General features: G+C 40.9%; 19 protein-coding genes, 1 long non-coding RNA gene and 1 other non-coding gene across 42 annotated transcripts in view; 11 read left to right on the top strand and 10 right to left on the bottom strand.

Annotated features, from left to right (window-relative positions):
- Positions 1 to 3,676, bottom strand: part of LOC133413033 (uncharacterized) — a 12,279-nt gene extending 8,603 nt beyond the window's left edge. The window contains exons 1-2 of the long non-coding RNA XR_009769825.1: positions 3,558 to 3,676; positions 2,835 to 2,903 (exon numbers count right to left, since the gene is read on the bottom strand). This is a non-coding gene — a long non-coding RNA (uncharacterized LOC133413033). The remainder of the gene's footprint in view (positions 1 to 2,834; positions 2,904 to 3,557) is intronic.
- A 6,473-nt stretch (positions 3,677 to 10,149) lies between these two features.
- Positions 10,150 to 14,395, bottom strand: LOC133413131 (protein L-Myc-1b-like). The gene is made up of 3 exons (XM_061697104.1): positions 14,181 to 14,395; positions 13,355 to 13,912; positions 10,150 to 12,473 (listed from the first exon to the last, which is right to left on the bottom strand). Exons 2-3 carry the CDS (start codon positions 13,857 to 13,859, stop codon positions 11,911 to 11,913), a joined length of 1,068 nt encoding a protein of 355 aa, XP_061553088.1. The 5' UTR covers positions 13,860 to 13,912; positions 14,181 to 14,395; the 3' UTR covers positions 10,150 to 11,910.
- A 4,245-nt stretch (positions 14,396 to 18,640) lies between these two features.
- On the top strand, positions 18,641 to 22,913 carry zpcx (zona pellucida protein C). The gene is made up of 9 exons (XM_061696930.1): positions 18,641 to 18,714; positions 19,450 to 19,798; positions 19,869 to 19,981; positions 21,411 to 21,517; positions 21,592 to 21,766; positions 21,845 to 21,962; positions 22,032 to 22,111; positions 22,183 to 22,271; positions 22,359 to 22,913. The coding sequence occupies exons 1-9, from the start codon at positions 18,641 to 18,643 to the stop codon at positions 22,895 to 22,897; spliced, it is 1,644 nt and encodes a 547-aa protein (XP_061552914.1). The 3' UTR covers positions 22,898 to 22,913.
- Positions 19,151 to 19,224, bottom strand: trnai-aau (transfer RNA isoleucine (anticodon AAU)). Its single transcript has one exon. It is a non-coding gene; the product is annotated as a tRNA-Ile (tRNA).
- A 182-nt stretch (positions 22,914 to 23,095) lies between the features above and the next one.
- LOC133412796 (uncharacterized protein KIAA1522 homolog) lies at positions 23,096 to 62,978 on the bottom strand. 8 transcript variants are annotated; one of them, XM_061696440.1, is made up of 9 exons: positions 62,701 to 62,978; positions 45,837 to 46,155; positions 34,907 to 34,966; positions 31,131 to 31,271; positions 30,954 to 30,997; positions 30,731 to 30,866; positions 30,382 to 30,504; positions 25,723 to 29,427; positions 23,096 to 23,856 (listed from the first exon to the last, which is right to left on the bottom strand). In XM_061696440.1, the coding sequence occupies exons 2-9, from the start codon at positions 46,129 to 46,131 to the stop codon at positions 23,798 to 23,800; spliced, it is 4,563 nt and encodes a 1,520-aa protein (XP_061552424.1). In that variant the 5' UTR covers positions 46,132 to 46,155; positions 62,701 to 62,978; the 3' UTR covers positions 23,096 to 23,797. The 8 variants fall into 8 exon arrangements, with proteins under 8 accessions (XP_061552424.1, XP_061552423.1, XP_061552422.1 ...); XM_061696439.1 differs by lacking the exon at positions 62,701 to 62,978 and adding an exon at positions 60,588 to 60,667 and having other exon boundaries at positions 30,394 to 30,504; XM_061696438.1 differs by lacking the exon at positions 62,701 to 62,978 and adding an exon at positions 60,588 to 60,667.
- Positions 62,845 to 67,641, top strand: LOC133412799 (syncoilin-like). Of its 2 annotated transcripts, XM_061696448.1 has the most exons (6): positions 62,845 to 63,022; positions 63,486 to 63,565; positions 64,322 to 64,767; positions 66,121 to 66,531; positions 66,601 to 66,725; positions 66,965 to 67,641. In XM_061696448.1, the coding sequence occupies exons 3-6, from the start codon at positions 64,327 to 64,329 to the stop codon at positions 67,017 to 67,019; spliced, it is 1,032 nt and encodes a 343-aa protein (XP_061552432.1). In that variant the 5' UTR covers positions 62,845 to 63,022; positions 63,486 to 63,565; positions 64,322 to 64,326; the 3' UTR covers positions 67,020 to 67,641. The 2 variants fall into 2 exon arrangements, with proteins under 2 accessions (XP_061552432.1, XP_061552433.1); XM_061696449.1 differs by having other exon boundaries at positions 62,845 to 63,565; positions 64,322 to 64,716.
- rbbp4 (retinoblastoma binding protein 4) lies at positions 67,296 to 71,093 on the bottom strand. Its single transcript, XM_061696446.1, has 11 exons — positions 70,996 to 71,093; positions 70,421 to 70,568; positions 70,199 to 70,344; positions 69,348 to 69,521; positions 69,134 to 69,249; positions 68,885 to 69,045; positions 68,681 to 68,807; positions 68,523 to 68,600; positions 68,133 to 68,267; positions 67,949 to 68,059; positions 67,296 to 67,844 (listed from the first exon to the last, which is right to left on the bottom strand). Exons 1-11 carry the CDS (start codon positions 71,009 to 71,011, stop codon positions 67,782 to 67,784), a joined length of 1,275 nt encoding a protein of 424 aa, XP_061552430.1. The 5' UTR covers positions 71,012 to 71,093; the 3' UTR covers positions 67,296 to 67,781.
- Positions 71,094 to 71,171: 78 nt separating this feature from the next.
- zbtb8os (zinc finger and BTB domain containing 8 opposite strand) lies at positions 71,172 to 76,023 on the top strand. The gene is made up of 7 exons (XM_061696450.1): positions 71,172 to 71,361; positions 73,519 to 73,543; positions 73,622 to 73,743; positions 73,810 to 73,892; positions 74,178 to 74,230; positions 74,328 to 74,364; positions 74,433 to 76,023. The coding sequence occupies exons 1-7, from the start codon at positions 71,280 to 71,282 to the stop codon at positions 74,517 to 74,519; spliced, it is 489 nt and encodes a 162-aa protein (XP_061552434.1). The 5' UTR covers positions 71,172 to 71,279; the 3' UTR covers positions 74,520 to 76,023.
- A 1,644-nt stretch (positions 76,024 to 77,667) lies between these two features.
- khdrbs1a (KH domain containing, RNA binding, signal transduction associated 1a) lies at positions 77,668 to 82,252 on the top strand. 3 transcript variants are annotated; one of them, XR_009769827.1, is made up of 11 exons: positions 77,669 to 78,046; positions 78,512 to 78,639; positions 78,880 to 78,996; positions 79,065 to 79,211; positions 79,288 to 79,412; positions 79,503 to 79,758; positions 79,874 to 79,950; positions 80,027 to 80,088; positions 80,182 to 80,355; positions 81,933 to 81,994; positions 82,072 to 82,252. XR_009769827.1 is itself a non-coding variant. In XM_061697007.1 (10 exons), the coding sequence occupies exons 2-10, from the start codon at positions 77,956 to 77,958 to the stop codon at positions 80,289 to 80,291; spliced, it is 1,113 nt and encodes a 370-aa protein (XP_061552991.1). In that variant the 5' UTR covers positions 77,668 to 77,771; positions 77,865 to 77,955; the 3' UTR covers positions 80,292 to 81,260. The 3 variants fall into 3 exon arrangements, 2 of the variants coding, with proteins under 2 accessions (XP_061552991.1, XP_061552990.1); XM_061697007.1 differs by lacking the exons at positions 81,933 to 81,994; positions 82,072 to 82,252 and having other exon boundaries at positions 77,668 to 77,771; positions 77,865 to 78,046; positions 80,182 to 81,260; XM_061697006.1 differs by lacking the exons at positions 81,933 to 81,994; positions 82,072 to 82,252 and having other exon boundaries at positions 80,182 to 81,260.
- Positions 82,253 to 84,711: 2,459 nt separating this feature from the next.
- Positions 84,712 to 95,395, top strand: tmem39b (transmembrane protein 39B). 2 transcript variants are annotated; one of them, XM_061697102.1, is made up of 9 exons: positions 84,712 to 84,862; positions 85,341 to 85,542; positions 85,614 to 85,833; positions 88,615 to 88,698; positions 89,835 to 89,989; positions 92,801 to 93,134; positions 94,178 to 94,365; positions 94,476 to 94,596; positions 95,075 to 95,395. In XM_061697102.1, the coding sequence occupies exons 2-9, from the start codon at positions 85,412 to 85,414 to the stop codon at positions 95,306 to 95,308; spliced, it is 1,467 nt and encodes a 488-aa protein (XP_061553086.1). In that variant the 5' UTR covers positions 84,712 to 84,862; positions 85,341 to 85,411; the 3' UTR covers positions 95,309 to 95,395. The 2 variants fall into 2 exon arrangements, with proteins under 2 accessions (XP_061553086.1, XP_061553085.1); XM_061697101.1 differs by having other exon boundaries at positions 85,360 to 85,542.
- A 1,109-nt stretch (positions 95,396 to 96,504) lies between these two features.
- On the top strand, positions 96,505 to 101,971 carry ccdc28b (coiled-coil domain containing 28B). 2 transcript variants are annotated; one of them, XM_061696431.1, is made up of 6 exons: positions 96,505 to 96,647; positions 98,219 to 98,486; positions 98,845 to 99,014; positions 99,185 to 99,339; positions 100,834 to 100,856; positions 100,927 to 101,941. In XM_061696431.1, exons 2-6 carry the CDS (start codon positions 98,251 to 98,253, stop codon positions 100,979 to 100,981), a joined length of 639 nt encoding a protein of 212 aa, XP_061552415.1. In that variant the 5' UTR covers positions 96,505 to 96,647; positions 98,219 to 98,250; the 3' UTR covers positions 100,982 to 101,941. The 2 variants fall into 2 exon arrangements, with proteins under 2 accessions (XP_061552415.1, XP_061552417.1); XM_061696433.1 differs by lacking the exon at positions 100,834 to 100,856 and having other exon boundaries at positions 100,927 to 101,971.
- LOC133412792 (TOG array regulator of axonemal microtubules protein 1-like) lies at positions 101,899 to 120,894 on the bottom strand. Its single transcript, XM_061696430.1, is given in 24 exon segments — positions 101,899 to 103,070; positions 104,349 to 104,435; positions 104,514 to 104,564; positions 104,567 to 104,732; positions 104,820 to 105,003; positions 105,248 to 105,363; positions 105,452 to 105,578; positions 105,723 to 105,881; positions 105,972 to 106,207; positions 108,108 to 108,213; positions 108,408 to 108,531; positions 109,582 to 109,815; positions 109,927 to 110,074; positions 110,146 to 110,297; positions 110,463 to 110,528; positions 110,595 to 110,759; positions 111,887 to 111,987; positions 114,175 to 114,398; positions 114,553 to 114,830; positions 114,915 to 115,172; positions 116,086 to 116,214; positions 116,586 to 116,652; positions 118,585 to 119,745; positions 120,599 to 120,894. Coding segments are annotated over 23 exon segments (4,473 nt in total). The 5' UTR covers positions 119,620 to 119,745; positions 120,599 to 120,894; the 3' UTR covers positions 101,899 to 102,810.
- A 3,553-nt stretch (positions 120,895 to 124,447) lies between these two features.
- LOC133413138 (kelch-like protein 28) lies at positions 124,448 to 133,206 on the top strand. Its single transcript, XM_061697113.1, has 6 exons — positions 124,448 to 124,571; positions 125,347 to 125,607; positions 125,688 to 126,325; positions 126,410 to 126,853; positions 128,346 to 128,554; positions 130,448 to 133,206. The coding sequence occupies exons 2-6, from the start codon at positions 125,347 to 125,349 to the stop codon at positions 130,609 to 130,611; spliced, it is 1,716 nt and encodes a 571-aa protein (XP_061553097.1). The 5' UTR covers positions 124,448 to 124,571; the 3' UTR covers positions 130,612 to 133,206.
- Positions 133,207 to 135,418: 2,212 nt separating this feature from the next.
- On the top strand, positions 135,419 to 152,677 carry mthfd1b (methylenetetrahydrofolate dehydrogenase (NADP+ dependent) 1b). 4 transcript variants are annotated; one of them, XM_061696819.1, is made up of 28 exons: positions 135,419 to 135,547; positions 137,298 to 137,382; positions 138,019 to 138,078; positions 138,152 to 138,205; positions 138,321 to 138,457; positions 139,407 to 139,507; positions 139,599 to 139,735; positions 141,324 to 141,435; positions 141,517 to 141,644; positions 141,767 to 141,864; positions 141,985 to 142,158; positions 143,143 to 143,279; positions 143,357 to 143,403; positions 144,622 to 144,729; positions 144,817 to 144,891; positions 144,985 to 145,087; positions 145,200 to 145,276; positions 145,781 to 145,921; positions 146,760 to 146,828; positions 146,968 to 147,079; positions 147,208 to 147,347; positions 148,430 to 148,471; positions 148,832 to 148,932; positions 150,120 to 150,297; positions 151,055 to 151,162; positions 151,554 to 151,706; positions 151,802 to 151,910; positions 152,008 to 152,677. In XM_061696819.1, exons 1-27 carry the CDS (start codon positions 135,510 to 135,512, stop codon positions 151,889 to 151,891), a joined length of 2,805 nt encoding a protein of 934 aa, XP_061552803.1. In that variant the 5' UTR covers positions 135,419 to 135,509; the 3' UTR covers positions 151,892 to 151,910; positions 152,008 to 152,677. The 4 variants fall into 4 exon arrangements, with proteins under 4 accessions (XP_061552803.1, XP_061552804.1, XP_061552802.1 ...); XM_061696820.1 differs by having other exon boundaries at positions 152,011 to 152,677; XM_061696818.1 differs by having other exon boundaries at positions 152,297 to 152,677.
- A 7,334-nt stretch (positions 152,678 to 160,011) lies between these two features.
- dlgap2a (discs, large (Drosophila) homolog-associated protein 2a) lies at positions 160,012 to 335,976 on the bottom strand. Its single transcript, XM_061696775.1, has 14 exons — positions 335,853 to 335,976; positions 323,197 to 323,251; positions 221,803 to 222,923; positions 205,415 to 205,632; positions 192,644 to 192,712; positions 189,567 to 189,720; positions 189,274 to 189,490; positions 182,312 to 182,374; positions 171,920 to 172,305; positions 167,309 to 167,397; positions 166,761 to 167,200; positions 166,588 to 166,679; positions 161,639 to 161,791; positions 160,012 to 160,218 (listed from the first exon to the last, which is right to left on the bottom strand). Exons 1-14 carry the CDS (start codon positions 335,868 to 335,870, stop codon positions 160,012 to 160,014), a joined length of 3,282 nt encoding a protein of 1,093 aa, XP_061552759.1. The 5' UTR covers positions 335,871 to 335,976.
- Positions 335,977 to 336,460: 484 nt separating this feature from the next.
- On the top strand, positions 336,461 to 347,661 carry LOC133413199 (glutamate-rich protein 1). The gene is made up of 6 exons (XM_061697249.1): positions 336,461 to 336,771; positions 339,021 to 339,164; positions 339,244 to 339,390; positions 341,518 to 341,892; positions 342,056 to 342,250; positions 346,264 to 347,661. The coding sequence occupies exons 1-6, from the start codon at positions 336,753 to 336,755 to the stop codon at positions 346,356 to 346,358; spliced, it is 975 nt and encodes a 324-aa protein (XP_061553233.1). The 5' UTR covers positions 336,461 to 336,752; the 3' UTR covers positions 346,359 to 347,661.
- Positions 347,662 to 351,719: 4,058 nt separating this feature from the next.
- On the top strand, positions 351,720 to 355,010 carry zgc:193593 (uncharacterized protein LOC564090 homolog). Its single transcript, XM_061697157.1, has 2 exons — positions 351,720 to 351,947; positions 353,029 to 355,010. The coding sequence occupies exons 1-2, from the start codon at positions 351,897 to 351,899 to the stop codon at positions 353,314 to 353,316; spliced, it is 339 nt and encodes a 112-aa protein (XP_061553141.1). The 5' UTR covers positions 351,720 to 351,896; the 3' UTR covers positions 353,317 to 355,010.
- Positions 355,011 to 358,903: 3,893 nt separating this feature from the next.
- si:ch211-195o20.7 (cytospin-A) lies at positions 358,904 to 382,929 on the top strand. Of its 7 annotated transcripts, none has more exons than XR_009769837.1 (13): positions 358,904 to 360,072; positions 361,954 to 362,553; positions 362,708 to 362,760; positions 373,232 to 373,728; positions 376,198 to 376,294; positions 376,373 to 376,439; positions 376,641 to 376,701; positions 376,819 to 376,915; positions 377,858 to 377,974; positions 380,993 to 381,052; positions 381,209 to 381,316; positions 382,424 to 382,465; positions 382,866 to 382,929. XR_009769837.1 is itself a non-coding variant. In XM_061697118.1 (13 exons), exons 2-12 carry the CDS (start codon positions 360,033 to 360,035, stop codon positions 381,296 to 381,298), a joined length of 1,779 nt encoding a protein of 592 aa, XP_061553102.1. In that variant the 5' UTR covers positions 358,904 to 359,758; positions 359,881 to 360,032; the 3' UTR covers positions 381,299 to 381,316; positions 382,424 to 382,727. The 7 variants fall into 7 exon arrangements, 5 of the variants coding, with proteins under 5 accessions (XP_061553102.1, XP_061553103.1, XP_061553104.1 ...); XR_009769838.1 differs by having other exon boundaries at positions 381,209 to 381,307; positions 382,866 to 382,925; XM_061697118.1 differs by lacking the exon at positions 382,866 to 382,929 and having other exon boundaries at positions 358,904 to 359,758; positions 359,881 to 360,072; positions 382,424 to 382,727.
- Positions 382,930 to 474,781: 91,852 nt separating this feature from the next.
- LOC133413208 (collagen alpha-1(XII) chain-like) lies at positions 474,782 to 529,604 on the bottom strand. Its single transcript, XM_061697259.1, is given in 67 exon segments — positions 474,782 to 475,618; positions 477,539 to 477,709; positions 478,853 to 478,930; positions 479,146 to 479,328; positions 479,405 to 479,471; positions 479,548 to 479,583; positions 479,684 to 479,755; positions 481,263 to 481,316; positions 481,613 to 481,666; positions 482,359 to 482,412; positions 482,553 to 482,648; positions 483,019 to 483,072; positions 483,531 to 483,617; positions 484,046 to 484,123; positions 484,330 to 484,482; positions 489,342 to 489,451; positions 489,829 to 489,971; positions 491,124 to 491,262; positions 491,384 to 491,422; positions 491,637 to 491,801; positions 492,318 to 492,461; positions 492,541 to 492,664; positions 492,789 to 492,928; positions 493,012 to 493,086; positions 493,185 to 493,337; positions 493,429 to 493,545; positions 493,623 to 493,769; positions 493,855 to 493,974; positions 494,432 to 494,561; positions 494,757 to 494,899; positions 495,040 to 495,169; positions 496,602 to 496,744; positions 499,659 to 499,788; positions 501,106 to 501,245; positions 501,438 to 501,567; positions 503,807 to 503,946; positions 504,641 to 504,661; positions 504,829 to 504,961; positions 505,076 to 505,215; positions 505,334 to 505,463; positions 505,980 to 506,116; positions 506,246 to 506,375; positions 506,673 to 506,818; positions 508,808 to 508,937; positions 509,888 to 510,027; positions 510,866 to 511,012; positions 511,083 to 511,247; positions 511,344 to 511,463; positions 511,548 to 511,697; positions 512,823 to 512,947; positions 513,044 to 513,236; positions 514,631 to 514,897; positions 515,556 to 515,825; positions 519,314 to 519,586; positions 519,681 to 519,858; positions 519,860 to 519,957; positions 520,174 to 520,452; positions 520,895 to 521,497; positions 521,600 to 521,890; positions 522,049 to 522,222; positions 522,396 to 522,560; positions 522,645 to 522,908; positions 523,820 to 523,873; positions 524,529 to 524,672; positions 524,781 to 524,897; positions 527,907 to 528,011; positions 529,258 to 529,604. Coding segments are annotated over 66 exon segments (9,342 nt in total). The 5' UTR covers positions 527,977 to 528,011; positions 529,258 to 529,604; the 3' UTR covers positions 474,782 to 475,469.
- Positions 529,605 to 534,631: 5,027 nt separating this feature from the next.
- On the bottom strand, positions 534,632 to 541,637 carry LOC133413081 (cell cycle control protein 50A-like). The gene is made up of 7 exons (XM_061696996.1): positions 541,156 to 541,637; positions 539,367 to 539,486; positions 538,270 to 538,377; positions 538,096 to 538,183; positions 537,870 to 538,013; positions 536,063 to 536,272; positions 534,632 to 535,560 (listed from the first exon to the last, which is right to left on the bottom strand). The coding sequence occupies exons 1-7, from the start codon at positions 541,402 to 541,404 to the stop codon at positions 535,367 to 535,369; spliced, it is 1,113 nt and encodes a 370-aa protein (XP_061552980.1). The 5' UTR covers positions 541,405 to 541,637; the 3' UTR covers positions 534,632 to 535,366.
- A 2,662-nt stretch (positions 541,638 to 544,299) lies between these two features.
- LOC133413216 (filamin-A-interacting protein 1-like) lies at positions 544,300 to 570,310 on the bottom strand. The gene is made up of 6 exons (XM_061697287.1): positions 570,166 to 570,310; positions 558,616 to 558,901; positions 557,811 to 557,984; positions 557,543 to 557,721; positions 546,307 to 549,094; positions 544,300 to 544,923 (listed from the first exon to the last, which is right to left on the bottom strand). The coding sequence occupies exons 2-6, from the start codon at positions 558,892 to 558,894 to the stop codon at positions 544,717 to 544,719; spliced, it is 3,627 nt and encodes a 1,208-aa protein (XP_061553271.1). The 5' UTR covers positions 558,895 to 558,901; positions 570,166 to 570,310; the 3' UTR covers positions 544,300 to 544,716.
- Positions 570,311 to 576,716: the final 6,406 nt, after the last annotated feature.

Raw genomic sequence — 576,716 nt, forward strand, 5'->3', positions numbered from 1 at the left:
ACATCCTGAACTGGTTGCCAGGGCTCATAGAAACAAAAAACCATTGGCACTCATATTCACACCTACGGGCAATTTAGAGACTTCAATCAACCTACCAAGCATGTTTTTGGGATGTGGGAGGAAACCGGAGTGCCCGGAGAAAACCCACGCAGGCACGGGGAGAACATGCAAACGCCACACAGGCGGGGCCGGGATTTGAACCCTGGTCCTCAGAACTGTGAGGCATATGTGCTAACAAGTATCAAAAATAAAGAGGATATTTGTGGTGATACTAGTATTTATCGAGTAACGCTGACAATTCATTTGTGACGTGGCGTCGTCTTTAGCAGATGTCCCCGTGAAGTAACATCATCTAGGATCGATTGTCTCATTTCCCCAAAACATTTCTACCACCTCTCGAGGCTCATTCATCCAGGTCATTTCATTCTCAGGGCACTGAATTGATCGCAACTGGACTGTTCTGCCTCTCATCCAAGCAGGCTTCATTAGTTCATGCAACAAGGCGTAGTTAGGACAGACTAGCCTGAGTTGAGTTTTAGTCCTTTTTTTTGCATTCCAAAAGAATGATAGCATACGTGGTTCGGGGCGTGCCTCCAACTTGAAGCACAAATAGTTGTTTTTCCACACCAACTTAGGGTAGTCGGTCCTAACTAAGCCTTGTTGCATGAACTGATGAAGCCTGCTCGGATGAGAGGCAAAACGTCTTCCAAGACAACCAGAACAGTCCACTTGTGATCGATTTAATGGCCTGAGAATTGATGACATCCTGATATTTTTTCACGTTCAACCAGCTGTCTTCTCAACTGTTTGCCTTCAAACCCAAGCTCACGCTCCCCGCCGTCTCCGGTCGCACTCGCCCCACACCTTCAACTCGCTTATCTAATGACATTCAGATACTTTCACAGTCTAGCAGAGAGTCGGAATTTATAGAACTCTAACTCCAATTCATGTTACACTCTAATTAAAAACAAAGCACAGGAGGAGGTCATGTTTGGCAATAATGTATTGTAGCGACCTTGCAGTTTTGGATTGTTTTATAACGTTCGACAGTCTGTGAGGCCCTAAAGTTGTCGGAGTGTGATTTTTGCTTAGATGAGTGAGTTGGGGTGGGGCACAAGTGGAAGGAGGAAAAGAAGTGCGTATCTGGGGGAAGAAGGCTGACGGTGGAGCAAAACACTACTTGGATGTTTTTTCTTTTCTTTTTTACAGTAACCGTTTATTTACACAATAAAGAGGTTGCTCATCGACCACTGTTCATCCTGGTTTCATTGTGTAAGCAGAGGCTGCAGTGTATCTTTTCTCCGTTATGGGCGGGTGTGAATCGGTCAATTGGCTAATTGACGGCTGACATGAGGGTTTAGGATGTTCATCAGCTCACCTTATGAGAAACTGGAAAAGTTGTGCTTGCGTTAATTGTGCTCAATATGAATTTCATGTCTTTATACAAAGCAGTTGTTTTTTTTTAAGATACTACTAGTGTAGATGTGGTAAATGGAGTTATCATCAGGAAATACAAATATTAAATGAAATTCTACGCAGTTATATTAAAATGACATATGTAGGTATATTAACATTATATCACTATTTCATCATTTACAAAAACATCTACAATTAGCATCAATTATTTTTCTTTTAAGTGTGCCTACATTATGAGCACCAACCAATTAACTCGTGTTAGCCGTTTCTAGTAGGGATTCCCAAATCATTATGAGAGGAAATTCTCCTCTTCCCTCCACCGTGCAGGAAATGAGAATGCTGTTAACATGAGGACCATTGTTGGCAATGGCATTGTGTCTGTAGTTTCACACATACAATACTACTGTTGCTGCTGTTGTTTGTATTGTTGTTGGGACTATACGAGTAAATTGGGGTCGCGGAATTAATTACACTACTTCATCAAGGTACCACTGTAATTATTTATGATTATGTGATTTTGTAATGAGTTGCGCATCCTTATTGTAACTGGCTCACCTGCAGAAGCTGTTCACCTTCAGTGTGATTGTGTCACAAGCAATTTGAGGGAGTTAAGCGCGAGCCACTGAGCACTCACTCAGTGTGAAACCTTGAGGATCTTTTGATAGGTTCATTATAATGACCGCCTTGCTGTTTGCAGGCACAGATGGCAGTAGTGTTTACACTAACGGGATTAGGATTATCTCCAGATTAGACAGGCAAATCGATAGGTCTGCTGCACTGACATGGCATGGCTACATAACCCTAAGTAAAACTCCAAACTGTATTTTACCCAGGTATACAAACCCACCCAAAAGTCACATGGCATAGTAGGCTCTGTTTCCAGTATATCACATTTTTGCTACTATATTAGAAAAGTACAGTTGTAGACCACCTTCAAGACCTGTAGCCCTGCAAGAATGATGAAAAATGTTGCCGTATACATACCAGGCCAGTGGATAAGATAAAAGTTCAAATAAAACAGAGTAGGAACTTGCATTGTCATTGTAAACCTTGTCAAATAACATTTATCAGTGAAATGCAGCTGTCTTAAACCAGGACTTTAGAAGCTCTTCAAAGGTAAATTGCACACACCATAATAAAATAATTGCACGTCAAGAGGTATAAAGCTAAAAATATAAACAAAGTAAAAAAAAAAAAAAGATGAAATGGAAAACTAACCTAAAAAAATAATCAAACTGAAGATCTTAATAAAGAAAGTATGAAGTTGAGTATTTACAATGTTCCTAGAACATTTGAATAGGAGTTTAAAATGTGCATTATTTATATATATATTTATTTATTTGTTCAAAAAGTGCTGTACAGTAGTTGGCAATGTCACTTTTTGAAGAATGTCTACTACTTGTCCTACCGTGTTTTACCTGGGGAAAAAAGTACCCTTTACCCCTTGAAGCATACTATCAGACAGCCAAATCCAAAGGACATATAGTCTGATGGAAAACACAAAGAAGAAGAAAAGTATCATGAGTAGCAGTAGTAAGAATAAAAGCAACTAAACTAACTGTTAGCTTATCTGGTAACTAATTTGCAGTTGCAAATTCCTCGTCATTTTTATTGTGTTGTAGGAGTTGTATGGCTTGATACTCAAACACTCAACACAACCACTTGTGTCCGGAAACAGGGCAAGTTTATCTTATTGTTATGTTACTCAAGTCAAAAGAGATCGTATATACCAAACATGTCATTGCAATCAGAGTTCACTTTAAGGTTTAATCAATTATTATGCCCATCGCTAGTCAGACGAACCCCACCATTTGATTTTGTTTCATGTCATGTAAGGCATTGACTAAGGAAAGTGGGAACCACCCGGAATCCGTCCAAGAGGTGCCAAAACAGCAACTTGTGAGGCCGAGTGTGTTTATTTGGTCTTGAGAGCAGCAGAGTCACTTTGATGAACTGAATGCCATCGCAAGCCAAACGGCAGTTTAACAGTGAAAGAGGAACACAAGCCGCATGTTACGACTGAATCATCACTGTTATGTAAAGCTGACCTTCGGATGGGGAGGGCAAGGAACGCAGCGAAGAAGTATGACAACCCAGATCAGCAAACACACACACACACACACACACACACACACACATACCTGGGGAGCAACAAAGTGTGGCTGTCAGATCGGAAGTCCATAAAATAGATGTAAACAAGGAGAGTGTGGGAGAGGCGGACAGGGATGAACAGTAAATCGGGGGATAAAGATTATGACTCGCATGCCCGTGTGTAGTCGCTGCCGGTTCTGTTCCTAGTGACACAATCCTACTGGAATGTGGGTCAGTAGGCAGAGCGAGAGTTAGCGTATGACTAAAGAAAGTGTCTTTAAACCTGTGTGTGCCTTTGCCCCCACAGGTCCGTGAGCATCCCTTCCCACTTGTGTTCCCCACATCTTCCTTGACCGTCAGCCTCTAGAAAATAGACAAAAGGGAAGGGTGAGTGAGTGTAAAAGTGTTGAGCAAGTTATAGGACAAGGCGGCCTCTTCCTCCAGCCGGCATGCAACCGCCACAAATCTCATTGCATTGCATCCAAATGACTGGTTAATACGATCTCGCCATTTACACACAGTGAGCTTGAAGTTTCCGCAAGATAAACCTATTTATCTTCCGCCTTTATTGTGTGCCCTACATTTGCAAAATGGAGCTCAGTGATAAGGAAGAATGCCACAGGAATCACACACCACAAAGTGTGTTTGTGGTCCTTCTTCGCACCGCCTCGTTATGTAAACACACAATGAGAGCAGGGGCAGGTAGAAGACATCCGTCAACAATGGTAGAAATATTGCTCAACCAACTTTTTTTTTTATATATATATATATATATATATATATATATATATATATATATAAACTACAGAGGCAAGAGACTCAGCACAGGCTAGCGGATGTTGCAAAATTGTATCCTCCCTCTTTTCCAAGAACAAAGATGCACTTTATCTAATTGCTCAATTCAAAAGCCTGAAAAAGTGAAGTTGATATTATTAGCACACATGCACCTGTAGGGTGCCTGCAAAGGGGAATACATGTCAATGTAAGTGTGTTAGTCAACACAGTACCGATGCACACTCTACCACCCTTTGCAAAATATAGGCAATGCACCACATAGACCTTATGCTATGTATATATACGCTGTACAGTTCAATGACTTATAGCATCCATATGACCTATGGTTCACTAACAAGTTCTCTTTGTGTATTTTTTGCTCAAGAAAATGAAATTGGCAGTCATTAACAATAATATCAATCTGCTTTGGAGCGATCCGTCAATAACTATTTGCCCTGGCAACGCCCCTTGTACATCACCAAAATCGATACGCCGCCATGTCTTGGTGTGACGTCATCGAAACAACTGGAGACCATTTCGCCGCATAGCCGATGTGGACAAAAGGATCGTACGACACTGTCGTTGGGCGGAATCTGTTACAACATTGCTAGTAATTATTAATTTTATTGCTGCTCATGATCCGCCCGCGATCTGACCTGCATGGCCTTTGTTCCGCCCACACCCGAGCCCACCAAGAAATTAAAACCAGCAGGTATCAACCCCGATGCCTGATAAAAATCAAGCTACGAATCAGGCAAAGCTATACAATTGAAATACAAGTGTACAAATACTTTTGCATTTAGGGATTGAGTCCAAAGACTCTAATTGTAGTCCTCGGGAAGGGACGGGTACTCTGCCAAGTCCAGAGGATACTTTTAGCACTTTCTATCGACTCACAAACCTTTAGGGAGTCAAATACTATATCAAAGCTGATATTTAATGCTATCACACAAAGAGCGTCTGAAATAGCTAGGGTCAAAGGTCATATCAGCCCATGTCTATTGTCATCCGTTTTACCAGGCGACCACTTTGTCTGTGATTGCGCCGCATTCAAGTGTCACACCAAAAAAGACAAGTTGTCAAAGAGATTAGATTGAGCTTGCGTGCCGCGGAAAGAGGAAGTGCAAAGCAAGAAAAGACTTCTCTCCGCACAGCCAAATCATCCATTCTCCACAGTCCCACCCTGATTACACACAACTCCTTGTGTATTCAGAAAAGTATGTCAGATCATGCTCTTTCACATGGTGGAAGGGACGAAAGAATACAGGTATTTAAAAGTAAAAAGCTTTGCGTTCATAAAAGGATTCCTTGTGGCTCCCAGATCGAGATGACTTGGAAGGAAAAGGGACACGTATGTTCCAGATGTGCGTGTGTGTGCCTATGCATGCACGGGTGCGTGCGTGTGTGTGTTTGTGTGAAAGTGCACTTCTGAAGTTCTGTGTGGGCATGACTCAAAATTCTGGTCTGGCAAGTTTGTAGAGTTGAACCGGCAGAGCAGAGCGTCTCCCGGGACAAAGAGATCCATTGGTACTGGTTCAGGAAAGTCTGCTTTTTGACACACAAGAGTGTGTCAAGTTTTTGGGTCGATGTTAGTGAATACGCTGGGCAATGTCTATTAACCTTTAAAGCGCTCACTGAGACTTAGGATATTTCGCAATCGATCTGAACAAGACCAGTGCAATTGTACATGCGTAGGGGCCACTGACTGTGACTCTTTTTGGGTCAGGTCTTTGGATCTGGACTGAATCGTTAAGTTAAGCATCAATAGCTTGTTTCGCCACATAAATGTAAACAAGAGGATGTAAAAGTGGCTGATAATGGCCACAGGTCTGACATCCGTCTATATTTTCCTTTCACTTCCTGGTGTAGTAAAAGTTTCAACCTCCCAGCCACTGGTGACAAAAAGACATGATGGCTCACATTTTTAATGTCATTGTCAAATCTCTTGATTAAGTCAAGAGCCTGTTTAAAATGTTGAAGGATTTGGTACAACAACTAAGTATTACATTCTACAGCGGAAACTCTTGTTTTTTGGGAAATGTATTGTGAAACAATATATCCCCTAACAAATGTTGCAATTACAAAAAGTAAGTTTAGAACCAAACATGAACCGTCCAGGTCAATGTATCGAGTGACAATTTCATCAAATGTAAAAAGAAGTTCACCACTCAGTATTATTATAGTTAACTTTAAAGACATGACAAAGGTGTAATAGAAGGGTGTCATGGATCACGCATGCACTTTTTTCGGCATTCTCAATTATCAAACAAGTGTAAAAAAAAAAAAAAATTTAACCTCTGTAAACAAACAAACAAAACACTAACTTCACTTTAATAGTAAGTTACAATGAGTCTGATGATGCTGGAGGCTTTGAAAGTGAATCGGCTTCGGCTGGATTTACACTACAGGGGTCCTCCGTTTATAACTGTACCGACACACGACGTTCTGAGGTTACTAGCGATGCTCAATGAACTTGTTTGCACAGTGGCTTATGAATGTGTCTGCACAAGAAGGCATGCTCAATTACCACCATATTCAATGCTTTTCATTTGATTCTTTCATACCTCCATCCATCCATCCATTTTCTGAGCCGCTTCTCCTCACTAGGGTCGCGAGCCATGCTAGAGCCTATCCCAGCTATCACCAAATTACGTACACATTCACTACCACTGTAGGAACGGAACTCCGTCGTGAACCTAAGACAGCCCCCACCCCCGTACACGGTTTATGTGACAGTCTTGTTTCGGCGTTTTCTTTTTCTTCCGCAAAAACTCAGCTTCGTCTTCTTGACTTGGCGAAAATCGTTTTCCTGCTTCCTCCACTTGAGAACGATGGATTCGTTGATCTTGAATTCCCTCGCGGCTGCTCGGGGGTTCTTAGCCAAACCGATGTTGTTTTGCACAATGCACACCCCGGAAATGCTCCCAGTCAGTAAAGCGGTAAAATAAATAAATGGATTAAAAAAAAATAATAATAAAAAAATTTAAAAAATAAAAACACCCCGATGCTATATCCCTACTGGGGGTGTGGCTTTAGCGTCCTTCCCCTGTCCTCAGCCACGTCCGCTTTTCCTCTGTCCAAGCAGCATGTTGGCAGGAAATGCAAAAAAAAAAAAAATAATAATAATAATGTTGAAGATGTTGGAACTCGGCGCACACATACGGCGCACCGCATTATAAGGCGCTCCGTCCATTTCGGAGAAAATTTTAAGTGCGCCTTATGGTCGTGAAAATACGGTATGTATTTTTGTAGTCTACTATAACGATGAAAATATGTCAAAATGTCTTTCAAACTCTGAGAGACTTATGTGGGACATTTTCAAATTTGATATTGCAGAGTCAAATAGTATAATTTCAGTGTGTGTTTTTGAATTTTGTAATGGGTTTCTTTCTGCTGAAAATGTGGCCCGAGGGGTGAAAATGCACAGAAAGCAAGTGAAACACCAACCCCCAATGAGGCCTTGACAAAGGAGAGGTGTGAGACAGCTGGATTGCAGGGTGTGCCGGGCTCGTCCATCAGGCTGTACCTGAACAAAACTGCGCTTTAATGTGCAACTGACTTAGAATTCCACAGTCGGGCTTGCTGGGACTCGTCTGCGAGGTCAACACGGTCACCGAACACACAAGGAATCATACAGGAACTAACTGTAGTCAATTGTACACGCTTCCTGTATTAGGAGACGAACCATGACGAGGCCCATTATCGAGAAGTTTAATATTTGTTAGAATGTTATGTTCATGCAAATTTCACAAATAATGTACAAAACAGAATGGCATTCTAAAAAATTACAACCACACTGCTCGAGCGCTGCATGCAAGGAATCAGTTAACTGAAGAACACAGAAACTTGAGAAGCCAAATCAGACAAAGGGCTTTGGAACCGAACGGCCACCGTTTGAATCCCACTGCGGACAAATGAAAACGGCAACTAGTTGTACTGACGAAGTGCCCTTGAAGAAGCCACTGGCCGCACAACCGCTAGCCCAAGATTTGTGGCACCGTTTTGCGCATCTTTCACTCTGGGGTTGCTCCTTGCATGCCTTGAGTGCACAATAAACATACAGCAGTGTGTGAATTCAATTTCCAGGCTCCAGCCCACCCATGATCTTAATGAGGACAAGCGCGACACAAAATGGATGGATAGTTTTTCATGAAACCTTGGGAGGAGTGAGGGCAAAGCATGGGGACAGACAGATGGGATTTCACCTTACAAATTGAGATATTACGCATGAAAATACATGAAAATCTATTAAGGTGTGAAATTTAGTGAAAGTGTCCACAAACACTGTTGTTCATCCTTCAAATAAACATCATTTTACACAGGGACAACAAGCAAGCAAAACCCGACAATTTCATGGGTCACGGAGCACCAAACTACAGTATCGAATAAAAGCCAATAAAATGGTGGTTAGAGTAGTCTGGTCAAATAATTCTATGGTTATATTTTTACAGGACACATTAGAGCCGTGATTCTCAACTGGTGTATCTGGACCCAGAAGTGGGTGGGTCCCGGACTGGTAGTAAAAAAATAAAGGGAGCTCCTCGGTTCATGACGGTATCAACGTACGATGTTGGGAGTTAGATGTTTTGTCTCAGGATCTGTCCCAGTTCCTTGGAGAAGTAATTTCAGCCCTCTGTCTGTTTCACATACTGTATATTGAGGACTGACCATCAATAATATCATACCGTTCTTTAATCTGCTAGTCTTGTGCCCAGTTGTTGGCAAACAAGGGGTGGGCATTTTTTTTTTTTTTTTCCGGAGGGGAATATTCCACAGTAGTTACAGCAAAGCTCCTGACGCCCAAGGGAAAAGGTCAGCGCAAGGCTGCTTCGTGCCTGCTTCGAGTTTGCTCGAGAGCGCACGGCAAATGATTGACAACTCGTTGGTCAAGCCTATTGGCTCCAATTGGTTGTTTTTCCTCAAGCGCAGTGGTTTCTTCACAATCAAATTAAAGATAAAAGATGGGGCCAGAGAAGGCTGATTGTCTTTCACAGATACTGTCAGGTCAAACTGACAGTTTTATCAAATATGACAAAACTGTAAATTCCTTGGTTCAGTGAAATTCTGTGGCCATATTTTTATTTAATTTTACTTGAGTCATTGAACATTCAATTGTCAAGCTCATCCTCAGTAAGGTGCCCTGAAAGGCACTTTGAACATGTAAGCATGCGTAGTTATGTTTTTAATATATGAACTTCTGTGTGTTCTCCAAGGCTACATTTTAACAATGCATTTTCTTGATTGATTTTAATTTCTGTAAAAGTGGGTGACTGCTTTATTACAATAGGAAAAGACAGATTCCAGTGTGACTAAAGCGAAGAACCGCTGCTTTAGAGGAAGCCAGCAGTGGCATTCTACAACTTTGTCTGTAAATAGCTTTGTGTTGGATGGGAGTAGAGGTCCATATTCGCCACTCCCTTGAGACTGTTCTACAGATGCCAAAAGTGCATTTAACGTGTGTGTGAGAGAGAGAGAGAGAGTGTGTGTGTGTGTGTGTGTGTGTATATAAAATCTAGATGAAAGCACATCAGGTACCCCACCATCCAGTAGCCACTGCAGAGAAGAGGATCCACAGCAGTATTGCATGTGAATATGCTTGCCGAGGGCAAGTCTCAAGGACAATCAAAATTGTTACAAAGCTGGCTAACACAAGGTTAGCCACCTTTGTAACAATTTGATTTAACGCAACACACTTTCGAGTGACTCAAAAGGCAGGATATCAAACAGTTGGCTCGACTTCTCTTGGATTCGTCCCACAAACTGACAAGTGTTGCTGTTTCTAAGGTTACAAAATTTAGGTGTGTTTTGTTTTGGGGGTGAAAAAATGCCTACCAGTGTGTTTAATGTGAACAAAGAAACTGTCTCATGGTTGGTTGCAAATCTGGTATCAAAATTTAATGTTGTTGAATGAGCATGCTTTAGAATCAACCAAAATCAGGAGCTGCATTGCGATCACAAAGTGACGTGTGAGTATAAAGTACAGCAGTGCTACTTATCAAACTTTTTTTGCTTTTTTACTCCACATTTTCTTAACAAAATAGAGGCTCCTCAATGCCTGGTGGGAAATGATACAGAAGAGTAAAGCTCGGTTTTGTTATGCTCCTCCACCGGGAGCAATAAGCTATTATTTACAGAGAAATATGAACATCCACACAAAAAAACTAACAAAGCAGCTCACACACTCGCACCATCCATGGCACTCCAATCCATTATGAATGTGCAACGATGGAATGAAGTCATCTCAGCTCGATTCCGCACATATTATCATATATATATATATATATATATATATATATATATATGTCACACCAGGTAACACTCCGCTCCCATCACAGCATACCAGAAAACATCTACTGTCATATCTACAAACATCTTTTGTGTTACCCTCACTATATAACTGTGCAAAACAGGAGATAAACCCCACACACTGAGATCAGACAACCCTACTGTCGATGACAGGTTTAGGTCTACAATTCTGCTACAAAATGATGAAAGTATTCCAAACATAACTGGAGGCTATTTACCGTATTTTCACGACCATAAGGCGCACTAAAAAGTCTTACATTTTCTCCAAAATGGACGGGGCGCCTTATAATGCGCCTTGTGTGTGCACCGAGTTCCAAAATCTGTAAATGTTGTTGTGTGACTTTGCTGAGCTTGACTGACTGGGAGCATTTCCTGCCGACACGCTGCTTATATAGAGGAAAGGCGGACATGACTGAGGACAACATGCGGACGTTAAAGGGGGAAGGGTGCGCGTGAAAGAGGACGCTCAAGACACGCCCCCAGTAGGTATATAGTGCCGGTATGTGCATTGTGCAAAACAACATCGGTTTAGCTAAGGACCCCCGAAAATGGCACCTACGAAGAGACACGCTTACGAAACACCGTTTAAACTGCACGCTATCAGTTACGTGGAGGAACATGGGAATCGAGCAGCCGGAGCCGCGAGAGAATTCAAGATCAACAAATCCATGGTTCGCAAGTAGAGGAAGCAGGAAAACGAGTTTCGCCAAGTCAAGAAGACGAAGCTGAGTTTCCGCGGAAACAAGTCGAGGTGGCCCGAGTTGGAAGACCAACTCGAGCAATGGATTAATGAGCAAAGATCAGCCGTGAGAAGCGTCTCTACAGTCACCATTCGACTGAGGGCAATAACGCTTGCAGAAGAAATGAAAATCGAACATTTTCAAGGAGGTCCGTCTTGGTGCTTTTGTTTTATGAAACGGAGCCGTCTATCGCCGGGCAAGTTACGCCACCATATGTGAGTGGATTGTGGATGCCCGGGCTAAGGTATCTGCTTTGACTGTTGTCCGAGGTTTCGCGAAAGCCGGCATCATTGCTGAACAGCCCCCCTGGCAACGAGACTGACTCCGACGACTACGAGAGGGAAGCCGGCATGTTTGATGGAGAACTTGCCCAACTGTTCATTTCGGATACAGAAGAGGAGGCCTGCGCCCAATAATACGGTACGCCTTATGTTTGTGTTAAATATAGAAATAGACCCGGTAACTGAGACTGCGTCTTTTAATACGGTGCGTCCTTATGGTCGTGAAAATACGGTACATGAGCCATGTTGTCATACAAAAAAATGTGGCTTTGGAAAAGTGACAAAAGTTCCTATCTGCAGGTTCAAGAACGCTTCAGCACAGATAACCTGCGCAGCAGAAGCTGCTGTCGGGCTTTGAGGCGTTTGCGCTCCTGCAGGTGTCGCTTCTCCTTGGCGTGCAGCTCCGTGAGGTATTCCGTGGCGTGGGTCAGGATGGCAACCTTAGGGGTCTTGGCCGACTCCAGACCCGGGATCTGATCCCGCAGGGCCAAGAACCTGTACCTCAGGTCGTTCCTCCTCTTCCTCTCCAGGAAGTTGTGGTTCTTTCTGCGGTCCGTGTCCTCCGTATCAGAGTTCAAGGAGCTTCCCGAGGGGGAGGCGGGACGGCTGGATGCCGGGCCCGTACGTTTGCTTTGGAGCTCCTCCTCGTCATCCTCCTCCTCGTCTTCGTTGTCGTCATCGTCGTCGGGCTCACTGTCGGGGGAGCGGGCGGCGTAGTTGTGCTGCTGCCGGTGAACCGAGGCGTGGAAGCGTTTGGGGCAGGGGTCCGCACGCACCGTGAGGGTCACCGGCTTACGGACACTCGCCAGTCGGACCTGGTTGTGTTTGCTCTCCACGGTGACAACATCAATTTCCTCTTCATCATCTGTGATTAGATATAGAAATAAAATGTCAAAGTCAATCATTATGCAATACAAAGAGGGATGCTTTAAGGGGATGTTTCATTCCAACATCACACATTTGCAATTGAGAAGTGGTCATGAGATGAAATTTCTATTACATTTCATTTAATAGGTTTGAAATGTATTTAGTCCAAAGAATTTGTTCAGCTATGCCAGTGACCTATAGTGACAGGGAGACCAATTAAATGCCTTTCCCCTTGATGTCAGATAGTAAAATTACCTTGCAGTTGCCATTCATACAACTGAATAATAGTTAAACTAAAAAGAATAAGAAAATCAAGATCCTTATGTCAGTATAATCTATATACTTTTTGTTTTAATAATTGTTCGGTGCTTCTTCTCGTGTAAAATCTGCGCCTTGGCTCACGGAAGGTTGAGAAACACTGCATTAGGGACAGTCAGCAGCAATCCCAATTAGGTGGCAAAAGGAAGTGCATTCCGCAGCCAAGCAAGCACATCACTATTTCCCCCACGCAGCCTCGGGGCAATGGAGCAGAGAAGAATCCAAGCCTTTGTCACGGACCACAAGGAACATTCATCAGCAATTGTAATGAGGGGACCCGGTGGCAGTAGGCGTCCCCCAATTGGAGGGATCAGAAAGTTTAGTGCTTTACTGTGCTGGTAAAAAGGGCTCAGCCAATCCAGCTCTTATGGCGGACTCAGAATATAACACAGAGGCTGCTGTTAGGGGGGCATTTACGTGGGAGAAAAAAAACACAACCAAAAATCACAACCCCCCACACACACACACACACACTCCCCTCTGCGCTGCAGCTATGCAATGTTTTCCACATTACGCACTGTTGGGCAATAATTCGCTTCGGAGGTCAGGCTGCGCCCTTACCGGAGGAGTCGGTCCGGGACTCGGAGCCAGATGACGCCGTCCTCCTGCAGCTACTTGCCGGGTATGTGAGAACAGCCGCAGGGTCCACACAGTCCGACGTGGGGAGGTGTGCGCTCGGCGAGACGCAGTGCGCATTGCTCGGCCTCGCGAGGATCTGCGGACCTGGGGGAGCTCCGGGAGGCCGAGGCGGAACCGACTGTCTCCCGTGGACTGCCTTCTCCAGCTGCTTGCTGGCTGAGAAACTACTCCACATGCAGTCCTGGATGATGATGGAGCTGAGGTTGCGGAAGAGCCCCTGACCCTCCCACTCGTCGTCCGGACCCAGGACTCGGGACAACCAGCTCAGGCCGTCGCTGCTCTGCAGAGTCCGGATGGGCGACATGGGAGGGGTGGGCAGAAGCTCGAACTTTTTCCAAATGCCCTCGCTCGGAGCGGTTGATTTGTAGAAATCCTCCTCGGTGTCAAAGTCCTCGAAAAAATAGTGCTGGTAACAGTCCAACTCCATTGTTCGGCTAAAAATTCCAACTCAAGTCCTCTTTGGGTTTCGTCCTTTTGAACCTGAAGGGAGACATTACGGTTGTTAGCCTCGCGGCCATCACGTTCGACGAACATCTGCTCGCGACGCCGACATACATGTGGCTATGACATCATGTTCTACATATAGATTTCGACGCTAACTCCTCTCGACTGGCGACGAGAACGCTCCGGTCGCAACTCCAACTAGCCGGCTTCTTAAATACGCACAAACAACATGGTGGAAAGTGCACTCAACTTCTGACAAGTTCGAGCAACCTCAACTCTCACAGAACAAACAACTACTACTCACCGACTCGGAAAATTCCAAGCAATGGCAAATCCACTGGTAGAGTGGGCGAGTTGTCTTTTTTCGTTGTTGTTGTTTTTCGTTTGCTTTTAGTTGTCGTGTAGAAAGAAGGCCAACAAGTTGCAAGTTGCAGGCTGCGGTTCCGCCCCGCAGTGGCTTTTTCGCGCCAGTAGAAATCCGGTTATAAGAGGCGCGGGAGGGGAAAGGGAGGGGGGGCGGGCGACCTTGATGTGGGGGGCCTCCTCGCCAGCGTCCAAGCGGGGAAGACTTGGTTTGCATCAGGGGCGGGGTCGGACACCTCGGCCCGCCCCGTCTGCGTCGCCACTTTTGGCCACAAAATCCACGCTGCCGCCCACCCCCATCTCTTAATGATTGTTCATCATTCATAGTTGTTTTAAACTTTCAGTTTGTAACTTTTTTTTCCATCTCAAAAGGTCGCACAGGCGGCTACGAAAGCAGACAGGGGCTGATTTATACAACATTCCAAGTGAAGCAGCATTCGACTCGTCTGCTATGCGTTTACTGTAGAAAGATTTTTAATTCAAGTGACATCCGGTTTAATTTTTTATAATAATTTTTTTTTATATTCCGCAGTGCAAGGACAACAAAGTGTGACAACAAATAAAATCCCTTAAATATATCAAAATGATTTAAAATGTAAAATATATATATATATATAAAACAGCAAACAAATACGTAAACAGTGATGTAATTAAATAGGCGTCTATAAAGAGGTACAAAAAATTAAAATGTGCAAAAGCTTTATTTTTTTTTAATACAAACATTTTCCTTTTATATGTAGTCTGTTCTTCCTCAATACTTCTCGCTTTGCTGCTTGCTCTTGGGGGCCACCTAGCGGTGGCGTTTCCCTAAGCATATGCATCTGCTTGACACTTTTAACAAAATGTATTACAAAAGCAAATGATGACATCCGTTAATCCAGTTTGTTCTATGCACTCAGTGGTTGGTTAAGTAAGTATGAAAATCTTATGTACTTGGCAAATATACAGTTCAATCCTTTCCACAATGCCAGATTTGGAGACATTGATACGTTTTTTTTAACTTGTTTTCTTTTGTCTGTATATTAGCGTGTCCATCCATCCAGCCATTTTCTATACTGTTTTGATTGTATATCCTGTTTGTCTTTGGCTAGTGAGTTAGTAAATATATCAGATTTGATTTGATTCGATTCGATTTGATTTGAATGACCACTTGCACTTCTCATCCATGCCTCCAATGAGACAATACAAACGTTGTGTCACAAATTAGACCTTTCAAAATATTGTGTCCCAATTTTGGGTAGTAGATGCCTTAATTTAACAATAGGTTTTATTATTGTGGTGATAGTTCATTTACATTGGTTGTCATGCTAAGAGCTTTCAAATATTCGAGTTGGCCTGTACATATTTTCCAAAATATTTGACACTTGTCAGTATGCTGCAGTACAGTTGCATAATCACAAGTCGATTTTATATTTTTTTCGAACCTCTTTTGACCATGTCAATGCCACTAAGCATCATCATTTTTGGTAAAAGGTAGATTTTTTTTATGCAGGTTTTTTACTAAACTGCAATCAATACATTGTGCAGAAATAGCTAATGTTGTTGACAGTCTGTGTGGATCGGTGATAATTGCATAATACTGTAAGTTGTGCACAAACCTGGGAAAAGTTCTTCCATGTTGCCAAATGCCCAAAATACATCAGTAGTAATCTTGCTTCTAAATTATGCTATGCCCTAAAATAAAATTATTACATACATTATTGGACATATAGGATTTAGTCTTTTCTCATAATTGCATTTATTAATTTTGTTACGCTCTTGCCATAATAGCAGAATGAAATAAAATATTTTCCCAATAGACTGAGGTTGTTTATTATCGGACGCTTTACTTCGTAATACTCATTATCATTGATTTTACAAGCACTATTGCTGACCTGCTTTTGGCAGATATTTAAAGCAAAGGAGAAAACAGTCGAGAAACTCGTTAAACACTATTGTACTGGTAAATACAGTACACGGAAGAAGGTCTAACCATTTGTATAACAATGGAGGTGCAAATAATTCAGAGCAGTTGTTGAGTACTTCATTTCCATACTGATACTCACTCAGCATGTTGGGAATGATGAACTGCTTGTGGACAGTGAAGGCTGTGTGGAGCATCTTTGAATACTCCAATCCACTGTGCACCAAGGCAGTGGCGATCACATGAAGGTATCATCAGTTACCACAAATTATTTTTTCTGCTCCCTTGGAGGGAAAAGGCCAAAGTTCACCAACGTCTCGTGGCCAGACAACACCAGGTCATACATCTGTGCCACCCGAGGGGGGCTCCACCTCCTCGCGTCTGGCATATTGATCCGCTTGATCATGACATGCTCGGCCTTCTCCTTAATCGCCTGTCACAGTGGACTGGACAAAAGCGTCAACATCATGTTCAAGCTGAGTGAACGACATTGATTAGTGACGGTCATCTGTCTTTGGCCAACAGCCCGAGGTCCAACACGTGACAGTACACCAACTGAATAATGTGAATAAGACGACACAAACCTGTAACATCTAATTAAAGCAGGTGACCTGTTGACGTAAGAACTGGCTTGCTAGCGTTGTTCTTCCATGACTTCAAATGGATGCGCTATTACTCGTCGTGATTATGGAAGTGAAAAGAAAACTAAAACGTCCACCTTCAAATCATTGTATTGTTGTTGTACTCAACTGCAGTACATTATTCATTCCAAACAATGAATTATGGGTCGCATTAATGGTGGAAAAAGTTTTGAAAAGATTTATCTTGGTCTTATTTTTGTATGTCACAAAAAACATGCACTTTTTATGGGGAGTTTAGACTTTTTATATCCATTGCAGATAACATCATGCGAGTGGACTGCTCATGCATTGAGCTTTTTCTTTGGATATTTTGCATGAAGTGACCAAGGGTTAGCGCTTGACTTGCCTGACGTCTGTGCAGGCAGCGTGGGCTCAGTTCGCACTCAGTGATTGTGTGAATGGTTTTCTGTCTGCCCTGGGATTGACTGGCGACCAATCCAGGTTTTGCTTGCAGTCAGCTGTGATCGGCGCCAGTTCCACATCACCCTCAATAGGAAAAGTGATATAGAAAATGAATGAATGGATATTTCTGCAACACTCATTCAAAAAAAGAGAAAATTAGACACACAAACAGCTCAAATTAAGGTCATGTTTTTTAATTAGTATTTTATAATGGTTTTAGTGGTCAAATTAGATTTATAATGGGCAAAATTGTTCTGAAATCTAAACAGACCTGCCATCGATTCTGACTGATGCCGATGAGAACGGTGAGAAGAAAAGATCTCCGTCATCTATCTTTAAAAACTTATTTTTCCTCAGCGGGGACTTTGTTGGGGTAACAATGCTTAACACTAACAATAGCCACCCCCGTCTTAACTTCAAGTGGCCACCATTGTCTTTTGTTGTTATAGTAGCATATGTGTGAGCATGGTAAAGAAAGGAAAGAGGGGGTGGGTTTCACCTCAGTTGAGCACCCGTGTTAGTCGCACGACCCATTGAATATCCTGAGGAGTATCACAAAGTCGGCAGTGAGGGAATTTGGGTGGTTGGTTGTCCTCATGTTAGCCCTCCTTTTCCCCACGACCTCTGTGACACTTACACTAACCTTTGACCCGTACATCCCGTCTCCGAGCAGGTTTCAGAACGGGTCCAGTCAACCAGAGACTATACAGACGACATGAATAATTCACACACGTTTTATTGCTCCCCTGAGAGGTAAAAACGCCACCACTCAGACACACCCCTAAAAGAATAGTGTCACAGGCCCTGTGATATCTTTACCTGCCAAAAATGACATCAAACTGACCTATGTAAGCCTATTACCTCTTACTTTTTTGGCATCTTTGTAAATAACATAAGTACTGAAATTCAAAGCAGGCATGCTGTAAACTCAAAACAACCATACAAATGCTTTGTTTTGTTTTGTTTTTGTTTCCAAGGGGCGGCTTTGTAGGTTTTACTTCCAGTAAAGGAGCGAATTTCTCCATTGCTACTTGCAGGCAGGCCATGCCTCCTTGTGGCTAAGATGCAAAATTTCATGTATCTTAAAGCAGCGAGAAAGATGCGTTACGTGGGTTTACATTGAAAAACAGGAGGGGTTAAAAATGTCTATGTACTTTTTAAATTGTAAATAATAAATTATATAAATATGTATATGTTTTTAAGGTATTGTGTGTATACATAACTCTGTTGTAATTATTTATGTATGAAAGACTGCTATGCATTATTTTACTCGATAAAATAAGTCATTCTCAGTTTTTTATTTTATTTATTATTTGTAACACATTTAATCTTATTGAAATAACCAATAACCTAGTGGAGTAATTCAATACAAATAAAAGTAATACATGGGTGTGTGACTAAATTAATGCTACAAATATTACAGGAATCTTGTTGAGACAAGACTCGATGGTATAAATGGTCAGTGCGCCGGATAAAAGAACGCAGCGGGCCGTATGTGACCCCTGGGTCACACTTTTCCTGCTCGTGCCGTAAGTAGCTAAACCACTTCTGATCATGATGCGCTGCAGTTTTATATGACTATCAGTGCAACCACGGTTGAATGTGAACTTAATAATAGCCTACAGTGGCTCTATAAATGAAGTTGAGTTAAGTGTTGCGGCACGGTGGCCGACTGTTGAAAAGATATTACGCACTGTGACAAAAAATATCATTTCTTGATCTTTTATTTCGTGCAGTTTTAACCTGATGACTAGGTTTTCTAAATCAATTATTTCGTATTAAAATTATGTATTTAAACTCAATATGTCTGCAGATGTCAGGACTAGCTTTGAGGTAGCTACAGTAAAAGGTAGGTCCGGCAACTGAGTGTCAGTCAATATTGTTTGTTGAAGACTTATTACCCATTTTTATAATTATATAGTGAAATGTATCCTTCAAGCTAAGTATTTTAAATAAAGAAAAGCTTGGCCCGTACGGGGATCGAACCCGCGACCTTGGCGTTATTAGCACCACGCTCTAACCAACTGAGCTAACCGGCCACGTTTACAGAGCCGTGACTTCAACGTTATGTAGATGATAGAGGTTGATAGAGGTTGAATTGCTGGGTCTTCCAATTCTGGACCGACTTTCGCCCCCATCACCTCTAATAACCTCCAGCTGTGACAGTGACGTAGTGCGTGCGTGCACATGAGCGAGAAAAGACAGAACGTGACAATGCAAACAAGACATCTTTCCACTTTATTTTGCGCTTTCTTGCTTTTCAGCGTGGGTTGCTGCAAAACCGGCACCGACGGCTCAACAACTGCCCAAAGACGAAAGCAAGTTATCAAAATGGGCAACCCCAAATCCAAACGCGCCCCATCGAAATTGAGGTTGTCCGAGCACGTCCCAGCAGTAGAAAACGCCCGGTTCGACTTAGCGTCCCTTCCTGACGTCTCGGTGACCTGCTCCGCGTTCGACTTGGTCGTCCGGGTCAAGCCGTCGTTCTACGGATTCGGCGCGGATGAGTCCGAGCTCCAGCTGGGCCGAAGCTGCCGAAGCAACGGAGTCCTGGGACCGTACGGAGACCTGCTTTTCACGTATCCCCTGACGGACTGCGGCTCCCGGCAAGAGGTAAAGCGTGACGTCAAGCATGATGTCACATTGTGCATCCCGAATGACAATTTCTATTCCCCGTCGCCAGTCGACGCGCGACTTCCTGCTCTACAAATTCACGCTCCATTATGAACCTTCAAACGCGAGGATTCCAAGTGGAGCGCCTCGGTTTGACGTCGACATTGAATGTCGTTATCAAAGGTACGCAGAGGTGGCGAAAGACTCCGTAATTACGTTGAAGTACACATACTTGTGTGTAGGAGGGAAAAAAGAAAGTTCAAGTACTTTTTACTTGAGTAATAATTCAAAGTGAAAAGGATGTAAAAAAAAATAATAATATTATATTATATAATAATAATATTATTTTTTTTTTTTTTTATTATTATTTTTTTTACTGTCAATTATCCATTTCGTTCCAGAATTGGAGGACATTTAGGCACCAACATTTTTTGAAAAATTGGCCAGTTATGTATGTGTTTTTAAGAAAGCTTTAGTGTGTGATACTGGACATTTTGGTATCAATCCGATACCAGGTAAATACAGGGCCAGTATCGCCGATACTGATACCTTTCACTAATTAAGGTAGAGTCGTCATCGAATTGCTGAATCTCAATTTTCTACCTCTATTAGCTTCTTGTTTCTGCTACATCATTTGCAGCTCACCTTTTATCATTTCCTCTAGGCACATTATGTTGCAAAAATCTCATGGCACATAGTCACCCAAAAAATGTATTTGCTACAAATAATGCATCTTTGTTCATCTATCGCTTGTAGCTGGTTAGTGACTGTAATCATCGTCAAACCCGACACAGAGTCGTTATCAGCAAACTGTTTTCCCAGATTTTATGCATAATTTCTCTTTGTGATGTTAATTTCTGGCGGCACCGCGGACGACTGGTTAGCACATATGCCTCACAGTTCTGATAACCCGGGTTCAAATCCGGCCTCGCCTTTGTGGAGTTTGCGTGTTCTCCCCGTGCCTGCATGGGTTTCCTCTGAGTGCTCTGGTTTCCTCCCACTTCCCCAAAACATGCATGGTAGGTTGATTGAAGACTCTAAATTGCCCATAGGTGTGAATGTGAGCGGGAATAGTAGTTGTTTATACTGTATGTGTCTTGCAATTGGCTGGCTACCAGTCCAATGTAACCCACCCCTCACCCAAAGTCAGCTTGGATAGACTCCACCTCACCCACAACCCTAATGAGGACAAGTAAACAAACAAATGTTTGTTTGTTTATATGTGCCCTGCGATTGGCTGGCAACCAGTTCAGGGTATACACTAGCTCTCACCCAAAGATAGCTGGTATAGGCTCCAGCACGCATGTGACCCTAGTGAGGATAAGCGGTACGGAAAATGGATAGAATGGTGTGCTGTGAGATTTTTCAAAAGTAAAATCTGGACCGTGGCTCAAAGTTTGGGAAATGCTAGTTTAGAGGCAGAGCATAAAAAAGATCACTTAAATTTAACACACTTGTTGTAAATTTGCAAAATGAACCCCATAGAGATTCAAAGGTTAAATGATTTAATGTAGGACAAATAATAATAATGTTGGGAGCACATGCTCTTTGGCATGTTTATCATGTGTTTTGAGAACCTGGCCCACGTAGCTCTCATACTATCTTTGTCAAGGTACCACCATGTGTACCAACTGGCAGTCAAGCCAACCTGGACAACTGCCCTTATGCGTAAAAATCTGAGAGCGCATCCAAATGAGTTCCAAATCCAATTGATGGATGGTATGTCTCAGTACAACACACAGGTAAGGTTTGCATTGAATACATTATGTCACACTAAACTGTGTCAAATTCAGATTCATGGAGCAACCCAATCGAAAACCAAGTGTTCCAGCTTGGTCAGAAGGTTAACGTCCAAGTCTCTGCTCCACATCTGCCCGCTGGAAGGAGACTGTACATCAACAACTGCTATGCTTCACCAGACAGTGGCTCTTCATTGTCCCACAGATACAAAATTATTGGCAATTCAGGGTATGGATTGTGTACAGGAGTTTGAAGGTTGTTTTCCTTGGTGTTCTGTTTGCGATGTCACGTTCATGCCATCCACAGTTGCATGCTGGACAGCAAGCGACACCCCGGAGGAGCCTCTAAGTTCATCTCACAAGCTAACAGGACCCTGAGATTCTCATTCAATGCCTTCCAGTTCATTTCTGACCCAGACAGGGAGGTGAGAATCAGCACCCATGCTCCCTCTGTCCTATATTCTAATGTGACTTGAGCTGTTGTCTGTGCTCAGATCAGCATTTACTGCAAATTATTTGCCACATCAAAAGAGCCAGGTCCAGCACAGAAATCATGCACTTACAGAGAGGATAGGTGAGACTTAACACTAAAATAATTTTATTCTTTCCCAAGTGGATGAGACATTTTTGCACGTCTTCTGTAAGGTGGAAGGCCCTTTCAGGAGATGACAACATATGCAAATGCTGTGATTCACAGTGCGTGAGCTCAAAGTCAAAGAGAACAAGCATGGAAGGTACGCAAGTTCCTTTTTTAGCTTCAGTATTATTTTAAGTGAATGTTTTTGTCTTTTAATCCTCGTTCGTTGGTCTTCTGTGCAAAGGTTCCGTAAGAAGGGGCTTCTTGGTTGCAGATCAGCCACTTGTTGAAGAGGAAGGCTTACTACGTATCAGAAGACTGAATCGTCCCCTACATGATGTGCACAGTGATGCCATCTTGTGGCAAATTGCAGATGTACTCATGAATGATGGTGTTGAGGAAGACAGTGTGGAGGATTCTGGAAGAGAGAGTGTGATTCGAGAAGAAAAGATAGGACAGGAAGTTGAGAAGCTTGCCCATAGGTGGAAAAAGTCTGAAGAGAGAGGTTTAAGAGAGCTCATAGAGGATGGATCAGGATATGATGTTGAAGAGGAAGAATTTGAAGGCAAATGGGTGGTCCAAGAAGATGAAATAAAAGGGAAAGTATTGGGTAAATGGGTGAGGATGGAGCCAATTTTAGCATCACAAGTCACTGTGCTACAACTTGATACCAAAGGGGACAAAGGAAAACGGAATCACACGCATGGGACTAAAGAGGCTCCAAGAACACAATTGGCTGATGTACAGAATAATGATGAGCTGACTTGGTATTTTACATGGTAGTACAGCTGAATGCATCAATCTCTCCACTGCCATCTCAATAAAATTTGGCATGCAATTAAGGGATGCATTTTTCTGTTTCTGACACAGCACAGGTAGCCATCCTTCATGTTGCAGTTTCAACACATCTAAACTACAATATCTTATTCAACAATCTTGACAACCAATGCATAAGATTTAGTACAGATGTGAACCCTGAAATACACAAATATTACAGCAGTAATACAGACCATGTAATGTGTCCATAAATCTTTTATTTTTTTCCTTTTCTGATTACATGTATGAAAATCTTGGAGGGGGGGAGGATTCAAAGCAGAATTATCCCACGACTTGAGCCATAACAGTAGCAGAAATTGTGTTCTAAATAAAGAATTTCAATATTACTTAGTGATTATTAGCTGACCCTGAACTACATTATGGGCCATGAATACAGTAAGCCTTAAAGGATAACCTTGTGAATCGTTGCGAAGAGAACATATGAGTGATACATAAACTCTTGATTCATATTATTTTAGAGATTCCCACTTTCGCAAAGAATAGCAAAAATAACTTAAGATTTATTTTCTTGAATGTCTTTGGTAAATTACAGAACTCACCGACATTAGCTATATTTACAGAAGAGCGCCCTGAATTTCCATTGTCAGAATTCTGACAAGCACGGATTCAGCAGGACTTACGTATGTAGTACAGTCGTTATCAAACAGTCAACGGTGGCATATTTCAATCTCATGCACCAGTAAAGCTCAGAACACCATGTGGCGGGGAAAACATATTGTATCTATTTAACTGTTGCGTGTGCACTTGAAAAAACAACCCACACCATTTGCATCGGTGATTTTTTTTTTTTTCCCCCCTCTTACAACAGCTTGGCATTAAAATCTATCCTGTCTTCAGTGTGAAGGCTCATGTTGCTCCTCCTCCAGCATCACCTGTCTCTGCACCGTTTGATTTCTCTGCTGCATCTGAAGTTGGGAAAATGAAAGAAGAGTTGTTTTGTGGAAGAAGTGCACAAAATGATCTTTTAACATTTGGTCAAGGTGCCTCTTTGGCCACTTAAGTGATACATTGGGGAAAACTTACAAGGTGGGGGTGATCAAAAAGTACTGTAACTCCCCATTTTAAAATACTTTAAAAATAAATAAATACATTTAAAAAAAATCTAATTCTTTCTGTTTGTTCATTAATTTATGGGATGACTTTGGACAGGATTGTGGGTCAATTCATTCTTCGTGATACCATGCAATGCAATGCAATCTGGTCCATTACCAGTACTTGGGAGATTGCTGAAGATTGGATTTTCATCCAAGATGGGGCCTTCCACATTTTATATGAGTAGTCGGCCAGCAGCCCCGTTTCAACACCATGTGACTTTTCTCTTTGGGGTTGGTCTACTGTGGGAGAAAGTCTACTGTACCACACTAAAGACTGGAAGAATTTGAAGAGCGAATATGAGAAGTAATGTCTTCCATCTAACAAGGGTTCCAGGTGAAATTAGTTGACGCGATTCCTGGGCGGCTCAAGAAGTTCATAGCGAATTCTAGTGTTCATGTTGAATATTAAATAAAACCTCATGCTAAACGCTAACTTTCCTTGCATATCCATTCCTTTTATTAAAATGCTCAGGCAAGCAATAAATGTATTGCTTTGGTGCTATCTGGTGAAATCTTGGTGTTGTTGTTTGGTTTAATTCATTCAAAGTGTTTTTTTTTTTGTCTGTGTTTGAGATGTCCTGTTTTGTTGGCGATCTATGAATAAACCTCAGTCACCGTCAAATGAGAAACTGAAAGTATGTTCCTTCTTCGCTCCCAAAGTAGCCACTAATAGCCCATGTGCGCTACTGTTACAATTCACCTGTATTGCCCATTGCGTACTGTAAATGCCAAAAGAGGATGACTTAATACCATCCATTTTCCATACTATTTATCCTCTATAGGGTTCCAGGTGTGCTGCAGCCTATCCCAGCTGACTTTGGGCAAGAGGTACACCCTGGACTAGCCAATCGCAAGGCACAGTTACAGTAGAAAAACAACCATTCACACTCACATTTACACCCAAGGACAAAGTCGAGTCTTTAATGAACCTCATATGCATATTTTTGGAACGCAAACTTAGGGAAGAGTATGCAAACTCCCCATAGCATTTGGACCGCCAACTGCAGAACTGTGAAGCGGATGTGCTACCCACCCAATCACCCTGTCGGCAGTATGAATTAAAACCGTTTGTGTAAAGAGCTATGGCCCATATTTGTTTGCTCATGTGCAATGTCACAGCATTTTGTGCTAGTGTGATTATTTAGGCCCATATGCTAGACACTATTAATGAGCCTCATGTGATGGTGGTTTCTGTGTTGGTGCTTTACACCCACTCTCAATTTTAAGTGTTTTGCCACCATCTTGTGGCATCTATATACAATTACAACCTCCTTTTAGGGGAGTGTTAATTATTCACAGATTTTTGTGATTCAAGGCAGCGCTCAGTCCCTCCCTCTGCGAATAGCATGAGTTCATTGTAAAATATAAGTACTTTATTTTAAAAGAGAGATTGCTTCTCTATCACACTGTATAAGGAAGCTTTAAAATGTTAGGCTTATTACGGTGAAGGTCAAATTATGATTAAAATGTTACAAATCAAATACTAATCCTAATTAATCCTAAAACAATTCACATCCCCTATGTTTGCAGAATTCACATTCAGTAAGAGACCACCTCCCTTGATTCTTCATTGATAACTTGTGGACTTAAAAAGTATCCCCATCATCTAACAATTCAGGCTTTTCCTATAAATTGTTACCTCTTCAACATTCAGATTATTGCAGTATTCTTTCTTACCCATGATGCTCTCTGTCTGTGCTGGCTGTCCTGCAGTCTGCTCCATTCCATCACTGCTCTTCACATCTATGGCCTTTGTTTTGGGTTTCTTTGCAACAGGTGGCGGCATCTTGACTTTCTTTATCTCTACCTCCTTGATCACCTTTGTAGAAATGTCTTGGTTTTTCTGTGAGGGTTTCTTGGTGTCTACCCCTACCCTTTTGTTGTTCTTTGAGAAGATAAAGCTTGCTGTATTGGTTGGAGACTGACCATGGTCTTTTGGTGATGTAGGTGAATGCAAGCTGAGGCGAAGTGCAGAGCTGTGTTTTGATCTGGCAGCTGTCCGCAGGCGAATGGCCTCCTGTAGGTTCATGGAGGTTGCGGGGGAGGTGATCATTGCTGGAGACCTAAGGGCTGCGGGTGAAGGTGCAGGTGGAACAACAACAACAACAGTCTGGTCCTGGGGTAGAGCTGGTTGGGAGGTGACAATGGCGGGTGGAGACGTTGACGTAGGCGAGGATATGATCAGAGATCTTCTAATGGGCTTCTGTGGAGCCTCATTATTGGGTTGGTGAGATTGGACCAGGTTGTTGGGTTGCTGGATTGTCAAAACGGCCTCAGATTGAGCTTGCCCCTGAGCGATAGGAGGTTCGGGGCTGCTATTAACGGGCTGCAGCTTGACCATCTGCAGAAGGGAAAGTGTGACCACAGGTTCCTCTTGAACATTTTCAGAGGAGGGTTCAGGGCTTTCGTTCTCTGTGCTTGCAGTACTTGTCTGGTGCAAAAGACTGGCAAGACCCCCAGTAGGAAGAAGTGGTGGCACAGGAATGCTTAAAGGTGGAGAAGACTGTGATGATGGACGGATGTCAAAATTCGATGGGATGGAAACGTCACTCGGTGGTGAAACGGGAACCTGCTGAATATGGAACCCACCAGTGTTTGGGGGTGCAATCTCAGTTGAAGGGAGAAGTTCTAAGGGAGGTGGAGGTGGGATATTTTGAGGGGGAGTGAGAATACCATTACATGAAATCTGCTTACGTTGAGATTCAGATGAGATGCTCTCTTGTTGAAGGATGACCTCTGAGTCTAATCTTAGAGATTCACTTGGTGGTGGTGGTGGTGGTGGAATACTTTGAGGTGGATAGAGTTTGGAAGCAAGGGTTTCTTCTTCCGGTGTCTGTGAATTACTCTCTTGAGAAGATGGAGGAATAACCTCTTCAGAACACAGAGCTGAGACAGTTTCTGGAGGCACAAGGGCGGGCTGGCTAACCTGAGGAGGGGGATCTTCTTTAAAATTGACCAAAGGTCGAGGGATATCTTTTGGAATCAGAGATGGGAGCACTTGAACCACTGGGGTGGCAGACTCTTTAGCTAGCACAGCTGGAACCACTTCTGGGGGACGTGGAGAAACCTTTTCAGTTATTGGAGGAGGGACCTCTTTAAGTGGAGAAGCAATGACTTCTTTCATTCTCATAGGAATGTTGACAATAACTGGTGGAGGGGGGGCTGCATAGGCTGGTGGAGCAGGTATACTCAAGGGAGGCGGAGGTCCAACCTCATGTGATGTTACGGACTCCTGTGGTTCAGGTTCCGCGGTCACAATAATTGTTGGCCTTGTGCTATATGAGTGACGATCTGTGATATTTACTGCAGCAGGCACAGAATTTGGTGGTGATGTCGGAAGGGCTGCAACTAACCCTTCTTCACTAATTAAGGGTGGAGGTGGAAGGGGGAAATCTAACTCATCGGGCACACTGACCATTTGTATTATTGGCGGAGGTGGTGGGGGCCAGGATGAATCAGGGGAGGCTAAATTGTTTACCTGCGTGGTCTGTTTGCCGGGGGGCTCTGGGGGGAAGTGTGCAGGAGGAGGGGACGGGGATGTGCGTGTTAATGAAAGTGTATGTATGATATCCATTTTAGCCGTTACCTCTGAAGCTTGTGTGGCTGTACTTTTGCCCATGCTGTCCCTCATCCCTGCCAGCCTTTCTTCCCTTTTCTCCACAGCCTTCACTAACATTCCATTCAATATGTCACTTACTCTTACCTTCTCATCATTCTGTTTCACTTTGCCATTTCCTTCTGAATTTACATTCTGAGAGAGTCTTTCGTTACTGATTTTGTAAACCTCGTTCACATTCAAACGTGCACTTTCTTGAACCTTCTGCGTCCCTAGCGCCATTCCATTCGTAGATTCCACTTTAGTAGTCAGGTTTTTCTGTTTTCTTTCTCCAGCCAAAGTTTTCACAGAGCCCTCTGTCGACACAGATGCAGATGACCTCTGTTGTCTCCTGTCTTTTGGATTCTTTTTTATGATGGCATAGACATTGTCCGGGGCTGGGGGTCCCAGAAGCAACTCAAAGGTACGTTTGTTGTGAGCCCAAACTTCTGGAGGAGGGGCTGGAGGTGCATGGACTTTAGGGTGTGGAGGGATGTCAAAGAGCTTTCTCAAGGTTCTTACAGAGTGGCTGACACTTTCACAATCCACTTTTATTGGTTGAGACTTGACGGATATTGTGTTTTCATTCGTTTCCAAATGTGTGAGGGAGGATGGAGATGAGGCACCAGGAAATAACCTCTGAAGCTTTGCTAGAATTCCTCTTTTACGTTTTGGTGAAGAGCTGCAAAGTTCAAGCTGAGGAGACATGCAATCTTGACTTGAGTAGCCGCTGGACGGGGAGGTTATTTTGCTTACTTTATTTTCCTGTGGTGGTTTCCACTTTTCTTGTGTAGAAGAAACTGTCTTTCCCGCCTTGGCCAAGTCACTGGCCTGTGGTGATTTTGCCATACGAAATAACACAGAGCCTGTCGAGTCATCCAGAGAGCTCATGTCCCCGTTGTAGCCAGGGCTATCTATGGTCCTAACAGGAGAAGCTTCAGGTTCATCAGTTCCCCCACCTAATGCTGAGCCACTTTGAGGAGATGACTCCTTTGAAATGACCACCACCTCTGCTAAATCTCGTGACCGCCGCTTCATCTTGTGCAGAGAATAGGAGCGGCTTGGGGGTGGCGGCGCCCTTTTGGGTTTCATAACAGAGAGGCTGCGCACAAAGGGCCCCTCCCTCTTAGCCCCACGTTCCTTACTAATGAGCTTGCCATTGACTGTGATTTTGATGGAGTCTTGTGAGGCCTCCTTTCTTGAGATGTTGCCGCTGGAGATGGTTGAAGAGTCAGACACCAATGTCTCTGAGGACTCAGAGTGGCTCCAACCGGAAGTGTCTGACAGGTTGTAGGGGTTGTGGTTGCAGGCTGAGCTGACTTTGGAGCCTCTCGAGGAAGTGGTTCTACAGGAGCTGCGGGATGGGGAAGGGCTGGACAGAAGCAGGCTGCTCTTGCTGACAGTCCGGACGCTGTTGCGACTCTGGCCTCGGCTGATCTCCACCACTTCAATAGATGGTGGCAACACGGCATTAGGAATGATTTTGGACATATAGGCAGCCTGGGGGGACATTGAGATGACGGGGGAGGGCATCTCCTGCTGGAGGCTGTTGGCAGTGGTCATTGAGGGAACGGCCAAGGATCGAGGCCTCTGCCCATCCGTCAAGTCTGGGCACAGTCGGTGCAGCAAGGCCAGGTCATCCATATGACCAGCACGAATCTGCTCCATGGGCTGGATGACATTTTCACCGGGCTGTGATTCTCCTTGATGCGCACTGTCACTCCTGCCACTGAAATGCTCTTCCTCCTCTAACTTTGAAGACACTGTCCGGCCCACTCTGTACAAGCCTGATGGAAGGAGGACGAGTTAACATAGATTCTGAGGGACATCTGTGATGCAAAATATCTTTGCATTATAACTTTGCGAAAATTTAATTATTACGAAAGTTTACTTTTTGTTGCTGGTCTACAAATAGCTCTGTCTCTGTAAAATTAAACATCTCAGTCAATCTTTTGTAATCTGCCTATTTCTAAAAAAATGTCTGTGAGCAAGCCATTCTGTACTTCTACCCCACTGTTAGGCTAATTTACATTTAAAACAAACAAACAAACAAAAACACCACTTTCTCAAACCATTACATGACCAGCTAGGCTGGGTGAAGATCTACTCTTGTCAAGCGGAAGCTCGATCATGTCAAAGCCAAAAGGCTTTAGGCCAGAGCTGTAGTGTTAGCACGGCTTTGCGTTAGCTTACAGCTTTAGCTTCTGATAACCATGACACACTTTAATGTGGTGTGAAGTTGTGCTGCTCCAGGAGTGAAAACTGTCTTAATTGAGGCTCCCACCCACGTTCTCTCATAGATCTCTGGGACTTTTGAGAACATTTGCATGGCACAGAACTACACCTCGTTAAACAGTGTGATGAAGTGAATGTTAAGTGTACTGTAAGTCTTCATTCTATTGTGTATTGAGACCATTCATTAAGATACTCTAGTACAAAAATGCATAATTTGTCTCCTTTAAGTTATTTTTTTGCACTTAAAATGTAATTTAAAATCAACTGTAGTGTTGTATAATAAAAGGGTGTTAACAACTGTGAGAGTGTGATAACGGAATGCATAATTTATTTACATGGGATTTTTTTTTTTCTCCAAATTTGACCACCTTAGATTACAGATTGTAGTTAGTCTTTGATATTCCAATGTACAGTAGATGATTTACCCATTTATATTGTTTTGAATCACAGTGGCTAATAGCTTATCCAAATTAGATATTAATTTCTGTGACAAATTTGAAACATACTCAGCTCCATACCGAGCTCTCGCTGAACATGCCGAGGAATGCCTCCCACAGTCTTCCTGTGTCGTCTTCGTGTCCTGCCTTTTTCTGACTGCTTCCCGGAGTTTAAGGGCCTGAACGTTGAGCCTGGTTAAACAGAAGGAGGCAAGAAAAGTGTCTTTACATGACCATATACTGTGGATACAAATACTTTTTTTCTTTTTACTTTTCGTACAACAACATATTGAAAGTAGACTCTTAATGTTAAAGTCTGTACCAACTATTAAAACATCTATTAGTGTGCCCTCCACCCTGGTTATGATAAAATCATCACTGACTGCTAGTCGAAAATTGTGTCTTATTTTGTGGTTACCTTGCCTGGTGAGTCCAGAGCGGGAGGATCTCCTAGACACAGATGATTGCATAGAGGCAACGGAGGATGTGTCAGGAATGGTGCTATCAGTCGTAAACCCTTCACCCTCCCCATCTGTCTGGGCTGTCATTGTCGACTGACACGGGTATAACACGAAAGTGTGTGAATCTTCAGCAAAAGGACACCCAAGAAATTATGAAATTGAGGTTGCAATGTCACTCACAGTTGTGCTTTCATTATCTTGGAACTCCACTCCAACATTGTTATCTGGAAAGAGTAAAATTTAAAACAAAAGTTTATTCCCCCCTCAATGTCATCTGTTGCATGACACCCTTTCAACCAGAGTTGTGGCATGTACTGCTTCTTAGTGCTAAGATTCAAGACTACAAGAGCATGATACCTTCCTGTTGCATCATTTTCAAGCCTTCCAAAGCCTCACTGTGAAGGTCCTCAAGGTACTTGGGCCTGCTGGCCTCGATGAACACGTTCTCCTGGAGCAGCGGAGGAGGCGGGGTCTTATCATCATGTAGATTTAGCACAGCTTGAAAGACAAAAAGAGAAAACAATGGGAGGTGATCAGCAAAGTACATTGTTACTATAACAGCAGATTAGCTGCCCATATGGACACCAAAGAGACAATCATGTTGTTACTAGACACATTTAAGCCCAAACAAATAAATATGCAAGCAAACAACAGAAAGAATATCCTTGAGATTAAACCTTTGTTTCACTCTTGAATTCTGGATTAAACTTTGCCTTTGAGAATGGCACAGAGGAGGATTACCACATCAAAAATCTACTTTACTGAAATTTATGACAGGATTTACACATTCTTCTGGACTAGATCTAATCTTATTAGACAGTGAAAGGGGAATTAATAAAACCGTCACATTTAATTGTACATGTGTAGTAACGAAAGTTTTTGCTTAGGTAATAAGTGCATAACAGAAATTATGTGACAAGAACCATGGATTGAATCCAGAAAAAGACAACCGGATTTGAAATACAAATGACTTGCATGTGAATTTCAAACATGATAAAAACCTGAAGAGCCACTTTGACTGGCTAATGAATGTCTCGCATTCTCACATTCAGATCATCACTGCTTTGCATGTTTTAGCCCTTATTTTGTTTATCGAACATATCAGCTACACAAAAATAAGATCTTGTTCACCATGCAGTCACTTCAACGAAATCACTTGCCATGTGATGCAACTCTAGTGGGTCCTGCTAAGACACTTTTATGTAATGCTGACAGCCGCTCTACATTAAGCCACCTACTGTACTCAATTTGCCACACAGTCACGGTAAGGCCATGCTGGAATTAGCCTGAGCAGCCACGTTTAACTGTTAATAGTCAGCACTGTCTTTTTGAAACGGCACACTAAAAGCACTAGAAATTTCCTATAAACAATGTTACTATTACAATGTACCTCTCTCTCATGTTTGAGCATGTATATATATCATTTTCAGGTTCAAAATACTGAAACTAACTTACACAAGTTAGTCAACAATAAAGTCATTTTCCAGCATCAGTCTTGGTCATATTACATTCATAAACCAATCTGCATTATTGAACTGATAATAATTAGTATGTGCTGCCTACACTTACCTTTCTTCTTGACTGTGGTAAAGCAGTACAAACTAGAGCTGAGGTCATTAGTAGAAAGCACCACCATGACTTATTTTATAGCTCGTCAATGATCCAAAAGTGCAACAGAACTTTGTATAAAATGTCTCAAATAAAACAAGGTAAAAATCCACATGTACTGGAAACCGACTGCCCGATTAGGACGAAAGGATGATCTGTGTTGTTTTTGAAAAAGTTGTTTTTGTCAGTTCCATTCAGAGTGGAGAATGTCTCAACAGCCAATAGACGATCGGAGCTCAGGCACTAATCCTGTGCCGCCTAATTCCTGCCATCGCTCTTGTTGCCCATCTGCAAACACCCTGATTGGTCAGTGGGATCAAACAGCGGTCATATATGTAAACAATGAAGAAAGACTTGTTATTAGGGATTTGATGGACAAGGGAGAAACTCCGCACAGTTTCCCCACTTTGAAACAAATTGAGATTCATTGGAAAAATCTAGTTCTTAAACCTCTAGTCACAAGGTTAATAATTTAGCCACAAGGGGGAGCATGGAGATTGAGCAAATTTAGTCCTAAAACAAAGTTTAAAACATGTCTCAAAAGAGGCCTGTAGCTCCAGCACATGGTCATACATGTGAAATGTGTTCCTGTTGTCTTGGCACAACTTTGTTAGGTTGTAATAATGCACACAGATGACAAAAGGAGACCATTTAATCTATGACTAACTTCTTAAAAACTGTAGCTGGATGTGATAGAGATACCCCTTTAATCTGTGACTTTAGTTATTTTCTATTTACGTCTCCAGTAATGTAGTGCGTACACATCCTGATACATGGAATGTATGACATCTGAACAAATGCAAAACATTCTCATGCTTACAAGCCTTCTGAATAACTCACACGAAAGCAGTTTATAGAAGAGCTGAACTGAATTGTATGTGTTAAAAAGAAAGAAAAATAAATTGGCTGCTAAAGAGGGTGTGCACTTACAGTATACTGTATATAGAGCCAGTTGATATGGACACATGGTGAGACAAGACAGTGTCCAGTTACCATGACGGAACACGCTTTACGGGAGAGGCGTGAAGGCGTGGGTGGGGTGTGACTAGCAGTTAATGAGGACCTTCTATAACTATCACTGGTTACACTCAAATATGTGTGCATATTAATCACTGACCTATTAAAGGCACCATCTGTCCGTGGTGGATTGACAGTATGAACAGGCTGGAAGTGATTATCTATCAAATCCAGGCTGATGTTTACATCTTGGATTTGAATAAACTTACTAAATCCAATGGACATGATCCTGCGTAACCAGTCTATTCAAGTTCCAGAGCTCAGCCTCCAGAAAGGGAAAAACATTGACAGCAAATCTGCTTAAGGACATATGATTACATTTCCAGAGTCATACTGTAAATAATACTCTCGTTACAATTAGAAAAAAAAAAGATAAAAGGGTTTCAGAAATATGTAAATAAATGCATTTTTTGGCCACAACATTAGATACCGTACATACAGTATTTACTGAATGAAATTTAATGGACAGTATGTGTGTTTGTTCAATACTAGTGTAATATTCAACATTTGGTTCCAAGAATACCTCCTGTTAATCAAAACTGCGCCTTTTATTTACGTAAAAGCAGAATTTTTTATATGTTAGATTTGATCTTATTGGATTTTAAAGGTATAGCTAATTAAATTGCTGATGAGTGTATGTTTATCATTTTTTAAAACATTTTTTAAATTTGTAGTGTATGACAAAACTGACTCCCACTTGAATTTGTATCTTAATTTTTATTCACCTGACGGTCTGCTGTATATGAAGTGTTACAGCCTTTTTTTAAGCAATTTGTTCAAATTACTTCTGACCTGCGGCACGGTGGACGACTGGTTAGAGCGTCAGCCTCTCAGTTCTGAGGACCGGGGTTCAATCCCCTGCCCCACCTGTGTGGAGTTTGCATGTTCTCCCCGTGCCTGCGTGGGTTTTCTCCGGGCACTCCGGTTTCCTCCCACATCCCAAAAACATGCATGAATTGAAGACTCTAAATTGCCCGTAGGTGTGAATGTGAGGGCGAATGGTTGTTTGTTTGTATGTGCCCTGCGATTGGCTGGCAACCAGTTCAGGGTGTACCCCGCCTCCTGCCCGATGATAGCTGGGATAGGCTCCAGCACGCCCGCGACCCTAGTGAGGAGAAGCGGCTGGATGGATGGATACTTCTGACCTTGAAGAAGTCAAATTAAACTTTGCTTAAAATCAGTCTGTCTGATAAAAACATTACAAAGAGCTTTAGACCGGCACACAAAGACAGTTACAGTGACACCATAATGACTTTTTTAAACCTACCGTTGAAAGGTGGGGATTACATTTTTCTTCTTTCACAGGGGGACAAGTGACATTACACTGTCAGTGGAATATGCGCCACAAAGTACAATAGGAATGAATACCAGTGCCTCAACCTCTGTGTGTACGTAGAATGCATCTACTTTAAGAAAAAGGGATATTTTGAGGCCTTTGCAAATGTGATGTGACTGTCAATAACCACTTCATGCAAATACCCCATACTCCTCGAAGCCCCTGCACTAACCTTTTCCTCTCTGTTCTGAGACCTCCAGGCTTTTAAGTTTTGTGAAGCAGAGACAGCCACCTGAACACAACGAGTGTGGGAAGCATGCATGAATGCACCACTGATTGTTTGATGATTAAATGATTAGCACTCACTTCCTGCAACATTAGCTACACCAGTACCAGTCTATTAAGATCCAATATGGTAACCAAAATATTAGAAATGGGTCTTACTATGATGCTACAGTTCTACACCATGTAAATTACAACCAAAATAAACATATACCGTAATTTCTCGTGTATAATGCGCACCCATGCATAATTGACCTCAAAATTCTGGAAAACCCTTCTACCCATGTATAATGCATTTTTACAATCCATGATTTTGCTTCTACCCATATGATCCAAACGAAGTATTTTTTTCAAAGAATTATTCCGAAGTTAAGCACTTTATTTGAACATGTCATACTTTTTTATTTACTTGCTCTTATTTTGAAATTCACAGCCTTACTTTTATTTAGTAAATGAGAAAACACACAGTTGTGCTCATATGTTTGATTGCCCAGGCAGAATTTGTAAGATGGGTACAATTCTTTAAAGAAAAAACGAAGGGCTAGGCGAAACACATTTAATTTTATTTTAATGGGATTCAAATTAAACTGTCAAGCATTTCAGAAAAGCATTATCATTAAACAAAACATAACCATAAAAAAATGAATGATGGTTGTTGTTTAGTCATATTTAAAAAAAAAATATATATATATATATATACATACATATATACACATATATACATATACATACATACATATATATATATACATACATACATATATACACACATACACATATATATACATACACATATATATATATATATATACATACACATATATATATACACACACACACACACACACACACACACATATATATATATATATATATATATATATATATATATATATATATATATATATATATATATATATATATATATATATATATATATATATATATATATATATATATATATATATATATATATATATATACACACACACACACACACATACATATACATATATATATATATATATATATACATACACATATGTATATATATATACACATGCATACATATATACATACATATATACATATATGTGGAGAATGTCTCAACAGCCAATAGCCAATATATATGTCTCAACACATATATATATATATATATATATATATATAGAATTTATATATATAGAATTTCATAAATTCTGCTGGGGTATGCAAACGTATGAGCACAACTGTACATACAGAATATGCAGTCATACATACCCCTGCCATATTGGAATGAAAGTGTAGGCTACACCTTTTTCATAACCTCTAGATGGTGGCATACATTTATAAAATGTGAAAGGTATAGGGGAAAATTCAAAACCTATGTATAATGCGCACTATTGACAAACAAAAATTGTGGGGGGGGGGGGGAAATGTGCATTATACACAAGAAATTACAGTAATTACAAAAAAAAAAAAAAAACCTGAGCATTATGAGCATTAATAACGTTAACTCAAATGAGCATTAATAATGTTTTTGTAAAATTGGATATGGGACGGCACGGTGGACAACTGGTTAGAGCGTCTGCCTCACAGTTCTGAGGACAGGGGTTCAATCCCGTGTGGAGTTTGCATGTTCTCCCCGTGCCTGCGTGGGTTTTCTCCGGGCACTCCGGTTTCCTCCCTCATCCCAAAAACATGCATGGTAGGTTAATTGACAACTCTAAATTCCCGGAGGTGTGAATGTGAGTGCGAATGGTTGTTTGTTTGTATGTGCCCTGCGATTAGCTGGCAACCAGCTCACAGTGTACCCCGCCTCCTGCTCAATGATAGCTGGAATAGGTTCCAGCACGCCCGCGACCCTAGTGAGGAGAAGCGGCTCAGAAAATGGATGGATGGATATGGTGGTGAGGTTAATGTTGTGGCTGATGAGTGTAAGGTTACGACTTAATGTAATTAACACATTTAGATCAAGTAAAAAAACAACGATGATCCTGTGAAAAAGATTTTGAAAACTTTAATGTAAAGACGACATTGTGAAATCAATCCCTGTTCGGACGGAACAGCAAAAGTAAGTGAAACTGCCAATGCGGCACTTAGTAAAAAACACTAGACCCATGCGCATTGCTTTTCCTCCCTGGTTTACAGTAAGTGCCTTTTACTTGTAAGTATAAATGCTACTACAGCACAGTGGGCCTTATTACTGTTTAGGCTGCGATGTGCTTTTGAACATACTGTACCAAGAGTGAACACTTAACATACATGCACAGTCCATTTTGCTTTTAGTGTTTTGAGGCTCAAAGAGTTGTGATTTCAACCATTTTCAGCTTGTGGAAAAGGCCCCTAAGGGTATATGCAGTTCCGCACACAAGGCCATTCAAACCTTGCCAGACTTGGCCAAGATTCCCCTTCACTCTGCTGTCCCCCGTTGCACACACACTGCTTTTTAAACAATCAGACTTTATCCCATTTTGGTATGTTATCGCGTCACTCTACCACGCTGCATTCTGTTTGTTTCAATTGGGAAAGGTGGCAGTTTCTTTATTTTATGATAGCACATTGCGCAGAGGCATGTGCATGCCCTTAACCAAGCCTGCTGTGGACTCTTTCACATTCTGAATTACCTGTATCTATTCGTTATGTGTTGTGCAACATGACAACAATGCAAATTTGTGCATTGACGTCTTTGTCGGTCATGTGCCCGTACATGACTGTCATGGACTTTTTGAATGAATTATTTCTAGTAGTGTGATTGACTTACCCTTGACCCTAATGAGGACAAGCAGTGCACTATAAAAAAAAATGGACGGATAGATATTTCTAGTGGGTGTTTTTACTAAACTACAGCATATGACGTGCCCATGTGCCAAGTGTGACCACTTCATGCTCAAATGATGAATATATGGCAAGTAACAATCACACTGCAATAATTTTATGACACTTCTACATTGCGCATGCGTGTAGAGGACTTACAGTATCGTGCCAGGCCATGCATGGCCTACCTCTTCAGCGCATTCACACTGGCCAAACGTACCGGACTTTACTGCATATGTCAAGTGGGCAAAAGCAGAGATCGTCTAGCGTGAGTACAACCTTAAGTCTATCCTTTCACAGAAGCCTTGTTCAAAGACTTAAGGACTTCATAGCATAATCAAACCACTCTTGATCGGCATCAGCCAGCAGCAGTGAAACATTCCAATAAAAGCTAGGCAGGAAAATGTAAACTATTCAGGCCTGCTAGCGTGTGTTTGAGTGCAGCTTTACAGACTCTGACTGTACAGTATTAAAAGGCAATGAAAGTGGATTTGAAGTTAGAATGTAATGTAATGAATGAGTTGAAAGACATGTAAGACTGAGTCATTGGAATATCAGAAGAGTGCAGGCTTATTGCAGCAGGCCCCTGACCTTGACAGAACACTCTGTACTCGGAGAGAAAACAACCAGCACCTTTGTTATACTGAAACCTTCTGTACTAGAGTGCTAAATTATCATCCATACTATGGAGTCCAACTCTTAGATCTCAAGTCTTATTGTTCCAAAGCACTCATTCGACTTTGCTTTTGGCTGCTGACTCACAAAACACACACTTTATCACTCTTTGTGTGTACTACTCTGCAGTGACAAACATTTTCCTTTCTTGACAATAGTCACACTGTCGCATATCTTGCAAACGAACAATGTGCGATGTCATCAGTGGAGCCGGGCCAGCCGTCCTTTTAGCTAACACCAGATATAAAACACTGGAAGATTGCACTGAAAATATAACACAACATAAGGAAGTGGGAAATTGGTATCATGTACAGCTCATCTAAGTGACCAAGATGATTACCCAAGCCATTTGGGTATGGTTACTCGAGACCAGCCAAAATAAAATCCTCATAAATGCCAGTTTGTCTGTCTGTCTTTTTTATTCTGTCATCATACATGTAGAAAGTATTTTTTTCATGCTCTGTTTACAAAAGGGGTTGGCGCCAAACCAAATTTTCTCCCCAAAACATCTTTTGACAGTCAAAACAGAAATTTGAGAACCATACAGAAATAAACCGAACTTTATTGCTTGATAGATAAAGGGGAACACATTGAGTGGCTTACATCATAATCTCTCTACAAAAATAGCTGCTGCAAAAGTGCTCCTTCCATCTCGATGTGGCTGCTTCTTTCACTTCCGTAAAGAAAGGCGGTGTGTTTCATTTCCTTGTTTTCCATCCCACGGCTAAAAACACTGCTATTTTTTCACAAAGCTGATGTTGGAGCTGAAAAACCTGTACTTGGAAACAGTAGCAACGACATCACACCTTTGCACAACATGTACAACCAGGGTATTTATGGCAATCCGCGCAATCACACAGAGGATTCTGCAATCCTACCTCCTCAGACAAATATCTTCATAAAGGTAAGGCATGTGTGGAATTTTAGAATGAAACTGGAGAAAATAGGTCACCTGCTAATATCTGGAGAGGATTGTATGAACCCAACCATCATCTTCTCACCTCATTCGAACAGTGCTCAGTGGCCCCAATTGACATCTAAAGTCACCTAGGTGCATTTGACTTGTGTGATTGCTTTGATGTTTACTCAATTGATAGACTTTCCCCACCTCTGACACACTTACAAGAGGATTGATTGATTGATTGTTCATGCACATGCATGCACAACGTGTCATACAATTACTGTAAATCGGACGCTCATTGCTAGTTGTTCAGACTAACGCGTACCATGCATAATATACTGTAAAAGCATACAATGACTGGAAATACAGTTTTTTTGTAAAGGTCACTGCATGCTTGGTCATGTACAGAAGTTGGAGATTGGAATTATGCCTACATATATAATTAATGTGACGGATCCTTTTGCCACTTATTCATGATAATGACCACTGTGGACAACAGAAATAAACAGAACTACAAATCTACTATCAAAAAGGTTGACAGCACGCTCCGTCACACACGGGCGCAAACACGTGCAATGTACAATTACAACCCCAATTCCAGTGAAGTTGAGACGTTGTGTTAAACCTAAATAAAAAAACTTAATACAATGATTTGCAAATCATGTCCAACCTATATTTAATTGAATACACTACAAAGACATGATATGTAATGTTCTAACTGATAAACTTTATTGTTTTTAGCAAATAATCATTAATTTAGAATTTTATGGCTGCAACACGTTCCAAAAAAGCTGGGACAGGTAGCAAGAAAGACTGAGAAAGTTGAGGAATGCTCATCAAACACCTGTTTGGAACATTCCACAGGTGAACAGGCTAATTGGGAACAGGTGGGTGCCATGATTGGGTATAAAAGGAGCTTCCCTGAATTGCTCAGTCATTCACAAGCAAAGATAGGGCGAGGTTCACCTCTCTGTGAACAAGTGCGTGAGAAAATAGTCGAACAGTTTAAGGACAATATTCCTCAACGTACAATTGCAAGGAATTTAGGGATTTCATCATCTATGGTCTATAATATCATCCAAAGGTTCAGAGAATCTGGAGAAATCACTGCATGTAAGCGGCAAGGCCGAAAACCAACATTGAATGGCCGTGACCTTCGATCCCTCAGGCGGCACTGCATCAAAAACCAACATCAATGTGTAAAGGATATCACCACATGGGCTCAGGAACACTTCAGAAAATCAAATGTCAGTAAATACAGTTTGGCGCTACATCAGCAAGTGAAAACTCTACTCAACTTGAAACTCTACTATGCAAAGCAAAAGCCATTTATCAAGAACACCCAGAAACGCCGCCAGTTTCTCTGGGCCTGAGCTCATCTAAGATGGACTGATGTAAAGTGTTCTGTGGTCCGACAAGTCCACATTTCAAATTGTTTTTGGAAATTGTGGATGTCGTGTCCTCTAGGACAAAGAGGAAAAGAACCATCCGGACTGTTATGGACACAAAGTTCAAAAGCCAGCATCTGTGATGGTATGGGGCTGTGTTAGTGCCAATGGCATGGGTAACTTACACATCTGTGAAGGCACCATATTAATGCTGAAAGGTACATACAGGTTTTAGAGAAACATATGCTGCCGTCTTTTTCATGGACGCCCCTGCTTATTTCAGCAAGACAATGCTAAACCACATTCTGCACGTGTTACAACAGCGTGGCTTCGTAGTATAAGAATGCGGGTACGAGACTGGCCTGCCTGAAGTCAAGACCTGTCTCCCATTGAAAATGTGTGGCGCATTATGAATCGGGAAATACGACAACAGAGACCCCGGACTGTTGAACAGGTGAAGCTGTACATCAAGCAAGAATGGGAAAGAATTCCACCTACAAAGCTTCAACAATTAGTGTCCTCAGTTCCCAAACGTTTATTGAATGTTGTTAAACGAAAACGTGATGCAACACAGTGGTAAACATGACCCTGTCCCAGCTTTTTTGGAACGTGTGGCAATCATAAAATTCTAAGTTAATGATTATTTGCTAAAAACAATAAAGTTTATCAGTTTGAACATTAACTATATTGTCTTTGTAGTGTATTCAATTAAATATAGGTCGAACATTATTTGCAAATCATTGTATTCTGTTTTTATTTATGTTTAACACAACGTCTTCTTCTTCATTGGAATTGGGGTTGTATATAATGAATTTCACTTCATTGGAATTGGGGTTGTATATAATGAATGTGACTACTCCTTTTGCCAATTATTCATCAAAATGCCGCCTTGCACAATAGAAATAAATAGAGGAACTACTGTAGATCCAGAAGTCCACCACACCTCAATGAGCCAGACCCAAACCCAAACAGAAGAGTATGAGTGCAGGCCAGTGTGTAGGCTTCAGTAGAGGGTGTATGGCATCTAAAACTGATTTAATAGTCAATGTAGAAGATCCTCTAATTTTGTTATAAGTTGTAATACATACACAAGTTGGTTGTCAAGGAAGACAATGTAGACTGAGACTAAAAGATCCAAAAGGTCAGAGGTTATCATGCCGTTTCAGCCACTGTGCTGGTCAAATTCCACCACTTGTTTACAAAAAATACATTCCTGAAAAAGGTGACAGGTCAGCCAAACTTTGGATTCACCATCTAGATCAGGGGTCACAAACACTTGCGACACCGAAAACATAACTCATAGGGGGGATACTTGTACTTAGTATTTGTATAATTCTATGTATAATTAATAATTCAAACATTGCTTCTACATCGGGCCGATGCCAGTGTCTCCAAACACAAATAAAATCACCTCAGAGTTAAAATATTAGAATGTTTAATAAATGCAATAAGTAATAATAAAAGTATAAAATAACCTTAGCACATTATTTTTATAACCAGGTTACATGTGTAGTAAAGTAAAGGAACTGTAAAAAATCCTGGATTTATACTTTTATCCAAATGCACGAGAAAATGTTAAGGGTTTTTCTTTCACCCCTCCTATAAAGACATACATCATCTTGATGATAATTAGCAAATATGCAATGAAAACAACTTCCTTGGGGGAGGAAAAAAAAAATTTTTTTTATAAAGGATAAAAGGAGAACCCTTCAGACTCTTATTTTGTGTACTATTATGAAGAAAGTGTTAAAAAGTCAGGAAATTCATTTTCGCTCTCTGTGGTTGTAATTGTAACATTATGCTGTAACCAACGTGATTCTCAGGTGTTGGTATCTGCCACATTGTGATTGTTAGTGGGAGCCAGTCAAAGAGAAGCAATAGTGGGAGGTCAGGAAAAACAAAACCTCTTGTTCCTGTCAGTGTAACAGTGCTGGCATAGCTTTTTAATGAAGTGGCCCTGTGCCAGGCATTGAGTGACCAGGAGGCCCCTTTCTGGCATCAGTACTCATCATCATCACATGCTCATGTGGAGGGATCTAATTCTCTGGGCCAGTGTGCTGCACTCCAGCGCGTCCTGCTCCTGAAGGTTGTTAGTCACCAAAAACACATTGAGAGATGTTTGCTATGCTTGTTGCCAGTAGCAACCATTTGTATACAAACTGCTCATCGCTAAGGGTTTGGCACCACTTGGCAGAAGCCTAACAGTGTAATGACCATAAATGAAATGTATTGTGACGAGGAAAGGGCCAGGCTGCTCAGTACATTACCGCCAATACAATCAATTAAATATCCATCTATCCATCCATTTTCTGAGCCGCTTATCCTCACAAGGGTCACGGGAGTGCTGGAGCCTATCCCAGCTATCATCGGGCAGGAGGCGGGGTACACCCTGAACTGGTTGCCAGCCAATCGCAGGGCACATATAAACAAACAACCATTCACACTCACATTCACACCTACGGGCAATTTTTGAGTCTTCAATTAACCTAATGCATGGTTTTAGGATGTGGGAGGAAACCGTAGTGCCCGGAGAAAACCCAGGCAGGCGGGGCCGGGATTTGAACCCCGGTCCTCAGAACTGTGAGGCAGATGCTCAAACCAGTCGTCCACCGAGCCGCCAATTAAATATCATTTACACAAAATACGTTTTACCAAGCATATGCTAACAAAGGTTCCATAATCCATAATGGTTTAATGAAAATAATCAAAGAAGCTTGCCAACAAACAACACATTTTCATCCTTCCTGTTGCATCTCCACTACACGCTTGTCAGTCTTTCAATAGTTTTCCTTTTTTTGCTGTTTTGTTTAGTTTTATTACAAAGGAGTTCACTTGTATTTATACCTGCATAACAGTTAAAAACAGTCCGTTTTCATTCACTTTACGCTATTTGCTAAAACATAACTTTCAAATAAGACTTTGAAATTAATTACTGAATGGATTGTGTTTGAGTTTGGAGGTTCCATTGTACAGTATATGTAATGCATAATGCATTAAAAGGAAGCGATGTCACAGATAATGTCCACTCAGGGAATGTTTTCAACCAGAAAAGTGCAATGAGCGCCAACTCTATATGGTTCATTTACAATCTATACATTTTTGCAGTAGTTCTAAAAGTTGTGATGTGTGGAAAATGAGCAGATGAGGGAAAAAACATGGCCGCGCTTGTGTAGTTAACATACAAGCTGTCCTTGCATAACTATATCTTCTTATCTCTTACTCCCAGCTTTGTGTTGCAGTCGTAATGAACCACATGCATCACAACATACAGAAAAAGTTGCGCAACAAAGTGCCTGCACTCACCAGACACTTTATTACTTACACGTATAAAATCTAATAAGATCTAATGCAACAACTCTATCAGCCTTTCCAAATATAACTATGTTATATAATAATAACAGTTTATATAACGTGTAATAACAATAATGGAATAACCAATCTCTCTATAAGTATAAACAATCTATGTATTCTAGGTTTTCATTATTGATTAGTTATGTCTGAACAGGTGCTCCAATTCAATTGTTTTGGAACTAAAACACCTATGTAAGCCAAAATCCTTTTGGGCTCTGTGGAAATCCCCTGACACCTACCCCAATCAAGTTTGGGTTCACACTTTAGAGAAGTAGCACTGAGCGTAACAGGCGGACTCTCCTTTGTCTGGAAAGTAGTCAGCCAAGACTACAAGAGTGCTGTCAGAATACCGTGAATGAAATTGCCCAAAGCAAGCAGTACTTTTGTGTTTTTGCATGACCCGCCTCATTTGCAAAAAGTAATCCTTGTGTTTTTGTTCTGATTGTACCCGCGACAAAGATGTTTGAGTCCATGTTAAACTTAGAAAAGATGAAAGTATGCAGTTTTGCAGTCGACAAAACTAAAGAACTTGCTGTTTACAACTTGTTGCACAGACTGCAAAGAGAAAACTGGTTTGGGGTTGTGTAGCAGGCATGTGCAAGCTCAGACAAGATCTGCTGAACACACCTCTGGGAAAAGTCACTTTTTGCAGCTTAGTGTGAATACTTTTTTTTGCCATTCAACGTGTGTGTGTGTGTGTGTGTTTTTAAACCACCTTCATAAGGCTGTGTGATTGTGCCTTCACATCTGAAAAAGCCCTGATTCACAGAGTCTGAGTGCAACACTTGATGGTGAAACACGAGGACCAGGTAAGTCAGTGATTGTATCAGAAAATAGGACCGACAACAGCAAAGAAAGCAAGCCTTAAGGTCAGCGGGTGAGTAGGAAGCCAGTCTGTTCAAACAGCCCTCCAGTGAACAAACATGTCTGCCCAGGGCAAAGGAGCAAGATATTCCAGTGGTTCCCCTCAATTTGCATCGGAAATGTTGTGGTACTAACACGTTTAGATTTGCAACATTTTAGATTGATTTTCCTCCTTACAATAAGTATTGCTTTGTGCCAACACAACACTTGAATCCATTTATATTTGTGCATAAACAGTGATTCCTTATTTTGGCAATATGCCCAAAATGTTGCACTAAACTTTGGAATTTCAGCTGCCGTCAACATTCATTTATGCGCGACGTCAGCAAACCTCATGAGACCTCTGTTCAGCTATTGTAATAATAATAAATAATACTTAACTCTGTGTGTTTTTCTTTTCTTTTGGCTTGCTGTTGAAGGATAAGGCTCGACAAGGGGTTTTTGGAGAAGACGAATGTGAGAAGACGAAGAAGAATATACACCAGTTACGTAAAGCAACTTATCAATGTGACTTTCATGACGCACATCTGCAGCACGAATCACCTTTCACACCATTGACACTGTTTTATGTGTAAAGCTTATAGTGTTTGTATGTCTTGAGATAACCACTGGTTAATTTGTTTAAAACTTACGACAGATTTTAATGATATAATGTGACTAAAACATTACCTGTCCAAATCACAAATGTTTTCTGATGATGATGACAGTGTAGGCCTGGAACATGAGCGGTCGAGCAGCATCTCACAATGGATTGTGTTCTACTTCAGAGGTTACATTGTGATTGTGCTGAGTTTAATTTCATGTTTCAATATAAAAAGTAAAATGCACAAAGAGGTCAAAACTTGGTGCTCCGAGTACACCAAAAAGAGAAGAAATGTATGATAAAGCGTGCTTGGGGTGCTTACCATGACTGTTTCCTTGTGTCTGGGTCTGTCTTCCTGACTTGTGTCCTCCCTTGTTCCCGCTGAGATGCGCAGCCGCATGTCCGTCCAAAGCCAAGTCCAGTGCGGGACCGAGACCTGGGTTCTGCCCATTAGCGCCGAGATCCTTCCTCTTCTTCCCCTTTAGCCAGCCCAAGGCCCGGCCCAGGGAGTGACTGCGTTTTTTCCTCCCTTTTTTATGATGCTTCTCTTGGGCAAAGATCTCAACCACATCGTGGGGAATCAGATCCCCAAAGCCCAGCGAGTCACGGTTGGACATCCCACCACTTGCTGGATTTAAGCCCTGAAACAGACACACACACAAAAAAAAGAATGGGTTCATTGACAATGCTTCTGTTGTTCCTCAATGTCTGGTAGGCATGTTTTAAAGCTTTACTGAATACGCCACTAAAGTAGCTAGTGACAGTGAAGGATTAGCAACGATAAACAAGTTTGAAGCCTTGGATCCATTTTTGTGCCTGTGTGTGTTGTGTTTGAGCTACTCTGTGGGCACGACTCACTGAGCCGGCCACATGGCAGCCAAATTCAGTCCTTTCACCAACCTCTAAACCAAACTTCGCAGTTCTGCAAAGAAAGGCCTGGCACCGCTCCCTTCATTCCACAACATGGAGTCATAATAACTCACAAAGCCACACCCCACAGCTCACACACTTTTACACACAGCCACAACTACACACTATGAAACTTAAAGCAGCAAAATAAACAATCTCTGTTCTCCATCAAAGTTCATATTAGAGAAGTTTTAAGTTATTTTCAATCATGTCCGCGCTTTCATTATTCTCCGTGAGCTCATCGCCCTCCCTCTTCCACTCTCCTTCACCTTGCTAAACTACTACTTCTTCTGAGAATTTGCAGCACTCACTGGGCGTCTTACAGCTGTATACTTTATTAGATATTTATCTACCACTCACAGGATAAAAGTAAGAATGTGCTTCCACAAATACAGGAGTAAGATCAAGTAAATAAGCAAGAAAGGAAAAAGCTGTTGAAATTTGGGTATGAAAGAGTCATAAATCCCGACTTGATTTGTCAGGATAAATTGTTCAGTTGTTGTTGGCTCATGCTACACAGTCAAGCGTAACCCCCCCCAAAAATTTTTTTTATTTCAGCATACTGAACAGTATAACGGAGGGAATGGTTATGTCCTTCAGCATGAATCACACTGAAAAGAAACATTTCCAAATAAACTCCGGTTGTCAAAGCAGACAAGGAGAATAGCAAAGCAAAGCAAATTTATTTATATAGTGCATTACATACACAAGGTAACTCAATGTGTTTTACATGATTAAAAGCATTTAAAAATAAAGGGAAAAAAACACTTATAAACATTTAAAACAAAGAGAAAAAAAAAACAGCGTTGTTTGTTTTGGTCAGAACCAGAGCTGCAGGATTCTGAATGAACTGCAGCTGTTTAATGCTCTTTTTAGGGAGTCCAGTAAGAAGACCATTACAATAGTCAAGTCTGCTTGAGATAAAAGCAAGGATGAGCTTCTCCTGGTCTGTTTGACACATGCAAACCTTGACTCCGGATATGTTCTTCAGATGGTAGAAGGCAGTTTTAGTAATTGATTTTATATGACTGTTGTGAAAGTCATTGAAAGTGGCGGTACACTCATTTATGTTCCTTTTCTTAATAGATATAGAGGTTGCCTTAACTTTTGGAAGAATCTGTAATTCAAAGAATACACAAACATGGTCAGAAATAGCCATATCCTTAATGTCAATTGAGAGAATTCCAACATCCTTAGCGATGACCAGGTCCAAGATGTGACCTTGCGTGTGGGTTGGACTGTTGAGAGAGGTCTAATGTGTCTAGTATAGCAGAGAGTCCTTTTTTTCCACGTCCTTTTTTTCCACGTTATTGTCAACATTATGTTAAAATCTCCCATTATGACAAAATAGTTGTAGTCAGTACAAATAACTGACAGCAGTTCTGAAAGGTCCTCCATAAATTTTCTATTGCATCTTGGAGGCCTATAAATTATGAAAACAATAACCTTTGAGTCACCTTTAACTAAAAAACAGAGATATTCAAAAGAGCTAAAACCACACAGTATAATTTCATCCATCCATCCATCCATTTTCTGAGCCGCTTCTCCTCACTAGGGTCGCGGGCATGCTGGAGCCTATCCCAGCTGTCATCGGGCAGGAGGCGGGGTACACCCTGAACTGGTTGCCAGCCAATCGCAGGGCACATACAAACAAACAACCAATCGCCCTCACATTCACACCTATGGGCAATTTAGAGTCTCCAATTAATGCATGTTTTTGGGATGTGGGAGGAAACCGGAGTGCCCGGAGAAAACCCACGCAGGCACGGGGAGAACATGCAAACTCCACACAGGCGGGACTGGGGATTGAACTCGGGTCCTCAGAACTGTGAGGCTGACGCTCTAACCAGTCGGCCACCGTGCCGCCCAGTATAATTTCAGTACACTGAAATAATGACTTAAAAAGAACAGCAATACCACCGCCTTTTTCCCTATTCGACAGTTGTTCATAAAAATAAAATTTGCTGGTGCTGCCCTATTTGAGATGGTATTGCAGCTACTTTCTGTTAACCCAGTTTAATTTCGAAACAAAAAGTCCAGATTATAGGTTCTAATGATGTCATTAATCAACATTGATTTATTACCGAGTGACGTGATATTGAAAAGAGTTCGTCTCGCAGAGAAAACTGGAGACAATGGTTTGAGAGATTCACATTTTATCCTCACTAAGTTTGTAGTTCTATTTTTTTTTGTGCCATATTTCTTTGACCAACTTTCTATCCCTTGTAATTACAGGGCTCAAAAATGCCTGATCTCCATAGGGGTCTGACTTATTCTGGAAAAGACCACGCAGATAGTCAGATTCGCAGATAAGGTTCTTCATGGGTAGAGGAGGGGCCCTTCGCATCTTAGTGGACGGTGGTTTCAGGCGAGGAGGAAAAGAATAAACATAAGAACCCATTTGGACTGCAAAATAAGGAACATTTTGGGCAAATTAATGTTTTAGCTATTGCATCTTGCCAAACTCAGCGTGGGAAATTGTGGGAACATGGGAGAGAATATGCTTTTAAATGCCGTAAAAGTTAAATGTGGATCTGGACTCTTGGTAAAAGTGTGATCCACATAAAAATACAGTATATATATATATATATATATATACACACACACACACACACAACAATGCATGCAGAGCTTCAGTTGCTGAAGGTTTTGAAGTTTCTTATTTGCATGTGACCGAGTTGGCTGGAACAAAATAGTTTGAGTGACTCAAAGAGAAAGGACTTTAAAAAGACAATGCATATTGTATGTCTTTATGAGACGAAATTACCAGGTCTTCCTCACTGCACTAATCCCTGTGTTCCTGCTGCTCTAAATTACAGTCATTTAGCTATCACAAAGATGTGAATGTGTAGTGGATTAAAAAATCAGACGCCTCTCTATGGAGACGAGGCTGGTTCCTTTGTTTACAGCCCAGGAGCGCCACAAACTCCCTGATTATTTGCTCCACAGAGGAACCAGAGTAGTTCCTCTGGAGTAGGATGTGGCGAAAGGACCACCCAGTGACTTGCCCTGCAGTCCGCTTTCATGGAGTTGACTCACGTTACTATTTCCACGGTTACACTTAAAAGCCCCCAAGTATTAGTCTTGCAAACACATTTAAAGAAGACAGACACACTAAGAATAAAACTGTCAGACCCATGAAATTGACGAGATCACACTTAGTACACTTAGTTGAGAGGTTTACACAAGCAGGCCAGACAAAATGTTAAAAGTCTCCACAGCACCGTCTTCATTGAAGAGAGAATCATTTACTAGCACCCCCTACGTCTCAAACTATCAGATATTGTCAAGAAGACTCAGCAACAGTACAATATTATTCATGCATCATACTGTATCCCTCCCTCACACAAACATACACTGTAAAAAACAACCTATAGAATTTACCCAATAAATGTAGGGTAACAATTTGCAGCCACTTGAATTGGGTAAATTAAACCACATATTTTGGGTGAAGAATACCTTAATTCAATACCGATAAAATACTTACAAAACTTGGATAAAGTTTACCACACATTTCTGGTTACATTTCAACCACTGTTCCTGAGGTGGGGGCTAGTATACTTTGTGTTCCTCAACATCAGTGTTCTCACTTCATATATTTATTTCAAGAATGCAGGTCTGCCTATTTTGGCAGTATCAAATCTTTCAAACCAAGTGTAGTGCCAATTGAGTTATAGAAAGACTCAACTGTCCAATGCCAACACTGATATCTTGACATCAGAGAAATCATTGTTTTCCATACACTCCCCAGACACGGTTTTATGAAATGAAATGTACATACAGCCTGTTAACCTTACCCGACACACTCATAATACAAGCAGGAACAAATCTAAGTAATGCCCAACGTTTAGCTGAGCTAATTTCACCATATAGTGCATTTTCTTTGTCATTTTGTTTGCTTTTGGGCTGATTCGCTCGCTAACAACCAATCAGAGTAATCAGTTGTCACTGATGGGCGATGCCATTTTGTGCTGATGAGCGATGACATGTCAGCCAATTAGTGCGGCATGAATATGTCACGTGATGCATATTGTAGTACCAATGCCTTTTAGGTGGATTATACTCAACTTTTCTTGCCAACACTTTTTACGGTTGTCAAATAGGTACTGTAGGTAAAATGTACTTTACCCATCTAAAATAGTAATGTAAATTGTAGATGATTTTCATGGATTATATTTACCACAGGCGGCACGGTTACCGACAAGTTAGAGCGTCAGCCTCACAGTTCTGAGGACCCCGGTTCAATCCCCGGCCCCACCTGTGTGGAGTTTGCATGTTCTCCCCGTGCCTGCATGGGTTTTCTCCGGGCACTCCGGTTTCCTCCCACATCCCAAAAACATGCATGAATTGGAGACTCTAAATTGCCCGTAGGTGTGAATGTGAGTGCGAATGGTTGTTTGTTTGTGTGTGCCCTGCGATTGGCTGGCAACCAGTTCAGGGTGTACCCCGCCTCCTGCCCGATGACAGCTGGGATTGGCTCCAGCGCGCCCGCGACCCTAGTGAGGAGAAGCGGCTCAGAAAATGGATGGATATTTACCACTCTCCAAAATAATTTTTTACAGTGTAACGTGTTTTTTCTAGTCCTGTTAAAGTCCTCATGTGTTCCAATATGGTTTATTTATCCTTCAAAATGGATGTCCGACTATCAGGCTGGATAAGAGACATGGTGCGTTCCCAGAAACCCTCAACACCGTGGCAATATACAGTGGCTATAAAAAGTCTATTTCTAAATTCACTTCCAGAAAAGTGAATTTAGAAATATGTATTTGAATTCCAGAGTTTTTAAACAATGTAAAGAACATTATCGCTGGTAAGTTATTGCAGTTTATCAAAAAAAAAATAATAATAATAATTCTGCATACTGTTCAATTGTCATGCATTGCTCTATAATTGTCATCGTTATAGCTTCAATATTTGTTATTTTAATGTATTTATTGCATCAACCTTGTAATAGTCCAAAATGTCTTCTCTTGCATGCTATTTTGGGATTTCCTGTATCCACTATTGTTGCTGAAATAATGCAAATTTCTCCATTATATTAATGTCCTTTTAAAATTATAGGCCCCCTTTCTCAAGTAACGTGCGGTGACGTACTTATCCCTTTCCGGTTCCGTGTGCCTGTCTAGCATTATTGTGTATTACAGTATTTTCTCTCCAGACACTTCCTAATTTGCCTGTTATTTTGCTCTTCAAAGTTGGTTACTGTCCGCTATAACGCAGTTCGAGCCAGACCTATGTGACAAGTGCACTGTATCACCCAATCACTTATTTTGATGTTTTGCAACTCCATGTCACGATAGCTTAGCAATTAGCATGGCTTCTTCGTTTTTTTTCCATTAATTATTCCTCATCCTGGCTTCGTGATACTTATCAGGAGTGTAGCTTATTCGCTCCATGGAGGCGATGATTAGTGACTTATGCTGCGTTAACAAGGGACGCAAAGCGAACGTTCCTCCCTTGTGGCTCGGCATTGAATTTATTTATTTATTTATAGTATGTATTTATTTATTTAGCCGCATTAGCTGTAACGCTTAGGTAGCTGAGGTGGCACAAAATAGCGTGCAACAAGCATTCCCCAATACGAAGAGCAAAAAGCAAGGAGGTTGGGAGACAGTTCAATGTGGATGCATGTGGCGTTTTTTGCTTTGATTTTATTTGTTTTTTACAATATAGTGTACACAACAGCATGCTGGCCACGGTTTTTGCTTGTGTCATAACAACATGCAACAAAAACTTTTCGGTGGCTGGAAATTCAGTGCATCACTATGTTTTACTGTAATTTGAAGGTATTTTTGACCAGATTTGTTATTAGTGATATCACACAAAAAGCATTCCCCAAAAAGGAATTTTTTTCCTCACACAAAATACTCAATTTCTCCTGAACCCATCATCCGATTTTCAAAATGTTGGTGTTGTACTTAGGTTTAAGTGGCCATTCCAACGAGAATGACAGACTGTTATTTGGAGGAAATCTTGTCACGTTGCTGTTACAGTGTTTTGTGTAATTTAGCAATTAGGAATTTATCTTCACCGTTTAAGTCACTGTGGCATTATTGGAATGATTCACCACCCAGAATCATGGCAGCATCCATCTCTCACCTAATGAACAAAGAAATTTTCTTTAACTTTGTCAGAAGTTTCCATTTCTACTGCGTGACAATCTACTTACAGTATATACGGTCATTATAGCGCCGCTAAAACAACAAACCGAAGACTTTCGCTCCGTACTGTATATGTATTTAATCGTTCACTATTGACTAATGGAGGTGTCATGACCAAGGAGGATGATGTTACCTTTACAAACTTTTGATTGGCTAAAATACCACCCGACCGTCTGTAATTGCTTATTAAAGTGGATGGCAATTTCTTAACAACAACATGAAGTTAGAATTTGTTGAGATTTTTAAAAATACCTGTCAACAAGAAAATCTCTGTATGAACTTTGGTAAACCTGAATAATGCAAGGTTCATTTTGGGATTGGGGCTGGCAGACTGATTCGTGTGGATAAAGCACTGCCAAGAGGGCGTGGCAGAGCATACAGGCAGCCACCTTTGTTTGGACTAGAACAGGCTCAGTTTAACCACAAGGACATTCACATCTACATACTGCGGCGTCTCACATGGCCCGGCCTCACAGTCAGTGATCAGCTGGATATTGTTAGTCAGTGTCAGGGGGAATAACACATTTGAAAGGCCAACACTATCCTTAAAAGGCGGTTAGTTTTGGATTATTTCCAGCCTGCCTTCACCAGACCAGCAGATGTTTAACTTTGCATTGTAGAGTTACTATGCAGCACCTGCACACTTCAATCAGGGCATTTTCCATCTTCTCTGTGCAACATCGAACACAGGAGAGTCCTGATTTAAGAAACCGTATCGAAGATAGAACTTCACATTGACGTGCACACTGAAAAATCTGCACTGATCTCGAAGACGCAACTAGTGCACTTAGTGAACTAACTACCTAATGTGGAATACTGATTCAAGAGTTCAAACCATACTATAACAAAGACATTTCCAAGAACTTTAAAATATCAGGATAGGGTCTAAGATGTACAGTGTTTATACGAACTTGAATAATAATTTGAGTTGCATAGGAACACAATTTCCATTTATGTTTTTTGGCCTGTAGCTTCAAAAATGGCCTAAATTATTTCAATAATGCTATGCTGTGTCAAAAACAATGATCAATATTACATTTTCCTTGAAATGAATTTCAATGTATAATACAGATATATATATATCCTCACAAGGCCCCGCCTCTTAAAGGCACATGCATGTCTAACACTGACACAATAAGTAAGTAAGTACAGTATTTTTTAAATACATTTTATACTTGTTTTTGTGTTCAAATAGAATGATTAACTTATTTTATTTGTGAATGGTATTGCATTTGTGAAAATAATAATATTTCAGTTTCACTTTGAATGTGTCAACCATAGTGCTGCAAATTCGGTATCTGCCACAGATTGGGTTGTGACAGTCCCCAGACTTTTAAATGTTCATATTTTCGGAAAGTCTGCTACTTCATATATACCGTGGGTACGGAAAGTATTCAGTCCCCCTTAAAATTTTCACTGTTTGTTATATTGCAGCCATTTGCTAAAATCATCTTCTGCCATTCCTCCATGCAGATCCTCTCCAGTTCCGTCAGGTTGGATGGTGAACGTTGGTGGACAGCCATTTTCAGGTCTTTCCAGAGATGCTCAATTGGGTTTAAATCAGGGCTCTGGCTGGGCCATTCAAGAACAGTCACGGAGTTGTTCTGAAGTCACTCTTTCGTTATTTTAACTGTGCGCTTAAGGTAATTGTCTTGTTGGAAGGTGAACTTTAGGCCCAGTCTGAGGTCCTGAGCACTCTGGAGAAGGTTTCTGTCCAGGATATCCCTCTACTTGGCCGCATTCATCTTTCCTTCCATTGCAACCAGTCGTCCTGTCCCTACAGCTGAAAAACACCCCTACAGCATGATACTGCCACCACCATGGTTCACTGTTGGGACTATATTGGAAAGGTGATGAGCAGTGCCTGGTTTTCTCCACACATACCGCTTAGAATACTGAATACTTTCCGTACCCACTGTATATAACACGTAAACTTGTTAGCCGTAAACATATTTTAACAGACAAAAATTAATCATAAAATGTATTTAAAAAAATACTGTACTTATTTTGTCTGTGTTACACATGCATGTGCCTGTAAGAGGCGGGGCCTTGTCGGGTGGTTTGTGACTTTCCATGAGTCTGCATGTGACTGTGTGGGAGTGAACTGTGGCTGACACCAGCTCCTGTGTGAGTATGCTCAGTGTGTTTGTGTTTACTGTTCTCCTGGCATTCAATAAACGGCTGAAAAGTGCATCAGCAACTGGGTTTCTCCTTTCGTTAGAGTAATTGTAGCAGCAGAATAAAACACTTTCCAACTTTTATGAAGCCAGAAAAACAATCAAAACTAGACTAACCAGGTAACTTATTTAAGACCGGCCAAGCCTCTTTCAATGGAAATCTATTGCAATAGCTTATGAAGACAACTGATTACGCATTTTGTAAAACTAAATAAATAATCGATTAAATAAATAAATAAATAAAATCGCTTAAGTGGGTAAATAAATAAATAAATGAAATATCCCATTTGCTTTGGGCAAAAATACTACATAATATCAATCTCTATTAAAATGTCCATGTGTCATTTGATATCTGTTTTAGTTATTCAAAGGTATTGATAGCTGATAAGTAGCGCTTATGTTTTGGCTGAAAACCAATGACACATCAAGTCTAGAGTAGTGGAGGTCAAAGAGTCATATTTATTTATTTAACAAATAAATGAATAAAGGCGACACGGTGGGCGACTGGTTAGAGCGTCAGCCTCACAGTTCTGAGGACCCGGGTTCAATCCCCGGCCCCGCCTATGTGGAGTTTGCATGTTCTCCCCGTGCCTGCGTGTGTTTTCTCCGGTCACTCCGGTTTCCTCCCACATCCCAAAAACATGCATTAATTGGAGACTCTAAATTGCCCGTAGGTGTGACTGTGAGTGCAAATGGTTGTTTATTTCTATGTGCCCTGCGATTGGCTGGCAACCAGTTCAGGGTGTACCCCGCCTCCTGCCCGATGACAGCTGGGATAGGCTCCAGCACGCCCGCGACCCTAGTGAGGAGAAGCGGCTCAGAAAATGGATGGATGGATGGATGGATAAATGAATAAATAAATAAAACTGAACATAGTTCCTCATCCTTTCAAGCAGTTGCAAGAGCTGCTAAACAGTGGAAACTGGTGCAAATCTTAAATTGCTGAAGGGAAGAGTCTAAGTGGTCGTTGGTAAAAGTGCCTGCTGGTGTCACCACTATTAGTTGGCTAATCACTTTGTCACTAGAATGCCCTGAACAGTCTAAAACAAAACATTCAGTGGTTCTTAAAATATACTGGAGAACATTGTAAAAAAGTAAGTTTCACTGCTACAAATACTGATCCAAAAATAAAACTACAAAAAAAGTGACTTGGTTTTAATGATTAACATGACAAATATTGTGCTTGCTGAGCAAAATCAAGAAAACAGATGAGCCGGTGAAAATGAGACAACTTACAGTGAGACAAAAGGACAAAACGGGAATGTGAGTGTCCTTATCGAATCTAGCTTTTTAGAGTGTCTGCTACACTGTAAAATTTACTCTATCTCCAGTAACCTTACTTTGATCATGAGCATTGAATCATTATATAAAAATAAAGATAGTCTTACTTGTACGGAGAAACGTCAGCACACCTTTAGTAGAACAGTTAAATGTTGTACAAGACTTTTGTTAATTTTCTCCAGAGACACAGACATCATCTTGGACTGATATCCAAGTTGCAGCATCACAGAGGAAACGTAAGGATAACAACATCTCAGGCCTATTTTGGAAGAAATAAATGTAGCTTGCTCTTGAATACAAATTACAAGGACAATCGAGAGTTCCAGCGACATGTCAAATTTCATATTCATAATATAACAGGAAAGTGCAGCTCCCCGGGCGCTTTAGCTGCCCCCTGCTCCAGTGTGTTCCACTAACATGTGTATGTGTTAACTGTGATTGGTAAAATGCAGAGAACAAATTTTGTGTGCATGCATGCATGTTCATGACAATAAAAGTTTCTTCTTCTTCTTCCAAAAGCGTGGTTTCAGAAGAATAACGGGGTGGAGTGGCATGCCGTGTTAAGAGATGTCCTCCACCTATGTATTTCTTTTAAGTATGATATGAACCACAATGGAGAAGCACAAAATGTATACATTCTTGAGGCAAACATATTAAATCTGTCTACACCCATAATCATAGTCTAGACCCGGGGTGGTCAAACTTTTGCGCTTAAGGGCCACATTTTATTTTGAAAGGGAGGGATTGGGCAGGTAAACAAACAAAAAAACTTAAAATGTTTATGTAAAATATGTAGAATTGTTGTTGTTTTTTTATTTGATGAGATAAATAAATGAAGCAATTTATTTTAAATCACACAGGGGAAAAAACGCTAAATTAACACACCAAATTGATAATGTAAATGTTCCGTTGGCCGAATTAAGGAATTGAGCAGGACCGTCCGTATATGGCCTATGGGCCATACTTTGCCCACCACTAGTCTCGACTCGATACTTCATTGGTTTTAAGCCAAAACATAAGCGCTACTTATTAGCGATCAATATAGTTGAATAACTGAAACAGATCAAATGACACATGGACATGTTAATATTTATCCGCAAGTTCATTTTAGACAGAATCATTCAAACAAGACTGATATTATGTGGTACCTTTGTCTTAAGCAAACGAGATAACGTATCAGGCAGAGACAATGTAGTTTTGAATACAACAATGATGTAAGTCTATACTGGCATAAATAAAGCAGAAAAAGCTACAAAAGTGAGCTGACTGAGGTTGGGAAGGTAATGGAAGTTGGCGTGCCGTGAGGCCACTGTAGCCATGTAGCAGCATGCCTACTACAAGAACAGACTACATTCCTGAGGGATTGATAATTACCCACCAAGGAACTCTTCTGTCCAAATTTGCTTGCGCCCTCCCACCATCTCTGTCTAACTCGACCACTCCATTCTCCCTCACCTCCACGCCGCACATCCCCTCCTCATGCACATGAGCGCGGGAGACCAGCCGCATGCCAAGACAAGTCAAAGGCTAATGGTGGGGGCATGGGTCATTTTGAAGATAACATTAACATGTTCGCAACATGGACTGTCTGGTATTCTCAACTTTATGAAAATTTGCCATTTCAATTTTCTTGGTCTTTGCACTGTAGTATTCACCTTTCTACACTAAATACACTAAATGGCAAATTATTTGGGGCTATGGATGTTGAGGTAGTACAATTACTTAGTATTGCTTTATAATTCTTCGCTCACTATCTCTGAATTGTTTTCTCTTTTGTTTCTTTCGAAATGTCCCTTGAGGTACTGAGATGTGGCAGAAATATGGCAGGAGTCCACACAAGCACTTTCAAACCCCTGAACTAACTTACAAATTCCAAAGTCCAACTGTTGTGTAGCCCCAGCGAACGCATTTGGACATGAAGCATACCACTGATGTGTAGAACACATCCCGATGTGCACTTGGTACAGTTGTGCAAAAAATATCATGATTATCGATTAATTCGAATTAATTTGTCAGGACGTTTTTTTAACACTTTCTGTGGTTAAAAGTGTGTCCTCACTGTTGCGCACTGCTTCGACTACTAACATGGCTGGGAACAGAGAGTAGCTTGTTTACATAAGTACAGTTACTGTTGCCAACTAGTGATGTGGTTGCTATATTTAGTGACTTTTCCGACCCCCCTTGCGACTATTCTTCAAAAAATGACCAGCAAGTTTGATTTCAGCAGAGACAAAAGGACCGTAGTTATTTTCATATTGCTTTCCTTACTAAATTAAATGGAGCTAGGCGAAAGGCAATCACAGAGTAAATCGTCATGAACATTTTCAAAAGTGGGAGCACTCATTTTGACATCTGTAAAGAAAAAAAATATGGATATCTATTTCTGTGGGTATTGATGCAAGTTTTAAAAAAATAAGTGCACTGAATTACATTTTTTTTTGTAAATGTTTCAAAGATTGATTACAGAAGAAATAAAGTAAATCCGAGAAAGAAAATTGTTTTAAATAATGACATTGTCATTTTCTTATATATATATATATAAGAAAATATATATATATATATATATATATATATATATATATATATATATATATATATATATATATATATATAAGGGAAGGGTAAAATTAAAATCAGATATGCTGTGATATTTGTGGGGAAAAAAATAAATAAATAAATAAAATCAAATCAAAATAGTAAAGTGGGGTACACTCATACTAATTTTAAACATCTTAAATTATTTTTTAAAATATGAACAGTGATGAGGAAAAACAATTGTCACGTGTGTGCTTACTATTCTAATATTGTGGGGTGTACTTGAGATGACCAACACCGTGCACCACACACATAATCAAAGCTTCAACCAGCAATCGTGAGTAGTTGATTGGCCCTTCAAAACCGATTGATAGTACGTTTTCAGTTATTCTATGAAAATGCTATGACTTATTTTTTCTCACTTTAGTTCTGAAGTGACATTAAACAGCCCTGTCACAAATAAGAATTTTCATCCTGTAGTGCTGTAATTAGTCACGTGTGTGCTTACAAGTCCAAGTTAAGTCACAAGTCACTGCTGTTCAAGTCCTAGTCAGGTTGCAAGTCTTTTAACATATTATCAAGTCAAGTCTAAACTCGGCGGCACGGTGATCGACTGGTTAGAGCGTCAGCCTCACAGTTCTGAGGACCCGGGTTCAATCCCCAGCCCCGCCTGTGTGGAGTTTGCATGTTCTCCCCGTGCCTGCGTGGGTTTTCTCCGGACACTCCGGTTTCCTCCCACATCCCAAAAACATGCATTAATTGGAGACTCTAAATTGCCCGTAGGTGTGACTGTGAGTGCGAATGGTTGTTTGTTTGTATGTGCCCTGCGATTGGCTGGCAACCAGTTCAGGGTGTACCCCGCCTCCTGCCCGATGACAGCTGGGATAGGCTCCAGCACACCAGTGACCCTAGTGAGGAGAAGCAGCTCAGAAAATGGATGGATGGTTGAGTCTAAACTCATCAAATTCATGACTCGAGTCTGACTCAAGTCCAAGTCACGTCACGAGTTCACACCTCTGGTAACTACTTGCGGGCGCAAGCTCGTTTCCTTGTTTTTGTGGCAAATGACTTGTAAGACATGTTATACAAAAGCTCAACACAACCAGTTGCTCATCTACTTGTGTCCGGCAACAGCACAAAGTTATTTCCGAATTAGCTGTCATTCCGTTTCACGTCACATTCAAAGAGTCCGTGAAACGGATGAACTCGTTGTTGCCCACACATACAATAAGCAAACGAAAACCAAGATGGCCTCTTGTATGTTTCAAGATCCGAGTTAATGTAGTTCGACATTTTTAGGCAGACATAGATGACAGAAAATGACATCCGCTTATCTTTCCTCAGGTCGAAGGTTACCTGGAGCCTATCTGTCAAGTAAATATAGATTTCTTCCATGTTTTACGTAAATATGTCACTTTGAAAACGTTCTTTGGTAATGTGACAGGCTGGCTTCGTTTGATTGATCAAATGTAGTCAAACATCACTAGTACATAAATTAGATTGGCTTAACAGAGTCATGTGAAACAGATTAAAAGCAGCATTTCTTCTTAAAAAAAATACTCTAGTAAAAAGTATGTTCAATTAAACGTAATCTGACAATTGTTGGTAAATGTGTGCCCCGTTTAAGATTAAAATCATTTCAAAACTAGGTTCATCCAGTCTAACAGCCAAATGAAGAAACGTAATTATTTAAAACACGTTAGCACAAATTTTTTAAACAACAACCATCCATGTTTGTGTAAGACAAATATTGTTTGTGATAAGAAGCCACTGATGAGTTACTCATCAGCTAATCCTATTGATCAACAGTTTCACTCATCAGTCTTGAGTTTCCTCCTAGGCTGACACAAACACACACACACACACACACACACACACACACACACACACACACACTTAATCTACATACAAACACATAATCATGAGCATGTACCTACTGTAACACCCCATAGATCTTCCCCCAACCATCTCCTGACCCATTGGCGCTAAGAAGAAGAAAAAAAGCTTCACCTCAGCCGGAACCATGGCCTGTCTTCTTCCCAGTAGCCACGTCTGTGTTACAGTCTTGTCTGACACTTCCTATATCTCCCTTTCAAGCCAAAGCATCTGCTGTGCCTGAGGTGATTACATAATTCACCTGTAATCTCCATGGGTTAGGTACATACATGCCCCGGCATGGCAGGCTAGTGAAGAAGGAGCACTAGTATGCGACACACCCTTTCTAAACAAATGGCTGCGCCTCAGACTGATCTATAGCTGCAAGTAGACAAGCTAAGAACCAAAGGATTTTCCTTGCTGTGCGACCTGAACTGTTGGTTGTGGAGTTTTGTGGGTTTTTCTTTGGTGGGGGGCCTCAACTTCCAAATTCCAAAGTCCAGACAGGTAGCAGACAAACATGGGCGCTTCTCTCTCAGGTTAATCAAGTACGAATTCAAACAGCATACAGCAGCATTATAATGTACAGTACAGTACATACACTTTCACACACATCAGAGGTGGAAAAAGTATTAACACTCTGTACTTAAGTATTGTAGAGGTAGAGATACTTGTGTAGCAAAAACAACAACAAAAAGTGCTGATTCAAATCCTTAAGTAAAAGTAAAAAAATACAGACTGAATTGTACTTAGTACAAGTACAAAAGTAAAAATGTATGTTTACTGCAAATGATATATACTGTACAATACTCATTTTGATAACTTGACACAATGGGAGAAAAAAAAAACTTGCACAGTGCACAGGAAATTTTCCCTCTTTTATTATCTTCCATAGGGCTCATACTCAGGCTTCTATGCTATCAAAACGTGTTCCCATAGTTTTACCAATGTTGTGAACTAGCAGGAAATGCTAAATTAGCTAATTATAATGACTGATTTTTGTATTTACCTGTAAAGAAATTTTTTTACAGATTAGATTTATCATTTTGGAATGCCAGAAACTAGTGTTTCTAGACTATCACAAGACAATCCATACAACATAAATCATTGTTTGTTGCTAACAATCTAAAAAAAATATATTAAGTAAGACCAATAGTGGCGGCACGGTGGATGACTGGTTAGCACATCTGCCTCACATTTCTGAGGACCGGGGTTCAAATCTCAGCCCGTACCTGCATGGGTTTTCTCCGGGCACTCCGCTTTCCTCCCACATCCCAAAAACATGCATGGTAGGTTGATTAAAGACTCTAAATTGCCCGTAAGTGTGAATGTCTGCGCGAATGGTTGTTTGTTTCTATGTGCCCTGCGATTGGCTGGCGACCAGTTCGGGTGTACCCCGCCTCTCGCCCGAAGATAGCTGGGATAGGCTCCAGCACGCCCGGGACCCTTGTGAGGATAAAGCGATACAGACAATGGATGGATGGAAGACCAATAGTGGGGAATATCTTGCTTCTCCCAATTTGTTGCGTCATTGTCATTGTAACACTTCAATGTTGCCGCTGTCCGTTTTTTTTCGCCTCATAAGAACACAAGATCTCAATCAATCTTTTTTTTGTCATGTCGTGGAGATGTTGACAAAGGTTTTTAAAAAGAAATCTATTTTGACAAAATAAGGAGTATGAAATAATGATTTTCATTTTCAAATCTAGGTAGCAAAAGTTAAAAGTATGAATGACTACTCAAGTAAAGTCCAGATACTCGAAAAATCTACTTCAGTCGAGTCACTGAGTATTTGTACTTCCTTACATGCCACCAGTGACAACACACACATATTGTCACTGACTGGATTAAGCCAAGTGTGTGAGCTCCACGCTGTCAAACCAAGCCAGTGATGGGAAACAACACAATAGTCTTCATTGTCATGAGCTCCGCGTATGAGAAGCGAGACGTGTCTTAAATTACCTTTACTTATGATCCCTCAAGGCCACACTGAGCAAATATCCCACACCTACTTTTTAGGTTTTTTTTCATGCCTTACGTGCCTCTACTCAACCTGAATCAATTTCTCACATTACAGTTTTGTGCTCTGAGCTACTGTGGTCAAACCCATAGAAATGGCGATTCCATCGAGCTTTTGTTATTTTTGTACAAATGTGTTCCAATAACCCCTCATGTGTATTAGTTGCATTGCCATGTGACGCAGAAAGAGAGAGGAAAAACGAACGACATTGACGACAAAGATGCCTACCTTGTTAAACTTGAATGAACCGGATGGCTTGGGTTCCCTTCAGCCCCTCTCCATTTGCAGCCTTCTTTCCACTTTGACTGCAAAACTTTTCAGCGACCCGAGCAGGCAAACTTCAGGTGAAACATTTCCGCGAAAGTTAAGGAAGAGTCAGGATTAAGCCACTCCGGATTCGAGTACCGACACGGTTTGTCAGCTCAAGTATTTGTTTCCTAGGTGTCAGTCGTTCGAGGACGCCCCGCCGGGACGCGGACGGAAAATGGCAAGAAGAGGTGGCGCTCGGGTGGACATGTAGCGGCCCACCTGGAGGAGGCTGGCCACTCAGGTGTGGGTGCGGCCCCGGGTTCAGTGTAAGGAGGACATCTCGTGGCCAAAAGGGAGAAGTACATCAACGATAGATAAATTATATCGCTAGCTAGCTAGCTAGTTAAATAGATAATGTTTCAGTACTTATTGCATAGCTTGCTGTTTTGTAACAAGGAACAGCTGAATGACAACATTTACAACAGATGTTTGATGCATTAAGTGACCAATAGATTTCCTGTTTCCTGTTTTTTCCTGGTTCCTGGTATTTAAAGGTATTTTTCATCATGTTGTTCACATTTTGATGTCATGAAACCAAGATGAAACTTAACAATTGATCAACAGCACTTAGCCATTGTGAGGCTTCAAACAGGATGTTTTCAGAGGGAAGTGGTCACTGTGTCGCAGAGTGTCATCAGCAGGTTGTGACAGAAATACGAGAGACTGGAAGATTCTTCAAGGATTTCCTCTGGGATCCTTTGCAGCTCTGTCGTCACGGCCATCTGGTGTCGTCCACATCTTCAGACTGGGTCCCTTGGATGACCCCCTCGAGCTTGGGAGAGAGGTGAAGAAAAATCACAGAGCCAGGTCGGGTGACTAGGAAGGTTGCACCAGCACTCTGATGTTCTGCTCAGCCAGGAACTGCCAGATGCTCAGGGTTTTCATGGTGGAGCAGACACGAGTTGTCCTGCCACAATGCTCGCCTCTTCTAGTGCACTGCATGAAGAAAATGATCTCTTATAGTCAATAGTCAAGGCACATAGGTCCTCAACAGTTTTGTTTGATAAAACTGAAAAAAACTGTAAATACAATAATTTATTTCACCCACGAGGTTATAATGCACAGTATATATTATGGGGTCATACAGCGCATGTGTACCAGGCTGCAAGAGGCACTGCTTTTTGATCCCCCGTGGGGTTCTGACAGAATTGAGCCTAACCCATAGGAGATAGTGTTACCACACTGACTCCAGTCGTTATTAATAAGCGCAAAGTGGGCCTCTGTTTTGCTAGCGACACAAACACAGCATGGAGATTTTTATTCTTTAAACCGTGGACCAATTTGATCTACATCTCTCTGGACTGCCACTTTCAAACTGAGTGAGTATCGGTTGAGGACCAAAATGACCTGTAATTGCTTAATGCTAAATGTTATTGACTTTTACTTTCCTTGTTCTTGTTATGCTAAATACTTTGAGTGAGCAGGTCAAACCACAATTTAATATTTTACTAGGGTGATTTCCTTGATTATCATCTGATTAATGACTCTTCCAAAAATAAATGAGTCGTTAATCAGTTCTCTTTTTTGCCTTGTCTTGCAGTCGGCATGGACAATCAGGACAAGGTACCAACTGAGGAGCCTCCCACAGACCTCATTCAATTTATTGAAGACATCAAACAAAGCACTGATAATGGCAACTTGGACAGGGACAACATTCCTAAGCTGGACAAGTCCGACATGGAGAACATAGGACAGATGTTTGAGCACTGTATCGAGCAGGTGTCCTGTTTGGAGATGCGGAGAGAAGAGCTGATACAAGAGTTCCTGTTTCTACAGGAGCCCATGAAGCACGTTGTGGATCAACTGAGGGGAAATCTGGTGGAGAAGCGGAGACTGGTTACTCTGGCTCAGATGGATCACATGGATGTGTTTGAGGAAGTGCAGCAAGTGAAGAAGAAACTCTTCAACACTGCCAGAGCCTGCATCCACAGCCAGGTGATGCTCGCTGAACAAAAGTACAAGGTGGCTCAAGCGGCTCTTACAATGGTAGGACACCAACTAGGTCCTTTTGGACTCACAAGCTAATGCTGCAGGCTATTGTTCTCTGTATTCTGCAGTGCATGTAGTGTGATGATGATCATTTAGCTTTTACCATGATATTGTTATTGTGAGTAATTTTGGGTTACACAGCTAATGTATTGTCTTCTATCTTTTTTGCAGTTTTTCTTTTTTTTTTTGGTTACAATTTCTAATTTCAACCATGGATTGTTTAATATTTCTTTTTTAAATACAGTATATGACTGACCAATACATCTTAAACACTAGCACAATCTATTGAGATCCAATTCAAGAGCCGAAGCAAAGATAATAATGCTCAGTTTAAATGACATTGTCAACGATCCTGTATATTAATATACCAAGGATTTTTTTCTTCTTCCTAGGAATTTGCTTTCACCCGCGTGGATTTGTCTTTGTATGATTTGAGTTTTGTATGTTTGTAAGTGTATAACATCCTTTCGATAATTATTTTTACATCAACCTTGATTTTTTTTCATGATAAAAAAGTATTATTTTTTAACATTTTTGTTTTAATGAGGAGAAACATGTTAATGTCATTGAGAAAACAAATATATAGTATTTTATCAAATTATCTTTAAAAAAAAAAACTGACCTTGTGTATCAAGAGTCAAAAGCTGTAAAGACAAACTATAACATTCCCTCAGTGATTCGGCAGGTGACAAACTGTTTAAAACTTGGGAGGTCTGCCTCCTCTGGGAACCTTAATCGAACTCCCAAATAATTCTGATTGTGTTCATGAAATTCTGGATCTCAACTTTACCCTGTCCTTCACTGAGTGAGTCTGTAGGTGACAAATGTTGACGTCTTAGTGGAGATCTGCACAGTTGGTTTTCAGTTATCCATCAATTTTCTGTACCGCTGATCCTCACTAGGGTCGCGGGTGTGCTGGAGCCTATCCCAGGTATCTTTGGGCGAGAGGCAGGGTACACCCTGAAAAGGTTGCCAGCCAATCGCAGGGCACATATAAACAAACAACCATTCGCAATCACATTCATACCTACGGGCAATTTTAGTCTTCAATTAACCTACCATGCATGATTTTTGGATGTGGGAGGAAACGGGAGTACCCGGAGAAAACCCACAGAGCCACAGGGAGAACATGCAAACTCCACACAGAGGGGGCCGGATTTGAACCCGGGTACTCAGAACTGTGAGGCAGGATATGTGAGGCAACTGCAAACCAGTGCCGCTGGTTTTCAGTTGGGTGTTAACAAATAATACCTGGATGCCAACACTGAGCATTATTATCTTGGAAAGTTTTTAACTTCGAATTTTAGTGATAATATTTTTAGGCTATTTTTGAGACTCATCTTTTCACAGGAAGAGCTCAAAGCCCAAGTCCAATGCCTGACAGAGGAGTTTTTTCAACGCCAGGAGTCCCACCAAAACCATCTCAACTCTTTGAGGGATCTGGCCAAGAAGCCGTGCAGACAGAGAGCCATGAGCGATATCAGCCTGTGCCGTCAAGCCTCTGTCCATCTCCAGCGCCGGCTCAGCGTCAGCATTCGGGAGTTGGAGGGCTGGTATGAGCCCCGACTCATAGCACTGCTCAAGAGGAGGCAATTTGGAGAGAAGGCCTTGAGAGTGAGCAACGAGGAGACAGTGATCTTAAGGGCCCAACTAGATCCCCTAAAACAGGAAGTACAAAGACTGGAGGAGCAGAGGTCCTGTCTCAAGCAAAGGCTCAACCTGATGCAGCAGGCGAGGGAGGAGATGATCACGCAACACAAGGTACAACCCATCCAGAATTTAAGATATATAAAGGATGCTTCATACCCATCAAAATGTTTATCTATGCAGGAGGCTGAAGAGGAACTAAAAGAGGCTCTGAGGAAACTAATGCTGGACTTTGAGGTTCAAATAAGACATAAAAGAGATTTGGAGGCTCGCACAAATGATATTTTAGAAGAGATGGCACATCTCAGGTGAGTTTCAAAAAGTTTGATTTTGACATTCCATGAGAAATCATGTGAATACTCAGAAATGTGGTTCTAAATCAAAGTGGGTTGAGTTAGGATAATGCATCAACAAATAAAATTACATTGAGACAGGACTTGGTAAACTGTGAATATGGCATGTTTTTGACACAACCACCTGTGTTAATTCCTAACCCACAGTGCCAACACCTGATTTTACAGGAGTCTAACATACATATTCTTTCTAGAGTCTGTGATGAAGCTACTGGAGAAGAACAGCCAGAGGATTCTACTTCCTCTTAGGCCAACTGATGTTGAACAGCTTTGCATACAATTTGTTTTAAAAAGTTTATCAAATACAAAACATTATCTTTGTTATAAATAAATTGTAACAAATTGTTGTTACAATTTATTTCCTTCTTACACACAATCCATCCATTTTCTATAGCACTTGACCTCATTAGGGTCGCAGGTGAGCTGGAACTTAACTAGCGGATTTTGGGGGAGAGGCGGCCACACCCGGCCTGAACTGGTCACAAGTCAATTGCAGGACACTTTCATTCACATTACAAACACCCATTTACTCCAAATATTTATTATGAATATACTTAAGTACACAAGAGTTCAGATGTAGCAAAACAAAACAGAAAATGCAGAGGGAAACAATGTATATTATGCAACACGAGAAGGAAAATTCTTCTTTTGAACAAATAAAGTGGAAACCGTATGTACATTTGTATAAAAATGGATCTTAGTAGAAATGTGTTGAGCATAACTAACCAATTCCAGAAAAGATGAGGAAAATACACTCAACGAAATAAACAACCAGAATGACAATTTTTTGATAAATTTCATTACATCGGGGTTAAATAACTGGGATGACTACCAAATCTTTAAAAAAAAAAAAAATTCAGACTGATCTTAATTGCATCACAACAGCAAGTAGTGATTTTCTCCAAAAACACTTGGCGCCCAAAATGTAGATTTAAGAGAAGTGCTTATGCACCCAAAAATGGAAATAGATCATTCGAATAAGCTGGTCAGAAGAAAAGATGGAGAATGGATTCATGCCTGAACCTCAGAATCTGCTACTCCTTCTGGGTCTTCATCATTGTAGATATTTTCAGCCTGTAGAAGAAAAAAAAAAGAATACATAGGTTTGCAAAAATTGTAATTAGGACAATAAATCAAATTACAACAAACGTTACATTGCCCACGTATTAAGTTATTACCATTTGCCACACTTGCATGATGTTGTCCTCCGACACAGAACAGATGACCCATGGCTCGTTGGGATTCCAAGAGAAGTCAGATATCTTTGCTGTGTGTCCACCATGGATGAACTAAAACAACATTTGTGAGGCACTGTACATCAAGCTAAATGCCCAAATTAAATAGCCAAATGTCACAACAGACCAGCAGCTCAGGAGGACCATCCTCTGCATCCTCGGGAGACTGCTCCTCGCCGATCTTACTGAGGTCCCACACGTTTAGCCTCCGGTCTGTGCCGCTTGAGGCCAGGATAGTTTCGTTATGAGGAGACCACTGCACCTATTTGGCAAAAATGGGACAGATGTTACATTTCCACTACTAGACTGGCTCACAACCATATACTACAGCAAATCTACTCACTAACACTATGTAGTGTTTCAGAAATATTTTCTTTCAGGCGCAGCCATCAATTAATAATTTTTATATATATATATATATATATATATATATATATATACTCAGCTAATTCTTTCTTAGTATGATTATAAATCAAACAGCAACAATAATCTAATCACACTGACTGATTACTTTTACCTGGAATATTTCATCTTTGTGAGACTCAAAAGAATGCAGCTTCAGCTTCAGATTCCTCAAATCCCACAGAGCCACAGTCTAAAAACACATCCAACATTCAAATCAAGTTCCACTGAGAATAGTGAGAACGGTGACCGGCATGAAGAGTGAAGACCAGCCTTGTCTGCGGAGCCAGTAGCCAGGATGAACTCGCTATACGGATTGAAAGACAAGCAGTTGACCTCAGCAGTGTGGGCATCAACTGCGTGACTGGGCTTGGAGGTGTTATTGGATCGTGTGTCCCAGCTTTTCAAAGGAATAAATAATTAGGTTTGAAACCAATGTTGTGCTCTATTGTTTACACATAATTCAATTTGGCTTACATCATGAGTTTCTGGTCGTCAGCCACAGACCCAAAGAGAGACTCGTGGAGCAGGTGCCAGGAGACGTCCTCCACCACGGCGGTGTGGCCCGTGAAGATCGTCTTGGCATCGACTATCTTTCCCTCCTTGGGCACTGTGCTAATGTCCCACAAGCAGATGGTCTGAAAAGAAAGCAGACAAAAGTAAGAAAATGACACAAGAAAAATTAAGAAATGGTAATTTCACTTGTTTAGTTATAATAAAATTCACATGGTCATCTGAAGCACTGAGGAGGCAGCCGCTTAGGTTTGGATTCCAGGAGAGGCCGTAGCCCTCTTTCTGGTGACCTCGCAAGCGAAGATCCGGAGTGCACTCTCCAGAAGGGTCTATAATGCAAAAAAACAAAAACCACTATAGTGAGATTGGTGTGTGAGTGAGTGAGTGAGTGAGTGAGTGAGTGAGTGCGATGCGGCCTGATCGTTACCTGGCTTGGATGGGTGCTTAGTATAATCAAAGACCAGCACATCACTGGTGGGGGTCTTGGTAGCGATAATGCAGGGATTCTGAGGCATGTAGCGGGCTCTGTTGACTTCTCCTTCATGATTAATTTTGATCTCGATCTCTATCTTTCCACTCACAGAACCAAAACCACCAAACTCTGTAACACACATGCACCCATTTAAAATGGATAGAAAGAAATAATTCAGATTAACAGATATAATATTTTGCGCATGATAACATTACAAAATAACCACTTCCACCTACTGAAATCTCAAGGGACTTGCAAGTCTGTTTATAACAAATTTGTACATTTCTCATTTAAAAAATTTTTTTTTAAAAAAGACAAATGAAAACTAGGCCACTATTTTTTTTTTTTTGTAAAAGGGAGGTCACACTAAACAGTTGCCACTGTAACATTTTCTGTTTGTCTTTTATTATCAGTAAGAATTCTCTAATGTTGCCTCCAAGTTTTGCACAGAACAACATTTTTAAAGTGAGTAATAATCCTAATGCCTACACCAGTGATTCCCAGTGTGCCATGAAAGACTGCCAGTTGTGCCACAGGAAATTATTCAGTTTCATTTAATTGAGTCAACATTTATCTGTTTACCACAAATGTATCTTTGCTCAACTAGCTATGCCAGTCACATAGTGACGAGCAGAATAATTAAATGCTCTTTCACTCGATGACAGAAGACACAATTAACCTCTAATCCACCTTTTGTGACAGTTTAGTTTGCTGGTGGTTTATGAGGTTTTTTTTCCTGATATAAAATTTGTGCCTTGGCTAAATAAAGATTAAAAGACACTGGCAAACACTATACTATGCCTTACCTCCTTTCTCACTGTCATAGTGGGAGGCATCGAACTGTGCATCATCATTGGGGAGCTGAACACTAGCAATCACAAGGTGATTCTGCTCATCTGAAGTGTGTGTCCCTAGAACCAGCCTGTGTACACTGTAATCCTTTCCTTCTGGTCTGTGACGATAATATTAATACATGTCATTTACATTCAAATCTTCGTGATGTTTCAATGAAGGCGGTGTTCATGTACCTGGTGACATCTGGCAGCCACTGGGCAGTGAGACTGGGCCACTCCAGGGCATGAGTCATGACCAGGTCGTAGAGGAAAGGGGTGTTCTTCTTCCAGATCTTGTACTCCTCGTTGATCACCCTCTCCTCCACAGCATCGTCAAAGGCAGCTACAAATACAGCATTAAAAGCGGTAATATACGTGACAGACGGTTGGGTTGTACAACAGCCAGACACTGCCTAACTTGATAATTACCTCCAGGGTTTATTTTGGTGTTAAGCTAACATAAGGACACGTTTGTAAAGTGAGACGACGAAGAGAATAAAATTTAAAAAAAATCACACAGTCCGCACAAGCGCTATCCACAACTCCAAGTGGATCAAGAAATTAGTTTGTCTTCCACGCACTAGTAGATTAAAGGCTGTGTTGTGCACGCTCGTGGCAGCTAACGCTACGGTAGCTAACAGCTAGCTTGCGCGTTTGCAACAATGAGATCAGACTCGCCGACACCGGTCGAACTACTCCAACGCTTTTGAGCTCTCAGGGCAGCCAAAACCTATTTTAGCCGAGTAAATCCGAAAAGTGGCCATCCTTACCGTCTTTGTCAGCCATGGCGTCTTTGTTGGGAAGCTAATAGCGGACTTGTAAAAATGCGGATTTCAGGGGCGAGCGCTTGCAATGGCGCCAACTCCAAGACCACGATTGTCCAATCGCTGTAAAGGAAACTCAACCGGAAGAGCGACACAGCGTTCGCGCCCCGCCCCCAGCGACCATGTTGGAAAGTGTGGACGCTGTCTGTGGAGTGCGGCACAAGACTGAAGTTCCTGTTGTCCCTTTCAGAATCTCTGGTCTTTCTACGGCAAACAACCCCGGGAGCTAAATGGACGACCGCCAGCTTGACCTGACAGAGGCGCAGATAGAAACCAAATCGAAGTACCCTCCAATCAACAAGAAATATGAATGTGAGTGAAACGTAATAGTAGAAGTGCTATCTTAACTTACTCACACAAGATAGTATCGTGCTGTATTCCATTAGCCGTCTTCAACAGAAATGACAAGTCGGGTTTGACGATATGGCCTTAATAAAATCTCTGATTTTTAACACAAAAATCTAATTTCGAATTTAATCAAGTTACCCTCTTATAGAAAAGCAAGTGACAAAAACTTTTTTGGGTGTCTGTTTTTTTTTGTTACTCTTCTCGGCTTTTCTTGCGGCACGTAGGGCGACTGGTTAGAGCATCTGCCTCACAGTTCTTAGGACCAGGGTTCAATCCCCGGCCCTGCCTGTGTGGAGTTTGCATGTTCTCCCCGTGCCTGCGTGGGTTTTCTCCGGGCACTGCGGTTCCTCCCTATCCCAAAAACATGTATGGTAGGTTAATTGACAACTCTAAATTACCCTAATTGTGAATGTGAGTGCGAATGCTCTTTTTTTTTTTGTATTTGCCCTGCGATTGGTTGGCAACCAGTTCGGGGTGTACCGCGCCTCCTATATATATAGATATATCTATAGATATCTATATATATATATATAGAGAGAGAGACATATCTATCTATCTATCTATCTATATATAGTGAACAAAGACCTTTCTTTGATGATTATTTGTCATGTCATTATGTCATATTTGTTATTTGACATGTCAAACCACCACAGTGTATCACCAACTACTGCCGAGGAGGACATACTCGGTGTCAGATTTAGTTTTTTTTGCCGTAAAAAATAAGTTTTTTTTCTTGAATAAAAATGACCATGATCTATCTGTCCATTTTCTATACCACCTGGTTAGTTTTGTGTGAGCTGGAGCCTCTCAGCTGATGCCAGGGGAAAGGGGGACTAAACCTGGACTCTGGCAGTCATTCTCAGAGGCACTTATAGAGACAGACCACCATTCATGCTCTCAAGATTTACATTGACACCGGATGGCAACTGAACTCAAGCTGTATGCACTGATGTGGAGTGTATCAATATACCATCAGTGACAGCCCTGAAAAAATGCCCCCTTTGTCAAAAGATATGAATACACAATCCTTAAGAATGTTTTAAATGTTCAACAATTTCACACAATAAAATGAGCTGTTAAACTGCATGGCGTGACGTGTATGACTGTTGTGGAAAACCCTACCAGCTCTCTTGCACTCTTTTCTCGTGTACAGTAGAGTTATACAAATTAGGCAGGCAATGTCTGCAAAATATTTGCAGCTTGGAAGCACATACCTCAGGTCAAAAGAATAAAGAAATTAATCTGTAAAATTGATTAATTGTTCAGCCCTAGTATCGAGTATGGCTAATTTTGATTGACAGTTAAAATCGACTGAACTGATTTTCTAAAGTAAATATACAGTGGGTACAGAAGGTTTTCAGACTCCCTTAAATTTTTCACTCTTTGTTATATTGCAGCCATTTGTTAAAATCATTTTAGCTCATTTTTTCCCCTCATTAATGAACACACACAGAACCCCATATTGACAGAAAAAAAACTTAATTGTTGAGCTTTTTGCTGATTTATTGAAAAAGAAAAACTGAAATATCACACAGCCATAAGTATTCAGACCCTTTGGTGTGACACTCGTATATTTAACTCGGGTGCTGTCCATCTCTTCTGATCATCCTTAAAATGGTTCTACACCTTCATTGGAGTCCAGCTGTGTTTGATTACACTCATTGGACTTGATTAGGAAAGCCACACCCCTGTCAATATAAGACCTTACAGCTCACAGTGCACATCAGAGCAGATGAGAATCATGAGGTCAAAGGAACTGGCTGAAGAGCTCAGAGACAGAATTGTGGAAAGGCACACTTAAGGTTCCTAAGAGCACAGTGGCCTCCATAAAGCTGAAATGGAAGACGTTTGAGACGATCAGAACCCTTCCTAGAGCTGGCCGTCCGGCCAAACTGAGCAATGAGGGAGAAGAGCCTTGGTGAGAGAGGTAAAGAAGAACCCAAAGATCACTGTGGCTGAGTTACAGAGATCCAGTCAGGAGATGGGAGAAAGTTCTAGAAAGTCAAGCATCACTGCAGCCCTCCACTGTAATGCCATGTAACATATTCCCACCATTACTTTCTCTCAAAAGCAATATGTAAATTTTGTCCAAAATTATGACCATGTTTTCTTTTGTTACAGACTTGGATCATACAGCAGATGTACAGTAAGTGTCCTGTCATGTCAGAGTTCACAGTTTTCAGACACTGTGATTGGTGTGTTAACATTTTATTACCCTTCCAAGAATCCACTCCTGGGGAGACACTCTGGAGGAAGCCTTTGAGCAATGTGCCATGGGCATGTTTGGGTATATGACGGACACCGAAACTGTGGAACCGACTGGTACTGTAGAAGTGGAGTCAGAGGGTGAGAAATCGGATCGCAATCAATAATTCAGTACAAATAGTAATGCGTTCCTCTGGCCATCAACAGGGGACGACTTGGAATCTCTGCTCTTCCACTTCCTAGATGACTGGCTGTACAAGTTCAGTGCAGATATGTTCTTTGTTCCCAGGGTGAGTATTTTTCTCACAGCTTGTGTAAAGCCTAAAAAAAAAAAAACACCAAAGTGTTTCAAGAAGCATACAAAGTTCTGTTTGTATTGTAGATGGCAATCCTCTGCAAACTGCATGATGGAGAAGCCTCAGAATTTTGCATTTAACACAAAGCCAAACATTAAACCAGTTTACAATGTAGGGATGTGCTTAACAAGTTGTTGACATTGTTACAATATTTCTAAAATAACATTTTTATTATTGTTACAATCTTAATTGTGGTTTTATTTATCTTTTTTCCGACAGGAGGTGAAAGTGTTGTACATTGACAGAATGCATTTTAGGATTCGTTCCATTGGGTAATGTTGACTTCTGCGTGAAGTTTACCTGAAATGTATCTGTCAATCTCATTTATCCCACCTTTCTCATCCTGTGCCCTAATCTTTTGTGTTGAAGGTGGGGTGAAGAATTCTCGCTGTTGAAGCATCCACAGGTACGATTCCTGCCAGAAGGTTGTTCAGAGGAAAATGACTATAGTGACAGAATTTTTTTTTTTTCTAGGGTACAGAAGTGAAAGCCATTACATATTCTGCAATGCAAATCCACGATAAAGAAAAACCAGAGATATTTGCAATTGTTGATATCTGATACTGTACCTCAAGATGTTGATTACGCGACTTCTTCATACATTTGCGGCCAAATTATATGGCCTTTTTTTATTTAAGAACTTGATCATGGAATTGTAATATATTATTTGCTGCGCTTATGTTCTGTGACAGGTTCAGAATTTGATACTAAATCAATCAATCAATTTACACAGTATCCAAATGATTCAATCATGATTGATTATGATAATCAAAAAGTATGGCTGTTAGGGAATATTTATTGCATTGAGAACATAATGCCTCTTAAGTACATCACTAATGAATATCCATCCATCCATTTTCTATAGTGCTGGTCCTCAAAGTCGTGGGTTAGCTGGAGTCTTACCCCTACTTAGTTTGGGCGAGAGGCAAGGCCTCATTATACTCCCGCGACAGCGCCCGCATTGCATCACACGACCGACTCGTTGGGCCACGTGACACTTGACACGCACACGGCACAAATTGTCGCTGCGCGCAGAATGCCGCGGAGATCATCTCTCGTGATTGGTCCGTTTTAGTCACATGCTGTGATGACGTACTCAGCTTTCCCCTGTGTTCAATACAACACCATCTTTAAAATACAAAACACCTCCGCCGCCGCCTTCTTGATCGATTTTCCAATATAATTAAGCGCATCATTTGGTCATCTAGGTCCATTTTGTTCTAGCAGGCACCGTTCCGCGGTTGCCATTATTGTTCCTTGTTTGGCCATAAAATGCAGAGGAAACTTCACCCTGTGGTGTCAGAGCCAGTACCAACCGGAGCGATAACCCCGACTTGGAGGAGAACTGCAGCACATTTTCAAAACTGTGCGCATCGGTTGCACTCGAGTATGAAGACAAACTGTGGGCAGGATCGCCGCCTGTGCGAGTATAAAGAAGCCTGCAGGGTACATACGGGGTTAGTCGCCAGTCAATTGCAGGGCACATAAGTACAAAAGACCATTCACACTCGCGTACACTTTTGGACAATTTACAGGTACATCTCAATAAATTAGAATAGTATCAAATGCCTAATTGAGTTAGGTAGTTCATTTCAAAAAGTTTAATTCATAATAAAGCGATGCACTACACACACCGTGAAATATTGCATGATTTTTTTAATATACATGTATAATTTTTATTTATAGCTTTTAGCTATCAAAATTCGCCATTTCAGGAAACTAGAATATTACGTAAAAAAACAATCAAGAGACTGACAATTATTTTCAATGTGGAAATTAAGCAGGAAGAAGTGTGTATCAAATTGGTGGCCCTTTGCATTCATTAGTATCCAAGAAACAGCTCTGTTTCAAAATGGTTGGTGGTCCTGTTGTAAATAGACATTTTATTTGTTGTTGTTACTTTTGCTAAGTAATAAATATTTTGAAAATAATGTAATATTAAAGCAGTTTTGCACGTTTGTGGATGGTTCTAATGACACATAATTGTTATTGTGTCAAAAAGTGATAGTTACTGGTATTACAGTAGTTACTCCTGACACTGATAATAAATGTTATGCAACACCTACCTTGCATGTTCTTCAAACATTACCCCATTAATTCCATGTACTCGAGCAAGTTAATGAAGAAAGTAATAAACTACCCATCCATTTTCTACAACGCTTATCCTCAGCTGACTTTGGGCGAGAGGCGGAGTACACCCTGTGAACTGTTCGCCAGCCAATTGCACAATCATTGAATTTATGTAAAAATTGCTGGTTGTGGTTGTTAGGGGCCGGAAGTAACAAAGTGCAAATACTTTCTTACTGCGATCAAGTAGATTTATTCAGGTATCTGTACTTTGAGTATTTATTTTTCTGACTCTTTTTTTTTTTCCACTTTTACTCTACATTTAAGAACAGATATACAGTGTATATACTACATTCTACTCCTTAATTTGTCAAAATAGGCTGGTTACTTTTTTCAACCTCTGCGGATAGCAAAACGGATCTCAATCAAGACCGCAGTTGACTTTACCCAAGGGCAAAAACAGGGACAGCAGGGATATGGAACACATCCAGGGAGCATTAACGACAACAGCAACAGATGTGGAGACGTGAAATGTTCGCCATCCGTGGCCTTCTTTATGAGCGTTTTTTGATGTTGTCGGCTCCAAGAAAGATTTGTGGCGTATGACACAATTGTGTCTCGCGCCAGCCTAAAAACCACCAGCTTCTGGTGTTCTAAAATTAACCTACAAATATTGTTTTGTTTTTCAGGTATCCTTAGGGAATCTAGGATTTGTTTTTTTGTTACTCGTTAGCAAATCTGTGGGAACATGTTTTGAAAGCATAAAGGTCGCTTGTTTCTTTTTAATGAAAGAGCGAAACAATTTTGTGTGCAATTTTTCTAGAGCAGTGATTCCCAACCTTTATTGAGTCAAGGCAGATATTTTACAATTGAAAAGTCTCACGGCACACCAACAAACAAAAATGTCACTAAAAGTGGATTCACAAGTCAATTATACACTTTGTGCCATCTAATAAAAGAGTATTTATTTGTTCTGTCTTTATATGCCGCTGGCGTAGATAGGTGAACAAAGAGACATTATTTTTTGTAAATAAATAATATTCTGACCAATTGAGTGAAATTTGATAATTTCCCGCAGCACACCAGAAGAGCTCTCACGCCACACTAATGTGCCACGGCACACTGGTTGGGAATCACTGTTCTAGAGCACTTTAACAACCACAGCTGTAACAATACGCTGTACATAAAACTAATAATACAATAATTAAAATGTTATTTTCTAATTAGGACATACGGGAGCTTATTTTACATTGACATTGAGCATAGAGAAGGTATGTGTCAAAATATGTATTGTATACAATTGACAGTAAAAAATATATTAATGCTTTTGTACTTAAGTACATTTAAGAGTCCACTTATTTAACTTAAGTATAGGAGTTGAATCAGTTCTACCTTTATTAGTTGTTTTTTTTACAAGTGTCTACTTCACTCAGTGTGAATACATTTACCACGTTCGCTAGTTCTACACTAAATAGTAAAGTAAATCTGGTGTCCGTGGTTTCCATAGCTTTCATACTAGTACAGTGTTTTTAACTTTTATGGACATAAAAAAGTGATACCAGTAGATTTTTATTATTAATATTTTTATTCTTAACATTTTTTAAAGGTTTGCCCATTTTAGGCGGTTGACTATGACGTCACGTCCTCCGCTTGCCTCTCTTCTTCCTCTCAATCAAATACAGCTGCGCCATTTCTTCTTTGTCCATTGACGAAAGCCATCAGGCAGCATCAGACGACAACACTAAGGTATCACGACCCCGTGGACCAGGCGGACTATTGTTACCTTTTGCTGGTTGAAATCTCAGCGAAGCGAACGACGCTTCGTTGTGTTCCATTCAGTGGCGTTCGCGAGGGGGGAGCTTAGCGAGTGCTAACAAAGGCTAAATCTGAGTCCGCCATCGCGTCGAGGGCCGTTCACGAGGAACGCAAAATGGAAGACACTAAATACCTACCGGAGCTCCTGGCTGAGAAGGACAGCTTGGATTCATCGTTTACCCACGCCATGAAGCTTATTTCTGCAGGTCAGTTGCTTTGACTGCTTATTAGCTATGTGGAGCTAACTGCTATCAGTTGGCTCGTGGCGCGTGTTTTTTTTCTTCCTCCCTTTGTAAAGCGTTGAGACGAGCATCCGAACAATGGCGAATTAAACACGTGGTGTTCAAACGATGTAGGTCAATCTTGTCTGGGTTTTGACCTCAAAATTAAGTTACTTCAGTTTTTTTATTTGTGTGCGTGTGTGAGAGTGCGCCAATTAAGAGCTTTAGCCCTGTTATCGACGGCCGTCGCCCATTTGATCTAGTGGTCTTAAGTATGTATGCTACGTTAGCGTTATTTGGCTGCGGTTTTGGGCTAGAAAATGACCCACATTTAATATCGAGGACTGTTAATTTACACAGATTGTGCGAGTTGCCAGAATATTGATTTAGTACTTGGTCGTTACATGTCCCCGTGTTATAGTTCGTGTATTCATTGTGGTCCCTCTGCAGAGATTGATAGGATCCAAAAAGGTGAACCTAAGAAAGAACCGGAGAAGGAGACATACCTGGATCTCTTTGCTACAAAGACACTTAAGCTCAAAGAGCGTGTACTTATTCCATCCAAGCAGTATCCCAGGGTAAGTGTTTTTGTTTAAAAAAAAAAAAAATGCTAGTCTTGTCTCCTAACCATAGCAGCGCTAAATGGTTCGTGTTAAGGTTACTTAATTTAGAGAGGGGGTTCTCTTTGCTCAGCAGATCATGAATGGTTCTAACCTGATTTCTGCATGAGCAAACTGCCATCTCTTGATACTTAAACGGGGGGGCCACCATAAAAGACGCTAGCCTACACTGTGCTTATTTATGCTTAATCCCTCAAGGTCAACTTTGTCGGCAAGCTTCTGGGGCCTCAGGGCAGCACAATCAAAAGGTTGCAAGAGGAGACTGGTGCAAAAATTTCCGTTTTGGGTAAAGGTTCCATGAGGGATAAGAATAAGGTATGTATGATTTTAGATTTTCTCAATTTCTTCATGCCTTTGTTTAGTTGCACTATCTGCTGATTTAGGAAGAAGAGCTGCGGAATGGCGGTGAAGCTAAATATGCTCACCTTGCCTTGGAGTTGCATGTTTTCATTGAAGTGATGGCACCTATTCCTGATGCCTACCTCCGTATGGCTCATGCTATGGATGAGGTCAAGAAGTTCCTGATCCCAGTATGTGACCCTCACATTCTGCAACATAGGGTTAACTTGGATAGTTGCAATTCGTTTAACAAGTGTATGTTGTTAGGAACCTGGTGAGTATGACCCATATATGGACCCAAACTTCCTCAATGGATCTCACGATGGCTCAGCCAGGGGACGCGGGGGGCATATGGGAAGAGGTCGAGGTGGACCACCGGGTGCCGGACCAAGGTTAGACAAATGCTATTAGTAACGAGCCTACAATTGCTCTCCTACATCAAGGACATGCTACTAATATTAACATGTGGCTCATTTCCACAGAGGTCGTGGACTCCCCCGCGGTGGCCCTCGTGGAGGTATGCGCGGCGGAGCCCCACGAGGAGGAATGGGCCGGGGCAATTCCAGAGGCGGGCCAGCCGGTAGAGGTGGGCCCTCAGCTCCCAATCGAGGGGGCTCTGCCTCACGCTCACGACCCCCTGCAGCTGGGGCACCGAGAATGCTCCCTGCTGCTGCCCTTTCCCACCAGCAGGTTCCCCCTTCAGGTTCCCAACCCAAACCTGAGTCCTATGAAGACTATGTAAGCTATTGAACATAGCTTTCTTATTTAGATGTCCCAATAAATGGTTTATCAAACGCACGTCTTGACATCTTTTTGCCATGGTAATGTACTCAGTGATTTATCTTCCTTCCAGCCTGCTTATGAGGATTCATATGCAGAGCCAGCCTATGAGGGGTATGAAAGTTATTATAACCAGCAACCTGTTCCCACGTAAGTGAATATTCAGACACAGATCAGCTATCCTGTTTATTACTCTCAGACACCTTATGCTTAAATCTCTTTTCAGGGATACTGAGTATTATGACTATGCTCATGGAGAGCCCCAGGAAGCCGCCTATGACCAATATGGTAAGTATTCAACACAGTACCTTTTTTTTTTTTTTTTGTAGAATTTACAGTAACGTCTTGATTGTCTTTCCTTCCCCCCCACGTCCCCATCAGCCCAGGAGGACTGGGAGAACCAATGGTCCGCTGCTGCAGCTGGAGGCAAAGCTGCTCCAGCCAGGCAGTCAAAAGGAACCTATAGAGAGCATCCCTATGGAAGATTTTGAACAGCTACTGGTAGAGAGTTGCCGTGGCAACTGTCTTCGATTGTAACTCACTTAACGTTTCAAAGTAATTTCCCTCATTTTCCTCCCTTTTATGGTTTTGTTTATTTTTATGGTTTTGCTATTTTTAGTATACATTTTGTTGGATGTCAGATTTTGCAGGGGTGAGAAGATGCGACGTTTTTGTCATGGTTTACTGTTTCCATTTAATAACTGTTACGATGAGTAGTTGGCAGTTCCAGCGCGACAAACCTAAGAGGCATTCACATTTTAGCGATATTTGCTGGTTATATTTTAATTGTCATAACAAAAAGTTAACGTGGCGAAAGAAAACATTTAGGATGCATATTTAGTCATTTACAAACGGAAACAAAAGAGAACAAATAGCTTAATTTGCATTGCAATATAAAATAAACCTTGTTTTATGGTCCAACACAAATCTTACGTCATGCAACTTTTGTATTTTATCTAGTGACCTAAATCTTAATAAAATTTAGCAAAAAAAAATATGCTTGCTAATCTGATTTTGTCACCCAATTACTTATTACAATTACAATTCTTGAGGCCAACCAGTTCTCAATGTGTGTATGGGAGGCTGCAGCCTACTCAATATTTTGTACAGTGTAGGACAACTGTATGTTTCAAGACGCATTAAAATGCATAAGTGTGTACGTTTGGCTAAATAGGATTCTAAATGCGTATATCCAAATGTCTTTCTGCAGTGCGTTGTTTCAATAAAGTTTCTAGTTTCAGTTTAAACGTGATTTAAACGTGGTATTTTGCATTTGTTGTACTAAACAAATTTCCGCTGGTGAAAATGTATTTGACGCTGAATAAGCTACATGTGTACTGTCAGTCTGATTTTTCTTCAAAAGAGCAAAACAGTGTTTTGACATTGAACTTAATGTTTTTCAAATTTTCTAAACTACACTTGTAATGTCACCTACAATAATAAAGCTCATCATTCCACAAGGTAATGGTCTGCCAAATATAAGTTGGACTTGATGATATTCTGCTTGAATATGTATTGTCGTCAACCTTTAGTGTATCTCCAACTCTCGAAGGCATCAGCCACTTGAAGTAACTGAATCTCAACAGTATTTCAAACCAAGCTTGCAGGGGTCTTGACTTTGAAGCAAAGTCATGCTGGCTGCTTTTTTATAAAAGAAAAAAAATCGCAGAGGGGAGGATTCTAAAAGCCAAAAGATCGCCACAAGAAGGTAAAACTAACCAACTCTCTTTATTAGAGCATTGTTTTATATTGTGTCAAGTATAAGGTAATTTATCATTCCAAATGCATAAATGCTCGAAGTACAAAATATGCTATCAGCTATACCGAGCAAAATAAGCCGTACAAAAAGACCAGAAATGGTTGTAATGCAACTCTTGCTCAAAAAACATAATCAAGACTCAATACCTTATTTTTATTTTGACAATTTCTGTGGATTGTAGATGAATGAAAATTAGTCTATCATAATATATTACATATAACAATACATGTGGTAGTTATATCCCAATAATGGAAAAAATGAGTTGCATAAATAGATCATGTTAGACTTGCATGTTTTGTGTCTGTATGTGAGCGTGTGAATGGCTGTTTAGTGTGCTTTTTTGTCTGCGAGCTCATTTTGTGTCTCTTCATAGGTTTTTAGTGAAATGTCTCAATGCTGGAGACAAAACAACTTGATCAACCCTGAGCTATTAAGGTCGGTGAAAGAAAATTGTAGGACATGATTGGCTCAATGGGCTTAAAGACTAACTGATATTTACTGTGCTTGAACAGGTCCTTTCGAAAGTGAGGATGCTTGTCATCGCTGAACCTGGACTTCACTTCTCGGGATGTTTGAGAAGTCATTTTTACCCCTATGAGGATTTTTAAAATGTATATATCACGTTTACCCTTTTTTAATACAAATCTAAATTGCAATGTTATGTTGCCTTCAATAAAGTGTTTTTTATTGTAACTAATGTATGAGTGACTTATCACAAACAGAACATGATGTAATTAACAGTGGGTTAGTCCAAGTTTATAGCTCATGAAGGTGGAGAACCATTTTAAGGGTGATCAGAAGAAATGGACAGCACCCGAGTTCAATTAATGAGTGTCACGGCAAAGGGTCTGAAGACTTATGGCTGTGATATTTCAGTTTTTCTTTTTTAATCAGAATTTTTTTTTTTTTTTTTTCTGTCAATATGGGTTGCTGTGTTTACATTAATGGGGGGGGGGGGATTAACTTAAATGATTTTAACAAATGGCTGCAATATAACAAAGAGTGAAATATTTAAGGGGGTCTTAAAACTACGTACGCACTGTACATATACACATCTGGGTACCTCTGACTGAGGACCCCCCTCAATGTAACTCAACTCTTTGTAGAGCACTTTTAACAAAAAACAGCTGTAAGTGCTAAACATAAGCTTCAACATAAAAAAAAACTGCAAGAAAGTGACTAATTGTATAATAATATATAATACTATATAATAATACAAGTTTGCTATTTCGTAACGCTTGGGTTTTTACAATGTAAAAGTTGCTGCTGTGGCAAAGGTCCAGCCATGAGACTCCAGACTGGACCATGTTATGTAAATTAGCTATAGTTCAAATGGTGTCTACCTTTTATCTACATGTTGTCACAAAGGCAAGAGCCAGGCTCACCTGAAATTGCACAATCGGTCACGAAAAGAAGAAATGGCACAGTTCAACAGCCCCATCTACTGGTAAAATTACTGTACTAAAACAGGAGGCGATTGGGAAGTGCCTGATGTCTTTCTTCACATCTCCAATGTTTTCAGAAACTTGTGGTTAACATTCTGATTTTCCATACACTGGCTAATTTTGGCCTATTCAATATTTGTGTGTTACATATTTAGTTGTGCAGATCACATAAAAATGCAGATAACGCACAAGGTGAGGCAGATAGAATTCTGCCTCCACAGTGGTAGGCAGCCTCCTTTTGAGGAGTTGTGGCAGCCACACTGAAAGGGGCGTACGAGAGCACACAAAGTCACATTGGTGCCGTACTGCAGACCTAATTTCCTCTCTGTGGGAGCCATGTGGTATAACTGTCGCCTATAATGAAAGTCTGGAGGTTTTTTAGATGAGTGAATAATAAAGGTTACATACATACATCTGAGAGGGCCCATTTTGTTAAACTCGATCACTAATGCTATGTTGCAGAAGGAAGCTCGTGAGCCATGAAGGTAAATTTGCGTGCAGTTTAATAAGTGGCGCTAGTCAGATCATTGTTATACAATATTTATCACATCACTCATGGATGTAAGAAATTTGACGCTGCACCGATGCGCCTGTCGATCTCCCGTTCCATTCTTCGCTCACTCGTGAACAAGAGGAGCTTTTTAACCACCTCTGTGACCTTGACCCCAGAGATAGGAGAGCCCGCCTCAGAGGTCCCAGATTCTGCTTCCTCCTCCCTATCACGCCCTTCCAGGTCTCATTGTCATTGCCCACGTGAGCATTGAAGTCCCCCAGCAGAACGATGGAGTCCCCAGGGGCAGTGCTCTGCAGCACCCCCTCCAAGGACTCCAAAAAGGGTGGGTACTCTGAACTGCTGTTTGGTGCATAGACACAAACAACAGTCAGGACCCATCCCCCCACCCAAAGGCAGAGGGAGGCTGCCCTCTCGTCCACCGGGGCGAACCCCAACGTACAGGCGCCGAGCCGGGGGGCAATAAGTATACCCACATCTGCTCGGCACCTCTTGCGGTGGGCAACTCCAGATTGGAAGAGAGTCCAATCCCTCTCTAGAGGACTGGTACCAGAGCCCAAGCCGTATGTGGAGGCGAGCCTGACTATATCTAGTCGGAACTTCTCGACCTCACACAGCAGCTCGGGCTCCTTCCCTGCCAGAGAGGTAACATTCCACGTCCCTAGAACCAGCTTCTGTAACCGGGGATCAGATCGCCCAAGGTCCCTGCCTTCGGCCACCGCCCAGCTCGCACTGCACCTGACCCCTATGGCCCCTCTCGCAGGTGGTGAGCCCATGGGAGTCCAGTTCGTCGTTATCATAAGGGGTCTTTGAGCCGTGCTTTGTGTGGTCCTTCACCTAGGACCTGTTCATCATGGGTGACCCTGCCAGGGGCATAAAGCCCCAGACAACTTAATCCTCGGATCATTGGGACACACAAACCCTTCCACCACGATAAGGTGACGGCTCAAGGAGGGGAGCAGATACAATACCAACTTAAAAGAAGCCGTGCTTGGGAACTGAAGCAAGATAGCATTTTATTAATTTCCTGAAAAGTAGTCATATTGTAGGTGCGAAGACTCCGTCCGACAGCGACGGTTTGTATGTTAGGATTGCACTTCCTGCTTGTGTTGTTGTTGTTGTTGTTGTTTTTTTTTGAGGCAGTACTGTCCCTTTAAATGAGACTCCACCTCTGGCTGCACATATCCGCGCTGCCATCTATCAGGCTGCGGCCACTTATACAACAACAATGAATGTCTTTGGCGATTTCAATGAAAAACACGCCAGTATCTCAGCAGTTATTCTGAAACTCTATGGCCTTTAAGTGAAAATTGATGCCGCGAAACAGCATTTGAAACAGTGTCAGTGGTAGGCTTCCATTTTCCTGTTTATCAATTTAATATGTTATTTAGCCGAACGCGAGCTAGCTCGCTACATGGACTCTTAGCTTAGGCCTCAGATCTTTGGATTTCATCAAGCATGGTCTTGGCGGAAAGACCCGACTCCATTCCTTGTACAGCCCCCACGTTCTTGCAGCTTGTGTCTCAATGGCTTGCACGGAAATGTTTCCACGCATTTGTTATTAGACGCTATTGCGACTGAGCTTAGTGAAGATAGTTCGTGAAATTCTAAATGTGAAATAATTTGCAATGTTTGTGATGAATGTTAATTAGAATTAGAATGTTTAGAGTTACTACATTAGGTACTGGAGGTATATCGTGTAGTGCTTGTTTGGACCACACCTTCAGGCAAAAAACGATTCCTAATGTCCTCGTGCGGTGATGTCAGCCATTTAAATACCATCACTCTCCAGGTGGTAATATACCATATCGGTCTCTCTTGACAGTTTGCCCTCCTCTAAACAGATCTTATAGCAAGGAGAGGCATCCCCTTAGGAGTGAGCTGTGGGTGTATGTAATGGCAGGTGGAAGGCGAGGGACGAACCGCACCACTTACTGCAGACCTCCACTTGGCAGTGAAGCAGGCTCAGTAAGCAATGGCAACCACTCCACCAGCTCCCCGGTCACCGGGGTGCGATCTCGCACGAGGTTAGTTTGAATCCTTTTCCCACAGTATGCAGGAAGCATAAGAAGCCTAATCCATTGTTTTTGTCCTGCAGGAGTGGTACAGGAGCATGCATGTCCAGCCCACCACTGGCTGCGCAGACAGTGGTGCCCTTGAAACACTGCAAGATCCCAGAGTTACCTGTGGATCACAATGTGCAGTTCGAGCTCTACCTTTTCTTCTGCCACCTCACTGCTCTCTTTGTCCATTACATCAACATCTACAAGAGTGTATGGTGGTACCCACCATCACATCCTCCCTCATTCACTTCACTGGTGAGTACCCTTACAGTGATGTGGATGTTCATCACATTAGTGGATGTTCATCACATTAGTCAAACCAAAAAGGATAAAATGGAAATACTCAGTTCGGAATCCAAATTGTTGCCATTATTAAAGCTTTAACACTACAGTTTTACATTATTAACTGCCATGCAATTGTTTAAAAAAAAGGCAAACAGCTAGGCAGCAGCACAGTGTAGGAGTGTATAGCACTTCTGCCTCTTTTTTTTTGTTTTCAGGTAAGGCCTACCTGTGTGGAGTTTGCAGGTTATCCATGTGCTTGCATTGGGGTTTCTTGCTGGTACTCCGGCTTACTCCTGTATTAAGTTTGTTTGTCTATATTTGCCCTGCGATTGGCTGGCTGCCAGTCCACGGTGTACCACGCCTCACGCTAAACAGCTGTGATTGGCTCCAGTGAATAAAATATGAGTAGATGGATAATTAATAGATCATACAACTTTTTAACCTGTAGTGTTACCAATCGTGTCACTTTATATAGTAAAAAAAACAATATATTTGTATATAACCTTTTTTTTTTCTTTTTTACCCATAAGCCTATGTTATTGTTTAGATTTCTTTTCTGCTGTGTGCTTCTTCTTTCTTTATTTTTTTTTACCTTTTTCTGCTTTAACACTTAAATGTCTCCTGGGGATCATTAAGAAAATATTTTGTTATCTGATCTTATCATATAAAACTAAAAAATAAATAAATCTACTCACCGATTGATGTTTAAGTGTCCAGGAAGGCTTGCTGAAGGTGAGTCAACTTCATGCCATGTCTTACAAATTTGTAACTGTGATAGAAGTGCAAGAAGAATTATTGCTGTATGCTAAAATTTAAAAACAAATTGTCTATTGCCATTGACATGCGACAGATTTATGCCTGTGGTAAACATGTCTCTTCTATTGTTGTTGATGTGCACAGGTAATCCTTTGCTCACTCAACTCCAGTTTCACAAATGCTATAGTCTTGTGTGTTGTCATGTCAACGGTTTGACCTCTGACGTTTGGTGACACTTGAGAGTTGTATTTTTGTATTTTATTATGTTGCAAAGTCAAAAGATATTTGTGTGCATATTTTCATGTCCTCGCTTATTGACGTGTATTCTTCTAAGTATCGCTTTTAAGTAATAAAAGGGCCATTTTAATACGCATGTACAACCCCAATTCCAATGAAGTTGGGATGTTGTGTTAAACATAAATAAAAACAGAATACAATGATTTGCAAATCATGTTCAACCTATATTTAATTGAATACACTACAAAGACATGATATGTAATGTTCTAACTGATAAACTTTATTGTTTTTAGCAAATAATCATTAACATCGAATTTTATGGCTGCAACACGTTTAAAAAAAGCTGTGACAGGTGGCAAAAAAGACTGAGAAAATTGAGGAATGCTCATCAAACACCTGTTTGGAACATCCCACAGGTGAATAGGCTAATTGGGGACAGGTGGGTGCCATGATTGGGTATAAACGGAACTTCCCTGAATTGCTCAGTCATTCACAAGCAAAGATGGGGCGAGGTTCACCTCTTTGTGAACAAGTGCGTGAGAAAATAGTCGAACAGTTTAAGGACAATGTTCCTCAACGTACAATTGCAAGGAATTTAGGGATTTCACCATCTACGGTCCATAATATCATCAAAAGTTTGAGAGAATCTGGAGAAAGCAGTGCATGCAAGACCGAAAACCAACATTGAATGCCCGTGACCTTCGATCCCTCAGGCGTCACTGCATCAAAAACCGACATCAATGTGTAAAGGATATCACCACATGGGCTCAGGAATACTTCAGAAAACTAATGTCAGTAAATACAGTTCGGAGCTACATCCGTAAGTGTAACTTAAAACTCTACAATGCAAAAGCCATTTTGCTTTGCATTGAAGAAACGCCGCCAGCTTCTCTGGGCCCATCTAAGATCTCATCTAAGATGGACTGATACAAAGTGGAAAAGCGTTCTGTGGTCCGACGAGTCCACATTTCAAACTGTTTTTGGAAATTGTGGACGTCGTGTGTTCCGGACCAAAGAGGAAAAGAACCATGCAGACTGTTATGGACGCAAAGTTCAAAAGCCAGCATCTGTGATGGTATGGGGCTGTGTTAGGGCCAATGGCATGAGTAACTCTCACATCTGTGAATGCACCATTAATGCTGAAAGGTACATACAGGTTTTGGAGAAACATATGCCGCCATCCAAGCGACATCTTTTTCATGGACGCCCCTGCTTATTTCAGCAAGACAATGCCAAACCACATTCTGCACGTGTTACAACAGCGTGGTTGCGTAGTAAAAGAGTGCGGGTACTAGACTGGCCTGCCTGCAGTCCAGACCTGTCTCCCATTGAAAATATGTGGCGCATTATGAAGCGTAAAATACGACAACGGAGACCCCGGACTGATGAACAGCTGAAGCTGTAGATCAAGCAAGAATGGGAAAGAATTCCACCTACAAAGCTTCAACAATTAGTGTCCTCAGTTCCCAAACGTTTATTGAATGTTGTTGGTAAACATGACCCTGTCCCAGCTTTTTTGGAACGTGTTGCAGCCATAAAATTCTAAATTAATGATTATTTGCTAAAAATAATCAAGTTTATCAGTTTGAACGTTAAATATCTTGTCTTTGTAGTGTATTCAATTAAATATAGGTTGAACATGATTTGCAAATCATTGTATTCTGTTTTTATTTATGTTTAACACAATGTCCCGACTTCATTGGAATTGGGGTTGTACAAGCAGCACTGTTAGCCTGAACCCTTCATTTTGTTTTACAGAACTTCCACCTGATTGATTATAACATGCTCGTGTTCATAGTTATCATTCTGGCTCGGAGGTTAATCGCAGCAATTGTTAAAGAGGTAAGAACATTTATTTTGCCCCTTTTTATACTGAGTTTTCAAAGATTTCTGCACATTCTTGCAAAAAAAGAGATGTTTTAAGTATTATACAATACAGATAATCAAATTATGTAAATCCATAGATACACTTATGTAATCTATATGGATGCAAAAGATACAGTTGTGTTCAGAAGGATTACTAGGGCTTGTCCATGTCAATTTTATTAGCATTTTAGAAGCTTAAGCACAGCTTCTTAAACGAGTTAGGTGAATGTACAATGCATCTGGAAAGTATTCACAGTGCTTTACATTTTGTTAATATATCCTTATTCCAAAATGTAATAAATATATATTTTTTAAATTCTACACACAACATCCCATAATGAGAATATGAAAAAGGTTTTTGGGGGCAGTTTAAAAAAAAAAGTTTTGTTCACGTCATTATCGTGTGTTGTGTGTAGAATTTTGAGGAAAATAAATATCTTCGAATAAGGCTATAACGTTGAAAAAGTGGAGTGGTGTGAATACTTTGTAAATGCACTGAATGAATGTTTATATTTGAGCCTGTAACCTAGCGATCAAAAACTTTAGGTTTCGATATTATTCTGTATGTACTCAATAGCATGAGAAAGTGTATAATTTTAAATATTTAAATTTAAATTGCACCCACTTTTAAAACAATTCCCAATTGATTGTTACATTCATGCCCATGAGTGTATGTTAATTTATGACCACAACTGTATATGAGTAAGTTCGTAGTGGTAATATAATAATGCTTTGGTTTGAGTGAAAGTTTCAGAAAGGTATTAATCAAGCACTTGGTTTATTATTGTGGTTTAAATTTGCACAGGGCATGATACTGAGGTTTTTTCCCCCAACTATATTCCACCTTGTAGCTAAACAAGGTAAATCCACAAAAGTATAAACTCATCTCAGTGTAATGCAGTACAGTTCTACAACTACAATCACAATTATATATAGACAGAAATATATACATATATACAGATATGTTGTAATTTGTAAAGTCTTTGTGGGAATAGTGATACAGCTCTTGTAGTGGACTCCATTGGATTGTGTGACTGTACCTGATGTTGTGAGTGTGTCTGTAGTAAAGTAAAACCACAACAGATATTGCAAATGTTTTGGCTCTTCTGCAGGCATCACAGAGTGGGAAACTATCATTTCCTCATTCCATCTTCTTAGTGATGGCACGGTTTGCTGTGCTAACACTAACAGGCTGGAGTCTGTGCCGCTCCCTCATTTACCTCTTCAGAACGTACTCTGTGCTAAGCCTGCTCTTCCTCTGCTACCCGTAAGTACCATCGTGTCTGCTTCGTTCAGGGAACTTTGGACTTTGAGCTACTCAGCACGTTTACATGCACACATTAATCAGGTTACAGACATCCAGTCCCCTCCAAAAGTAATGGAACGGCAAGATTAATTCCTTTGTTTTTGTCGCATACCGAAGACATATTTCTTTGTTTTTTTCCATTGAGTTGCATGGGTCATGTAAGGTCACATTAATGGTGCAAAGAATTCTGAAATGATTTATCCTGGTCTCCTTTTTTTAAATTATAAATATTACAGAAACCTGGAATTTGAACAGGTGTGTCGACTTTTCGTATTCACCGTTGGGCCGGGCGATTATGGAAAAAATAATATTCACGATTTTGATTGATATTGAAATCACGATGAATTAACTCGATTATACAGTCCCCTCCAAAAGTATTGGAGCGGCAAGGTCAATTCCTTTGTTTTTGTTGTATACTGAAGACATTTGAGTTTCAGATCAAAAGATGAATATGAGACAAAAGTTCAGAATTCCAGCTTTTATTTCATGACATTTACATCTACATATACAAATATACAACAAAAGGAATAGAAATGACCTCGACGTTCCAATACTTTTGGAGGGGACTATAGTTCACTCTCTCCATCACCCCACCACAACTCTCTACATTTACATTTTAGATAATTACCAATATGCTCCTGCCACATGAGGAGCCAGTCTTGTCACATTTCACACAATTTTCTGGTGTTCCTGATAAGCAGTTAGTTTTTTTTTCCCACCCAAATATTTTGTTGTTGTCTGTTTAAGTTTGAAATTGTTGTTATTCTCTCTGTTGATTGTTGGTGATTGTTTAGAAAGTTATTTTTAATCAACTCAGCAATTTCTTGAACTTAAATGGACTTTTAGACAAATTTCAATCAGGTTTCCAAACTCATCACAGTACAGAATCTGCTCTTATCAAAGTGCTAAATGATATAAGCTACAATACTGACTCTGGAAAGGTGTCAATTCTGGTCTTGTTGGACCTCAGTGCAGCTTTTGATATGGTAGATCATAATATACTGCTGAACAGGTTGGAAACGTGGGTAGGACTAAATGGAACACTCCTTAAATGGTTCAAGTCCTACCTGGAGGAAAGAAGTTATTTTGTAACCATTGGAAGTGTTCAATCTCATCGAACGGCAATGACCTATGGGGTCCCTCAAGGGTCATTTCTTGGACCCCTCTTGTTCAGCCTGTATATGCTACCGTTGGGTCAAATTCATCAGAAATTTAATTTTGACTATCATAGCTATGCAGGTGACACACAGTTATATCTTTCAGTGTCTCCAGATAACTACAGTTCAATTGAGGTGTTGTGTCACTGTCTAAAACAGATATCTGGATGAGCCAAAATTTTCTTCAATTAAACCACACCACAACTCAGAGAATTGTTTTTGGCAATAAAGAAAAGAGGATTGCTGTTAGTAAGTACTTGGAGTCACTCTCTTTAAAAAGGAAAGACCAAGTCCAAAACCTTGGTTTTCTGATAGATTCCGACGTGACTTTCAACACTCATATCAAATCAATTACTAAAACTGCCTTCTTCCATCTGAAGAACATATCCAGAGTGAATGCTTGCATGTGTCAAGCAGACCAGGAGAAGCTCATCAATGCTTTTATCTCAAATAGACTTGACTATTGTAATGGTCTTCTGACTGGACTCCCCAAAAAGAGCATTAAACAGCTGCAGCTCATTCAGAATGCTGCAGCTTGGGTTCTGACCAGAACAAAGAGGTCAGAGCATATTACTCCAATTCTAAAGTATTTACATTGGCTTCCAGTCATCTTTAGAATAGCTTTTAAAGTTCTGCTACTGGTCTATAAATAACTAAACGGTTTAGGTACTGAATACATGAAAGAAATGCTAATGGCATATAAACCCAGTAGGGCTCTGAGATCGACGGACTCAGGTCAAATAGTGGAGCACAGAGTCCAAAGCAAACATGGTGAAGCAGCATTTACCTGTTATACTGCACATAAATAGAATAAGTTGCCAACAGAAGTGAATGTTTTTTAAATCCAGGTTAAAAATTTTACTTTTATTTTTTTTAATTATGATTTAATTGTTGAAAATAAGACTAAAATGTACTAACACCATTTTAACATGCATTTATCCTGTACAAATTAGTTGCCTAACACCGAATAAACACTTTTTTGATAATACTGTGGACGCTTTTCCCCCTTTTTAAAGTTGAGTAAATAAAAGCAGCCAGTCACAGTGTGAGGAAATACTGTATGTAGCACATCCTACTGCCTGTTGGAAATGGGGACTTCGCTTCGGTCCTCCGTGACTCGCTGTCGCTTTCACTGCACTCACTGTCACACACTCATCACCTGGAGGACGCGCAGTCGTTTTCAATGACTAGGTTATTATTCTTACCGTCTTCATTTATTTGGTGGGCTTTGAACACTACTACAGTAAACCCACACATATTTGCGGTTCGCCAATTTACCGATTAGCAGTTTGTTTCGGGGGAGCCTGTTTTCGTTTTTTTGCGGGAAAACTCACCTATTTACTGTTGTTGTGCTCAGACTCACAACCATGTCTAATATAACATATTGCTCTGGTGGCATCTTGATGCCAAGCACCTGTGTTGAACTGAGGGGAGGAGCTTCTTTTAGTCAGGCCATATCTTTGTCTAATAGAAAAAAATTGCTTTGCTACCGTCTTGTGGCATCTATAGGGATATACAGACTTTTTTGGGTGGGCGCCAATTACACTTGAATATAGGTGGTTTACTGCACAACTATAATTGTTAATAATAATTGTACCTCTTGTCTCTACTACAGATTTGGGATGTATATTTCGTTCTTTCGGTTGAGCTGCGACTTCCGGCGTGCAGGTCCCCTGTCCCCCATGGCCGGCATTGGCTCCAAAGAATTGGGCAGTGTCGGCCGGGGGCGGGACTACCTGACGGTGCTCAAGGAAACCTGGAAGCAGCACACCAGCCAACTATACGGTGTCCAGGTCATGCCAACACACGCCTGCTGCCTGTCACCAGACTTGATTCGCAAAGAAGTGGAGTACCTCAAGATGGACTTTAACTGGAGAATGAAGGAGGTGCTGGTCAGTTCCATGCTGAGTGCCTACTATGTGGCCTTTGTACCAGTCTGGTTTGTCAAGGTGAGACATTCACAGGTTTTCAATATGCAGTAGAACTTTATAATGTGAATATCCCTAAAGTCATACAATTCGAAAATGTGACCGACATTTCCTGAAAATCCTAGAGGATTGATTCACATCGCACGTCTCGTTTATATCAGCGTTTTTACTTGAAGTCAATAAAGAATTTTTCACTCATAGATAATGTCGGTGTAGTAATTTCCCTTTCGTAGACTTTTTGTCTGGCCTTTTATTAATGTTTTCTAAATTGTTTAATGGAAATCCAGGAGTCCAGAGATCCAACAGTGGCTATTAAGTCGTTACCCTTTTTGCTACCACTTATTCTGTTGCTCTGCTCCCCGACAAGTTGTGGGTTGACTGATTATTGTACATGCGCATGTGAACACATGGACGTGCATGTACACTACTGTTCAAAGGTTTTGGGTCATGTAGAAATTGTACTTTTTTTTTTTTTTTTTTTTTTTTTTTTTTTAAAAAGAAAAGCAGTTTCTTTTCATGATGATGACATGTTTTGTTTTTTTGAAAATAAAATCAATTTCTTTTAATGACGATATTAAATCTACGCTCGTACGCTACCTTTTTGAGCCAAGGCGCATATTTTATGTCAGGGAATCTCACGAGACTCCACAAAACAAATATGTCACAAAAATGTATCATCTCATTTCAATGTACTCACAAATATACTTAAGGTGAAATCTGGGCCAACAATAAACTGATATACTCGCAGAAATTGCAGACACACTTGAAGAGCTTTTTCAACAGCTCTGTCTCTCTGTTTTATGTCAGTCATGCTTGAAAAGCTAAAATAAAGCTAATATAATAATTTTACAACCCATTATTAGAAATTGTAAAATTTCCAGCAGCACAGCTGATGATCTCTGATGGCAAACGAATGTGCCGCGGCACAGTGGTTAGGTATTACTGGTCAAGACACTCACTGGTTTGAGTGATTCTTCACGTACAAATCTTTAAAAATCACTGTCTTGAGGTGTACCAGAGAATTCATGCAACACGTCATAGACTCTCCCTCCTTTTTCATTTAGAGCACCCAGTATGTAGACAGACGCTGGTCTTGCGAGCTGTTCATCATGATGTCGGTCAGCACATTGGTCATCCTCATGCGACACCTATTGCCACCTCGCTACTGCGACCTGCTGCACAAAGCTGCAGCGCACCTTGGCTCCTGGCAGAAAGTAGACCCATCGCTGTGCTCCAATGTCCTCCAGCACCTGTACGTACTGCTCTCAGATCGGAGCCGCAGTCAAACGAGGCAAACTCAAGTCACTGTGATATGGCACTTGAGCATAATTCGGAAATATTTGCTGTGCTGTTTCCTCTCAGGTGGACAGAAGAATACATGTGGCCGCAGGGTGTCCTGGTCAAACATAATAAGAATGTCTACAAAGCTACGGGCCACTACAATGTCGCAGTACCATCAGATGTGTCCCATTATCGCTTCTATGTGAGTAAGATCAGCTGGCCACAGACTGGTTTCTTTGTACAATAGTACCTTGAGATATGAGTGCCTCGGCTTATGAGTCCAACATAACACAAAGAATTATACGTTGTGTATTTAAAACAACCGCAAAACTTTGCTAATGAACCTCCGCTATCGTAATGCTAATGATCCCACACAATCCAAATGCTGCCATAGGCTCATAAAAACCATTGATAGTCACGGTGTTAAAAACCTTTAAGCAACAGATATTTGAACATAAACGGAGCAACACAGTTAATAAAACATGACTCACAGGCACATCTTTTCTTTTTTTCTGGAATGTAAAAGCCCCACGATAAACCAGGGTTTACTGCAGTTGTATCTCAAGGCACCACTGTACAGTATATTCACCTTAAAAATGATTTGTACTCACAGAGTTTAGATAAGCTAGTGGCATTTGTTTGCTGTGCCTCACAACTGCCTCGTTCTTTTCAACCTGCAGTTCTTTTTCAACAAGCCGCTACGAATATGGAACATCCTCGTCATCCTGAAAGGCACCATGATATTTTACCAACTCTACTTGTTGATATTCTCAGAGAAGTGGCATCAAACCATATCGTTGGCACTGATCCTTTTCAGTAACTATTATGCCTTCTACAAGCTTCTGAGAGACAGAATTGTCTTAGGGAATGCGTACTACTACTCAAACAGCTTGTCAGACCAGAAAGTCAGTTAGGTCTAAGTTATGGGGTGCAATCAAGAGCTCTGTATTTTTTTTTTTTTTTTTCTACAAATTGCATTTTGTGTCACGCTTTTGTTCCAATCTGTCATAATAATAAAAGATATTTTTGTATTACTTAAAATGTTGTCTGGTTGTAAATGTGTTCCCTGTCTTTGAACATTCTTTTACTAACTTTTTCTACTGCAGTCTATAGATTGGGTGTTTGAAACTGCTTTGGTAATACTGCACACCTTTTTGTATCATATGGCACACGTTATAAAAGCCCAACTAGTCAATGTTTTCCAATTACTTTTCTTTGAATAACAAAATCTGAGCAGCACAGTGGATGAATGGTTAGCACGTCTCCCTCAAAGTTCTGAGGATCTGGTTGATTCCGCTTGAGACTTCCTGTGTGCGTGTTCTCGTTTTCTTCGGAGACGCCATCTTCCTTCCACATTCCCAAAACATGTATGTTATGTACATTTAAGACTAAATTGTCCATAGGTGTGAGTGTGAATGGTTGTTTGTCTATACAGACCATGTTCCCTGCGATTGACTGGGGGCCAGTCCGGGGTTCTCTCTCGCAAAGTCGGTCGCAAAGAAGGTTTTGGAGTCTTTTAAGGAGGAAAAAAAACGGACAGCAAAGACATGGAGGAACGTGAACCATGAAGCATTAAGGATGAGTGCAGCAGATTCGTAGAAGCACGCTATTCCCCAACCGTGGCCATATTTAGGGGGATTGTTTGATGATGTTCTGTGCCAGCCAAAATACCACAAGCTTCACGGCTTTCGAAAATTCGTCAATTTGAAAGCGATGCATTCAAGTAATGCTTTTTTCAGTCATTCATTTCCCATTCTGCTTATCCTCACTGGGGTCGCGGGGGTGCTGGAGCCTAGTGATTTGGTAGGTGACAAAATGTTTCAAACTTGGAGGTCTGCCCCCTCTCGGACCCTTAATTGAAGTCAACTCCCAAATATTTCTGATCCTGTTTATGAAATTCTGGATCTCTACTTTACCCGATCCTTCACTGAGTGAGTCTGTAGGTGACAAATGTTGACGCCTTAGTGGAGATCTGCGCAGACGATGACCTTCCCTGCTAAATCGCTCGAGAACTCTTTGTACCTGTCAGCCAAGTCGCAGGTTCCAGTGAGCCCTGCTTAAAGGCGCACTGTCCCTTTAAGAGGGCTCGGGGCTGCAGCCGCGCTTCAGCCTTTCAACATTTCCTCCACGGATGCTTCCAGGCTGCATTCATCTTCTGTCTGTATGCACTGCGACCCCCTTTCAATGTGGACAATGACAGACGGGGAAATGTGATGTTGCGACCGTTACACTTCCTGGTGCGGAACTGATTCGGTAAGTGTCATTTTGTTTCTTCTGGAGACGATTATGTTTTCCCCAGACGCGGTTTTTTTTTTTTTTTTTTTTTTTTTTTTTTTTTTTTTTTGGTAATCGATGTATTTAACGAAAACAAAGACCACTGAATTATTTGGATATTTTTAAATTTGAGTTTTAAAGTGTGTTAAAAGTCTGGATCACAAAGCAGATTAGGATTTTTTTTTTGTTTTGTTTCCGTGTGTCCACTTTGGATGGTTCAATCCAGGCGATAACCGCTATTAGTACTGATTTGTTATTCTAATTGGATGAAGTGGCGACATCGTAATAGCATTAATGTGTCTAATAATAAAATACTCTGACGTTAGGAGCCACGGTAAACATGGCTGCCGACTGACGGGGAAAAAAAAAACGTTTGTATGTTAATATTATTTCTACAGGTTTTGACGGTGACTGAACACAATGAGTGTTTTGGTTGACCAAACAGCATCGCATTGTTGAAATGCTTGTGTTATGTAACTCCTGATCTGCAAAATCTCGGTCGAAATGCAGACTATTGATTTCTCAGGCCACCAATTAAAATAATGACATTTTCAAAATAGTCATGTTGCATGTTGTTATATTAGACTTTGGTTCAGACTTCCTTACACCTACGCAATATGTACTGGTATAAATGAAAACAATTTGCCCTTTCAAAGATAATAATGCTCACTTTTGAGTTACACTGTCAGAGATGTATTCAAAATATGTATTTTTTTTAAAATGGTGATTGTCGAACTGCACTGCATCACGAGGGGACAAAATGAGACAAAAAGATTTTCTTTTTGTTCTAAAGTTGTTATTTTTGTTTTTTTATAATATGCATGGTTCTTAAACTGAGGTCCCTCGGTGGTAAGCAAAATAATTTGCAATAAAGCATGTTTAATTATTTGGATGTATCATCATAAAAATCTGACATCCCTGAATGAATAAAGTAGATTTTTTATTTTATTTTTTTCTGATGATGAAAAATGAGTATCATCACAGAAATACAGTCCCATCAATGTCAATACTAAGGCATCTTTGACAGAATAAAAGATGTGATATTATGAGAATAGAGTTGTGTATTTTAAAATGTCACTTTATACACAATTACCCCTGCATTTAATTATGATATATTTCCAACAACAACTTTACTGTGTATATTCTCAACAAAAGAATTTAATTTTAAATCAGAAGTCATGGAAAATATTGACAACACAATATAAATACTATTGTTACATTTATGTTTAAAAATAGTTTTTGTAAGGGGGGGGGGGGTGCTTTTAAAAAATTTAAAAAAAAAAAATTTTTTTTTTTAAATTTTGGTACAGATTTTAGGACAAAAGAAAAGAACAAATACATGAAGCAAGAAACATGAATGGACATACTATTTGCTTTAGTGGGCCACAAAAACAATAAATAAATTTGAGGTGCCAGATCTGGCCCCTGGGCCTTCAGTTTGATACTAGCTCTGAATTGTCAATTGGTGCGAATGTGAGCAGTGATAGTGGCCGGCTGGCCGGCTGGATGGATGGTCATGCACTAAACGGGCTTGCCGACTTTCTGCACAGATCCACGGGAAGAAGACAACAAATTGTCGACGATGGAGGACAAGCGCAAGAAGCGGAGCCCCAAAGTGTCCCTCCCGCAGCCCCCGCCTCCTCCCATCAACCCACGCAAGCTCTCGGTCCTGCCTGCCAGCAAAAGCGCCACCTTCTCTCTCGGCCTGCCGCAGCCCCCGTCCCCTAAAAACCGAGGCAAGTACAAAAGGTCCGCAGGGGCGGCGGGACAGGCCAAAGAGGTGTTCGCGGGCGTGGTGGCTCCACCCAAGACGACCAGGTAAATGTAGAAGCACAAACGTCCCGTTTGTATCTGTGATGAGATGGACTGCCGCACGGTGTGCTAGCGGTCAGTACATCTGCCTCACAGTCAAGAAGTCCTGGGCTTAAATCTCAGCTCATGCTCTCTCCAGTGAGTCGCCGTAGCGACCCCTGATTGGAAAAGCCAAAAGTCACAACCATTCTAGTAAGCACTATGATAAACATCAAGTTCAATTAACAGCTCTTGGAAGAAGGCAAATCCAAACGGCGTTGCTGGCCTTATTGGTTTTTAAACAACCTTTATGGTAAATCATAAACAATTGAAGGACGCCCCGTGGAATATAGATATATATTTCGAGTTTTTGTGACTGTTCCAGGGCCCACAAGGAGAGGCCCAGGCCCCCCCAGCCTGCAGGACCCAGTAAAGTAGTGCAGTCCTCCCCGCTGCAGCACTCCTTTCTTACCGACGTCTCTGATGTGAGAGAGATGGAAGGAGGCCTCTTGAACCTTCTCAATGACTTCCACTCGGGCAAACTGCAGGCTTTTGGTAAGATGAATTTCAGGAGGAGCTTCTAAGAACTGCAGCTCATCACACACAAAAAAACAGTTCAAATGTCTGCTTCTCGGGAAGTGCTCAGTAATCTGCCCCCTGAATACATGACAAGTGTTTGTGATGTGCACGTCACCACAGCTCTGTGTGTGTGTGTGTGTGTGTAGGCAAGGTGTGCTCCTTCGAGCAACTGGAGCACGTGCGCGAGATGCAGGAGAAGCTGGCGCGACTTCACTTCAGCATGGACAGCCACGTGGAGGAGCTTTCCGAGGACCAGAGGAAGTGCGCCTCCGACCGCAACCTGGAGCACCTGCTCTGCAACGTAAGCAACCGACCGCGGTCGGCCCTCGGTTCCATTATATTCTATAATCAAGGCTCATTTTCACGGCGGCCACATTGTAGTGATGGTTGAACTCAGAGGGCTGATATTATGTGAGGGAAAGCCTACGAGAACATCTGAACTTTATTTGGGGTTAAGCAGAGGCACTTTAAATGGTTTAAATGGTTTGTTGTGCCATGTTATCAAAACAGGTATTGTGTATAACTTACAGTCAAAATCCAATACTACTTTATTTGTAGTCAAGTACATTTCAGAGTCTGAACGGCAGTTAGGTCCAGTGCTCAATGTCTGACAAAATAAGAGACAATTCTACACACTCTTTGGTACAATCTTCAGTGGTATGCTGAGCTAAACATACTGCTGTGCAGAATGTTGCACGGTGCGCAAACTGAACTGTATCGCTTGATGGAAATGTATCGAAACATTTCTGCACTGATAACTGACATTGAAGAGCTTTACTACTATTTTAATCGGGATTCGGTGCCAGTTTAAAGACTCTGTAAAGTAAATTCCTGAATTTGTTTAAAAAACAAAATGCATCTTACCTTCGGATAGTCCGCTTGCGTAGCTGCTTAAGAGCGCCTCGTTGTCGGTTGTGGCATGGCAACAAAGGCAGAAGAGCCGGGAGGGGGAAAAAAATAAGTGGAGCTTGACAGCCAGAATGTGAACCGGGGCTTTGCACTGGTGCGGCGGCTTGAGAGCGCCTCATTGTTGGCAGTGAGTGCCGACACGTCACGGTGAGAGAGGTGAAAAAGCCCCACGAGCCCTTAAGATGCATTCCAGCCACTGGAGGCTTTACGCAGATATAATTCCAGGCTCAAACAAGTGGTTACTGTATGTGTAGGCATAAGAAAGGTTCTGGATGAAGTATCATCCATTTTTGCAGGTCATCAATGAGTTATTTGATTGGCAGTTGTGCGGGGCATTTAGCTGACATACCCACAGCGTCCACCGTGACAACACCTTGATTTTTCACGATTTTGAAGCCTTATTTATATATTTGCTGATTTATTTATTTTATTTGTATTCCATCCATTTTCCCAATCCACTTCATTTGTCTTTTATTTTTTGAAATCATTCAATTTTGGTAGACTTCTTTAATAACACTTCTCTGTGGCGTGTCAAGTTTGCGAGACCATTTCATTTTGCTGCACGCCGACTTAAATGTTTTAACGCACAGGCTGTGCTGAAAAATGAGCGGTTAAATCACGCTCTAGGAAATTGTCAAACAAGGATGAGGGAAAAACAACAATTGGGCTATTGACGCAGTTAATTAGCCATCATGGAAAAACTCATGAAATATTGAATCAGGCCAGAACAAGATTCTAGCAATCCCTATGCCAGAACGTGAGCCCGTCTTGATGAAAGGCATTAGATGCAAATATGGACAAGCAAACAAATGAATCATTAAGGCTCAGTGTCAGGTTCGCTTTCCCACTTATACGTCTAACTTTGTCTTTCCTCTTCATCCTGTAGCTGGAGGAGCTCAGCACCTCAATGTATCCTTTTCATGTATTTAATTCTAAAATGACCATAATGTTTGTGGTAATCTTTAATGTGCATATTCAGACAAAAGCTCCACTTGGCTGAGAACCAGGACCTGTCCAAGACATCTGCTCCCTGACGAAGTGAGGTGTTGAGAGGCCATAAAATCCCAGCAGACCCGGCCGGTTACCACGACATAGGCCGTGCGGTTGCCATAGTAACAGGATGGACACATAAAGGGTAGTGCTGTACTCTTCCCATTAAGTCACTGAAGGTGCGGGAACAAAACACTATGCCAAACTCACCATAAGAAATGATATGAAGATGACTAATGTTTGAATCCATTTTGCAAACAAAGAGGACATCAGCGTTAAGACTTTTGTTTTTATGGGGTCACATTACCTTTAAAAAACACATTATGGTTTAGTCAGACACTTCATCTTTGCTAATAATATATATGAATGGGATGTAATAAGATTTCACTGGAAGATCCAAATGCACAATTTATGTGCTTCAGGGTTGGAATACACATTTCCAGTTAAAATAACAAAGGACAAATGTCATTTTCTCTGTACTGTCTTTGTATATACTGTGTCTATATATATGGAAATATAAAATGGCAGCTACTCCCACAGTTTTAGATCATTTAAAGGGTGAGTTTTTGCTCGATGTGTGTTCCCTGACAGGCAATTTAAAGTTATTGCTGGCACAGGCCCTCAGCCCAACCAATTCTTTTTTTCGTCTCTTGTGAATCTATTAATAAACACATTTGGGATTGCACTCACCCTTCATTGTGTTGGATAACATAACTTGCAAAACCAGGCTATGTATAAAAAATAAATAAATAAATAAATAAATCTAATACCCACCAAAAACTATGGATCGGTTACCTATTTTAAACATGTACTGGATACCCACAAGCCAGATTAACATGATTTAATGAGCCAATACCCAAGCTACGTACTGTCAATTAGTTTACAATGGTAAATGGCACTGTATCAAATGAAGTGGTTGGATGGTATGCATACTTTGTGAAAAAGGCACACAAAAGTTCAATTTACAGAAATAAAACACTTTATATTTATATATCAATGTCTTTGTCATTGTTCACAAACAAGATGAATATAATTTAACAATAGAATATGTTAAAAGGCTACTTGAAGACTGGCACTGTACTGAAAATCCTCCATCTCTGCCTTTTGTTTCTCGGGCAACAACGGGAGTAAAGCCCAAACTCCTTTTCCTTAGCCAACCTTGATGAAGGCCTCAATACACAGTTAGCCAACTATTAACAACGGTGTGCCTCGTTTCATAAAAATGGTCATGCAAACAAGCAAAAAAGTCTGCGGCACATCAAGATTTAAAAGCGTTGCACAGCAGATAAAATTGTTGACTGAACCATCGTACGGCTTATGATTACAGAAGCTAATACTGTGCAAATACATAACAGCTGTACAGAAATATCTTGTATATCTCCTTTCACCGACTCAGCATAACAGCCACGTAAAACACATTAAAAAAATATCACAAGACATTTTATGACACCGCAAAAATATGATACATCTTTCAGATCCCTGTCTTCGTCCTTTTTTGTGCATTTTAACTTTACATTCCGCAAATGGCTCTCTGATTTGTCATCTGTAGTTCGTGTTCAGCGCATGAAGTAAAGCGATGACTGATTCATATGCAAATCTTGTGTTCATCATCATGAAAGCTACCTTGTCAATGTGCAAAGAGAGCATTGTGTGGGAGGGAGTAGGACCTGATGTTAGGATGTTGCAACAGTCCGAGTTTCTGTACCAGAGGAAGAAGTATCACTGAGAAAAGAGGAAACGTTCTTCGTCTTTGAGGACTTTTCTCTTCATTGGGATAAAAGTGCAGGCACTAAGAAATGGCGAACATCTCTATGTCTTCAAGTAAGGTCAGTGTCGTGTCTGTATGTTCTTCTCCAACGGCTCAGAATCCGCTTTATCTTTTGGATGCGTTCCTCAGAACCTCGTTTAAGCCTTTGTGGACGTTGGCCGACTGGGATGCGGCACACTCGCTGAGGTTGGGCCCCATGTGGGCGCTCAGAGCTTGGCACAGGTTGGCAGTGGCGGCACGCACGCTGCCCCCGCGTCCGTGCACGGTGCCGCTGTGGCTCGACGTGCCGAGGAGGTGCCACAGCAAAGGCAGCGCTTTCTGCTCCACCATTTGCGGCTTGCGAGGGTACAGCTCGCTCACAAGATCTGGAAATAGAAAGAAGAAATGGAATAGAACCTGACACTCTCGCCCTCTTTTTCTCCTAAAGAATTGTACAGGTGAGACAAAATATTTGCTGCTTGGAAGCATACACCTCGGGTACAAGTTTCCGACGTCTCAAATCACTGCTTTTGTCACAAATTTACATAGCGCATTTTTATTATCTTCATATTCTTTCTAGTTTCTGTGTAAAATTGAAATATTATGCACGGGGGAAAGGGACTGGGCTGGACCGCGAATAGCAAAAATCCACGGATAATTGATGGCCGTTATAAATTATATATTTTTTTAAACCTCAAAATAATATTGAAAAGGGGGGATAAACTGGCAGCCCCCAAAAGAGGCAAAAAAAAAAAAAAGGAACCAATCTGCAAATAGGTGACTCAATCAGGTGCCGAACCGCAAGTATGCAGGGGTGCACTGTAAACATATTTCATTCACTGTACATATTGCGTGTGGTAGTCCATCTTTTAATATAAAAATAGTAACAGTTAAATAGCGTGTGCAATTATGATTCTGAGGGTGGACTGTTCCATCCACCCAAGGCCGATAGGACTCCATCTTCAGCTTGACGGCATCCCTCACCGCTGGTGTCCACCAACGGGTTCGGGGATTGCCGCCACGACAGGCACCGACTACCTTACGGCCACAGCTCCGGTCGGCCGCCTCGGCAATAGAGGCGCAGAACAAGGTCCACTCGGACTCTATGTCCCCCGCCTTCCTTCCCTGCCAGAGACGTGACATCCCACGTCCCTAGAGCCAGCTTCTGTAGCCGGGAATCGGATCGCCAAGGTCCCTACCTTCGGCCACCGCCCAGCTCACACTGCACCTGACCCCTATGGCCCCTCGCACAGGTGGTGAGCCCATGGGAAGGGGGACCCACATTACCCTTTCGGGCTGCGCCCGGCCACCAGGCGCTCGCCTTCGAGACCCACCTCCAGAGGGTGGCCCCGGTGACCCGGGACTGTTCCATTGATGACATAGTGAAATGTATTTTTTTTCCTGAGCATCTGGCCCGTTCACATTCTCTGCAACTATGCCATGCTTGTATTTTGATATGCACATGGCACAAGTGAGTTGCAGCAACGACTTGCGTCTTCAGTGTTGCCAACATCAGCATTTACGACCCAACTAGCGACTATTTAAAAAAACAAAAGCGACTAGCGACAAATGGAGCAACGCGGTCCTCATTAGCAGCATTCTTATTTCCTTTATGGTGCGGAAAAAATAAAAACAAAGCTAGCAAACACTTGTTTCAGATTCACCTGCAACTTTCTCAACAAGATCCACCTTGGCTTTGCCGCTTGCAAACTGAGCCTTAGTGCAGAAAGGCTGAAGAAGGAGACTGTTATCTGGCAATGAGATGAAACATTAGGGTTAACTCGAGAGGGTAAACCAAATAAAAATATTCAAGGGCTATGGGTTCATACCAAGGTTGAAGATAAGTGCGTCAACGGTTCCAATAGCAGCAGAGTAGATGCGTTGTTTCTAGAGTTGAGATGATTGTCCACAATAGCAGGGACGAGAATGTTGACCACTTGAGACAAGTTGTCCCTCATCAAGGGGATGATTTTCTGCAGCGACTCAAGAGCGTACTGGTTGACCTTGCTGTTGCACTCCTGCAGCCTGGCCTTGAGCGCATCAAAAACCTGAAAACAAAAAGAGTTGGGGTCAAAGTCTTTCTACTTTGACATACAAAGGAACATTTAGGTGGTTAAATTGAGATTTAGCCATACTGGGAATATATTCTGGATGACAACGTTGGGGTTGTACTGGCAGTCAGCCACGAGCTGGTCCATTCCCTTGATTCTCTCTCGGAAGTCCTTGGAGCCCAGAAGGCCTGTTATGTGCTTGATGTATTCATTCTTGTCTGCTATACTCTGTGTTTGAGATCTGTTGCTGTAATTACTGTTGGACGTTCTGTAAAGGACACAGAATATATTAAACGATATATTACTGTCAGCTTTGCCTTTAATTGTACACTATATGTACAAAACTAGACGTCTCCTTAATCTTCATTGATGTAAATCATTTTGGACAGTTCTATGCTTTCGGCCATCATTATTACCTTTAGGTGTGTTGTCCTGAAGAACTTATGTCCTTACAGTGCATTTATGTGCATTGTATCTTTTTTTTCTATTCGTTAGTAGTAACACACGCATACCTGACAGGGTGGTTGAGTGGCTCTCTGGTGAGGGACAAGGCTCGGACTGTACCGCTGCCTGGGAGGGAGCGTCTGCCTCTGGCTGACTGGGTGTCCTGAGGCATCTCGCCAAGCCCCTAACACCCACCCCCCACCCCCCAAAATAAACGAGGTTAAGACTCAAATAAAAAGACCAATGTTGTTTTGAAGGCAGGACAATTGTACCTTGGTCTTGAGCGTTAAGATGGTGTCTCTTGCAGTCTGCAGGTCTTTGGAGGGGATCGTTCTTTCAAGGATCTTCTCAAAGTCTGGGTGGCAGGACAGGGACAGCAGCATTCGGCGGCCATAGTATCTAAAGGTTAAACAATCAAAAGTCTTTGTCAATTCCTGATCTTGAGACATGTACATAGTTTCGGGGGCAAGAAACAGCATTAATATAAGGTCACAAGTTTGAACACTTGCGTGCCTAAGGAGACCTAAAAGTCAAAAGGCATACCTTGCTTCCTGTGAGGAGTCTTGTGACAGCTTGGTGATTGCAGGCAAGATTCTTTCGGTTAGATCTTTACCTCCAGAAAGGAGCCGAGCCGCTCCGACTTTTTCCACCAAATTTGCCAAGTGTTGGGCACCGCACTTCCTCACCAGTCCATTGAGATGACTGTCAGCAGACAGGAAAGCTGATTATTTTAATATCTCCATTCCAGGTTTTTAGGAACAGCATTACTGTGTGTGTTACAAGCATACTGACCTTAGTCCCCCAGAGAGTAAAGCATGAATGCCTCGGGTGGGAGTGCAGTGCTGCACCATGCTGTCTAAAGCAGCATCAACATCCTGCCTAATAAAGGCGTTACTCTCCCCTGCCTTGTGTAGCAAAGCTTTAACAGTCCCCTCCAGCTCTTGGTCCATTGCCTTCTGCAGGTGCATGTAAAGGTCGCCAAGAGTACACACGGCAGTCCTGGACACACCTGACCTGAGGTTCTTCACCTGAATTAGGAGATTTACATACTTACAGAACAACAACAAAGCTGAACATCCGTGAAGGTCGCACAATTTGGAATTTGACCCAAAAGATTGCCTGAAAGTTTAGAGTTTTAAACTATATGGCGTCACGAGAGACTTCAGCTCAGCAAGTATCAATGGAGTCATTGTGTTTTGCCTCAACCAAGGTTGTATAGAAGACATACCTCAATAATTTAGTAAAAAATGAAACTCAAACCCATTCCTAAATTCAATTCCGTATTTTCACGACCATAAGGCGCACTTAAAAGTCTTAAATTTTCTCCAAAATGGACGAGGCTCCTTATAATGCGGCGCGCCTTATGGGTGCACCGAGTTCCAAAAGCGTAAATGTTGTTGTGTGACTTTGATGAGCGCTCCCCTTGACTGACTGGGAGCATTTCCTGCCGACACGCTGCTTATATAGAGGAAAGGCGTGACTTGAGGACAACATGCGGACGTTAAAGGGGGAAGGGTGCGCATGGCAGAAGACGCTAAAGGCATGCCCCCAGTAGGTATATAATTCCGGTATGTGCATTGGTTTGGCTAAGGAACCCCGAAAATGACACCTACGAAGAGACACGCTTACAAAGCACAGTTTAAACTGCAAGCTATCAGTTACGCGGAGGAACATGGGAATTGAGCAGCCGCGAGAAAATTCAAGCTCAACGAATCCATGGTTCTCAAGTGGAGGAAGCAGGAAAACGAGCTTCGCCAAGTCAAAAAGACGAAGCCGAGTTTATATAAAAAAAAAAAAAAAAAGAAAACACGGAAACAAGGCGAGGTGGCCCGAGTTTGAAGACCAACTCGAGCAATGGATTAATGAGCAAAGAACAGCAGGGATAAGCGTCTCTACAGTCACCATTCGACTGGGTGCAATAACTCGGAGCTTGCCATCATTCCGGGAGGCTTGACGAAAGAACTCCAACCGCTGGATATCGGTGTAAACAGGGCGTTCTAAGTGAAGTTGGGAGTGGCGTGGGAGCGATGGATGACAGATGGCGAACACAGCTTTACTAAGACTAGGGGGCAGCGCCGGGGGAGTTACGCCACAATTTGCGAATGGATTGTGGATGCTTGGGCTAACGTGTTTGCTTGCACTGTTGTTCGAGCTTTCGTAAAAGCCGGCATAATTTCTGAGGAGCCGCACGGCAACGAGACTGACTCCGACAACGACGAGACCATGTTTGATGGAGAACTTGCCCAGCTGTTCATTTCGGATACAGAAGATGAGGACTTTGATGGATTTGTGGATGAGGATTGATAAAAAAATAAGTACATTGTTAAATACTTCAATAAAGTACAACTAAACTCAGTTTTGCTCTCGCTGCCTTTTTAAAAACATTGTTTTAGCACGCATGCATGCTACCGTATGTTTTAAGGTAGCATATGTTTTACCATGCCTGCGCCCAATAATACGGTGCGCCTTATGTTTGTGTTAAATACAGAAATAGACCCCGTAACTGAGACTGTGCCTTTTAATACGGTGCGCCTTATGGTCGTGAAAATACGGTAAATAATTTTAAAAAATTAAATGTTTCACTCTTTGTACACTATAGTGAATCTATGAGTTTCACTTTTTGAATTTAACTACTAAAATAAAACGTTTTTTAACATTTCAAAGTTTTTGAGATGCAAATGTACATGAAAAACTTACACAAAGTTGTCTCAAAGGCAGTGAAACTTCACTGGTAATGGCCAGTGGAACCATGCATGTTTTCTTATTTTTATGTTTAGCAGTGGATAACTTATTTGTATTTTTGTTTGATATCAGCCTTATTTGTTTCCAAAATACTCTACAAACAAATAAGAAGTGGACAGGTGGCCTCCCGGAACAGACTATGTTCAACCTCGGAAGTTCCACTTGCTGATTACAAAATGCTGTTACCTCTTGAATGAGAGACAGGCAGACATCACGAAGCCTGCACTGGAGTGTGTCAGAGTGGTACTGGGCCAGAGCGCGCAGGAATGTAAGGCCTTCAATCTTCTTCTCCCTTAAAAGCAGAACAGTATTGGCAGTCATTCATAGTGTCAAAAAATTTTTTTCAAAGGACTATTGGTATTAAATGTGATGTCAACAGTTTGTTTACACATGCATTGCAGGATTTAGTACGATAAATATGATTTTTTACTCCATGTATTTGAGTTATCTATGCAATGGGCTTTTCTTTGAAGCCATGTTCCTCACCAGTGCGTTGAACTCAGGAGTTCGAAGCTCTGCAACAGCGCAAGGTCCGGTTTGGAAAAGGGACACAGCTCTGGAGGCTGAGAGACATTTTTCTTGTGGCCCACAGTAACAGGGGACAGCTCGTCTAAGGACAAAAGGTCTCTTCTGTTATGCCTATCAGGCTCAAAACAAGCGGTGAGTGTGTGTGGTGATGTACACAAAGAACATTGTGTAAAACAAATAAAACAGAATAAAATGATTTGCAAATCCTTTAACCTATATTCAATTTACGATACTACAAAGACAAAGTATTTAATGTTCAAACTGATATATGTTGTTTTTTTTGCAACTATTCTCTCATTTTTAATTTGAAGCCTGCAATACATTCCCAAAAAGCTGGGACAAGGGCAACAGAAGACTGGGAAAGTCGAGGAATGCTAAAATGTTTTTTTTTTTAATTTTTTAAAAAGAATTAAAAAGATAAATAAATAAATAAAAATGCAAAAAGGTCATTGTTCTAAGGATATTGTCATGTGGGCTCAAGAACACTTCAGGAAACCATTATCAGTTAACACAGTTCGTCACTGCATCCACAAATGTAAGTTAAAACTCCACCATGCAAAGTGAAAGCTGTATAGTAACAACACCCAGAAACACCCCCGGCTTCTCTGGGCCCGAACTCATCTCAGATGGACTGGCACAAAGTGAAAAAGTGTTCTGTGGTCTGACAAGTCCACATTTCAAATTGTTTTTGGAAATCATGGACGCTGTGTCCTCCGGGACAAAGAGGAGAAGGATCATCCAGACAGTTATCAGCACAAAGTTGAAAAGCCAGCATTTTTTATGATAAGGGGGTGTATTAGCACCCATGACATGAGTAACTTGCAGATCTGTGAAGGCACCACTCATGCAGAAAGTTACATACAGGTTTTGGCGCAACATATGTTGCCATCCACGCAGCATCTTTTTCAGGGAGGTCCCGGATTTTTTCAGCGAGACAATGCCAAGCCACATTCTGCACGCATTACAACAGGGTGGCTTCATTGCAAAAGAGTGCCAGTGCTTGACTGGCCTGCTAGCAGTCCAGACCTATTTCCCATTAAAAATGTGTGGCTCATTATGAAGCGCTGTACTGTCGTGTAACGTCATGGCCCGTGAGTGTATTTTATTTTTTGCATGTTGATACCCCACTGACCTGAGCTGTGGGACAGCGAGGGGCGCGTTCTGCTGAGGCTGTGCGCCCTCCTAATACGGGACAGATTGTGAGGATTGGGAGGCACTGTGGGGGGACTTGGTTGATGGGGTGGAGTGAGGCACTTGACAGGGCTCTGAGGCCCTGGTGGACTGACCGAGCTGGTAAGGCTTACAGGTGACTCGTCCGAGGTGAGGTCTTCTATACAACTGATTGGGCTACAGTTCAGATGCAGATCTAAAACGGAGATCGTCATCAATATGACAAGACTATATTAAAAATTATGCCTTTATGAAAATTTTAATGCTCAGTTTTGATTGACAGTCACACTGTTCAGATATGCCACACCTTTAATGTTTATATTTTCTTCACTGGGTGAGTCAGAGAGCATCTGTCTGACACGGTACCGAATCTTCTCCCTTTGACTGGACTGCACCTCGGGCTGATCCAGATGCTGGAGCTGGATCTTATCCCGGATGGACCTTGCACTCATCACCTACCCATAGAAAAACACATCAGACGCTGCTGTGACAAAGACAGACACAAAAAAATGGGGCCAAATGTTACCTCATCTGGAAATGGGTCGTCACGCCCTCTGTGATCACCAGAGATATCAGGGATGCCCCCTGAGAGCTCAGGGGTGGGTTTGGCCACTGTATCACCCTGCTCCAGTGAGGCCAAATCCGAACGAGGGGAGGACACTGCAGTACCAAACACGCCTAAGACACATTTGGGGGAGATTTGCAGATAAGCATTATGTTGTAGAAATGAGTGATGCTTGAAATTGAACTCTAATGTAAATTTGGAATTGAAAGCAAACAAAACAAAAAGAAAGCAATATTCTGTTGAGTAAAGGAGCAAAACTAATGATCGGCCACACCCACCTCTTCCAAAGACTCCTTCGGGCATGTCTGTGGCTGGCGAATTCCTGCTTCCATTGCTTCGAGATCCTAAAAAAAAAGAAAAATTCTCTCTGTAGCCCTGAAAACTATCAGTTTATTTCTCCCACGGCTTACCTTTTGTAGACTTCACAGCTCTGAATGAGTCGGTCAACATTGGTTTGACCAATAGAGGAGAAGGTACTGTGGCCTCTTCACTGGTTCTGATTGTTCCATTGGAATAAGTGACTCTCAGCCCGACAACACCCACCTCAGATGACAATTCATTCCTCTGAGATAGTTCTTTGAGGCATAACATTAAAAAGGGCATAATAAATTGAATGCAAACCACAAATGCATCTGACTCAGGGATGGGCAAGTAAAATGATGGAGGGGGCCACACAGGACTGCACACTTCCTAACGAGATATGACAATAATGCCATTTTAAATATGGAAAAAAATGTGTATTTGTCTCCCCGTGCCTGCGTGGGTTTTCTCCGGGCACTCCGGTTTCCTCCCACATCCCAAAAACATGCATTAATTGGAGACTCTAAATTGCCCGTAGGTGTGAATGTGAGTGCGAATGGTTGTTTGTTTGTATGTGCCCTGCGATTGGCTGGCAACCAGTTCAGGGTGTACCCCGCCTCCTGCCCGATGACAGCTGGGATAGGCTCCAGCACGCCCGCGACCCTAGTGAGGAGAAGCGGCTCAGAAAATGGATGGATGGATGGATGTGTATTTGTCTTTTTTTTTTTATTGAACCTATGTACATCATAGTAGAGCTGCATGATATATTGTCTGATCATGGTTATTGCGATGTATGCATGCGTGATAGTCACATCACAAAGTCCTGTGATGTAGGGGGCAAACGAACTTTGGTGGAATGATGCACGCAGTGCATGCTTAGTACCCATCACAATTGTACTGTGAATAGTAACAGACAGTGAAGCATTCTCCAGACAAAAGGCAAACCGTTCTTGCTTCAAGTTGTTTGTCACTCCCAGCTGAAGTGTACTTTAAAACTGTCACGTAAAAAAATAAAATAACGAATGTCAGCGACCTAAATCCTAGCATACATGATAAGAAAAGCTAGACATGCTGATAAGATTACCACCGATGTTATGGTTTACAACACACATGGTGCAGCCCAGAAGTGTGGTGTTGTCCCTGGGTGCTCCGAATTTGCTGAACATAAAAACTTTCTTCCATTCTCTGATGGAGAAGGCCCAGTGGAAGTGCTTCCAAGCACTTATCTGTTTATATAGTGGTGAATGGTGTTATTACAACTTAAAAGTGAAAGTTAGTGAAACATTTTTATAATTTTCTAAAATTAACTTCAGGGGCCACTCTGAGTGCAGGTGCAGGCCACATGCAGGGTGTGGGGCACCAGTTGCCCATCCCTGACTAAACCATTACAACTAGTTCTTACCTGGAAGGCTGCTGAAGTCCATGGATACAGAAGACCGTAGGTTTGCAGAAGGCACTCTTACAATACGAGGCTTCACTCCTGGGGAGGCCATGCTTCCAGAACTGTTAACAGGTATGAAACGTTAATATAATTTGCATCCTTACAAATTTACAATTGCCACCTGGCTAAAATATAACGAAATCCTTTGCAATAAATCAATGGTAGGTTTTCTCTATGCTTGAGTATCCCCCTCAAATTCGCAAGAATTAACAAATATATCTACCTAGGTCATTCCAGAAATGGAGAACATTTTCTGTCCCCATTAAATTTCAAATAATTAATTAACAAACTACAGAAACATGCACCTCTTGTGTAAATTATAGTATATATAGAACTGTAATTGCAGCTGTAGTAAAGTAAATTCTGTTTAAAACAGCATATTGCTCTTGAACACCCTCTAAAATGGCTTCTTCTCTTCTGTCCCTCCCTCTTTATGAACAACTTACATTACAAATAAAATAAGTTTGAAATCAACTTTTGTTGGTATGATTTTTTTTAAATCTTGTATTGTTTACCCATTGTTTTATCAAAGACATAGTTTAAATAATACTTAGTAAGTAGTAATTATGCTCTGAAATTGTCAACATACACTGAACCCTGTTACTACAGTGGGAGGAAAAACTATGTGGAGCCTTCGGAATTTCTTACATTTCTGCATAAATTGGTCATAAAATGTAGTCTGATCATCTAAATCACAAGAATAAACAGTCTGTTTATACTAATACTACACACAAAATAAATGTTTTCATATTTGTATTAAAAATAAGATGTAAACATTCATAGGACAAGGAGGAAAAGGTGAGTGAACCCTTGGATTTAATACCTGGTTGACCCTCCTTTGGTAGCAATAAACCTCAACCAAACATTCCCTGTAGTTGCAGATCAGACATGCATAATGATCAGGATGAATTTTAGACCATTCTTCTTCACAAAACCGTTGCAGTTCAGCAAGATTCCTGGGATTTCTGGTGTGAATAGCTCTCTTGAGGTCATGCCAAAGCATCTCAATCGGGTTGAGGTCAGGACTTAGGTTACAAAAGTATCTCTAAAAGTCTTGATTTTAATCAGTCCACTGTTAGACAAATTGTCTATAAATGGACAAAGTTCAGCCCTGTGGCTTCTCTTCCAAGGAAAAGATGACTGAAAGAGCACAGAATGCTCAATGAGGTAAAAAAGAACCCAAGAGTGTCAGCTGAAGACTTACAAAAATCGCTGGCACATGCCTCTGTTGACAAATCTAACATATGTCAAACAATAAACAAGAATAGGTTTCATGGGAGAACACCAAGGAGGACGCCACTGCTGTCTTAAAAAAACATTACTCCACGTTTGAAGTTTGCTTAACGGACTTGGATGTTCCACAGCAATATTGGCAAAATGTTCTGTGGACAGATGAAACAAAAGTTGAATTGTTTGGGAGGAACACACAACACCATCTGTGGAGCAAAAATGGCACAGCACAATCCCAATTCAGAAGCAATACAGAGGGAGCATCATGGTATGGGCATGCTTTGCTAGATCAGGGCAGAACTTAAAGCCATTTGTCTAACAGTTTAATCTCAAAAGAGGATGGGTGTTGCAACAGGACAATGATCCAAAACATAGAAGCAAATAAACAACAGAATGAGTTCAGAAGAAAAAAATACATGCTCTAGAGTGGCCCAGTTTAAGTCCTGACCGCAACCCCATTGAGATGCTGTTGCATGACATCAAAAACACCACACATCCCAGGGATCTTGCTGAACAGATTTGTAAAGACGAATGGTCCAAAATTCACCCTGATCGTGGTGCACGTCTGATTTGCAACCAGAGCAGGCGGAACCAGGGGGAAAGTGGGCAATGGGCAGCACCCCCACTTTCTTCATTTGGCATCACTCGCTCGTGTCATTCCAGTGACTGAGGCTCCTGCTACAGGATCAGCTTGGCGCCGCTTGATTGTTTGGTCACCTTAATGAAGACTTAACTATGCCTTCGCCCGCTGGTGGTTGGCTCACTACTGGATGAGAAAGGGCTTCATTTGCAGCAATGCCTGCATTTAAAATGTAAAAATCGCTGAAAATCAGGTTATTTTAATTGTGGCACCCAAATTTGTGATCATGATTAAAATTTGATTAATTGCGCAGCCCTAGTGCCATAACACTTAGCTGTACTCCTGGCTCCCAATAAGAAACAAGACCACTGATTGATGTGAGCTTGCAAATTGGGTGTTCAAGAAAAGGTCAAAGGTGATAAAATCAATGTCTATTTACCTTTTGATGCCAAAGACAAAGGAGGTGGTGGGACTCAAACTCGAAAAACCACTCTCACTGGTTGAGCTGGTAAGCATGGGAGAGGCTTGGACCAGTAGGTCTTGACCCATGGGTAATCTTACAGCAGAATCTGGGCTGTCCTGGTCTGGGTCTGAACTGCTTAGGCTCACTTTGCCCCTCTTCTTAGCAGCACTGTTGCGCAACGAACGCAACGAGTTGAACATCTGTAAACAAATCAGAGAGAAAAATATAAACAGGAAGTGGAACAAATGACATTAATTTCAAATACATCACACGTCTGAAGACCCTATTTACTGAAGACTTTGGGTTTACAGAATTGATACAGAATCCAGGCATGTAAATAGAAAGGCTGTTAACCTCCTGCATGTCCAGAGGCTCCTCTTCTTGAGTATCCTTTGTTGTGTTTGCACCCACAGGCTCTAGTTGAAGGTCCTTCTCTAGATGTTGATTCTGGGGACTGCTGGCTGCATTAGTCCTCTGGTCATTGTTATAAAATTGCTCTCCTGAAGGAATAACTGGTGAAATGGAGAAGGCTGTCCTGCTGCTGTTCAGGGCTCGGCGGAATGACGATGTTGACGAAGAACTCTTTAGGGTTGCACGGATTGGCCTTGGAGAGCATCTGCTAGAGAGGTCCCCTGGTGTAGGTGAGGTTAGAAAATTGATTACTACAAAATCGAGAGCCAGCTAATTTTACATTCAACTGACAAATTGACCCTTGCCTTTGACTGCTGTGTCCCCCCAGGAGCTGGTGTCTCGCTGGTGAGGGCTGTTCTCTCGCTTGTTGGGCCAGGTGTTGGACATAGAAAGGGATGAGTCGGCATGGCGACGGGATAGTGTTGGAGTGAGCACGCTTCCTGGGAGTGCAGCCAGAGGGTAGGAAGGCAGCAGAAAGGAGCCTGGTGCAGTGTGGTTAGAGGGAAGAGAAAGTGTGCGCTCAACACTGGGGTTCCTTGAGAGAATGTGTCCTTTGGATAACACTGCAAAATAAATTTTTCACACATTAGGACATTCAAGAAAAATGACAAACACAGAATAGTGGTAATACCTTATTAATAACAGTGACAGGGGGCACATATCCCCCCACAAAAAGTGATAATTCAAATAATAACTGCCGGCAAGGTGGACGACTGATTAGCACATCTGCCTCACAGTTCTGAGGACGCTGGTTCAAATCCGGCCTCGTCTGTGTGGAGTTTGCATGTTCTTCCCGTGCCTGCGCGGGGTTTCTCCGGGTACTCCGCTTTCCTCCCACATCCCAAAAACATGCATTGTAGGTTAATTGAAGACTCTAAATTGCCCATAGGTGTGAATGTGAGTGTGAATGGTTCTTTGTTTATATGTGCCCTGCGATTGGCTGGCGACCTGTTCAGGGTGTACCCCACCTCTCGCCCGAAGATAGCTGGGATAGGCTCCAGCACGCCCACAACCCTAGTGAGGATAAGCGGTACGGAAAATGAATGAAAAAAAAGGATGAATGGTGGTAATACCTTATTAATAACAGTAACGGGGGCATATATGCCCCACAAAAAGTGATAATTCAAATAATATATAGTACATTTTGTGTTGAATAAATACAGTGCTCACCATAAATGAGTACAATTCGACAGGTTTGTCTGAAAAAGAGTTGCGTTTCAGAATCAATATTTTCAATGGCATACTATTGCCACAAATTTGGTCCATTGATTGCAAACTGTATAAAAAAAAATTAAATAAATAAACGTGTTTGCATGACCAGTTCAAAAGAAGAAAAAAAAAAAGAGGCAGACTCTGCATTGCAAATTGTTATTTGTGCACGTACAAACATACAAAACACAGACAGAAAGCTTTCAGCATGAAGTTCCCCTGGGTTTGAAATAAATTTAAAAACATATTTTGACAAAGGGTCCTTACCGCTATCAGACTCAGTGAAGTTTGTAGTTTTAAAGATGTCAGGGTCTATGTTGAGGCTTCCGCTTCTTCTAAGTCGGGCTGGAGATATCCTCCTCCTGGATGTTTGGGGTGTCTGTGGTTCTGTAGAACCTTGAGACAAAGTACAGTTTCTTTTTCTAAATTTACAGTATTTCAGAATAGTCTGCTGGCATCAAACATGGCATTACCCAACCTGGAAAAGTAAAAACTGTTTTCTATTATCATCTGTGAACTCTTATCATTCATAACTTGTTTCTTTGCAAGCTGTCGAGTACCTTTTGTATTTTCCAGGCTAATTTTCAACCACACAGATTTCAGGGCTTTCTTTTACACGTGGCCCTGTGACTCCTTTGACTCAACATGCTAATCCAATTCCATGTGGCTCTAATGTGTGCCATTTGAAGTTGACCATGGCAAGCATTCAAATGTACTTGTCACCTCAGATTAATGTGCGCGTGAGAGATAGATGGATTGGCACGTACTAAAAGTGGGTATGTAGGTCTCTGGACTCAATTTCCTGCTCAGCGGAATAACTTCTTCAATGGTCACCTGTGGAAAGACAGATGGGTTTTGGATTAATTGCAAGAGGCAAGGGGTTATTTCGTGTAATTCCATCCACCAGCCTAAAAAAATGATGACGCAGAAATGTGGCCTTTTAGTGAATTTTCTGCTACAGTGGATATAAAAAGTTTTTTTTTTTTTTAATTAAAAAATTAGATCTAGATAAACTATTTGAAAACTTTTCTCACCATTAACTCATTCACTGCCAGCCTTCCCAGTTAACATGGATATTTGACTTCTAAAGCCATCAATGGCAGTGAATGTGTTAATGTGACTTAACCTGTACAACTCAATTGAAAATAAATCTTTTAGAGATGTGAGGTAAAAATAAACAACTGAGATTCTGGTTTCACAAGTCTTCATCTTCTACTCTTCCTTCGCTCTCATTTTCCTCTTTCATCAACTTCTTAACATATTCTTTCCATCTATCCAGCACACTACTGGCACCAGTCAACACATTTCCATCCTTATCCTTAATCACCCTAACCTGCTGCAGAATCACGAATAATGAACTTGATTATATAGTCCCCTCCAAAAGTATTGGAAAGGGAAGGTCAATTTCTTTGTTTTTGTTGTATACAGAAGATTAATTTAGGCAACTAAAGCACAGAGAGAGTAATGAGGGCATTTTGCATCTTTCAGCTCGCTCTTATGAAAAGTTGGCCAAGCTTGGGTTAGGTACTGCACTGCCCGCAGGACTGCTTGATAGCACTGCAGCACTTGAAGTCAACACTTGAGCGCTAAATAGGCCATGTTTTTCAAATCTAACCTTGTGATATTACCAACTGTAAGTGCCCTATACACACAGTCGCACAGGCACGCACACTCATAAGAGGTGCTCTGCAGTAATGGGGTTGCTGGGAAACAGACGCTGTGGTAAACAGAAGGCTCTGAAATGAACATGAACACTTCAATACTACGCAACAGTTCCCAGAACAGAATTTAGTCAATTAACACCACCTGAAACAAACCACCCATCCTGATCCATGAACATCATGTGTAGAATGTGTTTGATAGTACTGCTGTTAGTGCATGCATTGTGTTGGGCTGGTTTTTAAATATATTGGAAGCCCTCTTGTAACAAAAATAAGAAAATTAGTCAACACCACATGGTAATCAGCAATCTTGAGACTTAGTGTAGTTTTCCCCCTTGCTCAAGTGCTCTGTGTCTCTAATGCAATAATCCAATGACAACATATCTATCAAAAGAATCAACTTCAAATCATGCACAAATAAATAAATAAATATCACATCAAATGTTATATATACACACCATAGGATTCAAATCTCGCATTAATGTTGACTGAAATGAACTCTCTGCTGCAAACACCTGAATTTGTAGGATTTCAACCCCCGAAAATGTAAAAAAATGCAGAAACTCTTCAATGACACAGTAGAACCTCTCAGGTCGAGACTCCTTAAGTTGTAAAATTTTTAATCGACAAAAAAAATGATAATGATACACCTAGTGATAGCTAAAAGGAAAAGTGGGACGACCATAGATTCTATTACCGGTAATTCTTCAAAGGGGCCATGTGAGAAAAGGTAATGGTTGTCCAGGGCCATGCCAACATGCTAACCTCAATTGTCTTCCATATTAATTTAATAAATAATAATAAAATAACTATTTATAAACAGCATTAAATTGTATTGTTTTAATAAGGTTCTACTTGTGTAGGTATGGCCTATGTTGTTATAACTAGAAATGCTAAACAAAATAAAAAGTCACTAAAATTACATAAAACATGAACATCACTAGTTATAATATTCACCAAAAATGTGTCTACTCCATCATTATTTTCTAGAATTTTAAAGTCCACTGCCATTATGAGCACAAACCACTAACGAATACAATACAGTATATGTTGAAAACGTACTAATAGAATAAAAGCAATAGCGTTGCAAGTAGTCTGACCTCACCTGCTCGGAGCACTTTCCACTTGGGGAGCGGCACTGATGGTTATTTTCAGTCGATGAATAGCTCAACGTCTCCCAAGGTAGTTTGTTCTTCCCTTTACCTGCACTGACAATCCTCCTTTGAGAGGGAAGCTCATCAGTGAGGGATCCTAAGCTGCCATAGTTATACAGTCGCTCACAGTCCGGTTCAGTTCGGTGACTAGTCGCACTGCTGATCCGTCCTCCATTCATCACCCAGTCCAGATCAGCTCCTGAACAACAAGCCTGTGGGGAGCAGTGCAGCCCTGATTTAGGCACCACCAGAGCGTACTCAACCACACCCTCTGGTGAAAGTTTGGGGAGGACGTGTCTTGCTCGTCTGGCCTGTACAGCTGCCATAAGACCCTCTGCATCCTCATTGAGCTCAATCATGTCCACAGCTTTCGTGAGAGGCTGTTTTTTCCCTGTATCCAAGCAGAAATCAAAAACTGCAAACACCTCTAGGGCAGCGTGGCGGACCTTTCTTTTACTGTCTGCCAGATATGGTGCAACTTCAAAACAAAGCTTGGGGATGTTGAACTCTTTCCTCGGATGAGTGAGCATAGCTGCAATAATGATGTTAAGAACATCCTCCCGGACTCTGGAATTCTTGTGTTTCAAGTTACAAATAACAAGATCTATAACTTGTTGCGGCGCAACAGTTTTCATCATCCGATGAAACATGTTCATGTATTCATTCCTGGCGATGGTACGAGTGTCACCTAAAGCCTTGACGGCCACCAAAATTATCTGTTTGATATATTGTTGAAAACTTGCATCTAATTTCTGAATAAGCAAGTTTAAAACTTGTAAGGTGCCATACAATACTTTAAAATTATTGTCATCCAGAAGTCTGGGAAGAAAATTGATGAACTCTTCAATACTGTCAGAAGGGACCCATTTCAAGTCCACTTCCGAGAGGATTCTCTTGAGCTCTTCTACCCCATTTGTGCGATTCTGGTAATTTTTTGGGTCCAGAAGTTGCTGGTATAACTCCTGGGAGATTATTCCAAGAATCATTATTGGCGATACAATGGATGTGGTCAAACATGAGAGGAATTGCGCGCAATCTTGTGAGGATGATTATATTCCTCTTCGCTCCCGCTGGCTTTCATCCTGAGTGGTTGATGATGGGGAGCCACTTTGCTGTGAAGGTAACAAAGATATTAGCAATGACATAGGATTTGGATTTGCATCATCAAATTGGATAAGCATACTCAGACGGCCAAGAAACAGATAATCAATGAATCTGTCCACTTTCAATACCACTTATTCTCAGTAGGGTCGAATGTGAGCTAGAGTCTATCTCATGTCTGATAGGCAGTGTACAACTGGTCGCCAGTCAATCGCAGGGAACATATAGACTAACAACCAGTTGTGGTCACATTTACATTTATGGACAATTTAGTCTTCAATTAACTTAACATGCATGTTTTTTTGGAATGTGGGAGGAAGCCACAAAACCCTGAGAAAACCCACGCAAAAAAAAGTGAGAACGTCCATCTCCACGCAGTAACCCTGGATTTGAACATAACAGAAATATATAATAAAAAATGATGGTGTAATAAAACAATCATCATGAAGACAGAAGCACGGTTATAAAAATGTGCAACAGTTATTCACGTTAGCATTGTAGGACACAATGCACTTAACTTGTACATTCAACCACTTGTGGCTGTTTCCCACTCAACAGCATGGTTCTGGGTCAGACAACATCCCACGATGTACGCGATTCCCTTCTAATGTAACATGTCAACGTATTAAGAAATGTCGTCTAGAGCAGCCCACGCACAAAACCCCTTGTGTTAGGAGTCAACGGGTTTTTATCAGTGGCTTCAGTAGACTTTTAACAAACAAGAGCCTCCGCCGCCGAAAAGCAGATAAAGTCAATAGATTGAAGCGTTGATGGTGTTTATAACATTGCGTGCAAGGTTAAGCTAGCTCGCTACTCGGCTTACTTGAGCTAGCAAAGTTACGAGAAACCAATAAGAAGACAGACCTTATAGTGCCTCGCGGTTCTTTAGACTTCGACGGCGTTCGTCGAGACTATTAAACGTTACGTCGTCCGCGTTCCCATGGCAGGCTGCGGAGCGGGCTGCTATTCTCGTCTAAGCGTGAACATTTCGCCTCTTTAGTTGGTCGCGTGTGGTGTTAAACGTTCGGAAGCTACGGAGGTATAGTCACCGACAGGCGCCCACGCGCACACACACTTAAACACATATGCACGCACATACACATGCATACATGGGCACAGCCGCACACACCGAAGCACTGGGAAGCAAAATGGCGTATGCAGGTCGCAAACTGAGCGCTTCCATGGTGACGCGAGCTGCGAGCAGCGAGCTCGTGCGCGCTACCACGGCACGTCATTGGGAAGTGAAACGAAACATTCACATGTAGCAGAAACAAATACGCCACGCATGCGCTTTCAAGCCACTAAACCGGCGTTGGACAAACTTGACTGCTAAAGGGCCACATTTGTCTTGGACAGATGGGCCAAGTCAGTCGTCATAAATTGATATTCAATAGGCGGCACGGTTGTCGACTGGTTAGCACATCTGCCTCACAGTTCTGAGGACCGGGGTTCAAATCCCAGCCCCGTCTGTGTGGAGTTTGTGCATGTTCTCCCTGTGCCTGTGTGGGTTTTCTCCAGGTACTCCAGTTTCCTCCCGTGTCCCAAAAACATGCGTGCTAGGTTTATTGAAGACTCTAAAATTGCCCGTAGGTGTGAATGTGTGTGTGAATTGTTGTTTGTTTATATGTTCCCTGCGATTGGCTGGTGACCAGTTCCGGGTGTACCCCACCTCTCGTCCGAACTCTGAGCCTATCCATCACCACTGCAAACAGGAAGGGGCTCAGGGCTGATCCCTGATGCAGTCCCACCTCCACCTTAAATTCGTCTGTCAGACCTACAGCACACCTCACCACTGTTCTGCTGCCCTCGTATATGTCCTGTATTATTCTAACATACTTCTCTGCCACTCCAGACTTCCGCATGCAGTACCACAGTTCCTCTCTGGGTACTCTGTCATAGGCTTTCTCTAGATCTACAAAGACACAATGTAGCTCCTTCTGACCTTCTCTGTACTTTTCCATTAACATCCTCAAGGCAAATAATACATATGTGGTACTCTTTCTAGGCATGAAACCATACTGTTGCTCGCAAATACTCACTTCAATCCTGAGTCTAGCCTCCACTACTCTTTCCCATATCTTCATTGTGTGGGTCATCAACTTTATTCCTCTATAGTTTCCACAACTCTGCACATCACCCTTGTTCTTAAAAATGGGCACCAGCCTCTCCTAGATGCTTCCATACCTCCACAGGAATGTCATTCTAAATTCCCCCTTACTAATCATTGCCACTTCCTGGTCCACCACACTTGCCTCTTCTACTCTCCCTTCTCTCTCATTTTCCTCATTCATCAACTCCTCGAAGTATTCTTTCCATCTATCTAGCACACTAGTGGCACCAGTCAAGATATTTCCATCTCTATCCTTAATCAGAGTAACCTGCTGCACATCCTTCCCATCTATAGCTCTCTGCCTGGCCAACCTGTACAGATCCTTTTCTCCTTCTTTATTGTCCGACCTGGTACACATGTCATCATATGCCTCTTGTTTGGCCTTTGCCACCTCTACGTTAGCCCTGTGTCGCATCTCAATGTATTCCTTTCGCCTCTCCTCGGTCCTCTCAGTGTCCCACTTCTTCTTAGCTAACCTCTTTCCTTGTATGATTTCCTGAACTGTGAGGTTCCACCACCGAGTCTCCTTCTCTCCTTTCCTGCCAGAAGATACACCAAGTACTCTCCTGCCTGCCTCTCTGATCACCTTGGCTGTAGTGGTCCAGTCTTCTGGAAGCTCCTCCTGTCCACCGAGAGCCTGTCTCACCTTTTCCCGAAAAGCCGCACAACACTCGTCCTATCCCAGCTTCCACCACATGGTTCTCTGCTCTACCTTTGTCTTCTTAATCTTCCTCCCCACCACCAGAGTCATTTTACACACCACCATCCTATGCTGTCTAGCCACACTCTCCCCTACCACTACCTTACAGTAGGTAACCTCCTTCAGATTACATCGTCTGCACAAAATGTAATCCACCTGCGTGCTTCTCCCTCCTCTCTTGTATGTCAACCTATGTTCCTGCCTCTTCTGGAAAAAAAAGGTTTTCACTACAGCCATTTGCATCCTTTTTGCAAAGTCTACCACCATCTGTCCCTCCAAGTTCTTTCCCTGGATGCTGTACTTACCCATCACTTCTTCATAGCCCCTATTTCCTTCACCAACATGTCCATTATAATCTGCACCAATCACGACTCTCTCTCTGTCTGGGATGCTTAGAACTACTTTGTCTAGCTCCTTCCAGAATTTCTCTTGCACCTCTAGGTCCTACCTGTGGGGCATAGACACTAATCACATTATACATAACACCCTCAATTTCAAGTTTCAGCCTCATCACTCGATCTGATACTCTTTTCACCACCAAGACGTTCTTAGCTAACTCCATCCATCCATCCATTTTCTGAGCCGCTTCTCCTCACTCGGGTCGCGGGCGTGCTCGAGCCTATCCCAGCTATCATCGGGCAGGAGGCGGGGTACACCCTGAACTGGTTGCCAATCGCAGGGCACATACAAACAAAGAGAGTTGTCAGTTTAGAGTTGTCAATTAACCTACCATGCATGTTTTTGGGATGTGGGAGGAAACCGGAGTGCCCGAAGAAAACCCACGCAGGCACGGGCAGAACATGCAAACTCCACACAGGCGGGGCCGGGGAACCCCGGTCCTCAGAACTGTGAGGCAGACGCTCTAACCAGTTGTCCACCGTGCCACTCTTAGCTAACTCTACTTTTAAAATAACCCCGACTCCATTTCTCTTCCCATCTACACCATGGTAAAATAATTCAAACACTGCCCCTAAACTTCTAGCCTTAATGCCTTGCCACCTGGTCTCCTGGACACAATAAATCAACCTTTCTCCTAATCATCATGTCAACCAACTCCCGAGATTTTCCTGTCATAATCCCAACATTCAAAGTCCCCACATTCAATTCTAGGCTCTGTGCTTTCCTCTTCTACTCCTGCCTGCCGAAGAACCCGCTTTCCGCCTCTTCGTCTTCGACCCACAGAAGCTGAATTTCCACCGGCGGCCTGCAGGTTGACGGCGCCGGTGGCGGACATTGTTAACCCAGGCCACGACTGATCCGGTATGGAATTATTTGGATGAACGCTCATATTTGTTTGGGAAAGTTTTAAGCCGGATGCCCTTTCTGACGCAACCCTCTACATTTATCCGTGCTTGGGACTGGCCTACAGTTTGCACTGGCTTGTGCCCCCCATAGGGCTGTATTACTACTACTACTACTACTACTACTACTACTACTACTACTACTACTACTACTACTACTACTACTACTACTACTACTACTACTACTAATTATTATTTATTGTAACTTGTAATCAATTAAGTTCAGGTTGTGAAATATATTATTACTGTATTTTTTATTTATTTTATTAGTAATGTATTTATTTTTTATATTTTTGTATTTTTTTTTTACAATACCTATAATCGTTTTATTCACTTGCTGATATTTGAATAAACAAGTTTTTATTTTGTTTTATAAATATTTGTATAGTTCACTATAATTACTGGTTTTGAACGTCACATGATGAACCTAATAAAGTCCATTACTGTATTCGAAAAGCCTGTTGCAGCCATGAATGACAGTATGTATGCTTTTATTTTGAAAGGAGCTGAAGTGGTTGTGCTGTTAGTTTGAAAGTAGCGGAAGTGGTGTACTGTTTACTCGCTCATTAATTGTAATTGTCGTCTGTAGCTTTGTGGCTAGCTTGTCAGTAGGTAGGTTGTTTTCCCTTGTAGCCGCCCGCCCGGGGTTCCCACTCGTCACTGCTGAACTCCGTCACTGCAAAATCGATCACCATAGCAGCTCACCTGACGGACAAGAAGTTCCAGGTTGGTTTTATTTGTATCGCAAGGCAGCAACTTATCAGTGGACATCTTAGCAAAACGTTACGTTTTGTGTGTCTCTGTCAGCCATGTTACTGTATATCAATCAATGATGCAGCTAGTAACCGTGTTTATTTTTAGCAGCTATTTTCTACGGTGCCGCGGAAGACAGTCACAAAATAGACTTTGTGTTTTTTTTATTGCAATGTAATGTTTTTGACAATTACGTATTTTTACGTAAATGCCACTAGCAGAAATTTGTTAGAGCTGTATTCCGCCGTGTTTGGGTTGACTGTGCTAGTTAGCACTCTAGCTAATGTGAAGCTAAGAGGTAGTTAGCACGCTTTTGAGCATTTCATTAGCATGTAATTATCAATCACCATGTACAGACACTTGTCAGTTAGCTAACTACTCTTTCGTTTGTGACATAATATCACCCACGCGCTGCAGCTTTAGACGTTTTACGAAAAACATGTTTCCTGCCATTAGGGCTGATTAAACAGTCTGCATCTTTATCACTTCATGTTTATGCTTCTCGAAAACCTAACAACTGCATTGAGTGATGGCTGCGTTTCTCCATTAATACTATCGATCTCTGAGAACCAGACAACCTTCCTTGATACCTGGTGTGTATGTAATATAGGTAACAGCATGTTACCTTGTCTTTTCAGGTGTCCAACCCCAGGAAATACAGTTTAGAGTTTGATTTGGTTATTTGTCACAATAGATCAAATAGTACTAATGTCAATATGATGCTAATTAATGTGCTTCTGTTTTTCAGATGGACCAGCAGGACCAGTCCTATATGTTTGCCAGTCTCACACGGCCGCATTCTGAACAGTTGCTGCAAGGCCTTCAGCTCTTGCGGCAGGATCACGAACTATGTGACATTGTGCTCCGGGTGGGGGATGCCAAGATCCATGCCCACAAAGTAGTGCTGGCCAGCATCAGTCCTTACTTCAAGGCCATGTTCACGGGTAACCTGTCAGAAAAAGAGACTGCTGAGGTTGAATTCCAGTGTATTGATGAGACTGCCTTGCAGGTAAGATGGAAACCGATTAATATCAAATTGAGCAATTGACTTCTACCAATTTTATTTTTCTGATTCCCCTCCCCTTGTAGGCCATTGTTGAGTATGCTTACACTGGCACAGTGTTCATCTCCCAGGAAACTGTGGAATCCCTGCTACCGGCTGCCAACCTACTCCAGGTCAAGCTCGTATTGAAGGAGTGCTGCTCCTTCTTGGAGAGCCAGCTGGATGCTGGAAACTGTATCGGCATCTCCCGCTTTGCAGAGACGTATGGCTGTCATGATCTGTGCCTGGCTGCAACAAAGTTTATCTGTGAGAATTTTGAGGAAGTCTGTCAGACTGAGGAGTTTTTGGAACTAACAAGAGCAGAGTTGGATGACATTGTGTCCAATGACTGCCTTAAGGTGGTAACGGAGGAGACTGTATTTTACGCCCTGGAGTCGTGGATTAAATATGATGTCACGGAACGACAGCAGCATTTGGCTCAGCTGCTGCACTGCGTACGCCTTCCACTTCTCAGCGTCAAATTTCTTACTCGTTTATATGAAGCCAACCATCTTATACGAGATGACCACACATGCAAGCATTTGCTCAATGAGGCCCTCAAATATCATTTTATGCCTGAGCATAGACTCTCCTATCAGACTGTGTTGTCTGCAAGACCAAGGTGTGCCCCAAAGGTGCTACTGGCAGTAGGAGGCAAAGCTGGACTGTTTGCCACATTAGAAAGGTAATCACCTAAAGGTAACAGCTAAATTTACCTGTTTCATGCAAGCAGTATTGCTGACACGTGTAATCTGCTTTTCTCTTGCAGCATGGAAATGTATTTCCCTCAGACCGATTCATGGATAGGACTAGCCCCTCTCAGTGTACCCAGATATGAGTTTGGCGTGGCAGTGCTCGACCACAAGGTGTACGTGGTGGGAGGGATCGCCACACATATGAGACAGGGCATTAGTTATAGGAGGCACGAAAGCACAGTGGAGAGCTGGGACCCTGAAAGCAACACCTGGTCTTCAGTAGAACATATGGCTGAGTGCCGCAGCACACTTGGGGTGGTGGTTCTGGCTGGAGAGCTGTATGCACTGGGAGGCTATGATGGCCAATATTACCTCCAGTCAGGGGAAAAGTATGTCCCCAAATTGAAGGAGTGGCAGCCTGTGGCACCAATGACCAAGTCACGCAGCTGTTTTGCAACAGCGGTGCTGGATGGTATGGTGTATGCCATTGGAGGATATGGACCAGCTCATATGAACAGGTACTATTCATTTTGTTTTGAAAGTATGGGGGGACCACGGTAAATGAGCGGTTAGCATAGCTGCGTCACAGTTCTGAGGTTGGTCGTTTGAATCCAGCCTCTCTACACATTTGCCATATACTTTTTTTTTTTTTTTTTTTGTGCAGGTACTCCAACTTCCTCCCATATTTAAAAAAACAAAACATGCATGTCAGGTTCATTTGAAGACTAAAATATCCTTAGTGTGTGAATGGTTGTGTTGAAGAGGCTAGCAATCAGTCCTGGATGTAACTCACCTCTTGCCCAAAGTCAGATGGGATATGCCCCAGCTAATCTGCAATCCTAATGATGATAAGTGCTATAAAAATCGGATATATTGGAAGTATGACTGGGTTTATTTTAGAGACACCCAAACTGTTAACATGTATACAAAGTACTCACCAAAAAAAAAATCAAAACGTTATTTGACTTTTAGATGAAATTTCTGTATGAACCTACTATAAATTGGTTTTATAAGCTATAGTTCATTACTTTTTGCACAGCCGATTGGCCAAATTAATTAGAGGTGTTTGAGGCATGAATTAGTAGGATCTGAGACCATAGATCTCTGCCAAGGCTTGAACATTTGTCTTCCACAATCTAGGTTCTTATTAGCAAAAGGACGTAAAGTGCAATCAGAGCAAATGAGATTTGACTGCATTATTATGATTTCCGCAAATCGTGGCCTCTGCTTTAAAAAGACTGTGCCCCAATTTATTGCTGGGTACACCACTTGGCCACTTGAATAAATGAAATAAACGTCACAGCTCAAATGGTCTCCACTAGGTTTGGCATTTGCTTCTCAGAAAGATGTATTAATTTTATATTTTTCCTCTCCATTTACATTTTTGATGCTCACCAAAATTTCAGGGGAAAATATTTGGCCGAATACATATACATCATAAGAAATTGGGGTTGCTGTATTGATAACAGGAAGTTGCACACAAACAAGCTGTCTTGCTCTGAATAGTTTGGTAGTTATTTGGCAATGAAAGAGCAAGATGTCAAGGGTTGCTGAGAAAATGGCTAGGGGCTTGTTTATGAGTGAAGTCAAAAGTGAAGTGGAGGCTGACGTTGCATTGAGTGCCGTTGCTGTGGCTATCTGGTGAGTACTGTCTGTGTTGCACGTTTCCTTGACTCCCGAAAGCCTTCAGGGGTGTGTTTGGACAGAGACACACTGGGGACTGATGCCCACCCCCTCCTTGTGCACTTTTGTGCTTTTGTGCATTTGCCTCATGCAAAACAATCCCAGATTGCCAATGTCGCAGTAATTCCCTGATGGTTTGATTCAATCCGTTTGTACCGATACCAAATGTATGCTGTATGGGCAAGCTGATATTATGCTTGTTTAATTTGGCTGCGGACTTTGTCGGTACTGGTTAAAAACAAAAGGGCGGACAGAAATGCCAGCTCGTGGTAGATTCCTCCTCCTTAGCTAAACAGATGTTAACGATGGTGCATCTTCTTCACACAGTGTGGAGCGGTACGACCCTAGCAAAGATGCCTGGGAAATGGTAGCCCCCATGGCAGACAAGAGGATCAATTTCGGCGTGGGCGTCATGCTTGGCTTCATATTTGTGGTGGGGGGACACAATGGAGTCTCTCACCTGTCCAGCATTGAGAGGTATGATCCACACCAAAACCAGTGGACTGCCTGTCGACCAATGAATGATCCACGCACCGGTGAGTGAATATCATGCAGCAGTTCCATCCATCCATTTTCTGAGCCGTTTCTCCTCACTGGGGTTGCGGGTACACCACTTGGCCACTTGAATAAATGAAAGCCTGGAGCCTATCCCAGCTGTCATCGGGCAGGAGGCGGGGTACACCCTGAACTGGTTGCCAGCCAATCGCAGGGCACATAGAAACAAACAACCATTCGCACTCACAGTCATGCCTGCGGGCAATTTAGAGTCTCCAATTAATGCATGTTTTTGGGATGTGGGAGGAAACCGGAGTGCCCGGAGAAAACCCACGCAGGCACGGGGAGAACATGCAAACTCCACACAGGCGGGGCCGGGGATTGAACCCGGGTCCTCAGAACTGTGAGGCTGACGCTCTAACCAGTCGGTCACCGTGCCGCCATATCGTGCAGCAGTTGAAAATTATATTTTTTATTCTTCAAAAGTTAAATTGAACCCTAATTTAGCTATTTTTGGACGATTGTGAGGTGCACTCCAGAAAGCAATTCAGACAAACAAATGGAATGCGCATACACTAATTTAGCATGCTGTCCAAAGAGATTTCTTATGAATTTCTCATAAATTGTTGCTAAACTGTTTGTCTTCCATTGGAGGAATGCAGGGGATACATTGGATCTGCTGCTGTGCAGAACCGTGCTCACGCTTTTCTTTGGATAATGTTTACATTTTGTGCATTTGTAAGAGGGCTTGAGATCTCAACATGTGCCACATATGGTATCTCTGACAATATGATGAAGCCATGACATTTAATGTTGTAAACTGATTGTACTGGTGAACAACGTTTTTGGTACATTGCATCCATTATCTTAAAGTACAAGTAATTCCCAACAAGGTTGTTGGGGCACAATAGTGTGCCATCAAAGCTCATCACGAGTGCCGCAGGAAAGGCAGGAGGCGGGGTACACCCCGAACTGGTTGCCAGCCAATAGCAGGGCACATACAAACAAACAAACAACCATTCGCACTTACATTTACACCTATGGGCAATTTAGAGTCTCCAATTCATGCATGTTTTTGGGATGTGTATATATATCTCAATTTTCTTTACTGCTTATCCCAGCTATCTTCGGGCGGAAGGCGGGGTACACCCTGAACTGGTCGCCAGCCAATCACAGCCCACATAGAAACAAACAACCAAACAATTTAGAGTCTTCAATTAACCTACCATGCATGTTTTTGGGATGTGGGAGGAAACCGCAGTGCCCAGAGAAAACCCACCCAGGCACGGAGAGAACATGCAAACTCCTCATAGGCGGGGCCGGGATTTTAACCCCGCTCCTCAGAACTGTGTACCTATGTCAGTGACATATGGTGATAAGCAGAATTAAATGATCTTCCATTAGATGGCAGAATGTAAAATATACATTTACATTCCCCTGTTGGCATTCATACAACAGAATAAGTAATTTTGTTCGTGTGAGTCTACCATCTTTGTTCAAATAAACAGGCTCAGATTTCACACAATGTAGGTCAATTGAGAAAAGATCATTATTTCAGTATTCATACTTTTTGGTACACTTCTGTGTGATGTGAAATTTTCTAACGTAAAATGTCTTGCTAAAGATTTCCTTGGTTGTTCACCCACTTTGGTGGGTGGGCAGGCACTCCTGATATCCAACTATTCATATACAGGCAAATAAAAGGACATTTTATTCCCTGATATGTCCGTTTTTAATTCTAGAAATACAATTTCAAACTGGGATATAGTAACATCACCAGCAATTTCAAAGCTGCAAGATGAGTTAGTTGTTAGCTTGCAGACTTCAAGGCATTAGCCAATGAAACTACTAAATTGTCCCTATTGTTTTCTACAATAAGATGATAACTAAATGTAGATTTTTAAGTAAACATTTTTTTCAATTGTGTCTTGCAGGTGTGGGATCTGCCATAGTGGACAATTGCCTCTATGTCGTGGGAGGTCACTCAGGATCATCTTACCTGAACACTGTCCAACGCTATGATCCCATCTCAGACAGCTGGTTGGACTCCAGCGGCATGATTTATTGCCGCTGTAACTTTGGTCTGACTTCCCTTTGACCCATGGCCCAGCCAGCTAGCACCTAATGAGTCAACTTGAACAGAAAGATGTTTAGTTTTTCCTCCACCTGTTGAATCCTTTTCCATCCCCACATCCTTTTCATCCTCCAGGTGCAAAGGGTTGCCAAACACCAGCATGAGTAGCAGTGGACAAGAAGCCTGCTGGTTGGATGGATGGATGTAATAGGCTAGCTAGCTAGCTAGCTGGCAGGTCAGGGGGGTGCTGGGGGATGTGGCTCCAGAGAAGATGAAGAGCTTCCCTCTTGTGCCGACAAGGCAATGTCTGCTGTTACGGCTGTGAGGAGAATTCTGCTCTGTCTACTGGTCCAAAATGAAGACGAGGAGCCATTTCCCAGAGGATTATGGGGAAAAAATGTCAGATTTTATTTCAAAATTCAGTTAATTTTGCAGACATTTTTCCCTTCTTCGTTGTTTATCTGTTAAATCTTTGTTTTGTTTTTTGTCCCCCCCGCCCTCCAATTCCTCCAGCTACAACAAGCACCGTGTGTTCCAGTGCTGTTAGAACACAAGTTTGTGTAGTCGTATGAATGTTTGTTGTCCATGTGTGTGTGTGTCCGCGTGTAAGGGGTATCTGCATGTCGGATAGGATTTTGTTTTAGTGTCTGCATGCAGAACAGATGCTCATGCTTGCTGACACGAGGTTCTGCATCACAATATGTGCTTCACAAAAATAGAGTATTTATTTTTTTCTCAACAAGGGCTGCGTTTCTCTCACTTGTAAATAGTCTAAATTAAATATATAGATATGAATATAATAGTGCATTGCCTGTAAACATTTTATCATACTGGGTCACTTGTGTGTATGTGTATGAAGAGGTGTCGCGTGTTTACTTCATTCCGTTCTCGCCCCTCTTGCATCTTTAAAGGCACGTTGTGCTCTTGTGTCTCTTCCTTTTGTTGAACCTGACCCTATGTGCACCCTTTGGTCTGTCTGCAATGCCAACTGGTGCTATATTTAGGATTGAATGCGGGTCTGTGTTGCCTCGCACAACTTGGTCAACCTCTGTCTGGTCCTTGAACGTCTTAAGTGTACATCTGTTAAAGCATATGCACCCACCCACCCATACAAAAAGCACTGAAAAAGAAGCGCATCTTCTCCAAGAACAGGCAGTGTGCTTCCTTCTTCTGAAGACACTGACGCAGACTCATCGTCCCAGCCGCAGGTTAAAAAGCATTCCCCATTCAAGCAAGCCTTTGGTCATGAATCCTACAAAGTGGCAAAGCGTCTTCCCTGCCCCAATCTACAGCCGTCATTCCTCATGTGCCACAAATTCAAAATGTTTCTTCTTCATTGTGGCATTACATCCTTTCATGCTGTCAAAACAGCTGTGTAAAGGTGTCTTCACTGACACGCAGGCCCAGCAGAATCATGGAAATATTTATGTTTGAGTCTAGTCGCCATACTTTGTGCACTTTGTTTGCAAGCTCTGAGTTGCATTTACCAAACAAACCCTTTGATACATATTGCAAGATGTCCACATATGCATTTACATCATGCAATAAGACTTCTGTTAATGAGTTGTGCGTCTCTTTAAAAAGCCAAGGCAATCTTGTTATTGCTGTAACAGAGCATGTGTTGATTTAACACTTGTGGCCGCTAATGTCTGATCAAACACCACTTAATGATGTAAGCCTCCTTTTGATGTGCATGCTTGTTCATTCCAGCCACATTTTCTTTTTATGTACAGGTACATTCAAACACTGTTGCAGGTATACAAGATTAGCCACTTTATTTTTGGGGCTAGCCGCTACACTTAACGAGCAAGGATCTTCTGCATTACCCTTGATATGCTAAATTAACCATTCTACTGAATTATTACAAGAGGCTTTAAATTAGGTTCACCTTGCAAATTGAGATGGGTTGTAACATTTTATATATTTCTCTTCACACGTAATGACGTGACACTTTTTTCAAATGTATTTTAGAAAGATGTGAAATTGTGAATGAAGATTGTATTTATGATGTATATTTTTTATTTCATGTCCTGTAACCTTGTCTGTTTAACAACACCCTTCCAGAATGGGCAGCACAAATCACGCAGGCGTAATTATCTGCTGCCGCCATTCATTCATTTCTCGTACTGCTTATCCTCACTAGTGTCGTGGGTGTGCTGGAGCCAATACAATGTTTTTTTTGTTATTATTTTTAAGTGTACACAAACTGCTTTTGGAGGGAAGCTCACAGTATATCTGCAAACGTGAATCTGCAAAAAGAAAAAGGATGTTAAACCTGAGTTTGTACACTTGTGGCCTAACTAATGTCATTGCCACCACTCTCACCAAAGTGCTTGTTCAAAGAAATCCAGTAGACGACCACTCGTACGTTTGTGTTGGAAAGAAAAACCTTTTGAAACTGATGTCAATGTTAGCCAAATGACCACTCTGCTTCTTTTTTCATGTTCCATTGTGCGGCTGGAGGGGATGATGATGTTGAACTATCCTGTGGATTAATACTGGAAATACAAGCAAACCCTAGCAACAGTAGCCTTCCACTTTTGATCGAAATCCATTTTACATACATTGTAGTCAGTCTGTGAGGTGCAGTTGTACCCAGTTTTAAAATAAATGCCTGCCTTAAAAGGTACAGTCTGCTTTTCTTATACATGTCAATACAATGCAAAGTGTCAAATACTGTGCAGCACATTTTTTAAAATTAACTTCACATTTGTCAAACAAACTCAAATACTTGAAAAGGGCCACAGAAGTCTGTTCTAACACTGCATATTTGTACAAGGACGATTTGCTTAAAAAAGAAAAAGTGGGTCATTGTAAGAAATGCTTGACAAAACATTTTCTAAAATATCAAAACTAAATTAGAAGTTAATCTTTATAAAAATTTGCTGTTATGCATCCATAAATCAAAAATCTGTATTTACTAAAAATACTAAAAAAGCAGTAGCTTTCCATTTAATAGCATCTTAAAGATATTGTCAGAATGTAAGTGGTTGGAAGCTGTTTATAATGCACATTTAGTAGTACTGTCATTTGTTCATATTACTGTATATTACTAACCCTAACTATGATTGACCATGACAAGTAAACATTTTGTTTTGGTCCTGTTAGGTCAAGCAGAATGGAGGATCTGTATCCCTTTTATGCTGGAACAGTTTTACTGTCACAGTGGAGTTTTTAAGCTGCTGCTGTGGTTTCTTCATATTATAATTGATATTTATTGAGAATCAGAGTCGATCAGAACAACGTTTCTAGAGGGGAGCGAGAACAGAAGACAAAAGACAAAGCACTAATTGTAAACAAGATGAGAAAAGTAAATCATTACATATATCTAATGTTTCATTGTTCTAGAGTGTTGTATGAGGCAGTAGTGCTACACCCTGTGAAGGAAGGACAAGGACTGGAGAAGAAGCATGCAGGACAAGGGTCGTGAACCCAGCTGTACAACTGAAGTGTGGTGGGAGTGACAATGTAAATTATAAAAGTATATAGGATGAGAGTGTGGGTGAGGGGATACCCAAGCAATTAGGATATTCATGAGTTATTTGTCGCAATAAGTGAGTGGCCCCACACCCAGCGAAAAAGTCCCAAACAAACAGTTTTTACTAGCTTCTGATTTGAAAAGTAGTTATCCATCAATGTGTATATGTAATAATATGAGGCAATCATACATTCAAATGGGTTCACAGCCATAACGGCCCTCCAAGAGAAACCATAACTACGATGTGGCCCGCGACAAAAATGAGTTTGATACCCCTGCTCTAAGCGAACTCCCTAAGTCTAATTGTCAATAAACAACAGTTCTACATTCTGTGTAGAGTAACAGCTTGGGCCAGAAGAATTTGTCCACAGCTGAGTGAATGGGGTCACTTTAAGGAATCTCACAGGGCTGCGTGGGGATTCCATTGTTGACATAGTTATTAAGGTAAAGAATTCACATATACCTGTACATGATATGAATGATAAGCTACTCCTGGAGGTGCACATCCGCATGCTTTGCTAATGTTGTAACCTGACATTTATTGTAGCCCTGAGGAATGTGTGATTTTTCTTATGGAAGATAGATGCCTCGGCTCAAGGAAGGTTGGGAAGCACTGAGCTAGCGACTATCTACAACGTACATTGCGCAATGAGTTATATTGTAAAGTATGTTTCTGTAAAGTGTCACTGCAAATGCCTGCTGAAGTGACAACTGTGTGAGATTTTCATCAATATGATTGAGATTTTTTTTTTTTTTTTTAAATAGCGCTGAGGTCGGCCAACTCAGTAAACTGGCAGCCGCTCTCAAATTTGACCTTTCAAACTGTAGAATTTGTTCATTGTTGGAGCATTTGTAGCTCAACAGTGTCATTCGAAACACACCACCTATACTCTCCATTTCTCTCTGTAATTCTTAATGTTTAACATTTAACGACTCAATGTAGTAACCGCTTGTCTTGTTGTCGAATATATTGTAAAGAAGTACGTACAACTATACTATTTAAGATACTTACCCACAGAGCATACGCACAAACACTTGCAATTATTATTATTATTTTTTAAATTACAAAAATAACTCGAGGTTCTTGGTTTTAAAAGCAGTAACGCCATCTACTGACCCTACCCTGCCATTGAAGAAACACCCCTTTGCCTGTGCACAAATGGTTGGTTGGAAAGACCGAATAGAGGGATTTGATTGGCGGATGGAATCTGCTGGTGTGCTAAAACAACCACACAATTGGTTTTCAAGGATTGACAGTTTGCCCATGACCCCGCCTCTTTCTCCTGTCATCACGCTCATTGGTCAAAGTAAGTACAATCCTGAGGTCTGAAGCAGTGCTTTACGTCACTCTCTTCACTTTACGTCTCAAAAGTTTTGGGGCATCTATTTGGAAAGCAGCGTGTGTACGACGAACGACATTTGAACGCTCTGTCAACCCACCAAGATGCCAGCACACGTCATAAGTGGGAAGGAGGTTTCGGCGTAAGTCTGTTTGTTCTTTCTTTCCCCCAATTCATGTTTATGGCAATCCTGAATTAACCAGCTAAACGCCTCACGGTCATGTGTGTTGGATACACAGGCTGCTAAATAGCCAAATGAATAACTCTACTTCATGACTACTTCAGCACGGCTCAAATGTTATATTGCGCCTTCGACCTGCAAATATTCTGCATTTGTTCAAACTACCTTTGCAGAATGATTTTTAATGTGTAAATTGCGGAGTCTGCTTGAGCAACGTGCAAACCACGTGAATGAATTAAGTCAGATGTACTGTAAACGTGTTCATAATCTGATGAGGATTGCCCTCTCGAGGCATATTTGATAAAAAATCTGTTATGCAATACTGACTCCCACAGAGACTACTGTGCAACAAGTGATTGAACATGCTGCAATATATTGTGTAACAACCTGGTGTAGTTGTGATCTGATCTTTGTCCTCTTGGTCAGGTAACCTCAGATGGTTTATTTAAGCAACATTTGTCTGCGATGTCTGTCACAACATAACGTTTGATATTGAAATGTATCACAAAGGAATAGTTGTAACTAATCCCTTCTGAAACTCAGAACATCATGTTGCATGTGCCAGTCACAAGACCGGACAGCCATGCCCCATTAGCTGATAATTTAATACAAAGGAACTGTACAGAGAGGCTTTATATTCACCCCTCAGAAAGCATGACACAATCTGGCATACTATTCACTCTACCTTATTGGCCTTTATTTTTAAAGGGAGATTTGCCTTTTGAAATCATACTTTTTCCATGAAACATTCAATTGCTGAATGAATGTTTATTTCAACCATACTACAATACAATACAATTGAGAGAAAAAAAAAAACAGAATATGTAACAAATCAGCAAAAGCAACAAAGCATGAACCCAAAATTACAGTCCTATTATACTTTTTAAGGCTTTTCTGAAACCAAACAGAGAGCTACACAAACTCAGAATTGTTCCATAATTTACATCCATACTGAAACACATCTAGTTTACACTTTAATTCTTGCTTTAGATGCTTTAAACTCACTCAACTCACATTTGCACAACCCCTCAAATTCCAGTTTCCTTTTCTTGTTATCAGAATAAAAAAAAAAAAAAAAAAAAAAAATGCAAACAGGGTGACCTTTTACTCTTTACTTGAACAACATTTTTACCTATATCATTTCTGTTCTGGAGGTTGTGTTTTCATTATTGTGGGTATGTGTGCAAGTTTCTCAATTAATTATGGGTAGGTATTCATCGAAGGATGTTCCCAATACATTTTGGTGAGCACCTAATGTTTGACATTATCTTTAAAATAAAACAACTACCTTGTGGTTTTATTCACATTTATAGCCCGCACAAGATGGCTATTTCCCTCCTAACTTGGTATGAGTAAATGGTGACATGCATGTATAATCAAGAGCCGATAAAGGTCTTGTGTGCAGCTCGTGCAGCATCACGTTCAGTGCAGTTAAATTAGTGCGCGCGCGCACACACACACACACACACACACACACACACACGTGAAAGTTTTGCCCCTTCCTGATTTATTTTGTTTTTGTTTGTTTGTCATACTTAAATGTTCCCCATCAACACTTTTTCCCACCACTGTACATACATACATACATGCAGTACATACGTACGTAATTAAAACAATGCAATGAATTATATACGTATAGTATAGTAATAAAAATTTGCTCTGCAACAAAGTAAGTAAAACAAGTAACTTTTTCTGTGTTTCTTTTTCTCAGGCAGGTGAGGGAGAGCTTGAAGAAGGATGTTGAGCAGATGAAGCTTCAGGACCCCAACTTCCAACCTGGTCTTGTGATTTTACAGGTTATTAATCAGCTGATTTATTCACTTCTTAGTTGATCAAATATGACAACATGATTTGCCGTTTGCTCCTCTATGCAATCTGTCTGTCTCCCGGAGGTGGCTAGCAGGTAATACTTTAGCCCCGCTGCACACCATGTGACACGACCGAACGCAGATGAACTGGAGAATTGGGAAACAATGTTTTGAGGCACCGCATAATTGTACTGTATTATTTTTTTCATGGAACCGAAAACAACATGGTGTGATAGGAAGAAGCGAACGCTGTAGCTATATTATACTAATACAAAGAGAGGAAAGAGGTGAGAAATAAAGGAGAGTTAGTTAATGATCGCCCCATTCATTGACTGCCCTTGTGGATTTCAGCTGGTATGGCTCGGTGACGGATGGCTGGATCTAGTTTCATGCTGTGAGAACTTAATTTTTGTTGTGAAAGCTCTTGTGATACGACATGGCATATTTGATTGGGTGTTACATTCACGAGGCCGTCTATCTGTGATTCAAATTTCAAATCGCAGAAAAACAAGTTTTTGTGTTGTCAAACTTGAAACCTTATGCTTTTTTGGACAGTAAAAATCGATTTGTATGACAGAAGTCAATTTTCCGTCATTGAAAAAGCAATGCTGCTTGTCTCTACAGGTTGGAGATCGTGATGATTCCAATCTCTATATTGGCATGAAACTGAAAGCTGCATCTGAGGCACGTGTTTTCATTCCCACCTCACTTGTCCTGTATGTTGTCTGCAGTCACATCTAACATGTCCTATTTGTAGATTGGAATAAATGCCACACACTTGAAACTTCCCAGCACTGCAACTGAGGAAGAGGTGAGGAGGATGCCTTGAATGTCAACAGAAGTAAACCTTTAGATCTACATTAGGCTGCCGATGCTTTAATAAAATGTGGGACAGAATGGAAAACCAAATTTTTTTTTTCTTTCAGATTCTTCACAGTATCACAGAGGTGAATGAGAATTCTTCTGTCCACGGGCTCATCGTCCAGTTGCCTTTAGACTCAGGCCACAAGATCGACACAGAGATGGTGACTAACGCTGTGGCACCAGAGAAGGATGTAGATGGGTAAGCACAGCATTGTTAACTATCTCTTAAATGATTCAGTTAGCTGTTTGTTAGTTATCAGGATTACGTTAACCCCGCCCCCAATAAATAAATAAATCAGATGCAGATCCAGAAAGATGTGAATCCAGGAGTTATTTTCACTGAACTAAATTTCACAAATCCGTCTAGAAAGATCGAGCCTGTGAATAATAGATTACATTTTGGTATGTGTTCAGAATAATTTTGCTTGTTCACCTGTTGTTATCAATGCCATTTGTCCAATAAAGGCATTAATATTTAAATACCTTCTCAGGTAATAATGCATGGCTCTTAATAACCAAATTACCTTCATGTTCAGATGGGATTAAAAAAGGGTGGAAAGTGTACTGAAATCCTAGCAAAGGAATTTGGCACATGTTCCATTCTTAAAAAATTTTTTCATTACATTTCTAAAATGTGTTCCCTGTGATTCCCTGGTCAACCAGTCTGGGTTGTTTTCTGCCCACAGTTACAGTAGCTTGGCTAGGCTCCTGCTTTCCTGTGCCCCTGAATAAGATAAATGGTAGAAAATAGATGGATGAACGGATGTTTTATTTGTGGAAACTACTTGATAAACAGAAAACATGATTTTGAACACAGTTTCTGTTACTGCCCCCGTGGGGTTTTGCCTCAATAACCTTGAAGTAAGTTGTGAGCTGTGTGCGTGGGACAAAGGGATACATGGTGCAAGGTCGAAATCTTCCTGAATTTACTGATTTGTGTTAGCCAAGATTATGCTGTGTTCGATCAAACATTTCCGTTCCCTGTACTGTATTTACTGTTTGTTGACATTAATTCCTATAAATTGACATGGAACTTTTCAAACTTTAAATATCCCTGGAATTTTGCAATCCTTTATGCAGGATCTATGAAAGTGAACAATAAGGTTCTAGTAAGTGCCCTGATATGTTTGTGTCTTGTCTGTTTCAAGGCTTACAAGCATAAATGCTGGAAAGCTGTCTCGCGGAGACCTGAAGGACTGCTTCATCCCTTGCACTCCAAATGGCTGTATGGAACTGATCAGAGAGACTGGTAAACCGTGCAAGATGATATGCTTAAAGTGGCTTTCACCATATACCAACAGCAACAAACAATCTCTCTTTCCTCTGCTACTTCCTTGCAGGTGTGTCAGTGGCAGGGAAACGAGCCGTCGTGATTGGTCGTAGCAAGATTGTAGGCGCGCCAATGCATGACCTTCTGCTGTGGAACCACGCCACCGTCACCACATGTCATTCCAAAACTGTGGAATTGGCTGAAGAGGTAACAACTGCTACATGTCAGAAAAATATGGCCATTCTACCTGTTTTGTCTATAATCTGGCCCATTGAGTGCAATAATTTAGCAGTTTGTTTTCCATTAAAACTGGTCAATTATAATGTATTTTTTAATTTGCTGTTTAGCAGGTGTGGGCATACTTACTGCTCCTGACTCGGTGTCTGCACGTTAGGGTTTACCCCGGTGGACGAGAGGGTATCCTCCTTCCGCCTTCGAGTGGAGGGATGGGTCCTGACTGTTGTTTGTGCCTATGCACCAAACAGGAGTTCAGAGTACCCACCCTTTTTGTAGTCCTTAGAGGGGGTGCCGGAGAGCACTCCCAATGGGGACTCCCTCGTTCTGCTGGGGGTCTTCAACGTTCACATGGGCAATGACAGTGAGACCTGGAGGGGCGTGACTGGGAGGATTAGCCCCACCCCAACCAGAACCCAAGTGGTGTTCTGTTATTGGACTTCTGTGCTTGTCATGTATTGTCCATAACGAACACAATGTTCAGACATAAGGGTGGCCACAAGTACACTTGGCACCAGGACACCCTAGGCCGGAGTTCGATGATCAACTTTGTGGTCGTGTCATCGGAGATGGGAGGAGTTCGGTGAGGCCATGGAGAACGACTTCCAGGCAGCCGCAGTGCACCATCAACACTGTGTATAGTGGGGACGGTGTGCTGTTGACCTCAACTCGCGACGTTGTGAGTCGGTGGACCGAATACTTGGAAGATCTTCTTAGTTCCACCTTCCCACGAAGAAGGGGACTCTGAGGTGTGTTCTTCTATCTCTGGTGGCAGGGCCACAGGGGTGGATCTCATTCAGTTCCTAGAGGCTCTGGATATTGTGGGGCTGTCATGTTTGACACGCCTCTGCAACATCGTGTGGACATCGGGGACAGTGCCTCTGGAGTGGCAGACCAGTGTGGTGGTCCCCCTTTTTAAGAAGGAGGCTGTGTTCCAACTATAGGGAGATCACACTCATCAGCCTCCTTGCTAAGGTCTATTCAAAGGTTCCGTCAGGAAGTTGAATCTCACATTCAGGAGGAGCAGTGTAGTTTTCGTCCTGCCCGTGGAACAGTGGACCAGCTCTACACCCTCGTTAGGGTCCTCCAGGGCGCATGGGAGTTTGCCAAACCAGTCTACATGTGTTTTCAAGACTTGAAGAGGGCGTTTAACCGTGTCCCTGATATGAGCTGTTCGATCCTTCTACGACCAGTGTCAGAGTCTGGTCCGCATTGCCGCCAGTAAGTCGGATTTGTTTCCAGTGAGAGTTGGACTCCGCCAAGGCTGCCCTTTGTCATTGATTCTGTTCCTTGATGGACAGAATTTCTACGGGCAGCCGGGGTTTTGAGGGTGTCCGGGTTGGTGACATCAGTATCACGTCACTGCTTTTTGCAGATGATGTGGTTCTGATGGCTTCATCAAGCCCTGATCGACAACTCTCGCTGGAACGGTTTGCAGCTGGGATGTAAATCAGCACCTCCAAATCTGTGACCATGGTCCACAGTCAGAAACATTACTTGCTGATAATTACAATACAATTCTTATACTTACAAACAATTAGATTCTTATGCTTGCATCCAGGTTGGCAAGGCAGACATCCTCGTTGTTGGCATTGGGAAAGCAGAGACGGTGAAAGGAGAATGGATAAAGAAAGGAGCAGTAGTCATAGATTGTGGCATCAATCTCATTCCAGGTTCCTTTCCTTCAAATTTTCAGCTTGGTTGTTTCCTTTTTTGTGGGTGTGTGCTATATTAATAATTTTTTTGTGCTGCAGATGAGAGCAAACCCAATGGCAAGCGGGTTGTGGGTGACGTACACTACAGCTCGGCCAAAGAACAAGCAAGCTTCATCACGCCAGTGCCTGGAGGTGTGGGACCCATGACAGTGGCTATGCTGATGGCGGTAAAGTAAATGTTTACTGACCAGTTGGGCAACTACTGAATTGAATTGTTTTATTTTGGAGTGTAACCTGCAGTAGATGTACCGTTTCAATATCAGTGATTTTTGTCTTTGTGTGTGTTTAGAACACAGTGCTGAGTGCAAAGCGTTTCTTGGAGAGCCATCAACCAGGGAGGTGGAGTATTTCTTATACCAAACTCAAGCTCCAGAAACCCGTGCCAAGGTTTGTCACTTAATCTGCACCAACAACAAAAAAAAACATTTATCCACAGGCAATCTGATGTGGTTTTAATCTTTGCTTAACATTTTTAGTCAAGTTTTTGTCATCTTTGTACTCTCACAGCGACATTGTGATTTCTCGCTCGTGTGTGCCAAAGCCTATTGACCATCTAGCAAAAGAAGTGGGTCTGCTCGCAGATGAGGTCGACCTATATGGTAAAACCAAGGCCAAGGTGCAACTGAGAATCATCAAACGACTGCAGGCACAACCTAACGGCAAATATGTGGTGGTCACTGGGTAGGCTGTACCTTTACCCCCTCGACATTACGTATCTAAAGATTGGTGATTCATGTAGTGAAAATGTTTACTTGTCCGTACCTCAAGTGTACCACACAGTTATCCTGTCGTTAGCCTAAAATACATTTTAAAATTTAAAAGTAACTTTAAGACTTGTTCGCAAATATGCACGGTTCAAGGTACAAGATTTGCAGGTATATTACCTTAACACACTGTAATAAGTAGCTTGGTTTTGAGTACGGAGCGTTATGGTTTGAACCCACTTGCAATGAAAACTGTTGCTGTGCCTCCTGATTACTGACAAGGTGCCATTTATTTTCATACATTAATTTAAATTAGTACAATAAACCAAAGTAGTCACACCGGGCAATTCGATTCTTACCTTGCTTATTGCCCTTTGTGCATATGAAAACTGTTGGTGTTTTTAAACAAAAGAAAAGGAGTGAAGTTAAAGTAAGGTGCAGTTTACCATAAAGATAGTATTAGTTTTTTCCTGCAACAGTGTCATATTGTACGTTAAATTAATACCTCTCTGACAGTGTGAATCAAAACAGAGTCTTTTTGATAGAGCTCTCATATTGGATCTCATTATTCACTGTATACCTAATGGTGTGACTGGATGGTTTACGGCAGTGTTTCTGAACCTTTTATTGAGCCAAGGCACATATTTACAATTAGGAAAAATTCCCATAGCACACCACCAAACACAAATGTTACAAAAAGTAGATGGACGGGTTAATTATGTACCTTCTGCCATCAAGTGGAAGAGCATTTAATTATTCCGCCTGTCACTATATATATATAGATAGATAGATAGATAGATAGAGGACGATACATTATTTGTAGTAAACATTTTTTTTCCTAATTAAGTGAAATGACCAAATTTCCCGTGGCACACCTGATGATCTCTCACGACGTATTAATGTGCCATGGCACTTTTTGCGTCTCACTCTTCTACGGGTTTCTCTGATTTTCTACGTGTAGTATTACACCGACTCCATTGGGGGAGGGAAAGAGCACCACCACCATTGGTCTGGTCCAAGCACTTGGCGCCCACATGAAGCTAAATGTTTTTGCTAACGTCCGTCAACCTTCGCAAGGACCCACGTTTGGCATTAAAGGTGATCTTTGAATAACTTGAGATGCTGCTGAGATTTGGTTTTGCATTTTATACTTCAGTTTTGCTTTGTGTCTACAGGTGGTGCTGCAGGAGGGGGATATTCTCAAGTCATACCAATGGAAGAGGTACTGCACTTCGAGACTCTAACTGCCAGTTGAACAAAATAAGTACAGTACAGGGGATGGGAACCCAACCCTACTGCGGATAGCGAGTAGGGTTGACAGCTTCCTGAAGGTGTTTAGAATTGTCAGGCCATTGTGAGCAGGCACATCGTCATGCTAAGGCAGTCACAATTTGTCCTGCCACAACTCTCGCATCTTCTGACGGACTGATCAAAGCAAACGTTTCGTAGATGTTGACATGCTGGCCCACATTGAAGGGGGAGACTCGTGGTTTTGGTTTGAAATAGCCTATATCTTTTGTGGCATCAGTACTGAAACTTTCCTGGCACATCTCATTTATATACTGTGTGTGTGCGTGCGTGATGTGCGTGCTTGTGCATGTATGTCTCACGTCATAATTTGCCAATCCCATCCGACGTCATCAATTGGCTCTGCAAAAGACCTTTACTCCGTGTCGCCATCGCGTATGATTCCAAAAGCTAGTTTCTTTTTAGCCTTGTCTTGTGGCATAGTACTGTAACTATCTGACGGCCAATGAAGTTTTTTTTCAATCATGTCAGTGGAAAAAAACACGTCGTCGGTATGGGACTATTTTACGGTGTCGCAGACAAGCAACACGTAAGTTATTTGCAGTCTGTGCAGAACTGAAGTACATTGTGGGGAACATCATCTAAATGCTTCAACACAATCAATTTGATCGGGCACCTGAAGAACGTACACAAGGAGGAGCATGCCGCGTAGCAGCATGGCAAAAAAAAAAAAGGAAAAGCCAAACGGACGCAAACTCTGGACAACACCCACCCATATACAGTGAGAAAGTTAGAGTAAGCATGACATTAACTGTATTTGTTAAAGTAATGTAATTGCAATAAAGTAATTTAGTTACATTAAGTTAGAACCCATTATTTCTGTCATGTTGTAATGTTGATGTGACCTAAACTTACAGTATGTCAGTGGCCAATCCTTGAATGATGCTAGAGGTCATTGATGTTTTGACTTTCGTCTAAAATGCACGAGAATAATTTTGAAGTTACTCAGTATACAGTACACAAGCACATACAATAAATGAACAAGTCATGTATACAGACACATTGGTCCATCTTGTGATCGGATGGGTGATCGGTTATCGTTTTTTTAAACTTGCTGATCGGTGATCAGCCCCAAAAATCCTGATCGTGTGCATATATTATATTTAATAAATAATTAGTGTTTTCATTTTAGTTCAACCTCCATCTCACTGGGGACATTCATGCGATCACAGCGTCCAACAACTTGGTGGCTGCTGCCATTGATGCCCGCATGTTCCATGAGGCCACGCAAAGTGACAAGGTTGCGCCTCTCTTTTTTAGCATGTTATTTTTTTTTTTGAATAATAACGTGAATCGCTGCTGTCTTTGTTTCCCTGTGTCTATTAAGGCTCTGTACAATCGCTTGGTCCCTCTCAGTGGAGGACAGAGGAAGTTCTCCGCGGTCCAGATCAACAGACTCAAGGTACTTGATCTAAATAGCTTCATTGGTTCTCATTCGGTGTGTCTTGTTTGAGTTCAGTGCTTTCACATTCATGCTTTGTGGTTTTCCTTTTAGAAACTAGGCATCGACAAAAAGGATCCCACCACTCTGACTGAGGATGAGATCACTCGCTTTGCCCGTTTGGACATTGACCCTAGCTCAGTGACATGGCAGCGAGGTGAGAACATACCAGAAGTATTATTATCCTCATCCTGTAAACCAATTGTGTTGTAAATAAGCAACTTCATGTACATTCATCCAATTGTTATGTGTTTTTTCTGTACCTCTAGTACTCGATACCAATGATCGATTCCTCCGGAAGATCACGATTGGACAGTCGCCGACTGAAAAGGGCTATACAAGAGAGGTAAACCGAAAACAGCAAGTGGTAGCAGCTATGTAAGGAAGCAATGCAACATCTGAATGATTAAAAAATTACTATTTTAAGCATTTGATTTAGCCGAAGAACCCAAACTCATTCTTGGGGGGAGCTAATTGGAAAATGCTGCATAACAATGCGCACTCAATGCACACTTCATGAGGTACAATTGCACAATCCAATGAGATAATTTAAGAACAAAATATGCCTTCACTGTATTATTTGATAATTGATACCTAATTAGAAACTGCTTGTCATAAATGTTAATTGAACACCTCTCAAAACTGAATTTTACCTTTTTGTTTAAAAAAAAAAAAAAAAAAAAAAAGCTCTTTTATTGTAAATCATTAGGTAGTGGAGGTGTGTCTGTTGTTGCGGCTGATGATTGTGCATATATGCAATGACAGAAAATGAGGTAATTGAGGAGTAAATCAGGAAGCATTGTTATACAATAAGGAATATGCATTTTTCTCTGTCTCTGTTATCCTCCAGGCCCAGTTTGACATCACAGTGGCCAGTGAAATCATGGCAGTGCTCGCCCTCACCAGCAGCCTGGAGGACATGCGTGAGCGGCTAGCCAAAATGGTGGTGGCCACCAGCCGTTGTGGACAGCCCATCACCACCGAAGACCTGGTCAGGAACATTCAGTGACTCAAAATAATAATACAGTGGTACCTTGACTTACGGGTGCCCCAATTTATGAATTTTTTTTTTTAGTTATGACATGTCGCTTGGTTGATTTGATTTATTTCCTTGCTTTGTGTTTGAGCCAAAAGTTGACTTGTGAGCGAACTTCAGATGAACTGCTGTTCGAGTGAATGGGGCGGGGGAAGAACCACACTGACCGATCCACTTTCAGCCGTTTATTTAACAGAACAATCGGCCAAACACGCACACAGAAAATGATCACATTCGCAAGGAGCAGGGAGCAGATGTTAATCGTGTGGCAAATGGCCGGAGTCAGACCTCCTGATGTCACTCACTAGGCCATGCCCCCATTAAAGAAACAAGTCGACGCAATGGTACACCACTTTACTACTGTGTGACTTTCAGCTTAATTAAACTTCATTAAACCAGTTTGTTTCTTGTATTCTCATGTTTTTATCTTTGTATTTTACAATACAGTGCTATGTTCCTTTATTAAAAATGTAACAAACAATTATGGAGGGTTTTGCGGGGCTGGAACAGAACACTCACTTTAAAATGTATTTAAATGGGGAAAATTGATTCTGAAATACAAGTAAATTAATTAATACAAGTTAGGGGTCAAGTACAGAATAAACTCCTAACTCAAGGTACCACTGTTCATTTTCATGCCGTGCATGCAGTAGATAGATACTTTATTAATCCCATTGGGAATAGTCAGCATTAATTCATTCATCACGATAAGACAACTAATACACAATAACCAGTGACAACATGACGGGCAATGTTGTTAAGCTTTAGTGTTATATTTTTCTGTCTTTTATAGGGTGTGTGTGGTGCCTTAACTGTGCTAATGAAAGATGCCATCAAGCCAAATCTCATGCAGACTTTGGAGGTGGGTGTAACACGATACTACTACCTGCTGCTAAGTGTTTTATGACTTGAGCGTGGACTTTTGTGGAAAAAGAGAGGCGCGTGCAGACGACTCAACTTAATTATGTTTTGAGTCTCATTTGAGTCATCCAATTCAACAGGGAACCCCTGTTTTTGTCCACGCGGGCCCTTTTGCCAACATCGCCCACGGCAACTCCTCCATCTTGGCTGATAAAATTGCTTTGAAACTGGTTGGACCAGAGGGCTTTGTTGGTAAGTGGTGAAGTTAATGCTTATCTTGTGTGTATCCTAATTTATTCTAGCCACAATGATTCTGTGTACTCTCTAGTTTTGAATTGGATTGACTTTGTTCTTGCATCCATTGTGCCTTTGCCAAACAGTAACAGAGGCTGGCTTTGGTGCTGACATTGGGATGGAGAAGTTCTTCAACATCAAGTGTCGATACTCCGGCCTGAGACCCCATGTGGTGGTTTTGGTGGCCACTGTCCGAGCCCTCAAGATGCACGGCGGAGGTCCGACGGTGTGTTTTCCCTCAACCCCTTATTCATTTATTTTATTTTATTTTATTTTATTTTATTTTTTAAAATCTTGTCTTCATACTTCTTACCAACATTTTCTACATATTCATATATACAGGACAAAAGCGAAATAATAAAAATAAAATATTATAGTGAATATATAAAAAAATGATATGTATATATTTTTAGATGAGTAGGATAAGTAATATACAGTTAAGGCTGAGAAAAATGGATTTGTTTATCTCTGGTTGTCTCATTTTAGCAAGATCTGGTTTCAGGTGCATCGTCTACTCGTTAAATGTTTGACATGCGCAGTCGGTCCTTGTGAAATACAAAAGATATTGTAAGGTACGGCGTTGGATTCCCGCACCCTTTAACGGTCATTCATTCAATCATCTTCCATAACGCTTATCCTCACTTTGGTGGTGGGCGTGCTGGAGCCTATCCCAGCTGAGTCTGGGCAAGAGGCGGGGTACACCCTGAACTCGTCGCCAGCCAATCGCAGGCCACATATAAACAAACAACCATTCACACCTACGGGTAATTTAGAGTCCACAATTAACCTACCATGCATGTTTTTGGAATGTGGGAGTAAACCGGAGTACCCAGAGAAAACCCACACAGGCATGGGGAGAACATGAAAACGCCACACAGGTGAGGCCGTATTTGAACCCGGTTCCTCAGAACTCTGAGGCAGACGTGCTAACCAGTTTTTCCACCGTGCCGCCACCCTTTAATGTTAAACAGGGTTATTCCTAAACCCTCCCACGCCTATCAAGTTACTGTAAAAAGATTTTGGTAACGAAAAAAAATGCTTGCAATATCTCATTATTTATTACATATGACAATTTAAAATTTTGGTAGATATTTTAGCGAGGATCGTGGAAGTTCACACTAATTATTTGCTTTTGCGGGCCACATAAGATGATGTGGCGGCTAGGATTTGGCTCCCAGGTCTTGAGTTTGACACCTGTGGTCTATGCCTTTTTAAAGTGACTTTGAATGAGTTAATTACATGAATTGATAGATGTGACTCTTTTTTTTTTTTTTTTTTTAAATCTTTAAATTGTTTTTTATTTTTAAGGTTACTGCCGGGATGCCGCTACCAAAGGAATATATTGAGGAGGTAATGTTACCCTGCTGCTTGACAATGTTTTCCACTCACACAGGCTACTATTATCCTTAGTCTCACCTTCAGAGCTGTGTAAGTATCATGTATTTTTTTTTTCCATTTGTGAGAGAACATTATAATCTGAGATTCATAAACTCCTAAGAAGTCTCACTTTACTACAGATGAAGAATACAATACAGTATGTGATGCGGGCTACTACAGTCTGCCAGTACGAAAGTAGTCAGTCACTGAGTATATGGGCTCTCTCTTTCATGCTTGCAAAATGTAAAAAATAAGCTAATGTGTATTTCCTACTTGAATAAAATACAGACTGATCAACAACCAAACATAACAGGTGTGTGTTTATATGGGTAGAACCTTGAGCTGCTGGAGAAAGGCTGCAGCAACATGCGAAAACAGATCGAGAATGCCAAACACTTTGGTGTGCCTGTGGTGGTGGCTGTCAATGCTTTCAAGTAAGTACATCCTCCCTTGAAACAAGGAGCTAATTAAACTAAGTCTTTACCGAGCAGTACAGTTGAAATGTTATCGCTATAAAGTGACGTTTTGCTATAGAACGGGACAAACAGTCAAACACACGAATCCAAAATGAAAATACTTACAAGGAGCATGGAGAAGAACACTGAACTAATCGGGTGGTAAAAGGTTAACCCTACAAGGAGCCTCGCCTGCTTGTTGGACCTTTACTGGAGTCTTCAGTCACGCTGCTGTTGCCGTCAAGCCGGCTGGCTATCAAATGGTGACCAACGCAAATTGTTGTTTGTTATTATACTTAATACTACCGTTGTTTGGTGTCCTTCAAAACTTTGGACAGTGAAAAAACACACACATTACTACAGTGTCTCGCTTAGGCTACTTCAGTGCAACTCTACAGTGGTCCCTTAACATTAGGAAAATATCACTTTACAATATTGTAAATGTTAATAAAAACATACAGTTTTGATATAATGAAATGGAATATAAAGAAACCGTTTGTGCCTCAAAATTAATGCGGCTCCTTCTGATGTGTGTGACTTGGCCACCGGGAGCAGTCATGTAGACCCAAACAATGAAGAGTTTCACCACTATTGTAAGCAACTCAGTAAGCTACAGTAATATTAGTCGTTCCCCCCCCCCAGAGGATAAAGAATGCTGTAAGTATTATGTCTGTCTACACGTGTTGATGCACTGTTTGTGTTCACTTATATGTTACTTAAAGGATTATAATGCTGCCACATAGTTGCTATTTGCTTACCCATCTATGGTGTTTTTGCATTGTTTGTTGGCATTAAGCTGAACGATTTCCAAGGCAAAAATATTTTGTTTTATGTTAAAGATTAAAGTTCAACTGGGAGTGGCAATAAACATCTTGAAACGTCTTTGCAAGAAATGTTGTTAATAGAAGAAAAGTGAGTTGAGTTCACTGCCACCATACAGCGATGGTATCACAAGTCAAAGCAAAAAAAATAAAAAAATATATATAAAAAAGCAGACACCCTGTATCTTGAAAAAGTTATCTTATTAAGTTATTGTCACTCGTATCGCCACTCAATTCCTAAAAATCTAAAAAGAACTCATGTCCCCCCTATCTAAGAGCGAAGTGTCTCTAAACCAGTTGAATGAGTGAAGGTTTATCCCTCATGCTATTGTTGTTCCTACATAGGACTGACACGGATCCGGAGCTGGACCTGGTCTGCAACATGGCCAGAGGTGCTGGGGCCTTTGACGCCGTGCGTTGCAACCACTGGGCTGAGGGTGGAGCGGGTGCACTCGCTCTGGGGAAGGCTGTCCAGAAGGCCTCGGAGGCCCCGAGCAGCTTCAAGTTCCTCTACGACTTGGAGGTATGCGTTCCCATGGCACTTTTTCGCATGTGCCAAGCAGACCCGGAGAAGCTCATCCATGCTTTTATCTCAAGTAGACTTGACTATTGTAATGGTCTTCTGACTGGACTCACCCAAACGAGCATTAAACAGCTGCAGCTCATTCAGAATGCTCCAGGGTTCTGATCAGAGCAAAGAGGTCACAGCATATTACTCCAGTTCTTAAGTCTCTACACTGGCTCCCAGTCAGCTTTAGAATAGATGTAAAGTTCTGCTCCTGGTCTATAAATCACTAAATAGTTTAGGTTCTGAATACATGCAAGAAATGCTACTGGTATCTAAACCCAGTAGGGCTCTGAGATCTACAGACTCGGGTCAAATAGTGGAGCACAGAGTCCAAAGCAAACATGATGGAGCAGCATTTAGCTATTATGCTGCACACAAATGGAATAAGTTGCCAACAGAAGTGGCATCAGCCCCAAGTGTGCATGTTTTTAAGTCCAGAATAAAAACTCTTCTTTTTTCTCATGCTTTTTAGAGCATTTCCACTTTTCAATATTTCTTGCACTGTACGCTGTTTTAATTGTACTTTTATTTTTCTCTTTGTTTTAAATGTTGATAAACTGTTTTTTGTTGTTTTAAAATGATTTTAACCATGTAAAGCACAGTGAGTTACTTTGTGTATGAGATGCGCCATATAAATAAATTTGCTTTGCTTTGCTCTTGTGCATTTGCGTTCAACCCAATAATTTTGTGTATATTCCTTCTTGATTATTAGCTTCCTATTGCTGAAAAGATCCGAATAATCGCCCAGAAGATCTACGGAGCAGATGATATTGAACTTCTCCCAGAGGCCCAGCACAAAGTGGAGCGCTACACCAAACAGGTCTGCAGCTCACTTAATCTGCTCTTTTTCCCTCCAGGCAGGGATGGGGGAGGGTCCATCTGAATTTGGGCATGAATGCGCTTATTCTTGAATAACTCTCAGTAGAATGAAAATTTCCACCTAGGACTCACAATATTGACAGATAGTGTTTGGGTTCTCCTGATAGGTTGTAATGGTGTACGTATACAAATATTGTTTTTAACGAATTCAAATGAGCTGTGACTTTAGCTGGATTTGCATCTTTTGTCCTTGATACACTCCTCTACGTTGAGTGGAAATTGTATATTTTTTTTTTTTAACATTTTGTTTTGTAATGCTGAAAACTCATAAGACATACGACTTCACTTTTGCAGAGGTAAAAACATGCTTTTGTTAACTCCTTTGCCCTCAGGGTTTTGGCAACCTCCCAGTCTGCATGGCAAAGACTCACCTGTCGCTGTCCCACGAGGCGGACAGGAAGGGTGTGCCCACAGGTTTCATTGTGCCAATCAGAGATATTCGAGCAAGTGTAGGCGCAGGCTTCCTGTTCCCGCTTGTTGGCACGGTATGTTTTTGTGTATTATGTATCGTATTAGCCTATGAATAACCTCAATTCACATCTCGTATTGTTTATGCCCATTTTATGTATCTTGCTTCTAGATGCCCACAATCCCTGGCCTGCCCACCAGGCCGTGTTTCTATGACATTGACTTAGATCCTGAGACTGAACAGGTCAACGGACTCTTCTGAGCTTTTTTACTGGATGCCGGTAAGAAAATGTCCCGCAGATATTAATCATACAGCACTGTGCAAAGTTCTTCGGCCACCACCAGTTTTGTTGTTGTTTTGCTGACCTTTTTTCGCAGCAGTGTTTTGACAGCAAAACAGTAAGTACCCCCCGGAATCATAAAGGCACTGCTCATCTAAGACCAGCAAGTAACCTGATAACAGCTGGACAAACACGAAAAAATCTCCACGATTGTTTTCACTTTTGTTAACTTCAGCTTTGGCCGATGTCTTGTCTGAGCTCTACTGACTGACATTCTAGATGTTAATTCTAGCATTGCTTGGACTGAGACTTATGCACAGTACTGCATTTAGGACTTGTAAGCAATGTGATGAATGACTGGATCTTTTCTTTTTTCTTCTCCTCAGTTCACCAAAGTGGTGCACTTCTGCACTCAACTGTGTCATAAGTTCGAACTGGAGGCACTTTTCAGCTCCTGTCTGTAAATAACGCATACTATAGCTTTGCCTGGCTACTGAACCTTTACGTACTTTGAAATTAGTAATAAACAATTTTTTAAGAAACTCCCTCAGGTTATCATATTAGTGATAAATACTGTCTCTTTCTCTATAATAGAAACAGTTCTTGGATACCCTCACTTTTTGGAAAAACATTCCATAGCATTTCAAGAAGAAAAAAAAGAATGCCTATATTTTTTAATTGCCCTGATTAAGTATTTCTAAGATTGTATCACAGTGCCCAAACTGATGAATCAGACAATTCTGCACTAATAAACCATTTTTATCAAAAATAGAGGTTTGCTTTTTTTTTTTTTTTTTTTTTTTTTTTTTTTTTATAAATCTTTTTTAGAAAATCCCTAGATGTTATTTTACCTTTGTGACTTTGAATAGAGATCAAGTACCAATTTGAAAATAACCCCAGTGTCTTAAAAACCATTATTAAACATACCTGTACGTATTTGGACAGCTTCAATTCTGACCTGACAAGCTGACAGTTTAACAAAAATGTGACTCAAATGACAACTTTATATTCTAAGCGTGACAAACCCCCCCCCAGTGACACTAGTAACAACAACAAGAAATACATTGGCATCATGATGGGAACAAAAGTGTGGAGCTGCCAAAACCTACAATATATGCATGTATTTAATCATAACACAGAGTGCATAAGCTGTGTGTGTATATATAGTCATTCACTAGCCATTTCCAACACCCCAAACAGATTAAAGTTACTGCATTTAAAGAGAAAATGTGACACAAGCAAGAGAGGACATACAGTGAGCCCTCATTTAAAAGGCAAGTGTAAAATTTCATCAGTGATGTCAATTTATATAGCAGAATTGATGGTGGTCATCATAATGAATGGGACTGTTAAAAATACTGTTTTGAGGATTTTTTTTTTCACCGTGATATGAAATGAATCGGGAAATGAATCACTGAAATCCATAATAATTGTATTTCCTAAATCTGTATATTGGGGCAGATGAAATTGGCCTATAAATATGAATATCACACATATGCAGTATGTTTGTACTACAATGCAGAAATTCAACAGGATTCATATACTGTAGACCACTCCCGAAATGTTAGTGACGTTAGGCTTTAGCGATTTTAGGATGATTCTAAAATGCACTCGAATCTTTACACGTGAGCATGATGAGACATTCTCTACACTTTTGAAAGTCCAACTGTTCAAGGTTTCTGAACTTTCTGCACAACTTGGTGTGCTCTCACAAAGAGTTGAAAGACAAAGTTCACAACAGGTATTTGAGCCATGAAAGGACCAATACATTTCCTTGTTCAATGAGAATCGGTATTTCAACTGGCTGCTTCATTGAGCGATTCACATTTAATTCACATTATGCGACCATGATGACACTGAGCTATTGCGGGCCTTCAAAAAAAGATGTTCTCGGTGTGAAGTGGCCACTAAAATTAGTGTTGCAACAGAGAGATTGGAAGAGTAACAGAAAGCCATAGAAGTGGAAATTCTTGGAAATTAATGGTCTATTCATGGATCAAACACTTGCAAAGGAACTGAAACACTGCACAGTTGGACATGTGCATTCAAAATGTTAGAGGGTCAAAAAACGTTTACCTGTAGAGGTTATTGTTAATTTTCAGGTCATCATGAAATTTCACCTGAAAGCCCAATATCCCAAACTTTTTGTGAGTAGTGTATCAACATGTTCTGTTCAGGAAACGACTGTATACAACCTTGAAACAATGTTAATGTGGGGTAAGTTGGAAAGAACAGAAGAAAGGATTGGTTCTGTTTAGCCAGCAGGGGGCGAGATACCATTACGCATTTGTGACTGGAGCGCAGCACCTCATCCCTTGTAGTTGTCAGAAGTACTTTTTTTTTTTTTTTTCTCCCTCCCTCCAGCTGCCTAGAATCAAATATCAATGCCATGTTTGACTGACAGGAGGGTTGCCAGATTGCTACATGGAGCAAACAAAGCAACATACGCACTAAGTTAAGGAGGACAAAGTGAACAGTGTATTTGAAATGCTGCATTTAGTGTCTGCTATTGAGGCACTGTTCATGCCTATTTTTAGTGAACAATAGGACTGAACTATAAATTGAAACAGTCTCCTCCTAAAAGTGTCCCCCCCAGAAAACAATGGATTTTTGATTTTCTGATATTAATAATTGATACACATTTATATGTGTAGTTTGTGCTTCATTGAGTATTCCATTATTATTTTTTTCAGAGACAAAACGAGCCACAGGGAACATTTTATTCTATCCATGTAAATGCCAAGTAGTCACTTTGTCTCACTTGAGCAGCAAGAAGACTGAAAATAAAATGTGCAGTCCTATTTTCTTGGCCCGCTCTCTAACTGCATGTTCAGCGGGCAGTGTGCAAACCATTGTGGTAAATTCACTAAGTGACAATGACCAAAACATTCTGCCCCCCTATAGATACAGTTGCTATACATGTTTTTCTAGTGTGAATATATTTAAACCTGGCACAATTGCTGAGTAATCAGGAAGCACACCGACAGTGTCTCAAACTTTTTTGTCCAAAAATTTAATTACGAGAATTATTTACATTGGATGATGAGAGCAATGACCAAATTACTCAAAAGAGGCAAACCTTTTCAGCAGCTCTGTCCATAAATAAATCAAAAACAATAAATTCACAGAGAAACATGTATCTCATAAAAAATAAATAATATACAACATGTAGGCTACATCAGTGACTTAAAATAAATAAATAAATACATACTATAAAAGAGTCTACATTCAGAATCAGTATGCATGCCATCATATCAGTTTATAAAATATTCAGAAAGCAAGTGACAAGAGAACATGAGCAACAGCAGAAAATAGTTGTTTCAGTGAAGCATATTATAGAATTATATACTGTATATCTCTGTATATATATCTCTTTACAAATAATGAATATTTGGCATTATATTCATCTCACTATAGATACGATGTACATAAGATGAAAATAGTTTTCCCTAAACAACTACCTTCCCCCCCCATTTTGTCTTAATCATAGAATTGTTTTACAAGTTGAAGGTAATCTTGACGTTTCTGTTCTAACCTTTTGATTAAGAAAATGTCCCCTTTAAATATCTCACATCTAGTTCTTCAGTTGAAAGTGGAGAGAGCCAGAGGTGAGGCTGCCGATGAAATATTGAAAATATGAAGGCGGATGCGTTAATGTAGCAGAGATGATTTGCTTCTGGAAAACAGCAAAAAAAAACAAAACAAAAAAAACGTGGGGCTGAGTAATGTGAAGAAAGATGGCACTTATAGTGGATTGCTGTCCTCACAGTATTTGAATGTGACAGTATCTTTTCCGCCCTTGGTGTTTTCGCAAGGTTACGGTGACTGACTTGCTATTAATTCATCATCAGTCTAGTGACTTCCTGCCAAAGGGGAATCTCCTCCACTTCTCACTACATCACATGACCATCACGTTAACGTCCTTTTGAAAAGAGTCACAGAGGATCTGGGTTAAACGAGCTGAAGTCTGGGAATATGTCTGTAGATTGTCAGTCATCCAGGTCACGGTAATCCGCAAAGGTTGAATCAAGGCAACTGGACTGTTCTTGTTTTTTTGTAGACGTTTCTCTTTAATCCCAAAGCCTTCTTCATCTTCTCCGCACTGGAAATTTAGAACTGACGAAGCCTTTTGGATTAAAGGTTTGCACTTGCTACATGGGTGTATGACCATGCGGATGTGTATTTTGATCGTCAAGTTTGATCAATTCAGGAATTTGTTCCTTTTTGATGCAGTTCTCATGACTTGGTTTGTCCAAAGAATAAAGCCCTGTTTTTTGTGTGTGTTGTTTTTTGTTCAAGCAAGACTTCTAGAAGTACGACCTTGACGAGTCTGCATGAGTGTATAGGTGTGAGCAGCGGTCGACAGCAGCTCCTGCGTAAATGTGCTCGTTGTGTTTGAGTTTTACTGTTCTCCTGGCATCCGATTGACAGCTAAAAAGTGCATTATCTCCTTTCCTACATGCGAGGGCATCACAGTAAGTAAGTGTACTATAGAAATCCATAAAAAAAAAAACACCGCTTATAAAAATGGATATAGCAGTGGCACGATCGATGAACCGCGATGTAGCCGGGGAACACAACTATTTTTCTTGGGGCCTTGTCAGTCATTGACCCTTAAATGGTCATCACCCCCCTTTCTGGTGCCCCTGGACTTGGTTATACTAAATTTAACAGCTATACTGTATGTACTGTATATAGCTGTTATTATTTCCTTAGGAGAAAAAAGGAAACATCGATTTGAGGTGAGGCATTTATTTGTTTAGTTGGAACGCGCCTGTCAAATAATCGAGGCACAGTGTATGTCAGAGCAGAAGCCACTATTTGAAGGTATAGGATATTCCTCTCACGTGACTTGACCCTCATCTCGCTAGCCACTTGCGACGATCTGCTAATGGTTTACATTGCATATGTGGCCAGTTTGTACTGTGCATGAGGGGAAAGGGAAAAACAAATCCACGGGGACGTAGTTCAGCAACGAAGGCCAAGATTCAGTAACGCATTTATCAACACCGGCTTTTGGAGGGGCCCGTGAGGCCGTTTGCCTGATCTCACCAAGGACCCAAAATCTTACATAAGCTGCTTTGCCTAGTGAAAGGCAGACTGAAAATACCCAGCGCAGCGAACAGAGATCCTCATCTAACACAGCCCTGCAGCTACACAACAGCACATAACGCCAGCAGTTTGGGGGCCCAACGCGGCGCTCACGTCTCCTCTAAGCCAGCCTATGTCAGGCCGGGTCTGTCTCTCTCCTGTCTGCCTGCCTCTGTACGAACAGCAGGGGACTGTCTCTGCTTCTGCCAAATGGCTGGCATCACGTCCACACGCTCCTTCTGTCAAACTGTTAAAAGTCTCTCAAGCAAGGTGTAGATGTGTGTCACCTAACGGATAGACACACAGTGTGGTTTGAACGCACGTCTTTTTATACGCTTTGGTCGCACGGGAAACACTAACTCATCAAACACTCTGATGTTTGAAAACAGGAAGGTAAATTGAACCGAAGTCAGCGTCAGTAATGTATTTTCCTAATTCAAAACAGTAGGTACAGCTGCACAATGTAATACATTTGTAAATCGCTTGTCGTCAGAAGGTTAACGGGTGAGCTGGGGTCTATCCCAGCTGACTTTTGGGCGAGAGACAGGGTACAAAGAGCAAAGTGACTACACCCCTCACATTTTTGCACATATATCAAGTCACGTTGGGCCCAATTGGGGCATTTTCACTTAGGGGTGCATTCACTTTTGTTGCCAGTGGTATTAATAGCTGTGTGTTGCGTTGATTTGAGGGGACATTACATTTACGTTGTTGTACAACGTGTACTTTAAATTGTAGCAAAGTGTCATTTCTTCAGCGCTGCCCCATGAAAAGATATCATACAATATTTACAAAAAAACAAATGTGAGGGGTGTACTCACAGTATAGTCGTCGTAATTCTAGTTTGCAGGGGCGTAAAACTAAACTTCTTCCTAAAACTAAACTGCTTGCTAATACTACCTTTGATTAATATGCAAGCGCAATACTGAATCTCATTACATTGTGCATATGTACCAAGTATTGTGTTGTGGCTGGTGAGTGTATGTGGGTTATATCTCATAAAAGTCCTTATCTTGCAGTACGTGCGTGCATCACAGTGCGTGAGATGTGCGATATGCCACCGGAGAGTAGCGGTGGTGAAATAAAGTCAACGTAGACTCTGACCTCATATTCCCCTTCTCTTTGTCTCTGTCAGCACGGCAGCACGAAGATAAACCAAAACTCAAAAATGTGTACTCTTGCGCTTACCTCTTATTAGGAATGAAAGACCATAATGTCATCAGAAACGGAATGAGTTTTTGTGGATGAGAAGAAAAGTTATAGTGCACTCACTGGACATGTCAACATGACAACCGCACAATTAAATAAGGATCAATACAAAAAGCACTTTCAAAATTCTGCCTGAACAAAAATAATGCTTAGGTTGAGTGAAAGAGAGGTAGGTAACAAGGTGCTTATTATTTAGGTCTCAAAGTGCAATGCAATATACAAAGGAGCCTTTGTATTGTTTGTCTTGTTTAGCTACTGTACATGATGGGGCAAAATTATGTAATACCTCTCAATCCGATAGATTTCTATTATAACAAGAATAAACACATTATTAAACCGATTCTCTCTCCGACAGTGTCAGTAAAGACTGAGCATTACAATCTTTGTAAGGGCAGAATTCCAATTTTAATGTTGCATTTTATTGAATTTGATTGGATCGTGCAGCTGTACCTTATGTTGTGGCTTCAGTGAGTGCAGCTTGTAAATCCCATTCAAATTGGTGAATACATCTCAGTTTATCGAGTTTTGAACACGCTAACGTAAAGAGAATCGGCGCAACACAAGCATGTCGAAGTAAAAGTAATCAAGTATCAAGTGAATATGAATATTCATGTATAGAATATTTGGTGACAAACTGACAATCACAAACTTAGATCATCCGCGGAAAGATTTGCTCTTGCCTGAGGGGACAGTGCAGTTATTCTACAACTCAGTGAGAATAATATCATAACATTCCATTTTTTTTAGGAATAAAAACAGCAGACATCTTCTCTAACATGACATGCTCAAGGGTACAGTACAATTGAGCTGAGCATGAGAAAAGCACTGTGGATTGGGTTAAAACAAAACAAAAGTTCCTTTGTGTGCGCGTGTTAAAAGCAAGTAGAGGGAATGTGAGCAATGGACATGGCGGAATATACTGTACTGGTACATAAACTATGTTGTTCAAACCCATATTGAGAAAATAAAAAGAAAGAACTATCATTACCTTCAGTTACGTACATTTTCCTTCGGAAACGGAATTGTAATAAGTGCATTAGTGCAGTCAACACGTTTTGATCTAAGGACACAAACAAACCATTTTTGTTTTCCTGCTGCGTTGATGTTATGCAAAATATTGGCACAATGTTTTCAGTTTCAAGACCATTTGATGATTTGATAGTTTGCAACAGGAACAGCAGATGTAGGGAAGAGGTGTTTCAAATTTGAATGGTGATGAGGTCATTTTCCCAACAATTAATTCCATGAAAAATGACCACAACCTGATTTAGATTTAAAAAAAAAAAAAAAAAAATGTAACAAGAAAAGCTGCATTTCCAACACGGTCTGGGCTCACTGACTGAGGTATTTTAAGCATTGGCACTTTTCACAATTCACATTAAGTTTGGGAAATAAAAGTCAATTACTGAAAAATTCAAAGAGTTGGAGATTTCCTTCATCTATTTAAAATCCTCTTCTTTTTGGAGCTCAAAGGCCTGGTTGCTAATAGGCGTCTCAAAGCTACACTTTTAAAATGGCACTTTGCAAATGTTGGAAAAAACACTGAAAAAATACCATGCAAGATGCTGGATGAGGGTGTGGTAACCAGATTACTAGTAAGAAAAGTAGTCAACCCGTGTCCGATATGCAACTCTGATAAATTTGGGATGAGAGGCACATCCTACAGGCCGATGGCATTGGCGAGGGGCACTGAGGATGGCTATAGAGATCGCATAAATAAATAAATAAATAAAGAGAGACGAGAAGTCTGGAAAAAAAGGCTAACTGAGCAGGGAGACAAGTTTCCCCTGAACCGAAGTTCTCAAAGTCGAGTCTGAGCCTCGGGAATATAGATCTCAATGCTGTCCGCTCGCTCCGAGGCAGAGTTCTGCCGGAAGGAGGCCGCCCGCTTGGCTGCCGTGAGCCGTCGACGAGCCTCCTGCCGGTGCCTGTCGGGGAGGTCCAAGGATTTCTCCCTTGTCACCAGACTCTTCTGTCGACTTGTCTTCTTTGGTGCTGGAGCTGGAGGCTTCGGGAAAGAACAGCAAACTAATTAGGTGGTGCTTTCAGAACATGTTCAGCGCTTTGTCTGGATCAAACGAGCTGCTCAAATTCAGAGTTGAAAAACAAATTAATATTGTCCTTCCTTTCTCCTTTACCACTCCACTAATTAGTTTAACACAATCTCTTTTCCAAGGTGGGGCTGAGGTCTTTCGAATGAGAAAAAAAATAAATAAAAATCATACCACAGTAAACAATCATCACAGGAGAATACCAAGTAGTCACCATTACTCAATGTTATTCACTACTAATTCCATCATGCCAGAGTGACAGTTGAAACGCAAATCTTATGCATGACTCATAACTCATCACAGATTTTATTGTGGAATGCTCTGCATCTACAATACGTTTTGTCCCTTTAGGGCAGTGGTCCCCAACCTCCGGTCCGTGAGGCATTTGTTACAGGGCCGCGTAAAAGGAACGCGCGTCACATTTGACACGTCAAGATTGCACCGAACGCTGCAGCAGTTCCTTTTCCGCTCCCAGCCGACTCCCTCACGGCGGCGGCCGAGCTCAACGAACGAATCATTGCGTAAAGTGATTCAGTTCATTACGTTCACTGAAAAGATTTGATCTATTGAACAAAAAAAAAAAAAAAAAAAACTCTAGACTGCACGTCGGTCGCATGATATGTTACTAAAAATAAGTCAGCAAACTCAGCAAAAATTAGTAATATATATATATATATATATATATATTATTCATTGACTGCATGAACATGAATTTTCGTGCGTTAATTTTGGCAGCAGAAAGAATCTCACTTTGCTTTTTTAGCCACAGGTACACATGAAATTATGAATAAAGTTGGGTATTATTTTGCAAAAAAAAAAAAAAGCTTGGCTTGGTACCCACAAATGTAATTTTTGTTGTGAAAGATTATAACCTGGGATTTTGATTGCTGTTCACTTGCGAGTCGCTATTTGCAATCGCAGCCAAACTAGTTGCAGACTGTTGGCAACTAAAAAAAAACTAATTCCAGAACCATGCACACTACACGACATGACTTAAGTGTTCAGTGGCGTTCTGTCGTGTCGCTCAGCGTGCGGATCTCTTTAGGCATCCAACATGACACTAAAATGCAGATATTAAAATTACGACCCCTACAACAAATTTTTTTTTTCTCTCATGAAATTTCATGACCCCCAACATTTTGAAGATTAGGCGACGGCCTATTAAGATGACAAATTATACGCGTTTACTGATCACCAGCCAACCTCTGAGCAGTTGTGAATGGGGCATTGATCTGGTATTGAGCCGTGCCAGTTGTATGAAAGTCAAAGATGTGAACTGCTAGCACTACAACACTTAAAAGTTTGGACTTCCAAAAGAAACCCTTGAGCTGTCCATCTCTGCGACCAGGATTGAAAGTGTAGTAAGGACCCATTTACCTTCTTCTCTGGACTAGCTATTGGCCTCCAGTTGTTGCTTTTAATCTCCTGCAGCTGGTCAAACTTCAAGGTGACGTCATCAACGGAGAGCTGCAGCAGATCCCAGAACCCGGCCAGGTCCTGTGAGGTGGGCCGAGGCATAGCGCTGGGGTCCTACAGGAGGTAACAAGCACAAGGTGACTTTGAGTTGATGGTTTAATTCTTGTCTAGGATGATGGGAGAATGCTCACTAGTTTGTGAATTTCAAGTACCAACTAGATGTCCTTGGTAAACAATTAATCCTGTCACCATCCATCCATTTTCTAGAATGTTTTTCTTGAAATCAGATTATCCCAAGAATCTGTGTTAAGTGAAAATATAAATTTGACACACCACAGAGAAGATTGTTGTTAGCAAGCCTAATTTCATCCATCCAGTTTCTGAGCCGCTTCTCCTCACTAGGGTCGCGGGCGTGCTGGCGCCTATCCCAGCTATCATCGGGCAGGAGGCGGGGTACACCCTGAACTGGTTGCCAGCCAATCGCAGGGCACATACAAACAACCAACCATTCGCACACACATTCACACCTACGGGCAATTTAGAGTTGCCAATTAACATACCATGCATGTTTCTTTTGGGATGTGAGAGGAAACCGCAGTACCCGGAGAAAACCCACGCAAGCACGGGGAGAACATGCAAACTCCACACAGGCGGGGCCGGGGATTGAACCCCGGTCCTCAGAACTGTGAGGCAGACGCTCTAACCAGACAACCACCTAATTTAGCACAAGCCTAATTTTTATGATTAAAACATATTAAGCCATTGTCTCAGCTCTCAGATGCTGTGGGTGTGTCCGCTGAAGGTGCTAAAAAACACGCCCCACTCAACTGTCCAATACAGTGGTATGTCTAGCACCTTTCGTATGCCTACTCATCCATATATGTTTGAGCCGTGAAAATATATACACTTAAAGCCTCCGGTGGCTGGAATATATCCCACCACGACGAGAGGCGCTAGCCACCTGCTAGCTCGTGGGCTAATAGGCCTCAAGACGCCGGGGATGGGCGGCGGGCTCGTCCAATTCGACAATTCTTCAGGGGCACTTCAGCGAAAGTTAACCATTTATTAAAGACGGAGACACACGTCGTTCAGCTTGTGGCTCACGCTACATGACAGACATTTGAGCACATGCTTCCTGCTAGTTATACACGCACAAAGCATCACGTTTCAACATATTACGGTGTGTGAATAACTCCAAATACGTAACACCTGGGAGCGACACTGACATGTTCTGTAAATTGTGGCATTCAGGGAAGATGTATTTTTGGGGTGTAAGCATAGTTAGCTAACTAGCCAACTATAGTGGTAGAAATGGACCAAGTAAGTAGAATGAAGTAACTCTAAAATTGCAGCAGACAGTCACTGATGTGAACAAAGCCGACTCATGCTGGAGACGCAAGTGTGTCACTGGGCGCTGTTTAAAACCACACCCACCCCAAAAAAATCCAGAAAACTAAAAAGGTGAATCGCAGTTTAATGCTCTATCTCCACAATTGAGTATTACAGAGTTCTCACCATTTGTATGTTTTCAGCAATTATCTTCAACCACATATGTATGTAGAAATAAATCTCTGAATTCACCTGACAGACAGACAGATAGATTATAGATCGCTAGATACTGAAGATAGATAGATGGATGGATAGATAGATAGATAGATAGATAGATAGATAGATAGATAGGTAGGTAGGTCGATAGATAAGATAGATGGATAGATACGTTATTAATCCTGTTGAGGAAATTTAAGCATTTCGCAACTCACAGTCAATGGACCAAAATACACATGCACATACACATTAAATAGCAATACACCATGCAGTCAGCCAGTAATAAACCCCTGAGTCAAAATGATAGAAGTACTGCAAATAAAAGGGCCGCAGTCATGAGCCACTGCCCTCAATTGAGGCATTAAACGGTCTAATTGCTGTTGGAACAAAGGACCTCCTGAAGCATTCAGTCCGCTCGCGGATTGAGGTGAGCCGCCCGCTACGACTGCCGGCTGCCGCTCTGCCCCACTAGGGTGACGTGAGGAGGGTGGTTTAAGTCACGCTTTCTTTCAAGACGATTGTGTCTTTCACCAGTGTTGTTCTTAATCCTCTCCATAGAATCTTTATATTCATGTTATGTTTATTAACGATTGCAGATAAATCATTGTAGAAAACACATTTGCTGTGATTCTACACTAAAAAAAGTCATTTGAATGTACTTAATTCGAACTTTGTACTGTACATTGGTTGCGCATGATTAAAATATGTTAAACTGAAATATATTTGATATTTTCAAAGAAAAGGGAAAAATTACAAGAGTTTACCACATTGGCAACTTGAAATTATGTACCTTTGTATAATAGTATATATGATTGAAAACATATACTGTATCTTCATCAGTATACTGTGTAGCATATATTGGCGTTTGGATAAAACGTAATTTATTTCAAAAATAAATTCGTCGAAGTAGCAACGCCTGCGTTGCTTCCGGTTTAGCGTGATATGACACTTAACCTTATAAATCAAGCTATTTTTGTCTCGTAACGGGCACGACCTTACTTTTTATATATATAAAATGTAGGAAAAGCGACGACAACCCTTTTATCAGTCTCATCATCTAAAGGTTGCTACATTTTATGAAATAGGGGTCCTGGATGACAGAGGTCTCCTTATTAAACACAAAACACACACAAAACACAACAAAGAGTGGAATTTTATAGAATATTTAATGAAATCTACGAGGGATCTATAGGGAAACACAAAGAGGGGTCTAACTACAACAAGGAAACACAAATAATGGTGAAAGAAAGAAAAATAGGCGTATGAAAAGGGAACTAGAACATTGTGTGCTGCGGGGGTTTATAATGCGTTGAGTCAAAGCGAGAGCAAAGTTGGGATTTTGTGTGAACCTAGTAATTTCCCCAAAAATTAATAGGCACTAATATTGTACATCCAAGCAATGCTTGTCGTGTTGTACTCACGACCGTAGAGCAGTTGGTCGGTGGGGGTGGTCTTTCTCCGGACATCACAGGAGGGAGAACGAAGCAGGTTTGGTTGAAAAAGTACAAAAGATGCAGAAAAATAAAACAAAAACAAAAGAGGCGGAAGAAGAAAAATTTTTGTTCGTCACGCCCCGTTGGGAGAATATGACCGTTTCTCTCCCCACCTGTTTCCGAGATCCGCAGAGAACTCATGTTTGTCTGGGAGCGTATCTGGTAGCTCAGCAGCAACTGTTCTGGAGGTTTAGCAGCGGTGAACCACGGAGGCTAGGGAGCCGGATCTCCATCCCCAAGGCCTGCGTCTTGCGAGCCGCGCGTTTGAACAAAAGAAAGAGGAGGGGCGGCGGCATGGCCGAGCCGTGCCGAGGTCAACCAGAGCAAGCCAGAGACAAAAACAAGGGAGCCAGACATGAAAGAGAAAGAGAGAGGCGGGATTCAAGGGTTAAATACCCAGGGGCGTGTAAGGGACAGAGAAGGTTGGAGAAGACCACATCCATCGACTTGAATTTCAATCTGCAATTTAGCCATAAGAATGGTGTAAAAATCATTTTAATATAAAATACTCCCAACTTTGTACTCTCACTCATAGATCAAGCATATAAACTGACTGTTTAAATTTTAGTCTTGACAAATCAACTGTTTATGGTTCAATTACATTTCCTGCTATTTGGGCTTCAAATCAAGACACTCACAGCTGCACCTGTAAAGTTGACACACTGACACAGACATCAAGGCATACATTTGGAATATTTCTGCAGAATTTGTGAAATATCTAAACGGAAATTTGAAATGACACAGAGAAAAAATATTGAACGCATGAAGAAAGGGAGGTGGAAAGTGGCAACGAAAGCCAAGACAACACCTAAAATCCATCAATAATCAAACAGCAATCCAGCCCCTTGTCATTGCATATGAATATCAGCTGCTTCAGTCCTAATTGATGGCTTACAAAAAGGTCTCATTGCCAAGGTGCGAGTCAAGACACATCTCATGATTGGTAAGAGCAAAGAGCTGTGTCAAGACCATCGCAAACTAATTGTTGCAAAACATAACGATGGCATTTGTTACAGTCGCATATCTAAGCTTCTGAACGTTCCAGTGAGCACGGTTGGGGCTATAATACGATAGTGGAAAGCCAATCATACCACCATAAATTTGCCTCGCTCAGGTGCTCCTCACAAGATTTCTGACAGAGGAGTGCAAAGAATAATCAGAAGGCTTGTCCAAGAGCCAAGGACCACCTGTGGAGAGCTTCAAAAAGACCTGGAATTCGCAGGTACTGTTGTCACAAGGAAAACAATGAGTAATGTACTTCGCCGCCATGGCCTGTATGTACGCTCACCACGCAAGATCCCATTGCTGAAAGAAAAGCATGTCAAAGCTTGTATAAAGTTTGGACAAGCCAGTTAAATACAGGGAGAATATAGTCTGGTCGGATGAGAGCAAAATTGAACTCTTTGGATGCCATAATGCACACCATGTTTGGAGGAGAAATGGCACTGCATATCACCCTAAAACACCATACCAACAGTGAAGTACAGCGGTGGGAACATGATGGGATGGGGCTGCTTTTGAGCAAATGGTACTGGTAAACTTGAGTGTGTGAAATGATCCCATACTTTGGACATTCCTTGTCTTTTATGCCCTGTTTCCTCCTGGCGTGTGCAATCCGTGTAGAAAAATAATGACTGCAAAATCCCTCGATATAGCAAAGTAATATAATGTAAGTACAAAAAAAAACATTTTTTTGTACTTGAACCATTTATATGGTTGCAAAGTTATAATGGCACGGGGAAATCGTAACCACGTGGCCCGCGACAAAAATGAATTTAAACGAAGAGGGTTCTTGCTTACAACTGGTATTACAGTTTGTGGAGTTGCGACAAAACATCTCACACAAAAGCATGCACACGCCCGCATACTTACCAGATTTTGCTGACAAAGCCAATAGAACTGCTGGAATTTCTGTGACATTAACAGCTGACCGCTCCCCACAGCACTTCGGATTTTTCCCAAGACTGTAACACAAGTTTACATACTTGACACTGTAATTAAAATTGGCATATTTTATAAGACACAATGTAGTTTGTGTCACTCACTCTCCTCTGACAAGTCGTTTTCTTCAGCTTCTGCCTCCATCTCTTTACACCACCCTTCTATCCTCTTGGTCTCAGTGTGGAGCAGCTGCATGAACCAGCTCCCGTCTCTCCTCAGAGAAGGGGAGCTACGCCCCGACTCACCAGATGCGACTGCATTCTCTTGTGGGCAGGGGGGCTCCAACTGCCACGTGGGCTCACTCGTGGTCTCTCTGGGACTGGGGGGCTCAGCTGGGGTGCGGTAGTCCTCGCGGTAGCTGAAGAGCCCCTGGGTACGTACGGTTCGTACAGCTCCATACTGGGTGGGTGTACTGGGCTCTGAGTGACGCTGGAAGCCCCCGCCGAACTGCAGGCCTTTGTCCTCCATGGTGGGGAAGCCCTCCAACTCCATGTCAGCCTGCACAGCTGTAGTCACGCTGTTGGAGCGCTTGAACCGGCCTTGTCTGAAGGTCAGAGTTTTAAAATTGCATGATTACTTTTAACAACAAGAGACAAACACAAATAATGAAAGTGTTGACAGTGATAGCAAAAATTCAAAACCATTCTCCTACCCTTTCTTGTCATCCTCCACCTGGATCCCAACAGAATGGTATTCCCTGGAGCCTTTGCTTTCAGATTCTGAGTCTGTTGCAGCCTCCACCTAATGCACAGACCCAATACAAGCCAATATTCCTGTCATTATGCGAGCTACCACCCCCAATGGTTGTGTCTTTATTGAACTGGGACTGGGCTTAACTGTCCAACGCTTGTCAGTAAATATTCCATGATTTATGGAGGTTTCAAAGACAACAAGGTTTCTCTCTACAGGTCCTGTGTGCTTGCTTGCTTTCACCTAAAATGTTTTGTTGCTGTTGTTGATTTCTGTAGCAGTTGAATTCATTTAAAAATGAAAGTAACATCAAAACAACAACAAAAGAAAATCATACAAATGCCTACTGTAGCATTTTTAAATGTCACTTTGGGGGATACCACTGATGATTTGTTGTTGTTTTTTTTTTTAAAATAAAAAATGAATGAATCCCCTGTGGTCATAGATGAGCATCAGAATATCACAAAGCGAATCTCAAGCCTTTATTAATTCAAATAAATGAATGAAGGCAAGTCGGTTCAGATCAAACAGCTTCTCGAAGCTTTGTTCTGTTCGAATGATCAAGTCTGATTCTCAATAAACCTCAATTATAATACTAAGAAACCACAGCGGAAGCTTAAAAACTCCCCTGTGACACATTAAAACTGTTCCGGCATAAAAGGGATACCGATTTTCCATTCTGCTGGACCTAACAGCCGAACAGGACAAAAAAAAAGAAAACAAAAAAGGTTCAGATCAAACGAGCTACAATTGGAGTCAATATTGGCTTTACATTCATTAGAAGGACGGAAACACTTCCTCAGTATTGCAAGTCAGTCAGTGATTGATGGCGAGAAATAGAAAATAAATAGATGCATAGTAGATAGATATTCATGTGTCTGTAGCATTCTGTGGTCTCTTTCCAGTTTGTCTCTCGTCTGTGTTTGCTGATCTCCTTCTTATCTAATTTCTTTGCTTTCTGATCCTAATTTCCTGTGGGCTTGATGTCACAATAACTCGGTCTGTCTGCACTCCCCAGTGCCCACTGAACATTCGGTGCCTGTGTCTGTAAAAGAAATGGCTCACAAATCAAGGGTTTGGTGGCACACAGTATGTGGATATTGAAACATATGATCCCTGCTGAAAGGCAATGTACTGTACCATTTTGTTTCTTTGCTCACTTGAATTCACTGTTCTGTGTGAAAAGTGCCCCTCTGCCCCTTATACACAGCAATAACAGAGCAGTGCATACAAGACCTATGGAAGAAATTCATATAACTTCGCCTCACTTCATTTTTATCACAAGGAGGGTAAATTTCTTGTTTGAAATATGATGTGCTTGAAATCAAAGTCTATTTATACGATGAAGTGGATACAAGTATTTTGGTATGCTGGCAGAAAGTCTGAAATGAGAGTAGAGCAGCTTGTTATGGTGACCTATATAACTTGTTGTTGGAAGCATAACAAAAGGGTGAACAATAAGCAATATCTGCCATCATACCACCTGCACTAAGTTTTCAGAGAATGCAAACAGCAATGGTGACACTTCCCAGATAATGACTGTAAAAGGTTAAAAGCTATGACCATCTACTATGACTATCTACGCAACCTCTATGTTACTGTGATTAAATGTAATTATGTAAAGACACCAGTCGGCACTTTAGAACACAACATACAGCGAATGCTACTGCATAAAGTGGCCTTCTGGGTTACAAGCTGTTGAGATCATGTTGACAAGGTGAAAGATAAAATACTACAAATATGTTGCTTCTCCACAAATGCGGTTTAACAAGTGGTATGGATGAATGAAAAAAATCAATCAAGAAGAGGGCTAATTTAGCTAACTCTAATGACAGATTCATTCATATACATTTTCTTGCAGGAATCCCTTTTATGCTGAATTCAAGTTTTATTACTTCTGCATTGTACATATTGAAGTTATTTTTATTTTTTTACTTAAAAATCTTCATGCCATTGAAATAAGATGAAAGAAAAAGAGAATATTGGATATCTGTACGTCATATACATACCATGAATTGACCATAAAAACCTCTGAATGTTAAATAAATCTACAGTCTGTTTTCTGAATTTCCATGCAGAACAGATTGTGTTGAAAGTTGATATATTACAGTCTTTTGTAATCTTTTAGGACGTCTATGTCAGGTCGAGATGAATCAATCCAACCACCTTAGGTGAAGTAGTTCACTGCATTTGAGCCGCATTTTAAAAACAGTAATACTATAATTTCTCGTGTATAATGCGCACCCATGTATAATACGCACCCGCAAAATTCTGGAAAACCATTCCACCTATGTATAATGCGTTTTTACAATGCATAATTTTGCTTCTATCAATATGATCAAAACATATCTGTATTTCATTAGTTTTTTCAAATAATTATTCGGAAGTTAAGCACTTTATTTCATCAAGTTTTATTTACTTGCTTTTATTTTAAAATTCACAGCCATACTTTTATTTAGTAAATGAGAAAACACACAGTTGTGCTCATGTGTTTGATTACCCAGGCAGAATTCCTAAGATGGGTACAATCCTTTAAAGAAAACATGAAGGGCCAGTCAAAACACATTTAATTTTATTTTAATGGGATTGAAGTTAAACTGTCAAGCATTTCAGAAAAGCATTATCATTAAACAAAACATAACCATAAAGAAATTAATGATGGTTGTTGTTCAGTCATCAGTCGTATTTAAACAAACACAATATTTCACAAATTCTGCCAGGGTATTTAAACTTATGATTATTAAACTTATTAAACTGTACATATATGCAGTCATACGTACCCCTGTCATATTGGAATAAAAGTGTAGACTACATGTTTTTCATAACCTATAGGTGGCGTTGGCATATTAGAATGAAAGTGTACACCTTTCTCATAAGCTCTAGGTGGCGTTGGCATATTAGAATGAAAGTGTACACCTTTCTCATAACCTCTAGGTGGCGGCGACATATTCGAATGAAAGTGTACAGCTTTTTCATAACCTCTAGATGGCGGCATACATTTATAAAATGTGAAAGTTTTTTTTTATTTTTCCTTATACCTATGTATAATGTGCACTATTTACTTTTGAAATTTTTTTGGGGGAAAAAGTGCGCATTATACGTGAGAAATTACAGTATATCTAGAAGAATGCATTGTTCCTCAAGCTGACTTTTAAGTATACAGAGCAGTACATTTTCATACGTTTCAACATTACATCGACTGTAAAGTTAATGATTTTGATTTAATGATTAAAATGAAGTCATTCAGAACCATATGTGGGCTGGTGTGGGAGGATGATGGCCTGATTGCATGTTACTCGTCAAGCTTTGAAGGCAGCAGTTCATAATCAGTCTCAGTCGTGCTCGGCTGGCTGATTTGCAGGGCAAAGATCAAGAGTTAGGTGGCTCATGTGAGCAAGACACTGAAGTACTCGATGTATTCCAGGGATTTTCTGTGTATTTTGATGAGGGAGCGAAAATATGTAGGAGTGAATGGGAACACAGTATATTGTACTGGCAATACTATAGCTAGGTACTGTATGTTCACATGCAGTACATGTCACATTAGCTATGCATAGTTGGTGAATTTAATATTTTCAGAGAAAAACAGAAGATTGGTTTCCCCCCCAAAAAAATCAGCAAATTTTCCAGGGAGAAAGAGCGAATATGTGGGGGTTTACTTTCTGGACATCATTTGTTATCTGCCTATTTGTATTTCTAATGTTTCTGTGAGCATAACGTTCACACAATAATCAAGTGTAATTTGGGGCTCTAAGTGCAGCCACCCCTAGTCATCATGGTAACGAAATCTGTACTCGCCATTGGCCCAGCAGCATGTGGGACAGGATGAGAGCTGGCTCACTTGCATGAGGCGGGGCCATCATTTCAAATGGGCTAATTTCAGCAAGACCAAAAAAAATAGGGTGTTTAAGGTACAATATAATTCTTAGTCAATCACATGTTATAAAGACACCTGATAACTGTAAAAAACATTATAAAATGTTTTCTCTTAATATGGTCATAAAATGCCAAATGACCCTTTAAACGATCACCCCAATACCTTTTATTAAGATTCATGAAAGGGTCTAAGTGTATGTACATGCGTAGGAAAAGGAAGGGGAATATAAATGAGCAGGGAAATACGAAGTAGAAAGTCCTGCTAGAGGTGAATAAATATGAGAGACATTTTTAATTACTTACTCAAGGGCTAATGAGCGGTAAAAAAAACAACAACAACTCAATGCACACCGCAAATAAAAGAAAACAAAAAAAACAAAGACAGAAGGGAAATCATTAAAGAGAGTGCATTTTAAGTCATTGTTCATCCATTGCAAGGTGGGATTTGGTGTATTTTTCCAAACTAACTGCTCAAATGCAAACATAAATGGAGATGGAGTGAATGGAGCCTGGAGGAAACCATTCACTAGAACAACATGAGTTGAATCCTAATTGATGGATTGTGGGACGATGACTCACTGGGCCTATTTTTAGCGACTGAATTGAGAACTATGTTTCTCTTTGTGTTTGTATCATTATGCAAGAGTTGTGGCATTCGTTAAGCCCCCTTGAGCCCTCACAGAGAATCAAGACTAACCTGTATTCCTATGGAGGATCGAGGTGTCTTTAGGTACTCCTCAGCCTTAGACACAAGGATGGCCTTGTCACAGGTGAGGACTGAGCTGTGGCTGTCTGTGGACGGGTGTCTTTTCCCAGCCATGACCCCAGCTGCCTCCATGGCCAGAGTTACGGCCTTGGCACTGTCCAGGCTTTCAACTGAATTATAGAGGGCCCTGCCGGGACTCAGCCCCAGGGTCAGCCCATCAGGGCCCCACATCCCTCCGTGGAGGTGCCTCCCCTCGTGGTAGGCATCCTGGGTGGACTCTGTGCTGCTTTGGGCTGTGATGGAGATGAGGGGTTTAGAGGTGGTGCGGGGTGGGACGGGTGGAGGTGGCTTCTTGTAGCTTGGTGTGTAGGTAATGGCTGCAAAAGAGGACACATTAAGTAAATGCGCACATTATATAAATCATCATTGCACCAAAATAAAATCACCTGTTGTCATACACAGCAGAATACTGTAAATCACGGCTTCCTGCAAGTATATTAGCTGGCTGACATGTTGAATTAAATATGATAAATCTCATGGCCCATCAAAAAACTTTAGAGGCTGTGCTCGGAATTGTTCACTCATTCCCTACTCCCAAATCACCGTATATTTTTAGATAGTGGGTTACGTAGTTCACACCAGTTCAATGAAAAATAGTTTTCGAACACTTCCTCGGCGGAGCGTGCCTTTAAATTACGTCATTGCTGTTGCATAGTACAACATACTACGTACGATTTTCACCGATGCAGCAGACTGACCTTTTTCACGGCAGCCTGGTTAACACAAGGCTGTGTAAACACAGCTGTTACTGATGTTACTGATGTCATTAATTAGGACTCTGTACTAGCATGCTAGAGAAGCTTTATTTATTTAATCAGCAACACCTGTGTTTACCTTGGATTTGAGTTTTGGAAAAATTGTTTTAGAGGAGAAACACTGCAGTAAAATTGCTGTTCGTTGATTTCATTATCACATTGATACTTTTTGTCTTACTATATTTCTTATATATATATTTTTTTCCATTTTTGTTTGTCTTTTTATTGTGTAAAATAAACAATACAAGACAGACAAGACTTTGAGTACAATAATAAATCAGGAAAATTTCTTGCGAACCAACTTCAGTGCAATAAACAAAAGTCATTAATTACAGCCATTCAAGATTCAAATGGCAACTGCACACAGTCACCGCGAGAAATAAATCAAATAGTTTACAATTATTATAACATTCAACATTCCTCAATTAAATACAGAAATTAAAGAGAGTCTTGATGTTCCTTTAACCATCACAGAATTACATAATGCATTAAAAAATATGCAATCGGGACGTGCGCCTGGCCCAGACGGAATCGCCGTCGAATTCATTAAACATTTCTGGCCAATACAAGTGCCTCTATTTTTCAGAACAGTCAAGGAGATAAACTATAAAGGTCCAATAAGTAGCCATATGAACACAGCTTCAATTAAATTATGACTAAAATCAGGTAAAGACCCCACTCTCCCGGCTAATTATCGCCTCTTATCACTGATTAATGTAGCTATCAAGATTATCTCGAAAGCCCTCGCAGCGAGATTTGAAAAGGTACTTCCGTCGATAATCCACCATGACCAGACAGGCTTCATTGAAGGTAGAAGTTCCGCAAATAATGTCAGACGTCTGTTAAATTTAATAAGCATGTCACAGCGTAAAAATCTAAATGTAATCATCATGTCACTTGATGCAAAGGAAGCGTTCAATAAAGTAAACTGGGCTTTCCTGTTTGCAGTACTTTGCAAATTTGGCTTTGGAGACTTATTTATACATTGGATAACAACATTACACAACTCACCGAAAGCGACAGTTACCACAAATAGAATGACATCACAAAGTTTTACTTTACAAAGAGGAACCAGACAAGGATGCCCACTCTCGCCAATGCAATATTCATCGAACCTCTTGGTATCGCTATACGTCAGAATGCTAATATTAAAGGTATCTGCTTACTAGTCACAGAACACAAAATCAATCTGTATGCTGATGATATTCTTCTTTATTTACAGGAACCCAAGTCTTCTCTTCAGGCAGTCGTCAATCTTATTAAAACATTTTCACAAATATCAGATTATTCTATCAACTGGACAAAATCAATAATAATCCCAATAACAGCAAACTCATGGAATCCTGCAGATCAAATCCCAGATTACATCATTCCTATAGGAAACATTAAGTATTTAGGTATTAATATTTCGACAAAACTCACAGAGCTAACCAAACTAAATTACACAACACTTCTGGAAAAAAATCTCAGATGATTTAAAACGCTGGAATAACCTATGTCACTACTGGGAAGAATAGCCACAATAAAAATGTAAACCTTACCTCAAATAAATTATTTATTCTTAATGATTCCATTTAAGACCACATTTAAATAGTTTCAAACATTAGATGCTGCCGTAATACATTTTTATTCAAAAAATAAGAAAAATAGAATTAGTTTATCCACTCTTCAGAAAAGTAAACAGGAGGGAGGCCTAAATGCCCCCAACTTTAAACACTATTATTTAGCTAACCAATTACAATACCTCATCAAATGGATGCACCACAATGAGGAGCATCAAACCACCGGAGTTTGTCAAGCAAATAGTGAAGCTTCTTCTGCAAAGGAAAAAAAATAATCTCTCAAAAGTATATAAACTAATTTCACGCACTAAATAAATACACCTACCAATCACTAAATGGGAAAAATAACTTTCTATGTCCGCTGACCGTAACTACTGGATACAGATATGTAACAATACGTTTAGAATGACAAAAAACACAAATGTACATCTCATACAATATAAAGCGCTCCATAGAACACACTTTACTCAATACACTATGCATAAAATGGGCTTTTCTCCATCTAATAGAGGGGTGGACAAACTACGGCCTGCGGGCCACATCTGGCCCGTTGATCATTTCAATCCGGCCCGCCAAAGATTGGTACAGAATCGCCCAAATCATATCAAACTCATTACTGCATTCATTTGACCTTGTCATATAATGCCGAGTGGTTCCACCAGGTTGTGCTGTAATGCCCAGTGGTTCCATCAGGTTGTCCTGCAATGCCCAGTGTCTCCACCAGGTAGCGCAGTAGGCTACAGTGATACAGTGACTTTGGCCGTTCTGTTTTTACTCTGCTACTGCTCTGAACCCTTCTTCAAGCATGAGTGGGCCAAAGAAAAGAAAAGTCGACAGTGAGTGCCGAGAGTTAATATAGAAAAAAATAAACGGGGAAATGTTTTTCCCCGTTTATTTTTTATATGTAAGCATCTGGTCCTGGCTTGGCCTGCCTGTCAAATTTTAAAAGTCAATGTGGACCCTGAGCCAAAAAGTTTGCCCACCCCTGATCTAATATGCAATGCACCCAAAATACCCCAGACACCTATTTTCATGCTATATGGGAATGCACACCAATTCAATGTTTTTGGTCTTTGGCCTCTTAATCACTCACCGAGCACACACTCACACCACTCACTGTAAATATTTTTCTCACTAGTCACATCTGGGCACTCATACATATCCAGGGGTTCCTGGGGGACTGGTATGTGGTCGGGAGGGGGCGGGTGTCGGACCGGGTTTAGCACATCAGTGCTGTTTCCCGGTCCGGGCGCCCTGCCCCTCCGCCCTGCCTGCTACCCAGGATTTTAATGCATCACACACAATCATCCTCATGTGTCTTTTAATGCACCACATACACCCGTCTCTGGGGGACGGTGGTTCTTGGGTGGGGGGATTTGGCTGTTAGGCAGCAGTGCCTGGCAACCCTGCCCCCCCAACCCACCGACTCACTGGCCTCTCCAAATTTTAATGCACCACACCACTTTGAGGGGCCCTGATGCACGGGGTAGGCCAGTCGGGGACCTGGCAGTCATAGTAACAGGGGGGGAGGTGGGTTCTCACTAGCTTCATGGCGGTACTCCTGAGGCTGGGCACCCCGGGCTGGACGACTGCTTGGCGTTAGGGCTCACCTCTCATGCCCCGCGGCTGCTCCTTCGGCCCCCTCATGAACTCATGAATATGCGAATTGCTTGGGTATCCCCTCACTCACACTCTTGCCCTATAGACTTTTGTAATTTACATAGTCACTCCCACCACACTTCAGTTGTACAGCCGGGTTCGCGACCCTTGTCCTGCATGCTTCCTTTCCTGTCCTTGTCCTGTCCTTCCCTCACAGGGTGTAGCACTACTGCCCTATACAACACTCATATCTAATGTGTCATTGTGAATCCCACCTTTTCGCGATTCACCATTTGGGAACTCCTCTATACTTGTTATTTTTGTGTGTGAAACCTAACTAAAAATAATGACTTACGAAAAAACTCACCTTCAAGGTGCGTCAGAAAGGTTGTAGGACTGGTGTAACAAAAGATATATTTCAAACCCAAACTACGAATTTCCCATTCAATGTGCTTCAAGTTCACGTTTTAAACCACAGAGTAGGTGATGCTATGGGTTACCCTTGGAAAAACTGTCACGAGCTCTGTAGTTCTGGTTTTTGTTCTACAAATGCTTACATCACACAAGGTACTGTAATTAATGAAGGCCTTGTGGGATCTCTTTTGGATTATAATGAGCTGCCCCGTCCACACAAGCCCTCCCAAAGGTTGGCGCCAAATTAATAGCATTTTGCCTAATTAAATCGTAGCTTGAACAGCATAATTACTGGAGACACTGCTATCAAAAATGAAAAGAGAGAGATTGCCATTTAAACCAAGCTCCTCAAACCTCTTAATACATTCTAATGTCCTCCTCACCCTTAATTTGGTTGTGTTTATTAATAGCCATAGAAGTCGCATCTGGGAAGATTGTTCTGCTTCAGGGAATCAATGGCTCATGCAGCTGTCCATTCACAATATAAACTTCCCAATGATGAACAGATGCATTAGTGACAAGAAGCAAGGAGAGTGCATGTGTACAGGCGCACGTGTGCGTGTCTGTGTTTAAAAAAAAATAAAAATAAAATAAAAGAAAAAGCCTATTCAGGGGAATGACTCAGCAGGAAGACCAAAAATACACCTCATAAGTCATCCAGAGGAGGGGCTGGATGCCGTGGGGTGTTGGTGGTAATAGTTAGGGCCTTGGTTTGTAATTCCTACTCCTATCTTGACCCAGGCAGAATTACTCAGCACGTTTTTGATCTGACGTGAACACAGCCAGACTCACACACGGGCTATTTACGCACGACACAGTAAGGTTTTCTTTAGATGTTCCTTTCCACAACAGCAGCCTTTATTTCACAGCCTTTCTCTTGGCTGCACTGCTTCAAGTACATGTCAGATTTTTTGTCCAATCAGATTCCAGCTTCTATATGCTGCAAACGTCACAGATGGTGGAGTGATACATTTGCCTGACTTTGGTGCAGGCAGCGTGGGTCCAGTTCCCACTCAGTGACAGTGTTTTTATGATTAGGAAAACATGTCTGTAGCAAACTTTGCACGTGAATAAATTGAATAATCAGCATCTCTGGTGAGTGTGATGTATTTTATTTAACATTTTTGTTAAACTTTTTGTCATGTTATTACATAAATGTTGATTCCATGGGCGGCGGAACAACTTTGAAAGTGTGTTCACAGTTGTTTTGAGGCACGTTTTTCCACTCCGAGGGCATTTTGGCCCTCTGAAACAAATCGGCGGCGGTGTGTGTGTGTGTGTATGGGGGTGGGGTGGGAGGTGGGGGGGGCTGATTTAAAATGTTGGAAAAGAGCCCTTGTTTTTGTTTTTTTTAAGTGAACGTTTCTGGAAATAACAATGGGGGGCCACAGCATTGTTGTTCCATTTGTGTTCATCAAAATAGCAGTTGAGGCGGCACGGTGACAACTGGTTAGTAGATCTGCCTCACAGTTCTGAGGACTGGGGTTCAATTCCCGGCCCCGCCTGTGTGGAGTTTGCATGTTCTCCCTGTGCCTGCGTGGGTTTTCTCCGGGCACTCTGGTTTCCTGCCACATCCCGAAAACATGCATGGTAGGTTGATTGAAGACTCTATATTGCCTGTAGGTGTGAATATGAGTGTGAATGGTTGTTTGTTTATATGCGCCCTGCGATTGGCTGGTGACCAGTTCAGGGTGTACCCCGTCTCCCATCTGAAGATACAGTAGCTGGGATAGGCTGCAGCACGCCCGCTACCCTCGTGAGGTTCAGCGGTACAGAAAATGGATGGATGGAAAATACTCGTTGATTGTGAAGCAAAGTGTACATGTACTGCATTCCCTGACACACAGGAATGTATATGCGTTTGGATAAGACCTGGGAGGTCAAGCAATTGGTTCACATATGCGTAGTGTTTCCTGACAAAGTGACATCACCTGGCATACATATTACTGCATTATCAGTTGCTTTGACAGGTCCATATGAATGGGAAACAGTTTGACATTGTGGTCTATTGAAGAAAGAAAAAACACTCCCATTTTTAGGTCATTGTCATGTAAAGGCACCCACAATCTGCAGCAGTTCTCCATACCATGTGCACCACAGTGACCACAAAACAATTCATCATAGTGTCAAAATATAAAAATAAATGACATTGCAGAGGATTTGTTCAGATTTCCACCCCACAAAACATCATGGATTAATACATCTGGACAATTTGAGAGGCAATGTTATGGTCAAAGGCTGGCCTACCAACAGGGTAACAGAAAACTGCATCAAGACACCAGACCCTAAATGGGCCAAACTTCACTGAATGTTCCCTCTGGTATGTGATTTAATACCTGCAATTCTGCTCTATAGGAAGTCTTTAACCATATCAGGCTACAGGGCCTGTGTTAAAAAATTGTGACTTAGTTTACTTCCCGTTCGGAGATTACTTTAGGGTAAAAATCTGGTGTTAAAAGTTGAACTAGACTTTTGAAGGAAAATAACAAGGGACATATGGTCAGATTTTGGTGGGTGATAATAGAAAAAGAAATGACCATAAATCCATTATGAAGTATACCAGTCATCTATTTCAATGTGACAGTTGAGTCCTGTGAGAGCAGGGATTCACTTCTTTGCACAGTTTGGGCAAGGTATGAGCATAATCAACAATTAGTTGATTACTTTGATTGTTGAACAAACTGACAATTGTGTGGAACTTACAATTAATCAATAGCATTTAAGGAAATTGACACAAAATTGACACTCCTCTACAAAGTTTTCACCTAATGAATTCAACAATGGAATATGGAAACATAGTACAGAACATTCAAAGAGATTCTCCCGTCTCCAGATTAAAACCGTGATAGATGCTTGTAAAGGTCTCCCAAAGGGGGAAATTGACAGAGTGAGTGGGACTGCTATCTTTATTTTATATATTTAAATTATATTATTATTTGGGACCCTGCTCAAGGCCAGAAACAAAACTCCCAAAAAAGAGACTTTAATATTGTGGACGACAAAACTTGCCCTCAGGCTCAAGTCCTTAAAGGCTGACTTACCCCTGCCCCCCCAAATAATTTTAATTGTACCCCATATCTCGTGTGCCTTTAGGAGATAAACATACTGTATATGAGGAGAATACGACATACATATGATGTTTGCATAACTGTGCTAAGCAATGCAGCAGCATTTCTTTGCCTGGCTATGTGACCTTGACGAAATATCATTAACAGTTAGTAAAAGCTATGCCGATAACAGACAACACGGAATGTAATATTTTTCTCACTTTCTTTCACAAGTGCAAACAACTAGCGTGCTATTGGCGAGGCTGATAAACACATGGCAATGAGTCAACCGCTCCATCTCTGTTAGGACTGCTGTATCTGGACTAGCTAACATGATGGTGAGGTGGGGGTAGCTGAGTGACACACCATTAGGAGTCTTTCTCCTTTGGTGGATTTATCACTGAAAAGCAAATGCAGCACTTTGTTTTGCAGCCGGCTATTAAGGATATGTAAATGATAGGGAAAGCACGATGGACTGTAAACAAAACATAATGAGCACTGTCGCTTTGTATTGCTGGTAGAAACCAAGGAATAAGAAAAATACCAATAAAAAGCCATTACACACGTTTCCGCCCTGGGTGCTAAGTAAAACCTCAAACAGAACAATGTAACCAATAACTTTAAACCAGGGCTAAGTCAAATAATGAAGATATAGTTACAGTTGATAGATAAATACAGCCTTTTTTACTCGTTTGGGACAGTGCACTTGAAGCACGTTCAACAACATAGGAAGTGAGCCAAAACAAGCCAGTCTGCGTGTGGATCAAATCACCTTACATTTGTTTGTGGCAACATGCTCATCACTCTGTCTATTTGCATTCACCTATATTACAAATAACACAAGAAAGTGGCAAAAGATTTGTTACAGATTTGTTACACACCCCTGTTCAAATCCAAGGTTTTTTATGAGGTAGAAAATTGAGACCAAGCTAAATTATTTCAATATGTTTTTTTACTATTGATGTGAACTATAATCTGTACAACTCAATTGAAAAAATATTTTAGAGAGGGGAAGTAAAAATTAACAAGTGAGATAAAGTAGTTGCACAAGTGTGCAGACGCTCTTATATATGGGAATGTGGCTTTGTTCGAAATTAAACAATTGTTACGTTAAAGGGAGTCAGCTCCTGCCACCATTCAAAATGCCTTGGATTAACCTCAAATAAAGTTAAATTTTATCGTATGTTTTTCCTGACATTTTTGTAGTCAAATCTTAAAGCAAAGCGCCACAGAGCTCCAAGCGCATCAGAGGGATCTCATTGTTCAAATATATTAGTCAATCGAGGCATACAAATTAATTTACAACACATTCAATATACTATGGAATACAGTGAAGACAGTCGTCCTTAATAGGAGAATATATGGCACAACAACGTCATTACCAACAACTGGACATCCCTTCAAAATTGATTAATAGATGAGAAGAAAACTGGTCAGGCAGGCTGCCAAGAGGCTGACAGGAGCATTGACGGATTGCAGGAATTTCTGGCAAGTGCTGGCTGTTTGGTACATGTGAGTCTTCCGTCTTTTTCATATATCTGTGCTAAGGGGTAGGGTGACAAGACGGGAGCTTTATCTTACAAAGAAAAATATTCAAGCCCTGCTAAACTTTCCCAAAACACACTTGAAATCTCCCAAATACATGTGGCAAAATGTGTTAGAGTCCGATGAAACCAAGGTTAAACTTTTTGGCCGTAATTCCGAAAGGTGTGTTCGGCGCAAATACAACACTGCACAACATCGCCAAAAGAACACCACGCCTACAGTGAAGCACGGATGTGGCAATATCATGTTTTGAGGCTGTTTTTCTTCAGCTGGAAATGGGGCCTTAGTCAAGGTAGAGGGAATTATGAAGAGTTCCAAGTACCAGTCCATCCTAGCACAAAACCTGCTTGAAAGCATGACAATGTCAGGAAAAGCCTACTAGAACAACTTTACTTGGGGTTAATCAGAGGGATTTTAACAGTGGCAGGTGTGTGCTGACTCCCATTAAACATGAGTTTGAATATGATTGGTTAATTCTGGCCTGGAATTTGAACGGGGGTGAGAAGATTTTTTATATCAACTGTAAATTCACAACATTTGCCGTTTTCATTCCTTTCTTAGAGTATTTCAATCGACTGAAATAAATTGAAATAATAAATTATAGCTGTACTGTGTTTAAAAAAAGATGAATAATTTCTGACATCAAAAACGTAAAAAAAAACAAAAAAAAATTAAAAAACTAACCACATAGCATGTTTTGCTACTCAAAAATACCATTCACCAAAAATAATGCACTCATAATTAGGCTGGGGTAAGATTAATGTTAGGGTTTGCTGTACATTAGATATATACTGTATGTTGTTCCCCCAAAGTTTTTGTGCCACTGAATGTAACAAAATGTTGTACAGTGATATTGTAAACTGGTCTGAAGGGAGATATCACATCATCATCAGACAATGATGCAGTCATAAAAATATCGATGGCAGACAAAACCCTCTCAACAATCGAAAGTATTTTATGGCTGCAGTCACTCTCAATTAAAGAACATTGAACTCAACATGAAGAGAACCTGTAACTCTCCAACAGCCATTAGTGAGTGAGTAGATTCAAAAAAGGGTCAATACACTTGATGAATCAATGATATGGAACTGCGCTGCCTGGGAGAAGTCAGTGATTACACCGACCAAAATCCATCAATACAGGAAGATTGGTCCCATGTCACATGTTATCATTGCACATTATAGATAGTTTTAGCTCTTCGGTACAAACAGATTAAGGGATATTTGTTGATTATAACAAATGTGTAACAACTAAGCACACAACACATTATTGACACATACTGTATAAAGAACTAGACTTGTGGGTCCTCCAGGTTGCATTTCTTCATTTTGTTTTTTTTTTATTAAAAAAAAAAAAAAAAAAATCATTCTTCTTTTTATTTATTTATTTATTTATTTTTACCTGGGGGATGTTGAGGAGTCTGGTCAATACTGCTGCAGTTGGAGGGGAGGCAGAACTGGATGCCTGAAAACAAGGGAGTGGGGTGGACATTCAGAGGCATGGGCATATTAGCCCAAACATTCATTTTGTTTATCCATTCACTTTACATGGTGAGTGGATCCATACACAGTAGTGCTGGCTTTGGGGCTCTTCCTGCACAGTGGGTGTCACTTTGTAACAAATACAGAGTAGTCTGTCTACCATAACTTCATATATGTCTCTAAAAAAAATCATATTAAATATTGGGCATTATTATAATAATTTAGGTTGAAACTAATGATACAATTACAGTACCTTCAAATATATTTATTGCCATGAATGTTCCCATCAGTCAGAATGACAAAATTTTTTTATCTTTACAACAAATGAATTAGACTTTTTGTCTTGCAGTTGTTGCAGAAATAAATGGACCCAAAGCAACAGATCGAATAAATATCAGCTTAGACATACGCTGCCTTGTGTCATCACTATTTAACTGTAATGTAAGTCGTCATGAAATCATGTTTAATGATTTATTGGTATACCATACCATTTTTAAAATTCAAGTCCTTTCAAATTAATTCCACGATCTTTTTTATTTTTTTAAATTTTTTTAAAAAGGACATATATTGGAAAATGCACATTTTAATTGCTTGTATACAAATAGCAGAGCTTTTGGAGTGCATCATCAAATGTGAAACTACAGAGCTGCATTGAGCTGTTTGTGTTTGACAATGTGTCGAACGCATGCGCCACATGCATTGATCTGTACACTAATTGACAGGTATATATATGTATGAAGTGTAGTTATGAAGTGCTGCTTCCACAAGTGAAAATGCTTATTATTGTCTTTACGGATGCTTTCTTTTTTCGCACGCTTGGCTCCACTTCTACAAGTAGAAGCCGCTTGCCTTGTCCAACTTGGAGCTCCACCCCAGTAGTCATGGTAATGACAGCTGTACTTGGCATTGGTTCCGCAGTAGAGTGGCCCGGATCAACAGCTGCTGATTTTCACGTGACTGGACAACACCTTCAAAAGTTTCAGGAGGCGTAAAAAAATGAGGTGCACTGTAGTTCTTGATCCTTGGGGTATTTTGTTGCAGACATTGTATTAACACAGCTGAGAACTGTTTTTAATTGTAAAAATAATGTATAATATTTCTTCACTGGAGTATAGTCCTAAGGACAACAAATCTGACTATTAATCATGAAGAGGAAGACTGTGATTACTTTTTCACCTTTTTTTCTGAAATTAAGATCAAAACAATCTCTTAATTATCTGCTGTGACCAAAAAAGAAGCACCCATATTGTTCACAATTGTGAGTATTTAATTGAAAGCAGATATTTTACAGTCTCAGATTTGAATTTTGGCCTCAGTGAATGACTTTCATTACAAGGTCATTTATTTGACACAGTTCTATTCCATTTCGTTTGATAAAAAAGTTGTATAATATGGGAGCACATGTTATATTACATTTTGTTGGCATAGATGTTTTGTAATATGAAAAGTTGGATATGGATGAGGGGGTAAAAGTAAGATGGGCTTTGCTGCTGAAATGACAAAACGAATACAACAATACAAGCAATTAACTTCGCATCGCTTTAAAAATCTTTCTGCCTCAGCCAATTTAGCAAACTTTCATAAAGTGCAGAAAAAAAAATCATTTTTCTGGAAGCTCACTGATGCTCAGCTCAAAGGTTCCTTTTGTTGCAGTGTGCTTTATTAGAGCACAGGATTCAGTGGGGATGTGGAGCCCATTAATTGACACACAGCAAAGATATCTTATGATTGATCTGTCTTTTCAGATGTTCCCTAGTCTTAATAGAATTGTGCCATCAGTGACTATCTAGGCGCTTTTAATTGCACTGATTATAAAGCAGAAATTACAAATAGGCTCAAATGCATACTGTGAGGCATGGCACAGTTTGAATTACTGAAGATGCCATTCAACATTACCAAATGCGTGTCATCATTCCTTGTCACATGTCCCAAAATAAATATCCACACAATAATGTCCAGAACTATTCTAGATTATTATGCCATTATACTCATACTGTGGAATTACATTCTTAGTCTTAAAATTCCTGAGCCCAATGATAATGTTTTACCGTAAAAATAAGCAATATCAGCACTCAACATGACCTTTTTTTTTTTTTTTAACTGTTATTTTGGTGACTGATTTATGGAGTATTTTAGAATAGGTTTACTCTTACATTGTTTCCATCTTATCATATGTGATGTGAATTGTTTGTATTTCGAGCTAGAGTATATCTACAGCATATGCTATTACGGTTTTACTTTTGGAATATATTTGAGCATGAATGAACTTTCTTTAATAGTATTCCAGAATTATAGATTATCATCAGCAAATATTTCATACGACTTTGTCGACCCATTAGCTCACACAGTAAACACCCTTGCAATTCATAGTTATATAATAACTGTCCAAATTATCTCACTCCACCTCGGAGTGAAAATACACATACAACCAAAAGAAAGGAAGGTTTCCATTGTCACTGCAGATTTTCAATTTTCCAGTCATCTGCAGCATTTTCATAGTTTAAGAGAGTGCCTCAAAACAACTGACGGATGTTGTATTATTTATCCTCGAAACATGACTGAGCCCTTTACAGCAGTCATTTTCTTGTAGTTGCCATCCGATACAACATTTCCATTAAACCTTGAATCCTTATTGTAAATTTATCACAGTTGAAGACAGTTCTTAGAATATGATAGCTCTCGATGCTATAAATACAGTTCTCTGTGGAATATTATGCAGAAGTCCTTGCTTTGAATGCCAATGATCTTATTACATTTGGATCACTCCATTGCTCTACATCACTCTGGCAGCTATTAACTATGAGTTATGGATATACATTGGGCTACATTTTATCTGCTGAGACTGAACTGCGGCTTCACAGTGTGAGAGATACATATGTGATTTCGGCACTGTTGTATTCATATCGCCCACTCCAAAGTTCCACACTAGCACTCCTCTGTACTGATTCTTTCTTCTGGGTCCTTTTCTGCCACCGGTACCATAGAAAGGCTTCCTCGTACAAAGACCGATCTGGACTATTTGTGGTCTTTTCCTTTACAAATTCCCCATGCCCCTGGGAATACTCCATGGTCCCAAGAGACTCTTCTATTATCTCATAAGGCTTCATGCTTGACTGGACTAATGATGGTCCCACTACATCCTCTGGATCATGTGAAGGTGGATCAATATCACATAACAAAGGATCTGGTGATGGACTTGTGGGTCCAAAGTCCATTTCCAATGAGGTATCAGGGGATAGTGAACTTGGAGGTGATATTGTGACAGTGACTTGTGGTAGTGGGGTTTTCTGTAATATTGACACATTACCATGGGGCTCAGAATCCAAGCAACACTCCGTAGCTGTTTCAAAGCAGACAGCATCTTGTGACAATGACTGATCTGACGGGCATAGCGTGGCAGGCTCTGCAGTGAGTATTTGGGAACAATCTGATTGGCAGAAAGGATTGTCCAAATCCAAAATAGATGGTGAGTCTATACTTAGGCCAAATGGCTCTGGTTCAGGGTCCATGAACACTGAATCAAGATCATCTTGATCTAGTGAAGTCAGCATGACTAAGTCAAAGTGAACCAGATCAGCATGATATATTGGTGTGCTATCAAGCGGTTCGGGAAGCGGTGGCCACTCTGAGTCTTCCCATTCTGATTCAGTGTTTGGTTGAGTCTGTGGTAAACTAAATGAAAAGGTTGAATCTGGTTGCATTTGCGCAGAGGCAGGACCAATGTGACTAACTGGAAGGGACACAATGGGGTCAGGATTTGGATCGCTGTGAGTTGGACTCTCTGGAGAATCTATGTCAAAGTACTCTGCCACCACAATGGAAGGATATTTCTCCACATTAAATGATGGAGCAGTATCATGATCACTTGTGGGTGCATCATGAACTACCAACTGGCTTTCGTTAATGGAGTCGGACGTTGATGCCATTGATAAGTCTATTGCTTTTGGTTCTGATCCCCTTGGGTCTGTTCCACTTGACTCTTGTAATCCTGCATTTGTTGGCGACACTAGCATTGGATTTGGCTTGTCTCCAGCAAAATGATATAGGAACTCAGAATCTGATGCAATGTCATACTCATGCTCTTCTGGTGAAGACACTGTAACCACAGGGACTGGATATGGGAGGTGGGTATTTTCTCTCTCAATCTGGTCAAATTCTGTGGATTTCAATCCCATTTGGTGAGATGGTTTAGTATCCAAGTGGTAATCATTTGACGTTTTGCCACTGCTTTGCTGTGGCGTGATGACCATGTCTTGGTAAACTGTCACCAAATCCTGTAGCCTTTCAAGGGATAATTCTGCAACCAGCACCATACCATCAGAGGTGAGTGACTTCTTTGTTACAGGATCATCTGATCTCCCAGCACCCTGGTCAGGCAGCTCTAGTTCTGTTTCTAGTTTTACTGAGGGGCCCACCTTGGGTAATTCTAAAGGCTTAGTTTTGGCTGCTCTAGCAGAAAATTGGATCATTGGATCCAAGGAAAGGGGAATAGCACTTTCCACATACATTGACTGTGGACGTGCAAGAATGCTTGGATCCATAGAAAGCTGCTTTGGCAGTTTTTTTTGTGTCACTTTCTTTTTCTCCTTCTCTTCTGGACAATTGATGGCTGCATCTGCAGTGCTTTGCCGCACCAATGTCTTGCTTCTTGCCTGAGTCCCTACTGAAACTTTAGATACATTTTTTATTTTCTCCTTAGCTCCCCTGGTGCTTTGATTTGCTCCTGATGTTCCAAATCCTTCAGCACCGAATCCTGCATGGGCACCTGTCATTGTCTCTGCCGCAACACTTCCACCCAAACCCACCCCTACTGGCATTTTACAACTTTGGGGAGACCATGTGTTGTAATTACTTGTAAATGTATTGAAATTGATGTTGAAAGCACGAAGTTCTTTACAGAGGTCCCTTCTGAGTTCAGCTAGCTCTAGACGCATGGCAGACACCTCCTCCTTCCATTGCATGCTGATAGCTGCAGCCAATGTCGCTGAGTCTTTAATACTGGCCTGAATAGCTTTTGGTGAAGGCCTTTCTTGTCCAGTATGTCTCGGGGATCTGAAGAGAATTGGAGAGACTGGTGGTCCAGACAGAGGTTTGGCTGCAGCCACCAGGTTATCTTGGTGGCAAGACCTGTCTCTTCTGATGGGGCAGCCTAGATCATCATGTGCCAAAGGGGCTTTATCTGCTGCCACATCCTCATGTGCCCTGGCTTGGTTGAGTAAACAAGAGTCTTCCTGCACATAATTTCTGTCTGGAAGACAAATGTAAATATGTATTTGTAATATGGCCACAGGTGTGAGCAGCTGGAGAGAATGTGCTTTATATTGCCACAGAGCAGTAATATCAAGTCATGCACTAATTGCCATGAGTCAAAACGAGATTACAGCATAAATCTAACGCAACAACGCAAATGTTATTATTGCTATTTCAATAACTTGCACAAATATCTATTCTAAAGATTATATTTATGTTTTACACTCTGTAATTCCATGAGACATTACCATAATGTTTCCATAATGTTGATAAAGCACTCCCATTTTGACTCATTTCTGTTGACGGTTTACACTGCCTTCTCAACATTAAAAATTTGGCATGCGTTCTTAACATCTTTTCAATGCACAAAGGACAACTTTCTAGCGGCTAGAACACAAAAGAAAAAATATTCATCACATAAAGGATGTTTAAAAAAAAATGCATGCTGTTCTGCTATCAGCTAAGATCCAAAAACATGAACTTTGTGCTATGAAAAGAGGCAAAGATGAGCACAGCTTCCAAACATTTTTCCATCAATCAGGAAGTATAGTATGAACCCTATTGAAAATGTGATGTTCACTCTGACCAACTCATTCCAAACTCTAATTGCCTCTTGACCTAAATAAAATCATTCAATTATCAAGTTTCGCCCCCTAAAATGCAAGTTTACTTAACTTTACTGAGAAAGCAGTGTAAGCAAGCACCAATAGGGATGAAGTATTGATAATAAGCACATCTCCAGATGGACACACCTCTAACGCTCCCTATGTTAATCTACATGTTGTTGTGTGGTGAGGGGTGGAATCCATTTAGACTTCTTTCGTGGGCACGTTCTCTTCTTTTCTTTTCTTCCCCCTGTCTTCATCTGTGCTTGGACGTATCGTTTCCTTGAAGAATCCAATAATCGAGAGGTCATGAAACCACCAGCAGCTTCCAATTAATATTCACGCCTTAGTATCAGAAATAAATGGAGGTGTTAGATTAACTGTAACAAGTTTTTATACGTGAGGGGTGATTACACTGACGACACTGTGAATGTTTCAAAATGTGTACATTCAATGTCGGCTGTTTTTTTTTTTTTTTTTTTTTAAATCCAAGTTGCATAATAGTCATATGATACTGAAAACAACCCAAGGGCATGGAAATCCCAAAGTGTATCCTGTGACATTTAAAGATTTGCAGCACATTGTGAACTGGATTTACAAGTGGATAATTCATACAACACGTTCACCATATTTTTGCCCAATTTACAGTAAAAGTCAGTGCATTCACCTTGTGGCATAATAGAGAAAGTCAGACATTAAATGTAATGTAGAAAGCCTGTTGCCTGATATTTGTCTCTCGTGATTTTCAATAGGGTTCATAGCTTTACTCTCTGATGCATCCAATGGACGAGCAGATGACTCAACGCATCCAAAATACAAAAGGATGAACTTGCACAGCTCAAAGGTTCTAAGTATGAAAATCCTACTTACATCCAAAACAATGGAAACATGGAATAAGTCATGCAATAATTAGACATCTGACAGAATAATAATTTTATGCCAGCTGCTCCAGCCATTACCACAAGTTCATAGCAAATACAAGCATCTGCTTTTGTGTCAGCTGAATAGGATGTACATGACCTTTTACCTGTGGTGGATCTGATGGTGGAGGTGACAGTGGAAGCCATGGGAGGGATGCACTCATCATCTTGAGAGTAGCCGGCTTGGATGGCTCGCAGGTAGCTGTGACTCCGGGTTCGAAAACAGCCAGGTAAGTCCAAAGCATCCATTGCCTGGGATTCCAGCTCGCTGAACACAGACTCACAGACTGATTCAAATTGCCCATTTATTTCCGTTTCGCTCACCTGTGAGGAGCAAAAGCCACCAGAAAGGACAAAAACACATGAGAGACACAGAGACCTACCAAATTTGCAGACTAACCTGGCTCACTTGGCTAACACAGCTGGCCTGGCTGAGGGTGCTGACTGCCCGCATGTAGCTCTGATTCCTGGAGCGAAACTTGGGAGAGTTGTAGTGTGCAGACGGGTCCAGGGAAATATTCGGGTGCATGGCTGTTTGCAAGTGGTAGCTCTGACTGAACACAGAGACACAGATAGAAATACGCCAGGAGTGGCACTCGTGACAAGTTCTTTGGTCAGGAAATTAAATAAAATTAAACCACAAATTTCTGCAGCATGGCTGTTGGTTTCAGGGCAATAACCTTTCTTCCTTGAAAAGGAGACACACCTTCTTTGTAGAAGTGACTTTAAAAAAGTGATTGGATTTATGTTGTGCTGACACATCAAATCAATGTGTGCAAATGAGGGAAATGCAAATCAGGAACTACAAGTAGCTAGTGAGCAAGCACTTCACAGAGAACCCTGTTAGCCACCACATCAATTAAATGAGTCAACCAAGTAGAGGAGGATAGATGTTTGGGACTTTGTACCAAGGAAGGAATATGCCAAATTAATGTAAAGGCAGGGAGAAAAAGGGTCCGTAAATAAACTCAGAATACCAAGTGACATTAAGAATACAAATGGGAATTTCCCACTGCCAGACCGCTTTCTGGTGGCAGGTAAGGATGAGTTAGAAACCGTCTATGGAAATAAGTGCTTGGCAGTAGATGAAATGTCAGCGTCATGGGAAAAAAAAAAGGCTGTCAATACATCATGTCATGCCGGGAACTTCTCTGCTCCATATTGGCAACGCCATTCGAAATGAAAGCATCCAGATATCAATGAGGTAAAAGCTGACTATCTACGGAAATGTTCAAGATTTCTGATCACAAAATTGAAACAGATTATGCTGCCCGTATTTTCAATCAGTGTTATGCTTTGTAACGTGTCACTGTGAATTTCAACAGTTACAATGGAACCTCTAGAGTCAAACGCACTTGAGTTTGTGGAATTTGAAATTCACACTTTCAATTTGTAATATATGACACCAGCATTAAATATTTATGGGCAAAAGAGTTGTCTCTTTACTTGTCTTTTTAGGATTGTTTTTTCTACACTAACTCCAAAAGATGGATATTTATCCTTGATGTCACATGAGATGCCATCATTTGACTCATAAGAGCTCTGGTAAGGTAGAATTCATGTTAGCAACATTTATTGCAAAGAGAGACTGGCGTCAACAAGGGCTCTTAAGAGAAGGAGAATGTTAAAAGAGAAAAGATACTCCAGATGGTATATGAACCAAGGGGATAATCAAAGGAGTATATAGTAACTGTAGCAGTGTACAGTGGTTTATAGGTTTTATAGAGATTAACTTCTTTAAAATTCTTTGTGTGATGATTATTAATGATAAAAAAAAAAGATCCATGTATTCATTTATTTCTTTTATTTTAATGTACAACCACAATTCCAATGAAGTTGGGACGTTAAACATAAATAAAAACAGAATACAATTATTTGCAAATCACGTTCAACCTATATTTGATTGAATACACTACAAAGACAAGATATTTCATGTTCAAACTGATCAACATTATTGTTTTTAGCAAATAATCATTAACTTAGAATTTTATGGCTGCAACACGTTCCAAAAAAGCTGGGACAGGGTCATGTTTACCACTGTGTTACATCACCTTTTCTTTTAACAACATTCAATAATAGTTTGGGAAATGAGGACACTAATTGTTGACGCTTTGTAGGTGGAATTATTTCCCATTCTTGCTTGATGTACAGCTTCAGATGTTCAATAGTCCGGGGTCTCCGTTGTCGTATTTTACGCTTCATAATGCGCCACACATTTTCAATGGGAGACAGGTCTGGACTGCAGGCTGGCCAGTCTAGTACCCACACTCTTTCACTACAAAGCCACGCTGTTGTAACACGTGCAGAATGGGGTTTGGCATTGTCTTGCTGAAATAAGCAGGGGCGTCCATGAAAAAGACGTTGCTTGGATGGCAGCATATGCTTCTCCAAAAGCTGTATGTACCTTTCAGCATTAATGGTGCCTTCACAGATGTGTAATTTACCCATGCCATTGGCACTAACACAGCCCCATACCATCACAGATGTTGGCTTTTTAACGTCCATAACAGTCCGGATGGTTCTTTTCCTCTTTGGCCCAGAGGACACGACGTCCACAATTTCCAACAACAATTTAAAATATGGACTCGTCGGACCACAGAACACTTTTCCACTTTGCATCAGTCCATCTTGATGAGCTCGGGCCCAGAGAAGCCAGCGGCGTTTCTGGGTGTTGTTGATAAATGACTTTTGCTTTGCATAGTAGAGTTTCAAGTTGCACTTACGGATGTAGCGCCGAACTGTATTTACTGACATTGGTTTTCTGAAGTGTTACTGAGGACACTATTGCACGCACACTATTGCACAGTGTGCGTGGTTTGGCAGCTGTTTTCATGAATGGCCGGTCAGTCGGTCTCTGGTTTTGCCGTGATTCAAAATTTGCAGACCGTCGCAGATCACAGCCATTCAAAATGCGCATAAACTTTCACTCACGCTAAAAATACATTTCTAGATTTTAAGCGAGTGAGAGAGAATGGCCGCGCCAGCCCCAAGCCATATAAATACAGTGTATAAACACCACTTAACAATATTTATAATTTCTAATGTGCCTGCTGATGAAAAAGCCAAGCTTGTGGCCAAAATGGGTCAGGAAGTCTCATTGTTTTGCAGTAGTTCAGTGCAATGGGGTTTGACCGCATCGCACAGTGTCTGGCGGGCCGAACAGGTAAAAATGTTAAAATGGGTACAATTAATGAAAGTTTAGGGATTGGCACAAATTTTGCGACAGATAACTTCCATTTCCATTATTTCCCAAGAGAAAACCTGTTCCGGAATGGAATGTGTTCGATCTTAGAGGTTTCACTGTTTTGTGTTTTTTATTTACTGCATGACAAAGTTGCAAAGTAATCTCTCATTGAGCTGCCATTGGCGTCATTAACAAATTGTCAGCCATGGCAGCAAGTCAGCCACCTCTGGCATCAGACCACTGCAACGTGGCAGCTACCGAGAGCTAACGGGAGGCAATGTTCATGGATTCACCTTAAGTCTGCAGCAAAATTGGTGATGTAGTTACGCATGTCACTGTTGATTTTATCCAGGCGATAAGAGCTGTGGGCAGAGAGGAAAAAAAAGAGTTACAGGGTCCCACAAGTGGGAGTTGGATGGAGATGACTTCACTGGGCATTAGTCCGCTGGAAGTGGCTTCATACGGAAATTAGGGTGGGCTCAATGTTTGCTAGGGAGTTTTCACCGTAATGCTGCAAATATTAGGGTGATAGAACATGACCAGCAAGGACTATGTGAGATGAATAAAAGAGGGACAATGTTGCAGTAACACTGAAGTGGCAACCAAGCAAAAGGATTGATTGGCTTGTGTCTGAGAAATATGTTTTCATCTGATGATCCTCTAGATAAGTATGGCAATCAAAGTGAGGTGAATTTTTTTTATCTGTCCAAATAAATTACAGGTCATTGACATGTCTCACTGAGGCCAAACGATACATGAAAATCAAAATAAAAAAGTCATCACCAATATTTGATAGCTGTCTTCTGGATAAATACAATCCCTAGTACCCAAGTGTGAAGTTTTTGAGTGAAGTGGGAACGCACATACCATATTTTTAACAGCTTCACCAATTCTTGAAATGTAAGCATCCCCACACATAATGAGTAAAAATGTACATGTTGGTTCTTACCGCTTTTATAGTGCATGGTGTAAGCTACTCGAGATGACCAACGCAGCACACCATACACATACCGACAATCGTGAGTCTCCTACCCCAAACTAGAGGTCTTTCATAGCACTAGGTCTGGCATGTGAGATGAAGCATGGTGACACAGGGCATCTTGATATTCAGAAAATACAAAGAAGAAGAAAGAGTAGTGGCAGAAGAAGAAATAGAAGAAGCTAGGCTAACTTATCTGGTGACAACAATGTGCTTGCAAATTTCTATTGTGGTGAATGACTTGCTGTTTCCTGATTGGCTATTGTTCCGTTTCACATCACAATCAAAGAGTCTGTTCCGAATTTGGTGTTGCTCACACACAAAGATTTTTGATTGAAAACCATGAACAGGTTTAGCATTTACGACTTTCAGGACCAACCGTTTTCATTGCAGATGGGAGAGGAAAAATAAATAAATCTTTGCAGATCACAGAATAATCGGTCAGGATAATCTTCCAGAAACATCTGCCAATCAGGCCTTTGCGGATTTTGATCAAAAGAGAGAAAATTGTTCAAATGATATATTATTGGTATGTTTGTAGCCCTCTTAATGGCAGTGCAGGGCGCCCATTATCATTCATTAAAACAATGGTTGTCATCTAACCTTCCCTCCTGGCTGTTCCAGCTGAGTAGGCCTGTGCCTGTGATGTATTCTTTATGGGTGACATGAAGAAAGAGCCGACCCCGTCAACCAGCAGAACGTCAAAAAGAGCTTGAAAGAAATTAAAAACGACGGAAGGAGGTGACACAACCTGACAGCCTGTTCTCATCTCACATGCTTTGCTTCAGTTGTCAAATTTGAGTTTGACCCCTCTGAATACCCCCATAGGGCATCAAATTGTTGCAAGAACAGGGGAAATCCAACGCTCACCGTCTGTCTAGACTGCAATCTAATTCACGCCCAACGAGCCTAGTGAACCATGAGAAATAGAGAGAGATCTCTTGCCAGGTTCACCAGTTGTACATTTGTGTGCGTGTAGAATCATCATGTGTATAGCTTTCTGGATACAAAACGCATTTGCCTGGAGGAATGTAATGAGAATATTCTATCTCCTTTTTAGTCTGTTGTGCCTGTTCCACTCTTACTCCCAATGAGCTCATAAACACATCATTTGTAGACATTATTATAAGATGACTTTGTATCTGACCTCAGTGTGGTGAAAGCCAAACACACACACATACATATTGTTAAGACAACTACATCCTGACTAGCAATAATGATTCCCCCGTGCTTTATGTCACATCCTCGTCACAGTTTCTGCAGAACGTGCTCATTGCCACACAATCGTATACTGAGCTGCTAATGCTCAATGCAGGTGTGAAGATGGCTCTGCTTACTCTATGTGCATGCACTCAACTAGTTAGATAGAACTCACAGCACGTTTGCCACATCTCAGCAGAGTGGCTGGGAAAATGAACAGAGGAGCAGTAGTTAGAAGTAACTTATGGGTTATTCATGACTGTGGATACTGTGCCAATTGCAACAGTTCCTGAGTGAAATGTACAGTGGCCTGGAAGTGCAAAACAGTATAACAAATTGTGAAACACTTTTACATTTCAGAAAACAAATTAACAAAAGCTGAAACACTTCTACATTACAGAAAACAAATTAACTAAAACCTGGGGGTACTTTTACATTTCAGAAAACAAATGAACAAAAACCATCAAAGCCTGGAGGTAAGATCTGGACCACCACATAATTTTATGTGGCCCGTGAAAGCAAATAATGTATGTCGACTTCGTATATCTTGCTAAATCACCAAAATTGAAAATTGTTCTCACGTTTAATATCCATCCATCAATTTTCTGAGCCGCTTCTCCTTACTAGGGTTCGGGGGCGTGCTGGAGCCTATCCCAGCTGTCATGGGCAGGAGGCGGGGTACACCCTGAACTGGTTTCCAGCCAATCGCAGGGCACATACAAACAAACAACCATTCGCACTCACAGCCACACCTACGGGCAATTTAGAGTCTCCAATTAACGCATGTTTTTGGGATGTGGGAGGTAACCGCAGTGCCCGGAGAAAACCCACGCAGGCACGGGGAGAACATGCAAACTCCACACAGGCGGGGCCGGCGATTGAACCCGGCTCCTCAGAACTCTCACGTTTAATAATGTTAAGATGTTTTTTCTTTTTGTCACCAATCGCCATTTCAAAATAAATGGAATCATAGTTGAACCAACAACTTTTTACTGGCTTCTGATTTGAAAACGTATCCATCCATTTTTTTGTTTATATGTAACTATGTGAGGCAATCATACATTTATGTAGGTTCACAGTCATAAAGGCATTCCGGGAGAAACGATAACTACGATGTGGCCCGCAACAAAAATGACTTTGACATCCCTTACATGGAACTCATTATTTATATAATAGTATAATAAATAATGGGTCGCGGATTTCATTTATTGCGGTGGTTTTCTGGAATGTAACCTCCGCGACAAACGAGGGTTTACTGTACATACTGTAACAGAATGCATACAAATGCATTCATATGATATGTCTTGAACACATTGCATAGCCACAATGTAACACAGGTCATGTGTTGGCCATTAGATTGAGCGGGTGTACCGAGAATGATCTTGTTATTGATGTTGTGTCCTGCTTGGTGATTAAGTAATTTAATGTAAAAAAGAATTCTCATGGCATCATACTTACAGCATATCTTCCTAAGTCCTAACAAACTTTCCTTCACATCCTTCATAGAAATCTGGATGTTGACCAGTAAAAGATGTGACTCTAATTACATGCCCGAAAACCAAGCTGATAATATATGACGACAAAATGAAATGTTATGGGTTGCGATCAACGATGATTACAGTGCTATGTATAACTGAAAAAGCATTTGTCCCTTTCAACAGCCTGTGATATACGAGGGCACTGTGCTGAGGCATGTTTCCACATCTTCCAAAACTGGCCTACACTATCCATTTTGAATGGCTCTAAACGATATGATGAATGATTCCAAATGACTCAACGGCAGGGAGGGCGATCAGCTGCAGTTATTGCACTCCAAGGCCTCTCTGAATAATGACTCGTCAGTGCATAGGCACAGACTCTGCTGGGCTTTGCTGAAAAGAAGCTATTGACCAGCATGGCTATGAGGCCTGACTCTGAGTCCACTGATTGCAGCTGCAGTATTATTGAGTCGAGAGGAGCAGCTTTGTTATTGAATTCATTTTAAACACCAGGAGTGCCTACAAGGGTGTCATTACCAAGGAATTATTGAAGAACGCCTGTCATTTTTGGGCTACTGTATTGATAGGTTCTCTCTGTGCACTCTCTGAAATCGGCGCGGGTCTGAGAATAAAGTTAAAAGTAAGGTGTAAAATGGTCTTTAAATATTATTTTTGTGCTCCTGAGAGCACCCCTCACCATAATGGCATAATGCTGTCGAAGTACCAAGCTTAAACCAGTCCATGGCTGAAAGAAAGTTAACCACAAGCTCATTTGAATAAAACATTTTCAGCGACTTCATAAAGCTTTCACAAGTGTCTTGGGCTCGCAGAAATAAGATTTGTTTTCTTTTTCTTTTTTTTTTACGATTTGGGTACAACTGCTTGAAAAGCTCTGTCACCTTGAGTTTTATAGTGCTAGCAGGCATGTCCAGACACTTTTGTTGAGAATACCGAAGAGACCAGTTGGCTGTGTAAGGGAGGATCAATAAAGTGGGTTGTTTAACCATACAAGACCCACAAGTATAGTACTATCCATCCATCCATCCATCCCTTTTCTGAGCCGCTTCTCCTCACGCGGGTCGCGGGCATGCTGGAGCCTATCCCAGCTGTCATCTGGCAGGAGGCGGGGTACACCCTGAACTGGTTGCCAGCCAATCGCAGAAGTATAGTACTAGTATCTTGAAATTAATAGTTAATTTTCTGTAAAATAATCAACTTGACAGCGACACAGGATTGTAAATATGTATTTGCTTAAATAGAACAAACATAAAATCATCATAGTCTGACTCCCAAATTTGATAATGCCTTTATGTTGGTGTTTATGGATCATAAACTGTAGTGAATGTGGCATTTCAACAGCACAACATTAACAGAGACTCAATATGCATTTCCATCCATCCATTTTCTTTACAGCTTATCCTCACTCGGGTCGCGGGCGTGCTGGAGCCTATCCCAGCTATCTTCGGGCGAGAGCCGGGGTACACCTTGAACCGGTCGCCAGCCAATCGCAGGGCACATAGAGACACACAACCATTCGCACTCACATTCACACCTACGGGCAATTTAGAGTTTCAGTCAACCTACCATGCATGTTTTTGGGATGTGGGGGGAAACCGGACTGCTTGGAGAAAACACACCCATATAAATATATGCATTTCCCCCCTCACAATTTAAAAATTTTCTCAGGTGTCTTAAAATTATCTGACATTTGTTGGTCAAAATATCCAACCATCCATCCATCCATTTTCCTTCGCTTATCCGAGGTCGGGTAATGGGGGCAGTAGCTTAAGCAGGGAAGACCAGACTTCCCCCTGCCCATCCACTTCGTCCAGCTCTTCTGGGATCCCGAGGCGTTCCCAGGCCACCTGGGAGATATGTCCTGCGTGGTCCCCAGGGCCTTCTCCCGGTCTGACGTGCCCGGAACATCTCACCAGGGAGGCGGCCAGGGGGCATCCTAACCAGATGCCCGGGCCACCTCCTCTGGCTCCTCTCTATGCGGAGGAGCAGCAGCTCAAAATATATAAAGGATGAAGAATTCCAGTGTTTCCCCGCTATATCGCTGTTCATTGTTCGTGCACCCACTGTTTCACGTTTTTAAGCAATATTATTTTATTTTTTTTAAATGGATTTTTACAGTATAATGTAATGTAATGCCCTTGCGTGTGGGAAAGGAGAGCCACAGCCAATTATGAAACACCAGAAGAGCAGTAAAACACACTAAGCACACTCATGCAGAAAATGTGGTCGGCAGTGCTTTCATCCAGCCATTCAGACCCAGACACACCAACGTGACACGGCACCCCACCAGGCTCTGCCTCTTAAAGATATGTGCATGTACAAAGACATTGCAATATGTTAGGGCAGGGGTGTTAAACAAATTTTTGTCACGGGCCACATTGTACTGTGGGTACGGTTTGCTTCGGAGGGCCGTTATGAGAAATCATATAAATGTTTCATTGGCTCACCATATTATTACATACAGTATACAAAACAAATTGATGGATAATCAATTTTGAAATCAGAAGTCAAGAATCGTTTGCTCACATATTGTACAAGTTACTGTAAAAAGGGGTTTGGTCACAAAAAAAAAAGCGTACAATATATAAAAGTTATTATTTATTGCATACAGTATTATGATTTGAAACTTTTGGTAAAAATCTTAGCAAAAATCACTGAAGTTGACACATGTGACTTTCTTTTGCGGGCTACATGAAATTATTTGGCGGGCTAGATCTGGAGTTTGACACCTGTGCGTTCAGGGGTTGCATGTTTTGTTTTTTTTAACGCTGACACTATTGAGATAAAAGTCGAGTCAATGTCGACGAGTCGCTTTTTTCAGGAAAGAGCTATAATTTAAAAAATCACAGGAGGGCAGAATGCAATAATCTACATGCACCAACAACGGACAGCTCAAATACAAAAACATTCACATTACGAAAGATGATCATAGACGTGCGCTGCGTGAAGCCCGCTGTGGTATGATGATATTCCCAGCCATCCAAAAAGAAAATCCTCTTACTTGGTGTGCTTGCCGCTGGGACAGCCAGTCCTCGTTTGTGCAACTTGACCAAACGGGGACACTGTCCTTGTTCCACCACAGTAGTGGGTTCTGCATGGCAGGAATTTGCGGTGTATGCCAATAATCACGGAACTCTTTATGTGCGCTGGAAACATTCCGCGTTCTCCATCCACTTTGATAGTGTGGTTCAAATAACTGCTCAAAATCCTGCTGTCTTTTTTACCCTTATCTGGTTCTCCCTCACTTATCATAGCTGCACATTCAGAAACAGAAGCCAATTTCAATGAGTTAGAATGACGGAATCATTTTATTCAGCGCACACATTTGTTGCTGCAGCTCTGCCTCTTCCTCAGGGAGTGCAAAAACATGTGATTAGCGAAAGGTTGACGAAAGCCCTGAACGTCGTTGTGGAGTATTTAGGTCAACAAGTTGACTCGTCTCGTGTTTCCCAACCTTTATTGAGCCAAGGCACCCATTTTACCTAAGACAAATCTCACACCACCAAACAAAAATGTCACAAAAAGTATAAATACTGAAATAATGATGATCTCGTCTCAATTTATTCACAAATCTGCTATGTGTAAAATCTAGGCCTGTTTAGTTTAACACACAGCTGATTTATGAAGCCATGACTTATCCTATTGTATGAATGGAGACAAGTGGATACACAGGTTTATTGTATCTTCTGCCATTCAATGAAAAAGCAATTAATTGTTCTGCCTGTCACTATACATCGCTGCCATAAATAGATGAACAAAGATATATTATAATTGATAAATATAAATTTTTGGACAGATTAAGAGAAATTGGATAACTTCCCGTGGCATCCCTGATGATCTCTCATGGTACACTAGTGCGCCACGGCACACTGGTTGGGAATCACTGGAATAGTCTGTACATCCCCTACATTACGTACAATATTTTCTACACATTTTATGCTTGCAATTGTATTCTGTTGGATTCAGAAATGCTGGTAAGTGTGTTTAACTCAAGCCAAATCTATCTACTACACAACCCTAATCCATGAAAATGAAGGCAACTCCCAGGCACTATTCTCCCAGCTTGGCAATGTTTCACACCCACCGGACTTCATTCCCTCCCACTTGTAGTCATCTGTTTTGTGTAATTCCCTCATGCCATTGTTCAATGCAAAAATCAAACGGATCCACCGCCGACTTCCTCCTTCCTTAGTCCATCGTCACTGCCCCCCCCCCTGCCCGTCCACTCACAAGTTTTACTTGGACTTCTGCCATAGACATTTCAGAAATCATCCGTCGGTCCATACCCTCCACTTGCCAACTAGACCCCCTAGTTCTTACCTGTCCGGGCACACCCAGTTAGTTCAAATGACATAATTCAAATCCCAGCCGCCCCCTGTTTCTTCTGGTGTCCCCCAGGCCTCTGTCTTGCGCCCCTCCTCTTTATCACCTAGATCCTACCTCTTGGCAATATTTTCCGTGATTTCAATTTACACTTTCACTGTTACACGGATGATACCCAGCTCTATGTATCCACCAAACCCAATGCCACTCTTCCCCCTTCCACTCTAACTGGAAGCTTCTCTGAACTAAAACACTGGTTCTCGTCCAAGTTTCTGCAACTCAACAGTGATGAAACTGAAAACCTACTCGTAGGTATCAAGTCCATGCTAGCCAAAATTAACAGTTTTTCCATTACAATTGATAACTGTTTTCCCCTCCCCTCAGATTAAGGGTCTGGGTGTCATCCTTGACAGTACACTCTCTTTCCAAGCACACATACACATCACTCGGTCTGCATACTTTTATTTATGAAACATCAATCACCTCCATCCATCCCTCACCTCTCACCCTACTACTGTCCTTGTTTATAGCCTCGTCACTTCCCGCTTGGATTATTGCAACTATCTCCTGTTAGGTCTCACCCACAAGTCACTACAAAAGCTACAGCTTCTCAAAAGCTCTTTCGCCCGTATTATCACTCACTCACTCACTCACTCACTCACTCCAGCCCTGCAACAATTCCACTAGCACCCTGTCTAATACTGCATCCAATATAAAATACTGATCTGCACCATCAAGACCATCAATAACCTTGCCCTGCCATATCTTGGTGATCTCTTTCATGATACCATAACCTCTCGCTCTCTCAGATCTTCGTCCTCCTTTCACCTCACTGTCCCTTCTGCCTGCCTGTCCACCATGGGGGACAGAGCCTTCAACTGCTCTGCCCCCCATCTTTGGAACTCACAACACCTGACCTCCAAAACACAGACTCATTAATGCTCCTCAAATCCAAACTCAAGACACACCTATTCCGGACTGCCTATTCATTTAATTCCCCATTTAATTTGCCATTTTAATTGATATTTTATTGATATTAATTATGACTATGTGTACGGTGACCTTGAGTGGCTTGAAAGGAGCCTATAAATAAAATATATATTTAAAGCGTTTGGCAAGGGTAATACTATTTTAAACAGGTTTTTTTTTTATATGGTCTCCATATGGCAGATTTTCACCTACTGCGGCTTAGACGACTTAAAAGTTTCATTTTCAAGCTTAGTGGGGGCAGCTATTCATCACCAAGTTGCCGAATTGCATCAGTTAGTATGTGTGCCGGTCAAGTGGCTCTGCATCTGACACGTGAAAGACGAACACCCAGCTCCATGTCACCTTTGCCGAACTTTGAATATCTGATGGTTATCCGAAGGTAATGCTGATAACACTATTAGCTCATGTTAACCTGTGAGGTCACAATTTTTAACCTTTCAGGAAGTCTTTGCAGCAAATAGGCAGCTAACAGTTACTTCGTTGTTTAACATCACAGTTGGTGGGCGAAGGACATGCACATGCAGGTAAGATGTTCAATGTAGGTATATGTTTGAGTTTGTCATAATCAAAATACTGCGATTGGCTTGCGACCAGTTCAGGGTGTACAACCGTTTCTCAGCTGGGATAGGCTCCAGCATGCCCACGACCCCAGTGAGGAGAAGCGGTACGAAAAATGGATGGATAGATAATCAAAATACATAGGGGCGGAGAAGCCTACTTTCTGTTTTCATATCACTTCTTAACAGAGTTTGAATTTGTTTGGGAACCAAACCTCCACGCAACCGACCTGAGCTCCCATAAAGACAATAAATTCGTCCATCTGTGGAGGTGTTTTATTGATGGGTGGCTTGGCAAAGAAATAGTGCCACTCTTGTCATCCACGAGTGAAAATGTCTTGTTTTCATGAGAAAATTATTTTACATGAGAAAATGTTCTATTGTCAAAATCATAATTATTTTGTTAATGATCTTATTGAAAATATAAGATTATCCAAACGTGAACCTCTGCACAGTGTCTGCAGATTAGGGCTATAAAATGCATATAAATGTACAGTATACATAGACACCGCCTCGAGCGGAGTGGCCCTTTCCTGTGATATGTCAGCGTGTCCGCCATATGGATGTGGCCATCAGCCGCAAAACAGAAAATTAATATTCATAAAATGGTGTTAGAATGGCCAAAATACAATGTATAAATTAAAGTAATGTTTCAGTTTTCAGCCCATAAATTCTGTCTTTGAGTGTAAAACAGTTCATACATCTCCAAGCAGCTAATGATTGAGACGTCCTCACAGATTACTTCACCGTGTGCAATTCAAACCAGATGTTTGCATACACTATATAAAAAGACACAGGCTTTTTTCACTCACTGCCCGACATGAAATCAGACTAAAATTTTCCGGTTTTAGATCAATTAGGATTAAGTCAATTATTTAAAGTTAAGAAAAATCCTCTCTTTATTCTGACATTTAGCAAATACAAAACATTTTGGTAATCCTAATTGACATAAAACAGGAAAGGTTTAGCATGAGTTTATGTCAGAGAGTGAGAAAAAAAGGCATCTGTATCTTTTTTATATCATGTATGTAAATATCTGGTTTCAACTGTACATACAACGTAAATGTCTATGGTAACACTTGGCTGGCGGTACACCATAATCTTCAAATTTAGAATTACAAGTAAAAAAATGAATGAACTAAGATACAAATTAATTGTCTTTTATTTTCAAAAGCCACTGAAAGCAGCACAGAGATGAAAGAGCCACATGTGGCTCTGGAGTCACGGGTTGGCGATGCCCTAATCTCGGTCATTGACAACGTCTCAGTTGTGGACTGAGTAAACGCAAATGTGGACTCTCCCCATCATCACACTTTCCACACGAAAAGCATTTAGCCAAAACAATCTAACAACCTCCTGCAAAACTTTGAGCTACTTAGAGAGACAACTTAAGGTTAATTGCCAATCCTCTCTGGAGCAACCTCCACTAGATTGAACAAACAAAGCCTCTTAGTAATATATCACCGGTGGCAGCAGAATTTTGTATTTCTCCTGGCTACTGTAGCGAAGTACCTTTACTGACTAAAATAACTCAAACTGAAATTAGGCATCACCAGTCAATACCAGGGGCGACACTAACAGGGAACATCATTTTCAAATTAAAATGCCATAAATGTTTTGGAATGTGGGAAAAAGCCCCCAAAAATATGATGTAAATCTAAAACATTTATTATTATTTTTTTTTACACATATGCCATACTGGTTTTTAAGATGCACATATTACACATACAAATGAGAAAACAAAAACTGCCAACTTTACTGCAAGAAATAAACAAGTGGAAAACGCACAAACACAGAAGCGAAAATACTGTTGTGCCAGTATGCACAGCAAAAATAAAGTCCAAATTTGTAGAATAGTAACATTTATGTGCCCTTTTCATCCGTACCTTTTTGAATCGCCTAAAAATTGAAGGCCGCATCATAAGCATTACGTCACGGTTTTTAGCATGATGAGTGTGTGTCCTTGAGCAGAGCACGTACTGATCTCAATGCTTCAATGTGAGGGAATTTGATAGAAAAAATGTGCACACAACACTTTAACATGGAGCTCACTCAAAAATTAATGAACAGTTTACTAAGTTACTCTTTAAACCCACTTATTCTTAATGTCGCTTTAGAAATATTGTAGCGTCCCAAAAGAAGCACAGAGACGCTACTTCTTTTTGGACGGTTTATTTGTAAACAACAACAGGTTGTTGTCGACTGTAACCTACGCCAACAACCGACTCCAAACTAGTGTCTGTATTCGCGCCCCAACATTGGCCACACATGCCTCTCACTTCCTGGTTCTCCGCCAATCACCACCCACACTCTCACTCAGCCGCAGCAACATTATGATCTGACTGAACGTTCAATAACCCATAATTACTTCTACAAACGTCAATGCAACAACAATTATTCATTTTATTGTTAATTAATTGATTATTAATGTTTCTGCCCATGATCCAACTCACACTAGCCTTTTTTCTTCCACCTGTGAGTACCCAACCCACGACTGTATACACCCAAGCCCAAAGGGAAATTGCAAATATTTCCAAGATGTGATGTGGTTGTCTGATGGTCACAGAGTGTGTAATTCTCCCAGTATGTCCATGCGCTCTGAAATAAAAACTAAAATAGTTCAATTTTTATAAAGCCTCCACATTTTGATTCTGTTTTCTTTTTTTATCCACTTCTTGTTTATTAATTAGTATGTTGTATAATATCATATAATTGTAATTGTATTTATTCTCAGCAGGAAAATAAATGAATTAGCTATTGAACTTTTCAAACCCAATCTTTTCTCTTACCCAGAGGTTTAATGCACATTTTTCAAACTCTTGTTTTGATCTGGGTATTATTCAGAAACATCAACTCAAACTACTTTTCTGTGTGTCTTTGTGCCTTTTGAGACACATTTTTCTCATGTCTTAAAAAAACAAAAATACAAATGACCTTTTGACAGGTTTCGTACTTAAAAATGAATACACTTTCTCTAAGGAGAAGGAACAATATAGTATTTTATTTTTAATTTTTGTAGAGGGCAGTGGAAAACAAAACTAATTTGCTGTCCTAATGCCTATTTAAATCTTACAAAGTAATTCACATAGTTTTAAAATTTGTATGAGGAGTAAAAATTATACAAGTAACTTGAATTTGTTGTTGTGATGGCAGGACCATCATACAGCATCTTCATACCTCTGAAACCTTGGCTTGTCAAGAAAGTCTCTCTCTCTCTCTGCAAGTAACAAAATAATTTTGACCCAAAATGTAAGAACATTTGTGGACAAGTATGGGGTGAGGAGAATGGCTGCCAAAAAACACTTTTGTTTGTGTGGTTGTGATCCAAGATGTTTTCCATAGTGATGTACTGGACATACGGTACCCTTCACATAGTGGCATGAAAATAACAACAGAAAAAAAAACAAGAGATTTGATGTCAAAATGAGCAGGCAAAATAACCAAAGCAAAGTGAAGACATTCATGGCATCATGCAAGCAGAAGTAGAGGTGAACTCTACAGGAGTTGCATGTGATGTACCTCTGAGAGTCCAACACCTCTCTGGGTCTGATGAAGGGTCTGATTACTAGGGCGTCTGGCCGCACCAACTTTTGGGGCGATGTCTTGGGGCTTGAATCCGACTCCCCGCTGTCTTCGTCCCCCATGGCTTTGACGTAGCTGCTGCTCCGCATCCGACGACAAGGGATCTCGTCATCCTTACCGCCTCCAGGATATCCCCCCCACTCATCTTGGGGCACCTGGGGATAGGGATAGAAATGCTTTTTAGCATTTAATGATGACCACCCGATGAGCAAAGCGTCTTGTCAAGTACAGTGGATAAATAGTCTCGACACCCCTTTTCAAATGGCAGGTTTTTCTGACATAAGAAAATCAGACCAAGATAAATCATTTCAAAACCCTTTTCATTATTAATGTGACCTACAACCTGTACAGCTCAATTGAATTAGTTTTTTATTTTTATTATTGTCTTTGAGAGGGAAGTAAAAATAAAGAACTGAGATTATTTGGTTGCACAAGTTTGCACACCCTCTTATAACTGAATTAACCAATCACACACAAACTCATGTTAAATTTTATGTTCGTGGTTCTGTTCTGGCAATTAGGGAATGGCCCCATACCAAGCAACTGAGTCCCAAGGGTGTGTGTGTCTGCGGAGAAATGCAAGTGAATTGACACTGTTTTGCATGTACAATAAATGTCAGAGGTGTCCTGGAATTGCTGTGCGACCACAATGGGGAAGGAGGACCCCAGCCCACACAGCCAAGAGGGGAGGGTGGGCACAGGGGCCAACCCAAGAACAGCCTGTCCAAAAGGACACCACCCACACCAAGAAATCCAGGGTGGTCCACCATCCCAACCGAAGCACCCCAAAACCGGCCACCCGGAGGAGAACGCAGGGACCCACCGCCGCCACATCTGCGATTTCTGTTGTTTATTATTTCATTCCCTGTGTAGGTTTGATTCTGTGATTAGATTTTATATGTTTTGGTGCGTGCTTGGTGCACCTCCTTTAGCTGGCATATCCTTACTTTGCTTAGTATTTTCCTATTCACCTCGATCTTTTGACATCGTTGTTATATGTGCACCCTTTGTTATTACGGATTAATAAGTCCCTCAATTGTCCTGTGATCAAACTTGATAAGCTCAAGGAAGTACTTGATCTCGATGGGCGTCTCTGGTAACCACCACAAAATGAGCTATTTTTTCCATGAGGCCATCACAATTGGCTCTAGTGGTTTTGTGGTTAACCTGGCTAAAGCTCCACAATCTGAATATTGATTGGGGGAAACTTAAAGGGACTTTAGGTCATAGCTGCCCATATTTCACTAACAAGTTGATTTTATGTAATTTTTGCTCAAGAAAATTAAATTGGCAGTCATAAAATGGATTGATATTGTTGGAAATACGCCTAAATCGATGCGCCCCCCCCCCATGTCTCGGTGTGACATCAGTGGCAGAATTGGAGAGCAAATTCACTGCATAGCCGGTGTAGAAAAAGGAATGTACTATTCTATAAAATGGCAGTCGTAACTCATCTTTTATATATCGTAGCTGCAGGGTGGAATCCCCTCACCTCCAAAATGACAACATTTCAGGGAAAAAAAAAGACACCTTGCTTGAGTTTCCAAACAACACTTTGTTCAAGTTGGTATTATACATTTATATTGCTGTCTTATATCGTTGCATTCATATAAACAACAGCCAGATCACATGAACAGCAGCTAGCACCCCAAAATTATGTTCAACCGCTAATCTAATATGCTGAAAAATCCCAAATTTATTAGTGTCCTCGATGAAAATGATAAAAGCACGGTTGGCGAGTGCCACATCTTTGTAAGCCTCATGAACCCAAGCAATTATATATGTGGCTTAATGTTCCAAAACTGTCACCAATCGTCACCAAAATTTACATGGACATCTCTACTTATGGCAGCTTCAACCTCTGAAAATATTACAATGATAGGCCCAATATTTTGGATATTATGGACTTCATAAGCATTTTCCTCTCTCACTATACAGAAAAGGCTGAAGGCATCCATAAAATTAAAAGTAAAAGCCAAATGTTCTGATATTTTCAGATGTGTAAATTGGCCTAAATTGAGATGTCCACATACATTTTGGTGAGATTTGATCTCAGTTTTGGGACATTAAGCAATATAATGCTTTTGGCCAGGAGACCCTGTTGGCCGACATTATGACAGCCAGCAGTGCACCCGTCAAAGTCCCCTCTCCCATCATTGCTCATGACGGGTGCTTAATATAGGCTTGCTTTTAGCGGGCTGTGACCTTTTTTCAGGTGGCAGCTGGCTCCTGCATTGGGCCCTGTTGGTGACTGGGGCCCCCACGTTCTCCGTGGGTGGTGGGGGCGTCGTGGGAGTTGGGGAGGATTGGGCTGGGCGCAGTGATCCAGTACCCATGCCCCTCTATTTGGGACTGGTCAGGGCACTTCGGTTGGGCTAGGGGACCGCCCTGGGTCATGGGGAGTGGGTGGCGTCCCCGCCTTAATGTGCTGGCTGAGCAACTCTGTACTACAATTGACTAACGTGCATGTGATGGTGTTGATTCACTAATAAGTTCCATAGAGATGCTGTAGATTTTAATTGTTTGTGCTGGGACCACAAACAATAACAGGCTATTTTAAGATATCAACTCTCCACAAATAAGAGCACGATTTGACTGTTGTAACGTTACTTGTGCTTAAATATCTTGACTATCTAACTATTGTTCTGCTGTGGTTCGCAGTCCTATTCCCCTTGCCCGTCCTGTCCCCCTGTCTGTCCCCTAAAGCCCTTTTTAGTCCGGCTGCATTTTCAATAAACATCAGAATAATTAAAAAAGCAGAGGTAGTATTTCAAACTCCCCTCTTGCCGAGAAAAACTGTTTCAGCACAAAAGGCATACAGATGCACCATTCTGTATGGCCATGCAGGTGACCAGGACAGGTGTAAAAAACCAAAACAAAACAAAACAAACAACAAATAGTTTAGAAGCATTTGCGATGCAATCAATACATTCAACAACAATTAATTGCGGAAGCGGGCTGGTTGCCTCTACTCTAGTGGAAACAGAGCCCATAGTGTGGAAAACAAGCAAATGCCCTTAGCTCATAGACAATGAATGCATTCTTGTATCACATGGACACATTGCCAAACAAAAACTACCAGCCCGCCAACAACTTCATGGAGCAAACAAACAAACAAACAAACAAACAAAACAAAACTCAGTGTTTTTCACAAGAAGCTAACACTGTGATCTCACTTAAAGCGAGCGCCCGTAGAGTTTCCACTGCATTATCACTGGTGGATACAGCATTTTATTCAATGGCGTCTTTAGGCCTATTTTAGGGGAGCTCCTAAAATGTTCTTAAGCCCCCCTTTTTGGTTGTCTGGCTGGTCCATCCTGGAGGTTGCGCCCCCAAGTAGCCTGATGGACCTCCATTGTATTGTGTGAACTTGCAGCATTTTTCTCTTGCAGTTGTTTTGGGATTTGTGTGTTTTGTTGTGTTTGCAGCATTTTTCTTTTGCAATTGTTTTCTGTGTTTTCAGCATTTTTACCTTGCAGCATTTTTTCTTTTGCTGTTGTTTTTTTGTGATTGCAGCATTTTTATTTCCTGTTTTTTTTCTGTGATTGCAGCATTTTTACCTTGCAGCATTTTTTCTTTTGCTGTTGTTTTTTTGTGATTGCAGCATTTTTATTTCCTGTGTTTTTTTCTGTGATTGCAGCATTTTTTATCTGACAGCATTTCTCTTTTGCAATTGTTTTATGTGCCTGTGTCTTTTTCGTCTTGCGTCATTGCTACTATGCTGCATATGGCCGATTGCAACGCATTTGCCCCTGTCAGCCACTGTAAAAAACAGACTAAAATAACTACAAATCTAACGGTGACTTTGAACTTTTACTCAGTATTTTATTGTTTTAAAATCTGTCCAAAGACGTTAACAAGCAATGTCTGAGTCTTTGCTCATGAGTGAAATTTTGTGCTCGTGTGCTACAGTCACTAACATCCCATGCATCTCCTGGGGGCTCCACTTTAAAGTCACCCATATGCAGAAGTGTAAAAATAGATTCTGGCAGAGGAATTTCCTCACTTGAGCAGTGAAAGTGACGACTCATACAATACAATATGGTATGACGTACCATGATAATCCATATACACATACTGTAAATCTGCGAGCAGAACTATTTTTAAAAACATGATCATCACCATGAGCCCAACTCAGTCCATCAGGAGACAAGCTAAGAATACTGTTACATGGAGGTAGGCAGCATGTAAATGTCATAAATGTGTCAGACAGATGCCTCTTGTCACACCCAGATGCAAATGTCATCTAGCATTCCACAAACAACACTAAACTGATAGTGCTATTCAAAAGCAACACAACCGGAACTGCTTCCCCCATGCCCCTGATTTAGAGGGAAGTAACACAGTTTAGAAGGAACTGTACAGCTAGCCAATTGTCACTTACAACAGTATATACAGTGGGTATGGAAAGTATTCAGACCCCCTTAAAATGTTCACTCTTTGTTATAGTTCAGCCATTTACTAAAATCATTTAAGTTCATTTTTTTCCTCATTAATGTAGACACAGCACCCCATATTGACAGAAAAAACGGAATTGTTGAAATTTTGGCAGATTTATTAAAAAACAAAAATTGAAATATCACGCAGCTCGGAGGCACACAAAACTCTCTCTTTTTTCCTCACTCGCTCTCTCATTTACTAATGAGGAAAAGCGGTGTGCACTGTAGAGCAGAAAGTAGTGCCTAAAATATAATGGCAACTGCTGAAAAGAGAAGAGGTGAAGCGGCGTTGCTAGCAGTCAATTGTGGAGATTGAACAAAAAGTGTGGAGATGTTTGCGGGCATGACGAAAGAGTTGGCGCTGAAGTTGCCTGGTGCGTTATAGGTTGGATGTATGGGATCACTTTGCATTACGATCACGGCGTTAAAAAGTCACTGACAAGATGGTTTTCCACCATGACTAAGTACAGTACAAATTGCCAGTTACAGAAGCTACGTGTGAATATAATTTTTAGACTACTGAATGTGTTTATTGAAGTGCCACCATTAAAATCTCATCTGTTGTGTCGGCTCTGTGATAAAGCTCTCTCCACTATGATTTCAAAATTGAGACCATAGCATATGAAATCTATTAACAATTGTCCACAGTCAGTGCTTCTAAATAAATAAACCCGACTGAGTGATTTAACTAAAGTAGAGGACACAGGAGGAATGCAGAATTTGTTCAGATTCCTTTTTTTTTTTTTTGAAGGATGGCAGCATTTTCATGTCATGTACTATTCCCTTAATTATAAATCTCTTATTCTCGCCCATTAGGTACACATCTAATTATGACCAACAGAAAACAGTTGGTCACACATATGGTGTTCTCTTAAGAGGCGGTCACCACAAAGTACACAGCATAGATTGCTCAGAAATAAAGTTGAGTTCAATTGAGTTTGAAATATAACTTTAAACCAATTCAGTGCAATAAATTCTATCAATCATAATCTCAGTTGTTTACACTTCTAGTTAAAGAAGGCTGCTTTACCTCTGGATTCAACCAGGCTTGCCTTTACTATTGTTTCTTGTATCCTCAGTCCTCACAACTTACTATTTGTCGACTCATTGCATCCTTGCTGTCGGTTGTGTCAACAGCCGTTCAGTTCTATCTCTGACTGCGCTTCCACAGCTAATCAGCATCACTTATGGGGTAGTCTTGTGGCCCCTCACAAAGAAGAACAGTAAAATAAAAAAAAATAATAATAAAAAAAAATGCCTCTCCGTTTAGAAATCTGGTTGGTCTATGAAAACAGCTTCTGTGATCTAATAATAAAAGTAGTGCGCTGTATATTTTTACAGTAACGGTAAATACATAAGTTAAATATATGTTACTGTTTTTTCTTAATTGTATGAATTATTTCGGCAAGAGGTGCCCTTTTTATGGCTTAAGCACCTGCCCCCCAAAAATTCTGTACATTTGCCTGGAAGTGTTGATCATGCTCACATAAAAACACAATGGAACCCACTCTGTGATTAATGTCATTCATCTCTTTGCCCAGGACAGATATGAACAAGCTACAAAACTGAGTCAAAGGGTTAATTAAGTCTTGGAGGGGTTTGATATTTTTAGATGTCTAATTAATGAACGAAACGCCAGACGAGAGGTGCAAGCTGTGGTGAAATTTGTTTAATTTGGATTGGCTGATAAACTCAATAGACTCTCAGGTGCCTCTCTGGTGAGCTAAAAAAAACAGACAAGGCAGTGAAGACCCTCACACAACATGTGAGTGAAGACACAATTCTCATTCTAGCATGCAACTGTAAACTCACGGCGATGATGTCAGCAGCACATGCAACTGATCTATTTATAGTGGACATTTTTGATGAGTCTGTTACAAAATAGGTATTGGATGAAAATGCCTTTGTGGGAGTGTTGTGAAATATCACAGCTCATGTGTGAGTATTCATATTTAAAATGACAAAAATCACGTAGCCAAATGTACAGTCTTCTACTTTTGATTGATGCATTAGTCAATCTGCTGAATAATAAGTTCCCATTGTTTGAGCAGCAGACAAGTCAGCTGGAAACCAGCTGTGGCTCAAAAGGGGGAACTTTGGACTAGTTGTTGGAGCGATGCTAATGTGCTTCCTTAGCACTGTCAAGGTCCCCCTAAGCAAGGCACCAGACACCTACAAACTTTGCTTGACGCCATTACGTTTCCAAGTGTTTGTAATACATGTATAAAACGTGTACAAGCTAAACTATCATAATAAACAGAGTCATTAAAAAGTAGCTACGTGCCAATCAGTCTATACTTCTGCTACTGCTACCTTTCTCTCGTTTTTCCTTTAAAGACAAACATATGACAGCAGTAGGACAATACATGGAAGGAAGCGGAGGCCTTTTTTAAACAAAGAAAACAGGTGGGGCACCTATATACCAGGAAATCTGGTGGAAATGTGCAATTTTTTTAAACATTCAAGTGCATCACTGAGTTATTTGAGCTGTGTCAGAGGTTTCAGGACTGGTGTCGGAGAAGATAGATTTCAAACCCAAAATATAAACTACAACTTTTCTCCTTCAATGTGGGCCAGATGATCAACCAGCAAATCTACAATGCGATCCTGTGGTGTTTGCTTTGTTCACTGCGCGAGAAGAGGCAAGGGAGAGAGAGAGAGAGAGAGAGAGAGAGACAGAGAGAGAGAGAGAAAGAGAGAGAGAGAGAGAACACACCTGCTCACAATGCTCTGAAAATCCAACAGAGAATAACAGCATCAATCGGGGGCAACCTCCCTACTTTCCTGAACTGGCTCCATGTGATGTGAAGGGGGACCCATTTTGAAGATGTGGATGACATCAAGATGACTGTGACAACGGAACTGTGGAGGATCCCGGAAGAATCCTTGCAGGAATGCATAAAAGCGTGGCAGAGAAGTCTCGGAACGTGCATTAGACTCCAGGGGTATTACTTCGAAGGGGAAAACTTGGATTTGAAATATATCTTTTGGGACACCAGTCATAAAACCTTTCTGAGACACCTCATAAATCACACAAACAAGGCAAATCATTAAGCAACCCTTGTGTGGAAATTACATTTTCACTTTGCTGTATATTTGCTGCAATAGGCTACAGCATAGTCAAAAAGTGGGTGTCCAGGATCAAAGGCAAATAACAAGAGTCTGCTTTGAGTGACTTTGCGACAACCAAAGGAGCGGCAGACCATCTTCAGTAGTTAATCCTGGGAATAGTCCTAGTCAGAGACACGAGTCAGAGAAGATTGCCATCACCATTGATGATGAGGTCACCATCATGTGTCATTATTGATGACCTAGTCTTAACCCCCATACACATTTTGTCAACCTTTTGAAAATGTTTCGTGGTGGTTTCCCTCCCAAAGCAAGAAATTCAATCACAGCTTTTTGCTTGTGATGGGCATCCAACAATGACCTTAATTCCAAAATGGTTGTCAGGAAGAGGACAGGCTTACACAAATCTTTTTTTAAAGTAAACTTTCAAGCAAGTATTTCAACTCAAAAATTTCAGAAAACATTAGAATTTTTAGTAGGTTAAATTAAATAGGGCTCATGACTTTTCTGACATCAGCAATGCATTTCATTGATCAACTCTGAAGCTCTATTCATACGCAGCACCTTTCTCACAAAGAAAAGTAGAGAAATAAAAAGTATTCGCTATCAAATTAAAAATAGTGGGACAGGAGAGAGTTTTAGAAATGGATGAGCACAGAGACGAGAGAGAGAGAGAGAGAGAGAGAGAGAAAGACAGTGAGAGGGAGTGTTAGAGTGCTCTAAAATGGTCAGTCATTGGCAATCCCACCAATACACCTTTTCCCTCATGCGAAATTGCAAGGATAGATTGTGTGTGTTAGAGCAGGTGCTGTGTTCCGTTTCTACTCTCAGTTCTTTCTTGGCTGCTCGAAGGGAAGCAAGAATGGTTACTTGCCAGCTGACAGCAAGCGCACCTGACAAAGCTCCTACTCTAAATAAAGTATACTCACGTGCACGTACAATATAGTACCAACATCGAAGTACGACAACATAAAACTGCACAAAAGCTGCAGATTCACTCGAGAGACGTTGCTAAAAGTGAATTGTCAATTTGGAGGCAGTTTTACTAAAGGCTGTTTCTAATATATTGACTTGATACTTTTCTTATATCAATGAGCTTGGTTAGCTGCCGTATTTCTATACATAAAGAGATGAGGGGAAACTAGCAATTGCGAATGTTTGCTGCCATGTCAATCTAATCTGCACAGGGCCTTCAAAATCAGCAGTGCTGGCTGATATTATAGCAACAAGAAATGTTTGACAATCAGATTTCAATTTCGTCCTCACAGGGCCAGCGTGCCGGCCCTCCCTGACATCAGCATTTTTCCTGGCCTCTTATTGGTTGGTCAGGACCAAACTTATTATGGCTGACTTTAACGATCAAAACATATGTAGTGATTTGCATACGTCACAACATTTAATACTAAGCATCACTGGAGAGTATAGTTATGTTATTAGATAAATATTTATTTTGAATTGCTCCACATGATTTTCATGGGGCACAGTGGGCGACTGGTTAGAGCATCTGCCTCAAGGTTCTGAGGACCAGGGTTCAATCTTAGCTGGAGTTTGCATGTTCTCCCCGTTCCCTCCCACATCACAAAAACATGCATGGTAGGTTAATTGACAACTCTAAATTGCCCGTAGGTGTGAATGTGAGTGTGAATGGTTGTTTGTTTGTATGTCCCGTGCGATTGGCTGGCAACCAGTTCAGGGTATACCCCGCCTCCTGCCCCATGATTGCTGGGATAGGCTACAGCACGCCCGCGACCTTAGTGACGAGAAGCGTCTCAGAAAATGGATTTTCATGGCACATTTCTGTGGTGTTGTATTGATCGTTTCTATAATTTGACTTAATAACAGTGGGATTAAGAGGTGAAGTATGTCGGGTACATCCCCACCAAATTCACAGCCTGCCACTGATAGCACCCACTCAAAAAGGGCCTCGGCTGTTACTTTCCAGAGTAGTGCAACACTCGACACTGACAAGGGGTTATATAAACATTCACATTTAAAACAAATGAGCTGGCACAGTGAGGGGATAGCACATGCGCCTTACAGTTCTGATGTGTGTGGAGTTTGCATCAGTGGTGTGCAAAGGGAGGTGGGGGCTTTGCGGTGGCCCTGGGCATCCACCTGGAGGGGGCATCCAAACAAGGTTTTGCGGGCATTAACAGGCACCCCCCTATACCTTTTCCAGGGCAAGCGTTGGTAAAATGTGCCCAAAAACTTTGATAGGATATTCATTCTTAATTAATGAATTAAATTAATAGTTTTTTCGACTTTTATTTGATTTAATTCTTTCTTTAATATTTATTGTAGCTATCCTTATGCTGCCTTTTAATTATATTTGTAAGTCTGTTACTTATGTTTTATCATTGTAGTCTACACATTTTTAGGTTTGATAAATATCGATTCGTAATATTTTACTGTTTCTAGTGTTTCCTCAGAGGGAGCTCAACACTGGGAGCTGTGGTGGCCTGCGGTCGTAATCCTGCCTCATGGGGCTCCATCCTGGTGGCCGATGGCCGCCGCCTATGGTCCAGTCCTGCTGCAGACGGCTCCCTGAGATGGTGTTTCCTCACCTGGATGCTCTGTACTCAGGTTATTAGGAAGTGGTGGGCGGAGTTGATTTATTTTTATATTTTCAAATTCATGTAAAGCGCTTAGTGTTACCGGTATGTTCTTTTTGTATGAAAAGCACTTCCAAATAAAGTTTGCTTGATTGATTGATGAGTTGTTCCTACATATGTGCTGTATATAATGAAAGCATTGCCTTAAGCAGCAACACCATTTTTAAGGAACTCTCTCCACAGCAGAAAATATTAGCTCGAAGTTCCATGTAAAGAGACCGGAATATAGTGACAAATAGATATACTTCATTCTATTCACACCTACGGGCAATTTGGCGTTTTCAATGAACCTCCCATGCATGTTTTGGAGATGTGGGAGGAAACCGGAGTACCTGGAGAAAACCCACGCAGGCACGGGGAGAACATGCAAACTCCACACAGGTGAGGCTGGATTTGAACCCAGGTCCTCAGAACTGTGAGGCAGATGTGCTAACCAGTCGTCCACCGTGCCACCACATTCAGTCTTTCATGAATACAAAAACATGCATGTTTTTGGAATGTAGGAGGAAGCCAGAGTATCTGGAGAAAGTCCATGCAAGAAATATGCCAATGCGCTGCCCCGACTGTTCCTGTTTTGCGTTGAATTCATTCTTGGGTTGCACTCTGTTGTGGAATAATGGAACAGTATTCATAAAGCATCGAGCATATTGATAGAGCAATAAAGATTGTGAATGACCTGGCAATTCAGTATCCCTTGACTACATAAAGGGTGAGGTGACATTCACTTGGAAAGCAACAGCTTTGTTAGAAATTGGCAACGATCTCATTAAAAGAAAAGCAAAGGACAGTGCTGAAGTTTGATGGAAGGTTACTGCTGTTTTCCAGAATGCTTCATTACTGATTACCGAGCTAATGCAATGTAATTTGTTCTTTGGTGGCAGTCCACACCTACTTGTTGATCTGATTCTCTCCCTTCTGTCTCCCTTCTGACTAAATCTAACTAAGAAGTGGTTCACGACAGCTATCTTAGAATAACACCTATGGGAAGAGATCTACTGTCAGTGTTAAGGTTATAAGTATATTCTTTCTCTCTCATAAGCATAACCTTTGGCAAGCCAAGTTTGCAATTAATTTCTCTTTCAAATCCCTCTGAAACATCCTTCTGGCAAAAATGTCAAAGTCTATTCCCCTTTTGAATACAATTTTGTACAGTATATGGAGAGAAAAAGTGACTTGCTATTCAGACAGCGTTATGCAACATTGACTAAACTTTTGGGACACACCTCTCGATCATGTGAACAATCATGTAGTGGTTGGGTTAAAGCTATCTTCAAGACTTAAGACTTGGGACAAAAGTCATAGTTTGGGGGAAGGACATTTTCCCTGTGCACAAAGCTTGGTGGGATGAGTTTGTTCTGGAAGAACAGAAACCTGACCTCACCCCTTCAAACATCCATCCATCCATTTTCTGAGCCGCTTCTCCTCACTAGGGTCACGGGAGTGCTGGCGCCTATCCCAGCTATCATCGGGCAGGAGGCGGGGTACACCCTGAACTGGTTGCCAGCCAGTCGCAGGGCACACAGAAACAAACAACCATTCGCATTCACACCTACGGGCAATTTAGAGTTTTCAATTAACGTGCATGTTTTTGGGATGTGGGAGGAAACCGGAGTGCCTCGGAGAAAACCCACGCAGGCACGGGGAGAACATGCAAACTCCACACAGGCGGGGCCGGGGATTGAACCCCGCTCCTCAGAACTGTGAGGCTGACGCTCTAACCAGTCGGCCACCGTGCCGACCCCCTTCAAACACATTTGGGCAATTGAACTTCAAAAGAGTTCACATCGGCATGCCAACATCTTGTACAAAGTCAAAGAAGAGTACAACTGCAAATGGGAGCCAAGTCCTTGTCTTCGTTGTGTGGGGTCACTATACATAGCATACTTCTAAGGTGCATGTTTGAATTTACACAATAGAGAAGAGCCAAAGGGGCAATGATGCATCTTGAAGCTTGAAATTCCACCAGATGGGTCAACTTGCAGCAGCAGATTGATTTAGGCTACCCAGTGCTTTCATTAGGCACATGTGAATAAATGGCAAGTGTGTGTGTGTGTGTGTGTGTGTGTGTGTGTGTTGGTAAAGGCTAACTGGAGCTAATTTGTGAAATGACTTAGCCACAGACAGAGAGTGATAGCGAACGTCTGGCCTGATTCTGCAACATTGGTCATTTCAGAGAAAGATCAGCCACTATGAATCTATCATTGTCTGACCCAATGACCATTTAATCCATCTAACATATAAACCCTCTGACACACGAATGTCCATGTACCTGCTTCATGCTCGCTCACACAAGTCATTCATATATTTCTGTCATTTGTCCAATACTTGAAATTTTTATTTTTTTTTAATTTCCTCTGACGTCAAGCAAGGACACAAACAAGGTGAGTAAAACATCATCAAACCATCTGGTATGTTTTGAATATTGCACCTTCACACACACTCTCTCAACCGGACAGACAATAAGGGCGCACGGTCCCTGGACACATATTCGGTTGTCCCAGTGCCAAAACGTTGGGGCTGATTTCAGAAAAAAAAAAAATCTCAATGTGACCCAATGCTGTTACATTAGAGGCCACACTGTTTCAATGTACAGTTCATTACAAAACGGTTGCTCACAACTGTGTTGTTTCAGCAATTCTGTAAACACCCAATGAATGGACCTCCAACAAGGATGAACTGTTGGTCAAAACAACAACAACAACAACAACAACAAAGTGTCTGTTTGTTTGTTAAATAGCTGGATACTTGTTGGACCATTGAGGATGACAAACGGACAAACAGTGGCATTACAATTGCGAGTTGTGTGGGGTTCCATTGGTGGTGGTGATGTAGTGGTGTATATGAATGCTTGTATTCTTTATCCTGATTCTCACCAAAATGAGGTAAGGCTTTTCTTTGGTCTGTGCCCCATACCTCTACAAAGTTTTATAGAAATTGATAGAAAAGGTTGGTATAATACACTTAACTGTATCTGTCCTACTATAACCACTAGTACTACTGCTTCACTTGTCAAGGAGACTGCTGTGAAAAAGATAATTAAAACAACAGTTGTGACTTAATAGTTTGTATAGTACTGTACCTTTCTATGCTTATGTAACACCATCATTTGTTAATACATTCTTGAAAAAAATCAGAATGTGTTTTTCTGGATCTTTTTTCTCATATTGTCTCTCATAGGTGAGGTATACTTATGATGAAAATTACAGGCCTCTCTCATCTTTTTAAGCAGGAGAGCTTGCACAATTGGTGACTGACTAAACACTTTTTGCCTCACTGTAGGTGAGAATAGATTTTTGTACTTTTACAACTATTATTTAGGTGTTTCCCACGACGAGAAGTTCATACTGTCCCGAATAGAGTCTACATGGTGCATACAGTACTCAACTGTGACTTAACGATACTGGAGTTTTGCTACATGGGTCACAAGGTGTGGTATTTTCAAACTCCAGCTATTTTCACTGTTATACCAAATTAGTGTTTGATTGGAATAGTGCTTATTTCATAACATCATTTTAGACTCACCTTCATATCATTTTCTTCATGAATATCCTTGCACTTTTATACATGTAAGGATGTAAATAAAAATAATTATTTTAAACTATTTTTGTTGTTGCTTTTCCCAGGAATCCTTTGTGTTGTGTTGATATGCAGACAACAATATTTCCAACTTGGTGGAGAGCTGCGGCTTTACTGAGCGCCTTTCTAGTTTGCCATTGTTTATCAGGTGTCACTTCCAGATATGTTACTAATTGGCTAATATGGTTTTAAGATTACAATTTATAGCACGCATTTGACAGGCTGCCAATGAGTTTTTAAGTGGACTAATGCCATGTGAGCTGGCAGAGACCTGAGATTAAGAAAAAAAACAAACAATTTTTAAAAACACCCTTTTACTTCTGGACATGTAGCGCATTATTCTTCGAAGGACTGGTGAGGCACTCGATGTTTGTGGATCTGTGGCTCTTGAGTAACAGCAGCAGTAATGAGGACCAAAGTGATTCTGTTCCCTGTGAACTCTCAATGCATTGTTTAGGAGGCTCACATACTTTACTTGATTGTCTCGCCAACTGCCTCTCATTTCTTCCATGCACTTTCATGCATCTTCGGGAACACATTGATTCTCCTGCAAGGGGGAAGATGTGTCACCTGCATGGATTGGATTGATAACGCCGGACTAAATATAGCCCTGCGGCAGGAAGCAGAAGAAGATGCTATTTTTAGATACTGTATGTTTATGGTGCTGCAAGTCAGACGCTACCTAAACAAATAGCGGGAAAGGGTAAAAGTCACTGCAGACAACTGCACTCGACTTGATGGAAATACTGTATACCTACATCCAAAATAGTCCTCAAAACATTTTATGTCGGTACACGCTTAAAGTGAGTGTTGTTTTCCGCTCCACTTGCCAATCTGAGAGCTACAGTGCATTGGCTTTCTATTTACAGCACACAAATCCATACAACACACTCTTTAGGTCTCTCCCAATATGCTGACGTGCTCATTTTATTTGGGCAGCAGGCGGAACTGTCAGATATGATATTGCTGTAAATTAAATAGCATTAACTACTAGTAATCTGATATTGACTAAAACAATCATCACATGATTCTATGCCCGTAAACTATGAACAGGCAGAGAGCACAAAAACGGGATACAATATTATGTAATTCACCTGTTGCATATCATATTTACAATCAAGAGGAAATTATTCTGGCTCACACTTCTTCAGTTTTATAGTGTGATTCTTCTATCAGCTTTGTATGTTCCTCATGTTGAAATTGCTTAAAAACACTAGCTTTTGATTGTGTAACTTAAAAAATTTGGAGGCAATCTGATTTCTCCTTATCTAATTCTACATACTGTATCGCTGGTGTCAGGCGGAATCCTCGTATCTCCCATATCATCACTTTTCAGGAAACAAAAAAACCCCTGCACATTTGTTGAGCCATTAACATTGCATCGCCAAAGAGAGCAATCCATTTTCAACACTATATTGGTCAATAATTTGAAAAAAACACCTACCCAAGTGGCGACTGACCAATAGTAATGAGTTTGTGAAAAAATATGTAACTGACCAAAATTGAACAGGTTTTGGCCTGAGGCCAGCAATATGATAATCACATTATTTAAGCACTTTTTAACAGTAAAATTGTGACATGTAATAAAACAACATGGATGCACTGCATTCCATAGGATCATATTGTAGTATCCAAGCATGAAACCAACACTACACTAATTTAGATGCACTGTAACTACAAAGTCATTAAAACAAACTAACATTCCCATTTTAGCCTTACTTTCGACAAGCAACGTATATTGTATAGTATTTATCAATATTTATTCAGTTCAGTTTTAAGAACGCTATCTTTTTAAAAAAAATAAAATTTCCTCAGTGGTAACAAATACACGTGAAACATGTTAAAATCTATGCCAGATAGGAAACCTTGAAAATAACTGTAGTAGCAGGGAGGGGGAAAAAAACTACTTTTACAAGGTTAACAATAGCTGATACTAGAAGCAGTATCATAGCCATACTGATTCTAAAGTTGTAATTTTGTGAGAAAAAAATCAAAATATGACAAAAAAGGTTTGCACAAGTCCACAATTATTCTTGGCATTTTATGACTTTTATGATTCCCCCCCCCCCCCCATTTGCTTTGCACCATAGCAATGTTGAAGAACATTTGTTCATGTGGATGCCGACCATTTTTGGATGCTAACAATCTATAAAGTTTATTTCTGTCTATGAAGTCATGAAGATGTTAACAATATCTGAGAAAATGTGATCACCAATAAAGATGGGTATTTATATTGCTTATTGCTTGTAAAATCCGATCACAAATAAAATCCTGCTCTTCCAACAATTAATGGATGGACATTGTTGAAGACATTTAACAAATACTAAGACTAACTTTGTACTGTGACTGGCGGCCAGTCCATGGTGTGTCAACTGGGATAGGTTCCAGCTCACACGTGACCTTAATGGGGGCATATGGTATTTTAAAAAATTTATGTATTGATGGACAAGACTGACTTTCTCTCTGAAGTGGTGCAACATTTGAAGGAAAATGGGAGACATTTAATAAATTCCTGTTAGAAAACTATTTCGAACCCAGACAACTTTTTAAGACTTAAATGGATAAAATTATCAGCAATGTGTTGTGGCTCAAGCATTTGAGTATCGGTATCCAGACCATTCAAACTCACCTGAAGATAGTGACATGGCCTGAGGTTGGACTTGAGGTCTGTTGGTGTCATTGGTTTCTCCAGATTGAGTGAAGACTTTCTGTAGGCCTCCTTGGCTTGGCTGACTGTTAACGTGGACCAGGAGCTCCTCTTCATGAACTTGCCTTCTGGTGCCATACCTATGCTCTCACAGGCTGAGCACTTGACATCATTGTTGCTTTTGGAAGTCTTTAGCGACAGGTCTCCTGCTAAGTGGCCGTGCACTGAGTCAGGGTAGCAGTGACTGATTTGGTCCACGTGGTGTCGTGACATGACGCTCGGCGGTCGGTATGTGCTGTCACTGTCCAGGTTGTCGTCCGAACTCCACCAACCTCCCGAACGCTGCCTCCCGCTCCCGTCACCTTTGCGATCTTTGCTCTTGCTGCGCTTGTTGTGTTTGTGGTGGCCTTGGTGGTGGTGATGATGGTGCGAATCACTTTTGGTACCGTTCATCTTGGAAGAACCTTCCAGAGAGTGTGATTTTGTGAATAGCTTCTGCACCGAGTGAACTAAGTGGCGTATCCTCCCGGGGCTTTCATTGCGCTGCTCTGTAGTTGTTGTTGTGGTGGATGTGCGTTGGTATTGCAATGTGTGAAAGCCATCCCGGTGAAGCGGCATCTGCTTCTCAAATTGGTCGAGCAGATTTGCTGGGATTCGGTTCATTTTGCTGCTGCCGCCGTGCGAGGAAGAGCAACTGTCATCCCTGCCGCCAGAGCTGTTGCCTCCGCTGTCCCGTGAAGTGCTTCCGTAATGCATGCGTGGAAAAGTGCTACATGCGACAGAGTGGTCCGTAGCAGCCACGGACACTGGTATCGCCATGCACTCCGAGTGGATGGAACTCCTCGGGGAGAAGCGATGGCAACCTTCAAGCGGACCGCTCTCAGTGGGGCTGAGGAGGTAGGAGGGGGGCCGTGAATCTCCATGGTGGAGATGATGCTCGAAGGAATGTCCAACATCCACAAAGCCACATGTATGGGCTGAGGTGGGAGAGGTGAGCTGGAGGTGGGAGGGACGGCCACCAGAGAGACCCTTCATGTTTTTGCGTGGAGGGGAGTAGCTTTCCTCATTGACGTACGGCGAAGTTGACCATGGATACTGCTGGTCTGAAAGTGAGTGTGAGAAAAAGAATATTAGAGCTCAGAACTAAAACTGTGCAGTAAAGTGTTCAAAAAACAGAAATAAGGGACTTGTAAAGGACATTGAATCTATGAGGGAAAAATTGAATAAAACACACCACTTTTTCAAATGACATGGCACACAAAGAGGCATGCACCACACAGTACTTGTTCCAACTGATGTTCCACAAAAAACATTTTTCATTTTCCAAAACACCAATTGGAGATTTTCCTCCCTGCTCAGATGTGTACGGCCACACTGCTAAAAAGACAAAGGATGAAAAAGACAGGAATAAAAATAAAAAAGAGAACGGCAGGCGACAGGTTGGATGGAGCCTGCGTTGCCATTTATACAATGCAAAGTGAAATAATAGCCCATCAGTGTGTGCTTCTGCTGTGATCCATCAAAGCCCAGAGGAGAGTGTGAGAGATGTAGAGACATCCTTGGGAGGGGGGTCACTGAATGTGGCCCACCTACTTTTGCTTCCATTGGCTATGTAGTCTTAAAGGGGACATACGATAGAAAATTGACTTAAGATTTTACTTGAAATGCTCATATACAAATAGTCAGGACTCTGGAGTATTACCCACCCATGAAGTGTGAAACAACCAGGTAATTTTATGTTAGCAGCCTTCTGGAAATGTATCTGTGAGTGACCCATTGTGAAATTTGCTGGTTGAGTTTTTGCTTCAATGTGACTTTCATTTTAATTTCAAATTTATCAGACAGTTTATGGTGAAAGTAGAATATTTAGGAACCCATGATTAAGGTTTGTATTTATTCATTTGCAATACTATATTTGTGATGAACATGCCTTGAATACATCAGTTCCCTCAACTGTAAGGATTTTTCCTATTACTAAATATTTAATTGAAGTTTTGACATTCAGGGTTTCATTCTTCAAACTTCCTGTCAAACATGCATCATGAAAATGAGTCTAAAAATCTGCTTCTGATTTCTACATTCAATATTGTCCTCATAATGTTTTGACTAAGGGTGGATGCTCATTTTTATCTTTCAAAGTGGATCAAATTTATCCCTCTCAAACTTATTTTTAATGAGGGCTAAGATCTCAACCCCTGAGGTGCAGCCGTGCTCTGCTGTTGCTGTCGTTTTCCATCTGTTGAGATGAAAACAAATTATCGTTGTTTACCAGGCTTACACGAGGAAATCCACTTGGCAGTCTGATGTAAAATTAATCTGGACTACTCTAAACATGCATGGGGGGACGGGGGAGGGGGGGGGGGGGGTCAGATAAGACATTTTCCCTCAGGAGAAGCTGCTTTTATACAGGCGGCATGAAAATGCTTATCAGTGATGTTCTACAGCGGCAAGGCAGGTGAACCTGCTAAACTTAAATTCACTTGCTAGTAATTGTAGCAGAAGGATAATGGTGAATCATTGATGGAGACGATACTACATTCCCTTGCAACTTCCATCACTGTGTTAGTCCCTCTGACTGTTGACTCTTCCAGGTACACCAGAGAGCTGCACTAAATATATCATCCGCAGACAGAGTTTTGGCATTTCCAAGGATTATACCACAGATGACAGACTAATCTGTCCCTACTCTCTTTCTTTCTTCATTATCTTGTTCCCACTACAGAATTTTGCAGTTTGAAAGTTTAACTAAAGGAAGGAAAAAGAGTGGGTGCATTATTCAGAAAGTCATGCAAACTATTTTGAAGATACTACAATTCCCTTTATATTAGACGTAAAGCTGTTCTCTCTGTGACAATGGCTTTGCATACAGAGTGACAAGTACGTGATATCTGTTGACAGGGAGGGGGGCCTGTTGTTTCTAGAGGAATACCAGTACCACTTACTCTGCTGGAAATGGGCCAATTGCATCAATTGACTGCATGGACGGAGAGTGGGGGGCATTTAAACTGAAGTAAAACCAGAAGCTTAACTTTGATTACAAGGATTGTTTTTTATTGATATTTATTTTACCACTATAGCGGCATGGTGACTGACTGTTTAGCACATCTGTTTCACAGTTCTGCCTCGCTTGTTTGGAGTTTGCATGTTCTCCCCGTACCTGCGTGTGTTTTGCCCGTAGGTGTGAATGTGAGTGCGAATGGTTGTTTGTTTCTATGTACCCTGCGATTGGCTGGTGACCAGTTCAGGGTGTACCCCGCCTCTCGCCTGCAGTTAGCTGGGATAGGCTCCAGCACGCCCGCAACCCGTGTGAGGATAATGAATGAATGAATGAATTACACCACTACGGAAAATGAATGAATGAATGAATTACACCAATACGATGATAATGCTAAACCTTTTATCAATAAGACTCACTATTCACAGAGAAATGGATATGAAATGAAATATGTTGTTCCTTGGCCCATGAACCACACTAACTCAACGTTTCAAGGAATTCAGTCGAAAAGTACTCATGTAATCCTGAAAATCATAACAACAGTGAAAATCTAAACCTTGTTGCGGTGGTAAAAAAGACATTTCCAAAAACAGTCACCTGTCACACGTAATGAAACAGGGAAATTTGATTTGATTGTCACATTGTCAAAGCCATCTTGATTTGATAGTAATGAACAAATCCTTTAATGACCTGAGTAGTGGAGCAAGAAGGAGAAAAATCAAAGGATGGGGCTCATTTTTTAAGCTTTTGTTTGATGCTGCTGAACAGCCCGCATGCACAGACCAAGGAAAGGTCGTTTTCCCCCCTTAACACATAGCATTTAAATAGCAATTTTATGGGAACAGACTATCACTGACAGCTCCCACTCCTCCACCAACTCAGAATCGAACTGGAGTTGAGGACAGAGTTTAAAGACAATAAAGTGGACTGGTGCGAAATGAAACACACTTGTCAGTGGTTAGGTTCTAGTCTGGTGGTAACTATTTCACAGGCCAATTGGATGAGAGCATTTAAATAAGGAAAAAAACAATAATTGAGACAGTAAGAAATCTTGTTTTACATTGGATAGAGTTTTTAATTTGATGTCAAGTTGCTTTCAATCTTTATGACAAAGACCTGAGAGAAAGATTTTGAAAAAGAGCCAGCACTATCAGAAGGAATTGGATATATATCACATAAACTATGGCCTAGTTTTATCAGGGAAACAGTATGTAGTAAGCATTTTCACATCCAAAATGTTCGTAGTAACATCAATTACGGACAAAGATGCACAGGTCGAGGTTAAAAAACTGGTGTTTTATTTTAAAAAATGTCAGTGTTGTCATGTTCTGATAAAACTGCTGCTATAGGACTGTCCACACTGGAATTTTTTTTTTGTGCAAGTTTGCACTTGCTTATTTCTTCTTCTTTCATATAATCTAAAGATGTAGATCTATGCCTGTAGGTGCCTCTTGAATGGCCCATTCATTGTATAAAGCATACCTGGTTGAAATTATACTACATGGTTCAAGTGATAGGTCACTATCTGCTTACTTCTCACCTGTTGGTGTGAAGGTTGAGTGTGAATGGTTGTCTGTCTGTCTATGCCATGCTATTGACTGGCGTCCAATTCAGAGTAGTCATCTTATCCTGTTCAGGTTAACAGGTTAGCTGGAGTCTATCTCAGCTGACTTTGGTCTGGGGGATGGGGGGTGGCCCTGGACTGTTCACCAGTCACTCATATGAAGACAAACAACCATGCACAACACTCCCAGTGATGCTTGCTGGCGATTGAGAGTCTTCAAGTAACCCAACAGATCCAATAGACTCACCACCACTAATGCCAACACAAGTGACATTTGACATTGGTAAGAGGAAGAAGGCAGTGAAGACAGGGAACTAAACACAAACAGACTGACGAGACAATGAGGCACACCTGGACAAGACACAAAGGGCTGGAGAGAGCCGATTAGTTGACACAAGGGGAGCAAGGCTGACGAGAACACGTGGAGACAATGGAGAGATGCGCAACATATTGAAACTATCCATCCTTCCATTTTCTGAGCCGCTTCTCCTCACGAGGGTCGCGGGCGTGCTAGAACCTATCCAGGCCATCATCGGGCAGGAGGCGGGGTGCACCCTGAACTGGTTGCCAGCCAATCGCAGGGCACATCTAAACAAACAACCATTCGCACTCACATTCACACCAACAGGCAATTTAGAGTTGTCAATTAAGCTACCATGCATGTGTTTGAGATGTGCGAGGAAACCGGAGTGCTTGGAGAAAACCCACACAGGCACGGGGAGAACATGCAAACTCCACACAAGCGGGACTGGGGATTGAACCTTTTTACAAGCTTTTTAACTTTTTTACTTTTTAACCCTAACCCCATTCATCACTGTGCCATTCGTAGATGTCAATGGACAGTCAAAAAAATTGGAAATCGGAATTAGGCACTGACCTTTAGTACTCCTCCACTCTCAGTTTTGAAGCTCGGCTTGGCAAGATTACATACTAGCTGTATTCTCGACGAGTCAAGAATATAGTCTTGTTTTGAAGTTGAACATCTCTATAGGCCTTTAGGACATCACTCACTTTAGGTTAAACATCAAAACTGTGCCTTCACCATATACCCTACGTCAAATCATTCTGGCAGCATCTCTTCCAGATGCTCCCAGTATATTTAGACTTTTATTTTCTGAACAAAGCAAATCAATAGAGAGGCTTTCTTATCAACCTCCTCAAAGGTTAAATGTTCTCTCCCCAGAATTCTGGCCTTTGTCTAGGAAACCGTAGGATGGAGAGTTGTATCTTCAAACCTGAGGGCGAATCAGCAATGGCCTGAGTCATTAGGTTTGAGAGGAAGCCAAGGAAAAGAGCTGCAATCTGTCAGCTCGGCAAGCCTTCTAATGGTCACCAAAGCGCATTTTTATCAAAATAAGGCAGCGGCTTATGTCTTTGGCACATATCCTGCTTACTTGTCCATGGAAGTGACACCACAGCGTGATTCATGTATACATTTCATCTGTGACGACTGTGGGCTAAAAATGAAGGCGTGGCGCTGCAGTTGCAACTTCAGTACAATAACTGAGAGCAAGTCACTGATGTGTATCTTCATAGAAACTCTGTCTCTGAGATAAAATAATAATACTGTTTACTTGCTCTAATCTTTTGGAGTACGTACGCACATCCTGAGGTATAACTCAAACGTCTGGTTTCGTTTCGAAACATGTGGTCTTGTTAAACAGCAACTATTACTTTTAACCTTGAATAATAAAATACAACATGTCGACATATCTACAAGTGTGGGGTTTAGAAAGCAATATCTGCATCAGAGCGAGATTGTAAGATAAGAACTTAAAAAAAAACAAGATTTGCAAGATGGATTTGGACCACCGACTCCAACTAAAAATACATTGTAAAATTTTTACCTTAATGTTTCTGACTGTCTTTGTCGGTTTTGTCTTGCTTCACTTTGTATATCACATTCTTTCTGGATGAGATAGTTTGTAGCTTCAAATAATAAGAAAATACACTTTCTCAGTTTTATTATGATTTTTTTTCATTTATGTAATTCAATTATATTGTTTGTGTATGTGAGCTTCAGAGAGGGCCGGTATATGTCACCACACTGGCTGGTATATGTCACTTGTACAAATGTATTTGTCTTGGTGTTTACTTGTTTTAGCACAAGCTATTTTTTTAATTTGCAGACATTTTTTTTCTAAAAACCTTGTAATGTAAAAGTTTTAATCTTTTTGGTTTTACATTGTTTTTTTAGGATTGTGAAATATCCCTGGAACATTTGACTTCTTACATCGTTTGGGAAATTTACTTCAAATTCCAAACATATTGATGATAAAAGAGACTTCTGGAATGAATTTGTGTTCGAATTTTAAGAGTCCACTGCGTAGTTTCGTTTTGATAAAGGGATTGTTATTATTATTATTTTTTTTTAGTTAACAAAAATATGACTACGAAGAGTGCATTCTCACGAATATGAAACAATAACATCAAAGTTGGGCTATTTTCATTTTAATATTTTAACACAAATATGACTTTGTACTACCTCATAAATATGGAACAGAAACATAACATATTTCAATAAAAAAAATATCATTCATTATTCACACTGCCGACGGAAGTGCATCCTCTGCAAGTTCCAGTGTAGCTTCAGGCGGTTACCCGTTGGATTCATCGCGCACTATGCGGTAATGCTCATTCACCTGGGAGTACTGTGCGGATGCAAGACATGAAGGAGGACACCCCACCTCCACTTTAAACTATCTCGCTTCCAGCTGCACATAGTTTTGCATGCAAGAACAAAGGATTGGATAAAAGAATGGAGTGGCCATCAGAAATGAGGGGAAATTTTGTGGTATGAGATTCTGAACAACACTAGTTTGTGTGCATTTACAGTATGTGGATCGTCTCCATGGAGGATGTTGAATGACACTGATCTAAACGTAAAGCAAATTTACCGAGCCATCCAAAAAACTGTCAACACTATTACGTCACCAACAGTACAATGATGGCGCTATAAGCAGGCTGTCCCGGCAAATGTTAAATGGCAGTTTCACTTCTATAACACCAAAGTTTTACCAACAGGGTCGTGAGCAACAACATTTAGTTGCAAAGAGATGTTTGTGACCTGATAAGCAGAAGCTGCTGAATGCTTGAATACTTATCACGAGCCCGTTAATGATGAAGCATGTTATCTGTGCTGCGCTCACCGCTCCTCATCACTTTCAGTCTCCGTGGCAATCAAAATGGGAACAAAGCGGGAGGTGTCAGAAAGGATTTTGATTTGTCAGGGTTGTTTTTGTCCTCCAGGAAAGAGACTACTTGAGGCCTTTGTGCTATTCAACATTTTGGTTAGTCTTTTATTTTATATATGAACAAATAATTTAAAAAAGTAAAACTTCCTTTACATTTTATTGCAGTGGGTACGGAAAGTATTCTGTCCCCCTTAAATTTTTCACTTTTGTTATGTTGCAGCCATTTGCTAAAATCATTTATCTTTTTTTTCCCCTTATTAATGTACACACAGCACCCCATATGGACAGAAAAAAACTGAATTGCTGACATTTTTTGCAGATTTATTAAAAAAAAAAAGGAAATATCTCACAGCCATAAGTATTCAGAGTCCAGCTGTGTTTGATTATACTGATTGGACTTGATTAGGGAGGCCACACACGTGTCTATATATAAGACCTTACAGCTGACAGTGCACGCCAGAGCAAATGAGAAACATGAGGTCAAAGGAACTGCCTGAAGAGCTCAGAGACAGAATTGTGGCAAGGCACAGATCTGGCCAAGGTTACAAAAAAAATTCTGCTGCACTTAAGGTTCCTAAAATGGAAGACGTTTGGGACGACCAGAACCCTTCCGAGAGCTGGCCGTCCGGCCAAACTGAGCAATCGGAGGAGAAGAGCCTTGGTGAGAGACGTAAAGAAGAACCCAAAGATCACTATGGCTGAGCTCCAGAGATGCAGTCGGTAGATGGAGAAAGTTCTAGAAAGTTAACCATCACCGCAGCCCTGTTGGGGCTTTATGGCAGAATAGCCCGACGGAAGCCTCTGCTCAGTGGAAGACACATGAAAGCCCCCATGGAGTTTGCTAAATAAACAGCTTAAGGACTCCAAGATAGTGAGAAATAAGATTATCTGTCTGGTCTGATGAGAGGGTGCTGTGTGTACATTAATGAGGAAAAAAATAAACTTAAATGACTTTAGCAAATGGCTGCAATATAACAAAGAGTGAAAAATATAAGGGGGTCTGAATACTTTCTGTACCCACTGTACATCTTCAGTTAAAAAGATGGTGTGAAGTGCCGAATAACAACACAAAAAGAATGGAGATAAAAACAACCACCCCCACCAGTACTAATTCTTGTTACTACTTTTCCAAACTATGCATAGTTTTAGTTCGATATTATATATTTTTTAAATTTGTAGTTTCCGCACTGCTCAAATGGACTTATGGACAGAATATTCTAGGCCCAGCCAAGGCGTAGAGGGGGTCCGGTTTGGTGGCCTCAGTATTGCATCTCTGCTTTTTGCTGATGATGTGGTTCTGTTGGCTTCATCAAACCGTGAGCTCCGACTCTCACTGGAGCAGTTCGCAGCCGAGTGTGAAGCGGCTGGGATGAGAATCAGCACCTCCAAATCTGAGACCATGGTCCTCAGTCGGAAAAGGGTGGCATGCCCTCTCCAGGTCGGGGATGAGATCCTGCCCCAAGTGGAGGAGTTCAAGTATCTTGGGGTCTTGTTCACGAGTGAGGGAAGAATGGAACGGGAGATCGACAGACGGATCGGTGCAGCGTCTGCAGTGATGCGGACTTTGTATCGGTCCGTTGTGGTAAAGAAGGAGCTAAGCCGAAAGGCGAAGCTCTCAATTTACCGGTCGATCTTCGTTCCTACCCTCACCTATGGTCATGAGCTGTGGGTCGTGACCGAAAGAACAAGATCCCGGATACAAGCGGCCGAAATGAGTTTCCTCCGCAGGGTGTCCGGGCTCTCCTATAGAGATAGGGTGAGAAGCTCGGTCATCCGGGAGGATCTCAGAGTAGAGCCACTGCTCCTCCGCATTGAGAGGAGCCAGATGAGGTGGCTGGGGCATCTGATTCGGATGCCTCCCGGACGCCTCCCCGGTGAGGTGTTCCGGGCACGTCCCACCGGGAGGAGACCCCGGGGACGACCCAGGACACGCTGGAGAGACTACGTCCTTCGGCTGGCCTGGGAACGCCTCGGGATCCCTCCGGAAGAGCTGGATGAAGTGGCTGGGGAGAGGGAAGTCTGGGCGTCCCTGCTAAAGCTACTGCCCCCGCGACCCGACCCGGATAAGCGGTAGAAAATGGATGGATGGATGGATAGTTTTCGCACTGCTCAAACCTTCCACATTGTCTGCATACATACTGATATGTACATCTTGCAGAAAAGCACATGTAGAGCGCCAAATCGCATCAAATCACTTGAAAATGAGAGTGCAGATACTGCTGGTTCAGGATCTGATTTAAACAACAGCTGAGTGGGGTATATCCTGCCTCTCACCCGAAGGCTGGATTTTAACTGTATGTTTACATATCTAATTCTGAATTAGAGCCTATATCCATCTATTTACTGTCTGCAATATTGTCTTATAATATGTCCAATAACCGAATACCAAGTCATAACATGGTCATTCTCCCAAATGTGAACAATTGTGTATTGTGTAAATAAGTGTCTTTTGATAATTGTGTTGTTCTGTGATTGGCTGTTGACCAGTTCAGGGTGTACCCCGCCTGTTTATGTCTACTTCTTTTGTTTACCTCAGTGCTGCAAATTGTGAGATGCCTAACTGATTGTCATTGTTCAAGTGACAGTGAAAACAAAGCTCTATTCTATTCTATTTAAATGCGTATCCGATATCACTGGAGACTTGAAACAAACCGCATGCTTAGATACCCAAACTGCCCATAAAGTACTCCACAAGCATCAACACTGGGCAGCGACAACAAAGAAGTAAACAATAAGTCAGTCACTCGTATGATTTGTTTGGCAGTTTTTGCGGCGGATGCACTACGTGACGCAACTCTCTAATTTTTTAACTCATGGTTGGGTCTGGCAGTGGCTCTGTATTGGTGCGCTGGCTGGGAATCAAACCAGCGTCGTCTGCGCAAAAAACAGCAGCATGTACGCTTACATTGCAAATGGAAGTAAATGATAATAAATAAATCATGCAAATATTGAAAGTTGCATACCACTGACAGACTGAGTCATCTACTTTATGCTGCCATAAAGTAAATCTTAATTTGTGTCACTTGGGAGTAAAAAAAAATTCGAATTGACGCATGTAGTGTAATTCTAGCCTGGATCAGCTGGGATAGACACCAACCCAGGCCATGACCTTGAACAGGATAATGTGTATCAAAATGTATGTTCACACAGAAGCAATGTTGTAAAACTGTCTTAGGTGCACAACAATCTCCAATTGAATCCCCTCGAAGCTCAAAATTGCATTTGCAACAGCCATACAAAGTTCAACAAGGCCCTTGTACATTTCCCATGCCAAGTGAGGTACTCCAGTATATAACACATGGCAGCATGTGAATGCTGGAATCTGAAATCCAGTGCAGCTGTCGTCTAGTCACAAATTGTGCCGAATGAGAAACAGGAAAACCCCAGATGAGTGTGAGAGATGACTGGATCACATCTTATGAAACACCTACTATTGCATATTTCAGGCAAAATTGTTTGTAACCTCAGAACAATTTCTGGTAACCGTGGCAACACGCCAGGTAGTTGCCTATGCAGTCATTAAGGATTAGAAAAATAAAAAAATAAAAAATAAAAAATTTAAAGAAAAATACAGTTATTTGAATCAATATAAAACAAGCACATGCCCAATACAGTTGATTGGTCACATAGACAAAATAATTACAGGTCTTCAAACACTGTTTGAATTCACACACTCTCTATCCAGAGGAAAATAAATGAGGTCTTTTCCCCTCTCGTGTCAATTTCTTTCTTTGGCAGCCTCTTTTGACACTACGGATGGATAGAGAATTCAGAGGGCAACCTTCAGATCCTTGTCTTCCACACACAATTTTTCCAATGTCGACAAATTATTAATTACAAATCAATCAGAGCATTAAAGCATTTGTAGCAATGTTATTTAGCAAATTATCCGTAAATCAGGAATAGTCAGTGCACACTGGACATCGGAGGCTAGAAATGAGTGCTAATACACTTGCCTTGCAAATTGTTTTATGACATCAATGATCTACAACATACGCTGGACCTATATGGTTCAGAAAAACACCCATTTGTGTGCATGGAGACACCTACAAAGACCCCTCTTTAACGCATTCTGATTGGGAGTGAGGACATTGCCTCATGTCGGTCCAAGGAGTGGAGGTGAAGCCTGACACGTCTGACGGTAAAATGCAACTAGACTGTGCAATTTCTGAAGAAATTGCATTTGAATGCTGAAATGCTGAATGAAATAATACGGAATGGTATTGAATGCTATGGAATGAAGTGAAATGAGCTGAACAGTTAGATGTTAGAATGGTTTGAATCAGTTCAGAAATGTTGAATGAGCAGGGAATAATGTAGAATAGATCATAATGTAGGAAGAATTTGGGTATTTTATTGTGGTAATATGAGAAATGTGGGTGGAAATGGGCAAATTCTGTAATTAGGGAAATTGGGGAATGACAAAATTATTTTGTAGTTGCAATGGTTTGAATTGGTAAAAGAATGTTGAAGCAGAATTAATGTAGAATTTGTGTTAATATGGGAAAAATGTGGGTATTTTAATGTGGAAAAGTGTAGAATTTGGGTAATGTGGGAATTCGAGGAATGTGGAAAATATTTTGTTGTTGGAAAGATTTGAATCGGTAAGAAAATGTTGAAGCAGGAAGAAATAATGTAGAATTTGTCTTAATGTTTGAAAAATGTGGGCATTTTAACGTGGTAAAATGTTAAATGTGGGTGAAAAAGTGTAATTTGGGTAATGTGAGTCTGGGGAATGTGAAAAATAAAAAAATAAAAAGTCTGGGGAATGTGAAAAATATGTTGTAATTGGAATGGTCTGAGTCAGTAAAGAGGAAAGCAGGAGGGAAATATGTAGAATTTGTCTTAATGTGGGAAAATGTGGGTATTTTAATGTTCAAAAGAGTAGAATTTGGGTAATGTGGGAATTCGGGGAATGTGGAAAATATTTTGTTAGAATGGTTTGAATCGGTCAAGAAATGTGGAAGAAGAGGTAAAAACGTAGAGTGACTTAATGCGGGAAAATGTCGGTATTTTATAGTTAGGAAAATGTGAAATGTGAGTGAAAATTGTGCAATTTGTGTAATGTGGGAATTTGGGGAATGTGGACAATATTTGGTAGTTGGAAAGGTTTGAATCGGCCAAGAAATGTTGAAGCAGGAGTGAATAAGGTAGAATATGGCGGAATATGGGAAAATGTCGGTATTTTAGTGTGGAAAAATGTGAAATGTGGGTGAAAAATGTTGAATGTGGGTATTGTGGGAAATGTGGGAATGTGTTTTGAAGAAGATCTGAATGTGCTGAATGTTTTGAATGTGGAATGGGAATCGTGGAAACATTTTGTTTAACGTCTCATTGGGAAATGTTTAGGTGTAAAATGTGGAATTGTGGGAAATGTGGGTAATATTTCAATCAGAAATGTATCAGGATGCCTCACATGAATTTTTGGAATATATTGAATGGCGTAAATCGGATGAAAAATGTGGAACTAGTTAACGGACAAAAACGGTGGAATAATCATAATAATAATAAAGGATTTCGGTGTAGAATAACAATATGCGCTTTCAGCATTCACACAATTAGTTTAAGTGCCTGTTCCAGTGTTTTACTGGCCTAATTTCACAGCAGGGAAATGAATGAAGCGCTATTGACAATGCCCTCGGTGCGCTCTAAACACAGCATACAATAAATATTTAGCAGCTAGTGGCAAGCAGCACGTATACCCACTTAAGTGATGTGCTTTCAGTTGCAAATATTATAATGACTGCATTCAATTTGTGTCAACTTTATTTATGTAGCATCATATCACATCAGCACTTCTCATATAGAGCAAGTGGGCTAAGACTCACGTTACACAGCAGATGGAATGCTTTGTGAGATTACAAACCTTTCAAGAGTACCTTGCAATGTTAGTCCACTTCAGAACCACAAGCCTTAAAGATACAAAGACACAAAACAAATCCTGGTAAATACTCTACCAGATGTGTTGGCGTCATAAAACTTTGGCCGATTTACTTCTTGACAGCTACAACATAAGATCAATACTTTTGTCATTTCTAACCAGATTTGTATTTTTTTTTTATTGATTAGGCCACAGAAAAAAAAGTGTTAGTTTTAACTTATAATACAATACAAAAAAAATAAAATAATAATAATAATACACACACAGAAAGTACAAAGTGACTTTTGAGTTTTGTTTACCTTTAGGACATATGCCTGAATGATTAATCTGTTTTCAAAATTGTCAACTGAAGAAGCAGTACCTATAAAATCAAACCAGGGCATTATCATGAAGTAATTAAAATCTGATAGAAACTGAAAACTATTGATTGGAATTTTATTCCCAAGCCATTATGTTCTTGCTTTGGCATACTGTAGAGAGGCTTGACCCACAATAGAGGACAGACATAAGCTACAATTGAACAATACTAAACATGTCCAACAGACAAGCATGAAAATCCTGTTTCACTCCATCCCTGTAGGTGAAGTCCCATCTGGCCCCAATGCAAGTGGACAGAAACAGCAACAGATTAAAATAAATTATGTCTGCACCTTTTTTGAAGATCTGATCAAAGGGTGAAGAGCATACATACTGTATGTATCAAATTTATCTTTGACCTCCACAAGATACCATTCAAAATCAAAACTGTTGTACAATAAATAATAAGCCCTCACAGTTTGAAACATTTTAAAATTGTGACCAATCAAAATGGAACAGGTAGTAATAAAATCCCTGACCCACCACTAACCAAGCAATCTTAATGGATAATGGATAATAAATACAATTATTGCTTCAAAAAAAAAATGTGTTTTTGTTTACCCAGTAAATGGCTAACAAGTGACCGAAAAAACTATTGAGGTCCAAGTAGGACCACAAAAGGTCAAACAGTCAAAAATTATTCTGATGTTGATATGGTATGATATTGTAGTATTAGTGTACTACTACTGTGTGTGGGGCTATGTTATAAAATATCATAAAGACTGTGCTGCACTGTCAGCCGGTAGTGAGCGTGCCCTTGTAAAGAGAGAAACACGTAAGCCGAGAATCACGACAAATTTAAGCATTCTATCACCCTTCCAATCAAAGGCAGCAAAGGCCCGATTATCAGACATCTCTGAAAGATTCACCTGTGGCTACTTTAATGGTGATTTTCCCTCCCCGAATTGCTTGGAAACAGACAATCGTAAAAAAGACATCTTTAGAACAATCACAAATCCTGATGTGTGTGGTCAAAACCAAGAAGAATAGCGGACTCTGTGATTGCGACGTGAAATAGAACACAAGCCAATTAGAAAACACCTTGTCTTACATCCTCAACTGTTTACTCACCACAATAAAAATGATAAGGAAGAGTGTTTCGACAAGTTACCAAAGAAGCTAACAGTTAGCCTAGCTTCACCTATTTCTTCTTTGTATTATGCGGCAGTCTCAATGCCCTGTTACAGCTTAGTCTTGGCACAAAGACATAAATCTTAATGTCTTCATCTTTAGTGAGGACACTCGCGATTGTCGGCGGAGACATCTTTACGAGTTGTGTGCTGTGTTGTCACCTCCATTACGCCCCACACAGTACGAGCAGAACGCAGACACTTTTGATAGATTTTTTTGTTCTTTTGTCATATGTGGGGTCACTCATATAAAAAAAAAAAATGATGACGATATTCAGTACGTGTGTACCCTTATTAAGATGACTACTAAGGGAAATGTGGTGGAGATAATCACGGTGATGCTGACTTGACAGTCAACATCTGTCCCAAAGCACCCTTCAGGGAGCAGGCGCACTTTCATGCGCTTCCCCAGGCAGTTACTAAAAGCACATGATTCAAGTAGTAATTCAATGGAGGGAGCGGGCTGATTTAGTTTCCCTCTCAGATCCACAACGCAAGCAGCTGTAATGGGATTGCTGTGAAATGTGAAAAGCAGGGATGCTGGACTTTCATAATCACTGGATTGGATTTTAGCAGCGGTCACCTGCTACCTTGCACTATAGTGTATAACAGAAAGAACGAGGAAAGAAACACTGACAGCAACATTTCAGACTGATTGGTAACAGACCAAAGGACTGTTTCTTCTTGTTGACAAATGGCGTTGCTTAACTGCAATCAATTGATTTTTGTAACCACGATCACACACAACCGATATTTTAGCCCAATCCTCGTGTGCAAACTGCTCCAGCTGTCTCAGGTTTGAAGGGTACATTCTCCAGACTGCATGTCCTGGCAAAGCAGTACCAAATAATCAAACCTCCTTCAGGTTTCACAGTGAGTTTTTTTTTTTTTTTTTTGCTTCATATTTGTGTCTGAAATAAAAAGGGCTGATGTGACTTGGCAACAAGCTCTAGTTTTATTTTGTTATTTATTTAGTTTTCATTCTCCCAGAAGCTTTGTGGCTTGTCAATAGTCATTCTGACAAATTCCAGTGTCATCAGTTTCAACTTATTACAGTGATCACTGTGGGTTTTCGTTTCTTTGACGGAAGACGGAAGCTCTAGTGTTTATTTGTCTGAGGGAAGCTCTAAGCTGTCAGTTGGAGGCATGGTGGAGAGAGAGTGGGTGATGCATAGGTCACCAAACCAGTGGATGCATTTTAACAAGAGGTGCTAAAGTACAGATGGCAATTGAGTAAGACTCTCCTTACTCTCCTCTCTCATATGAAGCACACCTAATAGCTCTAAATTTAGAATAAACTGAATTTCGTATCCAAAGAGGTCAGTATCAGCATTTTCATTCCTCCCACCATGGCGCACAATAGGACATTTTATAAGGAAAGGAAAAAAGGATTTTATAGAAAATGTGTAAGGTACACTTGTATAATCTAATCCAATCAAGTACCCTATCAAAAATTTGCATTCACTCTGCATGTGTGTTTTGTTTTATCTTTGGCTATTTGTATGATGCCAGTACAGTGGAATATTGGTTAGCACATCTGCCTCACAGTTACGTCGTTTGGGGTTCAAATGCCTTTGCGAGATTTCTCCTGGTACCCCGTCTTCCTCCCACATTGCAAAAACATACTGTACATTTTAGGCTAATTGAAGAATCTAAATTGTCCAAAAGAATAAATGTGAATGGTTGTTTGTTTATATGTGCTCTTGAGATTGACTGGCAATGAGTCCCGGGTGTACCCTGCCTTTTGCTCAGTCAGTGGGAAAATTTTCCCTGCAGCTCTGCTGTGACCGTAATGAGGTCAATGGGTGGATATTTGTGTGATTTTTTCAAACAACCTCATCAAAGGGTATTAAAAGAAGAATGCGAGAAGATAAGAATATACACCAGCAGTAATGTGAAGTAAGCACAGTCTCATTCAAAGCAGTAAGATTGCAGTGTCACCATCATGAAGATTATATTTCACTTTTCTAAATTATTGTTACATTTCACAGTTTTGTAATGATTAATAATTCCAATTGCAAGAAAACGTTCAGGTGGTGATCACTCAGCATTGAACATTTTATCTAGCAACATGCTGAAGATGAATGAATCATGAATCATTAGATTGGTGCTACAGTAGATTGGATCAGCAGGAGGAAGCGCTCATTAATATGATTGGCTGCTAAATAACTTTAAAAAATCCAATTGAGTTTCCCTCTTGAATATTAATGAAAGCATTCCTCCTGGGAATCAAATCTACCCTTTACACACTAGCTGGCTACTGTACATTGAAAAATAGAACACGACATATATGTATGAGATTCCAAAAAAAGTGAGTTACACTCTCTGCAATGATGTTGCAATTTTTTTTTTTGGGGGGGAATTTAACATCGTGTATTTAATCTGAATCTCTGCCACAACTGTTTCTATAGGAAATAACAAGAACACAAGTAAATTGCATTCTCAAAGGCCTTCCCATCAAGTGTACCTCAGTGGGTTGATCATCTTTGAGCTGTAGGTTGCTCAGTTAGAAAGACTTAATAAGAGTATCGCAGGCAGGATGACAGTGTTTGTCATTACCTGGGGCCGCAATCAGTGCATGGGACGGAATGTGTGACAGTCGCCAGCTGTGTTCCACTTCAACAACAAAACAATAAAGTTAGTATTCCTAACCACAGTATCTGTAATAAGGCAAATGCTGCCATTATTCACTAAAGCATTCCAATAAATATTTACAGGCATGTTCAGATCTTTTAGACTCAGGCAACAACAACAATATGTTGTAATAGGTTCTTAAAATAGCAGCTTTAAAACAAGTGCGACGCTGCACTGCACATGGAAATAAATGTCTGTCCATGGCAATTCCGGATTACGTAGGAGTGAGCAGTATAGGTGGATCAGCCTGGACACTTCCCAAAATAACAAAAAAAAAAAAAAAAAAAAGACCCAAACAAACAAATACACAAAATATACAATATTCCTTACTGCAGTATAATGTATACGATATGAGATTAACCTGGCCGGCATGGTGAACGACTGGTTAGCACATCAGCCTCACAGTTCTGGGGACCGTGGTTCAAATCCCGGCCCGCCTGTGTGGAGTTTGCATGTTCTCCCTGTGCCTGGATGGGTTTTCTCCGGGCACTCCGGTTTCCTCCCACATCCCAAAAACATGCATGGTAGGTTAATTGGAAACTCTAAATTGCCCATAGGTGTGAATGTGAGCACGAATGAGTGTTTGTTTCTATGTGCCCTGCCTATTGACTGGCGACCAGTTCAGGGTGTACCCCGCCTCTCGCCGGAAGATAGCTGGGATAGGCTCCAGCAGCCCGCGACCTGCATGAGGAGAAGCGGTTAAGAAAATGGATGGAAGGATGAATGGAGATTTACCTGGTAAATATCAACAGAGAAAAGGAATCCTTGCTGTATGTTTTAGTTAATTAAACTAACTTAAATACACAATAAAGATTGTATTGTATTATAAGTTAAAACTACACTTAGAGGAAATCATTATTTGATTCCTCGCTGATTTTGTAAATTCACCAACTGAAAAAGACTATAATTTTAATGGAAGATTTGTTAACGGTGAGAGAAAGAATACTGTATCTAAAAGAAAATCCAGAAAATCACATTTGAAAAAGTATTTGCATTTCAGTGAGTGAAATAAGTATTTGATTCCCTATCAACAATAAAGAATTCTGGCTCCTACAGACTAGTCTTCTCACTTTAAGAAAGTACTACCTAATCTAAACTGGTTAGCTGTATGAAAGACACCTATCTCAACTTGTTACCTGTATAAAGACACCTGTCCACAGAATCAATCAATCAGACACCAACCTCTCCATATGGGCAAGACCAAAGAACTTTCTAAATACATCAGGGAAAAGATTGTAGACCTGCACAAGGCTGGGATGGGCTACAAGACCATTGGCAAAAGGCTGGGTGAGAAGGAGACAACTGTTGATGCAATAATTGGGAAACTGAATAAACATAAAATGATTGTCAATCTCCATCTGTCTGGGCCTTCTCTCAAGATTTCACCTTGTGGGGTTATCAATTATGATCATGAGAACGTGAGGCATCAGCCCAGAACTACATGAAAGAAGCTTGTTAAGGATCTCAACGCCGCGAGCAGTCACCAAGAAAAACATTGGCAACACACTACGCCATAATGGATTAGAATCCTGCAGGTCCTAATCCTAATCCTAAATCCTTAAATACCACTGCTCAAGAAGGCACATGTACAGGCCAGTCCAAAGTATGCTAATGAACACCTGAATGATTCCGAGAATGATTGAGAGAAGGTGACGTGGTCAGATGAGACAAAAATTGAGCTGTTGGAATCAATTTGTCTCCCCGTGTTTGGAAGAAGAGGAATTCAGTTTATGATCCCAAGAACACCATCCTCACCAACAAGCGTGGAGGTGGAAGCATTATGCTTTGGGGGTATTTCTCTGCAAAGGGGACAGGTCAACTTCACCGCATCGCGGGAAATATGGATGGAACCTTGTACCGTGAAATCTTGGGTCACAACCACCTCAGCCAGACAACTTGTGTGTGTGTGCTCTCACCATTTCACTGTGTGGTCATTACAAGTGCACAACATGAGGGCAGACTGAAATCAAATCAAGTGCCTGTGATATCCTTCCCACCCTCATTTTCATATCCAACAAGATGAAACCCACTGTAACGACCGAATAATCGTCATGTCTCCTGATTAGCCTCAAATGTTTGTCTCCGAGGCCTGAACTTGTCATGTATGTCTTGGATATAGGTACGTTCGTAAAATGAATAAGCCTGCAATAAACAAACATCACAATGTGATTGGTTCCATTTTACCGCTCGGACAATGTTTAATATTTTCAGGTGTTTACTGAACTCAATAAACAGTCATCATATGTTTATGAATTTGTTTCGGGTCATTTAGTGCTCAAGAGGGAGCACTGAGAACAGGTGAAGGAAACGTGAACCAAATACTAATTAACATAGATATGAATGCACGCAGCGAGGCATGCTTTTAATGGATTAATGCTGTTTTGCATGAATGAACAGAGAACACATCAAATATGCTGGTATGTGTCTTCTCATTTAATGCCATATAATGTGGAACTATAAATGTTTTACTTTCGCTTATTATTCTTTAATACTACCAGAGATGTGTTGATTTATTTAATAAGTAAACCATTACTGATGCAATGTGTCTTTTCCATTGCATGAAAGTAAGAACGGAATAGTCATGAGGTTGAGTTAATAATGTGTGCTTTTAGAGAGAGCGGAGTTATCACTCACCAAAACAGTGGGCCACCACTGACACTTCAGTTGACAATGGGATTAGGAAGGATCAATCTGTAAACAATTGTGCTGGCCATGTTAAAGTGATAGTATAAGAACATGCGCTGGGCTTGCAACCAAAAAGAACACTGACATCCCAGCTTTTTAAAAATTGCCCCCATAATTTTGTAATTAGTAATGGATCATCAGTGAATTGTACTAAACGGTTGTATTGAACCTAATCTCAATTGCAAAAACCATTCAGTACAAAGTGAAACGTGAAATTACTGTTGCAGTGTGAAATTGCTTCCTTGCGCCTACTTCACTGCCAACACCAGCATTTAAACTCCTAGGCAACTCTGGAATACTATGTTCTTAAACCAATGTACGTATAGCCTCTTCTTCAAAGCAATGATTGAGTGAATTCACATCTGAGTCACTATTTGGAAAAATATTGTACAGTGAACAACAGTGTTCAGTCTATTGCCACTTATAGTAAGCCTTAATTTGTAAAATAAATATATTTTTTTATAAATGCATTGAGATTCTATTGTGTATATGTCTGACTTCCTCTTGCTTGTCGGCTCTCTGTCCAGGGGTACAGCGCCGTGAGTGCCCAGATTACTATGAAAAAGGCCTTGTGGGCGTGGTCATTTTTTCAATGACTTAAGTGGCAGCTACTGTATGAATGTGCACCACAAATTCTACCCGACCACAAGTAGCCTCACAAATGTGCAGTGAAACCAGGAATGTGCTGTTAAACTAAAAATCAGTTGTGATGTTTGTATAATGAACAATGCATGTTTGTGTTGTTTTGTTTTGTGGAGGAAAAACTGGAAGAAAAGAAAAGAAGACAGGGCGCTGCACTGTCATTTTCCTTTTTATGTAATGTGTATTCAACCTAAGCGGTTGGCGCACCACCTATGTTTATTAGAACAAAGCCAATGATGTTTAAGACTGCTTAAGCCACTCTATAATTTGCAGACAATGAAGGAATACACACTCACTGGGTTTATGCATAGTTTAACCCACGTTCAGAGTTCTTCCACTGAGTGGTTGACAGTTCCTGCAGCGTCAGAACTGTTGAGAGCGCAAACTCTCCACACTGAGTTTTACAGTTAAATACCGTCCGGCCATTATGTTACAAAGCAACAAGCTGTATAATATTCAGGACAAAATACAAATAGAGAATGCAAAGTCAATGCAAGAATTCCTCATCCACAGCACTTCAATGTGCCCCAAGTGACCCCCATTGAGGATGAAAGGGGAATTAATGTGGCCTGAGGTCCACATCAGACAATATGAGAGCCCTCAAAGAAATGGGGGGTCTTTGGATTCAGGACACTGTACACACAATTAACCCATGTGATATTTTGGCAAATGGTAAATGGCTGATTGGATGAAAAGGGTCAGCTATTGTGTGCTGAGGTTGGCGTGACACAGGAAGTGCTGTGATTGAAAAGTAGTCAGTGACTCTGAAAAGAGTCAGGGTCAGATAACATTTTCAAATAAAGAATTTTTTTTTTTTGTAACGGGGAGACACAATTGTCATGAACAATGGAGGCTGAGGTAAAAACAACAACCCTGCGAAGTGCATTGATCTTTAAACGGTGCCGCCAATATGTCATTTCTTAATTCGGCATTGCACGTTAATGAAGAGGGCTAATTTCTATGCATTTATCTACAGTTCAAATGTTTATTGATGACAAAAAAAAAAGATCTGGATGGGTGAAGGTAATGACAGCACAGTGGAACCTCTAAAGCAGAACATCCTTGAGCGGAATTTGACCCAGATTGGGGGGAAAATGTTGCACAGAACTTTGTAGTTCAAATTGCTGTCATAAAACATGTTGCACAACATGTCAGTATCCTGTGCAAGACCTCAGTTCAGCAAGCAGCAAAGGACTAACCCTGTACGTGTTTTGCTTTTTCTTTGGCCTTTTGAGGCATTTTGTGTGTCACTGCTTACAAAGATAGAGAAGAAGAAAAATATACACTACAATAGAAGTTCACTAGCCTTCAAAGCAATAAGATTCCAGCGACACCATACAAGTTGTCTCTTTTTACCGAGGTTAATATAATGGACTCTTGTTTTGTGACAGTTAAGAATGTTAAGAAGTTATGTGAAACATTGATTGTACAGTGGATAAAGAGACGGCACTTTAACCTTGGAATGGAATACCGTTATATTGCTGTTTGTTTGCGTCCCCGCTACATTGCAGATTTTTAAATGATTTTTTTTTTTTTTTTTTAATTGGATTTTAACAGTAAGTGCAAGTCTAAATTTAAAGTTGTGCACCTTTAGTGTGGCACCACATTGTGCCGCAACAGGCTGGGCAGCACTGTGGTCTACTCGAAGAGCAGCAACATAATTAAGAACAAGAAGAGGCAGAAAAGGACCCTAACTAACCTCCAGTAATAGTTGTTAGTCCCACAGAGCTGAGAAAATATTTGCTTGTGATTAGGGTTGGGCAATAAAATGATAACAATATGTATCGAGATCGACATCAGAATCAGAATCAGAATCATCTTTATTTGCCAAGTATGTCAAAAGCACATTGATAGAAACAAATCAGGAAGAAAACTCTGATCCCAAACTGCAAGACAAGAAACTGTCGCAAATGGTGCAACTCGTGGGGAGGCGATGTTGGGTGAGCTCGAAGGGGACGCCAACGAGTTGACGTGCTTCATGGGCATCTCTATCTCGCTGTTTAGCGGCTGTAAAAATCAAAATAACTTCTCAAAAGACATGTATGAGAACTGGTCGAATTGATAGACTTGCATGGACATTACATTTTGCCATGACAGGCAATACGAATAGCCAATAATGCGAGTTGCTCCACGCTGAAACAGGACTAGGGTCGCGGGTGTGCCGGAGCCTATTCCAGCTGACTCTGAGCAAGAGGTGGGATACACCCTGAACTGGTCGCCAGCCAATCACAGGGAACATACAAACTAACAACCAATCAACCTACCACACATGTTTTTGGGATGTGGGAGGAAACCCGGAGAAAACCCACGCAGGAACGGGGAGAACAACCAAACGCCCGGGTCCTCAGAACTGTGAGGCAGATGTGCTAACCAGTCGTCCACCATGCCGCCCATAACAGATTATATAAAAGTAAATTGTATCCTGTAAAGGGGAGTTATATGTATGGAGTTTAAAGTTGCTTAACATCAGGCAACAGACAGCACAGGCACACCATGCCATAACTGCTGAAAGCAACTGACCCAAATGATTACGTAAAGTTTAATGATGCAGGACCCAGTTTTATTAGCAATAATGAAGATGCTGTTTCCCCAGGATCAATTTCCTAAAGTTTCACTTTTTGGTCCGGTGGGTGCATGTTTCTCGCTTGCTACAAGACTGGAGGCAATGGAGTTTAGGGCCATTGGGAAATGAGTCTGACCCTGCTCATATCAGTTGTTATTCACTGATTTGCACAGAAGTTAATAGCTAATAGAGCTGCAGACTGTATATTGAGGTTATATACAGCGGTGTTCATTCTCAACATAATCATCATCAAGTTCCATTACAGAAAACATGTACAGGTATGTCGTTAAACTGTATGCATGTTTTAGTGGAAATGTAGTCTGTGAACAGTTAGTATTATTCCAAAAACATTTTTGCATTGAATGAGTGAAATATAATTATCTGCCAATCACGTTTAACAATAAGGACCTGTTTGTACTGTCTGTACAGATCATTATTTCGTCTTTGTGTACTTAAGAGCAGAACTGAGATCAGGTTTCATCGTTTTCTAAATCGGATCAGAATTAACTCGGATTCACATTATTCCATGTCACTGATGGTGTAGTGGTACACTTGCCTGACTTTGGTTCAGGCAACGTGGGTTCAGTTCCCACTCAATGATGGTGTGAATGTGAGTGTGAATGGTTGTCTGCGTCTATATGTTCCCTGCGACTGACTGGCGACCAGTTCAGGCTGCCTTTTGCCCGACGCCAGTTGGGATAGGCTCAAGCGCCCCATGACCCTAACCAGGATAAGCAGTGTTCAAAATGGATGGATAGATGGATTCACATTATACCCACTTACTCAATTTACCACACGTTTTCTGGAAATGCCTTTCTTCTGGATCTTCAATGGCTAAAATGTTCTCAGGGTAAAGTTAGAGCACCATGTGTGGAAGGGTTTGACAAATCAAAATTGTCTGAAATTTATATTTAGACAGCATCAATGCTAACAATTTTTTTAATCATAGAGAAACACATCTCTAAACAAGTCATGTTTCTAACTTGCATGACTCTTTAATTGTTGACTTTTACTCATTGTAGCTCATGTGTGTATCGCAGTGCATCATTTGCACTGTTATTGATTAGTATTACAGCACTATTGCACATTTTATAATGGTCAATGACTGTGCCTTGTACATTTGTGTATACTGTATTTACGAAATGTATATTTTTTTTGAAATGGTCTTTTTTTTGCTATAGTACTAGAGTGACTCCAACAACTGGATATAAATACCTTGCGTGTTTTTAACATCCATCCTTTCATCAATTTTCTACACCGCTTCTCCTCACTAGGGTTGCGGGTATGCTGGAGCCTATCCCAACTAACTGCGGGCTGGAGGCGTAGTACACCCTGAATTGGTTGCCAGCCAATCGCAGAGCACATATAAACAAACAACCATTCGCACTTGCGTTCATACTACGGACAATTTAGAGTCTTCAATTAACCTACCGTGCATGTTTTTGGAATGTGGGAGGAAACCGGGCGGCACTGGTTAGCACAGCTGCCTCACAGTTCTGAGAACCCTCGTTCAATCCCCGGCCCCGCCTGTGTGGAGTTTGCATGTTCTCCCCGTGCCTGTGTGGGTTTTCTCCGGGCACTCCGGTTTCCTCCCACATCTCAAAAACATGCATGGTAGGTTGATTGAGGACTCTAAATTGCCCTAAAGTGTGAATGTGTGCGCGAATGGTTGTTTGTTTGTGCCCTGCGATTGGCTGGCGACTAGTTCAGGGTGTACCTTGCCTCTCGCCCGAAGTTAGCTGGGATAGGCTCCAGCACGCCCGCGACCCTTGTGAGAATAAAGCAGTACAGAAAATGGATGGATGGATGGAGCTAACCAGAGTGCCCAGACAAAACCCACACAGGCACGGGGAAAACATGAAAACTCCACACAGGCGAGCCGGATTTGAACCCAGGTCCCCAGAACTGTGAGGCAGATGTTCTAACCAGTCTCCTACAGTGCAGCTGTGATTTAACATACATGACAAATGAAAATGATTCAGATTTTTTTTCTGATGCAACTTTTCCATGTATAAATGCCAGGCTTGTTGGGCTAGGAAATTAACATTCTTGGCCAGGAACACACACTAGTTGTGTGAAAGGCAGCACCATGTACCATTACAACAGCAATTACCAATGCCCAGAGTTAGAAAATGTGAGCGTGTGAATTGGAGACTTCTAGTAATTTATAGGTCTCTGTTCCGGCCAAAGCTGGTCGAGTTTTAAAGGGCTTTGCCATGGTAAATCAATTCTCGAGGGCGCTGCCATAGTGATGAGGTTCCCCATTCTTGTTTCATAAGCTGCTCTGGCAGAGCAATGTCAAACGTCAATGACGTCTCTTTTAGTTCTGTTTTTTCAGCCGATATGACAACTTAAGGCTACTGCCAGAAATTTCTCAGTTGGAACATCCATCCATCCATCCATTTTCTGTACCGCTTATCCACATTAGGCTCGCTTGCGTGCTGGAGCCTATCCAAGCTATCTTCGGGTGAGAGGTGGAGTACACCCTGAACTAGTTGCCAGTCAATCGCAGGGCACATATAAACAAACAACCATTCCCACTCACATTCACACCTAGGAAACCGGAATACGCAGAGAAAACCCACGCAGGCACGGAGAGAACATGCAAACTCCACACAGGCGGGGCCGGATTTGAATCCCGGTCCTCAGAACTGTGAGGGAGATGTCCTAACCAGTCGTCCACTGTTCCACATGTGCAAATTCAAACAGGTAAAAATAGGAGCACAATGAGTAACCAAAGCTTCGGCAAAAAAACAACTCTTCCGAGATCACTTAGTCCATACATAGCAACAGTGGTCAGAAGGGAACCGGTGCATTATTTGATATCCACGGCCCTGCCTTGTGCTTTCCAAGCCAAGCAATGATTCTACAGAGCTTTCATGAATAAAACTGCACCAATAAACTTTGATTGTAATAAAAAAATTATGCTAGTTGTAATTACGGCAATTTTGTGGTGCTCTAATCACCTGTGATGTAAATTCAAAGATGATGAATTACTTTGGTGCTCCATAATACACATAGTGCTTGGCTAGATTAGTGATGAGCAGTTGAGAAGTTTAGTTCTTGTGCAAATATCACTGCCCTCGTCTCACTATGTGAAAATGATTTCCCACTTAACAGACAACTAGACCCAAATACACCAAAGAAAAGAGCCATAACACGAGCTACACACGAGAATGGTTGTTTGTTTCTATGTGCCCTGCGATTGGCTGGCAACCAGTTCAGGGTGTACCCCGCCTCCTGCCCATTGACAGCTGGGATAGGCTCCAGCACGCCCTTGACCCTAGTGAGGAGAAGCGGCTCAGAAAATGGATGGATGGATGGCTTGTTTTGGATCTCATTACACTGTGTAAGGGGGCATAAAATGCCAGGTAATTGTACTATATGCTTTTTTTCCCCCCCACTTAAGAGGTCATTTGTTTTCCTGGGGTGATGCACAGTCTAAGTAGTAAAAAAAAAATAAAAAATAAAAAACAGACCAGTATTTGGCATCTGAGGCAGATAAAATCACTCCCTGTAAATTCTAAATGAGATCTTTGCATTATCTGCAGTAAGGCTGACTTGTTCATGGTGGATGTTGGACACAGTGGCTCTCCGGTTCGCGTTTGTCACAGTCATGAGCAGAAATTCTTGTTGCAGCCAAGGTCTGGAAGGTGTTCAGTTTATTGGGCCAAGGGAGGGGTTATTAAACATTATGGGTCCAGGGACCCTTTACATGAGAAACATTTTTCCAAGGACGCCCTCATAATCTTAACACAAATTAAACATTACTACCATGTGTACGCCTAAATGCCATGGAAATTAAAAAAAAAGAAAAGAAGCATACTTTCGAGAAACAAAATGTCGGAATGTTATGTATTGCTGTGTGATATGGACCAAATTTTATATCCAATATGGTTATTTTTTTTTATCCCAATAATGATATGTATTCGGATTATAGTATTTAAAAAAAAAAAAAAATTACATGAAATTGACAATTTTCTCTTATCTTTTCTACAGTTATTTATACAACACATATAGAAAATGAATAATACATAAATAAAAATGCAATAAAACACAAATATCCAGTGGAAATACTGCATACTGTTTAAAATATCTGGTAGAACAACGAGTTTTCAAGGAAATTATCTATTTTGCAAACCCGTTTGAGAACCTGTGTACAGAGAGGATGAGAACAGCTGGCCAAAAGAATTTGTCTGTGCTATTTGTGGGTGATCTGGTCCTGATGGGGTTGAAGTGTGACGCTGCCAGAAAGAGAATCACCCCACCTCCCAATGTGATGCCATGGTTCACAATTAGGTTTGCTGTGCAATCCTACCTCAGGTGGAAGAGTGTTAGTATTTCAGGGACTTGTTGACAGGCAGAAAAGTGGTGTATAGGGTAAAGTGGTCACTCCATCGGCTTAAGAATGGTGATAATGGTGAATATCTCCCAATTGACCTTTTTCTCTACTCTCACCTAGGCACAAGCTTTTAAGTAGTGGGAGTGTCCGGGCTGACACCTTAGATATTGGGTGAAGAGCTTGGTCATCCAGGAGACTGCTGCTGTCCTCATGACTCGGACAGATCGAATGGATGGATGGAAGGATGGATGATGGCCATCACTTCCAAGTTGCTATAAAATTCAGATGTTACATATAGACTTGATATGGACATATGTCACCTGATATGGAAATCTTTTTTTTTGTGTGGCTCTAATCCGATCGATAAAGGATCACAAAGATATACAAAACAAAATTCCACTTAGCATAATCGAGTGTTCAAATTTACTAAATGCATCATAGTGAACTCTGTGTTAGCCAGGGGCAGAAACAGACTGCCAACCACAATTTCATATTTTAAATACTGTAGGTAAAGGAGGAGGAGAAAGACAACACAAAAGCAATCAGGAATCACTCGTCCTTCATTACAGCTCATTTTCCTACCTGATCTGAAAAGCAAATGGCCAATTAAAGGTGACTCAGAATCGCCACCCTTTGTTGCATTTTAATAATGTTTGAAATAGTGCTTTTATATTGGCCATTACATTTCTGAGTCGGTTTTCTCTTTTTTTTCCATTTTCATCTATTCATTTGACTCACATTAAGAAAGCAGACTTCAATGGACTTATATCCATATTCTCACAGGTGGTTTGCTTTTTTTTTTTTTTTTGTCCCTGTTGCATAGTGGTCTACACATGGTCTTTTCTGAACTGGCAGGCCAGCTGTTACTGGATCGCTTGCTCTGGACTGATTGCAGCTTAGGCACTGCAGTATCAGCTGCAGCTGCCAAGATGACAGTCATGGTATTGGGAAGCAATGCCTGTTTTAGCTCTTATCATGCTCTGGGGCTTTGGATTTAGGTTCAGGGGATTCAGAAGTTGTTTTTTAGCACACGAGTAGAGACTTGGGAGGAGCATAGAGCACTGAATGCTTTCAGGGTGCAGCTTGAAGGTTAGAGGCTGCAGCTTAATACAGGTAGACTCGACAGGTGGAGGCTGCAGCGCTAACAATTTTAATATAGGACATCCATGCCTGGGGACTTATGGTGCACCCATAGTATACCATGCTGTACTCATCTGTGTCCAAGCACATTTACTTATCATTTTGAGAGACTACATTACATTAGTCATTATTGTTATTTGAATGTAAAGGGGACATATAATGAATTTTTTTTTATTTCTTGTACACTAATAGTTGTGTGCTTGGAGTACCTGCCCACACATCAAGTGTCAAATTAAATAATAAAGTAAATGTGAAGTTATCTGTGAGTGAGCCTTCTACACTCCCGCTGCACTTTTATTTTTTACTGTAGTCTATCTTGAAGTTGTTTTACTATGGTTTGTGAACTGAGTTGTTTTAAGTGTGAGCTCACAATATTGGCTATCAAAAGGCAGGCCTATTAATGACACTCAAAGTAGAGTATTATACAACTATTATAATTTCCTTCCATCAAGTTACTTCAAAAAATTCAAATTTTTCCGCCCGCTTTGGCATCCTTGGTAACCACCCCACACTTGTGTTTCTCAGCCAATGACTTGGCAGCTAGGCTGGACAGCATTCCAGAGCGAAAGAACCACTTTGACGCAACAGCTGGAGCATAATCATGTCATGCCAAAACGAGCTGCAGTGTTGGCACAAATAAGCGTTAGTTTACGGTGTTACTAGCATTACGCTTCATAAAATGATGTTATAATAATGTTTGGGTAAGTTCTAGACGTGGGGGTTTGGGGAATTTGCGTTTGTCAATATCTTGCACCACACCGCTTCATTAATTGACAAGTGTATTTTGGTGGTTTTGTGATGAAATGCTGCATGTGATAATACATTTAGATCTCTGTGGGCGCTTGCTTTTAGTCTGTGTGTGTGTGTTTGTGTGTGTGTGTGTGTGTGTGTTTGCAGAGTTTCACTGAATACAAAGATTAGCGTTAGGTGAGTTAAGAACTTAATTGATTTGTCCGTGATGTCAAGGCAAGGGTTTGGGGGACAGGGGGCGGTGGGTGCTTGTGGTGGGCGATGTGTCTATGCACCACATACACACACTGAAAATGTGTTATTCCACACTCTGGGCTCTTCTTCTGCTAATAGAAACAAGCACCCGGCCACACTCGCCGCCAAGTGAGGCGGAAAGCGGCATTCAGCCCACTTGTTGTCCATCTAGCGAAAGCCGGGCTTGCCATTGGCCCTGCAGTATGTGGGGCGGGATGAGTGCTGGCACACTGCATGAGATAGATCTGGCTATAAGATGAGCCTGTTTCAATATGGCAGGAAATACACTATAAAATACTGTAAGTCTCGGTTAAATGCTTCTGCACATTTGGACTGCTCTAACATGACAATAAAGATTCTTCTTCTTCTTCTAATTCTTCTAATTCCTAGTCCATGGGGTATTTTGACAAAAGCATGCCACAGTATGACCTTACAGTGGTGCACAGGTCAAATTGCCTGTGAACAAATCAGGCTTCTCTGGCCCAATCTTGTATCTCTATGTGATTTTTTTTAATCAAATAAATTTAAATAAAATAAGTGAGGATACGCAGTACAGAAAATGGGTGGATGGATGGATAAATAAATACAACTAAAATACATTTAAATAAATTTGTATCTCTATTTGATTTTTTTTAAAGAGTACTGTGCTTGATGAAATACAACCAAAATGAGACAGAAGGCGTGACTAACAAAGTGTCAATCATTCTCAAGCACTCATGGTACACTCACAGCGGGCACACTCCCACTACCTCGCAGTGTAACTGTGTTACCTGTTATGTTGGATTTAACAAGCTTTGCCAAAACTATGGCAAAATATCCACCTCCGGTTAGTAAGTTTAAAAAAAAAAAAGAATTGGACAGATGAACATAGAGTCTTAATATTAGGAGAAAAAAGTCATAGTAGATCGACAGTATCGTCGACTTCATCTAGCACTTTCAAGCAGCATGGATCCATGGGTTCCATAAAATGAGATTTGTCTGAGAAACCAAAATTTCTGCTTAGAAATAGGACAATTTTATAAAAGCCCTAGTACTGATGGCTCCATTCATAATCATAGCAAGGCTGTAGTGTTACAACTACTGTGAAAGAACAGAACAACAGTAAAAACACAAGGAGTAACCCAAGAGCATATTGAGAGTTAGAATTATAGTAAAACTCTATTTGTTTCCTGTATTGTTTGGCTTTTGCAGCATCACCAGTCATTAGTGAGGAGGTGAATATCTGCACCATCATTGACTAGAACTGCTAACTTTTATTGCAGTGAACCCACACAGCAATAGCACAAACATAAGACTCATGCCTTGACCAAGTGATTGGTTTGAATTGAATCCTCCTTAAAACACAGTCTCTTTTTCATAGAGATTGTTCTACCTCGTTGCAGTAGAGCCAACCATTTTGCAGCCTCGCTTAGTGGCGCGAGATTTAGCAATGTTGGCATAAAAACAATAAAAAAAAAGAAAAAAATGCCCCCTCTTAAAAATTCCTGCTGTCTCATTTACAGACCTTGATACAGCACTGTGACGAACTCCTCTGCAGAGCTCTCTCTGTAACGTTCCGTTAATCCATTCCATAAAAACAGGTGAAGTGTAAAATTACCGGATAAAAACTATTGTGTGTCCTGGTTTAGGTTTCCCAGTAGTGATACAAGGAGACTATGGAATCTATATCTACTCAACAATGTTACAAATTACTTTGTTAAGAATCCCACACCAAGATAGTATGCGTAATGATTATGTTATGCTAATTTACAACCCTGCAGCAGACTGTGAAAGAGAGTTGTTCTAGTTCAATCTAAAATAAAGACCCACACTGTCATGGCTGCATTCAAACTGAAGCTGGTTCTCTGCCGGAACTTCTCCCTTTCAGCTTCCAGCCTCATCATTTTACTAAGTGTGTTTTTTATGACTTCTACAGTATCTCACTAGAGGTCTCTCCTTGAGGAATTAATGAGTGATTTTTAAAAATATACTGAAGGGTGCTAGTGTGAAATACATCAAGGTGAGGGAAGAAGACAATGCACGCTTTGGAAAGCTGAAAGAGCAACTTCCGTTACTTGATGATGAGCTCAAAAGATTGCTCTGCCACTGCACTTTTGCTTGCCACCTGCTAAAGGAAAAGAAATTGCTTGCAGTTTTAATTGCATGCATCCTTAATCCCACTTTACTGGGCAGCTGCAGGCAATCTTAAAATGTCATATTTGCTAAGAACTTCCTCTCTTCTCTCAGCTCTCTTTCTGAGCCAAAGAGTGATGAGTACCCCCCAATTTAATGCCTTAATGGCATGGCTTAAAAGGAACCCAAAAGTACAACATAAAGCCTCTGGCATTACAGGGCATCAGTACTCTCCTCACATACAGTACTACCAAATCTTCTTTGCTGGACACTGACATTGGTCAGCAATCTAGTAAGAATCCTGTTCGTCTAGCCAACATACAATGTAAATGGGTTTCTTCAATTTAAAAATCTATGCTGTTCAATTGAATAGAGGACAGGGCACAGGGATCTAAGCTTTAGTCATAATGATATTATTTGTAGCTCCAAGATGCCCTTCATGCTCCAGGGGGGGAGCAAGAAAGCATGGGACTAATACGTACACTCCTTTTTTATCCTTACTTTGATTTCACGCAACTTACTTGTCCCCTCTATTCTGCACTCTTCACTTTTGTCGACTCCCCCGCTGCCCGTTTCCCTCTTATGTCAGCCCTGCTCGCTGCAGTAAGGTTCAGGGTCTCTGTGAATGTTTGGTTAATGATGGACATTTGCGCCAGCTGACAAAGAGTAAATTGTCCATGCGTTGGCTGAAGGATGAGGCTCATATTTTGGCTCAGAATCAGACTGCGTCTGTTTGAGAAATACAAAATGAGATATCAGACCTTGAAGTAACGTATTCAAATACACATGAAGGATAACACATATTTGTGTGTGACAGCTTCTGGTTAAATCAGAATACCAAGGTGAATCTGGAGACTTCCACTTTCCAGTTATGTTTATGTTTAAAATCACCACATCATTGTCGAGGCTTTCATTGCTCATTTTTGACCAACAAGGTTATTTCATTTTTGATAGCACATGCATTATCATCCCATTTGAGAGCTTTTGGATGTGATCGTCTAAAAGGTTCTCCATTGTTGTTTGAGCCTGGATTTACATCACAATTGAAGTGATTCGATTTCCCAGTTGGGAAGCATCATTAAGAAAGAGGTGCAAAGAATCTGATATCCTCAGATCTGAATCAGGCCTTGATTATACTGTAAATGAAGACAATGACTGGGTAGTCTCCAATGCTACTGCAATATAAGAGGGAAGACTGGATAAGAATTATGAGCAGGACTTCCACAGAATGTGCCAGTCAATGATGTATACACACACGTGAGCCCATGGAGGGAAGAGGCAGTCCTCCCAAACTAGGACATATGCAATGTTTGTTTACTTCTGTGTTATCACTGCCTGATATTTTTACTTACGTTTCTGTACTATGCAACTCTTCTTAATGTTGTGGCCTGTGAGTATTTAAAGTTCAGTCCTTTTTCACACTGGGCAGCAGTTATTTGCAGGTAATACAGCCTGTTCTTGGGATCAGATGTCTTGTTTTCTAAAGATGTCCACTTTTGGGGATTTGGTTAAAAGGCACCTTCTTACTTTTACCATTGGGCCAGCCTGCTTGTACAGTCTTTGAATGTAAAAATTGCCTGGCATCTGTCTGTCTATCTTATAAAATAAAGAAATTATTACAGTTTGCCAAAAAGCATTGTGTGAATGTAGGGTATGGGAAAGCACGTCAGGATGATTGAGCATGTTTTTTTAAACTTAATGTGTGGCCATGAAACCTAATATTAATGTTTGATATGCAGGGAAAGTTCAATTAAAAAAGGTATATCAAGGTATTAATAACTAATTACACTGGGTTACAATTTTATTTGTAAGTTATCGATGTTTTTTGTCAACTGACTTATGACAATTTTGCATCGCTGAATCCGCATCAGGTCAGGTTGATTTAAATAAGTTTATTTAAAAAAAAAAATCTTATTAAATCAGTTACATTTTTATGACATTATTGGTTGATTTTTGTTCATATTTCTCATCTGAGATCATATTTTTCTAACAACTACAATCATATTGTCCTTAGAGGAAAAAAAAACACTGTTTTCACCGTTTCATTAAATAGATTATTCCGATCGTCAAGTTGCTGAAAATAAAAAAAAGATTCCAAAAGATGTTCATCCCAATGCAACAGAGCTTTAGAGAAGTTAATAAACACACTGTGTGGATTTAACTGACTATTCTGAATTAAAAACACAAAGACGCATGCATGCACGCGCGCACACACACACACACACGCACACACACGTTTTTCTCCCGGGATCTTGTAACTCCCTCTCAGGCTCTGCGGTCCTGATGTCATGCTGAAACAACACTGAAACCAGCTTGCTTATGATCCCAGCGCAACACACATGCTTTCTCAAACATTACAGACACACACACATGCAAACACAGTTCGAGTGTTACATGGAACCTTCCTACCCTACTCTGTCTGTCTGTCACTCCCTCTCAGGGGGAAGGTCATTGTTATCATACTCAATTTGATTACTGCATGTCTTAATCCAATCAGGCAAAGCACAAGCTCCATTGATTTTCAAGATATAGAATAATGCTTATTGGGCGTACATGTACGCCCAGTAAGCATTGGATCAACAATGCGCCTGCAGGCACATTGTTGATTCCTGGACAAGGTTATGTCCGGGGGAAACTATCTTATCTGTCACTGAGCCGTTCACTGAGCATTGTTTGCTTATTTCCTCGATTCACCTCTCTTGAAGCGAAATGCAAAGTAAGCTGTCAGCTCCTGTTGCATTCACGGACAATTTCTGCCCACTTCTGTTTAGCGCGATTGTCACAAACAGCAGACTTCCGAGCAAAACCCCACAACAGCCGCAGAAGATGAAATGCCTGATTACACCTCACAATATAATCCATCCAAAGAGAGAGAGAGAGAGTCAGACGTTGGCTGGAGAGCTAAACAGCAAGATGCACACAGGAATAGTTTGCATTTGGAGATGGATGATGAGGCAGAGTGAGCTGCATGAGAAGACCCCAGAATACAGAGGCGAGGGATGCTGGCGCGTTAAGCAGCTTTCTGTCTCTCAAATACGTCTGAAGCAACGTGGCAACACACCAGAGAGCATAGGGACTCATAGAAATTGCATGTGCACATAAAGCTTAATGTTTGGTGAGATGAAGAAGAGGCAAATGTGGTTAGTCAGCACTTGGAAGATTTGTCCTTCAGCTTTCATCCTGCCAATCAGTCAGTTAAAAGCACATTAAGATAGCAGCCTGCTTGGAATTACATTTAGATGACCTGTCCCAGTCTGCAGTCTGCAGCTCAGGAGGTATGTATCAGCTTTGATAACTGAGGACAATTGTTGAATGTTTAATTTTCACTGGTGAAATCAAGGTGACCCTTTTTGACTTGTTTTTTTCCCCTGAAATAAAGACAGAGGAACAATGTGCCTGAAGCGACGTGTCTGCACGAATTCCCACCCTCTCAAAGCAGCATGGAACAAGTTGGATGATGACGAGAGCTTATGGGGAATGGCCAGGCCCACTCACCTTCTGGTTCACCGCACAGTGTGCACTGTGATTCTAGACAAGGAGCACAGAAAAAACAAAACAAAAACGGACATTAAATAGGTAACGCGTACAGTTTATGCAAGTGTTGTGACTGTTTCTACCAGCGTCACTCAATCTTTCTTTGCAAGAGAAAATAAAAAACGATAAATCCACCACAAACGACAAGGAGAGCAACAAAATGTTGCTATGTTGCGCTGCTTGTAATGTTTTTGCTGAGCAACACACGGGTGCACCACAATAGAGAGACAACTACCATGCATAATATCAGCCACAAGCAGCTGCATAAATGGAGAATATGATGCAGTGTCAGGCATAAAACAAAAATGAAGGAACTAAAGCAGACATAATATAACTTCAGTTAACCACTGCCCTATCGAGTAGATGTAATGTGTGCGCTTGAAACAAAATGAGCACACGTAGCAGTATCAAAATTCAAAGCTAGCGTAACATGCACATGTCCATTATTTTTAATGGCCACAATGGGAACAAGAGCCCACAATTTTCAGTTTGAAAACCGGTGCACTATTCGTGGTGATTGTGTCCACTATCTTCACCAGATGAGAAGTAGCCTGTATCCATGATGCTTATTCACACCCAAACACGAGAACTACATGACTTCTTTGCCCATTACGCACCCATTGTAATGATCCACAAAAACGGAATTACTGAGGCAAATCATTTGAAAGACGACAAAGCGTAATGCTAATCCTATACCCGAAAGCTATGTCAAGTCAAGTCAATTTTATTTATGTAGGGAAAATTCATTACAGAAGTCATGTTACACATGTTACACAAGTAGGTTAACAACCACACTCCATACCCCACAGGCAAGGAATAACACCCTCTAAGGAAAAAACTTTGAACAGGACCCAGACTCTTTGGGCCATCTGTCTTGTGACAAAGGGTACATAGTGAGAGAAAACATGATAGAGGGGTGAAGCAACCGGAGGAGGGACAAGGGAACAAATGGACAGTTTCAAAAAGAGAGGTTTAATATACGGGCAGAGGTCAGTACACAGGCAGTCAATCCAAAAAAAGGCAACAGTATCCAAAAACGTGAGGCAAAAAGGCGAGGTCGATAATCGGAACAGGGTCTAGTCTTACTGTGAGTCTGTGATGTGGAAACAAGGAATGCTGGAACGCGACGGCAAGGTACAACGAACTGGCGACTAGAAAGAATGAGACACGAGGTTAAATGCAAGGGGTAATTAGGGTGAACGAGGCACAGGTGGGGAGATGCTCTCAGGAGCAGGTGTGTACGAGACAGGGAGAAGACAACAACCGGAACACACACCCATGACAGATCTTTTTTGGAGAAAAAACTACATACATTGGTTTGTGATTTAGTACATAATCTAATAAACCACATTGTTTGTCGAACTATCAATGGACAATAGTATGTTAAACTGTGTTGGATGACTGCAGCCAAAACCAAAAGAGTGACGAAAAGTGGCTTGAATATTTTGTGCCACAAAATGGAAACCACTCAACTGACCCCTACTACCTAGAGAAGACTGGGCTTATATATACTGTATGAATTTCTAAAGAGCCAAAATATGGGACCTTTAAACAAAAACATTTATTGCATGCTGAGGTACTTACCATGAATAGTAGGGATGAAGTAATCATTTTATGTCGAACGACTATGTTCGCAATGCCAAAACACCTTGACTAACACAACAGAGGCCCAAAATGCCTGGGTTATTTTTCATCTAATTAGTTGTTTATTTAGATAAGCAGAAACCTTGGTCTCCTTGTTATCTATCTGATGGAGGTAAAACATTGGAATGGCTCTCTGGCTGTCTTGTAATTTACATGACGTCCCTTAAAGAAAAATAAATGTTAAATAAATTCTGTAAATAAAAAACAAAAAAAACATTCTTGGGACCAGATGTCTTGTTTTTCATGCTAGGTTAATTGAAGAATCTAAATTGCCCGTTGGTGTGAATGTGAGTGCGAATTGTTGTTTGTCTATGTGTGCCCTGTGATTGACTGGCGACCAGTTCAGGGTGTACACCCCCTCTCACCCAGAGTCAGCTGGGATAGGCTCCAGCATGCCCACGACCCTAGCGAGGATAAGCAGTACAGAAAATGGATGGATGGAGGTCCCTTCACAGGGAATGATTAAATATCACGAGGGGACAAAAAAATAATTATTCAAAACGTAAGAGATTCACTAATAGTCATCTGATGGTCTTCACCAGTCTGGGTACCACAGTCATCAGGTATAAAGAGCATAGGACTTGGGAAATCACACACAACAAACATAGTGCCAAATGGATCCATCAGGCCACAGCTACAGTATTGGAAATAGCCTATTCACAAAATACAATACTTTTATGTAACACAAGAAGCATTTATTTTGAGCTACTCAACATTTCCTCCTATGGAACTCTCAATCTCTCTTAACAGTGTATTCTGAGAAAAGTTCAAGGACAATTTAGGACAACAAGTAAGGGGTATGAATCTCATCGTCAAAGGAATGGAGGCATGAAATAAAGAGTGGCCAGTGAAATGGAAATTGCAGATGAAGGACAAAAGTTCACTGATGACAGGTGATTTAAACTAAACAGCAATAAAACCTTCACCGGCTCTTTAAACCATGATAATTTACTATCCAAGTCTGTGTAAACAGCCTTAAAGCAAATCTTACAGCTAATTGCTTATTGGCTGCGCGATAAACTAACACATGGAAATTCATGAGGGTCTGTGGTGTCCCTTGGCATCATAAGATCTCCAAACAAAACATATCGGGGATCAAGTCTAGTGCCTTGATATTATAATGTGTTCTTTCATAATTAAAGCCTTCATTTCCATATTAGCAGGACTTGCTTGCACCTTCCCTGTTAACAGAGCTCTCTTGCACACACATCTGCTTCCTGAGACATGTGCTAATGAGCAGTGTTGGGTAGTGGCGGCGTTACAAGTAGCGGCATTACTAGTTTAACTACACTCCTCAAGTAGCGTAGTCGTAATGTCGCTGATTTTAACATCAAATCCCCAGGAAGTTCTAAACCTTAAACGCATCTCTTCCATTAGAATTCACATATGAAATACCTATCCTCCTGCTGATGCCCACTCTCGATGGTCTGCGCGAATTGTGCAGCGTGGTATGGATACAATGGCACAGGAGGGAGTAGATGTGTGTACATCTTGTCAATCCCCACGGGCCATACCTTAACAAATTCACTTATTGACTCCTAACAAAAAACTTTTACATTCCAATTACCGCGCAACCTGAAAAAGAAGCTCCTGTTAACATCCAAGATGTCCAACACAAATCTACAGAAACACATTCAGGTATGTCTCGAAGTTAACACAACAATCGCCAGCTAAGCTAGTCATCACTACTCAGCCATACTACTAGCTAGGAAGCATGGAAGCAGAAAGATAAAACTAAATGTGCACATCTATTGAATCTCTTGAATTTGAGAATCGACTTCTATTCGGACCCTCCTCTCCAGAATCCATGAATACACCTTCCTGGGGAGGCCAATTAATTTGATATTGGATGTATTAAAAAAGATAAATTCAAGCGAGAAGACTGATGACCACGTCTGCAACTATAATGCATTATTTGTTTAGTACAGACTGTTCAGTTATGTCACTGGTGTCAAATCATGTTATATGTCCCAGCGAAAGCAAACGTGTGTCGACTTCATGTCAGTTGCTAAAATGCCAAAATTGCAGATTGTCTTCACTTTTATAATGTTGAGATATTGCAAGCATTTGCAGTATTTGTTAGTAATGCCCCTTTTAAAATAAATGGAATAATAGTTGAACAAACAATTTTTTACTGGTTTCTGATTTCAAAACTATCCATCCATCCATTCTCAATACCGGCGCACATGATGATTCGCAGATGTGTCAAACAGCATTGTAGCGGCAACTACTGACGAGGGTGGACTTTTGCCTGAAGTATCGGTGGCTGGTATTGGCAGCCTTCACAAGTACCCGATACCTTGAAACATGGCATTAGTCCAAGAAATAGATTTTGCTGTGGTAGCAAGAAATAAAATTATCAAAACGTTAGAAAGAAGTGTCCATTTACACCCCAAAATTTAGAAATGCAGTTTTTCTTTACGTGGTGCCACCCAAATTAATATATAGCATTTTCTCATTGAATTGACTCCGCTGTCAAGCTGGTAAACAATATGGCACCCACACATGTCACTGTCCAGACTGTGGCTTGTGTTCAAGTCCCATCTTCCTGCACACCCTGATTGTACTATCATTATAGTTGTCTATTTAGTCAGTGTTCATACAATTATGGATCGTGGGTGGATTACGCGTCAGTCATTAAAGCAGCACCTTTGATTGTTGATGTAAAGCAGGAAGGACAACATGCCTATCAGAGGTAAGGTATTTGTATGGGGGAAGTATGAGTACAAAAACACTCTCAAGAAATAACATGAATACAATAACATTAATATACATGTGTGAACAATAGCCTCAATCAGTTACAATGTATTTTTTTTAAATTCCTGATGGAAACAATGTAGGCAGTTATTCGTTGAAGTGGACAATGCACCTCACAATTAATTGAGACACAATGCCTATTACGGTGAAGGACACTACAGTATTTGAGGAATTACAGCCATGTTTGCAGTCATGCAGTTGGTAACCCTGATACAGATCTGTTCCCAAATTTTGTCTTACTGACTGATGGACTGGACATTATCGGTAGCTGTAACAAAAGCTTGTTTATTGAGACAGGTTTAATGGATAGTCCATAAAGGGAGTTCCCAAGATGAACGAAATGCACACACAAACGCACACACGCACGCACACACACACGCACACACACACACACACACACGCACACACACACACACACACACGCGCACACACACACATCCAGGCATTTACTGTACACACACTGTATAAACTATATGTTTACTCAGCTTCAGTCGAGCAAATCACCAGCGAAACACTCACACTCACTAGCCTCACCTATGTGGACAGTCACCGATTTCAGTTTACCTTCCCCTTGACTGGCACAATCCATCTTCACCAAGCCCCTCTGCGCGTGTGTATATCGGTGCACGTGTGAGTGCAGGCTCCCCACGGAGCTGATTTAGCACTTCTCAAAGGAGATGCTGTGTCGAGCGCAGGCCTAGAGGAGAGCTCATCACGCCGGCAATGTAAGCCTTTCCGACCTCTTCGGGGGCTAATTACAGTGCATCGTAACACACATACACACGCCTGCACACCCGCACGTACACCCGCACGCACACATGTTCATGTCTGCAACTATTTGCACAGTTGCATCACTTTAAAAATCTTGCAACTGCGCGTACCAGCACAATGAATTTTAATTGAAATCATGAAAGTGTAAACATGACACAAGGGATAAAGACACAAAAGGTGTCACTAAAACAGAAGAGAGTGACAGAAGAGAAATTTTTATAGAGGATGACAAATGGCCTGCCCACCCATTAAGTAGAAAATGATAAAACCAAGTAAACCTTTGTGTGCTGCCTATGTCAGAAAATGTGTCATTAAACAAGCCGTTCAGAATGTGGCTCTACTTTTGTGTAAATAGGCAGTTTTAAATAATAATGCCTTCACACCAATATTTTACATGCGTTACTTGGCAGCTACCTATTCGACGATCTGAAATTTCTGCCAAAAGCTAAGCAGTGCTTTGAGTGTTGTTGGATTCCAACACTGGGCAGTGCTTTGGTACCTATGGGCACTTTAGTGGGGATGGGGATGATGATGATGATGATGTACGTCACGAACGAGCGTCACGGGCCTGTGTGTTCTTCTGTGGCTGTGCAGACCAATTTGTGATTGGCATTTTCACTCACATGTTGGGCACTGAAAGATGTTTGTGGCTGTTGTGGAAGGGACGCTGTAGATTTGGCATGTCGTTGGGTATGTCGCTCCTCTGCGGCTTGGTTCAGGTTGGTTTGCAGGTTCCTGACTCCGGTTTTATATGATGTACGCCATTTGTCTCAATTGCTGGCACACGTTTCCAGTTTGTGGCCCTTGAATCACTTGTATTGGCCACCAGTGGAATGATGTCCTTTGGCGAGTTCACCGTACAATACACGTCGAGGAAGCTGATTGGTTGGCATGCGGATCACATGGCGAGTCCATCTGAGTTGACGTACACTGAAATCCAGAAAATATCGTACGCACAAAAATTTTCAGAAAAATATGAAACTCTGCGTACTCATGAATCCAAGCACATTTCCTCCGTACATTCTAATCAATGTGGAAATGAGCTCCTCCCTGTCACTCTTGATACATCTGAACTTTGTCGTGAAAAAGAACGGACGCCACGTTTTTGTGCGTACGCACCTTTTGTACATGAGGCACCAGGAGACTAATCTATGTCTATTTAAAAATGGCGTATGCTTTATTTAATTAAAATGTTGTTGCTGTTGTTTTTAAATTACATTAACATACAATGACTTTGTCATTTTATCCAGAGATATTCCAAAAGCCTATTTAAACAACTGACACAAACTTAAATTAATTAATTATAGTATAACACTGGATGAGGCGGCACGGTGGCCGACTGGTTAGAGCGTCAGCCTCACAGTTCTGAGGACCCGGGTTAAATCCCCGGCCCCGCCTGTGTAGAGTTTGCATGTTCTCTCCGTGCCTGCGCGGGTTTTCTCCGGGTACTCCGGTTTCCTCCCACATCCCAAAAACATGCATTAATTGAAGACTCTAAATTGCCCGTAGGTGTGAATGTGAGTGCGAATGGTTGTTTGTTTGTATGTGCCCTGCGATTGGCTGGCAACCAGTTCAGGGTGGACCCCGCCTCCTGCCCGATGACAGCTGGGATAGGCTCCAGCACGCCCGCGACCCTAGTGAGGAGAAGCGGCTCAGAAAATGGATGGATGGATAACACTGCATGAAAATGTTTGCACTCAATGACTACGGTATGTATGGTATGGAAGGCAAGAGTATCACCAACTGCAACACTTGCCCCCTTCAGACGTTTTGGGTCATTATCGAAACTATTCTACAGTTCAGATGCTATTTTCATATTATTGCTATATCTGTCAGCACGTTTGAACCACTTGCAGTCCAGCCCATGCGATAGCTGATAATATGGGATCCTTCGTATCATGAGCCTCTATGTACAGTTTCTACTTTTGCCATCTCTGGTACTATGAACATAATCTCGGTTCCATCAGTGCAAAGAATCCCAAAATATGTTGTCTATAAGTTTTTATGCATTTCTGGCAAATTACATTCTGGCCTTGTTTATACTAACTGTGTTGAACTCCCTGTATTTATATTTATCGGGGGATTCTCTTGCTTGTGAAGACTACTTTACAGTATTGCATCAGGGAAAATACTCTTTTCCTTAGACTGGAGAGCATTTTATGAAATCACGCCTGTCACCCATGGTTGTATACCAAGTTACTATGGGAACATTAACAGCTGCTGCTTTTATAGCTAGAAGCGCTTTAAAATCTGATACAGTTTAAAAGGCTCTTAGTGAATGTAGAAGCAGAGTATGGTTCACGATGACGCAGACATCTAAACACAAACTCTATTGTCATTCAGTGGAGAGAATAAGTGGAGCCAGCACGTATGGCGTGCTACCTGTCCTTTGAGGAAAACTTTGTATGCAGGTTTGCCTGTGAGGCTAGTGATGCTTGAAGAAGCTATATCCTACCACAGAGAGAACTTTAAAACATTGCTCATGGGAATATTGCAGCTGCTAAAGACTTTCTGTTGTGCTTGCAAGTTTAATTCTACATAATTAATCTACCCTGAATCCAGGATGCAGAAAACAACAAACAACCTCAGGGTCACTTACACAATGCATTACTGTCCCCAGTTACTGCAAGGCCACCATAGCCACAGAGGTCTAGAGTTAGGTAATTGGCACGGGCAACCATAATTGCAGAATCTATTGGTCTCCCTATAGATATGAAAGCCAATCCCACTATTCCATTTCATCCATGTGGTGCACTAACAGTAAATATATTTCATGCATGATTGAAACAATGATAGTTACTCTGAATTAATTAGACTCTCACATTGTCCCTCATTTGCCCTACAGGATATCATATTGTTGCTACTGTGATTTAAATGACAGTATATTGAAGAGTATCCTTATTTGTTTCCCATCTCTCAGATAATGCAGTTCATTATAACCCCCCCACCCAATTAATTCATTAAATAATTCCTTCATTTTCAACCAATGTACGAATACTATACTACCAACAATATTTGGAGTCATAGGGGAAGCTAAAGTTTATCCCAGCTGACTTTGGGCAAGTGGCGGAGTACAGCATGAACTGGTTGCCAGTCAATCACAGCAGGGAACATTATGGACAAACAGCCATTCACACTAACATTCACTATTATGGACAGTTTAGAGGCTTTACTTTGAATGGTGGAAGGAAACCTGAGCACTTGGAGGAGCAAGGAGAGAAGATGCAAACATCCACACAGAAAGGTTAAAGTAGAGATTCAAACCCAGAAAAGAAAGGTAAGTGCGATAAATGGATGGATATATATATATATATATATATATATATATATATATATATATATATATATATATATTCCATCCATCCATTTTCCGTATCATTATCTGTAGGCATTTCTGCAATACATATGAATACATATTTATAGTACATACAAAATACAATTTTATATATACTGCATTTAAACTGTGTTTTAAAAGCACCCTGATTGTGTGAATAAAGAGAAGATAAGAGCTTAAAAAAAAAGAGAGCTGGAAGATTTGGGCGGTAGATGGTAAAAATAGTCGGGGCGGTAAACCTGGGGTGGCTTTTCACCTCCTGGGTGATAAAAGGAGATGGATTGACATTTTGTTGAATGATTTAAATTGTAAAGTAACATTTTAGATAATAACTTTATAAATGGGGAGAGGCATGAAAGATTTATCTGTGACTGGATTTGAGTGATTTGCTTCCTGTGAATGGAGTTGAAAAGCGAATGAAGGAGAGAGAATATACGAGGACAAGCCAGGATGGAAAAGACAAAGCGAGTTGCGTATAGACAGAAGCAGGCCAAGACTCGCCACAAAAGGATATTGATGGTCTCCTTCACGCCCCAGCAGCCTGCCATCTTTGGGCCAGTGGATGAACATATTGGCACGTCCTGACCGAGAAGGGAGTAGCCATCAATGGGGAGTCCCTCTCTGCTCCTCCTCCTAAATTCTAGTGACCTCCTTGGTCATGCCAACCTCTCATCTGTCTGTCAATTACGATTTACAGGTAACACTGTCTTGAATCTGACAAATATTACAGTGAGCTTGAAGTGTAAATGATATGCATAGTGCCAAGCCCAAAAACGAAAATCACAGCCTTTAGTTATATTTACTCTGCCGGATTCCCCTACGCTTTTATTACTAACTTTGGTATAATTTCAATATGCAGGATACTGAATAGACTGTACCATCTCAGAATCAGAATCAGAATAATTTTTATTTGCCAAGTATGTCCAAAAAACACACAAGGAATTTGTCTCCGGTAGTTGGAGCCGCTCTAGTACGACAACAGACAGTCAAATGACAGAGAACACTTTTGAGACATAAAGACATGGACAAAAACAGTCACTGAGCAATAAAGGGTTGCTAGTTATCTGGTAATGCCGGTACATTTGTATATATTTTTTTTTTTTTTTGCAATTGTGCAAAAAGATGCAGAGTCGTCTAGCACTTAGAGCAGTTCGAAAGACTAATATTGCAATAGTCCGGTGCAATGACCATTGTGCAAAGGGCGCCGAGACTTCAAGCGAGTAGTGCGATAATCTGGGACAATGTTCCATCCATCCATCCATCCATTCTCTGAGCCGCTTCTCCTCACTCGGGTCGCGGGCGTGCTGGAGCCTATCCCAGCTATCATCGGGCAGGAGGCAGGGTACACCCTGAACTGGTTGCCAGCCAATCGCAGGTCACATGTAAACAAACAACCATTCGCACTCACATTCACACCTACGGGTAATTTAGAGGAGTCAATTAACCTACCACGCATGTTTTTGGGATGTGGGAGGAAACCGTAGTGCCCGGAGAAAACCCACACAGGCACGGGGAGAACATGCAAACTCCACACAGGCGGGGCTGGGAATTGAACCCCGGTTCTCAGAACTGTGAGGCAGACGCTCTAACCAGTCGGTCACCGTGGCGCTGGGACAATGTTGATTGTGCAAATGTTGCAGATACTCCTCAATCAGTGTGCAAATGGAGCAGATCCTACTCTGGCATGAGTGGCCAGTATTGGTCAACAACAGATATGCAAATAGTGCAGCGTGGCGAAACTACTACTACTACTACATTTGTAATTGTTGCCAAACAAAGATTTTGTTGCAGACGGTCTGCAACTCCAAAAGATTTCAGGACCACGACTGGATTGTTCAGTGGTGTTTGATCACGTCGCTTGGTGTGTGGCTGGATAATAAGTCAACTAACAAACAAGTGCCAAAGCAGAACACATAGCAAATGAAAAATGACCCAGATGACCCAGACAAGGACACAAGGTTGAAATATAGATGTGAAACACAAGGGCAGGCTGGTAGCTGATTGGCTGGCAGGAATGTGTGTGTTGGAATGTGAAAAGCGAATAATATCAAACCACTAAAATGACAAAAAGCAAAGTGAAACTAAGCTGTCCAAATGGGAGACTGTTGTTTTGACTGTTCTCTCATTAATTTAATTTTGTTTGCAAATTTGCCATTATGTTTAGTGATTTAATTTGAATGTCATTTGTAATTTTGATTGGTACCTCAAGGACACAATATGGCAGCCTTGTGAGTGTCAAGGTCAAGATCTGCTGATGAGATGATTTAAACCACAACATTTAGCTTATAGTCAGACTGAAAACCTTTGGTTCTCTTTTTAATAAAGAAGGCCATGGCACAGATTCAAGCTATATTATGTATCAAAAAGACAATACTAAATATTGCTATACCATAATGTAAACATCCATAGTTCTATGACTCTTAAGTGAATCATTATTTTCAAATCCATTCTACCAAAGGCAATGGCTAATATTCATATGTCCACAGACAAATCATTGCAACATAGTTTCATCTACAAATGTGATCGAACATATTCAAATTGGGGTGGGGCACCGTTTCAATGTTATTGCCATGAATCAATAAATGTAATCAAGTCCCATCGCAGCCGCTTGCTGCCTACATGTTCTGCACTGTGTTCAATAACGGTGGGCGAAGGAGCAGAGAAAGGAACCTGTCAAGCATGAAAGTAAACACCAAGGTCGGCCACGGTGATTGCGGGGTGACTGTCTATTATGCTTAATCATTCAGACGTTAGTTTTTGTGCAAACAGAGTACAATATATGAGGGAGCTAGCAATCAACATGTCAAATGATTGATGATTTGCCTTACAAAACAAGACAAAGTATTGTCAAAAAAGATAAACAAAGATTAGATAAGATTAAGACAGATTATAGGGATGACTAGGTAATAACATCAGCACAATTTTAATACAAGAGATATACAAGTACAAATACAATATAAGACAAGTATTGACAATGTTTCTGCATACAAAGATGCCAATGATAAATTTTGGTTGACAACGTCCAACAATTAGTCAACTGTTGTCGTTGTGGTTTGTAGTACTGTAGAGCTTGCACTGCATCATTATAAGAGGAGTTTCTAATAAAGGAAGTCCTTTCAATATGATAAGACAAAGGTCATCAAATAAAGCACAACCACATTAAACATTATTCTGACAGTGTCAATCAAAAGTGAGGATTATTATTTGGTAAAAGTAGAACTTTTTAATATAGCTCTGTTATTGGATTATATTAAATTCACGCTGCAGATCTCAAATTGGATATTTTGCTCATATACGATTTTATGTGTGGTTATTCACATTACTTTTCAAATGTGAACGCTATCAGAGTCCAGTCTGAATGAATGTACTACTGACCCAAAGTGACCTGCGTGAGCAGACATAATGGCGTTCCAATAAATGAAAAGCGACCTCGCCTGACTTGTACAAATCGTTTAGGGCAGCAGACAGCACCCTCCAAAGATCAACCACTATTATTTTAAACCGTAAGTAATATTAATATACAACACAACAACATGCCAATGTGTGGGGTGTATGAGAAAGCAATGTGAGCATGATTGAATTAAGGACTGGAAAAGAAAATTGTAAGATGGATTCTGACTGTAGACTCAAAGTAAAGCCCACTGACGAGACATTTTTTAGCCTGATGCAATCATTTCTTACATTTACAACATAAGGACACAATCGATGTCAAAGTGTAAGTATAATTTCTAAAGGTCCCATGTAATAATAATAACAATCATCTTTTAGTCAAACTAAAACTGACCTCTAATGAGATTCAATACAAGATATGTATCCAAAATGATGATTTTACAAAGACAAAAATGCTCTTCTTTTTATTTCATTAATTTAACAAAAATGTATGTTAAATGTGGTAGCGATTTACAGAATTATAGAACTGTTCTGTAACATACCGATAGGTGCTGCATTTAGCCTTTTTAAAATGTGACACAGTATCAACTTATTTTGTATATTTATTATCTTGATGGAGGACACAAGTGCATAGACGTAGCCACATGCTGCATTGGAGGATGACGGATGACAGTGCATAACACCATTGACCGCAGCTCCACAGGCAGTACGCATTGTTTAAACATTATTTGGTTTTAGCAATACAGCAAACCATTTTGCTATGATTGGATGATTCACATTCTGGAAGTGGTAAATACAGGATATTTGGTTAAATGAAAAAAGCAAACACCTTTGCGTACTTTTGCTACTTCAATACCAACATTTTAGAAATACCAGTGATGTCAATCAAAATCATTGTTTACTTTGTATTGGATATAATTTCAATGTGCAGGTGTACCAGATGTTAATAATAGTTACAGTATGGGAAAATGTATGGCACAATCTGTTTGTCGGTTTCCACACAAACAGAAGTAAGTGATAGTGTTAGTAGTGTGGTAGTGTGTGAGTAGTGTTGACTTAGCTGACATGTTATCATCACACTGCTGCACTGCTTGTTAACACCTCCTTGCTCTGTCCCTTGCTAACAGGGGAGCAGGGATCTCTGTCAGTTTATTTTGATTAACAATTTATGCATGAGGGTGGCACGGTTAGCACATCTGCTTCACAGTTCTGAGGACCCAGGTTCAAATCTGGCCTCGCCTGTGTGGAGTTTGCATCTTCTCCCTGTGGGTTTTCTCCAGGTACTCCGGTTTCCTCCCACTTTCCAGAAACATGCATAGTAGGATTATTAAAGACATAGGTGTGAATGTGAGTGTGAATGATTGTTTGTCTATATGTGCCCTGCAATTGGCTGGCGACCAGTTCAGGGTGTACCCCGCCTCTCGCCCAGAGTCAGATGAGATCGGCACCAGCATGCCCGCGACCCTAGTACCCTAGCGGTACGGAAAATGGATGGATGGATGTACACATGAGTCACAGTGGAGGCCATTAGAAGCTACAAGGGTTGGTGGATGAGAAAATGCTAAGATGTCACAAGCCACGGTCTGACAGGGAAGTTGATGTAGACTTAATAGAGTTTAGCTGCATCTTCTTCAAAATTAGAAGACACAACATCCAAGTGCAGTACAACACAGAATTCATTTTTTCACTAATGTCAATCAGCGTGATCACGTCCAAAACACCAGGATGTAAAATGCGACAAATCATAACGGCGGGATCCTTCAGGGGTTCTCCGTGTTCTTTAGTATCTTAGCAACCAAAATGCAGCTTTTTTTTTTCTTTGCTCTGCAGTGTTACAGAAAGGAAAACACTCCCCCCCCAATGCGGCAGGGTATAACCGCAACATGCCTGAGAGCTGACAAGCAACACAGGACAAGAAAGAGTCTTAAAAACTCCCAAAACTGCATAATTAAGTGACACAAATTTAGTGAGAGACAGCGGAAATAAAAGGCTAAAAACACACGTTGGGAGACTCAGGAGGACCTTATCACACACACACATGGAAAGCTAACACAGTTAAGTGAATACAGAACACATGCACATGCCCACAAACCATAGCTCTCCTTATGAAGATGTCCTGTTGCCATGACGATGGGCGAGGAGGTGTTTGCGGAGTCTCCTTCCTCATGCATCGTGTTTTCCCTCTAGCTCTCCCACTTAAAGCAGATGCATGAGTATAATGCTAATCTGTTGTCTCCACCAAGGCTGAATTAATTTGGCCCACTTCTATTGCTCATAGGGAGATGCCAAACAGAAGATACGAATGCTGTTTACTGCCTTTTCAAACAAAGGAACTCTTTGGTATCACAAAGGTTTGTCTCTGACAGACAGGGGTCTATTACAAGATGTGGGGGTTCTCCTCAATGGCAGCGGAACTATTTGAGCAAAAGTGAGATATGGTAAAAGTGTTCCTCCATCTACTTTGACTCCCTCATTCATCCGTTTTCTTTACAGCTTATCCTCACTAGGGTCGCGGGTTGCTGGAGCCTATACCAACTATCTTCGGGCGTGAGACGGGGTACACCCTGAACCGGTCGCAAGCCAGTCGCAGTATCCTCATGCATTTTACATTGTATTGAAAGGACGACAAATTTGAACTAATTCAGGCAGAGCTACTTCTCCTGGTTCAAATCCCATCTTTCTGATAGGTTGCAATTCATTACCATGAACAACTTTATATCAGTCACAACTCCTGACTCCCACAGTCTCTCCTCGTCTCGGTGCTTGATCTCCTCTTTCTTATTTTCTTTATGCTACCCACTCAGACAGTTGCCACAGTTAGGCTGAGGACATGTACAGTAGATTACCTTGCCTACCAAAACCATTAAGCAACCACTCTCTCCCCTCAACAAACATGGATGCGAATGAATCGCACCTTAGAGCTTTCAGTGTAAAATTTGCATGTTCTCCCAGTGCTTGCATGGCTTTTGATTTCAAGATATGCCATTTTCCTCCGACGTTCCCAAAACATGCATGCTAGGTTAATTGAAGACTCTAAATTACCCATTATGATCGGCCCCTCCGAAGCACAGGATAGTGGATTCCCACTGTAAGTATTGTATTGTAAGTATCTGTACTGATCATACACAGTTTTAACAGAACAAGCATGATAAGACAGTCCATGTACCGATATTAAATGTAGGAATGAATCCAAGTAGTTTTGTTTCGGCTTTGCTGCTGAATACACAGAGGCAACACTCAAATAATTCTGGAGTATGTTAACCCTGTGCTTGTGTTTGACGTAACTGTGCTCCACACGGACTGGGCGCATCATTAGAACTCTCTTTTAGTGGCTATGACTAAGTGGTAGCTCGACCACCATAGACCAAATAGTCTATTTACTAGAGCAGTCTTCAAATAAACCAAAGTGATCTCAACATCAGACTTAGCCAGGTGTTTTCTGATGTGATTTTCATCCCGGTGTTAACCCTCACAGAGCCTCTTTTGCTTTAAACGGTGGAGACAGCTCTTACCACCCAAAGGTGCATTCACATTATTCTACTTGATGCATTTAAATGAATGGCCTGCTTTTTACGCAAGTGTGGGCGTATAGATCTATTTTTTCCCCCTGAAAGTAATAAGCAAATATATCGTTAACAGGTGATCGTCAAGGAATAATCAGTTTCTCGAATTGACAAAAAACAGTCCTTGGACGAATACATTCTAGTTAATTATTAGTAGTTATCATATGCTTGTCACAGCCAATACTTAGGAAGTATAACGGTCATAACACTATAATTACAAATGGGGGCATAATCACTGAGAACATTAGAAATTACATTAGAGCAGTGTATCCCAAACTTTTATTGAGCCAAATGACATTTTTTAAATAAGAAAAATCTCACAGCACACCACCACACATAGATGTCAAAAAAGTGAATACAGTACAGCAATGTATACTGAAATGAAGATTATCTGGACTCAATTTACCTACAACTTTACATAGAGCGAAATCAGAGTGCCTTTAGTTGAATAAAAAGTTGATATATTCGCAAGAAGCCCTAATCTATTCAGTTGTATGAATGGCTACAGATTGAGAGGTTAATTCACCTAGAGGAAGAGCATTTAACTGTTCTGCCTGTCACTATATGTCGCTGGCATGGATAGATGATCAAAGAAACATTATTTCTTGTAAATACCTATTTATTTTCAAACCAATTCAATGAAATTGGGTAATAATACACTGCAGCTCAGTGTTTGGGAATCACCACATTCAACACACATTCAAATTCCAGTTTAGACACTCACTGACTCGTAATATGTAGCTGGCTCCATACTAAAGGATTTATATGCGGCGAAGTTATGATCAGCGCCAGATGATGAAAGGATTGAAGGATTCATCAAATGTAGTAATGACAAAGTTGTGAGATACAAGGCTCCTACAATGCTGAAGTCGAATGGGAACAAAAAAGACAATCACAATACTTCATAACATAACCTCTCCCACTTGCATAATAATGGTTGGAGAAAGGGAATTTGCATCACCATTTCACAGATGTTTGCAGCTTTTAGTAGCGTTTAGTAGCTCAGACAGTAGTAGCTCAGACATCAATTTCACTGTGAGAAATAGATAAGGAATGCTGCCTTGCATCTCCATTAGTCAACTGTCTCTTTGTAGACAGCGAAAAGAGACTGATGGAACGGCGAAGGTAAACAGCAGCAAGATGATGCGTTTTGAATCCCAAAAGGGGTAAATTGGATTAAAACCTGACCCGTCAGGGTCAAAAACATATTAATAAATTTAGCAATATTGCAAATATTTCAATAGAATTTTGCAACAAATATAACAGATTTATGGAATGAATTGGTTCCACAGACTGAAATGAAAAACAATAAATGTTTATTGCTAATGTATGAGATGTCTCATGAACACCGTTTAAAGTACATGCATCCTTGGATCAGATTGTGGAATTGTTTTAGAACTGTAAAACAGAACTAATTCCTCATGAGTGCATGTATGCACACATATACACAAATAGCCTCTTAATTCCTGCCAAGCTGATTGAGGGCAGCGCCGCAAAGCTATTACAGCGCTGATTGAAATCATATTTTGTTGATGTGGAGGCCGATGCATGGAGCTCCCAGGCATGTTATGCACATGGGAGTTGATCTTTTTGATATTAATTAAATCACGCTCAACCCGATAAAGATTTTTTTTAATTTTAATGACACAGCAGCATGTCATGGGATAGTTCTCCTTACACCAAATTGAAGGCCCACTTTGTCTGTTGAGTTCCATTTTATTGGATAGTTAACCGAAGCACTGTACATTCTAACATTGCAATAATAGTTTTGCACGTTTTTTTTCAAAGATGGCATGGCCCACAACTACAAGGTATATTTTTCCAAGTTTCAGAATGATTCCTGGTTACACTTATTATACTCACCCCTTAACACGTTGTTATATTACTGGGTTGGAATAAATAGAGTTGGCACAAAGGTAGAACTTAATATATATGCGTTCAAGATTCAAGATGTTTATTGTCATATGCACAGTGAAAACACAACAATAGCACAATTCTGACTTTGACAGTCTCCCTACACTTACAGTACTGAAGAAGAAAAGAAAAAAGAATTGCCTGGATCTTTGCACAATATATACAATTAGTTTTTTAAAATTGTCCTCTTTTGTTTAACCGTTAATTAATTGTTGATTCTTTTAAGCAAATTGCACAGTCCAGCAAGATTTTCTCATAAAGTTCAAACAAATATATTGACAAATTTTTATTTTCTGGCATGCATTGCATCTATATACAGTTATTTCACCCTGGTTTTCTTTGTTATTTTAATGGCAAAGGAGGTGTTATACTATGTTGTAGATTTTCTTGGTAACTGGCATAGCATTAGCAAGGTACTTGGTAAAACATCATTACTGTGAGATCACAAACTTCCACATCAAATAAAGATCAAATGATTCAAACTAGCATGGAATAATGAAATGTAATAATGCTTCAAGTTGATAAGAAAAGCAGAACACATACCGTGGGCAGGAACTGCCACTACAGGCACTTGAACCTTATATGTAGGTCTTCAGAGTAATTCTTCAATAGTTAATAGTCAACACAATTATTAAAGGTTGTTCAGTAAGCTTGTGTATTAAAAACAAGATGTATCAGGCCCTAGGTTGCTCGACTTCCCAACTTGAATATCATAACTGAAAGCTTTGTAAAAGCCTGAAAATCGAGAGAACTCCTCATATGCTTGACAATGAAAAAAAGACCAACATCCATCTGTATAGTGCATCTGCTCACTCATAGTCTGTTCAAAAAGCTGACGCAGCAATCGGAATTGCCATTCACACATTGTGTTTACTCTCGCGTTTGGCAGGATAGTTGAGATGTGGCCCAAAACCTTTCTTCATATTACAACTCTCAGATGACAGCAAGAGTAGACTTATTTGCCCCAAGTGGTCCACCCACACAAAAACACCTCACAATTGGACACCTGGTCGTTTTGAAAAGAGAACTTGAACCCAAACTTATCTAACAAGCTAAGGCTTTAAACCATCTGAAAAAAATATGATTCAGCAAAATAGTTGTAGCTTTGGTTCAAATCTTGGCGAGAGCCAGAGGCACTAACAAACAGGTCTCCAAGAATACATAAAGAAGATGGCCCCCAGGGACAAACTACGAAATTAATTCCAGGCAACAGAAGCCCAGTAAGGAGAAGGAGTCAGATGGGCTATCATGGAAAGAAAAGCCCCTGCATGGCATGTACCACAGACAAATTGAAGAAGTGGCTGACATCAAGAGAACATACCAGTAGCTGGAAAAGGCTGGACTGAAAGACAGCACAGAGACACAAATCATGGCAGCACAAGAACAGGCCCTACACACAACAACAAAGAGGTTGGGGTCTACCACATCAGACAGGATGCCAGATGCAGGCTGTGCAAAGAAGCCCCGAAGACAGTGCAGCACATCACAGCAGGATGTAAGATGTCGGTAGGCAAGGCATACATGGAGCAGCATAACCAGGTAGCAGGAATAGCGTACTGGAACATCTGTACCAAATGTGGACTTGAGGCCCCACAGTCAAGATGGCAGACACCATCCGAGGTTGTTGAAAACAACCAGGCCACGATCCTGTGGGACTTCCAGATCCAGACTGACAAACTAGTGGTGGGCAACCAGCCTGACATAGTGGTAGTGGATAAACATCAGAAGACAGCAGTCGTGATAGATATAGCAATCCCAAGTGATAGCAACATCTGGAAAAAGGAACACGAAAAGCTGAAGAAATACCAAGGACTGAAATGGAGAATTGTGATTGACTGGCGACCAGTTCAGGGTGTACACCGCCTCTCGCCCGAAGATAGCTGGGATAGGCTCCAGGATGCCCGCGACCCTAGTGAGGATAAGCGGTACAGAAAATGGATGGATGGATGGTTGGATTCGAGAAAATGTGGGTGGTGAAGGCAATAGTGGTGGCTGTAGTGAACGGAGCAATGAGGGTTGTAACCCCAAAGCTGGGAGGATGGCTCCAGCAGATACAAGGAACAACATCTGACATCTCCGTCCAGAAGAGTGCAACCCTGGGAAATGCTAAGCTCCTGCGCATAACCCTCAAGTTTCCAGGCCTCTGGTAGAGGAGCCGAGCTCGAAGGAGATACCGCCCGGGTGGGCGAGAAAACTATTCTCTCTCTCTCTGGGCATATATATATATATATATATATATATATATATATATATATATATATATATATATATATATATATATATATATATAGCTATGTGATATTTCAGTTTTTTAATACATCTGCAAAAATTTCAACAATTCAATTTTTTTCTGTCAATATGGGATGCTGTGTGTACATTAATGACGGAAAAAATTAACTTAAATGATTTTGAGTGAAAAATGTAAAGATTTAAGGGGGTCTGAATACTTTCTGTACCCGCTGTGTGTATATATATATATATATATATATATATATATATATATATATTAAACAAAACTAGCACATTGATTAATGATGCAAAGCATCTAATTTGGTGATAATGTCAAACGTGCTGCTCAGTGGGTATCACAGCAGCACCACCTGGCCTCATGACCTCACTCCTTACCAGTCAGCAGGATTCTGGCTTGAGCAGTGTAAGATCAGCTGTGAGGGGGGGGGGGGGGCAGGCATGCGTATGTTTGTTGCATCATCACACTGACCTGGTAATGGGGGTATTAGGTCAGCAGCATATTATCCTTAGGGTGTTGGATTTCTATTGAGGCTGCACTGAGAAGGTGCAAATGTGAAAAGGGTGAGTTGTAAACAGCTATATGGTAAGCCATTTAAACATTAATTTGCTATCCTACTGGTGTGCTGAATTGCCCATGTGTATGGTCTTTGTCTTCACTAGTAATACAATTCAGCACACTAGTAGAACAACTAGGGTGTTCTAGTAGAACAAAACTCTGACTAGTGAAGTTTTTTACAACCATGCTTTTCACTACTTGATGGCATTTCTTTCTGCAACAACTACTCAACTCAACTTTATTTATCTCTTAAAAAAACAGCAACTGCATCTGTGACAAAGTGCTACGACAAAGAACAATTGGAATGCAGAATGACTACCTACAGTAGATCTCTGACTAATTACTTTTTTTCCCACTACTGTATACCATTTCTGCACACCTAAATTCAAGAGTAAGACGTAGTTGTTCTACCAGTGCGCCCTAGTTGTTCCATTATTTCGCTGAATTGTCTAATGAGTGAGGACAAACAGCGTACTAGTACACAATATCGAATAAATACTTAGACGTCTTGCCATACATCTACACTATAATGTACTACTACTACGACTACAATCATTTTTAATTTCCATAACATTTCTAAATGTGTAAATGTGTTATGTTTCAGACCACACTCAATTCAAGTTTCTTCAACAAGCATCCATCCATTTTCTGTATACTTTATTCTGTTCCAAATAACCTGCAAACTAGCCTATCCAAATTGATTTAGGCCAAAAGGAGAGGTTCACTGGGTGTATTGCATCACGTCATTCACAGGGCTGACACATTGAGACAGACAGCCATTCACACCGAATCTTCAACTAACCTAATGTTCATGTTTTTGGGCTGTCGGAGCAAGCCGGAAACAGAAAGGTCGCAGGCAAAATGAACACTAAGCCCAAACGTAAAACTTTTCTATGTAAGGCAACAGTGATAACTAGTGCGCTACTATGTTGCCAAATCATTTGATTAAAATTTGGCCATGTCATGGGATGGGGCATGTAACATTGATGATTTATCTGCTGCTATTAATAGTCAAGCCGTAGGGGAGTGGGTGTAATTGCATTCTTGCGATGACTGACTGCGTAATGCGGTGAGCAAAAGTAAGAGATTCACAGGAGTTTTGGACGCTTTAGCTGCGTTTCCACCAAGCAGTACTCCACCTAACGAAAGACTTGAAATACTCCACAAAGTCTAAGCCCAATATATGCTTTCTTAGATAGATGACAGATAGATGTTAGATGGTTGAATATCTTTTTAATCTCGTGAGGGAAATTAAGTTGACACAGCAGCAAAATTCATTTTACATGTTCCTATTAATAATATACGCACAAACAACAAAAACCAAAGTATAAATAAATGAGATTGAGACATTTATGAGGGATTAAAACATTGAAATCTAATATTTAAAAACCAAGAAAATGAAGATGTTGCATCTTATGATTCGTTAAGTAACACATCTAATTATTTTCTTAATATGACAGTAATATTTGTGCAATGAATGCAGAGTGTGAATTATTATATTGAGAGATATTCATTCATTCATTATTTTTTTCCGTACCGCTTATCCTTAGTAGGGTTGAGGGGCGTGCTGGAGCCTATCCCAGCTATCTTCGGGCGAGAGACGGGGTACACCCTGAACTGGTCGCCAGCTAATCGCAGGGCACATATAAACAAACAACCAGTCGCACTCACATTCACACCTACGGGCAATTTAGAGTCTTACCATGCGTGTTACTGAGATGTGGGAGGAAACCGGAGTACACGGAGAAAACCCACCCAGGCACGGACAGAACATACAAACTCCACACAGGCGAGGCCGGACTTGAATCCCGGTCCTCAGAACTGTGAGGCAGATGTGCTTACCAGTCATATATATATATATATATATATATATATATATATGAATTATAATATACCCTCTATAGAGTATAAAACATCTATTGAAAACTCAATGAGAATGTTAGTATAGAAAGTTTACAGTATGTATAATGCATATGCTAAACATATATTGACTTCACCTACTGTATGTAACAAGTACTGTATAACATTATCGCACAGGCTCCAGGAAGTATATTTCAAAGACACAGGAGAGTTGTAATATAAATGAATGGTATAATGGTATATTAATTATATTATACATAAATGGTATAAAAAGATTATCAAAAAATAGCTATACTGCATGTACGTTTTTTTAAGAGGAACTAATGACATTAAAATAATGAAAACTGTTAACATGAACAGCAGATTCATATTTTTCACGTTTTCTTTCACCACTATGATGACTGAAACAAAATACTTTTACTTTTACGACATATAAATGGGAATGTGGTAAAACAATAGTTAAAAGAGCGGTCTGCTCAGTCATCTCTTGTCCTTCACTGACTTAAACGTCTCCATCTTCAGTCCTGTGGTGTCACCAACCTTCTTAATGAGTTCTATAATCCGTTTGGCGTCCCTGGCACTGATCCTGCCTCCCCACCAGCACACAACAGCAAAGTAGATAGCACTTGCTTCCATGGACTGGAAGAACATGTCCAACGTCATTCTGCACACATCTTAGGATCTGAGATTGCTCAGAAAATAAAATCGGCTCATAGACCATATGCAAGGCAACGCATTAAGCATTTCTGGTGGAAGGATTTGGCGGCGTACGAGTTTCCGGTGACCATTTGTTTCTTACTCCTGGGACGTCATCTGGTGGAAAAATTACCTCATTCTTTAAATGTGTGATAACGTGGGGTTGTGTATATTCAATTGTTTGGCACTGGTATTTTTCGAGGTTGAAAGGTCATCAAGGGTTTTTATTTCTTTTTTTTCCCTCCAGTCAACACTGCAGTGAGGCGCAATGTTCAGGAACTCGAGTTTGAGTTTCAACACTTTTCCCATGTTGTCACTCCACGTTTGCTTGGTGACTAAAAGTTAGTACGGCGCCGCACCCCAAATGCTGTAGTGTCGTGTGCGTAGAGTCCATTATCGTCTTCTACACGGCGTTCAGGCCATTGTTCATTTTACACGGTGTCCAGTCCATTGTTCATGTGTAATTCCAACTACTTGTACTGCGGCGTTATCTTGATGCCCTTCCCCATGATCTTACCAGCCATTTATGCACGCAAGCAATCACAAACTGCCAGCTTGTACAACATGAATAAACAGAACAACTGAAAATAGAATAAAAACTATAAAAATCACAATAATACAGTGTTGTATTATGAAGTGATGGCATTCCATAGAACTGCCCCAGTGTTAGCCCCTTGACAGATTTCCTCACTAGTCTGACTTCATCGTTCTCTTTGTATAATTCTCAAAGCGATGATGACTCATATTTGCCACGGCCGAGCTCGCACCTTTTGAACCATATCCCATGGTAACTTGTCTGGAGGGATCGCAGTGAGTCCTCTTCTCATCAGAGGTCACGCTGGTCTCTCACAGATATCTGCATCTTCATTCACTCTATGTCATAACAATCTGTGACAGCCGTGTCTGCATCGTAACATCCCATCTTGGATAGAATTTTTTTTACAAATTTACATAGCCATATGTTAAAGTTTCTTGTGTCATTCATAGTCCAACATCCAATGAGTAAAAACATATAAAAAAATTAGGTCAGGCTTCGAATAATTTTGGCCTTAACTGTAACTGTTTGGCCTTAAACTTTCAAGGCCGATTTCCAAAAAGTGTTGGTTTCATTGGTGAAGGCCAGTATAACAGATGAATATGGAGTAAAAAAATTTATAGGGTGATTTATGATGCACTCCAGAGAATTAACCGCAAAATTCCACTGTTCCACTCAGCTCTTTGCTTTACTGTCAAACAGCAACTTTGCAGTTTTGCTTTACTTTCAGTGGCCTCAATGTTGTTTGTAGCAGCTGCAGCAGCTGTTTTCAGCGGGAGAAGAAAATGCTGAGCACATAAAAGCAAAGAGACAATTAGCAACTCGCAAGTGAAGACAAAATATCTGAATGAGTTAAAAAGTTTCTCCTTAACTGCTGAACATGGATATAACCACATTTACTTAAATTGACCAATTAAAGGTCCTTTAAAGGTAACAATACGTGGGTTGTGGAATCACAACTTTTCCGCTGGTCATCGGTGTCAAAAAGATTACATGCATTATATGTTCTTATCTTTTTAAATCAATAGATTTTAAAATCTTTCAGATTGAGCATTTTATTTTGACACTGCAAGCGATCAGAGCAGCTCACTCTGTCAGTAAATCTTTTCCAAATTTAGCTCTTCTCCTCTTCTTCTAACATCAAGCCCATTTGATGAATCATTGTTGTGTACTGCATAATTAGTAGACATATGAGGAATCTCTGAGTAAGCATTATGTTAATGCATTCTGAATCTCAGTCACTCTCTAGTTTGACTCAGCTCCTGCAGGAAATAAGATTGCTGGTAAATTAAGCTTATGAATACAAGCATAAAACAAAAGACAAATATGAGAAAATAAGATAAATTAGGTGACTCGAGAGAATAGTGCAATGGAAAATGATGGCGAAAATATGTCAATTTTCAAATAAAGTGACCAAGTAGGTGCTAATTTATTAATACTGCATGGTATGGAAAATGAATGAATGAATGAATTAATGATTGCACTGCTATACTGTCAAAGTACATGTCAGTACACTATTGTAAAAAAAGAAAAGCATGTAATAGGATGTGATGTGATAGAGGTGACTGAATTGGAAAAGTTATGCAGAAAAGTTATGGTGAATGGCCTACCAGCAGAGGTTCGGGTAAAAAAAAATCATCTAAGAATCAACATCTAAGGTTGGGCACCACTTATTGAGAATCAAATGGAACCGGGACTAACAATTACAATTCTCCCGCAGCCATACAAAAAAAAATAAAAAATTGGTTCCTCGTTTGGATTTCTCCAGTCCGCTGACGGAATGGAGCGAAAACCATCGAAGATGTGGATGTGCCCAGTGGCGGCCGCGGTAGCCATTGAAAGTGTGTCTTAACTTTGTTAAAATAAATGGCCCGTTGCCTCAGTGCGACACTTGTAATAAGATTATACTTTGCAAAGGAGGTTTCATGATGTATAAAAGTAACAGGGTGCCACCTTTGACGTGCCCCCTCCTGCTCCGAGCCTGCATCTACAGTGCGCTGAACTTCAGTGATGTCATTCGGGTGAGTGAAACAATGCAATAAGTCCAATGCCAACATTGAGGCAGCTAACATGTTTAACTGTGCCTAAAACGGTGGGTCAAGGTAAATGCAAATAACGAGCCAACATTAGCATATCTATTTTCGAGACCAAGCGAGTGGAGGAGACACTGTCTACAAAGCTCACACACATTGCCTGAAAAGGCAGATATGATAATTAAACAAAAACCAGCTCAGTAACGTGTTTTAAGTCCAGCAGCATTAGACACACGTGTAAATTTATTTCCATGAGGTTTTCAAAAACAAAGATCTCTTGAGAAAGTCTATACCCTAAACACCGGTGGAAAGAAAATTATATACACTCAAGTACATGTGTTTGATATTAATACTGGTTAAAAAAATAACAATAAATGTAATCCACAAAAATAACTGGTTAGCTTCTTTTAAACAAGGGGTGTCCAAACTTTATCTTCCAAGGGCCACATACAGAAAAATTAAAGGAGACTAGGATTACATTTATTTAACACAATAAACCAGTCCATCAGTGTAGATAAAGATAAGGGAAGCTAAAATATATTTATGGTCATATTTACTGTATAGTTAAAAAAAATAACATTAAAGACTTTTCTGGATTTTGGGGTGGCCAGTGGCACTAATGAATGATGTGTGATTGTTTGTTTAAGCAAGGAAGTGAGAGATGAGGAAAAAAATGTCATCTCTTTCCTTGCCACCCAATGCAGAAAGTAGGTACTGTAGTAAAATGCAGGCAAATGACACAGGCTGGGTCAAATGTTCATTTTTGTCTATGCTGCAGGCTGCTAAGAAAATTGATAGACATAATTTGGACACCCCTTATTTAAACCATGCAATCTTTTTTTTTTTTACCCTGCCCCCTAAAAGAATTGGAACCGAGAACCGTTTGGAACCGGAATCGAAACGAGGAACCGGAATTGCTGAAATTGTAACGATGCCAAGCCCTAAATGCATCCATCACCCCATCCATTTTGAACTGCTTGCAACCATGTTCATAAGGAGGTTACAACATAGGTCATGACTCAGTCGTCAAATTAAATAAGTCTCTCATTAAATTGTGGCTCGAATTAAAGGACAAAAATAAGCAGCAGTCATGACGTCTCCCCTCCAACCGCCCCCTCAGCCTCAAACCTCCCAACTTGTTTTGATCTTCCCCCTTTCTGCTCCCTCTCGCCCACCATCACAAAAACATGCACATGTACTCATCTGTCCTCCTACGCAAACCACTGGCATGGGTGAGTCCCCAACATGAGACAAAATTTGAATAGGTGGGGGTTTATGCAAAAACACAAAATTCAGTGCAGCACTGCTGACAAGTGGTGGTGTCTCCATGGCAACTAAGGGAGCAAGGCGGTGTCAAACAAACATACGTTTTTGAAACCTTTCAAAAGAAATGAGATGTGGAGTGGTGGTAGTAGTGACGAGATTGGGTCAATAAAATTGAGTTCAGTCTGTGCTGTATCAAACGCCCTAGAAAATAGACATTGCAGACTACCAGTACCGAATATTAGCCTAGCCTACTCTGCCACGTGGTCTTATTCTAATTCAGTTACTTACCTTTTTCTGCACCTAGGTTTTCCTTTTCAACTTATTTTTTAAGAACTGCATCATTAAAATAATTTTCATTGACAGAAGTATTAGGCACAATCTAACTGAAGCAGATTCAATTTACTCCAACACAAAATCTGCTTTTAAAAAGATTTTTTTTTTAAATCTGTTTTTAATGGAAAAGAGGTATTGTTTAACAATATGTGCATTACTATTGGGTGCATTTTGTATAGCTGTTTGTGATATCTATGTAACATCTATTCATTTCCAGCGTCCATTAAAGCCGCGTATTAAAAAAAAGGACTGGGAAGTGAAGGCGGAGAACACAGGGCAAAGAAATTGTACATGTGTTTTATCTTTACGTGTTATCTGTAAAGGCATTACTATGAAGGGTACAATACTCCCAAAAATTTTATAAAGTTGTTGGAGATAGCCTGTCCACATGGTTACAAGCAAGGAATTGAACAAACATATTTGTATATATATATTCAAAGGAAAAAAGGTGCCGTAACTAACCATGCTGCTGAGAAGTGGAATATATTATTTGTGTTAGGTGTTGTTTAATTAATACGAGATGCGTCCCTTGATCTCAATGCCTATAAAAACCATAGCAGAGACATACAGTAGTTTAGAATATCCATCTATTCATCAATTTTCTACTGCTTATACTTATCAGGGTCGCGGAGTGTCTCCAGTCAATTGCAGGGAATATTTACATACAAAAACATGCATTCACACTTTTGGGCAGTGTGGAGTCCATAATCAACTGACCATGTTTTTGGAATGTGGGAGGAAAGTGGGATACCCAGAGAAAACGCATCCAAACAAATTACAACAAGGCTCAATCCAACATCCAAAACCACAACCTCTGATCGTGTGGCAGACATGATACATGATCCACCAATAAAAAAGACTCTTATCTGGTGACCAAACACGCATTATTTATTTTTGCGTTATTTTGTACTCCAAAAGTGCAAGTTGGGAATTTATTCTTTGATTACCTTTTTGTTGTTGTTGTTTTTGTTGTGTATTGCTTTTCCATCCATTTCATATTTTTATCACTGCCACCCAACAACCGCAGTGTAACCGTTTCATAACGTTTTGGTGAGAATATGTTCTATTGGGCAAGAAGCTCGCTGTGACGTAATGACACGTCAAGGATCTTAATGGCCTCCAACATGTTTGTGCTTGGGAATATTTTCCAATGGGAGTAGTCGATGCAGTCAGTTGGACACTGAGTGAAGTCAAAAGCATTAACCCAGCAAGCAGAGCACGCTGACAATCGTTTGTGCTTCACACGGTTTCATGAGCGCAAGTGACACATCACAAATGTTCCAAAATGACACATTTGACACCAGTGGTTGATCATTGCCTGTGGGTGAGCTGCTGCATCCCACTGTGGATCAACTGACCACTCAATTTGTGGAACAAGCTGGGCCACCATCTGTGTTCAGTCAATCTCATGCATAGAGGTGTGAACACAAAGTGTTACCTGCCCAAAAATGTCAGTTGCCATTCAAATCTCATTCTTGACAAATTCTTCAATTAGAAGCTACACTGTCTCTGCATGCTTAGTACTGTTTCTCATGCGCACTTTACACATACTCAGGGGCGTTTCTAGACCTCAGGGGTCTCAGGCATTATGGAGAGAGGCCCACATTCCCATTTATTTTTATTTTTTTTAAACATAAATTATTTTTTTTTCATCCTCTTGTTTTTTTTTTTTTACTTTGTGTCCCCTGTGTGATAAGTTTTCTTCATTTTGCTGTGCTGTAGGTGTACTGTGACAAACCTGCTAGTAGGGGATCCTATTAGGAAGATTTTTGGGTCCCATTAATGAGCTTTCCGTAGCTTGACATTTCATTGCAGTGTCTGGTTGAAGTTGTGTCGTTGATATGGACCAATATCTGCCGTCTCTCAGGACTTCCTACACACCACTACCCAGCAACAACTAGCAAGGGACCTATGCGGGGGATTCCCGACAGAGACACATTATTGTTGCAGTGTCGAAGCAGTGCTCCATCATGTGTGTGCGTGTATACAAACACACACACACACACACACAGACCCTTTTCCAAAAAATTTTAATATCATGGAAAAGTTTATTTATTTCCATAATTCCATTCAAAATGTTAAACTTTCACAGATTATAGATTCAGGGCCCACGATTTAACAAATTTCAAGTATTTATTTGTTTATTTTTACATCATTTGGGCTTCTAGCTCATAAAACCCACAAAATCATCTATCCATCCATCCATTTTCTGAGCCGCTTCTCCTCACGAGGGGTCGGGGGCATGCTGGAGCCTATCCCAGCTATCATCGGGCAGGAGGTGGGGTACACCCTGAACTGGTTGCCAGCCAATCGCAGGGCACATACAAACAAACAACCATTCCCACTCACATTCACACCTACGGGTAATTTAGAGTTGTCAATTAACCTAGCATGCATGTTTTTGGGATGTGGGAGAAACCGGAGTGCCCGGAGAAAACCCACGCAGGCACGGGGAGATCATGCAAACTCCACACAGGCGGGGCCGGGGATTGAACCCCAGGTCCTCAGAACTGTGAGGACAGACGCTCTAACCAGTCGTACACCGTGCCGCCCCACAAAATCAGGAATTCAAAAAATTAGAAGACTGTGACGAAAATCACCCTTCTCAGTTTTTGTAGAAAAAAAGAAAGACATTAGGGTCACATTCAATCAATCAAAATATGGTACTTTCAAAATGATATGTTCATCTTCAATACTTGGTTGGGAATCCCTTTACTCTAAAATTCTCTAAATTGTCTCTAAATCGCCTGTAGGTGTGAATGTGAGTACGAATGGGTGTTTGTTTCTATGTGCACTGCGATGGGTGTACCCCGCCTCTTGCCCGAAGATAGCTGGGATAGGCTCCAGCATGCCCGCGACCCTAGTGAGGAGAAGCGGTACGGAAAATGAATGGATCGACTCTGATTTCGGTGCGGTGTCCGAGCCTCTGAGCTGGAGCAACCACGTCACAGACAGGCACTCCATTGCTTCTAAACCATGTAATGATCATGTTCATCATGCAACTTCTTTTGGGCAATATAATCTTATTGCAAGTGTTGCACTGAGCCGATTTGTCATTTATTTCACTTATATATTCATTTAAGCCATAAGAAATTCATGTTTGTCACCGCTATCATTTGTACTCACAAGTACTTCTACTTCACAACTGTAGGCGGAGAGCCGTAGAGACCAAAGACCTCCTCCGCTTTTATTTCCTTCCGAAATTCCAAGAACAAATTAGGGCGATAGTGGCAAGGTCAGTTCCACTATGAAACGAAGCATGACAAACACACGCTAACCTAATAAGAGGTAGGAAAGCTTTTGGTGCAATCAAATTCAAACGACACTCCTGAGTCAGTCATCTTGTTTAAGAAGTAAATGTGACGGCATCATTCTCAGTGGTTCAACCAATGTATTTGTCCCAATCTTGCTGCACTGTGATCCCCTGCCAGGTCTTTGAAAGCATCACAGGAGATGACAAGACTAATCCCTATCTTGTTATTGTCAGCCAAGTTAATGCATCCGACACTGTCCAGTACACGTACTGTACTGTATAGTGGATAGTACTATAGTACTATGAAACATTAAGTGTTATAAATGTAGCCTAAATTATTCAAGGTTCACGGATCATTTTTATGCGCATGCATTGCAATGGAGCTAAAATAATCAGCCAAATATGGGTTGCAGTCATCACAAGAATTTACAATGCCGTCATAAAAAACGTTAAGCATGCATTTAAACACCATTATTTTTAAAAGGGTTGGGGGATAGCAGTTTGAAAAAAGTATTTTCAAAACTGATAAGACACTGACCTAAAAACACCAAATGCTATAATTAAAAGAAAAGAAAAAAAGTGCTTCAACAAAGTTATTCGTATAGTATCAGAGGGTGGAAACTCATTCAAACAGCTATTTCAAATTTGTAATTTGTTTGTTTTCCAATGGAATGATACAGGTTAGAATTACACATTATTATTTGCTAAAGTTAGAAAACTATTTATTGTCATAATTGTTTTACATCACAAAAAAGCTGAGTTGTTTTCATTTTGTATATCCACTGCTTGGGAGTCCCACCAGTTTTTTCTTTTTCTTTATATAAAAGCATCACTGCTATTTACTGTACATTATTCATACATGCATTTTCTATGGCGCTGGTCCTCATTAGCTTTCACAGCCAACTTTAGGCAAGAAGTAGCGTATACCCTGGACTAGTCATCAGACACTTGTAGTGCACATATAGATGAACAACCATTCACACCAATGGACAATTTATACAGTAGTCGTCAGTTACTATTAATTATTTTTATGCAAAATCTTACAAAATTCTGCCGAGAAAAAAAACAAAGGTTATGGTTGCGGGGGCAATGTGAGCCCATTGAAGGATAATTTTCGAGGCTGTATTGAAAGAAAGGACATACAGTATGAGCAGTATTGTTTAACGATCATCAGCTACATTGTTACTTCCATATCTTTAAACATGCAGCTTTCTAAGCTGAATTTATTTAGGATGGTAACACTGCCGAAAACCATCATGTCGCCATACTTGTATAATAGTATGCATATGGGCCTAGATGCTAATATAACAGCCATGGAAGTTTGTTGAACTTTGTTTAAAAGGATTATTTTGAGGGGAAACGTGCCTGGTCTTGACAGATAAACAGGCCAGCAACTGCAGGAGTGTGGCGAGGCGATTAGTTTTGTTTTCAGTCATTACTTTCTAAATGTCTGTGGATACACAGTGTACTCAAGGCCTGGAAATCCTTATTTATAGTGCCTGTTTAGATGCTAGCAAAAGTTCTTGGTGTGAATGATGGCAATAGAGTTGGTTTAAGATCCAATAAAAGGAGGGCCATGAGGCTATGTTAGATTCAAGAAGTGAATGGCCACTATATTCGGAGAGGGCTGACCTAGAGCACATCAGGATACATATAGTGCCTACTTCAGTATGCTTATTGATTAGATGCCATCACTAAATATCATCGTGCTTCACTTTGCCACAACTGTTTGAGGTAAAGATATTCTACTCTGGTTCACATTCATTCTTGATGTACAACCCATTAATTATGAATGTGGACCACAAATTTTCAGAGGAATCTGTTAGTAATGCAATAGTCATATTCTCTACCTTCATGTGTGCATGGAGGCCCTGCCACATGCCCTTGCATCATGTAGGAAAACACATAACATGCCTTTCTGCAAAGACTTTTCCAAAAGCATCCTCATGCTGTTTTGTACGAAATCTCTCCGTCTTAATACAATATATAGCCTCATGGGTACAATAACACACACTCTGGGTGAAACACAGTGAAGCAGGCATGTAGGTGGAGGCCCCAAGAATGAACGACGGCAAACATTTTGGTGAATCCAAATAACGTTGCGGGAGATCTGATGTTCATTTAGAGCAACAAGAGATCTCGGGGTTGTCAGCAAGGTGGAGTTACAGACCTTCTCATCTAAGCAAAGCAAGGGTAATGCCAGACTCTAACTCCCAAATGAAAGGGCCACCTGCCTTTCCAAATACAACATTGTGTCGACTGCTGGGAGGTACTCGGCTCCAACCATCTGCTCAAATGGCACAGACTGATAGATGAAAAGGCTCTCTAAGCCTACGCTGTCTGTGTCGAAGTAAAGTAGCACGTAGCAGCCTGGGCGGGAGAGAGACCGTCTGCAGTGCAGCAATGGACAAGGAGGACCACATGCATCTCCTCCAACAGGCTGCTCAGTGCTGGGCCAAAAGCGGGATGACGTAGAACAAGAAACAGGATTACCCCGAAACCTGTAAATCCACAACCACACTCGTGGCATCCAATTCATGATGAAGCACTGAGAATTTCCTGAAAGTAACCTTGTGTTGTTGCTCTCTCACTCACAAGTCAGGAAATGAGACAGTTGACAGACACACACACATTAAGAAAATAAAAGACACATGCGTCCCACTCAAAGCTGACCCACCCTTCATGCACTTTACGTTCAGCTGCGCACACCTCAGCAAGTTCAGTATTCCCTCGCGTGCATGCATATAGATGGTGCAAGAATCTATCACAACAACACTGAGTGACATAATAATGATGTTTTAAATAAACACACTTAATACACAACGGCTTACAAATACCTTATTAAGGCTGCACTACAAATAAAAGTGTGTACAAAATATGCATTGTGCATTGAGCAACTCCCATTTCTGCATCAAGATTTCAAGTTGCTGCAGTCAAACAGAATTTATTACAGGGCTCATTTGCAAATCAACAGTGTGGTTGTGTTATGAAACATGCACAATTGAATACTGCCATATGTTAATCCTAGAACTTCTGCCAAAATATTATCTCCCTGGGGAAAATCAAAAACATTGCAAAAAGCTCTCCACTATAAAACATCGCATGCAGAGTATAATATATCAGGACCAGATAACTAACTTACCTGGAAAAGTGTCTACAAGCAGGAGGGATCTACGAGCACAAGCTGTTTTGTCACCGAAGACAGCAGAAAATCATACGGTCATGTGCACGGTACACTTAATTACAGACTTCATGAGCTCTCTGCTTGTTTGCAGTCTTCCTCCCCTATGCCTTTACATTCATTCAGACACACTGATCATCAGTGCTGGAGTAAAAGCCACCAGGGGTAAAACAGCGGTTATATGTCAGTGAGATGCTGCAACCGCCACTGCGATGAGTTGCGAGCGCACCATTAGGAGCATCCACTGCAGCACAGCAGAGTTGCGGTGCAGCAGGAGAGAGGAGAGTCAGGCAATACACACATTTGCCGCTGCTGGTTCCTACACCATGGCTGGAGCTAAACTCTGGCTGGAATTCTGGATTCTGGATTTCCAATACGGAGTCTTTCCCGGAATAGATGGAGAGTTATTTGGTGATGTGGCGTCAGACAGAGGACAGAAAAAGAGCAAAAAAGAGTGAGATGTCTGTTATATTAAATATATACTGTAGCACCCAGCAGAGTTGTGTTATTCCTCATAGAAGGTGTCACAAACTAATGAAGAAAAAGCAATGACGAAAACACTTGATTTATATCTAAAATATATAGCCCTTTAGTTCCTGAAACATGAGGCAAATGTTTCTCAGGCAGAAAAATAAAAAAAAAATTATTCACTACTGACAGTTGACAATATTCATGGCACCAACTCAAGTGTGACTTTTACAACAGCGAGCGTTATGAAATGCCTTTCGTCCACCCTATGCAGGGGTATCAGGGGCTAAGCTAATATACCCTAGCAAACTGGCCTACATTTTTCAATTGGATTACACATAAATGTGTGTTTCATATCCAGAGACTGCATCACTGACTGCTGTTACAAAATTACCTCTTAAACTTGATTTTAATGAGCGATGAGCCATAACAAATGACTGTACTGCCAAAAGAAGAGGATACTGTGTAACACATTAACTGGCCAGTTAGATATTATCCAGATATTAAAACAATTTTTTGTGGTCAAAATAAAAACATATATTTAATTACTACTATCACCTGTGACATTTTTAGGTCTGCTATGATGAAAGTGTCCCTAAAATGTCAACACCTGTTTTGAGGCTGTGATGCTGAACTGTTTAATAGATATTGCAGCTTGGTCTAGATCTGCTTTACACTTGTGTTACCCATGTGACAGAGGCAGACCATTTAAAAGGGGCATACATGGCAGCCCTTAATTGGGAAATAAACCGTATGTGATGTTTCAAATGTCCCCAAATTTGTCATATGCCTAAAACAATCTAAGTAAGAGGCTTTTGTCCACATTGCTCAGTGTGTGCTGGGCCTAAGTAATTTGCAATTCACGCTGGTTAACTAGTGATGTGAACAAAGGGCGCTCGTCTTTATATAGTGGGGGAGGGATGACTCATGCTGGAAGTTCAACTGCGTCACTGGGCTCCTTTCGAGCCACTCCCAAAAAAACCCCAAAAAATGAAGTGGGGCAAGTTCATTTCCACAAATGAGTACTATATAGTTCTCAAATTTTGCACACAAGTTTTTAGCAATTATCTTCAAACGTGGCACAAATCTCCAAATTCACTTTACAGGGTCTTTAAGAGAAGACTGACTAGCTCGAGAACACTAAAACACTCTAAACTCCTGAAAAAAGTACTTGGACACGACCACAGTCTGTACTGCTTTAAATGTATACATCTCCTTCCCTCACTTTATCTATATTCTTCGTCTTCTCTTTTTAAGTACTTCGTCTCTTAACACCTCTTGCTGCTAACTGTATTCTTACAGAAAAAAAGTGTTACAAAGTAAAAGCAAAATATACAAGCAGCACTCTGCTTTGTGTCTGAAAAAAAGTCTTGAGTGTATAGTGCACTGATGTCCAAAGTGGCAGTCTGTATGCATTTAAGGGATGTTTTTTTTCCTTAAAATTGTGGTCAGATTCCAAATTTTATGAGCTTTATGGAGTTCAAGAATTGACTACATAGTAAAATGTCTTGTGAGGTACTGTTGTTTTAGGGTTAGTAACATCCACATTAGTTTCTACAATGTACACAAACTGTATCGTTCAGTTCTGTCCATATACTATGGTGTTTTATTGCTTCCTTATGCTATGTCTCATATTGCTAGAGGACTGACAGACTGAGAATGTCATTGTGCCATGTGACGTCATCTCCAGAAGTTATGACCATACATTTCCCTAAAGAACAAGTAAACACTTTTGAATTGGATTGAATTTGAATCTATTATGGAACATTTTTGACCAACTGATTGAGGAACGCCTCACTTGCTCTAACAAGGGAGCAGGCTTTTACTTGTAGTCCCTTGGTCCAAGCAGGACTCAAGGTCGCTTGTCAGAGCTGCTTGCTGGCAGCCCAAACCCTTCAATGATTAACGGTGGCAGACAGAACGGAGCAGCTGTCAATCTAGATCTATAATGATGGCCAATAGAGACGGCCAGCCGGCCAAGTTCCAAACATCCCCTTGTTCAACCAGGTAGAACGGAGATTTATGAGACTGGAAAAAATTAATTCCTCCTTTAGTGACAAGAGTCTTTAGAGAGGCAAGTGGGAGGAAACTCCATACAATGAGAAACGTGTATTGGAAAAATGTGATCAATTTATAGAAATACTGATAATTAAAACAATAGTAATTTTGTCATCTTCATTTTAGATAGTATCGTTGGTGCATACAATAAAGTAAATTATTTTACAATTTAAACCTCAAGGGCCTTATCTAAACAAAAGGGGGAAAATAAAAAGGATGTGGCACAGGATCAACGTTAAACAGCTTCACATTCAAATATCTCAACCAAATATAGCAAAGTATTGATTATTCTTTGTAATTCAATAATGCCAAGATGTAATAGTAGTCCAAGCAGGTGATAAAACAATCTTGGGTGAACATCCATCCATCCATTTTCTGAACCGCTTATCCTCACGCGGAACACGGGCGTGCTTGCAGCCTATCCTAGCTATCTTCGGGCAGGAGGCGGGGTACACCGTGAACTGGTTGCAAGCCAATCACAGGGCACATATAAACAAACAATCATTCGCAGTCACATTCACACCTACGGGCAATTTAGAGTCTTCAATTAACCTAGCATGCATGTTTTTGGGATGTGGGAGGAAACCGGAGTACCCGGAGAAAACCCACGCAGCCACGGGGAGAACATGCAAACTCCACTCAGCGAGGCCGGATTCGAACCTGGGTCCTCAGAACTGCGAGGCAAATGTGCTAACTACTTGCCCACTGTGCTGCCATCCTCGGGTGAACACAGTTTATTTAAATCTGGCACCACAATAAATTAGAGGGGTATACTAGGAATTCTTCCAGAGACATCAGAATCAGCTTTATTGGCGAAGTATGTTCCAAGATACACAAGGAATTTGTCTCCGGTAGTTGGAGCCACTCTAGTATGACAACAAACACCCAACAAAATATTGACTGAACGAACGGCAGTTCTTTTGGCAGATACAGTATGTCATGTTGGTGGCAGTCACATAGAACTGCCAAAGATGTTTGAGCAGAGAGAAAGACAACATTAAGTTAAAAAAGGCACATCCACATACAATTAGTAAGCATCTCTTGTACAGGCAGATTCCCACACCATGTGTCACTCCCATCAAGGGTGGGAAAAAAAAAAAAAAAAAAAAAACATGCTCTTTAAAACAGATTACCTATATGCTGCCCACTCTGATTGGTTCTGCATTCTGCTTCAACATTTGAATGATAAGATAGGAATTTAGTGTAAACAAAGTGAAAGCTGCCTATCACCAACAGTTCAGGGTTGTGGTGGTGTAATGGTGTGGATGATTTTTGTTTTGTTTTGCCATGATGTTTAGCATCATTTACATGTCTCAGCCAACCGGAGTAATGGTTTCTACAATTTGCTGTACTCAGACAGCAAATGGCATAGGACATACTGTATCTGCAGAAACAGCATGATACTATCATGTTAGTAACGACCACAATCTTTGAACGGTAACAGCACCTTGTTGAATGTGTGCTACTAAGAAATAAGCCAGTTTCGCTTTTTTGCATGACTGCAATATTCAATCTTTCTCTGACTCATTCTGTCATTCTGAGCTGTCCAAGTCCTAAATACAATATCTGCTCATGAATTGGGTGTTACTCGATCAACACTAAACCTATTATCTTTGAGTAATGTAAGTGTACTTTCATCAGAAAAAGAAATATAGATTTCGCCAGTTCATATCAAATGCAAGACACAAAGAATATTGAACGGAGCAAAGATGTGCTGTGCCAGAGAAATCAGCCTCCTTATGTATAGGCTTTGACCTTGCAATGACGATGCAGTCAGTGAATGAAATACTAAACAGTAAGTCTAATCATTCACCAGCCGGCCTTATCAGTGCTCTTGTTTGACTTTGGCCAAATTACATACAAAGGTGACAAACTTCAACCTGCCTTGTAATGCTTGACTGATGTCCTCTGCACTGGACTGCTTGCCAACTTGTAGAAATCAACATCACAAACCCTACAATTTCCCCTGAATGCTCATTTCTGAAAAAAAAAATATATATATGTACATCTTTCTTGTGTAGTGTATTAATAATATTAAAATATCCCAGTATTACATGAAATTGAAAGTGTTTATCTTTTGGACTCATTTGCATTCCATCCATCCATTTTCTGTACTGCTTATCCTCACTTGGGTCGGGAGCATCCTGGAGCCTATCCCAGCTATCTTCGGGCGAGGGGTGGGGTACACCCTGAAGTGGTCACCAGCCAATCGCAGGGCACATACAGTATAAACAAACAACCATTCGCATTCACATTCACATTCATACCTACGGACAATTTAGAGTCTTCACTCAACCTACAATGCATGTTTTGGGGATGTGGGAGGAAACCGGAGTACCTCGAGAAACCCACGCAGGCACGGGGAGAACATGCAAACTCCACACAGGCGGGGCCGGATTTGAACCCGGGTCCTCAGAACTGTGAGGCAGGTTTGCTAAGCAGTTGCCCAATGTGCTGCCTCATTTTCATTCCAACAACAAATAATTTTGATGTTTGATTACTTATCATTTAAGAAGTAATGCATGTATCATTAAAAGCACCATAATCACTATGAATGGTAATTTTAGGTGCAACTTAGTTAGGAGGAGAGTGGTAGCACCAAGATGACAATAAATTAAAAACATTAATAAATAAATAAATAAATAAAATGCAAGCCTAATCCCCAACGTCACCATTCTCAGTGCATTCTTAAACCATGATTTGTCTTGATGGGTTGACTCAAATAAATCCATAATTTTCTTAGACTTACAAATCTATATAATTAAGTAAACCCTGCTTTTTTAATGTTTAATTATGGACCTTTAATAAAAAAGCTTTAACATTTCCAATTTGAATAAATGCTTTGTCCTCCACTTCAGGTGACTCAAACCACTTAACCTAGACCGAGAGATGTCTTTCTCACAAGACAATTGTGAAAAAAAATAACTGGACATTTTTCACCACTAAAACCATAAAAGATCAAAAGAAAAATCACTAATTACTCTAGGTGGTTATTTTTAAGCACCATATCCTTAACCCTAACATGAATTGGCCGCACACCCTAACTCAGCCCTAACCTTTCTCAAATATGACCTGTTTAACTGCTCTGTTAACCTTATAAACAGTTCGGTGATACCTAAACTACACACTGTTATGTACAGCATCCAAACAAGCCCTTACCCTACGATATCACTACCAACAGAGTGCAGCACCTGCAAAATATCAAAACAGTTAAACCAGTGGGACATTAAATGTATCCAAGAGGAAATAAAAGTCGAAATAAGTCCAAAGCAAATTGGGGGCTAATTCAATTCTCTGTCTGCATGCTGGGAATATCTGGCTCTGCGGCATAATGGTGCTCTTCGTTTATCTGCTCTCTCTCAACTCATCTGCTGCTACTGCAATTTGCTGCTTGTGTTACGTAAGCACAAAGCTCCATTGCTAAACAGCGCCACGATCGTTCAGGGTGACTGGTTTACATCTAGAAAAACCTTGCTGCTTGCTAAACTATAATCAAGTTGCTCAATCTACAACAGGAGCAAGCTGCCTTGCTAATACCTCACTTCTTTTTTCGTGTCCCGTGCGCATTCATATCCCTGCAGAAGCCTGCACATTGATTGGGTCAACAAAGGGTTTGATGAATTATGTTTGGTGAAGCTCTGAGGGGAATAAAAGAAACAACGTCAAGTCATAGTGTTTGAAGTTAAGGAAAGCACAAGAAATGACTTTGAGCAGGTGGGATTACATGGCTGAATTAATGAGCGCAACAGATTTTCCCCAGTAGTATTAACACTGTGAAATAAGACAAATGTGTGGGCAAAGAAACTGTGATTGCAAGTGCAGAACAAAGTGGCAACAAGCACATGCAAACATACACTTTGAAGTGAAGAGATCTTGGTTTGAGCAGCTGAGTAAATATTTGCATGTGTCACAGATAAAAGGCTTTAAATCGATGTACTCTTTGTAAGGTACACGTAAACTGTTACGTATGTAAATCGATAATAATTAATATATGTATTGTAAATGGTGGCACGGTGGACGACTGGTTAGCGCATCTGCCTCACATTTCTGAGGATCGGGGTTCAAATCCCGGCCCTGCCTGTGTGGAGTTTGCATGTTCTCCCCGTGCCTGCGTGGGTTTTCTCTGGCTACTCCGGTTTCCTCCCACATCCCAAAAACATGCATGGTAGGTTAATTGAAGAATCTAAAGTTCCCCGTTGGTGTGAATGTGAGTGTGAATGGTTGTTTGTTTCTTTGTGCCCTGCGATTGGCTGGCGTCCAGGTCATTAAAACGTTGTATGGTTTGTTTGAAGACAGAAATGTTTGTGAACAGTTTTACTGCTAAGGCTATACAAGTGGATTTTAGAGTAACCGTTGACAGGAGTCAATAAGCATTCACGCTTTGTTAAATTTCTATCCAGCTTGCTGCATGAATCGATGGCAAAATGCATAGATTGATTGAACCAAATGGATTGTATGGGAAGGACGTGCAATTTGAATGGAACTCTTGCTTCTTCAACTAACCAGATCAGAGGCATACGATGCTATGGACACTTCATTAGGTACAGCAAAATCAATGGATGTCCAGTAGGGAAGGTGCATTAAAATGTTGCCTTTACAAAGATAATAATGCCTTTTCAGAGAAGTATGTAAATACGATCTGATTCTTACTGGTGTTAAAGTTCAGTGATGTAGACGTTGCACCATAACATACTGAAAGGCAAATTTTACAACCCCAATTCCAATGAAGTTGGGACATTGTGTTAAACATAAATAAAAACAGAATACAATGATTTGCAAATCATGTTCAACCTTTATTTAATTGACACTACAATACACTACAAAGACAATATATTTAATGTTCAAACTGATAAACTTTATTGTTTTTAGAAAATAATCATTAACTTAGAATTTTATGGCTGCAACAAGTTCCAAAAAAGCTGGGACAGGGTCATGTTTACCACTGTGTTACATCACCTTTTCTTCTAACGACATTCAATAAACGTTTGGGAACTGAGGACACCAAATTAGACTTCCATCCATCCATCCATTTTCTGAGCCGCTTCTCCTCACTAGGGTCGCGGGCGTGCTGGAGCCTATCCCAGCTGTCATCGGGCAGGAGGCGGGGTACACCCTGAACTGGTTGCCAGCCAATCGCAGGGCACATACAAACAAACAACCATTTGCACTCACAGTCACACCTACGGGCAATTTAGAGTCTCCAATTAATGCATGTTTTTGGGATGTGGGAGGAAACCGGAGTGCCCGGAGAAAACCCACGCAGGCACGGGGAGAACATGCAAACTCCACACAGACGGGGCCAGGGATTGAACCCGGGTCCTCAGAACTGTGAGGCTGACGCTGTAACCAAACTAGACTTAAGAAATGCATATCATCTAGTCAGGATAAGGGAGGGGGATGAATGGAAAACAGCATTCAACACAGCAACGGGACATTTTGAGTATTTGGTAATGCCATTTGGACTAACTAACGCTCCAGCTGTGCTCCAGACCTTTGTCAATGATGTCTTGCGTGACATGTTGAATATGTACGTTTTTGTATATTTGGACGATATTCTCCCCGGATGAGGAGACTCTGGCTAGAGGGGGCACATACTCCGTTTTTAGTATGGACAGATCACAAGAACCTGGAATATCTTAAAACTGCTAAGAGATTAAATGCGAGGCAGGCTAAATGGGCTCTGTTCTTCACACGATTCAATTTCACGTTATCCTACCGACCTGGTTCTAAAAATGGCTAAGCCAGATGCTTTATCGCGCATTTTCTGCGCAGAGAATTCTTTGTCCAACCCTAAAACCATTTTGCCCAACTCCTGTTTCGTTTCTGCTTTTGTTTGGGACATTGAGACTGCGGTAAAGGATGCTCTGAAGAACACTCCTAGCCCTGAAAATTGCCCTGAAAACAGGGTTTATGTGGTTCCGACCTTAAGGGGAAGAGTCATCCACTGGGCTCACACTAACCGGACTGTATGTCACCCAGGCATTGCCAAGATTCAATCTGTGGTCGAACTGCGCTTTTGGTGGCCCAATGTTAGACGGGATGTTACCAATTATGTCAATGCTTGCCAGGTATGTGCTGCTAACAAGTCCTCTCGTAAACGTCCTTCTGGGGATTTGTGACCCCTGCCAATACCACAACGCCCTTGGTCAGATATTTCCGTAGACTTTGTGACAGGATTACCAGCCTCTAAAGGAAATACCACCATTCTCACAGTTGTGGACAGGTTCTCTAAGATGGCACACTCCATTGCACTCCCGAAACTCCCCTCAGCTAAAGTCACTGCCGAGTTAATGATACACCAGGTATTCAAGTTCCATGGTTTCCCCAAGAATGTGGTATCTGATAGGGGTCCCCAATTCATTTCGCAATTTTGGAAGGAGTTTTGCAATCTCATGCTACTGTCAGTCTGTCATCTGGGTTTCACCCTGTAACCAACGGACAAACCGAGAGGCTGAACCAGGACCTGGAGACTGGGCTCCGATGTCTCGCTTCACAGGAGCCACGATCCTGGTCTCAGAAACTGGTTTGGGTCGAATTCTCTCACAATTCCCTCCCCTCTGCATCCACTGGTCTATTGCCGTTTTACGTTGTGCATGGTTACAAACCATCTCTATTTCCTGCCATAGCCCCAGAGTCCACAGTTCCAGCGGCATTGACCTTGGTGAGACGCTGCAGGAGGACCTGAGAGCGAGCCCACCAGATGCTGCTGCGCCAGGGACGGTCCTACAAGACCGCAGCTGACCGTAGGAGGACATCGGCCTCGAACTACAAAGTGGGTCAGCGAGCTTGGCTCTCCACCGAGCATATTCCACTCCGGGTGGAGTCCCGGAAGCTCACTCCCAGGTTCGTTGGTCCCTTCCCCATCACAAAGATCATCAACCCTGTCACCGTGAAGCTTAGGCTCCCAAGGTCGATGCGGATCCACCCTGCTTTTCACGTCAGCCTGCTCAAGCCCACCCGGGAGTCCCCTTCGGATTGTATTGCCTGCCTGTGTACCGAACTCTGCCCGTATATTAAACCTCTCTTTTTTAAATTGTCCATTTGTTTTGGAGTCGTGCATATTTGGGTCTTAACCTCTGTTCCGTTCATGACAATTGTACTATAGCTGTATGATAGAAACATACTGTTAAACAGCATACAAAGCACATGCATGTGATGCTATACAGTAACTAGGTCATGCCCGTATAGTAAAGGTCACCCAAATTCCTAGACCGCCAGTCATCTACAAGTTTGGACATCCAGAATGTGCACCCTAGTGAAGGATACCCAGAAGGTGACAAAGGTTTCTGTCAGCATGTGTTCAATCATTTTCCGCCACATGAAATGGAAGAGGAAAATGGAAATGAGACACATTTGAGAGTGAGTGATGGTGAATATTGTACTCCTCGAGATGTGGTGGTATTTGTGGAACAAGCTCCAGACTTAGTGAAGGAAGGCCATTGATGAAGAATAGTGCTTACACTGAAATTCAGTATCAGTTCTGTTCACAAGCTGGAGCGTCTGCAGAGACACAATAAGCGTGGACATTCGGAGGCCAGTGGGCTGAATAAAAGGTCATATCAGAATGATAATACTGTATATACACAGTGTGTTGCCATTTCATGTAACACATTATCCTCCTTCTGTCTTAGTCTTCATAGTGGACAACCAGCATTAGGCTAACTTTCAAAGTTATTATCAACACAGATGTACAAATATAAATGAAGTTATTTTTAATCTACACCAGTGAAGCCTTGAGATAAATTGGCTCAATAAAGTTCAATAAATAGATTTTTCTCATTCTGAATTTTAAAAGGTGAATGATTCCACAAAAAAATGCAATTTCCTTCCAGTAATTACCATGTGAATCAACATGATTCTGGAAAATTCTGCTTCCACATGCTCAGCCTTACATCTGGTGAAGTGACAAAAAGACAAATTAGGGGTTGTATGTGATGCTCTGACGACAATAAAGCCAAGTGTTCGTACATAAAATTAGCAGGGGCCTAATGTAGGGGATCCCTTTGATGAGATTTAAAAAGCAACAAAGTCAAACAGAGGAGGAACATGCACCCATAGCAAAAGGCGATGATGCATAGACACACATGCTCTTTGAGATGGATTTTCTTTCAGTGTGTTTGTTTAAAATAAAGCTTGTGACAAGGGATATTAATCGACTTAGGGAAAAACAATTGCAGGTCATCCTGAGATGTAATTTGTGTCTGAGCGCAAAAATGCCCAGGCTCTCTGCAGCACAAAAGAACATGTCTGTTTGCATACAACAAACCATTGTCTTGCTGCTAATCATGTGCTTTAAAACACAACTTCTCTGGCTTGCTCACATCAGATAATCTTGTGAATATTTGCCTACTCATGAGCTGTTTTCCAACAGAAAACATAATGACATGAGGATCACACCGGATAACATGAAACTGTGAGCAATCTGTTCTGACTCTCTACCAAGAGCTCACACAATGCTAAAACACAGTGACAGAGAGTAACTCCTTTTCTGGGTCAGATGCACAAATTTCATGAAGGATTTACTATATGTTCTCGGACAGCGTTTCCCAAACCTTTATTGTGCCAAGGCACCCATTTTACATTACAAAAATATCACTGCACACCACCAACAAAAATGTTGTAAAAGTATGAAAAACAAAATCATAATGATCTCATCTCAGTTTACTTACATATTGATTTTGTGTAAAATGTGGGCCTATTTAGTTCAACACATATTTTAATCTAAATTTCTAATATTTTTACTACCTTTAAAATCTAAACCTTTATCCAGGTGAGGCAATTGTGAACTGATTAACATTTGCAATGCTAACCTGGCTGCAGACAGTCTTTGAGGTAGGGAGTTGTATTATATACAGGTACATTTCAATCAATGAGAATATATTTATTCTATTTTATTGAGATGACATACCAAAAGAGATTGTGCAACAGAAGCTTGCAGATGACTATAGATGTGATTTATCAGCTGTAAAATGCAATAGGGACATGAGCCTGAATCCTTACACAGTTCCACTACAAATTTGAGAACAACAAATCACATCTATAGTCATCTGCAGGCTTCTACATTTATTTATTTACAAAGACAAGTTTTTCTAATGTCTTGGCATTCAGGCAATTACATTTTTCTTCATGGAAGTTCTCCAGCTTTAGAGAATATCCACTCCTATGCCTTTTCTGGCCCTTTTATTCACCATATACTATGATGTAATATAATATTTAACTTGTTACGATATCAAATTGTACACTTTGTATATGTATTTGCTTCTATTTTGCTTTGTTTTACTCTGCTGTCTGCAGCCAGGTTGGCATTTAAAATACTTTACCTGGATAAGGTTCGATAAATAAATAAAAAATACCTGACTTCATGGACAGCTCTTAGTCAGTTTTTAAAAACAGCAGTGAGACGTATTTGGTATCTGTAAATCTGTTTGCATGAAGAAAAAAAAAAAGACTACATTGCAAATATTTATTTATGAACAGAGTTTTTTTTTTTTTTTTTTTATTTCCCCCGTGACTGACTGGGTTAGACCATCAGAGCGTCCCCGCTGGCCAGCCTCACGCCGGTGTTAGTCTACTCGGGCCCGGCCGAGGAAGACCCAAACGGCCACTTGGGCTCGGACCTCCGGTCCTTAGCGGGACCGAATCAGCCAGCGCTGGACCTTGCCGCCGGGACAGCAGCGGATCTCACCGCTGAGCCTGTGGCTTATCTCTCCCTGAGAATGAAAACGTAAACGCCTACAGAGGTCTGTCAACCAATCAGCGTTTGTCAGCAGAGCCCGACCCCTCAAAGAGTTCCTGGTAACTCTAGGAAGACACTATCTGCCAGGAGGAATGAAATAATCCAGAGGGAACCTTCCATACTCTGGTAGATTTTTTCAGTGGGGACACAGGAGGAACTCAAGCTACCAGGGTAGCTAGGGAAGTTCCTGCAAAGATTCCTGGGGTGGGAAAGCCCCTAATAATGGAGTGCTTTGGCAAAGGAGGTCTAAAACATGAGGTGAATCAAAGTCTCCCTGCCGCATGATTAAGCCCATGTGACTGTGTGCATTTTGATGAGAACTTTCTTAGTCAGCAAATTCATAATTCAACATGGCCAAAATAGCTTACAAAAGCTATGATCAGAGGTGGTCAAGCACTTACTGCGACAAATAACTCATGAATATGCAAATCGCGTGTGTATCCCCTCACTTATACTCTCGTCCTGTAGACTTTTATAATTCACATAATGCCACCACACTTCAGTTGCAGTCGGGTTCATGACCCTTGTCCTGCATGCTTCGTCTCCTGTCCTTGTCCTGTTCTATCTTGTCCTGTCCTTCCCTCACAGGGTGTAGCACTACAGCCCCATGCAACACTCATATTTAATGTTTCATTGTTGTAGATAATGTAATGATTTACTTCTCTCCTGTTTATAATTAGTGCTTTGTCTTTTGTCTTTGTCTTTCTCTGGAAACTTTGTTCTGTTCGACTGATCAAGTCTGATTCTCAATAAACCTCAATTATAATACCACAGCGGAAGCTTAAAAACTCCACTGTGACACAGTAAAACTGTTCCGCCATGAAAGGGATATAGAGTTTCCATTCTGCTTGACCTAACAGCCGAACAGGACAAAAATAAATAAATAAAAAGAGGTGGATATCATGATGAAATTAATTGTTTTTATATTGATTTTTTTTTTACCGTCATCAATTCAGATGAAGTACATTAAGTTTAAAGTTAACGGTACCATTTTCATTATTTTATACCTGGTTGATGTTTATCGTCCACATAGTCCTCAGTTTTTAATTGAATTCTCAGAGGTTTTATAAAGCAAAATAATTAGTGTAGATAAAAACATTATAGTTAGGGACTTTAATATACATGTAAATGTTGAAAAACTCATCCATCCATCCATTTTCTAAACTGTGTGTTGTGCACAACCGATAGATAATGTTCCCTTGCACTTCCCCAAGAAAGAACACAGGCTACCCTTGGAAATGACCAAATAACCACAGCTGTAGAATATGCATTAAAGTGAAAGAAGAAAACACCGGTAATGGTTTCAAAACAGACTATCAAATATCATCACAAAAGAAAATAGACACAGGATGTATTTCATAGCTTGAAAGATGAAACTGTGCTCTGTGCCTTCAAGGTAATCTTTCTGTTCCAGAGACATGGTTTTGAAAAGTCAGTCTTAGAAACGGGGAAACATTGTGAATTCTGAGTTTAAACAATAAAGCAGTGCTTTGACGAAGGAGGTCTAAGTCTCCCTGTTGCCTCATAAGTCTGTAATTATTTGCACTTTGATGAGGACTTTGTTAGTCAACTAATTCATCATTCAGTATGATCAAAAATACCTTACAAATCTATGATCAGAGGTGGATATTATGCTGAATGTTCACGTATCTATATCAGTTTTTCTCCCTCAGATCAGATGAAATCCATTAAAGTTACCATGCCTAGTTGATGTTTACCGGCCTCCTGGTCTTTACTCTGAATTTTTAATAGGATTGAAGTTTTATCAAGGCTAGAAATTTGTGTAGATAAAATCATTATAGTGGGGGGAACTTCAACATTCATCTAAAGTAGATGTTTAAAATTAGATAAGCTTCTCTCTGGTAGAAGACCAAGCAGCCCACAGTCATAATCACATGATCAACCTCCATCCATCAATCCATTTTCTAAACCCCCTGAGCTGACTTCAGGCAAGAGGCGGGGTACAGTTGCCAGCCAATCACAGTTCATATATAGACAAACAACCATTCTCACTCATTCATCCATACATTTTCTGTACCGCTCATCCTCACTAGGGTCGCTGATGTGCTGGAGCCTATCCCAGCTGACTCTGGGCGAGAGGCGGGGTACACCCTGAACTGGTCGCCAGCCAATCGCAGGGTACATATAAACAAACAACCATTAGCACTCACATTCACACCTACAGGCAATTTAGTCCTCAATCAACCTACCACTCATGTTTTTGGGATGTGGGAGGAAACCGGAGTACCCGGAGAACACCCACGCAGCCACGGGGAGAACATGCAAACTCCATACAGGCGGGGCAGGATTTGAACCCCGGTCCTCAGAATTGTGACGCAGATGTGCTAACCAGTCATCCATCATGCCGCCCTCACTCATTCACATTGATGGATAATTTTAGAGACTTCATTTAACCTAACGCACACTTTTGTAATGAAGGAGGAAGCTGGAGTACCCTGTGAAAACCCATGCAAGAATGGGGAGAACATGCAAACCTATCTTCTGAAAAATGGCACAATATTGAACATTTACTTCTACAAAATCTTATCTGATCACTTCCTAATCACCTTGGAGTTCTTAGTAGTTGACTATATATCAGCAAGCAAAACTGTCCATCCATCCATCCATTTTCCGAACCGCTTATCCTCACTAGGGTTGCTTTTTTGGAACGTGTTGCAGCCATAAAATTCTAAGTTAATGATTATTTGCTAAAAAAAAACAAATAAAGTTTATCAGTTTGAACATTAAATATCTTGTTTTTGTAGTGTATTGTAGTGTCAATTAAATATAGGTTGAAAACGATTTGCAAATCATTGTATTCTGTTTTTATTTATGTTTAACACAACATCCCAACTTCATTGGAATTGGGGTTGTACATTGTGCTGTAATTGATAATACAACTAATGGTTACACACATTGTTTTCTCATCACTCCCCAATCCCTTTATGCTCTCTCCCACCTCCACCCCTCCTCGTCTATCTCTTCTTTCTCTCCCTCACCTCTCTTTCTCCATCTCAATCCAACCGGTCAAGCTGCCCCCACAAAGACTCTTGCATCTGTTCCGTTCAAGGTTTCTTCCTTTGGGACGAATGTTTCCTTGCCTCCATTGACATACAGTAGTACTAGCTCCATGTGTGAAGTACCTTGAGATAGCTTCTGCTATAAACTAGCGCTATATGTATCCAAATAACTTGACTCGACATCTAGTAACCATTACAATGTTTGATACTGTTCTACTGTTTCCGCATGCTGGCAGCAGCAACATACACATAAAGAGGTCATGTAACCAAAGCCATTTTTTTCTTCAATCTAGGTTCAACTGTGATTGTGTGCTGCACACAGCATGTGTCTGGCTATCATCAGGGAAGTACAGTGGAAAAGAAGTTGATGTGTGAAGCCACACCGTCGCCTGCAGCTCTTCATGCAGGATCTTATTGGAGCTGCGCCAGCATTCTTCCATTCATGCATCAAGTATTTCAATTGATCTGCTGTCAGAGAACAGAGAAAATTGCACTCGCTTTCTTTTACATTTCTGATGGAACATGGTCAGAGTAAGCCTCATCGACAAACGACAACATATTCAGAGACTCACCAGCCATAATAAATGACCAGATCATAAATATCACAAAAATAAGTAAAATGCTCTTTTTGTCACTGTATAATATTCTTATTATCATTATCAGATGTTAGTATCAGTTTCAATTTGCCACTATCAGTAAAAAATAAAAATAAAATATTTACCTTCTTTATTGGAAGTCATTTCACAATTGACAACACCTTTGCATCAAAACACAGCTTCCATAGAAAACTGTTTCCCATTTTGTTACCCTCCCCACAAGTCAAACACTCACAGGAGGACACTTGCAATCACTCAGTACATCAAGAAAGAATGTGTAACTGACACAAAACATCGATAAAAATACATAGTGATAGCGACCACAAAACCACAAACAAGAATTAATAAATAAATAAATAATAAAGAAGGCAAGGTGGACAACTGGTTAGCACATCTGCCTCACAGTTCTGAGGTCCCGGGTTCAAATCCGGCCTCACCTGTGTGGCGTTTTTATGTTCTCCCTGTGGCTGCCAAAGGCAAAAACTGTATGCATGGGTTTCGAAGCAACTGGAAGCAAGGGGTTGCCAAACAAAGAGAAAAAAGCTTCCAGGGAGATATCAATTCTATATGCCGTGACTTTTTGCCAATTTTTGCGCATCACTGTTGTGACATTACCATATTCATTATTGTAGTTTCGTAGCGTTGCGTTATATGCATAGTTGTTGTTAATCAGTATTAGCACACCATTGCAAGACATGGGATATTTTTTTTCTATAACTTAACCCTGTTTTAAATTTCTCCACAACTTTATCACTGACCTGTTTGGTGAGCAGTGAAAATAATCCTGAACTTAACTCCTTTGGTAAAAGGCTTGTTTGACTTTATTACAGTAAATGAAGCTCGTTTCCTCGCAGTCTTGGCGCTGATGTCCAGATACACACGAAACACAACTTCTCTGTATTTCGCGTCCTATTGCCAGGTCCAGCAAAGCACTTTGTCCCTCTCTTGAAATTGATGAAAACATAAAAAAGGCCTGCACTTCCCTCTCGGTTCAGGTTTTGGAACAAGGGATTGGTGTGCTCTCTTGAACTCCCGGGGTTTGGAGAGTACCTCGTGAACGAGGTTTTCCTTAAGCAGCTCGGATATAAACTCAGTCGGCTCCTGGCCTTTTTCACTCCATTTAGGAATATTAATTGTTGGGAGGCTGATTCTGCGCGACCTGTTTTCAAAATCATCAAGTTGTTCTTGAAGGGATTTATTGAGTGCTTCCAGGATTTTCTCTGTGGCTGAGATCTGCTCAAAGTTCTCCCCTGCCAACGCTGTGAGGCGGCCATTAAAGTTATTCACTGTCTCCCAGAGTGCGTCCAACGAGGACCGTAAAAAACTGTTGTCAAAATAATCTGTGTTCACACGGACCTGCAAAAACAGAAAACATTCTAATATGCATGCCATGACAGTAGTTGGTTATATCACTTCAATAAACACTATAGACTTGGACGCCAACTGCTTGTCCTCAAGAATACGTCGAGTGAAGAGCCTCTGTCAGCAAATCCAACTCCGTAGGTAAATGTAAACATTAATATAGAATAATTAAAAGCCCAAACGCCACAACAGTGGTCTGGTCTGCCATTGTTGTTTTGGTAATGACGCATGCCCAAAATGAACACTGAATGCATGCAAACGTTATGTGTAAAGACTGAAAATACACAGACATTCAGCATTGCTTCTATGTTTCTGGATTTTTGCCGTTTCATAGATTAGGGGACAGAGCTGGATACGGCAACCTGTGATTTGGCTTGGTCCAGTGTTGACTCCATTTATTTTCTTTTTGGTCAAGGGTCTCCTGTCCATTTTGTTTGTTTGTTTGACTTTAATATTTTTTGGGAAAAATAAAGCTTGGAGGATTTGACCTCACAATTTTGTCAGTTGCAGTCTCCTAACAAGCCAACGAGGCCATAACATATGAAGTGTAAACTAATTTTAAGTGTCATTTTCAAAGACTTCCACTTTGAGATTTGTTATTAAAAAAAAACAGCTAATCTAGTTCTCTCCTGCATTCTGCCCATCTCATGCTTTTGTTCTGCGTTCTCATGCCAATTCATCACATCCCAAATGGAATCAGACCATCCATCCATTCATCCATTTTCTGAGCCGCTTCTCCTCACTAGGGTCGCGGGCATGCTGGAGCCTATCCCAGCTATCTTCGGGCAGGAGGCGGGGTACACCCTGAGCTGGTTGTCAGCCAATCGCAGGACACATAGAAACAAACAACCATTCACACTCACATTCACACCTACGGGCAATTTAGAGTTGTCAATGAACCTACCATGCATGTTTTTGGGATGCAGGAGGAATCCGGAGTGCCCGGAGAAAACCCACGCAGGCACAGGGAGAACATGCAAACTTGCCACTGGTGGGGCTGGGGATTGAACCCAGGTCCTCAGAACTGTGAGGTACATGTGCTAACCAGTCGTTCACCGTGCCGGCCCATAATATTATTACAAAAAAAACATTTGCCTTCTGGTTCATCTCATACAAGAAAACCAAAAAGTTTGAGAAGTGAGGACAAAGTTGACCTTTTTTAGGCATGGCTAAAAGCCTAAATTCCAGGGAGTATAAAAATGTGATGGTTCATAACTTGGGTATGTCATTGTAAAAAAAAACAGAAGAAAAAAAAAACCCTTGAAATTTAAGTCCCTCACGTCAGGCGACAAATTTCCAAAGGCAGCAGAGGGCACAACCACTCTGCTAGGACTTATAATAATAGTATAATCCTTCAATTTCATATTTTAGCAGGCTGCAATAGTCGGGCCACTCTATCTGCCACACACTACGGGCACTGTCAAAGAAACAATAGGCAGTCGGTCAAAAGATCACTGTCCTGCAATTAAAATCTTCTTTCAGGGGTTGAACGCAATATGGGAGATTTGGGAAACAGTATGGAATGCAGCACGATAACTATTTTATTCTTCTTCATCCTTTTTTAAAATATATTTTAATGTTGGCTTGAAGTAAAACACAAGAGCTCCCCCATGAGTAAAGATGTTGCAAAGAATTGACGGGTTACATTTGAAGAGAGCAAAAAGTGAGAGAAAAAAAAAATTCTCTTTCAGTGTTGAAAACACAGAGCCATCTAAAAAAATTACTTAAAATGACTGCAGTAGACAAAGTCACTGATAAGAGCAAGAGCAGAAGTGATCCCGAAGAAAAAGCAGTGATTTGGAAAAGGCACATTACTCAGGTGTATCATGCTGTAAAATGTGGTGTGTTTTATCACATTTCCCAGTAGAAACAGATCCACACTATGTGGACAGAGAGTTATTTTCCTGACCACAAACCTATGCAGCCAAGCCAGCAATTTTCATTCCTTGTCCACCCCCCTGTTTCCCATTTTTCCATTCACTTCTTGAGGCCTATAGCCAACATGGAAGAATGGCAGCTAGCATCCTCTTGTTCCACTGCATGAAGGCTTGTTCCATTACAATAACTGGCAGGAGATGATGTGTGAGTGTGTTCTGCCTAGAATAACTCTCCACACCTCAAGCATCTCCTAAATTCCTTCACCAGGGGGTAGACACAGTAAATGATTTCTATTGCAAAGTAAGCTCAGAGGATTTAAATACAAGAGGTTATTTGCGTGGGAAAGGCATCCAGTTTCTAAAAACTGCAGGAATCTATGATCTGTCACCAGAATCATGGAGATCCTCGTGTTGACACTTTGTAATGCCCAACTTTAGCTTTTTAATAGACTTATCAATAATGCATGATGAGATGCTTGGTGTCCCTGCTATGATTAATAAACACAATTTTGCAAGTGGCTAGTACAGCATTATTAAAAAAATAATATAATAATGCATGCCCAAAACACTATAAATTATAAATAAGACTATGTACTGTGCAGGAACAGGAAAGGATTGTTATGTCGACCGAAATCGGGAACTTTGAACAGGGTTTAAAAGAAAATCCGAAATATTATTATACCTTATATTTCAAACGTTGTTACATTATTATTATCCATGAAAATAGTCACGACCAACGAACTAGACAGAAATCTAAAACTCTGCCAAAGCAGTCTGGTTTGCGAGTAACTGTAAGAGATATACTATAAAAGTATTTTAAAAAGTTGACTATTTTCTGGTTATCAGAATTTATTTGCTGCACCTTCATTGTTTACTTTACTGGTCCAAATCTTGCTTCAAAATGTTTATTCAAAATTAAACAGACCATTTTTTGTGTAATTCTGATGAAAAAACGTCTTGCTGTATGAGGAAAGAAGAAACGTAAAAGAAATTAGGCTGTCTTGAAAATATGAGCCAGCGCACTTCCCACTCACACACCTCTCCGGCCTTGTTTTAGTCATTGCTCCAAACTGTGATCTGGGAGTCTGTTTAAATTCAGCCTCCCATTCTCTGAGTATTGACCTTGTAGTGTGTGGGCAGGCTGCTAAAACCTCCCTCAACAGTCTGGTTGTGTGATTGGTAGCTGGGCTGAGACAGCAGGCTGACACATTGTGATGGAACACAGATTGAATACTTTATGGATCCTTGCTTTGCTCCCATATGCCGGTACACAGCCTCCCAGAAGCTTCAGGGGCAGATAAAGTGATGTTGGTCTATTGTAAAGCTGTTTACTTGGACTTGGAGATTCAACCTTTCAGTCATGCAGACTAAAGATAAACTTACTCAGTAATCGTGAAGTGTAGAGCGGGTGGCTGAACAGTATTGCTGAGAAAGAAATTGTTATGAAAGCTTCAACGCTGCTGTCTGTGACATTCGACTCTCTAGTCTCCAGTCACAGCCTCGATAGTGCTGTAAAATAGTGAGATGAAGTGAGCATATGACTTCGTGCAAAGTTAGTCACAATGATTGTGAGCTTCAGATACTATAAATCATTTATTTAAAGGGATTCTAAGCAGATATCCATGTTTTGTTTCTAAATACATTAAATATGTTTAAAGGTAAGTACTGAAAACCGATGCAAAGACATATAACAATATAGTGCTGAATTGTTGAGATAAAGCTTAAGCATCTTTTTCACTGTTTGAATTTTCCTGATTATGTATATATTATGTGTAAAACACAGACCCGTGACATCATTGGGTGGGGCGTATAGTTTCTAGCGCAAGTTCCCTTTCCCACTATATAAGACAAAGTGACGTCATTTTGTTTGGCTGCTTAGCTGAGTGTTAACTGCGCTTAGCTACCATAACAAGCCCCAGTTACCACTACAGATAACGATGGCTACACCCTGAAAATAAAAAAGCGATGGATTGACTTTTTGAAGACACATGCGGATGGCGAGCTGAACATCAACACCAACAGTTAACTGTGCAGTGCGCATTTTACGATGGATAGTTTTGTAATCTTTCACCAGAGACAACATGGCTTTGTGCGCTTCAACACGTCCCTATTGAAGGACCCAGATTTTGATTGTTTCGTGAGGAAGGAATGGGATGAGTTTCTGAAGTTCAACGTCTCCCTGACCATATCCACATCTCTGTTGTGTGAAACCGGGAAAGCTGTTTTGAGTGGTCGAATCATATCATATTCTTTGTATAAGAAAAAACAAGAACAAAAATTGGAAAATGGAATTGAGGAAAAAATTAAACACCTCACAGAAGAATATGCAATGAATCCGATAGATACGCTTAGAAACCAACTTCAAAAGGCAAAACATCATCCATCCATCCATTTTCTGAGCCGCTTCTCCTCACTAGGGTCGCAGGCGTGCTGGACCCTATCCCAGCTGTCATCGGGCAGGAGGCGGGGTACACCCTGAACTTGTTGCCAGCCAATCACAGGGCACATAGGAACAAACAACCATTCACACTCACAGTCCCAAATTTGATTAAATTTTTAGATTGAGAGAAATTGGTGTGTGGTCGCTGATGATGATTGGATGTATTTTGTGATTAATTCTTTGAGCTGCTGAATTGTTTGAAAGAAAGAAATCTATTCGTGAGAAAGAGCGCTGAACTGACGAGAAAAATGTGTATTCTCTTTTTGTACGGTTTTTCAGCCTCCATATGTCAACGAGACCAAAGTCATCCATATACTGCTCTAGTATATTGGAGCATTGTGGCTGATTACTATTTTTGAGATTTGAGCGATCTATTAGGGGATTTAGTGTAAGGCTAAAATCACCTCCCATAATAATTGTAGAAGTGGCTGACAAGTTTAACAAGTGTGAAAAGAGCATGTGAAAAAAGGCTGGATCATCTTTATTTGGAGCGTATACATTGACAATTGTATAAAGCTTGTTAAATATTGTAGCCTGTATAATTATATATATTTATATTTCGAGTAGCTGTTGGCTGCCAGCAGCAGTGTGGGTGGTCACGTGGTCATGACCCAGCACTCCTCTCGAAAAGTAGGGATGATTTGTAGCATTTCACACACTGCAATCACACAACAGCATTGCACATTTATTTCATAGGCTGAAGTGATAAACACTTCAAGACAAGGGCTTCCACCTATAATAATCCAAAGTATTGCTTATCTTAAATTAAACCAGAAACATAATAATACTTCACTCCACAACAATAGATGCCACATTGTAGATCTCGATCAGTGAACAACTGATGTGACCCACGGTTAAAATAAAATAGGGCTGCAACCTTTATTTTACTTCACATCGAGTTCAGACTCTGAGTAGAGGCTTGTATAATCTCTGTGATTCAGAGTGAAGGGGGAGATAAGATGTCACCTTGAATGAAAGCAGGCTCCAGTTAAACTAATAGAGAAATGAATGGGTTGCTGGTGCAGAAAATTAAGTAGGCCATGCTTTAGCTTCATGAATAGAGAGTAATGCCTGGCCAGTAGTAAAAGAATATTTATGCAAAATCTGAAGGAAAAACTAATAACATAATAGCACCACACAAGAGACCAGTGGCACTCTAATACAACCCCAATTCCAATGAAGTTGGGACGTTGTGTTAAACAAATAAAAACAGAATACAATGATTTGCAAATCATGTTCAACCTATATTTAATTGAATACACTACAAAGTCACAGTCATGCCTACGGGCAATTTAGAGTCTCCAATTCATGCATGTTTTTGGGATGTGGGAGGAAACCGGAGTGCCCGGAGAAAACCCACGCAGGCACGGGGAGAACATGCAAACTCCACACAGGCGGGGCCGGGGATTGAACCCCGGTCCTTCAGAACTGTGAGGCAGATGCTCTAACCAGTCGATCACCGTGCCGCCAGTAAGAAATCACTGGTTTTTAAATACACAAGAGAACAAAAACAGATGACTCAGTCATGAATTCAAACAACAAGGTTTGAAAGGCTTATTTTCTGTCCTTGAGAGAATTAATATGTCCATTCATGCTGCTTATTGGTGACCTATCACGACGCGCCATAGGAATGTTAAAAAGGGTAAGGGTGGGGTTTTGTGGTGATTATTTTGAAGGCTGATTGCTGGCCTAGTTTGGCTGATCACCCAAGGCATGAACAGATTCATTTACTGTGTATTCAATAAATTACAGTAGTGATAAATGGAGCGATAAAAATCTGATTCATCTACGAAGTGAGGACCAGTATATTGATACACAAACCCAAACCAAAGAAAATGGTCAATGAGATCAGAGAGGCAAGATGGAGCATGTGGTTTGCATGTGTGCCACACAGTCTCGCTTCAGACCTTTCTGTATGACGTGTATGTTTTCTCTCGGTACTTCAGTTTCCACCCACATTGTAAACAGTGTTAGATTAACTGAAGACACTATATTGTCCATATGTGTGAATATGAATGGTTGTCTATTTGTGTCCTGCACTTGACGCTGATCTCCAGGATCGGCACTGACTTCTCATGCGAAGATGTCTGGGATAGATCCCAGCTCACCTATGACCCTGAACAGGATAAATTGGAGAAATTGTATGGATTGAGAGACAAGTGAAGAAAGGAACAGTGCCACGTTTCGGGCTAGTAAAAAGTCGGCTACTCCCTGACCTCCAGACTGTGCAACAACCCCCCCCTCTTCTCTCTCACTCTCTCTCTCTCATTGGCTTGACTTTGGGTGAGAGGCGAGTTACGCCCTAGACTGGTTGCCAGCAAATTGCACAGCACATACAGTATCAACAAACAACAATTCAACCAGTCTTCAATTGAGCTAAGACATATGTTTTTACAACATGGGCGGAAGCCGGAGCCCCTGGAGAAAATCATGGGAAGAACACAACAGATTCAAGCCATAAACCTCAGAACTGTGAGGCAGACGTGCTGAACACTAGCTCACTGTGCTGTCTCGATTTGAGTATCCATAACATAAAATACTGTAGACATTTTTACAACTCATGTTTGGCAGCAAAATTCATCAAAATTTTGACAAAAATGTAAAGAAAAATAAAGTCCAAACAGGAAGCGTGGCAAGAAGGGATAATTGAGACAATGCCACAGCATTAGCAGATTTCTCTTATCATGATAACTCAGGACTGACCGATATGGGATTTTTGAGGCCGATGCCGATTCCAATATTTTGCAGAAAAAAAATTCTGAATGCTGCAGCTCGGGTTCTGACCAGAACAAAGCGGTGAGAACATTTTAGTCTAATTCTAAAGTCGCTACACTGGCTCCCAGTAAGCTTTCGAATAGATTTTAAACTTCTGCTACTGGTCTATAAATCACGAAATGGTTTAGGTTCTGAATACATGAAAGAAATGCAAATAGAATATAAACCCAGTAGGGCTCTGAGGTCTACAGACTCAGGTCAAACAGTGGAGCACAGAGTCCAAAGCAAACATACTGTCACTGGCAAAACATATGCATGATGCCCTTTAACGTTTAATGACATTACATTATTCCATTATTTTCTTTGTCATGAAATGATGACTTCAAATTAAAAACCAGAAACACCTTTCTCAGAAGACAAAACATGTCATCTTTGACAGTTGCATTTTAAAATATATGATGGAGAGAGAGAGAGAGAGAGAGAGAGAGAGAGAGAGAGAGAGAGAGAGAGAGAGATCGTTAAACTGAAGCAGGAGCCAATCTTTTTGTGTGTATACATTTATGCTAATGTTTCATCATTTTCTGCATTGTGGCTCTTTTTGTTATATTCACTATTTCCTGTATTGTTGTTTGTTTGAATGTCATTTTCTTTGTCTTATGTTGCAATGTGTAACAAAAAACAAAAATGGCAGATTTTGCTTTTGCATTTGCTTTTTGTGTGTGTGTTTATACAGGATTCAAAAACGGCATTAGTGGTGATAAGCGATTAAAGTTTGGCCTCCTGGAACATATTAATTCAATTGTGCAGGTATATCTATTTATTGTAATAGGGAAAATTAATTTGGAATCATAACAAATCAAATGTCAAACTCATGGAAAGGGTAACATGGTCCACTGTAAAACAATGATAAGACTTATAACAATAAGATCTTGCCATTACCCTGGACATGCCAATTATCATTGTGCAAATTGATTAATTCTTCAAATTGAGTGTGCCAAGCTGCTCATTCCAGGCTAGCAGAACAGGATGGCAAAAATCTGATTTAGCATGCTAACATGCCGGTGGCTGTAAATGTGAGGATAATTTTCTCTGATGATCTGGTGTTCTGGCTTCTGGGGCGACATGTGAATAAGCCTCAGCACACTGCAGCAGTTTGCCCGGCAAAGCTCTTGCAATAAAAATAAACTTATGAGTTTTCCTTTTTTGACATAGTGAAGACCAAATGAACCATTGATGCGTAGGGCTGTTTGCACCGGTTACAAATCCCAAGGCTGTCACAGAGAAAACATATCTTTTGAATATGAAACAAAACATCAATGGATTCATTATCTTATTCTTATCTTTTCCGAGTCACGGGTTCACAGGAGCCAATCCCAGCTGACTTCTGACGAAAGGCAGTCTACAACTTGAACTGGTCACCAGCCAATTGCAGGACAAAATTGTATTTGTAGAAAAAAAGCAAAAAAAAACATATAGAGACAGACAACCATTCACACTCACATTTCCACTGTCACTGAGTGGGAAGCGAACCTACGCTGCCTGCACTGAAGCCGAGTGAACCCCCTAACATTGTGGTTCAGTGTTGACTGGCATTCTTGTGCAAGAAAGAAGGCAAATTATTGTCATCAGGCTATTTGTTATGGGCACAGTTTATCAAATATTTAGCTTCTCTTGAGGCACAGGCTTCACAGTTGAGAAGAACTTTCCAATGAAAAGAAACTGCTATTGTAACCTGACAAGATCACACTAACAATAAAGCATGAACCAAAAACACACGCACATACACACACTACAAAATACTATGGAGTGGTGCTAAATCTCATAGACAGCAATGCTGGCTGATAGGAGAAGAAAACATTTCATTTGGGTGGTGTGAGTTATAGCCTCCTTATATATACTCTCATATATGACTGAAATTGTTCTTTTTTAGGTTTTATTTTTTGAGAGCTGACAGTGGACCTTTGTGGCTGTCTGTATTTAGCTGCATGGAGAAATATTAAGTATCGTTCCAATGTGATGAAACCTCAATTTAATGATGCTGCTTCATCAATTCAATTGGCAAATTGTTTTTCTACAAGTACAATTTTGTCCTACTTTGTAATTTGCAGTCCTAAAGCTCAACTTATCTACAGTCATTAATGAATGAATGATGTTAGAGCAGTGACAGTTACAATGGCAATAGTTTGTCTCCTGTCTTTTGGTTGGGACTTAAAGAAAAATTTAGACTTAAGTTAGAAGGAGCCTTCTGTGTTAAACTTATGTTGATTAAGCTGAAGATGTATTCTTACAGAAAAATAATAGGTTTGGGCGCTATACTGTAAAGACAAGAAGCAAACACTGCAGCGAGTTAGTGGTTTTTGTCTAGAACAGACTAGCATAAGTACCGAAACTAGACCCAATTTCCATTTGTTTTTGTTTTTTTACCATCTACAGCACGATTTAAAGTTCGACCCAGATCCAGTCTCAAAGGCAGGTCATCATGGACTGAGTTGAGAAGAATTACAATAAAATATTATTTGTATTTCTTGAATTCAAATAGGTGGCATGGTGGGGACTGGTTAGCACATATGCCTGACAGTTCTGAGGACCCGGGTTCAAATTTACCCTCGCCTGTGTGGAGTTTGCATCTTCTCCCTGTGCCTGCGTGGGTTTTCTCCGAGTATTCTGGTTTCCTTCCACATCCCAAAAACATGCATGGTAGGTTAATTGAAAACTCTAAAAGCACGTAGGTGTGAAGGTGAGTATATTTATATGTGCCCTGTGATTGGCTGGGGACCAGTTCAGGGTGTACGTTGCCTCTCGCCCAGAGTCAGATGGGATAGGCTCCAGCTCGCCTGCGACCCTAGTGAGGATAAGCGGTACGGAAAATGGATGGATGGATGTATTCAACTACTGTAAATGACTTTATTCAGATCACTTATACTGGATTTCATTTACTACAATGAAAGCTTAAAAAAAAATAACTTTGGTGTCTCATTCCAGCGCTCGTCCCCAAACCAAGTACAGCATTAAAGTGGTAGTTTTGTATGTCAGGATGTCATTGATAGCTCTTTCAACATGTGAGCAAAATGGACCACTGATGACAGCATGGGATGTGTAAGCAGTGTACTGTGAATTGATGAGAGCAAACTGTGAATGAGACAAAGTGATGATACAGAAAGGACAGAATGAAAATAAAACTGTACTGACACAGAAAGAAGCAGAGAATTACAAATTTGTCAACACAGCCACAGATACCAATAAAAAATATGGTTAGAATGCTGTCCCTACCTTTTATCTCATTCCCCCCAAACACCATCCATCATTAATGAAGTAAGAGAGTGATTGTGGTAAATCAACGCTTCATCTCACGATCACTCATTTTGTCAGGGACAAGCTGAGGCAAACAAACCACACACAGCAGGTGTCACCCCACCAGGCGCTGTGTAGTTCACTGACAGGAGTCCCTACAGGGACATACAAGAATAATTACACTCACATTTTTACTTTCCTGGGCAGGTAACACTGCATAGGACATCAAATCAACACTATGCCTGCATTTTTAAAAGCACACAGCTCTTTTGCTGCTCACAGTTGGTTTCTTTTCTTTGTCTGAATCAATAGTAAGATAAATCAATTTCCGGCACTCTTGAAGGCAACTATCTGAGTACACTAGGGTGGTTGTAGCTTTTCTATCTTTTGGGATAAACCTGTTGGATTTCCCGCTCAATGGCCACGATATAATCTAACTCTGAGTGTGCATGTTAAATGCCTACACCAAAAGCAAAGGTGCAATGGTGGGAGGTTTTGTACAGTATTTGATTGCTGTTAGTTTGTTTCTTAGTTAGCATGTTTACACAAGGACAACATAACAGATATCCCCATACCTTTGCAGAGAACTGAACCCATGTTTGGGTGAAGATCTGGATACAGGGATTAATATGAGGGGGTGGAAGTGCAAAACAATATAGCAAATTGTGAAACACATTTCAGAAAACAAATAATCAAAACGGCCGGCATCGCAGGGAGGGTAGGCTACGCAGATGTAACGAGATGTCCATCCCAAATATGTATCACAGTTGTACAAAATACAATAAAAAACAAATTAGTTTGTTATCGTTAGATTTAGGACTAGGGTTTGGGTTAAGGCAGTTTAGGATGGGTTAAGGTTAGGATTATGGTAGTTAAGGCTGGTGCACACCGAGGGCCACTGCCGCAGCCGATTGAACAAAGGTGCAGTGTGCGTGGTTTGGTCAGTGTTTGCATGAGCGGCGGATCGGTTGCCCACTGATTTTGCCGGAATTAAACATTTTAATCGTCTTTGCACAGTGTCTTAACATCGCAGTTTACATTCAATCAAAACGCACAGAGGCTTTCCCTCACTGTGAAAATACCGCGTCGCCTCGGCTCAAGCCATATAAATAGTACGTAAAGCATCAAATGTTGTTTTATATCAACGCTAAATTATATTCATAATGTATAATGTGCATGTTGATGAAAAAGCGTAGCTTGTGACCGAATGTATGCAAGGTAGATCCCTCGCTCGGTACGTATTATGAATGGAGCCGACTAGCTTCCTTTCAAACATCCACACCTTCCCTTTTCATTCTCGCCAACATCCTCTCTCTTTGGCAACCTACTTCTTCCTTATTAATCTATCTTTTTATGGTTTAAGAAATGTGATCAAGTACAATATATTGTATATTCAGCATCAAATGCCTATCCAGGCTCGGTGTTCAGAGCGTCAATGTGTACAATCGCTCAATGTGTGGGGGTGCGTCTGGAACTCTTAATTTTATGCGATGGTTCGGTCCAGTTGGGTTCGACCACATTGCGCATTAACGGCATTTATCTTAACGCCGCCATAATTAATAAATCACTAACCTTTTTTACCGTCTAGAAGCAGTAGGGCGTGACACCAGCCAATCATGCCATTGCCACCTAGAGGTTATGAAAAAGGTGTACACTGTCATTCTAGTATGCCAACACTATCTAGAGGTTATGAAAAAGGTGTAGCCTACACTTTCATTCCAATATGACAGGGGTACATATGCCTGCATATTTGTACAGTTGTACTCATAGGTTTACATACCCAGGCAGGATTTGTGAAATATTTGTATTTTTTTTTTTTTTTTTTTTTTTTTTTTTAAGTACGACTGATGACTGAACAACAACCATCATAAATGTCTTTATGGTTATGTTTTGTTTACTGATAATGTTTTTCTCAAATGCTTGACAGTTTAATTTGAATCCCATTAAAATAAAATTCAATGTCTTTTGCCAGGTCCTTCATGTTTTCTTTAAAGAATTGTATCCATCTTACAAATTCTGCCTGGGTAACCAAACATATGAGCAAAACTGTGTGTTTTCTCATTTACTAAATAAAAGTAGGGCTGTGAATTTCAAAATAAGAGCAAGTAAATAAAAAGAAAGTATTAAGTGTTCTAATAAAGTGCTTAACTTCAGAATAATTCTTTAAAAACCCTAACAAAATACATATACTATTTCATGTTTTCATGTTTTATACACGAGAAATTACAGCACATCAATATTAGCTCAAAAAATATTATTATTATATTGGTTTAAAAGTGTATATCATATTTGGGTTAACTAAATCACATCATAAACTCTCATTATAACAGTACACTTACACCACTGCACCATTGCATTATGATGGACATAATTATTTGTTAATTATTTATTCAGAAATATGTTGATTGTGAGGAGTTAATTGTGTGTGTTTGGGCTATTGAGGTCAAATGAAGAGCACTACTTGGCTTCAAGCAGTAGAGGCATGATTGATTCATGAAATACAGTATGTAGTTGATTTACAACTTGTTCATCATCAAAAGACAGACAATAATGTAGACAATGACGTCATCTGGAGTTAGAGCATTCAGCATAAAAATAACAAATGAATGATCAACTGATTTTTAATCATGGTAGACATCAAGGACATTTAGTCAAATGACCATCCCTATTTACAACCATAATAAAAAATCTTAAAGAATCAAAGTTGACAGTGTCAATCAAAACTGAGCATAATTCATGATTTACTTCTTAAAGAAAGATTTTTTGATACAGCTCTTGTATTGGATGGATTGTGCTGGCATACCTAAATGATCTAGAATCTAGACCACAGTAGGACTGAATGAAATGAGGGCTCATCTAAAGTGAGCACAGTGTATGTGTGTGCACAAAAGCAGGCTGGACACACTGAGAATAAAAGTGACCATTAATTACAGCAGCTAATAGAGGGCCTGTTGATTCAATCTTGTGTCAGTGAAATTTACTGAGCAGGATGAGCAAACTCAGACAGAACATGCAAAGCATTGACAAGGATGGCCTCAGACTCATGCGAAAGGCACCATTGGACTGATACACTTCAGATGTTAGAGTCAAAAAGTTGGGGAATGTTAACTGCCTATTTAAAATGATTTTTATCAAGAAATTCCCATGTGAATCCAACTGTTCTACAATGTTCATGAAAGTATACTAGATCTCATACAAAAGCGTCCCCTGTTAGGTCTATGGCTATGCAATAAGAGTATCATTCTGTTTTTCATTATTCAATGATGATAGTAAAGATGAATTGACACTCAAAAATAAAAATGTCCAACTTTGTAACTGGAAAAGGCAGTAATGGATAACGGAAGCTATGGCTATTTACTCTATGTATGAAGTACTGCAGTGTGGTTCGGTCACTCAAGCAAGGTATGATAATAAGAGATTATGAAGGCAAAACAGTAAATTAAAAAAAATGCAAATATGATAGAGGGGCTTCCCTCCAGTCTCTCCAGTCTCGCTCAGTCTTAGAAAAATTGTGTGACATTGTAAACACTATAAAATAAATTTTTTAAAAGTGTTCTATCTACAACATTAATAATTAGTAAAATGCAAGAGCAAGACAATACCTGTAGTCAAGGACGGTGCCACAATTTCAGCATGAACAAGACAAATGATGAGACTGATGAAATACTAACGCGCAAATTAAGTAGAGGAAGTATATTAAAATTAGAAGTGGAGGGAAACACTGATAACAGAGAGTGTACGATACGATACTGACAAGCCGCATCGCCACAGTTTCTTTGCACAATCGTATGAATATGACAAACAGATGTGACCTAGAGATGGCAAGCAGATGGAGGAGATTCGTCTTTTTCAAAGTCGGTGATGGATTTATAGGTGCTCAAAACCTGCCCAGGAGAGGGCGCGCTTTCTTCAATTGAATAACCCCATGCAAAGGACACTCGTACGCACACGTACACACAGACACGCGCACGCGTAGCTAATTAAAAAACCCAGCTGCAGATGTCAATCTTTTTCCAGACATTACATTTAAAGTCTCCTCTCATCTTACTTGCACTTCATTTTTTCAGTAATTCTTACTGCACTTCAATCATTTAGTACATTTGCCACTGCATGTCATTTAACGAGGACAGACCCACGCCTGTATTCACGAATAATGTGTGCTGTCATTAAAACAGGATGCCAAGGTAATTGTGATAAGTGGAGAGAAAGTGACTTGACTAAATTAAATGTGTTTGCCTGTATACTGCATGTAATATGAAATAACATTTTTGATCGCCATTATTTAATTAAACATCAAATTCAATCTTTCAAAATGCAGGACAGTTTACATTAAACTTTTTAACGTTCTCAGGCTCCCTCAGCAAGGTTGATGCGCCCTTTGCTAGTCTGCCTTAGTGCCACTTCTGAAAATGTTTTGTGCAAGAGCCAAAGCTCCGAGAAAGTAGTCATCAGCTCCGAGAAAGTAGTCATCAGTTTAGTTTTTGTCATACACAGAAAGACGTAGCGGACACTCTCCCTCTGCAGTGGCAGCTGTCACTATGGGGATAATACAGTCACATTTGAAATAAAGCAAACTAATGCATGGACATAATGTGTTGCATCTGGTTCATATTCTCACATCACCATACCTCATGTGCTTTGAGGAGATGGTCCGTTTTTGTGTGTGTTTTAAAACAAAAACTATATATATATATATATATATATATATATTTGTCCTTACCTGCATTCCTGTTTAGGAAGATACAGCAATGCTTCTGAAGAATGCCTGGCAGCACCTGTGAAGAAACATGAAACAAGTCGTCATTATTAGCAACTCCAAGAAGAGAAAGAGGATAGAATAATTAAAAATTTACAACAATGCAATATAGGAACACAGCAGTTTACACGTTGACATTAACTCCTCCTGTGAGTCTAATGTAATCTTCAACAAGATTATCTGAGTAGCTGACCACCAACAACATCCTGTTTGCAAATTTCAGTCTGCAGTCAGTGATCTGTTAAACAGAACATGAAGAATGCATAACATACATTCTTGATGCAGTAGGATTTAAAAAGTAGGGGGGGGGGGGGGGGGGGGGGGGTAACAATATGCATCACTTCAACAAATGTTGAAGAACCAGGAAGTTGAAACAGCAAATACAAGAGCCAATTATTGAACTGCTTATTTGCCCGAGGCTCCTCATTCTAATCAATAATAAAAGCTTAACATCTACCCACTAGGGTAATATAACATTCTAATTGATATAAAATACCATATTAGCTGATAATAATCTGACCCCCTGAGGACCTTACTTTGAAACCGCATCCTTTTTAAATGCGGAAGTGCAGAATTGGACAATAAACGACTTAGATTACCTTCAATGTTAACTGGATTGTTTGAGTATGTGCATGACACTGATTATCAATATTAGTATTCAAACGGCTTTCTAGTAGAAAGAAGCCCAGAGAAGAAATAACGTGGCTCAGCAGGTGCTATCAATTTCCCCTTTGTCCTTGCTACTGAGTGACTGATCCATTGTTGTAAAGATTCCTTTAGCAATATTGACAGACTGCCCCTACTCTTATGATTTGAAAGCTAACATTCCTCTACATTGGCTCTAAGAAATCTAATTTGCTTTAGTGCTAACTGAGAATGAACTAGACATGATCTGATAAGTGTCTGTTTTAATGAGGTAAAGCAGTGTACTAAGATACTGTATCGCTCAAGACAAGGAATACGCCAGACTGAGAAAATATAGGAGACGCCAGAAAGTATACGCCCCAGCCTGTATGCGCCACGGGGCTAGTTTTTAGTCCCGCCCAAAGCAAAAATGAGGACAACTGAGATTGTGAAAAACTGTTTAATGTTATATATGTCATATCATGTTTTATTTCACTCCCTACTGGTTGTTTTTTCTTTGTTGCAGTTTCTTGGAGGTGATCAGTGGGTTTTTGTTTTTCCTTCTATTATAGCAACTTCCTCCTGTGGCACTATTGTCCATCTCTTTTAGTTTGTTCTTGTACTTTGTTTTTTTTTGTTTCCCATGTCAGCCTTTTGTCATGTTGCCTTTTTGTTGTTAGCATTTGAGGGTTCAACTCACTGCGTGTTCACGCGGTTGTGACAATATTCAACAATTCCGAACTAAAATGTTCTCTTTGCACGTTTTTAGCATGTATCTTCAAATATATTTACTGTATTAATAAACAAAACAAAAAATATTTTATAGTCCCTTTAACTGCAGACTTTCAATTTTAATTTGAGGGTATATACATCCAAATCAGGGGAATGGTGTAGGAATTACAACAGTTTGTATATTTATTTGCCTGCCACTTTCTAAGGGCCCAAAAGTAATGGCTGAAATTAACCATCATAACTCAAACTTTAACTAACTAATACTGGTTACTAATTCTTTGCAGTCAATTGAAAAGTCTCAGTCTCAGTTGCAGAAGTCTGAAACGCATCAGACATCACCAGACGATAGATTTCATCTCTGGTGATGCTCTGCTAGGCCTCTACTGCAACTTTTTTCAGTTCCTGCTTGTTCGTGGGGCATTTTTCCTTCAGTTTTGTCTTTAGCAAGAGAAATACATGTTCAATCGGATTCAGGTGACTGACTTGGCCATTGTATAACGTTACACTTCTTTGCCTTAAAAAAGTCTTTGAGTCCTTTTGCAGTATGCTTTGGGTCATTGTCCATCTGCACTGTAGATTCATAGTCCTCAGCCTCCCTGGTAAGGTCTAACAGCCCCCTCTGGAGAGGAGGTTGTATTGGGAAGGCGACACACTCACTCACACACCTCGGTAGGGTCCAGAAGGGTGCATGGGTGTTCGCCCAACCAGCCTACATGTGTTATGTTGACTAGGAGTAGATGTTTGACCATTTCCCTCAGGGAGAGCTGTGGGAGAAAGGGGGACTGGACCCTGTTCAGTACCTGTAGAACTTGGCCAGAGTCAGAAAGTCATATCTGTTTCCAGTAAGGGTTGGACTCAATGAATGCTGTCATTTGTTACTGATTCTGTGTTCATAACCTGTATGGACAAAAGGTATCTGTGGTTTGGTAGCCTCAGTCATGGGGTGATTTTCAAATCTGGAGCAGTTTGCAGCAGAGTGTGAATCACCTCCAAACCTGAGATCATGTGTCCTCAGCCACAAAAGAGTGGAGTGCCCCAAATGGAGTTCGAGAATTGGAGATTGAAAGGCAGATTAGTGCAGCATCTGCAGTGATGCAGACTCTGCATCGGTCTGTTGTGGTGAACAAGAAGCTGAGTCAGAAGGCTAAGCTCGATTTACTGTTCGATATTTATTGCTTCTCTCACCTATGGTCACGAGCTGTGGGTAGTGACTGAAAGAAAAATAAATTAGTTTTGAGATGCCTAGTCAACTGGGAGGGGGCAAGAGGGCACTGCTCCTCTACATCGAGAGTCATTCATCTTTTGTGTGAAGTGCTGTCCTTTCAGTTCTGTAGCATTTGACTGCATGTGGGCAGATGATAGTATACCCCTCTCTACATCAGAATGTCTCTTTAGATTAGATAGATAGATAGATAGATAGATAGATTGATAGACAGACACTAATGTGATACAAGAGAACATCTTTCTATCTTACAATTATGACAGAGTAAAGGTTACCTCCATGATTTCTCATAGGTCAACTCAGCCACAAATTTCACCTCAGTAGTCAAGTGTGAAACACGTGGTGGCTAGAGTTGAATAGCCTTTCAACACAGCGGAAGCATGAGTTGATTTGTGGTGACTAAAGCACTTCTAATTGATGCTGGTTGACAGCTATGGAGGAGTGTGGAGAACAAACTGTCAGTGCCTCATCTGTGTCTCAGACACACAGAGCTTGCCTTGTTAAAAGGATTACAGACAAGCCATCTAATTTTACATACATCAGTGATTCAGGCGTCAGTGTTTTGCCTGTTCAAGCAGGGAGGATTCATGACAGACACAATTACAAAATACACATGGACAATCCCAGGGACACATAACTGGGACATTTATATTTGGGGCCGCTGAAATGCAATTTGTTTTCTCACAGTAATCATCAATTTGAAAAGATGGATCATTTGAATCACATTTTATGAAAAGTCTAGTTTTACATTATGCACACATACCCTCATGTCTAACTTACTTGTATCGCAACTAAGTGGTTTTATTAAACCACTATAGTCCACCAGTTTACTTACGTTTGATCGGTTTTGCTAAACATCCAGAAAAATATGTTGATCCTCAAAGATATTTAAAGTAGAGCCCTTTATAATGGCCTCAGAATCTTTAAATAAGATTTCATATTACTGATTCGGCGGCACGGTGTAGACTTGTTAGAGCATCAGCCTCACAGTTCTGAGGACCGGGGTTCAATCCCCGGCCCTGCCTGTGTGGAGTTTGCATGTTCTCCCCGTGCCTGCGTGGGTTTTCTCCGGGCACTCCGGTTTCCTCCCACATCCCAAAAACAAGCATTAATTGAGAACTCTAAATTGCCCGTAGGTGTGACTGTGTGTGCGAATGGTTGTTTGTTTGTATGTACCCTGCGATTGGCTGGCAACCAGTTCAGGGTGTACCCCGCCTCCTGCCCGATGATAGCTGGGATAGGCTCCAGCACGCCCGCGACCCTAGTGAGGATAAGCGGCTCAGAAAATGGATGGATGGATGGATTACTGATTCGCTGTCCCCATGATCAATGATCCATCATGCTCTTTCCGAATGATCGGATGCTTCTCTCTCATTCTTGTATTCCTACTTTTTACAACCGCCTTGTTAAATAGTTTTCATTTTACACATGCAGAGAAAAAAAGAGAGATAACACAATACTGTAGGAAGCCTCCTCCCAGTGGGACATGTCCTTAACACCTCACCAGGGAAGTGTTCAGGAGGCATCCTAACGAAATGTTCGAGCCACCTCATCTGGCTCCTGATGTGGAGAAAAAGCGGCTCTACTCTGACGCCCTCCCAAATTACTGAGCTTCTCACTCTATCTCTTAGGGAGAGCCCGAACACCATGCGGAGGAAACTCATTGTATTGTAACTCATTGTATCCGCGATCTTGTTCTTTTGGTCAAAAGACCTCATGACCGTAGGTGAGGGTTGGAACGTAGATTGACACCTTTAAGCTCAGCTCCTTCTTCACCATGACAGACCGATACAGAATCTGCATTACTGCTGACGCTGAACCGATCCACCTGTCGATCTCCCGCTCCATTCTTCCCCCACTTGTGAACGAGACCCCAAGATATTTGATCTCCTCCACTTTGTACAGAGGGCACTCCACCTTTTTCCTACTGAGAACCATGGGCTCAGATATGGAGGTGCTGATTTTCATCAGAACCGGTTCACGCTTGGCTGCGAACCGCTCCAGTTCACGAGTTGAGTTGAGAGTTGATGATAATGGCCTGATGAAGCCATCAGAACCACATCATCTGCAAAAAGCAGAGATGTAATACTGATATCACCAAACCGAACCCCCTCAACGTCATGACTGCACTTAGAAATTCTGTACATAAAGGTAATGAACATAATCTGTGATAAAGGGCAGCCTTGGCGGGGTCCAACTCTCACTGGAAACAAATTGGACTTACTGCCGGCAATGCAGCGCAAATCGTACAGGGAACAAACAGCCCATATTAGGGGGTCCGGTCCCTCATCATACCAGGGAGGCTGAGGATCCCCATTTAGTTGGAATACACCCTCTGGTCCCCCTTCTGAAAAAGGGGGACTACCACCACGATCTGCCAATCTAGAGGCAATACATCCTACCCGTGGGGCATAGGTGCTCATCACATTATACATAAACCCCTAAATTTCAAGTTTCAGCCTCATCACTCGATCTAATATTCTTTTCACCTCCAAGACATTCTTAGCTAACACTTCTTTTCAAATAACCCCTACTCCATTTCTCTTCCTATCTACACCATGGTAAAATAATTTAAACCCTGCCCCTAAACTTCTAGCCTTACTGCGTTTCCACCTGGTCTCCTGGACACACAATATATCAACCTTTCTCCTAATCATTATGTCCCGAGATTTTCCCGTCATTGTCCCAACATTCAAAGCCCCCACATTCAATTCTAGGCTCTCTGCTTCCCTCTTCTCTTTCTGCCTAAGAACCCGCTTTCCATCTCTCCTTTGTCTTCGACCCACAGTTGCTGAATTTCCACCAGTGCCCTGCAGGTTAACGGTGCCAGGGGCGGGCGTTGTTAACCCGGGCCACGACCGATCCGGCATGGAATTCTTTAGACGAACGCTCATATTTGTTTAGCAAAGTTTTAAGCCGGATGCCCTTCCTGACGCAACCCTCTGCATCTACAGTTTGCACTGGCTTGTGGCCCCCCATAGGGCTGCATTTGACCATGCACTGTCTGGGCTTCCTTTATATTAGAGTCTGGGTTAGCCAGTGTAGTGTTTTCAAGAATCAGTCTTGTGCTATATTTCAGTTTCACTTTTACCAATCGATCAACACACAGCTAGTATCCATTTAACATTAAACTATATTCTTCTTCGTGTGCTTTTCTTCGCCTCTCTTCAACGTAATATTTTACATCATGCCCCTTAGTGTTCCAACTGAGATACTACAGTTGGATAAAAGTGTACCTTTATAACAAGATGACAACCTTGTGTTCCTTTAAAAAAAAAAATAATAATAATAATGCCTTATGTTTTTGATACAAAAACTACCAAGTTTAAACTGAGATCTATTTATATTTGTGTTTGAATTTCCTCACTAGAAATGTTTGTAGACAAGAGATGGTAGGTTTCCTGCTATATTCACAATGTGAATTTAAGAAAACTTGATTTAAAATTGATTGAAAAATTGTTGATTATCTAAAAGAGGAAACCAATTGGTTGTTCAATATTAAGTGAATGTCTCATTTTCTCTTGTGTATTCATAATTGCTCTTTAACAAAGCAAAAATACATTTTATCCTTGATTATTCCGATAGACTTGTCAGTAGAATAATCAATTACTAATTGCAGCACTACTGGATGCAAATTCTTATTTGTGACAGGTCTGTTTACTGTCACTTCAGAAATCCATCCATTCATCCATCCATTTTCTGAGCCGCTTATCCTTACAAGGGTCGCGGGAGTGCTGGAACCTATCCCAGCCATCATCGGGCAGGAGGCGGGGTACACCCTGAACTGGTTGCCAGCCAATCGCAGGGCACACATAAACAAACAAACAACAATTCGTACTAACGTTCACACTTCAATTAACCTACCATTTTTTGGGATGTGGGAGGAAACCGGAGTGCCCGGAGAAAACCCACGCAGGCATGGGGAGAACATGCAAACTCCACACAGACGGGGCCGGGGATTGAAACCCCGGACTCTAACCAGTCGGCCACCGTGTCGCCCTTCAGAAATCCATCCATCCATTTTCTTCACCGCTTCTCCTCACTAGGGTCACATGCTGCTGGCGCTTATCCAAGCTATCTTGGGTGAGAGGCAGGGTACACCCTGAATCGGTCGCCAGGCAATCGCAGGGCACATAGAAACAAACTATCATTTGCACTCACATTCACACCTACGGGCAATTTAGAGTTTCCAATTAACCTACCATGCATGTTTTTGGGATGTGGGAGGAAACCGGAGTCCCTGGAGAAACCACCAAGGCACGGGGAGAACGTTCAAACTCCTCACAGGCGGGGCTGGGATTTGAACACCGGTCCCCAGAACTGTGAGGCAGATGTGTTAACCAGTCGTCCAACGTGCCGGCGCCACTTCAGAAATAAAGTGAGAAAAAGTAAGTTAATGTCAAACCCTGTTTATTTTCCATTACAACATTCAACTCTGCCTACTGGGCCAATTAATTTTGATGCCAGTGTTTAAAATTTTATAAAACGGTGCCTGACTCCAGTGTTACACCGGCATTATTTTAGCAGCAGTACCCGTTAGACTTGCGACACTGCTGTTGGAATCCTTGTCAAAGGCAGTTAAAAAGGTAAAAACCAATCTGCACACTTTCAGCCTGACACAGTTGCACTTCGTACTGATCCATTTTTAATAAACCACGAATACGCAAGTCAAATGTGCTTTTTAGCAGGCAAAAGTGCTACTGTGGTTCTGACACCAAATCGCTACAATTCAGCTGTACACAATCATTCATTCAATCATTGTTATCTATAATAACATGAAATAAATAAAAACGTTCAATATAAAATAAATAAATAAATAAATAAAAATCGTACTCACCAGCTACGTAGTTGTTGAAGTGGCAAATAAATCCTTTACCGGGTTGAAGCATGCCAGTCAACGACAAGCATTGTCCGACATATTATCATAGTGTCCAGTTTGTCTTGAAAAGTCCGCCTTGAAAAATAATTTTTCCGTCATGTTTGCCACCTTGCCCAGCCACTGGCTTCACGTAATGCAGAGTAATTCCACTCGATTAGCTTTAAACCAATCAGAGAACGGAAAGACTCCGTCACCAGGGACCCGCTAGATACTGCTGTTTATTCAATCTCAAATCTAATTGGCTCAGATTGTAAAAAGAAGAAAGAAACAAACAAAAACAAAAAACTGAAATTTCTATTGTGTATATTTGGTATGGGCCAACAACCTTGAGTCTGAAGGCCCTTGGACGATTACATTCATATGGCAACACAAATGGAAGCAGAATTCTGATTGGACCACAAAAAATTAACCCTTAAACGACTGGAGACTGCTCAGACGATCTACACGCTATGAAATGAATATAAATTTTATGTTAAATTTTATGTCAAGTTGTTAATGCAGACCAGTGTTTTTGATGAGGGTTAGGCCAGCAGATAAGGTTCTGATGGCCCCCACTGCATATACATATACTACATATACACAACAAATTGATGGATAATTAAATTTGAAATCGGAGGTCAAGGATAATAGTTTGTACAACTATTGTTCAAGTTACTGTAAAAGATGTTTGGTAACATGAAATACCTGCAATATCTCAATGCTATTATTCATTACATATGAGAGTTTAATATTTTGGATCACAGTTTAGCAAGAATAATGGAAGTTGAGGCACATGATTTGTTTGCGGGCCACATCATTTTAACACAGTTTGGCACCTGTGCATTAAGCTATTATCTTTAAAATGTTTTCAACAGATCATTTCAATCTTTTGCAGATCAATAACCTGACCTTTCTGAATCAGAGTAAGAGTCACACAAGGAATATGTTGTTTCAGGTTGTTAAAGGAATGAGAAGTTAGTCACTGTAGATGTTTGGGTTAAATAGCTTGTTGCACATGCTTTTATAGTCTAATCAGTGGAATAATTATCCTTACCAACTGTATTTGCTTATATAAATCTGGAACTTTATGGTCTGTGAATATTTCCTTATGATCAAATGTAGAATATGAAGCTTTTTACCCGCCCTAAAGGTAATCTTCAAACTATGCTGAAAATACATCTAATCCTCTTAAAATAACTCCTATTTCTCTGCAGCTGAGCTCAAATTCTGAGTTGCATCCAAGCGTCAAACATCTTTATCAAATGTATCATTCTCTCCCACAGCCAGAATGAGGGGAGTTTTCTCATACTTGCCGACCAATATCACCACTGAGCCTCCAAAAGGAGTTCATATATTTTCTACTATATTATATGATGTTGAGTAATTGGTCCTTGATAGCTGCTTGATAGGACTCCTGGAGAGAAGCATGTCCTACTGTACACCACTTGATGAAATTGGAGCTAAAATCTTTTATACCTGTTGATGATGCTTAATTTATGAGTGAAGGATTCTGTCAAGGTAACATGGTCAGCATCATTGCTTGGTTTAAAGTGGGGGTTATTAATTAATTTTGTCAAGGGGCCATATGAGAAAATTTAGTATAAATGTAGTGTAGAGAAAATGCCAACATGCTAACATAAATTGTGTTGCATATTGTGTGTCAACCTTGTGTCAACCGTCGAGACCTTCAAGTTCCTAGGAATTACAATCTCTCAGGACCTGAAGTGGGCGAACAACATCAACTCCGTCCTCAAAAAGGCCCAGCAGAGGATGTACTTCCTGCGGCTTCTGAGAAAGCACGGCCTGCCACCGGAGCTGCTGAGACAGTTCTACACAGCGGTCATCGAATCAGTCCTGTGTTCTTCCATCACAGTCTGGTTTGGTGCTGCTACAAAAAAGGACAAACTCCGACTGCAACGGACAATCAAAACTGCTGAAAGGATTGTCGGTACCCCCCTACCCACCATTGAGGGCTTGCACGCTGCCAGAACTAAGACAAGGGCGTGCAAAATCCTCTCGGACCGTCTGCACCCCGGTCACCAGCTCTTCCAGCTCCTTCCCTCAGGTAGGCGCTACCGATCAACGCAAACTAGAACTAGTAGACATTCCAACAGCTTCTTCCCTCTTGCGATCAACTTCTTAAACACCTAACCTATAATTCCATTACAACAAGCTGGCAATTTTTTGACTTGAGTTCGTTGTCACATTTCTGTGGGGCCAATTATGTATTACTCGTGCACTCACTGTAGTTGTCTCGCCATGCTGCACTATTTGCATATACTGGCCACTCATGCCAGAGTAGCATCTGCACCATTTGCACACTGATTGAGGAGTATCTGTAACATTTGCACAACCGACACTGTCCCAGATGATCGCACTACTCGTCACTCTTAAACCGCATACACTCCTTTGCACAATGGTCATTGCACCGGACTATTGCAATATTAGTCGTTCGAACTGCTCTAAGTGCTAGAGGACTCTGCATCTTTTTGCACAATTGTTTTTTGTCAATGTCTTTATGTCCCCAAAGTGTTCTGTAAATTGACTGTCTGTTGTACTAGAGCGGCTCCAACTACCGGAGACAAATTCCTTGTGTGTTTTGGACATACTTGGCAAATAAAGATGATTCTGATTCTGATTCTGATATTAATTGAATGCATTGATATAAAGCAGTAAATTGTAAAAGTTGAGGAATGCTCATCACACACCTGTTTGGAACATCCCACAGGTGAACAAGTTCATTGGGAACAGGTGGGTGCCATGATTGGGTATAAAAGCAGCTTCCCTGAATTGCTCAGCCATTCACAAGCAAAGATGGGGCGAGGTTCACCTCTTTGTGAACAAGTGCGTGAGACAGTTTAAGGACAATGTTCCTCAACGTACAATTGCAAGGAATTTCGGGATTTCATCATCTGCGGTCCATAATATCATCAAAAGGTTCAGAGAATCTGGAGAAATCACTGCATCTAAGTGGCAAGGCCGAAAACCAACATTGAATGCCCGTGACCTTCGATCCCTCAGGCGGCACTGCATCAAAAACCGACATCAACGTGTAAAGGATATCACCACATCGGCTCAGAAAAACTTCAGAAAACCAATGTCAGTAAATACAGTTCGGCGCTACATCTGTGAGTGCAACTTGAAACTCTACTATGCAAAGCAAAAGCCATTTATCGACAACACCCAGAAACGCCGCCGGCTTCTCTAGGCCCGAGCTCATCTATGCTGCTTATATAAATCTGGAACTTTATAAATCTCTGTACTGATGCAAAGTGGAAAAGTCTTCTGTGGTCCGACGAGTCCACATTTCAAATTGTTTTTTGAAAGATTGTGGACGTCGTGTCCTCCGGGCCAAAGAACCATCCGGACTGTTATGGACGCAAAGTTCAAAAGCCAGCATCTGTGATGGTATGGGGCTGTGTTAGTGCCAATGGCATGCTCTTCCACATTGAGAGGAGCCAGATGAGGTGGCTTGGGCATCTGATTAGGGTGCCTCCTGGACACCTCCCTGGTGAGGTGTTGCGGGCATGTCCCACCGAGAGGAGACCACGGGACGACCCTGAACACGCTGTTGAGACTATGTTTCCCGGCTGGCCTGTAAATGTCTTGGGATCCCACCGGAAGTGCTGGATGAAGTGGCTGGGGAGAGGGAAGTCTGGGCTTCCCTGCTAAAGTTACTGTCCCTGTAACCTGACCTCGGATAAGTGGAAGAAAATGGATGGATGGATCGATATCACGATAAACAATAATCTTCTTGTTTTTCAATGCCTCTGAAATCATAAAAAATAAGGCCTGCCATTATTATTTTTTTATTATTCCATTTTATTTTTTGCTTTTAAATCATTATTGTTGTTATTATTATAATGGTTTCTGAAATAAATAATAAAGAGCTGCAAGACTAGCCTGGTTTACATCAGAATCAGAATCATCTTTATTTGCCAAGTATGTCCAAAAAACATACAAGGAATTTGTCTCCGGTAGTTGGAGCCGCTCTAGTACGACAACAGACAGTCAATTGACAGAGAAAACTTTTGAGACATAAAGACATTGACAAAAAAAAAAAAACAGTCACTGAGCAATAAAGGGATGCTAGTTATCTCGTAATGCCGGTACATTTTTTTTCTTTTCTTTTGGCGCCTTCTATTCCAATTATAATCGGTTTAGAAGCCCAAACTGAATGACAATGATCCATATAAATCTCAATCGGAATAAACAGGCCGAATCTGAATGACGTTTCATTTGGTTTCACAGGGGTGTAATATTCCTTTTGTCAAACCGATCAGAAATACATTTTCGGCATGTATAGCGTCACTCAGAATAGAGCCGGGAAAAGCTCTGTCTGCGCATGCTTCGTCTCTAATTATGATGTCTGGTGATCTGAAGCTGGCAGCAAGTGCTAAAAAGTCATAATGTGTGCTGTGCACGGTGTGTTTTTGCTGTTCTGAAACTGGTATCCTATACAACTTTCTCTTCTCTTTTATCGGAAAAACTTTCTTGGTGTTTACACATAGATCCTTCTGACATACAGTACAAAGAAGAATATTTAACGCGAAACAACAAATAAAATAGGCATAATCCCAACACCAGTGAGAGTGAACCAATACTTGCTTTATCGGTATGCAAGTGGGAATTAGCCTAAAAAACTGCAAATTATAATAACTTGTTTTATGCACATTGAGTCCTCAAATCACACAGAGCCTTTTTTGTGACACTAAAGGTAGCCCCACTCTTATTCAGTCCTGGCAAGGACTCGACAGTGCACTTCCACCCACAACGAATGTACATGAAAAACACAAGGTTCTGTGTTAAGTTAACCTTGTACTCAGCAGACTTCTTTCTGCCTCAGTTTCTCCTCATCCGTATCTCCTCTCCATCACTTAATGTAAATGCAGAAAGGTGACGGATGGATATTCATGTGAATACAATTTTTTTTTTTACTGGGCTCAAAATGAGAGAGACGTTAGCGATGTTCTTACAGTAAATGATAAGAGAGCAATGCAAAAGTCTCATTATCTAATCAGACCCCTAAACATATATACATATACTCTACACGTAGTTCAAATACTATATTTGTGTATCTGATATTGTGCATACTTACATATACATCCTGCACATAATAATAATGTGTGGTTCAATGTGTAGTATATAAATACTCAGAATACTTTCAAGGAGGGAGGGGTTTACCTTCTTAAAAGCTGGCATTCTAGGTAGATCCTCCTTCTGCAAAGTCCGTTTACATGTTGCAATCCTCAGCCAAGTTTGGAAGGTCCGTCAAACCTCACCCAGCCTGCATGGTGTTGATGCTGAGCCACGAGGTGCACAATTTTCTCCTCATTCTACCCCTCCTCACTCCAGCCCTGAAGCTGGCTCGACGAATGTCATTACCGCTTTCAAACACCGGTGGGGCTGTGGTGCATAATACAGTACTGTACTGTATGTTCAAAAAGGTTGTACTATACAGTAAATTATACGGTCGTTACAATATTCACTTGTCCAATATATGTGGCCAGGAAGACGCCTTTTTAGTGAAGGTAGATTTTTGGGTTCACGTATTCGACTGACTTGTCCCATCAAAATACAAAGTTCATGTAGCATTATGGTGTACACTTGCTTAACACGCCGAATCGTAGAACACGTGTGGCAGGTAATGTTGATGAGCTGGCCCTGGTAAAATAAATAAATAAATCAATCAATCAATCAAATAAAATAAAAAAAACTGAGCGGAGCTTTTCTGACGTTTGTGTCAGCATCCAAATGTTAATATAGTGAATGGAGTTTGGGCTGACTGTAACTCCAGTTGCTGCTGTCACTTCCTTCCTTCGCTGTAGTCGAGTGAGTGAGTGGAGGGGAACAGCCACACGCGTCGCCGACCTGTTTTTAGTCATAAAGTTGCATGTTTTAGTTGCATGAATGTAACACTTGGCATTATTTCATTTGTGAATGGGTCAACGACTAATGTGGCAAGCTAATGCCAAGGCTGAGTTGCCCGAGAGCTAGCTAAGTTAGCTAACACAGTGTTGTTCTCGATGCTACTGCACTACAATTGACAAGTTAGCTTCTTCGTTTTGAGTCATTCCTTTTGACATGACACACAGGAAAGAAGGTATGTGCCGCCATGATTAACTATACTACATGCTACGATATTGTTCTGTTTGTAAGTGGCTAGCTAACGTTTCTTGCTTGCCATGTTTCGAGGTTCTAGCTGTAAACAAATGCACGTGCTCCCTTGTCTCAAGCATATCGACGAAGAGGCTGTATTTATTGGCATTCGCAGAAGAGTAAGATTTTGACTTCACTGACAATCACTATAGGAAACACTCGCAGTTATACGGAAAACTACACGCACGTTCGTATTGAATGACTCATTGTGACAGATCCTGGCACAAGAAAATGTGGGTAGCCTAAATAACTGGATGAATGACAAAAAGCCTCGTATTGTTGTGCTTCTCAACTATTGTCACCCTAGGATTCGCATTACCTTATTGTTGTAAAGTCGCGACCCACTTTGAAATAAAGTTAAGAAAAATAAATAAAATGTTTTTTTCCTCTTAATAAACGTGCACAGTATATTATATTGTAACCACAATATGTTTGCATGTTCAAAGGGGATTTCAGTGCACATTAAGAAACTAAGGGTGAACATGGTAACTGCTATTTCATTAAAATGGATAGCGTAAAATTAACTATAATTAGTGCTGAGAATTTTTTGTTTCTTTTTGAGTGCAACATCAATAATTTGCCTTCTTTTTAGGAAATAAATGATAGATGCTTTAGATGTAGTAGATACATGCAACAGTAACAGTTTGATCTGACGGATTATGCCATTAACATTTTTTAAAAAAAAAAGCACTAAACATTTAATTTGTTTGGGTTTTTGGATCCATCTGACAAGTCCAAGAGAACCTGTTCAAATGCTGCTGGAAGTTGTTTGCGCCAAGCTAGTTTTCATTCTTATTGCACTGATATTAATTTTCACGAGACACCATTTCAAATGGATTTGACTTTGACGCAAAAACATATCTGTTGCCAGAAGGTGAGCTGCAATGTGTTTGTTCACGACTTCCTGTCCCTTATGTAATGTTTCGTATGGGAGCTGTGTATGTTTTTGTAGCGTGCCAAAACATTCTGAATACGAATACCTGTAAATTTTCTAGTTGCTGTCCCCGACCCACTTTTGGGTCCCAACACACCAGTCGATATTTACTGCCTTAATCTAGAATACCAGTTCAATTTACTAGTTTGCTTACTTCTTCAGATAATACAAATGTGTTCATCTAAGGGCTACACAATGAATCGAATTTGAGTCGTGATCGCGATTTTGGCTGATGGTGATTTTTTTATTATTTTATTATTTTTATTATTATTATTTTTTTACATTTAAAATCCACACACTGCTGTAGATGAAAAGTGCTCCGTTTGCAGTAGTGCCCGCAACCTAGTCTGCCACCAGGAGGCGAAGACATGGTTAAGGCTTCATGAAACCTTAAATGGCATTGATTCCCATCCCTCCATCCATTTTCCGTACCCCTTATCCTCACAAGGATAGAGGACCGGGTGAGGCAGATGTGCTAACCAGTCTGTCACCGTGCCACCCACATTGATGCCCAATGTAGTAAAATAAGAAGCTTTTGTTTTGAAGTTGGCTCTCAGCACGGGTGGAGAGGCATTTATTCAGTTAGCCCTTGCTAATGTAGAATTTTACTTTAAAAAATATGTTTTTTATCATTTATTGTTATTTAAAGATTCATTTTGTACTGAAAACTGTTACATCTTGTTTGTTAAAAAGTAGTGCAATAAAAGTAAAGATTTTTCCCTAACATGAGGAATAATCGTGATTCATAATCCATCCATCCATTTTCCATACCGCTTATCCTCACTATCGACACGGATGTGCTGGAGCCTATCCCAGCTATCTTCGGGCGAGAGGCAGGGTACGCCCTAAACTGGTTGCCAGCCAATTGCAGGGCACATAGAAACAGACAACCATTTACACTTCACATTCAAACCTATGGGCAATTTAGTATCCAATTAACCTACCATGCATGTTTTTGGGATGTGGGAGGAAACCGGAGTACCTGGACAAAACCCACACAGGCACAGGGTGAACATGCAAACTCTTCACAGGGGAGGCTGGATTTGAACCCGGGTCCTCAGAACTGTGAGGTGGATGTGCGAACCAGTCGGCTGCCAGTGATTAATAATGGTGATTAGAAAATTGATCAAAAATAATCGTGATTATTATTATGGCCATAATCGTGCAGCTGTAGTTCATCCTTCGTTAAAAGTTTGAGTCTATTGCACTGTGTATTAGATTTTTTTAAAAATAATACAGTTAGTGTGCATTCCATACAGTATTCCAATCCAAGGTACTCCAGAAGCTTTACCCTGCTGCCCCAAAGTTGGAGAAGGAACCCTCCTCACCATCCATACGAGTGGATGCTTTGCTAAAGAAAAAACATGTGAAAAGAAAAACATCTCATCAGGATATTCCTCACAGTAAGATTTATTGTATTTCCTGACTTTTTGTGTTGTTTGCATTAATTTTAAATTATTATTTGTTTTTTTATATATAAAGGTAATCCAGCAATGACATCAAGCGCAGGCATTCAAACCAGGCGCATGTACACAGTTCTACCTCCTCCTGAAGACTATGGGGCTGATTCAGTGAAGTCTGTCACACAACCCGAGCTTGAGAGCATAAATAACGTGGAGGGTCCATCTGGTAAAACAACTATAATCTTATATTGTTTTGATTTGTACCATAAAGATCAGTTGGATTTACAAAAGAAAGCTACCTTCAGGTGGTATTGCTTCTTAAATTGCACTAAATTATTTGACTCTGTAAAACTATGAGAAGTAGACCATGACATTTTTGTTGTTCCTTATATGCAACACATGGTTTTAAGCCTACTGATTATATGTTGGGTAGAAGAAAGTAGTGTACCAATAAAACCCCATTTCTTTAAGATGTGATGTTTTGTCATGGATATATGGGTTTGAAATTGACCAACACATTTTTAAAGTAGTGCCTATGCAGTCTTTGCACAAGGTGTCAGAATTATCATATTTTAATTACAATGTTTGCTCAGTTCACAGCTCTGTACTTATCCAAATTAATGTTGAACCCCACCTGATGTTTTTTTTTTTTTTTTTTTTACCTCAGTGAACAGGAGATTAGCTTTCAAGACAGCATCTGTGGGTTCATTAGCTTCCCCTGTACAATAGGAGTCAATTAAAACTAATCAGAATGTTTGATACAGTGTTCACTTTGAATGAAAGAGTGAATGAATGTTAGTCATCAGGTGTACAAAATGTGGCAGTAGGGTGTATTTGCTGAAGTGATTTTATATTAGAAGTCGCTCATAAAGCAATGAATAAAATATAATCTACTGTATGAAAAGGACTTAGGTTTCATGTTTTTGCTGTGTTCAATGTGTTTGAGAACAGTGGTCAGAATTGACACTCAACAGTGTGATTTTATCTATCGTCTTATGTATTGATATCAAGAAGTGAGAAATACAGCTGTTTGATTGTGATGTTACCTCACTTTCTTTTCATCTGCATTGAGGCAACTCAGTCAAGGGTTCACTTGTAAGTCGATTCCCATCCCTCCATCCATCGCCCCCCCCCCCTCCCCCCATGCTGCGTTGCTTGAGCGTAGCTTGCTGATCATGCCCAATCAAATTTGTTGTTTTGAAGCATTTAGATGACATTCACCACGACGTACTTCAGTTGTGCACAGACTGCAAATAACTTGCGTGTTGTTTGTCTGAGACACCGCAAAATAGTTAGACACAGGAAAATATTCCCACAGCGATGACATGTTTTTTCACCATAAGATTGAAAAAAACTTTATTGGCCGTGAGATAAAGTACTGCACCACAAGACGTGACAAGGCTAAAAATAAACTAGCTTTTGGATTCATACGCGACGGCGACACAGAGTAAATGTCTTGTGCAAAGCCGATCGATGACGTCATTGATCGGATCGGCGACTTATGACATGAAAGCCGATCAGCCGATGAGCCTAAAATGCTAATTATCGGCCGATACCGATCAGATCGGCGTAGTCTATTTAATACTTTGTACAAAAGCCTTTGTTTGCAATGACTGCTTCAAGATGCCTCCTGTATGGAGTAAGTAGTGGTATGCATTGCTCTGGTGTGATTTTGGCCCATTCTTCCTTATTTTTTGCACTGCTCTGTCAGAAATCTTGCAAGGAGCACCTGATCGAGGCAAATTTATGGTGGCATGATTGGCTTTCCACTTGCGTATTATGGCCCCAACCGTGCTCACTGGAACGTTCAGAAGTTTGGATATGCGCCTATAACCAATGCCATCGTTATGTTTTGCAACAATTAGTTTGCGATGGTCTTGAGACAGCTCCCTGCTCTTACCGATCATGAGATGTGTCTTGACTCACACCTTGGCAATGAGACCTTTTTGTAGGCCATCAATTAGGACTGAACCAGCTGATATTCATTTGCATTGACAAGGGGCTGGATTGCTGTTTGATTATTTATAGATTTTAGGTGTTGTCTTGGCTTTCCATGCCTTTTTGCACCTCATTTTCTTCATTTGTTCAATACCTTTTCCCTGTGTCATTTCACATTTTTACACACAACTTAGTTTCTGAACTTATTTGTTTTACTTTCTTTGTATGTATGGATTACTTTATTACTTTATTCCGAACATCTGGTGAAATGTTCATGTCACTAGCACCTTTGGAAATATGTTTAATGAGAAAAATGTTGACATGTTAAATTCTTATTTCAGCCGCTGTATATGATGCCTATTGATTTACGCCACCCCCCTGCCCAATTAAACAATTTCTTACCTATGACCTGCAGAACACGCCGTACAGGAGTGCAGTGAAGAGCTGAACCAAGAGGTAGTAGCAACTGAACAGAAAAGAAGAAGGAAAAGGAGACTGAAACTTCGTGTTGAGAAAGATGGAACAGCTGCAACTTTAGAGTCTAGTACTCTTCAGAATGGGACACCAATGAATGAGGAAGGAGTGCGGATTAGCCATAATAAGAAGAGGAAACTGAAGAAGAAACGGCACAAAGAGAAGATGCTCTCGATGGGTTTGATACCTCGGGCTTCTGCATTGGAATTCACATATCAAAGAGAAAACAATGAGGAAGAGGAGGAAGAAGATGGGATTAGAGCTTCTGAGGTGGCAAATTTCCTCTGGACCACAATGGAAATCTATAAATCAGATTGTGAGTGCTGAGCTTTGCTGATCAAACTTCTTCTGTTTATTCAATATGCTAGACACCAATTAAGCTAGTTCTAAATGTTCATACAGTCTCATGGTCTTTTATTAAAGTGTGAATTTGATGGAATTACTTTGATGAAGTAATTGGGCATTCTGTGGTCCTTCAGCTTTACTGCATGCAGAGAAGCTTCCTCACCTGTCTGGTGTGTTGGAGAATCTTTTGAGTAGTATCAACAGTGGAAGCAGGCCTGCCTCTCTCTTGAATCATCTCTACACTCTCCAGCTATATATTCAACACAAGAAAAAAGACACACTGGAAAAGGCACTGCAGGACCTCTGTAACAACACCCAGATGGCAGCAGGTTAGTGAATGTTTTGATGCTGAGGTGTCAAACTCAAGGCTCGTGGGCCAGATTCAGCCCTCTATCATTTTATGTGGTCGGTGAAAACTTGCCACCATTTTTCCTTGACTTTCAATTCAAAACTAGCCTGATAAATGATAAGGAAATGCAGGTGCTGTAATGTAATACGATGGACAATTATTATGTTTCGCATGAGTAACCTAAGGCGGCACGGTGGACGACTGGTTAGAGCGTCAGCCTCACAGTTCTGAGGACCCGGGTTCAATCCCCGGCCCCCCCTGTGTGGAGTTTGCATGTTCTCCCCGTGCCTGCGTGGGTTTTCTCCGGGCACTCCGGTTTCCTCCCACATCCCAAAAACATGCATTAATTGGAGACTCTAAATTGCCCGTAGGTGTGACTGTCAGCGCGAATGGTTGTTTGTTTGTTAGTGCCCTGCGATTGGCTGGCAACCAGTTCAGGGTGTACCCCGCCTCCTGCCCGATGATAGCTGGGATAGGCTCCAGCACGCCCACGACCCTTGTGAGGAGAAGCGGCTCAGAAAATGGATGGATGGATGAGTAACCTGTTAGGTGACGGACAAGAACTGTAACTGCCTTATGCTCTTAACCACACACCTAGTATGGTTACAGTGCAGCTCATGCAGAGGGTTTGGGATCGTTTGAATTTGACCTGATTCCGGATCCGGTTCCTTATTTCGAATCCGGTTCCAAACGATTCTCGATTACGATTCTTTTAGAGGGCTGGGTAGGGTTTTGCATTGTCTGAATTTGAGCGATTCCGGTTCCGATTCCTTATTTAAATTCCGGTTCCAAACGATTCTTGATTCAGATTCTTTTAGGGGGCTGAGTCAAAAAAGTTTGCATGGTTTAAATAAAAGGTGTCCAAATGATAAACATCCATTTTCTTAGCAGCCTGCAGCATAGACTAAAATGAACATTTGACTCAAGGTTCTTTATAACCAGTATCAATATCAAACCTATGAACTAAAAGGCAATGTGTGTGGAACTAAGTTAATTGACTCAATATTAATTAATTAATGTTTCAGCTAAAAGTTAAATATAGCATTGTTAAAATAGTTATTTGGCACTGTTTCATCACGTCAAATTTATATGTGCAAGTTTTAACTTGACTTCCTGCTTTAAGCTCATTTTGAAGGGTATGCACCGGAACTTCACACGGCACTGGTGATTTTTATTATTATTATTTTTTTTTTTTAAATGGATGGAACCAAATGCGATAAAACGCTGATTCCTTTCCCTACACACCGATGATGCACAAGGTTAGTGTTTGTGATACTGTGAGACGTTTGTGAATTTGTCCCAATTCATTGTTATGTAAAGTTGTTACGGTGACGTTTTAGCTCAATGTTAAGCTTTTTTTTTTTTCTGTCGTCGGCGTTTACTTTGGTTTGAAGAGTAAAATAAATGCAAAGAACCATCAGTGCAAAAGTGCAAGCAACCGTTTACCTTGTTGACTGTCTCAATGTTGGCATAGACATATTTTATTGTTTCACTCACCCAATTGTTGGTCAAAAAAGAACAAAATGTGGGAGAAAACGTGTGGTGGTGGTCACCAGTCACCGGCGCTTGGGAGAAGACATTCGTTCAATAATTGCTTGAGGTATAGTCACATCCTTTTAATACGATACGGCTCACAAGCAGTCAACAAAACATTATGAAGCCTAGCAAGCTAGTGCTAGCACTAAGGGTTGTACGTAAATATGCCAGCGTTCTGTTGAAACATGCTCTGTTTCCGTGTGTGTGAAGTAATTTAATTACAATAATTTAATTGCAGTAAGTTAGCATCCGTTATTCCCAACATTCAATCATGTTATAATGTTGGTTTGACCTGACTGATTAGAATAAATTACCTGACAAGAGAATACTTTTGAAGATAACTGAATATACAGTCACAAGTATATACAGTAAATGAACAAGTCATTTAAATACAGGAAGTCCTCGATTTACGAACGAGTTCCGTTCCTACGCTGGCTGCGTAACACGAATTTCCGCGTAAGTCGGATTTCCCCGTTAAAGTCGAAATTTACGGCGAAATAATTCTGTTACGGATATTGTCCCACGTGATTGTGACAGCAAGATCAGTGTGTGTGGGCGTGTGCGTCGATGTGTGAGTGAGACGGACTGCGCAGGCGTCAACCGGTGGGACAGTGAAGGAGTGCGCGCTGGTGCGATTGTGTACAGTAGCAAGTGTAGTGACGGCGACCGGGGAAGAGTAGGGATTAGCGGAGGACCCGTTGACGATGAATGTGCAGAGGAGCTAATAAAGCCATTAAAGCAGCAAATCGGTGCTTCGTTCCTTTATTGTTGCCGCCACCCAGCTCAGCTGTGCAACGAGAGAAGGGAGTTAACCCCTGCGTCTCCCGACCACGGTGAGCTGACCGTAGCAGGAAAGGTTAACACTTCGTATAATGAAACTAAAATACATTAAAATAAAAAAATATGATGCTGTACTTACCATTACTGCTGAGAGTGTGAAAAAAGGAGGGCGAAAAAGGAAAAGATACTCCTGGCGCACAGACAAGCACTATGCACTACCTAAGCAGAAACACTGGTGCTGGGATAAAATGGCGGACAAGGCACGGGCGTCATAAAGTCGAAACGTTGTAGGTCGAGTGCGTCGTAACTCGAGGACTTCCTGTATACATTGCTCCATCTTGTTATCGGTTATCTTTTTTTTTTTAAACTCTGTGATCGGACCCAAAAATCCTGATCGTGTAAAGCCTCATATTCATGTTTTGATCTGAAACCCAAATGTCTTCAGCATACAACAAAAACAAAGGAATTGACCTTGACGTTCCATTACTTTTGGAGGGGACTGTATATTGCCTGTTAAGGTATTAATAACTCTTTTCCGACCCTTGACTGATTAATTTTATTCAAAGATCTGTGTCAATACTGTTGTTCGTATAGCTCATAAAAGTGCTGATGGTATAATGGTCCAAAATGGCCTCATCTTGCTTGGATGCTCCTCAGGCACATCATGGGCTGGTCCATTCAAGTTTATACTTGCCTTTGTCAGCCCATGCTTGCCTCTCATGCCATACACACTCATATATATGTATGGTTCATCTGCGTAAATCTGCCCTGACCTGCCCTCCTCAGCCTTCAACTGCAGTTACATGCTTTTAATTTGCAAAACCATGCACTTGAACTTAACCGCACATCTCACACGTTTAAACCTGTTAACCTTGCCTTAACTCTTTGTCAACAACTAGAGCACGTTTTCATCCGCGTGTGATTGGTTAAATGGTGGCATAATAGGATCAGCAGAGACTCGTCAGTGGTCTGCTTGTTTATGTGTGTCTCAGAGGGGCCATGCAGGGGACAATAACAAGGAGATTATTCAACCTCTGGATACATATCTGTCCAAGATGGACCCTTGTAAAATCCAGTCTTTATTTCAAGCTTGCTTTAGCTTTTCCTTTCCTCTCTGTGCACCTGTTCCAGAACTGCATGAAAGCTGCTCAAATACGCCCACAGTCTTCAGGTTGCATGAGTCATTCTTATCAGTGTTTCATAACGTAACACCCCTAGCAGATTTGATCAAAGAAGCAGCGTATGAATCAAACTCCGAAAAATAAATTCTGGATTTTTGTTTTCTTTTGCTTTGAAGGTTCTTTTTTGACTCATCTTTTTCTTTAAAAAAAATCTTTTTAAGGAATTCATTGGCCTTCACATCACATTTTTGAGTTTTGATATTCCGAACATACCATTTTCTAACTCAACCCACTCCAGTTCAATCCAATAATCCATATGTCTCTAGAGAAGTGTTCTGATAGCAAGTCCCAAGCAGCTTTCCCCTTCAGCATATTTTTGTACGCCCTCTCGTTCCTCTGATAAACTACTTGACTGGTCCACGCCCCATGTTCATTTTATGCACCCCTAAATAGAATTCTTACTGACAGTTTGCCTGCGTTAATGTCGCCATGCAAGTATTTGTGCTTCAAGATTTGATTTATGTTCAAGTACCACACTTTGTTGTCTTTGTTTCAGAGGAAACCACTGCAGTTACAACATTGTTCCAATACTGGATAACAGACATTCTTCCCATGAAGGGCGGCAATGAGACTAAACTCTCTGAGACTTAGTCATTCAGCAACACCGTGTAAGGATGAATGCTATGCTACTTCCTTTTTGAATTGTTAATGATTTATTTTGTCTTAGTCACTCTATTATACTATGTCAATAATGTTTTTTGTTTAGTTTGTGGAATTATTTTGCCCTGATACAGGGATAAAACAAAGCATTTTGTTCACCCCAATTAAGAAACTGGACTTTTATTGATCTGTTATTTACCTCATTGTTGTTTTTGGTTTGTTTTTCAAATTAATGAATATTGGTAACACTTTTCCATCTTATCTTACCCCCAATTATCAGCAAAGCAAATGTCAGCACTGCAGGCAGTCGAGTTTTGTTTGCTGTCATGACATTTAAAACTACCCAACTAACCAAATAGGTTCTCGAACATCCCAACTGTCTGCAAAACACTGTTGCAATTTGAAATTACCGTGATGTGTGATTGTCAAACCCAAATCCTGACTGTTTACATAATATATCACATTTCAAATTTCAGTCTTTGTATCACTCAATGGGGTGAATTATTCAGAACAGAAAACTAATCCAGCAACTTGCTTCTCACAAACACTAGTTGCAGTTATCTAACTTTATACTTAATGTAGAAACACAGCATGTTGGATGCATGTTGGACTTTGAGCACCATCGTCCCCTGGGGAGCCTGACGCTAGCTGTATTCTATTCTAGTGCATTGACCCAAAGCTTGTTACCAGGGGAGGAGCTCATGAAAAGGACAGAGAATTATCATGGCTGGGAAGTGTCATTGTGTCATGTTGAGTAAACGCTGTCTTTTCAGAACGGAACGTTTGACCACTCACTGCAGCAATCTGAATCATCTGTGTATTTACATACAGTATAATTATTTTACCAGCTGTTGAATTTGTAGTTTACCCCCCCCAAAAAAAAAACCTTTATAGTTGTTTATTGATTAATGTAATAGACAGAATATCACTCAGAAATGCGTACAAATCACAATATAAAGTTGTAAAATGTGCATTGTATTGAATGAAATAACTAAGGTATTTGATCCTTTACAACCTAGTGACAATTCTTCCTCCCATCGGCTGGTGCCCATGTGGCGCATAGCTATGTACAATAAACCAATTACAAATACTCATGAGCTTTACTCATCACGTATAAAAGAACACGTCTGCTAGTAATCAGTTTCCATACCACCATGACCAAGGCTAAAGAGCTGTCAAACGATGTGAAGAAGGGTAAGATTGTAGACTTGCACAAGGCTAGAATAGGTTGCAGAACAATCAGCAAAAGGCTTGGTGAGTAAGTGATGACTACTGGTGTCATTTTTCTTAAATGGGAGACACACAGAGATCATTAATTACCCTTGGTCTGAAGCTCCATGTAAGATCTTTTCTTGTGGAGTGAAGAAGACCGTGCGAAACGTAAGACCCCTATCTCACTTGCCTGGAGACTAGTTGGCAACCTGATGGTGATTTTAGTCTCTGCTGGTTGCGGATCTGTCTCTGTGAAGTCTCTTGGAAACTAACCAGGTTGCCAGGGAGTCGCAGTGAAATCAAACATGTTAAATTTCATTGGAGACCTTTTGGCGACTCATCTATATGCTTATTAAAGAGAAAAACCTTAACGTAGATTAATGTCAGAAAACTGCAATCAATTGTCACGAAAATGTATGTGGACGTCCATCCGTTGCGCCCTCTGACTGTACTATCCCATTAATGTTCTAAAAAGACTTTTGTTTTCCCCCTAATTCACAGTTCAAAAGTTCAAATATAGGCTACCACATTCTGTAGCTTGTAACATTACTAATGACCCTGTGTTCAAATAGACTGGCAGGTATGGCATCATGGTTCACGCTACAGGCTATCATAATAGCCTAATAAAGGCTTTAATTAAAAAAAAAAAAAATAATTCAAATACATATACATATATTTGCAAATGATAGCCTATCATACAATAATAAAAATAATTACAAAATAATACAAATAATTATTTGTATTATTGTTGCTCCCCTCCACCTTATTGTGGTGGAGGGGTTTGTGTGTCCCAATGATCCTAGGAGCTAAGTTGTTTGGGGCTTCACGCCCCTGGTAGAGTCACCCATGGCAAACACGCCCTAGGTGAGGGTCCAGACAAAGCACGGCTCCAAAAACCCCTATGACGAACAAAATAAATGGACATGGGTTTCCCTTGCCTGGACGCGGGTCACCCGGGCCCCCCTCTGGAGCCAGGCCTGGAGGTGGGGCTCGAAGACGAACGTTTGGTGGCCGGGCCTACACCCAAGGGGCCTGGTCGGGCATAGCCCGAAAGGGTAACGTGGGTCCCCCTTCCTGTGGGCTCACCACCTGTGGGAGGGGCCATAGGGGCCGGGTGCAGTGTGAGCAGTGGCCGAAGGCGGGGGACCTTGGCAATCCGATCCCCGGCTACAGAACCTGGCTCTTGGGAGGTGGAATGTCACCTTTCTGGCAGGGAAGGAGCCTGAGCTGGTGTGTGAGGTCGAGAAGTTCCGACTAGATATACCACCACACACGGCTTGGGCTCTGGTACCAGTCCTCTTGAGAGGGGTTGGACTCTCTTCCACTCTGGAGTTGCCCACGGTGAGAGGCGCCGAGCAGGTGTGGGTATACTTATTGCGCCCTGGCTCGGCGCCTGTACATTGGCCTTCAACCCGGGGGATGAGAGTGTAGCCTCCCTCTGCCTTGAACTTAGAGGGGGTGCTGGAGAGCACTCCCGCTGGGGACTCCATTGTTCTGCTGGGGGACTTCAATGCTCACGTGGGCAATGACAGTGAGACATGGAAGGGCGTGATTGGGTGGAATGGTCCCCCCGATCAGAACCCGAGTGGTGTTCTGTTGTTGTGTGCTCACCACAGATTGTCCATCACGAACACCATGATAGAGCATAAGGGTGGCCACACGTGCACTTGGCACCAGGACACCCTAGGTTGGAGTTCAATGATCGACTTTGTAGACGTGTCATCGGACTTGTGGCCGCATGTCTTGGACACTTGGGTAAAGAGAGGGGCGGAGCCGTCAACTGATCACCAGCTGGTGGTGAGTTGGCTCCGATGGTGGGGGAAGATGCCGGTCCGACCTGGCAGGTCCAAACGTATTGTGAGGGTTTGCTGGGAATGTCTGGCAGAATCCTCTGTCAGTTTCAACTCCCACCTCCGGCAGAACTTCACCCATGTCTCGGGGAAGGCGGGGGGGACATTGAGTCTGAGTGGACCATGTTCCGCGCCTCCATTGCCGAGGAGGCCGACAGGAGCTGTGGCGGTAAGGTAGTCTGTGCTTATCGTGGCGGAGGTCCCCGAACCCGTTGGTGGACAACATCGATGAGGGATGGCGTCAAGCTGAAGGAGTCCTATTGGGCCTTTTTGGCCTGTGGGACTCCTAAGGCAGCTTATGGGTACCGGCTGGCCAAGCGAAATCCAGCTTTGGTGGTCGATGAGGCAAAAACCCGGACGTGGGAGGAGTTCGGTGAGGCCATGGAGAACCATTTCCGAACGGCTTCGAGGAAACTCTGGTCCACCATCTGGCATCTCAGGTGGATTAAGCAGTGCACCATCAACACTGTGTCTAGTAGTGCTGACCTCGACTCGGGACATTGTGAGTCGGTGGGGAGAATACTTTGAAGACCTCCTCAATTCCACCGACACGCCTTCCCATGAGGAAGCAGAGTCTGGGGTCTCTGAGGTGAGCTCTCCTATCTCTGGGGTTGAGGTCAGCATGTTCGACTGCGTCCCTCGGGGAGTCCTGTGGGGTGGGGGGGTGCTTCGGGGATATGGCGTGCCGAACCCCCTGATACAGGCTGCTTGGTCCCTGTATGACCAGTGTCAGAGTTTGGTCCGCATTGCCGGCAGTAAGTCGGACTCGTTTCAGCCAAGGCTTCCCATTGTCACTGATTTCTGTTCATAACTTTTATGGACAAAATTTCTCGGCGCAGCCAAGGTATAGAGGGGGTCCCGTTTGGTGGCCACAATATTGCATCTCCAACTCTCACTGGAGCAGTTCGCACCCGAGTTTGAAGCGGCTGGGATGAGAATCAGCACCTCCAAATCTGAGACCATGGTCCTCAGTCGGAAAAGTGTGGAGTGCCCTCTCCAGGTTGGGGTTTAGATCCTCCCCCAAGAGGAGGAGTTAAAATATCTTGGGGTCGTATTCACGAGTGAGGGAAGAATAGAATGGGAGATCGACAGGCGGATCGGTGCCGCGTCTGCAGTGATGCGGACTTTGTATCGGTCTGTTGTGGTGAAGAAGGAGCTAAGCCGAAAGGCAAAGCTCTCGATTTACTGGTTGATCTATGTTCCTACCGTCACCTATGGTCACGAGCTGTGGGTTGTGACCGAAAGAACAAGATCCCGTATACAAGTGGCCAAAATGAGTTTCCTCTGCACGGTGTCTGGGCTCTCCCTTAGAGATAGGGTCAGAAGCCGTTGCTCCTCCTCATTGAGAGGAGCCAGGTGAGGTGGCTCGGGCATCTGTTTAGGATGCCTTCTGGACGCCTCCCTGGTGAGGTGTTCCGGGCATGTCCCACTGGGAGGAGACCCCAGGGACGACCCGACACACACTGGAGAGACTACGTCTCTCGGGTTGCTTGGGAACCCCTTGGGATCCCCTCGGAAGAGCTGGAGGAAGTGGCTGGGGAGAGGGAAGTCTGGGCCTCACTGCTAAATCTACTGCCCCCGCGGCCCGACTTCGGATAAGTGGAAGAAAATGTATGGATGGATGGATTCTTGTTGCTTGTTTGCCTCGACGTTTAGCATAACCTACAGGGAACGTTCTCTAAAGGTCATGTGTTACTATAGCGTAATCTAGTATTGAGTCTTAATATTATTAATTCTTGTTACTTTGTTGGAGAAAACCTAGTCTGCTTTTCACTACAATTGTGGTGTCATTGAGCAAGGCACTTTATCCTCACCCTGAAATCTCTTGTGGCCAATGTCTCCATTTTTGTGGTCTGGTTCTTTGTGTGGTCTAATCTAGGCGCCTCAGTATTCACAGAAGAGTAACAGTTTCCGCATCACGCGCATCCCCTGAGCATTCTGCACCATTGAGTATATATGATTTTGGCTTATTGTGACATTGGTTCCTACATTGTCTTCTCTAGATGTAATGAAGTAAATAACAATATACAGTACATTCTTGTGCTACTGTAGGTGTACCTACTTAATTGATAGGTCGGAGCATCTGCATAAATTGAGTAAGCGGCAGTAGTCCCTTGAATACATTTCGACCGATTGTTGTAAAACATTGGCAAGATATCGCCATCTATTTTTTTATGTGGCTCCTACTGTATACCTGCACTAGGATCAGTCTAGGTTCTGTTTACTTCTTTATCCCTGTATGCCAAGTCTTGTAATCCCATTAGAAACACCAACTGCCGAAGCCTGTTATATAAGGAGACATTATCAGGCTCGACAAGCCTGCTTTCAACCAGATGTCTGAAGACAGGCTGTATTTACCACACGCACCCGTGTAGGCCCTCTGTCAGCGGGTTGCCCCTCCTGGGAATCCAGGAAGGGGAGCTGCAGAGACCCAGGTCTTTGTTCATCCATCCATAGCACTGGCAAAATGTTTTTCAGACTCCCAAGACTGACTCCAGGCTACATCAGGTTACTGCAGGTGGGTTTTAATTGTTCTGTTGTTTTACTGTTTGCTGTTTATTCAGTCAGATAGATGAGTAACTGCTTAATAAATGCTCTGTGTTACTTTCATATATGCACATACGACCAAAATGAATGGTATAGGCTATATGGTATTTCAGTATGCTGCTGCGTTGATTTTAATGTGCCCAGCTGGGTGTGTCAAGGAGTTCATTTTGAATTAGATCCATGATAACAAAAATGAGACCCCCACCCCTTTACATATAAAAACTGTATTCCAGATTTAAAATTCAGATTGCATAGTGCTTGCTTATTCTGTATTGGTCCTTGGAGGCGTAGTTCTTTAGGACTGATGTAATCACTGCTTTCAAGGTAGTGGTTTTATAGGCGCATGCACAGCTTAGCCTGAGGCTAAGTATACATCAACTTTATTTCACGAAGGTTTATTCTGCCATCAGGTAGCCTGGTGACTAAACTGCTTCAACTGTGCAAATACAATAAAATGCACACACATCATAATATATACACACAGTCATTCCATGCTACAGTTTCTGTAATTATTGGATGCATTTTGTTTTAGCTCATGTCACATAATTGCCTATTCAGTGACAAACAATGAAGAAATGTAAGCCTATGACACCCAACTGAGTTGTAAATGGAAATGAGAATTGGGTGAGTGAGCTTCAGAAATGGCTTTTTAACTGCCTGTGATACAACTCTTGGAAAATGACTTTTCTATTATTTGCGCTGCTGTATTATTGTGAAAGGTCTGCACAGGAAATTGCCCATATCGCAAAAGAGAACAAAAAATAATGTTTATTTATCGAAAGAGATATGGTAAAAGGAAGATTGTGGGTATGATTGTCATTGACATTGCTGGAGGACTGAACAGTGTGGAAGACTGAGATGAATCTCATGCAATGTGGGAAATAGTTTGTCAAAAAGCTACAACACAACCCAGACTCACTGAATCTCAGGATAAGAATATCAGTTGTTACATAGAGTATTGTGTACATGAACATTTCATGATATATTGAAATTGAAGCTTGCAGATAGCTTGTTCAAGTTCATCAATTGATTTGTCTTGTTTCTTCTCTCAGACTCAGGCCTACCACAATGTGTGTGTGGTGCCTCCACCCGAGAAGACCATGCCTGGCATGGCCATGCTTCTAGGGACCGTGGGGATCGCGATGTGCGGGTACAGCTCCAGGCAGTTGGCTCTCTACCACCGACCTTCCAGTCGTGTGCTGCAAAGAGTTGGCTCGCACACCGATGCCAGCATGGCGGGCACAGCAGCACTCAGGGCCCCCTACCTGGATGCTACCCGCAGGGCTGGAGCGTGCCAGGAAATCCCACCTCCCTTCTTTGTGGGCCAGAAGTTCGTTTAAAATATGAGCGATGGTTGGGCAAAGATTGGCCACCATAGGTTGATTCTCAGTAACCACACTGTTGCATGTTAAAGATTGTAGCTATGCTGGCCCATTGAGTCAATGAGGCCCATGTGCTCTCTGATAACATGCTCGTGGAGGTATCTGAATGTTTCAACCTGTGTTGGCAGGATGTTGGATGTGACATTAGTTCTCTGGAGTCATACAATTGATGTCTTAATCTCTAACAGCATTGCAATAGTCAGTTACTGTGTGAGCACTAGCAGTATAAATAAACTGATATCAGAACTTCCCTCACAGAACTACTGAATGTAGCCTGTATGTTTAATTTAGAGTCCTTGTGTCTGTTTTGGATGGTACAATAAAGGAATGACGCTTGGCAGTGATCCTTCATACACAGATGGTATGCAAAAACCTTCTCAATGGCCTCACCTGCCCAACAAGAGGTGAAAGTATTAAGCAGCCTGTCCCATGATACCTCTGAGGAGAACAGGTTGCATCTTTGAGCAAAACCTCTTACCAAAACAATTGATTAAGGACAATGAGGATGTCGGAGGTTGGCTTTGTGACTCAATTAATAGCCCTCTAAGAATGGGCTACTAATTTAGTCACAAAGCTTGGTCAGGATGATGACGTTCAGCAGTAAGTAGCAGTGCACTGTTGTTTACGGCAGATTATATGATGGTATCACGCAAAGGTGGATAGTTGTTTCTTAAACTTGCAATCTCTGTAACCCATGCAGTTGGAAAACCGCACCCTTAACTAATCTGGTTTAGCGTGTCTCTCTTCTTACTCATCATAGATGGGCAGTCCCTGTGCCCCCAAACTGTACCTTTCTCCCTGCAGTGTCCGCCATTTGTCTCTCTGCCATGCATTGGTGTGGACAATGCAGCATTGGTGTCTGTGTTCAAATTGGCGAGGCATTGAGCGTGGTTGAGAATGTGTGCTGTGCCTTAGGGAGAGCACAGGGTCTAACGGTCAAACTGTTAGAAATAAACTTTCTTTATATGAGCAAAAGCCATTCCTTGTTGACATGCAAGTCTTTCCTGTCGAACTTATTTGTGACAGGTTGGGAGTTAATATAGAAAGACAGTTGCCAAGCTCCTGAACTCTAGTCACACTAGGGGATTCCAAAGAAACGTTGTAATGTTGGTAGTAACCAACAACAGATTCAACTGAGGGGAATCCCTACATGTCCTAATAAACCCTACTCTGACTGGACACAACCACATTCATGTTTGGGCGATGTTCTTTCAGGAGTATGTAATCAATATTGGGTGGGTTGTAGTTGTTTTTTTTTTTCTACACTGCAGTGTTGCACATTGAACACAGAGCTTAAAGACCCATCGATCTCAATCATTAAAGTTAGGGAGGAGGAGGAGAATTGGATGACACCTCTATGCAGCGGGGAGGAGGAGAAGGAGAGTTGGGTGACACCTCTATCCAGTTCACACTGTTTGACCTGCCACTCCTCTGTTTATGAGTGATTACTGCCAAGGATGTGCACTGAAAGAAAGGAATATAGGCAGAATTCCTCTCCCCCCCTATTTTATCTGTTACATTGTTAACTCCATGGATTTTATGTGTATGATATGTGATATCTGTTCCCTTTAGATGACAGTTTTGCTCCATTAGTGATACGTTAGATGGAATGAAAACAATTCATATAAAATAAAAAGTAGTTCAGCAAACTCCTTGCTTTGCTATTGCCTGCAGCTCGCATTTTTTTGAGTGGCTGATGCAATTAGTTACTAGTGCTTATAGCTCATTTTCTTTCAACATACAAAAATATTCACTACACTTTAAAGTAAAATTTGTACAATTTGTGGTGTTTGTTACAATATTCAGTCATGTATAGAATACAAATTAGGGATCGGGATGCACCGATACTGTAGTGTATGTCTGTAAAAAACACTCTGACACTAACACATGAAAGCCAATTTACCAGCCTGGCATATACCTAACGGGCAGGTCGAGTAGGAACCATCTCCGGTACTTTAAGGTAAACACGGATGACAACACTTTGTCGGCCAAATATAAATTTGTAGGCCGTATGGCATGTTCCAAGTTTTTCAAGCCCCGTTGTCAGCTTCGCACTGCACTGCTCGGCTTCGACTGAGCCAGCCGTACTCCCATCACGAAGTCGCTGCAGCGTGGCACTTCGAGTAAAGACAAGTAAGCAATGTTGTGATAAAGCATCACTTCAGTTGGCCTGTTACAGTTTTATAACAATCCTTAAGAACCACTCTTGTATGTTTTGTTACTCATTTTGATTTGCAGTTAACACAGAGAGGTAACATGGCATCCTTATCCTACTTGTATATCCCACAGACTCTACTTTGTTCGTCATCTCATTTCTTCGTCTATCTACTGTATGTGCTCCCTTCACCAATGACGGAAATGCCTTAAGTTATAGGCTACGTTTAAGTGAAATGTGTGGCAAGACTGTTGAATGTTAAAATGTCAGTAATGACAGTTATTACTTTATGCCATGTTAAGAAAAGTTTGTGTTTTGAACAATATTTGATTAAATAAAATTTTCATCACAATTGTAAGACGTGATGGCATTATCAAGTATCAGTACTCGTGTTGGTAAGAACATACTTAAATTTAAGTACTTGTAGCTACTTGTACTTGAAAAAGTGGCATCGGTGCGTCCCTAATAGAAATGAATACTTTTGAATACATTTACTTGTCCTTTTAATGAGTACACCTGGTTAAGGATGTTATTAATGCAAAATTGTATTCAGTGATTGTTGAAGTGGTTGTTTTGCATACACTAGTACTGTGATATCCTGATTATCCACACGCCTTAAAACATGCACAAAGAACAAAAAAAAACGACATATTGAGATACTGTATATTGATGCACTAGCTTGTTGCCATTAAGCATAATGGTTTACCTGCACATTTCAATACCACCTGTTCTAATTTGGGTTGCGGGTAAGCTAGAGTCTGTCCTAGCTAATTTTGGACGAGAGGCTGGTAGACCCTGGACTGGTTGCCAGTCAATTGCAGGACATGTGAAGATAAACAACCATTCAATATAGTCTTTAATGGACCAAATGTGCATGTTTTTAAAATATGGTTGGATGCTGCAGGACCTGTAAAACATGCAAACACAACAAAATGCAAACTCCACGCAGCCCGGATACAAAGCCATGTCCACCAGACTAGGGATGGGCAAACTTGTGTGCACCAAGGCCAGTTTGGATTTTTAAAATGGACAGACATTCCAAACTAATTTGTGGATGAGGTAAATGCAATGTTAATGGCTCAACTAACGTGTTTTTGCTTTCCTGAAGTGATGGTTTTCTGCCTGATGCCAGCAATATGTAAAAGTTTTACCCTTTTTTTTAAATTTTTATTTATTATTAAATACATTTATTTTCCATCCATCCATCCATTTTCTTTCACCACTTCTCCTCACTCGGGTCGCGGTCCCAGCTATCTTCGGGCAGGAGGCGGGGTACACCCTGAACTGGTCGCCAGCCAATCGCAGGGTACATACAAACAAACAACCATTAGCACTCACATTCACATCTACGGGCAATTTAGAGTCTTCAATTAACCTACCATGCATGTTTTTGGGATGTGGGAGGAAACCGGAGTGCCCGGAGAAAACCCACGCAGGCACGGGGAGAACATGCAAACTCCACACAGGCGGGGCCGGGGATTGAACCCCGCTCCTCAGAACTGTGAGGCTGACACTCTAAGCAGTCGTCCACCGCGCCGTGAATCATAATAATGTAAATGCCCAATGGGCCTGATTAAAAACTAAGGAGCAGGCTGAATGTGGCCAGCAGGCCATACTTTGCCCAACTGTGCTTTCGACATGAAAACCACTATTTCACTGTGCTCCACAATTACATTTTTCCATTCATCCATCCATCCATCATTTTTCTATACTGCTTATCTTCACTAGGGTCATGGGCAATTACATTTAATTACATTTGATTCAAAAGTATTTAACAAGTATGTATAGTGTTCAACAAGGTGTAAAATGTGTCATTTCAAACTCCACAGAGACGACATGACGTAAAAGAAATGTAATTGGAGAGAGGTGAAGTCAACCGCGGTTGAGCTCTTGATTGATTGACTGAATGAGATGTTGAGGACTTAAAAACCAAAAACTGTTTTGCTGTGCAACAGGGGAGTCTGAAATGACTTTTCATTCTTCCAATGTTTATATTATTAGATATTATTTATTATTATTATAGTTAATAGATTTCTTTTTTTATGAGCTTTTTTCATGTTGTTGGCTATAGGAATGATTTGGGGTGAATGTGCTAGCCTGAAAACCAGCTTGACATTCACAGAAAAACATAAAGGTAGGATTCTTTTTCCCAGTTATTAGGAAATTTACCATTTTGCTGTTAGTCAACACATTTTGATCATATAAAATCCTGAGCAAACACAGGTCTTGTTTAAAAGAAACATTTAATTTCACTATCCCAAGCTATGGTTGAACTGAAGCTGTCAAACTGCCTGAACTGGTCGCCAGCCAATGTGTGTATTTATGTACATATATATAATATATATATTTGTCCATATATTATGTTCTGTTTGTGATAGCTCACACTTTGGAATTGACAAAAAAGTAAACCTCGTGAAAATCGGTTGAGAAATGAGCAAGTTATGACTTAGGCACGTCGGTTAGCCAGGCTGCTACAGCGTGCTGGCTTCTTCATATCTATGGTCAGAACCGCTCCACACATTTTCACCGGGTATTGCTTGATTTACAACCCTGACATAATTTATGAAATGACAGTTGACCACACGGCGTTGCTTCAATACCTCCTCTTGAATTGCTGGATGTTATGTCGGCATTGACTCGGCAGGGGCAGGGTGCTTACTGTGTAGCGATTAGTTAGTAAGCTAATTAGGCACTTGTAGCTATTGCTAGCTAATTGAATAGCAAAGAGTTTTTGCTCAGTGTATCAGATATTATATGAAATGTCTCTGTAAAGTATCTTATGCCAAGATAGGACGCGTTCAAACTCCCCCGCCCCACCTAAGAGTATGGGGCAGAAAAAGTTGACATTGCCTGCAAAACTTAAAATCTTACCAATCGTATTTTATTTCTAGTCAAAACTAATTAAAATTACCCGCAAAAATAAAAAATTGCCAGTGGAGTGTAAAATAAAATAACTTCACCCCCTGGCAAACGTGTTGTCTCCTTATTTCAAGAAAAAAATTTGTTTGAAACAAGAGTATGAGAATTGTCTAAAAACAAGGTGATGAGTCTTATTTTTAAGAGTTTGACTTTTGCAGTGTGGGTGTTTATTTTCATTTTTTTTTGTTTTTAAACTTTGGTCGAATCAGTCTTACACAAGTATCGGTACTTAATTGCTATACGTACTTTTCTTACATCGAATTAATGGATGACTTCTCAATGGGAACAGCGTGTCATTTGCAGCATTATGGAAAGTGGGTGTGACATGATTTCATCTTGACGGCTCGGTTGATCGTGTTAGTGAACCTCGGGGACTTTGGCCACTAAATTAGAAGATGACTCAAAGAGCAACAAGTTATTAATTTTTTTTATTTTTATTATTATTATCTCAGCTTAACTGTGCCCTCTGGTGGACGTATACAGCAGAACACCTCACAGGCACTTTTCGGTTTGCGTCGTTTTAGCTCGTTGTCTCGCTACAGGAGGAGTTTCCTTCATATTTAAGATTATTCTCAAATACGTAACAGGAATTGAAGTGTGTTTCAAACCGATGTAATAACTTGAAGAAGACCCGGCGAGCCAGTGCGCCTGGTGGAGACGCGCTGAAGGAAGCAAAGTGGGGACGAGTTTACCAAACTACCGACAAACGGATTTTTGGATTTGTTTGTCCGCTTGCAAGGGTTTGTGTCCATTCATTATCAAGCTGTCAAACTAGTTGCATGCTATTTTTCCTCAAGTAGGGTAGTTAAACGTTCGCTTTTGTCATATTTATTCAGGAAGTTTTATTTGTTAATCGATGATCTGAAGGGTTTAAACGGGTGCACTTGTGTCTGCACATGCTTTAGTTATGGCACACTGCGAGCAGTTTCTCATTGAAATGCTTTAAACCAGGGCTGTCTTCAAAGGACTGGCGCGGGGGTCATTTGCAGCGCGCAGTGTTTTTTTCTTCCATATTCTAACAGTGAAATTAAACACGACCTGCGGAAAAAGGTAGGAGAAAAAATGTCAATGTTGATATCTTTATTTTAAATTAAAAAAATGAAATATATCATATTAAGATATTTATATTAAATATGTTTAACTACATATCATACGTTGACCTACAGCATATTGTTGGTTGGTATTCTTTGTAGTGTGTTTCTTAAACAGATGGTGAAGTAGCCCCCCTCTTCCATTTTTCTTCATATGGCCCTCATTGAAAACAAAAAAAGTTTGGACATCCCTGATTTAAACACATGCAGTTGCTATGATCTCATCCTTGATGATGTGAGTTCTTCTTTTAAAATCCTAATTAGAAGCACCGGTCACATCTGAAGGTCACTATCGTTGGAAGGGAATTAGTTTAGAAATGTTTTAAAGAGGCTTGAAGTCACTGGGTTATTTTTCAGTTTGCCTACACTGCCAAAGTGGTAGGACCTCATCTATCATCTGGGCCGGATGTGCTGTATGTGCGGGTCACCCCCACCGCCACTTTGATCTGGGCTGGGCAGGAGAGCAGCAAGTACCAGCAGGACCCTTCTGTGGCCAAACTGACTGCAGGATGGGTAGCTTTTCCAGCAAGGACAGCCATGGAATCTCCGGTAGGTCACTGACACACACGACAGGTTTTGAGCTGATGTTAGACGTGATGCATAAATTAGAGAGAAGGATGCGTGCGGGCTAATCAGGAAGAGAAAGGTTACAAAAGGGGAAGCAAGTGGAACGGTCGTGGATGCGGAGGCAGGAATCTTGGCAGCCCTCCTGTGTGTTGCTCAGCGAGTGGTCATTCTCCTCGCGTCCCCATGTGATACATTCGGGCCAGCTGTGATGAATCGGCAGAATTTCCCAGCTGAGCACAAGGGCAGCGGATTAATCATAGAGGCTTAATGCTATCTGACATCCACGCTCACTCACACACATTCATTTCGTCAGTCTGCCACCCATGTGCATGGATGGACGAGCACATTAAGGTCTGGAATGAAGAAATAAAATGGGAAGGGAGGCTTGAGAAAGTTATTAAACAATCCTCCCATTCTTTCCCAATGAGTTGGTGCATATTTGTTGCTTTCACATCTTTTAAAAATAAATCCTTTCTTTTTTTTACATGCCATGAGGCTTTGTCTAAAAAAGGAAAAGAGAGAAGGACGAGGACATCTGGTGCTCAGTGCTTTTCTGTATAACTTGGTGATTTGTGGCATGGTGTGAGGGCTAAGCAACACTCAATGAAATAACAGGCCCAAGCTTTGTAAAGTTTTGAAATGCTTCTGTCGTCTGTCTGTCTGTCTGTTCCAGAATGATGTGGTTAGTCGATGTTGCTGCAACATTGTCAATGTGCAATCTCACTGTTGAAGAATTCCCACTGGCATGGGCAGCTCATTAAATGGTGTTTTCAGTGACATGCCAGAGGAGTGACCATTGAAATGTTTTTGTCCCGTGATTCTTCCATGACATCATTACCCGATGATCCAGACATTCATTTGGCCCTTGTCAAGCTTTTTTTTTTAAATTTCATTCCACCCGTCTCAAACTGGTTTCACACTCCCTAAAAAGTATTGCTTTATGTGTAATGTGGATGTGTTTTTTGAGAACATTGGCTTTGTAAAATTGTAAACTTAAAGTTTGGTGCCATTGTTTCTAAAGCATTTTTTTTCAATTTTTTGTCAAAAAAGAATGTAGGTAGGGGGTCTATGAATAATATATCTTAAAATTGTTTTAAGCATTATATAGCCTTAAAACATGTTTGCTTTAAGGCCATATAAGGCAATGGAAACGGAAATCTTCCCATTAGACGAGGGGTCTCCAAATGTTTTCCTCCATGGGCCACATTCAGATAAATGGATGGATGCAAAGCCCACTTTGAAATATTTAAACTTTAATTTATCAACCACGCTAAGACCAATACCCAGTGAATCTAAAAAGTTTAAAGACCCCTGTTTTTAAATGCCAGTGTTCGTGATTTAAACAAATGAAACCAAGATACAGTTAGACAAACCTATAAAAAAAAAACTATTACCTATAACTTCTATAACTCAATTAAAAAAAAAAAAAAAGAAAACAAATCTTTCAGAAATAAAAATAACTGAGGTAATGTGGTAGCAGAGGTGTGTCATCCCCCAATTGAGTCGTACAGCTTATAGGTCACGTTAAGGTGAAAAACATTTTGAAATGATTTATTTTGGTCTCATTTTTACATCACAAAAACCTGGCCTTTGAACAGGGGTTTCTAGATTTTTTATATCTCCTGCACATCACAGCTTTCTTTTAAAGGTGATAAGGCAACTAGTTGTATGACTTTTCAGGATTTTAGGGTGGCCCGCGGCCTTGTATCACACTAGAATAGTTCATTTTGAAACTATAATAGAGCAAATAGACCCACCTTCCCGGCAAAATTAGTTGACAACACTGATTCTGGGACAGTGTGTGTTTTAATAGCAATATGGAAAGATTTGGCATGCCACTGAATTTGTTGTTGTTTCCTCCAGGGAACCACTTGGATAGTTTCCACACTCCTCCTGCTTCCCCACAAAGTGACGAACCTGGATTTGTACCTGGTGCTCCCCAGCTCCTTCCCCCCACATCACCTAAATCTCCCTGTGCAGTTTTATCTTCACCTCCTGTCTCGGTGCTCGCATCCTCCTCTGTGAAACGATCACACCCAAGTTCTGCCATTCCTTCTCCTGAGTGGAGGCCTCCTCCTCCACGGCTCAGCTCAAACAGAGCCGCAACTCTCTCAGCAGTCAGTCCAGTTCCCACCAAACCAGAAAGTACATTAGCAGTGAAAGGACACATTACTTTGGGCAGAAATGAGGCTCCTTCTACTTCTACACCTCAGAGTGGGGTTTCACAGGGCAAGTGTATGCCTGTCAGCCCTACGACGAGCTCTTCTACGTGTAGCTCCTCACCGGCTGTGTGCAGCTCCTCTGGGCCGAAATGGAGAGAAAGGGACAGCGGTCTGAGTCACTCTTTGTTGCCAGGTCCTGAGGCCAGAGATGTCCAGTCCGAGGAACTGACAAGGCTGTTGGACGAGTGGCGGACAACATTAGGGACCTCTGAACGTCAGGATGGGCCCACAGATGTAATAGGTAAGACCTGAAACACATTTGTGTGGTCATTATGTTTTGTTTCATCACAGGCTCATTATTTCCTTGTATTGAGAAGGGAAAAATGTTTCTTTGACCTTTTTCTCTTTCTACTTTTGCATTCATGTGACATTATCTGACATTTCTCCTCCATTAGCAATGCTGAAACATCTCCAGGCAGAAGTGAAGAATTTGAAGAGTGCAATGCAGGTGAGATGTTTTTAAATTATCCCTCAAACCCTTTTCTATATATGTACTGTATATGTATTCCAACACTGGACTACTGTACATGTTACACATTTTCCAATGTTTAGACTGGAATATACCCAGTATATATCTTGGTTGATTTCATTTGACTTTCCCATGATGTTACAAAAAGAAGCAGTGTGTTTTAGGTGTCCCGAGTTCAATCCACAGTTGTCTCTAATTAACTGCAAATGTTACATCATGGAGATTACACCACAACACACCCTGTTACGCTATCACAATAGGCTATGGAATTGGCCCTGCTCACTGTCCTGAGAGCTGGAACTCTTTCTCTTCCTGTCCTCTGTTGAGGACCATGAAGGGAAAAGATGAGCTTCTCAATGTCTCATCGACCATACTCTTGGAGTTAAGTGAACACAGATTTACTGTAATAGTTGACAAGAATGCACAATTCTACAGTGAAGGAAATTTTGTCTTATTACAATTTCATCATAGTCGTGAGGAATTTCCACAAGCATTCCTGTTTGCTTTGATGTTTCCCGCTCCTCTGTAGATGTTGTAATCTACTGTGATTTCCTGTTTCCAATTCTGACCACTCCCTTAGGACAGCAGCTTGAGGCTCACAGCTTCCTTCAGGTTACAACAGATGGAATGTGACCCAAAATATTTTCCATTTGCAGTTCTTATGCTATACAGAGCCAGGAAAAAGTGTTGGCCCCTTCTCAAATTCTTATATCTTTGCATAGTTTCTCCCCTTTAATCTTTAAGATCCTCAAACAAATATCAGACAAATATAACCAAAGTAAACTTAAAATGCTTTTTCTTAATGGTGATTTAATTTATTAAGGAAAAAAATACAATTGAAAGTTACCTGGCCCTGTGTGAAAAGGTAATTAGACCCTAAACCTAATGACTGGTTAGGCCATCCTCAGCAGGAACAACTGAAATCAAGCATTTTCTATCACTGGCAATGAGTCTTTCACATCTCTGTGGAGATATTTTGGTCCACTCCTCCTTGCAGAATTGTTAGAATTCAGCAAAAATGGAGGGTTTTCGAGCATGAACATCCTTTTAAGGTCATGCCACTGCATTTCAATCGGATTTAAGTCTGGACTTTGACTAGGCCACTCCAATATGGGGAGAGATATGTCTCAAAACTATTTGCACATATTTTTCAAATCCACAAATATATCCGCGATTTACACGTGTGTTTTTTGAAATTCAGAAATAATTTGCATGTGTTTTTCAAATTCACAAATATATCCGCGATTTACATATGTTTTTTTAATGTTGTGTGTGTATTTTTCATTGGCTTATCGTTTGTAAATATGAGATTTTGCATGTGAATTGTTGGAGGTGCATTTGCGGATCAGCGGGCGCACGCATTTATTTTCCTCACAGTTCTCATGAGCAAAGTTCTGTCGGAGGTGGGAGTTGAAACTCATTCTGACAGGGGATTCTGCCAGACGTTCCCAGCAGACCCTCACAGTACGTTTTGTGCCTGCCACGTCGGACCGGCATCATATCCCACCATCGGAGCCAACTCCCCACCAGGTGGTGATCAGTGGACAGCTCCGTCCCTCTCTTCACCCGAGTGTCCAAGACATGCGTCGCAAGTCCAATGACACGACCACAAACTCGATCATCGAACTACGACCTAGGGTGTCCTGGTACCAAGTGCACGTGTGGACACCCTTATGCTTGAACATGGTGATCGTTATGGACAATCCGTGATGAGCACAGAAGTCTAATAACAGAACCCCGCTCGGGTTCTGATCGGGGGGGGCCGTGCCCACGTGAGCATTGAAGTCCCCCAGCAGAACGATGGCGTCCCCAGTGGGCGTGCTCTCCAGCACCCCCTCTAAGGACTCCAGAAAGGGTGGGTACTCTGAACTGCTGTTTGGTGCATAGGCACAAACAACAGTCAGGACCCGTCCCCCCCCACCCGAAGGTGGAGGGAGGCTACCCTCTCGTCCACCGGGGTGAACCACAACGTACAGGTGCCGAGCCGGGGGGCAATAAGTATACGCACACCTGCTCGGCGCCTCTCACTGTGGGGAACTCCAGAGTGAAAGAGAGTACAACCCCTCTCAAAAGGACTGGTACCAGAGCCCAAGCCGTGTGTGGAGGCGAGCCCGACTATATCTAATATATATACATATATATATATATGTTTGAGAGCGGCGGCACGGTGGAAGACTGGTTAGAGCGTCAGCCTCACAGTTCTGAGGACCCGGGTTCAATCCCCTGCCCCACCTGTGTGGAGTTTGCATGTTCTCCCCGTGCCTGCGTGGGTTTTCTCCGGGCACTCCGGTTTCCTCCCACATCCCAAAAACATGCATTAATTGGAGACTCTAAATTGCCCGTAGGCATGACTGTGAGTGCGAATGGTTGTTTGTTTTCTATGTGCCCTGCGATTGGCTGGCAACCAGTTCAGGGTGTACCCCGCCTCCTGCCCGATGATAGCTGGGATAGGCTCCAGCACGCCCACGACCCTAGTGAGGAGAAGCGGCTCAGAATATGGATGGATGCATGGATGTTTGAGAGCGAGCCACTGTTGTTATTCAAACACTGTAACAATAAGATGTTTTTTGTATCCTGCTAACAAAAAGGCTTAGCTCTCTATTTACCGGTCAATCTACGTTCCTACCCTCACCTATGGTTATGAGCTGTGGGTCATTACCGAAAGAACAAGATCCCAGATACAAGCAGCCGAAATGAGTTTCCTCCGGAGGGTGTCCGGGCTGTCCCTTAGAGATAGGGTGAGAAGCTCGGTCATCCGGGAGGGGCTCAGAGTCGAGCCGCTGCTTCTCCGCAAGAGCCAGATGAGGTGGGTCGGGCATCTGTTTCGGAAGCCTTCTGGATGCCTCCCTGGTGAGGTTTTCCGGGCACGTCCCAACGGGAGGGGACCCCAGGGACGACCCAGGACACGCTGGAGAGACTACATCTCACGGCTTGCCGTGAAATGCCTCTGGATCCCCTCTAAAGAGATGGAAGAAGTGGCTGGGGAGAGGGAAGTCTGGGCTTCCCTGCTAAAGCTACTGCCCCTGCGACCCGACCTCGGATAATCAGAAGAAAATGGATGAATGGATCTCTCCCCATATTCCAAAACCTTCATTATGTTTTTTTCAAGCTCCCGCTGCCTTTTTAAAAACATTGTTTTAGGGTGCATGCATGCTACAGTATGTTTTAAGATAGCCTATGTTTTACCATGCCTGCGCCCAATAATACGGTGCGCCTTATGTATGTGTTAAATACAGAAATAGACCCCATAACTGAGACTGCGCCTTTTAATACGGTGAACCTTATGGTCGTGAAAATACGGTATTTGTCTTCTTGGAAGTCTCTCCTTTGTGTTTCATGTCTCCTTCCTTTCTTTTCCACTTTCCCATATGCCAAAAAAGGCTTGCAAATGTAATCCCTGCATAGGCCAGCATAGACCACAGGGAGACCAAAGCATTGAGAGGGAGCAGTGTATTTGAATTTGAGGCAATCTAACACTGTTTACATGAGCACTTGCTGGGCCAATAGAAGTTGCAAGGCCTGACTTTATGAACCCACTCAGTCTGCTCGGCTGTTCTGGGAGCCTTTTTGTGGGGAGCTGGTGGAAGGAGGAGGTGGGAATAACAGTGCAGAGGTGGGGTTTCACAATCGGCTGTTCAGGAGACAAAACTTGTTTTGTTTTGTTCAGTGTATTGAGGAATGGGAGGGGGTCAGGGCTGACGCGCTCGATCACACTGGCCATTTGTTTTTTTATGCCTGTTGCACACGTGAGACAGGGGACTCGCAAATACACACACTAATGCACCGGAGAGCACAGATGATTTCTACTTTGTGAACTGACTTCTCCCCCTATTGTGCCTCTCTATTATCTTAAATTCTTCGATGAGAGAGCTGACCACTCATTCCTGCGCATGAGAGCTTGACAAAGTGCAACTTTATTTCTGCAGTGATCTCTTCACCTCTCCCCCTTTTCTCTATCAGCTCTATTGCCTGCATCTTTACTCTGTACTTCCACCTACAAAGATCTTTTCACATAACCACGGCCTTTGTCAGAAACCTTTTCTTTTCATATTTTAATTGGTAGCTCAACAAGTGTTGTGATATACCTCTTAGTCAATGAATCAATCTATTACAAAGTGTCTGTGGATTCTTTAAAACATCTTAAAGTGAACATGGAAAATTGACTTTTTAAGATAAGGCAAGGCAGCTTTATTTATATAGCGCATTTCATTCACAAGGTAACTCAAATGTACCTAAATTTATGTGCATTTAAAAACAAAGAGCAGAAAAACAAATAACAAAAACAAAGAGAAAACCGTTTACTAAAATCGCACAAAGAACATGCAGTGCAAGTAAAAGATAAAAACAAAAGATTTTGAAATGCTTTAAAAGAGCTCAATCATAAGCATGAGAGAATAGTTTTTAACCTGGATTTAAAAACATTCACACTTTTTTTTTTTCATGTTTGTATATGAATGGTTTTGTCATGAACGGAACATGAGGACAGGACCCAAAATGCACGACTCCAATACAGATCTCCAGAGAACCTCTCCGGTCGAGAGAGCTGTGGGCAGACAGCAGCGGAGGTGGCAGGTGGCTGCATGGTGACTGCTTCACATGGAAACGGTGGTACACTGGCGGCATCGGGTGCTCTGCCAGCTGGTTCTTTCTTCTGAACCATATTCATTAGAACTTCAAACTGTGAGGCCAACTGTCTCATCCTACTGTCCTGATGCTCCGACAGTCCCTTTAGGTGAAGGTGGAGGGCAGCAAGCTGCTCATCCCGCTTCGAGATGTGTCGACCCTGTGCTTGAAGGGCTTTGCGCACCGGGTCTGAGTATGCTGTGTCGATGTTCTGGCCAGTCCGTTCTGTCATGAACGGAACAGAGGACAGGACCCAAAATGCACGACTTCAATACAGATGGACAGTTTAAAAAAAGAGAGGTTTAATATACGAGCAGAGGTCGGTACACAGGCAGGCAATCGGAAAAGGCAACAGTATCCAAAAAACGCGAGGCAAAGAGGCAAGGTCAAAAATCAGAACAGGTTCTAGTCTTATTATGAGTTGGTGACGTGGAAACAATGAATGCTGGAACGTGACAACAAGGTACAACGAACTGGCGACCAGAAAGAATGAGACACGAGGTTAAATGCATGGAGTAATTAGGGTAAACGAGGCACAGGTGGGGAAGATGCTCTCAGGAGCAGGTGTGTACGAGACGGGGAAAACAACAAGCACAACACACACCCATGACAGGTTTGGTCTCTGGACCGCCTGCTCACCCATCATGTGTGACATTAAACAACCAAGTAAAGGTTTAGTTAGCTGCCAATTCTGAAAATGTGTCTATGAGCGAGCTATTCTGCCCCACCGTTGTGAAACAGTGGGGATAATTAACATAATGACCACCCCCACACTGAGTTTCTCAGCCGATGACATGCAAACAATATATAAGCTTTATGAAAGCATTAGCTGCTAAAATGGGCCCTTTTAAGAAGTGCGTGGGTGGGGGGGTGTTTGTGTTTAGTCCATTGTGTGTCCATTTGGTCACCATGAACACTCGACGCTGAGCAAGGTGGAAGAGGAGACAGCCAAACGCTGGCAAGAATGTGCCGCTCAGACGCAGCCCACTGGTTGTCAATTTAATGAAAACTAGGCCCGCCATTGGCTCAGAAGTACATGGGCAGAATGAGGGCGCACTGCATGAGACAGATCAGCCACTAAATCGATCCAGTTTCACCACGGCAAGAAATATGCTGTAAAATTATGTATAAAGTTTTTGATCCTTGGGGTAGTTTGATGAAAAAATGCTAGACACGTTGAGACACATGAAAACTTTTAAATTATGAAAAACGCTTGTGTTTGTTTTAAATTAGAAATGTGAACATTAAGGCCTTTATTATTGTTCATGATCGTCATTATTCTTGCCACATTGTTTTCTGATTGCTTCATACCAGCTGAAAAAAACATCTTTGCCTTTCAGCTTTTCCCGTTAGGGGTCACCACAGCGTGTCTTCCTTTTCCATGTACATAAGTCTATCTCCTGCATCCTCCTCTCTTACACCAACTGCCCTCACATCTTCCCTCACTACATATATCAAGCTTCTCTTTGGTCTTCCTCTAGCTCTCTTGCCTGGCAGCTCCATCCTCACTACCCTTATACCAATATACTGACTATCTTTCCTCTGGACGTATCCAAAATATCGAAGTGTGCTGCCTCTAACTTTGTCCCCAAAATATCTATCCTTGGCTGTCCCTCTGATGAGCTCATTTCTAATCCTATCCAACCTGGTCACTCCTAGAGAGAACCTCAACATCTTCATTTCCACCACCTCCGGCTCTGCTGTCTCTTCAGTGCCACTGTCCCTAATCCCTACACCATGACTGTTTTATAAACTTTGCCCTTCATCCTAGCAGAGACTCTTTTGTCACATAACACACTTGACACTTTCCTCCACCCTGTTTCAACCTGCTTGGACCTGTTTCTTCACTTTCTTACCACACTCACCATTGCTCTGGACTATTGACCCCAAGTATTAAAAGTCCTCCACCCTTGCTATCTCTTCTCCCAGTAGCCTCACTATTCCCCATCCACCCCTCTCAGTCATGCACATATATTCTGTTTTACTTGGGCTAATCTTCATTCCTCTCCTTTCCAGTGCATGCCTCCACCTTTCTAACTGTTCCTCCACCTGCTCCCTGCCTTCACTGCAGATCACAATGTCATCTGCGAACATCATGGTCCATGGGTATTCCAGTCTTAACCTAATCTGTCAGCCTATCCATCACCTCTTCAGAGCTGATCCCTGATGCAGTCCCATCTCCACCTTAAATTCGTCTGTCACACCTACAGCACACCTCACCGCTGTTCTGCTTGCTGCCCTCGTACATGTCCTGTACTATTCTAACATACTTCTCTGCCACTCTAGACTTGTGCATGCAGTACCACAGTTCCTCTCTGGTTACTCTGTCATAGGTGTTCTCTAGATCTACAAAGACACAATGTAGCTCCTTCTGACCTTCTCTGTACTTCTCCATCGACACCCTCAAGGAAAATAATGCATCTGTGGCACTCTTCCTAGGCATGAAACCATACTGTTGCTCGTAAATATTCACTTCTGTCTTGAGACTAGCCTCCACTACTCTTTCCCATAACTTCATTGTTTGGCTCATCAACTTTATTCCTCTAGCGTTCCTACAGCTCTGAACATCACCCCTGTTTTTAAAAATGGGCACCTTCACACTTTTCCTCCATTCCTCAGGGATCTTCTCAGCCACTAGAATTCTGTTGAACAACCTGGTCAAAAACTCCACAGCCACTTAGATGCTTCCATACCTCCGCAGGTATGTCATCAATACCAATTGCCTTTCCAGTTCTCATCCTCTTTAGTGCCTTTCTAACTTCCCCTTTACTAATCATTGCTACTTCCTGGTCCACTACACTTGCATCTTCCCTTCTACTCTTGCATCTTCCTTCTCTCTCACACATTCTCTTCTGGATGAATGGACAAAAATGGAGGTTGGAGGCCCATTTGTTTCTTGTATTTGCACCTGCTGTAATGGAAACCTGTCCCAATACTTTTATCCCTATAGTGTAAGTGCAAAAAAACTGCTTTAATGGACAGTATTTTTAGTGCAGTGATAAAGAGAATGTTAATAAAATGAATTCTTATTCATTAGCGATATGAACACTAAGTAGATCCTCTGATGCACAATCTGTCTGTGCTTACTGTATGTCCACCATCAGTCTTCAGTTGTCCTAATCAACAAAAATAAAAATACTCAATATCTGCCTGTGTAATAATATTTGTTTCCCTTCTGGATATTTTTCAAAACACAACTTTGGCATTAGTTCCAGGTGACCGCTGCAAGACATTCCCAGGAATTATCTCTTGGACCTCTGCTCCCTTACCCTAAGCTAAACTGAAGTTTATGTTGAGGTTGCAAAGGTTGTGTGGAATGAAAAAGTATTGAGTTTGTCTAGACTATGAGGAGGCAGTGGTGATGTTGAATCTGAACACTGTGCTGAATTATGCAGTGTGGAATACATGGCATTGGCTTGGGCCCCCTTTCACTTTGATGTCCATGTGCATTCAATGCAGCTTGTTTCACCTCCCGGGTTCTTTCTAGGTACAAGGAATATAGTTTACTTAGAAGGTATTCAATCATTTTGGGCCCATATTGCAGACTAAAGAATGCTTGGAGAGAGAAGCACTTTCACAGTTTAGATGTTTCTCCAAGAATGTGTCAAAAGAGAGGGAGAGAAACTGGGTGGAGAAGACAACTAGAGACAGATGGATTGAACAATAACTTTCTGAGACTCACCAGAAATTCTGATGTCAAACTAGGCATTTATGTGTGTAGTTTGTGCGTGCGTGCATGCGTGTGTGTGTGTGTGTGTGTGTGTGTGTGTGTGTGTGTGCATTTGCATCACATCTGGTCTTGCTGTGGGCCACGGGTCAGCTCTTCCGGGACTGTGTTTGTGTCTGTGTGTTCATCCTGACAATCCACACCCTTATCTCAGTGTGAGCGGAGGAGCACCCCTTCCTGTTTCCTTAAACAGACTTGCTTCAGTTGGAGTGATCATACCCAGATAACCAAGACGATGTGAAAATCCTTCAAGTGGCAATGTTTTTTTGTTGTTTTTTTTTTTTTTGCACTTTATATAGAACTGGGTCTTAATCGGGTTGTTTAACATGTTTCCTGGATAGAGTGTCAAACTGCACAAAACTGAAAAGTCAGATCAGTTGATCATGGAGTTTGGTGGTGAGGAAAACGAGTAAGGAATGTGTGTGTGTGGGGGGGAAGAAATGTGAGATTTGTGTGTAAAGTATAATCGGGTCCAGCTGTGGTCCTGAGTCACTGGTCAGAATAAGGAGCGTTGACTTGGCTCCGTTATTACTTCCTTCTCCACATCTTCATCCGTTGTTCATGTAATTACTCACCTTTCTCCCCTCTGTTCCTTCACTGAACTTCAAAATCATCTGGGTGAAATTGCTTCCCTGTCTGTCTGCTGCCTCCATTAAATATGTACCCCTCTTCCCTTATTTCTCATTCAAGCTCTGCTTTTATGCTGGTGACTGCTCCTTTTTTTGATCACTGCTCGGTGCGCTCATGATATCAAGAGGGGCATTTTTTATTTTTTTTGTGAGCGCCTTAGAAATAGCTCTCAAAGTTTTATCACACAAACATAACACGGAAACTATTTCAGCATGATTGTTGTCAAACCTTGTAGCTCAAAATGGGTTACACCTCAAAGAGAGGAAACCCCCGATTTAGATGGAGTATTAATGACACGTCATGTGTTGCTCGCTTTCCTCCTAATCATTTGTCAAACTTTTTTTATTTTGTGGTTTCACAGACAGTTTTTGCATAGTTGGTTTCATATATCAGAAAGATGTGCCCCCCATTTTGCCTGTCAGGGCTTGGTACAGTACAGCATTGAATTCACATTGATCTCCTCTCTTTGTGTAGTTGCGTAATGTAATACTGATTTGGAAATAAAAAACAAAGAGCTTTACTTAAGATGTGCAAGACATTTTCAAACTTTCTTTTTAAAAAGAAAAAACAAAACAAAACAAAAAAATACAAAGCCATCCATCCATTCATTTTCTATACCGCTTGTCCTCATTAGGGTTACGGGTGAGCTGGAGCCTATGCCATCTTACTTTGGGTGCGAGGCAGGGTAGATCCCGAGGCTGGGTAGATCCTGTACTTGTGGCCGTACAATCACAGGCCACATCCAGGCAAACAATCATTCACATATTCACACTTATGGACAATTTAGAACAGGGGTCACTATCATGGTGCCCTTGGGCACTGGTCCACATATGTAGCCTGTGGGCCTGTTCTAAAAATAAGTGAGATGCATCTATTTTTGTGTGTGTTGCTGTTCTTAAAGAAGCACCTCTTACCAGTGAGCTGCATGTAACCTTTTTGTTTCTATTCTTTTTTTAGATTACACTTCTATCTGTGTAGATAGTCAAGTGTCTTTATGTCACAAAAGTGTTCTCTGTCAATTGACTGTCTGTTTCCGTACTTGAGCGGCTCCAACTACCGGAGACAAATTCCTTGTGTTTTTTTGGACATACTTGGCAAATAAAGATGATTCTGATTCTGAATTTGGAACTGGTCATTAAGAAAGGGGGGGGAGAAAAAAAAAAAAAAAAAAGCTATAGTGGCTATACAGTAGTTCAAAGTTATTGTGGCGTATGACCAAACCATTGTGTTCATGGAGACAAGCTAGTGGGCGGGACAACAATGAGGAGATGAATTACCTCTGAATAGTTTCAGCAAATTAGTTTTTTTCTTTATTTCCCTGGCACATGCCACATCCTTCCACAAGAAATCTGTTAAGTACATTTAAGGTGACATTGTTAAAAATCAAACAAAGATTAAAAGTGTTTCTGCTGATTAATGCCACATCATCTGAAAGCATGAAAGAATCTAAAAGTATGTTTGTTCTTTCAGAGCGAGCGAACGGAATGGCTGCAGTTCCAGGCTGACCTTCAGGTTGCAGTGTCAGTGGCTGACCGTCTAAGAGCCGAGGCTGAAGAGGAGCTGACTGCACTCCAGACGGCTCATAAAGATGTGGAGAGGGAACTGGCTGCTGCCCTGCACAGACGGAAGGAGGCTGACATGCAACTTGTCACTTTGAGAGGGGAGCTGGAGGAGAGCAGGCAGAGGCTGGCTACTCTGAGTCAGACTCCAGACAAAACTAATGTCCAAGAAGGAGAGAAGACCGAAGCGTTGAAGAACTCTGACAGCGGAGAGGGGAGTCAGAGGGGCAGGGAGAGGGGTGTGTACCGGGTGGCGGGGAGTTCGAATGACACTGTGAAAAGTGTTGTCAGAGAGGACTGTGTGGCTGTCACTAAACAATACCTGAGAAATGTAACCAATGAGGGAAGGAGGAGGAAAGAGGTGCGATTGGATGAGGCACAAAGAACAGCAACCACTGAGAGGTCAAGGTGAGATAAACAGTTTATAGTCATTTAAACACATCATTACCTAACACAACATTAGCTATTGAGAGCCAATGCAAGAGCTATATGAAAATTAGGCCTTAAAATTGTCAGATCTCCACCAAGGCCAAACAGTCCATCCATCTTAGTTATTTAGTCAGCAGCCTACTTCCTGGATCATGGAGGACGATGTAAGATGAAAAGGGTCGTTGGTGTGATTTTTGTTTTTCTTTTCTAAATGCTTTGAAAGGTTCTGTTGCATCGAGACTCAAACTATAAATGATTACATCCACACCTTTTTGTGAGTCTCATTATAAAAATTATATGCATTTTTCTTGTCCTAAGCACTACCTCTTTCCCAATTTTTTTTGTGAAGCTGCATGACGAGTGCTGTGAGTTGAAAAAAGTGAATGCATGGATGGGATCCCATAGTGAGCCAATTGGAGAAAATTAAAATGAACTCCAGAAAGCAGACCTTCATCCAGACCCTCACAAAACATAATCAATTCTTCTTTGGTACGTGTGCTACAAACGTTTGGTTGTGTATTGGTTTGTGGAATTCTGCTAATCATATAACTAAGCAATGCATTATGCTGAGGTAATAACAAACATTCTTCCTTGATTTGTGCTTACTAGTTAGTAAATGGACATTGCTCAAGTAGTAAAAAAGCATATCATAGTCACAGAATCACTGAACAAAATGTGTAGCTCATTCTGGATGAGTAAAGGCCTTTTCACACGATGCACTTAGCATAGCGCACTTCACCATTAACCAGTCCATTCAATGTGTGGAGTTTGTTTTCTTCCCGTGCATGTGTGGGTTTTCTCCCACATTCCAAAAACGTGCATGGTAGGTTAATTGAAGACTCCAAATTGTGTGAATGTGAGTGCGAATGGTTGGTTGTCTATATGTGCCCTGCAGTCAGTTGGCGACCAGTTTGGGTTTTTTCCCAAACTATCGTAATTGAGTCAAATTCAATCTCAAGGTGCCCTTGAAGAATCAATTTAAGCCTAACATTGTTTTAGGATAATTAAATTATTCTCTTTGTTGACATCACAGAGCTGTGGTTCTTGAAGTAACATTTGTATCAGTGAGCTGAGTTTTTTATTTTTATTATTATTATTTTTTTTTAATGGTTCCACATTGGTAAGTAAGCTTGTAGATTACGCCCATGAAAAATACCAAAGTCTCTGCTAATGCCAAACTTTGATGTTTTGTGGTTTGGATGATTTAAGTTTGCAAACAGGAGCCTCAGTATGGTGTGGAAGAAATATACACAGCCACAAAAACCTGGCACCTCCTCCTCTTGCTGGTTACTACTGTAGTCTGGTCATACACTGCTGTGGGATGGCATCCCATTCTTCAAACAGCATTAGTCCCAAGACAGCCAACATGGTTGTGTTGCAAGCAGCATGCCCAGGCTGATTCCACAAGTGTTCAATGGGGTTGAGGTTAGAACATTACATCCTTTCTACTTCCAATTTCTGGAGGTAGTCTCTGAGAAACCCTGCTCTGTGGGGTCGAGCGTTCTTATCTTGAGAGTTCGGTCAGACTGTGGTAATATGTAATACCGCTTGCAAAATGTCATCTTGATACCTCTCTCTTCATTGAGATTGCCTTCGATGATGACAAGCCTCATTTTTCTAGTGAAGAAAATGTGGCCCCACACCATCATACTGCCTTCACCAAAAGATGTTACTCTGTCAGTTCAGCAGCATAGCATTCTCAACGTCTTCTCCACACTTTGAAACTATGATCCAACTACAGTAGGCAGAATCTGGATTTCTCTCGGAACATAACTTGTTCAGGTTCCAGTGCACGTGTTACCGACGCCAAAACAAATGGGCCTACCATGGCAGGCCTTCTGGCAGCCCTTTAAGACCAGAGATTGACTGCGTCTAATCTGTTTCTGATTGTCTAGGCGGAGAGCCATTGGCCATATCATTCTGCAAACCTTGAGTGCTATTCTGTAGAAAACAGTCTACGGTACCTCAGTGTTGACAGGGTGTCTTCTTGGGGTGTGATCTTTGGACGCACACTTGATGGCCTGTCTCTTACATCCCCCACCAGTTTGGAGCTGGTACTAGGAATGACTCCCAACAATGCCACATCTTGGTTTTGCAGAACACAAGCCTGAAGCACAGGCCCTATCCATATCAATGAAATGTAGTATTCTTGTAGCACACACCTACTGACCACTGTAGCAGGACCCATTCTGACAAGTACATGGGGGTTCCAGAAGCTCAAAACAAGAGTCAATGGCACAGCAAAATAAACTGTTTGGCACTGGTAGAGAAGATCTGGCCAATGCTCATAGGCGCAACTCACATACTCAGCTCTGCTGCTCATCCCAAAAAAGACATGTTCCTTACAAAAGTGGCACCATTTACAAGGGTAATAAACAGACTTTATAACAACAACAAAAATGTTTTCATCTGATCAAACATTTCTTCTAATGTGGCATAATACTACAGAAGCCTGTCCAGATTACCAGCGTACTCGGACTCCCTCACATTACAGAATGGAACTTCCCAGTCAACCACTTCCACAACACCTGAATCAGCAAATAAGGTGAGATCGTTTGTCTTCATAGAGTTTTTAAATAAGACATATGCTTCAAAATAATAGTAATACATATATTTTTTAAAGAATTTGGTACAATTTAGAGGACGAAGATGTCTGGACCAAGAAGAGAGCAGGTCAAACGCTGATTCAGGTGTGACAATTTAAGTTATTTTGTCAATGTTAAGTATATGTTTTACATAATCTCTATGACTGTCTTCAGCATAAGTTTTGCTCTGCACGCTTTAGTACTGTGTAATTAAATCTGTCTGTGTGCTGGAGCTTAGATGTTTTTTTTGTAATTATTATTATTATTTAATTACCTGTCAGGTAATGAAGTACTTTTTTATTGCAGGGAAACGTGAAGAAACTCTGAACAAGTATAACTCAACTCTCTCTGACCTGCCATCAACCAGGTGAATGGAGTACTGCACGAAAACACTATTCGAGCCAAACCATTTGTGTCACGTGTTATTTTCTACGTCAGAGTAAGTGATGTAACAAGATGTAACTAACTAGAAGGTTTCGTTCAGGTCCCAGGATGGTTTCAACCTGCTCCTGCGTCGCCATGGAGGCTCAAAGAGGAACTCACTATTACGTTGGTGTCAGAGCCAAACCCAAGGCTACCAAGTAAACCTCAAGACTTGTCTTTGATATGGAGTAGAATATTCGTCAATGTAGTACTTAGTAGTACAGGACAGTGCGACTAATTGGCGACCAGTTCAGGGTATAGTCCGCCTTTCGCCCGAAGTCAGCTAGGATAGGCTCCAGCGCCCCGTGACCCTAACTAGAATAAGCGGTGTTGAAAATGGATGGATGGATGGATGGATAGTACAGGACAACTATGTACTGTAATTGTAAATCCTTATAAGTTGTTAGCTTGCATTTACAGCTATTCAGACAGAGTATTTGAGTTTGAGTTTGAAATAATTTGTATTTGGCCTATCATCAGCCTTTGGCTGGGTAGTAGTTCACATAGCTGACTTGTTCGCTCGTGTTTTGTTCCTGTTCAATAATTATTCACAATTGTCCTAAAATTGAGTGGTGACCAGTCTAAGGAGCAGTCCATCCTTTAGGCTAGACTCCATTCCCCCCTCCAACGTTGAAGAGGAGATGCGCTCTATAACATGGATGGATTTACTGGATGTATTATCCAGCTATTATATTATGTATCCATCCTTATTCAAACACCATTACAATTTTTGTCTTTTTAGTATGGGGGACATTTTCTCACTCACTATTTCAAATGTGCCTGCATACAAGAAAACCTTCTACTAAATTTACCATTTTTGCCTTTAGAAATAACTTCAGGCATTTCATTCACTAAGATGGCATAATAAATTGGGTATATACTGCCTCCTGCTTCACAGTTTCCAGCCTGCGTTTTCATGACAGATTTTTTTAAAAAGACGCATTGACATGGTGTGCAGAAATATCTAATGCTATGTCTGAATATTAGTTGACTGTCTACATTTCAAGGGCATGATGTTTTTTTTTTCTCCATTATGCCATTTTACACTACGTCATTACACATCAACTTGGGCATTCCCATGTCGTTTTCTTTTTCTCTAGAATATTGACATTACCAATTTTAGCAGCAGCTGGGTGGATGGCCTTGCATTTTGTGCTGTTTACCACACCTACCTCCCCTCACATATTCCTTATAGCAGCCTCAGTCCAGACAATAAGGTAAGCTTGGTCCTTTTGGATGTTGTTGATAATGTTGTTGAAAATACATTTATGATTTAGTTGCCTTGCACACAACTCCAATAACTCAGTCTTTGGGAATACTATTCAGGATATGGTGAGAGTGTGTTAGCATATACCGTACATATTGTTGCGTATTGGTTTATGGAATTTTGCTAATCATATAACCAAGCAATCTCTCCCCTTTGCGCTATGCTGAGGTGATAATGAAGAGTTTTAGTGGTAATATTTAGGTTAACAGGAAATTGCTGTATCTCATAATAATACTGATTATTATAATAATTATAATTAGAATTATAATAATTGTTAGTCTTCTTCCTTGATTAATGCTAACTGGTTAAATGGACATTTCTCAAGTATTAAAAAAAAGCATACCATAGTCACGGAAACAGTGAACAAAATGTGTGGCTCATTCTGGATGAGTAAAGGCCCTTTCACATAATGCACTTAGCACGGTGCACTGCACCCTTAACCAGTCCATTCAGTGTTAGGCAGGTGGGCATACCTAAACTAGAAAATGTTCAATTCAGGTACAGCCTTTTGTGACGACATCATGGCGCCTCATGAGAGATGGTGGTGGAGTGATTTTAGAGTTAACAGCGAGAGTCCTTTTGTTTTCTACAGTGAAAGCACCATAGATGGTGTCCCAGTGTCCCAAACGGTGGGACACAAGACACATGATGTACCATAATATGCTAAAAAGAAGCTGCTCCCTGCTCAGCCTGAAGTTCGCCTTTAAGTGGTTTTCATGGAGCTGTAGTTTACAGACGAGCCTAAACTCCCCCAGATCCTGCTCTGCCAGTAGAACCAGATTAACCCTTAGCCTCCTTTTAGCTCTTGCTCATCTCATCTCTCCTCCTTATTATAAGCAAAGCCAGAGCATTTTGTTGAAACGGGCACGAATACATATTGCCGAGCTACGGCCTACTTTACACCCAAACCAGCGGAAAAAGCCACCAGCCCACTTCTTGTGCGGTAGCTTTGCAATCAGTGCCAAATATAGGCACAATTGCGCCCTGCTGCCTTCATCCATGTGTGCAGTGTGTAAGCACCTTGACTCGTAATATAATAAACATGGGGCGGCACGGTGCACGACTGATTGGCACATCTGGCTCACAGTTCTGAAGTCCCGGATTCAAATCCGGCCTCCTTGTGTGGAGTTTGCGTGTTCTTCCCATGCATGCGTGGCTTTTCTCCAACCTTCCAAAAACGTGCATGGTAGGTTAATTGAAGACTCTAAATTGTCATAGGTGTGAATGTGATTGCGAATGGTTGGTTGTCTATATGTGCCCTGCAGTCAGATGGCGTCCAGTTTGGGGTTTTCCCCAAAATATTGTAATAGAGTCAAATTCAATCTCAAGGTGCCGTTGGAGAATCAATTTAAGCCTAACATTGTTTTAGGATAATTAAATTATTCTCTTTGTTGACATCACAGAGCTGTGGTTCTTGAAGTCACATTTGTATCAGTGAGCTGAGTTTTTTTTTTTTTTTTTTTTAAACTCTAGAGAGAACTTGGCGGCATGGTAGCCAACTGGTTTGCACATCTGCCTCACAGTTCTGAGAACCCAGGTTCAAATCCGACCTCCCCTGTGTGGAGTTTGCATGTTCTCCCCTGTATCCATAGGTGTGAATGTGAGTGTGAATGGTTGGTTGTCTATATGTGCCCTGCAGTCGGCTGGCAACCAGTTCAGGGTGTACCCCGCCTCTCGCCCACAGTCAGCTGGGATAGGCGCCAGCACACCCACGGCCCTAGTGAGGCTAATCGCTCAAATATGTCTTTACCCACACCAACATCTGCTCTGCAATGAAACCAAAATATTAGGAACACCTTTCTGGATGATGCAGTACAGTTCGACAGCACTATGATTGAAGATAAAGGGAGATTAACAGCTTGTAGTAAGTGTACAGCCGACACTCACTAACTTAAATAATAGGTATCTGCATCTGAGTTTATATATGGACAAGAGCTGCATTCAACATTCTCTTGACAAAGAATAATAATGCTCAGTGAAAGCTGAGGGAAAAAACGTATTCACACTGACACTGTTAAGCATAACAACTCTTGATTTTGTTGTAATTATTTGTCTGCTAACGCCCCTTAAAGATTTAGCCTCAATTAATAAAATGTGTGTCTCATTTGGGACAAGTCATAATCCTATTCTCAGCTAGCTAAAATAAGTCAAACGATATTAGAAATGAAATTGTCTACAGTACAGTTAAATTTATAATTATCTGCTAGATGGCAATAAAAATGAAGTATTATCACTTTAAAGTTCGAATCTTTCTGTATAGCTCTAGTATATATTGTGGTTGATGAGTGTAGAGTAATAGGGACACCCCCCCCCCCAAAAAAAGATTTTTAAAATCCAATACTAATAGTTTAAACCGTAAATACAGTATAGCATAAAACTATGATCATTTCAAATTAATCTTACAACATTACACTTAAAAATAAATGGTTTACAAATGATTTGCTCTCAAATAAATGCACCCGAAGTGCACGTGTAAATGCGCCGATGACGCTCTAGTAACTTCTTCTGCCTCCTTGGCTAACCTTAGCTCCTTCCCAACATACAACGCTTGTCTCTCAGTTGAGCTGTCACTTCAACATTTGCCAAATCCCTGTCTAATAAAAAACTAACTTTTTTTCTATTAACAGACATCTTGCAGCATCTTAAGGTGTTTCAGAAATAGCACAAAAACAGCAAATATACAATTTCTTTAGCAAATAATGGAGAAATTCGCAAGTAGCGACTCACGGATAGGCGGAGTACACTGTACGTAAGTCTCAGCTACAGAATTCATCTATTTTTTGGGGGAAAAGAATGAAACAATCCATTGTGGGTGAATCAGATCATGTAATTTAGCTCAGCTAAATGAATCGGTGAATCAATCAGTTTCCAACACCTGATCCCCTAACCAATTGTAGTTGTTAAAATAATGGAATGAATCTGTTTTATATCCCACTGGTTCATCGTTTTTCATTTCTTTTCTTTGCAGAGGCACAATCTCAGTCTCGCATTCAAAACAGGCGAGACTGTTGGGATTGCCCAATCTTTGGTAAGAAACGGATCCAGAATAGACTAGTGGTCATTCTCCCTACCAGTTGAGAAGGCTGACTGTGTTTATATATGGTCAATTAAATAATTTCTCTTCTGTATGACAAACACATAGGTGCTTAAAGACTAATTATCTGTTAAACTATCTGTTTAACAGACTGTTGATGACATGCTGCGTGCAGGTGGTCCTGACTGGCAAAGAGTCCTAAGCTATGTGGAAAGCATGTATCGTCACTTTGAGATGTGACTGATGAAGGTACTAAAAGTAAGTGCTGTTGCTTGAGTTGTAATATAAGGAAGGCCAAACTAACTATAACAAGAAGATGCTTGCTTGGTGAATGCTTGGCTTTATTAGTTTGTTCTTGGTACTTGGTTAATTCAGAAAACGTTTACAACCTTTAGCCTTTTGATCTTAAAGTGAAGAAAAACATAATCCAATGTGAAGAAATGTGACTTTGTAGAGACTGGCTCATGTAAAAAGCTATGTCTGGTCTCTACGTGCATTGTCGTGACATACAGTATAATGTTTTCCTCGTGTATACTGAATGTAATTGTTTATCCAAGTTGTTTGTAACACTGTAAAAACATAAAATGTTGACACAGAAAAAAAGCAAAAAGAATGTTTAAAACTGATCACTATTTTTGTGATATCTGTCGAAGAGAAAAAAAAAGATGGATATGCTGAAGTACATTTGTTTTTGTTTTTAATACTGCCAGAAGTTGCCAGGCCCATTTAGAAAGCTGGTACAGATTGTTTCCTCAATATTGTCAGGTCATTTTTAAATAGTGTAAAAAAAAAAAACAAAAAAAAACAGGTAAATTATCTCTGCGATTAAGGTAGTTATAATGCGGTTTAAGTAGTTATAATGCAGTCTAAAATCAAATCCTGTTTGATTGTGTTGGTCGATTAAAACATTTTTTAATTACATTTCATTTGCATGTTTTGTAAATGTGATTCAAATCTCAGTTTGCGTAAAATGTATGAATCGTTCATTCATAATGAAAACACTTCATTTTATTCAGGACGAGCCATTGTACTGTGTTCAGAGTGAAAGTTACTTTATTACAATTCCCATGGTTCAGGCCCTTTGATATAGTGTAAAGCACATTTGCTGTGAATGTCTCCACACTGGTACTTAACTCCCACAAAAAGTACTGTATTTAAGCTTGCTTTCGCCACAGATCTGCATGCAGATGTTATTGTGTACATGTTATTTTCTGACTGTATGATTTATCATGTGACATGTGTAAAGCTTAGCCGAAACCTTTAGCTATTGCCGAATGTGCACTTAAGCCAGCACTTTGTTTATCTGAGAATCTGTTGTAAATATTGACTGCTGTTGTGGTCACACATGGACTTATTTGGTTGCAGGAGCAGTGAACTATCCAAGGTTGAAGTGTCCAGGCCTGGATGGTAATGATCACAATGTAAAAGTGACTCTATTGAAAGTTTGACTGCGTTAAATGCTCAGGGATGTGCATTAGGGGAGGTCATATACAAGGCAGCACACGCTTGCACGTCCATCACACTAATACTGACACACCAAATGCCTTTCTTACTTGGTGAAAGTGACCTTTGTACTGGTGGTAATATGTACATACCAAATATTTGACAAACCTTCATTGTAAAATGTTAATAAGTAACTAGTGTTAAGACCAAAGGAATAAAATCTTGATATGAAGTAAATATTAAAGCCTGACTTTGTGTTTTATTCAGCCTTTACTTTTGAGGAAAAAGCTTACACTCAAAGAAGGGCCAAAGGCCAAAGAAAGTTGCAAAGATAATGTACATCAAAATTTGCTCCACTGTGAAGGGAGAGGATACGCAAAACAGGAGTTCCAGGAAGATAAAGACGAGGACAGCCGACCCAGCAACTTAGTGGGAAAGTGCGTAGAAAAAGAAGAAGCTCACTCACTGGCCACAACATTAGGTGGATCTGCACAATTCAATGAGATCCAACACAAGGTTTGTATCAAAAAAATCTTGAAAAAAAAATAAATATTATTTTTGCAGTCATAGTTTATAGTGGTGTAGAAGTGCACTGCATCATACTGAGACAGAACCATTGTAAAAGAGAAATGTCAGCTCTTGTATTGGTCAATTCAGTGTATATGGGTGTTCAGCTAACTATTACATACAACAATTCAGCTTGTTAGCTTTGAGCTCACTGGGCAGGAAGAATGGAGCTTTGGTTAATGATGATTCGCATGGTCTCTACTACCACTTCGTGGTAAGTCTGTGCCACTACAATTAAAGTCAACTCCCCATGCTTTTCTGTTGGCCTATTTCCTATGCAATACCATTTTAAACTGAAAACACAAAACTAAACTGAACAACAATTTGCCTTTCTTGGCACAGCAGGACACTAACATTTTACTAGTTACTTACGCAATACATTTCAGAACAAGTAGTGAAATTATGCTGTGTATTATGCTTGATTGTAGTGTATGGTGTGTATTATGATGGATTTATTGTGCTGAGTATAAAATCTAATACAAATTTTAATTGAAAAAATATTGAGAGAAATGTTGTTGTTGTACAAGTTGCCCCAGCCACATCTGGCATCGGCTCCTCGACATTGAGAGAAGCCAATGTCGAGGAGCAGCGGAGGTAACTCATTTCGGCCGCTTGTATCCGGGATCTTGTTCTTTCATTTACTTTCTTTCATTTATTTTCTTTACTACAACGGACCGATACAAAGTCTGCATCACTGCAGACGCTGCACCAATCCGCCTGTCGATCTCCCGTTCCATTCTTCGCTCACTTGTGAATAAGACCCCAAGATACTTGAACTCCTCCACTTGGGGCAGGATCTCATTCCCGACCTGGAGAGGGCACGCCACCCTTTTCCGACCGAGGACCATGGTCTCAGATTTGGAGGTGCTGATTCTCATCCCAGCCGCTTCACACTCGGCTGCGAACCGCTCCAGTGAGAGTTTGAGATCACGGCTTGATGAAGCCAACAGAACCACATCATCTGCAAAGAGCAGAGATGCAATACTGAGGCCACCAATCCGGACCTCCTCTACGTCTTGGCTGCGCCTAGAAATTCTGTCCATAAAAGTTAGGAACAGAATCGGTGACAAAGGCCAGCCTTGGCGGAGTCCAACCCCTCACCGGAAACGAGTCCGACTTACTGCCGGCAATGCGAGCCAAACTCTGACACCGGTCATACAGGGAGTGAAAAGCCCGTATCAGGGGGTTCGGGAGCCCATACTCCCGAAGCACCCCACACAGGACTCCCCGAGGGACACAGTTGAACAACTTCTCCAAGTCCAGAGTGGAAGAGAGTCCAATCCCTCCCAAGAGGACTGGTAACAGAGCCCAAGCTGTGCACGGAGGCGAGTCCGACTATATCCAGTCGGAACTTCTCGACCTCACACACCAGCTCGGGCTCCTTCCCTGCCAGAGAGCTAGCTTCTGTAGCCGAGGATCGGATGGCCAAGGTCCCTGCCTTCGACCACCGCCCAGCTCACGCTGCACCCGATCCCTATGGCCCCTCCCATAGGTGGTGAGCGCACAGGAAGGGGGACCCCCGTTACCCTTTCGGGCTATGCCCGGGCCAGGCCCCATGGGTGCAGGCCCGGCCACCAAACGTTCGCCTTCGAGCCCCACCTCCGGGCCTGGCTCCAGAGGGGGGCCCCGACCACCCGTGTCTGGACAAGGGAAAACGTCTTCCTGAATCTTTCATCTTCATAGAGGTTTTTGGAGCTGTGCTTTGTCTGGTCCCTCAACTAGGACCTGTTTGCCATGAAGCCCCAGACAACTTAGCTCCTAGGACATGGTTTTGGACAAAATGTAACACATTCATTTATACATTTGCATGAGATTCACAGTATTCCTTGGCTGGACATGTAATATAATACATATACATACATATAACAGATTGGTGAGAAGGTGTGAGCTCAGATCCATTGTGTGACAGACTATATGATACATTCATATGGTACTTGTGTGCAATACCACATGAGAGCCTCCCCAGACAAACAAACAAACAAAAGGGCACCTTTTTGTCTGATGCAGGCTCAGGCCAGTTGAGCTTGCTGGTGGCATTTACTTTCAGTTGGGAGTTAAACAGAGAACTCAGTGATCTGTGTTGTAGCAGGCATTAGAATTATGGCTGTCATTTGGGCCCTTGTGTGTTTGGGAGTTTGTTCCGCTGCAACTGGCTCCACTCACGCGTAAGCAACATGAAAACGATGCTCAATCCATGGTGTCATTGCAAATACAACTGTACTGTACTGCTGTTTATTTTCTTGTTCCACTGACCTTGACTGTGCTCTTTGTGCCAGGGCATTATTTGTGCTGACAGGACCTGAGGTGCTGCCTGCTGGGACACAATCTATGCTGGCTGTAACCGTCTTCTCCGAGGTCCCTGTCAGAGTCAAGGCTGAAGTTTCACATCACAGCACTAAAATCACCCAAATAGAAGACTTCCAAGGAGGTGACAGCAACACACACTACACATACGAAATATGCAGTTTCTAAAACCATTGGATTTAGTTTAGTAACTAACATGTACAAGTCGTGAAATCCTTTATGCCTCACTCTAACTATGATATTTGGTACTCTCTTCTACATGATGTTGGACGTGTGATAGCGTGGTGTGATGCTTTTTCATCATTTGTCAATTGTCACCCTGAGATGTGTATTGTCGTCGACATTTTATCAATAATAGGTCAAATGTATCAATTATCCTGTTGATGGTGTGAATCCATCAGTCAACAAGTGAAGTTCTGAAAATGGCAAAAGTAATCATAAAATATTTTTCACTCTCAAATTTCAAGTTCTTTGTGGAAAAAAATTACTTTTCTCGTGGAGAAAAAAAAATCATGAACTAGCTGACTTGATGATCAAACTTGTGTGTGTATATATATAAACACACACACACACACACACACCTTTGAACTAACTAAACTATAAATAATAATTTAATATAATTGATACCAAATTACAGTGTTATTGAACAAAGCGCTCCTCAAGGCACATTTTTGAAATATCGTATAAAGATGAATTGCTTTAGTAGTTCGATACAAAACCTAACTCTTATTACGGTACAGTTTACAGATACATGAAATGCATTGGCAAATACTTCAAAATAATTTTGATGTTTCTTACGTAACGATCAAATTTCTTGAGTTGCAAACTATAAACTGCAAACCATCTATCCATCCATTTTCTGTACCGCTTATCCTCACTAGGGTCGTGGGCATGCGGGAACCTATCCCAGCTATCTTCGGGTGAGAGGCGAGGTACACCCTGAACTGGTCACCAGCCAATCGCAGGGAATATATAAACAAACAACCATTCGCACTCAGATTCACACCTACGGGCAATTTAGAGTCTTCAATCAACCTACCCTGCATATTTTGCGGATGCGAGGCTGGGATTTAAACCCTGGTCCTCTGTTTGTAGTGAATTGACTCGATTTTTTGGAAAAATGGTGGTTAGAGGGTTAATTGACAAAGTTGGGAAGACTTTGGAGCTTCCAAAGTTTTGAACTTGAATGCATTCTGATACATTCAATGGCATCCAGAGGAATTTCTGGATATACTTTTCTCTATATGCATAGACTTCAGATTCTTTTTCTCCTCAGGACACAGTAATTGCCCTCCAGGCTGTGGCCTACTATGCTGCATTTAGTGGCTCCAGCTCCATCGACCTCCATGTCCTTTTATCCTCTCCGGATGATTCGTTCATGTTTTCCATTAACTCCACCACCTATTTGACTTACCAGCAGCAAGAGGTAAACAATAGATAGATATGCTGTACGGTATCATGATGCATACAATACTTCATATGACACAGTAGGATTTTTTTTAGCCTGATATGTTCATTTTCAGATCAATGTTGACAAAGATATACATCAAAATATATACATTGAAGGAAGAGGATTTGCCATATTATAGGTGCAATCATGTATTGGTTCTCTTCATCCGCTCATGTCTGATTGCAATAATCACTTTACAATGACAGAACTTCTCACAATTTACAGCTTCAAATGAATCCTTGTGTGTCCATGAATCCAGCCATGTCCCAAAAAGGTTCCCTTCAGATTGTGGGAATGTTTCCAACATATTGAACATAGATTATCGTTTGATTACCAGAATATGACCTGAGTCAACTGAATGCTGCAGCTGTGCAGGAGACAATGTATTACATTGTTAATGCCAAAAAAACAGCTAAATGCAAATGTAGCATGATGGCCTCCCGCCGATTAACATCTGGAACACATCTTGTAGTTTCGAGTTTTGTTGCATTAGTGTCTCCACGTGATTCCACTTAAAATACTTTGGTTAAAGGTTAATCTTTTCATCCTGTCCAATTTCGAAACAATACTCTTCCATCTCAGAGCCCTTCCACCTGTTTTGCTGTCTGTAATTCATTACGCTGGATTTTACATCCTTGATTACAACGCAACAACTTTCCCTACACGTTATATAGTTTTTGTGGTGCATTTGTGTCCTGTATAATCGTTGGCACCGGTATCGGCCTTTACACGAAAGCATTTTATCATAAAATCTCATATTTTATGACTTAAATGTTGCATAAATCCTTCCAGATGAATGTCTTTTACAACCTGGTGACCAAAGCCTTTACACAGAACCACTACGGGCATCCCAGAGACCAGGAGGCTTTTGAATTAAATGTGGATGTGAGGGACGAAGAGGACCACAATCAGCTGGGATAGGTTCCAGCGCACCCGTGACCCTAATGAGGACAAGGACTATTGCCGTCGGATGGATGGATGTGTTATTACCATACGCTGCAAATCATGCATGATTGTTTTGCTGACTTTCCTTTCGCGAAAGAAAGTGAACAAAATAACATTCACAACCTACCTATTTCTATCCGATTCAATTTGATGTGTCTCACATGATTAGTTGCTCAACTTTATCCATGTGTCAAAGGCACGTCATATAACAGTGAGCCAAAGGAATGCAGACTGATCTGCAGATATACAGTATGTGGAGGAAACACGCACATGTGATTCATCACTGAAGAGTAATCAAGCATCATCTTTGGAGACAACGTTGCTTTAAAATTTTCAAAGCACTCCACTCAGTCCACATCACACCATAATTCCATTCACCTAATCCTCCAGACCAGCACTTTATTTCTCCGGTCATAAAAGCAGTATCATGTTTTTCCCACTGCTTAATAAAGTTGAACCTCCTAAGTCAAATGTGTGTAAAGTCAAACAATTTGGAGTCCACCTAACATTTTACAGAAAAATACATCAAAAGTGCAACAGGCAAACTTTGGACCGTAAAGGTAATTTATTGTGACAAAGGAAAGTGTCGGGCTGTCCATTGCAAGCAATCCAATTAATCAAATATCAATTGGACATATTAATTACGTCATCTCTGTCAAGTGTCTTCGAAGGGAGAGTACTTTTAGGTTCTTTGAGTTGTATTGTACAGTGGTGAACATTAAATGTGTATTTCAGTTAAAAATGTTGAAAGGTTCCTTAAAACTTTGCCTGTAAAGGTTTTATAATGGCAACAGTGTGAGACTAGAATTCAGTTAACTTTTCCTCAGGAATGGATATATATATATCTATATATATACGATCAGATATGGAATGAAGTAAAATTTAGTCATATCGGTTTTCCCACAAAGATTTAATACAATAAGTACAGTATATCATACACCCTTCTTGGATGTTTGTGTTTGGCAAACTATCAAATGGTGACGTTTCAGTAGCTGTTCTCAATTTCCCCTCCAGGCTGTGCCCTGCAGCAGAGTTGAACAAAAACCTTCACAGTGAAAACACTAGATGGCAGGCTTGGCAACATAATAGAGATTCTTGAGAGCTGTGTGTCTGCATTACCTTATTCAAGAGTTGGAAGGAGGATTTTGTCCGATTAAAAAATATACTGTAAGTATAGCTCAATAAGGCAATCAAAATATCATTGTATATGGTAGTTGTATCACCACTGCAAACTACAATTACAAGAATGAAAATTGCTTGCCAATTAAAATTGAGCATTGGATTCCTGGATTTCACCCAGGAGGCCCTTGTTCGTCTCTCGGTGTAGGAACAATTTCTTCCCTGCTGTATCTAATCTGTAAGGTCTTTGTTGTTTGGTTGTGGAACCAGATGATCATTGATCCGAGACCCACTGTGGATAAAATAAGTAAACAAACCAAACAACTTGTTGCTGGTCTTATTCATGACTATTGTTGAAGTGTTCTTGAGCCTGGCACTGAACCCCCTCCAACCTAGCTCAAGAGATTCACTACTATTTGTGCGCAACACTCAATCTAACATCCCTCTTTTCATGCCAGCATGTGTGTGATCTGGCTCTGTGTGTGGTGTATAACACGAACCAAACTGTAAGTTACATTTCCTCTTGGGGGATTTTAATCAATTTACAAGAGTTCCCCAACATATCCTTCGTTATTTGCTGGAAAACCTACCTATTCCATGTATACAGCAGTGTCTAAATTGAGTTTCCCATTGAGAGATTATAATAAGTATCATAAATTAAACAAAATGTTTTTTTGTACTTAGGCCAAAGCCTTGTCTAGGGTAAAAGTATTGCTTTGTGGCCATCTGGTGACATTCTGTTGCCAAGCGCTGTTAACATGACGGGCGTAGCTTCATTTAGACAGAACATACCCATCTTGTGGTCACTGATGGTGTAGTGGTACACTCGCCTGACTTTGGTGTCGGCATCGTGGGTTCTGTTCCCACTCAGTGACGGTGTGAATGTGAGTGCGAGTGGTTGTCCATGTCTATATGTGCCCTGCGACTGACTGGCGACCAGTTCAGGGTGTACCCCGCCTCTCGCCTAGAGTCAGCTGGGATAGGCTCCAGCACGCCCGCGACCCTCGTGAGGATAAGCGGTACGGAAGATGAATGAATGAAAGCCAAGCAATTCAAGTCCCATCAATGAAAAATTTACATTTCAGAATTATACAAAAAGACACAGTCTCCAGACCTAAACCCCATCGAGCTGGTTTGGGATGAGATGCACAGAAGACTGAAAGCAGAGCAACCTAAAAGTGCCACATAATTATTGGAATGTCTCCAACATAGTTGGGAGGAACTTTGTGAAGAATATTTGTTTTCCGTTGCAGAAAGAATGCCTTCAAATGTTTCTGCTGTTACAGTACACAGTATCTGCCCAATGTACCTACTTTAATGAGTCAAAAGTTCAGAATACATTTCACTTTATAAATTGATTCCATTATTTATTTTTTAACTTGAATTATTTACGTGTTCTATGCTTTCATTCCACTGAACTCCATCCATCTTTTCTTTTTTTTTTTAAAGAAAAATTGGGGTGTTCTAATATTTAGGACTGGTTGTGTATGCTATGCAATGTATTTCTTTTGCCTAAAATGCATATTAGATTTGATACAAGTTTATTGTCATTACAGTGACATATAGATTAGCACTTGCAAAGAAGCAGTAATCTGCAGTTTGATAGGGCATGCATTTACCTATATTGTCAATTCGGTGAGCACTCTGGTCACAGGTTAATTTGAGAGGGAGTATTGACAATGCAGTGAGAGTTTCGTTAAGTGCGGCAAATGCACACAGAGCTTTTGAACGAGTTGGACAAAAGGTTGAATGTGACAGAGGCGAGTGGCAATCTTTCAGCGGCAAGTCAGCATCTGCTAAAGGCGAAGCTTCTGGATTCGGCGTAGGTTTCATGTCAGTAAATCAAACCTCAGGGCCACTGAGCATGAGAACATTTAATTCCCATTAGTGTGGCTGAAGAGGAGTAAGATCGGCACGTAGTCTGTCCTCATGGCAAGTGAAGGAGAGGAATTTATTTCTCGCTGTTTCCTCTTCTGATGGGATAAACATACAATATTGTCGTTGGACTGCTTGAGCCAGACTGCAAAATAAAGTGTTTGTTCACATAAGCAACGGACAGCCAGCAGGTTTTACAGGATGAATTTTCACATTGGGCTTTATTGCATAACCAAGGAGATGAATACTGTAGTTGGACCAAAATGGGAAAGATGATATATATAGTTTGTGTCACTATGATATGATATATTCTGGTTGTATTATGATTTATTCTGAATATTGTAAAAGTATTACTGTAGGCGTTCAGGATAAGATAATGTGGTTAGGAGTTCCTGCCAAGATTGATGCTTTCATTCAGATACTTATATATCAGCAGACATCTATTACCATCAGGGGTGATGTCCGCAAGCATCAAAGATGAATCAAATGGGAAAATCTCAAACTGCCTGGGGACCCGACCCAAATGGCTCCCAACGTCGGCCGTGGAGAGGCGGATGATGTATTTGTGTGGCAAGACGCGCTTCACCAGAAAATCTGTTTGAGCTTGCATCGCACCCAGCGTGAGTGTGTATTTTCACAACCGCCATTTGACCCTGCACAGGCCTACGTACTGTGTCTTTCTCCGGGGCAGACAAATCCATCCCAAAAAGAGAAACTCTAGAGGAACAAAGCAGGCCTGATGGTTTCCCTCTATCATCTAACTTGAGGAGAGCCCTTCTTTGTGCTATACAAGGGAGGGAGCACATGTGGATGACAGCCTCATGTGAGTCATTGTGGTGTGTCATTGTTTCCGTCTGCTCGACTACAAGAGTGTAGTCTCCAGCTGAGACATGATGCTGCCAAGTCCCTTGGTATACAGGGCATATGATATGGAATTGAATGTAGAGTCAATCATATTATGCTGTTTATATGTTCTGGGTTTCAAAAGAAAAAAAAAACAAAAAAAACATTCGGACTGCTTAAATTATGCTTCAAAAAAATGCTTAAAATTATGCCTGATTATCGGTATGTGTGTACCACACTTGCAAAAAAAGTCAATATTGTATTTCTTAAAAGTTGCCAGAAGTCGCCTAATGATAGTCGGTGTGGCGCTGCTTAATTACAGGCAGTATATGGCGGGACATATTGTCTCACAGGTACAGCTTCCATTCATCCTCCATTTTCTTCTACTTATCAAGGTCTTGGTCGCTAGGGCAGCAGTTTATGTAGGGATGGCCAGACTTTCCTGTCCCCGGCCACCTCTCCCAGCTCCTAGCAGCCTCCACTTCTATCCACAATCTCGTCTTTTCGATCACCACATAAAGTTTATTTATCATAGGTGAGGGCGGGAACATAGGCTAGTTGGTAACTCTGGAAAGTCCGATGACACAACTGCACTGGCTGCCTGTTGTCAGTTGTCATCTGAGGTGGTACTTCACTCCCAATCCCCAGGGCACAATCCACCCCTTTTTCGACTCAGCGCTGAGGCCTCCAATTAGGAGATGCTAATTCTCATACTGGACGCTTTGCACTCAGCTGTGTACGGTCCCAGCTAATGCTGAAGGTTACCGTTTTATAGTAGAGATGAGCTACTAAGGCCACCAAGCTGGACACCATTTATGCCTTGGCTGCACCTAGAAATTCTGTCCATAAAAATAATGATCCGAACCAGTGACAAGGGACAGCCTTGCTGAAGCAAGCTCCTGCTCTGATTGTACAAGGACTGAATGACCCTGGATTTTGTTCAGTGCCAGATCTGATCTAATTTTGATGACGAATGCTGTAAATATCAATCCAACCCCCAATATGAAAGCATTTTTGGCTTCCTGACTGTTTCTCCCACAAGTTGTAAGCTAGAAATAAACTCAAGCAGGTGAATAAGAGAATATATTCATCTTCCAATAAAAGTGTTTTAAACCATCCCTGTCTGGGCTAAATCACAGCTTGTTTTGAGCATGGAGTGTGCACACACTAGAAACTCGACAAAATAAAAAGCCTGTGACGTCTTGATTTGTGCCTATAATGTTGAAGTGCGGTATTCTTCCACACTGATGAAAGAAGGAAGAGGGGGAATTGTCTGAGGAAAAGTCTTCATTCTCTGAAATGTTCTGACATCGATTGGCGTCTTTGTGATTTAAAAAAAAAAAAAAAAAACAGCCCAAAAAGGAATGATCTCATATCCTGTGATTTCAGTGTGATCAGGGAATTTAAGAATCAGTCGTCCCTCGCCATATTGCGGTTTACTTTCGTGGTCTCACTGTATTGCAGGGTTTTGTACATGTTTTTATTTAGCAGATTTTCTAGCTAGTGTTAATTTTTGTACACGGACAGATGTTACTGCAGACTCGCGGAGCTATAACCGTGAGCCAAGAAGAAAGAGTGTGTAAAAGACAGAATTCCAAAGTTTTGTGTCATTTCACACTTAAAAAACAAGATAGCGTACAATATGTTTACTGCAAAGCAGAACTGGCTGACAGAACAACACATCACTGAACTGACACAATAACGTAATGGAGTTTGACAAATGGTCAAGGATACACACAGCCGCTGGTGCACTTTCACTCACTTTATTGTTCAAATGGTAACAGAATAAACACATGAGCACATTCACACCCTGCTACGGCCACAATTGACACCAAGGGACTGAACACGCAGACTGATTAACCTGAGCTAAAAACAGCCAACTACACTCTCATTCGCTGACGCCAGTGTCGCTCAACAGGCCAAGCCTCGCCTTTTAAAGCCACACACATTCAGAGTCACAGATATTATAGTGCAGAATGTGAGGATGGAGACTCCAAGTGGACAAAAATAATACCTGCCGGGATTTGAACCCCGTTCCACAGAACTGTGAGGCAGATGTGCTAACCAGTCACTTGTGTATATATATGTATATATATATATATATATATATATATATATATATATATATATATATATATATATATATGTATACATGTATATATATATATATATATATATATATATATATATATATGTATACATGTGACCGCGTGATGGATGACTTGCTTGTGCTTTTGATTAAGAAGGCAGCTAACCAGCTAGCTAGACCACAAGCTGCACTACACTTCAAAAGTTCCTCGCGGTTTATTCTTCATTTTGGCACCGAGCGGCGACCTGGCTGCCCATGCATAGACAAGACTCCCCCAGCCTGGAGGCTTCTATTTACCGATTGATTGCGCGGCTCGTGGCTACTCCCCTCCCCACATGTGCAAGCCAGTGAGTCTGTTCACCCAGCCCGCAGCAAGCGGCGCCGCCTCCCTCCTTGGAAGAAAAACTCAAGTGAACTAACTGCCCCCCCCCACCCCACCCCCACCCCCAGTAGCGGTGAGAGGGAAATATAATATAATCATACAATTACAAACCGTCTGGGAGATGTTTTTACAGCGCACGTACCACTCTATCACTGCACTCGCTTGCATGTCACGTGAGCTTTTTCTTTTTTTTTCTTTTTTTTACACACACAGACACATACATAGGGCAAGTCTTGTCAAAAAATATCATGCTGGATTTCCGGCACCACGCTGGAGTACTTTAAACCATGTATAAACAGTTGACTAAAGTGTCCCACTTGTGTGCATCTACCGAGCTAACTGCGTTCCGCCAGTGGCGCGCTGCTTTGGTGAGCGGCGTGCCGGTTGTTACCACAACAATGACAATTTACCGAGTCCAGAAAATAGTCTCCATTGTATACATGGAATGATAATCCGCCCTCCTCTGCCTCTGATTGGCTACTGGCTAGCACCGAGACAGGACCTGTACTTTTCGTGGATATGATTCAGTGAAGCACTTAAGCAGCACACACACACACACACACACACGGATAAGCAATGCTGTGCGTCTGTGGACGCAGATTCACCATCGTTGACATCCAACTGCATGTCGCCTTAAACGTCTTGGTGGCCATCGTCAAGTAAAGAGTGTTGAACTTCATTCGGTTACATCATTACCTTTCACTACGCAAGTCTCACAAACTAACTGTGATGGCTTCCTGTCTTTAATTAAGCGTTACAGTGGCTAACCCCATCAAGAATAGTGCCTAAAGACAGTTTGGAATCCACCCATAAAGCATACTTTGAGCACATCAGTGTCCAACATTCCGCAGTGAAATATGGCTGCGGACGAGGCCTTTGTACCTTTCAGCTCTCCAACATGCGTCAACTCTTCTCTTTACACATTTCACCACAACTTCCACAGCCCTACATCTATGTTTCCTTGTGTATTTATCTTTCCAGCGTGTTGATGTGCACTGCAGCAGAATGAAGCTGTTTTCATCATGCCGAAAGCACATCAGTGAGAAGAAGACTCCAACAACACAGGCTCTCGGAGTGTGATTGATTGATTCTGTCTGGCTCCGGATGGCTCATTGACTCACTGGCTCTGTTATCCCTTTGACCTGCCCGCATCACACTCCTCGAAATGACTAGGTGAGCCATACTTGCTAAATATGTGAGAGAATGAATGACTTCACAGTAGAAGTCATGCTAGACTAAACTGGTGTTGCGCATATGCACACCGGGAGAAAACCGGGCCTTCGCCTCATTTTCCACTTTGTTTTTTGCCAGGGTCAGGTTTTTTGCCCCAGATTCAGCTGTCATACATTTCCCCCAACCTCGCTGGCCAATTACAGTAATCAGAAACATGTGGAAGTGGGTTTGTGCCTGTGCTCCTGTACGTGTGAGGGTGTTTGTACTGTATGTGGACATACCAGCGAACCAGCCAGAGAGAAAAAAAAATCGCAGCAAGATTATTTGTGGGTAAAAAGACATGCGAGGAGAGGCTTGTGCACGCACGCACGCGCGCACACACACACACACACACGCACACACACGCACTTGTGTACGAACAGGCCCACATGTGACTGACTGACAGGGGATTATTATGTATCTCAACCGCACAACGAGCAGGAGTACTGATTTAGGACTCCAACACTGTTTCAGACGTCTGGAGTTGGGTGATCAGCCGCTATGATTACTCTCAACAGAGGAAACGCAAAAATCTGTTTCCTTGCCTTAAATGCATGTGGCATGAGAGTTTATGCAGTAGCAGGAATCACAGGTTTGATGAATGGAGGGTGAAAGGAAAATAAATGTGCCTGCTCTGTTTTTCCACTGACGTATGGTTGGAGAATAGTGAGCACTTAATGGCTGAGTCACAGTTGAGAGAGAGTTTACAGCACAGGAACTATACTTTCTTTACAAATTTATGTACAGCTGCACAATTAATTATTATAAACATTCGGCACGGGAGCTGACTGGTAAGCACATCCGCCTCACAGTTTTGAGGACCCGGGTTCAAATCCGGCCCCGTCTGTGTGGAGTTTGCATGTTCTCCCCTTGCCTGCGTGGGTTTTCTCCGGGTACTCTGGTTTCCTCCCACATTCCCAAAACATGTATGGTAGGTTAAACAAATTGCCCAGTCAGTGTGAATGTGAGTGGGAATGGTTGTGTGTTTAAATGTGGCCTGCGATTGGCTAGCGACCAGTTCAAGATGTACCCGCCTCTCGCCCAAAGATAGCTAGGATAGGTTCTAGCATGCCCGCGACCCCAGTGCTGATAAGCGGTACGGGAAATGGATGGATGATAATTATTTTTATTATATCTCAGTTAACAAGTTCAGTATATAGCAGCATATGGGGTGGGGGTTTCCAGTCAAGACAAGAAATGGGTGTGTAAAGTAAGTTATAAATCTTTATCCTTGGGAGATTTTGACAATAATATGTCACAGAAAATGTTTCCAAAAGTCCTGTGAACTGATTGAAATTGTGAAAAAAATGCATGATATTGCCCCTTTGTCGTAAAAGATGCTGTACGCATAAAAGTATGCTGACTAGTAATACTCTATACAGAAAATGCGGATACGTGAATGGTAGATTTAGACATATCTGGGTTTAAATTATAACTTTCTATGTGAAATCACAAGATTCTACAGTAACAACAGAATGGGGGTTGTGTCTAAAGTGCTATTTTCTGGTGAACACCTTAAAAACAAGTCACAGTGAACATGAAGACTCAAATTAAAACATGTCATCATGGGTTATTTTCTTACATAGAGTGTTTTAATGTCTGCATTACTCATCCTGTCATAGATTTTGAAGTGTGGGCGTTTGCAAAGGGGAATAAAAACACGCCTTTGCCAATGGGAGATCTCATATTTTGGCTCCTATCTCAGGAAAATGATGGCCTCTGGTTTACTATCACATAACTGGACCAATCTTTTTTAGATGAGTCCCATAGAATTAGTTTTTTTATCACCAACTGCTTTCGCATCTGCTTTTGTAATGATAACATAGCAAAATTAAGGCACGATTAAAACCTAAAAGGATGCAAATAAGAGCCAGCGTACCCTTTGAAGGGAATTTTATTGCATCTGCAGTTAAACATGGTGATACAACAATATGGCAATGTACTGTTGTTCCACAGCCTCCCTATTTTCTTCATCTGGCCTCTCCTGTCTGGTCCCATCTGTCTTGTGACATCAGCAGACTTGACCTTATATAAATATTTCTTGCCACTGGTTAAGGAGTTTAGCAGGAGTGCAAATGATATACAGCTCAGAAGCATACTTCCCTTAGCTACCAGTCACGATGATTCAATAAGAGTCACAGTTATCTGTAGGCAAGACAGCGGCAGCCAAGTCTTCAAAATGTAAACTGTTACAACCTAATTATCATTACAAAGTCCACTCTCAGCTAAGGGGTGATATTGTGTCAACAGGTTATAAATTCAAGCTGTGAAAGAAATTCATCATAACATGAGTGGCATTCCATAGAGCATAGACCACCACCAGGGCCAACTAATCTTAATTTGGCACAGCACCAAATGGTTCACCTTCATATATAATACTTTTGCCCAAATCTTCACTGTTTTTCCCAATGAGCACCCAAATGTACAAATGTCTTTGTTGGCTCATTATCATTAAAAGGGTATAATAATAATTATATATATATATATATATATATATATATATATATATATATATATAAATAATAATTAATAATTAATCATTTGGAAGACACTGTAAAACACAAAGTATATATGGTAATGGAAATTTTAAATATATTGAAGTGTAAAAATCAGTATGCTCACATTGTTCAATATACAATGGGTTACGTTATTCGTTGTGTGTGGGGGGGGGGGGAACAATACTGTATATCATTAGATTTTTCTTAGAATATAATGGAATTTCAATATTTGTATAGTATTGACATAAAAAGCAGCTAATTTCTCACAACAATCATATAGTAGATACACTCAGTTTTCTGGTATTTGTTGAACAACATGTTCATTGTTGTGTGGTTGTAGCTTTGCAATGCTGTAGAATTGTACGGCATCATACAGTGAGCTCTGTCCATTGGGGTGGGGGGGAACTCTATACAATCTAGTGCAATTCTATGCCACTACAACCACAATAATTAACATATTGCTCAGGTAATACCTCTCGGATTGTGTCAATCAAAACTGATCAAGTACACTTTTGACACAGCTTTTTAAATTGGATATCATTAAATTGTGCTCGAGGTCATAATGCTGAAGCTGGAAAAGAAGTACAATGTCCATGTCAGACTTACAGTCACATATTTGTGTTTGTTTGTTAGTTAGACGGGTGGCAAATGAAAATGATTCTGGACGGTGGACAGTTCCATTGACTTCATAGATTCAAGCACACTTGGAAAAAAATACTGTATCTGTAGCTGTATCAAGATTGCAACCAAATGTTACTGATTCTTCTTTGCTTCATGCACCACCCCTTTACACATTTTTGTGGAAATTGTTTTGTTGTGTTATAATGCCTTCAGTGAGAAAAAGGGTATCACTTCCAGTCCACCACGTTAACGTGGATATTTGAATTCAACAGCCATCAATGGCAGTGCATGAGTTAAAACAACAAACCAAGTGGTGGCCCAAGACTTTCGCACAATACTGTATACTACAGGGTTAAGGTTAAAACAATGTGTGCCAAATTCCATCATGCTCAACATATTTTTCATGACAGAAAAAAATAAACCCGGACCTACACTTAAATAATGTAACCTCTAACCTCTATAATATATGCCCTACTCTTTACAGTTCAGGCTGTTACTCAGAGGTCGTCTGGGATTCGTGCCAATGCGGTCACAAAAGTTCATGAAGGAGTCGCCTTGTCTGCTTTGGAAACGTTATTAGCTTTGAAGCCATGCTGCTGCTTTGTCAAGTTTGCTGTTTTTGTGCACACAAGCACCGTGCGAATGAAGGAACGAGTACTCCCCCCCCCCCCCCCCCCCACGTTGCAGCTGTTGACACACCGAACACCTGAAGGAAACACACCCAGTCTGTCTGAGTTAAACTTTAAATCTTCGAGCTGACATTGAACAGAATGTCTGTTAGAACATGACAACTCACTGCCAGGGAACCAAGCTGTGACCTGCACAATCAAAATAAAACATTTTAAATCTCACTGAGTTCTATGTTGCTGTATCACACCCCTTAAGCGTTTATGAACAGTTGCACTATATGATGGTTGACAGGTTTTACTGTAAATCATTTTGTGCTAATTGTAGTACCTACAGTAACACTACATTGAATTTGACATGGATAGAATGGAGGGAATATTCTTCAAACATTCAGAGATTCTTTTGCACACACAAAAAAAAACAATACAATAGCTTTAATGATATTTGGAAAAAAAGGTCAGATCCTAAAATTGATCCTTTTTGGCTTCTGGAAACTTAATTTTTCAAGCAATCTTCAAACTATCATGCAATCTTAAATGATAGGACACAAGGTGAGGTCAAAACACTCCCTGCATCAATTGTTTACCAATTTCAAACACCAATAATCCAAGTGATTCTAAGGGATATTTGATAAGATGGCTGAAGTAGCTGAGGCCAAAGGTTTGTTTTTAAACACAAAAATCTAATACGGTATTACACTGGTCAAAGGTGTAGGTGTATTTTAGTTTTACCAGTATTTGTCCTATCTTCTTTTACAAACACACCAAGGAGCTACACACACACACACACACACACACACACACATATATATCATGGGCGTGCTGGAGCCTATCCCAGGGCGAGAGGCGGGGTACACTCTGGATTGGTCGCCAGCCAATCGCAGCAAAATCGAATGAGCTGCATGAAACGTTCTGGCATTTTAATGAAACAGGTTTTTTTGTAACCACCCCTAAGTCTTTTTCACGTTGTTTCTAATTAAATTAAGTATGTTTGAAGTGTGCAAAGACTGAGAACAATTCAGTATTTAATTGTTGAGATATGGCATGAAACTTTTTTTACCATCGCAGTTGTCCGGATTTTATGGGCGGGGCTAAAATGGGAGTGCGCTGACGCAAGCAACACGCAAGGAACAGCAGGAGTTGTCCCTCCCCTCATATGTTTTAACTGGCCAAAATATTAAATTGTTTTACATAGGGCTGCACAATACATCCAAAAAATATCGTCATCGCGATAATGTACAATATGTGTGTATGAGTCCAGTCCTAATTTTACACATATCTCTATAATACGGTATTCAGTTGGATGCAAACCGAGACAAGAAGTCACAGCAACATTAAACAACATGAGTTTGGTGACTTGACATAATGTCACAAGACTTGCAACTTGACTTGGACTTGAATCTCAGTGACTCGTGACTCTACTCGGACTTGAGCCCATTGACTTGAAAAGACCTGCCAATTTTACCTTAAAACTTAAAAATTTTACGTTTTGTGAAAAGAACACTCACTCTTTCAGACACTACATAATGTAATGGGTTTATTTAAAAAAAATTTTAAAAAAAAACACACACAAAAACAGCGCTACATAAATCAACAAATGTGGCAGTTACATAAGGTACACATTCCACGAAGTACTGTTAACATACACAGAAACGACAACGAGAATTAACGTAACAATAAGGACGTTAAAAAAATAAAAAAAAAAAGCATTGCATTGTGGGAATTGTGCGGCTAGATGCCTTGTATGCTTGTTTTCGTTAGCATTAGCAGCTAGCTTTGTGTGCCCTCACGCAAATAGTTATATGGCGGGCCGGCCGTGCGCTGTCTGGGCTTCCTGTTCAGTAGTCTGTTTTAGTGTAGTGTTCTCAAGAATCAGTCCTGTATTTCATTTTTTTTAAAATTTGCTTTCTTTACCGATCTGCACACAGCTTTCATCTATTTGACATGAAGTTACATTATTTTCTTTGTCTTCATCTCTTTTTGATGTAATATTTTTACATTGTGCCCCATTGTGTTCTGACTGAGATACCACAGTTGGATCAAATTGTGTCCTTATAAAACAAGATGACAAACATGTGTTGCTCTTTTTTTTAAATTCATGCCTTATGTTTTAATATTCATAACAAATGCCAAATATAAAAATAAATACATTTGTTTTTTTTCCTTGTGCTTGAAATTGCCTCACGAGAAATGTTTGTAGACATGAAAATGCAGTTTTCTGCTGATGCACAATGCGAATTTAAGAAAAACGGTTGATTATCTAAAAGAAGAAAACAATTGGTCATTGATTATTAAGTGAAATGTTTTATTTTTTTCTTGTGTATTTATAATTGCTCTTTAACCAAATGTATCAAATCCAATTACTTGATTATTCGACAGACTTGTCAGTAGGATACTCGATTACCAATTAGAGCACTACTGGATGCAAATTCTCATCTATTTAATGTAACTTCAGAAATAAAGTGAGAAAAAGTTTGTCATAGCATAGGATTTTCATAGAATAACTGCATGACCTACCTATGAAACAACAGCGTCGACGTTACTCTGTGCTTACAACTAGAAAAATTTACTTGAGTGGGCCAGGTTGTTCTCGCTCAATGTATGACACGGCCAGCTAAATTGTGATGGATTGTTCTTTTTATGAATGCTAGCTTCAGACATCTGAGGTCCACATGAGAAAACTTGGTCCACTGCTGCCATGGATATTCTCCAGCAGTGGAGTTATGTAACTGTCTGTGTACCTGGAAACATGTTGAGTCTATCACATCCCAGCAGACACTTTTGATTCACTGCATAATGTGCACACTCACATGTGACATTTTCTAAGTCAAGCATCCTTTGCATTGGCAAATGTCATAACTGGACTGTTCTGTTTGTCTTAGAAGACATTTCGCCTCTCATTGGAGCAGGCTTCATCAGTTCATGCAACAAGGCTGAGTTAGGACCCACTAACCAGTGTTTGTGTGGAAGACTCAACTATTTATGGTCCAACTTAGAGGCATGCCCCATACCACACATGGCTTCAGAGGATAGATAGTTGAGTCTTCCACGCTAGTTCGTCCTAACTCAGCCTTGTTGCAGGAATTGATGGATCTTGCACAGATGAGAGGCAAAACGTCTTCTAAGACAAACAGAACAGTCCATTTGCGATAAATTCAATGCCCTGAGAATGAAATGACCTGGATGAATGAGAATATTCACAGGCATGTCTTGGAAAGTGTCTGTTTGGCAATGGGTAGAGTCAGCCACTGTTTGGCCACACTGGTAAAATGACAATAATGATGCTTTGGTGCAAATTGTAGTAACTGAAAAATTACGTCAAAATCCTACTTTTTACATTTTTGCTGTTGCATGAAAAATGTTTAATGTTCACAGAAGACAATTACATGAAGACAGGTTAAAAACAGGTTCTTTCAAGGCAGTTTTGTGCTATACTTGTTCCCTTTATGCCGAACTAAAGTTTAACTTATCATTTTCCAACACGATATACCACCCCGTCAAATGTATTTTATCGTTTGCATGAAACTTGAGTCACTCTTTCGTGTCAATATCAAGAAGATGGAACTGTAAAGCAGTCACTGATGGTGTAGTGGTACACTCGTCTGACTTTGGTGCAGGCAGCGTGGGTTCAGTTCCCACTCAGTGACTTGAATGTGAGTGCGAATGGTTGTCCGTGTCTATATGTGCCCTGCGACTGACTGGCGACCAGTTCAGGGTAGTAGTCCGCCTTTCGCCCGAAGTCAGCTGGGATAGGCTCCAGCGTCCCGCGACCCTAACCAGGATAAGCGGTGTTGAAAATGGATGGATGGATGGAACTGTAAAGCAACATGCACGCAAGATGCCTAACCGGTTCAGCTGTTGTAATTTTCTTAACCGGGGTGTGTTATTGTTAGAGGTGTCCTCCTTTTGTCCAATAAAAAAAAAATGTACCGTAGAAAAGGTCTGAAACATATTGGAGACAAATGCAGTCAAGACACTGAACGCCTTAAACTGCTGAGACAAGGAACAACGGTTGAAACGTTATAGCTCTGACCTAAATAGATTTTACAGCCTCTGCTGCCGCACCGGGGGAGCCGCCATATGTCGAAAACATCAACCAGAGTTGAGCATTGGCAAACATGATCTTCCTTTTCACACAGTCTGGTATGAAATGAAGCGGAGTTCAGCTCAAAGCCGTACAGGCTTCAGCCTGCAGTGTAGTGAACAGGTATGAGCTGAAAGGTTTACATAACGCAGACAGGCTGCACAGAGGTAGTTAATCTGGGTAAAATGTGCACTTTACTATCAAGGAAACTTTGTCATATGAGAGACACATCACAACTTTAGCAGTGAGAGAAAACCAGTAGGAGTTTTGCTTCTGGGCACCAGCACTTATGCTGTTAAGGCTCACAGGGGGAGCTGGAACCTTAAAGCAGATGATTTAGGGTGCTGACCATGCACTGGTCACCAGTCAGTCAAAGGGTGATTGTGGTTGGAACTGAGCCAGCGGTGTGGAAGGCAGCATTGCAAACCACACGGGCCAATGGCCTTCTGTCATATTCCTGTGTTTGTGCCTGCATGTACTGCTTGGTTGTGTTTTTACACTCATGTTAAGCATTGGCTGGTGGAGTCTGCAGCACTGTACCTGCTTCCTCTGAGTATTTAGTAACTGAGTATTTAGGACTAGTTGAAGCCGCAAGAATGCATCGGATTAATGCTTATTGCTTGCCACCATTGTGACGATGGCTTTTGCTCCGTATATTACGAGTCTCCTGTTAGCTTTTCGTTGCGAGCGTACTTGCCATTAGTCCGACCGTCGAATGTAAGTACTATTGTGACCTGTTTTTGTGTGTGTGTGTGTTTCACGCCTTGCGTAGGTTTGATTCTGCATGCAGGTTTTTGTTTGTAGATCTGTTATTCACTGTGGTTTCATGCACCTTTCCCCCTTAGCATTTACTCTCCTTGTTGCTTAGTCACGTCAAACCTTTGTTTCGTTGTTTTTTTTTTCTTCAAATTATTATTATGAAGACAATTGAAGCATGGCTGTGTTTATCTAAATTGCTGTGCCTGACATGTAAGCCAGAACTTTTAGTTGTGAAGTTTTGTAATGAATTATGTAGACTTTTTATTGCCCACACTATAGTGTTTTTCAAAGATGGAAAACTTCGATCAGCCCCCATCCCCCTGACTATTTTTTCTCTAGGCGTGACACTGCCTAGTGAGGCCCTTGGCCGTGGCCGTTTAATTGCAGCTTTTTATGCTCATTTGTTCTGTTGTTAAATGTAGCTTTCAAATTGTCGTTTTTTTTTGTTTTTACCAGTTATACATTAACAATAGTGGTCCAAAATGCAGACTGCAACAGTTATTAACGACACATTGTGGACTAAAAAGTATTAGACAGTAAGCAAGAATCCAGTTATTGTCCTTGTATTTCCCCTATACATATTCTTACAAAAATATCCCCGGAGATTCAAGGATAAAAAATAATTCCGAATTTGTAAGGCTGTAAAAGAATGTATTTACCACAGTATGAAATGTGATACAAAGGCCAGGGAAGAATGACAACCGATTTATTAGCCTTTTCTTTAGTATTACTGGCACCTTCACCAAGTCAGGCGCCCCAATATTGTATGTGCAAGCTGTGGAATGGGGAAAACAGTGGCCATCTATCTGTATCAGAAACCACCATCTGCCTGTCTCAGGCCCCTTTCCTGGAGACGCCACGGAAATGCTTCCATGGTGAACACCAGATGAAGTCATGGAAAGTATGGGCCCCAAAGCTTGTAATTGCTTAATTAGATCACCTCACTCCCTCAAATATTTTTTTCTAGGCTCTCTTCCCCTATCTTGATCCATACATTGAGCCAGAGGGCTCTGTCTGTGGTGTGCATGCATGTGTGGCTGCATGTGTATCCAAGTGATGATTGGAACCCAGCTTGACCAACTGTGATTTGCGGTTTTCTGATTGAAAACCATTTTTTTCCAGCTTCCGACCTCAACCTCACATGCCCGTGAGTTGATCATGGTGGATGTTAGAGATGAAAGAGAATAGGGTTTTGGGGAGCTGAATTTGTGTGCTCCTTTGATGATTTGTGTCTTGTCAGACCGCCAGCTTGTCAGTCCATTATCAAGCGGTAATTTGGTAAAAGTGAATCATGTGGACAAATGACCACGAGTAAAGATACTCGCTCCAACCTCAATACTAGTGGTTTGACATGAAATAATGAACATTTCATATCGTAATTATAGTGGCGATGGCACGGTGACAGACTGGTTTGCACATCTGCCTCACAGTTCTGAGGACCCGGTTTCAAATCCGGCGTTGCCTGTGTGGAGTTTGCATGTTCTCTCTGTGCCTGTGTGGGTTTTCTCCGGGCACATTCCAAACACATGCATGGTAGGTTAATGGAAGACTCTAAAATGTGTGAATGTGAGTGGGAATAGTTCTTTGTCTATGTGTGCCCTGTAATTGGCTGGCAACCAGTTTAGGTTGTATCCCGCCTCCCGCCCAGAGCCAGCTGGGACAGGCGCCAGCCTAATGTAAACGCAAAATGGAATAAAACTGTCATTTGTGGATAACTTTAGTCATTATCTGGACAACGTAGCAGGCAAAATCCACCCGCAAATAGCGAAGTGCACTTTAAAAGCACAAACTCATTATCCTCGTTCGAGCGGTGAAAAGACAACGTGCTGCTGGTTGTATGACGGAGCTAACTGCTAGCATGCAAAACCGAAGACATAGGTAACATACTAATCTGTTTACAGGCCACCTGTAGCTACGCTACCGTAATGAACATATCAGTAGCGCCTCGCTTCATCCTGTAAGCTGACGATTGACTTCTACTGCACTTAGAGACGTTAAATATGGTGGTAAAACTTTAAACTGTAATGCTTAATGTTTGAAATTGTATCACAGTAAAACGTTCGATCCCTACTAGTGGTAAAAATACTCATTGAATTAAACACACATGAATTAAATAGACTATAACTTCATCCTTGAATGTGATTATTTTATGCTACCAAAACCATATGCGTAAGCTGTTATAGGTTTTAGTCATCCTCTATTTGCTTTTGCAGATTTGCAGGTGGGAGCTCAACTCATGGTAAATCTATATACTTTGCGCAATAGAAAAAAAAAAGAGTATTCACGACTCATGAGGGACATACGTTTACAGCAATCTTTACATTGGTGCTTAGTTTTATTGTGGAAATCCTATTGTGTGTTGTCTGAGCTCTGAAGCACAGTGAAAGTCAAACCCAGCGGACTGAAGTGAAGGTCTCCCGAGCACAAGAACAGAGGAGTTGCGCCTATAACGTGATCTCCTGCTATAGAATGACTTCTTCTCAAGGGGCAAATTCTATGTTATATGACTATTACAGTACAGCGTGAACGACTGATGTGCGTTTAAGACATTATAAAATGAATATTGATCATATGTGACCGTGCTAAATCCAAAAGAACATTGGAAGTTTTTGACTGATAGATAAGAAAGCCACACACTAATACATCCGCTGAGTTGAGCTAGCGAACAGATGCACATGCACCGGATTTCCTTTTTGCCCTAAATCTCTCCTAGCCTTGTCAGCATGTGGAGATATATTTGTTATTTAATTGCAATACCTGCTGCAGACCGCAACATGTATGGCTTCATTTCATGGTAAAATAAATGGCAATCTCCTTGTCCTTTACCGACGACAGAAATTCGGAAGTGGTGAAACATATTTTACAGCATTCATTCATTTTCCGTACCGCATATCCTCACGAGGGTGGGGGGCGTGCTGGAGCTTATCCCAGCTAATTTTGGGCAATAGGCGGGGTACTTCCTGAACTGGTCGCCAGTTAATCGCAGGGCACACATAAACGAACAACCATTCACACTCATATTCACACCTTTGGGCAATTTAGAGTCTCCAATTAACCTACCATGCATGTTTTTGGGATGTGGGAGGAAACCGGAGTACCCGGAGAAAAGCCACGCAGGCACCCGGAGAACATGCAAACTCCACACAGGTGAGGCCGGATTTCAATCCAGGTCCTCAGAACTGTATGTGCCACCATGCCGCCTGTTTTACAGCATATGCTTAGAAATTAATGGATGCCATTCAGGGGGGTGGGGGGTCTTCATGTCTAATGGTAGGTTGTGTGAAGGGTTAATAGGCCCATACATTTAAGTGTCTTGTTGTGATCATACTGTATTTTTTGCTTCAACAGTAACAACAGATGCAATGGTCTCATTCTGCAGTTTGTACATATTTTTTAAATTTGTTATTTATTTTTATTTTTTTACATTTTTTGACAGATTGAACCTCAGACAATTTTATTCCTGGTACAAAAGTGTCAAAATCCAATGCTAAAACCTACAGACAGGTAATTTTCCAGGCAAGCCATTTCCATCTCTTCTACAAAGGTGACCAAAGTGCCAAAGTGAATCCATTGAGTTGGAGGAGATAATGTCATATACTGCCCTGCAGTTCCATTATTGGAGCCGGGAGGGCGCTTTGTGTCCTCTCTCTCTCCCCCCTCACCTCTCTGTTTTCAGCACCTGTCTTCAATCAGCCCCATCACCACCGATGTATCTAAGCCTGCCTTTTCCCAGAAATTCTTGCTTAAGTATTGCAGCCTCTCCTAGCGGTACCACGGCCCACCGTACTCAAGTAAGCCACTTAACTCCTCCTTCCCTTGTTAACTCTTGTGTCTCCTTGTTCCCATTGCTGTGTTCATGACCCTCGTCATTCCTGCCACCAAGCCAGCTGCCTGTTCTGTCCACTGCCTGCCACCTGTCCACGCCGCTGCCTGCCAACACATCCAGGACCACCTCCATAACCTTTCCTCAGTAAGCTGTTCATCATTTTACATCTGCCTCCGCCTGCTCTTGGGTCCAGCTACTTCCCACACGTGACAGATAAATCACTATAGCTGTGTGGTTTTGCACCATCTCGGAGAAGCCAAACTAACCAGAAACAACTAAGCAACAGAAGGAAAAACAGGATGCAATGTGGTTTTTAAAAAAATCTACTGGATGGAAACATAGGTGGGTGGACTAATAAATAATGTTGAACACTTTCTTGGTCAGCATTCCAGTGCATTGACATCAAATACAAGTTGAAAAAAATAAAATAAAAAAAGGTTTAACTGAAGTTTAAAGGGATTAAAGTAATTTTAGTCCCTCAATCAAGTTTATAAATTAAGATTGTAGATGAAAAGATTGATGATGTTGAAATTCAATAAAATTTGTGATGCACTGAATCCGCAATAAATGAACTGCTTTATAGCGAGGGATTACTGGATAGACTATTTATTGAATTTTATGTTTTACACCTGGACTGGAGGCAGAACTCAGAACATATCATTATTCATAATAAAACTGCTATATTTTCAGGTGAGAAAAAGTATTGAAACAGACTGAAGTGATTATGACCTAAAATGTTGAAAATCCTTTGCCTACAATATCTGCATTAAATCTCAGCCACTTTCACCAAACCTTTGTATTACTCGATTATGCCTTTCCAGGAATTCATTGCAGCCTCTTTCAGTTGTTTGTTTCGGGGGTCACTCGCTTTAGTTTCCTCTTTAGAAGATCAAATGCATGCTCTACAAGGTTTATCATTGAAGATTGACTTGGCTGCCTCCACCTCTTGCTACTGATGGCAGATAAAAAAATAATCTGTAGACTTGTGACTTTATTTTGCTGCTGCCATTATGTACCAATAAAGATTTATGAGTCCTTCCAGAAGAGCGTCATGCAACCCCAAGCGATGAGATTGCCGGTACTTACACTGAGTTTCCCAGATGAGCTTGTATCTTTGGATCATGAGCAGATCCAAAGCTTTCCATCACTTTGATGAAGGTTAATCTCTTTGCCATCAGTCCATTAAACTTAATGCCAGATTGTTTTAGGCTCTCCTCTCTACGTCTTAGGCAAATGCCAGCCCAGCCTTTGTATTATTTTTGCTAATGAGTGATTTGCATTTTCTAGTGAAGCCTCTGTATTTTTGTTCAGGTTTATGGTCTTCACTCATGGTCACATGAGATTGTTGTTGATGTCACTAACAGCTGTTCAAGGGTCTTTCTTGACAACTCTCAAAATATTTTTGTTGTCAATGGCTGTTGTTTTCCTTGGTCTACCAATTCGACTTCTGTTACTCAGTCCACGAGTACAGGAAGTCCTCGATTTACGAACGAGTTCCGTTCCTACGCTGGCGACGTAACACGATTTTCCAGGTAAGTCGGATTTCACAGTTAAAGTCGAAATTTACGGCGAAATACTTCTGTTACGGGTATTGTCCCACGTGATTGTGACAGCAAGCTCAGTGTGTGTGGGCGTTTGCGTCGATGTGTGAGTGAGACGTGACTGCGCAGGCGTCGTTCGGCGGTACTACGAAGGAGGAAGGAGTGCACGCCGGTGCGAGTGTGTACAGTGACAAGTGTAGTGACGGTGACCGGGGAAGAGTAGCGACTAGCGGACTACCCGTTGACGTTGAATGTGCGGAGGAGCTAATAAAGCCATTAAAGCAGCAAATCGGTGCTTCCCAGCTCAGTTGTGCAACGATAGAAGGGAGTTAACCCCTGTGTCGGTAACCTCCTTCAGATTACATCTTTTACACAAGATGTAATTCACCTGCTTGCTTCTACCTCCGCTCTTGTAGGTCAACCTATGTTCTTGAACGCTTCTACAAAAAAGTGTTCACTTCAGCCATTTCAATCATTTTTGCAAAGTCTGCCACCATCTGTGCCTCCAAATTCCTTTCCTGCATGGCGTACTTACCCATTACTTCTTCATCACACCTGTTTCCAAACCAACGTCCATTAAAATCTGCACCAATCGCGACTCTCTCTCTGTCTGGAATGCTCAGAACTACTTTGTCCAGCTCCTTCCAAAATGTCTTTTTCATCTCTAGGTCACATCCTACCTGTGGGGTTTAGCCCCTAATCAGATTATACAGAACACCCTTACTGCCTTTGCACCTGCTCTCCTGGACACACAATATATCAACCTTTATCCTAATCATCATGTCAACCAACACCTGAGATTTTCCTGTCATAGTCCCAACATTCAATTCTAGGCTGTGCTTTCCTCTTCTCTTTCTGCCAAAGAACCCGCTTTCCACCTCTCCTTCGTCTTCGGTATGGAACTTTTTAGATGAACGCTCATTTTTGTTTGGCAAAGTTTTAAGACGGGTGCCCCTCCTGACGCAACCCTCTGCCTTTATCCAGGCTTGGGACAGTTCGCACTGGCATGTGCCCCCCATAGGGCTGCATTGAATTATTTGGACACACGTGGACAGCAAAACACAACTGTCAGTTACATGTAAAAATACATATTGTTTTGATTACAAACCCATGTGTACTCAGTCGAGAACAGAAATAACAGAAGACACTGCTCCAATGCTTTTGGAGGGGAGTTAATAAGAAAGAGACAACATTGGCGGCACTTCATTAAAGCGCTGAATGAGATTGCCACTTCCGTACCCTCCAAAACAAACTGGATAGAGTGAATTTGTTTAGAAAAAAAAATGACATCAGACTTCAACATGACAAGTAGCAGGATGACTGCATGAATCTTGATGTCACTTTGGTGTGACCCATCCCATCATAATTTTTTTTAATGATATGCATGTGTGGACGTGTGCATGCTATACATGCAAACACGTCAACTTTCAAACCTACATCTGTAGAGACTCCCACAATGCTCAAATTACTTGTATAACTTCAATTCTGGTCAGACCCCAAACACCAAGCTATACACTTACAGTAGTTTTAGTTTTGTATAGTTTTAAGTGTCAGTAATTGTAAGAAAAAAAAATCTACAGTATCGACTACTTATTTAAACCAGGAGACATTGAAAATCAGTGTACAAGGTAATTGCGGTTTCTGGTGTGATAAGTTTTTTTTTAATCACTGCAATTCATTGACATTGTGTTGACCAAATAATTATCACCTTGTAACGTGTGACAATAACGATAGAATGTAAGAAGCGCAGGTGCACATTTTGTAAACAACAATCTTGTCTTCCTCTGGTGCCACTGTTGCTGTCACACTATTTACTGTACAGTTTATGCTTAGTGAAAACTTAACTGTAGTTCTCCCAGACCTGAAGTCTTAGTCATAACAGGACATTGGTGGTACTATTACTGTATGCTTCTAACTTCATGGGAACATTTTGGGGAAGGCCCCTTTCTGTTCCAGCATGTCTGTGCCCCAGTGTACAGCACAAAGTTCATATAGGCCTGCTTTGATGATGGGGTGTGGAAGAACTTGACCCCTCAAACGCCTCTGGATTGAACTTGAACAGATAATGTGAGCCAAGCCCTCAGTCTCGTCGGTCATAAATGCTGTTTTGATTGAATGGGCTCCACAATAACTGACGCATTGGAACCATTTTTATTCTCTCCTTCACACAATCTGCCATCACCCTCTTCAGTCACACTCAGTTCCTATAGCATGCTTATCAGAATTCCACCTTTATAGTATTCCGCTTGACCTAATTGAAACCATTCTTCCCAGGAAATCATTTTTCCCTGGGAAAAAAAAAAAAAGATCAGATATTGATGTCATTCCAAGACAAGTGAGGCGGGACAATCAGCGCCTCCAAGTACTGTGAGAAACTTCAGCAATTAGAGGAGACTCAGTTTGGAACTGGATCTAATTAGCTGTGAGTTATTGCTCCCGCTTATCGCCAAATGTGGTCAAACGATGCTAATGTGATAATGAGATTAACAGCCAGTCATACCGCTGTTTTCTTGACTAAGAGTAGCAGGAAAAGAAGTTACATCATTCCATCTCAACGCGGTCTCCTCTATTAACAAGCTTTGCTTCTGACACAATGAGTCTGCCTAAAGAGTGACATCATAGTAAAACAACGCGTACTTAAGTACACTCTTCAAATAGAAGGTGCTGAGCGCAAATGTGCTGATGCAACAAATACACAAAAAAGTTATGAATTTAACCATGCAAATCGTGAATATCTCCTCTACGCACGTGTTAAAAATTTTGCGTTGACAGAAGTAAATCTTGCATCTTTGACTGTCTGCCAGCTATACAGCATGCTTCTTCTGTCTTTTCCACTGCCTACTGGCATTCATGATTATTTTCCAAGCCCTCCATGCAAATTCAGCTCTCGAGCTTTCATTTTCCACTCATTAAAAACAGGCCCGGAAAGCCGTGTCCAGCATGACAAATCTCTTCGCTCATCATATTTCTGCTACTAAAAACAATGCAACAGACTGTCGACTCAGCACTTCCTGGCCTCGCACGTTTATTGTGGGAGTGGGTCTGCATGGCTGCAAGGTTGTTTTATTGACACTTGGGGAGAAGTTATGCATGCTGCGAGTGCTCAAGTATGTGCAAGCATACACACTGACATAGATAGAAATTTGTGAAATTAAGAAATTAGGCCATTTTGCGTTTTCAGAAATACTTTTCTCCTCACCTCCACCTGTCTAGGCCTTCTGTCTGGCAATAAAAAGGAGTGATTCTGCAGGATGTTTGGCGAATAGAACATTAGTATGAAACAGACGTATGCAAGTGTAGAAATAATCACCATCCAGCACGAAATAGTGTTGCCTGTAATCATTATTTATAAAAGCATGACCTCATTTGGCTTCGGTCAGCCTACATTAAATCAGCCTCATGAAATGGCTCCTATAAGCTATTGGTCGACTGAAGCCCTGGCTGGTCACCGCTAATGTTGCCTGTCACACGCTTGTCTATCATGAAGTGACCTACTTCTAACGGAAGGACGTCAGTGCGACGCTGACCTTCACGTCTGCTGAATTTTTCATTGCTCTGTCATGTGATTGAAGCCCCGCACAATGTAGGGCACTGCCTGATTAAAACATTTGAATTTGATCACATATTTATAAATTTAATGAATGTGAAGCTGATAAGGATACAGATCAGTGCCCCACCAGCTGTTGCTGTTTGTGTTTTGTTCCGATATGTATTTAATTTAAGGTAATTGTGGCATTTGTGTGTATAGAACCCTGACCCCTGTTGTGCTAATTTTAGTGTGTCTGGTTGACTTCCTGTTCCTGCTGGCCCGATGTCTCGAAGCACAGCGCCATCAGCCCCTGTGGCAACATCTTCTGCAATAATCAACACTTTGCCTACGTGGATGTGATATGTGCATCGACCGCCATCTTGGACTACTGTCTATGGTACACCAACATATTTTACATTTTACACACATACTTTATGTGTGGTTAGTCAAAAAGCAGAAGATAGGTTTTGAAGAAATGTCAAGAAAAACCGTGTTAAAAATGATGTAGTGACATTGATCCATCCATCCATTTTTCTGGACCGCTTATCCTCACTAGGGTCGCGGGCGCGCTGGAGCCTATCCCAGCTATCTTTGGGCGAGAGGCGGGGTACACCCTGAACATATAAACAACCAACCATTCGCACGCACATTCACACCTACGGGCAATTTAGAGTCTTCAATTAACCTACCATGAATGTGTTTGGGTTGTGGGAGGAAAGCGGAGTACCCGGAGAAACCCCGTGCAGGCAAGGGTAGAACATGCAAACGCCACACAGGCGGGCCCGGTATTTGAACCCCGATCCTCAGAACTGTGAGGCAGATATGCTAACCAGTCATCCACGTGCCGCCAGTGACATTTAGTTTGTTGATATTTTTTATTTTATTGTTGACAAATGCGGATGGGAAACAAAGCACGGGAGCCATTGTGTTCAATTGTGGTTGCGCCCAAATTCCTTTTTCAGTGTGGGCACTCATACCTCCTCCTCTCAGAGGAAATTTGGGATGAATCGTGAGTGGTTTGTAACTTCACTCTTTTACCAGATTGCCTGTGTTTTCAAGGTTGACACAATTAGAGCTAAACCATTTTGCCACCTGGGATTTAAAGCCTTCGGACCAGTCACAAAACTAAATGTCAATTGTAGATTGTAAATTCAGTATATTTCACAATAATCTCAGTGGAAAATACAACACGTTTTTAAAAGGTCAAAGACCTTGACCTTCACTCCATAGAGTGACTCTCTAATATGGACTTGTATGTATAAGTGTCAATTTCTTTTCAAAAAACACCTTGGCTTTTTAACACGCTTGTCCAGAAAATGCCCCTCTGACAGCTCCTTCCAGCTCCAGTTTTGTATCCGCTTTGTCCATATTTGGCTAAGTCTCACTTTTGAGAGCACACATGCTTATTATGATGACAGCGCTGGCTCGGGAGTGGAGAGGTAGGCGGAGATCTTCGCTCGTGACGTAGATAAGCTTGAAAAATTCCAATGACCTGGTTTAAGGCCTCGCGGCAGAAAAATGTCTGGAACTCAGGAATGCGTGGACGATTTTAAAATTCATATTTCACGTTTACTGAACCACCACATAGCCAACATTACATCCCAAATACTAGAACAAAATGGTTTGGTAAAATATGGCCCCTTTAAGATATTTACCAATGCACAGCTGCTGTCTTTTGATTGTTATGCAGGCTGCAATGCTAATTGTTCTATTCACGCCAACTGTGTGCTCTCCACACATTGTAATCAGGGCCCGAGCACCAGGTGCAGCGAAGGTCCTCTTGGAATTGTTGTGTCATTTATCAATTGGATGTGTTGGGAGGCCTCAACATGCCTCGAAAACCCATCCAAGTGCATCATGGTCAACATTTTTGAGCCAACAATGTGACCCCTGAAACTCACACAGTTGCGCCTCCTGAAAGTTAAACAAATATTCTCCGCTGACACCAGTTTCAGTGATCAACTTGAAATTTGGTTGATGTCAATCATAACAGGACCCACAAAAAAAAAATAATCTCAAGTACCCTGAACCCAAGATTAAACAGGAAGGTTTGAAGCAGACATTTTGGGTGTGTTCCAGTAATAATCACGTAATCCTACAAGGGAATTCGCCCAAATGAACCCCAATTTCGCTCTCTCTCTCTCTCTCTCTCTCTCTCTCTCTCTCTCTCTCTCTCTCTCTCTCTCTCTCTCTCTCTCTCTCTCTCTCTCTCTCTCTCTCTCTCTCTCTCTCTATATATATATGTATATGTATATATACATATATGTATATATACATATACAGTGGGTATGGAAAGTATTCAGACCCCTTAAATGTTTCACTCTTTGTTATATTCCAGCCATTTACTGAAATGATTTAAGTTCATTTTTTCCACGTTGATGTACACACAGCACCCCATTTCTTTTGACAGAAAAAAACAGAATTGTTGAAATTTAAAAAAATAAATAAAAAAAGAAAAACTGATATATCACACAGCATATATATATACACACACGCACACACACACACACACTTTCAGTTAGTTGTTACTCACCAGATACTCTTTACTTGAGTAGTTTCTTCCCCCCCCCCCCCCCCCCCCCCCATGTCCCTTTAGGGGGTCCGTCTGTGTGTGGAGAAATAAAGGTTGATCCAAAACACACAGCCAACACAAAAAAGGACATTATCAGGGGGTAAAAGGGGAAGTCTTAGACTGGCCAAGTCAATCACCGGACGTTTACCCAGAAGAGCATGCAATTTACCTCCTGAAGAGAAGACTGAAGGGAGAACAAACAAGAACTGAAAGAGGCTGCAGTAAAGGCCTGGTAAAGCATTTCAAATGAAGAATGCAACAGTCTGAAGTCAGTGGGTCGCAGGCTTGCTGTAGTTATTGCAAGTAAGGGTTCTGCCACCAAATATTAAATGTTATTGTTATGTTAACAATATGTTAAGTTAATCTGTTCCAATACTTTTGCTCACTGGAAAAGTGGATGGCTTCAAACAAAAGGCGCTCTGTCCTGAGTTGTTTAACACATCTACTTTAGATGTAAATACCATGAAATAAAAGCTAGAATTCTGACCTTTTGTCACATTTATCTTTTGATCGGAAACCCAAATGTCTTCAGTATACAACAAAAACAAAGGAATTGACCTTGCCGTTCCAATACTTTCAATTTTAATTACCACGCTTCCCTCTTTCACACATTGAGTGGGAGGGGCGAAGAGTCTTTGGTCTCAAGAACATGCTGACACTAATAAGAAGAATTGACAAGCAATGCCACATGTCTATTATAAATACTGCATGTTTTTAAACCCATCTACCCAAGATGGTTTTTGAAAAGGCCATGGAGCAAAATGAAGTTAATGCTGTGAAGAAACACTTCAAAGCACAAAAAGGGGACACCTTGCAACAAAGTTGGAGTGTCAGCAATGCGAGCTTGCTGAGGACCCTGTTTTGAAGGACAGAACTATTCGAAACATATGTGATTTTGTGAGGAACGGGGGGTTGATGTTCAGAGAGCGTTGTCATGTGTCAGTAATGATTACAGTACTGGTTTCAGTCCTTGGTTGCAGTTTGGACGACCCTGTTCAAAAAGAAATGTTTAGACCATTTTGCAGCTGTACATTTTTTATTTCCCCCAGTGCATTGTTTTTGTATCTCTGCACTTCATTTAAAAAAAAAATGACATTTTTATTTGATAAAAAATGGATTTGTGATCCAAGCAATTTTTTTTTTTTGCAAACAGTGAATGTTGCTGTACTATAGGTACCCTTATTGCCTTTTTCCTCTGCTTTTTGTTGTATATAAATTTTCTTTCCTATAAATAATTTAAAAAAAAAACAACAACAACAGTGTACTACAATTTGTCTTCAGACTTTTTAACATTATTGCATTGCTTTGGAGGTTGACTTTATAGCTAAAATATTTCCACATTTCACTCACTTGTCAATTTGTGTGTATGAGTAATGTCCAGGTAAACCATCTGGGTCCTCATAACTAAGGGTCCTGCTATGTTTGTGTGTGTGTGTGTTTCTTTAACGAAATCATCTTCGAGCATGACAATGCGCCATGTCAAAGAAATTCAAACAGAAATGCTCCAGAAAGTCAAGTTTAAAGGATGTAAGAATTGCGAAGCTGCTGTCAATTAAGGGGTCTTATGTCAAAACGTATCTTGATTTGTTATGCTGTTTTTGATTGACATAGCTTTTGATTTCAGTAAATATGACCTCCTAATGTTAAAAATTCAATAAATGACTATTTTCAAATCTTTAAAACCTGTCAAATGTCTTGTAACTCTGTTGTGCGTAATAATTTGGAACAGTATAGTTATGTATTCTTCAAAAAATAAAATGAAATACTGTAATCATTGGAAGCTTTTTTTAATCAAAAACATTTGATTTATATTCTGTTGGTTGCTGACTTGAAAATTATCCTGCTTGTCATTTGTCATTTAGGAAAATCATAGAAAAAATATCATGTGCAAAATAATTCGGAATAAGATAATAATAAGTGGGCTGGTTTAGTAATGTCCCTGAATCTCATCATCATTGTATTTGTTATAGTTGCAATGTACAAGCAGGTAGTTAATCATTTGTTCAAAGGGAACAATACAAGACAAATTGTTGTCCTGACTAATACCCTTAATGCAAAGTATTTGCCTTCTGTGTTGTTGGGCAGCTAAGGATCAAACGGTCAGAGACACTTTATTTTGACACAGTCCTGTCCTTGTTGCCCGGTAAGCTATTGGTGACACCACGACCCCTAGATACCAACCATCTAAAAGCCACTTTGTGTGACTGTGACTTGAAGTGGGACAAAAAATAAACCTGGTTCCTTACTGACAGTTGCTCAGATTTGTCAAAATGGTAACGTGAGCTCTCTGCTGTGAACCCCTGCTGAGGATGGACAGCTTTGTTGAGTTGTATGCATCAAAACCTGAAGACATTTTGGACATTGGACACATTATTTTCTGCCTGCCTGCCGGTCGGCTAGCCACACCCGTCCGTCCGTCCATCTCTCCATCCATTAGTAAACGATTGACTTGGCTGGTGCAAGTCTTGCAGTGAGTTCAGAGCATGATGACATCTCCGTCAGTGTCATTTGTTGAGAATGTGTGCTCACCATGGCTTCAGCTGAGGGGGATTACCACTAAGCGGTGACCGGAGGCTGTCAGTACTCGCCTCCTCGCAGAGACTGACTGAGGCCGCCGAGGCCTTTTTTTCTCTCTCAAGACAGGATGTCTATAAACTCACCAAAACGTTTTGTCAAGCCAGACAGAGAAACCGCTCCGAGGCATTTTTATGGAGACGCACAGATGTGGAGTGCAAGGATAACAAGTGTTTTTTTTGTATATATTTTTTAAAAGCCTACCTATGCCTCTTACACATAGGCTCAACGTGCTTTGAAATATAAAACATAGACTGACGGGTATTTCCAAAGTAACGTGGAAAGTTTCATTCTTTTGTCATTTATTTTGCTAATAACCCATAAAGGGTCAAAATATGTACAGTCAACCCTGACAAAAGGACAGCACATCCATCTGGCTGCATCCCATATGTGGCTTCACACTAATAACGAGAAGCAAGGCAGAGTGCCAGAGCGAGTCATGCGCAACTTAACAGGCCTTTTATTTGTAATTCTTTGCTTCCTTAAACCTTTACAAATGACAAGGGTCGAAGTGACTGCTTGAGGAGAGCTGCAGGCAGACTATTAAGTCAACATGGCGGCAGTGTCAGCTGAGTGCACAGAAATCGAGACATGACAGATTCGTCCAGGGGAGCTGAAGAGGCTCAGGATCTGTTAACAGGCTCCAGAGAGGTGAGGGATGATGTCATGGGGAAAATCTGGTGGTCGGGGGGAAGGGGGAGAGATGGCTCGTCAGTGTGTGGATGGATATATGGGGCAACAAAACTTATTTATCACCTCTGGAAAGATGGATTAATTTAACTTGCTTATTCTAGTTGTTATTTGCACTCACAGTGCTCTACCTCAGTTTAAAGGTTTCAAAAATGTCAATTATTTAAAAAAAAAAACAAAAAAAAAACATGAGGCATGTAAATTTTAGACACTGATCATGCATGTTCTTCAATGCGTGGGGGTATCATTGAACCAGTAGGTGTCACTGTCCAACTGTACCATTGGCACATAAAAAATTTTTAAAAAAAGAAGTAAATCAAATCAAATAAAAAAAAAAAACCAGATGCTTCTTATCAGATTTAATATACAGACTAAAAATGAGTCAGAGAAGCTATTTTAAATAAAGTCTGTAGTCATTTATTCCGTACAATGCCATAGAATTCCTGGAAATGCCGGGCTTGTAAACACTTGAATGTGATTCGAGTCTTCCCACCAATGTAGTTATGTCATCGAGTCCCATAAATGGGATTAGGACGCTTGAGTTTACTGCATGCAATAAAAAATTAAGTATTTAGGACTCATTTTCAAACTCTAAGATTGCACCACATCTCTTAAACATTACAGTACCCCTAAATGTTTGTAGGTCGATATATACATGTAACGTTAATTGTAGGTGTTAATTTCACAACCATGAATGTAATTTTTTATTATTATTTTTTTCCCCATGAGAATATCTACAAGTTGTTCCTAAAGGACTAAAGAGCACAGGTAAAGATAATCAGCTCTTTGGTCCAGGATTGGACACAAAGGTGCTTAGCATTTAAGACTTCAGCGTACCTCACAAGGGTTCATAAAATTGAAAAAAAAAGAGAAAAAAATTAAAATGTTTTTAAAATTTGTCTTTTTTTTTTTTTTTTTTTTTTTTTGAGACACTTTCAAGAGAAGGTCCAGCCTCAACATCAGCGGGTGTATTTTCGTCACCGCCGTAAAATCTGGCGCGGCGGCCGCCGCAACCGTGTGCTCTGGGCGGGTAAGACTTAAGTGTCGCGAGGACACTTCCCCAGCTGCCCCAGAATACCCAGCTTGGCACAGACCGGTCTGTGCCAAGCTGGCAAACGCACAGCGAGCCTAGCGCTTGCACGGAAATCTGGATCCGCCGGCATTTGCACTGTACCGCATGCGCTGTCTCTGAAAACAGAGACCTTAGGGTTATAGTGACACAACTTTAAGAATAAATCATGCTACCAACATAACGGCCGCGGCTAACAGTGGCTTGTTTGCGGTGCACTTTACGTACAGTACAGGCCTCGTGCAGGTGACTTTTGTCAGAGACAAATCAAGGTAGCAGTTTTCATCCATCCATTTTCTACACCGCGTATCCTCACTAAGGGTGGGGATGTGCAATTTCAGCTAACTTTGGGTGAGAGGCGGGGTACACTCTGAACTGGTCGCCAGCCAATTGCAGGGCACATATAGACAAACAACCATTCGTGCTCACATTCACAGTTTAGAGTCTTCAGTTAACCTACCATGCAGGTTTTGGGGAAACCGGAGAAAACCCACGCAGGCATGGGAAGAACATGCTAACTCCACACAGGCGAGGCCGGATTTGAACCCAGGCCCTCAGAACTGTGTGGCAGATGTGCTAACCAGTCGTGCCCCATGCTGCCGGTAGCAGTTTTAACACTGCAAACTCTCCCTTTAAACTAGACTATTTTATTGCGTTTATATTTGACTGTTAACACGGTTTGACTTATTTTTACTCTTTTAATACAGGTTGAAAAGTGAGATTGCCATCGGCAACGGACCTTTGCATTCCAGTTGTCCCTCGCTATATCGCGGTTCACATTGTACAGATTCACTGCATGTCAGATTTTGTATCGTATTTATATTGCAGATTACACGACATATGATGGCATTTTGTAGTGATTATTTTTCCACAAGGACTGTTACTGCAGAGTCTGACCCGAAGGAATGGTCGTGTAAAAGACAGAATGTCCAAAGTTTGTGATCATTTCACACTTAATAAAAGAAGCTAAAGTGTGTCTTTTAAAGTACAACTGACTTACGTTACACAACTGCATGTCTCCAGTAAAGCAAACATTATGTTAGCTAATTTAATATAGCCTGCCGCCGTCAATGATAAGGAATTGTAATCCCTCTACTAGGGTTGTAGCACTCAAGATGACCGGCCTCGAGACCACATTTTGAAGGTCTTGGTCTTGTCTCGGACTCTGCTCCCAAAAGTCTTGGTCTTCTCTCAGTCTCGGACTGACCGTCCTTGGGATTTTACGTCAAGACCAGCACTAATTTGCAATTCTTCAACTTCATTCACATTATAATAAGGAGAAGCCGGGGATGATTGGAACACGGGTCAGTTGCAATTGCTCCAATCAGGAACAAGTTAAGAATCAACTCGTGCTTAGTTTAGTCCTTAATACACATGTGAAGATGTGGTGTCATAAAGCAGACACAGCAAAATTTGTAATGGGAAACATAATATTGAGGTAAGAAATTATTTTTTGGTGCTAAATTTAATTTTGTGATTACAAAGCCTGCTTTGTAGTTTCACTCATCAAACGTAGATCATGTTGAGTATGTGTCTGCTTCGCTATATTTCATTTAGATGGTTTGTGGTAATGTTTTAGCTGTTAGCTGTAAGACAAGCTAGCGCATTGCTAATCCACTCAGGGACAGTTGTAACAAACTTGCCCGGGGTACGTTGTAACATTTATAAAAGGTTTATAAAATTTGACAACTTCCCACAAGCAGAATTTCACTTAAATGCATGAGTACAAATTAGATTTTTATTTAAAAACGATTGGCCGTGGAATCCAGCCACATTTGAGGAATGTGAGTTTGCACCTTCCCAAGTAACAGATCGTCCAGGTCCAGCTTTTCAGGCCACGAGCTCAACTACCACCCAAGCTTCTGCTCCAGCTATGATCTAAGTCATTTCTCCAGCCATTCAAAAAAGCCACAGTTTCTACCAAAGAAACATTGACTTGGCTGAACTTCAGCCCAACTATTCTTCGACCTTCAACAGAAACTCCCTTCCGCAAAATGGAAGCGGAAACAAACAACAATAAATAGCGGGCCCACCTGTCAAGATGGCACTGGAAGCAGAGCAGGACATGAGGTCTGAGAAGGTTAAACAGAAAATAAGCTTGCCCACAAAAGTTTGAGTGATGTAGCTAGTGCACAGAGGCATCTTTTGTACAGTTTCATTGTCATACATGCTCAGTCAGATGTTAGTGTAGTTCAAGTCCTGTAATCGGCAGAACCACAGCAATTTTGTTTAAAGTTTTGAAAAAACAAAAAGCTTTCAATATCTTCAAACATTGTCATGGCCTTTATTTCGTTGTTCCATTTCACCCCAAGGTATGTTCCAACTGACCCGGGATGTGGGTTCAATTGTAATATTTCACTCCTTGTATTTGAAATTAAGCCTTGCATGTTCTGTTTGTGTTACACGGACATTTTCAATGCCATTTATTAGCAGACACATGACGCTCCTTTGTGTAGCAGTTTGAACAGAGTGCAACCTTTGTGGTGTTGTGACTGAGGGATTACCTCCTCACTTTTTGTTCCATTAGCAACACTCGTAACTCGGTCTTGGTCTTGACTCGGTCTCGACTCCCAAAAGTCTTGGTCTTGTCTTGGTCTCAGTGAGTTCTGCTCTTGGGAAGGTCTTGGTCTCGGATAGTGTGGTCTTGAATGCAACACTACCCTCCGCCCATAGAAGAATAGACACAGCCACTGTTTTACTTTCAATGGCTTTATTGAACAAAGATAACAAAATATACACAAGCACATTTTCACACACGACCTGCCGTTTGCCACAACTCACGCCGAGTCACTCGAAACGAAGAGTGGCTAACGGTTTAGCCAGTTAACAGTCAACCAAGTCTACACTGTCTACACGATCCCATGTCCCTCAACAGTGCAGGCACCGCTTTTCAAAAATGCACACATTCAGTCACAGATAGGCACAGATACGACAGTGCTGCAGAACACGAGGATGGTGACCCCAAGTGGACAAAAATAATACGTGCACCTCACATGCATAGATTTTGGTATAAGTGACTGTAGACCCTTGTCATTAATCTTTAAAGACTGAGTATTTTTTTTAAATCAAAAAACAAAAATCAACCAAAGTAAACTTATTTTTACACTTGTATTACTGAAAAAAGGCAACATGGTGGTTTAGTGGTCTGCCTCACAAGTTTGAGGTTGAGGATGTGAATCTTGACTTCCTGTGTCGATTTATCATGTTCTCTCTGTGCTCGTGTAGGTTTTGTCCAGTTTTTTGGCTTCCTCCCACATTCCGAAACATGCATGTTAGGTTAATTGAAGACTCTTAAATTGTCCATAGGTCCATAGGTGAATATGAGTGTGAACGGTTGTTTGCCGTATGTGCGCTGTGATTGACAGGTGAGGTGACCAATCCAGGGTCTACCAGCCTCTCACAAATGGATGGATGGATTAGTGTAAAAATATTAGACTATTACTTTAACAATCCCAGAACAGTTAATACAGGTTTTATAATGGTGACATCTTGACCTTGAATTATTTCCATAATTTTTTGTTTCTGAATTGTTAACATCAAAATATTAAAAGTTTTGGGACACAGCATTGTTGTTTGAATGATGCCTTTATTTAAAAAATAGACATGTTGGTACAGTAAAGCAGTAAACAGGACTGATATAATAAAATATTTTGGGTTCCATTGCCTTGAAGTTCAAACCACTGGTTGCTATATCGTAGTGTAAATTACATTAGATACTTGCCACCTTAGCCTATAAAATATATATATTTTAAAATGTTACTTTTACTATTTGGGCAAGGGTTATATTATAATGAATATATTGATAAACAGATATAAATGGTTGGTTGACCACTATTGATGCTCTAACTAATACCGCCTTTCGCACGATGCAAAATTCACTTCAACATTTCTGATCATCTTAAGGGCAAAACATTTTTACCATCTCTCAGATTTATGTGCTTTAAATTAATCATCCTCGTGCGTCCAGGGCTTAAAAAACAGAAATATGCGACTCTCCCATTTTTGTCTTTGTAGACTCAAACCACAGCCCACATGAAGCTCACATCTGTTGCGTATGGGTCCTGCAGTGTATACACATACAAACACGCTTTAGCTACGCTTGCATACTGTATGCTTTTAAACATGCACACGACTACACTACATCTTTAAATGTTAATTATTAGGGAGAAAGTTTAAAAGCAAAAGTACTTTCCCCCCCAAACATTCTAACCACCACCTCTTGCAAGGTGATTGATCGTATTACGCCGGCTTCTCCACGTACCTACAAGCACATTCTTCTTAAAGCCTGGATAAAAGCACTGAATAGGTGATCGGTTTAAAAACCTGTAATAGCTCTTAATTAGCAGCTCTTTTGAGAAGGGGCATGCCAGAGGCCTGACAAACATGTCATCAAGTTTCAGAGCACATGCGTTTGAACATGAACGGCAGCGGATGAGTTAAGGATTGAACACAACCACACTTTCTTCACAATGTTCCCATGTGTTTTAAATCTGTTCTCTGTTCTAGAAGGCTAAAAAGAAGTTGAACGGGTCTGATGAATTACACAATGGCACATTTTGCCCAGAAGTGTGATGTGAAAAAGTTAAATTTTGCCTTGTCAGTAATTCGTCAATTGTCAAATTATCAAAAATACCAAAAAACTGTTTTTACGCATTCACTTTAACTTTCCATTTACCAAACTATAATGACAGCCAAAGGAAAAGCCCAGTCGCACATGTATATTTACTGGCTTCTATATGGGAGACATCAATGCATGCAAATATGTGCACTAAAAAGGCATCTGTTGCATTCCAGCTCTCAGTTGTGGCAGTGTAGATTTATTTTTATTTTTTTCCGATGTTTGCCCTGTGTATGGTCTTGCTGGTTTTGTTAGCCCAGCAATCTTAACTGTTGCAGATGATGATGGAGGGAAATTGACCAGATGTCATGTGGTCTGCAGTCTCTCGGATGCAAAATAAAACGATGCTGTCCGATGCCCAAGTGTGCGATCTGAGCAATGTTTTTTTTTTTTTTTTTGTAAGGTAAAAGAAAAGCTACCATTATGCATTGTAGTTGTTTTTTTCCCCCAGTTGTGATATTAGAATCATGGAGTTACTGTGGGGCTCGTGCTTAGCACGTCTGCCTCACAGTTCTGAGGTTCGAATCTTCAAGTTGTCTCCAGTTTGCATGTCCTAAAACCTGCGTGAGTTTTGTCTTGGCTCTCTCCCACATTCCAAAAACATGCATCTTAGGTTCACTGAAAATGTTGACATTAAAGTAGGAATGTTCGACATCACGTTTTTTCAGACGTAGGATTCACTCTTGAGTATTCACCGATACCTCTACTGAATACCAGTACCACTGGTGCTTTAGATACATGACATATCAATTTACACAATGACAGACAATTGTGAAGAAAGACCTTTCTTTCTTTCTGACGCGCATGATGATTCACCAATGTGTCAAAACAAAGCTGTGCAGTGCCAACTACTGGCGAGGAGCATCTATTCCACGTATAATTACATTTTCTATGAAATTCCACTTCTTGTTGTGTTTTGTGCGTATTTTGAGTTGAATACTGATCGAGGTTTTCCGTCCCTTTTCCTAAATTTAAAAGGTATTAAAAGAGACGTGGTGCCCCTTTTCGAGACAAAAATCGCTTGATTATAACGTTAAACGTAAAATCAAGCTAAGCTGCTTCCAGGTTAGCTTGTAGGCGTCGTTTCCGGCGTATTTCTTTCTCCTAAATTAATTACGTTTTATCCAAAACCAATATACAACAACGACAATTAATACAGTTAATGTTCAACACAATAGGGGGAAAAAAAACAATGGCACCGCAAGAAACATCATGCCACACCTCCAACCTGTCATGCGATCACTGCTTCAGTGTTCTGCTGTCAGCAAATGTGGGATGGAATAACTAGTGGATGGAAAACATGGTTCCACTTTATTCACATTGGTGGGCCTTTCCACTTCCTTTGGTGGTACCGATCTCAACTGGCTTAATTCAACCAATGTGACTTAAACAGCATGTGATGCATGTGCTGCACAAATGCCACGTACACTGCTTGTTATTCAGACACAAGGGAAGAAAAAGAAACTTTACTCATCAATTCTGAAGTCCCGCAAAACTTCATTGCACTTCTGCCTGGGAGCCTGTCGTCACCTGTGGCGGGAACCCATGGAGCTAGGCCTGTCATAAAAATGACAATATCTACATCTCGTTCGATGAATAAAATGGACACGATAGTTTTTCCAAACTCGATAAATTGTCATTGTTGTGGTGAGCCGACAAAGTTGGACGGCTGTGACATTCGCCGCTAGCGGGACAACGGACGGAGCGGGACTTCTGGCAAAATATTTCTGCCACCGCAAGTACTTCCGGGACCTACAGTCGCCATGGCGTAAGGGTTAGATTATTGTAAACACTATCTGCCAGTCAATGCAACGGCATGCTCCCTAAGTAAAAGAAAATGCTTTAGGTTTCAGCGAACAAAAAAGTACTGTTGGTCATTGATGTGTGCTTTGGTCTTTTATTTATTTATTTATTTTTTAAACGAAAAACATTTAAACACATTACCTATTCTATTTTGGAGTTTGTTGATGATCAAAGGCTGACTTGGAGCCAGTTTGTCACAAAGAGTCGAGTCACGTTATAAAATGTACAGAAGTATGACATAAATCCCGTCAACTGCATCTCTGTGCTTTTCCACGTGTACGTACTGTACGTTTTAAAGCAATGTTACACAGGATGGGCACATACGATCGCTACGTTCTCAGGACCAGTTAAATAAAACAATGACTCGTGCGGTTGCTGGCTTTCCCCAAATGATCAGTGTTCGTTTTATTTTACGTTCCTTAGTATTATATTTGTTGGCCTTCCACAAACAAAGTGTAAAACCCTCTTTTAAATACGGGATACGAGTTTAGAATGTTTAGTGTGCAAAAGCAGGGTGACGAGAAGCCCGGCCGGCCGCCGACTTCCTCGCTGTCCCTAATCAAGTGCCGGCCTCACAGATAAAGAAAAACGACTTGCTACTTGAAATCACCACGAAGGTAACCATGAAATAATTATTGTATTTTGCTTTGCTTAAAGAAGGTAGTAAAATGTCCATGACTGTGTCATCTCTTGTAGTTTTGACTAAAGAAGGAGTGGGCTGTAGTGCGCTAACATAGCTACGGCCTGGCAGCGCCTTTCAAGGTGCACATGGTGAATGGGTGAATGGGAGGTTTTGTAAAGAGCTTTGGGCACTTTGATGGTGTAGATAAAGCGCTATATTTACCATGCCATACCATACCATAGCATTCCATATTGAACTCAGATATTGACGTGGATGAATATGCTTTAATAATGCGACACAACTTCTTAGGTGAAATTTTCAGCGTGCCTTGAGTGAATTGTAAATAATACAGTCATTTGGAGTAAAGATCAGCCGACCGGAAGAGGTGGGGCGGGATCAGTCCATAAAACCGGAACATCAACATAAATATGATTGACATGTGAAGGGCTCGTCGTCTTCAGCGGACCAACCACAGTCTTGCAGCTCGAGGGCGGGCCTTATTTTTCATGATTTCAGAGGCATAAAAAACAACAACGATATTGTCATTTAGCGTGATAGTTTTTGGGAAAACATATCTTTTAAAAGATTATCGTGACAAGCCTACACATAGCAAATCGGCGAACTGACAAAGAAACCAAATGGACTCAAGATATGTGTGTATGTGTGTGTGCATGCGTGTGGATGCATTTACTCTATGTGTATGTCTGTGTGTGCATACACATATGAAGCAATGACAATGAACCAATTATACATTTACAAATAATCAGCAATGGCAACTTTTTCTATCACGATGCATGTGCTGATGACTATAGATGTTTATATGCAGGCTATGGTATTTTGGAACCAAGGAAAACTTACGAAAAACATCTGTAGGTCCATATCACTTTGTCCTCTCACTGAAGTAGAACAAAGTGCATTTTGCTGTTGCTGCTTTCATTTTTCTGTCCTTTGACACTTGACACTTTTACTCCCTTGACTGCTTCTCCCCCCCCCCTGCCACCACCCTTTGACCTTCCGGTCCAACCCCATAAATTATCCTCTGCCAAGGGTAGGCTTGCATGAGACTTTGTCACTGTTAAATGGGCGACTACATCATATTTAAGTCTCCCACACATGTAATGTACAAAATCATGTAACTATGTAATATGTGTGAGATGCCATATATGTTTTTTAAATTAACTTTATGAAGCATCAAATTGTGGGAGCAAGGGGGCACAGATGGAGATTGTAATAGAGCTTTGCTTTTTCTGAGGGGGGGGGGGGGTACTTGATATATGACTCATGTGAAATGTTAATTTATCAATGTGGAAGAGAAATAAGTTTCGTTTTATGGTCTCCCATATGCCAGAGGTTTCCCTGAATGGCAGAGGTCAGCAAGAAATGCTCACCTGGCTGACTACACTGTTTGGTTTATATTGACGGATGTGGAAAATAAATATTGTGCTCAAAATTTAGAGGGGTGCCTCAGCGGGATGGCCCACCTTGAGCATTATAGCCTCCGACAGGGCTTTCTGCATTTGGTGCAGAAGACCTACGTCCACATTCTTAAATGAATTGATCGCCAGGGACCACGGAGGGTACACTGACATTCCACCTCTTCCCATCCCCTGGCAACCTGGACATCTGGGAACTGGTTGGTGACCCCCCCAGAAAATACCCTGACCCTTTTATAACCTATTTTCTAACCCCACCCCAATCCCGACATTGTCCACATTTTAATTTTAATTGTGTTGCGCACTGACATATAATGGCTACTTCCCAATGGACACGTGCTACCTCGCCATATGTTGAGCCAACTTACAGGTAAACATAAAATCTAAGGTTATGGATCCCAACATGAGAACATGACTTTCTGCAGCTGAATGGTTTTTGTCGCATTAATCCCAGCCATTCATCCATTGGCACATGATTAAAGTGTGTGATGAAAATCATATTGCTCTAACCCTGCCCACCAAGAATCATGATAAAAATAACTTACATGAGAAGCACTACTAAAAATGGTGTCAACAATCCTTGGGATTTTTATTTTATTTATTTATTTATTTATTTATATTTTAAGACTAACTGTTTCGAGTTGGTATGATTTATTGTGTGACCGTACTCAAGCTGCATGGATGGGGGAGGGTATGGTTTAAAACTCAAGTCAAGCTCTAGGTGGTACTTACTGTAGTCATGATTATTTTCTATACAATGTAGAATTGATACTGTGCATTTCAGGATGGAATTTAGTGTCACACTATCATAATGAAGAACTCCGAAGCAAAACAAAACCATAACCTCATGGTCCTGATACATAAACACATCTTTTCGTCTTTTTGCTGTCACTGGTCAGTACACAATTTTACATTCAGAAGATCTACCATTCTATCTGTACTCCTGAAACAATCACAACAACAACAATTCCAGCATGTCTAAAAGCATAACAATAACCAATTTCCATTTGTAATACATGTGTTAATAAGATTTAATGTGTTTCTTGTATCCCCCATGTTACCTTCAAATTTACTAACATCTTTTATCCTTGGGATCAATTTAACCCCAGCAATGTAAACCTCTGGAAAGGGATTCTAATTCAAATTGTTGCCCAAATTCATGTGTCAGATACTTTATTTTATTGTTGACTATGTAAATATTCCATTAAATAAAACAAGCCCCAACTCCTGCAAGTGCACAATGGACACCCTTATGTTTGAACATAGTGTTCCTTAAGGACCATCAACAGATCACAGAAGTCCAATAATAGACCACCGCTCAGGTTCTGGTTGGGGTGGGGGTGTGCGGCCTTCCTCCCAATCACGCCTTTCCAGATATCACTGTCACTGCCCACATGAGCACTTACAGTAAGTCCCCAGAAGAATGAGGGAGACGCCAGCGGAAGCACTCTTCACAGCGCCAACTCTAAGGGCTCTAAAAAGGGAAGGTACTCTGAGCTGCTGTTTGGTGCAGAAGCACAAACAGCAGTCAGGAAATGTCCTTCCACCTGAAGGTAGAAGGAGGCTACCCACTCAAAAAACAATGTAAACACCAATGTACAGGCACTAAGCCAGAGGGCAATAAGTATGCTCGCACCTGCTTGGCACTTCTGCCTGGGAGCAACACCAGAGTGGCCAACCCCTCTCAAGAGGATGAGTGCCAAAGCCTAAGCTGTTTCGAGATCAGCCCGGCTATATCTACTCAAAACTTCTTGACCTCACACAGCAGCTCAGGGTCCTTCCCTACCAGAGAGGTTTTATTCCAGGTCCTTCGAGCCAGCTTCTGCAGCCGGGGGATGCGACCCCCAAGGTCCCCACCTTTGGCCGCCACCCAGCTCTTTAATCACTCGATCCCTGGGACACACAAACCCCTCCACCACGATAAGGTGACAGCTCAGGGAGGGGTAAAGACATCATCATGCTAATTTTATATTTACCCGGTTGTACCCATTGAATTTGAAAGTCACAAAATGTAAAGCAAATCAGTCACTCGTATATTTAAAGTTAATAATCCTACAGCTGGTACGGCTGCGACAAAAACACACAAACAAGGATCAGCGTATCCTCAAGTGGAGGGACAGGACCACGTGCGCTACGCAAGAGAAGATTAGAAGAACTTCGACCCAGCCAGAAATTTGGATCAGTTTTCTTCATTCTGTTACATAACCAGACTGGGACTATTGTTTGATGACACTGCCATCCGCAGTTATTTATGACAGTTTGTGTTGGACAGATACTATGACAGTGGCTAGTAAAGTTGTGAGCTTGTCATAGTGGGGAACTATTTTTTGTTCCTCAGAAACAATGCGGGCCCCCATGGCTATCATTTACCTTAGTTAGGTCAGTCTGGAGGATAGATTGTTAGGTCAGTCCAAAAATGTATGCCTGCTAACAAGTTTGGTTAGCAGTATACTGTAGATGAAAGCAAAACAAGCTGCTAATATACTTGGTGGTACTGGTAACAAATAAGCCATTCATTGAAAGTCGAGATTTCAATCCTAGACAAATGATTGGACTTTTATTTTGTTTTAAAGCTTTCTGCATATTTTGAATATTAATATTTTATGACATACCAATCAATATCAGCATTGTAAATGTTTCAGTTTTTGTGATATTTTGGAGTGATTAGAAGGAGGCAATTCTGAGTTTGTATTTCCTTGGGGTTAATTTTGAACACCTACTCAAGTTACTAAATATGGTTGCTGTCAGGATAAAGCTAACGGGGCCAAATAAGGAAGTGTTCACTCATGTCTCTTATTTTCTCTCATTCTGCTCTGTTAGTCCTACTGTAAATTCAATTATCCGTTGTAATAGAAACTCAAAGTGCATTTTAGCTAATTTGGTACTATAGCGGCGGGTCCCGGGTTCAAATCCGGCCTCGCCCGTGTGGAGTTTGTATGTTTCTGTGTGGGTTTTCTCCAGGTACTCTGGTTTCCTCCCAAATTCCCAAAACATGTGAGGTAGGTTAATTGAAAACTCTAAATTACCCGTAAGTGTGAATGTGAGTGTGAATGGTTGTTTGTTTATATGTGCCCTGGGATTGGCTGGCGACCAGTTCAGGGTGTTCCCCACCTCTTGTCCAGAGTTAGCTGGGATAGGCTGCAGCGCGCCTGCAACCCGAGTGAGGATAAGCGGTATGGAAAATGGACGAATGGCTGGATGGATGGTACTACAGCATTGCCTCAATAATATCACAATACAGCGAGATTATACTTTATGCTGTTATAGTTGAAGAAGTGAAAACTTTAAATAAACAGTCATGCTGCACACTGAAATGAAAATACTGAAAAAAAACTCAAACATTCTAGTCCTATGTAAAGCCAACTTGACCAATGAATGTTTTTCACATAGCCAGTAAAAAAAACTTTAACATCTTATGATGATACAAAGCACCAGACATCTAAATTATATAATTTGTATTTACACAGTCCCTGTGTATGGTACAAACTCCTATTTCAGTGAAGTTGGGATGGTATGTAAGATGTAAATAAAAACAATATGATTTTCAAATCATTTTCAACCTATATTCAATTGAATACACTAAAGACAAAAATATTAAGGTTCCAACTGATCTACTTTATTGTTGTTGTTTTTTTGCAAATAATTCACCAATTTTGAAATCGATGCCTACAACACCTTCTAAAAAACCTCTGACATGTTTTCCACTGTGTTTCATCACCTTTCCTTTTAACAACATTCAATAGGCGTTTTGGAACTGAGGACACCGATTGCTGAAGGGTTGTAGGTGGAATTCTTTCGTATTCTTGCTTGATGCATAACTTCAGTTGCTCAACAGTCCATGGTCTCCATTGTCGTACTTTGCGCTTCGTAATGTGCCACACATTTTCAATGGGAAACAGGTCTGGACTGCTTGCAGGCCAGTCAGGTACTCACACTATTTTACTACAAAGCCACGCTGTTGTAACAAGTGCAGAATGTGGTTTGCCATTGTCTTGCTGAAATAAACAAGCATGTCCCTGAAAAAGATGTTGCTTGGATGGCAGCATATGTTGCTCCAAAACCTGTATGTACTTTTCAGGATTAATGACAGCATTTGATTTATTAAAACCGAAAAAGGCCAACTGTCTCCATCCTTGACTGTGTTTTGGTTCTTTGCTCTGTGTTAAAACTAAATAAACAGAGCAGCACACAGTTGAGCAGCCAATTTGACATAATAAACAAGAGCGAAATGAACAAAAAAAAATTACATTTATTATGACATATGAAATTGAAAATGGGCTATAAAATGTAGTGGCGCAGCAACAATATTGACATCTGATCTTAGTTTGTTGATACTGTACTGTATTTTGATACTGCTACTTTGTCCCACCCCTAATAGTGGCATTGGTCTACACGAAGTATTGAAAATTTTACGTGTTGGGGTTATTTAACATGATGAAAAACAAAGCTTCAAGCTGAGTTCATGAAAGAAAAACAGAGAGGAGGTCTGGCTACACATGTAAAACACTTTAAGAGCACTGCACGCTGTACTCAAACATCAGTAATCAGTTCTCACGTTGACTTGCCAGCTCCATTTTCTGATGCGTCTCAGCTGCAGAGGCAGAGCACAACCTTTGTTGTGGAGGTGCATCAGGCCCATTGTGGACAAACCCTTAAAAACCCGCCCCCAAATTGACAGCCAGCAATCAGAGAAAGCCATGGGTGCTCCTTGTCTCTGAGGAATACCAAAAATACTAGCACCGCTGAAATGGCAAACTAACTGGATTTTTTTGGGGTAAGAAAGCCCACCATCTTTTATGTTTCTTAAAATAAAAATGAAAGAACCCAGTAATTACATTTGGGCTTGACTCAAATAGTGTGTACTTACACAAGCTAACATCCTTTGCACCTGCACTTGCACCACCACAGTGCCCTCAAATATTTGGATGTACACTTTGAAAAATAAATCATAGGAGCAAAAAATTTATGAATCTTTTTTTAAACTGGAGTAGGCTGTGAATAAAGGTAATGATATGCTATGTCAATAAAAAAACAAAAGAATTCAACTGTATAATGGACTCTTGGAGATTGTATCATGGGTCATGACAAAAAATAAATAAATCCCTCTGTTGTGAATGCGTAACAGCTATTTGACATAGAGATCCTTGACAGGTATATCATCAACTAATCTAACTGCACTGTGAATTAAAAATTTGACAGTGAGTCAAAGGTGAAGCTAGATTACAAATCGAGTGTAAGTGCCAGTAACAGTGTTGCAAACATTAGAAAAAACAATGTGTCTATTTTTCTAAATAATACAAGTACATTTACTGTATATATACATTTAATTTCATACGCAGATGTTCATTTAACTTTTATAGTTGTAAATACACTATTTTTTATAATCAGTGCATTAAACATTTTAGCACTCCAATTTCTAGGAACAGTGCATCAGGTTGCACCCTAATGCAAGCCCCGAAGGAAAAATTAGTTTAAAAAGACAAAGTTTAATAACAGTAAAAAGATCAGTCAGCATGGGCAGTGTGCGACGCAAAAGTCAATAATCAAAACAGGGTCAGAGCGCAGTCAGTGGCGTGAAATAAAAAATGCTGGAACGTAACGATTAGTTTCAACCAACTGGTAACGGGACAGCATGAGACACGAGGTAAAATAAATGAGATAATTGTGGGGGAGACAAACTTGGGAGCAGATGAGCACAAAGTGGACTTGGTGGGGCAGGGGTGTTATGAGGATTCCTACGCACTTTCCTGGCAGGACACGCCCCGCTGCAGCATGATTAGCTCCTGCATCGTGGGAAGGGCAGGCTACGCAGATGTAACGAGATGGCCATCCCAAACGTGTCACATTTGGATGAAATAAAAACAAAAAAAGTTTTATGCAGTGGTGGCGATGCATTTCGCACATGGCACACCCACAAAGCTATTCTGTAGAAAGAATGAATCGTGCGTTCCTCCCGATGTGGATCGCAGACTATTTTTGCATTGACTGAATGAAAATCTTGTCTGTTCACGTAGCTAAATTCATTGTGTGATGGGGATTTAATTGAAATTTGTGTGTGCAATTAGGGCTCCAACTGTGTTTGGGAAACTCTTTCAACCTGTTGATGATGTCTGTATGGGAACTGGATGTAAATAGGGGCCAGGGAAATAACTGCATCCAACACTGCCAACATGATTCATCTTATAATGTTGGAAATTCCTCATATATCGCCAATCTCCTGGTAAAATGTCTCAGTGGCCACAAATCCCAGCGACGACACTCACGACAGCTGCTGGATGTGCACTTGGGTGACTCTTAGTGCGTTCTAGTCGCAGTTTCACTGTTGTACCACAAGGCTTTGTGCGTATGCATGGTCAGAGCTGTACGTAAATTCCTATAGACCTTTATAATTTACAACGCCACCCCCACCACACTTCAGTTGTACAGCCAGGTTCACGAATCTTGTCATGCTTCTTCTCCTGTCCTTGTCCTGTCCTATTTTGTTCTGTCCTTCCCTCACAGGCTGTAGCACTACTGCCCCATACAACACTATCTAATGTGTCATTGGTGTAGGTAAATAATGATTTACTTTCATCATCTTGTTTACAGCTAGTGCTTTGTCTTTTGTTGTCTTCTTTTCTCACTCCCCTGTAGAAACCTTGTTCTGTTCGACTGATCGACTTTGATTCTCAATAAATATCCATTAAAATACTGAGAACCACAGTGGCAGCTCAAAAAGTCCACTGTGACACAATAAAACTATTCCGGAATAAAAGGGATACAGATCCTCCTTTCTGCTTGACCTAACAGCCAAACAGGACCATAAATAAATAAATAAATAAAAATAAAAAGCTGTACGTAAATTTAGGCACGTCCTCACGCACAAATACAACTTTATTAATGCCTTTTTTGGCATGGGACTGTTCGTACGCACGATTTACACACACCTCTGTGCGTACGCACGCTTGATAAAAGAGGCCCCAAGTGTAAGTCATGTGCTCCTCTTTGTGTTTCCACTTTACTTCCTGTTCTAATGACTCCGTCGTTGAGATTCCCAGTGTAGTGCTGACAGGCAGCTAACAGCTGGCCGCAACTTACACCTAACTGGCTAACAAACAACCAACAAATGTTGGCTACCAAAATGCCTGAAAATTTTGAAATCAGTCACACCATGAACATTACACACGGTAACTCTCTGAACGCCGAAAATTGAGCGACTGACAGATGAGCCGCACCGAGGCAGCTGACGAGCCCAATGGGGCTCATTACCACATGTAAGCCACCACAGAGATGAGCACAATGTGTTTTTCGTCTTCTTTTTTATTGTTTGAGACATAAAACATTAATGACAGGAATAGCTATAAAACATCACTATGAAACTTCCTGTTTCCTCTCCATCGGTTTCTGTCACTGTCTTTGTTTTTGTGACTCTTGGAGATTTGTTTGGCGCACATTTTATGCCCTTCCTGAGTCGTCTAATTAATAAATAATTAATTCACTCCTACTTATACCTATGGTGGAATTTTCTTTTTTCAATTTAAAAAGTAAACCAAGACTGACTTTGCAGATTCCACTGTATTGATATCTTAAAACCACAAACTCCAACCTCATGGTGGCACCACAGGAGTATCTGGAAAAATGAATGTGAGGAACATTTTGGTGGCTAGGAGTGTAAAAAAAAATAAAAAGTTCTTCCCTGTAGTCCCCCTTTCCTTATTTCAGGATGTTCGGAAATATCCCCTCACAGCAATGGCACGACCTTGTGTAATATGACAGGAATCATTGGACGGTATGTTCTGAAACATTGGCAGTGATTGTATGAGGCAAACAACCATGTTGAATCAGTTTAATCTCATCAAACATCTAAATAGGGCAAGATGTTCAAGCGGGCTTTCAGTGACCTGAAATTGTGAGATGAATACATAATGTCTGAATGTGACTTCGAAAAACTGAAAGGAAATTTGACAATTGCAACGTCATTTTTTATCCAACCAGGGATCACACTTCCCAGCTGCAATAACACACACACACACACACACACACGCACACACGCACACACACGCACACATGCATGCACAGACACACACAAATAGATGCAACTCTGAACTGTTCATATGAACATCTGCTGGAAACATTCATTCAAACTTTTACTTTGTTCTTCCAAATAATGACCCCCCACATCTTTGAAACAGTGAATTGAAACCGACAGAATTGTTTTACAACATTTTAATATAGCTTATTGGTGTTTAGGCTGGTGGAATCACAAAGGTTTTCAGTTTATACTTTGATTTCCTTCACTACAGACGACTGGCTGCCTCTGCCGCTCACAGGATCGTGGCAGCAATGAGCCAAGTGGATACAGTGGTTTCCTCAGCACACGCAGCTTTGTCAGCGTCTGCAAAGCTGCACAGAGTGAATGATCTCTGCCTGCATGAAAATGTGCAAAAATGGTCAAGGGACACGTGTGCCTTCTCTTCTTTCAACTCAGCGTAAAGTTGAACTGTTGGCTGAACAACATGTAGGCGTGTGGGATGCTTTGATAGGAAGTGGCAAGATGCCCAATGTCAACAGCAGATTAAATGTCTTGAACATCTGTAGAAACTCTTTATGGGTCCCACGCACGGGACGTTTCAGGGATCCCAATGCTTCCCCGAGCACTGACACCAAGTAACCATCCCCTCAACATCATACTGCAAGCACATCAGCAGACAGTTGAAGATTATGTAAAAATGAATCCAAGAGAACATACAGTGGAACTGGTAACTCAAACTTCAAACTCCCCAATCGTTATACAATTTGAAAGTTGACCAAAATGTTCAGAAAAGGTATGCCTTAAAAGCTGGACAAAAACTTGAAGGTTGAACAATCATCGTGCATAATGTCAGGCGAGACTTCAGTGTAGCCTACCTCACAAGTCCGTTCAGCCACCAGCAAAGCATTAACTCATGGCAGTTGCAAACTCCCGACTACGGTGTGAATGGTGGTAATGCACACCAGCAATAGTTTGCCAATAAAAAAAAACTAAAGAAGAAGACTCCTGCTTATTCCAATGAGGCATCCGGCATTGCCAGTCATATTTCAGTGCCAGACCAGCCAATGGGTGCAAACTTGACCCAGTCAGTGTTAGTAGCTACCAGGATGAGTTAGCGATAGCATAGTAAGGATTGTGAGGGTAAAAATACATTAACCTCTGCTAGATGCAAGCCAGCTGGCTTTTGTTTTCAAAGGTAGTATTTTTTTATGAATTTAAGTTTTTATTTATTTATTATTTTTTTTTTTTTAAACTAGGCTTGAGGTATGTCTGCTTTTATTGAATTTTTAAGTGAGTTTTATTGTTAAGTGATTGTGTAGAATTATACATCCGACCAGCCATCCATCCATTTTCTGTACCGCTTAGTCTTAGCCTACACTGTTTACGATTCACAGGGAGATGAAGCCTCTCTCAGCTGACGTTGGGCAATAGACGGACTACACCCTTGACTAGTTGTCAGTAAATCACAGGGCACAGAGAACTGCGCTGGATGCTCAAAAGTCATGTGAGTAAACCACAATACCCTCAGTGACTGTGTACATTCTACCATTTTACAATATTAAACTACAATATTAATGAAAAAAAATTGTGGAGTGAATAAAGGTTGCATGGTTGTGACAGAGCGGCACGGTGTGCGACTGCCTCGCAGTTCTGAGGACCCGGGTTCAATCCCTGGCCCCGCCTGTGTGGAGTTTGCATGTTCTCCCCGTGCCTGCGTGGGTTTTCTCCGGGCACTCCGGTTTCCTCCCACATCCCAAAAACATGCATGCTAGGTTAATTTAGAACTCTATATTGCCCGTAGGTGTGAATGTGAGTGCGGAATGGTTGTTTGTTTGTATGTGCCCTGCGATTGGCTGGCAACCAGTTCAGGGTGTACCCCGCCTCCTGCCCAATGATAGCTGGGATAGGCTCCAGCACGCCCGCGACCCTAGTGAGGAAAAGCGGCTCAGAAAATGGATGGATGGATGGTTGTGACAGTTTGACTGGCATAAATTATTTCTATTTTCATTATTCCCAATAGAAAAAAAATATTTTGAAATCAGGGCAATTGAAGGTTCACCAGCATCCTGCATGGAACATTTGACACTGAAATTCTCCTGCATTGCATAAATTTAAGTTTGCTGACGACATCATGTTATAAAAACACCTTTACGAGTTGTATTGCACACTCTGCAAACACACTCTCTTTAACTAAGTATGCATTCTCTTCAACACATTATTCAAAAGGAAGATGCAGGCGTAATAACCTCATGCGCCATTGTTGCAGAAACAAAATGGAAAACACAGAGTGCCAAACCAAAAAACCAGGCGCCTCAAGCATGAGGTGAAACATAAAGTGCAGACATGCAATGAGGCCCATGAGGTTGAAAATGTGCTTATTTGTGAAAGCAATCTGTTGTTTATCCTTGAGGTCCAACTTTCAGTTCAAATGTTGCATAATTTTCCCTATTTTCAATAACCTATTCATCTAATAGACGGCAAACCTGTCAGCATGGTACTTAAATAAACTGGAGGAAACAATTATTTTGTCCTTTAACTTCACATAAATACTGACTGGACGATGCAGAGCTGAACATCTCACTGTCTTCAGTGTTCTAAGAGGTAAGAGTAGACGCCTCAATATGCCAACAATGCATCACCCTTTCTTTGCTTCTAAGCCGTGCTGGACGTCATAGCTAGCACATCCCTCCAAAAATACCTGGAAAAATCATTAAAACGTAGTGTTTATTTTGGAGGACTCAAAGGAGCTCTTTCCTACTGACTGGCAGGATGAACAGAGATTGCCATTGCAGCAGTCCAGAATGTTTATAGTGGCATTAGGGCTGAAATTAAGACATGGTCAATAAATAATGGGAGAACATAAACAAGGGGTGCCTTAGGCTGTAATGCCACAGGAAACATTCTGTTATCAAAGTCGGGTGGCAGAAGTTATTCTAAAACAGACAAAATGTTGTGCTTGCCCGTTTTAAGTGACAGATCATGTATAGAAACCCCAGTATTTCTGATGTCATGCTTTTAATAATATAGATAGAATCTGCAACAACGCCTTTCTAATGGATCAGTCTGTGACAATATCTGGCATTCTTTCCTTTTGCAGTTGCCACAGACTTTCTGCTGATTGTGTACATTTGCCCATCAGTCTCTGATTAGCTTGATTTGAAATCCAGTTGAGGTGTATTGAGTGTTTGTTCGAGGCCTCAAACACATCTCCTGGAAATACAATATAAGCTGTCTCTTAAACCACAGGATCAGAAAAAGGAGGAACATGTTTCATCATATGACATATGGAGGCTCTTAGGCAGAATTGGGTGACACTGCCAGAAAACACTACACAAGTGTACAGTATATTATTGAAAACTACTGTATTTGGTGCCTATGAGCACATGTGTCTCTTGTGAGCCTCAGACCCTGTAATGAGTCAGTTTGCGATGTAATTGCTGAAATGTGTTTGAAATCATGAGCTCTTATGGGACACACACATGGTGGCCCATTTTTTGTGCAGTTAAGGTTATATTTTATAGACTTTAGAAAAGAACAAATATCAAACAAATATGTTGTGTGACGCCAATAGTTTGTTGACAGCATGCAGCCCAAATGTTTAGTTTTGTACTTGATCTCTGTATTGTATTCGTATCTGAAAGTCAGCCTTGTCCCCTTTGTTCCTATCCGCTCGCAAGCCTGACTCTCCCACCTGTTTATTGTTGTCCTAGTAGCCGGATTGTAAACTTTTCCTCTATGTTTTCATCCATTGTTGAAAGCCTGAAAAGTCGCTAAGTAAATTTGCAAAGTTGCCAGCACCACTGACATTTAGTAACCAGATGCACGCTATGTGAGGGCAAGCATGAGATAATCATGCTCCTCTGAGTCCCACAACATGGTTTATATAATCTCTTTCGATGTAAGTAACATGATAAGATACTTTTGAAAACTATTCACAGGTTTATATACAGTATTTTTACAAAATGTTATTTCAACATTGGTCGCCATTGTTGTTTGCGTCGCTGGGTAGTGACTTCAAAAGGGGGTATGCCCAGTTTCGCCTGTGTTTTTAGCATTAGCTACAGTAGCAGCCGTGACAACGATAAACGCTATTCAGCCTTTTCAGTTTGAGACCGCGTGTGATCAAAGACACGAGGAGAAAGAGGAATTAACCAGCAATGAAAATGGAGATGAGAATGAAAATGAGGGGGGTGAAGAAGCGCAAGTTGGTCATTTTTGGGTTGTGTCTTGGCTGCTGCTTGGCAAAGCCAACGGAGAAAGAGCGCATGGATTACTATAAAGTGCTCCTTTAGTTTTTGCCACTGACTGTGTATACTGGAGTCATCGGGTAAAATAAACATGTCCTCTGAGTGACCGTTACTATCGCCATCAAAGACAATGTCACCTTTAACCTCTGTGATTGGCGAGTGTGCATTAATCAGCAAGCCATTCGTTGTGCAGCTACGGCATTAAACGCTTTCGAGTGATGTATAAAATGTGGTAATCATGTAACATTTGGTGAATAATATGTCCGTCTAAAGATCGGAAGTGGCATTTCAGTGTTAGCCTAGCAACAAGGATGTTTTGTTTACACCACGAGGGACTGTATTCCGGCCTCTTGTTGGTTCATACGTGTAATGATGTTCATTTGAATAAAATCCGTGGCTGTGAAGAACCCCAAATTTTCTGTTCTGTTGATACCAGACGTGGTGTGGTTGTCCTTGTTTTGCGCGGCAGCGCCGATTAGTGTAATGTAATGTACAAAAAAACACACCTCACCTTCATTGAACAAAGCAAATAGGTAGGGGCCTCCCGTTGGACAATAGCTGGAGTGCCGTGACTTTTCATTTGTTAACCATGTCTGAGAGCTATCCTGTGGTATCCAGAGATGCGGATGTGTATGTTCTGTGGCTTGGGAAAGCTATTGGGATCAGTGGTCAAGAAAACAACTCAAGCGATAGATGAATCTACAAGTACTTAAATATAGGCTATAAATCCTTTTACTGTTTATAAGCAGGAAGGTGGCTTCATTCCAAAAATGTTAATGTTAATCTGACAGGCAGTACATGAGCCTTTAACTATGACCAGGGTATAGTTTTCAGCTCACACTTAACAATAATCTGTGATTTACAAAATAGGCACAAGGAAGAAAAATTTAATCTCCAGATTCCACCAAAACATTATAGAGAAATTGATAAATATTGTTTCCATGTTGATATTGTGTTTATGTAATGGAAGCTTCAGATGTCAGCATTATATAAGTTATGGTTTTAATATAAAACACTTTCAAAAAGCAGCACACACATTTCCTATAAGGAGAGGTTTCCGCAAGACAAATGACAAATGTTGGAGGGACATAGACCCGCTTGACCACACATGCCATTTACCCAGAATGCCTCACTTTTGCTGGAGTTTTAAGAAATGTTTAGTCTTCACCCTAATGAAAAAAGATTAAATCCGGTGTCTGTCTCTCCAGCTTGCAGGCTTCCGCTGCTCGACCCTCGAAAACACGTGTTGTGAATTAGCCTGCCGGTTATAGTCACAATGTGGAGTCTTACTTGAATCGATGTGACCGTGGCAGCCTTTTACTCATCCCCCGCTGACAGAGTGGAGTGGAAAATCTGTATCCAGTTAAATGTAAATACAGTCAAAATTTGAAACTTATTCAGAAAAGAGCAGATCAGTAGCAATGATGCCACAAGAGACATTTAAACACAAAAGCTAGTGAGCAATGCTTGACAGATACATTTAAAATGATGTGTACTTGATGTTTATGAATGAATGTCACAATATTTATATTTAATAAAGACTGTTTGCTTCTAATTATTGACGTTTTCATTACCTTAACCAGTGTTACTCAATTCAATTGTTTCGTCCCTGATGATCTATCCATGAGCATCAGTAGAGACGGAACCTCTGCATTGCATATGTATTCTGCAGTATGACACCCCCCAAACTCATTCAATAGTGTCCCCTGGAAAGCTTAAAAAAAAAAATCAGTTTCACCAATTGACACGAAATTCAGTGGATGTGATAATTTTTTTGGCCCGATTTTGCCCCTTCCTGACCAAGGACGACAGATTCTCCAAGAAGATTATCCTAAAAGATTATCTTGTGATCTGAGGTGTGTTCAGAGTGAATTTGTCCCCCAATAATAGTGTCCAAACCGGGTAGGGGCCAACAATCTTAAATATTACACGTTCAATATTTACGATCAAAATTATTTGTGACTACTCATAATGCTATAAATGGTAACGTGAAACGTAATGTAACCAATCAAAAAGCGACCTGACTGAGGAACAAGGAAACAGGAGTAATTTAAAAAAAACCACCTTACCCGTTCTTGTATTTTGTATAAGTGGGTTCACTAGGTGGCAAGAGGTATTCTCCAATGAAAGTCTATATTGACAACATCACCAATTTTTCCGTTAAAAACTTGTCCCAAGACCACCGTCATCCGCTCCTATCTATGTCATCTTCGATGTGGCGTCTTGTGTTACCAGGAAATTATGTTTCCAGTTTGTTTTTGTTAGATAACGTTTGATCATGCACAAGTTTTGTCTTGGTCCTCCAAGAGGAGAGATTCTAGATCAGTGAGGGAACAAAATCTTTATGTGCGTGGTGTGCTGTTTTTTACGATCGTTCCAATAGAAGGCAATGCATGAACACTGGAATTAGTCGGACCTTGCTCATTTCTTTAGCGATTTTCATGAAGGTTATTGTTTTGTCAATGCCAAAGAGTATGCTATCAATACGCAACATTTGACAACACTAAATACAAATCTTGAGCAGAGAAGTAGCCAGTAGTAGCCAGTATTGGCCTGATCGCCAGCTGGCTTGACAGTGAACAGCAGCGAAATGGAAGCTTCCCTATGTCTGTCCATCAGGTGAGGCTCTTGTGTGGTTGGCACTGGAGAAAAAAGGGTGGTAACCTTATCAAGATGATGCAGAAAGGTCTGGATCGCTATAGGTAGTGGTGGAATTTAGCAGCAAATAATCTGGTAACAGCAAGCTGCTCAATTTAAGGTACAGTAAGTGCCAAACTAAAGTTGTTTGTGATCTACTGTATGTATTCAAATACATTCCCTCAGTAATGGTCAATGCAAACCACTATGAATATATGATCCAAGCTTGTCTTTAATTTCCTTTGCATGATGGGTGTTTGGGCGGCACGGTGGACGACTGGTCAGCCTCACGGTTCTGAGGACCCGGGTTCAAATCTTGGCCTGTGTGGAGTTTGCATGTTCTCCCTGTGCTTGTGTGGGATTTCTCCGGGTAATCCGGTTTCCTCCCACATCCCATAATCGTGCACGGTAGGTTAACTGAAGACTCTAAATTCCCTGTAGTTGTGTATGTGAGTGCGAATGGTTGTTTGTTTATATGTGCCCTGCGATTGGCTGCCAACCAGTTCAGGGTGTACCCTGCATCTCGCCCAGAGTGAGCTGGGATAGGGTCCACACCCCCGTGACCCTAGTGAGGATAAGCGGTGTGGAAAATCAATGAATGAATGAATGATGGCTGCTTGATTTCTAAATGGACATCTGGCAACACTTTGAGGTCTTTTTCCATCGGTGCGAGGATCTGTTGAGCATTTTGTATTTATTTTTTTACTTGATAAGCTTCAAGCCCCCAGGGTTTTCCAAATGCTATGGAAACGTACACCACTGCATTCAGTATATGATGTGTTTACAATAGTGTTTACAACGTAGCTGTGCCATGTCGTTGGAGTCAGCAGACCAATGATCCAGCATGAACTACAGAAAAAACATGATGATACAAAATTTTTGATGTTCTTTCTTTTCAGTCCTGGTGCACGTAGCACTTGTGCTGGTATCTTTAAGATTGGACCAACACTTTGCTACTTCATTATAAGACAGTGTTCCCAAACAATAACATTTGCTATATTTGTTGCGATCTGTATTCATGTTGAACTTGGAACAGATTCCATTTGTCATCGATTTTGTCATGATCTGGAGTTTTGTGTTTTCCTGTTCGTGCCTTCCCTGTCTGTTCCTCGTCAGTTCTGCTCTTCTTTTGTCAGCCAATTATCACCTTCCTTCTTTGCGTCCGGCGCATCTGTTTGTTAGTCTCGTGATGTTTCATCGCCTGATCATAGTGTGTGTGTGTGTGTGTGTGTGTGTGTGCGTGTGTGTGTGTGTGTATATATCTATATATCTATATCTATATCTATATATATATATATATATATCATGGATAACGAATAACTATTGTAGTTTTCAAATCAGAAGTCAGTATAGATAGATAGATAGATAGAGGTGGGTAGAGTAGCCAAATATTTTACTCACGTAAGAGTACTGTTACTTTTGAATAATATGACTCAAGTAAAAGTAAAAAGTAGTCCTCTAAATATTTACTTGAGTAAGAATAAGAAAGTACGTAATGAAAAAACTACTCAAGTAAAGAGTAATTTGTGCGTAACTTTTTTAAAATTTGAAATCAGAGCATGAACATCAAATTAAAAAATTAATAATAATAATATTTGGGAGTTGACACACACCTGTCACCATTTAAAATTTTAACTGCCCCAAAACCAAGAACACGTGCATTGGCACTTAAATGACTTCGTGAAGAAGCTGTTTGCTGACCAGACTTAGTGATTGTGTGTGCGTGTGCAAGACCATAGGATAGGGCTAAGGTTGCCATAGCCATTGCAAAAACAACAATAGACACATCTGCAACTTACGGCAAAGTGTTTTCTCAAGTTAGAAGTGAGCAGAAATATCCAAGTTTGGCCAGTCACAATTTAAGAGCTACATGACAAAGCTGATGTTTTGGGGAGTCTGTAAAGTAAACACACTTGCGCAGCTGTTTTGCGTTCCCCCAATGTTACTTATTTTGATTGGCTTGCGAAGGCCGTGCGTGGTCATGTGACTGTCTTGCGTTGTCTGATTGGTGAATTGGAGTCAAATGACATTAGGGATCACGTTGGATTGGCACAACAGGCGGAAGTCGAAGATGGAGTCTAAAAATAGACACGCACAGGCAAGAATGTCGATTATTGTAACGGAGTAAAAGTATCGATCCTTCTTCACATAAATACTCAAGTAAAAGTAAAAAGTACGGTGCATTTCAAGTACTCTGACAAGTAGAGTTTATCGATGTTATCAAGTAAATGTAACGGAGTAAATGTAGCGCGTTACTTCCCACCTCTGTATATACTGTATATATAAAATAAACCAGCAGACAGTATATGCAGTACACTCAAGCAGGTTGTCTAGTGGCTTATTTGCGTGTGTAGAAGAAATCACTGCGGTGGACGTTCTGAGTCACAGAGTCCAGACGAACCAAAGCTCCTTCTTCTCTTCAGGTAGTGGGCCCCAGTCCTGACGGATCTGCAAGTTTGGACGAGCACCATGGAAAGTATGGTTGGTTTTTGTGCTTCGTTTGGAAGGACATCAGCACAAGACCAACAAAGGTGCCTTTCATTTTGCTGCAAGTTTGATAGAAGAAGCCTTTCTTATTATATTCTTTACAACCAGCTTGGATTTGTGTGTTACTTGTTTATGTTTAAACATTTCATCAGTTTAAGTGCAATCCATCGAGGTGTGCAATGTTTCACCCTAGCAATTACGTACAAGCTATTACTTGCATGTTATTACATTTGAATTAAATAACTATAATTTGAAACAAAAACACGTCCCCAAATAGACACCTTAAAGACTTGCGTCATCTGTTTTAACTTCTTTGCTAACCAAAACAGCAACACTTACTGATGTGAAAGTTTGGGTTGCCACGTTCCATCTTCAAAGTTAAAAGATGTTTTTGTGTTATGATTGGTATGCACTTTTATTTATTTTTCAAAATGTTTTTGCAGATTAGCATTGCAGATAGCACTGTGCTGTGTGCAGTGTTGTGTGCTTCAAATTTCATCAATTGGGGAGCTTCACATGCACAGCATAGTGTCCCAAGGTTCCTGCAGTTTCTCCATAATACCCCTTTTATTTAGTTTTATTAAATCGTGTATTAAAAATATTTACATTCATTTATTAAATATGAATATATATCTTTATAATCATGATTTTTTTTTTTTTTTTTTTTTTTTTTTTTACAAATCAAGGCCTACCATTATAAACGCCTTATACCTGATAGACATCTGGTCCTGGCCTCTATGAGGAGATGAGAGATGGTGTATTACATATAATGTATACAGCAATGGGATGAAACTATAATAGTTTTCATCACTGACATAAGAACTAACTTAATTTATGTTTTACTGTTATTTGGTGTTCCTTTAGATGATCTATAATCTATGTTGAATATTTATGATGGCAGTTATGGTCATGGTTACATTACAAACACCTGGGAGCACAGAGATATACTAAATTTTTATTGTGGGTTGCTTAGGCGATTTCCATCTATAAAACCAAGTTCCAGGAAATTAAAGCTGTATTTGGGGTTAATAAAACACATTATGAGATCAAAGCTGTGCACCATATTGTGGAAAGTCAACGAAAAGAGAGTGCACAAAGATGTGCACATGACTCGTAAGTAATGCTACACCATGACACTGAGTCCTATGGAAATCACCTAAACAAATTTTCCAGCTCATATTGTCTCATTTGGGGTTTTGATGGTGTTGGTAGAGAACCCAGCTGTCTGGATCAGCCATGTGTTCACCTCACCTAACCTTAACTTTGAGTTTATATCTGGTGACTGAGGTAGCAGAGCTTAGCACAGAAAACAAAGCAGAACGATGAATAGAGTCCAACATGTCATTTGGGACTGTGACATCCCCAGTGATACAACACATATGTTCTATTATTATTATTATTATTACTACTACTGTATTACTACGACAGATACACTGGCCACCATAAGTACAGCAGAAAAATATTTACAATAGTCAGACAGGATGTTGGAAAGCTGGTCTAAATCACCAGAGCTCCAAGATAAATGAACCGGGTGTCACTTCGTAACCTAACCTTTTAAACAATAATTTTAAAAACTTAAAACAAACATGTAAGATATGATCAATGAGAGTTGCCAAAATTGAGTCTACAGCTTAAGTATGATTTCATTTAGAGTAACAGGTGACAGCTTTTGCCACTGATCTAATATCTACCTTTTAGCTTTTAAAATTAGAACATTTGTCAAGCCGCAATAAGATACAGTACGTTTTTTTTTTTTCCAAATACAAATAAGTTCCTTCTTAGGAACTATCCATCCATTCATTTTCTATTTAGCTTGTCCTCTTTTAGGTTGTGGATGAGTTGGAGCCAGCTGACTTTGGGTGAGGGGAAGGGTGCACCCTGGACAGGTCGCCAATCAGTCGCAGGGCACATATAGATAAACAATCATTGACACTCACATTCACAAATATGGGGAATTTAGAGGCAATTTAAAAAAAATAAAAAACACATGTTTTTGGAATGTGTGAGGGAGCTGGAATAACATCAGGAAATCCACTTACCCATAGGAAGAATACTCAAACTCACACTGAAACTCAAACTCGCTTAAGGTGAGATTCCAAACCAGGTGTGGCAGACGTGCTGCCTCCGAGGAAACTAATGGTACAAAAATAGAATATGCATCCCCCCTACACTCAAAATGGCTGGAGGTATTTCAATCGGCAGCACAAGAAAAACTGACTCAGGACCTGTATTAGGTTGGGTCTTGACCCAGAGTTTGGGAAATGCTGTTATTCACCATGGCAAAGACTTTTGTGCTTATTACAAGCCGGTGTAGAGGCCAAATGATTTGGATGGTAAGATAAAATGACTACATGTCTTTGTTTTTCGAGGATACACCCAAATCACAGAGAAGTTTCCTTTTGGCCAGTTAAAACGTCAAACCGAACAAATAATAACGATATGTATTGATAACAGTAACTGTTATCAATACATATCTGTGTCCACATTTGTCAATATATTTTCCCCATTATGTGTACCACAAGACCACTTAGCAGCGGCCTAACAGACGATCAGATAACCTTCAAAGACCACGGTGGGTAAAACGCAGACGAAATCACGATTAGACATTCCACAAACAGCAAGTCGCAGCAAACAAACTGGTAACAGTTTGCCCATGACTCTAGAAGATATGAGACCAATCAGTGCAATTTTCAGCATTACAAGCTCCCCCCTAATGGTAAATTAAAGAGCGAGTCAGGATGTGCTATTTTTGCAGGCTAATGTGAAGCATACTTCTGCGCTGTCAATGACAGAAAGGCAGCAGTCTTTTACCAAAACCGACACGATTGGTAGAACACCAGCTCCTGCATTCATTATCTGAGATGACCAAAAGTTTGGCAATTTAAAACTGGATGTTATACACAAATGCATGATGCAGTAATGGTGATAACAGAGCAATGTATGAGATTTGAATTGCCCATTATTATCATACTTCAGACGATAGGCAAGACAGTACAAATGTTGTCATTTTTGCCGAACCTTTACTTGCATGGTTGCCATGCACATCTTTTAAAAAAGAAAGCTCAGATGTCAACTAAGGAATATGTAAGTCAGCTGTCATTCATTCGATCGTCCCTGTTATTACATTTTAAGTCTTTGGAAAAATTATTGAGAGGAAAGTGTTTTTTTTGTTTTGCTTTGTTTTTCTGATGACCTGAAAACTATGTGACAAGGTGAAGGTAGCAAAAGGTCAACAAAGAACAAGGTTCAGACCACCAACAGAGCAAACGGTGTTCTATATTAGGTTGGTCTGTGGTTGCCATTAAACCCTAAATATGTGCTGTGGGGCTCAGATGACGCTAAGTGGCACTTTAAAGACCCTGCTTGAAGGGCAGCCAGAGAAAAAGGGGTATTGCTCATAGTCTCATTATTAATGTGCTGAAACCAAAACTTAATAGAGTTCAAGGTGTATAGACTGTCATAGTTAACTGCTGTACGGAGTTTTAAGTACATCCTTACAGCCTTGCTAAGGAACTTAAAATGGCATTTAATGACGAAATTGATGACATTATAGAGTGGTAAATTATAGTTCTCATACGCCAAATGTCAATACATTTGGAGTTTGACCCAAACTTTGGTGGATAAAATATGCCCCGAAGTTCCCAACAATTCATCATGGTATTCTCACAGGACTTCAGGCTATCTCTTGAGTTTGAGCTCTGTAGTAAGCAGCAAAAAAATTAACATGGCACAGTGATGCAAAACTAATTTCATATGGTAATTTGTCATTTTGTGTGTTTAATTGTTTTTAACATACATCATATAAGTAATAACTGCTTGTACTTATGTGAGCGTTAATAATGTTAAAATCTTACCTAAAACATTGTCGTAGTTATATTTTATGCAGTTTGACCTCTGAATAGATTCTTCCACATTCAAATTCTCACAATTTCAGCTGGGAATGTGGAATTGGTTCACTTTGCCTGACTTTCATGCAGGCATTGTGGGTTCAATTCCCAATCGATGACAGTGTGAATAAAATCTTTTCGTCTTTTCATCTTAAGTAGACCAGATCTTCTCAGAGAGAAGCATCAAGCCCGTGTCATCATCAAACTTTAAAGATAACATACCTGGGATAGGCTCCAGCAGGCCCGCGACCCTTGTGAGGATAAGCGGCTCAGAAAATGGATGGATGGATTATGGCAATTGGAAAAATATTAAGGCGTCTCTTTTTGGATGTGCATACTGGACTTGGGAAAATGGTGGTATTTCAACCTCTGTAGAAACATTGGCAAGTCAAAAAGTAAGTAGTCATGCAACACAGAAATATTCTGCTTCCTGGAAGTGTTTCTGGGCGTGTGGGTACATTTCCCACGCAGTTCATACAGTAGTATATTGCTGGGGTCACCCACCATTACACTTCAAATATCCACACAGGCTTTTTGCTAAACAGGAATTGGTTTGAATGTCATCACCCGCAAGAAGGTTTATCATTGCCAGCTGCCATGCCTCTAAGTACAACATTAATCACCATCAGTACTTGTCACTCTTGAAGGCTAGACAAAACTACTTCTACAACCTTTCAGCAAGTGCTTGTCTCGTTTGTCAATATTTATTAATTCTCTCTTTATGTATGATAAAGCGAGTTAGTCACTAGTAATTGGGCTAAATACTGTTTACAGATTATTATTATTTTGTCTTTGTTGTTTGCTTTGGCGTTTTTTTTTTTGGGTATATTGTTTGTTTGCCTTTTTCCACAAGTGTACTTATAATAACTGTTTGTTCTTTTATTTTAAAAAATAAACACAAAGAATTACAGTAAAATTTAATGAATTTCAAAATTAACATAAATGTAAAGGAGATGGCAAAGGACACATTTCTTCAATTTCCCCAATTTTATTGGGCTCTCAAAATCAATTTTAGTGTATTGCAAAGCCCAAATAGGGAATTAGTTGCTTTAAGAATGTGGAATGAGGAGCCAAAAACAATACAGTAGTAGGTTGCATTGCACTCATCATGACAAAAAGGTGAAAAAGTATATCTCAATATATTAATTCTTTTTACATGGACTGAGACACAGTTTATTTAAACACGAGTGTGGCATCTTTATATTTGAAAATCTCTTGGCCTTTTTCACCTCAAACAGAAATAATAGGATAGAAAAAAAAGAGTGCGTTGCTCTTTGCATCTTGTAACGTAAACTTCCAGAGCAGATGGAAAAAGTGAGTGAACAGAGCGCAACGAGTGGAAATGTTTCCAGCTATGGTTTGAAGATTTCTAATTGAAACGGACAGTGCCTGAATGCACAGACTCGGATTTAATCGTCGCGACACTTGTACCTCCCAACAGGCATGGAACAGCATGGATAAATCAATCAACGTCAACTTAAAGGTGTAAAAATTCTATCTCTGGGGAAAGACATTTGGTTAAAAACTTCACATCCACTTTATGTCATGGACAGACAGTAGACGTAACAATGCCTTTATGGGTCATAGACACGATTAATTTATCATATTTATCTTTTTATGGACTCAATTGAAAATGGTCTCACTAACCTCCAGAAAAATGAAAAACAACAACAACAAAAGAGACCCAGTAAAAAAGGAACCAGACTGTTTTCCAGTAGTTGGCCATACAATATATGCTACTGTATTACCGGTGTTTTTCTTCGTACAGTATATATATGTTTACTATAATGCAACTAAGATTCTAAATATCCACAGATCTTAATGTGGTTATTGCTTACTCTGATTGTTGTATTGAACAGCTGTCTCAGTACATGCATTTCTCTGAATGTGTTTGTCCATGAGAACTACGCCTCCATCAGCTTCGGATTCTGCAGCTCATTTGGCAGAGCAGACTGCCCTTTTCTTTAAACCAAGGCATGTTGTAACAAATTGATGGAAACCTACTGGAAAAAAAGTTGCACTCTGCATGAAGAATTGACCCATATGCAGTTGAAGTGAAGTCCCAGCTAAATAATAATAATCGGCACACATGCTGATAATTGTGCAGTATATATATATTTGAGCCTGATTCCCCCCTTCTGAGGAAAGCCTGCAAAGGCCCGATTATCAGATGTCTAAAATAATTTATAGGAAGCTATTATCCTGTGGGTTGGGGTGTGTGAGAGGGATTTTCCTCCCTGAGCTGCTCATAAATCCTGATGTGTGTGGTCAACATCGAGTATGGCTCATCCACAGACGCCGAGATTGGGACGAGAAGTGGAACGTTAGCGAAATAGGAAGCAACCTGAAACTGTTGCTGTTGCCAGACTTCCTAAATGAAGAGTATTCATTTGTGTTGAGTCTCCGTCTAACATATCTCCCGGGTTATTTACCACAATAAAATTGACAAGGAGAAGAGTTTGTCCATGCAATGTCGTTACCAGATAAATTAACAGTCAGCCCCAATGTTGTCTATGTCTATTTTTCTTCTTCTATTATCCTCTTCATATTTTCCAGCAGTCTGGATGAGCTGTGGCACCATGCTGCCTCTCACGGGTCAGTCTTGGAACTGCACCAGTCGTTTGGTTTCATAGAGGAGACCATTATGTGTGCACAATGCTTTAGAGGTCCAAATGGTGTAACACACAGCCAATGGATCTCATTTAGTCTTCAGACTCACTGCAAAACAAATTAACAAAACGGTTTAGTCTCAAAAGAAAACATCTGTAAAAATGACGAATAATGATATGAGTAAGCTACTGCTTATCTTGTTTAAGAGGTCTGGATGATGTAATATTTCCTGGAAAGTGCCTCTAAGGTCATTTCCAGCGAACAATACACATTTTGACCATATCAATTTCAGTTAGTTGACTTTTTCCTTGTTTTCTTCTGATTCAAATTGATGCAGACAATTGTCCATAATACTTACAAATAAATTACATAAATATTGACATTACAAAGATGTCCAAAAATTTGCTCTCAATTACAGTAGTGTAGCTTAGCATGTACGACTGATATTAGCACAATGTCATCATGCTATCGTGCTACACTAAGAAAACAATTTATTTGTGTAGGGGTTTCCTCGCCATAGGTCATTAATAACGGGCTTTTAAACATGTAGGCTTACCCTTTTCTCAAGGATTCCCCATTTTCTGCTCTTTTCTCACTGTCCTTTTCCCTCCTTGTTTAAAAATCGTTGTGTTCGCTATGGCTGGATAGAACCAAGGCAGGGTTACATAAAAAAATTAAGAAACCCCACACATGATGAGAAGAACATTACCAACTTCAAACTGCTCCTATCGCGCGTAATGTACTCAAAATGACCAACACAGCACACCACACACTTAAAGATATGTCCTTCGACAAAGTAGAGTATCCTCCCGCAAACCAGATGTCTGTCATAGTACCAGGAATTAGAGACATTACAGTGCCACAGCCTTGGAGCATCCAGACTGCCGGAAAATGAAGAACAAAGAGAAGTAGAAGAAGCTAGGATAACTGTTAGCTTATCTGGTGACCACATTTTTATTGCTAACTCTTGTCCTTGTCATTTTTGTCGTGGTGAATGACTAAAATAAGTCACGTTGTACAAACCACTTGTTCCTCTACGTATGCCACAGCACAAACTTCAGATGGCTTCTGATTTGGCTATTGTTCCGTTTCCCGTCACAATCGCAGTGTCTGAGGACTGTAGGTCCAGAGCCTGAACTTGGTGTTGATCACACACATTTGCGGTCATAGATATCAAACAGGTTTAACATTTGCCCCAACCATTTTCCATGCATACTGGAGAGGGAAACTCTTTAAGCACCACACCACGTTAAACGCTGAGAATAATCATTCAGACACATGAGAAATTTACCGTTGTTTACTTTTATCGCAAGGGAGGAGGGGTGCTTTAATTCAGCCCGATTGCCAGCATGTACACTGCAGATTCATTAAAAAAGCTTATTCTAATCTGTTTGTCTGCTGTCTGCAGTTTGGGTCCAACATTTAATGTTCAGCAGTACTAGCATGATTAATTCAACCTACCACCATTCAAACAAGGAACAAGGACAGGATAAAAAGCTTTAAATAGTACAGATCAATAAGCTTTAAATGGTAGAGATCAATAAGCCCCAATTTTATGGGGGTAAGTTTTTTTTTTTTATGATGTTGAGCTTGAAGGTTGAGCAGTGTTCTGTAATTCCAACAAACATATTTCCATAATGATACCCTTTTAATCTGCAGACAGGAAAATGAAATCATCTTGTCCTGACGCATGATCCCCATGCAGGTGTTCTTGTAAAATAATATCGGGGGTGTTACCCCAAAGGAATCCCTCCAGGATTAGCCTGGAACCAACTTTAGGTCACGCGAGAGCCTGTTGTTGACATCTTTTGTCAGTCTTGGAGAAAGGCGATTATTGTCTGATTTGTATACACACCTGAGAGAAGCCAAAAGGGGGTTGGTTTATTGGCATGTTGCACACTATCGCTGCACGCATTCCGATCACATCCAATCTGCTGTTCATGGTAAATCCATGAAAGGGGAAGATGGAACAAAGAAAGCAAACCAAAGACATGTGCTGAAACCTGGCTCGTCCTTCCCCTCACATCACTGACACACTGCAACTTTTCATTTGGTAATGGGGAACACATGGGGAGTGTTTTCATAGATATACGAGGTAAATATGACGTGAATAATGAAATAAAGCATCTTGCCATATATTTAGCTATTGTCGGTTCTCTTTAATATATGACAACCTAAAACTGACTTTCCCAAAGCAGACATGTTTTAACACATATACTTCTGCAAATAGATTCCTGGTTGTGCACAGCATGTGTACATTGCCAATTTGATATTAACTTGATGAACCCAAAAGTGAGAATCTGACACCCCGTGTCAACATCTTACTGATAGCCTTAACACTTAACCCTCCAATGAGGAGCCTATGCTGTCTTAATTTGACTTTGTGATAATTATTTTAGTAATTCCTCTCTGTGTTGGTGTTTCGTAGCAGTTAGTACATGGATCCAAGGGTCCTAAAAAGTTAAATGAGTGATAGAAATACACTCATGCCAAGGTCCAGAATATCATCATTTATAGCATACATTGTAATTCAGTGCCAAATACTGTATACTGCTGTCACTACCTGACTATTCAATGGAATACAAAGAGATACAATGTTATAATAGCCCAAGAATATGTATTGCTGCTTTTCACTCTGAACTGAGTGAACATCAAGTGGACTCACAAAGTCAGAAACTAAAAACTGTGGGAAAGGGCCAGACAATAAAATGTGTGATTCCAATTCTACGCCGCCAAAGGGGTTGGATTGGTCAAACACCAGACAATCACTGAAGTCATACCCTCAAGGCAAGAGTAGTAGAGGAAGCCTAGATGTACCTGACGAAGATGTACGAAACAAGAACTAAGGGCAATGGGAAAATGGGAGCAATGGGAAAATCCTAAAAAAAAAAAAAAGCGACCAGTTCGGGTTTAGTCCGCCTTTCGCCCGAAGTCAGCTGGGATAGCCTCCAGCGACCTGCGACCCTAACCTGGATAAGCGGTGATGAAAATGGATGGATGGAAGTTACATAACATTGTTTGTATGCAACAATGCTGAGTATATTGTGTGCATTGTGGTGACTTACAAAGTTCTCTTTCATGAAACAGGATACAGAGTAGAATATGTATGTTTTTCAGAATTCCATATATTTGCCTAATGCTGAGAATTAGTTGAGAAGATTTCGGGGGGTTGAGCTCTAGCCAGCTGCTGATTAGTTTATCTTATATGAGCACTAAGTCTGTAACCAGAGTGCAGACATTTTTACTGTATGAGTTTATAGATGGTTTCACGTTTGGTTTTCCACTGATGCTTCTGGCTGGACCTTCATACTGATGGCTTATAGACATGGAAGATACTCCAGTGGTCTCATCCAAGTTCCCTAGCTGTAATTCTTGTCATTCCAGTTCCGGGAGGACAATCTTATTGATATTGTTGCCGTATGTGTTTGTGTGTGTTTCCCAGATTACGCAATCTGAAAGTAATTGTCCTGTAAAGGTCAGCTCACTCTCTTACAATAAAGCATAAATGATGGAGCATTCAGGGAAAAAAAAGTTGAAATGTTCATCAAGGCCATCAGGGATACGATGACTAATTAAGTGCCACTTTAGGTGGTCATCTCTCCAGTTAATTTTGAATCCAAGAAGTTGTTGTACCACTTACAGTCATTCACAATTCAGCTTCCTGTATTCTTGTATTCACCCTCAAATTTAATGTAAGACTCCTGTTGTCAAACGTTTTCCAAGTGTCCTTATGCGCTCTCTGCAGATGAATCATATTCCCTATCCGATACAAATTATGAATAGAAGCTGGCCTCTGTCTGACTCCTGTGCCCTGTGACTACAGGAACTAAACAACAGAAGCGCAAATCAAATAATTTAAACATTTATGAGTGTCTGTGAAAAATGGTTTTCGCTTATGACGACAACAACCCAAAAAAAGCCTCAGCCTCAGTGAAAATAAGATTTACAGCACGGTGTGAGGCAGTAAAAGTGAAAACTTCCCTGAGCCTCATATGAGCGTTAAGTTACAACTGCATTCAGGTTGAGTGCCAGGCTGATGTCACCACATCTGTTCAATCAGGTATTACAGTACTGTGTCAGTCCTTATCCTTCGCTGGCAGCCATCCCTGTCAACACCAAGTCTATTGCTTCTTATCTGTCACCTGCAGTCCCCCCAGTTGCCAGACGGGGTGCTGTCGAAGTGGTCGGAATCATCAAGTCTCCAGAGTCCATGATATAGCCTTGGCTCCAGTTCCCTTCATCCGCCTGTTTCTGGGCAGTTTGTCTGACTGACGTATCCTCCCTGCCCCCACTGAGCCTCCCACTTGGTCCCACCATCTCGATTTATTTCATGCACACATACAATCCCCTGTGACTATATCATGGAATGTTGTCTACTGAATTCTTTTTTTCTTCCCAAGATTGTTTGCCTTCCCCGCCAAATAATCACTGTATCAATTACGAAGGCTATGGAAGCTTTATTTCTCTGGAACTTTGTCGAACTATTTGCCAAGCGTCATGTTTCCCATCTGTTTGTGTTCCAAGCTTCGATTTGAAGGAGTTTTCATTTGACAGTTTTCCCACATTTGTTTGTCAATTTTCCTGGTTTCTGGTTGATTATAGACCCAGTAACCTTTTTAACATTTGTCATTGAGTCCCTCTATAGTGGCTCGACACACATACCGATTAAGATCTTAACCAATTTCTAAAATGTTAGTGACACACACATCACAAGTAGAAAATCACCATGTGTGTGCCATGTGTGCCTCTTATAGTGTCTATTGTACTCAATATTGACCAACACAGCACATGCACATCTCCATAGACAATCATGACTCCCCTCCCCCCAAACCAGAAGTCTGTTGTAGTACCAAAACTGACCTGTAAGAGGCAGCTTGGTGTCAAAGGGCATCTAGACTGCTGAAAAAGAACAAAAAAAGAAGAACAAAAAGTAGCGGACGAAACAATAGAAGAGTCTAATAAATAAAGGAGGTAAAAAGGTAGCATACCCAGATTATTAGAAACTGTAAAACTCATGACATGAGTGACGTAGCAAACAGATTCAATAGCTTGTTGTTGATGTTGGTCAAGAACTTGCTACAAACATCCCAGATGAAGGTACCCTTCAATACAACAAAAGTGTTGAAAGAACTCCACATTCAGGAGGTGACAAAAAATTTTCTCAAGTGTAAAAGTAAACTATTGCAAGACTGTCAGGACATAGACATTGCATTAGTTAAACAGGAAATTCATAGTATTGCAAAACCTCTAACCCAGGTCATGTCAGTTCCCAAATTCCATGAAAATAGCAAAAGTACTACCAATTTCTAAAGGTGAAGATACACACAGTTTTACTAACGATAGACCAATATCCCTACTGCCCCAATTTTCAAAAAATCTTGAAAGACTCTTCAATTTCCATCTAGAAAAATGTCTCACCAAGCATCACATATCCATCGATGAAGGTCAGTATGGTTTTAGAACAAAAATAACTACCTATATAGCAATAATGGATGCAATGGAGGAGGTCACAAGTGTACTAGGATTTTGATACTTTTGATACTACTATCAGTAAAATGACTGATACTACTATCAGTCATTTGATACTACTATCAGTCATTCAAACCTACTGGGAAGCTTGTGTCCCTCAGGGCTTTGTTCTGGGGCCGGAACTGTTCAATATATATATCAATGAAATATTTAATGTATCAAAATCTCTAAATCTTATACACTTTGCAGATGACACTAACATTTTTTACAGTAGACATAACAGAACTGATTAGTACTGTTAACGAGGCGCTAAATAAAAAAAAATAATTGAATTTACATTAATATATTATCACTAAATTTAAATAAAACTTAAGATATGATATGTGGCAATCTTATAATTCAATCAGAATTGCCAATTATTATTGAAAATGTCCAAATCAAAAATGTAGACGAGATCAAATTCTTGGAACTTAAAATAGATTTATCATTAAAATTATCCCACATCAGACATATTAAAACAAGTGTCAAAAAGCCTGTCAATAATTCACGAAATGAAATATGACCTTGATCAGAATACTCTGCAGACATGATATTGTTCCTCGGTACTCCCTTACTTCACCTATTGTGTTGAGAATTGCTGAAACGCCCACCAATGCACAATCACTCCATTAGTTATATTAAAGAAAAGAGCCCACCAAATCATCTCATTTTTATCGTGGTGACTGACCTGTAACATACGTTATACAAACATTACCCAACACAACCACGTGCTCCTGAATTTGCATTCGATAACAGCACGAGCTTCAGGTCGCTTCGTAATTGGCTATCGTTCAGTTTCACGTCAAAATCACAGAGTCAGTGGCTCAGCTGAACACTGCGTTGAACACACTCACAAATCATTTCCAATCGTAAATATTTAATAGGTTTTACATTTACCGTTGTGAATCCTGAATGTTTCTGAGCAGACTGTGGATGAAAAATCACTCCGAACGCTACATGCACAGGATAATCTTTGAAGAACACCCGAGAATCTGGCCGTTGTTGACTTTGATCAGAAGGTTGGGAAAACACTCAAATTTGGGCCAGTTGTCAGTATGTGTGTGCACCACTTTATTTTGTTCAAGCTCACGAGAAGCAGTGTATGCACTAGATTGATCCCAGGTTAATCACAGGGCATTTATTAAGTAAATCAAATTATGAATATTAAACTACAAAATTATTGTACTGACTCATGGTTCTTGGAGGTACATTACACTGGCCAAATGTCATAATTTTTTTCACGCATCGATCACCTACATGTATGCTTTATAGGCGTTTATTAATATTGAGCTCCCACTGATATCTTTTTCTTTCTTTCGCTGGGTCATTATTCCAACACGTGATAGATATCGATGATAGAATAACTTTTTCTAGGGCTGAGAGTTTTATAAATGTGTACACATGAATAAACACCCAAGCATGCTTTTCCCCAACATTCTATCTGCCATCTCTATCAGGGGTTTAATTAGGTGCCAGGAAAATTAAACTTGATCTTGCTCAAGCTCGGGGATTACTTTTCCCTGTTTTAGGCTACTTTGGCTCAGCGTCCGAGTGTGAACGCAGCAGATTAAATAATGCTCCATTCAAGGAGCAGATAAATAAATTGACTCAATTACAAAGTAAACTGTGTAACGCTAGCAGGTCAGGGCCATGAAACTGCAGCTTTTGAGTTCCACCCCTTGCTGTGATTGGATATGAAGATATTTCTGGGACAACAATCAGTTTTTTTTTAAATTTATTTTCTTTTTTTAACATTTTATTATGACTAGAAGGGTCAGAGAAGATAGAAAGATGGATGATTGGCAGAAAAAGTAATACACTAGAGGCCCAAAGACTGTTTTACACCTTAAACTGCAAAGTTGCCAGTGCCAATTATGATTAATACAAATTGTTTTTAGTGGTTAAATTATCTAACATATTCAAAGAAAACAATAACAGTGACTATAGCCAAAGGAAGTGTTAAACAACTGTAAAATGGAAGGTTTGCAGAAAAGTAAATTACCTCCCAATAGTTTTTGGTGTCTCCTGCCAGCGATACAAGAGCCCAGTATGAGATCCAAAATTTCAACATAAAGTTTGGACTAGACTCATGCATGTACACAAGGCCAAATCTATGCTGTAGTCTTTGAGGTTAAAGACTTTATAGGCAAACTGTGTGAAAATACCTTCTATTGTATGATAAATTACAAAAGGCTGGGGACTGACTCTTGGAATTATGGCACAACTGCTCAAAAGATGAAATATACTTTTTACGAGAAAGGTTTTGCCCCGAGAACATTTGGAATCTTCTCATCTACTTGTGCAAATAAATTATGGCAATAGAATTAATTAAAGATGTTTATGCTTAATTCACAATACAGCATCAAGTTGTGTGGTGCCAACTGAATATATTAGGGAAACAACTGAAGAACCACCAAACCACAGAATAAATGGCAGATGAGTACAAGGTCCACATGTTGAACCTCCCATTACATTTCTTTCAAAGGGGAATATAAATCAAATCTCAAATATTCAGTACTGTTAAAAGGGAAGTCAAAGTTGAACATTATATTTACACCAAGTGATTAGTAGCACGGTTAGATGGATGGCTGTTTTGTTTTTAATGGTATATTATGCGTCAGAGTATCTCAAAGGATTCCAAGTCAGCAACAAAATATGCAGCTCATTGAGGAAGCATGAGCTATTGTTTTGTTCTGTTCAATCTCATTTATTGTGAAATATTACTCATTCCTCAAGAAGGTAAGATTGTGGCTAGAAAAGCACTGCTGTGCTCATGATATCGAAGAACAATACTGGTGGTCCGTTTTCCCACTTCAAAACAGTACAAAACAATGTTTTGTAGGGAAGGAGACACATTTAATCTATAGGATCAAAAAAATAGACCGTTGCAAACTGTGGAGCAACATCAGGATGGTAAGATTAGGTTAGGCGGCTTGTTTATTCCTCACATTATTGGGCCTGACACCTTCAAATATTACACTGCTCGACCAGCAGCAGCGCAACCAGCAGTGTTTCATTTGACTGAGATTTTGACCGTATCATACAGTACATATTAAAATGCCTCAACGGAAATTCAATTTACAATCTGATGTATATTTTTGCAGTCAACATATAGAACGTCACTCATGGTATCGGCTCTGCACGCCTGGAACGCTAGCTGCCCAGGTACTTTAGAGTACCTTGTAGCATTTTCTTTTTTTTTTTAATAAAACAGTGCACGGTGGACGACTGGTTAGAGCGTCAGCCTCACAGTTCTGAGGACCAGGGTTCAATCTACGGTCCCGCCTGTGTGGAGTTTGCATGTTCTCCCCGTGCCTGCGTGGGTTTTCTACGGGCATTCCGGTTTCCTCACACATCCCAAAAACATACATTAATTGGAGACTCTAAATTGCCTGTAGGTGTGAATGTGAGTGCGAATGGCTGTTTGTTTCTAAGTGCCCTGCGATTGGCTGGCAACCAGTTCAGGGTGTACCCCGCCTCTCGTCCGAAGATAGCTGGGATGGGCTCCAGCACGCCCGCGACCCTCGTGAGGAGAAGCGGCTCAGAAATGACTCGAGTCCACATCTCTGCTATGCGGTAGGTAGTAGTAGAAAGGGGTCATATCTCAGCAATCAATGTGATTGTTTTTTTTAATCATCATTCATACTAGTTACAGCCCCTCGAGGGCATATTTGCATTGTATCTAGGAATTGTTGCATACTTTGATGTCCTCAATTAATTTCGTTGAGCTTGACAACAGCATCTATCAACATTCACTCGTATGGTTTTTAAGTCTTTGTAATTTGTTGTCACGTGAGACATCTTGACAGTTAATTATTTCCATATCTGCAGATGAAGTGGGCACTAGTCCTCTGGCGCTGCATCTGGCCTGTGTTTCTGTCTAACCTAAACTGCAAATCGAGCAGAAGGCCATTAAAACACATTCTTCACAAGATTTAGGACGCCATTAAAGAAAGATGTGTCAGCCCTAATTGCGCTCGTTGAAGTCAAGTACAGTCATGTTATTATGCTCTGCTTCGGTATAAGTGTTCACTCTGTATTTGGTCAAGGGATGATGTACTTTATGTGTTTAACGAGGAGTGTGGACACTGGAATGCAACAAACGTGAATGTGATTGGTAAATGACATCAGTTAATTTTTCTCTTTTGTTTCTCTTCTGCGTCTTGGTGCTGCTCGCTGTCCTTGCTTTACAATTGTCAGTTGTTTAAATTGGAAACAGAAGTGCTTCCTTCCCCTGCATGGTATTTGATGAGGGCTGGATGTTTGCTCCTTGGTGTAGAGGGGAGGGCGGGAGACGGAAGAACGCAAACACCTAAGCCCGGCATCCGGTTTCCATCAAACGACGCGGCACGGAGCAGAGCCTTGAGTGATGGTCTGTGAAAGCTATCAGTGATAGGAGCAACATCAGAAATCAACATCAACCGCTTGGAATTTCCCACCCACACAAATGAAGAGCATCGGGCTTCATCACTTGTTATGTTGAACACTCCGACTCACCCGTAGTCTGAAGGAGGAATTACTCATCCCGCACAAGTGAGCGTTTCAAGGGAGCGAGGAACGTGTCAGTTTACGGTATAACTCAGCTGTTGTGTCTGAATGCGCACATAAAAACACCTTTATCATTTTCACGTACGCACTTCATCAGCAATTTGAATTACATAATGGAAAGTCTGAGTCACCACTGTGTGTGCACATGTGTGATGATGAACGGTGTGTTCTGTAACCTTCAGCTAACATGTTCCATGGAGACTCTCCACAATGATTTCAGTGTAAAATTGTAAAAAGCCTCGGAATGTCCAGGCAGGGACACAGGGAATGACTGCTGCTTCTATGATACATTTGGCTTGTTCTAACTTGTTAACTGCAGCAGCATGGGCGGAATTAACAACCAGTCTTCTTGGATTATTGATCCCATCATCTAATTTAGGAAGCCTGCTACTAGTATTGTTATTAGTTTTTTTTTTTATAAATCAGGTGCACATATAACAGATAGCACGGGAGTGGATGTTGACTCCGGCTCACTCCCACTCCCACAGAGATCGCTGCCCAATCCCGAGTTTTTGAAAAAAATACCACCCGATCACAAATTTATGAGAAAAATACCACAGAGATTGATACCAATCCCGATCCGAAACTTTACAGAATCCCACTCCTATAACCACCCATCCCCCCACCCACCCCTTTTTTCTTTTCACTCCCAGTCAATCCTGCTCCATTTTTCTTCCTCGGTATAAGATATGCAGCACTTAGTCACCATAATAAATACGCTGAATTACCAAAATGCAACCAAAACAAAGTTTATTAATAAAAGCCATATTAGTCCCTTAGTTTAGCAATGTGTGGCACGGTGCACGACTGTTTAGAGCATCTGCCTCACAGTTCTGAGGACCGGGGTTCAATCTCCGGCCCCGCCTGTGTGGAGTTTGCATGTTCTCCTTGTGCCTGTGTGGGTTTTCTCCAGGCACTCCGGTTTCCTCCCACATCCCAAAAACATGCATGAATTGGAGACTAAATTGCCCGTAGGTGTGAATGTGAATGGTTGTTTGTTTGTATGTGCCCTGCAATTGGCTGGCAACCAGTTCAGGGTGTACCCCGCCTCCTGCCCGATGATAGCTGGGATAGGCTCCAACCCACGACCCCTGTGAGCATAAGCGCCTCAGAAAATGGATGGATGGATAGTTTAGCAATGTTTAGCTCGATGCTGAGCGTAAATGTTCAAATATTGATTTGATTACAAATAAAATTGAATATAAATGCATCATGGTTTCACTCCCATCATGGTTTCCACTCCCGTCGATTCCCGTTGACTCCGTTTTCATAGTTACTGCTCCAGTTCGCTCCAGATGAACTTCACTCCCGCTCCTGCCCAATCACGGATTCTTCCACTTTAACTTTGCAGACAAACCTTTGATGCAACCATTGAAGTGACCTTTCCTCAAGGGCAATTCATGCATGACATAGGCATACTCTATGGTCAGTTTTGATTGACACTATAAACTGAGAGGTATTTATGCACTATTTGTTTATCGTTGTTGGTTTTATTTCCGTTCGAACTGAGGGGTTTATTTGTAATGTTAGCGACATGAGTGAATAGTACATTCAATTTTATTCTTGCTAATATGACCACTTTTTTGAGTAACGAGTAATCGAACGTGTTAATATTTCCGTACAAGTAATGAAATTACAGTTACTCATTCAAAAGACTACGCATTACTATTATAATAATGCTTGTCCAAGCAATGTGAGCAGGTTAAAACTATCTGGCTTTGGCAAATTACTTTAAAATTGTTCACACAAATCATCTCTCTTGTCGTTCCCAGAACTGCTGACTTTTCCCATCCTCTCACGGACATTCACAGACACTGCTGGGATTTGAGTCACAGTCTTTTTTTTTGTTGATTGGAAATATTCCACTCTGGATGAAAGTAAATATACTTTCTGGATGAGCCAAAGACTTGCATTATGATTTACAGTTTAATAATAATCTGCACGTTAACCCCTTTTTTTCGACTGATTGTTGGCATGAACTATTATTTAAAATTGCATGATTGTTATCATAAACGAATTTTACTTTCCCATCATTGCTCCAATTTTGTATTTATTTTTTTTAAGCTTGCTTTTGAAATGTCTGTGGCTTATCTGTATTACATAATAGGACACTACCTTATTTATAATGTTGTTGAACATACCACAAGCAATCGTGTTGCATGGGAGAGGAAGAAATGTCACGTTCACGAATAAGCGAGCTGCAATTTCCTTTTGACATTTCTTATTTTAGCTTTAGTGGATGTGAAATAAACGTATGATGCTCTGCCAGTTAAAATAAACAACAGTTGTCTGGAGCTTTCATAAGGAAAAAAAAAGCACACTCATATTTTTGGGTTTACCAAAGTAGGTCGCTGCAGTCTTATCTCAGGATTTGATCATTTTATCAAATGTATTATATATTTAATATGACTACATACACCTTTAAACCTTCAGCAATCACATTCAATTCAATGACTGCTTTGGATTTTGGAACAACAATTTTCCCCTTACACAACAGACAATGAAAATCATCCGTTCAAGGGGTCACAATGTCACCATCATAAAGCCTTTATTAACTGTGCAGGTTATATTCTAAGTAACGTTTGAACATACAATGCACTCTTTAACAGTTTAAGTACTTCACTTAACTTTTGGTGTATATTCTTTTTTCTCGTGTTTCCTTCTCTTAACACCCCCAGCCGAGGTTGTCCCTTCTTTTGGAGTAAGTGTAGCAAAAAAAGTCAAAGATAAAGCAAAATGCATTTGCAAGGTTAATACTTTGATCCTGGATGCATTGAGCTCTTATGAGGGAAGCCAGGATTTTGTAAGATTTACTGAGATCTTTCATGATGGCAGAAGTTCCCCAAATATTTTGGTCAGTTGCCCAATTGCACCTTTTGTAAATGTATGTACAGTATATACTGCAGCTCCAGTTAATGTTGAACATTATCTCAAAGCATTTGGAATAGGAGAGAGAAAACCAATACAACCCCACATGAGCAAGCGCTTTGGCACGAGAGACAAGGAAAATTGGAAGTCCAAGTCAGGAACCTTGAACAGAACCAAGACACTTAGGGCTTCCATTTTAGCCAATATGTTGACACTTTTACAATTTAACAGACAACTTGAAGAGAGATGAGAAAGATCACATGACAGATATGTTCCTGTACAATATGTTTGGTGAAAGCCAACTAAAAGTCCTTTGCAGCAACACACAGACACACACACACACACATACTGTATCAGCAAACTGGAAAAACCAATGAAATAATTGACTTCTAGTTAAAGCAAATGGTCTATTTTGAAAATTGGAGAGAATTGTTTCAAATAAGGTTTGAAGTGAGTTCAAAACACACTCAAGGGGAAGGTATATAATTATAAAGTGGTTAAATGACTAACAGAAATAATGTCGAACGTTTGAGTTTTCTGCAAGCAGAAGCCCCGAAGACAAAGGGATGATGTAACTCCATATTCCACCGCCTGTCCATAATATTCACCCACTGTTTCATGTTTATGTGGGCTTCGCCCCATGAACCCTAACAAACAAAGCATCTGAGACCACCCTCATCTCACAATAAATACACCATCTCAGCTGACGCCCTAAAAACCAATCATCTCCATCTGGGATCTTCATGTGATATTTCCGGTCGCAAAGGGCAGAGCTGTGAAGCAACCAAGTAACCTCCGAGAGTTTAAAGCATATCCGACCCAAGATGTAGAGAGGAAGATGGGGTTGAAGGTCAGATGGGGCAGGGCTTGCGCTTGTCAGCTCTCTGCTGGACACAGGTTTTGACTGATCTCCAAAACCTTTGGGGTAAAGCAAGAAAATATTGGTTCATTTGTAAAATGTAAACTTTCAGTTATTTTCTTCTCTTTGTCAAAGCAAGTCAAATCTTCTGGATTCCAAGTTAAACAGAAACCAAATGGGTCAAGGTAGATTTTTTTTTTTTTTTGGGCAGTTGCAACTTGTTATAAACTGTTTCCAGTTTGTTTAGCTTGGCTGGCGACCAGTTCAGGGTGTACCTCGCCTCCCACCCGAAGTCAGCTGGGAAACACCCGTGACCCTAATGAGGAAATGGATGGATGAATGGATGTTTCCAGTCTGTACTATCAATACCAGGCTCAATGTACAATCATTCATCCCACTGGGCTAGTTACAGAGAAAAAAATACCTTCTATTGAATAGGCATTATGTATAGTGCTCTATTAATTCACATACTCAGACTGCTACAAAAAATGTAAAATACTAACATAAAAGACCATCAAGAAGGTGTAGAATTCTTGTGTATTGTTGAACTATTGTAGAAGCAGCATCAGTTGCAGTCGGCACTTGCACGTTTTAACCTTTTCTCATCTAACTCAAGCACGTTGTTTGTGGCGCCTGCCTGAAATTGAATTTTTTATTTTGCAAAGTCTGCACACTCTGCCCTTGAACCACCTGACCTCTGAAACAAAGATTCATTAGCCCTATACAAAACCAAATTCAAGACATGCCTATTCCGGACTGCCTATTCACTTTAACAGTTCCCATATCGTTTGCCATCACGCTGATCTTTAGGGCCTGAATGGCGCTTATAAATAAAATGAAGTCCATCCATCCATCCGTTTTCTACTGCTTATCCGAGGTCGGGTCGCGGGGGCAGTAGCTTTAGCAGGCACGCCCAGACTTCCCTCTCACCAGCCACTTCATCCAGCGCTTTCGGGGGGGATTCCCGAGGCGTTCCCAGGCCTGCTGAAAGACGTAGTCTCTCCAGCATGTCCTGGGTCGTCCCCAGGGTCTCCTCCCGGTGGGACGTGCCCGGAACACTTCACCAGGGAGGCGTCCGGGAGGCATCCGAATCAGATGCCCAAGTCACCTCATCTGGCTCCTAACGATGTGGAGGAGCAGCGGCTCTACTCTGAGATCCTCCCGGATGACCGAGCTTCTCACCCTCTCTCTAAGGGAGAGCCCGAACACTCTGCGGAGGAAACTCATTGCGGCCGCTTGTATCCGGGATCTTGTTCTTTCGGTCACGACCCACAGCTCGTGACCATAGGTGAGGGTAGGAACGTAGATCGATCGGTAAATTGAGAGCTTCGCCTTTCGGCTTAGCTCCTTCTTTACCACAACGGATCGATACAAAGTCCGCATCACTGCAGACGCTGCGCCGATCCGCCTGTCGATCTCCCGTTCCATTCTTCCCTCACTCGTGAACAAGACCCCAAGATACTTGAACTCCTCCACTTGGGGCGGGATCTCATCCCCGACCTCGAGAGGGCACACCATGCTTTTCCGACTGAGGACCATGGTCTCAGATTTGGAGGTACTGATTCTCATCCCAGCCGCTTCACACTCCAGTGAGAGTTGGAGATCATGGCTTGATGAAGCCAACAGAAACACATCATCTGCAAAAAGCAGAGATGCAATACTGAGGCCACCAAACCGGACCCCCTCTACGCCTCGGCTGTGCCTTGAAATTCTGTTCATATAAGCTATGAACAGAATCGGTGACAAAGGGCAGCCTTGGCGGAGTCCAACCCTCACCCGAAACGAGTTCGACTTACTGCCGGATATGCGGCCCAAACTCTGACTCCGATCGTATAGGGACCGAACAGCTCGTATCAGGGGGTTCATACTCCCGAGGCACCCCCTACAGGATTTTACTTCATTTTTTTTACGCTAATTTTTTCACCTTAGCTGTGTATAGTCTCTCACGAAAGCAATGGTATCTCGTGCTCTCTTGTCTCTCTGTTGCGCTCGTTTGTGTGCTCACTGTGCTGCATGTTTAGAACCTCCCCCTTCCCCCTTCTGTTTAGTGTGGACACAAATGCCACCACACATCTTGACCAATCACATGCGGCTTCAACAGAAAAAAATATCTTATTGTGATTAATTCACGTTTACATCCACATTAGGTTCAATGTTTTGAAAATAAATCCAAGTGTGAGTACATTGATGGTACCATGGACAAGCCACTTTACTATTGAATGTACTGTACATACACAATATGAGAATGTATGTACTGTCAAGGTACACACTTAACGATGTGTTGTTTGGTTCATTTAGAGGTCCCATATTTAGACCTCCATAGAGTGACTCTCTATCATGGACATGAAAGTGTCAATTTCGTTTAAAAAAAAAAAAGCTCTTTAGATTTGTCATACTAGCGTCCAGAAAAGGCCCCTCTGACATACTTTACTGTCTGTTTGACCCACTTTTGTATCCACTTTGTCAATATTTGGCTAAGATCGCCCCCTGATTGGTGGTCTCTATGTAGAAGACTCAATTATGAGATCACACGTTTGTTATGTTGACAGCGCTGGCTTGGGAGCGGCGAAGTAAGCGAGATCTTTGCTAGTGAGGTAGATAAGCTTGAGAAATTCGAATGTCCTGATTTCAGGCCTCTCGGCAGAAAAACGTCTGGAACTCAGGAATGCGTGAGTGATTTTAATTCATATTTCACATGTTTACTGAGGCACCATAGAGACAAAATTACATCCCAAATACTAAAAAAAAAGTTGTTTTGGCAACGGAACCTTTAAAACAAACTCTGATGTGATTTCTTTCGGACCAGGACCAACTTTTCCTCTTCAAGGACTCTTAAACCAACTCTGCTGCAGTTCAGATCACTACTGCTCAAGTGTGAACTCTGCAACTGAAAGCACCAAAGACAGGGACCGGTGTTAAAATGACAGCAGAAAGCATAAGGAAATGAATATATAACAGTAAGGATTGTCAGAAGTGGAGTCCCTGTCCCTTTATGGCGTATCTCTGTCTGTCTGTGTAGAACCCCTGCTGCTTTTTAAGATGTTTTCGAACCCTTTTAGGATATTTCAGTGGATAAAAATAATAACATTAAGTTTATATATCTCACAAACTATCTTGAAAGTTTGTGTTTCATCACACAAACTTTCCAGTCAAATTGGTACCGAATGCTTTTAACTTTTGTCCAAAATGCAACTGTGAATGTTATGTGAACTGGAACCAAACATGATTCTAATGGCTGGATTTTGGCCCTGTTATTTGTCTGATTTACAATTGCGGCCGATTTTCCAGATCTGGCCTGACATACCTTTGGAAATAAGGTTAAAAAGGGGAAATCATTCTATAAATGTATTTTGTTGAGCATGGCACACACACATTTCATACACAGACGCAGAAAAGCCATCTTGTGAATGAAAGTGAATTGGATTACAATTGATGACTGCCCATTATTTACAAAGGGAAAATTCACACCCGCTTGTAGTTTTTCTTTTCACAAGGTCAGCTGGAGTGTTGGCTCTCCTTCTGACACGTTCAAAGGGGAGTCCTTCTCTGCTGTTGCTCTTGGCATCAGGCTGGATGGAAACCTACTGTATTGTCTGTATTCAGCTTGAAATATTGCCCGCTGGCGATTCCACTCCCCTTTATGTTCAAGAGGACATTCCTTCTGTGGTTTTGACTGGAATCAATCTGCTTTAATGGGTTGTTGCTTCAGGGAAGTCAAACCTTGTACAATCATATACTGTTTACTTGAAGCCCATAACCCATTGTAATTTGTCCATTGATATTTGGATAGGGTATTATACTGGCCTTGTGCAGCTGATCAGAAAATGTGTGTTGGAGTGTCTATTTGCAAGTTTACGCGGTAAAAACGAAATCCATCCATCCATTTTCTATAGCGCTTTGTCCTCGTGATTGTCACGGGTGAGCTGGAGCATATCGCAACTGACGTAGGGCGGCTGCACTGGTCGCCAGACAAACACAGGGCAAATATAGACAGACAACTATTCGCACTCACGTTAACACCTACGGACAATTTATGGTCTTCAGTAAGACTAACATTCATGTTTTTGGAAAGTGGGAGGAAGCCGGGGAAAACCCACGCAAGCACGGGTAGAACGTGCAAACTCCGCACAGAACGGTCGGCGCTGCGTTTCGAACACTGAACCTCAGAACTGTAAGGCAGACATGCTTACAAGTGCCTGCCCCATTAAAAATATACGAACTATACTGTATGCAGTATATCAGCCAGAGATATGTTTTAGAATCAAATTTGAAATATGAACGCATGGCAAATGCAGTCCCCTTTTATTTCTTTTGGGTTGTAATACCTCAACTAAATGTATGTCTGACATGACAGGATGTGTGCTGTTGTAGTTGTTATTGCTTCACTATTGGCATTGTTTTAAATCGGCCTGAAATGCTGTGGAAGAATTGACATTAAATCTTGATTATATGGTTGCAATGAATCGTAAATAGTTTTTAAAAAATGTAATAAAATATGTTGCAGTGCCTTTTAACTTGGTTTTACCACACAGTTAATCAAACTACTGTAGATAATTTTTTAATATTTGGACGTGTCTGTGTGTACTGTATGTCACATCACAGAGATGATATGAATCTACCACTACTTGAAACACTGTGGAATAACCCTCCGTTAGTATACACTAAAACCTTATTAAATAGCAAGCCAAACACTAAAATACATGACATCATTGTATTATTACACTACTACTCCAGGTGTATCGTTTGTCAATAGAATGTAAAAAGTATATCTTTTATCCGTGCACACCTCTTACATTCACTTTTACCCGTTTTAAAGAGGTCACATAACAGTGTGATGGAAAAATACGCCCTTCTTTTCCAGCATAGTAACATTGCGTGCAGGTTACAAAGCTTTTGCATGGAAGGAACAAACAGTGCATTAGTTCCTCCAGCCTTTCAGCCTCCAACATAAGAGATGTTGCCACATTGAAAGGACCCAAATAACCTAAACATATCCCGACCATTTTTCAACCGTGAATCACTTCTCAAAACGTAACAGACATCACTGTTGCGGAAGAGACGTGTGGTCTACTGTTTGCGAGGGGACAACCCAACCGCAGACCGATTGATTGGCCCCGCCACTAAGTTATCGCAGATGCACGCTGGATTGTCAACAAAGAAATCAGCAAAAGTGCAGCACCAATGAAGAAAATTACTTTCGAGGGAAACATGGCATAAGTGGATGGGAAGGAAAAGTTCAGATTTAGAAGCAAATGTTCCTAATAATGGCAAGAGAAATAATTATTTCCAACTGCTGCCTTCTTATTTTACTTCAGGAACAGAACTACAGTTTTAGGTGACATTTCAATATTCCTAATTAAATTCAGACGTATAAAAATGATTAAAATGTTAAACGCCGTTTCCAGACGTATTTCCTAAATTTACATTAAAATCCAAAGAAAAAACATGAAGCACTAATAAATTAATCGTTTATATGCTCACTGAGTCTTGCAAGATTTCCTGAAGACGTCATGTATGGCGACGTTGGATTTTTGGGGAAATTTAAAGCCATTATTTCTTTGAAAGTGGTTGTCAATCTGTACAATTTTATTAATCAATTTGGTTGAATGAGTTTCTGTCAGAGGTGGCACGGTGGCCGACTGGTTAAAGCGTCAGCCTCACAGTTCTGAGGACCGGGGTTCAATCCCCAGCCCCGCCTGTGTGGAGTTTGCATGTTCTCCCTGTGCCTGCGTGGGTTTTCTCCGGGCACTCCGGTTTCCTCCCACATCCCAAAATACATGCATTAATTGGAGACTCTAAATTGCCCGTAGGTGTGGATGTGAGTGCGAATGGTTGTTTGTTTGTATGTGCCCCGCGATTGGCTGGCAACCCGTTCAGGGTGTACCCCGCCTCCTGCCCGATGATAGCTGGGATAGGCTCCAGCACGCCCGCGACCCTAGTGAGGAGAAGCGGCTCAGAAAATGGATGGATGGATGGAGTTTCTGTCAAAGAGTGTTCATAGAAGAGTGGAAGAGATCATAAACACAAAGGTAGGATCAGCTCAATTAGTGGAATGGCCAGTTGTTGTAATGCCGTCATGTGGTTATGCATTCACCATATCAACCTGATTGGACACGTCTCATGATGTAACACTATAAGCTTTGCTAAGCGTGTCTCATTTATATTGTTTTACTTTGAGTCATCGTTATTACATTATCATCATGAAATTGTGTATAAACGCACTTTGTGGAACTGGCCCCTGAATGCCTTTCTTGTCCATTAATCCATTTGATACACTGCTAGTCAGTGCGTGCATGCATGTGTGTGTGTGTGTGTGTGTGTGTGTGTGTGTGTGTGATGTGTGTGTGTGCATGTGTGTGTGTGTGTGTGTGAAAAAACACCTGGTGGTTTAGTATGGAAGGAGCCAAACAAGAGGTGTGGTGCACTCTATACCAATCACCATTCAGTTGCAAACTAGTATTTGGTGTGTGCACAGAGACTGAAACCCGTTTGTGTGTGGTTTGGTGTTCCAGACTGAATGTTAGAATTGCATTGCTCAGACACCGCAGCATTATTTATTTGCTATTGTGGTTTGAAGTAAAAGGAGAATAGACAGGAGTATTTGTTGGCGTTTTAGCATGAAATTATGGCAAAATTTAGCAATGTTCCAGAGTTTTCCGTTGCCAGACTGACCAACCAGCAGTATTTCACACAGTCATCGGTAATGTGCATGAACTGATTGATTAGGTGTGTCCCTGACAGTGTAATAGTTCCCTCATCTGACTTCCATCCAGTCAGCGTTAGTTTGGTTCCACCTCAATGATGGTGTGAATGGTTGTCTGGATGTATATGTGCCACGTGATTGACTGCTGACCAGTCCACAGTGCGGTCTGCCTTTCACCCGAAGTCAGCCTGGATAGGCTCCAACTCCCTGCAATACTGAACAGGATAAGGAGTATAGAAAATGGATGGATGGTTTGATTTGGTTATTCTTTGGATGTGTTGGAACCTTTTAATAGGAGCCAATTGAAGTAGTTCAAACATCTACTACCCATGGAAGGCTCACAGGGACGTGTTCCGGGCATGATGTGTCTTTGGGTAAGACCTAGGACACCGGTCTGGTTTTGCTTTCACTGAGTTAAAACTAGCAGGTAGAATGCGAAGCCATAGCCGAACTTAGATAAACAAGAGAAAATACTGTAGATGGACGAAATGTAATTGTTGGCCTCTTGCGTTGGTGATGATTGGGCCCAATACGTTGTAATCGGTCTTCATTAACACTTTCAGCTGGATCAAACATCTTCCTCAAGTCGAAAGCGTGCATCTCAGCTTCGTACTTTACACAAGCACACGGTAGTAGATTTGGCATTGCACTCTCTCATCTCCAATTTGTCAGTTTGTTGTCAATCCTGCATGCATTTAAGAAATAGTCTGCCTCGGAGGCCTGTTTGGGTTACGTCAATGTTGATTCAAGATACTGCATTGGCATCAGACGACAGCCCTAAGGCAGTCAATTTTTCTCGACTGTCATTTTCATGTCAGCCTATTCTTTGTATAGCAAGTGTTTTGACAGATCCCCCCCCCCCCCCCATCCTCCCCCCGTTATGTCTAATATGAACCAGCTGTACACGTTCCCACTGTGCTATACCTGCAAGAGATACCAGCCACCAGCAATAAAAAACCTTCTACAAAGGTGTAGTTCATAGGTTCCCAACCGGTAAAGGGGATAATATTTAAAAGTGGGAAGATTTGGACTTGACGATTTTCAAATGAACTTTCTCTAATTTAGCATAAATTCACCATTGTTATCTTCCAATGACGCATGGATAAGAAACTTTAAGCAGAATGCCATCCCACAGCAGTGGCCACTGACCAGCAGGAAGAGCTGTGTAAAATGTTTTATTGTTCCTCACACATCTACAAACAGATCCTGATGAGTTTACTTCGGTCAGTACGTGACAAGAGGTGAGAGTTGTGCCAGAACAACTCGTGTCTGTTTTACCATGACAACGCGCTTGCTCACATTGTCCTGAGCATCTGACAGCTACTGGCTGAGAAGAACATCACCATGAAGGAGGAACCTGCCTACTCACCAGAACTGGTTCTGTGTGATTTTTTTCCCTCATCCCTAAGACATGGACGACATCAAGCTGGCCATGATGATTGAGCTGTAGAGGCTCCTGGAAGAATCCTTAAAGGCGTGGCAGAGAATGCTGGGAAAGTGCGTCAGACTCCAAGGGGGATTACTCGAAGGCAAACATTGTAGCTTGGATTTGAAATATCTCTTTTGTGACACCAGTCCTGAAACTTGTTTTTGACAAACCGCGTAAAAATCAATGTTAAATAGGATCTTTTAAACATGAAATAAAAAGGCTTTGTATTTGATTTAACTAAAACTTTCACAAGTAAGTAAGTTTTTGCTAATAGGTTTCATGTCCTCATCAGAAAATAATGTGAGTAATGCTGACTCTTTTTGGGGGCGACCTGGATCTCACACCCACTCTTTATCGCTCGCACAACTCAGGCTTATTCTGCTTTAATCTGCATAGGAACTGCATCTGTTTCTATTTATTATATCGTATTCCCTCCATGAGACGGATAATTTGAGAACATTTTTTTTTTTTCCATGTTAGGCATCAGCTCCATCAAATTCCAGTGATTTCCCCATGTATGTAAATCGGTGCTTTTTTTGTGTGAAAAAGACTGAAAACTGCTCTGAGGACTGTGAAGCAAATCAGAAAAGCTGGGAATATTTATGTTCACACTCCTGCTTCTCTTTTCCAGTTGCAGTGACATGACCTGACATTTGGGGTGGCTGAATATGTCTTCGGCTGTCAAAACAAAGTATTTTTCTTAAAGCTGGAATGAACATGTTATGTCACTCAAAATAAAGAATCAAAATCATTCAACTCAAATTAGAGAACTCTGACCAGAGGAATTTGTGGTCCCATTTTCCAACAGTGAAGAAAAATGAGCTGACACAAAAGCAACATTTTCAGTAGTTTTATTGAAAAATGCCTCTTCTGTTTTTTTCAGAAATAAATAAGAAAATAAGGCTGTGGGGAATTCACAACATATGTGCAGTTAAAACATGAGAACAGCAATTCTACTCTATGTCCCATAGTCTTGCATCCAAATCTAACTGCATTGATAGAACACAAATATATTCTGATTTACACTCACTGACTTAATTCTCAGTAAATTATACAACACAAACATGCAAATTACACATCTGGTAACAGAAACAAAAACATTTGTTGAAAAACATTTGGTGCATTACAAGTCAGACTATGATTTGGTTTTATAGACCGTACAAAACAAGGTAGAACAAACCTTTATATAAGGGGATAAAATTAAAGACCTTTTTAATCCGTACGACAGCTTTACATAAAATCTGACTAAAACAACAGCTGGTGGTTGACTTCCTTTCTGCATTTTTTCACAGGATAAGCACATTCAACACTGAAGTCAGATAGTACAAGCAGACATTAAAGGAGCACTAAGTGTGATGAGTGACCTTGTATTGCTAAGTTCTCATGTCAAAACAAGATATGTTCACTATAATAACTATGGGTATCAAACCCATATATACATATGTTCTGAATAGCACTTATCCTCACATAAATGGATCATCAAAGTTATGTAAATACTACACTCTAAGAACCTCTTGTGGTAGCTATGACGCTAGTGTCTCTGTATCGCCTCTGGGTAGCGATCGCTTTCTTCGCTGGTTTCGCGTGTAACCGGATGATTGTATTGTCTCAATTGCTCCAGCGGGCTCCACAGGTAAAGATGCTACCTCCGGTTCCGGCTGGTAGTTGTTGGCTATAGAAAATATGTGGCCAAATCAAACAAGTGCTGCAATTTCAAATGGTATTGCACAATTTTTTTGTCTACAATGCCCCGTGTTAAAGTTTTGCTTCAACACAAAGGAGTATTTGCCCCACAGAAAAGAAAAGAAATTTCACCCAAAAAATTATACTATGAGAATAAAGTCAAAATATTATCAGAAAAATTCAATAAGTGAGAGAAATGTTGCAAATTTGTGAGAACAGTCATAATTTTAGCAGAAAAAGTCATGATTACAGGAATAAACTAATTTAACATGTTTTTATATTACAACTTTATTCCTGTATGATTAATACTTTTAATACTTTTCTTTCTTTCTCCCAATATTATGACTTTATTCTTAGCTCACGTTCTTGCATAATAAAGTGTAAAAAAAAAAGAAAAAAAAACCACCACCACGCTACACTAAACTGGCAAGAGAGCAACACTGAGCACCAATTGGTCCAACATACAAAATAAAAAGATGTTGGTTAAAATTACAAATGGAACATGCTTCGGTCTGGTCACTTTGTAAACAGATGTTATTGCCGGTGTAAGTAAGTTAGAGGGGGGCGGTTATAATGCACAAGCTCAGTACAGATGTTATCTTGGATTTAGTGAAGTATCCGGGATCATACATCATTTACATAGCACAACATTAGTTTATTTACAGTCTCACCTCTACATGTACACAGTTATGAAATCCTCTTTGTTAGTAGTTGTGTTGGGTGGTGTTTGTACATGCTCCTTCCTTGGTAGGAATGCTCTGTCTCTGTTTTTGTGTTCCCAGCGGTTTTGTGGTTCAAGATGCAAACAGGCCAGCAGGTTGCCATCATGGTAGCTTATAGCTTGTGAGATGATGTTAGTGCCAGTCCACTTCCATTCTGGTTTTTGGCTTTTTGTAATGTTTGTTTTAATGTTCATTAGTCATGTCCATGGTGCTTATCCTTTATTAATGCCCTGTAACAAACGGGCAAACATCTCAGAAACAGGACTTCAAACATTAAAGCGGCATAGTAGACTCTGAGAATTTACTATGCCAAACCTGCAAATATTCAGATGGGGTGTGTTGTCTCTGTGGAACAATGTTACAATACTCTATGCAAGGAATCATACACTGCTAGCTAGAGTGATTTACATGCATGTCTTAAATGGAACATCAAACAAATGCAGGTGGTGGAAAGTGGTGAGTCTCTATTGACCAATCGCTAAACAATAGATATTGTCCAATCCAGCCATAGCCAGGCACAGCTGGTCTTTTAAGCTTTGGACTTATATATTGCACAGGGGGCTCAAGTGAGAGCAAATTGAAGAATTCCAAGTTGGCAATCATGAAGATGCAGTCCAGTTATTTTCCATGTGGGGAAGTCGATGATTTTCTACCTCCGTCCAAAATCATTGAATGGACCCATTGTTCACAGAACAGTGAAGTCGAATGGCCCTGAAGTTGTACAATTTGGAATTTGACCAAAGATTTTGAACGGTATCAGAGATAGCAGAAAGGAAAAGCGTGATGACAACCGTAGAAACTTATTTTACAACTTAAAATTGTTACCTACTGATGGTTGGATCTATTTTCATTATTTCCTATTAAAATTGTTTTAAAATGCAAATGAATTGGACATTGACCAGCATCCCAGAAAGGATTGTGTTCAAACTTAGAGGATTTACTGTATGGTAATAATGTAATAACTCTTTTAATATTTTGTTTTCTCTTTTTTTTACCACTGTTATGCGCATGGTAACTTAGGGATAGAGTTTAGTGAATGGTCAGTTTTCTCACGTTATTTTTTTTTCACTACCACAGAACATGCATGATTCTGAATGTTATCATAAAAAGTAGTACACTTGGGTTGCGTGTAATTAGTGTGCTATGTCATGTAGTAGCATGCACGAGCACGACATTTTCGTGTTTACCTGGATATCCTTGTCCGTTGTAAGGGATGCCAACACACTGAGAGGAGTCGCAGTATCCTTGGGGTCCTGGTGGTCCCCTCACCCCGGGATTACCATTACGACCTGGAGGCCCACGAGGCCCGGAAGAGCCAGTAGAACCCGGGGGTCCCGTTCTCGACTCTCCCTGTGGTCCTGAAAAGAGAGGCGAGAAGATGAGAGGGTGTTTTGGAAGGTTGCGCAGACAAAGCCTTATGACATCACTCATAAATATTGAGTGGAAATGGTTGGCTGCCCTGATTTCAAAAATTCCACTTACTCAATTGTAAAACTTGACACCCCCTCCCCCTAAACGAAGTTGTGTAGAGCTTTGTGGAGGTACCGGTACTAGCCACCAGCTACCCCACCCCAACTCCATCTGTCTAGACAGTGAGAACTCAGCATGGAATTCTCCCCCTCGCTCTCTCTGCCTTAAGTGAACCCATGTGTTGTCAACGAAGCCACCAAAGAAAGCTCATTGTGCAACATTCTGATTTTCTCTCCTTCATGCACACTTACAAACACACACATGCACGTGCGCGCGCACACACACACACGCTCACATATTGGATAGAGTCATCAGAGTGGACTTCCTCCCACAGGTCTTCAGTTGTGTCTCACATCAGTCAGCGTTTGGTCTTATGAGGCCGAACTCAACAGAACACATGGTTTACAAATGTCTTCCTCTGACCAAAAGGAAATCTTAAGAAGTGATGAGCTTCAGTATTTATCAAATTCATGTCAGTGTTAGATTATTTGTAGCATTAAAATGAAGACATTGTGACTCCACAAATAATCTAGAACTGTTATCACCACCATGACTGACATCTGGAAATCGTCAAATTGTATAGACAAGTAAAATGCTCCATTTAAATGCATGCTATGGTATGTAGTATTGCAGGTGTGCACGATATTTGGAGAAGCCCGATGCACATAAATCTTAAAGAAGGGTTTTTCAAAGAGTTTATGTGATGCAGCTGCCCAGTGAAGGTGCCTGCGACTCACGTATTTTTGGACAAAATGTTGACTTTTTTATGTAAGCCCTTTTAATTTCACAAAGGGGACTATTCCATGTGTTCAAAAGCTCCACGAAAAGAAAAATGCAGCCACCGTGCGAGTGGGATTTAGTGTAAACATAAAGTCGCAGGACTATAGTTGACCAGCAGCAGCCTGACTGCAGTTGCTACGGAGAGATGATAAACAGAGAACCTACATGCTTATGTTGTTTGCCTCATTGGGCAGAAGATTCAACAATGAAGACCATTGTCAGACTAAAGAGAGAGGAAGGAGCTGTCTTACCTGGTGGTCCAGTTGAACCTCTTTGTCCTCTGATACCAGTGCCTGGAGATCCTCTCTCTCCCTTCTCACCTGGCAAACCTATACAAATAAGCAATAAGAGAAATCATTCCTAATGATAAAATATTGGTGGGAAAAAGACAGCCTGTAATGAGTTGGAATTTAAAGGTCACATATGGAAAAAGAGTTAAGTTGTACCATGTGCAGACTGCACCGGATAGGTTGTTATTTAATTCCATCACACGAGCTTAAACTCAATTTTTACGGAGCGATTCTTTGCAAAATGGCTTAAGTACCTCTTTCTCCTTGACTTCCAGGTAAACCGGCACCTCCTGGGAAGCCGGGTCGTCCGGTTTGTCCAGGCTCTCCACGGGATCCCGGATTGCCGCTTGGGCCAGGTGGGCCCGGTGGTCCTGGATTGTTGCTACGGTAGCCAGAAGGAATCTGGTTGAGCATCTGGTCAATTCTGCTCATTTGACCTGGAACGAATACCAAAACTTGTTAGCGTGAGATGATCAAAGTCGAAAACATTAGGATAAAGTACGTTTTGCTCACTGTTCACAAGCTGTTCGCAAACTTGTCTTGCAATGGAGCGCATCATGTTTTGGGATGCAAAGTCTCCCTGCAAACACAAAATTTGATTAAATCAATGTGATATTGATGGTGGGAAATGACTGATTTAATGAAAGCATACATACCCGCTCGCCCTTTTCTCCTTTAAGGCCAACAGGCCCCTGTTAATCAGAGGAATGTTACACTTTAACGTCATGTGCTAAAAAGCTGTCTTTCGATTTGCGGCATACAGTATGACATGTTTGTAGCGTTGTCACATACTGGGTGTCCTGCGTTCCCTGGTTTTCCTGGTTTTCCTGTAACTCCTGGTACACCTGGAGTGCCAGGATTTCCCTGGAGGGACAAACAAATTCACGACGCAATTATGAAAGTTCATCTTTAATTGCAGAACAGTAAACTTATCCGAATTAAGCAGCGGTGGGGGACTTAAGTCACATGACCTGACTTGTGTCAGACTCAAGTCACCAATTGTACGACTTGTGACTTAGTTTAAATTTATGAAAATCTCAAACTTCATGACTTGACAAAGTCATTCTGTTTATAGTTAAAAATCAGCATTTACAAAACAGGGTTGCGCTTTCTTATAAAGAAAAGTATTTTGTGTGCGTGTGTGTGTGTGTGTATGTGTCATTCATACAAATCTGGAAAGCCACTGCATCCTTTGTCATGCAGAGTCCAGAGGCCACCGAAACACCTACGGTACTTGATTAAGGAAGGCGCTCCAAAGATCATTACAATTCTATTTAAGGATTGTATTTTTAACAAAAGAAGGAATGCAAAAAGAAAATGCTCCACAATGCAAGGTTTGCAACTCAAAGACAAGACACACAACAACTACTACATCTAACTTTATCCGTCACTATAAACCCCACTGATGCAGGGAAGCTATGTTTACATCACAGTTTAGTTCCCTGGTGAAACTTTAAATACGCTTTCTGTCAGTTATGCGTTTAATTGAGAAGAAAAAGTGCTAAACAATACAGAGATAAGTTTGGGACCATTCGTTACGTCCGCTCGTCCAGCATATTTGATGTGGCAGGTCTGCCCATAATGTAATGCAAGTAAATGGGCTGAACGTCATAAAGCGACAACCTACAAAGTTCGAAATAGAAAAAGGTAATGCTTCTAATTCACCCATTCACCCACATGAATATAAATGTGTATGTTTTACTCCTATATATATTTTAATACATATCCCCACAGTAACACTGTTAAGTGCATTGGTAGCTGTAAATATTCATGCAAACATGACACATTTTTGTGTTATTATAAGTGAAAAAACATTCTATAACTTGTGACTCAGCAAAATTGTATGACTTGACTTAGGACTTGCACAACCTAAGTGATCGACTTCCTTGAAATTTAGTGGGGACTCGACTTGCTTGAGTTTTGCAACTGTAACTTGGAACTCGCTTAAAACCTTAAGGTTGAGACTTGAGGCTTGCACATATGTGACTTACCTCCCACTTCTGGTATTGAGTCCATTCCACGTTAACTGTTGCATGAATTAATTTAAACCGGGTTCTACACGGTAACAATTGCATTAGAGGCCACATGTTGCCAGGAACCCAAAAGCGGAGATGGAAACTCACTCATTTCCAAACATCCTCTCCTAATAGCACTCACGAGATATACTGTGTTTGTTTATTTATTGCGTGCTGGCATGACGCCTGCCCTCAGCAGAGTTGAATTAATTACATTCAGACACCCCCTAACCACAGCGAAACGAAATGGGAGGATGCATGCAACATCATAATGGCAGCAGAAGCATGAAGAAATGACAGCAGAAAAGCAATGGTTGTACATCAGTCAAGATTTTTAGCACATAACACACACTTACCATCGGCCCTGACGGGCCTCTGGGTCCAGATGGTCCATCCTTTCCTGGTGGCCCCTGTGAAGAAACAACATACAATCATGCATGGGCTACAACACACTGGAGGATTCTATCCAAGCAATACATCAGTCTTATGACTTTATATTACTTCCAGTCTTCAGTCTGTTTTATTCCATTACTTTTTGTATCAATTAGCACTTTGAATATTATTGTTGACACAAGTTGGAACATGCTGTGTAAGCACAGAGGCTTCAGTAAGTGTGTGATCAACTTTCAAAAACAATTAAGTGAATGTTGCATCCATTTGTGACTACACTAAAAGTGCAAACCAAGCAGGTTGAGGTGGTCCTTACCCGCGCGCCACTTGGTCCAACAGAGCCCAGAGGACCACGCGGTCCAGGAGGACCCTGGGAGAAAAAAAGAAGACACAGTCAATCGATGTGCAATGACGGGAACAACCTCTTCATGCAGTTACCAAATTTCTCTGCTTAAATGGACTATAACGACCAAAAATCATGCATTTCCTCATTTATTAAGCTAAAGTCAACATACTAAATTCAGACTCTAGACAGTTGACACATGATATCCATAAGAACATGTACAGTACATTAACGATGTTATATGCTGTGATAAAAACCACAAAGGATCTGCAGTTGAAAAAAAAATAGTCTCTGCAGTTGAATGGTGAGAATCGCCCCAACAACCTTAAATAAATGGCTTTGGACTAGTAAAGCAATATCATCAAGATGATCACAAGTACCAAATGTAGCGTTCAAAATTCAAACACACACTTTTACAGAGTCAGTATTATCTTCAGTTACAAGGCTGGGAAAAGAACATGTTCCATTCCCCATTTTCCCCTTTGGTAATCTGAGTCCACGCTTCACAATGTAACTGCATCGCTGGTCTCCCGTTTGTCAATCATCGCGCCCCACTGAGAGTGTGGGTGTCCCTGAGGATGGAGGGTAATCCTCCCACTCATGTGTGGTTTCCATTCTTGCCGTGTCAACTGAACCCAGGCTCCAGTAGCAGTAATTCTCTCCATGAATACTCTCTTACTTCTTGTTCATTAACCACAAAAAGGAAGGGGTATACTTACTTGCAGACCAGCTAGGCCGGAGTCTCCACGATCTCCTTTTGGTCCGGGTTGACCCTGAATGTGGAGGGGAAAAATACTTATTCTGACTTTTACTATACATTCCAACCACTGATGGTTGTGGACGGAAACATTCTAGCTATTCAAGAATTTGTCCAATACTGACAATGACAGCTTTATGGTGTATATGAACTCACAGGTGCTCCAGGTATAGACAGTCCGTTAGGACCTTGAGGACCTGGTGGTCCCATTGGACCGACAAGTCCTGGCTCACCACGTGGACCCACTGGACCCTGCCAAGATATACAACACAACCCAGTACTTTTAAAAGAAGACAATCCTTATCAGATATCAGATTTTGAACATAGAAAACTGACTTTGTAGTTAAAGAATATTTAAGATTCTTGATTCCTAGACTCCTAGACCAAATAACTAAAATCAGATGTTGCTCCTTCTGTTGGTGTGATTGAACATATTGCTGCAGCAGACTAATAAGTGCTTCTGGAAACCCACAGCAATAAGATTTGGCATTCCAAATCTGGGAATTGTTTTTGTCATTGGCTAAACACTGGTTAAATTCTTCCTTTTTTGAATTGAAAACAGATAAGGATCAAATGACAGTAAAAATATCAGATGTTAAAAGTGAAGCAGGTTTCTGCTCACAGGTTTGCCAGGATCTCCTCGATCTCCTCGTGGGCCCTTAGATCCTGGGCCACCCTAGAAAGGCAAGCAGTCAAAAGGCAAAGAGTGAGTGCAACAACAGGAGTAAGTTCCAACAGCCCTAAAATGTTCAGCCATGCAAATGATGCTTGCACGAGATGAATGGGTTTACGAGCGGACATTATCCAGGCTTTTCTGTCGTTTTTCCGACAGGCATTTATCTTTTGACGCTACCCCTTAAACCCACATTTCATTGCACGTGACTGGCCTCATGCTCAATTGCTCTTCTCAGAGGAAAATAAACTATCTCTTGAGATGAGGGACATCCTCAGACTTCTGGAGCTCAAACTGTATGACAGGCAAATGTCAAACTGCTCTTTATAGTCGTATCATCATAAGAATGTATGGCATTATTATCATTGTCTAAACATGTATGAGCTATGAGAGAAGTATTTTATCAGCGGTAGATGAGATGAAGACAGGTCAGAGGAAAAGGGGATGTACAGTAACCTTACCGAAGGACCGGGTGGCCCCTGGGGGCCGATGCTATCCTGTGTGCATGTGCAGGAGTGGGGAAGGGCCGGGCATTTTGCCTCAACTCGCTGGAAACAAAACACACAAAAAAAAGATTAGATGAGGAAAATACACATGTAGATAAGATCTGCAATTAGGGGTAAAACAATTTTATCAACGTCATGAAGATTGTTTTAGCCTAATCAGGGAGAGGTCGTGCTGCAAAACCCCAATCACTGGAAATTAGGGCAGAATAATTGGAAAAATGTGCATGCATACTCCTGGTATGACCAACAGAATCTTTATAAATGTATTTAAGTGCCAGATCTATAATGATAGCAGAAGCACTCATTTTCATATTCCTTAATGTCCAAGTTTCTATTTGCTTCAATAGAAGCACAGTAGAATCTATCAAGATGCCTTAAAGTGAAAAATAATTAATCAAAGTTGTAATTCAGAGCACCAACAGCTGAATGACAATGTTATTGAACACCACTGTTTTTCAAATGAAACTTACCGTGGCAGGCAGGTCGCAGCATTTGTCTCGGCTGATCCAGCTCAAGCTGCAGATAATATCGAACATCTGGAGCTGGAACTAAACAGTGGTAGACAAAAATATTGAAGGGTGTTAAAAATGGCTTCCATACATGACATTGCACAGTGTTAAAAACAGAATACTGGAAACACAGCACTTTTTACTGTATGTGGACACACATGGGAATGATTTCAAAGAATTCACTTTAATTAGTTGTTCAATGAAGTTGTGAAAAGAAGTGAGATGCTGAGTCTTGTTTCGCTTACTGTTGCAGACTGCCTCCTTCCAGACCGAGCCATTTTGCCGAGCACTTCGTAGCCCTCCAGTGTGATGTTGCTGGCCCCCTTGATGGGCTTCTCCCCCACCTCTAGGCAGTCCAAGTGAAGCTTGACTTTCTCTGGAGAGATGGTGATGTGGAGCTACAGAAGGAAGATGATGGACAGGTGGCACATTGTTATACAACACATTATTGTCTTTTCCAACCTGTGCAGCTGCCAAACTTTCAGCTATGCTATTATTTGATCATGCTTAGGGCTTTTGAAAATATGGGTTTGATATTCACTTTTGGATTTATTTGGGGTCTGACTGACTTTTAAAAGTGAAGGAAATGAAGAATTAAGGAAAAAGTGCAGCCTTATGTATAAGAACAACCCCACTGAACCCCGTTTTGTATTTCACCCCGTTTTGTATTTCATCCCGTTTTGTATTAAGCTTCTAAAGACGCTCATACTTCACATCCACATAATTGTTTCTTTCAGGAAACTGTTTAGACTTTCTAAAACTCGGTTGATTACGCACTCCAATATTACCATCCAGTGATTCCTGATTCAGTACACAACTTCTATTTGATGCCTTTGCTGATGAATGGACCAGAGCAGAAGGAAATATACACCAGTTGACAGCACCCTGCAGTGGTAAAACTGCAGACAGAGTTTGTATAACAATACAAAATGACTTGAGTGTCAAATTGTGTCCGGAGAGCCCTGCTTGGCATCATGAAACTATATCAACTATATCGAGCTTTCCTTTCACCAGTGCACATTTCCCCCTGTTCAGCAGTTGGACAAGCTTTCTTTATATTACAATAAGCAAGCTACCATTCCTTTGTATAAAGCCTTAACAACCAAAAACATGACCAGACTTCCTGGAAACTAATCTCTTGATTACTTCCTTGGTACCTGGGCCTTGGGTGGACTACATCATGAAAGTCTTATGCTGAGGATGATATTGTTTGAGCCAAAAAGGTAATACAAATATTGTATATCTTCTGTTCATCTATCTATCTATGCCAGTGACAGGCAGAACAATTAAATGCTCTTCCATTAGATGGCAGAAGGTACATTAACGTGTGTAGCCACTTGTTGCCATTCATACAACAGAATAAGTCGTTTGCTCTGAGTATATTAGCTCTGTGTTCATTTAAACATTGGCTCAGTAAATGTTGGGGCACACTAGTGAAAGACTACAGTAAATCTAGTGGATGACAGTTGCAATGAAAAGATCTAGTGATACTCCAGTGTGTCGAAAAATCATCACAGTGTTGACACAAAGGTAAGCTACTGTGAACACCTCACATGCATATGCTCCTGCGCCCAAATTTCAGACTGATCTTCCACGTTTCAGGATTTCTATCAGATTAGTTTTTGTTGCTCTTGGCATGCTCGAACCCTGAAACTTAAGGGCAAAAGGGACTCATTGCACGCATGATCTAATATGAGACTAAAATGTATCCAACAATAAGTTTGACATCATTGAGTGTATGTAATCAGAATCTTAATTAAATTAGTGTTTCAAAGCAAACCGTGCAAGGCAACTTGGGTTTAATTTTTCCAGTTGCGAGGCGCTTTTATCTGATCTCTTCACGTGACAACACTAGACATTTCCTCTAGCCACTAAGTCTTCTTACGTAAGCCCTGAAAGGAAAGGATCTTCGTGTTAGAAGGAGATGATGTGTAACCGCAAGCTACAGTCCCAAAGAGACAAACCAATCGATATTTAAAGTGCCCTCGCCGTTTTCTTTTTAGTTGGACTGAGTTAATTTACTGAAAACCCTCAATATCAGATAATCTGTTAGAAAATGTCACATTTAATACTACCACTTACTTCTCTGGGATGTCTTGAGATATTATGTTTTACGGTGAGATGAAATGAAAATATCATTTGTGGATTAAAAGGACCATCCCCTCTATGAACTCCTACCCCTCAAGTGTGGGAGTCAGGGAGTTCCCAAGAGGGGTAGTGTTGCTCTCATCTGCAAAAGTTGTCATTGAGAGCTTTCCCACATGCTCAGCTAGTGGTAGACCACGACCTCTCAAGCCTGGGTTGCTCTTTATTTACACATTTGAGGGGGAAAGCCAAATGCAAGCACTCTATGACCGAGTGATGTGGTCTCTAACCACATAAAAGGACTTAATATATGACAAAACTTAAAATGCTTTAAAGGATTGGTTGTAAAGAAATAAAAGGAACCTTGTGCTCCTTACCAAAATAAAGTTCATACTTTCAACTCACTGTATTTACTTTTCTCCTTAGAATGACAATGAACATTAACAGTTAAGGCTGTGCAGACTAATGTTTAACCGTTTTTGGAGAATAAGAATATAAGAGTATTCACTACTTGCAAACTGTAACACTGCTTTTTGTCCTTTTTGTGGCTTCTCCGTAAAAAAAATCTATGAAATTTATTCTGGAATGTGGCTTTTAGATTTAAACAATGTTTTAGTTGTCCATCCATCCATCCATTTTCTGAGCCGCTTCTCCTCACTAGAGTCGCATGCGTGCTGGAGCCGATCCCAGCTATCATCGGGGAGGAGGCGGTGTACACCCTGAACTGGTTGCCAGCCAATCGCAGGGCACATACAAACAAACAACTATTTGCACTCACATTCACACCTACGGGCAATTTAGAGTTGTCAATTAACCTAGCATGCATGTTTTTGGGATGTGGGAGGAAACCGCAGTGCCCGGAGAAAACCCACGCAGGCACAGGGAGAACATGCAAACTCCACACAGGCGGCACCGGGGATTGAACCACGGTCCTCAGAACTGTGAGGCAGACGCTCTAACCAGTCGGTCAAAGTGCCGCCTGTTTTAGTTGTGTTATTTTTAAATGTATTAGTGTGATTTGTAATATTTGTACTATCCACTACTGGGAAAGTTATGTTATTGCAATTGTAAAGTTAGATTTACATTATTGGTTCAAAGTGAACTTCAGTGGACCGACGGATCTACAATTTCACTGGCAAAGCACAAGTCTGTGGTCGACTTTCAGCCATGATGATGAACTTTCTCAGAACAAACAATGGTCTGAGACGTGATGGATTATTTTGGAGTTGGAACATTGAACACAACCTACATTTAATGAAAATGTCAGCACTTCAGCTAAAATCTTGAAGCAACAGAGGACATCAGTGAGGGGAAATGTGTTCAACTCTGCCATGTAATGTAATGTTGGACGGGAAGAGTGTTCATCAAACAGCAATAGACAAGTGCCAATGGAATAAAATCGCTACAGGTTACTAATGATACCTCTACTAGGGTTTAGTCAAATCATTTGAATCTCTGGTTTTAAGCCCACATGCATTTACATTTATACATGTTCATGGCATATATACGCATGCATACACTATATACACTATACTATGAGGTAAGTCTGTCACTATAGTGAAGAAAGTGTCAGGAAACCACATCAACACAGTCCGCCACAGCATGGAGCAGTGGCACTCAGTCAACACCCCAGTAAATAAGCGCCTGGGTAGATCGCTGTACCACAAACTAGCCACCCAGTGTACATTCGGACTACAGTCGCCACCATGGTCACGGTCTGAGGGCTCACACATACAAATTATCCTGTCCAACAAGAGCGTCGGTGATGTCGTTAAATCAACAGCAAACATTTTCCAGGGTCTCTTTCATTCATGAAATCCATCCAAATTAGTTTTGTGGTTTCTAAATAATGACGCTGAGAATCCGATTTTCAAAACACTCTGACAGTGTTCATATCTGTTAAGATGAAAAAGAAATACTGTACAATGGACTTTGTACTTTAACAAAACAAGATTATTTGTTTTGTTTGGCTTTTTTTTTTTTTGCGTGTATACACTTTCACAATGGTGTCAACAATTAGAAGTCAAAGCACTAAACGGTAAGTCTGATAATATGAACAAAAAATTAACTTGTCAAGAGTAGTTCTTTACATTTTACTGTTAACACTGTTCTTTTTGCATTTATATGACATCAGTTTAGTTGTGTTATTTCTTGTAGAAAAACTTAATTGAAAATCTGTTTGTGTTAAAGTTTCTAGTGTCCCCGCCATCTAAATTGTTCAGCCATGATTGGATGTTGGCATTGAACAGGTCCCCTGAACTTCATTTGGTCAGGAAACGGGACCTACAAATTAGTCTGTGAAAGTTTTTTTAAAAGCAACTGGACTTGAATGGTCTATTTGCCTCCAGTGTTGGATAAGACATAAGTAAGAAAATATAACATGATTGATTGGTGTGATCCCAACAGCCTGCTGTGTTGAAACAAAACAGTGGATGTTTTACTGTCACTGCTAGTTTTAGTTGGATTTGACACAATCTGATTTCAGTCATCCCAAGAGATGATACACAAGCAAGTGGGCCTAATGTAGTGGCAAATGTTCTGAAGACAAAGATTTCGCAAAAGAAAAATAATGGGCTCTGTAGGTATTTAGTTCAAGTGATGAGATGTTTTGACAGATTGTTAGAGGACATGAGGGAAGTTTAATTCCTATCATAATACCATAGAAGATGACGGCATCAAGGCGGCTGTCGTCATTTGAGTTTGAAAGAGTAATGTGTAAAGCTGTGTTCATCTAGTAGCTAAATGGATCATGACTAATTCACGTGCAATCCAAATAAAATAAAATACAAAGCAATCCAGCCTGCTGTGTGCAGAGCTGATTGGTTTGGAAATAACTCAAGAACTTGCAGAACATTCCCCCGTCTGCATGTGGTTATTGGATTGTTGAAGTTGAAGAATTTCTTTTTAATTTTATTTATAAACTCCAAAGCTCATTCATCAAGTAAGTAACTGAATGCTAAGTCATTACTTGGACATGAGACCTCAGCTGTCAAATGAATTGCAAATAAAATAAAATAAAAAAAGCATGAGCTTGGCTTGATCTAGTTTGAGCTAAGACATTTTAGATTATTTCAATACTACATGAATTGAAATTAAGACACTGATTGTCTATACTCGCCATGCACAAGGACCTCTACAACTCCTCCCTTTAAGGATAGTGCAGTTTGTTTACCTTATGGAAACTGCCATGGAAAACGCGCTTAACTTGCTCCTCATTAAATGTGGCTCTCTGGATGTCTCCTCGGGTGTCCTTGTTGTAGAATGTGATTGTTTTGCTTGAAGCTGGAAAGAAAGGAGGCTTTGATGAAGGCTACGATGGAGAGGCACGCAAAGCACAGACGGTACTATAGAGAACACATGGGCATAGACAGATGAGGAGGATAACGAGGAGGTTACGGGGGATTTAATCCATGCTCCTAATCATTTGCATGCATTTACCACATGTGCAAAAGCACAGTGGTAAAAGATACTCATTTTAAAACAAATGCTAATCTTAGAAAGAAGCCAAATCCTAAATTAGAGTAGAGGACTACAGACTGTTCTGTGAATTTCATGGTACTGGTTCCCTTTATCCATAATTAAGTGGCTATAAAAAAGTTTAATTCGCTACAGCAGTTGTCTGCTCCAGCAAAGAGACCAAATGACAAATGGAGCCTTACGGTTGATGGTGATCCCGACCTCCGGATTGTTGTTTTTGTCAGCAATCTGCCAGATATCAAAAGGATCTGAAGGTGTATCGGGTAGGAGTCGGAAGAGGAGGACGATGGTGTAGGATGGAGGCAGACCTTCTGGATGAATCTCCCTGTTAGTTTGGTGTTAACAAATTGTATAGTCATTAACCAAAAGCAGACACAATCAATCAAGCAAGCAAATGCCATCAACATGTTGAAGATTCTAAGATTTAACTGCCAAGAATGTTACCCAGTCTAGCGGGGTGCAGCATCTAGTCTTTCACAAAACCTTTAAAAGCCAAATTATTACCACTTACCCCTCTGGGCGTGCAAAAATGACTCACATGTTGAAAGAATTTTCCATCCCTTCTTCCTGACTAGGACGTGAACTGCTTCCATTTGCTTGTATTAAGTGTCCACACATACAAATAAATCAAACTATACTACAGATGTTTTGTAGTTGCCACACGCCATCAATTGGACTGCATACAAATTGCAAATTGTCTTCACTTTTAAAAAATAGTGAGATACTGCAAGCATTTTTTTGTCACTAATCCCTAATAATCAGCGGCACGGCCGACTGGTTAGAGCGTCTGCCTCACAGTTCTGAGGACCGGGGTTCAAATCCTGGTCCCGCCTGTGTGTAGTTTGGATGTTCTCCCCGTGTCTGCGTGTGTTTTCTCTGGGTACTCCGGTTTCCTCCCACATCCCAAAAATATGCATGGTAGGTTAATTGAAGTATCTGTGTGACTGGTGTGACTGTGAGCGCGAATGGTTGCTTGTTTATGTGTGCCCTGCGATTGGCTGGCAACCAGTTCAGGGTGTACCCCGCCTCCTGCCCGATGATAGCTGGGATAGGCTCCAGCACTCCCGCGACCCTTGTGAGGATAAGCGGCTCAGAAAATGGACGGATGAATGGAATCGCTAATAATTTTAAAATAAATTTAAGAATAATGTAGTTGAACAAAAAATTTTTACTGGCTTCGGGTTTCAAAACTAGTTATCCATCAATTTGTGTATAAATAATAATATGAGGCAATCTTACATTCATATGGGTTCACAGCCATATCGGCCCTCCGAGTAATACCAAAAAGGAGTTTGATACCTCTGTTCTACAACAATTACGTTATATTGCCAATGGTTCACTTGTGTAATCCCTCTGAGTACGGGGGAATTGAGTATGACTATCAAAAATGACTGGGGCTGGACACATTTAGTGTGCATTGAAGAAAAAGCCAATCTGCTGATTTCACATAAACACAGGATTTTGCATCAGTTCTTACTTGGTGGGCTGGTTTAAAAAGGCATCCTTATGCAGCCTGTAGCCAATGTAGCTGTTGAATGAGCCCGGCTCCATGGACACACCATTCATACCAGCAAATGTTCGGTCTGTGATGTTGAAAGCCTCAAGCATCCTGAATCCTGAAAATGGATAAACAACATTCTCATGTCAAGTAGTGAGAGCCACCACAGGATAATACCATTTTAGTAATGCTAGCAAGGTCTGTAGGGATCAGTCAGTGTGTATCTGTGTAATGCTTACCGGGTGTGGTGTATCCATTCATGTAGATCAGAGGGCAAGCTAAAGTAAAACAGAAAATGATAAAGAGTTGGAGAAGCACAGTAGGGATAAAAGAAATATGTACCGTACTTCCTCTGGCAGTAGATAAGTAGAACTGTGCCCACAACCTCTGCAGGTGCGCCAATCAATTATCCCGTAAATTACCAAAGTAATTTTTAACCCTTGACTCAGGAATTCGAAAAGTTTAAAAGACACAATATAATATCTGCCTTACTGGAGGTAGCTGTTTCACAAACGAATGTGATCAGGTTGTCCTGGATCTTGGCGAAGGCATCGTAGTCATCTACCACAAACACGTGTCTTTCACTGGGTTTGCTGCCAATGTTTCTCAACTCTACCATGTCCACATCAGCCACGCCAACCACAAATACACTGTAGCCTATGGAGGTAACCACACAAAACAGTACAATTGTTAAGCTTACACAAGAAAATGTAACTCCAAAAAGTTACAGGCTACACTCTAAACTGAACTGGTACCAAAAGTAGAAAAAAAAATTGGATTGTTTGGTTATTGGCAGGCTATTTCAGGGTTGAGAAAGATGACATAAGATGTAACAAATGGACAGCTGTGGTGGACTGTAACATTAACAAAAAGAAAATAAATCATAGTCCCTCCATGCATGAAGCAGAGAATGCGTCATGCACCACTGCTCCATAATGTTAAGCAGAAGTTTGACTCAGTAATAATAATCCTTAAAACAAACTAACCAAAATACAAATGTGATGAATATGTCAACTTTTTTTACACAGTTTGTAATTAACTGAGGTCAAAAAATAAATTAAAAAAAACAATAAATAAATAAATCTGCAAACGTGTGTGTGTGGGGGGGGTGAAATTTCAATAATTCAAATTTGTGTTTGTGCACAACACAAATGTAAACATTTTTAGGCATACCAGCATGCTGCAGCTGTAGGGCGCTCTTCTTGACATCATCCTGGGAGCGTCCATCTGTGACTACCACTAGAACCTTGGGAACATTCCGCCTCATTCCACTGTCAGAGGTGAACACCTTATCGTAAACATGGTTCAGTGAAATGCCTGGAGGAAGGAGCAGGAATCGGCACCATGATCACACTTGAGCGTTTCACCTTTCAGATGCACACTTCAAGTTGAGTACCTGTCTTGGTGTTTCCTCCTCTGTAGCGGACATTCTGCAAAGCTGAAACAACGATACCCTTGTCATGGTATGTGTTGAGCTTGAACTCAGTCTTAGCATCATCGCTGTACTGCACAAATGCAACCTGTTCAAAGGAATAAATTAGATGAGCAACAAATGAAAATATAATTATTTACATTCTACATAATCCAAACAGTTTGACGATGTACATATTCTGATCCAATAGACACCAGAGAAGTCCTTCTTACCTGCATGCCTTTCGGGCTAATGACATCAAAGGCACCAGTCATGCTTGTGACAAACTGGATGACCTTGTTGAAGCTCTCATCTCCGATACTCCAAGAGCCATCAATGAGGAAGACCAGATCTGCCTTGGCACCTCTGCAGACTGCGGTTCAAGCACATTAGTTGTTAATTACAGCCAGCACAGTGAATGAATATGATTATTTTACATGTGAAAGCTCTCCTCACCATCCAACGCCGATGGAACTGTTGCTGGTGGAGGAGGGGGCGGTGGCTCGGTTGGCATTTCAGTGGGTTTAACCACTTAAGACAAAACAGAAATAAAGTACATTTAAAAAATACGAGTACAAATGGCAAGTAATTACATGTGAAAGCATACAATGAACCATAACGGATCTTACGTGTTCGCTCCCTGACACTGACCCCAGGTCCCTCCATGCTGGGGGTCTGCGTGTACACAGTTGCAGTGTAGACTGTGTCAGGTGTCAAGCCGTCAAAGCAGTGACTACTCTCAGAGCTTTTGACTGTGATCTCCTGAGCTCCAAGTTGAGAGGCTAAGGGGGGAAGGGTAATGAGCACTAACTGATTAGAGAAATAACATTTCAACAGAGGTTCTTCAAGATAAAAAATTACTGATGCACTCACGATTGACAGGTTGGACTTTAAGCCTGTAGGACGTTGCAGCTCTGTGTTGGGCCCAGCGGATGCAGAAGGTGTCGTAGCCCACATTATATGTTGTTAGGTCTGTCACGTTCAGGTACACTAAAAAAAACCCAAATCATACTTGACTGCGATGTCGAACGCAAATTGGAGGTGATGAACCTCAGTTATCAACTTACATGTGGTGCCCTGGCCAATCAGAGGTCCACTGTCACCTGCGCTGTACTGTGCCAGCACTTTCAGGTCATAGGTGGTTCCAGGTGTCAGGTTATTCAGTTGGTGGGAAGTGACGTCGCCGACAAACTCCTCTGTGGACTCGTCAGAGCCTGAGAGGAAACAGGAGCAACACACAAGGTGAACATTTGGTGTATGTTCACAAAAGTACCCATCTCAAGAATGGAATATTCATACCATCAGGCTGGTAGATAAGCTTGTATCCAATAACGCTTGATGGAGCGGGATCCCAGGAGACCTTGAAGCGGGTGTACCATTCATCAGAAACTTGAAGGTTCCTGGGTCCAAGCATGGCCGCTGTAGGAAAGACCAGGGATAACAATCTATACACAGTTTGGATCAGAGCAAGAACATGCAGATAATATTCCATACTAGACTTAGGGAAACCACATAAAGCAAGCTCAGGAAACAGATTGTGACATGATACAGAGTTTTGTTTTGTTAAGGGACAAATTAGGTATAATGCTAGTGAGGATTACTCTAAGAAGCAGGTCTTGCTGGAGTCCAGCCATTTTGTAACCCTATGGCAATAGCTTGTCGTTCTTTTGGCCAGTGTGACAATTCAAAACCGTCTTTTTCTGAAATTAATTAGAATTCTAATCAAGTAGATCAGTCTGTTCAAATGGTCCTGACTTCTGCTGTGAATTCCAAACATTTGTGCTGAATCCAGCCAACGCAGATCCAAAAAGCTATCTAGCGCTCTCCCTCAGCTAAATCGAACCACCTGTAGCTACATGGCTTGAATAGTCTATACCTGTGCGACCATCTCCTTCCAGCTCTCCTCCTGGTCCTTCATCATAGATGGCAGTCACTTTGATGTTATAAGGGGTGTCTGAATCCAGGTTCTGCAGAACCACATTGTTTCTGTTCCCTTCGACTGTAATCTGCAAGACATATGAATCAACACTCATTCTAATAGGTAATGTATGAAACTCGTCGTGACATACTCGAATACTAAACACCATGATTGTTCCTAATAATGTGGCTGATAGGTGTATGTATTCTTTTTTTTCCCCAAATAGCAATCACTTTATAAGGATACAAAGCTCAACTAAAATACAAATTGTATAAATGCTTACATATTCCTCAATGGGGTCTCCAGTGGTTTGGGCATAGCTGATGCGGTATTGCATAACTGGGCCATCAGCATGTTCCCAGCTCACGGCGAGAGTAGATGTGGTGGGGTCGTACACACGCATGTTCCTGGGGCCGCTGCGTGGACCTTTATTTTGAGAAATTTTAGTACAGTCATCATAACAAATAAATTACTAACCTATTATTACTGAAATACTGACGTCATGTATTATATTCACAGTGTTGTTGTTTTTTAATCAAGCCAGCATATAATTACAAGTTTCGTACGTGTTTTGCCATTGTCTCTGATGGTGGGTCCTTCACCGTCACTGTATAGGGCAACGACTGCAACGTTGTAATCAGTGTCTGGGATCAGATCGGGCAGGAAGGCTGTGGTGGAGGTCCCTGGGACCAAAATCTGCATACAACCACAGAACATAATGTTGTTAAATTGCAAACAGTGGGACTTGTCCAAGATGGTGTCATTTTTAACGTTTTTTTTTACTCAGCATTACACGACTGCTTCCTACCAATTTCTACAAGATTGGTGAAAAATTAAAGCAAGGTACAAGGTAGGACCTATTAGATATACAGTATTGACAATAAACTGCAATGACAAAATTCATACATATTCAGAAGGTGGGCATCTATGAGTAATTTATTGCTAATCTAAATGAAAAAATATTTAGCCTTGGCCACTCTGTAGAATTATGAATTATTATTATTGTCCTATTTTTCAACAGTTGTCACATTTCTTTTTTTAGTTTTTGTTACTGTCATTAGTTTAACATGGTCTTATTAGCTCCTTTCCCCCCCCCTCCAACAAGCTCCTCATTTACATTTTTGTAATCCCCAGCTGTGTCTCTTTGTAATGAGCCTATCTAGTTCCACTCTTTCTGATCACTCCTGGTCAACACATTGATTTCCATATAAATCGTAAATGTATCTATTTTTTCGTCTATCACCACCTCCTCCTTTTTTTGCAAAAAAGAATGTACGGTATTTTCTGAGCTCGATTGCTGCTTGCTTGCATTTGGGTCCAGCTGTTTTGACCAAACCCTCCCCTTCGAGCAAATGAGCAAATGTGAATTGTATCGAGATGACATCCTCCTGCCAAATTCTCCCACAAAGACCTTTCGTCTCTCTCTTGATACACACGTGTCTTGTACATTCTACACAACACCTCCCTTTAACTCATCAGTACCATTGTTGTCAACACTGAGAGAAAGGAAGAGCCAAATATTCCTTTGAAGTTATGCAGTGTGTTTGACGGCGGGGAAGGCCACTTTTTTCGCTCACAATACTAAAAGTTGCGTGAGAACTGAGTTGCTGGAGACTTTCTCCAGGAGAATATCAAGGCCAACAGCAGGTAAAGCTGTCAACCCAAAGCCAGTTGTGCAGATGAAATAGGCCATGTTGTTGTGGATTCATATCACATGCACCTCAGAAAAGGCCTTAGTTATGAAATCCTCACTATTTGAAGCAGACGGCAGAGAGAGCAAGATCTCACAAGTACAACTTCAAAAGTTATTTACATATTACCAAAATTCTTTCCACGTTAAGATGTGAAACACTCGTTCCAGATGTCACATACAGTGGTAAATGAATTGAAGAACTTCTGCTTTAATGAACTCAGTCTTGGTTTACAGTTAATTGCTAATGTACAGGTATAAAGACATGACATTTGGTTAGCAGACTTATGTTTAGCTTTTAATGTCTCATTATGAGACATTACATTCCTCGTGGCAAATGGAAGAGTACTTTACATTCTGGTCAAAAGTGGGATGGGAAAGTTAAGATGTAAAAATACATGTAATGCATTTGTGCCAACTTGCTTGCCGGAAACTCACCGAATCAGCAGGCTTGGCACCAGAAACAGGAACGTAGAGCACCCGGTACTGCAGAACTGGGCCTGTTGCATGCTCCCAGAGTACGTTGAGGCTGTTGGTTGTGGGGTTGAATACCTGGATGTTCCTGACAGGTTGACGCTCCACTGCAAAACCGGGAATGGTGGATGGCAGGAAGGTGGTTGAGGGTAGGGAAGGATCAAGATAAAGAAGTAAGAGGTCAGGGTCAAGAAAAGGTAAAGACGGAAAGTAGAGTATGATGAAAGGACCGTTGGATGGAGTGAAGAGTGATAGCAGAGCAAGGTTGAAGGGCAGTGGAGTAAGTGTTCACATAGATAGCAAAGAGATGGAAAGAATGATGAGACAAAATAGACTAGTTAGAAATTGACCAATAATCCACAGATGTCCCTTGAAGCACAAAAACATCAATGGAAACAAATATTTACTTTGATGTCTTTGAAGACAATAAATTACAAGGGCCAACATGTAAAAAAAACCCACAGAAAACTATCATTTGGAGGATGAGCTTTACCCCTTTGTTCGGTCTGAATCTTATCTGAATCTTAATTTTTCAAGTATGTAAAGATGTTTTGGACAACTCTATGCTTCCAGATATGTGGAAACATAGTCTGGGAAATCCCTGCCTTTTTGCTTTCATGTTGCGGTACATAATTTTATTTGAGAGGAGACTTATAGCTAAGTCAATTGTGAAGATTGCAGCGTTAAGATGCAGAAAACACGATTGGGTAACGTTGGCATTTGTGATTGTTTTGGTCATTCTTAGTGTCATGATTATGAATCTCTTTGAATATTCAACAAACACGTGGTCCAGGTACTGATAATTGTTTTTCCAACTTTGAAATATTTTTCCAAAGGGACTGCATCATCCCATGCAAAAAAAGGAGAGAAATTCAGCTCTGTTTATCTAACACAATTGGTGATGCACATCACCTGACAGACTGAGAACATTTCAGTAAAAAGTGTAGAACGTTGCCGTGCAACCAGCAGAGACAAGTTTAAGATGTTGCTTAACAACACTGCTATCAACAGGAAACTTCTTGTCAGTGCCTTACATGTGAATGAAAAGGATACACGAAGTGTATGTGCAGGCCTGTCTGATTCAGGCCTGACATTCAAAAATCCAAAGCAGATGTTTAGAGCTTTTGTGCTGCTCTTCCAATATAACGTCATAAACGCAGTGGGTTAAACACAGAGAGAGTGCTTCTGTACTTTCACAGGCTGAAGCTAGTTACCTGTAGCTCTTTTGAATTTTTAAGCACAATAAATAGTAAGTGAATGGCTACAGATCCTTAAGTTGAATGAGCGAGAGTAAAAGCACTGTAGTTGATAATACAGTATAATAGCTACAAAGTCAAGAAAAGTGCAATGTAAAAGTTTGTTTTTGCAGGCATATGGTTGGATTAGTGGCACATAAAAGGGACAGGTTAAGAAAACCACTAAATATTAAAGACTATTTTAACAAAACGGAAATGATAGCAGAACGTTTGTGACCTTATCCAAGCGAGTCTAAGGCCATAAAGAATATAAAGCTCTCTATTCATTTATATCCTCCCCTCTGTTTCTTTTTCCCTAAAGGAGGGCCAGTTAGTCAATGCACCCCCTCCTCTGATACCCCAGCCCCACCATTATCCTAACCACCACCCTTCATTCCAAACTATAAATGGACAACATTACGGTAAATAAAGAGGAGACACCATTATAACGCTGCCAGCTGAGGAATTCCTTCCGATGCAATCACCCTGCAAAATGCTCACTCAGTTCTGGTGGAGGTTGGCGGTTTGAAGCTGTGGGAGTAACACAACTTTGTAGTCCTACTCCTGTACGCGCTCCACATTTTGCTGACTCTTACTGCTTGTTTTATGATTAAACTCCAGGGAAGTTTATGGTATACAATCAGTCTTTCTGGGTTTGTGTAATATCTTGAAATTATTTATAGCCAGCTGCCCCTGGAATACAAAAGTATTCATTCTGGTGAGACATGAAAGGATTCCTGTTTTCGACAAAATAATGGAGAGGTTCAATCTCTGAAGTCTTCTTCAGTCTTCCAAGACCGTAACTGCAAAGTGTGTGTGTTGTGTCTTTCGGTGCTAGAGAACACATGCACATACAAGGCAATTAAAACTGTGTCACTATGGTTGGTTACCTCATAAGGTAAGAGCAGTTGCTTCGTCATTCAGGTAAAACATGTTTTTAAAGAGGCATTTCTTGATATTCCATTGACTTTGATCATTTACATCAATTAATTGTTTTGTGACAATTGCATTTGTTATCAAAATACAATATATTAAACATACTGGAATGTGCATAGTTCATACGGTATGAATATCAAGAATTGCTGCTTTAAAGGAGACAAGATTTTCTGAGGCAGGGATGGAGTCTTTAGATTAATGGATGGCCCAGTAAATGTGATGGATGGATGATGAAAAAATGGAATGATGAATAAATGAATGATGACTGGATGATGGAACGGACTTCAAAAACAAGGAAATCTCAACCCCGTGTGGCATGACATGCACACTTGAACTGTGTCTTCAATTTAACATGACTTTAGTTAGATCATTCTCATGAAGCACGTTGAGATAAGCAGCAGTGACCATCACACAGCCAGATGAAAGATGGATAGCATTTCAAGTAACCACCAAAGCTGTGCATGGGCTAAGTGCCACACTTGATGATGATGATGATGATGATGATGAAGATGATGATGATGGTGATGATGATAACGATCAGGATGATGATGTTTGACCAATGAACAACGGTGTAGATTGGCCAAAATAATAAAGCATGCTTTCACTTAAAAAGGAAAAACTTAATTTTCCCTTTGACATATTTACTTACACGGACCACCACTCCCAGACACTATAGAGGCAAAAATAGAAAGGTATAATGGGGCAGCCTTCACTGGACATTTTTACTCTGAATATTTATCATTGATTGATTCCTTAAATACAAACTGTCGCGCAACTAAGACAAAAAAGGATTTGACTACAGAAAGTATATTTAATTTTACACTGGAGTTCATTCAGTGACTGGACTTACGTGTTTTGCCATTTTCTGACATGCGCTCTCCCTCTCCAACAGAGTAAACAGGAACCACAGTCACAGTGTAGACAGTGTCGTACTGAAGGTCCTTCAGCACGGTGTTGTGTGTGTTGCCTGATACTTGGACCTGAAGAAGTGACAACAAAAGTGTGTGTTAGCTGGATCACAAAAAAACTACTTAACTGGTTTCATGAAAGTGGAAAGTGGGGTATGGTAAAAAGGACTGAAGCCAACCCAGCTGACTTAAGGCAATGCAAACGGGTATTGAGTGGGAGTTGATTCCAGCTATACGAGACTCAGCTATGACAAAAACTACACTACCAAATGCTATTTCACAACATCTCCCCTAATGTCTACTGTATAAATCTTAATGACAATATTCAGGCAAACGGAAGATGTGTGCCTCTGTTTAGGTTTAGGTTGAGTAGTACGTAAAAAGTAGTACATCCACTTCTTTATACTTTACTCTTGCGGCATTCACCTGCGTATTCATTAGGAATTTTAATTGTATATTCCAGGGGTGTCAAACTCATTTTTGTCGCGGGCCACATTGTAGTTATGTTTTCCCTCAGAGGGCTGTCATGACTGTGAAACTAATAAAATGTTTAATTGCCTCATCATTAGTATTAAATATACAAAACAACTAGATGTCTAACAAGTTTTGAAATCAGTCAAGTCAAGTCAAGCATAATTGTTTGTTCAAACATTGTTCAAGTTAAAGTAAAAACGGGTTTGGTAACAAAAAAATTATTGCAATATCTCTACGTTATTATTTATTACATATGAAAATTTGAAATTGTGGTGCAGATTTTAGCTAGAATCATGGAAATTAACACACATTATTTGCTTTTGCGGGCCACATAAAATGATGTGGTGGACCAGATCTGGTCCCCGGGCCTTGAGTTTGGCACCTGTGGTATGTACCATGCTCTCCCCTGTCCTTAAATGTGGAGGGGGGGTGTCATTAGGACCTGCTGGATCATCCATCCATCCATCCATTTTCTGAGACGTTCATCCTCACAAGGGTCGCGGGAGTGCTGGAGCCTATCCCAGCTATCTTTGGGCAGGAGGTGAGGTACACCCTGTACTGGTTGCCAGCCAATCACAGGGCACATTTTAACAAACAACCATCCGCACTCACATTCACACCTACGGGCAATTTAGAGTCTTCAATTAACCTATGCTGCATGTTTTTGGGATGTGGGAGGAAACCGGAGTGAACCGGAGAAAACCCACGCAGGCACGAGGAGAACATGCAAACTCCACACAGGCGGGGCCGGGATTTGAACCCTGGTCCTCAGAACTGTGAGGCAGACGCTCTAACCAGTCCTCCACCGTGCCACCCCTGCTGGATCAACCATCCTAAATGCAGGTAGAAACGATTCTGAAATCTAAGAATTTTCCATAAATCCGATGATGATTTGGTGGGAACTTCCAAGCTTACCATGTCTTCTCGGCCTCCAGCTGCAGGTTCATAGAAGATTCGGTACTGTCGCACGTTGCCCTCAGCAGGCTCCCATTGGACATTCAGGGTGCTGGTAGTGGGGTCAGTGACCTGTAGGTTCCTGACACCACCCAGAGGCTCTGACATAAAGGAAAGCAACTCAATACTAATGTAATAACATCATATTTAATTGACAGAGTAATGGTTATTGTTCCAATTCAAATCAATTTCACCTCAACCCACACATGCCTCCTTAACCACTGCAAATATTCATTAAACATACTCCTGTTGAAACTTGTTATTGGGAAGCATCCAAAGTATAAACATCTTACTGGTCCTGCCAAGTCCAATCAACTCTCTGCTGACTCCCCGGGGGTAAACCGCTACCACACTGATGGAATATTCAGTGTCAGGGGTTAGCTTTGGCATGAAGAAAGTGGTCTTCTTCCCTCCAACTTGGGCCTATTAGGGGAATAATGGACATTTTAGGCTCCTTGCTTTATATTTAAATCCAATATCATATGATAAAGTTCAAATAAGCCAGTGATGGTTTCAAATGTTGAAAAATAAAATGTAAATCTGTGGGATCAATGTGTTTACAAGCTGATTTAAGTACCACCAGCATGAGATACTTACAATCTGTATGTGTGTGTATTTTTGACTGTTTTATCATTCGTAACAATTTAAACTGTAAGGCTAAAAAAACTAGTGGGATCTTTCTTGAGCAAAAAGAAAAAGAAGATACTTTCTATCCTCCTAAAATTACAAAGGCTTTCCTCTTTGTAAGTAAGGCCAAATGTGCCTGTCATAATCCTGTAAAAAGCAACACAATACTCCATCCATCCATCCATTTTCTTCCGCTTGTCCGAGGTTGGGTCGCAGGGGCAGTAGCTCCAGACTTTCCTCTCCCCAGCCACTTCATTCAGCTCTTCCGGGTGGATCCTGAGACGTTCCCAGGTCGGCCGGGAGACAGTCTTTCCAGCGTGTCCTGGGTCATCCCCGGGGTCTCCTCCCGTTGGGACGTGCCCGCAACACCTCACCAGGGAGGCGTCCAGGAGGCATCCTAATCAGATGCCCGAGCCACCTCATCTGACTCCTCTCTATGCTGAGGAGTAGCGGGTCTACTCTGAGCCCCTCCCAGATGACCAAGCTTCTCACCCTATCTCTACAATACGTAAGCATTGAAGTCCACCAGGAGAACGATGGAGTCCCCAGCGGGAGCGCTCTCCAGCACCCCCTCCAAGGACTCCAAAAAGGGTGGGTACTCTGAACTGCTGTTTGGTGCATACACACAAACGACAGCCAGGACCTGTCCCCCCACACGAACACGGAGGGAGGCTACCCTCTCGTCCAGCGGGGTGAACTCCAATGTACAGGCGCCGAGCCGTATGAGCAATAAGTATACCCACACCTACTCGGCGCCTCTCACGTGGGCAACTCCAGAGTGGAAGAGAGTCCAACTCCTCTCAAGAGGACTGGTACCAGCGCCCAAGCCGTGTGTGGAGGCAAGCCCGACTATATCTAGTCGGAAAATCTCGACCTCACGCAGCAGCTCGGGCTCCTTCCCTGCCAGAGAGGTGACGTTCCACGTCCCTAGAGCCAGCTTCTGTAACCGGGGATCGGATCGCCAAGGTCCCTGCCTTCGGCCACCGCCCAGCTCACATTGCACATTGCACCACTACATTAATTTCCAGTTTATCATCCACAGTTCCATCAGGTTCCAAATAGGAACACAGTCCATCTAGACTATTAGTGTAAGTAAAACCATGTGAGGCAAAGGCAAAGCTGAAGCTGCAGACAATCTGACAGAGCACATTATATGAAGAAGACAAATATACTTTTGCTTTCTCCATCCAGTAAGTAATTTTGAGAATATCTTTGTGGTATTAAAGTAGAAACCCCAGGCAATAATAGAGTGGAAAAAAGTATTTTGTATCTTAAAACATACGTAATAACTATATCATATATGTGACAATAAAAAAATAACTCACTCTCACAAATGCCGAGTACCAAAGTGGATCAGAACACTGTCTGTATGCTGCTTAAATGCATACATGAGTACAATTTAGACTTCCCTGTCAGCCTAGATTGTGAAAGTAATGTCAACCAAGTGAAACCCAAATTAAACTGCCATCCGTTAAGACTTGCAGGAAGAGTGCCCATGACCAGCAGGACACAGTCTCCACTGTTCGGAAATATTGAGGGGGGAAAAAAAAGAAAAGAAAAACTCAGACAGGTTCCGTCAAATCACGGTTTCCTTTTCCAAACAACAGTTTAGGAGATTTGACTTAGAGTAAACTGCAATAATGCAAACCTGATGCTACTGAGTTCAAGCAAGGCATAACTATTGCTTGGAGGAGACTCTGCTCTGATTGGGTTAAAAATCGAAAAGGCCAACTTGACAGCTCAATGTTGGCTTGAGTCCTGCAAAATATGAAAGTATCTGTATTGCTGCAATACAATCTTTGCGTTATCATAAATCCTTTTTGGTTTTCATTCTTATTCTTTGGCACTGTTATTATAAATAGCACATTTCCAAACAAATTTAAAACTTCACCCTTCCTCATTTACTAGTCCACTGGCAGAGCAAAGTAATCCTAAATTACCAAAACATTTGTGTTGATTTCTGCTTCTGTTTATGTGTATCATAAATGGGTATGGCCACAACACCTTCATTACCGGTGCTCAGTGTTTGACTTACAGTCTGGGTCCTGCCTCCAGAAGTGGGAACATAGGTGATCCTGTAGTTCTGGACGCGCCCTGGAGCAGGATTCCACTTGGCGTTCAGGGTTGTGATTGTTTCATTGAACACAACCAGTTCTGTAGGAGGGGCAAGAGGGGCTGGAACGCACATACATGACAATTACAACCGTGTCAGTATGGTAGCGTATTTCATAAGGTAAAAATTGTTGCTTCATCATTTCCTTAAAAATACTTTTAAAGATGCTGTCCTTGATATTCCAGCCATTGACTCTGATAGCTTACGTCAATGAATCCAAATCTATTTATCATCAAATTACAAGATAACCAATACATTGGAATGTGCATGCTTCATATGGTATGAATATCAAGGTGGGAAAAAATACTCATCCAAGGGATGGTATCTTTTCTGGTGCAGGGATGCAGTCTTTGGATTAACTGATGGACCAGTGAGTGCAATGGAGGGATGGATGAAAAGATGGAATGATTAATAAATGAATGATGGACGGATGATGGAATGGATTTAGAAAACGGGGAATTCTCAATCCTGTGTGGCATGACATGCACATTTGAATTCTGTCCTCAGCCATTTAACATGACTTTAGTTAGATCATTCTCAAAAAGAGTGTTTGGGATAAGCGGCAGGGTGACAAGCACACAGACAGAGATGAAAGATGGGTAGCACTTCAGGTCTCGCTTGATAAGGATGACGATGATGATGATGATGATGATGTTTGACCAATGAACAACAGTGCAGATTGGCCAAAATAATAAAATCATGCTTTCATCGCTTTAAAAGGAAAATCATAATTTTCCTTCTGACACATTTACTTACACGGACCACTTCTCCTGGGCACTACAAGGGCAAAAAATAGAAAGGTATAATAGGCGCACCCTTCACCAAACATAGCACTTAGAATATTCACCATTAGCAAAGTCTTTACCCAAGGTCCCACATGGACATACTGTCATGCAACTGCGCATTAAATGCACATTAATTTGTTATCATTGCAGTCGTCTTACATGTCCTCTCAGTGCCAAGCAGGTCTTCGCTCTCAGACTCATCTGGATAGATGGCGGTGACTGACACATCATACGGAGTGTCCGGCTCCAAGTTCTCCAGGACGTGGGTCGTCTCATCATTGTTCAGAATGGCCTGAAGAGCAAAATAGAGCATGTAAAACGGTTCTTTAAAAAGTAATTAGGAAAAAATAAGACAAGAAATGAAAGATAGCTTCCAGTTGCTTCTAAGAAATGTGGACAGACGTACATATTGGAAGTTGCTGTCTCCCCTCTTGTTCCAGCCAATGCGATAGAGAGCCACATCAGGAGCTCCATGCTCCCAGGTGGCTCTGAAGCTGGTCTGGGTAATCTCTGAGAATTTAAGGTTCCTTGGGGGAGGAACCACATCTGCAAGATGGAAGATTGGAAGTTAATGTGACTTTTCACCAACAATTGAGCAAGAACTACAGTATGCTCTTTGTCATTTGTTATTGTGGTGTTAGTTGTGTTGCATCTTCATTCTTACCAGTGACTCCTTCACCCAACATGGTCTGGCCAGGACCCTCATCATAGATTGGAGTAACAGCCAGGGTATATTCGGTCTGTGACATAAGGTCGTCTAGTAGTGTACTGGTCCGTGATCCGCTCACTTCCAGCTGTAAAATTATTTTTGCATAATATTATTCCAAACTGAATTTGTAAACTGATTTAAGATTTTTTTTTTTTTTTGCATAACTTTCCAGTTCAACAGACTTTATTTAGAAGCCAAATCAGACAAAATGAAATTTTTATGTGTCTGTGTTTTGAGTGGCATGCTATCACAGAGTTGGGAGGAATCCCATGATCCATAAAGCCAAAATTTTGCTATTTTCTGGCCAGACCACTTTTTCCCCTACTCACTACATTTTTCATATTCACGCTGACAGGCCTCGAGACACTTCCACATGTTTCCAGAACAAGAATTCTCCCAAAAAGGAAAAGCAGTCTCTCCATTCAACAGGGCCATTACCCACCTTTGACTCTTGTAAAACCATTGTGTCTTAACCTTTTCATTAGACTCAAACACATTGAAAGGTTCATACAGCCAGATGGCAATTGAGACATCAGTCATCATCAAGTTTTCAATTCTATTATTAGATCCACACTGAAAGAAATACTTAAATCAAACTCACCTCCTTTGCTTCTCCACCGTCAGGCTTGTAGGTGATGAGGTACTTGCGGACAGGACCGGGAGCAGCATCCCAAATGAGCCTCATGGTGCTATGAGTGATATCCTGGACCCTTAGTTCACCCACAGGTGGCAGGGGCACTGAACAAGTCACCAGTCACAAATAAAAGCTAGTCAGACATAAATGTTGTCTGTACGATGCGCCCACTCGACACTTTTAAGATTATGCAAGGTCAGAAACAATATAATCTGAATTCAGTCAGTACGCACAGGTGATTCCTTGTTGTGTCAGTGGCTGACTGGCTGACTCCCCATGCATGGCAAAGAGGGAGAGCGAGTAGGCTGTGTTGGGGAATAATTTGACCAGCTGGACATCAGTTGTATCGCTACCCACTTTGATCTGTGGAAAACAACAGGGTTGGAAGTAAAAGAGACCTGTGGGGTACATTTGGTTTTAATTGCTGTTTTGAGCAACCTTTAGAACAGTCTGATACGCAATTGGTTAAATGAGATCATTCATGATCATACACACCCTTTTGTAACAATACTACTTTTCTATTTCCCTTTTTCCTTGGAGGCGATACTGGTAGCTGTGTAAAAATATGACTTCACTGTTTTACACCTGTTTTAGTCAAAGACTGCTCATGAGTATTAAGCGGTGCACTTGTATGCACTTCGCATTCGCAGGCACTTTTACCTCCTGCTCGACTGTAGGCTCCGTGGCATTAATGGCGCTGTAGAGCAGCATGTAGCCTGTAGCACCTGGTACCGGCTCCCATCTCACCCTCATTGTGGTCATCTGCTCATCAAAGATGTCCATCCTTCTCACACCAGGCAGGGCCACTGGGGAGTAAAAAGTGAAGAATGATATACTAACATTATAATTACAAATTCTCATAGACAGAGCCTTTTTTTTCCTGATGTCTCTACGTTGTATTTCATTGGTAACAACAAATCTTTTCAACAGCCTGCCAGTGAAACTTCAATTAACTACTTAAAAAATAAGAAGTCAAAATGAGAATCAAACCACATAGTAAGTATGCACAGTCAATTGTCTGTAGAAGATTTTGTGTTGTCATTTTGCAGCCAAATGATTACAGAAACCTAAGGGTCTGCAAAATAGTTTCCAATAAATTATATTATTATAATATATTATATAATTTTTTTTAAAAGTGCATACCGTAACTCTATATTGGGACCGGCGTGCCAATAAAATAAACACATTAAACCAATTACTCCTCCCTATCTTAGCTTTGGGCCAATTGAAAGCTCTGATACGCGTATGGTTGTGACGTAGCACAAAAATCTGACAGCCCTACGTGTGTAAGCATTTCGAGCTTTCTCACACTATTTTCTCATGTAGAGTTGTACAGGGCGGCATGGTGGAGGACTGGTTAGAACATCTGCCTCACAATTCTGAGGAACGGGGTTCAAATCCCGGCCCCGCCTGTGTGGAGTTTGCATGTTCTCCCCGTGCCTGCGTGGGTTTTCTCCAAGCACTCCGGTTTCCTCCGACTTCCCAAAAACATGCGTGGTAGGTTGATCGAAGACTCTGAATTGCCCGTAGGTGTGAATGTGTGCGCGAATGGTTGTTTGTTTATATGTACGCTGCGATTGGCTGGCGACCAGTTCAGGGTGTACCCCGCCTCTTGCCCGAAGATGGCTGAGATAGGCTCCAGCATGCCCACAACCCTTGTGAGGATAAAGCGGTAAGGAAAATGGATGGATGGATGGAGTTGTATAGGTGAGGCAAGGCGAGCCAATAGTTTCCCACATGCTGAAAACCCCCTGTTTTTGCCACGAATAAACACTATGTCATTGGCAATATCCAGTGCGATTGACACAGTAAGTGCCTGCCACTGGGCTCCTTTCTTGTTATAAGGAACTCAATTTGAAAAACATTCCGCCTATGCTATCTGTTTCTTTGCAGCAATTAAACTTGCTAATTGTTTTTTGAAAAATAGTCGCGACAAGCGATTGGGGTCTGTCGCTGAATTTAGTCACCAAATTGCTAAGTTGACAACACTGATGGATAAATATTGAATTTAATTCAAATTAATTAGGTTAAGTTCCTTAAGGAGTATGAGGGGGTCCTTGGAAACGTTTCTCCCATTTAAGGGGTCTTTGTACGCAAACATTTTGAGAACCCTTGCGTTAGTATGTTTGATTAAGACAGCACACTAGCCTAATGGTTAGCATGTCTGCGTCTCAATCCTGACATTCTGAGTTTAAATCTCGGGTCCATCCTTCCTGTGTGGCGTTTGCATGTTCTGCCTGTGCTGGTTTTTTTTTTTTTTTTTTTTCCCCCCAGGTACTCCAGCTTTCACCCACATTCCGAAAACATGCATTCATGATTAACTGAAGACTCTAAATTGCCCATAGGTGTAAATATGCGTGAGAATGGTGAATGGAGGTCAAGGGGTACAGAAAATGGACAGATGTTTGATTCATGGAGACGACACAGTCACAATCACAGTCAAAAACAGCAATTAACTTATATAATAAGTGAGTAAGTGATGGTGGCTGAGCCAAAGGGAAATGTTTTTATTTTTTTCATGAAAAGGCTGAAAGGCCATAGTGATGAACAGACTACTTAAAATTGGCTGTTCTGGGTAGGAAAGTGTGTTTGCTCTTTTTTGTTTCACACAATATGGCCAACGCTATGGTGATCAAAGTCTCGTGAGCCTTTCTTTCATGTTGACATTATTTGGAGACGACTATCGGAGTTTACATTACCACTGGACACTTTGACCATGAATGGATGCTTAAGTCTCTTTAATCAAACAGTACATGCCGAGTAGTAAACCAAAACCACATCGAGCAGAAACTTACATGTGGTCTCGATGCCCTTCAGTGGCTCGCTGACCTCTTCTCCCACCACAGAGTAGACGTTAACCAGGTACTCAGTCAGAGGGCTGAGCTGCTGGAGTACCACTGTGTTCTGAGTACCGTCCACAAGCACCTAATAACAGAGAGAAAACTTAGGGTATGCATTTTTATGGTCTTTGGCACACATCTATATTTTACACATGGGCATACATGCTGATTATTTATTATTAATCTAGATCTCTCCTATTATTTGAAGGCTAGTGGTTGTCCATGTGCACGAGGGGAGTAACACAAGCAGAAACTCGACACTCAGTGACCACAACATTGCGTACAATGAGATTCATTACACGTGAATGATGAGGATTTACAAAATATTAATGTTCAGTTTTGATTGACACCGTCAGATAACTATTAATGTAACAATATGTGTATTTTTTATTTTCTTGTAGTTTCCAGTGGTATATAAAATATGCCTACCATTAAATAAGGTGATGGAAATATTAATGTTTCAAACTGCAAACAATAGGAAACAAATAATTGAATATCACTTAGTCCATGTCGATAAAAAAAAAAAAAAAAAAAAATAGCAATAGTATTGTTTTTTTTCCATTACAACGTATTTGAAGAATGAATTTGGACCTTATTCGATTGTGCAGGTATACCTTATGCTGGTTATAGATTAAAGGTTGTTTTACCTTATCATATTTGTGTAATCAGTTCATTTTAAAAAAAACTAGCACGTTATGTCAATATACTTCTATTATAATAATAATTCTATTTTTCCAGTGCTGCTGTTGTTCATGAGGTCATTGTATGTTTTCTATTCCAAACGAAGACCTGTGTGTTCATGTTTCCTGGCCCCGTGTCAGATCGCCCATTCAGTAGCAGGCCAGTACAAACAGGAGGTTGGAAATGAAAGTTTTAGCAATCCCATTAGACTCTGAAACAGTGGATCATTACATATAGTATTTTAGGCCCAAATTCTCTTAATACCTCTACTCTCGGGAGCTACACTTAACGTTTATGTGCTCTGAGAATGAACTACTGGAAGCATTTTTGGTGGTCTAAGAGTTTTATAGTTACCTGTTGTGGGATTCCTGATTCAGACACATATTCCACACGGAATTCTTCCACTGGGTCCTCAGGGGCAATCCATGTGGCTCGGAAAGTACTGTGAGTCACCTCAGATGTTACCAGATTAGTCGGCGCATCAGGCACACCTCCTTTAGCAGACGGAAAGTGCAAGATAAACCATCAAGGTCAGCATTATATGCGTACAAAAGTATGTTGGGTTGTTTCGGACGTGTGTTACCACCTGCAGATTCTCATAAACTGGAAAGTCGCAACCTCCACGGACCAAAGCCGATTCTCAACTCTTTAATTTGATGAAGTTGAATGCAATTTTCATCATTACAGGGAGGCAGACACATATTTGTGAATGAATAAAAATATGTATTTGCAGTTATTTCTAACGGTTTGACCCATTTTCTGCTTGTACTTTGCACTTAATAGTAAGCCAAATACCCTATTTTGACAAATTTGTGCCATTACACAATTTACAGGAACTGAGAATGGAAAAATAAATGCAATTCTTTCTCCATTTGCAGCAGCTTCCACTCTTTCTACAAGATTTTGGAGTATGTGTGTGGGAATTTTGTTCCACTCATCCAGAAGAACATTTGAGGTCAGACATCGCTGAAGTTGGCTGAGAGGTCCTAGCTCACAATCTCTGTTCTTTGTTCATCCCAAAGGTGTTTTATGGTGTTGAAGTCAAGGCTCATAAGGTCCATACTAAACTCATTCAAGCATAACTTTATGAAGGTTGCTTTGTGCACTGGGGCAGAATCGTATTGGAAAAGATAACAGGGCCTTACACTTACTGTTAGTAGTTAGTAGCATAGTATGTCCCAGAATGCCTTGGAATCAGTTAAGGTAATGGAGAATAAGGGGGGTAAATCTACACTTTTAAACAACTTTATCATAATGCAGCATACATTTTAAAAAGCAGCAACTGAATTATTTTCAAAATGGTATTTGACGATGGTAAAAAGTAATACACACCTGGTCCCTTTACACTGTTACAAAGGTTGTCAGTTATCCTGTCCACAATGTCCAGCAGGAAGGAGAAGTCGGCCACATTGTACATGTGAATGTCATCCGGATCTGTAGCAATGGACCTCAGCTCATTCTCATCAGCATTCTTTACACCTGAAATGTAATGTAGAGGTGAGCTACTGTCATCATAGGAATGTCAGCTGTCATTGAAAAATATACTTACCGATGGCATAGAGTTCAATGCCCTCTTCACGCAGTCTCTGAGAGTTGACAATGACATCATCCTGGGATTTGCCATCAGTGATCAACACACCAATTTTGCGAGCGTTGGGTCGCATGCCAACATTTTCTTTGAAATTGTTCTGGAGCAAGTAGTTCAAAGCCAGACCTGTAGGATGCAAGACACGGATGTTTTCTATCAATATACTGTAGTTCTTAAATGTCTTTTTTTTTTAACGTATCTTCAATACATAAACTTAAGTACCAGTCAAGGTGTTTCCGCCCTTGTAAGGAAGGTTAGAGATAGCGTCCAAGAGGGATTCCCTGGTTGGGTGCGCATTCAAATGCCATTCAGTCTTCGGATCTCCACTGTACTGAGCAAGACCTAAATAACACACAACCTTTCATTTGACAAACACGCACAACAAAATGTTTTTATGAAAATATTTACTCTTCCGTATAGACTCACCAATTTGGACTCTTTTGGGGCTGATGTCGAAGACTCCAACCATGCGAGCGATGAAAGAACGAATTGTCTTAAAGTTGAGACGTCCGATACTCCAGGAGCCATCGACAAGTAGCACAATGTCTGCCTGCGCACTTGTCTTACACGTCACATCTGACAGGGCAAAGAGTTCAGTGTCTTCATTGGATGACATTTGATATGAGATGCAATTGCTGCATGAGCACATCATTTATCAAAATGTAAATGTAGAAGAATGATCATGTTGTTTAAAGATATGGAAGTGGTAAAGAAAAGAAGGAAATGAGAGAATATTAATAAAACTCATCCAAACATAACCCAAAAAATGCAAACATCTCCACAAGAAGGCAGTAAAGTGTCTAATATTTCTTTCATCCTTCTCTGAGGATTTTTTTCCAGGGACCATTTATTTTCCAGGTGTCATAATTATTGTCCTCTCGTCTTGTTGCATGTCGGGGCAGTGTCTCTGTTGGCTGTGGTTTTTTGCATCTGTGTGTTCATCCCAGGGGCAAATCAGGAGAATAAAACCAGAATAAGCCCATGACATATCAAAAGCTGGAGGAACTCCCATCCCCTCCTTAGCAGCCAGGTAACGTTCAAATGTTGTTTTCCAACTGCACGCTGAAATCCTCAGCACCTAAAAGAAGCCTGCAGATGTGCAACTGGCACAGGCAAGTGTTGCACTAACTGCCACTGTCTGCAACTGAACACAGGTTACATATTTGATTTACAGCCAAGTCACCCCCCCCCCCAAAAAAAAAAAAAAACATTTAAAATTTTAAAAATCCAAACCTCACAACGAACAAGCAGGTATCAAAGAAATAGCAATACGATACAAGTGGGAAACACTTCTTAACTGTTTCAGGCGCAAAAAGAAAAGGACTAATATATGACAGAATCGATGTATTTTTAGCTGCTCAGATATTTTCACATGGACAGATCTTCATCTGTTTCCTTATTAGGGATGGCCCACTCAAACAGACATTCCAGGCTCCTACGTAACACGACAATTTTTCTTAACTGTACTCTTATTTGTGCGTTGCTCTCTGACTCCGAAGGTAATAAAACATTTTGAAACTGAAATAAATTAAACATGTACGGATCAAGCCTGTACTTGGACTGGAAATAGAAGGTGGAATCCCAACGTGACACACTGCAGTCAGTGGGAATGTCTTGATTGATGTGGCACTACTGTGGATGCAAATCAATTGGTTTTTATTTCACTACAATGTCGTGTAGTGGAACATGAGGTAAAGTTACCTTCTAGTTCAAAAGGAGGTGGCTCAGGTGCACTTGTGAGTGTGGTTTTCTCCTGTCCAGCCAATGGCATACTTTCTCCTCCCTCAAACACGCCAAACACATTCACTGTGTATTTGGTATCAGCTCTAGAAATACAAAGAAATCAACATTTTATAATGCCAGTACTACACAAGACAAATATAAAATATATAAAACTACAGTACAGGATAAAGTAGATCTACCTTAACTCCTCCAGTACCACAGTGTTGTCATAGGGGCCAACTATAAGCTCTCCCAGGTCAATATCATTCTCTGCAGGGTGGAAAGTGACTTTGTACCCCTTCACCTCACCCGGCGCAGGATCCCATGTTACGCGGAAACTGGTCTTTGTCGGCTCTGAAGTCTGGAGATTCCTGGGAGCTTTATAGGGGGTCACTGGAAGGGGCGGGGGGAAAAAAACACAAATATTTATTGTATTCTATTTTGACCCTTGCTCTGTGAATGGGGCTATGTAAATAAATTTTACTTACAGACTTAGCATGCACCTAATTTTATGTAAATTGCCCCCTCAAGATTGAAAGTTACGATGAGTAATAAATCTTCGATAGACAATCATAAGTGAAAATAGTGAAGTTGAATACATTTGCATAGGCCTGTTTTGTTAAAAATCTATAGCTGTCATGCTTTGTTGCACAAGGAAGCCCGTCAACCACGAAAGTAAATTTGCTTACAGATTAATTTCTGCCGCCACGGTGGACAACTGGTTAGAGCGTCTGCCTCACAGTTCCGAGGCCTGTGTGGAGTTTGCATGTTCTCCCCGTGCCTGCGTGGGTTTTCTCCGGGCACTCCGGTTTCTCCCACATCCCAAAAACATGCATGCCAGTTAATTGGAGACTCTAAATTGCCCGTAGGCATGACTGTGAGTGCGAGTGGTTGTTTGTTTGAATGTGCCCTACGATTGGCTGGCAACCAGTTCAGGGTGTACCCCGCCTCCTGCCCGATGATAGCTGGGATAGGCTCCAGCACGCCCGCGACCCTTGTGAGGATAAGCGGCTCAGAAAATGGATGGATGGATGGATTAATTTCTGCCTTTTACACTGCCTAGTCAGCTCATCCTTTTTTTGTATTGCATCACTCATGGCTCTTAGACCTTTGAAATATAGTTTGTGAAGATGATATAACCATGTTCAGTAGCTTTTGTTAACTATTAAAGCCTTTTCTCTTGTCTTGCGCAGATTTTGATGAGCACTTCCGGCGGCAGCAACATGTCCGTACCATGAGAAGAGAAAAAAAATCTCTTAGTTTGTGTTTTTCAATGTATTTTTTGTGTTTACATTTCTTTGGTGAAAATCAATTCACATCTTTAAAGGTCCCATATTTTGGTTATTTAGACCTCCATAGAGTGACTCTCTAACATGGACTTAGTATAAAAGTGTCAATTTCATTTCAAAAAACACCTTGGTTTTGTCATACAAGTGTCCATAAAAGGCCTCTTTGACAGCTACTTCTGTTTGACCCACTTTTGTATCCGCTTTGTCTATATTTGTCAAAAAACATTATTTATTATACCATCATTCATACGTGGACGATTTTAACTCATATTTCACGTCTACTGAGGCACCATAGAGACAATATAACATCCCAAATACTAGAAAAAGTTGGTTTAGTAAAATATGGCACCTTTAACAAATGAAACAACATACTGTGACAGGTTGTGTTTGTGTTTGAATTACGAGTGTCCACTGCATATGTTAATGTTTGATTTAAAATGATGTGATTAATATGCAGAAAGAACCTTGGTGCTATGATAAAGTGATAAACCCACTTACATGTTGTTCCCGCGCCTTGTCTTGCGTTCCCCTCTCCGGAACGGTATACTGGTACAACAATGATGTCATAAGTGGTGAGAGGAGTTAGGCGTCTCAGCACGGTGGTGGTATTGCCACCGGGCACCTTGGCCGCCAGCTGGCGCCCTCCTGACTGTGGTTTATAAGTAACACGGTAGTTGACCACATTTCCAGGTGCCGGCTGCCATGTCACCTTCATGCTCTTCTCCGTCTCCTCGGAGACAGCGATCACTCTGCCAGCAGCCGAGACTGCAAGTAAGAAAAACAAAAAAACATTTGCGGTTAAAAGAGGAAAAAAGATGAATGGACAAATGCCCCTTTGGAAACAAGCATCATGGCTGTCATGACGGTAAGAACTTAAAGTAAGCACATCAAAGTCTTTCATCTGGCTATGCACTGTTACCACATTAGTGAGAATAACATTACTATATTATTTTAAATTTCCAGAATATACATTAAGCAGGCCTAATATGATTGCTTATGCTTTGCCTGTTGCCTATAAAATGAATGTTTTCACAGGACCTTAATTGAATGGAAAAACGCAGCTCGTGCAAGTTTGTCGGACGTGTTTTCTCAAGTGACACCAATCAGAGCATAAGCAGGATGCTGATGAAAAATGTTGCAAAGTCCTCAAAAAGAGTTTGGAGATATACATTTAAAAATCAACTGTGGTGAAAATTGGTAACTTTGCCAATTTTCCAGCCAGCGTATAGAGAAAGCCAATCATGCTTTTTACATTACATTTACTTATTGTCATTCTTTCTAACCAAAGAGAAACTCATAACACTTGATAATCAAGGAACAAAGTACATACAACAAAATGATAGAAACAAAAGGTGGACTACAGGATAAAGTGGAACTGGGCTAAAAGAAAGGGGAGTAAATTCAAGCAAAATGATCTACTTACTATCGGTGGTTTCCTCTCCAGCCAAGGGCTGACCTTCGCCATGACCATAAACAGCATACACAGACACCTGATAACGTGTCTCTGGGGTGAGACCATCCAGAATAGTGGATGTGAGTTCTCCTGGAATTGCCTTTTCTCCGGACTCCTCAGTGAACAAAGACTGCCAGGTGATCCGGTACTGACGGACTTTACCCGGGGCCGGAACCCAAGACACAACAAAAGTGGTGTCTGTGGGGTCTTTGGTCACCAGGTCTCTGGGTGAACCAAGTTCTGTGGATAAATTCAGAGATAGATTAATGAATCAGTACGAGTAGAATACGGTAGCTGGATATATTTTTAGCTGTGTTTGTTGCTTTATTCCCTTTAATGGAGCGCTAGGGTAGAAAATAGCCACTAAGGGGAATTTTACGGTGTCAAAATTGAACCCAGACAATAAACCATCATCACTCATCTGACTTCCCTTTAACCCTGTAGGATCTGTCCTACACCATGACCTTTCCTTTTATAATCAAAGACGGTTGGAAAAATCTGCTAAACTAATCACAAATTGCATAGCTTCTGCACCTCTCCTTGCAGCACTTGAATTTTCCATTGCAAAAAGGGAACACGATCCACAATTCTATAATTGCAGATGTTGCACTACCTCATGTCCTCTCTCTTTTTACAGCTTGGGGAGTTTGTTGGTGGTGTTTCATGAGCAGCAGCCAGACGCTGAGAGTCGTGAGCCCATGTTGAGACTCACCATTCCCGCCTGGCAGAAACATTGAGTAGCCAGAACAACCATGCGCCCTGTAACAAATGTTTAAATGCCTTTATCCCTTCGTGCTGGTGCTTAATGACAGAGCAGTTGAGCTGGGTGCACTCTGTTAATCACATTTATAAAAAAAAACATGGAGAAAGAATGTGGGATGAGAATCCCAGAAGAAGTAGCCACTGTGTCTAATTTATTACTCCTTCTTAGCATCCCATCCATCCATTACTGAGGACCTGGAAAGAGATCTGAAAAGAAATAACAGCAGAAGATGTTCCAGCCAAGCAGAGTGATCTGCAACTTGAGAGTAGACTTCAGAGATGAGGACTTGCAGAGTTTGGAGGACCATGAAAATAGTCAAGACTCCACATACTACAGCCAGACTATCACAACAACTGAATTGCCAAATGTACAGCAAAAGATAAACTTTAATGACTGTTTGTGAACCGTGGGCGAAGGAAAGGGACACGGGATGATGACTTTTGCAGACAGTGGCCCACTTTTCAACATTTGCACAAAAGTGAAGGGGCCACTCCAAAATGTAAAGCATGCTTGCATGAAACACATGCTTCACAGATTTAGCATAAACTAAATCTGAGTTTTTCCACTCTGAAAAGCTTAACCTGCAAGCCAACTATCATAAATCAAATCATGGGCATTCCCAGAAGCACCAGGAGTAATTGTATGCTAAATAAACATTTAATGCATCCTTATCTTACTGCCCTCACCCACGAGTCACCAGTGGTATGAATTGTATTCTCAAATTAAGGCATTAGACAATAGCATGATAAGCATGAAAGCAAGATCAATTCACGTAAAAGCATCACCCACATTCATAAAGCCTAAAAATCATCCAAAAAAAAAAGCTTTCCCTGTGGGGCATGTGCTGACATCACCTTTACATCTACAATCATCCACCCATCCATCTTCTTTACTGCTTATCCTCACAATGATGCTTAAAGCTCACAATCAAAACAAAGAAACAGCATACACAAAATGCACCAGCCCTATTATGCACTAATATTTAACTTTATTATTTTAAATGCCATTAGGCAACTGAGGTGTGGACTAATCGCAGGCACCAAGTTCTGACTCGTCGAGTCTTCCCACTTTCTCGAAGTTGAAAGCCCCACCTAAGCTCTGCCTTTCACCCCTAATTTAGAGAACTTCATTATTTATGATATGTTACTTTTATGATTTGCATCTGAAAAACAAATATAATGCGAGTTTCCAAGCAAGAGACTCAATTTAATGTTGACAAACATCTGCTGCCCAGCAGTGCCACAGACAGAGCCTTCCATTACCGATCATAATGGATATGCATGTAGATAAAAATATAATATACTGTAAATATATTCATATAAATTATTTAAAATAGTACTTAATATATATATACAACCAGTTCAGGGTGTACCCCGTCTCCTGCCCGAACATAGCTGGGATAGGCTCCAGCATGCCCGCGACCCTAGTGAGGAGAACCGGCTCAGAAAATGGATGGATGGATATATATATGGTTTGTGTATGTATATGATATTACATGTGAAAGCCAACACTATTTGATACCAAGCATCTTGATGACGTCCAATATTCCGTATGAAGGACTGAACATACGAGCTCCCGAAATACAGACTGAGCCCTCAATTTTCCAAGACACCCTGAAGCATTTTCTAAATGCAGCACTCGTTACTTTTCATCTTCTCTCCCAGGACCTCGGAAGTCCTTTGCCCCACCCTTGAGACAGCTACTGGTTTCCCAATGTTCCCGTTGGTAATAGCTTCCACTATTGACAGAACTGTTTCTTCATGAGTAAATAATCGTGTTTTTTCATAATGGCACCCTTCATCAAACCATTTTCTGTTGCACCTGGCAAGTGTGCCGCCCTCTTACACCGTTCAGTGTAACAATTCTGTCTACCCAGTGGCTTCTGTGTTGGCTACCACAGAATGGGCTTAGCCATAAGGGCTTGCTTTGTGTAACCCACCTACACGGACTTCACAGGGAGGTTCAGTCAAAGCAAGTGACCCCTGAAGACAATGAGATCAGTGTTTAGAGCATGCTGAGATCATGACAGCTTAATAGAGACGCCTAAACAAAGTGCTTTGTCATCAGGCGTTTTCCTACGGGGGTGAGCAGCTAGTGACGGCACACATTTGACTTGTTGAAGTTAACTCTATAATACCTTCATTTTGGTCACGGGGGATAATACGGGGAAGGGAATTTTGTTGAGATGAAATTCTACACAAAATGAAACCCCACCACACCTAAAGGCATCCGGGCAACAATGTAATAGTTGTGTCAAGCAATATGGAATTTTTACATTGTTGATACAATTGTTAGCAAAGGAATGGCAAGCACCTACTGTGTTTACATGTCATCAATAGCTGAAGACTGAGACAGTCGTACACCGTATATTATATATATATATATATATATATATATATATATTATGTTAGTCCTTCGTTGAATGTGTTGAGTGAACGTGAACCTCAGGGATTGATCATTAATTGAATCAGGAAGCACTTGAATGAGTTTGTGAAAAAGAACTGAATGATTCGGTGAACGAATCTCTTGAACGAAAATTAAAATGAAGGCGATATTTTGTTTTCACATTTTTAGCTGCAAATGTTGTGTTGTGGTCTGTAAATGTACTAAAGGAACAAAAAAAATGATGCATAATCATGTACAGTCACAACAAGGGAACTGGAAATAACCTTTCATAAGTAAGAATTTTTGGGGCTCTTTTTTCAAATGTTCTGTATTAGCACGTGCTTTGACGTTGACAAAAAAAGTAAACCTCATGAAAATCGGTTGAGAAATGAGCAAGTTATTGCTTATTTTCAATGTACATGCATTGCCTTTGATGGGAACGTTAGTCCATTACTAGAGTGGTGGAAGGACCAACCACACATGCAAATACTGCTACGGACTCTGGCAACCCATGCTATCTCACTGATGACACCAGTTTTTATATTTAAATTGAGACTGATAATATGAGATTCTTCCTTACCTTCTAATGTTGTTCCTGTACCCAGAAGAGGATCACCCAAAGCAGAAGTATAGCGCGCGCTGACAAACAGCTCATATTCAGTATCTGGATGGAGGTTCTCAAGCAAAGCCTCGGTTGTATCTCCCCTGATGGTGACCTCCCTCCTCTCACCTGCCTCAGCAGGTTTAAAGGCAATGATGTATTGGAGGACATTTCCTGGAGCAGCCTCCCATGTTAGTCTCATGGTACTGATGGTTTCATTGAACACCCGAAGGTTACGCGGAGAACCAATTACTGAGGGCAAATAAAATTGAAACAGCCTATCATTCCGAACTGATATACTGTATCGTTATAAACTGTCAATATTATGCTTTTGTTCTTGACTCACCTTCTTTAGTTGTACCATCCACTTGCATCTCATCCCCCATGCCTGTGATGTACTCAGCAGACACAGACACACGGTAGGTGGTGATGGGGAAAAGCTCCTGTAGTACAATGGTAGTCTCATCTCCAATGGTTTGTGCTTCCAATATTTCCCCAGCACCACTCAATGGGACATAAGACAAGGTGATATCTGAGAACTGATCCTGGGGCAGCTTTCCAAGATACCCTGAAACTGTTGATAGTCTCCTCTGTAACTTGTAGCTTCCGTACTCTCCCTTTCTCTGGAAAGGTAAGATACATACATATTAACGTGTTCAATCATAAAATGTATTAAACAAGTGAGCAGATGAGCTTAAAGTCCCACTGAACAGAAAATATTTACATTTTGATCCAGAGTGGAATAGAAATGAGTGATGTGTCCTGATTAGGTCAGCTGGACTCCTTGGGAATTATAAATTTTACAGACCTTCTAAATGAAGATAAATACTGTATCTTACCTTCAAGTGTGGTTTCTTCACCGGTCAAAGGAAAACTGTCTCCTTTTTCATACTGCGCAAAGACGTTGACCTCATATGTAGTGAGGGGGGAAAGATGTGGCAGAACAGCTGTGGGGGTATCACTGGGAACTGCCAGAGTAATATAGTCCCCGGTGACATCGTCAGCCTTACGAAAACGCACCAGGTAAGACAAAACGTAGGTAACAGGTGCAGTCCAGGTAGTGCGGAAGCTGCGAGAGGTAATCTCAGAGAATTCCAAGTTTTCGGGTGGAAGTAGACCTAGAAAACAAAATAACAACATACTGAGTGGGCTAAGTCATGTGAATATAGAAAAACAGTAGCAGCATGATCCTGTGGTACTCTAGGTATGAGGATTTGTAGGCCTCTATTAATTTACTTTACTTATTCTGCCATGGAATTTACTTATTTTAGTAATTATACTCAATATAAGGCATAGGAACGGACAGTGATTTCTTTTTGTAAGAATGTTCGGCTTCAAAGGTTGAAAATATAAAGCAACCAAGCATGGCTGCATCCTGTAATTTTTGTTGAAGTTGTAAAGCTGCAAGTTTCATAGTATTGTATAGATGTACTGTATTCCCGATAAACTGGAAAATTAAAAGTCAAATACTTTGTGGATCAACATGAGAGCAAATAATTACGTAGCCTGAAATCTTTGCTTGTAATCGGTAGGTTAAGAAAACATTTTCTTGGTACTTACTCTTCTTTTTTATCTTGAGCAGCTCCTGTTCAATCCTCAAACAGATGGACTGGGTAAGCTCTTTGGAAATCCTCTGAAAGGCATCAAAGTCCTCCACCTCATAGACATGAGTTTCTGACGGCTGATTCGCGATGGCCTCCAGCTCTGACCTCACTGCATCTTTCACACCAACGGCGAAGATCTCCACATCATTATTTCTCAGGTTGGTTGCTGCATCCTTAAAAGAGTCTGATGACTTTCCATCTGTGATCAGAACCATGACACGGGGGACATTTTCCCTTGCACCACGTGTTGTGATAAAGATCTTGTCCTTGACGTAGGCCATGGCCTTGCCAGTGTTGGTGGAGCCTCCGCGGTAAGGGAAAGTGCGCACAGCTTTAACGACCGCATTAATGTCATGATGGGTGTTGAGGGCAAACTCAGTGTGTGGATCTCGACTGTACTGGACCAAGCTAAGCTGGACCTTGCCCCGGCCAATGTCAAAGGAATTGACGAGTACCTCCAAGAAGGCACGGACTTTGGCAAAATTTTGTAATCCAATACTGTACGAGCCGTCCACAAGTAGAACCACGTCAGCCTGCACATCTACTCCCAGAGAACATTCTACAATGACAGCATTCACAATTGTGTTAACGATATTGTCTCGCCACAAAGTAACAAATGACAAGGATGACTATACATCACACAAATAATAAATTTCCTCACCTGTTGTCACCTTAATAGGCTGTGTCCTCTCCATAGCCATAATGGGTTCACTGGGTGTCAGGCCCTTGAGGGCATACAGACTTATCTCGTACTCAGTCTCAGGAGAGAGGTCACGAACATTGATGGACGTCTGTGTAGCGCCAATGTACAACTCTTGACGATTCATGCCAGGCAACATGGGAAGAAGCACGAGCTTATATCCTGAGATATCTCCCCTTGAGGCATCCCACGTGACCCTCATTGACTTTGATGCAATTTCGGTCACCTGCAAGTTGGAGGCTGGCTCCACCACTGATGAAAGACATCATACCAGACAAAGATAATTCAGCAACTTGGAGACTGCTAGTGTATAACTTTTCAGATTGTGTTGTAAACATTTTCCAGCTATGAACAATAATGTGAAGAATTGAAAATGCGACTGAATTTTATAAGCATAATGTTAGACCTACTTTCTTCACCGCTGACGAGAACACTGAGCTGCTCATCAACACCAGAGCACACTTCTGTGATGATCTTTCTCTGGACATCTTGGATCATATCAAAATTGGGCACATTGTACACATGTTTGCCATATGGAGTGGAAGCCATTTCTCTAAGCTCGTCATCATCTGCACCTTTGATACCTGAGATGGAAAGTGAGAAGTAACATACTCAGAGATTCCTCTCGTTATAGTGTAGCATTTATGACAGGCATCTTATGATGAATCATGAGTGGAAAGTCAAGAGGTTTCCAAGAACAGGCCGATAGGACACATGGGAGAGCAAAATAAAAAATATCCCTTGGTGAAAAACATACCTAGGACAAATATTTCCACTCCAATGTTCCTAAGTCTTCTAGCATGCTCCTCCACTGGATCTTGGGATTTTCCATCAGTAATGATCATGGCTATCTTTGGAAAAACTTTCCTGGATCCAGCTTCCTCCGTAAAGATGTTTTGCAGCAAATATTCAATGGCATCACCTAAAGACAGAAGTATAAGGACATTTAACATAGTTGCCGTACTTCATTCATATTTGAAATATACAAGACTGATGAGCTCCTCACCTGTCATGGTATTTCCTCCTTTGTATGGCAGCGAGTTGATGGCTTGGATCAAGTCTCCTCTCCTGGTGTAACGTGTGAGAGGGAATTCTGTGCGAGTGTCTGTACTGTATTGTACCACAGCCACTCTGGTTTTGTCCTCGCCAATGTCAAAGGCTCCGGCCAGGCCAGCGATAAAATTACGGACATGCTTGAAGTTCTCTCTGCCCACGCTCCATGAGCCGTCCACCAGAAACACCAAATCTGCGATTGCACTGACCGAGCACTCTGCAGTAACAAAGAGCAAAAATGGGTCAGAAATAGGAGTTTTATAACGTCACATTGCAGAATTGGACTGGCCTAACCTGGGGCTTGATGAGTTTAAAAATATTTTACAATGACCATTTTCTTCCTATGTGGATTCTAAGACCAAAGGAAATACGCAAATATGCCAAAGACTGGGTTTGGTATAGTCTTCCCACCCTGAAGGAGCCCTGTGGACTAAATATTTACCAAAGGTCCCAGCTGCAATAGTCACTTTCCTACCCTTTAAAATTATGCACGGCTGTGTGTCGTAAATTGTATTTTCTATGACAATAAAGTTTACCTGTTAACATTGTTGATGCTTTTGTGGGGGGACTTCAATTTCAATTGGTCTAATGCATTCTAAATGTGTTCCTCTTTTTTCATCTCAAATTCTCTGAACAATTGTTGAAAATGATGTGTGTGAAAGACAGTAAGTGCTTAGCCATGAACAAGGACAAAGTGAAATCTGGAAGTCATTAACAGAAGGATCAACAGGTGGGGGGATGTTAAAGATGTTTAAATCCCTATGACGTACTTTGTCAGATGCCGTTTGTTTCTATGGGGTACAAAGAACGTGTCATTGCTGGGTCACCCTCCCCTTCCTGTTCTCTTCCCCTCCGTGACGCACAAAAGAAACCTTGTATCCTGACATGAAGCCTCCTTTTCCTTTTTTTCTAAATATGGAGACTGCTTTTAATTAAAGGAATCAATGCTTGGCTTCCCAGTCACTGTCAGAAATGTTGTGCACTCACTAGTGACAAGCCAGCAAAATGTAAAATGATCAAAATGTTCCAGTGGGGAAATGTACTACGGTGGCTGTCATGACAAAATATTTTGGAAAAAAGATGGAGAAGCGCCTAAATGTTTTAGTTGGCACTAGAAAAGACACTCACTGATTGCATCTGACGGTGGCCTCCTAACACGTCCACTGGAGTTACTGGACTGGACTGAAAGACAAGAACACTTGGACAGTTAGCAGCGCACATTCTCGCCCAGGACCTACTGCATTATTTTCTCAGCAGGAGAAGGCAAGAAAATCAACACATCATAAAAAGACGCCAACAGAATCAGAACCAGCTGCTTACAAACGCATACTGTATGGAGGTGCATTAAGAATGAACAGTAGCGGATTGAAATATTAACGAAGACATCATTCGCATTCTAACTTGTCTTCCCAGAAGAAGATGGAACTGGGATAATGGATATAGCATATTTCTGGAGAATGGCTTGAATTACACAATACCATCAATCATCTCAGAAGGTCTTCAGATTGCTTCATTAGGCCCATCTTCACAGTCTAATGTTAATCAACTTCTGCATATGCAAAGAAAATCATGCTCACTTTTAATTTAAACTTTCAGAGGTATTATGTTGCACATTGTTTATTAATGTGAATTGTGTATACAGTAATTTGTATCAATGTCAATCAAAACTGAGCATTGTTTTCTATGCAGATATCCAGCTGACTGTTAGCAGTACAGCTTTTGTATTGGATCTCATTAGACCTCCTGTAGATGTACGTAATGAAGTTGCCGTTAAATTTTCTGGCAACAAAAAGATAAAAAAAAAAACGTAAAACTTTCAATTTTCCAATTCACTTACTTGTGAGTTGACCAAAGATGGGAATACTCTCCTCAGATCCATAATAGGAGTTAATGGACACTGAGTAGTCCAAATCAGGGGTCAGGTTAGTGATTGACGTGGTCGTAGTATACGCATTAAGGGCAAAGTCTCTTGTCGGTTCATCTGGATAAGAAATAAAGCATTAACTGGGATGTTAGCTTGCACTGTGTATGTGTGTAAATAAGGTGTGTGTGTATTGTCAGTTTAAATTTCGATGCAGTCCCTACTAACCTGCCTCTGAAACAATTTGTATTCTGAAGCCATCTATCCTTGTCGAGGGCCTTACCCAAGACATTTCTACTGTGTTCTCATTTAGAATTTGAAAGTTCAAGTCCGAGGGTGGATCCACTGGAAACACAAATGAAGCAGTATTAAACACAATAAATATATAAGCTATGTATGCTAAAGGTTGTATTTTTGATCAAATGTAAGAGGGCATTCTAGTTAAGCATTCACATTGATCCCAACGACAAACACTTCAAAGTTGAAGCGGGCCTGTTTCGTTGTTGGGGAACAGACACAAAGCATTGATGTCCATGTGTCACGCAACAAGTAAAGAACATGTGACAACACTAGAAACAGTGTGAGAAGCCATTTTGGAGTAAAAATGGCATTTGTTTGAGTCGCCCAACCGCGGAGGCCAACAACTCAAGCACTGGCATACATAACATGTGCACGATTCAAACATAACCACAGTGCAAACATGAACGTGAACCATCCAAATAACATGCTGAGTGCAGTCATCACAACGCATGCAACGACCACTTAAACCACAAAGTTGATCCCAGCGTGACAAAAACACAAGTTAACTCAAATAACTGATTATACAATGGAATTGAAGATGCCATATTGAAGTCTTGACACAATTGAACACAATATGTTTTATATACATACAGTATATAAACATATTCCATGTTGTTTATTTGGTTCAAGAGGCCTTAGAAGAGCCAGTGGCATACATCCATTGCAAACCTTTTAAAAAAGAATACACAATTTGTCGCATGAGACTCTTGTGTACTTTTTCAACTGACAGCATCAAAGTTTTTTACATGTACCATATATATATATATGTTTAAAAAAATTTTTTTAAAAAACATACATTCGGACAAGAAGACGTTTTTCGGATCACAGCGTCATGCATCATGTACATGTGAAAGTTGTTCGGCTCAACAACTTTGATGGGGTTGCTTCTCCATGTACAGTTGGGACCACACAGACAGATGACAAATACTGTATATTTTAGAATGATATTCTCTCCTATAGGTGCCACCCTAAAAGCCTACAATGTAGATCAATGTTAAAAGGCAGAAGTGTGTGAAAATCTGCATGCGTACAAGTCCTCTAAAAGTGCTTCATCTTTAATTTGTCCTTCATGTTAGCTGTGTTATCATCTTAATGAACTAAAGCATTGGCATATTTTATCAGTCATTAATGACAGCCATCTTCCAGTATGGTGGTGAGTGAGAAAATGTATTATCATTCAATGAGTTAGTGTGACTTTCGTTGATATCTTCAGCGAATTTGAAAAAAAAAAAAAAAAGGAAGGACTTAATGGGTAGCATGCAGACAATTTTAGGAATCAGGAAAGAGCTCCTACGTGAGGCTGCTTGGTAGCTGTTAATAACAGGTTTTCATGAATATCATTGTAAAATACACTTTTGGGGAAGGAAGTCATGGTTTGGGAACACACTGAATGCAAAGGCAGATGACGAACAGGAGCCCATCACATAGGTAGAAAACTGGGATTGGAGGATCACCAACCTGGCTTTTAAACTCAAGGAGCCCCGATGGAGCGTGTCCCCACTCATTTCTCCACGATTGCACTGCTCCAACAGTGGTATGAAGGTGTGAATATACGTGTGTGTTCAGGAAATGGCTCAATAGAAATTGTTTAGGGAAGTCCTCACTGGCAACTCGCCTAAAACCTTTGTTGATGTAGTTTCTTTTCTTGGAGTTTAAATAGACTTGAAGACTAAAGGTGGTCTCTGGTATGTTTTTAGGATCTTGTGGCTGTTGGTGTTATGTCCCATCAGCTCCTAATAAAGGACACCCGCTCTGTGTCTGGCTACTGTTCTCTGAGTAACCTCAGTCTCCAGGCAGCCAGCCACCCTGGCTTGCGCAACCGCCAGAAGGGGAGACCAAGAAACGGGGGGAAAGAACACAGACCCTCCCGAAGAGGCAGGGAAAAATGCCAAAGTCATTCTGCAACATGTGCTGACATTAAACATTACTGCATATTCACTTTCCATACATTCTGCAAGTCAGCGTTTTCACAAACGCCCGCAAAGAAGGGCCAGAAAAGTTCTTTGTGTGTCTTAGTGCCGTCTGAGGATTCATTTGCTATTCTCCTATTTCATCTTTCCATTCCTCCACTGAAGATATGTGAGAAGAGAGCTTAGACTCCGCTTACACTGCCAGAAAGCTTTATAAGGAAGGAAAAACATTTTCCATACCATATTTGACATGATTTTCAATTACAATTTTGCATCTTAAGTCACTTTTCATTTTCCACTTTTGCAACCTATTACGAATGACCTTGTGCGCACAGCAAAATACCATTCATATAATCTAACCTTTGTGCGTAGCATAAATGTCACATCTGATTTCTATAAGCGATGCCGCTAAATAAATTCAAGTAAAATAGTGAGGGTAGTGGAATAATTGATCTGTGCTTTTAAAAATGTTTTTTTTTTTTTTTTTTTGCACTATTATGATTGATGTTTTGTATATCATACACATTTGTTTGCATGGTCAGAAAAAATGGATGACTTAAACCCACTGAGAATTACTGATTTAATACTATTTTACAATTGTCTAATCACACTTTCCATTGTCCTGTTAGTTGGAATTTTGCAAATGTCACCATGGAAAATAGCAAAGACCTAATAAGATATTTAATGGTGAAACTAAGCAATAAAATTACATTTAATGGCGTCTTAGTGCTTACCCTGCTGTTTTAAGACATTTAATTAGAAGTTGGAAATGGAAAACAATTATGTGTTGTTGATATGCTACTATTTGCCAAATGGTAAAATTTGTTAAGAAGAGTTGAAAACCATTTCAGTTGCAGCCTAAATGGGATCCATTATTGAGTCCTGGCATTTAAATCTGACAGAATACACCAGAAATGCAAGTATGACAATGGGTCACACAGTCAGGCATATACATTGAATAACAACAACTTTATTGACTTCATCATTACACTTTGTCATTAGTCAGTTACAGTCAAATATAGGGATATGCCCTAGGACACAAACAACAGGATATAACTGGGGAAAGAATAGAGGGCAGAGCAAAAGAGACAGAAAGGGAGAAAGTGTGTCTCATTGGAGTGATTGACGGGTGTGTTTAGTTTACCTTGAGCATCGATGGAGGATATCAGAGCTGCAAATAAGGCAGCTATGGCCAGAGACAGCCCTGTCTTCATGTTTGGACCTCAGGGGTCAGCAGGGCATCAATGGTCTGAATAAGAGCCAGGCATTCATGGTTAGTCAAGGCAACGGCGCCCCGTGTGGCGGAAGTATATACTGCATGTCATGGCTACACAGTAGTTAATTAGTCGCCTTTAACCTGAAACCTTCAAAATACAAGCAGTTAGGGCCAGTCAGCTGCAGCTCATAATCACATAGGTTGCAGCCAATTTAAAATATATAAGAGTTGGAACCATTTCATCCTTAAGGCATGTACATACGATGAGATATATCATTTATTTATGAAAAACTATTTTTACTTATTGACCACTTAAATCACACTTCAACAACAAAAAAAATCCATCCATTTTCTATAGCCTCCCAGTTGTCTTTATTCAGGTCACGGGTGAGCTGGAGCCTATCCCAGATGATTTTGGATGACTAGACTGGTTGCCAGCCAAAATTAGACAAACAATCATTTACACTCACTAGTCACACCTACGGGCAATTCGTGGTTTTCAATCACCCTAATATGTGCAGGAAGCCAGAGTAACGGGTGGGAAAAAACACACACACACACACACACACACACCAAGACCAGAGCCAAGATTCTAACACAGAACCTCAGAACTGTGATGCAAAGCTGTCAACCACTAGGTCTTCATGCTCCCCAACACTTACAGGTTTTGTCTTTTATCCTGTAGATTTTAATCGTAAATTACAGACGCTTTTTGAGCAGCCTTGACTAGACAGTGGTAACATTTTATTAATTCATTAAAATTGTAAAAAAAAAAAAAAAAAAATACAAATAAAAACTGATTATTTTTTTTGGGGGGGGGGGGGGGAATATGACACTGAATAGTACTGTACATAAAATGAACATGTAGGCTCCATAAGGCTGCCACAAAAACAGAACAGCTGTGCACACTGGGGGTTCAAATCAATAGCGTTTACTCTTCTTCCTCAAAAGATATAATAGAGTTAAGTTCTAAATGTTCCACCTATGCCACATAGATAGATAGATAGATAGATAGATAGATAGATAGATAGATAGATAGATAGATAGATAGATAGATAGATAGATAGATAGATAGATAGATAGATAGATAGATAGATAGATAGATAGATAGATAGATTTTTGTAAGAATGGTTAAAAAAAACGTGTTGTCAAAAGCTTTCAAAATGATTTGAAAAGGACAAAAGCAATGAAAAAGACAGCAAAACTGTCAATAGTCTCTCGGTCAATGAATGAATGAAGTGTCAAGTAAGCCATTAAAGTATGAAGTTGGACGGCTCACCTAATGCAGAAGCCAAAAGATGGAACGATGAGAATCGGGAAGAGCCTTTTGCGTGCAGCCTCCTTGTGTGCACCTTCTCTCTTGTCAGCAGATGTCCAAGGAGGAAAAGCTTCCTTCCAAGTGGGAAGATTCTTTCCACCGCCGGCTCCTTAATAGGGGGGCAGTTCCCAACTCTCAATTTACCATCATTTTGCTCTCTGACGCTTTTCCCCGCCTGTTAGCTGATGTATGTCCCCCAGCTGGGACCGCGCGGTTCCTTGGAAATTACATTTTTCCCTTCGAATTCCATCGGTCTGGCGGTTTAATGAGTTTCCAGCGCCAACGTGACCTCACAGCAGTTTGGCCAGACGACACTGCGGGGGTTGTGCGAGCTAAGAAATACAATTTATTTGGAGATGTGTCAAGAGATGAGTCAAAATGTTTGCTCTGGGGAAAGAAACCGACTGGCTCTTGGGTGATTCACCGCCAAAACCTAATATACTCAGAATGCTTTTAGCCATTAATACCAATGAGATCAAATGAACAACGTTTAGTTCATTTAGCGTTTTTCATGGGAATTTAGACATTGGTGAAAATGTCAGTTTAGTTAAAAAAGTTGAAGGACTTTCAAGACGTGTTGTTCCCTCATGGTGTCACTAAATTGTTCACTGGTGCCCTCTAGGGCTCAAAACTGAAAACTGCACCTCAATACAAGTCATTGTTGGAGGAAAGCTTACCTTAAAAAAGCAAGAACAGCACCTTTCTACATGCAAAAGAATACATGAAAAAAAAAAACACACACAGAATCCTCATTATTTGCCCAGTATGTTAAAACAAACAAGAGGTTTGTCGCCAGTAGTTGGTGTCACTCTAATATTATATATAAATATTTTTAAAAAGTACTCCAACATGTCGATCGTGAACCGTCAGCATCATCAAGGCCTTTTCTCTTGGCCTAAACGGAAAGCACTGACCTCCATCTACAATCTATATTATAATATTTGTGAAATTGTATTCATTTTTTCCCAACAGTCTATTCTCTTTTCATAGCATTTCTCTGGGCTACACTGCTTCCAGTTATGGATGGTATATTTTTTTTGTCCAATCAGATTTCAGCCTCTGTGTGTTGCCATGTCAATCTAATCTGTACACGGCCTACAGAATCATCAAGTAAAACATGTCTGTAGCGACCTGCTCACATGAATATATTTAATAATCAGCATCTCTGTTACGTATGTATTTTATTTCTGTTTATTTTGATTTGGAGCTGCTCCAAATGATGTACGTGGCACAGTTGAGTGCTGTCATATTGTGTTTTTGTATGGTCTTGATGGTTACTGTAATTGCCACGTGATAAAGGTGGTATTAAGAAGTGGAGTCCGGTAAGTCCCCATGTAAGGCTTCACCACTGCAAAATATACATTTAGGACATATATGAGTAGCGTAGTACTGATCAACAACAGAAGTGTGCAAATGATACAAACGGACAGAACTACAGACGATGGAGTAGGCCCAATAATGGCACTGCATAGATGTGCAAAAGATGGCAAATTGTTCTTTGAATGGCAAGAGAAAACGAGCTGTTGGAGTATAGTGATTTTGGTGTGCAGTGTGCAATAGGGTCTATGAGCGGGATGGCGTTGCAAAGGGGGCTGTTCAGGGTGGGTTGAGTAAAAGAGGATTTGATATTTTTAATTCGATATATTAGCAAAATGTAGTAATTACATGATGATACTACTCAGGGGTCACAGTTTTGAAAACAAATTGGACTCAGAAGGTAATTTTGTAGCAGACGTGACCCATCAAGTCTAAGTCTTTGTGCATCAGATATTTGATCCACCCTAGATGACTAATTATTGCCTTCCTGTTCAAACAGGATTTAACAGTGAAAGCTTTAGCATAACACCTGGCCGGTGTTTTTACTAAATATTAATTTGAACCACCCAAGTTCACTTAATTTACAGTGGAATACTAAAAAATTAAATACATCAAGAATTAGAGCTTGTAACCGTACCTTTGGGAAGAGACAGTGGAACAACATGGAGTGTGTGTGTGTGTGTGTGTGTGTGTGTTGGGGCACAGTGCTCAGGGGGCACTTCCAATGAAATATACATCACTTTGATAGGTTGCTAGATGTAATTAATATATTGATAAGCAACGTAAGCTCAGATCGGCGCCACCCAGTGCAAGAAATAAGGGCTGTGAAAACACACGAGATAAAAGAAGCACGTGAAAGGCAGGCCAAAAAGTGCGGGGGGATCCTGTCCCAAGTGCCCTCTTGGTTCCACTCCCTCTGCCTTTGGGCTTCTCACAGAATGTTGCCCTCAAAGCTTTGGTACATTTGGCACTTGCCTTTTATAGCACGGTACATTTTTGGGCCCTGGAAAACAAACAAAAAAATGACCTTGCAGTCCAATAATTTGCCCCACGATGTTAGCTACAACCCCAATTCCAAAAGAAAAATAGTCGAACAGTTTAAGGACAATGTACCTCAACGTACAATTGCAAGGAATTTAGGGATTTCATCATCTACGGTCCATAATATCATCAAAAAGTTCAGAGAATCTTGAGAAATTCCTGCATGTAAGCGGCAAGCCAGAAAACCAACATTCAATGCCCGTGACCTTCGATTCCTCAGGCGGCACTGCATCAAAAACCGACATCAATGTGTAAAGGATATCACCACATGGGCTCAGGAACACTTCAGAAAACCAATGTCAGTAAATACAGTTTGGCGCTACATCCGTAAGTGAAACTTGAAACACTACTATGCAAAGCAAAAGCCATTTATCAACAACAATCAGAAACGCTGCCGGCTTCTCTGGGCCCGAGCTCATCTAAGATGGACTGATGTAAAGTGTTCTGTGGTCCGACGAGTCCACATTTCAAAATGTTTTTGGAAATTGTGGACGTCGTGTGCTCTGGGCCAAAGAGGAAAAGAACCATCCGGACTGTTATGGACACAAAGTTCAAAAGCCAGCATCCATGATGGTATGGGGCTGTGTTAGTGCCAATGGCATGGGTAATTGACACATCTGTGAAGACACCATTAATGCTGAAAGGTACATACAGGGTTTTTTTTCTGCTTATTTCAGCAAGACAATGCCAAACCACATTCTGCACGTGTTACAATAGCATGGCTTCGTAGTAAAAGAGTGGGGGTACTAGACTGGCCTGCCTGCACTCCAGACGTGTCTCCCATTGAAAATATGTGGCGCATTGTGAAACGTAAAATACGACAACGGAGACCCCAGACTGTTGAACAGCTGAAGCTGTACATCAAGCAAGAATGGGAAAGAATTCCACCTACATAGCTTCAACCATTAGTGTCTTCAGTTCCCAAACGTTTATTGGATGTTGTTAAAAGAAAAGGTGATGCAACACAGTGGTAAACATGACCCTGTCCAAGCTTTTTTGGAACGTGTTGCAGCCATAAAATTCCAAGTTAATGATTATTTGCTAAAAACAATAAAGTTTATCAGTTTGAACATTAAATATGTTCTCTTTGTAGTGTATTCGATTAAATATAGGTGGAACATGATTTGCAAATCTTTGTATTCTGTTTTTATTTAATTTTAACAAAACGTCCCAACTTCATTGGAATTGGGGTTGTACCTTAATGGACAGTATATTAGACAGGAAAGGAATGGCAATGATGTACTCATGCCGTAGGCCTATAATTGGTTTTATGATTGCATCATTCTGCATAATGTCATCTTTAAAGTCAGCTGTTCACACCAGCTGTTCTACATGTGACCGTATGTAAGATGATCACAACTTCTGGTCCTATGTAAAATCATGCATGCTGGGAGGCTGCAATGCATTTCTTCTCGAGTCAATATACAGCATATAACAATATTCTGTTGATAGTTGTGTGTTTTGCACAGCATGTATGGATGGACTTGAGGCATCTGCAAATTTGTCTGTTAAATTAAATTAACAGGTCCTCCAGGTACTAAAACGTGTCATGCTTAAAATATGTGCTCACAGACACACAAACAGTTGGGTGGGACTGTTCACTTTTGATCGTTTACCAACATGAACGGTTTGTTTTGTGTGTGTGTGTGTGTGCAATGTGTGTGTGTGTGTAGGACAGTGCCAAAAAACACAACACAAAAATGGATTGATGTTTCATGGTTATAATCGTTTTTGTTTATGCTGGTTCGTTTTGCACTTGTGACTTTTAACACCACTCTAAAGGAGAGAGATGAAATGTCATTGAGAAGGATCTTGACCTCTGTAGGGAAAATCTATTTATAGAGTATCCATCCATTTTCTTTGCCACTTATCCCTCATTAGGGTAGTGGCCCACTACCCTAATGAGGGATAAGTGGCACTACTAGTGGGTGAGCTCGCACTTATCCCAGCTGACTTTGGGCAAGAGGCAGGGTAAACCCTGCACTGGTCGCCAGTCGATTGCAGCGCATACATTGTACAAACAACCACACTCCTATTTACACATATGGGCAATTTCTTCAATTAACATAACGCACGTTGTTTAGAGGAAGCCGGACAACAACTGCATACAGGAAGGCGTGAAACCGAAACTAACATTTGAATCCCAAACCTCAGAACTGAGAGGCAAAGTGCTAACATTGTGCAGCCACCATCATATTTTATATTTTAATTTCTGGGCAATACAATGGGTACTTATGTATTAAGTGCTTTATTTTATTAAAACCATTTTGAAAACAAAGTCCTTCTTTCAGTGCCATCTTATAACAAGGCCAAAGGGTAGCCTACTAATATCCTCATGGATAATTAGTTTTTAATTAATAAATATGGTGTCAAAAACGTGTCAGGATTGGATTTGCTGTAACGGCTCGGCAACTGTTCAGATTAGAAAAATGACAGCGGAGCAGTAAGAATTTGACCCACTTTTTCAATATATGCAAAAGAGCGATATCTGCTGGCCAACCCCTGCCATTGCATTTACAGTCACATGACAATTTATGGAGTACGGAACGCCCACGTGCCTTATCGCGACAAATGCGAAACTCAACTGAGTTGTTTACCTGAATTTACAGAATAACAAAAACATACCAACTACACTGTTAACTTTTGAAATTAACTGATTTCATATGTATTATGCACATTGCACAGTAGTATACTCGCCTTTAGCTACAATCTGAGTACTGTAGTTGTTTTGCTTCAGCCAGCAATAACAGGAGTCAGTACTATGGGGTTCACTAAATTTTGATTTAAACTTTGATTCATGCTTAAAGACAAAAGGTCTACCAGTGTACATGTAACTGCTAAATAGCTTTGTTAAATTACAAAATTGCGTAACTCTCGTCATGAATATTGATAAGCTGTCGCCCTCCACTACTGTTGATTTGTGGATCAACCTTTTTATGTATAGATGAAGGGGATGTGGAAATAAAATACAATAACCTAAAGACATCGATAAATTATTTAATTGGAACCTATTAACCTTATAAAACCCCACATTCAAATTCAAACAAGTGACTCTACATTAACAAGGTGTCTTCAAATGGGTGGAAAACCAAAGACAAAGTGAAACCTCCATCCATTTTTTTTTTACCACCAAAAAAACTTCTCTTACCATCCAGACAGGAAGCTCAGTCATGGTTAACACTGCAGTGTTAAGTTTGTTGCATGCTTAAATAATCAGTTTTTGTACATTTCAAAAAGGAAGAAATGGAGCTGAGACTTCATAATTGGTCATTGTGAGGGCACTAATATTAATGCTTGCAAAGTTTTATGCTGCACAAGGAAAAGGTCTTCCTAATTTTCAATATCATCTCAGAGGTATGTAAATATAATATAGTACATTCATCAGCAGGACATTTTATAGTACACGACATGGACATAAACTGCCATACAATACACATGCCGTTCAATAATTAAACCATTCGTAAAGCTTTGCTAACTTACAACACATACTTTGATGTAAAGATAAATAGAACATTTTAAAAAATAACAGAAAATGGCATTTGCAGCAGCCAACTGGAAGCCGTCAAGACTTGGGCATTGTACTTTGCCTTCAAACAAAGCTTTACATGATACAACGTAGGACTGCTCTTGCACAAACATACATTTACAGATAACCAGTGTATTCGCGCGAAAACCGTTAAGCAGTCCAGAATGGACGGCGTGCAGGTAGGATCTAGTTAGGAATATCTGCGCTGCTGTTGCGGGAGTCGTATTTGTGGTGGATGATTAGCAGAACCACGCCCAGGAAGAAGCAAATGGAGCCCACGGTGATGTAGGCGATGCCCAGGAAAGGGTTCTTCCCTCCCATCCAGGAGATGGTGCTCAAGATCATTCGCTTGCGGCCATCAAAACTCAGGACAGGGTAATCTGGTTACATGACGTTAAGGAAATATGGCTGGAGCATCTGGGAAAACACTAGATTTCATTAAATTAACTTAAAATGTGCTGAATAATAATCAACGGGGGTACCTTAACTTACGAGCTTAATTCGAGCCATCACCAATCTTGTTTAAAAAATAATAATTGAAAAAAAAAATCCTTGTTGTGATGTAAATTATGTAAAAATAAACTAATACATACTTTAAATTGTTTAAATTGTGGGGCCTGAATCTATAGTCTATGAAAGTCTAACTTTTTGAATGGAATTATGGAAATACATTTCCATGATATTTTAACTTTTGGGAAAGGGTCTGTAGATTGTGCAGCTTTGCCTAATATTGTGACTTGTGCAGAACCACACTAGCCATCTCAATCAGATTTCCAATTAGAAATAACCAACTTTACAAATACAAGCAGAATAAATATGCAAAAGTTCAAACACAAGTTGGCCTTTGTTTGCAACTTTTCCGGCTGGCGTATGAAAGGATACTGTAGGTGATATCCAAGACGTATCTGCCACTAGCTAGTGTTGGGGTTGAGCTCGACTTTTTCTGGATGATCCTGTAGAGCTTGCGGAAAGTGGGTAAGGCAGCCGTGCGCATCCACACAATGAAGTCCTCGTTGATGAAGCCGTTGTTTTCATTGTCGTCTGGGTCCAGCTCAAATACCGGCTTTCTCCAGTTCACCGGCTTGTTAGTACCTGAGAAAGAGCACGACCAAAAATAACCAAATCTCTAAGGACCTTGTAAAATGAATGCAGAGATCTGTTTCTAGGTTATACGAGTTATGTTGGCTCCCTCGAGTGGTACGTGACAGTCACTGAATTAAATGTTCAAACGGTGCATAATATGAACCCTTTTTTTTTTTTTTTTTTTAATCCATGAGTTCATTTCTTAATTTCAGTTGTATTTATTTTTTAAGTACAATACATTTGCATTTAATCTTTAAGAAGGGGTTGTTTTTAAACATTTATTTAGGTACAATTCTCATTTAAATTTTACGTGCAAGACATCAGGGTCCGAAATTAACACTCACCAGGCGCCAAATGCCAGTAAATTTACCATCTGGCTTGTACATCTCAGAGGGCTATCCGCCACATGGCGAGTACCGTAATTTATTGTGTACAATGCGCATTTCCCCTCCAAAATTGTCAAAAGTCAATAGTGTGCATTATACATTGGAATAGGGGAAAATGAAAAAAACTTTCACGTTTTATAAATTATGCTGCCACCTAGAGGTTATGAAAAAGCTGTACACTTTCATTCCAATGTCACCACCACGTAGAGGTTATGAGAAAGGTGTAGCCCAGTCGTCCCCAACCACCGGTCCGCGGACCGCTACCGGGCCGTGAGGGATTTGTTACAGGGCCGCAGAGAAAGAATGACCAATTTATATCATTTCTGTTGTATTGCAATTCGCGTGTTCAAAGTCTACTCTCATTGAGGAGCTACGGAACTGCAGTCTGGTCTGGCTACCTACAATAATTCCAACCCCCACTCATGCATCGCGCCCACAGTAGACGCACCACAAACGGCAAAGGAGGAAGCAGAAGCGAGGCAAGCGTGTGTATATATGTATATATGTTTGACTTGACCCATGCAATCAGAAAACGGTAAACTTCCAGCCATAAATAGCTTGAAAAAGGACATTTTGGGAAGTTCCAACCAAAATTATGATGCAAACCCGATAAAATTATATCAAAGATGATCAAAATTAAATAGAAAGACAGTGATTAAGGGGACCGGCGGTGTGCCTCACAGTTCTGAGAACCCGGGTTTCAAAGCCGGCCTCACCTGTGTGGAGATTGCATCTTCTCCACGTGCCTGCGTGGGTTTTCTCCCACATCCCAAAAAGATGCATGGTAGGTTAATTGGCAACTATTAATTGCTCATAAGTGTAAGTGTGAGTACGAATGGCTGTTTGTTTACATGTGCACTGCGATTGGCTGGCGACCAGTTCAGGGTGCACCCCGCCTCTCGCCCAAAGATAGCTGGGATAGGCTCCAGCACGCCCGCGACCCTAGTGAGGGTAAGCAGTACAAAAAAGGGACGGATGGATCATTAAGCTGACCTTGAAAAGCTGAGCGGGATGTGGTTTCACCACATTCAGCAGTGTTTGAGAGTGGAGAGCAAGACTTGATTTTTCACGATTTTGAAGCCTCATTTTATATACTAGGCGATTTTTGTAACCATTCAAATCTGGCAGGGTTTTTAACGACTCTACCGTGTGAAGATATTTATTCTCACTTTAATTTTTTTCATTTCCGCTATTTTCACAGCATAAGGAGCTAGAATCACCTTGAAAAGCGATGGTAAGGTTGTCATTTCCACCAGGATTCCTAAACTTCACATGCTTGTCTGTCCACCAAGCAATGCCTTTCTTTACCAGAGGGATTTGGATTTTGTTGCCGTTGGAGTCGATATGATAGAGCACTAGAGTGTCTGCAAAAGACCAAAAAATATTGCTTGTAACATCAGTGCTGCAAGCATTATACAAGTAGCCATACTGCTTGTTTGTGCTTACCATTGAAGAGGCTGTTAGCTATGGCCCCACAAGGAGCAATGGGTTGGCCTTCGCTAGTACGATAAGGCTCACATTCCTTGCTTGGAGTCTGTGAGGGCCAACCAGTGTTACATTTGAGTTTTTGATAAACATCTCTTCTTAATGGAAGACAGAACAACATCTTTAAAACTATACCGTCAAAGCAGAACGGTCCCCATTCAGCTGGCTGTCATCCCTGGATTTCACATAGCGTCTGTGGTTCTGATAGAAGTTAGATAAGCCGTAGTACATGAAGACGTTGCTCTGGACAAGAAAAACATACTGCATTATTGATGGTAGGCTTTACACGATCAGGATTTTTGGGGCCGATCACTGATTAGCAAGTTAAAAAAAAAAAAACGATAACCGATCACGAGATGGAGCAATGTGTCTATTTACATGACTTGTTCATTAATTGTATATACTTGTGTACCGTCTACTGTATCCATCCATGCATGGTGACGCAAGGAGAAACCACGACTGGCACCGACTGACGAATTCGGGTTAGCCTCAAAACAATAGTCGAAGCTAACGCTAGCCTCATACGTTTGACACTCATATGCAGTGAAACAAAGTCAGGCTTCATCGCCGGATTATTGTCTCCAATAATGTGCGGACAACAACTGTGTGCTAACGAGGACTTTATTCATCAAAAAAGTAAGGTTTACGCGCACTGTCGTAATACTTATTTACTTTTTTATTATTATCTCTCAGGTATTATTTGAAAACTGAAAACTCTTTACATATTGTTTGTCGAAAAGTAGAGCAGTAAAAATAAAGATGCTTCCCTAACATGAGGAATAATGGTGATTAATAATCATGATTACAATATTGATCGAAATAATTATCAGGGAGACAGTGGTATAGAAATTCACTCCATTATACTGAGGTTTTGCACTCACTGCGAAACATTCAATTGCACCCCTTTGACCAATTAAACGTAATGATTATTAAGTGAACTCATTTGTGACAAACCTAAATGTTTATGATGAAGTGTTAAAAATGACATAAAATCTTAAAGTAGTCAGAACACACTTTCACATTAAACTAATCAATAACAAACCTTGAACTAAAATTGAATGTTAATGGATACTTTCTGTACGTCACACACCACCAAAGATCACTTATCAATACTGCACACTGGGCTTTTCTCCACTTTCGACATACTCCAAGTACCCCGTATCAGTATTGGGCCCAGACATGTATTATTCATTGGGAGTATGTAGAGTGCAGCAGTTGTAAGTAGGACCCACCTCGAAAGGTTGCTCCAAAGTGAAAGACATAGAGCACAAACAGGACGCTGTGCTGTTCCAGCTGTAGTTTTTGGCACAGCTGAAGCATGGGCTTGACACATCCACACCGGTGTAATCAATCTGAAAATAAAAAGTGAGTAGCAACGTCAAAAACGTCTTCAAATTAAGAGTCAAATGGTATAACTTGGGCGGCACGGTGGCCGACTGGTTCAAGCGTCAGCCGAACAGTTCTGAGGACCCGGGTTCAATCCCCAGCCCCGCCTGTGTGGAGTTTGCATGTTCTCCCCGTGCCTGCGTGGGTTTTCTCCGGGCACTCCGGTTTCCTCCCACATCCCAAAAACACGCATTAATTGGAGACTCTAAATTGCCCATAGGCATGACTGTGAGTGCAAATGGTTGTTTGTTTCTATGTGCCCTGCGATTGGCTGGCAACCAGTTCAGGGTGTACCCCGCCTCCTGCCCGATGACAGCTGGGATAGGCTCCAGCACGCCCGCGACCCGAGTGAGGAGAAGCGGCTCAGAAAATGGATGGATGGATGGATGGATGGATGGTATAACTTGATTATTTCTTAACCTTGATCCTTTGGTTTTGTTTGCTACTCAGGGTACCATTTCCCCAATTGGCTGACAAGTTTCAGGTAAAAATATCCCCCCATAAGCTCCTACGGGCCAAAATTCCGTGGAGTTCTTTAATTCGATGGGTCAAAATTACAGTGATGTTTCAAATGGTGTTACTTGCCCTAAAAACTCAATTTGCATAGTGCAAATGATAAATTATTAATGAGAAGACCAGTGGAATATGTCATGTGCTTTCGTAATGAATTGTTTTTTTTCAGAATTATTTTCTTATACAGGATTTTAGAGGCATTTTATTTTTTTAGAAAATGCCACACAGATGGCGGCCACTTGACACAATGCGAGCATCAGTGCCGATAATGTACGGCTGTAGTGACACTCGTAAAAATACTACAATAATAAAAATCTATGTTCATCTATCCGTGCCAGTGACGTATAGTCATATGCACAACAATTAAATGCTCTTCTACAAGATGGCAGAAGGTACATGAACCACAACATCTACGTTTTGTTACGTTTTGTTTAGTGGTGTGCCGTGAGTTTTTCTAATGTAAAATATGCCTTGGCTCAATAAAGCTGCAACACTGTAAAAGGCTGCTTGTAAATTGTCAAGCCTGGGGATCATGTCAATTTGTACTGCAAGAAATGCAAATTTGTATCAGTACATCTGTATTGTATGTGATTCTCTCTGCTCATGCTTCCATTGATTTCCAATTTGGCTGCTCCTTATGCCGCAAGACATCAACTACTGCTAACCCTTTATGAATACATAACTGAAAACGAATGAAACAGCTTGAGCCTGCTTGCAAAAATAAATCCACAAGTCTGATTAAGCATATGAAACAAACGAGTATTGATTCTTGCTTTTTCCTCCAACGAGCATCAAGAATTAAATTAAAATGTTTGCATTCAAAACAATTCCTAACAAATGATTCAGATACAATTATAGCAAAAAAAATGCATTACCATAATTTCAACTAAATGTCTTACGGTATGTGCAGTTGTCATTCGTAGTGTATTACAGCACTCAACCGGTTGAGCTATTTACACTAGCATGTCAACTGCTCGCCCCCGATCAGCATTGTGAGTCTTTCTGGTGGCCTACGTGGCCGTTTGTGAGATGTCAATGCTTAGGCTAAATGAAGCTGGAGCTTCCAGGAAGAAGCAATGGAACAAGTGGAAGGTTAAAAGGACACATAAACGCTGGACCTACCTCGAACTCCTTAATGTTGTTTGACGTAACATATAGGCCGATGCCAATGGGGATGAAGATGAGACCGATGACAAAGAAAGCAGGGAGCACGGTTCCAGCCGTCAGGATGGGCTGCCAAGCAGGTAGTCTCTGTTGTTTGAATGCTGTGTTGTCCGGCTTCTTGCTTTTCACGGCCCCTGCGCCGCCGTGACTCGAAGGGCCTGAGTGGTGGCCATCCTCTTCCTTAGCGTTGTAGCTCGACGCCATCATGGTTGCAATCCGCTGCGAGTCAATAATACTGTTGCGGACAGCCGCTCACTTCCCGTTTTGCTCCACACGAACGACACGACTCTTTCAGGTAATTTGTAAAATACCGAGAATGGGGTGGGGGGGGGGGCGGGACGTCGGGTCATGGAATACAAACAGCTACTCAGGATAGCATCGACGCCGTCAGTTTTAACAATTCCATCCTACACGAACAAGCAGGAAGTAACCAAGGCCGATAGGCTAGAAACGCAGTGGTGACGTCATTATAATGAAGGATGACGCCCACTTAAGATGTCACGCACCGGCAATACGTGTAGGACGATGCAACCTCAATTTCAGTTTTATTGCTGTATTTATATAGTGCGTCTCAGAGAGAGGACTCCCAAAGTGCACGAAGTTAAAATACACAGCCAGTCAACTATATATTATGTATGCTGTTTTTAAATGGTGATTCCATTTAGTAAGAAAAAAATAATGATTCAAAGTTGCCTGGCCCTGTGTGAAAAAGTAATGACCCCCCTAAATCTAATAAGTGGTTGAGCCACCCTCAGCAGCAACAAGTGGAATCAAGCGTCTTCTGTTACTGGCAATGGGTCTTTTACATCTGTGTGGAGATCTTTTGGCCCAATCTTCCTTGCAGAATTGTTTAGATCAAGCAACAATGGAGGGTTTTTGAGCATGAACGGCCTTTTTAAGGTCATGTCAAAGCATTTCACCCCAAAACCTTGTTTTAAGCCATTCAGAAGTTGACTTGCTGGTGTCTCTTGGATCGACCTTCAGCCTGAGGTCACAAGCAGATAGATGACCGAACATTCTCCTTCAGGATTTTCTGGTAAAGAGCAAAATTTATGGTTCCATCAATCACAGCAAGTCATGAAGTCCTGAAGTAGAAAAGCAGCCACACCATCACACTACCACCAGTGCCACCATGGAATATTCTCCCCAAAGTCTTGGGAATCATTCAGATCTTGTTGGGTTTTCTTTGCAAAAGTAAGATGAGCCTTTGTGTTCTTTTTGGTCAGTACTGATTTTCACCTTGGAACTCTGCCACGGATGCCAATTTTGCCCTTACTGTTAAGTCATGAACACTGACCTTAACTAAGACAACGGAGGCCTGCAGGTGTTTAGATGTTGTACTGGGTTCCTTTGTGACCTCCTGGATGAGTTGTCTTGGGGTCATTTTTGTTGGATGACCATTCCTGGGAAGGTTCACCACTCTTCCATATTTTCTCCATTTGTGGCTCTTACTGTGGTTCGCTGGAATCCCAAATCTTTAGAAATAATGTTGTAACCCTTTTCAGACTAATAGATGTCAATAACTTTGTCGTCTGTTCTTGAATTTCTTTGGATCGTGTCATTTTATTTCAGCTTTTTGACATGTTTTGGCAGATTTTTTATTTTGTTGAACAGTCAGGGTGTACCTCGCCTCGCGCCCAAGTCACAGGGATAAGCTTCAGCACACCAGCAACCCTAGTGAGTATAAGCAGTACAGGAAATGGATGGATGGATGGATGGATGGATAGATGGAGGTTCTGTTTAAGTGATTTGTTGATTGAACAGGTCTGAACTGAGGTACTCAGGCCTGGGTAAAATTTTGTCAGACTACAGGACATGTCTCCAAAATTAAAAGCTCTATATTTTTATTTCTTTTTGAGTAATGGCTTCTTTCCGGCCGAATGGCCTTTCAGTCCTTGTTGGTGCATTTTGGATCATGACACACTTAGCAGCTTCAGGCAGCATCTTCACAAGGAGTTTTGGTTTTGTTCTTGGGTTGATATGCATATTTGGGACCAAAGCAGGTTCATCTCTGGGCACAGAACTAGTCTCCTTCCCGAGCGGTATGATCAGTGGACATTCCAATTGTATTTATAAGTGTTTGAACAGATGAATGTGGTTCCTTCAGCTTCAGGCATCTGGAAAATGCCCCCAAGGATGAACCAGATTTGTGCAAGTCCATGATTTTCTTCCTATATCATCTCATGGCTGATTTCTTTTGAATTTCACATGATGTTACACAAAGAAGAGGTGTGTTTTAAAACTATTATATTAATAGGTCAGTGATTCAGGGAAAGTTGGAATTTTATGGATGACAACATACTGGTATTTAAATATCGAATTGTGACAAGAAAGTGTATTGAAAAACAAAATACAAAATATAAACATTCATTGGAATCCAATAGTATTATATTTTACGCTATGTAAAGGTAGTAGATATGTATATTCCTTAATACTGTTGCTATAATATAATTGAAATATAGATAAGGGTGTAGGAATAGATACATTTATACTTCCTCCTACTTCTTTTCTAACGTAACGTTTCTAATGTAAATGATAAAATATAGGTTATGTGTAAACAGGTAACTTATTATACCTATACCTTATTATTATCTCTATGATTGTGTTGATTGTTTTGTATTTGTTGATATTACAAAACAAATCTCACAAGTTACTGTATTATACATTTGTAAGTATTGTACTTTATCAATTTCATACATTTGGAAAATTAGCAAAATGCATATCTCCTTTTAGTGCTGCAATTAGATGCAGCACTTAGGTATTATGACCTATAAAATCTAAATTACAAACTGTCTTAACTCATTCACTGCCAGTCCTCCATGTAAACATGGATATTTGAATTTAACAGCCGTCAATGGCAGTGATTAATAGAAAATAGTAACTTAAAGAAAACTAATAAAGCGAAATTGGCATTTTGTACCAAGTGTCAAGCTGCTGATCATGTAAATTTGTACTGTACACATTTGTGACAGTACATCTGTATTGTATGAGATTTACCATGTTCAAAGTTCCATTTGGCCATTTGGTTGCTCATTATGTTATGTAGCAAGACATTAACTCATGTTAACCTTTTATTCAGTACAAGTGAAACATACAGAACAGCTTGATTCTACTTGCAAAGATGAATCCATGCAGAAAAGACAAACAATAGATGTGTGCTTTTTTCTTCTTCCAATGAACATGATCACTTTAAAATAATTTTTATTCAAAATATGTTTCGTAACAAATGATTTACATACAATTAAAATGCAAATTACATTAACTTAAACTAGATACATTTGAAGTTTTTCTCATTATATGTGGCACAATAAACAATTAGTAGCAGAGTGGTTTGACCTTTTCCCCTCCATACATTTTAGCAATGAAAGAAGGATATGTGACAGAGAAGTACAGTAAAGTAGGGTTTACATAAATAGAGTGTTTTAGATCAAATATAATCACTAATCACTCACTTGACTGTTGTTGTGTTTTGAATGTGTTATTGTCTCTTTAGCACCAGAGAGTATTTTGATTTGTTAATCAGCCTTTTCCTCCATTTTGATAAGTTATGCCATTTACGACTGATTTCTTAACTTCTATCCTCATAGATTGACTTTCTGCACGCGACTCTGCCTTCACTCCACTCGATATGCCCAAGGAACCAAGCACCGTCTTCCCTGTTTTCAGGCTCTTGGACATTGGGATGCGGGTCAGCCCCGTACGAGGGCCCTGGGAATCATGCCCACACTGTTTGACAATAAAGAGAGAAAGAGACAAGAGTACAGTTTCTCAGGCAGGAGAATGAAAGCAGTTGGCATTTGAATGGAAATTTGAAGAGTAGTTCATTTTTTAAAAAAGCAAAACAGGAATTCAGATTTTCTAAACACTGTAACCCATTGGACAGAAACAAAATGAAAATGCAAATATTTATTCATTCTTTCATTTTCAACTCAGTTAGCTGGGCATGGTTTCCGTGTGTTGTTACTGCTACAAGGCTGTTTTTTGTCAGCCAGGGGGCACAGAGCCCCGCGAATCTGTTTGTGAATGTAAACACTGTGAAACAAATATAAATTACAGCATGCCTGTAGCAGGATGGCAAAATGCCACATCGTTAGCTCTGCTGCGCTGAGGCCAGCCCATAGGGCCTTTTTTGTCACACTATCAAACTGAGTCACACAGAGGATATCATGAGGTCCACTGAAACATCAACACTGTTTCACTCTCATGGCATTACACCCACAGAGTGATACATGCAAATAATCGCGATATACTGCAAACATGATTCATTTATCTATTCTTTAAAGTTCATAATTTTGACGAATTTTGTTGTTGTCTTCTGTAGTCGTTTGACTGGTTTCCCCAAATTACTAAAAAGTACAAGTGACTTTGTGACAAAAGTATCCATCTTTTTTGTCCTTTGAAATGTATGTCTCGAAAAATAAGAGTAATCGTAGCAAAGGGCAGGACTGTGCAAAGGTCTTTGGCCAGCACATTAGATTTGTTGTTTTAGCAATGCTATGACAAGCAACAACATTAGGACCACTTTCAGAAGATAATGAATGATCTCTAATTCAAGCGCTGCTCTCTGTTAATGAGGTTTCAGGTAACCAAAATATTAGCCACATCCCTCATTATGATGCAGTACAGTTTTACACCACTGCAAACTACAATCACAATAACAAGCATATTATTAAATGAACACTTCTGTGACAGTGTCAATCATAGCATTATTAATTTTGTAAGGACAGAATATTTGATATGGCTCTTGTATACGATATCATATTTCGGAACTGGCTATAATGTAAAGAAATGCATATATATATATATTTTTTTTTTTTTCTTAGCTGGCTACTTCCTGGTCAGTGGAAGTTGATGAACAGATGGATTTAGATTCTAGGGTGTGGGCTGTTTCAATTATGCCAAATCTTTATATGTCGCTTTTTTGTAGCCTATATGCACCTTTATCCAGATTCTCATTATCAACTATACTGTAATGGACCTATGCACAAAGCCCAGTTTTCCCTTAACAAAAGGACTGCTGTGAATGAACAAAACTACGACTGGCCTTGGATCTTTGCATCCTACTGGATATTTTATTTTTCTGCTGTAATAACCCTGAGAAAAACATACCATGCTTTGTGTTGATCTGGTAGTGTTTGATGCAACAGGGGAAATGGTAAGGGTGCTCATCACTTTGTTCTGTGTGGTCCGGGTAGTGGTAATTTGGCGAGGGGAGCGCAACACTGTCCCTGTCGACAGGGTCACTTCCTTGCTCTCAGTTACAGCAGAAACTGGCCTGACTACCATCTTTGGGGTCAGACTATTACCTAGATGAATATGGATCTTGTTATCGTCAGTGGTGGTAATAATGTTTGTGTTATTGTGACCCTTTCTTATAGGCACTGGGACCATCTGCTTTTCAGGGGTAACCTTGAATACAGCCCGGCCCATTGTCATCTCTTGGGGTTCTGGGGAAGAAGAGGCGTCAGGCACTGCCGAGGTGCTAACTGTCATGATTGTGACAGGAGACATGGGCCTTCCTGAGGTAGAGGAGGAAGTTTGGCTGCAGTCAGGAGACTTGGCTCTGGAAATAGTTGTGATGGTGACTGGAGATTTGGTCCTTTCTGGACCCTGATGTCCATTGGTGAACCTTCCCCGAATTGCAGCAGAGTGTGTTGGAATGATTGTAATTCTGGATTTAGGGTGTGATGGATTGGCATTTAGTGGAGCTGATGTTGAGAAAATATCGTCAGCAGTGGTGCTACTGATCTCAAGCGTGGCCATATTGTTTTGGTGGTCCGGTGTCAATCGGATATGTAAAGGCTGCCCTTGCTTGTGGGCCATAGTCAGGTTGGGAGCTCCACTGATATGTGTTTTTTCCAGACTGGTTTCATGAGAGTTGTTATCTTTCTTCCTCATCCAAGGAATCCAGGATTTCTTAATACTGAGATCGCTTCCTGACGAAGGGGAACGTTCAATGCCACCAGTCTTTTCAGTTGGCTTCTTCAGGCTTTTCTGCCTTAAATTGTTCATGATGTTATTCTCTTCTTGAACGGATTTCCTTATAAAACCAGCAGGAGTATCTTCCTCTGTTGGCCCATTGGACAATGCTTCTGTCTGTACTCCAGTGGATGTGACAGCAATGTCCACCATCCTCCTCCCATTCAAACTGGGCCTTAGTGCACGACTGTGACGCTTTGCTATCTCCAGTTCTTTGTTCAGATGGAGAACCTCAGTGCCCATGCTCTTGGCTTTCTCTTCCTCTTCAAAGAACCTCTGCTGTAGGACTGAGTAATCTACTTGCAGTTGAGAAAGCTGGTCCTCTTTGTGCATCAATTCATGTATCTTTTCCTTTAGAGCTACAACATCCGCCTGTATCTCTCTGGTTTTGGCCTCCTCTCTCTTGTATCGTTGTCGTAGGTCTTCCTCCTGGCTGTCCTCCTCTCCTTTCTCAATCGCTTTGTTCCGTGCTATCTGACTCCTCATGGCCTCCACTTGCTGGGTAAGTATGGTGGCTTTATCTTGTTCTGTTATGAACCTTTTCTCCAAAATGTCATACTGATCCTCTGTTTTGATCAGATCTCCCTCAACCACTTCGAGCTGTTTGAGGCGATTTCTGAGGTGCTCAATCTCAAAGGTTAGCTCTTTAATTTTGTTATCTTCTCTTTTTCCAGCATCAGGTGCTCTTCCTTGCTCAAATTTCACAGTTTTTTTTGCAGACAATCTCTCTGCTTGCTCCAACCCATCCAACCTCTTTTTCATTTGGCTAACCTTTGAAAGAAGATCCTTTGTTTTATCTGTTTCATTTGCCAACTTGGTGTTGAGGTCCCTCTTTTCTATCGTCATAGTATCGACTTTGGTTTCCATTTCTGATTTAAACTTTAAGAGTTTTTTGCTTTCTTCTATCAATTTCTCTGTCACCGCCATAACCTTACTCTGCTCATCTTTGACCATCTTACTTAAATCCTCCTTTTTCTTTTCATCGGATGTGATTCTTTCCACCAAAGTCTTTCGTTCCTCCATTAAAGCTACAGTCAATGATTTAAGCTTACCTAAGTCATCCTTCAGGTTAAGCTCAGACTTTTCTAACTTGAGTTCAGAGGATTCGAGCTCTTTCATTCGGATCTTAAGCATCACAACTTCCTCAGCGAGCTCTTTGGTATGGCCCTTCTCTTTTTCTAAAGCAGCGTATAACTGAGCAGACTCTTTCTTGTTTATGTTAAAGGAACCTTCAAGTTTCTCTAACTCTATCATTCTTTTCTGAAGTTTCTCCACCTCTATCCGAAGTTCTTTACTTTTGTTATTCTCCTCATGTAGCTTCTTCCTGAGCTCCTTGCACTGATTTTCAGTTCGGGTGATCTCCTCGTCGTTTCCTTCCATCTCCAGCACACGCTTCCTTAAATTCTCTAGCTCTGTAATTAAATTAGAGTTTGCATGTTCTCCTTTGCCTGTTTTGTCCTCCATCTCCTGCAGTTCCTCTTCAGATTTCCTCAAGGCCTTGTTGCTTTCCTCTATCTCATCCACTGTACGCAAAAGCCCTAGAATTTTTGAATTGAGTTGACGGTTGAGGAGCTCCTGACTGGCAAGTTTAGTGCTCATCTCTTCATGCTGCTGAGCGAGTGTGACAGTTTTCTCTTTAAGCTCAGCCTCTAAGCTCAGAACCCGGTGAGCATCTTCCTGAGCGTGCGTCCTGGTTTCACTCAGTATCTTCCTCTGCTGCTGAAGCTGCTGGCTTAGTTCCTGGACCCGATGAGTCTGTTGGTCCATTTGCTCCAGGTGTTGTTGGCGCTCATTGACCAACATTAGGGCAAAGGATTTCAGTTTGACTAGCTCCTCCTGCACCTTGGCCAGACGTTTAGAATGCTCCTTCTCCTTTTTCACCTGGTAGGCTTTTTCATTGTCAAGCAGCCTCTTTAGTCTAAAAGTGGCAATAAGAAAAATCAAGGTTTTGCATTAGTCAAGCATATAATGAATCTAATAGTTACTTGGCATGTTTCTGCTCTAAAGACTGTATTCTACAAATGTGAGTCAATTAATTTAAGGATGTATGTTGTTTTAGCAGAGATTTAACAGTCATTTCAGTAACAGTAATATTTAATTAATTCATTCATTCATCTTCCGTTCCGCTTATCCTCACTAGGGTCGCGGGGGTGCTGGAGCCTATCCCAGCTCACTGCGGCACACCCTGAAATGGCCAATCGCAGGGCACATAGAAACAACCATTTGCACTCACATTCATACCGACGGGCAATTTAGCGTCTTCAATTACTGCATGTTTTGGGGAAGTGGGAGGAAATCGGAGTGGCCGGAACAAACCCATGCAGGCACGGGCAGAACATGCAAACTCCACACAGGCGGGGCCGGGATTTGAACCCCAGTCCTCAGAACTGTGAGGCAGATGTACTAACCAGTCATCCACCGTGCCACCAACAGTAATATTTTTTCCCTCTAATTATTATTATTATTGTTATTACTATTATTATTTACCTGCTTACTTACTTGCTCAGGATTTTGTGCATGATATTTGAAAACATTAGATCACTGGTGTCAAACTCATGGCCCGGGGGCCATACCCGGCCTCCCACATCATTTTATGTGGCCCATGAAAGCAAATCATGTGCATCAACTTCCATGTTTCTTGCTAAAATCTGTACCAAAATTTATAATTATCATATACAATAAATAACAACATTGAGATATTGCAAGCATTTTTTGTTACCAAGCACCTTTAACCAGTAACTTGGACAATAGTTGAACAAACCTTTATCTGATTTCAAAACTAGTTATCCATCAATTTGTTGTGTATATGTAATAATATGGTGATGCGATGAAACATTTATATGGGTTCAGAGTCACAACGGCCGTTTGATGAAGACCATAACTACAATGATGCCCGTGACAAAAATCAGTTGGACACCCCTGCATTAGATACAGCTCACTGACAATATGGTCCAGGCAAGTAATTAGTCATTAGTCGCAATTAAGAGTTGAGCCATTAAATATTACATCAAGCTCTCCCAAACTACTACTTTTCTCCCAAATTAGGATAAAGACTAACACACAAACTGATCTCCTTTCGCCATATGGACTTCTTTTCTCTTTTGTCCTTTCCAGTCTGCTAAAGCTGCTTCATGCTGCTCCAACAAAACAAAACAGAATGCAATGTTGCAGGTTCTCCCTCTGCACTACCATACACATTGCAGTGCCAATGTTACCAAATAAGCTATAAATGTTTGCAAAGACACCAAATTCTAGTCAATAAACAGGGGTTCGCATCTCAATTTCTAAGGAATTACGTTTCAGTGCATCATTAAATGTAAATGCAATCAAAAAACCTCAGAAAAGAAATGCAATCAGGACTTACCACTGTTGTTCTACAAGCAACAAAAGCATAATTACAGTGACACAAAATCCAATCAGGAAGTCGTCAGGGCCTCTTTTTTCACAAATGATCCTCTGTCACACCTCAAGCATGCATGTTTAAGGACTATGAAAGGTGAATTAATACAGTGCAGAACTATCAGACCTCTGGTGAGCAGTGTCACATCATCCTTATAAGATGTGTGGCTATGTGTACGTGTGTATGTGTGTGTGCGCATGTGAGAGAAATTGAGAGAGACTGTGTACTGTTCTACTTTGGACCGTGAAAGGGGTGGGATTTTTGCCACTGGAGGAGTGCTCTGTAATACTCCCCCAATTTTCCTGCTTCCATGCAACACTGGCATGTTTGAGTGAAGGCCAGTCCAAATACATTTCCAGACACTTTAGGTCTTACTGAGTAAAATGTCACACAGTTTGTATTTCTTCGCAAGTTCATTTCAGGATTTTTCTGTTTTTGACACTTGAAGTGTAAAACTATTGAAGGAAATAGGAGGGATTGTTCACTGTAGCTCCCCTTGAGGAAAAACTGAACTACCACCGGTTTCCATGTGATGAGGGAAACAGATATGAAATGGTTGGATGTGTCCTTTTTGAGGTGAAGAAGGTTGAGGATGACCAATTGTAACTATGACAATAGTTACAAAGTTACAAAGTGATGCACAGCGCTGGACTGTATATGTTCTGATACACCTTAAAAGTTCCATGCCATCTTGTTTTTTTCCATAATTGTTTTTCTCCATAATCTTTCATGTCCTTTTATTGGGTTTGCAAGATAATTTGGGTTGGAAATGCCCACATGGTCCTTTTTTAAACTATTCTAGTTGATCTTATACGACTGGCAATTGAGATAGCCAGATGTCTGATTACTATTCAAGATGTAAATAAGCTTTGCTCTGATTCTTAATTTAAATATGGAAAACAACTTTGCTCTGTTTAGTCTTTGGCGATATCATGGCATCTTGTGGCAGCCAAGCAATCATAGTGACATTGCGTTTGGATCCTTCGATGTCTTGCTATCATTGTGAAGCACAATTCACCAAGCGTTGGATTGTTGGCCCACTAATAGGGAATGTGATCTGGCAGGAGTTGTGAGTGAAAATGAAAAGAGAGGGGGATATTTTGAGAGGGTGGAATGGTGTGGGAGACTGGTTAACACATCCGCCTCACATTTCTGAGGACTCGGGTTCAAATCCGGCCTCGCCTGTGTGGAGTTCCATGTTCTCCCCGTGCCTGTGTGGGTTTTCTCCAGGACTCCAGTTTCCTCCCATATCCCAAAAATGTGCATGGTAGTTTAATTGAAGACTGTAAATTGTTTGTAGGTGCGAATGGTTGTTTGTTTATATTTGGCTCCAGCATGCCCGCTAGCAAGGATGAGCGGTACAAAAAATGGATAGATGGATGGTTATTTTAAGGTTGTGCTTGTCATCCGCTCCCATTCATTTGAATTTAACCTGCGTGCGACTTTCATCGCTGACAACAATTAATACAAGCTTTGCTATTTCATCCACAGATACATTAAACATTATAGATATAGTTAAATATTGTTGTAAAACACAACATATGTGTACTTATAGACTGTATTTGTTAGGCTGAGACTCGCTCCCTTAAAACCGGAAATGCTGTGTTGCCATTGAGCCGAGTTGAGAGCCTGGGTCCCGACCACAAAGTATTTAGGCTCCTTTTGACCTATGGATAAAACAGTAGAAAAGGTTACATCAACATCTCTGACATAGCTACCAATTAGAAAATGTTGATTGAAAAAAAATTATTTGTCCTACCAAATACAGACATTCAGATATTGTTATCTTAAGAAGCTAAGATCTGTCAGAAGCTAAGAAGAAGAAGCTAAGATTCCATAATTAACTACATGATACGGTGATTTCATTTTTAATTTTTTTTTTTTTTTTTTTTTTTTTACTCTTTGTTATTTTAAAAATTAAATTAGAAAATGCAGAGGCATGCTCCTAAAACTACTAAATATTTATATTTTAGTTAGTCACTGATCAGGTTAATAGTTTTGAAATTCATTGAAAGCTATCTTGTGTTTTTGAGAGCTAAAACAGACACACATGGAATGATAGCATAACATTTTATCCTGTGTTTCTTAAGGAATTTGCTCAAATGCGGTGAGGTCTGTCTCGAAAGGCTTTGGATTGAAGAAGACGAGAGCTGCCAAAAAGCTGTCACGACAATAGTGTGTTGTTTAGGATTTATCTTACTTGCCTGAGAAAATAATTATGTGTGAAGCTGGAACATTGGGTTGCTAATTTACAACACGGCTGATGTGCAGTGAAGAGAAACAAATTGGAGACAAAGCGGACATTAGGCAACCATAATAACAGTACCGTACATAATAACTGTTCTAGCAACTATCAGATGGGTGTAGTAAAACTCACTGAGCAACAAGTAGCAACATATACTGTAACCTGACATAAAGTAGACTATATTTGTTGAAGAAATTTATTATGAAGTAGTCACTGATGGTGTAGTGGTACACTCGCCTGACTTTTTTGCGGGCAGCGTTGGTTCAGTTCCCACTCAGTGACGGTGTGAATGTCAGTGTGAATGGTTGTCCGTGTCTATATGTGCCCTGCGACTGACTGGCGACCAGTTCAGGGTGTGTCCGCGTTTCGCCCGAAGTCAGTTGGGACAGGCTCCAGCGCCCCGCGGCCCTAACCAGGATAAGTGGTGTTGAAAATGGATGGCTATTATGAAGTACTTCCACACTTTGAGCATGCAACAACCAGCATGGCGGTGATGAATGCTGGTGCAACCTCTATGGATTACCAAGCAGCAAATAGATAAGTTTGCTCTCGTGACTGACCCTGCAATATAGCATATTGCTGGCTTTGGACGGAATCCTCGGATCTTCAAAACCTTCACTTTTCAGGAATCCCCCAAAAAACTGTGTTTTTATTGCGCTATTAACATTGCGTCGTCAAGGAGAGCAAGCCATTTTCAACACTTTAGATTGGTCAATAATTTGTAAAAAATAAAAATAACACACCAACGTGAGGACTGACCAACGGTGTATCGATTTGCACCGAAACAACATGAAATTCATCAAATTTGGACTGAAGAGGGTTTGGCCCGACAACAGCGATGTTTTTTCTCTTCTATTGCCGTTCTTCCTTCTGCAAATGTTTGGTCAAAATCAATTTTGGACTATTTTTTATTCTTTTATTTCCTAGCAGCAAGCAGTATGTCATGCCATGTCATTATGACGTGACATGACATGAAAATCTGCTAACAAAACGGTTTGCCTATAGATGCCATGAGATGGTAGCAAAGGATTTGTTTTTGTTTTTTTTAGACAAAGATATGGCCTAACTAACTGGGGCTCCTCCAACCAGTTCGACATAGGTGTTTGGCACCAGTATGGCATCAGATGGTGCCAAAGCAGTATTTTTCTATTAGACACTGGCTTTAGCCTAAGGACAAAAACAGCGAATAGATGAGTTTTTTTTTTTTTTTTTTTTTTTTTTGTAGAGAATAACAGAGATTAGGTTCCCTAAAAAAAGTCCAGGAATAGGCAAATTAGGCAATACCGAATTACGACTATGCGAGGTTCGCTGTATTGCAAAATACATTTCATGGTCTTCTCCCTCTTTGTCTTTGTTGCTTCCTTAAACACTTTTAAGTGACACTTTAGCATCTATTTTGCATTTTTGGGGTAAAAATCAAATCCATTTTAAACACTAAGCCCAACACTATCGGCTTCAAAGCAGAATTGTTCCTTTCGGCAACATTTCACAAAGTGAGATGGGCGAATGTTGACGCATGGACAATCAATAATATTTGGTGCATATACTGCTTGGTAGATCTGGTCAATTATTGTATAACCATAATACAGATATTCTGGCCATACTACATGATGTATAACAAGAAAAACCCTAATTTTATGTTTAAAATTCATTATAAATGGCTTAACATCTAATGCAGATCAACATTTACAATCTTTTTGCGTGGATCTACTCATCCTTCCAAGAATAGAATTTGTTCCTCTGTTATGTATCAACCATCATGTCACTTAGATATTTAAGGTTCTTGACATACAAATTGATCTGATATCAGAGAGGTGTTAATTGCTGATTGGTAGCCAGTGTGAAAGAGCTTATTTGGTGCCCATTTTCTGCATTCCTGACTGTTTGGCACCCGACCATTTGTTTTTTTCACTTAGCCCTCACCCAGAAGGCTGGAGGACATCACGCTCATGGAAAATGAGATTTTTCCGTTTCAGCTAAGGGAGAGAATGACAAAGTAGAGCAGTACCAGACTTGCAGATTTTACAGAAATGAATTTTTGTTTAGGTGTTGGTCGAAAGGGATTCTTGCATGTACTGTACTTATGCTTTTTCGTGTATTGTATTTACTCTATAAAAAATGGTGTCCTTTTGGATTTTTACCATACTGAGGTGCTGCAGCCGTTTCTTTACACTTGAGCAGGCCACCTGCTGCAAATTGCTGTCGTACGTTTCATGTAGGAAAATCAAGTGCTTGTTTATGCAACACTTACTAAAGTGAGACTTACAATTTTCTCACCCGACAGTTTATGGGTTTAATTTATTTTCAAGCCAATTTGGTAAAATTGTAAGCAGTAAATGTGAATTTGCTTACGCTAACACCAATATTATAGACCATTAAATTATATGATGGAGCTTTGTCATGGCAATGTCACAGACGCTTTCAAGGATTCAAGGAATTTTATTGTCATACCAACACATGTTTACACGATATGGCACAAAATCCGAAAAAGAAAAAGAAAATAAGACAAAATACTGTATACTAAAGATTTTTAAAAAAAAATTAAATAATTATCTGCAGTTGTGAATGTGTGCAAAGATGTAAATGCTTTTCTCTATGTTGTGAGCAAGGGTACCATCAACCCAATTCTTTTTGTAGTTTAGTTATTTTAAAATAGATTTAGTGCATATTACTTTCAAATTTAAAATGTCATCAAATGTAATATGTCTCAACTTCCACACATTTACTTTTTGAGATCCAAGTTATGACAATGTCAATTCAACAAGCACACGCATACGCAATCATGTTGCACATTAAGGTGACAATTAAGATGACAATGTTGAATGTGTTTTTTTTTTCTTTTAATCTATCCAAATCTAATACTAAAACTACAGTTCATGTAGTTTAGTTGTGTCCTGTAAAAACAGGCACTTGGGTCGACTCGAGTCACGACCACTTAAGCACAGAGCTCCTGTCACAGCCACTTAGCCAGGCTTGACTTTAAAGTCGTCATGATTCTCTCTGTGGTGCCTTTGATTCTTATTCATGCAGGCATTCACTGCAGGGGTGACGGGTTGAAAGGTCAACAGCAAATATTCGCTCCTGGCTCAGTTGTTTATGTGGCACTCATTTTCATGTCTTGTGTTTGAAAAGAACAAATTTGTCTCTTTGAAGGGTAATAATTTTTTACACTTTAAATGCTTGAGCATTACCGGCATGACACTTACTGTATGTTATTGTGAGTCCACAAATGTCTTGTGTGAACATCAAGTTAAGCTTTCACACTAATATGCATAAAAAACTAATGTTGTTTGAGTGGTGCCACTCATTTAGGGAAAGAAAAGCAATTATTTAGTATCGTTATCGTGGCGTCGCTTGAAGATCTTAGCTCTTAAAAAAAAACAAAAAAACATCCACTCCAACAAATGTATGCTTCTCACAGCTTTAGGGTGGCATTTTGGCATGGAATCTGAAGATTGCTATAATATGTTATAATTCTAAGCCTTCATGTCATTGATTTCTTGGGCATTTCATCTAAGTGGTCGAACCTTGGTGACCATTTCAAATTCTAAGCGAGTTTCAATTTCAGGTACTGACCAGCCACATGATATGCACATACAGGCTCCTATGGACAATGAAGAGATTGAATTAATCAAGCTTCTGCCCTTCTATTGAATCACACCACAAAATGAATGTAATCTATGTTTACCTTCTCTTCCCATGATAAACTTCCTGTGTCCTCCCGTAAAAAGCTCAAGGAACACCATGCCTCTGCGTCACTACAGCATGAAATGCAGTGTTTGTGTTATTTGGTCTTGTCTGCAGGCTGTTTGTTTTATGGTACCTTGTTTTTTTGTTTTTTTTCAAGATGTGTGACAAACACACTAACGGTCTGTTGCAGAAATGCATTGCAAATGACGTATTCTCGACATTCTGCAATTAATTGTGGACCTTGATGAGTCGTGGAAATTTGAAACTCAAAAACCCATAAGGTTGTATACATCCATCCATCCATCCATTTTCTTTATCGCTTATCCTCACTAGTGTCGCGGGCTGCTGGACTCTATCCCAGCTATCTTCGGGCGAGAGGCGGGGTACACCTTGAACTGGTCACCAGCCAATCGCAGGGCACATAGAAACAAACAACCATTCACACTCACATTCACACCTACGGGCAATTTAGGGTCCTCAATCAACCTACCACGCATGTTTTTGGGATGTGGGAGGAAACCGGAGTGCCCGGAGAAAACCCACCCTGGGGCTTTTTAGTGCTTTTTGGAGGGGTGCAGAGTAAATGAGATTATGATGATGATAATAATAGGAAGAACAAGAATAATAATGCATGAAGTCTATGCAAGGCGACATGCCTCCTATTACACTTCTGTCATTGTTAAGTTTGAAAACGTTTTCCTTTTTAATAACGATTTTACAGTGGTGTGATCAGTATGAATTTTAAAATGTTACTTTCAACATTTAAAATATATAGTGGCAACAGGGCGGCACGGTGGGCGACTGGTTCGAGCGTCTGCCTTACAGTTCTGAGTATATTGGTCTATCTCTATTGACTTTAAAGTCGTCATGATTCTCTGTGGTGCCTTTGATTCTTATTCATGCAGGCATTCACTGCAGGGGTGACGGGTTGAAAGGTCAACAGCAAATATTCGCTCCTGGCTCAGTTGTTTAAGGAACTCACATTCACATAAATATGTAAACATACATCCAGTGCATCTTTCTTTCCTCACCTTTCTCTCTCTTGCTCTAGCAGATTGGTAAAGTCGTCACTCTTGTTCATGTAATCGACGTGTTTGCGCTTCTCGCTGTCCAGCTCGTGGACAGTCCGACGGTGGCACTTTTCAGCGAGCAGCAACTGGCCCAGCATCCGCCTGTAGGTCTCCCTGTGCTTCTCCTGCAGGCGCTCCAGCTGCAAAAGAGCACAATGAACAATGCACAAGCTGTGCTTTTTTTAAGAGACGTGATAATCAACTGTTGCGAAAGATTGCTGTGACTGACCTCGATCATCGGCTTTTGGTACACACTGTGGGTGTGTGGTGGGGTGCCGGCGATGAGGCCGTCCCTCTGTAGGGCCTGGAAAGCCGAGCAACCTGCTGCAGAGCTGTCTGCTGATACAACAGTCACTTGAGGGGTTTGCTTGGACTTTAGCATGTTGATAACATCTTCTCTTGCCTGCAGTCACACAGAGATATAAAAAGACGAAAATAGCATAATGTGGCTTGAAGTGCACAAAATATAAAACAGCAGAAAATTCTTAGACAGGAAATTATAAAATGATGTTAGCTTGTTGTATGTGCTATTTTTATCATAAATGATTGAATTCACTTGAACTTCATTTTTGGGGTCGTTCTGCAGCACCAGTTGTTTGACTATTTCCAAAAATATGGCTGGGAAATGGGTCCCAGGTCACTTATTACTGGGTAATTTGTCATCAGAGTAAAATGCTATAATCAGCAATCATGTGCCTGATGTGTTGTAAAGTTTTTGATTTGGGGGGGGGGGGGGTTGATCTTATATTAATATACATTAATTAATCACTTGATTTGTTTTATGTTGTTGCCAGTACTGTATAGGAGGAATTTCTATTATAGTGTAGTTCCTGAGACAATAGAGAAAACCTGGTCATCCTTAACCACAAGGTGGTGCTCTAGTTCAACTTCAATCGATGACTACAGAATGCCTTGCTCATTCAAACAGACTGTGCTGTGCATACTTTCAATGACGTGGGTGCTCTGTAATAATTTTCTCAATGTAATATTGGCTGTGGGTCAGATTTGATGTTGAGGTCTCCTTGCAAACCGACCTGAATCTCTCCTTCCATGATCCCCAGCAGTTGGAGCAGATCCTCTCTGGACAGGTTCATGACAGCTCCTTCTTTTTCTCCAGTCTTTGAGTCCATCAATGTCTGCTCTTTGTCAAATATCACCTCCATGTTATCTTCACCCTCCTGCTGCTGAACTTTGGCCTTCATGTTCTTCACAGCAATACACACATCCTGCCCTTGGCTGATGTCATGGTCACCCTGTGGGACCCCAAGCACCCCATTGGTGGAGTGTGCCACCTCACTGCTTTTGGATCTCATCTCGCACCTGGGCCAAGGACAGAGAAAAGTATGTAATCTTACTTGACAAAGAGCAGGGAGTTTGGACAGACTTGCCCTTGCTTTTTTTTCTTTCTTTATTACATCCACCCATCCATTAGCACTCATAAAGATGATCCCAGCTGACTTTGGGAAAGAAGCTATGTACTCCTCCGAATTGGTCGCCAGCCAATTGCCGGGCACGTAAAGACAAAGAGTCACTCACACTTCCATTCACACCTATGAGCAATTTAGTGAATGTTTTTGGAATGTTGAAGGAAGGTTGAATGCCCGGAGAAAACCCTGGCAAGTTTAGGGAGAACATGCAAAGCCAAGATTCAAACCCACAACCTCTCAACTGTGAGGCAGAAGTGCTAATTAACATTCTACGGCTGCCTTCTTTAAAACAATATTTTTATTTCAAATTTTTTTGTCAGATTCATTCAGTTTTAACTTTGAGTAAGACCTTCCCCGCCTTCCTGACCCACGTTCCCACATGTAGAATGTAGCTTCTTAAAATTACACTCACCCTCCAAACCATAAGTACATGTGGATGCTGCAATGTAGATTAAAATGGGGGAAAAAACGGGGACTGTTGCATTTTTGTTTGTTGTCCATCCATAAGTTAGTTAGCAGGCTACTTCCTGGTTAAAGTAGAACCACATAAGACATTAGGAATAGATAAAAAGAACATGTGTGGGATACATAGTATTAGTGTTGTGGAAAATGTTGGGTTTGTTAGTTAATTGGTAACATCCAAGCTCTTTACCCATATATACTTCATTTTGTGGCAATTATCTTGAATATGTTTTGTGCAGAGACGACAGTAATTAAACAGTGGCTCTTGTCTTCACATGCTGTTGTAATTTTGGAGTGTGTTGCATGGTAAGAGTGCCAACATGATGGTTATAACGCAATTATGATGATAGGCAAGTCTGTGTACCTTTCAGTAATGTTAATATATTACTGAATAGCAGTTTGGTATACTGTATTTGTTAAAGTGTATCAGTGTGTAATGGCGTTAGGCATAGCTAATGGGTAAAGTAGCAGTTTACGTATACCTCTTGGCCACTGACATATACAGTTATGCTATCTATATTGCATCAGTCTACAGCATTGCATACTGGGTGAACATATTTTTGAGTTGGTACGGTAAATGACAATGCGCTTTTATATTAAGTGACTGAGGAACATGAGACTTCATGCCTCGCATTTTGGAGGCAATGTGGAGCTTTGGTTGTCACATGCTGCTGTAATTGATGCTGATGTGCTGTGCTCCAATATGTTACAGGAAAAATAAACACTGTACACCCAAATTTGTTTGTGTCCATGGGTGTAGTAGGGACAGACGTAAAAACGTATTATTACTCCAATTGATCATTAAGAATTCTGTTGATTGTGTTAATTGATTGTTGATTCAGTCTGTACTAGCTTGTGGCCTCCAGTGGCACTCAGCAAGGGCCTTCAACGCCATCTCTGCTGGCCTAAACACTATCAAAAGCACTGACCTACATTTACAACTTATTTAAATTATTATTTAATTTGTATTCATATTTACTTTAGATAAAATATCCCTCTATCCATCCATCCATCCATTTTCTGAATCGCTTATCCTCACTAGGGTATATAATGAAAAAACATTGATATTATATATTCATTTATTTGTAACAGTCTTTTGTCTTTTTTCATAGTGCCTTGGCTGCCCACCTTCCAGTCATGTACAGTATATGTATTTTTTTTATTTTTTTTTGTCCAGTCAGATTTCAGCTTCTATGTGTTTGTCATAGTGTTAACTTTTAACACTTCAAACTAGTGTTAAGTAAATTCAACAATGAGTTGAATACCGTACTTAATCATGTTAGAGACAGCTTGCGACGTACCTCAATTTTAAACTAAATGACTCTAAAACAAGTGGAAAGAGCCTGGACGAAGACTGTGGCCCACTTGCACAGCGTGTTCATTGTTAAAAACACACTGTGGTTCATCAAAGTGGGAGTGTATGTTTTTGTCTCTAGTGTTTGCATTTGTGTTTCTAATCTCAACCCGTCCTTGAGACAAGCAATGATTGTGATCTTTTGGACCAACTTTATCTGCATGTTTAAGTGCCAAGAAAGCATCGTCAGACAGAACAGACATGCTAAACAACTGTTCCAAAATACATAAATACATGCAAAAGCACAACACAGCAACTTTGAACACTATCTGAATCAGACTCACGACTATATGCATTATAGACGTTTTAAAGACGTGTTAAAGATTCTGGCCTAGCAGAAAGTGAAATCTTAACTGCATCAACCCTAATGGTGCTTGAAACTGACCTTTCTGAAACTAACTTATTTCCAGGAGAAATAAGCCCTGCGCATTAGAGAGATAGCAAGGACTGCATCTCTCAGTTCAAAGAGAACAGATAAAGAACCAGGATAAAATTACACATGAAGTGCATGCCTCATTTTACATCTGGGACTGGGTCCACAGAGTGCGACTTGTTAACCAGAGATGAATTGTATTACCTGCTATCTTGTGCATAACTGTAATCATTTGGTCACATGCATCCCAACAGTGCACACACAAGTGCTTCCAAGGCTCGTCCAGGCAGCATCGGCACATTTGAATGAAGACATGACAAATGTCCTGATGGCTTCAAAGCTTGCCCGACTCGGCAGGAGCGATGGAGCACGTGTGACACAGTGAATAGTGGTGACAAAAACAGCCGTTCGATGTTTTATTTTTACACTAGGCTGATGCCATGATAATCCACAAACTACTACAGTACAGGATCTGTTGCTCTCACGTTGCAGAGCCACTCTTCATGTTTCAAGAGAGGCTGCAGGCTGTTTCAGTTAAGACAATATCTGTCTGTTAACTGCCTGATATAACCTAAGGCACGGGAAATTTCATTAGGGGCACCTTCACAACGAACCTTTTGCAAACAACAAACATGTTAACTCTCGCAGTTGGATTGTCCCGTTAAAAGTGTTCAACTTTTAAAATGACTGGCATTTGACAACCGTACTGGTGAATACACAGTAGCAGTTTGTCTGATGATTCTAGCCTTTCCCAAAAATGAGGCCAGAGAGCTCCGAAATGGTTCCGAAACTAATATTTTACCTGAAAGATGCTGAAATGTGACATCCGTATGTCTGATTTCTTTGCGAGTTCACCACAATTTGGTTTCTTCACATTATATGTCTACCTTTTGAATAGTAATATGAAATCTGATAGTGTTACTGCATTGGCTCTATTGATGATATTGTTATATTTGACATATTTGATATATTAGTCTTGATTAGGATCGCCAGCAACGACAAGAATTTGTCATCACTTCAATGCCTTTCCTGTTGATCCTCCTCGCCTGGTCATTGAAGTCTTGACTGTTTTGAATTCTCTTGCGCAACAAATGGGCATTCCAAAGTCTCGTGCCCTACATTCCAGTCTGGTCAGTCCATTAAGACAACTCTCAGTTGTCTTAATGGAGAATAAAAAAACTGTCAGACAATCAGGCTTTAGTCAGAGGTCTTTGGGGAATACCAGACTGCCCACACAACACATTCACAACGTTACTGATTGTTTGACAAGCAACATGGTGCAGTTGAATGTCTTATGACAGAGCCAAAGAGGCCACAAACAAGGCCAAAGCCTAAATTTAAAATGGGAACCCAAATGTAACTCATGGTAAGTCCAGCTGTCACATAGACATATATACATACAAGTATTTATAGAATAGGCGCCTCATTCCAAAGAGAAAAAAGGCGCCATAAAGTATGTCAGTGGTCAGTGGGTGGATACTACCAATGGTTTCTACACGACTTTTATTTTTGTTCTAAATTTGGTTTACATTTTTCTTCACTCAAAGTATAGGAAAAACAAAATAGCGTCCACATTGGGGTGTGTAGAGGGCCAGCATATACAAGGTATTGTAAATAATTAACATTAACACATTGCTTCCATATTTAAACTGCAGAAGAAGTGACTTTGTCTTTTCTTCTCAGGGTGGTCGCTGCAGCGAGTAACTTTTTTTAGCACGGGTTTCACGTCGGATGCCCTTCCTGATGAAACCCACCCATTTTTATCCAGGCTTGGGAACGGCAGAGGCTGAGTATGAGGGCACTGACTGGGAAACTACAGTATTTGTTTAATCAGTGAGACGAGATAAATTAGTGTAATGTCAGACTTCAGAGGTAAACCAACTGGCTTTTAAAGAAAATCCTCCTCCTTCTCTGAAATGGCTGTTAAAACGGCAAAGACGAAAGACACTCCATATTTGCTGTCATTTCCAGGATAATGGTCAGGTATTCCAATACTCTCCATATTACAATTTATTTGTTGACAAAGAAATAATGCATAGGTCATCGATCCATTGTCTATAATGCTTGGGTTGCAGGTGAGCTGTCGCCTCTCCTTGCTGACTTTTGGCGCGAGGCGAGGTACACCATGGTCTGAGACAAAACCATGCACAATCAAATTCAGCACCTTGGACAATTTAGAATCTTCAGTTGACCCAACATTCACAAACGCAATGACCTTACGAGAAAGAAGTCAAATGTACAAGGAAGTCTTTTACAAGAATAAAAGCAATGTTTGCAAGTCAACCATGACATAATTACTGACTGATCGTGATACTTCAATTTACAAAATCCTCTACAAACCTGGATGCAGGAGTCAGACTGCTCATCTGATAACCTTCCTTTTCCATAATAATGTGACATTCTGCGAACATTTAAAGCTTTTGTCAAAAATATGACTGTACTACCTTAATAACACTACATTGTTGTCCATATTTTTCTCTTCAGTGTAACACTAATACTCCTTGTAACTAAATAAGGAAAGAAAAATGCTTTTGTTTGGCAACTTGCTCCATTCGCTGACACCTATAAAATGCGGTACGCTAGAGGGCCCATTTCATCCTGACATGAAGACAAAGCCAGCCAAGTTATTCAAATTTGATATTTGGATCTGTATCCGCGCCTCGGAGTCGGCATTTCAAATCAATCCGTCTGTTAACGAAAACTTGGCGAGCGTGTTGCCGTGCAGGGGTACAAAGCATCAGTATGTTCCAGCGCTTTGATGGACAGGGCCTTCCATTCTAGACGACCAGTGACCTCAGGGTCAGATTTTACGTAACTGCCGTGTTCTCGGAAAATTAAGATTTGGTATGGAAGCTGTTCAAGTAGAAACTGTAACTCATACATCTATGAATCACTAAAATTCCAAGTGTCAGCAGCATTTTTTTTAAATACCAAACTGTATAGTTATGATAAATTGTTGCATTTCATGCATGTTAAAGCGACTTCAGTTTTACAGTATTATTGGTGAGCATATGGGAGTGAGACAGCACACATGATGCATTTTGCGTCCATTCTTGACAATGTTAATGAGTCCTGGCTGTCACCAAGCAATGGGGTGAGTGCAGCTGCTGGACTGCATGACTCACCTACATTGTGTCATAATAACTAACAAAGAAATCAATATATCAGAAACAGGAATCCAGCTAGTACTTTTGAGAGTGCCAGCATTAATTTTAGTCTTCACAGAACAACCACACACATTATCAGCCCATTACACAGGGCAGTCAAGAGATAGGAGTCTGACGGGTTCTTGAATAGGAACAGCAAGAAAACACATAGACAAAGACGTCTACAGTACATCTGCTATTTGTCTGAGCGGTCATTCCCAAGCCTCCTGGATTAGTATTCCATCCATCCATCCATTTTCTGAGCCGCTTCTCCTCACTCGGGTCGCGGGCGTGCTGGAGCCTATCCCAGCTATCATCGGGCAGGAGGCGGGGTACACCCTGAACTGGTCGCCAGCCAATCGCAGGGCACATATAAACAAACAACCATTCGCACTCACATTCACACCTATGGGCAATTTAGAGTTGTCAATTAACCTACCATGCATGTTTTTGGGATGTGGGAGGAAACCGCAGTACCCGGAGAAAACCCAACCAGGCACGGGGAGAAAATGAAAACTCCACACAGGCGGGGCAGGGGATTGAACCCCGGTCCTCAGAACTGTGAGGCAGACGCTCCAACCAGTCCTACACCGTGCTGCCTAGTATTCCACTAATTTATTATTTCTTTAATCTCATATGATGAGGACTGTAATGCACAGTACTATTTTGTGACATGGAGATGACTGGGACATAACCATGGACATGACAAAGTGAAAAATAGTCCAGTGTTTCTCCAACTAATGCAGCAGATGTGTTCTTGCAAGTGTCCGTTAGCTGCAAACAAATAATAATTACAATGATTAAGGTGACTCTGAATCAAAAAACTTTTTTCACAATTTCCGTCAAATGGTAAAGAATTACAATACACTTAGTGCTCAATTTTCCTGATTGGCACAAATCCGGCGTGGCGTAACTTTGCGAGGAGACAGGTTAGACTGGGTTGAGCTGCTGCTTACCGCGGGTGTCTTTACAATGGCCGCAGACTTCATGAATCTATCCTCATCCATGCACAATTGTGCTTGGCGCTAACTGTGCTCCAGCGCACGTTGCTATACAAAACTCACGCAGGCACGGGGTGAACAAGTAAGCTCCACACAGGCCAGGCTGGGATTTGAACCCAAGTCCTCAGAACTGTGAGGCAGATGTGCTAACCAGTCGCCCAACGTCCCACCCTAATTTAACCATGTCTCAATAATTTATTTCACACTTGGGTGGGAAGTCCAGTATAAAATTAAGTTATTTTACAATTATATTTCCCCTTTAAATGTTGAAATATGTTAAAATTGTGTGCAGATTATGAAAAAAACATGTTTAATAAAAATGAATAAAAACCTTGTTTTTCAAAGAGGGTGTTCTGATTTATGTTGAGCACTGTGACTAGCAACAATATGGAAATAAATAAAAATACATTTGAAAGCTCTGACATAAAAATAATGGGCATTGAATGTGAGAATGAGTAATGGCATATGACAAGAAGCGGACAGGGAGGAAGCTGAGAGTATCTGCAGGAGAGTGGTGGCAGTGGGGTCATTTTATGTAGTTCTGGAGTACAAAAGGTTACAATTTCAGGTTGTTGTCATATAGGATTTACAACCTAATAGTATGGTCGTACTCAGCTCTATTTGTGAAGTTTTTAAGCTTGTTTTTGCAAATGGTTTGCTGATTCGGTTCTCAGCTCAGAAGTGACGCAGATGCACATAATGATGTTGTCAGTGTGACGACGTTCTGAACAAATGAACTGAAGTTGAACGTTCAAAGTTGATCGCAATCTGTTCCGTGACCCTAGTTGACCTCCAAGTTGCTCAAATTTCAAAGTTTGTTAAAAAATTAACATACAGTACGTATAGTACTGCAATTGACTGCCGACCAGTCCAGGGTGGGTCTTGCTTCTTGCCCAGAGTCAGCTGGGATAGGCTTCAGCTCACCCATGACCCCGAAGAGAACAAGCGATACATAAAACTGTTGCTAAAATAAAACTAAAACTGAAGCAAATCCACTTACACTTTGAAGATGTCTTACAGACCCGTAATGGGAGGGGAACAGGTATTTGCACAATGATATTGTTACCTAGTGGCATTTCATAGATTAATAAAATGACATCACTGCCCAATGAAGTAATCGACTTTCAGTTTGTACATTTTCCCGTACTGTTGGATTTCATTCAGCACAATATGGTTCCTTTCCAGATATATGTAGGGGTGCAACCAGTGTTCAGTGTGCTTGCAGAGAAGTGGAACCCACCAATTGTTGGATCTGAAACTCCTCTGACATTATTATCACCAATTAGCAGCTAATCCAATGTTTATAGTCAGTGAGTTTTGCCGCCTCGCCATTCAGGATCAAGTGATCTGGAGAAGATCTTAAGTTGCTATGGAGTCTGAAGACTTATTTTTAAACCAGGTGAGTTATAAGTTCCAGTGATCTGTGAAACATCCAAATGTGTCTAAACTGAATTTTTGGAATTGTAGTCCAGGGGCTCTCTTACTGTATGTCTAAGAGCTGCGCATGTGTCTGTGACAGCTGTTGTTGAGACCCACCAGATTCAGAGTCGACGCCAGTAGTACTGACATTTTCATAGCATGCTTCAGTATGTGCACAGAACCACTCATGCTGAGACCAATACTTTTGTACATGTACAATGTTGGAGTTGAATTTCTGTTATGAAAAAAATAATTACTTTAGAAAAGAGCTTGTCTTTTGTTGTCTTTATTTTGGAAGCCATGATTATTATTTATTTTTTTCAAAAACAGTTGAAACCGGGTACGATACAGAGACTCCATGCCAACATGAGAGCCAGCCCCCGTTCACAGGTGACAATTTATGCAGTTCTACATCCCTGTCGTCTCTGTATGCTATGGCAAGACTATCTGTGACACATTAAAGTTGTAGTATGTGTAATGTTCTATATTAAAGCCATGTGAAGCATATTGAGTGTATGTGAGCCAAAACAATCTTTAGCTACAACCAGGTATGTGGCCTTGTGGGTCTAAATGCTGGAACATGGGACATTTACAATATCTATCTGTATAACCTTGTGAACCCGGCGCAATACTGATATTAAAACATCATAAAAGGACAATTAAGGCAATGAACAGAATGAATAATGACAACAGTGATATACTGTAGAACTGTACATGTTATAATTTCTAACCACATCCATCTAGTATAAGATTAGAGTTGATATGTTGCCGGCAACTGTAAACGTGTCAAGACCTAATAAAAGCAGAACACATTCTTACCAGCATTATTTAAAGTGTTAATTGTCTCTGGAGGGTTTTATTTATCATTTTGTCTGTTGAAATTTTAGCAAGTCAATAATAACCACACACACACTACCAGCACTTTATGACTCTAAACATGTGATGCGTGAATGTCAGTCAGAAAGGGCGCCCTGACGTCCTCCCTCACCACGACATGTTCACTTTTTGGGAGACTACAAATAAACATTTGGTCAGGCTTTTTTTTTTCTTTTTTTCGATTAAAGAGTTTCTTCCGCTCTGTGACGTGTGCTTCTGTTTTAAGTTCGGCCCTCCAGCACAGTCTGAAAGTACCGTGATGGGGTGACTTCTTTAAAAAATCTTTCTGATTTTCCTACATTCATCGGATGATCATAATAGCACTATAGCACCACCAATTACTGTAGGATGTTACTAAGTATGTCCATATTAAGCATTAATGTAATGGAAGTGATAAAGTTTTTTTAATCTCCTTGACGGACAGTTTTAAATACACTTTATTTACATGAAAAAGGCAACAAAACTTTACAGTTTGTATATATTTTGGGGGTATATGTGTATGTCCCCATATGTATGTCAAAATGGCTATGTGCCTCATGAAATTTGAAAGGTACTGCAGAAGAATATGTCAAACTACAAGAGGAGGACTAACATACTAATATCATCCATCCATTTTGTACACAGCTTATGCTTTTCAGGGTTGCCGAGAGCTGGATCCTCTCCCGGCTGACTTCAGGCGAGCGGTGGCCTACACTCTGGACTGGTCAGCGGTCACTCACAACGCACATATGGAGACGGACAACTATTCACACTCACATTCAGGCCGTCATTGAGTAAGAATTGGACCCACACTGCCCGCATGAATGTGCGCATCAACACAATTGATTTTATTGTCTGTAGCTTTATAAAGATTGTTGTTTGATTTTTGTAAAGTACAATTGTTCACATAAAGTAGACATGGTAATAATATTGTGACTGTTGTCTTGTTAAAGGATATTAATAAATTAAAATTAAATGTTGAATGAGTATGTGTTGAACAAATTATTGCTGCGCTTTGGCTCTAATCGCTTTCAAAACTAAAATAAATTCTTGAGTCAATACATCATCGGTACACATTCAGGGTTGGACAACTTCAGATTCCAGATTAAACCTTGACCGCCATGTAACACTAGAAAGATTTACAGTCAGTCTGATTCATTTACAAGCCAATAATTGCACTACATTCACAAATGTATCTTTTTCCAATGGCCATTCGGGTGCACATTCAGCACTTCATCAAGCCAGAATGCACACTGAATGAGTTGAAATGAGCACACAACAACAATAATGAGCAATACGTGTCCACCGTTTCTCTTTGTGGCATAGATACCACATCATCTTGTATGCCGCAAGAGAGGAAGAGCAAGGGTGAGAAAAGAGTGAGGTTGCGCACAGCTTCTGGACACTTGGCAGAAAGAATCTTTGAGGGCAGCGAAAGCCACACCTGTGTTGGAATCCAATGCTGGCATGGAGACATGTTTCAGGTTTTCTTTTTGGTCTACCATGCCGAGTTATGTGTTGACAAATGGATAGAGGGTCACGGCTGCAGCCATGTGTCTCTTCCTACAGGCTGATGACCTCATGTGGATGAAATTGAATTTATTTTAACACTATTACAACATGTATGCTGGATGAAATGTGTCATCGTGCTGCAGGATGCAGAGAAGTGGTATGTGAGTGTTTCTAGTCCGTCAGTCAGTCAAGCGGGAAACACATCAGTTTGGCTTTTTCTTTGTTTGTTGGGAAGAGAAGTAGAAGAACATACACAGGAAGCTAGATGATGTAAGCAGACTCACATTCAAAGCAGTAAGACACCAGCGTCATTATACGTGTCATCGCTAGTCATCATAAGGTGGAATGTTCAGGTTTCACGGAGGTTAACATCTTTTTACACGTGTGATAAAAAAAAAAAATGTTAAGGTGCGAAGCATGACACACATCTGCAATAAACCCCTCTTCTGATTAACCCTTTATCATTTGTCAGTGAAGTTAAGACAGAGAGAATTTTTACATTTTAGTATTAACAGTGTGTAACATTTACATTTTACATTTGTAAAATAGTTTGGAATCAATCTAGCAAACACCAGTGAATGTCCATAGTCCTCTTATACAATATGACTTCATGCACATGACTCAGTGTGGCTTCATTCTTCGTTGGCTGGTGGGTTTCTGCCCACATGCAATCACTCACTAAATAGTCACATTCATATACTACGATAAAATGTAATTCATCACGATATTTTATTCATGACGCTAACCACTCGTCAGTCACTCGAACAATGGCAAAGCTCTAGTAGCATGTACAACAATGTATTCAAGTCTTGAGTGAACCCTTTACAAAAAATCTAAGTCACTTTGAATTAACGATACATTAACCTTGTTCATTCTACAGTGAAGAGGAGCGCCCGCTTGACTTAAATAAGGCCACAATGTTTGTTGTCTGTAATGAATGAGAACAGCACAACGGTCTTTTTCAGTCTCACAGGAGGAACATTGCAGTTTGTTACGCACAAATGAAGGGGGGGGGGGGGGGGGGGGAAGCATTACCTGTTGTGTCGCCCCTCGTGGGTAATCCTGGTAATGTGGGGAAGTGAAGCATCCACAAATATCCACTTGAGATGTCCTGTGGTAGTACTGGCTATTGAGCAGTGCTATGAGCAATCTCCATGCTCCTTTCCCTCTCACTTGGTCAGATCAGGGAGGGAATAGAAGAAAGCAATAATGGAGCACTGTAACTTCCCACTTTTACTCTCTTGCTCTCTCTCTTTTACCCCCACCCACTCTCTCGTTCACTCCCACAGCCTATTCAGTTATGCTAAAACACAGCAATCTTTTCCAGAAGGCAATTGGGGCAAGCGTTGACATAAAACAAGGAAAGTTCAGACGTTTTCACCGCTTGAGAGAATGAGTTTGTCACCAAGAAAGAAAAAGATGGAAGTACAGTCTGATGTCCTTTTCGCGGATGAGCATCCCTCGCAATTCTTCTCTTCAGAGTCACAGGAGCTAAAAAAAGTTCCACTCTATATATAACTCCTCCTCTCTTGCCAGCATGGGTGCTGTTGGCAGCTGAGGTTATCTGAATCTTAGAGGAGTTGGCCAGCCAGCAAGAGCACTAACTCTCCCCGCTGACCCTGGATGACAGCTGAACCATGTCATCATGCTCTGAAAGTACGGTGACAGCAGCCACCCGAAACCTTAAGTTGCTCCAAGGAACCACCGACTGTTGACATATAAGTGGTCTTGGAGTGAGATTGTGGGCCAAACTTTCCAACACTTCTATGTAGCTACACTTGCTTGCTGTCTCTGCTACAATGTAAATTTAGATAGTGAAGTCAGTGCATAGTAGTCATTGAGCTCTACAATACACTTTATTAGGTTCACTTGCTCCAATGAAGTCCAATAGAGGAGCAATATCAAAAATTTACTCCAGCACTGCAATAGCATAGCACTCAGTATATCGCTGATGTCCATCGAGGCTGGACAATCCAAAACATGTCAGTCTCAGGCTACATTCACAAGTTTCTTCCCGCCTGGCAGCCCTGTTTGCCTAAAACAGTGTGGTGTGACATTTTGGCCTTTTTTTCCCCCCTCCATATTCAAGTCTTGTTACGTTTTCTCATGGTCTATCATGGGATCTGTGATGGGCCGTGCGAGGATGGGGCTGCTGAGCCCTGATGCTCAATGGCGCACTACGGATGCCAGAATGTTCCTTCGCGGCCCGACACGTTCTGATCAGGTGTCGTGCAAAAGAGCCTGTTATTCACATACACACTGCATCTCTCTCTCTCGCTCTCTCTCTCTCTCTCTCTCTCTCTCTCTCTCTCTCGTGAGATTGTTGATTGTTTGGATTCTCACCAAAATGTAATGTATTCTTGCTCAGCACATGTCCCACTCTTCCACAAGCCTAAAACATAAACATCTGAAGAGTACTTTTTGTGTACAGTAATCCTAATAACAAGAAATCCTAATAACAAGCAAAAAAAGCCAATGTGGGAAAAGTAATATGACTTGATTGACAATAGCAGAGCTGTATTAATTTAACAATAATAGCTTATAATTTTGCTATGCCTAGTTCTTTTTATATTTTGCCTCATGTAGCAGAATCAAGGAAACAAAATATTGGCAACACCTCTCGGTATGATCCAGGGCAGTTCTACAATACTGTATTATATTGTTAAATCCATACCTCTCTGACAGGATCAATTAAAATCAAGCATCATTACCTTTGTGAAGCCAACATTTTTGATACATACTGTAGATGTCGCTAGATAGTGCAGGTGTACCTAATATTCTGCCCGGTGAATGCACATCATTAGCAAGGGTGGCTGTGGCTCAGGAGGTAAAGCGTGTCATCCAGTGACAGAAGGGGAGCTGGTTCGAATCCCGACTCCGACTGTTCGCATGTCGAAGTGTCCTTGGGCAAGAAATTGAACCCTAATTTGGTCCCAGTGGGCATGGCAGCATGCCTTGCATGGCAGCAGTCGCCCATTGGTGTGTGAATGGGTGAATGGGTGAATGTGAGGCTTTGGGCACTGTGGTGGTCTAGATAAAGCACTGTATAAGTGCTGTCCATTTACCAAGGGGGCAAGGTACACGTTTAAGAAAACGGCAAACTTTAACACATTATTAACAGTATGTACAGTATGAACTGCAACTATGTCACAGTTTCACAGTCATAGACTTTTGAGACGACACTCACATCATTTCCAAAGTTAGGTGATGGCTTATTTCCCTCATCAGGTACAAGATGTCTGAAAGGAGTGCATCAAAAAGATGGTTTGACAGCTCAAATGGACTGGCTGTCTTTTAAATGTGTGTTCTCCTATATTATTAGACCTGTGTGAACATAATCTCTCCCTTGACTCTTAAACATTTGATGTCAACTATAAGATCATGGGGGTTTTTTTTGTACAGAATTCTTCTTCTTTTTTTTTTTTAAATTCTTGTCCATCGAAGCTTTTTGGTCCAATGTTTAGATTTTCAACAGCAAAAAATGAACCTCTTTTCTTTTCTTTTTTTTACACTTGACTGCTGCTGCACTTAGATCCACCTGTTTTCAGTCGACACTCCAACTATGACACATGGTTTTGTTCAATGATCTCACTGATCTGCAAAGAAAAGGGCCAAAAGCCAAGAATTATGTATCTGGATATTTCTTTGAGTCTACTAAGAATATGGATCATGATGAATACCATGTGTTTAATATGGACTTGATGTATGCTGTGAAGACACTAGATACATTATGTTAGGTCACTGATGGTGTAGTGGTTCACTTGTCTAACTTCTGTGTAGGCAGTATGGATTCAATTCCAACTCAATGATGGCGTGAATGTGAGTGTGAATGCTTGTCTGTCTCAATATATGCCCTGTGATTAATTGACGACCTGTCCAGGGTGTAGTCCGTCATTTCCCACACAGGGATTGGCTCCAATGCCCTGCGACCCTGAACAGGATAAGCATTGTAGAAAATGGATGGAAGGATGATTCTATGTCATGTCAGACTGCTGATTGTGGACGTGCATGGGACATCAACAAATATGAAGTTTTACTGGTCATGCAAGTTTAAAAACAAGTTCACCACAGTGATTAGTCAAACATAAATGTAATAAAACAGTGTCACATTAATTACATAGATGAACAGTTGAACTTCGCGCGTCACAAACGATGAGGACCGAGACCTGCCGTGAATAAAGAAAATCCATGAGTAATACTTTTTTTGCTTTAGCCAGAGCAAATAAACAGCGAATATGTGATTTTTTTTCGTGAATAACGAACGATGCGTTCCCCCCAAAAAATACGCAAATAGGTGAATTTACGAAGTTGAGTGACACGTCTCACTTTTTACCAATCTTACTTGTCACACAAGGGTGACATGACTTAATCTTTAAGGTTAAAAACATTAATCTATTGACAGGGTTTCATTCTTACAGCAGCGACGGAACGTGAATTTGAACTGAATTTGTGTAAGTCGGAACACACCCTTCTCTATCACTAAAGTACGCTACCGCAGTACTAAAGTGAAAGTTCATTTCATGTGTGCATGCAACACAATTCTAGGCCATGAATATAAAGCAATCCAATGAAAATACCGCTACTCAAACTAGTTAATTACACACCATTCGTATCCTCGATGCGATGTAACGGAGGACCCATTCTACCATAGTGAGCGCATGTACAGTATGTATGGTGACACTGAAGTCTTACTTCTTTGAATGTTAGCCTGCTTACTTCCTGTAACTTCGTTTATGTTTTTCTTTGAACATTCCTTGGCAAGGCACAGCCTTCTTTTTGAATAAGTTTCACGCACCAGAAAAAAGCCACAAAAACAAAAAGAAAAGCAAGACAAAATATCCCACGTGGCAAATACATGATGGCGGTCCGAACTCTTGTTGTGTGACACCCAGAATTAAAGGTTCACTCAGTATGCTCGAATAGCTTTTACAAGTAGCTTTTAATTATCATGGGACAAAACTCCTCACTCTAAAATCATAGCTGTACTTATGTACTGGTTTGTACAGAATACTTTGGTATGTGGTTAGAATGTCTACTTCACAGTCAATAGCATGCTGCTGTTTGGAGTTTGTATATTCTCCCGGTGCTTGTCTGGGCCTTCTCTGGGTACTACGGCTTCCTCCCACATTCCCCCAAAAATGCATGGTAGGTTCATTGAAAACTCTAAATTGTCCATGTGAATGTGAATGGTTGCTTGGTTGTTCCCTGTGAATGGCTGAGACAAACGAGTCCACAGGGTGCACCCCGCCTCTCGCCTTTTGTCAGCTGGGATAGGCACTAGCTCACCTGTGACCCTAATGAGGGCAAGTGCTATAGAAAATGGACGGATTGATTTTAATAATTGACTACCCTGACTGAGGTGAACAGAATTTAAGAGAATGCAGGTCCAATGTATTTGTTTTCATCCTGGCACCGGTATCTGTCTCTGGTTTGTCTTCATAGCTCTTTTAGTTGTATGCTCCTGGATGGCTGGCTTATTTTCCTGCTGTTCACTCAAAAGTGTTCTATAGGCCTACGATGCAGCTTGCTCAAGTGTTGTTGACCACTTTGAGGAAAACACCTGGTAAATATAAAGATGTTGGAAACCAAAGCACACAAAAGACACATGAACTATATCAAGTCACTGAGGAGTTACTTTAGATGATGGCATGACGACTGCATTTCCTCCCTCTTCTCTTCTCTCTCAATGTGGATCCGACCCAAGAGCAGTATTGTTTCATGTAGTCATTATCAAACTGGGCGGGTGTTGTGCTGATGTCATGCTGTTGATGAAGTGAAAGCACACTGCACAGGCCATCCGGTTGATAACTCCTGACATTGCCTCAACTATCACGTTCTTCTGTATGCGTGTGCGTGTGTGTGTGACAGAACACCATGTAATTATGTTGCAGGAGGTTGCTCCACAAGCTTTATAACTAAATCCAATACATTTCTGTGTCACCTAAAGTCAATCGAAGCAAAGAAAAACATTTCCTTGTCATATTCACTATGATGACATCTTCCTACTTGTGGTATCAAAGAGGAAGGCTGATCCAAAATTAGGTCATGAAAAATTTATTTTGATGGAACGCCATAATTCCCACACCCTGAAGTGAAGTCATGTGATGGAAAGCAGCAAGGAAGAGGGTTGTTATGATTTCACTCTTTACACAACGCACATAATGCGTACATGACCGTCCCGGCCCATGTGTTATGAATCGCAGAAGAAATTTAGGCAGGTTGAAGAGCACTATTCCCACACTAACTTGACCAATATTTATATCTGATACATTAAATAATATTTATAATAAGGCAAGTGTGGTCATGCAATTGCCTATTTGTGCTTCGTGCAACACTTCAATTCCTTCACTTTCCCTCTGGGGCTCATCAACTGTGTCTGTCGTCAAAACACTGTTGCCGCTTTAGCAACCTACTCGCGAACACTTTTTTTTTTTTTTTGTCTCATTCAAGGAACATAATGACCCAGGGCCAAGGCCGTAAGGGGATTATAAAGCAAGGCAATAATGTTATCACTGAAAAAGGTCATGTAAATAGAAAGTATCAAACATTCTTTTACTGTGAGTCTTTTGGCTTTTATCAAGGTGGCAGACTATTCTGGGAGATGAGTGTCTGCATGAATACATCAGTTGAAAAAAAATAGATTGCTTTCAGTTAATAGATACAATATATATTGCAGGGCCTGATTTACTAAGATCCTAAATAGTGGGTCCTAAAATGCCTGTTTGCGTACTCTAACAGATTGTGTGTGCTGTTAGCAAAAGGTGTAAAAGTGGTGGTGACTGCCATATTTCAAAGACGGTTTTCCGCTTTTGGTAGCGCTGATGGTTTTCACATTGTATGTTGTAAGCAGTTTAACTTCCTCAGGTACTGAAAATGAAAGAATGAATAACTAATAATGGAAATATATAATGTGAAACCGACTATTTTAATGAACATTTTTGGTATTTGCCATCCATGCTTCAAAAGACAAGTTCTTTAACTAATTAGCATTCAAACTGGACCAAACTTCCATCCATCCATTTTCTGTACCGCTTATCCTCACTCGGGTCGCAAATCACGACAATGAGATTTTTTGCCAGAGCTATCCAGGTCCACAATAAAAAATCCCTCGACAGTGATTCAAGAAAAATTCTAATTTTGCTCATGCTTTATTTTCTATGCGTAGTGCTTAACAAATCTCATGCGCAATATCGCAAGTACAATTTAGAAAGTGTTAACTATGATTTACGCATTTTGCTCTTGAAATGTATTATGTCACATTCGATCCTTTCCTCACCAGCGCAATTTAGCAAGTGTGGTGTGCTGTGTGTGCTGGAGCCTAAATTGCACTTGCAAGTTTTTTTAAGGCACGTGTGTGACTCACTAAATTATGCTTTTGAGATTTGTACGATGCATGTGCTTTAAGCTGCAATCAACTTCTTAAACAGCTAACCTACAATTCCATTGCAACATGCTGCCAATTTTTTTTTGTCTTGAGTTTGTTGTCACATTTCTGTTGGGCCAATTATATGTACTCGTGCACTCACTGTAGTAGTCTCGCCACGCTACACTATTTGCGTATCTGTTGTTGACCAATACTGGCCACT

The sequence above is a fragment of the Phycodurus eques genome, chromosome 14 (genome assembly GCF_024500275.1).
Source record: "Phycodurus eques isolate BA_2022a chromosome 14, UOR_Pequ_1.1, whole genome shotgun sequence".
NCBI classification, from domain to species: Eukaryota; Metazoa; Chordata; class Actinopteri; order Syngnathiformes; family Syngnathidae; genus Phycodurus; species Phycodurus eques.

Coding starts and splice junctions, on each gene's coding strand:
- tmem39b (XM_061697102.1), top strand. CDS start 85,412: ATGGCAGGTGGAAGGCGAGGGACGAACCGCACCACTTACTGCAGACCT. Junction 88,699..89,834: donor TCGCAGCAATTGTTAAAGAG/GTAAGAACATTT, acceptor GCTCTTCTGCAG/GCATCACAGAGTGGGAAACT. Junction 94,366..94,475: donor TCCAATGTCCTCCAGCACCT/GTACGTACTGCT, acceptor GTTTCCTCTCAG/GTGGACAGAAGAATACATGT.
- zpcx (XM_061696930.1), top strand. CDS start 18,641: ATGGTCAGTGCGCCGGATAAAAGAACGCAGCGGGCCGTATGTGACCCC. Junction 19,799..19,868: donor ACTGCGGCTCCCGGCAAGAG/GTAAAGCGTGAC, acceptor CCCCGTCGCCAG/TCGACGCGCGACTTCCTGCT. Junction 22,112..22,182: donor TGCACTTACAGAGAGGATAG/GTGAGACTTAAC, acceptor GTCTTCTGTAAG/GTGGAAGGCCCTTTCAGGAG.
- rbbp4 (XM_061696446.1), bottom strand. Junction 70,345..70,420: donor TGGCTGCCAGATGTCACCAG/GTACATGAACAC, acceptor TTATCGTCACAG/ACCAGAAGGAAAGGATTACA. Junction 69,250..69,347: donor TAAGCACCCATCCAAGCCAG/GTAACGATCAGG, acceptor TTTGCATTATAG/ACCCTTCTGGAGAGTGCACT.
- LOC133413216 (XM_061697287.1), bottom strand. CDS start 558,894: ATGAGATCCAAAAGCAGTGAGGTGGCACACTCCACCAATGGGGTGCTT. Junction 557,985..558,615: donor TCATGGAAGGAGAGATTCAG/GTCGGTTTGCAA, acceptor GTGTGACTGCAG/GCAAGAGAAGATGTTATCAA. Junction 557,722..557,810: donor ACCAAAAGCCGATGATCGAG/GTCAGTCACAGC, acceptor GCTCTTTTGCAG/CTGGAGCGCCTGCAGGAGAA.
- LOC133413081 (XM_061696996.1), bottom strand. CDS start 541,404: ATGATGGCGTCGAGCTACAACGCTAAGGAAGAGGATGGCCACCACTCA. Junction 538,184..538,269: donor GGGACCGTTCTGCTTTGACG/GTATAGTTTTAA, acceptor TGGCCCTCACAG/ACTCCAAGCAAGGAATGTGA. Junction 538,014..538,095: donor AGCTAACAGCCTCTTCAATG/GTAAGCACAAAC, acceptor GGTCTTTTGCAG/ACACTCTAGTGCTCTATCAT.
- LOC133412799 (XM_061696448.1), top strand. CDS start 64,327: ATGGACAATCAGGACAAGGTACCAACTGAGGAGCCTCCCACAGACCTC. Junction 64,768..66,120: donor CTCAAGCGGCTCTTACAATG/GTAGGACACCAA, acceptor ATCTTTTCACAG/GAAGAGCTCAAAGCCCAAGT. Junction 66,532..66,600: donor AGATGATCACGCAACACAAG/GTACAACCCATC, acceptor TTATCTATGCAG/GAGGCTGAAGAGGAACTAAA.
- LOC133413131 (XM_061697104.1), bottom strand. CDS start 13,859: ATGGAGTTGGACTGTTACCAGCACTATTTTTTCGAGGACTTTGACACC. Junction 12,474..13,354: donor GTCCCGGACCGACTCCTCCG/GTAAGGGCGCAG, acceptor ATCTAATCACAG/ATGATGAAGAGGAAATTGAT.
- zgc:193593 (XM_061697157.1), top strand. CDS start 351,897: ATGTTTTTCAGACTCCCAAGACTGACTCCAGGCTACATCAGGTTACTG. Junction 351,948..353,028: donor GCTACATCAGGTTACTGCAG/GTGGGTTTTAAT, acceptor TTCTTCTCTCAG/ACTCAGGCCTACCACAATGT.
- LOC133413199 (XM_061697249.1), top strand. Junction 339,391..341,517: donor TAACGTGGAGGGTCCATCTG/GTAAAACAACTA, acceptor TATGACCTGCAG/AACACGCCGTACAGGAGTGC. Junction 341,893..342,055: donor GGAAATCTATAAATCAGATT/GTGAGTGCTGAG, acceptor GTGGTCCTTCAG/CTTTACTGCATGCAGAGAAG.
- zbtb8os (XM_061696450.1), top strand. CDS start 71,280: ATGGACGACCGCCAGCTTGACCTGACAGAGGCGCAGATAGAAACCAAA. Junction 71,362..73,518: donor AATCAACAAGAAATATGAAT/GTGAGTGAAACG, acceptor CTTTTGTTACAG/ACTTGGATCATACAGCAGAT. Junction 73,893..74,177: donor ATATGTTCTTTGTTCCCAGG/GTGAGTATTTTT, acceptor TTTTTCCGACAG/GAGGTGAAAGTGTTGTACAT.
- mthfd1b (XM_061696817.1), top strand. CDS start 135,510: ATGCCAGCACACGTCATAAGTGGGAAGGAGGTTTCGGC. Junction 137,383..138,018: donor CTGGTCTTGTGATTTTACAG/GTTATTAATCAG, acceptor TTGTCTCTACAG/GTTGGAGATCGTGATGATTC. Junction 150,298..151,054: donor AGTTCCTCTACGACTTGGAG/GTATGCGTTCCC, acceptor CTTGATTATTAG/CTTCCTATTGCTGAAAAGAT.
- khdrbs1a (XM_061697007.1), top strand. CDS start 77,956: ATGGAAGACACTAAATACCTACCGGAGCTCCTGGCTGAGAAGGACAGC. Junction 78,047..78,511: donor CATGAAGCTTATTTCTGCAG/GTCAGTTGCTTT, acceptor GTCCCTCTGCAG/AGATTGATAGGATCCAAAAA. Junction 79,413..79,502: donor CCACCGGGTGCCGGACCAAG/GTTAGACAAATG, acceptor TCATTTCCACAG/AGGTCGTGGACTCCCCCGCG.
- ccdc28b (XM_061696431.1), top strand. CDS start 98,251: ATGGAGGACAAGCGCAAGAAGCGGAGCCCCAAAGTGTCCCTCCCGCAG. Junction 99,015..99,184: donor GGGCAAACTGCAGGCTTTTG/GTAAGATGAATT, acceptor GTGTGTGTGTAG/GCAAGGTGTGCTCCTTCGAG. Junction 99,340..100,833: donor TGGAGCACCTGCTCTGCAAC/GTAAGCAACCGA, acceptor TTCATCCTGTAG/CTGGAGGAGCTCAGCACCTC.
- LOC133413138 (XM_061697113.1), top strand. CDS start 125,347: ATGGACCAGCAGGACCAGTCCTATATGTTTGCCAGTCTCACACGGCCG. Junction 126,326..126,409: donor CTGTTTGCCACATTAGAAAG/GTAATCACCTAA, acceptor TTTCTCTTGCAG/CATGGAAATGTATTTCCCTC. Junction 126,854..128,345: donor GGACCAGCTCATATGAACAG/GTACTATTCATT, acceptor TTCTTCACACAG/TGTGGAGCGGTACGACCCTA.
- dlgap2a (XM_061696775.1), bottom strand. Junction 205,633..221,802: donor GGCCATGTCACTATCTTCAG/GTGAGTTTGAAT, acceptor CCCTATCCCCAG/GTGCCCCAAGATGAGTGGGG. Junction 172,306..182,311: donor GACTCCTCAACATCCCCCAG/GTAAAAATAAAT, acceptor CCTCTTTTGCAG/CCATTACCTACACACCAAGC.
- LOC133412796 (XM_061696438.1), bottom strand. Junction 34,967..45,836: donor GACACAAGGAAACAGTCATG/GTAAGCACCCCA, acceptor CGTTGTGTTCAG/GTGGCTGTCTCTGCTTCACA. Junction 30,998..31,130: donor GAAAATGATGCAACAGGAAG/GTATCATGCTCT, acceptor TACTCTTTCCAG/ATAACAATGTTGGAGTGGAG.
- si:ch211-195o20.7 (XM_061697122.1), top strand. CDS start 360,033: ATGGGTAGCTTTTCCAGCAAGGACAGCCATGGAATCTCCG. Junction 360,073..361,953: donor GGACAGCCATGGAATCTCCG/GTAGGTCACTGA, acceptor TGTTTCCTCCAG/GGAACCACTTGGATAGTTTC. Junction 376,702..376,818: donor TCTGACCTGCCATCAACCAG/GTGAATGGAGTA, acceptor GGTTTCGTTCAG/GTCCCAGGATGGTTTCAACC.